General features: G+C 39.5%; 2 protein-coding genes and 1 long non-coding RNA gene across 17 annotated transcripts; 2 read left to right on the top strand and 1 right to left on the bottom strand.

The window, feature by feature from the left end:
* Positions 1–183,260: 183,260 nt before the first annotated feature.
* On the top strand, positions 183,261–408,545 carry LDB2 (LIM domain binding 2). 13 transcript variants are annotated; one of them, XM_064449192.1, is made up of 9 exons: positions 183,261–183,762; positions 260,916–261,018; positions 352,550–352,722; positions 357,871–357,993; positions 359,613–359,696; positions 396,764–396,887; positions 398,025–398,173; positions 404,389–404,531; positions 407,240–407,328. In XM_064449192.1, the coding sequence occupies exons 1-8, from the start codon at positions 183,631–183,633 to the stop codon at positions 404,491–404,493; spliced, it is 993 nt and encodes a 330-aa protein (XP_064305262.1). In that variant the 5' UTR covers positions 183,261–183,630; the 3' UTR covers positions 404,494–404,531; positions 407,240–407,328. The 13 variants fall into 13 exon arrangements, with proteins under 13 accessions (XP_064305262.1, XP_064305260.1, XP_064305263.1 ...); XM_064449190.1 differs by having other exon boundaries at positions 183,262–183,762; positions 398,022–398,173; positions 404,386–404,531; positions 407,205–407,342; XM_064449193.1 differs by having other exon boundaries at positions 183,262–183,762; positions 398,022–398,167.
* Positions 350,520–476,584, bottom strand: LOC135313041 (uncharacterized). Its single transcript, XR_010372606.1, has 3 exons — positions 476,228–476,584; positions 351,737–351,899; positions 350,520–351,593 (listed from the first exon to the last, which is right to left on the bottom strand). It is a non-coding gene; the product is annotated as an uncharacterized LOC135313041 (long non-coding RNA).
* Positions 475,409–526,849, top strand: TAPT1 (transmembrane anterior posterior transformation 1). 3 transcript variants are annotated; one of them, XM_064449179.1, is made up of 14 exons: positions 475,409–475,823; positions 480,475–480,605; positions 485,655–485,773; positions 498,327–498,489; positions 502,195–502,330; positions 503,190–503,287; positions 503,439–503,508; positions 511,859–511,939; positions 512,827–512,936; positions 514,517–514,576; positions 515,944–516,012; positions 517,698–517,774; positions 521,838–521,998; positions 524,706–526,849. In XM_064449179.1, the coding sequence occupies exons 1-14, from the start codon at positions 475,514–475,516 to the stop codon at positions 524,933–524,935; spliced, it is 1,815 nt and encodes a 604-aa protein (XP_064305249.1). In that variant the 5' UTR covers positions 475,409–475,513; the 3' UTR covers positions 524,936–526,849. The 3 variants fall into 3 exon arrangements, with proteins under 3 accessions (XP_064305249.1, XP_064305250.1, XP_064305251.1); XM_064449180.1 differs by lacking the exon at positions 475,409–475,823 and adding an exon at positions 475,915–476,008; XM_064449181.1 differs by lacking the exons at positions 475,409–475,823; positions 480,475–480,605 and adding exons at positions 489,811–489,877; positions 490,541–490,564.
* The last annotated feature ends 20,119 nt before the right edge of the window (positions 526,850–546,968 follow it).

Raw genomic sequence — 546,968 nt, 5'->3', positions numbered from 1 at the left:
GTTCTATACTGCCCACCATGGGAAACAGGATGCCAAGACAGATGGACTTTTGTTGTTGTGTAATACACTAGTTCTTACATGTTTTTGTTTTCACATCTTGCTACTGAACTGACTTAGAAATTAAAATAAGGCTCTAGTTGCTAGATCTATGAGGTTTTGGAACAGCCTTCTCACTGATATTATAGAAGGGCAAAATACTGCCCTATCTGCAAGATGGAGCTCGTTAAATTTGTAAGTATGGCATGATGTGTCCGTGTGTGACATGACAGGCAAGTCTTGCTAGTCCTAGGAGATTTCTTCATTCCAGTGTTTCTTATGCAAAAACCCACAGTGGTCTGCTCTTCAGGAGTCTCTTTTGCACCTCTGGAAACCACAAATAAGGGTGTTTAGAGGTGATGAGATGAGTGCTGGCATTGGAGATAGTGACAATCTGCCTTTCTCTTGAGTATAAAACAAGAAGATATATTCATGTGATGGCAGATGTCAAGAGTCATGGAAATTACAGCTTAAAAATCATTTATGTGGGCAACAGATTTTACATCTCTCGGCTTCTATTTTGAAAGAATGTCACATTAATGCACCATCATCTAAATGCATCATGGGAGCAAAGGATATGAGAAAGGCTGTGCACTAACAGTGACCTACATCCCGGGGCATACCAAAGCCACAGCAACGTCAGACAGAATCTTCAGATTGGCCATTTAACTGTCAGCCTCATGATTTGTAGCTGGCTAGAGTAAGGACTAAAAAGCCAGTATTTGCATTAATATATAGTACATTAGACACACATATAGAGGAGAAAAAAGCAAAATAAATTGGCAGCAATGAAGTTTTTATTCAGACTGTAACTTGAAAACGGGGAATTCCCACTCCACCACATGTTTCCCTAATTGTAAACTCTTTGTTAGGAATGGCTGTCTTTTTTTCCCCTTCTTCTGGAGGAAAAAAAGAGTGCAGATATGAAACAGGTTCAACATGCGTGCCACATTAGGGGGAGCACAATATCTCCATTGCCTGTAGACTGTTAGTTCAAACAGGCAGAGATTGACTCTGAGCCAAGGTGGGAGTTGCAGCCTGGGAACCAGCCCTGGCCCTTGCAAAACAGGAATTTTTAAAAATCAGTCTTTTCAGCCTTTAAACTATTTGAGGTGCTTCTTGCTGATGCTCCTCAAGCACATCAGCATGAACTCTATGAACAGTGGCTTTCAGGGGTGCCTCTTCGATGCCGGCCCCTTCAACTGCTTCCTTCTCGTGGTTCTGTTCTTGCGGAGCGCTGGGCAGAGCTGCGCAGGGAAATGTGTTTCTGGCTCTGTCTGCTGAGGAGAGGGAAACTGAAACACTGGTTTGGTGTAACATTACGTCTGATGTGAAATCAGTACTGTTTTTCTCTTTCCAGATAAAACCTGCTCAATGCTCAAGAATGGTGGGGGACTTATGTCATTGGTGTGTGGGCAGGCAATTAAGAGTTGGGAGCACAAACAGCTATTATATTGAAGAACTCCATGGGAGAACTTGTAGACCACTGAGGCTTGTAGACTAATCAGTCAAACTGATCAGTTTGGCTGGGTGAGACATTGCTATGTTGTATCTGTTGCTGTAGTACATTATTGCTGGTCATGCAGTATCTGATTGTAGCAGTACGTCTGCTGTGCCCATGGAGTAAACAGCTGTGTTGTATTTGGGTAGCATATCTTGTCCTCTGTATTACTGGTTAAATTGGATGCTTTTTTGAGGGCAGGGGATGGAATTCAGAAAAAAAGAAGAAAAGAAAAGCCGCAGTAGTTAGCAAATCCATTATTTAGCAGATCTTGCATTTCTCTGTGAAATGGATCTGCTGTTGCTGGTGTTACAAATCATGACTTACAGTCATGAAGAGACCCATTTCACTTCAGATGATTAGATCACAGGTGAAGTGTGTCTAAGTTGTCTGCATCTAGTCCTTAAGGCTGGGAGCTGCTCTGTTACTTTGTTAGTAATTCTTTAGCCATCACTTGTATTATCAATAGCCTGAGAGACAGGCAGCAACATTTCCTTGCCCCTGTCATACACAGCCTTGTCAGACACAGATAAATGTAAATTATAGCCTGTTCTATGAGGCTAAAATTGCCCTCTAGCACAGGCCTCTAAGCCTTTATTCCCCCTCAAACTGAGATCCCTAAAGCATATGAATGGAAATTAAATTGCTGAAGTGACAAAACCACAGTTCCAAACGGCCTTTATATGTACTTAACGATCTGAAAATCTTGCTCATCATCTCTGCAGATGAACAGAACGAGTGCTAGTGTGAAGACAGGATGAGTGAGTCTGAGGTTGCAATGAATTAGAGGAGTGCATGAGGCACCACCAATAGGTCTTCAGTTTAATGACCAACTAGCTGCAATGTCTTTTCATAGTGTACAACAGTAACTCCCTACCGTGCTCCAGACTAATCTTTTCTAAAACTGCTTGGTGGGAAAAGATGGGACTGGTGATGGGTAGATGTTATCTTGGACTTTTTCTTAGACTCCTACAGGGCTTCCCCGTTCTATCCACCACATATTTTTTCTTCTAGGTGTACTTTGCAATATTTGCATGGACACAGTTTTGATTCTAGACCTTCTTGAAATGATTCGGAGAAGTTAAATCCTCCTTGGATACTATCACTTTGTGGCAAACTCAGATTTCTCATTGCCTTGTTACTTGTTCAGTTACTGATGACTCAGATGAGTTTTCATTCTGTGTGTGTTCTCGTATGCTATCATGCAGCATAAGGAAACTAAGATCTAATCTGCTAATGATCAGATCCACTGAAACATCGCCCTGTAGGCATGTGTTTAGCAGTTAAAAAAACTCCAAGACATTAATGTATATATCACGTGGCAGTAAAAGCATGTGGGGAGGCAAACAAAGCAGGATCAGGGATCCTGATTTAAGTGTTAAGTGGGAACTTAATATATCTAACCTAGGAGGAGTATACTGTATTCCAAAGCAATAATTCATGACTGAAGGTTCACTGATTATCTGTAAGTTAGAAAGAACCAAAGCAAGAAGCTTTCTTCAAAGGTGTCTTAGAAGTCCAAGTCTGAGGCAGAATTCTTTGACAAAGACTTTACCAGATTCTTTAGGCAGGGTGGTTCTGTTATAATTACAAAAATAAAATCACAAATATTCATTTAAACAGCCATTCTCTAAATAATTCAAACGTAATGGCGGAATCCCAGGAGTACTGAAAGGTTTCAAAAGGAAGATGAATCCATGCATGCAAATGGACACACAAAGGTTCAAGTTTTATTCTGGAGATTCGATTGTTTATCTCAAATGCACGATGGAGCAGCAGTGGATGTTCTGGTTTGGACATCTCCTTTATGCAGTTATGTTCAGTAGTTAACTTGATCTACCAAAACCAGTTGTCTTTTTGGAGGAATTACAACATTGCCTATTTTAAAAAAGAGAGAAAGAAAAGCCATAAGTAGAATCAGATGTTTTTTAAAAGCTCATTAAAAAAAAAAAAGGTAATTTAATCCTTTGTAATGTCTGAAAGGCTTGACTTAAGGCAAAATTACTAGCCAGTCTATATAATTTTTGCACTAATGTAATGAAATTTCAGGTTTTTTCTTATAGCTAAGTCTGTAATGAGGAGATTCAAGCTAACTTAAAGAAGTAAATGGATTAAAAGTGCATTTGGTGAAATTAGAGCGAATAGAAATTATTTTTATATATATTACATTAAGCTGTATCAAACAGCTTTCAAAAGCTGTCCTTTCAGGTAGGCAAAAACCTGCCCCCTTCCTTTACTTCTACCTAATGTTTTTGGTGTGTAAGTGTATATAAAAACAGGAAAAAAAAGAAGAAACTCTGAGGAAAGTTGCTTCACGCCTTTTTCCTCCATTTTTTTAAAAAAGAGGAAATAGGGAAAATGCAGTGAAAACCTCAAATAGTTAATGAGGAATTTAATTGTGACTAAAGCAGGTTTTTCTTTCTATAAGAAACATAGATGGAAAAGTTCCCATCTGTTTTACCAAGAAGTGCTGAAACTTGTCTTTTGAGCTAATTACTGATTCCGAAATAGTTGAAAAAATTATAAAATGCTTTTCTTCTTTATTTCAAAAGATTAATCATTTTTAGGATGCAGTTTCCCCCCTTCATGACATAGGAGGAAGACAATGATAGTGATTAATACATTGACATAGGATCCAAATGCTTTTCCAGTCTATATTTTCTTTAAAAAACATGCTTTGTCTGAATGTTGACAATCCAAAGATTGCATGAAATATTAAGATAATGTGCATTTACAATCTGCTAAGTATAAAACACCAGAAAAGAATTCTGAATAAACACTTTTGTTTGCATAATAAAAATATTGTGCCAAATTACAGACAACTTAAGAAAGACATTTAGTCACAGTAGACAAAAGTATTCGTTTTCTCATATTCCCCCAGCAGCAGAATGCTATACAATCTCTATCTCTGTCTTGAAGATCTATCATCTTGCGTTCCAACTCTATGCATTCCTTTTTATTACTCTATACTCCTGACAGTGTTGATATGAACCTTTTCCACGATTACCAACATTACTGACGTTGTTCAAGTGGTAGCAAGATCAGTAAGGTTAGTAGCAGATTCCTTATATTCACTGAATTTACATGCTTCTCTTTGCTGTTCGGTGTTGTTAGCCACAATTCAGCGAAGATTGAAGATCGTTGCCGTCGAGCTTCCTGAGATAGGGCTTTTATTTCACTGATTCCAAAATCACTTCTCTTCTCATTGACTTGTGTTTTCTTTTTGACTATGCAAAGAGTTAGGACTAAGGAACTCTGCAGAAGGAGAATGGGGGAAAGAATGGATAAGAGTGGGTATTGGGGGGTTGCTTTTTCTAGTAAGAGGAATTAATGGAGTAAAACCTCTTGTAGAATCTTCCCAGACAAAAAGGATTTATTCACATTACGCCACAAGAATTTTTTCCCCTTAGGCTTATGAATGTTCCTTCAATTTGCTTAAGAAAGGAATGTTTTTTGCCTTTCTTGTGGTAGATACATGGAAGCTTATGTATGGGAAGCATTGTTTTATACTAAGTTTCAAAAGGCATTGGAATAGGAAGGCAGGGATTTGAGCCAGGCTTAGTAGGCACCATTTGGCCAACAATAGGAGGAAGTTGCTTAGAATCTGAACAGGGCTGTGCCTGTCTATCAGGTGGTCACAGAATAAGTGAGGGGCACCACAGAGTTCTGCTTCTTCACCTAGTCATGATTCTTTGTTACTTTTCATTTAGACATAAACAATATTTCTGTACTTAGAGAGGAAGAGGTGTAAGTTGCTAAGGACTGTGTGGAGACAGTACATTTTATAGGATTAGAAAGCAGGAGTTTTAACTGGCTTTGCCAGTAGACTAGACATACACAACCCAAAAAATCTTGTCCCCTAAAAACTTAATTTAAAAAGTCTTCTGTTTATAATAAGGAGACAATAATTTCCTGAAAATATTTAATCAGGATAAAATATTTTAATAAAACTAAAACAACGTATTTAAGATATTTTCTTATTCTTCACAACGTGCAGGCATTGTACAAGTAATACAAAACTGAGTATTTAATTGTTAACGTATTAGAAAACACTGAAACAGTAGAGCTTAACAGAGAATGCTCTATAAAAGTTAGTTTAATCGGTGCCAGAGCAAGAATTTTTTTAACTGTTTAACAGGGTAGGTTGTATTGTGACTCCCTTTTCCTTGTTATTAAATGGTGTCATCCCTTTTCCTTCCCAGTAGGTTCTTGGATCATAATTTGAGATTTACCATATCTGGATATTTAGGTATGTTGGTCATACTAGTTCCTCAGAGTATTTAAAACAAGAATAGTAAAAAATCCAGGTAGAGAGAGGAGGGAATACCAAAGCTGGTTTGCCCTACTATTTCTCAGGTTGATAATTTGTTTGTTGTCTCTTTGGTTCTTTTCCTTCCTTCCTGGAAAAAGGAAAAAAACATGTCTCTGTAGAAATATCTGTTTGTTCTGACATAATACAAACTGTAGGTATAGGGAGGAGAAAAATGAATGCAGTACTCCTGTCATGGAGCCAAAGACAGCCTTTGATGCTGAAATTCTCTTTTTCAGAGTTTTCCCTAGAAATATAAAAATGTAAGCTGTAGATATGGTATATTTCTCATGGAACTATTACACATTTCTGTAGCTAGGCTGCTGCGTGGGCAGTGCAGATGCTAATTTTAGGTAAAGACCATCCTGAATGCAAAGTTTTGCTTGCTCTTTATTTATTCAAAGTCTCAAATTCTGGCAAATTTCTTAAATCAGGGATACACAGCACTTGAAATGGGAACTTGTAAGGGACTTGATGACCATATGCCTGCTACAGGGTCTTGTATCCTGCACAAATAATCTTTTGTCCCTTTAACTGGAGTTACCCAAAGTCACCCGTAAAGGTTTGAGCAGCAGAACAATCACACCATTAATACATACAGACCAAAGCTCTTTGTGGAGGTGTAGCTATCCTGGCAAAAGAACTCTGCATATTTTATTTTGTGCTGCAGAACTTGGGCTGGCTAGGCAGGAGGTTATAAGCATTGCTTTCAAACTGCTTTCTCTCCTGCACAAGCCATTAGGACAGTGTATACGTAGCACATGCTATGCCTTCTGGCCCTCTTACCAGTGGACAGCTTGGGAGCAGGCTGCAGGAGGGGTAGGTTGACCTGGAGGTGGCATCAGCAATATCCCCCTGCATGGCTGCTGTCACCTCTGCTTCAGGACTCTAGATTTGCTGAATGAGTGTGTGATTTGTATCTGTTCTGTCCTTTAAAAAAATCAAAAATTCTGCTTTATAAGGCTGGTACATTTACCATGTATGTACTTAGGTAACTTCCCTGAAAGCAAAAGAAAGCAGTTTGTCTTCCTGAGCAGGATGAGTGGATACAGGAGGTCTGGAACCTGACGCTCAAGAACCATGGAAAATATGGATTCTAAAAGACTCTGGACACAATTCTTTTCTGTGTTTCCCAAGGCCTGATTTTTACATTCTCCATAAAAAACCTCCAGTATATGTTATCCTATGTTTCATTGTAGAAATTATGAAAATACCTGATATTAAAACTACTCTTTTTTTTTCCTCAGCTTGACAATGAGGCCAAATAACACTAAAATCCTGTGTGATGAACAATATTCAAGCCTGTTAACATCAATTCAGGAGGCTATATACCTGAAATTTATGGAAGGAAAAAATTGTTAATAGACCTTCATCTTTTCGCTCCAAAAGTGACACATTTTACTTTTTAATATATAATATCCAGTAGGTGTAGCTATGGAAGTGTTACAATCCTTAATACTCTTTCTGGCTTTGAAATGCCATTAAATGATACAGTACCATATTATTAATTAGGTTTCCAAAATAAAGTAAATCCATGCCAACAGGCACAAAAATCTGAGAAATAAAGGATCATCATAGGTAATAAGTTAATTTGATAGGACATCTTTCCAGACTTTTAATTGCATTTGTAATCTGTTTATACCAAGGTTATAATGTTTACTCAAGAGACTAAGACTGCCAGGCACCTCTATGCAATAAATGGCAGCAGAATAGCAATGCTGATTTCATCAACACAGGAAGTTTTAAACTTGTTATTTCCTTCGGCCGCTGCTTGGGCTAGCCTGCTCCTCACCTCAGTCTGGGGACCCAACTGCAATGTGCTACAATAAGTCTCTGAAGGAGCAGTAATAGTGCAAGCTGGATCTGGTACCTAAATAAAGGGAAGTTAATTTTTAAAACTGCTGGCCTTTGAGATAGTTACAGGAGCACACATGTGCCATTCTGCCAGTATTGTGCTAGCGCTTTTTCCTTAACATCACCAATCTTTATGTTTCCCTTTTAGATATACCTCTCATTCATGATTTTTCAGTGTTATGCCAAAATTAGTTCGTAAAAGATTCCTGCTGGGTCTAGATTGCTTGCTCTATGCTCTTGTGATTTGACATAAACAGACGTTCATGACTGAATAGCTGCCATCACTGCGGTCTTATGCTATACATATAACAATTTTAACAACAGCTGAATTACTCTTCCTTTAAGCACGCCTGCTTTCTCTTTCATGTATTACTGACAATCTGTTAAGGAAGAAAATTGCAGTCAGAAATTATGGCAATTCAGGTTGCCACAGGATAGAGGGAGCAACCATACAAAATTTAATTATAACAGTATGTGGAAGTGTGCTGGTTTTGGCTGGGATAGAGTTAATTTTCTTCACAATAGCTGGTATGGGACTGTGTTTTGTATTTGTGCTGGAAACAGTGTTGATTGATAGTTCAGGGACGTTTTCATTCCTGCTGAGCAGGGCTTACACAGAGCCAAGGTCTTTTCTGCTTCTCACCCCACCCCACCAGCGAGTGGGCTGGGGGGGCACAAGGAGCTGGGAGGGGGCACAGGTGGGACCCCAACTGACCCAAGGCATATCCCACACCATGTGACATCATGCTCAGCACACAGAGCTGGGGGAAGAAGGAGGAAGAGGGGGACATTCAGAGTAATGGCGTTTGTCTTCCCAAGTAACCTTTACGCGTGACGGAGCCCTGCTTTCCTGGCGCTGGCTGAGCACCTGCCTGCCCATGGGGAGCAGTGAATGAATTCCTTGTTTTGCTTTGCTCGCACACACGGCTTTTGCTTTACCTGTTTAACTGTCTTTATCTCAACCCACGAGTTTTTGCGCTTTTACCCTTCCAATTCTCTCCCCCATCCCACCGGCGCAGAGCGAGTCAGTGGCTGCGTGGGCTTGGTTGCCAGATGGGGTTAAACCACAACAGGAAGAAAAATTTACCCAAATTTTCCTTAAACTGAAGAGCACTGCCTTGCACAGTGTTACTTCTGGGCTGAAATGAGCTTTGGAAAGTAAATCAATAAATAAGGGCCTAATACAGTAGATTTATGTATGCTGTCAGTTTCTAGGCAATATAATTATTGTCAGTTTTCTGCCTCTTGCTACTTCTTTAGCTTCTGGGAATAATGAGAGAATGTGTTCAGCCACATGGTATTTTTTCCTTTGCAGAGCTAACCGCTGTTTCCCCCTTGGTGAATCTTGCATTTTAAAAACCTCTCACATGTTCTTCCATGAGAATTTTGTAAAATACCATGTGACAAAAAATCATTTTACAATATTGTAGCTGGAGTGGCTTTCCATATAACATAGGCTGTTGAGAAATGAGACTTGGATCCATGGAAGTGCACTGCCTTAACTAAACTGGAAGTCAAAAGATGCAATTCCCCAGCTTTACAGAAAGCTGCAGTGACCATATGACAGATGGGTGTGATTCATGAGACGGCAATGCACTGCATAGTCAATCCCTTCAGTAAATTATTTATTAGAGAGGTTTTTGCTTTCTCCTCTTTCTTGTTTATTGTCCTCTCTTTACACAGTTAGCCCAGAATGATCCCAGATCTTACAGTTTGAATGGCTGTCCTTACATGAGACTTACATCTGAGTCTGAGAGCTGGTGGAATTAGTGTGCTGTGAAGTCTGTAGATTAGCAGTTGTTTATGTTTAACCATTTCAGAGAAGCAAGACTGTTTTTTCTTATTTGTAGTCTTGATCTTGATCAGGAGAACAGACATTTCCTAAATGTCTTCTTCATGCTTCTTTTAAATTAAGCTATAGTGAGGATTGGTCTTGTTTTCTAATTCTGTGGTGCTGTAAGAAATGACTGGTTAAATCCATGGTACTGTAATTTGAATGTGTAAAGTCATATAGGTTAAAGTAGTACGTAGCTTTCATTACTGCTTCTATCTTCTGTCTTCTCTTCCTTATAGGGCCATGAACTTCAGATCAAAATACTCACAGAGGTGTATTTGTAAGTAATAATGCATGTTTGTATTAGGAACAGCATTCTGGCTTGACTGCTTTGTTAATTTCTAGTAAGAAAGGAAAAGCAGTAAGTCTCTTGTAGTTTGGGGATACTAAGCAGGAAGGGATGTGATCAGTAACATCTGAGGTCAGACTAACTTGTTTCAGCTGCTGACTGTTTCATGGGTGGGAGGTAGGGGAAAAATACCTTGTGAAAAATAAATAAAAATTACTTGTTGTCTATAAGGACCATAGCTGAGAGAGTTTTATTTTGATCTGGATTTTTTGTTTGTTTGCATGTGAAGGAGACCTCTCTTATTCCTGCTAAGAAGTAAGTATGTTTTAATTTCTAGGTAATTTATGTTACAAAGTAGGAATGTGATGAAAACATTTTGAGAAATAGAAACGTGATCTTAAAACCTTCTTTCAAATTTTATGAAAAAGAGACAATGTATCTTTTTAAAAAATATTTGCAAATTTAGGGGAAATGATAGTATATTTTGTAAATGATAGAATTTAATTAAAATAAGGTGCTAAAATACAGAAATTTGCCAATATTTTTTCTGTTCTTTTAATAAGACCTGCCTGAAAATTAAAAAGCGAGGTCAAAATCAGGCAAAGTATCCCAAAGATTTATTTAAACTTTAAGGTTATCATTCCATAGAATAAATATGCACAGAATTATGCAGCTGGTAGCCATAAATCTTTTATGCTTTACTGAGTAAATAACCAAAGAAATAGTTTTAGCTGCGGTATCCCTGTACTGCACGGACACTTGGGGTGCAAACATGGTATCAGTGCTCAAAAAGGCTATGATAGCTTAACATAGAAAATGTAAAACTGATGTGGGGTAACGTGTTTCACAGAAGTGCTTGGTGTGTCAGTGGATTACTGCACCAGAGATTTGCCCAGGTTCCTAATTCTGGTTTAGTTCTTAAGTGGAAAAGGAGAAGGATTTGCCTGAAGACAACACCAATTCCTGTATATCACAAAGTTATCAGAGTCATTAATAGGATTTCTTTTCCTTGGTAAAAGGGTGTGTTAAACCAGGATTAAAATGTGCTATACAGAGTTATTTTAAGATACTTGCACAGTAGCTTCTAAAGCATTATTAGAGATAATAAGATTAATAATAAAAGGATAATCTTCATTTTGTTAGCCACACAAGGTGAAGATTAGTCCTTTTCATGAGAACTAGACAAATGTTTCAAGGGACTATAAACCAATGTTTAGATGGCTACTGTAATTGGCAGTGAATATCCCGCAGCAAAGCTCAAGCGGCATCTAACCTGGGCAGAAGTTAGCTCAGGAACTGTGTGCATTTACTCATTTCTGTGGGCAGTCTGCATTGGAAGAAAGCTTTATTTTTAAAAAAAAAAACAAAAGGAAAAAATAAAGAACAACAGACTTTCAAAATACCTTTCTTATATATGTTCTATGTATTTTATATGTATATTTTTTAAGAAACATGGGAAAACCTGGAAAAGGATGGTTTTCTGAAGTGTTTTGAAGTTAACTGATTTTGTGAAACTTTTCTTACAGGCACTTTTAGATACTGTAGTTATTTACAGCTGCTTTGTCAGGCTTTCAAATAAAATACATATTCAAGCAGATGTTTAAACTACTGAATTAAGCACTACTGAATTCAAACAAGTACAAGCTTATATTTGGGCTGTGTTCTGCATAGTGATACTTTAACACTGTCTGAAATTATCTGGTTTGTACATATCACAGAGGCCAAGATTTCATGTTACATAAATTTGGCACCAGTTCCAACAGAAGATACTTCCCTTCCTTGCAACTTAATTCTATGCAATATGTACCTTTGCTATAGATACGGCAATGGCAAAAGGAGAATTTGTGGGCCTGATCTAGCTTTAACATCTCATTTGTTTCTTCCATTGCATTCGGGCTGCATAAGTTTCCTGATCTAGTTCCAAACACAGACCACAGAAGGTGGTGCTGCTCTAATCGAGACAGTCCTTATGCCAGAGCGCAGGACAAGAGTATTTAAAATCGTTGTTGCTGCTCTAGTTTGTGAATAACTCAACAGTTATAGAAACTGCTTTCTGTGGTATACTAGAGGAGGGCTACTCAGTGAATGCATACTCAGCTCCACAGAGTAATTTTATGTGCTGGCTCCAGCTCTACCTGCTTCTTTTGTAGCAATGGTGGAGGTATGATTCAGCTGCTTCTCAGGAAACAAGGAACATGATAATCAGTATGGGATCTCTCAGTGAAATTGAAAATTTCTTTGGAGTTCAGATTCAGACTGGAATGGTCTTGTGTTACATTGCTTCAAATACCTCCAATGAATACTGTTTGAAGCTGGCTGCTTGAACCAGGTGACAGAAATGTTAGTGGCAAATGCAAAGGTTGAGCAAGGCACAGAATAAACTGGGCTTTGTTTACAAACAAGCAATCACCTCTGCTCTTCTCCCACATTCCCACAGCAGCTGAGTAATCTTATTATATACCACTGACTTTGCTAATTCGTTGTTTTCTCTTTTAACATTTAAAATAGTTAGCTGCTGTAACTATGGAGGAAAAACCTCCAAACAGGAACATAAATTGAGCTGAAGTGAAATAGAGATGTCAGAAGAAAACCTGGAACAGTAGGTCTGAGAAGTGCGAATTGCCCCATGTCCTCATGGGCTCTGCCTGGAATAGCTTCACCGACCTACTGGGATTCCTTCAGATGTCCACTGGAGTAACACAGCACAGGCACCGTGGCACTGAGGAGCTGGCTTCTGCCTGCCTTGAGTGTGTTATAAGAAACAGTGGAGAATTAAGTAGCTGAAAAGGTCCTTTGTTCAGATTACGTAACCCACCACAGAAATTCATAACTGGTTGCAAAAGCCAGCCTACAGTTTGGGCTCTTGTCTGATGTCAGTGAAACCTAGGCAACTTACAGGGGAGTGGGAAATAGTGAGGTGTATATAGGATGATAATACGAGAGCAAATACTGTGGTATTAGCTGAGAAGCTGCTGCAAATTGTCGAGCTAATTAAAACTTCAAAAAGTTCTTTAGATATCTGATAAAACTAATTTAAGACAGTAAAAAATTATTTGAAAGTCATAAAATTAGTCAAAGTTTATATTTTTAGACTTAATTTTTTCAGTTCCTTAAATGTTGTTAGTATAAGACAGCAATGAATAGAAATGCAACTATTTTAGACTCCCAAATTAAATTACATCACCTGATGTAGTTTATTACAGAATATTATTCTTCCATTACTGCTTAAAAGCTTTACTGTAGTAGATTTCCAGTAGTTTTAATGGAATCTTCTGCATAAATCTCATGTGTATTAGTCCAAGGGGCTGTTATGTTTGTTTGATTAATACTGGTATGAAGGATTTGTAGATTATGATGGTTTCCTCTCTATTCATTTGTTGCCCAGACATGTGATATACTGTTTTGTATTTGAAGATCAGTTATGCAAAGTGTCAGAAGTGCACCCAGAACAATTGATTTCTCTATTAAAGTTACCCACATAGCTTTAACTATGCAAAAATGTTAGCTTTTTTCTTACATTATAGTTTTTTCTTTATATGTTCTTGGCATGATTGTAGCGGCTGCTAGCACCTACCACGTACAGCAAAATCCATCTGTAACGAACGTTATGCTCAGTGTTCTTTGTTTAGGATGTGCAAAAGGTGTTCCTTACAATGTCAAATCTGATTGTTTCACCACAATTTTATTACTAACTTGTGTTTTATAAATGGTAAATCATAACCTTTTTAATGCAGGGGTCTTAGGCTTCCTGATTGTACAGTGACATCATTTGTTTCAGATATTGGTCTGAGTTCTCCCAGAAGAATCCATGATCCCCTCAGCTCTGCCTTTGAGAAACTTGTCTTCAGCCTTATCCAAACCTGATTTTTATATAAGTGCCTCTGGAGACAGTTTCATGAAGTCAGCTCTCTTCCTGTAGGACATGTAATTTTATATAGTTACAGAAAAATATTTTTGGTAATGTTGTGGTTTAACCCCATCTGGCAACCCAGCCCCACGCAGCCACTCACTCACTCTGCCCTGGTGGGATGGGGGAGAGAATTGGAAGGGTAAAAGTGAGAAAACTCATGGGTTGAGATAAAGACAGTTAAACAGGTAAAGCAAAAGCCGTGTGTGCGAGCAAAGCAAAACAAGGAATTCATAGAATCACAGAATTGTTAAGGTTGGAAAAGACCCTCAAGATCATCGAGTTCAACCGCTAACCTGTCACTGCCAAGTCCACCACTAAACCATATCCTCAAGCACCACGTCTACCCTTCTTTTAAATACCTCCAGGGGTGGAGACTCAACCACCTCCCTCGGCACCCTGTTCCGATGCCTGACAACCCTTTTGGTGAAGAAGTTTTTACTAATATCCTACCTAAACTTCCCCTGGTGCAGCTTGAGGCCATTTCCTCTTGTCCTATCGCTTGTTACTAGGGAGAAGGACTGACCCCCCCCACCTTACTACAACCTCCTTTCAGGTAGTTGTAGAGAGCGATATGGTCTCCCCTCAGCCTCCTCCAGACTAAACAACCCCAGCTCCCTCAGCCGCTCCTCATAAGACTTGTTCTCTAGACCCTTCACCAGCTTTGTTGCCCTTCTCTGGACACACTCCAGCACCTCAATGTCCTTCTTGCCCCGAGGGGCCCAAAACTGAACACAGTACTCGAGGTGCGGCCTCACCAGTGCCGAGTACAGGGGCACGATCACCTCCCTGCTCCTGCTGGCCACACTATGCCTGATACAAGCCAGGATGCCATTGGCCTTCTTGGCCACCTGAGCACACTGCTGGCTCATGGTCAGGTGGCTGCCAACCAACACCCCCAGGTCCTTTTCTGCCAGGCAGCTCTCCAGCCACTCCTCCCCAAGCCTGTAGTGTTGCATGGTGTTGTTGTGACCCAAGGGCAGGACCCAGCCTGCTCCTGCGCCTTTGAGACTTCCTTCTTTAATAACATCCAGCCTTTCTGGATGCCTTTGCCCTTCAGGACTGCCTCCCAAGGGACTCTGTTAACCAGACTCCTTAAGAATCTAAAGTCTGCCCTTCTAAAATTCATTTGCTGCTTCCCGTGGGCAGGCAGGTGTTCAGCCAGCACCAGGAAAGCAGGGCTCTGTCACGCTTAATGGTGACTTGGGAAGACAAACGCCATCACTCTGAACGTCGCCCCCTTCCTCCTTCTTCCCCCAGCTCTGTGTGCTGAGCATGATGTCACATGGTGTGGGATATGCCTTGGGTCAGTTGGGGTCCCACCTGTGCCCCCTCCCAGCTCCTTGTGCACCCCCAGCCCACTCGCTGGTGGGGTGGGGTGAGAAGCAGAAAAGACCTTGGCTCTGTGTAAGCCCTGCTCAGCAGTGACTCAACCAACTCTGGGTTATAAAGGCTGTTCCCAGCACAAATCCAAAACACAGCCTCATCCTAGCTTCTATGAAGAAAATTAGCCCTGCCCCAGCCAAAACTAGCACAGGTAAGTAAATAGCACTGTATGTCATTTGGAAGATAGGAAATATGGAAAACTTATAAGTAAGCCACGAACAATAGCATAGAAACCCACAGCTGATGATAAAGAGGAGTCAGAGAAATCCTAGTCATGCTATAGATCCATTACTAACTGGAGATAATTAAATTGTTACTAATGATATAGATGTAGAAATACTCAGTAAGACTTTCTGTTCTGTACTTGGAAAGCCAAGTGTTTGCATTCCATGAGGATAAGGAAGTATTTTTCAGGGCATAGATAGTCACTAAAGAATAAACACTTTCTGAGTTGCAGATAATTTGTACCAAACAGTCTTTAAAGAACTAGAAAGACATCTGGCATGCTGGTAATTTTTTAATAAATCTAGAAGTACTAGATAAAATTCAGAAGAGCAGAAGGGAGAAAATGTAAGTATTAAAAAGAAAAAGGACAAATTGGATGAGGCAGCCAGTGGTAGTGTGTTTAGGTGGATGCAAAAGCATATATGGAAGTGTACAAGTCTTTAATTTTATTTTTTCTCCATTTATCAAAAGGTTCTGTTATATGGAAGTAGAAACTGGAAAATTAATATTAGAAATAACTTCTAATAGGAGAAGTGATTAAGCCATTGCAAAACAAACATGAAGGGAAGATGTGGATATTCCATGACTTGAAGTCATGATCAAAATCATGTATGATCAAAATCATACACCTTTTTGGGAGGTATGTTTGATTTAAGCACAGGTTAGGGGTTCCATGTTAAAGTTGGTAGGTAAAATGTACTATACGTTGCAGAGATCAAACCAAATGATCTAATGGCCTCTCCTGGGTTTTGAATTTAACAACACATCAAGTGCTTTCACTGTATTTCAAGCTGGGAAACAGATCTGAATGTTATGTGAACATTATGTCTCTGTTTATTCTGAGGGTAATAAAGAGGGGAAAGACAGTTTATTTTAAAGTAACTTTGCATCATGTTTTTAAATTATACTTTTTCTAATGTTTCTTGGCAGATAAGAAAGCTTATTTGCCTGAAAAATATGTAAATATATATGTGCATGTACGTGTGTGTATATATATGTATTTCTTCCCAGAAAAAATATAACATGGAAAACAATTTAAAAAAAAAGAAAAGGCTTGCAGAGAAAGTATTTCCAGCTTTCTACAGAGAGCTATAATGTGCAGCGCACTGATGCAGTGCCTGCTCACTGGAACTGTTTCAGGCAGGATGGTGGGACTTTTATGAAGTTACAGAGCATATCTGACAATCACCAAAGAAATGCTATATGATAGGGAAAAGGGATTATATTCTTTGGATACATGGGATAGGATTTATGAAGGGCTTTTGTGCCTGAAACCTTTTGTGATTTTTCCAACTGCACTGCATTTATGATATATGTATTAATATATTACCTTATGGTCATATATGCAGTAATGTATAATATATTTAAAACCTTTAATTGGTAGCAAATCTGTTGGTTCTAAAAGGTATTATCTCCCCTCACAATCCTTGTCTTACCTAACTCGTTAAAATTTCTTGGTTACAGCAACTCTATTCCTAAGCATATGTTCTGTAAGCGTTAGAGCTCAAAGAATGAGATAGGATGTATAACTTACAGTGATCACATTCTAGTGTGAGAATATTTAACTCAGTAAATTGTTTCAAATATATTCTAGCTAGATATGTCCTTGCCTGCATTTTTTTGTTTAGTTTTGGCTTTTCTTTCATAACACAACTCTTCTCCGTGGTTTATAAAATGTCAAGGTCAAAGAGAGGTGAAGCTGAATGGTGCTGGGAATCTGAGATGCAAATAAGTTTTAGATAATCCATGTGATGCTCAGAGGCCGTCTAGTTTCACAGAGCCATTAGCATTCAGGGACGCTCATTAGCACTCAGGCATCCAGTCAGTATGCATTAGCAAAATGAGATGTGTTGATTAAAGTTACAAATTATGTGTTGAATGTTTGGACTTGAAACCACGGTGGCTTCACATTTATGAGAGTATATTCCTATACTTCCACATTTTAAAATGTTGACTCTTTCTAATCTTCAGTGCTTTTGTGTGTGTGTGTGTGAATGTTTGCATATGTTTTTGTCTATGGGAGGAGAAAGAAGTTAAAGTGCAGATGGAAGAGAAGGTGAGAAGTTAATGCAGTTTAAATATTTGATGTTTTTGTTTTGAGAAGTCTTTCTTATGGTTGGGACTGCTGCTGCTCTGATAGTAAAGTAAATTTGAAATAAGATTAAAAGCACTAAATAGTCTAGGAGGATTTTAACTTTTGATATCTGTTATCCTGGGTACTGACCTAGGAGAGGGCCTTACATTGTTCAGACACAAATACCCAATTGTTTTAATGGGTCTTAGGAGCTAACACTTAAAAAAAGTCTGGCTTATAGTTCAAGGGATAATCAGCATGTATTATATGATAATATTTGAGCTTTATGTGAGATCTATCTGAAACCAGAGGATTATGTGAAAAGCAATAAAATATTAGTTTAATGTCTGTATTAATATTAAATTTTATCAATGTGTCATGCTCATTACATGGGGCTATCTTGTGTAAACATAATATACAAGGATACTGTACTTAACGTTATTCTATTGGCATTTTGGGTAGCATTAGTAAAATTTATCATCCTTATTGTGCAACGTGCATCATTGCAGATACTCTAGAATAGTTATCTTAAGCAAACATAGCATGTTACTCTAATCTCAAACAATACCAGTCTTCGATGCTGCCAAGATAAGGTATGTCAAGCTGAGAGTTTAATCAGATACATAGTTCTTACATTGAAGTATAGACATTTTTTCTGAGTATCTTCACTAAACCTTGTTTCTAATTGCTGTATAAAGAAAAGTAATGTAGAGTCTTACTAGCTAAATAACTGAAGTAACTAAGTATTTGCTGGTAGTTTTCGCACAGCCTAAGCTATGAGTGGCAAGTAAGGATGCTGCTCCAGTAGCTAACACTTGTTCTTATGTTGTGCGGTTCTGTGGTAGGGTCTGGGAAGACCAGTTATTATGCAGATGACTGTATTAGATGAAAACAAGTTATGCAAGGCTGATATTGTGAAAGTGACTTATTTGCAGGACTAGTAAGGAAGTAGTTTATTTGTCTTCTTTCTCAGGAAAGAGTGTCCAATATCTGTAGCTGAAAAGGATCATGGAGAAGGTAAGAACGATTTTGGGTGTGACTTAGCACAGAATGTCTTTTTTTCTTTTTTCTTTTTCTTTTTTTCTGGGTCTGCAACAGATATTTGAATAGATATACTAAATCTAGACTTTTTTTAGGAGGAGAAGGGTCTTGCAATGTTACTTGAAACAAAGGGCTTTGTGGGGAAAACCTTGCTGTGGGTGCAGATCAACTCTGAACGCAAGATACTCTATTGAAAAGCAGTGTAGCATAACTTCTGTTTTTCTTTTTGTGATCATGTTGCCTTAAGAACTTTCTTAGTGGGTTAAATGGAAGTGCCAGTTCAGTATCAGGTTTTGATTCCAGCTCAGTAACCTGTTTCTGATAGAGATGTCTCCACTCCTGGGCAGACCACCACTTGGCAGCATCCATCAGCTCCTTTGATGGGAGTGGTTGCTGTCAGGAGTGCTCTGTTTTACATCCCTCTCCAGTTCCCTGGCTTTTCCACTTTTGATGCTTTGATCTCTTCCTTTATTTCATTTATATTCATCTGGGATCATGTGATTTCTCCATTTTGTTTTCTGTAGCCCTCTTGCTCCCTGTAAGGAGTTTGAGAGAAATCATCATTGGCAAGAAACAGAGTGGGTAGGCTTTGAGATGTGATAGTCAGAATACAGGATGCTTAGTCCTGCAATTAACATTCATATTTTGCATCCACATGATGTTTCCTCCTTGAAGTAGACTCTTACTTTCTATTTTACAACGTTAACAGAATCTGTTTCATACTTGGTATCTTTTTCTTGGATCTTTCATTTTGAAATCACCATTCCTGGTTTGGTTTGGGTGTTGGGTTTTTTTTCTTGTTTTGGGTTGTTTTTTTTTTTGTCAGTTGCATCTGCATTATTTGAACTCCAGATTCTGTGCTTCAGAGAAAAGGCTGTTTGTTTCAAGCTAGCTAGTTCTTGGGGTAATCCAACAAAGATATCTGCCAGCATTAGATACTGAAAACAGAGAATTAAAAAGACAGAAAGAATAAGATAAGCCTGGTATTTTTCAGTCTGTCCTTCTGACCTGGAGGTTACACTTGTACAATCAGGTTTAATAGCTGTCAATAGATTTCTTCCTTATTTCATGTAATTTTATTTCACATCTATTTATATATTTGAGCTCTGTGACAACTTGTGACACTCAGTTTCATAAGTTGATTTATGTAGTTTGTACTACATAAAAAAAATCCTTCCTGATTCTTTGAATCTTTTGTTCTGATTTAGCCTTAAAGAATTGCCAGCTTTTGCTTTATAGTTGTCTCTAAACACCAGGGAGAGTTATGTGATGCTCGTGTGAATCTGTCACAAAGAAGGAAGAACTTGTCATGGATGTAAAAAGCAGTTTCAGCCTTGGCTGTTGTGACCATGGAACAGTAAATAGAGGGGTCTTACCTCCCAAGGGGAGTAAGGATGAAACATAGAAGAGTGCCAATGCCAGACCTCGGAGGACCAGACTCTGGGGCCTGTTCTGTTGACTCTAAGTGGGGTATCCCATGTGAGCTGCTCAGAAGGGGCAGCAGAGCTCCATAAAGCCAGTCTTCAGGGATGATGTATTTGAAGTACAAGTCTGTCCATACCAATAGTTCGGAAAACAAACAGAGGTGTCAGGAGTGCAGCTTGGGGAAATAAGAAACTCATGGGGAAGCAAAGAGGAAGTGGATGCAGGGACTTGAAACAATGCAAGTGATGTCCCATCACTGCAGGGGAAGGGGGAAGGGTTTGTGAGATACATGGGAGTACAAGGAGAGAGTGGAGAGTGTGTAGCTGTGAGTGTGCTAAAGGCAGGAAGATGACCTGAAATAGCAGAGGGGGAGGGGTTCTGATGTTGAAATGAAATGGGATTACTTTTTATTTTGAGGCAGCAGAGGGAGGATGTGCTGTTCAGTGTTAGGATGTGGAAATAAATAGAGGACTCTAGTAACTCTGGGGCTGGGCAACTTGGGTCATAAAAAACAATAACAGGTTTTTGGAAGAAGCTGCACAGGTTGTGGTGAGCTCACAGGCATTGGCAAGTCCTCAGAAAACCACAGCTTTGTGTCTGAAGCAACAGCCAGTGAGTACAGCTTGGGAGATCCCATGGTCAGAGTGAGTCAGGGAAAATGGGGGGGTGGTGGTTACAATCTGCAGGGAAACAGGCACAGACGTAGGACAGTGTAGGACAGCCTGTGGCGGGGATGGCCGAGGGCTTTGTTAGAGCTGGAATCTCCCCAATAGAACTGAGGTCCATGTCCTGTCAGCTATGGCTGCTGACTCTTCTACTGAGGTCCGTGAGAGGACACCAGTTCCTTAAAGACTGACTGCTCTTTTGCCTCCTCACACCCATAGAGCCTTGGATTGATCTCAAAGGTCTTTTCCAACCTGAATGACTCTGTGATTCCTTCAGAGGAAGTCATGGGTTGTTCTGCCAGACAATGGCTGTATTCAAAACCATTAGAACCAAGACCTGTTTTAAATTAAATTGTTTATAATTATGAAGAGTGGTTTCCTTACAGCAGCAGGGTCCTTCAGACATTACTCTGACTGAATTATTTTCCAGGTGGCTATTAATAGCATCGACAAATTATGTTGTTGTGAAGCAAAAACTTGTGTGTGAAATGGTATTCTTTTCTGTACTTCGAAACCTGGAAACAATCATTAAACAAAACCTGAAAATTTGATCAAACTGACACTTCAGGCTCATTTCAGATCTTTGAACATTGGTTTCTAACTTCATAGCCATTGGGATAAGCTTTGAGATTATTCCCAAGCAAACAAGAAACAAGGCTATTAGAAAGTCACACTCTGAACTCGTTAAGTGTTTTAAAAATACTTTTAAATTCTTATTTTGTGTGCTGTTTCCAGGCAGCAAAAGGCTTTATTTTCACAATAAATATATATGTGAAATTAGTATTAGACACTTTTCCACAAGATTTTCAGTAGGAATAGTAATCTGGTTTTCCCTGGTGCTGGAATGTGTGCTTTAATTGTAAGTAGTGAATTTTCAGCATATTTAAAAAGATGTTTTTCTCTACCCAGATGTGATTCAGGCATTTTCCAGGGTGTGCCAGCGAATGTGCCAGTCTCAGCGAAGACTTCTGAGATGAGGAAATAAGATGTTTGGGGTGAATTCCAGTCGTTATCCATCTTTGCAGAAGGAGATTTCTCACTGATGCAGGGGAGCACAGGTGGGCCCTGTTACGATAGCCAGGGTCCTATTGGCCAGAGCAGGATTTGTGAAATCTGAGAATAAAAAAAATTATCTAAGTTTGCATTCTGGAGCTTTCAAAAGCAGTAAGATGCGTAATGAGTTTGTTTCTCTCCTGTTTGGTCACTTTTTATCATGTTTCGAATATACAGAAACACTTCAGAGAAAAAAATTCATAAAGGTCACAAGTGCTTTCATACTTGGGAGTTCTGAGAGGTATATTTAAGCCCTGGCAGACTTTTAACCTTTTTAGACTTACAATAAGTTTGCCATCCTTTTAGAATCCTTTGATTGTATGGCTTTTGTTCCCCTGAAAGGGGGACAGGGCTGCCTGGTTACTCAAGCAGATGCCAGGCTTCTGATTTGCATTTGATGAAAGCCACTTGTGAAAGCAGAATCAATGCTCAGATTCACAAACAGTAAACGTGGGTATTGGCTTGTCATTTCTTCCTAGGTTGTTGTCCTATAAAGCTGCTCAAGTTCCTCTCTTCGCAAGAACCTCTTCCTGCAATCCCTGCTGCCCATAAACATTATGTTAGATCGAGATGAAGGGTGAGTAATTCTTTTTACCTCCATTATCTGACTTTTTTTATTTAACAGCAAAAAAAAGAAAAGAAAAAAAAAAAAAGAATGAAAATGCAGCCATTTAGAATAATGCATTATAAGCTGATGAACCATAATAACCAAACTGTGTGTCTGAAGGGGCCTAATTGCAGAACACCAGAGGCACAAGAGGGAGCTTATTGTGGACAACAAAATAGTGCTCTAATAATGCTGTCACTGTACTGAGTAGAGCATCAGCATTAATCCATGTGGTTATTTCCAGGTAGAGAATGGAACAGAATGCGTCAAGAACAACAGAAATGAGTCTGAAAAGGTTTATACATCAAATCAAAACTAGCAGGGAGAGAGACACTATTTTGAATGATGTTAACTGAAAGCAAAATGGCAGTGGCCGAACCAGTGTTTCTAAAATAACGGTGTTTTTGACTAGTCTATATATAAACTTCTGCTGATTAATGTATAAGGAGTGTATATGTATGCTAAGGTATAGATAGAGGAGTGAAAGAATCAGCAAGGATGGACATTTGAAGCACAATCTATTAGAGTTGTCTTATGCCATGAGGTCAGCTGTTATAGACTATATTAAGACCAGTGCACAGTAAAAAGAGCTGTGGATGTATCTTTTCTCCTGTTAAAGGATGTCTGTGCTTTTTACTTTGGGTATGTGGCATAGCATTATTACTTAATGCATAAGATATCAGTAGAAAAAACACGTTGCCAATAATGTGGCCTAATAAAAGGACTATAGGAGAGTTGTTGCCATTTCCCTTTAATATGAACTTGAATGAATCTAACTTGCTTTGGCTTGGATGTCCTACCTCACTAGGCATGCTCCATAAAACCCTGTTCACTGTGATAAAACATAGCCATTTTAACAGAAAGGCTGAAAGTTTCACATGTACCAGATGAAGAACATTTTTTGTAGTGCAGGAGGTCAGATAGAAAACTCACCTGCAAGCAATAGGACTGAATATAAATCTTAAAGTATTCAAGAGCTCATTCCTTTGTCCTGGCTATTTCTGTTTTTCTGTACTGCACAGTGCGGTACAGTGCAGGGACTCATGAGCTAGATCTAAAAGAGCTGTTGCAAATATAACTGTTACTGCAGTGTAGGTGGTAAAGCACCTCTTGGGCTAACAGCTTTCTTCCTGTGATACAGTTGCTGAGCTCAGTACAAGATAAATCAGCTTTAGCAGATTTATATCATAACAACGTCACTGAACTGCTTCCAGTGTCTGATCAAGTCTGGCTAGTGCCAGTTTAGATACCTCTGAACGCAGTTCAATTTTTTGTAGTTCTACACAGTTATATATGTGGGAAGTTTTAACGGATTTATAAATGATCACCTTACTTGTGTCAACGCTACCCTTATTTTCCAAACTCCTTTGTGCATCAAATATGCCAAAACATTTTTCAAATTTAATATTGAGGGGTTATTTCTGCAGGTGAACAAATACTTCATACAATGCTAGCCAAAATGTTAGTTTTACTCTTGGTTTTATAGTGCAAATATTTCATGCATTTATATTTCAGAATCATAATTTCCCATTTCAAAAAAAGATTATTGCTGTAACATCAGACATCTTCCCTTTAGAAAAAAGAAAAAAACAACCAACAAAATTTCCTGATTTAGTGGCTACTTGCCACTTAGTACATAGGGAGATCAGGTAGGCTGTTGTGAGGGGTAGATACCCATATTTGGAACCCGAAGGTAGGAATATCTCCACAGAAACTCCAGGTTTGAAGATTGTAATTTCTGGGTTTTTGGCTGGTCTTTTCTTTTTAATATGTAAACTAAGAGGCAATGTTGTGTTACTTGTTCTCTTCTAGGCCTGGCTTTTAGTCCCCAAGTATGATTCTGGTTTAAAGTCTGACTGCAGGAATCAGGACATGAATTTGATTGGCTCAATCACATGAAACTTCATACTTTGGTTGTTTCTGTTTTATACTCTCTGAAATTAAAGTTTTCATGCTGAAGTGAAGTATTATGTTATGCCTATATCTGTTGAAATGCGGGTGTATGCGATCTATTGTCATGATGGCCAAGTGAAACCTGTAGTGAGAATTGGCCTAGTGTGTGAAAATTTGACTGGTTATATGGCAATATAAATAGTTAATGTGAGTAGTTATAGTGAACCCTCTTGGATGAAGATGTTACTGTTGCCTTCTCCAATGAGATTTGAAGCTACTTAAGTTCATTTATTTAGGGATCAGATTATCCCTTGGCTAAACTATTTATACCTACTCAGTTTTTAGGTTGTAGGTATTCTAAAATGCATAGTATTCAGTACCAAAGTTTGGAACAACCTCAGATAGCTGCAGGCACTAGGAAACAAATAAAGGGACAGTTTTTCATGCAGGTATACAATCAGAAGACAGGTATGGGTAAGCACTACTTCTATGAAGACAAAATCTTTTCATACTCACAAGAATCAGTTCTCTGACAGTACTGTAGCAGCTATTATTTTCCCTTTCTCTACGGTCTCCCTGTTGCACCAAGTAGCTGGACTTTCTTTTCAGTTAACAGGTTTGACTACAAACTTTACTCTCCTACAGTTGTCTCTCTTTTCTGTCATTGACTCAAGGCTGAATACTTTTTAATGACCTTCCCTCATTAGGTTTCTTTCTTCTTTTTTTGCATACTATGTGTCTATCTCTTCCAGCCTTTATCACTCCCATTTCATGCCCTCTCTGCATGTGCCTCTTACCTGACAGCTCTTTTGTGCCTCAGTTCTTATGGGCTGACTCTTCCCTGCACTTGACTTTTATTTTGGCACTGCCCACCTCACTCCCTCTTCAAGTCTCTCGTTAAATCCATTTCTCTCTTTACCACCCTTCGCTGCATCTGCTCTGGTGCAATCCAGTTCTTAGTTGTGTGTGTCTGAAAACAAAAGAACCAAACACCTATAGCTATAAATGAAAAAAACAAAACAAAACCCACAAAAAAACCCCAAACCACCAAACCATTAAAGACTCAGAACACCATCTTGCAAATAAAAATCCTTCTACGGTGATCTGTAGGCTCCCTTAACCCATCATCAGTCATCATGTCTTCATCATTATCTTCCCAAGACTCCACACCCTCCAGACTGGGGACATGACTTTCTGAGTTTTCTGTAAAGTGCAATCTTTTTCAACGCACTGTGGAAAACAACAGGCTTGTTTTGTTGGGAACCCAGTTGTTTGTCTATGTATTCAGAAAGAGAGTTAGAGTGAGAGTTCGTTTTCTGTGATCTCCTTTGTGTTTCAGATGGAACAGATGGCTGAACAAAATAAACATCTGTATGTGAACTCTGAAGTGTTCATGTGTTAGTCTTTGCCAATGTAAAGGGGGACCTGGACATCAATACTTAACCACAAACTATTTCTGGGGGAAGATTAGGAAGATTTTGATTTAACACATAATTCATCAAGTAGATATCTGCTGGGAACTAACAAAAAGAAGAAATCACTGGCTATTTCTGTGTCATCAGTAACATGCCTGGCCCCGTACTATACAAAACAGCCATAAGCATCTCTGTTCTCACAGGGTTTCTTTGATAATCAGTTTACTGTAAGCATTCCTGTAAGCTAAGGCAAAGAGGAAGTCAAGGGCACTGTCACCTGCTGATCCTCTGTTGTCCTTGCCTCTACTTTCTTTGATGCATGAAAATTACAGTACAACTATCTGAAACATGCTAATAATTGCATTAGCTGGTATGTGTGGTCATGCCCTAGAATTTCTATTGCATTCAGTATTTGAGCTATGACTTCTTTACTGAAATTGGACTTTCCAGCTTTAAGTCTATTGCCTCCTCTCTGGTTTAGGGAACAGTTCATGTAGCATGCAGGTATTTCAGTCAGTTTTCTGTTAGCCTTCTACTGTCCCTATGTTTTAAAAAGGGCTAATTTCTGTTTGATACTGAATAACATAGGTGAGGTTTGTAAGGAAAGATAATATCTTCTATTAGTCCTGCTGATGCCATGGCAGGGGTGTGGGTGAGATATAGGCAAGTATTGGATACAGAGGCTCTACTATAATGTATTCAGAGTTATTCCCCATTCTCCTATCCATTTCTCCATGCTATGCCTGAGGTTTTTTTTATTGTGGTATCTGTTTTGTTTGTCTAACATGTAACTGTGTTGTGGAAGTTGCTACAAGTTGAGAAGAAGGATTTGACATCTGGGTGTGGAATAATTGATGCTTTTGACTCCTGGAAAATTGTTTGAGGCTATCTGCTCTTATTTGGTGATTGCTACTTGGATGATGGGAAGGAAGTAATTTCCTTGTTCTAAGCACACTGGCAGGAACAGAGGTTTGGTTTACTTCCCCTCCCCACCCCACCCCCTTCTTTTCTTTCTCTCTCTTTTTCTAGTGAGTGTAAAATGAACTCCTAGTCTCTCATACAACAAAGATGACAATCTGTAAGCCTGGAGTCTCTACATCTGTAACTGTTGTTTGATTCAACAGTTACAGATAAACACAATAATAAAAATTATTAGCAGTGAAAATAATGTGACTTTTATAACCTCAGTTTTTATATTTTCAAGATAAAACCCTGTGTCACAAATAGGGCAGGTGAAACTTCTCAGAACTTGTTTTAGACTGTAGCATCTTGGGTGAAATCCTGATTCTACAAAAGTCAACAGTAGAGTGCCAGTCAACATTGATGAAGCTAGGAATTCAATGGAGCTTCAGTTTCTAACTCCCTTAATGACAAATTTTAGGCACAGGACCTCAACAATGGAAAGCTTTATATGCTTGTTTAATGCACTTATTCTGAGCTGAACTTAAACAGAACCATAATGTGCTTATTTCTTTACAAGACTAAGTTTTTTACTGAGGTGGACTGAATTCAGAAGTTATTTTCACTGCAGACCTAGTCCTACTTTTAATAGCAGTTGAGTATGGTTGAGGAATTCTAGTTCAATGGTAAGACCAAGATCCCAAGATTTTAGAAACCAGGAGACCTCAATATAAAATCTAAAGATCTCAAGGGTTTTATCTGCACAGAGTTCTATTATTTTTTAAGCAACTTACCTTTGTTGTATTGCAATAAATTGAAATTCAAAAGTGGTGTTAACAATGTTGTAATAAATCAACCTTGCCTTCCAGTAATGAAGAATAAAGAACAAATTAAGGCATTAGAAAAGCCTTAGGTATGTTCGTAATACCAGGGCAACCAAGCTTCTGTTCTTGATATCTTTGATACTTTACTTATCTCCCATTTACTTTGGACTCACTTTCAGGTTTATCTAATTCTTTCACAACAGACAACAAACTCTGATGCTCTCTTCTAACTTAAGATTTCTGGAGAAAATTGATATGTAACTTCAGTATCTGTGTTGCGCTTATTTCTTTTTCCTCCAGGTCTTTGAGAAAGCTGTGTGCTAAACTCTCCTGTTGTAGATAACGAGAAAAAAAGGAGGAGTAAATGAATGAAAATTGATTTTGGTGCACTAGGCATACCTAATTTTCATTTTCAAAACTCCTTTTTTATATTTTTGAATAAAGCCACCCAGCCAAACCTGTTTGTTTTAGTTCTGTATTCAAAGGGGAAATTAAAAACATACAAGACATTCTAAATGGATGCTGTCCAAAATTGAAGTCAGCTTTAGAAAGAATAAGAGGCATGAAATTCAGGACTTGGAAAGCAGTACACCACGCTAAGGCAGTCATTCAGGCACATAAAGTAGTTTTCTTTAAACCTTAATGAGCAAAGCTGGAATCAGTCTCAAATTTTTCCCAAGTCAGATTTTTCCTTCTTTAGCTGTTCTCAACTAAATTGCATTAAACAATTGCATTGCTTGTCTGCCACACAGCTGCAATGTTTGGAGGCACTTACGTTCCATAGTGTATAAACAGCACAAGGAGGACTCCCTGTTTCTTATGAGTTTGTAAGAGTCTTCCCTACCCTGCTGTCAAAAACAAGAAAAGAGTAAAGAATACAAGAAGTTTTAGGAAAGCAAGAGAGATAAAATGAAATGTAATGTTCTTGTGGGTGTAGTTCTTTGAGGCAAATCAATATTCATCATATTTTTACTTGAAATGGGAAATGAAAAATAGAAAAGAACCCAAAACAATAATTTAAATGGAAAATACTGTGTTACTTTGAAAAACATTGTGTTAATTTCAGTTTTTCAGCTGGCTTTGCTTTTTAATCATAGTTTCTATTTCAATCTTCTGTATTTTTTTTTATCACATACTTTTCTCAATGTACTTGATTGCATTTAGGGTGGATATAAATTATAAAAATTACAGAAGCTAGAATTTATGTAAAATAATCTGGAAATCACCTGGAGATAAAAGAAGCATATATGCAAAAGTCTATATTTTGAAGTTCATTAGATCTTCTTCCTCTCAGAAAAGTAGAACAAAGAGTAGGATAAGGAGCCAAATTTATCCTCAGTCTAAAAGTATTTAAATCTGAGGGTTGCAAGCCAGAGGACTCCCTCTTTTCTCAGCTACTTGAATGGATCACAGTGATATAACTAGCTGTCAACCACAGGATCTGAATTTTTCTTAATCCAAACAAATCCAAGGCCATGGCAGATGTGAGAAGCACAAGTACCTTTTGTTGCATGTGAGAGTAATATGAGGAGAGCAGCTGCAGAAGCTGCAGTTTCAAGTGGACAAGAGTAGTGTGTTGTAATCTGTTTTAGGACTGAGGAAGGAATGGATTACTGCAGTCTGAACTACAGCTGAAAGGAGAGTTCTTGACCTTGCAAAGCAAGCATTGGATGAAAAAAAGTTCACTCATCTTCAGATATCTGTAGACAGCTATATGTCTGACTACACCTCAGTCATGTGAATCTAATTAAACTAAATGCCCAAGTATCTCCTAATTTGAAATTGGAGGCACTTTGTGGTTTCTTCATAATGTTTCCTGCAGGCAAAAATATTACTTACGAATTATATTAGCTGGGAAGCAGAAACTTAGCCCTCATTTAAGGTTTGATTGTGACTGTATAACTAGGCACAGGTGCTTTATTTTAAATCTGTGGAAAGCACATCTACTGGTAAATTGGTAGCAGCTCATTCTAAAACTTCTTAGTGGATTTGCAAGCATAGTTTAGTCAAAAGTGGTAGTGTCACTGCAGCTCCCAGGATCCAGCCAGGAGACCCTACGGCAGAATGTAAGGTATTCTGAAGCTCTGAAAATTTCTCTTTTCACCATACAAAATTGAAGACTCTGTCAATGCTAAGAGAAGGTGGAAAGGTCTGCGGGCAAAGCCCTAATTATCTGAGAGATCTTGGTACCCTGCTTTTCTATCAGGAAATGTTGAACATTTAGATTTTACCAGATAAAAGCCATTAAGTGTCCATCTTGAAAGTCCCTGTCTGAAGCTGTGCAGAATCAGCCCAGCAAGCCTAGGAGTCTGGTTGGAGTGGGGCTGGAAAGGGGCTGCTAAAGAAAGGCTTGGGCTACTGAAGGACTTCTCCCTTGAAGCTTTTCATGTGAATGACTGCTGATAAGTTTGAGTGAAGAACCATTCTTTGACTGTTATTAGGGCAAGTGTAGGGGTTAGGGTTGGAAGAGAAAGCGCTGATTCTTGTCGGACTGGAAATGGGCTGATGAGGATCAGGTGTAAAAAAGAGTACATGAAGAGGGTTTTAATGTCTTCATTATAATGGGAATGTACAAAGGGGCTTTTCTAATTTCGAGGTTCCTGGTTTTGCAATTGGTAAAATACTCTTGACTTGTATATAATAAATGGCAGAGCTTGGATATTTTACACTTAGACCTTAAACTAATGAATAGGTATTTATGCATTAGTTATGTCGTATTTTGTGTGCAGTATATTGCATTTAAACATTTTATTGTATTAATATTTAACTTTTTTTTTTTAATGTACAAAGTGCTTTTGAACTGTTTCTGAGAGTTGGCTTCAGCACAGACTGTGTTGGATATTACTTGATACGGCCCTGGAAACATAGACAGCATCAGGGAAGGCAAAATAATTTTCACAGTTCTGTTAGTTGTTAAATTGGTTTAAGCATTTCCTTCCCTTGATCTATTCACTCATTTTTGCCCAAATTTAATTTCCTCAGTTGTGCTTATATGACTATTTATAGGCCCATTTGTTGAAACAGATGCCCAATATCTTTTTGGATTTATGTGGTTCTTGGTCTAGTCCTATAAAATGTTGAGGTGGTCATGGGAATTAAAGTTAGGGCAGACTTGCTTAGTAGAATTTTGCTGCTTAGAAATAAGGTTTTGAAATTCTGGATTTAGGCAACATATCCTTTTTCTTGGCTTTTTGTTCACAGTTCTGCATGCCTACCCTCTGCTGCATCACTGCAGCTGCCAATGCAGCTGGTTTGGGGTCATGTTGTGATCATCTACTGGCTTATCAGCAAGAAGAATTCTGGGTGGCAATTCCTGCATTTAGCACTAGATCTAGCAATGGTTACACCACTAAAACCAAAGCATGAGTTTTTTACTGATGCCTCTGCTGCTCCTGTATCTCCAAGAAAATGTTTTTAAGAAAAACTCCCTATTATAAAAATTGTGTCTGACCTTAGCTGGCCAATAATATTCTCTAGAACTACATGAAATATTTTCATTTTTACCTTTGTGCCTAGTTACCATTAAAAAATTGGAATTTACACCAAAGAGGAAACCTGATAAAAAAGCCTGAATCATGACTAATGAAATGTATTCGTGAGCATGACCTTTCTTTTCAACCAGCAAGCAAAAAAGGCTTTATGCTTGCAAAGCCACATGTTGAACCAAAAAAGCAATAAAATAAGAGGCAACAGAGGACTTGTCAGTTTTGTCAATTTTAACAGGCCTACACTCCTCACCAACAAATTCAATTATCAGTTGAGTGTATTTTCAGTACATTACACTCAATTTTGTTGAACTTAGTGGCAAGATCATTAGGCAAGACCACCTAGGAACGAATCTAAGGGTTGATGCAAAGAAATAATAGATCTATTTACAAGGTTACATTCTTGAATCCTAACATTCCATGTCATTTTTGGAAAAAGTTGAATATTTACATGGAGGTAAGGGCTGCCTTATTAAACTATGTACATTTCATTTTATGAAACATCAAGAGAGTCTCTCTTGCTCCCCACCCAAGTGCATGTGCACCTGGTTTCTTTTGGCAATTCAGTATTTCAGACCACAACTCTGCAAAATAGCAGAGGCATTCCAGATTTTTGTATAACCTTTGGATATTTAGGGTGTTTGCACTGGTACCATAGGAGTTGTACAGCAATAAGCTAAACTTCTATTTAATACATACAATACCTATGCTCTATTATAAAGCTATGATCAATGATTTTTCTGTTGTAATTAGAGCTAACAAGTGTGTGATCACCTCACTTCAGATGTAATCTACAGTAATTAGCAAATACATAAATTATGCTGTGAATAGATATTGACCTTTCTTTCACTATTTATAAAGAAAGAGACCACATGAAGAGGGCTGCAAACCTTAACAGAAGTTAAAATTAAGTTCACTGCAATTTAAGGTATAAATAAGAGATGTTACAATATACAGCTGATTATTTTAATATCAGACATGTCCTACTGAACTTTTTGTGAGGTCACAACCAGCCCCTGTTGGGGACGGGAACAAAACAGAAGACCTGCCAATTTAAGGCAATGGTTTTCATTGGTTGGTTTTTTTTTTTTTTCTTCTTTCCCCTTTCTGTGATTCTGACTCTTAGAAATTTCACAAAGGTCAAACAATGGCTATATTTCACTTTCCATGGATCCCTTAGCAATACTACACAGACTCAGGGCCAGGGTGAAACCTGCTTATCAAAGACCACTCACACGCACAGCAGTTTTCTTGAGTTCAGGAATCTATGTTTTTTCTCCATTTAAAAGAAACCACTGCCTTGCCAGTAGATTGAACCAACAAAAACTTTTGTTCTTCTTCAAACTTATCTACATTCTGTACAAACCGGGTCAAGGTAACTGGCTAGTTTTATGAGTTATCTTGCTGGCAGTGAGGAAAAGACTTAACAGGTGAAACATGGGACCTTTTTCTTTCACTGATCTTGGTGCATTGTGGCTTGTTTTGAGTACTTTTCCAGGGTTATTTGATTGGAGTAATCAATTGATGTCTGTGGGAATTTTTCCTCTTTCTTTGAGGGGACCTCATACTAGGCTGTGGTACAAATAGGAGCACAAGTGAAGTCTAATTGGATAGTTATGGACCAAATTGCTTGTAGTAACACAGCTGGATTTATTTTTGGGTGTAACAAACCACACATTTCTGACACTGGCAGTCACTGTGCTGGATATTTTTTTTGTCAATCAAAGCTGCATCTGTCATCTTTTAGTACAACAAAATTCTTAAACCTCCTTTTTCATCGGTCACTAGTATTTCTATTCTCAGAAATTCAAAGAGCAAGAAGTTTTCTTTTGTATTTCTGAACACTTTTTCTAGTGCATGTGTCTTGAAAACTCCCAGAAATGTGTATAGCTTTTCTAGCTCTATAGTTAATGATCTCTTTGCTGCTGGTTGTGGGTGTCTCTCCTTTCACTCAAGTTCTTTCAGCTGCTTTAGCCATCTGTGATTTTAACTGTTTTGTGCAAGCATCCTTGCACAAATCAGCATGGTTTCTCTAGTTTGGACATTACAAGCCTGATTCTCTACTATGCTGAGACTTGGAGTCACTCTCTGATGAGACATGCATACAAAATGAAGATAAGGGAGACTGATGCAGACTTCACTGTCCACTTGTGCCTATGATACTAAAAAATAACTTTCTTCCACCATAATAGGAGATATATTGCAGAAGGAATTGGTGGCTCTGCTTTTGAACTGTATATTTGTCTTTTGATGTAGAGTGTACATCTTCTGCTAATCTCTTCTACTATGGAGTATGCCCAGATCTTTCTTCCTTAAACTTGTTTCTATTTTGACTAATCTCTTCTTCTGGGAACTCTCCTAACTTTATTCCTGGGCATCTTTTTCACTTTTTATATTTCAAGTGCAGCGTGGAAAATTTTGACTCTTAAAACCCAGTGAAAAGCTGGAAAGGAGAAGTGATTCTCAGGAATAAAGTGTCATCCTTTCCCCCTGAAGCAAAGACTGTTTCCATAACATTACAGATTGGAGCTAGCTGCCTATTTGGGGAACATAAGCACCTGCATAAGTCTTCCCTAGTCATATAAAATAGAATATATGACCAATACTGGACAAGGCCTAAGAGAAGACTAGTTTTTTCAGCATTCACCCACATCCATAAGTAATTGGTCCAGATAATTATCAGTAAACAAATAATTTTTATTCTAGAGTAGTATGTCCAGATAGAGAGAGAAATCTGCTGTCATGTAGGTTAAGTGGAATAACTTATTTTAATATAGCTATGTCAGTGAGTCTTATCTATATCAGCAAGAACTTGGTCCAGAATAAGCATAACACTGGAGTAGTTGCACTCTGTTTGGATAGTTATCCTCTTTGGATGAGATGGAAAACTGGGGTTCTTCCAACTAAGGAGTATTCCCTGTCCTATGAACACCGTTCATGTGCAGGAATGCTCTGCCCTGGCACCTTTGCAGGTTTCACTGGGTAATTACATTCTACTTGTCCAGGTGGTTTCCTCCCTGATTGTGAAAAGCATCCCTTCCTTTCTTTTTGAATTGCAGCATCTTGCTCTTTAAAGAGGATATAGCATTTCCATGTAAATTTAAATCACCCTGTAGTTAATGTCAGTATTTATTTGGTCCTCCGGCCACACCCTAGAGTTTTTGCGGTGGTGGTTTTGTCCACAGCCAACATGTTTTTCGTAACGTAATCCAGCAGTTTTGTGGGAATCGGTCCTCTTCAAGCGCGGTTCCTGTAGTACTTGGTCACTAGGTGTCACTACTGATCTAGGAGAAAAGCAAAGCTTTGTTTCCATTTTTGTTTTAAATTTGTACAGAGCAGAAAATCATTTGTATGTAAGAACTTTTGTATTGTCTTTAAAAACTCATACCTACGGACTTTATAGCGTGGTCAGTAAAGAGTCATTGTGTTCCCCAACTTCAGCAAAAAGTCTGCTATGCAATCCACTTTTAACTACACAAGGAAGAGTTAGTAATTTTTTTTCCCCAGTATGTTAGCTGTTTTGAACACAGAACGATTTTAGCTGCTCTTCAAATCCAGGACCATAGCTGTAAAAGGGACAATATATCACTTTTTTTGAAAGAAGTACAGAAAACTAGGCTGTAACAGATTACAAAGTCAGACTATATATGCAAAAATCAATTGTTGAAGCACACTTCCTGCTTGGAATTTCATTTGGGGCTTCTGGATTCCTGTTGGTGTGTTAGAAGGATTAATCAGCCTACACATGACGTATGGTGATCTCAAACAAGACTGCAAAAATCAGACTCAAACCCTGATTAAGTATTGAATGGTCTGGCATTTTACTATTGTATGTAGGAGAACTAAATTTGGATCTGGACATAAATCTTGTTCACTTGTTCACTGATAGCTCTTGGTAAATGTGAGGCACCATTTTGGAATGTATGCTGCTATTCTAAGAAAATGAACTTTGGCCTTTTAGTGAAGGAAAACCTGCTTCCTTTGCTGCAGTGCTGTACAAACATCTACTCATGTCTATTCTCTGCTCTTGGGATTCAACAGAGCTTAAGAAAAATATTTTAATGGAGACTGATTTCTAACCCCTGCTGAACACCTCAAGAAATAAATGTCTAATGATTACATTCATATTTCTTCTCCTCTAATCATTTAATGATAGGCAATTGACAGTAAAATGCCCCACTTGAAGGGGGTGGCAGGGAGATGTTAAGTGATCCTTTTTTTGGAAGAAACTAACTATATGTTTTGTCAGTCTCCCTTTTTTTTTTTTATTGTTGAGAAAAACTAAATTCTGTGTGCCTGAGACACCTTGTGCTGATCATAGGTGAAGGTGGCTGTGTAAGCTATCAGTGGTTTTATTTTCTGTACCTGGGAGTGACAAGTTTTTAAAGAGAGGCAAGTGGTGGCTTAGCCCTGCCTGTTGCAGGTGCTTTTGAACACAAAGATATTTTCATGGCACAGAGAAAAGAGCTCAGTTTTCAGCTCATCATGTTGTACCTGCAATGTATGGCTATAGTGTTTGGGGGGGGGGTGGGTATTTGGCTATTCAGGAAAATTATCCCCAAGCACTGCTAAAGCAGTATTCAACAGAATTTTTTGTATAAAGCTGCACCAGAAGAGGATCACTTTATTTGCCCTGCTGCTTCATCATCTATCTCAGAGCTGATGGCTGCTAACGGACTTGTGATTATACTGTTAATAGAAGAGTTTCTGGGTAAAGGTTTTCCTGGCTTGTCACTGAATAAATCTGTGGGTGTCTGATAGATACCTTTGCTTATGCAGGAGTCCTTGCTGCTTTACTTTCGAGGGCATCACCCAACTTCCATATTGTGCCATGGAAGCTGGAAAGAACAGTTTAGCGCTACACCTTTCCAAATGTTAAAATGTAGAGTTTCTTTCTAGAATCATGGGCTCGTATCCCCAGAGGCTGACTCAGCCCCTTTGCCGGCTGAGGCACATAAGCTTAGAATTGAGGAATTCTTTGTGTTAGACTTCTGAAAATAATGATAATAACAGAAGTCCTGTGTCCATACTAAGCAAGCCAATAATTCTCTGTGCTTATCTGTCAAAATATCTCCCCTTTCTTCCTTTTTGTCTTCTCCTAATAATGACGGTTACTCACAAATTGAGTTTCCTCAGTGTCCGTGTTGTTCCTACAAAAAGTCTCAGGCAATGTCATAACCTCCAAGGTAAAATCTGCCTCCATGAACTAAAACACACAGATACTGCGAAAGGGAGAAATCAGATGCCTCTGCCAGAGAGGGAAGGGAGACAGAAGTACGTAAGAACAGTCACAAAATGATTTTTGCAAACTGCAGTCTATGAAGCTTCAGTTAGATCACATGTCAATAGCTCCAGATTTATGTTCTTTTAAAGGTATTTGCTCCATTTTTTCCTCCTCTAGCTTTCATATGTCCTATGTACATAGAAAACTCTGAATTCCCTCCCTGAGGAGCCAAGAAAATGTTTCCTTTAAATCTGTGACAGCAACAGTACTGTTGTCCATGTGTTTAATAAGAGCAGAATTACAGTAATGTTCCTGTAACGTGTGAGCAAATATGGTAAGTATTTCCACAATGGCTACAGCTGGGATTTTGTAACGCTCACTGCTTTAACCAGTTTAAATAAAGCAAGGCAAGCCTGAACCTAGAAACACCAATCTGATTTGCTAAACAAGTTCTGTCCTGACTCTTTGTGTATATCCTAAATCTTCCTCCAGCTGTTAGTCAAAACAAATGCATAATTAAGGAGAACTACCCCTTACTACTGTTTAATTTCCTGATAAAGACATTAAATTAAATTAAAAGGAATTTCCCCAAAAGCCCCCGTTCCAAACCAAATCTCTGCACTGACAAGCTATTAGATTTTTTGCAAAACAGAATAGCAAACAAAAAAGAATCTACTTTCGGGCTTTTAGATTTGTGCAGTTTAATTGTTGGTCTATTTCCCTGATAAGGTGAGACTAGTCCCATGTCACTAGGGGAATGGTATCCTGCTGTGTTTTTCCATCCTCATTTACAATGATTATGTTATCAGCCTAGCCAGGCAAAAGGGTGGAGCAACTATAATTTCAAAGCAGGATTAGGTTGAAATAACGAGGTCACCAAGTTGTGGTTGTCATGGCAACGTCACATCTAAGAATATGGGATGCTTCTAGGAGATGAGGCAAGCCTGGAGTCTCTCCCTTTGCACAAGATCCCAGACTATTTCTGTAAAATTGCTTAATTGCTTTTAAACATTTTTTTTTTCAAAGTGGCTTTTGCCACAGCAATGAATCCAAATTGTACTTCTTTTTATTGACAGTGTCTTAAGGATGTGTTTATCTCTGATGTGCTATTGATCCGGTTTTCCTGTCATCTTCTGAGTATGTATTTTGGCTGTCTTTAAAAGATCTTTTGTTTTAAATATATTACAAATGCTGTAGTTAATTCAACCGCTGCTCAGATGTTTTGATTCTCCTTGAGACTTCACAATCTTTTGAAACACAGGGTTCTGTCGTTCTCTCTCAGGTAGTATACTGCCCTGGGACCTCTCCCACCCCCACAAATAAGAGGCAGTGTTTTGCTGTGAACTCTCAAATTTCTATGCTAGTGATAGTTTGTATCCATTTCTTAGTACTGTTTTATGTTTTTCAAAATACATGTTAAAATCTTTTTTGTCTGGTAGCACCTAAAAATTATTATTTTTGAACACATTATTTGTCATTGTTTCAAGTTGTAATGGATAGGACAAATTTGAGTGGCTGTAGAGCCTTCCTTCAGTGTGTCACTGCTTGTCACAGGCTTTCATGGGAACTTCATGGTACAAACTCCTGACAAGCACAGTAGGAAGCAGCTGCATTTTCTGTGTTTTTATTTTATTATGTAAAATCTCAGCTTTTACCTATGCTTTAATATTAGTGATATAATGATTTATGATATAAATCTCATAACACACATTTCTATTTAAATCAGCTTGATTTGTGTGCTCTTTCATTGCCAAGTATCTACTGCTGTCACTATAATACAGTGTTTAAGCCTGCCAGGCTAAGGGATTTGTGGAAAAAGGGAGTAAGTTACAAACAATATAAAGGAGGTGGGATAGACTCTAATGGTAGGCTATGGGTTTTAGTGCGTAGTGTCTCACAAGATCTTGTCTAAGTTTTTCTTCTGTGTCTGGGGCACTTTCACCTTTGGACATCTGAGGTCCCCACACTATGTGGTCTCTGTGCTACAGAAGTCTCCCTGGTGGTTTAAGTTCCATCCCGTTCTTTATGTATCAGCCTAGTTACATGGAACTTGCAGCAACATAATGGCTCTAGAGACCACTACCTTTCCTCAGATTTTGGATTAAAGAAGCAGGTGAACCTTCAAAGACATAAGCACAGAGAATGATCACATAAGGCACGATGCCGCAGGGCTTATATGAAGCTGTAGGATGAGGGCTCCTACCAATAGGAAATGGACTGAAAAAAGGTGGGTTTTTTATAATGCTATGAGTAAATTATCAAGCTTGCAATATATATGGTTCCTTTGATAGGGCTTTTGGTTTAAAAAAATTAAAGAAGGCAAACAGAAAATACCATATTCAACATCTTGTTTCAAAGACATGAGATGCAAGGTCTAGAGGGCAGATGGTGTTTTTAGACAACCTGATTTTTGACTGACATCAGACTGCCTTCATAGGAAGTATGGATGTTTTCTGTTTCCCTTCCTCTCCTTTTCCTCCACTATCCAGTTAGAGCTTGTGAAGAGTCTGGCATCTTGCACTTTGCTGATATGCTGGGAGTAGGGACTATGCAAAGCAGATGATTTCCATCAATAGTGAGACTAATTGCTCAGTTCTGAGAGTGAAAGAAAAAAGAGATCTCAGCTTTGGTATGGAATGCGCTGTTTAACTCTCCCGTAGCAGAGTACTATTTGCCCTCTGACTTTGGAGGAGGTGTCTGTTATTTTCCACAAAGGATGGGATATTTCCAAGGCAGCTTGGAAGAGTTGTTGATTATAGTCTAGCCAGGTGGGGCTGGACTTATTTAACAGGTCTGTCACCTATGATGGTATATGAAAATAGGAATTTCCCCCCCTCTTTTTGCAGGTTTGTATCTTGTCCCAAGGAGAACTTGTAGATTAATATTTATTTATTTGAGTGTATTTTTTCTGTGACCTTATGATCTAATATTCTTCAGTGAGCTGAAGAACTATCTGGGAAATAAAGAAAAAATTAAAACCAAATTGTCAGTGGGTGTATCCACCAGATGGTGATGTTCTACCAAATTATTTGCACATTGTTCTTGCAGTAAAAATCTTATAGTTTGAGAGAATTCTGACTACTTTTTAGATTTCAGATGAGTGAGTCTTCCTGTTGCTTCACCGATAATTAGGTTTGAAAGAGAACATGTTTCTGCCCATTCTGAAGAGTCTGCCCTGTTTTTCTCCAGTACAATGGACACAGTGAGGAACAGGAAACAAAAATCTATAGCTTCTGTCATATTGTAACTGGGCAAATACTAGCATATTAGAAGCAAGACTTACATGGCTACTTTATGGAGGACCGTGGATCTGACAGCCTTGTTTACCATTTAGGGCAGTTTATTTCTTTGAGAAAGAAAGCAGCAGAATGAGAAGGGTGAGGAGGACTTGTATGGCTATATTGTTCCGTGGCTCCTCTTTCCTTAGCCTGGAGGATCATGTGGATGAAAGCCAAAGGTTTGGTTTGCAGGGTGGGGCCTCATCTGCATCTCAAGCTAGAAAAGAAGGATCTGCTGCATTTACCCTCCCTTTTTTTTTTGGCTGCTTGTTGAGTTGAAAAGCCCTCAGGCAAACTGTGTTATGGAAAGTAACACAATTTAAAGTTTAGCTTTTCTGTCTTGATATACAATAAACATCACTGCAGCTTATGCACATACACTGCAGCCACTAAGATGGAAAGAGCTTTGCTATTAAAAATTGTTAGTTATTGATTTAGTCTGAGGAGTAACTGCCAGTAAAACTGAATACTTCAAAATTCTTCACCAATTTCATCTAACAGAATAAAAGATTCTCAGAAAACACAAGGAATGTTTTTTCTGTTTATTCCGAAACTACAATTAGGAAAATCAAAATGATAATTTGTTAGTCCATTTTATATTTGCCTTTCTTATTGCCAGTGACACTTCCTGCACACAGAACTCCAGTGAAGCTGTTATATAAGATATCAACCACCCGTAAATAGAAACTGTGCTGAATTTGATCCAACAAGGTGAAGAGGATGGTCTGCCTTTTCTGATAGTAACATCCTAGTTTGGGAGGGTTCCAGTGTAGGGCAGATCTCATAGTGGGAACACTGATACTCTTGATGCAGACATGGTTCATACATCCAGATCAAATTCTGCTCTTCGCCACAGACTTCTTGGTAGAGGTGGATCATCTGGGGCCACAGCACGTTTGAAAGGAAATGGGATGATGTTCCTTCTTCCTGCCAGGATGACATTAATTACATGCTGCGGGTGCTGGCCATCTCCCTCAATACTGTTAAGCCACTTCTCTTCATGTCCTTAGTCTCCTTGTTGTTAGCCAGGACAGCTGGGACTGATTTTTGTGTGGCTGAACCAACACCATGAGCATAAATGTGGTAGGTCTCCCCATCCTTTGCTACAGCTAACTTCCTTTGTAGAGCTCGTGTGTGTGTGCGCTGATAGTTTTGTGGATTTTGTTTTCTTTTGAAGCTAAAAAGATAAACAATTGCCCTCTCGCATGACCAGTATGCATTGGTCACTTTTTGTTGTCACTTTGTTTGGAAATTAGCCTATAGTTCCTCATTCCATTGTGCACTGCCATTTGTTGAGGCAGAAAAACAGCTCAGTTTGTTGCCCTTGTCTCAGTCAAAGATACATTGTACTCTAAAGACTATTTAATGGTGTAACTTTGTGAGTAGCCTTATGAGTGAAATGGCTTGAGGTACCTGGACTGGACTGGACTTCCCCCAGGTAGGGAAAGATGTCACATAGGCATCTTTTGTACTGTACAAGTCCATGGATGACTTGCTCATTAAATTGGTTTTCTTCTGCAGCCAAGTGTTTGATGGACAACACTGAACATTCAGGAAAAGTGTGAGACAGCTTACGTGAGTTTTCCAAGTTCTGTAACATTCATTAGGAAATTACTGAGGAACTTGCAAAATCTGAAAAACCCAACAGATACTCTGATGCACTCCTGCTATATGTAGGTGGATGGCACTGTGCTTGCCCTGTGCAAGCTGAGAATGTGCCACCAATTTATTCTGCTACACACATGGAGTGTTTGAGCTGTGGCCAGGAATGTTTGTAAACTCTTTGGGATTCTTCAGCACTTGCCTTCAGGTATTTGGTTTGGTCACATACTTTGATGAGAAGTGTGATCAAAACCAAGTTGTTCTGTGAGCAGCTGTCCTCTTTATTTGTGTCTAATGTTTGGATTCCCTTCTGTCTTGTATCAGTGAAGTTCTGACAGTAGCTTGTCCCATGAGTAAGACAGCATTCACCTGTGTAGATTTTCTGTTGTCTAGTAAGGATTTAATTCACACGGTTGAACTTCCCTCAGTAAATTCACTGATAAGGTCTCTAACCAGCCATTCATTTTAACGGAATGTATAGGAAAATAGCAACTCTGAAACCATTGCCCTTCTGTCAAATCAGGTTGAGATTTGCCAAGCTTCTGTAGGAAAGAAGAGGGCAGGCTGACAGATGAGGAGTCACACTGTGATTGCATAATCTTGTTTCCTATGAAACCAGGCTAACAAGGAAGCATTAGATGGCTAATCTTCAAACCTGTCCCAGACAAGGGAATCTTGCAAAGAAAACGGTGCTTGTAGTGTCATACAGACTATTCTGTCTTTGTGAAACGTATGCTGGTTTGGCACCTAGACTTCAGTGAAACTGCCCAACTAAATTGTTAGTGGGAGCTGTGCCATCTGAACAGATGGGCATGTGTAGGCAGTCAGTAGTCATGTTTGTTCTTCATTTATGGGAATTTAGACCGGGATTTGAAATATCATGAAGCATAAAAAGCAAAATGTTGGGGTAGGCTATCCTCAGGTTTACATCTGAACTAGGTTATCTTGAGCATTTGCCCTGTTGCAGAGAGGACATCCTCTCAGTAAGCTAGTCGAGGACAGGACATCTGACAGAAATAGATTTTGGCTTGAATATTTTGCCCATCTCAATATTCAGATTTCTCAAGTCATTCTGTCTTACCAATCCAATCCATTTTCTCCATGACTCTTTGACCATGTTATTTTTGCTTTTGAATCCTTTTAACGACTTTCCCATATCTATTGCGCTCAGTTCCAGCTTCCTTGCAGTCATAACTGTGAGTGATTCCAGCTGTGCCTGGAATTCTGCTCACTTCTTTCCACATCATCTTCCTGTCCATTTGCTGGGGTAAAGTTACTTCTCAAAGCATGTGGGTATCTACACAAATTGCCATGAGGGATGTTAGGTTGGAAACCTAAAGTGTGTCAGCTGCACCCCATAACTGTGCAACTGCATTCTCTTCCTGGCTGTAAATATAAGTAATTTTCCTCCAAATTATTACCCTTTTAAGTGTGTGCATTACTGAGTATGACCAGCCAGAGAGGTAGTTACTGAGTGGTAGATATCTAATTATATGTAACGTTACAGTAACTTCCATGTATATTCAGTCCAAGCTTTCTTCAGATCATTTAGCCACCATCTCCGGCATTGGACCTGGCATTCAGAGCAGTGTTAGGCCTTTGTACATTAGGAGCATTTTACAACGTTGCTGTGGCAGCAAAACCTTCTAATAGAGACAGGTTATACCAACAAAACTGTTCTTCGGCTACAATGGTTTATACATGTTCATGAAACAAAATAAGCTAAATTGCAAGGAGACTTTTTTGCTTGTTACTTTGTTTCATCTATGGTAAGGTTTTGGACAGAATATCGTGTCAAACAGGTCTGATTTTTATCACTTTCCATCTTGACATAGGTAATCTAAGAAAATCTTTACGTGCACACCTGGCCTTATTGAAAGCACACATGTTCTGCAATAATGTTAGATAATAAGAGAGTTGAGTGATGAAATTTTGAGCCTGGCCCTTCATCTGTTCATGCTGTGTGGTATTACTTTGAATGTCTGCACTAAGCATTCTGTCTCATTTAGATTAAGTTTCATGAGACAGGGACCACATCTTTGCCTCTGTATCACACAGCCTCAGATACCTGATGGCACTCAAGAAATAATAAGTAATTTAAGGCCAATACTGTTGAGAGATCAGCCACATATGGAGTGTTTCTGGCCCATTTGATGCAGAGGAAGTTCTGTGCAGGAAGTCAAAGAGGTGGCTAAGGTCAGAGTTGGGGTTTACAGAGTCTCTGGCAACTTTCTTAGGCACATGTTAAAACAAGTGTTCTTCAAATTCCAGGGGAAAGCAATAGGCAATATGCATTCCCTGCCACAGACCTATGTGTGCGTGGCGACCTTTTCCCAGGTGTGGCCTTTCGTGCATATTTCTGTGTCTGCTTGTTCGGAAACTTTCTAATTTATGCAAAATCATACTAGCATAGGGGATAACCATGTGTTTTGTGACTTAAAAAGAACTTATATAAACATGCTTTTCTTGATTCCTTGTCAATAAATGAATGGATGCACACTTGCACAAATTGAGTACATGCACAGAACAGCTGTTGTGCTACAAGTAAGGGGAGGGGAAAAAGCCCAGATGTCCAGAACAGGGTAGTCTGAGCAGTCAGTCAACAGCCTTAATCGTTTGCTAGGCAGGGACAACTTGAGAGCTGCCAGAATAACTGCCTGTGGATCTTGCCAAGGAGCCAAATACCCTGGCTGAGACTATAATATACAGACTGGCATCTGGGCTCTCTGATTGTCATCAGTCCCTGAGCATGAAAGAGGAGGAAGTGGATAATAGTAATTGAAATGCTCACTGCAGCATTTTAAAATTAATTATTTCAAATATTTTCCTTAAAAAATCCAACTATTGGGAAATAATTAAACATGGGTTTTGAGAGGGGAAAGGCAGTGCTATCAAAGCAATGCAAGACTCCTTTTAAAGGATTGCTCTTTAAATGGCTGTGTATTGTTTCCTTTGCTTAGATGTTTCACTCCACACTGCTCTCCTGCTCTTCAGTTAGGTACCAAGATCATTTCCATTTATTCCCGTAGGCTAAGTAGTTGCTATTTGTATGCAGAAAGGTGTAATACAGTCAAGACAAACTGTGGATGTGTGTGACCCAATGTCAGTTTCTTCTTATGTGCCCTGGGATACTCTGGTGCTGCAAAACTGATGTATCCACTAGGTCATATATTCAAGAATGTTCTCTGACAAACTTTGTTGTTTCCGTTTTGTGGGCAGTTTTGTTGTATGATGTGAAAACCAGCAGCCTTCGTGCAACGTGGGAGAAATCAACTCTAGCCTGCATCTTTACCTTCTGGTGACATAAAGTGGAACATATGTTAAACTGGGGACTAGGGACCCTAGTCCTAGATCTCCCATGAAGTTGTGTTAAAATGTCTGAACCTTACCATCCCTGTACGCTTCTAGTCTTCATACCTGGATACCTGTGGCACTGCTTAGTAGTTTCTGCTGAGAATCTGAGAAAGGTTGGCCAAGTCAAGTGTAGAACCCAGCTTTCCAAGAAGCTGATCTATGGTTGTCTGCTTTGCCATTTTATGCTCCTGTCACTCAACAGCATCTAAACCTGCACTACGTTTTCTGATTCTGCTGCTGGAAGATGGGGAGAGCTCAGCCATTCTTGGTCATTATATGTAGGGGCTTACATATCCTGCTTTAAGTAAGTGGTGAATGGTAATGCTTTTTCTATTTAGGGGCCTGGAGTTCTGTCTTCTTTTGTGACGTAAACGCAAGAATTTTTTATTTCCTTCTAACATCTGTAAACTCTATACCACAATTTATTTCTAAAACCAGGAAGAGAAATTGAGTAGCTGTAATTTTCTAGCACTGCTGCACTACTGCGTGATCCACCAGCAAATAGGACTTGTACATGTAGGGACAGATCTCCTTTATATGGGCTAGTCCGCAGAGACATAATGACTCCTTTCTCTCTATGCTACCTCTTTTTTTCTGGAATGGAAGAGGTTGTAGATGTGATTATAAAGTTTTTTAATCTCTTGATTTTGTTATGGCCACAGGGGATGAAGTATGAAAAACACCACCAACATTCTACAGAACAGTCATTGAAAAGATCACTGGAATAATTTTTGGAATGGCTTTTTGTTGTTGGATGTTGTATGCAAAAAAAAAAATTTAGCTCTTGTGGTAATATTTGTTTTGTGATGTTTTTTGAAGCTACTTGTATTGTTTTTAATGTTTATAATTTCAAAAGTACAGTCTGGGTGCTGCGGGCTTAGTAGGTTCAACAAACAGTGCAGTATAGAAGGTAAAGTTTTTCAGTGCAAGCAGAGAATGGACACTTTTGCCTCTTTGAGTTCTGTAAAGGTAAAAAACATTTAATACTTAATATTTAAATACCTTATCTTTCCAGAAAGTAAGGTCTTCTTTAGCTTAAAATTAGTGCTTATATCACAGGACACTACTAATGAGCTGTAAAGCCTTTCTCCTCTCCGTCCCCTAATTTAATAACACAGTGTAGGAATATAAGAAAAAATTTACTGAGTGAGACCACAGATACATTTGCTCATTTGACATCCCTCATAACAGACAGTAATAGATGACTAAGAAAAGAACACAAAAACAGGGCAGTATACTATAATATTTATTCTCCATACCTTCTCTATTCCTATTGTACTGCAGCTTAGGAACTTCTTGAACCTTAAGTTATATTAAGCTGTTTAAATTTAATATCCTTAAAATCTTTTTCTTTTGTTGATTTCTTTGATCGCTATTTGAATGCAACCATATTTCTGGCATCCACAGCATCATCTTGCAGTGAGTTCCTGGGCTATTTAGGCAGTAGGCAGAAATCTGTTTCTTTTCAATTCTGCCTAGTTTAGTAGGGATTAATATGTGTTCCTGTTAAATGGAAAGTTCTGGCAATGTCAATCTGATCAGCTCATCAGTCTGTCCAGCATAGTTTACTTTAGGCTTGTAAACTCTTCATGAGTGAGAGCACCTCTTGCGTCTTCAGTACTGGATTAGCTTGGGTCAATTAGTAAGAGCTTTTGTAGTAGACTACCAAATCAGTCTTGTAGTTGGGGTTAGCAAGTAATTTCCCCCCATGTCAGACTAACTTGGCCTATGCAGTGTACTTTGCCTTGCTTCTCTATGGAGGGGAGAGGATACAAGGATACTACACATTTTCACTGAGGAAATTCCCTGCTTTGTAAGGGCCTATGAGATTGAATCTCCTACTCTTTTCCTTTTTAACATTGCTGTATGTGGATTTTGTTATTTTTGTTAATCTTCAGACAGGAAGACAGCAGGGCATGCCGAGCTCAGTTAGTGTAAAAATGCATATGTTCATGGATTCTTCTGAACTAAGTATTTTGTGATTACCTGTCACTGTACTTTGCTCTTTGGACTGTTAAATGTTTCTTCAGGCCCTTAACTCTGACTGCAGCTTTGCCAGAACAGAGACTCCAGTTCATGTTGTTCTGTATTGGCTTCTTCTGCCAGACTACTCCAAAAGTTTGGCCACTATATTTCCCTAGGCAGCTGTTCATCTTTCAGCCTCTAAAAGGCTTCTTATCAAGTCTGTCTCCACAGAATAGGAAAGCAATTCATTCCATAGTAAACACCACTGCTAGGCTTCTGTCCTTTTCTACCTGAGAGGTTAGGAAGGTCTTACCCTCTGATTATGGTCTTCAGCTTGGGGAAACTCCAGATTTTTTGATTCAGGTAAAATCTGACCAAAGAAGACTTCAGCCCTAACTCCTTTTTCAACAGTGGTTCACCAAGAGATCATATTTCATGCTAAGACACATCAAAATTCTTTGTCATGTGATAAATACAGTCTAAATCTACCACATCAAAGTGGCATGGAGGTAAGGTAACTGAAGATTTCCTTATTCCTACTGGATCCTCTTTTGCTTCCTAAAGTAGGATGCAATTTCTGAAGGCAGAGCTGGATTTGCAGGAAATAAACTTTTGTATGACTACCTTCAAGCTCAGTGTTTCTGCTTGGAAAAGGAAGCCCCAGATTGTCTAGGACTCAACTGATAACAGCGATCATGTGGTGAGAAGCCTGAAGAGGCAGTATTCCTCTCTTTCCTCTCTATAAAAGTATTGGCCTTTTCCCTCCAAAACCTGTTAGATTAGATTAAGTTAACAATGGTGAGATCTTTGTAGTAGCCTTTTAGGTTTTGAGCTTGTAGAAAATACTCAGAAAATGTTTTAAATTTTTTTCTGCCAAAAATACAACCCTCTCCCTTTCTAATGAAAGTTCAAATTTTCTCAAAATAACAGCTCTTAAGGAACTGGAACAGAAAAATAAATAAGAAGATAACATCTCAGTGTCATAATTGGTACAAAATCACAAGGATTTTCAGTGTCACTTCAGCTTTGTTTTTTTCAGTCCTCAGAAGGAACAACATCTTCCAGATGCCAAATCTGTATTTCCCAGAATAGGAACAGGAGCACCCATGGAGTGAGACGAGCAGGTGTGGTGTTAGGTTTAGAAATGGTAGGCTGGGATGTATAACAAGGGCAGTAATTCAAAGAAAAGGCCAGGATGAAGGAGAGAATGGGTATATTTCAGTTTCATCATCTATGTCAATATAAGCCCTTTTCAGATGGAGAAGAACTTTGCATTATATAACTTACCTCCAAGAAGTTAACTTTTGAGCTTGGCTAGGGTTGGAAATGCTGTGCTGCCATAACAAGCAATGGCGTGTGAAAAACAAACTCCCTCAGCTGGCTTTGAGACTCCTTAAAACATTGGGTGAGGTTCTGCTTGGGGCTCTGCCAGCTTCCTTTGGCATAAATCCTGGCAGAAATGCCTGGCACTAAGAAATCTGCTGGGAGGAAAGGTTATAGAAGTACAAAACTGCCGTAACATTCCTTTTGCCAAAGGCTGTTCCAAGAGGCCACTGCAAACCAAAGGATGGACAGTTTTAAAGGTGGGTGAGCATGGCTTACAGATGTGCAGAATCAAAAAATGTTTGAGGTTGGATGGGACCTCTGGACATCATCTTGTCCAACCCCTCTACTAAAGCAGGGTCAGCTACAGCAGGCTTCCCAGGACTATGTCCAGCTGGCTTTTGAATATCTCCAAGAATGGAGACTCCACAACCTACCTGGGCAACCTGTTCTAGTGCTCAGTCACACTCACAGTAAAAAAAGTGTTTCCTGATATTCAGAGGGAACCTCCTGTGTTTCAGTTTGTGCCCAGTGCCTCTTGCCCTGTCACTGTGCACCACTGGCTCCTTCTTCTTTACACTCTCCCTTTAGATACTTGTAGACACTGATGAAATCCCACGAGCCTTCTTTTCCATAGACTAATAGTCCCAGTACTCTTAGCCTTTCCTCACATGAGAGATGCTCCAGTGCCTCCACCACCTTTGTGTTCCTTCACTTGACTCTCTCCAGTAGCTTCATGTCTGTCTTGTACTGGGGAGCCCAGAACTAGACAAAGCACTCAAGTGTGGCCTCACCAGTGCAGAATAGAGGGGAAGGATCACCTCCCTCAACCTGCTGGCAACATTCCTCCTAACGCAGCCAAGGATACCATTACAGTTCTTTGCTGCAAGGGCATATTGCTGGCTCACGTTCAACTTGGGGTCCACCAGGAACCCCAGGTCCTTTTCTGCAAAGATGCTGTCCAGCCAGTGTGCCCCCAGCATATACTGGTGTATCTCTTACTGGCACTGCTCTCCTGAAACGCCTGGGTTCTCATCAGTCTATTTATCCTGCCATATAACCTGAGAGAGATGCAGCATTGACATGACCTGCTCTTATCTTGTCGCCAAAAGGGCACTGCTGGAGGGAGTTGTAGCTCCCTCCTCAAAGAACTGCCTTTAGTAAAATGCTGTCATTCTTGGAAGGAGAGCTTTAGTAGTCTTTGTAGCCCATAAAATGATAAAAGATCAAGGTCATTTACCCTTGCTGGACAGGTTACTTGGCAGATGTTCCCATGGAATCCTGAAACTTAGGCCTAAGGATGCCATGGCTGGTTTTGCAATGCCTAGGGCAGGCAACAGAAACAAGATGAATGTGTCTCCAACTCAGTTGTGAAGTAGAGAAACTTTGCCCAGGACTGAAAGAAAACACAGTCTTTAAAAGAAGCAAGAGTAATGAGGTAGGTCATGACATACATAGAAATGTGAGTGGCCTTTTGCAACATATCACAAAATGGGGCTTTGCAAATATGATGCAATCTGAAAGAAGTGGAAGAATGGTGTTGTACAGCCTGCTTGGAGATTTTGATAGAAATCCTCGTGCTACATCAGACAGAGAGAATTTGAATCTGTGTCATCACTCAGCAGAGGCCTAGACTTGAAATTCTCAGAGGTAACAAATAGTCCAATCCAGTTTTTATATAAAATTGTTCGCAAAAGCCAAAACAACAAAAAGACACTGTGGCTATAGTTGCGTGATCATTAATACCAGATCTATGTTTTTGGAGAATCATCCAGAAAGGCAAATTAGATCCGGATCAGGCCCAAGCACACAATTGCATTTCTGTCTATTTAGTCAGAACATTGTATGAGGCTTGTGCCAGCTTTCTTACTTCCACACTGATGTTATGCTGATTGTAGAAAGACAGACGATATCTAATCCAGAATAAAACCTGGCAATACAAATGTTTTTGAACAAATACGAACTGCCAGAGTGAGTTTAAGCTCTTACGTCTTACGTAAGTTCTGTAGACACAGTGGTTTTGATCTGGTTACTTAGGAATCCTTAAGTTACATTTATTGTCTCATATAACCACAGCATGAGTTTTTTCCAAACCAAAAGTCCTACTGACAGACCTACAAGCTGTATTACATGAATTTCTGGTAAACAGAACCATGTCTTCTCTTGGTACTTCTCTGCCTGCCATGTTCTTTTGTTCACACAACTGGATGCAGGCAAGCAGATGAAAAGCTCCCTGCAACATCTCAACTAGTGCCAGGTCTAATACAGCAGCCAGACTGGACTAAGGAGGCTCAGTCATCATAGCTGCATCTTGCTATTATGAATACTTATTACTATGATACCTTACTCCAAAGAGCAGCTATCATGGTTATACAAAATGTCTTAACCAGAGGAAGGTCCTTGGCTGTGGTATTTAGTTCTCCTATTATCTCTGTCTAGTTTGATCTTTCCCTTCCACCCCCCATCCCCCACCTTCTGTCTTGACATTCATGGATAAAAAGTCCTCTTTTGTGACACTGCCATGAAGTAAAAATTTAGAAAGCAACTAAAAGCAATGTCTTAAGCAGGTTGATGTTGGTACAGGTCACTCAAGTCCCATCAAAGCGGATAAAACCTTGTGCAGTGACTGCCTTTGTCACTAGGGAGGCTGTCAAGAGAAACTGCATTTCCTGCCTCTGGTGTTTGCTGTTCATGTGCCTCACCTTGAGGTGTATGTTTGTCTTGTTTTGTTTTCAAGGAAGCAACACTGAACTTGCCAGGGACTAAGAAGTTGAAGATTAGAATCATCTTTCCTTCATGTTAGACAGTGACAAGATAGGCAGTGTCCATGCCTGTTTCTTTTGGGAAAATTAACCCAAAATAATTTGTCTAAACGCTGGACTTCAGGGCATAAGCAGGATCTTCTTACTTCCACATTCTCACCATGTGCTCAAAATGCCCCCCAAATTGTCATAGATCAAACAAGACATTCATTTCAGGTTAAATGAAATGTTTTTAGTAAAAAAATTCTATGGAGTTCTGGTTTCATGTTGGCCTTTAACTTTTTTCTTTTCCAGTTAGGTCTGTGTAGCAAACCCCCAGTTGACGCTTTCCAAAACCATAAGTGAAGATCCAACATCTTAATAGCCTTTTTCTCAGTGTTGCAGCTGACAACAAAATGTCTCTCAGGAATTGTATTTTCTCTCCGCGCAACTAGGGAAAAGCAGAGAGGAAAAATGAAAAATAAAAGTGATTAGTCTCAACATGAGTTGTGTATCTGTAACTAACTTGCTTTAGTTTATCATTATTAGCTAGCCCTGTCCTGATTCTTGTCATGTTGACATGGTAATTGGAAGACCAAATTCACCTAACTGAAACACAAAGGAAGTGGTTAATACTTATTGTTACCACTTTGCATCAGCCTAAACTTACTAGAATTGCAATGAAATAAAAGCTGCCTTGCTATGAATATTTTATTTTGTTACAAGAAAATATAAACAGAGATGAATTCTGCCTCTGTACAGCAGTCTACAGAATGAAATTACTAGGAAAACAAAGAAGGCACTAGAAAGGAGTTGATCGATTATACAGAATACCTTGTTAGTGAAAGTTGTCTGATAACTTTGTGCCAGTCTCCTCTCTTTTATGCCATTTATCTCATGATGGCATAGGTCTAGGCCTGTAAAGGAGATCCCAAAATCTCTTATGCTTTTTCTTTTTTGCTTTTTGTTTCTCTTTTCTTTCTGTTTCTTATTTCTAACTTAAAATAGGCCTTTGGCCCTACCCTTTGGTCGTTTAAGGGAGAAAAATGTCTTTTTCATGTCAGAAGTGTTTGGCCTTCCTCAGTTTTACAGAAAATATCTAAAGTAAAGCCAGATAGATAGTGAATATTGAAATACCTCGGGTGTAAATTGATCAAGTTATGTAAACTTCTGTAGCTAACAGCACATGAGAACAGACTTGTCAACATCATCAGACAGCAACTTGTAATTCCTAGTCCAAATTATGAGATATCCTTTCACAGCTGGGTAGATTGAGTCTGGGGAGAGCCTCACCTGTCTTAACTGGCTGGCCACTGTTTATCATGATGTATGTAGCCAGAATTGAAGTATTGAATATCTAACAAAGACTTCATTTATCCAAAACATTCACTTGTCATTGTAGACAAGTAGGTGCTAATAAGTACCAGAGAACCACCAATAGTTTAAATAGTATTAGCAAATAACCCTTCCTTTTTTAATTGGTGTATGCTACACAGGAACTGAATTTTGAATGTACAACCAAATGTTAAAAGTTGTTTCCAAGCCTTACTCTCTCCTCAATGAGACATCAAACTGTTGTCACCCAATCCCTTTTACTTTATTTTTTAGTTCAATACTTTGATCATTCCCCTTTGACATGGTTCCTGCTGTACCAGATTAGCTAGCAGCAAGTTGCTAAATGAAAAAAACCTTTAATGGGGTCTGTTTAGTACTTCATCTGTAAATCATTTATGTAAAGAAAGTGTAACCAAGTCACAAATTGGCAGATGATTTCTGACATTTGTGTTGCTTATGAAATAATTACCCAACTTTCCCTTATGCTAAATACTCTTTAAAATGTTGATATAAATATTTTTTTAAAAGGAGAACGCATAGAAGATTGGAGCAAGCTAACCAAATTTTCCTTTGAGAAAATAATATACCTCTTAAACAAAAGAAACTCCCTCTAAAGCAACCGATATGGTACAATAAGGAAAAGGGCTATCTGAGTTGGAAAGATGGGAGTTGGTACAAGTAGCAGTGGAACTGTTTAGCAAAGAAAAAGTAACAGAGAGAATGATAGAACAGCCCAGGTTGGAAGGGACCTCCAAAGATCTTCTGGTCTAACCTTTCATGGGTTATCTGACACCCTGTCTAGTCAGATCTTGAAAATCTCCAGTGACAGGGACTCCACCACATCCCTGGTGAGGTTGTTCCAGTGAATGATTGTTCCCACTGTAAAAATATTTCTTATATTGAGATGAAACCTCTCCCAGTGCAACTTGTTCTCATTGCCACTTGTCTTCTCCATTTGGCTCCACAGATGAAAGAAGGGGCCAGGAAAATCATTAGGGTTGTAGGAAGAGACCTTTAAAGCTAAGGGAAACCCAGAAAAGCATCTGCCAGTACACAAAGAATTTGAGGAAAGAAACCATGGCTATTGCTTCGTTGAGACTATTTCTACATTACTTTTTGTTGGTACAAGCTAGAGCCCTGGAGAAAAAAAGAATTGGGGTTATTGAAGAAACAGGAGGAAAGGTCCTTTTGGGGACTTAAATCTGATCAAAGGTTGGGAAGCAGATGGTTGGGTTTTAAGGTCACTTCAGGAAGGAAAAGAGTCAGTAGTGGAGGCTCCCAGAGATCAGTACCATTCTTATTCAACACCTTCAGTAGTCACCTGGAAAAGAGAATGTGCGGTGAAATCTCCAAGTTCATGGACGACACTATACTCTTTCAGGTTTTCACATGCCACACTGATGATGATGAACTCTGAAAGGACCTTGCAAAATTGAGTGAGGGGACAAAAATGTGTCAGATGAACTTCAGTACAGATAAATGTACAGTAATGCATCTGCAGAAAACCAAGTCAAAATATACATATTGTAGGTCTTGTAGTTGCCACTCTGAAAAGAGATCTTGAGAGTTATCATTGATTTCAGTTCTTTGAAGCAATTCACTCCATGCACAGTGCAGCCAGAAAAGCAAAAATGTCAGGGAATTTTTTACATGGTGGATAGTGAACTTGTGGAACTGTTGCCACAGGAGGTTGTGGAGAGGAGACAGATGGTATCACCAGGTGGAAAAAAGGCTTGGAGAAATTCCTGGCCAACAGGGCCAAGGCACATACTAAAGACAGAGGCAGGGATGAACCTTTGAGATCCCTAATCCAATGAGAGCAGCTGCTGGGAGAGCAGGAGAGGACTGAGCTGCAGGTAGTGGCCAGGCTGACGTGCTCTCCTGTGCTAGGAGCAGAGTCTCTGATGTGGCTGGAGGCAGAGGCTGGCTAGATAGTCTGACCCAGTAGGACATTTCCTGTGCTTTTATGTTAGACTGGGTGTAAGGGAGGTTTCCACTGACAATTCTTTGAGGTTTTGCTCTGGTTACGGTCTAAATAACACATATGAGGCTCTTGTCATGGTTGTCTAGATGAAAGCACAGGGGATGCAGTACTTTGCATGTTACAAAGTGTATGTGGGTAGACTCTGAGCAATAAGGGAAGCCTTCAGCAGCGCATGGATCAGGGTGATTTTGGTTGCAAAATGGCAGGCAAGTAGTTCCAATCAGTGCTTTAAACTTGGTATGTTTTAAAGTTCAAAGCCAAAAAGATTTCCCTTGTTATATGGATTACATACATAGTTCTGGTTCTCATGTATCTATTGACACTGTCGTGTTTCTATTCAGAAAGTATTTAGTAATTTTTGTGGGTTTGGCTGCTTAGATGTACTTGTTTCCCTGAATCTTTTCAGGTCTGGATTTTGTTGTCGTGAATATCTATTTTGTTACTGTGGCTTTCAGCAAGTAAATGCCACCACATAAAGCGGCTCAAACAGAGTGTTTTGTAAATTAAAAATATAAAATTTAATTTGGATTTTTATTTATCCCAGTCTTCAAAGTAGTCATGCCTTGCTACAGCCCTAAATGTTCCTTTCTCTTCTTGATATTTTTGCCTTTCAGATAGTTCTGCTGTCAGAAATGTTCTCTTCAGTGCTATGCTTGATGCATTACTGGTGGGGCAAAAAAAAGGTATTTTCACATCTTCCACATTGGCAGATGATGTGGTGCCAAAAGAGTTTCACTATTTTACAAATGTGCAGATCCCAATGGTTGCCACATGGTTGCATAAAACCATTTTTTTTTTTAGTTTATTAATGTTCGCGTTTGATTCAAGATGTTGATGATTTTGTTAGTAAGGAATGTCTACCTTGAAAGCTAAAGATAGACCATGTTTCAGGTTTTTTTTTTACTGTTTATGTGCAACTTGCAGCATATCAGTTCCAGTGTTAATTAAGTTGTAGCTACCTAAGAAGTGTTCTAAATTTGTTGAGTGCATGTTTATATGGTGGACTTTTGCTGGCATGGCTCTGTTAGCCAGGAAAATTGTGCTCTGCTGGCTCCTCCCACACCGACCCACATGTCTCATTTCAGAGAAATCCAGACAAGATGCCACTGGCCTTTATTTTCTACATTACCTCATTGCTACAGGTAAGCAGAGGAGCAGAAAGGAACACATATCTTTGTTATGGGTGTTCCAGTTCACATTCTGCTGTATTTACTTAAATTGCTAGTGAAGCCAGGCTTGTGCTAAACTGTGAACTGGAGTTTGCTTTGGTTGTCTTTGCTGCGGGGGCAGTTACCTCTGCCAGGTGGGTGAGGTAAAGAACAGCAGGCAATAATGTAATAAATCATTGCAGCAGTTTTCTTTGCCTGAGAGTAAGTCTGTTATATCTAAAAAATATGTTTTTATTAGTGCTACTTGTTTAACTTTTGTGAGGATGAGGCTGTGCTAGATTTTGTCTGTCAACAGAGAAACAATCGCTTTAGAAGCGTTACAGTGGTATAGAGCGTATTATGGTTTATAGTATGCAGGCATGTACAGCCTGTTTATATAACACTAATGTGGTACTAATATCAATATGGTCTAATTGATGGGTAGGGGTGCTGTGATAGAAATAGCTGCAGTGTGGCTCACCCAGGGTAGGAGAGCAGGGATTATACTTTATTGATTGGATTACTTCTCACTTTAATTATTCTTATTCTTATGAGTTGCAAGCTGCTAATTCTACCTTAAAATCTCAGGATTGTATTTCACATAATTCCCCTTCCTCCAGCAGCTAGGAAAGGTGGAACCCCCTTGAAAAGGTGTTTATAAAGTGCTCTTATACACCAAAAATGTCTTGGAGAAAATGTCAAAATATTGGGCAGAAGCTAAACCTTGCTGCATCCTTTTCTGAAACTTCTTTTGTGTCATGTAATGTGGAATAGGCTGCTATTGTGATGTTATGTCTCTTCCTTCAAAGGGTTATGTGCCTGCATTAGCTTTCTGTAGAAAGGCAGCTCATACCAAGGCTCAGCCTTGAGATGCTGACTAAATAAGTAGTCAGGTGGTGTCACCTGAACTATCTAGTTTTAATCTAGTTTATGGTTGCTTATAAGAGCTCCAGTCACTACAAGGCAGTCAGACCTTAAGTCAGATTCAGTTGTAGGTCTAAGCCTGGTGAAATGTCTGTTTCTGCAGCATTCCTTTACAAACGAAACCTGCAAGACATTTGTATAAATTTTGCCTGTGAATGTTCTTAAATTTCTAGACCTTTAGATGTTTTGGCACTCTTTCTGGATACACACCCTTCCAGCTTCAGGGTATAGTAGTGAAGGTCTGATTGTGCTGATTTGTGATGCATCAGAACAGAGAGGCTTCTTTGGTGCAGGCACCCTCTTCCCCACATTGGTATGTTTTCCGCTTTAATATGAAAGTCAGCCCCTAGCTGTTAGCCTTGAAAATGGGCACTGGATGCAGGGACCTGAAACAATAGCTCTGACAGATGTGACGGGCCCATTCATTTCAACAGTATTAATGCTGATACCTAGTTATACTGTAAATGTCAGTGCTGTTAACTATTTCACTGCTCATCAGAAGCATGTTTAGAGCAGGATTATAAACAGCTGCAAAGCCTATTAAGAGCCAGAGCTTATCCGGTACCACTAGTACCAGATAAGCCACCTCTTTACCTTAACAAAAGAGCCAGTTGTCCTGTTGAGGCAATAAGTTTTCCCACTCTTGCTTTCTTCTCTTTTCCCGTAGTTGCCATTATTTTCTTCCAGTGAATCAAGGTTAACAAACACATTGAGACATACAAAGTTTATTGAGATGTTGAAAACGAGAAGCCCATAAAGCTGATGGAAACAGTCAAATCCAAGTGACAGGAACCTGTCACCATGGAGCCCAGAACATATTGAGAACGTCTGCACTAAAAGCAGCATATGACTTCTACAATAGTAGAAGACTAGATAGATTATTCTGCAGCCAAAACCTGGAAAGGGTAATGTTTTGCTCTGATGCTTTTGAGGGGTTGTACCACAATAATATGGTCTTGTCCTTGGCGAAATGCCTAACAGCAAAGAGTAGGTGAGAACAAATGACAATGGAGCATCTGTATGAATTCTTCGTAGGAAAATGGTATAGCTGCTAAAGTAAAGCACACGTACCTAGATTTTGCTGACTTATTACAGTATACTTCACAGGGTTAAACTTTTAAACAGGACTAGACTAGGCTATCTGCTTTCCCTCTATACTTTCCATCAAGCTGTACAGTGTAATGATAAACCAGAGAAAGCTGTTGTTTCCTTTCGATCACCCTTATTTGTAATGTGAAAAGACAAGCCTTATTTCTATTCTTCATGGTGCTGTTCAGTAATGCCTGTTGTGAAAGGGCTACCAATAATGCAGCACAGAGTCACTGCAGATTCCCACCTCTGTCCGCTACCTCTGCACTATCAATTCTCCTCATACCCTTCGAAGAGAAGTTGCTGTTTGTCCTTTATTGCTGCTTTGGTACATAGGTATCAGTGGGGAGACTCATTACTAACCATGAATCAGAGTACTCGTCTTACTTCAGGTTTGTTTCTTATCTGGTTATTTATGACCAGTGTTTAATTTTCTTTCTTAATTGATGCACTTGTAATACGTGGAAAAGTCATGTGGACCCCTTCCCCTTTGATAAGCCAGGAACAAAGAAGTAAAGTTACTAAATATGTACAGTGTCACAGTTGTATGGCATGTGGTTTTAATTAAGTTTTAACTAATTCCCTTTATCTTGTCATAATAATTATGACTGTACAAGTCATGTCACATTAATATGTGAAAGCAGCACTTTGGCATGGCTGGTCAAAGAACAAAGCCTTTATGACCTGCCTGTTAAATTAAACCAGAGAGACTGATCAACTTGTATTTTGCTACCTTCTTTGATAAATTACGTTAAAGATGAAGAAAATTGCTAAAGGGCCAACACACATTGGTGCTAAATATTGCTGAACTACAGCAGCAAACAAATTGAGAGGAGAGATCTTGCAGACCTTATAATTTACACCCTGGTCTTTGATAATGAAAAATGAAATGACATGTAGCAATGAAGTAGCTTAAGTGAATTGATAACGCTTGAACAAATCTAAACTTTACCCTTGTACGATAAAGCTGGATACTCTAGAGTTCCAACTAATTTTTCCATCTTCTGTTTAAGCAGAGGATGTCTTATACAGAATATAACTCTGAAGTTAACCAGGGTGTGGATTCACAGTACATTAGCTAGTCTCTACTACCAAAGCATCCAGATACACATTGAACCGAGCAAGTGCAATGTAGTCTTCTCAACCTTTAGTAGGACATAAGGTCTGCTCTGTTTGGAGAAAGCTGCTTTTCACCATCACAGGAAAGCTGCTTGAAATGAATAACATACTATAAATTTGTGTTCTAGCTCTCTTCACAGTAAATTTCCTATATAGGCAAGCTCTATCAGCAACCCTGTAGATTAGCTAAGTCATCTTGAGTTTTGGCTTCTGTACTGACTTACGAATGTTTGAACTATATCATGATAGCAGTTCATCTATTCATTACAATATGAAGTCACGCTCATAAAAACCAGAAAAACAATGAATACGTATTCTTGTGCCAAATCCTTCATGGGAATAGTCTGCTTTGTCCCCTCACCCCCCAACTCCCATACACACTCTGAAAGAGCAAGGGAGAAATGCCATCTTTTTCATGCTATGGCGATAACTACTGGAGGGGTCCCTCACAACCCTCTGACTGCTATGTCAATCCCTATCTTTCTGAGTCATTTTTCATTATAAATAATGGTAGTGTCTGCTTCTGCTGTTTTTGCATGAAGCTGCTGTAGGGACAATTTTTGAAGACTCCTGGCTGGATTCTTAGCTGGGGTCTGTGGCCTTTTCATAGCAGAGACTTTAATCTGTTTTGAAATTCAGTCCTCTGTTCCATGAGGAATATGCTGAGTAATAGCAGCATAACATTGTCACAACAGCTTGCAGGCAGATTCAGGAAGACAGCCCTGTTTTCTTTTCACATATCTGCATACATTTCTTCCCGATATCTTGGGACCAAAAAAAATATCTTTTTTAGACAAAAACATCTAGGAGAAGGGTATGCTTTAGGTCCTCCTATCGGTATGAACAGCCACTGGTGGATGGTATTCTTCAAAAATAGGGTATAGATTTTGTAGGAAATATCAGTGTGATTCCATTGTGCTACATACAAATTTTAACATTGGGTACTTAAGTTTTACATACTTCTTACAGTAAAAGCATTGCATGCAAAGATGGGTGGTCTGGCTTTGGAAAGTAAATAACCAGGAAAATGAAAACTAAGAATAAGAAGCCTATTTATGAGTCTGGAAAAGAAGTTGGAGGTAGCCATCTGTTTGTCCATACCAACATTGGGAAGGTGCCTCTAATTGACATGCCACTAAAATGAAACAGAGCAGCAAGATGCTTTGAGGGCCCTCAGTGTTCAAGACTTGCAAGACTATTTTGTAAAAAACTTAGTGAAGACCACAGAATTCAAATGGAGGAAAACATAGTAATTTGGAGACACCTAGCTTAAGCTATTCAACGTCCCAAAACGTTCCATTTTCTGACCATTTCAGTCAGCATTTCCTAAAGCATAAGATGCCAAGTATCTTTCAGCTGAAAATAGACACCAAGATCTTATCTAGGAAATTTGTTTTACTAAATTAATTATGCAGGGAAGTAAGCATACACTTACTTTGACAAGAGACCTATTTTATAGGCATGTGTATGTCGGGCATGGACCTATTTTAAAATCTGTCTGCTCAGAAAACATTTAATCAGACTCTCATGTATTTCCTCTGTAGCTCATTTAGAAGTTAAATGGCCCAAGGCCAACTTTTGCAGTGGTCAGCAGAATGACTGAACATTTTTGGTGAATTAGCTCAGGAGAACTTAAAAAGCTCTGGGTTCTGACACTTTCTACTGAAACCAAATATAATCATAGCTCTTTACTAACTTTTCAGAACAATGTACATAAATATCATCCTGCTTCTCTCAGACCTGTTCACTACCTCTAGATTCTGAACTAGCAAGACATAGCAAACTGGAATACTTACTGATGTTGCTGTTTATTGCTCTGCAATCTGCAAACAGGAAGCACCTGGGAGATTAAATCTCAGGGTGGGTTGTTAAAAGGGCAAGAAATCTGAGAACCTGACAGCTTAGAAAGCAGAAGGTGACTGTTGATATACTGAGACCATATGAGGCATCAGAATTATGAATCAAGCTAATGATTGGCAGGTTTCTTGAATAGAGGTTTGCGACAAAAATGTGAAAGTTCTGTGTCTGCATGTGAAAGGGAAGGCCTGACTACATCCTGGATGTGTCCTAGAATGCCTCTTCTAGGCTTTCATAAACCAAACTTCTAGTGTTTTTGTACTTGCTTATTGTTAATTGGGATGAAAAAGTATGGAAGCTGCTTTCTGATCTCCGGATAATTATCTCCTGCTAATTATTGAAATCTGAAGGTTTGTGGTTAGAATATGGACACCATTTTGCTGTTGGGGGAAAAAGTACATTTTAGGAGAGGTTTCAAAATCATCATATAATTGTTAGGAATCCTTTTTCAAGATTGTAATATTTGTTTTTTCTGCTCGAGTTTTAAGTGATGAGGCTTTTTAGTTTTGTTTCAGCTTGCTTTCTATTAAAGAAAGATTTTTCACCAGCTGACCCTGCATTAATCTAAGCAATGAAAGACTTTAATCAGATGCTGCAATATGCCCATTTCCTGCAGGCTTCTAACATGAATTGGAACCTGCTGGAAACAGAAGCTGACTTTCTCGGTAAGACGTTGTTCAAAGTGAGCAGTAGATTTCAGGAGTGGCACCTTTTATTCCCCAGTGGGAGCTGAACCCCTACTTCACTAAAGCAAAAAAAAAAAAAAAGCAGAAACACTAAGAGTGAAATCAAAGGTTAAGGAAATAAAGTCTGAAAGTGAGAAGGGGGGCAGGGAAGGGTATTAATGCAGGTCTGATGGAGCTTGCTCTGCAGAATCATGCCTTTTACTTCAGACACTCCTACCTGCTTGCAGAGCTCGTCGGTGTAGAGTGTCTGCAGTGAAAGGTGCTCCAGCATTCTGCTGCTCCCACCTTGACAGCCAAAATAGGTTGTTTGCCATAATATTAATCTTGTTTCCATCACAGAGCAACTAATAGTTGCACAGCCTTACCTGCTCCCAAGTAAGTGATTCAATTCATCATCTAAGTCAACAAAAGAACCCAAGCTCATCTCTGGAAGTTAGAGAGTCTGAATCTTGAGTAATCTCCTTTCCAATCAGTATTATTTCATGACATTTAACATTCTCTGCCCACCCCCCATAAAATCAGTGGACATTTTTCTTTGTAATGTATTCAAAGGAAAAAAAAAAATATCTGTACTTTGGAGGTTTTCCTGCACTAGTGGCTTTATAAGAATTGGTTTTTTTTGGTAGAAGAAGAAAACCAGTATGCACTTTCCTAACATTAGCTCTGCCCCAGTGCTTTTCACTGGCCCTCAAAAGGGAAAAGATTTGTATTTCCTGTCCCCCACTTGAAGCAATATTTGTTCAATAACACCACCCCACCCCTCCAAAACAAAAACAAACAGAAGACAAGCCCAACAAAAAAAAAAAAATCCCCAGATTTTACAGGCTGGAAAAGAGGACACATAAAATACAGATTAACAGTCTGAGACAAAAACAGTGGAACCAAGAGTAAGAGCTGCAAAAAGAACACTTGTGTCTGTGCATTTAGTGAAAGGTAAGTAACAATAAGAATATTCTAACTGTAAGATTTTTTTTTTAAGTTGTGTTAGCACTGAAGCTGCTCAAAGGCTAGCCTAGAAAAAGCCCCTCCTTGCATGTCTTGCTTACTCAGCTCAGTGCAGCAGCTGTTCCAATAAGCAATTTGATGTTTAGCACCTGAGAATTTGTTCTCTCCTTCAGCCAGGATTGCAAGCTCATCAAAATGTATAAAAGCATGAAGTTTCATAACTCTTTCTCCCTAATGCAATAGCCATAGAAAATCTGGGTTATGGTGCATTCATTAGCTTTCTAGTAAAATTAGTTTTTATATTTTGAGGCTTTCCTTTTTTTCTCCACACAATGAAAATTTCTTGTGTTCCAAAAGGAAGCATTTAAAAGAAAAAGAAGGCATGGGGGAAGAGCATGACAGAGAGATGGTGCTGATTCTTACCTCCAAATAGTTTGCTAAAGATGAACATTCCTTGCTTGTAGCCTATAGCCAGCAAGTTACTATTATTTATGGATAAAACCGATGAAATAGAAAATTTGTCTTCATTATCTTTTTCAGGTTTATTTAAAAATCAAAAGTATTTATTTCTCATATTCTTGGAATTTTAAATTCACATAAATTATACCTACTCTTGAGTGGACCTCTCTCCAAGCTGCTGGGTTTACTCTTCCAGTATTGTCACCTCCAGTAGCTTTCACATGAATCCTACTATATTTGTCTCAAATTCCTGGAGTCATGGGATTTATCATTATTGATTTCTCATTATTGCATCAGAAAGGTTGGCTGAAACATACCCTAAGGTTTCAGGAGCAACCCCCCCCCCCCCCCCAAAAAAAAAAACAAACAACCCAAAAAAAGGAAACCTAAACCTAAACTTATTTTGGGTAAAATTGAAACCATAAAACTTTAAAGCCACTTAGGAAAATATATACTCCTGATCTAAAGAAATATTTATATATTTTGTTTATATTGTATTCATTCTCCCCAAAGAGTGGCATTGCTTCCTTAGGTCTGACACACTGTCCACCATTTCCATTTTTTCCTGGTTTTGGTTCTAGGTTAGTTCTTGGCTGTTTCTATGCAGGCTTCTCAGTGACTGTGATAGCTCAGCGTGGCTCTTGGGACCTGGGGTATACAAAGGATGTAGCCTGAGAAACAAGAAAGATTTTGTGAAAGCATGAGGTGTCAGAGCAGTTCCACCAAAGAGCCCCTGGAAGTGTGGTTACATCCTTCTTTTCAGGTGGACGTCCAAATAAGTCTGAGCACAAAAAAAGACCTCCGTGTTTGTTGCCAAGCATTACACCTCTGTGGCAGGGTCTGAGGGAAGAAAAGGAAAATGGGGAGGGGAAAGGCTGTGTTAAAGTAATCTCTCACTGGATGCAGCAGTTATTTCTCAAATGTTGCATTGCTTTTTATCTTAACTGTTTAGCAGTCACGAGAAGTACCAAGTTACACCATGAACAAATTCTGATGGGGATGAGAGCATAAAATAACAGCAGTAATGTATCATCAGTTTCTTTTATGATTTACTGCTAAAAAGGAGTATTTCAGGAGCTGTATGAGCAAGAAGACACTGCTGTCAGCTCTGTAGCTGTTGCTCTCAGAAAAATCTTATTGTGCACCAGAACAGATCAAAGCAAAACCATCTTTGTATTGGAATAAAAAGATGGGTTTGGAGCTTGCCAACCGATCTACTGGGATTACCAAGAGTTTCTGGGCCTGTCTCCTGTGAGGCTCTAAGGCACTGAGGAGAAAGAAGTTGAAAGCTGAAGACGAAGTTGTCAGTGATTGCTGGGTGGGTGCAAGTGGAGAACGGAAATCAAGGAGAAAGTGAAAAATGACATGGTGTTGCTGCCAGGGTGGGTGGAGGTAAACAGAGTTTAGGGATCTAACTATGCAGGGTCTCCTTCTCTCTGAAAAGAGATCAAGAACTCTCTATTATCCTATTCCCATCAGGCACAGCATGGTATGAAGATAATTTTACAAGATTATGGACTTTCCTGACATGTGCGGAAATTTATATGCATTTCCTCAAGACAAAGACTCTGTGGCTAGTTTTTAATCAGAAGTATATCGCAAAATACATATAAAGCTTTTTCTCCCTCATTCCTATTGGAAGATATCACAGATCTGTAATTTGCTTAAAATAATTCTGTCTTCTCTTTCTTCTGTAGACTTCAGTAAGAGTTTGGTTTTTTAATTGTTTTGGTCACAGCAGACGCTTTCTGTTATGCCTCATACAGCAAGGGAATACTGTCTGAAAGAGGGGTGATTCTGGGAGAGAATTTGGAAGCCAAGATTTTTCCTGTTTGGCATTCTTTTATAAAAAAACAGGCTGCACTTAGAGTGAAAATTGTCTTCTGCATTTGTGCACTTTTAAGTCTGATATTCCTAAATGTTTTTGCTTGACTGGGGGAAGATGATCCTTAAACAAGAATCAGCAACAATATGTGTTAGCACACTGCTTACATGTGTAGTGCAGAGCATTGATGACTGTGGTATTAGAGTAGCATTTGAGAGACCCTGTCCTGTCTAATTCTGGACATTGCACTTTTCTTTTGTGACTTGTTCTGTTCTTCCCCTTTTGTCTTGTCTATTCAGACTATAACTTTCTCAGAGTAAGGGGATTATCTTATATTATGATGATTGCACAGTGATGAAACTATCAGAAATCCATTTCTTCAGAGGGTTTTCTGGGCAGTACTGCTATATGTGAAGTCATCTAGCATTCAGGTGCAGTCTGGTTTTACTTCCTCAGCGCCTTTGGAGACAAAAGCATTTTGTATCTATATGCAGATAGTAGCCTTGAAAATTTTTTTGATCTCGTTATTAATTCTGTGGACATGTGTTATGCTACCTGTGTATTCAGTGTTTTGTGATCATGCTAAAATATTAAAAATACAGACTGTTGTAGAGGGGGCTGTCAGCTGAGGCAGGCCATACTAACAACACAAGCAGTACATTTACCAAGCTTGGTAAATTCATTATTCGGGGGGGATTTTAGTTAAATTAGTTGAAATGACATCCTGTTTGGAATGAAATGAGATTCAATGGCAATTTAAGATTAATCAAATTAATATGACACGCCCTCAACTGATAATGAGGTTTATGCAGATGTGCACTGTTTTCTTTGTTCCAGTGATCCCAAGTACACATGATCAGCTGAAATGTCTAAAATTTAGTATTACAGTTAACGCTAGCTTCAACTGTTTGTTGTAACAAGAGGTTACTTTTGTCTGAAACTCAACCACTACTCAGAATTCCAGGGAAGTGTTGCTGTTTAGCTGAGGAATCTCCTTTCATTTTCTGTCTCTTCCAATTCTAAACTTGAAGTTCTCTGTGTGTGCACATGGTGCCACCTGACACAGGTTGAATGTCAGCACTGTGGCGGCTGGCTTCCTTTGAGGGACCTCTACTAATGATAGCTATTGATCCAGTGGTCAGTGTAGCTCAAAAGCAAGATCAGCCTCAATAATTTTTCCTTCTCCTGCCCTCTCATTTATAGTAAAGTTGACCTCAGATATCACTTCCATGCTTGGGGATGAAACCTACTTATTGGTGAAGCAACCTCTGCATTCATTTATCAGATTTTACTGCTGCATTATTGTTACAGGTTTGTAGCTAGAACTTTCACAAGGTGAAGTCTTTAATATGACATGAAACTATCCACGGGCATTGTTTGTAACGCTTCACATGCGAAGGTCTCACCCACCAGTACAATCTTATACAGAGCTAAGGTGCTTACATGCTCACGTGGGGTAACTTCTATTAGCTAAAAGAAGTTTTAGGGTGTTTTGACAAAATAATGACTAACTAGTTTTGCTGTATAGCCTTTCAGTATTTCTGTTGATTACCATATTATTAGAATAGTAAAAATTTTTAAGTTTAAAAGTATTTTTCTAAAGGGAACTTACAAATAACTGAAACTGACATTTGGCTTTTAAGGAATCCTGAGTGATCCTAAGTAAACCAACAGGCTTTGCTTCTTCATTTTATGGAGCACATTAAAACTGAAGTAAAAGTGATTGAAAGTATCTGTGGAATGCCCTACCTCAAATTTTCATATCTGTATTTGGGGTGTGTATAAATATGTATATTATATATTACACATATATAAAGAAATGTGTACTTAATGGGTTTAAATAGTGACCAGACAAATTAATGACAAACAACACCCAAATCCACCATCAGTTCATGTACCCCTATCTCTCAGTAGCAAATACATGGAGGCTCGAGAGTATCTTGGGAAAGTAACACTACATGTTTTCATGCTGTTGTCTACGGTCAGAATACTGACAGGACTAGAGGGACCTCTGCTGTAAGTGCTTTTCAGCATTATTCAGGAATGCCAGATATAACCCCCTCACCCAGTGGGTGGAAATTAACTCAATATCAACGTAGTTTCAATAAACATCTATTGCTTTCTTATGGGGAAACAGAAAATTCTACAACATATTGGAGTTTCAATACATTTGCTTGTTTGGACTAGGGAGGAAAATCTGAGAAAATAGAACTCCTTTTCCTCCCCTCCCCCCACCCCCAACCAGAAAGAAAACTTAGGAATTGTGAAAATCTAAGTCTATGTTCATTTTTTTTCAATCACCAAAATAATCTTCATCATGGAGAGAAGTCTGCATGTGGTACTTTGGAGACAGAATTTGTTACTTTTATAGTTAACTTGAGTAAGTAATTCAGAAACTAGTCACTGCTGAATGATTTTAATCTTGAATGCCTATTATACAGTTTGAAATTTAAAAGACTTGAACCATATTTTTGCTGCAGAACTGCCTGGAATGTAGTGTAATGTCTGTAAATGCTTCTTATGCCTGGGACCCTGTTCTTCTTGGCACAGATGTGGACTCTGTCCCAAAAGAGCCTTTTTTTTTTATTTAAAATGTGTCACAGAGAGATAAACCAAGGGAGAGAGAAGGGAGATGACTGGTAATTTTGAACCATGGTCAAAGGCATGTCAAGATGTCCCATGGAGCCACCCACTGGCTTAACCAAGGCTTAATTTATACTGAACCATAAACTAAAGATAAAGCAAAATTGCTGTGAAATGCTAATAAAAAAAAATTTCTTACAAAACTAATCTATCAAGCAAATCTTAAAAGAAGAATATGTTCCACAGCTGAAGACTGATTAAAGGGCTAAATTGGAATGGAAGAAAGAAAATAATGAAAATTCAAAATAATGCAGAGAACAGAACTGTCAATGCTAAGGATGCTAATAACCTTACTGCTAAGTCACCGGCTTGCAGATCCCTTTTATACTTCATAAGTTTTGCCTTTCTGTGAAGATAACGCCATTGAAATAAATGGGATTGAGTCTAGGTGAGGTTGAGGTTAATAATCTGATCAAGAACAAGAAGAGATAAACCTCAGTATAACTAAGATTCAAATTAATAAATATACGGATTGACATTATGGTGGTTAACACCAGAAAAGGGACTGTCTCCTTTTGGGGCACAAGTAGCCTCTGGCTGGAAGTGATGGTCTAGCATTTAACCAGGTTGAAAAAGAATGTCCAAGTATCTGGCGGGGTAAGGCTTCATTTATTAAGGAAGCCCCAGTGTTGCCAGTAAAAAACTCTCAGGACTCAGTCCCCAACTCAGCTGTTGGCTGTAAAATGCAAGGAACAGATTCACTGAATGGTTGTTGTGATTGCCAATATGTTTACAATAGAGCAAGGAAAGGCACTGTTAAAAAAGCTGAAAGTAGCAGAGTTCATAGTTTACTTTTGTCTAAAAAAAGAAGAAAAGCTAAAGAGAAACTAAAATCAAAAGGCAGAATTAACAGTAAAGTTGGGATGGCTGCAGTATTTAGTAATGCTGGGTGTATTTGCCCTGTAAGAACAAGAGCTAAAAACTTTCAAAACAGCAAGTATGTATAAATAGTAATTCTTTAAGAAATTCCAGTACAGATATATGTCTTTAGTTTTTACCTTAAAACCAAAGCTACTGTTGCTTACCTGATGTTATGAGCTACACATTGCCAACTTTACCCTGAGCGTTCATTTACATTCACAAGGTGAATAGTGTCTCTGCAAGTTTGCCTTAGGAGACCAAAGGAGAAATGCTAATAGGTCATCTTAGCGAATGTTAATGTTACAAAATGCCTTGGCATACACAAAAATATTTTTGTACTTGACCCTATAATGTAGTCTGGATATGTATTGTACTAAAATGAAAAAAAAAAAAAAGCTACAGCTTGCTGCAGCAAAGTGAACTCTGTTTGAAAACCACTAAAACTGACCCAAGACTTGACTCAATACACTTTGGTCTCAAAGGGAGTATATGTTGCCTGGTGAGCTGAAGCCAAAGCACTCGTCCTTTAATTGTTGACCTTCTGAAACACAGTATGATTATTCTCCGAAAGGTTAATTACTTTGAAAGAATGAAGTGGGGTTTTAATTTTTTTCCTACAGTTCTAAAAATGAGAACCTTAATAAAGACTGCCATGAGACCAGTCTCTCTGAGTGGTGTGGGTGCTCTGCCCCTGAGGCACCAGAGGGCTATACCTGGGGGCTGTACGGAAGAGTTTTTTACTGCCAGAAAAGAGATTGGCAAGTTCTGAGAGGCAAATGAGGAGAAGGAAGACCACCAGCAGAGCACTCTGTGTCAGGAAATTATTCACTTCCCTGCAGTAATCTGCTTCCTTGTCTTTGTCACATGTCTTCTTACATGGAGAAGTAATGAAGCAACGCTACAGGCTTGGGGAGGAGTGGCTGGAGAGCTGCCTGGAGGAGAAGGACCTGGGGGTGTTGGTTGACAGCCACCTGAACATGAGCCAGCAGTGTGCTCAGGTGGCCAAGAAGGCCAACAGCATCCTGGCTTGTATCGGGCATAGTGTGGCCAGCAGGAGCAGGGAGGTGATCGTGCCCCTGTACTCGGCACTGGTGAGGCTGCACCTCGAGTACTGTGTTCAGTTTTGGGCCCCTCGGGGCAAGAAGGACATTGAGGTGCTGGAGTGTGTCCAGAGAAGGGCAACGAAGCTGGTGAAGGGTCTAGAGAACAAGTCTTTTGAGGAGCGGCTGAGGGAGCTGGGGTTGTTTAGTCTGGAGGAGGCTGAGGGGAGACCATATCGCTCTCTACAACTACCTGAAAGGAGGTTGTAGTAAGGTGGGGGGGTCAGTCCCTTCTCCCTAGTAACAAGCGATAGGACAAGAGGAAATGGCCTCAAGCTGCACCAGGGGAAGTTTAGGTAGGATATTAGGAAAAACTTCTTCACCAAAAGGGTTGTCAGGCATCGGAACAGGGTGCCGAGGGAGGTGGTTGAGTCTCCACCCCTGGAGGTATTTAAAAGAAGGGTAGACGTGGTGCTTGAGGATATGGTTTAGTGGTGGACTTGGCAGTGACAGGTTAGCGGTTGGACTCGATGATCTTGAGGGTCTTTTCCAACCTTAACAATTCTGTGATTCTATGATTCTATAATAGGGTACCTGATTTTTCAGGAACCTGTGTGGGACTGAAGGAATTTCTTTGTTACCTCTTTTGGAGGGATGGCTGACTTTGTTCACTCTTATTCAAGGAAACCAATAGGAAACTCTTGTTCTATTAAGTTCAGCTGCTACCTGTACTGACTTCTTAATTCACTTCATAAAAAGGAGACATTAACTGGTACCTGGTGACATCAGGAGTTGAGTGTAGATCTTTTTGTTTCCTCTGCACACTGTTAAAGAAGGAAGTATTTGGCCTAGCAGCCTCTTCAAATTTCTTTCTCCTTTCCAGTTCAAATCAGACATCAAGTGGATTTACTGACCTCCCTAAAATAGATTGAGCAGAAGAAAACAGGCTCTGCCGCAGCCAGCCTGTGGAAAACCAATGATCCTCCTTGGTGATGCAGGAAAAAAAAAAGGAAAAAACAAACAAAGAAAACCAGCCCAAAACCCACCCTGTGACTTTCAGTTTCACAGAGTTTGCCCAGCTGGGCATCCATATGGTGGAATTTATAGTACCACTTTTGGGAAAGGCCCAAACATTGAAGGAAAACCTTGTTGGGCGCATCCTCCGCAGCTGCATATTCAGGACTGCAGCAGTGATGATCTTTTCTAAACAGAAATGCAGTTCAGTTGCTTGCCATATATATTTTATACATTTCAAAAATACTTCATTGAAAAGAAGGATCTAATGTGCCTAACTATTCAGGATGCATTTATTATGAAACCTATTTAGGCCAAAACTTAGGTTATATAAAACTTGGATTATATGAAAACTTTATTTTCAAAGTCAAATGAAATAGTTCAATAAATGAAATAAATTCTCCTGGTTAGCAAAAACAATTCCCTGAACTATAAAACTTGCAATGTTTTGTTCTTAGCTAAACTATTTTTTTAACTTTATAGAGATTTATAATTATAGTGTTTCTCTTCTCTTCTTCTCTCTCTTTTTTTTTTTTTTTTAATGCATCACAAACCTCATGCAGAAGCACATGTAAAGGCTGGGGACAAAAGGTCTTGTCTGTGGAATAAACTTCCAGAGGAGATTAGGTGGATTGAAATGCTGACCATCTTTAAGAAAGGCTTTAAAACCTCTCCATCTGATAAAGTTTTTCCTTCAAAACTAGAATGTCACTCACAACACCAAGCACTCACACTTCTTAAATAATCATAATTTTCTAAAATCTCAATAAGAGCAGAGCTTTTCCATAGCCTCAACAGTCAGAAGGGCCAGAAATTACACATGGTTTACCAGAGGCTTCATTAACGCTTATCTGTTTTATGTAGAAACATTCACATTCTCCAATGGCTGGTGACAGTACAAACAGATCAGAGGAAAAGGAGTTTTAATGCATTAAGAAGTTTTACTTTCTCATTGGCTTGCCTTTCAGGATAAATTCTGTAGGCTTTCACAAGTACTGATCACTTACAGTATGAGGGAGGCTGAAGCCTTGTGCTGGACGAAATAATTTTGAAACATCTGATACACATAAAAAAGACAAGAATGTGATGACTTTTTTATAGAATTATTTTAAGCAGAATTATGTTTTCTTAAATATTTTATACCGGGAAAGTGAAACTGAATATGAAAAACACTTGGCTTAGAACCAAGTCCTTTCTCCAGGGTCATGGCTTTATAGCTAAACTTAATGTAGAATTATTTCATGGATGCTGGGAAAAAGAATCCTTCAACTTGCTGAACAGCAGCAAAATTATTCTTTACTTGTAACCTCAGGCCTCTGCTGCAGCTCTGCAGAAGGTAACATGCATTGGACCTGCTGTTACCTCCATGTTGTCCTCTCCTCCCCACTTCAGCACACGATTTGATGCAGAGAAAGTTCAAAGGAGGATAATGAGGCAATTTTGCCAATGCATTAAGGGCATTGCTCCAAGTGTGCGCACTAGCATGGAAAAAATGTGAAGGTGTTTATCTGAAAAGATATCAAATGGGTAGGTTAGGCTGATCTAAATCCAGTTGTCCTCTCAGCTGTGAACAGAAGAATTTGGAAGGGGTGATGGGTGGTACGCATCAGGTGGTGTATTAGATAAAGATAGAAAAAATATTACATAATGATCTAATACTACATTTAAAATAATATGACCAAGTTTCTAACTGAGTTGTGTTTAGGAGGAAGAGAAGGTCCTATCTAGTTCCATCGAACTCTACAGTGAGTCCCTTAGCAGGGTAACAAGTAGGACAGGCAAGGAAGGAGAGGTGGAGGGATAGCCTTGTTTGTTAGAGAGTGTTTTGACTGTCTAGAACTCAACGACAGTAATGATAAGGTTGAGTGCTTATGGGTAGTGGTCAGGGGGATGGCCAATAAGGCAGATTTCCTGGTGGGAGTCTGTTATAGACCACCCAACCAGGATGAGGAGACAGATGAAGTACTCTACAAGCGGTTGGTTAGAAGTCTCACAATCTCCAGCCCTTGTTCTTGTGGGAGACTTCAACTTACCAGATATGTGCTGGAAATACAACACAGCAGAGAGAAAGCAGTCTCGGAGGTTCCTGGAGTGTGTGGGAGAGAACTTCCTGACGCAGCTGATAAGCGAGCCAACCAGGGGAGGTGCCCCGCTGGACCTGCTGTTTATGAACAAAGAAGGCCTAGTTGGTGATGTGGTGGTCAGAGGCTGTCTTGGGCTCAGCGACCATGACATGATAGAGTTCTCGATTCTTGGAGAAATAAGGAAGAGGGTCAGCAAAACTGCTACCCTGAACTTCAGAAGGGCAGACTTTGGATTCTTAAGGAGTCTGGTTAACAGAGTCCCTTGGGAGGCAGTCCTGAAGGGCAGAGGAGTCCAGGAAGGCTGGATGTTATTAAAGAAGGAAGTCTCAAAGGTGCAGGAGCAGGCTGTCCTCATGTGCCGTAAGTTGAGCAGGTGGGGGAGAAGGCTGGCTTGGCTGAATAGGGAGCTTTGGCTGGAACTCAAGAAAAAAAGGAGAGCTTACCACCTTTGGAAGAAGGGGCAGGTGACTCAGGAGGACTACAAGGATGTTGTGAGGTTATGCAGGGAAAAGATTAGGAAGGCGAAGGCCCAGTTGGAACTTAAACTGGCCGCCGCCGTTAGAGGTAACAAAAAATGCTTTTATAAATACATCAGTGACAAAAGGAGGGCCAGGGAGAACCTCCCTCCTTTGTTGGGTGCAGAAGGTAACCTTGCCACAAAAGATGAGGAGAAGGCTTAGGTACTTAATGCTTTCTTTGCCTCAGTCTTTAATAGTCAGACTGGTCATCCTCAGGGTCGTCAGGCCCCTGGGCTGGGAAATGGAGCTAGTATGCAGAATGAAGTCCCAGCTGTTGAAGAGGTGGCAGTCCCCGACCTGCTCCTTCACCTGGATGTTCACAAGTCCATGGGGCCGGATGGGATCCACCCGAGGATATTGAGGGAGCTGGCAGAGGAGCTCGCCAAACCACTCTCCATCATTTATCAGCAGTCATGGTCAACCGGGGAGGTCCCAGACGACTGGAAACTAGCGAATGTGACACCCCTCTACAAGAAGGGTCAGAAGGAGGATCCAGAAAACTAAGGTCTGTCAGCCTGACCTTGGTGCCAGGAAAGGTCATGGAGCAGATCATCCTGAATGCCATAACGCGGCACATGCAGGACCACCAGGGGATCAGGCTCAGCCAGCATGGCTTCATGAAAGGCAGGTCCTGCCTCACTAACCTGGTCTCCTTCTATGATAAGGTGACCCACTTAGTGGATGAGGGGAAGGCTGTGTACGTTGTCTACTTGGAATTTAGCAAGGCCTTAGACATTGTCTCCCACAGCATTCTCCTGGTGAAGCTGGCTGCTCACAGCTTGGGCAAGTGCACTCTGCGCTGGGTTAAAACCTGGCTGGACAGCCGAGCCCAGAGAGTGGTGGTGAATGGAGTCAAATCCAGTTGGCGGCTGGTCATGAGTGGTGTTCCCCTGGGCTCAGTGTTGGGGCCGGTCCTGTTCAATATCTTCACTGATGATCTGGATGAGAGGACTGAGTGCCCCCTCAGTAAGTTTGCAGATGACACCAAGCTGGGTGGAAGTGTCGATCTGCTGGAGGGCAGGAAGGCCCTACAGAGGCACCTGGACAGGATGGATCATTGGGCCGGAGCCAACGGTATGAGATTCAACAAGGCTAATTGTCGGGTCCTGTACTTGGGTCACAACAACACCATGCAACGCTACAGGCTTGGGGAGGAGTGGCTGGAGAGCTGCCTGGAGGAAAAGGACCTGGGGGTGTTGGTTGACAGCCACCTGAACATGAGCCAGCAGTGTGCCCAGGTGGCCAAGAAGGCCAACAGCATCCTGGCTTGTATCGGGCATAGTGTGGCCAGCAGGAGCAGGGAGGTGATCGTGCCCCTGTACTCGGCACTGGCGAGGCCACACCTCGAGTACTGTGTTCAGTTTTGGGCCCCTCGGGGCAAGAAGGACATTGAGGTGCTGGAGTGTGTCCAGAGAAGGGCAACGAAGCTGGTGAAGGGTCTAGAGAACAAGTCTTTTGAGGAGCGGCTGAGGGAGCTGGGGTTGTTTAGTCTGGAGGAGGCTGAGGGGAGACCATATCGCTCTCTACAACTACCTGAAAGGAGGTTGTAGTAAGGTGGGGGGGTCAGTCCCTTCTCCCTAGTAACAAGCGATAGGACAAGAGGAAATGGCCTCAAGCTGCACCAGGGGAAGTTTAGGTAGGATATTAGGAAAAACTTCTTCACCAAAAGGGTTGTCAGGCATCGGAACAGGGTGCCGAGGGAGGTGGTTGAGTCTCCACCCCTGGAGGTATTTAAAAGAAGGGTAGACGTGGTGCTTGAGGATATGGTTTAGTGGTGGACTTGGCAGTGACAGGTTAGCGGTTGAACTCGATGATCTTGAGGGTCTTTTCCAACCTTAACAATTCTGTGATTCTATGATTCTAAGTACCTTCATATTCATTTAGCAAATAATCCCATTAGAAGTACAGGATAGCCAAATCCAAAAAAATGAAAATCTTGAGGCAGACCTCCAAAGAGTCTTGAGAGCAACTGGTATGTGTGTACGTAGATGAGAATATGAATTTATGTGCATGTGCTTCAAAAGTTTAGTTGCATTGGCTTATTTTGATGTGCCATTTGATTTTGAATATCCCTGTCTCAGTCCAGAGTTATCATCTGACAGGGTTATCAGCTGTTTTGGTCTGCCTGATGTTGTGAGGCTTCCAAAATTATAATTAACTCTGTGCCTCTCCCAAACTGCAGATCATTGCAACACAATTGACATCTGCGGGTCCTCAATCCTGGTGCCCATTCTGAGAGGACTGAAGCTTCTCTTGTTATGGACGAATTATGTAGTTCCCGTATCAGTTCCACCTCTAAGATCCAGAAGTTCTTACATTCCCCTCTGCACCACATTAATGTTTAAGCATTGCCACTTCTAGTTTCAGCATCACTTTTCATTTAGGCCCTGGGTTTCTCCAATTCCTCAAAAAGCCTTAAAGAAATGGTTAGGACCTCCAATTTCTCCATAAAGTCTAGTGTTAGAGAGGGCAGGAGAAAGGACTTTTTTTCTCAACAGGAACCAGATAAAGGTGGGAAGAGAACCTTAAAATGCTGAGCTGCTTCTGCTGTCCAGTATGGTCTCGCCTCTGATGAGAAACACATCAGCCTCTGGGAGCTTGGTTTGGAGAAGGGAACTACACTAACCTTTTACACCAGGCCTGCTTCTCTGCTTGACTTGTCATAAATTCCCTCCCACCCCTCCAGTCAGCATGGAAGTTTTTGCTAGGTTTGGAACTTCTCATTGCTAGATTAGCTTTTCTCTACCTGAGCTTGCACAGGAATCGTTGTGGAGTTTTGGAGCCTTTATATGGTATGAGATCTGCTTGCTCAATATGGGCTCTGTGTTAACGTACAGTAAAACTTCTCAGTTTTATGGGGAATGGTAGAACTTCCAAAAAGGAGATACAGCTCAGGAGGAGCTTAAGATCTGCCTATGAGGCATTTTGTTATCTTAACACTTTTGGGTGTACTAACTAGAGCAACTGAAACCACACATTAGAGAGGGTAGCCAAAAAATGGCAGTCAGTCTTGATCACTGCATTTGTCCTGTGTGTAGGAACAACAGAGTTACCACTGCAAGAACGGTATCACTTCCTTTTCTGATAAACAGAGTGGGCATAAGCAAAAGGAAAATCATTAGGTAGCCCAACGTGTGTCATATTAGACTTGTACACATAGTGTACTTCAGATGTACACTGCAGGGGTATAACATGGGGTATAACCAAACTGAGTGGGGAAGCAGACACTCCAGAAGGGAGAGATGCTCTGCAGGAAGATCTGGATAGTCTGGAAGAGTGGGCCAACAAGGACAAGTGTAAGGTCTTGCACCTGGGTACACATAATACAGGAGTGCAGCACAGACTGGGGTCCACCTGGCTGGAGAGCAGCTCTGTGGAAAGGGACCTGGGGGTCCTGGTGGACAGAAAGCTCAGCATGAGCGGACAGTGGCTGCTGCGGCCAAGAAGGCCAACAGGATGCTGGGTTGCATCAAAAAGGGCATCGCCAGCAGAGAGAAAGAAGTCATTATCCCACTCTACTCAGCGCTTGTCAGGCCACACCTGGAGTACTGTGTACAGTTCTGGTCCCTGCTGGACAAAAAGGATGTGGACAGGCCAGAAGGGGCCCAGAGAAGGGCCACCAAGATGATCAAAGGACTGGGAAGCTGCCACATGAGGCTAGGCTGGGAGAGCTGGGTTTGTTCAGCCTGGAGAAAAGGAGGCTCAGAGGGGATCTCATCACCACGTTCCAGTACTTAAGGGGTAGCTACAAAGGAGATGGAGACTCCCTTTTTACAGGGAGTCCCATGGAGAGGACAAGGGGGAATGGACACAAGTTGCTCTTGGGGAGATTCCAATTGGAGACGAGAGGGAAATTTTTCACAGCGAGAACAGTCAACCCTTGGAATAATCTCCTCAGGGAAGTGGTTGACTTGGCCACATTGGACACCTTCAAGAGTCGTCTGGACAGGGTGCTGGGCCATCTTGTTTAGACTCTGCTCTTCCCAGAAAGGTTGGACTAGATGATCCCTGAGGTCCCTTCCAACCTGGGATTCTGTGATTCTGTGAACATGGTGTATTTAAGCAGGAAGCATTGTCACAAGACTGCCCACAGTAAAGAGCTTCAAGGATTCAGGAGATGCAGTAATATGAAATTGGATGAATAGCTCAGTGGTTACACATATGGAATAAAAAATGATTGTAAGTGGAGCTATTTCAATTTAGGTAAAATATTAAAAAGGGTCCCCAGGGATCAATACTTGAATTTGTACTGTTTCTAATCTATAAAAATGCTGTAGGTGAAAACCCTAACTGCAAACCCATACAATTTTCTGGTGAAATAAACATGGGAGAAGGTGGAGTACAGAACAGTCAATAAGCAAATGTAACTTTGAACTAGGTCAGCATATAGCAAATAGAATCTGTTAAAGAATATATAGCCAAGCAGATGGGATCTCAGAACTGGGTAAATCTGACAGGAATAGAACTGTACTTGCTTAAGAAAAATTTAGAACGGAACACAAATGAATTGTGGTAGAAGGCAAGAAGGATCTGGTCATGTAGGTAGGCTGAAATGCTGGAGACTCTGACTCTGAAAACTATAGTGACAGAAAGTAATATTTCATCTCCAGCAAAGGAAAGCAGAAAAACTTGCAAAATCCAGCCACTTTTGGAAAAAGCAATTCTAAATTAATTTAAACATGAAACCTGATCCAGCTTACTTTGCACCCTGGAGAAAGCTAGGGAAGTTTGAGACGAGTGCTGGCAAAATCTGCTGCCGACCAATTTAGAAACCTCCAGTGATCTATCCCAAAAACCTGAGCCAGAATCGGCCGTATTCCACAATGCCTTCCAGCAAGCCCTAGCAAGGGGACTTGGAAGAAACAAAAGGAATTGTCAGAATTTTTATCCCAACATTTAAAAGCATTATATAAAACAGTTTTCCCTGTGGATTATTCACCTTACCCCAATTTGCTTATGTGCTTTGCTAAGTTAATGCTTTTCCTATTTGTTATTTTTGTTATGTGGGATTTGTATTTCTGTCATTTTGCTTTGTCTTAGTTGCAGCTCTGCCAAAAATTGCCTAGAGTTTCCAGTCATACATTTCTGTTGTTTTTTCCCAGTTTGAAAGATAATCTAAATAAACCTAAGCATCTTTTATATGATCAAACTTATGTGTTTCCAGATATAACTGAGTATTGACTGGAATTTATGTATGAATATGAAAAGATGGTTGGGTTTTTTTGTTGTTATACATGGAGATGAGCTTTTTTTCATACATTACTTATTATCACAACCTCTGACATCATACATGAAAAATATTTGAAATACATAATATTCCTTCCCTTCTACCAGTATTTCCTGTTCAGCAGGCAGTAAAAATGTTCTCTTTTGATATACCTGCTCCTTGCTGTGTAACTTAGCTGTAAATAAAGTATGATCTCAATCTCTCTCTTTTATTTCTTCTATTTTTAAAACAATGCACAGTGTGTGTACTTACTCAGTTATCTGTTTCTCTCTTGTATGCCCGGAACTATGTGTCTCATAAGCTCCTCTTTTGGCTTCTGTCATAAGGTAAGAGCAACATTTCTACAGGGGATGGAATTAGCTATGTTTTGTTTTCTGGGGTGAACTGTGTCCCGAGAAGATTGATTCAGACCCTTCTTTAATCATTTTGGCCTATCTGCTTGATGAGACTGAATGTAGGATGACTTTTCAACATGATAACAATTACTTCTTTTTCACTGTTGTTATCACAAGCTTTCTCACCCGTGTGCTTAGTTTCATCCCCAGAGGGAACGGTCATTCCTGTAAGTTGCATTTTTCACCCATTTACATTCTATTACCTGTTTCTAACTACTCCTGGTGCATGGGCTGGGCTGACGTACAAGAAAGGAATGTCCTGCTTGATCAAAATCAGGTTATAGACTATTCACCTGTATTGGAGCAGGGAGCTGGCAGAGGTGATGTTTTCTCGTCAGCAGCCCATATTGCTGTAGCATCCAAACTCCTGCAAAGTGCTAAGTCCATTTAATTTATTTCATTTCATTTCTTACCTCTTTCTGTTGTTGCAGCTTACATTAATTGCCATAATGGGTACGAACTTTGAAACTCCCCTCTAACCTTTTTCGTGACATCTCTCTTCTGTTGTGTATACTTAATCGTGACTTCAGTGTTAGAGAATTGTTCTCGTTTCATAATCCCATAATCTTAATTATGGATTGGACAGCTATGGTTGTGTTGTAAATTCTAATTGCATAGTTCAGGGTTAATTCTGCATTTTCCAGTGAATGCTCAGTTTTTCTTCCAGATCTCAATTACAGTCTTATCTCATATCTGGTCCTAGTTAGACTTGCAAAATTGGCTTAGACTGATCACAACCCCCTCTGTAATTTCACATTCATCTGTGCCCTGATTAAAAGCACATACTTCATGTGTTTCATTTTTACAAGGAATGCAGTGCTCCTCGAATTTCTGGTGCAGTTTCATAAACTTCTAGGTCTAAGATAGCTGAAAACTATTAAACATTTGTGTTCTGAATCAGCCAGTGCTATGTGAAAAATCAGACCACCTCCCGTGTATCTTCTTATTTTTTGGCTCCTATTCTTTGCAAGTACATCTGAAGAGCTGTGTGAACTTCCTTATGTTTTTCCTTTTTGTAGGTATTTCCAGTTCTCATTCTGCTTTTAGTCACTTCATTCTTCCACTGTGTGTGTAATTTAGAAAACAAAAATGTCATTATTGCATCAGTTGCTAGCCTGAAATCAGGGTCAAGTTTCTGGGAATTGTGCAGAGTATCACATCAGCTTGAGCAGATCGAACTGCAATAAGTTGCCACTTTCAGAGAATTTTTTGTCCTTACCCCTGATGCTGGGCTGTACAGTCCCTGCAGCCATCCTGCTGCAATGCCAGCACACAGCTATCCAGTCAGCCAGACCTGCTTGCCAGTCTGACTGAAAGATAGCTAAGAAGATTGCATTTTCCTGTTAGATGAGTGAGATTGCCTGTGTGAATAGGCAGAAGGAAGAGGTGGCAACATACTTCTGGGGAGGAACAAGGGGAATACAACTGCACCTTCCTGCACTGGTTTGCAGTTAGATAGTTTAGACTAACCTTGAAATCACACTTACAGACCTGCATCATCCAGTGGTTCAGTTACAGCTGCTTCTGTGTTACACAGCATGGGATTGTAGGTACAACATGCTTCCTCACCGACTGCCGTTTGTCTGCCTGTGCCTCCCATTGCAGCATCATCTCTTCATTGAATAACTGTGGACTGTTAGAAGCATAACAGCATGCCGTGGTTAACATTGGCAAATTCCTGGGAAGCTTTTAGTTTTCTTGGGGTTTTTGTTTTGTTTTGGTTTTGTTTTGTTTTTTTTAAACACCGGACAGTATTTTTGTGCATAAGGATAGTATTTTGTCCTCAACCAAGTAGAAAGATGGCCTCCAGGCTGAGAGTAGGGCAAATTATTATTACCAGTATTACCTCTTAGGTTGGAAATATTTATCTGATAGGGCAAGGCAAGGGAAAGCAAAACAAGTAACGAAAAATGGTTTTGGTTTGAACCACTTTTAAAATCTACTCTGAAATATACCCCTTTCAGGGTTCTGAATCCTTTCCTCCTTAATCTTAAATAGTAGATCTCTCAACTTAGTTGATACCCAGAGCAGAGAGGGAGGAGCTGTGATCTGCAGTCGCGGTTGCAGCTGGGAAAAGCAGCATTTCTCGTGAGACCCCTTTGAACACAGTACCCCGTCTGCTTCATAATGTTGCAGCCTATTTCTACGGCCACATGTGAGACACAGCTGGTTGGAGGCCTAAGTGGCGTAGGGGGTTCCTGGAGCTGGAGGGAGAAGCCTCTGTGATGAACTGTGAATGCAGAGGTTGCCAGCATCGCAGCAGGGGACAATGAGACTGGGCCTGGAGGGGAAATCCTCCAGCACAGAAACTTAACAGGCGACAGTCAAGGGGGCTTTCTACCAGTAAATCAGTGAGATTCTAGAAAAGCCTCCCAGTAGGACTAGTGGGACAAGAAACCTAACTGATTTCAACATCAAGTTTTATAAATTTATGAATTTGAGTATATAGTGTTATTATATAGTAGCAGGGAATAGGACTCAGTGATTGAAGATGTTCCTGCTAGATTTAAATTCTAAAGCAAATAAGACAGAGATTTTCTCAACTGAAATACATGGGTGGAATGGAGAAGGAAAGAAACTTAACCCCAGAAACCTTCAACGCATCTGAATAGGCTTCCTCATAGAAACCTTAACTGAAGTTTAACTCTGGAACATAAAAATGCTTATTCTGTATTGACAATTTCAGCACTGATGGTTACATCAATAACTGCTACAGAATGCTCATATCCTGTCATCTCGAATCTATCATGTCTGCCTAGGACCTAGAAACGTAATCTGCAAACTGCCAGATTACCAGGCCACTTCTTTTTTTACCAGCAACCTGTGCTGCTGTAATGTAAATGGTACGCCAGTCTGGCCATTGCAAGTTTGAGGGGAGCATAAAATAAACGAAACTGTATATAGAGGAAGAAACTCGATGTTGAATAGTCAGTTTTCATGTTTAATTAAAAAGCTTTAGATTTATGGGAGGCTGCTATAGAATTTTTAGTTTGCTATGCTAGAATTACATAAAAAACCAGGCAATTCAGATAGAATTGGTATTTTATTGGTGCAGGTTTTAGGCCTTGTCTATTAAATCTGGCTTCTCTCCTGTGAGCAAACAGAGAATTTCCTGTGTTGGTTTTTGCCCTCTGGTGAGAAAATCTACAAGTAAGCCTCAAGTTTTTACAAAGAGGAGTGAAAGGGAGGAAGGGAAACTCAACAGAAACTGTCTGGACCATGCTGAAGTTAGAACTTGATTAGAAACAGGCCAAATGCTCATCCAATTAAATGTATAGTAGAAATATTCTGAAATATGCTTATTAAAATTTAAACTTATTTTAAAACGACTTTAAACATTATTTCAATTTGGTCAAATATAGTTTAAGCTTTCTTTTAAAAAATACTGCTTTACCATGAGCATCCCTCAGAACAATCCTTTATATTAAATGCAGAAAGCTTCTAAAAATGCTCTGATAGCAAGACTGTGAAGTGCAAGTTTACATGCAGTGTTGAAGATATTCATTAAAATTGTAATTAGACTCACAATTAAATTCAGCCGCAGTAGAAACTTTGTGTGTAAGTGTTGCTACAGGAAGAAACCTCCAGTTTGAAAATTAGTTCAGCAGTCTGAGCTATTTTAATTATGCAGAGTTGATTATCATTGGAGAAAGAAACCTTTATTACCACACCAGAATGCTGATTCCTTCCACCCCTCAGCACACTGCCTGTTTTTCTGGGCTACAGTGTGGTGTGTTTTGATAGCCTAACGATGTTCTGTGTAAATAATAGGAAAGTTAATCTGAGAAAGTTCAGGATCCTACTATTAACAGTTTATTAAATGACCATTCATATGGTCATTTAAAGTAGCACCTATCTTGCTTATCATGTTGCAGCGGTAGTTTCTAGTTGCATACAGAAACCTGGATTTGTAGTGAGATGTTTTTTAATCTGCAGAATTTTACAAAGCTGCATTCCAAGGCAACATCTTGTTTCCATTTTTGCAAACCCAAAGCTAGTGACAGAGATGCTGATGGATGGCTCTAACTGTCTAAAATGTCACAAATATACCTAAATTTGGCAAATCTGAGTATAGCAGAAGGAAATGTCCCTCCCCCTATTCATGTCTAACTTGATTATCGACAGAGTCCCCTATCTTAGCAGCAGATTTTATACATCAGTTGAGAAGAGCCTGATTCTCCGAAATGGAACTTGACTATTTCAAGTGAAAAAGCAGAGGGTACAGCATACTCTCTCCTTGCCAGCCCCTTCGTGCACATGTCCTAGTATGGTGTGGAGGTGATGAGAGGCCGTGCAAAGATTTTTGGGCACGGTAATCTGACTGCAGCACTCTGCCTCGCTCCCTGAGAGACTTGCTTAGGCTGCAGCGGGCATAGAGGCAAGGTAGTTGTTGCTCTTGTCTGAAAGGGTTCTTCTGTCCATCCCTAATTTTCATCCATTGTCCTTGAAATTAATTTCCAAGCTTCACACACAGATTAGTAGTTGCTCTTTTATTTTCAGGTGTGTGAGTTTTAACAGTACCTTAGGGATTCATTTATTTCTGGGTTGTTTTTTTTTTTTTGCTTTGCGTCTGCTGCTTTTCAGAAGCATGTACCTTCTCCAAATGCGCCAGTTTTCTCTGAGCTGGTCCTTCTTTCTATGTGTATCTGTGATTCTGTGAGTCTCGGAGATGTCTAAATATTGAAACATAAGCCATGTAAGGTATGAACTATTTCTTTCATTTGTCATAAAGAAATGGATATGTCAAAATAAATTGACAGATTTAGCCAAATTTACAAACTTTCAGCCCAACTATCTATTTAGGTACTCTAATGTGATAAATTACACTTTCCCCCTATTCTTTATATATTAGTGTTTAGAAATATATTTTTTCATTTGAAAATAAAACCCTTAAGGTGGAATTAGGTTAATACATGCAGGTGGGCTAATTCATGTGGAAAGGCATGACCAGACAAAAGGAAGACTAGGCAATTCACAGAAAGGTGTGGCAGGCTTGTTCTGCGGCGTAATGCAAACCTGCAGTTCTTCATCCACTTGCTATTGTTACTGTTGCTAAAAATAGAGAAAATCCTCAGCTAAGACTTCAGACCAAATAGATCTCCCTCTGTTGTCACCTCTCGCCCAGCTATCATAAAACCAGAATATACTACTCTTATTTTTTTAAAGAATGAACTATTTATTGTGTCTTCCCTGAAATGTATTATTTTTTTTTGGTGCACAAATTTAAGATTAAAGTCTGATTTCTGTAGGTATTGTTATCTGACTATTTTTTGTAATTGTAATTATTTTCAATAGTGCACTGTAATAGGTGCTATCCATGTATCACTGACGGCCCTGGACTGTTGTTAATAATGTTGTACATTACCCTTTTTGGGGTGAGAGCCTATAGTTCTGTGATCTGACTGAATTCTGTGCTGCTGGCAAATGTATTTTGAAAGGGTAAGGAAGTTCCTGGTACAGAGCCAGCCTGGGTGAATATCTGGGATTTTGAGGGGTGGATAATGACATGAAGCATTTTTACTGATAGTTGAATTGTGTTTTTACTTGGTTTTTCATTGGTAATAATGTTGCTGGAGAGTACTCTGGAGCAACCCTATCTCTATGTTAAGTAAGGTTAGTTCATTTATTTGTTAGGTTTTTTAACAGTAGCAACCCTATCATAGGTATCCAAAAGTACAAGAGTAGTGTGTCCTCTCTGTCACTGGGAAATCTCTGTTTATGTCCACTTGTGCTCCACAGGTAAGCAGAGGTTGTGTGTCCTCTTGTTTGGTCAAGTGTAAGCATCCATTGTAGGCAAATGTAGTTTTTAAGCTTTGCTCACAGTTTTTTGCAGGGTGTATAGTACCTGCTAGGTAGATCCCAATTAAGTAAGACAAGCAGGGGACTGTCCAACAGGTATTCCATGAAATCCTCTGATGTCCCTTTATTGGGAGGGGATTTTAAAGGATGGGGGAAGGCTGGAGGAGAAAGACAGAAGGCAGTAGCAGTGCACATCTCATTCTGGGCCTTGAACTGTGTTCTGAAAGGTTTTCACACCTTGATCTCACTGCAAATTACTTCTACAGTCATCTTAGTAGTTCCTTTTTGTGTGTTCTACCTGAGTAAGTTTTACTTTTATACAATACAAAGTATGTGGTACTGGTGGTTTTTTAAATTGATTTATGGAATATATTTTTTCTTTCATGTTATTTTCTATCTTGCTGTCTGTATGAGAGAACTCAGGGATAATCATATATTTGTTGTGCTTCTGCTGGTTGCCAATTGTTGCTGTTACATCTTTTTATTACAATGGAGGCTCTTAGTCATATGTCATCTCCTCAATGTGTTTTTTCAAATGTGTAAGTTTTTTCCTTAATTCTGGCAAATAAACAATCCTCTGTGCTTATAATAATATATATATCTTTCTCCATTGAAATACTCAACACAGCAAAATTAGGAGTTTTAAGAAATATTAGTATAACATGACAAATATGAACCATACCAGGTTTGACAGTAACACAAGTGAAGATATTCTTTAGTCTGTCTCTGTGTCTTCTTAAATAGCTCTCTGCAGATCATGGTGGATGGATTGACATGAAAGTAATTTGAATAGCCTTTTTTTTAAAAACTGATTTAAAGCCTGAAGCAGGAAAAACTTGTTTTAACTAATAGACTTTTAAGAGGCTTTTTTCCCCACCACTTCTCTGCTGCTTTCTGAAAGAAGAGTTTGTGTCAGTTGATGCCAATGAATTTGTATTTTGAGAGCTGAAGTTGCCATTGAGTGTTGATTTGCTGCAAAATATTGCCTTTACAATAAAATAAGCACTTGCTGGTTACCCCTATATACATTATTTAAAGTATTCATGAAAAAAGAAGCATATATTCAGATTATTATCTGAAGTAGATTCAAGTACTGAATGCTGTTATTCTGTTGATTTATATTTTGAACACCTTTTGGAGGCGGATGAAATTCAGTTAATAGATATATAATGGTACTGTGAATTTAGAATTCAGTTAATTTAAACTTGTTGAATGTATAAGTAAATAAGTTTATCAAAATATATTTCACATAAAAAATGCAATTATTTAACAAAATGAATATTTTCTGCAGTGAAGGAACTGATGCAATACCTTCTGGGGACTGAGTCTGCCAGGATTTAGAAATAGTAGATCTCATTCACTAATGCCTAGATCTAGCCCTAATCTTGGAGGGGAAAAATCAGTTTATATTTCTTCAGGTTGCTCTGTTTTTCATTATCTAATCACTGAGATTACTAGTTGAATAAGTAGAAGTGAAGAGAATATCCCCTGTCCCTGGTCTTCAGAGGCTACTGCAATGAATTCTGATTGAAAACCAAACTGTAGTATTAAGGTTTTAATGAGATATTTTAACCCTGCTCTTGGGCCTTTCACAAATATTGTCATAACTTGAGATTTAATTTTAAATAAGTTTATTTTTAAATGAAAACATTATTTATTTTTGAATATGAATTTCCCATGAACTACTTAAACTTAGCTTAATTACTCCTATTAGATATTAATTCGGTTTAATTTTTTTAGCTGTCCCCATATAGACAAGGACAGTACTGGTATTTGCTGGAGTTAATGATAAATTAACACAAAGAGCTAATAGAAATATCACGTGAGAAACATTCCTACACCCGTCTTAACTCCAGCAGGAAAAAAGGAACCAAAAACAGTGCCATGGACACCTTTTGTTTTCTGACATATTACCTGGATTGTGTTTCTTTCTGTTAAGATGCTGAGGGACATGCACTTGTACTGAAAAGAGCAAGAGATTTGAACTGGGCACAAACATCCTTCGTCCTCTAAACTGTGTTCTGCAAACTGGGGACTGTTTTCTGTGCCCATCTCTGTCAGGAGGATGCGGGGCATTTAACACACTAAAAAACCGAGTCCTTGGCTTTCAGCTTGTACGTACAGTGGAATAAGTACATATAACTTTTACAAATATAAATGATGTGCTTCTTGCTCAAAGATCCTTCCAGCCTGGGCCCATGATGATTAAGTGAAAATGTGGCTTGAACCCTCTGTTGGCAACAGTTCTGAATTGGCGCATTGGGCAAAAATGCCCTGCAGTGAGGAAATGGTGGTGGGTGATAGGGTTAAGTGGTAACAGGCTGAAAGTCACTTCCTCACCAAATTTGTGAAGTATGATTTCTGGGCGCTCTTGTGAAGTCAGTAAGAGAACTTTCACTCAAATCACCGTGTTTTAAAAAAGCAGGTTGTAAAAATTCATTTTTCAGGTTGAGCATCTTTTTGTTGCTGAACAGAAAAATCTTGAGTAGGTGTTATGAAAAGAGGAAAAAAGGCATCTAGGATTAAGGCCTCACAGCTGTTTGACAGTATATATTAAAAGATCCCTTTGCCTTTTTAATTTTTGATTTTCCTTTCAAGTTTCTATTGGTATCTCAGTGGAATTGGGGGAAAAATTATTAACACAATACTACAGCTTGCAGTTGCAAGGGAACTGTATTTGCGCACTAGACAGGTAGGCTAAAAATGGCTTAAGGGAGTAGCAAATATTTTTGGTATGTGTTTTAAGTGCTTGAGAGTGAAGACGTCTGAAAAGCATCAGGGGAAATAATGAAGAAGCTGAACCTGTCTGAATATTTATTTTTCCTCAGTCATGTTTATATACTAGCTAGTCCATTTATTTATTTATTTTAAAACTACCTCATAACTGCATACCCAAAATAATCTCCTGGGTTGCTTCCATTGCAGTTTTTCCCTCGTGGGCAGAATTTTACTTCTTTTCCTCATGTTATAAAGTGTGCTGTCTGCTATGAAACCTATGTAATTTTGTTTTCCTAGACCGAGAGCTGGCTTTGAGGTGCCAGTGTAGAAATTTAACTCTCTATAGCATGATGGAAAATTGCAGTGAAAGAAATGATTCAGGAATGGGGATCTCCCTTAAGGAGAGCAGCAGAGACTGTTCCAGCGCATTGTTGCTGGCTGTGATAGCGGATCGGCTTCACAGAGGTACTGCAGGCTGGCACCAAAGGGTGCTGAGAAGGCGGCGGCTCTCTCCCACTTTCCTTGCTGAATACGTCCCTGCCAAGCTCATGGTGGGGAAGACTGGAGGGTTATATGTGCAAAAGAATAGAAATTACCTATAAAATGTATTTCTGGTGTATGTTAAGCTGCTAGTGTAAACAAGGTAGTGGTGTAGATTTTGTGTGTTAGCTGAGGAGAAGAAATACCAGAAGCAAACAATAACTTGCTATCAGAACATTAGCTCAGGCTAGGGAGTAGGATTAAAAAACCCTCCACCAACCTAGACCCTGCCCTAATGATAGCAGGCATGAACACCTGCAGATCACCAAGATTAAATTTAAGTGATGCTAGACATGGTATTGCTTGTCTGATAGTTTTCAATTTAAGAGAAGGAGAAAGAGATTCTGTAAATGATGGCAGAAAAGTCTAGTTCTCCAAACCAACGTCTCTCAATATCTCATGAGAGACTCACGTGCCAGTTCAGCTGTCTCATCTGACACTCCTTTCCTTGCTTCAATTACTTACTACTGTTATTTCATGTGCCAGCGTTACTATCTTCACTGACAACCCTGCACTTACTACCTATTTGTGTTAGACACCTGTTGTCTCTCAAGTGTCCCATAATACTTCATACTCTACCTCAGGTCCTGATGGAAACTAGTCACCTAATGAAAAAAGGCACACAAGCTGTGTGCCTTCCCAGCTAAGACTGAATTCACTGAATAAAAAAAATATTTAAAAGCAGGTGTCTTGAGCCAATACTCTCCCACTAACACTTATAGGAATGCTTAACTTGCTGCAAATCTTATTTGACATTTCTTCACCTGTGTTGAAGGGGCAGTGACAACTTGACTGACAGATGGAAGAGTCTCATGGCTCTCTGGCCATCATTGCTTATTCTCTATTTATAGCCCAAACGCTGCTTTGCTACCCTGTGAGATGAACTTTCAGAGAAATCAGATTAAAAAATTACTACAGGTCTGTAAGCATATGTACATTGTTAGCAAATATTCTTTTTGTGTGTATGTAAAAATGGAAGCATGTTCCTGTGGAAAAAAGGTGGTGCTAGAAAGGGAAATAACATTTGCTGCTCAAGAATCCTGCATTTAAGGCAAAATGTACCTTGTTCTTCTGGAGCTGTTTGCAATAAAAATTTGTCCCTTTATAATGCAGATGTAGAAAACAAAGTCATCTTGCTATCAAGAACTTCCCCTGCACTTGCTTCTTTGCCAGCTCTCCAAATATACAGGTATCTTTTCTGACTAAGAATTTAATGATTCATGTGCTTGCTGGATGAGTGACCAGAAGGATTGCTTCAGTGCTGAAACAACGATTTTGCAGTGGGCAGATTATTGTTGCAAGGTTGCCTCTGCCCACTGTAAAGCCAAATTATAGAAGCAAGTAAAACAGCACTTGTAGACAATCAGTATAATGCAATGAACCTTTTGAAATTTTACCTTCCTCTTTCCCTATAGTTCAGGCAGTTTCAGAAGACTGGAAAGAATAGACACGTTTTAGTTGGCCGCTTTTATACTCAAGGTGTCACAAAGCAGTTTTGGAAGGAGAAAAGAAAAATAAGCAAGAAAGGACTGAGTTCTAGCATTACAATAGGAGATACAGTCAAAATCCTATGTTTGTTGATTGATGTGATTGTGTTAGGCAGCTCAACTTTCCACCTTTTCAAAAAAAAACAATTTTCAGGAGAAATACATATGACAATATAAGACTTTTTAAAAGCTAGAATGTCTCTACTTCCCATTCAGATGATTGCTAAAAAAGGATTCACCAGTTTGATTAGAAGCATTGTCACCACATAGTCTATGACCTTTGTCAACTTGTGAAAAGAGGATTTAATAGAATATTGCCATTTTAACCCCTTAAATGCACTGTGTCTTTCAAAACAACCTACACTTGCACAGGTTCTCTGAATTTATGCAACTGTGGAGAAAAAGCTAAAATGGAAACATAATTATGAGCTGTTTAAGGGGAAACGGTTCACTGAACTCTGCTACCACCACTGGAGCTAATACTTGAACCTTTCTGTCACTGGCAATCTCCAAGATTTTATTAGGTCTGAAAATCTTCAGTTCCGCCTTCTCCTGCAAGCACAGAAATCAGACAGAGGAGCGAGACTGCCTCAGGAGGAGGAACTGTTTTATGTAGTCAAATTCCAAAGTAGGCTGACAGCCTCTGACATGACGGATGTCACAAGTGTCCTCAGTAAGTGGATTCACAGTGGTGTTGGGCCATTGTAAAGTGTGTATATTTGCTGCAGTCATGCTGAGGAGAAAGGTGCACTTCAAATTCCTTTTCTGTATGTTTCATTTTGGGGATGTCAGTGAAGTATAATGCCTTGTAAAGAAGGAAGGAGTGAATTACAAGATTGTATATGGCTAAAATATTTGTTTTCATTGCCTGAGCTTGTAGCCTAAGTCCTTTCCAAAGTGCTTTTGAAGATGTTTTTCAGCATGCCCAACAAAAACCATACCTCATTAGTAGTCACTAGATGAAGCTGCACTTTCTAGTAAATGGGCTAGCTGGGCAAAAGCATTTCATGCCAGAGCCCATTTCAATAAACTTCAGTAGAACAACACAGTGAAGGAGCAGGACTAGGCCAGAAAATTTCTGTAGTGCTGAAACATGAGAGAAACATTACAGACAATTGCTCTGTACTCCACTGAACAGGATACAGTTTCACTTGAGCCGAATTCCTGAGGGAATGTTCCTGGTCTTTCTATTGAATAGGGTGAAGTTGTGTTGAGCCGTTCAGGATTTACATATTTTATTAATTCTTTATGTATCAATAGGAATAGTGCTGACAGTTATGGTGAAGTCCTCAGAATTTGAGGTATGGGGGGGACAATGTAGAATTCATGTATTTTATCAGCTTTATGACACAGCTGATAAGGAGTTTGTCTTGATGATTCCTTAAAACAAGGCAAAAAATAATCATAATAAAGAATGCAAAAGCACAATGGAGGAGGACTTGGAAGATGATCTCATTATTTTTGTCAGCTATTGCAGAGAATGAGAGCTAAGGTAGCCTTCTGTTGGGATCTTTTGGGCTTTACTTCCAAATTATCCTCTAATACCCATAGACTTTGGCCAACAAGGGTAAATCAGAAGAAATTAGATATGTTCCTGGGCCTCAGCATCCTTGGGTCATCATTTCTAGCAGTGAAAAAATGCTAAAAGTAGTGCATATAGTCCTCTTCACTTTGCATATTATGAACAGTTCTCACAGAGAAAACATTAATCACATTAGGACAAACTGCTGCCAACAGAGAGTAAATTCAATACAGTTTGCCAGTAAATAGAAAATGTGATGGAATGAGAGCCAGACCTGAAACAGTTATCTCCGTATTACTACACCAGTTTTATAACTTACACTAAACGTCAAGGATTGATCATTATTAGTGAAAAAACACTGAAGAAAATCCTTCAGCAAAAGACCCTTTTTGTGCCAATGATGCCAGTATTGTCTCTACACCCATTTCTGAATAGATACGATGACCCAGGATTTGGACACATTCTTGTTTGTAGGAAATATTCAAATAGCAACAAATGAGTTAGTGATGTTTCCAGCAATATATATACTCTTGTACTTTGATTGATTCCTTGACGCCTTATTTCTGTGCTCCCACACCTTCTTTTTAGCTATTCTCCGCCCTGGATGAAATGTAAACCTCTGGCTGATGTAGGCTGGTGTTTGGCCAGCTGCATTGGGGCTGTTCTTTCCCTTAGGCTCCTCTTTACCCAGTGGTCACTCTTCTGAAGCAATCATTGCTTTTAAGCTGTGCAAAGTCCTTACCAAAAATGTGGGCTACGATTCTTTTAAGGCTGTTAGGAGTACATGGCATTATGGTATTTAATTTGCTTCCTTTTTGTCCACCTGACACTGGGCTGCTCTGCAAGTGGTTCCTGCAAAAATTAGGATCACTGTTCTTGCAGTTACACCAGCTGCCCTGCACTGCCTTGCATGTGCAGTGCTGCCTGCAATCACTGCCTGGTGCAATGCTTTTCCTGACAGATCTCTATAGCTGTCTTCACACAACTCCTTCATCACAGCTTGCAAAGGGACCCTAAGGAAGAAACTCCTTCTCTGGGGAAATCTCTTCTAGGGCTTTTATGTCACCCCATTACCCTTATGTGTAGATGGACCTCACCAGTAGAAAGAAATTTTTCCCTTGAAGATTTGTCGTTGTCCTAGATAAGATTAAAATTTCTACTATTACAATCCCAGTGGAAAATATGCAGGAACAATACTAGTTTAGGATGTTTCCAGATGTCCTGTTTTTCAGCTTCATTGCCCAAAACCAAAAATACAAGAGTAGAGTAAACTGTAGCTCTTAACTATCAACATTATGTTTAACTATTTAGGGAAGTTTCAGGGGCTGGCAGATAGGAAGTAATTTGTTATAATTTACAAACTAGCCGTGAAAAACTACATTTTAAAAATCAGTCTAGAAACCCTTTCAGAGCTGATTTTAAATTATTCTGTGAAGAACTCGCCTTCCTAGAGTTGCTTAATTCGTGACTTAAAAGATCTCCAAATACATAGAACTACCTGAGAAACAATTGAAAAGTGCTTTTAACCCCTTGCTTTAAGGGGTTTCCTTGATATAAGGAAATATTTTGACCAGCAAGAACAAATCTCATAATGCTGTTCAGATAAATGAAGGTATTTTATTGTTTAAGTTATTCCAGTTATATGAACTAAATACTCTGGGATCAGGTAACAGTGCAGAATGCTTTTGTAAGCAGCTGCCTTTGATATTGGTATGAATAATCCTGACTTGCTTTTTCAAAAATATGGAGGAATGTCACACATTGCTATCAGCATATAAGGCTTTCTGTAAAATAGCTATGTATATGTGTGTGCATATGTGTATGTTTGCACTTACGGAATTGCCAGAATAGAAACTCTACTGCTGGTCAAATGTTCAGAACATTTTTCTAATTCCATGGCACTAATATCTTGGCCCCATAATGCTTGCATTATTTCTAAAAGATTAGTAAACACACTGTAGTAGTATCTTAATTAATATTCATAGGAAATAATTGTCAAGGGAGTTTGTTGATCTTGCAGTCTGAATGAAAGAGAAAGTAGGTTTCTGATGGAATTTTTTAAACTACATGCTTCTTTTTTCTCCTCTTAAATTAAAAAAAAACCCAAATGAAACAAACAAGCTGAGAAAGATTCTCTCATACCGATAGTACTACCAGCTGTCTTGATGCATAAGTAATGTGAGGTGATGCTGTGATGGAGCACTTTCCATTCTTCTATTCCTCCTTACAGTTAGACTCTTTCTTATTAAGGAAAAAATATAATCCCTGTTAAAGAATTTGCAGCTAGAAATAAAAACCGAATACATTTCAGAGGAGGAGGGTGTTACTGTCATTATCATTGTAACTACATTTTTGCATAGTCTTTATGATAAATGAGGGTAAAGCAACAGAAGCTAAGGAAGGTTTGTGCAGCATTGTGTTCCTGTGTCTGTAAAACCATTTTCTCTCTCTTTTCTTTCTCTCTAGAATGTTAAATAGAAGCCCTAGCTTGGGAATCAATAGTTCAATTAGATTATATGGTAGGTTTTTGGATGACTGTTAGCATAGCCAGGAGATTACTTTCCTTGGATATTGGAAGGAAGCTGCTCTGGAGTGGAAGCCTGTAACTGCACCTTTAGCTAGCCTGCACTGGGACAAAACTGCAGTAAGAAACAGCCATAAGCTTGTGGTTTTATATTATGCTTGCTGGATGCCCAGGGACTAAAACATAATTAGCTATCCCGCATCCAGAAGGAAACAGAAACCATTTGCAATACATACAAATAATGAAAGGAAGTATTAGGCCCAGGTCCCAAAAAGTAGGTACTTAACTTTAAGTATGCAAATTGTTGCACTGGAGTCAAGAATACCATCTAAGTGCTTTAGAGTATTGGAACATGAGTGCCATAAAATGACACTGCACAGACGTTATGGGATAGCTGACTAGAAGACTTCATTTTGGAAGTAAAAAAAAAAAAATGTTCCATGTTGGGGTAAAATTCAAACTATAGTTTGCTTTTTAAAATCTTTAATAAGTATAGATGTATGCAAATAACCCTGCCTAATAGCACCACAAATAGCTTGGCCGAGAGAGAATGCACTATTGACCTCCTAAAATAAATGTTTATAAATTCTTTTTTCCAAAAAACCTCAAGCAGAATATCTGCTGTTCTGTAACATCAACATCCATGTGCATTGCGCAAATGCCATTTTGAATATTTGTTGGCTACCTAACACTAAAATATTTGCACATGGACTTATTTTATGGCTATGAGATCATTCATATAAATTGCAGTAGATGAAATAGGCTTTGGTTTGAAGTTTCCCCCCCGCCCCCCAACACACAGGCAAATCTATTTCATTTTGGGAAGCTTAATTTTTTTATGGACTATTCCTGTAAAAATGTTACATGGATTGGAGTAGAGATAAGTATCTATTCTCTGTGTAAAACAGTAGTGTGTCATTTCTAAAGCAAGTATTATCCTCTAGGTGGTCTTCCAGTAAATCCTTAAAATAAGAAACAAACCTGAATTGTTAATCTAGAAAGGGCTAAACATTTTCATAAGGATGCCTTTTCTGGAAGCAACCTTTTACTTTTATAAATGATCTGTCTGTTCAATAGTATAGTAATATTGCAGGCATCCTTTGTGAAGCTTAGGCATTGCTCATTATCATAATATTTCCGGATGAGAGATTTGAAAAGGTTAGTCTTTATTCTTAGAGCAACCAATTTAGAGAAGCTGTAACAAATCACAATTAGAAAAATCACAGATTTTATATTGATCAAACTCCAATTGCTCACTCAAAGAATTAGTTAGAAGGGAACAAGAGCAGCAAAATGTGCTGGGGAATTTTGAAGTTCTGAGTGCATCAGAGAGCCCTGATATCCTATGGAGTCCTGGCTGCTTATCTGCATAGAGATTTCTCTTTTTTTTGTTTGTTTCCAAATGTGTTTACAACTGTCCTAACGTTTTAAAAACACTAAGGTTTTTAAAAGGAAGAATGAACTTGGCAGTGTTTATTGGTGCCTTCTGTTGCATGAGGGAGAACAGAACTGCAACTGACCCCTGAAAACAGAGCCATCAGGGAAGCTAGGGACACCAGCAGAAGAAGCAGGAAGGTCCAAAAGGACCTCTTTACTAGGGAAAACTGAGCATGGGGACATAATAGAATGGAGTTGGAAAAGAAGAAGATGCAAGTAGAAAAAGAACAATATTAGCATTAAGTATCACAGCAAATAACACAATCCTTTTCCTGACCTCATTTAAGCTAAACATTACTGCAAAGACACACTGTTGTATTTTCCCACTGCACGCTATTTAGAGGTAATCCTCTTACTGTCTCATTCTCACCTACAAATACAGCATTATATGAGATAAAAATGCATTATCTAAAATCCAGTTGCCATCCTTAGGCACCTAGAATGGAGAGCTACACTGCATGCAATGACAATTGCGAGTGTGTCTACGAACAGCTTCTGAACTTTGTTTGATGTTACGGAGTCTCCCTAAGTATGTTTCTGTTTTGATTGCAAATCTATTTACATTCATCTTTTCACCTTTACATTGGGCCAGAAATCAAAGACTAACAGTGACAGTTTACATGGCAACAACCCTGTAAATGGAAATAGAAAAGAACTGATGAGGTCGTTACTTTAAAAAATGAGTTATCTGCTGAGGTATGCCAACTGGTTTGATCAAGTCTTGTCAAAGGAAATGGAAAGTGCCTTACCAAGCATTGGAGGGGTAGATGGGCAGAGATAAGCTTGGATGGACTGACCGGAACTGAAGCAGATTTGCATGATTTGAAAGAGGTATGCTACAGGAGAAAATCCTGGAGTTACACATTTAGATTAACACATATATATCCCTGGACACAAAAACTATAAACCAAAGGAATAAAACTTTGCTTAAACTACAAATTGTACATGCAAAATGTGCTGGAGAGCCAAAGAAAGACACTGCTGAAGCCTGGAGAGAAAGCTAAATTTCCATGAGTGCAGTGTGGTGGGATTCAAACACCATGCACGTCTGACTGTGTGAACTACAGTGGACCTGTGATACTTCACTGCCTGGGTTGACAGAAGATGAAAGGTTCTTTGGTTTTCACTAAAGTAGAGAGAAAAATAACCATAAAGTATAGGGATTCTGGTTCATCCTTTAGTCTGTTACACTGAAGATAACAGAGGAAAGGAGTCTTTGTTTATTTGGGAAGTGTTGTCATTTCACATTACTTTCACAAGAAGGTAGAGATGAGTTGAGATGAGCCCCAGCAACAGAGCTCAAGGTCTGAACCTCCCCTGAGACTGGGAGATATCTTTGTTCTGTGCCTATACACCCATGTGCTGAACCAGTAAGTGGTTAGACAACAATTGTTCCATGTCTTTATATGATAGATAAGGAAAGACAAATCTTGTTTTGCCATTCCCCTAAGCATCAAAGCTTAGCCTTGAAAAATGTTGAGGAAAATAGCATGATAAAAATCCTAAGAATTAATTGGCCGCTGCAACTTTTAAGGGTCACAGCCTTACGGGCTTTACAGGCAATTCTTCTGGTTCATCAACCATGCCTATGTAAGGGTCACAGGCTGCCACCATTTCTGCAGTGACTTGTGTTCTGTCCAGTGTCACTGGGTTATTCTCCCTCAAGAAAACACCAGGTGTAAAGCAACCTATTGTCGGTGCAGCTGCCACTGTGCGAATGAGAACCTGTCATGATGTTGAAAAATGCCATTGGTGACAATGAATGTGCGCCCCTTTCTTCTTGCCCCCTCCACTGAACACTGTTAAAAGGTGAAGGCTGATAGCTGATGCCATGTTAACAGCAGCAATGGGTATACCAAGGTGAGGAACAAGTAGATTCAGCGTGAGTTATTGTTTCACGTTTTCTCTACAAAATCAATGACTGATACAAATTGAGCATATCTCTGTAAATAAAATTGTAGCCAACTTACAACCCCGCCATGATTTGTTTGCCTGCATCGTATCTGTTTAGGAATGATTAATATTTTGTGGCATCAGTGCTGTAAGTCAAACTACAGACATTATTAAAAATCTAGGAGAAACAACGTTAAAAAATGAAGCATTTGATGAAACTTCAAATCCAAAATGATGTTAGAATGGTATAGGTTGAACATTTTCTTGCTAATCTAAAACTTTCATGTTGTAAAATAGCCTGATCCCTAGAGGTACGGACTACAGCTTTGTGGCTGTTTGTACACATGTAGTTTATTTTTTTCTGGCAAGATACAAATGAAAGTATGGTATCTGCTCCAGTGAAGTCATATGAGAGAGAGTTGGAGATAAAAAGTAGACATGAAAGATACTGAAGAGAATATTAATCACATCATGTGATTACAGCCAAACCAAACTCTGCAGCCTCACTTCTGTGATGTTCCTGTCCTCGTGTTGCTCTGGGAGAGGGGCTGTGTCTCACTCTGGCTCATGAATTGTCTTCCTTTCCTCACCTTCCTGCACATTCTTGGACATCTTGGTCATGTCATCTCTTCCAGTCTCCACAATTCAACACCAACCATGGGTCTCTGGAGACACTTCTTCCGTTCATTCTCCCCCAACAAAAGGCAATAGATCTCATGTTGGAGTGCCCCTGCCCTCCTTCCGTCCTCAAAAATTGCAGTAGCTGTGAGATCTGGTGCGGATCTTTCTCTGGATATTTTAGAGTCTGCATGCTGTGCAAAGGAACAGGGTGCTGCTTCTCTTTTTCCACCTTCTGCTTTCATAGAAATGTGCCATTTTGTTGTATTGCTGTCCAAGCAGCTGTCTTGCACTAGATATAATGCTGTGGCCTGGATGGACGTGTCTTGTGGTTTGAACTTAGCCTGAAGCCTGCCTGTTGAGTCTCATTGATCTGAAAATATTTTTGTGAAAATAAGATAAGCACCCCTCCCCCCATTTTCCAAGCTTAATTCCAAGGCTACCATAAGAAATACACAGGCAGCCCACAGACCCTATTGCTTCACTAGAGCTCTAAGCTATGAGTTTAGTGACAGGGTGTTAGGTGGTCTGCAAGAAGTGTTGAGACCACTGAAGGACCATCATTCAAAAGCTGTGGAAATCAAAGAATTTCCTCATTGATGTTTGACAAAACTGAAAATCTGACACATCTTTATAGATGTCATGATAGATGTTGGTCATTAGGCAGGGTTGAATATTTAAAGGATTTTCAAATATCACGGGTATCTTGAAAGAAAGTCTGAAATTGCCAATGGGGAAAAGGAATCCTGGATGTGAAGCTGGTATTGTAGCCATGACAACCAAAGCAGAGGATATGTGAATGAAGGCAGGCATTTGGAAGCAGAGCTGTTCAGGGCCCTGAAGAGAAGGCCTGATACTAGGAAAAAAGGTGGAGCTGCTTACTGGTAGACAGACTCAAAATATGGGGAAGGAATTTGATTAGAGAAAGCATAGATGCATTTTAGAATGTGCTGTGCTTGTGAATGGTGTATGGAGACTTTTATGATGTGAGAGGAGGGTGTTGACTCTAAAAGGAGGAAAAAAGCAACTGTAGAAATGATTTGGAGAAAGAAGTATATCAGGTGACAGGGCTTCAGTGCAGGGCAGGTATCTATGATGTCTGCAGACAACACTGTGGTATTGACTGCGACACAGTAGGAAGGGAAGCACAGAGGTGGGAATGGAAATTAGTGGTGCCTGTGTGAGAGTTATTCCAGTTGGAAATGCCAGATGTGGTTTTGGCTGGACAGAAATCAGTTGTGAGTGCAGATGCGGAACTCAGCTGTCAGCAAAATGTTGGCAGTTGGAGCATGTAAATGGTTACCACCTACCCAGGAAGGGATGCGAGCAAAGGGAACCAAAGAAGTAAATGGTTTGCTGCATGGATACATCTCTGGATTGTCTCGAAGATCTGTCCCTATCCTACTATGTGATACTGGACAAGTAATTAAAATCTGGTTCTTACCCTATTCTGTGATTTTATATAATTCACAAATACTGTGAAAAATACATTTGCTTGTTTTTTAACTCTCTGTATGTACAAAGTTTACCCCAATTGGCCTCACTTTCAGTGGAGTCTTTTAAATGCTACCTCAATAAGCTAAAAATAAGGAGATGTGAAAAAGTTTGAGGAGCACTGCAGAATATCCCAAAGTTGCAGTCAGTCACTGTCTATCACATATCTCTCACCGCTTATACTACTTTCTTTGAGAAGACTTCTCCTTCTGCCCCACTGTTGGGATTACCAGTCCCCCAACTGGCTTTTGCAGCTTTATGGGGCCCTGTCTCACCCCAAGAGTACTAATGCTGTTGAGGTTGCCTGCTTCTAAAATATTTGACTTCAAGTCTCCATTTGTTTGCTCTATGAATGTAAAAGCATTCTAGATTTATTATATTTAAGAATTAAACATTCTTGTGTGAAAAAGAAAATTCTTCTGATCTGTTTGTTCTACAATAAATGTGCATTTATTCTAGATGATCTGTTTGATTTTCCTGATTACGAAGTAGAAAGTAAAGCTACTACTAAAAAAAAAACAACAATAAATGGCAATTCTGTTGTTTACCAGTGACGTCTTCCTCTGCTTCAGCATCTTGGCTAATTTAGGGGAGGCTGACAACTCAGTCTCCTTCCTCCCAGTTCCAGCTAGTATGTCTTGGAGAATTTTTCTGAGGTTACATATACTCTGAGTTTTTTATCCAACCTTCAGGTAAGACTGTATTTAGTTCTTGGCACGTTTTAAAGCCTGTTTTGCTCTTTTTTTGGTAAATGGATGTAACCATTCTCTTTTTTTAATTGACTACCCTGAAAAGCAGTCAGCTGGAATGCTTTTCAGGAAGACATGGAACTACACAGAAATTCAGGATAAATTCAGCTGAGCAAAAGAGAGATTAAGGCTCTACAATTTATGATTTATTCTCACAACATGTGCCAGCTGTGGCCTCTTACTGTGCCCTGCTTCCTTTCTAGGAGTTCAGTGTTTCTCTGGAGAGACAGGTTGTGCAGATCTGGCCACTTCCCATCATTTGCTAGGCTACTCTATGCCCATACAGCTTTATATGCTCCTGGCACACAAGTAACTGTGGACTTATAAATCTGACCTGTAATCTTTTTTATTTTCCTGTAAAGTGGCATGTGTATTTGTTTGGTTTCCTACAAATACTGCTGTTGCTCAGAGCACTTATAGTGCATGGATACTGTGCTGGCATAGCTACCAGGCTCGATATCAGGTGACAAAAAAATCTGTGAAATAAGTTATCCTTGACCAGTAAAAAAACCCACCAGATTGAGTTACTATTTTATTACTTAATAACCTAATAAGTTTTGCTTTGATATTTCTTCTTTTAGTCACTAAGAAAGTCACAGATACTTCTTCAAGAATTAAGCAGAGTGGAGTAGGTGTTTCTTATTATTTCTTCAGACGCTTACGTTTTTAGTACTAGAGTCTCGGCTGGCCTAGGGACAGAGCAAACTTACGACTTCGGTCTTGTGGCAATTATTTTAAATACTTTTGAACTACCATTACTACGTGAACAGAACTTTATGCACCATCAATATTTCAAATGTAAATAAAACAGTTCTTTAAAAATGAAGATCACTTAAAACATAGTGCTGCTTGAATGTTGAGGAGCCATTATGTTTAATAGCATTTTTAAACTATTAAAGTTGAGTGGTTACTTTTTATTTTGCATTTAGTCACTCATGGGAAACATTTATTTTGTCTCAAACTCTGCAAATAGTGATGCTGTGAGTAGAGAAGGTTCTCATTTTGAATAATGGTCTCATTTATATAATATCCCGTAGTATAATATATTCATCTCAGAGAGGAATGAAAATTCACAAACTGTTAAGAGGTGTGCAGAAAATCAAAAGAAATGTATGTCTATAAAAAGTCTTGGGGGAAGGGAAACAAAAGGGGGAATGTCCTATTCTAGTAATTTTTTGGTTTGAAGTTAACACCCTTTTTTAGCAATGATGACATCAATAAGAAATAGCGATAATAAAAAAATAATTTGTATTTTGGGTTAGGTAAGATTTTTTTGCAAGATCCTTGGACAGTGAACTCCAGGACAATTCGGAATGGCTGACTGCATGAAAACACAGAAAGAAATTATGGAATTAGATGCAGCAGTTTTTATAGCCCTGACTTAGCTTTATGTAGGCATTTGAGAGCCATTCTTGCTATTTTTTATTCACTTTTTATGGCTATTCCAGCATGTTCCAGTGATTCTCTTTTTATGCTGTGGTAGCACCAAAAAGAAAGGCTCATTTATTTGCTACAAACCTTGCAGAAAAATGAATAAAAGACTGATTCATCGTTTGTTCCACACAACATATTTTTTTCTATTACTTTTGGGTGCCTTGCCAAATGCCTGGGTTTATATTTCCTGATCCTGAGTGCTTTGGAATTTGAACCAGAGAAATCGACAGATTGTAGGTATAGGTGTACGAGTCTTTTTGGACACTCTTGATTAAGACAGAGAAATAGAAGTGGGAACCAGAAACTGATACATGTTTAGAAGTACTTAAATCATTGGTGGCGTGATGGATGTTGGGTAGATGAATGTGCGTATGTATGTGCATATACTAGAAGATAATATATATAATGTTACCTTCTTGAATATAAAGCTGTAATTGCTATCAACAGGAATTAGACCAGAATAATATATATCTCTATTTAAGTAAATACTACTTTTAAAACAGTTGTTTATTTTATAAAATTAGCATTTAGTTTGCTAGACTTTGCAATTACCAGAGCTGCAAATGGAATGTCAGGAACAAATTTGGGATGTTTCAGTGTGGCATTGGACTCTGTTTTACTCACCTCAGATCATGTCAGAGGGGACACATAAGTGCATTGCAGCAGTGTGATAAAGATTCTTTAGAAGCAAGTGAAATATATAGCCAAAAAGTCTGCGCTACAGGACTATCTTCCAATTTGTTACACCATTGTATATTTTAAAATATACTTTAATTTTAAAGACACAAACCTTGCAAACTCCTCTTTTTCCTAAAGCAATCAAAATCTGTATGGATTCAGGCAATACCTTTTTCAGTAACCACGTATCATTTAGCTACCCATTTGTGCTTGATAAAGCTGTTTAAAAAGTTTTAAGAAATCTTTTGTATGGAGGATTGTTAATACATGGAAAAGATCCTATTACTTTATCTAAAGATTAATGCACTACAGTAGCCTTTTCAGTGAATATAAGCTCCAACATGTCTGTAATTCTGTTAAATATCTATTTAAAAGATGTCTAACAGTGTTACTAAAGTGATAGATGTTATTTTCACTTTTAAAACTAAAAAGTACAGCACCTTCTGAAATACTTTAAGATCGTTTATGTGCAAAATGAATGCATGGTATACTTTAAAGAATAGATTTTTCAACTCAGTAATTTTTGCACTCTTTGAGATTGTTTCAATTACTACAATAAGGGAATTTGAGTCCAAATAATTGGCACAGCATTGTGAGTTTTATGTGGAATCTGTGGTCTTTTCAGCATGAAACATAATTGCTTTTTGCTTTTAGAAAGGTTTTCTTTCAATAGCATGTTTCCTCATTTTCTCATTAATCATAATTAAATAATTTGGGGTTTTTTAACTTGCAAAATTTGGGCAAATTTCTGTCTCAATTTATATCTGTTATCTATTTAATTCATGTATTACAGGTATTTTTGTATTCTAATTATTAGTGTAGCATACAAGTGTAGTTAATTGATGCAATTTGTATTGTGCTGTATGGCTTGGTGTAAAATTTTAATGTAAGCAGGAATTTGTAAAGAAATTTTCAAAGGAAATGTTCTGATAGTAATACTCAAATTTTTAAAATGTACTTTCGTGGCTCATGTTATAGAGAGGTATAGATATACATGCTTGATACATATTTTTCTCTATTAAAATTAAGTTTTACAGAATTAGAGGTCTCTTGGAGTAGTTGCTAGCCAACTGTCTTATTTCCTTTGCCTTCCACTGTTAAAGAGTTTTTAGCCAGTAAATTCACGGTGAATCTCACTTTTATAATACAAATAAAACAAATGTTGTCTGTAGGATTATAGTTACTTGAGCCCCAAGGCTGTACTCTGTTACGTGCAATGTGGACTTCTCACTGCCAAGACATGGCCCCTGTCCAATATATACAATCTGAAGGAGATTTTAGGCTCTATGCTCAGGTTTACACTTTTTTTATCTACACTATATGCACAGTAACTGATGAGCAGGGTTTTTGCGTGCACACTACGGACAGTGTTTGGAAATCAGCACATCTTCTGGTGTGAGATTGCCACATATCTTCATCCATGACAATGTTTTATGAATTTGAGGCTACCGTATTCTTTGTTTTGGAACCTCTACCTAAAGCTGTCATAGGTGTGACATCTGGAGTCAGGCAATGTAACTTCTATGTTTCTTCTCCATGTGCAACCTATCTTAGCACTATAGAAAAGCCTATGGTTAGTTGCTCTTCAGAAGTTCACTGTCACATATTCTTACCCACCATTTTTTTGTTGAAAAGAGAAAATGTGGATATACAAAGTGGAATAACGATGCTGTGCTCTGGTTCCCAAGAAGATGCCGTGTATTCTCCTTCCAAATCACTATCCCTGTTCCCACTCACAGACATAATTTTACAATCTATGTTAATGCTTATTAAAAAAAAAAAGAAGGAAGGGAGGGAGGAAGGAAGAAAGGAAGGTCGGTCGGTCTAGGGCAAAAGTGGATTTATTGAAAGTGTTTTGCTGAATACGGTGCCTCAACTCCCAGGAAGTGCAAGAATTGCAACCCATGCCTTTTCCAAGTATTCCTTGCTGCTTAAGCTGTGTGTAGCTGCTCATTTAGCATGCAAGCTTTCTGGCTCACTATAAGACACCTATTTCTCCTCTGACAGAACAGGGCATCTGAGTCATCCCATTCAATCCAGACCCCTTTTATTTTAGGAGCTGCAACACTTGTGTACTTAATGCTATTGATCTGGATCTTGCCCTGTATGTGTGGCTTTTGTGCCTAGCACCAGGTTTTGACACAAAAAGGCAAGTTTCCAGTAGTGACATGAAATGTGGAAGGTTCATGGTTTCTATGTGAGATAGTCTAGAAAGGTCCATGCCACCTGAATTTTTAGAAGATATGGAATATTTTATGGAATGGCAGAACATCTATTCATAGACCTTAATAGTGGGACCATTGGTCCAGATTAACCTCTTCTTGCTATTTTAAGAAACCTTTTACTGGATGTGTGGATAAAAGAACAGAATTGTTTAAATTGATCATAAATATCTGTAGAATCTCTATGGAGTGTGCTTTTTGGAAGACTGGAAAGCAAAAAATCTTGAGACTGAGCATAAATACCAACAGGTTACATCTTCTCTATGTTCTAGTTTTGCAGTGTATTTTGCACAGCCTTTGTGATATGAAAAGGTGGCTGTTCAGATTGTTCTGAGGATCAGGAGCTGAGCGTTTTAAGTAGCCAAAGTGGAAGTTTCAAAAAAATAAGACCTCCACCCACAGGCACAGAATGTGGAAATATCGTATGTGGACATCAGGTGAAAGGACCAACTGTGAGGGACTTATGCTGTGTGCTTTAGCTTTTTTATAACTAGGAGTACAGCATGCCATCGTGAGGAATTCAAACCATGCAAAGATAGAGTGCCTCTGCATCAAAACAGTAGGAATAGTGTGAATGAGAGGACCTTCTCTTCCTGGAAACTATCCATAGTAAAAATGCCTTTTAAAAATGAATCTCTGATTATTAACCTACATCTTGTTACTGTTTTGTGGTAAATGTGGAATATACTGAGCAGAGAGAAAGAAGTGAATAGGTACTACGCTAAGCTTATGGACGTAAGAAGATACTCATAGTGTCTGTCTTTCTATGTTATCGTATGAAAGAATGGAGAGTTTACTTTTTGGTGATTAAGTGAATGCCAGCTTACATGCCTCTGAGGCAGAGAAAAATTAGACCAGCAGTTCCCAGGAATGCTTAAATTCTCCCCTATTCCTCATTAAGTTTTGTTACAATGCATCATGTAATGCTTACTGGTATTGGTCCCATCCATGGTTAAAAGACTCCACCTGTGATTCTGGCTAATCCTCCAGCTGTGATTCAATTTGGGGCGGTTCAGCATCTCAGTGATTCTGCCTGGTACTGGGTTTACTGAAAGTCTCTAGCATTCCAGGTTTGCGGAGCAGACCACCGCAAACTGGAATAGTATTTGTGCATCTCAGAATAATGACAGTGATCAAATTGTACCCAGACTATCTATAGCTCATCTGAAGTACCTTTACTTCATTATAACAGTTAGAAGTATCTTGAATGTGCTTCTTATTCATCATTTACTGTGATGGCTGTTTTTATGTTGGCATTACTATATAGCTGGACACTTGGGCAAGATAAAACACTTCCCCTGGGCTAGACGGTATCTCATTACAGACAGGGGAACAAAGTGATATGTGGCTGATGAATAGTCAGAAATGTGACATAATATGGGAAATCTTTAGGAAGTGGAATTAAATGGTAATAATGATGAGTTCAAAGAATGGGCTTTGGACTGAGGTGCCAGGTACCCTCCAGGAGCTGAAATATACATGTACCCCAAGCATTTGTTTCTGGAGAATAAAAACATTTTAACAGAAATCTAGGTTTCTTAGTACCAAAATGAATTAAAAATCCCTAGTTTTAATCCGAGCAAGTAGTTCTGATCTTTAAATTTATCAATAGTGTAGTTTGGCCTCTTATATCTAGGCCACAGAATTCACTGATTATCTCATCAATAATCCTAGTTACTTGTGTTTGGCTAGCCCTGATTTTCTAGTGGCTTTGATTCAAATTTATCAGGATGCAGGGAATCCAACACTTGTCTTGGTACTTCCAGAATCTATTCCTGTCATTGTTACAATTGTACCTTCCTCCCAGTATTTATTTTATCTGGATATAAATTCCAGTCATGGTTCCCTCTTACATCTCTTTCTGTGGAATTTAAAAAGCCATTTACAGCTTGGTGATTTCTTCTTTTTAAGGTATTTAAATGTTGCAATCACATATCAATCTTCCTTTGCTAATCTGCACACACCAAATTTGAACCCCTATTGTAAGGTCTCAGTCCCTCACATCATTTGAGTAACTCTTGGATCCACTTCTAATATAATTTAAAACCATGGTCACCAGAATCTACATAGTGTCCCAGTACTGCTGCAGAGAAGGGTAGAATAACCTCCCTACCACTGCAGGAAGGACAAAAGAAAGTTTCTGATATCATATCTTATTTAGGGGTGCTCGTTTGCTTGAGATTAAAAGGGGAGATGTGTTTCCTCTCCTAAAGATGTTGTCATATAAAAATTTAATTCTGCAAAGTCCATATTCACCTGGCTGACCTCACTGATTCATTAGGTCTGACCATGCCAGCGTTACCTGATACGCAACTGTGGGATGTGTCAACCTGCAAACTAACTGTAACAACTGAAACCTCTGAAGGAAGACACTGTACATTAGTAAGGAGTTTCTGAATAATACCTGGCACACTGGGTCCTACCTTAGTTGAACTTTTAGGTACTATGAAAATATAAAGGTAAAATTTATTATGATAATAAAAGATTGTGGGAGCTGTGCTGCTGAAATCAATCAGAGTAAGATTAAACAATAAAAAGCTGGTTAAAGGCACACTGAGGTAAGGGGGAGCATTAATTGGACTTTGGATAAGGCCCAAAATTAAAGGTTTCTTTCTTAAAAGAAATTTTAAATTCACTATCTAGATCTCCTATACAGTTTTCCACAGGTCTTTAAGAAATAAAAACTTAAAATTCATCACCTTTCTTATGTTCTGTTTTACTTTTCTTGATAAATCTGTGACACAAACTTAAGTGTAAAAATAAATGTTTTTTATTTTGCAAATACCACCTGCACGTCTTAAAGATTCTGCCTGTGTGTGGTGGGGGAGAGCTGGTGTATCGATCAGCTGAAGTGCTGCAGAGACTATAAACTGATAGTCAGAAGGAGGAAAGAAAAACAAAAAGAAATCACAGAAGACATAGCAGCAGAAAATCTGTTGAAAAATAATCCACTGCTGTCATCTTCTCAGTTTTTATCCCCAAATGAGACTATATCTCAGTCTGTTTCTGGTCAAGACCAAGCATAATAAACCTTAAACATTTGGTTTATATTTTTTTCCCCATGAAACTTTGAAGGAATTATAGAGAAAATCAAGGCATGTCTTTAAAAATTCTGATCAGGTTTCCTCTGGAGTCTTGCTGCTGGAAGAATGTCTTATGGGTAAATTTCCACTCTCTCAGCGGGGCAGTGTTTTGCATGAACCAACTCCCAGGAGAAAATGTTGTGTGCTTATTCTGTACAACAAGGCTCAGGCAGTATCTCCATATTAAACTGACCAGAGGGAGGGGAAGCAGTTGACCTAAGGGGAAAGGGGGAGGGATGAGAAGACAGTGTTTATTTCCAAAGCCAGGCAGTACTATTCATAAAACTGAAAAAAAACCCCAAACCACAAAAAACACAACCCACAAAAAAAAAGCCCTCTGAAATACGTGTACAGGTTTCCAGTGTGCTATATTACTTACAGAAGTTAAAGAGTGTGAATATCACCTTACCAGAAATACTCTTGTTAAAGATACGAGATAAAGCTCCTCAAACAAGAAATCCTTGTGTCAAGTAATTTTTATTAGTCTCTTTTAGAGGAAGTCAGAAAAATCATCCCCTTCTTTATTCTTTTACTGCTTGGACTTAAGGCTTTTTTATCATTCCGAAAAAATTTACTTCACTTTTCAGTCTTTTTTGAACCTGGCTGGCCATACATACTGTCTCACTAATGGAGCTTGTTGTTACTGGGCTATTTCTTGGTATGGTTCTGTGATTCAATACTTTTAATTATCTTTTTATTACAACATGTACCAGGTCCTAACATACAGTAGATTTACTGATAAGGCCATATACCACTTGTATTGTATCCATTTATAGTAATTTTTATAATGGTATCTCGCTAATAAAATGTTATCTTATTCATTCAATTTGTGTGTAATAAATCAACAGCCTGTTCGCTTTCTTCTCATGCAGATATCAGTATAAGTATGTACGACTGTGTGCATGTACTAAACCTCATGATGTTGCTTGCATACAAATGGAAATTAGCTTAAGAGCATTTCATTAATGAAAGTGTAGCTGTTTGCCTGTGACCTGAGTAAAATTAATACCCTAAATAAAATAAAATAACATGGGACTTTATTTTACCTCTCACAAGTCGTTTGAAAAAATGCACCCAGTCAATTTTTTCCTGCTATTATTCCCGTATTACAGATTGCAGACCTAAATAATTGTAAATAATGTACGATGCTCTCTTTCAGTGTTTTTTTCCGCTGTATTAAATAAATCAGGGATTCCTCGATTTACATTTTTTGTGTAGTACCACTAACGTGCTGCATTAGTGAGCTGTGGAATTAGCAGCAAATCTCACTCTACATGTATGCAGACAAGGGTGTATTTAGCTGCTTACACTGCATCAATATCACATTTAGAAATGTGTGAAATACATAACAGAAGATAAAGTAATGCTCTATGCTCTTGCTTTAAAGGTGGCCTGTAGCAAGCACCGCTTACATTGTACCTCCTTTCAAAGGAACGTGAATCAGACTACAAATTTCATGAGGATGTGATGACAAACACAAAAATACCTCGGATTTAGTCTGGGTCCTTTGTAAGAGTAATTACTTCCATACAGATAGAAGAATTTTGAAACAAGCTTTAAAACGTTTTCAGAAAGTGCCGATTTAGGTATTCAAATCTTCCGTAAAAACAAGCAAACAAAAAGCCCCCCATAATTCTGTTAGTTCTCTATGCAGCCATTCTTCCCTGTAGAATAATAATGCTGATAGCCATACTACTTAGACTATAGACTACTTTAGACCTGACATTAGGAAACATTTCTTTACTGAGAGGGTAGTCAAACACTGGAACAGGCTTTCCAGAGAGGTGGTGAATGCCTAATGCCTGTCACCTCCTTAATATTTCCCCCCCCCAAAAATAGTAATATTCTCCTTCCTCCCTCCCTCCCTCCCTCCCTCCCTCCCTCCCTAAAACAATTTCTGAAAACCTTTAAATTTTTCCTTGGTTACATTTATATTATTAGCCTCAGTACGTAAATCCTTAGGAGTTCAAACTGTTGAATCTCTGTGAACTGCAATTCTTAATTCAGAGTACAGTGTGAGCTAATCAATATCCCTACAGTAATCCAGTTCTCATTATAAAGGTCTGGTCCTTCCCCACAGAACTGTCCTCCACTGAGAGGAATTGGTTTCCCTCTCAGCACAGGCAGGATCAGAATTCAGCCATACCTTGGCCAATGCTATATCCTCTGATAAAGACAACAGAAAATTCTATTGATGTGTGTATACAAGTTATTTGATGGTTTAAGACATTACAGGTTTTAAATAAATTTGTCTGTTTACAAACAGACAAGTTTGAAGGAAAAACTAAGCAGTATCCTTTAAGATAGCATCCAGCATGTTAATTGTTGAAACAGGATAAATGTGCTAAATTGGTACGTTCTTTTTCTTTTTCTTAAGTGTTTCAGGGAGTGTCATAAACTCATAGCAATGGGCTTTCTTTTAAATCTCAATAATAATGATAATAACGATGATGTTCATAATAATAACGATAATAATGATGATGATGATAATTTGATATGGGGGTAAAGATCCAGATTTCCCAGACAGTGTTATCTTCTAAGTCAAAACTGAATGGTCAAATCTAAATCCAGGTAGGGGATTAATCCAAGCACGGTGGCTCAGTCAGCTTTCCCATGTGAATAGAGTGAATTCTAAAAAAATTTTCTAAAACGAAAAGTATTTTATTGTCTAAACCCCAGCTTTTCCATGTACAAGTGTTTTAGAAAAACACAAGAATGAGATAAAAGAATCCTAACCCTTTTTATCCAAAGGATTCATTGTTTTAATTAACTGTTTTTTAGTGTGAGCTCAACATTTTCTGTTTGTATACAACATTTTTGCTGGTTACCCTGAAATCTCTGAATGAGATGCCAAGCCTGGAATCCTGGGCACATGGATAGATGGTGCTACTGTATTTTATTTCCTTTCTATAACCGAGTCCTGGGTCTGCAGGCAGTATTTAACATTAGTGTGAGTAAAGTGCTTAAGGTTTAAGCATATGCTGAGGAGCTTTACTGAATCCATTTTATAGTTAACTAACTGACAGACTTTGAAATGATCAGAAAATTAACTTGTTATTCAATGACACTTTTTCGGAAAGGAAATTTCTATTACTCATATGTATTACAGGTAGAAGGAAGTGGCTGGTGATGAACATGACAGATCATTGATACAGAGTGATCTCAGATTGCTTGTTAAATGGAAGCACGTGATACATGTTGCAGCATGGTTAAATGGAGACAAATAAGGGACAAGGCCAATGCTTGGAAAATAGAGACTTTGTTGTGGGAAGCTGTGGCTTTAAAAGGCTTTTGAGTTCTGGTAAATAATCAGCTAAGGGTGAGCTGCCAGCTTAACCAGTAGGGAAACTAATGGGATGCTTGCGTATATCAAATGGGGAAATATCAAGTAAAGGATGGGAAAATTATTTTATTTTGGGTGGTCTGATGAAAATCTAATGAGACCTTGGGTTCAGTTTTGGTGCTCACTTTTCAAGAAAGATGATAAAACTTCAGAGAGTGTTGGAAGAAAAAAAGAGAAGAATGGTTAAAATATTTTTTTAAAATATGCTTTGCAATGAAAGAATCTGAGATCTCCATCTGTTTTCTTATCAGAGGAGATTACTTAGTCCTGGTATACAAGTACTAAAATAGAGAAGAAAATTCTAGAAGGTTACAGACAAAAGCAAAACAACACTTCAAAACTGGAAATTGAGGGCGCTTTCTTAAATTAACAACTGTAATACACTTTTCAAAATCAATGGAACAACTTACCTCAGATTTTTAACCCTGTGTTTCCCACGTGGTTTTGTTAAAAGTTTGTGCTCCTGTTCAAAAAAGATTAAAAAAAAAAATAATAATCCATAATCTGAGTTACACAGAGGGGTCAGTTTTGACAGCAATGCCTTTTTCAGCTTTATCTATTTCTGATAAGAATCTGTAGAAAGCAGTTCAGTCCACGCTTCTAAGAGAAAAAAAATCATACTAGTTTTCTTTTTGGAGAAATGATAAATGCTTCTATAAAAACAGTAGGTACCTTCCTCTCTCTGTCTGGTACGTTCACACTAAAGTGGCTCTTAAAACTATAATTCCCTTTATATGCATGAGGAAAAATGCTGAGAATTATGGAAGAACAGACACTTTGTCTTAAGGAGTCAAAACAGCATGGCAAAGAAATGCAGGCCTAAAATAATCTCATATTAACCAAACAGATGGCTGAACTAGCTGAAAATACTGTGACTTGAAGTACTGTCGGACATGAATGTGATCTTCGCTGATGAGGGTTGTGGCTAGAGCTGCCCCCTTCCCTGGGACAGACGCACTGGAAGGTAAGCAGTCCTGCAGATGCTGCTCTGAGCACCCAGCACAGTGCCAGTGATGCTGGAAAGGAATGGTTCAGCTCCATAAAGTAGCAATGCTCCAGCACTGCAAAGTGTAAATGTGGCTAATAAGTCCTGTTTTTCAGAAGGGATGAATATTTTAGGAACTGCATTGTGAAGGCACAGCTGTAGGAATCTTTAATCAGTGCAAATTTGGTGCTAGTGCTTAGTGAATTGTATTTTGAGGATGTGGGCCCTGTGCTCCCTTGCCTGGTGTAAACATGCCCTGAGGGCAAATGAAGTGTGCCCTGAGCTGGCTGCTCTGTGCAATGAGATCGGGAGTAACGGGGATTCTCTGATGAAAGTGTAATTGTGTGTGCAGTGTTATTTATGACTCAGTTGAGTCTACACTTGAGAGATACCTAGTGATAAGGAGTATAAGCATTTACAGGATGCTGTTTGTGATTTGCCTTGCTTTTCCAGACCCCATAAATGGCACAATCCCATGATAGTTTGCTGGGTTTGATAATAGTATTACTAAATCCACTGCATGTAATACTGCAATTACTTTCTTACAGGTTTTGCTTTTTGTATTTTTCTTTGGCAATTATTTCCTGATTCGCCTCTGTAACATTAAAATCACACTTCTCAGAGTCACCTAACATAAAAAGGATGAGAAGTGCCTACATCTTTTCCCTTGTTTTTCCCTCTGAGCATTTTATACGAAGTAAAAGGTCTGTTTAAAGCCACAAGTGGAAAACGTCTACTTGTTTTTAGAAATTCTGTTTGATATTTACATTTATTTATGTTTCTGAGTTTGTGTGAATTTCTTTTAATTACAATGGCCTGTTATGGCATTGCCTGAATTATGGGTTAAGTTGTACTGAGATCAGAGGATCAGCGTGCTTCATTGTCACATTTTGTACTCAGTGCTCCCATTTTAGGCTAAGAGGTTGCTTGCCTTTCCCCCCCTTCTAAAATTACAGCAATGTCATTGGGGTTTCATTTTCTTCTTTATGAATGGTTAATACAGATGAATCTAAGGCCAGAAGAAAATAGTCAGGTTTTAACATCATCACATTGTCATATACCTCTGTCTTAAATTGTAGAAGGAAGAAGTTTCAGAACTGAAAGTCCTTTAAAGAGATTGATGGTGTTTAGGCTTGATCCTGAATGGTACTGAGCATTCTTTCCCTGGTCCTGTAAATTCTTAACTTTTAAGTTCTCTGCAGCTGTCTTTGTGTTTTAGGTCAAGCATATGTTTAAGTGTTTTGTTGGATTTGGGCCAGAACGCTCAGAACTATAACTAAAGAGGTTTAACCTGTGGAATCTGGACCCCTTAAACATGAAACCAGACATCTAACATTTCCGAGACCAGCAATTAAAATAACTTTCAATCTGTCTTGGCTAAAGTATTGATTAAGAAACAAATTTTAATCATCATCAGTTGTGCTTAGACTCTGATCTTGCAAACAGCTGCACATACGCTTAACTATGATAACCCATAGATTCCAGTGTTAACATGTAAAGTCTTTAAGCGATTTGGAGAGAAAAATCATCTTTACTATTACCATGTCTCCTCACTGCAGTTTTTTCACAAGGAGTGCAGTACGATTGAGGTCTTCTGGTGAACTGTAAAGTATTTTGGTCCAACTTTAGAGATACGTCCTGCCTTCTCTGACAAAGTTTGACTTCAGTTATGATGAGCAAGGAGGCATTTGCTTGCTGTAGTTTATAATTTGGCAGGGGGATATTTTACCGGTTGTTAGGAGAGAAATGAGTTCTGCTTCCTAGTTAGGACTTTGTTTTCATTGGATGAGAATGAGAGCAAATATTTGGACATAAATGTTTTATGGCAGTACCATATGGTCCTTAGTATTTTATTTTTAATTTTTTGCAGTTGCATTAAAATTCCTTTAATATTACCAATATATTTCATTTAAAAGATAAATGTCACATGTAACCTGAACAGCTGTTTTTCCTAAATTTGCTATAGCATCAAGAATTTTGCTTCTTTGAAACTCAGTGGTTTATCTGAATAGACAGTTTTATCTCTGGTTTGTTCGTGGAGAAATTGATTCTCTTTTAGCTAACAAATACAGTGTAAGTTACATTGTATTGTCACGTCTTTGCTCTTAACTGTAGTTTGTGGTTAAATTCTAATAGCAATCAGTGAAAATAAATAGTTGGTTAATATACGTTGCTAGGATTTTCATCTCCTTGAAAGAAATGGCACTAAATTAAATGCAAAGAAATCAATCCACCAAAACAAAAGTCTTCCATTCTTTCTTTTTCCCTTCTTCTCCCAAAGGAAGAAAATTCCCTTAGCTGGCACTGAAGACTCAGAACTGAAGATTTACCTTTTTCTCATCTCCCAGGGCAGTATTACAGGGGAAATTAGGTTCAAAATACAAAGGCCCTTGCAGCACCTGGGGACTGGCTGGGACAAATGAAACACACAGGGGTTTAATCTTATGAGTATCTTCACAGAAGAAAAATGTTAGATTGGAGTAAAATTACTATAAAGTTGTCACTCAGTATTTTCCACTGTCCAACACTGTGCATTCTATTTAACAAAAGCAAATGGAGAGTAAAAGCTGTACCAAACCAGCTCATTTGTGCACTAAATCATACCTTAATAAATTGGGAAGGAGGGCAATAAGGGAATTTGAAAGACTCTCTACCTTTTTAACTGTATCTGGCCCACAGTCCTTTTTTTAAAAAAAATCTGCAATTTTTGGGTTTGGTTTTTTTTTTTGGGGGGGGGGGAGCAAGGAGAAGAGTAAGATTTCATATCAAAGTCTAATTTTATACTTATATTCTAAAAACTTATTTTCTGTGAGAAGTTAGTTCAGTAATAGTCACCAGATGGTGTGCAAAATACTAATGAGGGGATGTTATGACTCTTGGGTTCTTTGTGGAGGTTGTAGGAGTCGGCATCTTGCCATCAGAAAATAGATGCTGGGGGAGTAGAAGCGCTCCCTGGGGAGGATGTGACCGGACCGTCAGGGCTTCATTTTTGTTGCTGCTTTGTTGGTGGGAGTTCTACAAGTTGTAAGAAACTTTCTCTTCATTAGTTTTAATGAAAGAGAAAATGGTGGGACATGGTGCTCTGTATCACTTACTTTGAAGAGTATGATTAATCTACATTTTCACTGAACCTGAGAAAATACTTAATACAATCCTTAAAAGTGAAGTAAAGCGGTACTGTAGCCCAGGTAGATTTGGAGTTTGGGACACAGTGCGAAATGGTCATTTATGGGATAAAGAAACAGTTATTTCAAGGAAGAAGGAAAATGTTCTTATATTTTCTACTGAAATACTTAATGCTACCTCTTTAGAATGATAATGCTGTGTGTTCTCTGCCATATGATTTATTGCTAGTTAATCCATCACATCTGTTCTCTGTCCCAGTGGCAGCATATAAACATTGTAAGGCAAGCAGGATGAAACAGAGCTCTGGGATGTCTTTTATAACAGATCTATGTAAGTGTGAAAGTAGAAATGTCTGTTGATTCATAGCAGCATGCTAAGGAGCTTCTAGTCAACAATGGGCACTGACATGTCAATTCCCTTGTGTGACTTGGGCTCTTTTCCCATCCACTCACTCACTCAGTCCCAGAATTTACACTGTCAAACTGAAAACGAAATGAAAATATTGATAAATACATAACAGTGTCTCTTCCAGATACATTGCATTTACATTTGCCAGCAGGAGAGCTCCTGACTTCAACTATTGCAAAGCCTTGGGACACATGTTCAGGGCCTTAGTAATGAGATGTAGAGTATTGTGCTGCTATGGAGGAGTCTGATGCAAGATGGTGTTGTCCAGTCTGAAACAGTTCATTGGTCCTATTCTGGTTCATGAAAGGTGTACCCATATTCTATAACCTGTGATGATGTTCTTTTAAATCCTTCCTGGTGAAAATTGATAGACACAGAGACCTCATGCGTAGTCCTAATGTTTAGGATTGAGACATACTTGTGAAGCACCTTGGAGGACTGCATTTCTTCTGTTTTCAATGACAGATAGCATTAAATTTCTACTGTTGTAACATTTTTATGAATACTAATCACGCTTAGAAAAACAGTCAAATCACAGCAATTTTTTATGCAATAGCTTACTTGTGAGTGTTGAGAAGTGTACCTAAATATATTTACACCTACAGAGAACAAATTGATCCACTAGGAACTGTAGATATTTCAGCTTCATTAAGAAACAATGAAATCATTTTAAGAATAATATTGCCTGCATTGATGCCATCAGTAAAGCATGTAACATGACACATCAAACATGATGAATTCAGGGAACTCAAAAAATGGACCTCTTGACCAAAGTACAGAGAGAGAAGTGCATCTTACTACACCCCAACCTTCACTCCTCTAGTTCAAGCTTGGCTATATTTTAGTCTTAAATGCTTTGAGTGAAGCATACTGTGATGATTGCTGGTTCTAGGTTCAGAATACCAAAGAAAGATATTTTGTGAATTTAATTCACCAGCTTCTGGAATTTTACAGACATCTTTCAGAAATACAGAGAGATGTTTAAAAATCTTTTTCTAAACCCAAATTCTGCTTGGTTTCCATTTTGCTTCAGGCCTGCCTACATGAATTTAAGACCTGTTAGCATTCATAATCCATGACATTTTTTTTATGTTCACTCTATTAATCTCTGCTTGCAATTGTAAGGTATATGTCAAAAGCTAGAATGTATATTCATATCTTGGCAAATAAATTTTTTTATTCTCCATTATCCAGGTTATTTAAATGGAGACTAAGGTTCTGAACCTTAGGACTAAAAGCATTTTGCTGTCTATATACCCTGGTATATCACAGATTCTCATTGTAGCTGCCTGAACAAATCCTGCATACATAACTGGCATGTCAGGACATAGATCTGGAATCTGCTTCCATTACAATTGTGGTGGTATTTATGGGGAGAAAAAAAAAAAGTTTGACAACCTGTAATATATGGAGATAAGGACTTGATCACTTGTGTCAGCAGTTGTTGGCAAATAATTTTCCCGGTGAGGCTCCTCAGCACCCCAACAGAGTCTCTGTTTGCATCTAAATTCATATGTAAAGATGAGAGAAATAACATTCTGCTGAACTTCCACTGAAGTTTCAAATGGCTTTGGATGGGAAATTTGGTAATAACAGAATTACGGAGTGGGTGATGTTGGAAGGGACCTCTGGAGGCCATCTTGTCCAACCCTTCTGCTCAAGCAGAGCCACCTAGAGCAGGTTGCCCACGACCTTGCCCAGATGGCTTTTGGACATCTCAAAGGATGGAGGTTCCACAACCTCTCTAGGTAACTTATTCCAGTGCTCAGTCACCCTCAGGGAGAAAAAGCGTTTCCCATTGTTCAGAGGGAACCTCCTGTGTTTCAGTTTGTGTCCATTGCCTCTTGGCCTGTCACTGGGCACCAATGAAAAGAACCTGGCTCCATCCTCTGTGTACCCTTTGTTCAGGTATTGCTATGCATAGAAGATATCCCTCTGAGCCTTCTTTTCTCCAGGCTGAACCATTCCAGCTGTCTCATATGTGATGTGGCTCATCCCTTCATCATCTTTGTAGCCCTTTGTTGTTGGACTCTCTCGAGTATGTCCATGCCTCTCTTGTACTGACGAGCCCAGAACTGGACACAGTATTCCAGGTGTGGCCTCACCAGTGCAGAATAGAGGGGAAAGATCACCTCCCTCGACCTTCTGGCAACACTCAAATCAAATCAGATCAAATCAAATCAAATCAAATAGTAATCAAATAGTACCTTTCATGATTTGTACCAGCTGAGATACAGCCACATCTAACCTTCTAATACCTTCATTTTTCAAGTACTTGAAATCAGCTTCAGTCTCTGATCTCTTTTCATCTCCTGCTGAAATTGAGCTCTTTTCAGCTCCTGCTAGACTTTTCGTACAGCCATTAGAATAAGAAATTACACTCTATAAGAGTGCATTGTTTTCAGTTTGGCAATTTATATAAAACAACTGTTACCTATAGAAAAGCAGTTTCTACACAGGTGCATTTGTTATGTATTATGGAAGTACCTGGGATGTAATCAAACACCTGTACTGATTTGTGCTGGGCCCTATATGGACAACTAGAAGGAAAGAGAGTTTGCTGTGGCTGTACTTGTGAGTTAAGTAGCATCCAGTAGCATTCACAAGCACTACCATTCTGCTGGTGCTTTGGGAGAACAGTTCCTGGCGTGGCTTTCCTCTGTGCCTACTAGCACTTTCCCAAATGATTCTTACACACAGCTCAAATCAGTGCAGGTGAGGGACCACTCCCAGCTGGCTGTTTGTGTGTGTTCACCCTGTTTTGGATGTTCATGCCAGTTTATAACATGGCTGCACACCATCCTGTTCCTGCTGATCTCGGTGCCATAGTATGGTCTTGGGCACGTTTAAGTTACTAGTATAGGTATAACCTCTGCCTCTGGGTCCCATGATGCCTCCAGCACATGTGCCAGGATATAAACAGAGAAATGAGATTATGGTGGGGAAAAAACTAAATGAACACTGTGGAATAATAAAGTAGAGCTTATAATTCCTAATCAATACCAGATGGAAGAGATTTGTAAATACTATAGCAAAAGTAAAGTTAAGAAAGGGTTTAAAGGATAAAGTAATGGTGTTTTAAAAGTTTGGTGGAGCTGTTCTCTCTGCATACCAAGGCAGTCTGAGAGAAATCATCACTGCTTGCAAGGCAGCAGCACGAATGTGATATTTATGTTGTTGTCAGAATGAAACAGGGCATGGGTGCTCAGTAAGGTAGGAGATCTGTGTAACAGATTGTTGTGAAGTTCTGACAAGATGTATCATGGTAGTGATGGGTTGATGGTTGGACTTGATGATCCTAGAGGTCTTCTCCAACCTTAATGATTCTATGATTTACTGAAGTGGAAGTCATCAACCAGTGAGCCTAAGGACCCATGCAGTTTGGTACAATATATGGCAAACTGTAAGGCCTCTGAAGTTTCCAACAAAGGAGTCGTAAGTTGTATCAGTGTACTAAAAAGTGACTTAGTCTTGAAATCTGTGATTCTCTGAAGGTCAGCAAATACAACTGCAAATTATGTGTATTGTAGTTACATATATTTCTCAACACAGACTCAACACAGATATATGTTAATGAATTAGATTACATATTTAACCTACCAAAAGTTAGGTAACTTTTCTTGTTTGGTTTAGCAGTCTTCACAGCTTGTGTATTTGCAAATGCAGGAAGATGGGAGAAGTTAGTAGAAAGTTTTTTTTCTTCCAGACTATAACTCCACCTAAGGAAATATGGAAATATTATTAACAGCACATTATTGCAAGGCAGTATTTCTTGGGGGGGGGGGGGAAGCAATGAAGCAACTCACTACTTTCATCGGATTTCACATGCCTCAGGCCACCCCCACAATGGATTTTGTAGGTAATACAGAACCTACTAGTTTTGTTTGCTTCCCACCCTTTTGTTAGACCAAACTGTGGTGGTTTTGCTTAGTTTTGAAGCAGAAGATATTAATAAAAACACATTACCAAAAGCGCTGTTTGCCACGATTCAAACCAGTGTCAGACTCTACAGCAGCAGTTAATCTAGAGGCTAAACTCAGTCACATGACCATAAACTGATTTTCAATGAGCTGCCTACCGTATTTAAAGCAAGGGCAGGTCACACCACGTTCCCACTGACACACTCAAGAAGCAAAGGACAAAAACAGGACCATGAAACATGGAATCTCAAACCTACATAATAGAGGAGTTTGTTGGAGTAGTGAACACTTAAAAGTCAAAGAGAATGAAGATGGAATTGAAGTCCTAGGAATTGCCAAGAGTTTTGTTTTCAATTCTGAAATCTTTTTTACAGTGTGATGGAGCTTTACCTTTTCTTTAAGTATCATTTATTTCTTTTTGATCTTAATCTAGATTTATTATTAGGCAGAAAAAAAAACCCAAAAAATAGTTTTTCAGCTGTATTTCAGATAAGCCTTTAAACTATTTGTGGAAATGGCAGAATAACTGCACTGCATGGAGCCTGAATCTTTTTCAGGTGGTTGGATATCTAAATTATTGAAAAGCACTTCTTTTGCTTTGGAGGTGGCTTAGAGAGGTTGTAGCAAGGTCTTAAAAATACAATTCAGAAACACTTTTTAAAATATGTAAGGAACATAATATAAATAATCATTATATAACTGCAGCTCTCCAGCAACTTGCAAGTAGAAAAGACAGAGAATACGGTCCCCCATAGTCTACTCCTGGAGTCCCCCAGGGATCGATATTGGGCCCAATGTTATTCAACACCTTTATAGGTGATCTGGATACTGGCATCAAGTGCAGCCTGATGAAGTTCACTGATGACACCAAGCTGAGTGGAAAGCAGACACTCCAGAAGGGAGAGCTGCTCTGCAGGGAGATCTGGATAAGCTGGAAGAGTAGGCCAACAAGAACCTTATGAAGTTCACACAAGGAAAAGTGTAAGGTCTTGCACCTGGGAAAACATAATACGGGAATGCAGTACAGACTGGGGTCCACCTGGCTGGAGAGCAGCTCTGTGGAAAGGGACCTGGGGGTCCTGGTGGACAGAAAGCTCAGCATGAGCGAACAGTGGCTGCTGCGGCCAAGAAGGCCAACAGGATGCTGGGTTGCATCAGAAAGGGCATCGCCAGCAGACAGAAAGAAGTCATTATCCCACTCTACTCAGCGCTTGTCAGGCCACACCTGGAGTACTGTGTGCAGTTCTGGTCCCTGCTGGACAAAAAGGATGTGGACAGGCTGGAAGGGGCCCAGAGAAGGGCCACCAAGATGATCAAAGGACTGGGAAGCTGCCACATGAGGATAGGCTGGGAGAGCTGGGTTTGTTCAGCCTGGAGAAAAGGAGGCTCAGAGGGGATCTCATCACCACGTTCCAGTACTTAAGTGGTAGCTACAAAGGAGATGGAGACTCCCTTTTTACAGGGAGTCCCATGGAGAGGACAAGGGGGAATGGACACAAGTTGCTCTTGGGGAGATTCCAATTGGAGACGAGAGGGAAATTTTTCACAGTGAGGACAGTCACCCATTGGAATAATCTCCCCAGGGAAGTGGTTGACTTGGCCACATTGGACACCTTCAAGAGTCGTCTGGACAGGGTGCTGGGCCATCTTGTCTAGTCTGTGCTCCTCCTAGAAAGGTTAGATTAGATGATCCCTGAGGTCCCTTCCAACCTGGGATTCTGTGATGTCTTAAGGTTAACATTGTTATATGTGACAACAGCATTGACTTCTTATGAAGGAGGGGATAGTACTCAGGGTTGCTGTGTTGTTGCCCTTTGGCACTGAATACTTACGGTAAGTGAACTGGTAAATCTTTGGTTTCATTTTCCCAAACACCTTTATGGCACATGCCTAGGAAAACAAGCTGAGCTTGGAATGTGCTCTTAGTGTCTTTCATCTTCCTCTGGAAATCCATGTAAAATAGGATTGCCTCCCTGAATGCATAAACTACTCAATGTTGAGTGCAAACTTAGTAAGTGTTACAGTTTTTTGGCAATCCACAGTGTTTCTGATCAGGTACACATTGTTGCTTTCCATATATCTGTTGAAAATACTTTGAAATTCCATTATAATAGTTTTATACTCGTGGATCACTTACCACATGTTGAGAGAAGTTTTTTTAATCTACTTGAATTATGTAAATGGTTATATACTATGCCTACCTTAGCCTTCATCAGAGCTAACATTAGTGCTACTTCATTGCTTTATGCATTGGGCTCTTTCTTCACTGTTGAGCTGTCTTGGGGTATAGACTGGCACTTGGGTGTGAACGGCCACTCTGCGAGACAGGGCTTCAATATGTCTAGCTGCTGCTTCTGTGATGAGAGTTGCTCCTAATAAAGGCACGGGGACTTCTGTGATCATACTGCCTGATTACCAGGGCTGTGGTAAGCTGAGATGTTCAATGATGCTTTCCTGCAGACCTGTGAGAGATACAGTCTGGTTTTTTCAGCTACAAATGAAGGATTATGAGAAGGCTACAAGAGGGCTGCCGGAGCTCGGGTGGTTTAGTTTGCATCTGGGCTGCCAAGTGGATGTTTAGTCTCTCAAAGAGAGTGGTCTGCCTGACTGTAGCCTGACCTTCATGTTTATGGGAGGAGATTTATGTGTGCATGAAGGAGATGGCTGTGTATAAACTCTAACATTACTCTACCAAATTAACGTATTTAAGACTATAAAACATTTTTCACAATGAGATTTTTCAGGGGGAAGAGTGTTTATGTTTACTTACAGACCTACAGTGATTCTGAGATTAAATGTTCATTAAACCTTTGCAATTAGGGAACTTCTCTATTTGCTTGTAATGGTGACATTAAATACTGTCTGATAAGTGTCATTGTAGTGAGCGTTACACTTTTCAAATAGTGCCTTGAAATGTGATTTTTTTCCTGAATAGTTTTGAAAATCATTATTCATTTATTAAGTGCCCAAAGTGCATTACTGCAGTATGAAGAACAGAATAAGGCTCTGTTTTGCTCAAAGGATATTACAAGACAGCAGATATTTAAAGGAATAAATATACCAGGCGATTCAGATGTTCTGACTGGCAGTGGTGCCATTATTTTCTCTTCATCTGTCCTCCCTCATAGCTCACATGAAAGACAGTGAACACTTTTATCTAGGCTGGTGAGTGCTGCAAATGAAAGATCTAGCCTGGAAAACACGGGCTGTCTACATATGAGAGTAAAAGGGAGGCCTAGGTATATAGTTCTGAAAACCAAGTTTTCCTTCATTACTGTACCACCTGTACAGCAAGAGGGCTGCAGTGCTTGCATCGTTTAGTGGCTAGAGAAGCAATTTTGGTATGAGGACTATAAATTTTATTTCTGACAAGCTGTATGGCCTTAGGGAAGTTATTTTATTTATCTGGGCTTCAATTCATCCAACTATAAAAAGTGGAAAATAATGATTTTCCACCTTTCCAAAGTGCTTTGAAAGCATTATATGTACCATTTACAGAATATGCAAAATATTGGTGATATTCAAACTGACTTAGAGGGAAACTCCTTATCTGCTTACTGATCCCTTGGGATATCCAGCTGTCTTAACTACATTTTAGGTGCACCTCCAAATATTAGTATTCATAAATCAGTTTCAGAAAAGTTTTCAAAGCTGTACTTCATGATCATATTTAGTATAATTCTTAACAAAAATGAAAGCCCAAGGTATTTCTTTTTAATGTCATTACCTATTCCTCTGTAGAGTTTAGCTGATGAATTTTAAAGGCTGGTGGTCCTTCAAATGGTCATTGTTTAGTCTGAACCCCTGTTTAAAACTTACCTTGCATCCAGTGCCTCTGCTTGAATGAAAGATTATTGTTCAGGGGGAAAAAAAAACAGATAGAAAAAACAAAACCTCATTCTACTCTTGGTTTAAATATTTCTAATAATAGAAAATCCACTACAAACCTTTGTAAATTGCTCTGGGTTAATTGTGTTCACTGCAGAAATATGTACCGTTTCTCTTTCTCTGAATTTGCTTAGCTTCAGCTGAGGTTTCAGTGTTAATTCTTGTATTGATTTTAAAACATGAAAATTAATTTTTATTTTTAAGAGGAAATGGGTCTGAGTTTCAGTACACTGTGGAATAGAAACAACATTTAATTTATTTTTCTGTGAAATAATTTTCCTGTTTTTCAGTCAGCTCTACTGACTGCAATTTCGCAAAGTTTTACTCTGTCATTTCTTGGGATTAGAGGTCAAATTTATGGAAGAGTAAATTTCATAACTCTTCTTTTTTTTTTTAATGAATATTTGGTTATTTCATTTGCTTTTCTTCAATTCAATACCTCCACATTTCTATTATTTTCATTAAAGTACCATCAGTGGTATACAAGTAATTTCTTTTTAATTCCATAGGATGAATACCAAGAGGTCTTTGCAGAACTGATGGTGTTATGTGGTTAAAATTAGAGGCTGGATAAGAACAGAACTTTTTCTGGAGAAAAGCAGAGGACTTCTGCCTTTGTTCAGTTTTGCATTAAAAATACACTGGTATAAATACGCATGAACGTTTTTTAAAGAAATTTTGGCAAATCATAGCCACTAAATCATCTTATAGAGGAGAATGAAATAGTTTATAAATAGTAGATAAAACACTTGCAAAGAGCAGGTGCATAATTGCCCAGTGAAGAAATGTGTAGGGACTGAAAGGGACTGAGGTATATAGAACTGAAAGCATGGTTTGTTTGCATCTACTCACGCTCCCAGAAACAATGGATTTTTCTGAACCAAGCCTAAACTGGGTTGCAGACAGACCCTCCCGATTGTAAACTGTTTTGAAAAACTTCAGAACATGTTAACCTTTGATATTATGGTAGCAAATGTACTAACACGATATAATTCAGAATTTATAATGATAATGCAGAGATACATAAAATTAGAATGAATGATTTTCTAGGTGTTCCCCAGTAAAGCTATTTGCATATGTGCTGTTGCATATAAATTAGGGCACCGCTGTTTTGAGGGGGGGAGGTATGTGTAACTGTTGGTAAAAGAAATGTCAGCAATTCGATGAAAAGAAGGTTAAGGAGTACTGACTGAACACCAGGTGGGCTGTTCACTTGTAGAAGTGGCTTCCCATTTGTGTTGGCGAAGTGCCCCTAGACTTGATGGCTCCAGTCCCAGCAGGAATGGAATCTGCTCTCTGAGATAGCTCTGGAGAATCAGTCCTGAAAGACTAGTTTCAGACCATCTGGAGCCAGATGGCCAACTTCAGACTCCTACAATTTAAAGGGCAATTTATTGGGCTTATTGAAGTCTAAGTGAGCTTTGCCATTGATTTCAAGGAGGGACATGAATTTGCACGGGGTTTTGGGTTCAGAAGTATTACCAGGTTAGAAATCTTTTACAATAGAAGATGTACACTGTAAGAGAAAATGGGTGGGGGCTGTACTGGGAATGAGAATCTGGATTTTCCAAGAGCAGATGGTGAAAAATGTCTTTGCTGCTAGCTGGTGCCTGAGCTTGAATTGCACTACTTTGCTGTTAAAATCCAGTCTATTCAAAGTCTGTCTGCATGAATTGTACATTTCTAAATAAAAGCGTAATAGGATAATTTAGTAATTTGGTGTCTGCTGTCTACTCACTTTCTCTCCTAAAAGAAATTACCAAGATCCAAATTCACTAACCACTCAGTGTCATGACTACAGATATTGCTGAATGATTCATACTGTATTCATTGGTAAACTATTGTTTCTCTTTGGTGTTTTGACTCTCTGTTCTAAGTTTTATTCACCTCGTTTATGACAATGGGACATTCCTCAGAAACCATACCCTGTTAGGGAAGGATGAAATCCACCCATCTGGAAGGGGCAAGGGAATCTTTGGCAGCAGGCTGGCCAACTTGGTGAGGCAGGCTTTAAACTGAAGGACTTGGGGGGTGGGGGCCAAAGTGGCAATGCTAATGCCATCACATCCAAAGGGGGAATAAGCCAGGCCAACCAGAGCAGTGACAAAGGTGCCTTAGCTACCTCATGAGATGACAATCAAAAGACCAGGTACCTCAAGGGTGTGCATGGCTATAGTGGATCCTCATGCACCTCTCCAAGGAAACCTGCATGCTCAAATAACTTTCTGAAATCTCAGCCCCAGAGTAGAGAGAAAAAAATCTGGAGAAAGGAAGACTTCCCCTTGTTTGAGGAGGACTGGGTCGGAGATCATTTAGGCAAACTGGATCCTCACAAATCTGTGGGCACCAATGGGATACACCTGTGAGTGCTGAGGGAGCTGGCAGATGTTTTTGCCAAGCCACCCTCCATCTTTGAAGGGTCATGGAGGACAGGAGAGGTGCCCAAGGACTGGAGGAAAGAAAATGTCACTCCAATCTTCAAAAAGGGCAAGAAGGAGGACATGGGAAACTATAGGCCAGTCAGCCTCACCCCTGTCCCTGGAAAGGGGATGGAGCACTTCATCCTAGAGATCATCTCCAGGTATGTAGAGGACAAGAAGGTTATCAGAAATAGTCAACATGGATTCACCAAGGGAAGATCGTGCTTGAGCAACCTGACAGCCTTCTATGATGGCGTGACTGGCTGGGTCGATGAAGGGAGAGCAGTGGATGTTGTCTGTCTTGACTTCAGTAAGGCATTTGACACTGTATCCCGTAGCCTGCTCACAGGCAAGCTGAGGAAGTGTGGGTTGGATGAGAAGACAGTGACGTGGATTGAGAACTGGCTGAACAACAGAGTTCAGAGGGTTGTGATCAACAGTGCAGAGTCTGGATGGAGGTCTGCCACTAGTGGTGCTCCCCAGGGGTCTGTGATGGGTCCAGCCCTGTTCAATATATTCATCAGTGACCTGGATGATGGGACAGAGTGTACCCTCAGCAAGTTCCCTGATGATACCAAGCTGGGAGGAGTGGCTGATACACCAGAAGGCTGTGCTGCCATCCAACGAGACCTGGGCAGGCTGGAGAGCTGGGCTGAGGGGAACCTCACAACATTGAACAAGAGCAAGTGCAAGGTCCTGCACCTGGGGAGGAACAACCCCAGGCACCAGTACAGGCTGGGGGCTGAACTACTGTAAAGTGGCTCTGTTGGGACAGACCTGGGAGTGCTGGTGGACAGAAGCTGTCCATGAGCCAGCAATGTGCCCTTGTGGCCAAGGAGGCCAGTGGCATCCTGAGCTGCATGAAATGGAGTGTGGCCAACAGGTCACACAAGGGAGGTTATTCTCCCCTTCTACTCTGCCCTAGTGAGGCCACTTTTGGAGTACTGTGTCCAGTTTTGGGCCCCGCAGTTTAAGAAGGATGTGGAACTGCTTGAGCAAGTCCAGCAGAGAGCTACCAAGATGATCAGGGGACTGGATCATCTCCCTTAGGAGGAAAGGCTGAGAGATGTGGGTTTGTTCAGCCTGGAGAAGAAAAGACTAAGGGGGGGATCTCATCAATATTTATAAATATCTGAAGGGTGGGTGTCCAGAGGATGGGACTAGGCTCTTTTCAGTGGTGCCCAGTGACAGGACAAGGGGCAATGGGTGCAAGCTGGAACACAGGAAGTTCCACTTAAATATGAGAAAAAAACCTTCTTTCCTGTGAGGGTGCCAGAGCAGTGGCACAGGCTGCCCAGGGAGGCTGTGGAGTCCCTTCCCTGGAGACATTCAAAACGCGCCTGGACGCGTTCCTGTGCCCCCTGCTCTGGGTGTGCCTGCTCAAGCAGGGGGTTGGACGAGATGATCTCCAGAGGTCCCTTCCAACCCCTGTCATTCTGTGATACTGTGATGCTGTTTACTGAACTATCTATATAAGACACTTTTGCAAATTCAGTTGTCTTCTGTTCATGATTCTTCCATGTAAAAGTCTCTGCAAAAATAAACCTTAAAATATTAGAATTCCAAATATTAAGTACTTCCTTTGAAACAAGCTGAGTAACTCAATATGGGGGGACATAAGCTGAAAGAAAAATTGAGAAAGGAAGTCCATATATTGAAAAGAATGGTGAATTATGCAGCAAAAAAGGTGAGGACCTATTAACATTTACATTATTCAGTACACAAAGTAGCTTATTTTGGGCAAAAGCTACTTAATGTACAGCACCTATATAGACTTTTCAGGCAATGTTCTTATACCTTGAAATTGCACTGAGTTCTGTGGAATCACAGCCTCCTAAGAGTAGGTTTCCAGATATTTGTATGGTATTGAAAAAGATTGGGATTAGACAGTGAGAAATTTGCATGATACTGGTATAGATATGTAGACATGTATAACAGTGATAATAAAGTAGTAGTAGTTGCTACTAGATGAGTTTTTATAACTTTCATTGCAATTGTGCAAATCCTTCATCTCATTTTCTGTATATATAAATAAGGACTCTTGTTTTCATTCTGTAGTAGAAAAACTATGACACTCCATGTTTTTCAATATACAGGAGCTTGGAGTCGATCAGCTAACAGCTGCTTATGGCCCCAGGCTCTGAGATTCTGTGGGTGTGCCTCCAAGGGGAGGCATGACAGAGAATTCCCCCAACGAGTGAGATCAGTTACATTCCCTTAGTAGCATGCAGTATGGCACCATACTAGTCCAGCAGTGGCATACGTGTGTTAGTTCAGCCTTGCTTCCAGGTCATAAACTGCATCAGCTGTTCTTATCCCAGCACGCTCATTCATCTTTGACCTTCACTCCTCTGTGTGGACATGCTGTATGAATCTCTACAGCCCTGTTATACTAAAAAAGAATGGAAAAGATGATTGTACACTGGAATACATGGAACATGTCAATAGATACTGGAGTGCAGGCACTAGTTACAGGGTCCAGATGATCAGATATAAGAACTCTTCAGCAGTAGGCTGGCTAACTTGGTGAGGTGGGCTTTAAACTGAAGGACTTGGGGGGTGGGTTCCATTGCGGAAATGCTCACACCAGCACGTCCAACAGGGGAGTCAGTCAGGCCAACCAGTGCGGTGACAAATGTTCTGTAGCTGTCTCCCAAGATGTGAAAGAGAAGAGTAATCACCTCAAGTGTATGTATACAAATGCACGCAGTCTAGGTAACAAGCAGGAGGAACTGGAGCTCTGTGCCCACTCAGAAGGGTACGACATCATAGGAGTAACTGAAAAATGGTGGGACACCTCAAACGACTGGGGAATCACAATGGACGGTTACAGGCTCTTCCGTAAGGTCAGGCAGGGTAGAAGAGGCGGAGGAGTTGCGCTCTACATTAAGGAAAAACTTGAATGTACTGATGTCAACTATGGTGATTGAGACTGCTCTATTGAATGCCTCTGGGTTAAAGTCAAAGGGGTCGTCTCCAAGCAGAACCTCACAGTGGGCATCTGCTACTGACCTAACCATGATGACAATGCCGATGAAGAGATACTTGGGCCACTAAAGCAAGCTTCTGGCCAACAGAACCTGGTCCTGGTGGGTGACTTCAGGTACCCAAACATCTGCTGGAAGAACAATACGGCAGCTCACATGTCATCCACCAAGTTCCTGGAATGCATAGAGGACAAATGTCAGATGTGCCAACAAGGAAGGAGGCACTGCTGGACTTGCTATTCACAAACCGAGATAACCTGCTTTGTAAGATCTCGGTTAGTGACAGCCTTGGCTGCAGTGACCACAATATTGTGGAGTTCGGGACCCTGCTGAACATGCTGAAGGTCAGCTCTAAGACAAGGGTTCTGGATTTTAGAAGAGCAAACTTCGTTTCACTCATTTCACTGCATGGAGCCTGAATCTTTTTCAGGTGGCTGGATATCTAAATTATTGAAAAGCACTTCTTTTTACTTTGGAGGTGGCTTGGAGAGGTTGTAGCAAGGTCTTAAAAATACAATTCAGAAACACTTTTGAAAATATGTAAGGAACATAATATAAATAATCATTATATAACTGCAGCTCTCCAGCAACTTGCAAGTAGAAAAGACAGAGAATACGGTCCCCCATAGTCTACTCCTGGAGAACTTGATGTGTTATAGCCTAGACAAGTGGTCTGTGCAGTGGGTGGGGAACTGGCTGACAGGCCGCACCCAAAGGGTGGTGGTAAATAGCTCTTTCTCAAACTGGCAACCTGTCACTAGTGGAGTCCCCCAGGGATCGATATTGGGCCCAATGTTATTCAACACCTTTATAAGTGATCTGGATACCGGCATCAAGTGTAGCCTGATGAAGTTCGCTGATGACACCAAGCTGAGTGGAAAGCAGACACTCCAGAAGGGAGAGCTGCTCTGCAGGGAGATCTGGATAAGCTGGAAGAGTAGGCCAACAAGAACCTTATGAAGTTCACACAAGGAAAAGTGTAAGGTCTTGCACCTGGGAAAACATAATACGGGAATGCAGTACAGACTGGGGTCCACCTGGCTGGAGAGCAGCTCTGTGGAAAGGGACCTGGGGGTCCTGGTGGACAGAAAGCTCAGCATGAGCGAACAGTGTGCTGCTGTGGCCAAGAAGGCCAACAGGATGCTGGGTTGCATCAGAAAGGGCATCGCCAGCAGACAGAAAGAAGTCATTATCCCACTCTACTCAGCGCTTGTCAGGCCACACCTGGAGTACTGTGTACAGTTCTGGTCCCTGCTGGACAAAAAGGATGTGGACAGGCTGGAAGGGGCCCAGAGAAGGGCCACCAAGATGATCAAAGGACTGGGAAGCTGCCATAGGAGGATAGGCTGGGAGAGCTGGGTTTGTTCAGCCTGGAGAAAAGGAGGCTCAGAGGGGATCTCATCACCACGTTCCAGTACTTAAGGGGTAGCTACAATGGAGATGGAGACTCCCTTTTTACAGGGAGTCCCATGGAGAGGACAAGGGGGAATGGACACCAGTTGCTCTTGGGGAGATTCCAATTGGAGACGAGAGGGAAATTTTTCACATTGAGGACAGTCACCCATTGGAATAATCTCCCCAGGGAAGTGGTTGACTTGGCCACATTGGACACCTTCAAGAGTCGTCTGGATAGGGTGCTGGGCCATCTTGTTTAGACTCTGCTCTTCCCAGAAAGGTTGGACTAGATGATCCCTGAGGTCCCTTCCAACCTGGGATTCTATGATCCTGTGAACTCTGCTATCGAAAAGATATTAGCGCTGGCCCCATTTTATTAGAGGATGGGCGTCATTCTGCTTTCCTCTATATTTTCACTACACCTCGAGTTTAACTTTTGACTTGAAATGTGACAAGCAGTGATCTTATTACTGTTTCCAAATCATCATTAAAAGAAAAAAAAAGGTTGAGTACTTCAAAGCCAGACAGAAGTTTGTGGGACTGCCACTCTTAATATCCCCACTTGGGGGTTCCCTGCTGACACCTCGTGCTAGCAATTGATCTGTTGGTAAGGACTTCACTCATAGAGTGTTTATGTCTCAATTGTGTTGGTATGCATTACAAGTTAGTGCCTTATTAAAAGGTTAAGTATACTGTGTTCAATTCAATTATATTCATCAATTTTTTGACTTTTGCCAGACTTTTAATCTATTAAAAATAAGTCAGATTTGGTTAGATTTATTATCACTAAAACTGATTAACTGGCATTATTGGGGCTTCTTTGTGTTAATTTTTATTCAGGTTAGTACCGAATGTGATACCCCATTGGTTTAATCACTGGATTAAACATAGGCCAATAGTTAGCTGATCTGATCACTTGGTACCTTTTGAGTATTTGCACAGTAGCACTCTGCAAACCATCTAGAATTTCCTTAATACAACAAGATTTATTATAGATTAACATCAATATGATGAACACTTTCTTGGCCATTCCTTTAATATACTTGGGTGTAGACTACTGAGATCCACTGACTTCAGAATATTTATTCTAAGCAGCTATTGTTTTAATGCCCAGCTATGACACTAATGCATTAAGAGAATATCATCCCAGTGTCACTGTACATTACCTTTTGTCATAGCTAAAAATATGTCAGCTTTTTCCATACGCCTTAGCAATTTGTCACCTTGAAATAGTCAATACATTGCTAAAAATCACTTTTGTTAATAATATCCTTACCGAAAAAAAAAAATGTTTACTAGGAGCCCTGCCAGCTCTGGACTTTTCTGAATGCCTTTAACTTTCTTCCCAGTCAAATTATCCCAGTTTTTATTGCACAGTCAGAGTCATGCTTTCCACCCCCCCCTAGATAATGAGCTTTTCTCTAAAAAGATCTTATTTCTATTTATTTGTTGTCTTTATTTTTTCTTCCCAGTCAGTCTTGCTTAGAACTTTCTGCAGCTTTGGGAAATTAGCCATTCAGAAACCTTCAATGCATATGTGTTATTGGTGGTATCAAGCTCTGTCCATATTAAATGTCAACAGGTCATACTCATACATCCTATCTGTAGTTTATAGTTTGACCTTAATTATTTTTAATAAGAGTCTAAAATAGCTATCTCATGTTGGGTTTAACTTCTTTTAAGTTGTTTTAAGATTACTATCAGCTGAACTGCAAGACACAATGTTATTACTTGTTTGGTGAAAGTTTCCACATCTGACTTCCAAATGGAAGTACCCCATAATATATTTCTCCTCCACACGTTGCAAAGTTAAGGCTTACTTTATCCTGGTTTGGGTTAAATGTATTGTTTTGTATTGTATGTGTTCGTTTTTCTAAATCAGATCCTTGCTATGGGCTTTGTCACATAGCACGTCGGTCTGCTTCCATTCAAAATCCTTTGCCTCTGAGCAATAGCTCTAAAATAAGTATTGTCTTTTTAGCAGAGAGTGTCACCCTGTGGTTTTTGTTGCAGTGGAATAAGTGTCCCTCCACCGCCCCCATGCACCTGGTGTATAGTCAGATACTTCAATATTCTAATTATTCAGGCTATCACAGGTTTTAGTGACTGTCCATTTTCTCAAGATGCAAGTAGGACCAATATAATTTTGAAGCAAGTATTTGTATACAAAGAACTTAAATGCCTAAGGAAAAGCTCTTCTAAATACTTCTCTTTTTGTTTTTGACATCTATAAAGCATACTTTAAACATGCATATATTGCGCATATGTCTGAAGAAAAGGACACACAAAACATCTTTCTCCACATGTCAGGGAAAAGGTGTCCCATGAGTCCCCATTAGTCAAGAAGCAGAACCAAATCCTCTGTCTCTAGGGGTCCATGGGCTGAAGAACTAGAAGAAAATTTCATCCTAATTCTATGACACAGCAGGTCGTAAACAGCTTGAACCAACATACTAAAGAATGCATAAGTTTCAGTTCCTTATAAATCAAGAGTATCAAACAACAAACGGACACTGGAAGTCAGTTCCTAGAGTGCATTCACCCCTTCAACACTGAAATAGTTTTAGGATCTAGAGGACTCTGAAAGTCTTGGAGACCTTTGCTATGTTTTCCTATAATTTGCATAATGATTTCTACCCCCAGCTGCAATATTATTCCCCGCAGTATTCTCATTCCACACTGTTTCCTTGTTATGTGATTATTACAGTTTTCAAGACTGATTGTTTTATCAGTCAGCAGCAGTATAAGGCATCTGGCTAAAAGGACTTGAAAATATTATTTACTGAAATGCTAAAACAGTGTTTATGACTGTGGTCACATTTTCAAGTCACTAAATTCCCAAATATTTGTAAAGATGAAAATGTAAAGATTTTATATATATATATATATATATAAACCCAGTATATTACTTTTATAATAATTGACATGATTTTAAAATGCTTAGTTTATTAAACATTTTGTAAAAATATATTTCAGGTTTATTTTCAAATTGATCAATCCAACGTATATTTTGGAAACAGGCCAGTAAGTTCTTAGATATGAAGGATATAAGCCATATGTTCTTCAGATATGTACATAATTTTTCTCATATAAGTTAAGCATTTTAGCTTCTGAGGGTTGTTTTCAGAAATAAAATCTTCAGCAAGACATACCTGTTCAGCATTTCAGGATGTGATTCACAGGGCTGTAAGGCATACAAAGAACCACTGAAGTAAACTGGAACTGTGATCAGTTACCGCTTCTCAAAATCTGAAGAGCTATTTGCTTTCATCTTGTTAGTGATCATGTAATGCTTGTTCAGATCCAAGATACAGGGATAAAGTCAGCATTACATAGGCAAGAATGAAAGATCTTCATAAGATTTTCCCATGTAACTACTATGTAAAGCCATTTCAAAGAAGCATGGGGCCCTCTAGTCAGTCATTCCTGCTGGGAACAGATTTTTAGGGCCTAAGACTGGCTCTACTATTTATTATGTAGTAATGGAACATTACTTTTGTTGTGAGACTAAAGGAAAAAGTTGAAAGCTGGGTTATAAAATCTAAAGAAAGCCTCACACTTGCCAGAAGTAGCCAGTAATTACCACAATGATAAGTTTGAGGACTCAGGTCCCAAACAAAATCAGGAAATAAGAATTCAAAGAGAGGATTTTTTTCCACCCAGTTTCCTCTATTCCAGGAAATTCATGTGGTCAAAGGTTTCTTTTAACAGAAAATTATTTACAGGTGCTGTTCCTGGCTCTGTCACAAAGTTGTGTCTTACACCTCTGTCTAAATGCAGTCAGTCTTTGGATCAATGTGACTTCTTCCTGTAGGGATCTTTCTGCTAAATAACTGACTGCTACGAAGCCAGTGTCCATGGCCTTCCAGAGCTTTGGATGACTTGAAAGAGCAATTGTATTTCTAGATCAGGTTATAAATTTGTAAATAAGGTACTGTATTTCAGAAACGCTTCATAGGAGAACCTGAACGCTTATTAAAAACTTAAAACTTCAGTCCACAGCTTTTCCTCCTCAATATAGTAACCCTGGGGTGTGAGAGTTAGTGAACATGTTTGACTAATAGTGCATGACACTGCTTATAATGAGGCTTGTTATTTACTATTGTTTAATCTTTTTGCATTCCAATTAAGAATCAGAAATCACAGTTAGTTCAATTAGAAGTTCACTTAAATTAAAGCTTCTATTACCTAACACTCCAGAGGACATGTGCAATACGTTATTGAAAATCTGCCCCTTGTCAATTTTTATCCAGTTTCTGAACTAAATTCTTACTGTTCAGTTACTTTCCAACCATTTCTTTATCAGACATTTTTTACTACAATCATGAAGTGTGGAAATGCTTAAAAATGATGAAAGAGAAAAATAAAAGAAAGGTCATATTCAGTTATAATCACATGATATTTGAGGTTGGATATTAGGAAAAACTTCTTCACCGAAAGGGTTGTCAGGCATTGGAACAGGCTGCCCAGGGAGGTGGTGGAGTCTGCATCCCTGGAGGTATTTAAAAGAAAGGTAGATGTGGTGCTTGAGGATATGGTTTAGTGGTGGGCTTGGCAGTGAGAGGTTAGCGGTTGGAACCTTAACAATTCTATGATTGTATGAATCTGAAGCTGGGGCTACAAGATAGACACCTTTAAAGTCCTGTGAGTTAGCACTGCCCTGCAGATACAATGAATTGCAGCTTATTTTGGTTTTGCATTACAGTTGTCAAAAAGCCTTCCTTACAGTAGCTCTGATCACCTATGAATAAGGCCAGTGTGGCCTCGTCAGGGGTGGTTCACATTTTGAGTGAGGCTTGAGCCAGGTAAGAGACCTGCTTCCCACAACGTCACATGAACCTCGTTTTCAAATTCACTGTAACAGTGTAAAAAGGTGCAGAAGTACTACAACTTCAGTCCTTTTCCAACATTAAAGAGATGTTCTTCAATTACAAGTACATAAACCAAGTTGCTGTGAATTATATTGAGCACCATTTTGAAGTTACCACAAAAGGTTTCATCATGTAAGACACCTATTATTAAATTTATCTAATTTTAAAATTGCAAAACTGACCTAGCCTGAAAGTTCTCTAGAACAAGTATCTCAGCCTTTATGGGATTTGTTTGAAAAAATTTGAATTTAGCCTTCATTATTTGTCTTCTCTTAGTAAAAGTAATATACGTACATTTCTGTACTTACTGAATTTAAGCAGGATTTTCCTTTAGATTAAAAAAAAATGATAAATGGGCACCTGTAACCCCGAGGAACTTTTATTTGCAAACCTGCTGAGTTTAATAGAATGAATGGTGACAATTCTTGAATATTTCTGCTTTGTTTCACTAGATCCAAGAAGTTCAGGGGCTTTCCTCAGTCAAGCTAAACTCTAAATGTGAATCTTTCAGGATTCACCCAGAACTTAGTGATTTTTACTTATGTGCTATAAAATCCATATCTTCTGTGCACACACAAGTGAAGCTTGCCAACTTCAGCTCAGTGTGATTTCAAACAGCTGAGCTATTGAACACTCAAAATGAGTTTTGTAATAGAAACCTCAGTTCAGCATTAACTGGCACTTTTAAATGTATGCATACTATATTAAAAATATAAAGCAGCATTTGCAGCATTTTAATCTTGCTGACAGGTAGCTGATCTGTTAGTAGGTTTTTGTGACAAATTCAGAGAATTTACGCTTAGGGCTTGGAAGGTGAACATTGCACAAAATCAGTTCAATAGTGAAAAGAAGTATTTGTTACTAAATATTTCAAAGTCACCGAAATATTGAGATTTCTGTAGCAGCTTCAGCTGAAAGCTGTGCTTATTTTTACAACTGAGTCCTTTCCATTATCCAAAAGTGGTTTTCCGATTTCAGCTTTCTCCTCCCCTTCTTTTTTTTTCCATACACTTTTTGAGGTTTCCCTGCTTGGGCCTCTTTTCTGTCCTTCAGTAAGGTTGAATTCCCTGATGGTAATCATAATTATAAACATATGTTGTTACTGTGGGCTACCAATTTACTTGCAGTCCTTGATATTAAAAAAAAAATGTAGGTTTTGGAACATATTTTACATCATCAGGGCATGTCTCATGAATAATTAAAAGAAAGTCAAATTTGTAGTAAATAGCAGTCTCTGGAATGCCATGTCTGAAGATAATTGTACACTAAAATTGTTTTGAATCAAGTAACCACTCCAAACAAATATATCATGGCAAAAAAATAATTTTGAGTTTTACTATCACTGATATGTTTTTAAAATTTGATATTTGTATCTTTGAGACTGGGATGACTATTAGGAAAACAGAAAAATAAAGAAGTAGATATTTTGGAAATCACTAGACTTAGAATACTTAATTTATCACAGGTATTTACTGAAAAAAAAAACTTTTCAACTAAAAAAAATTAAGAAAGGCAAAGTAAAAATACTTGAAATTTTACATTTGTTTTAGTGGCTTCTTCCACAGTCTGTCTTTCATTCAGGGTTATGGCAAAGAAGTGCCTCTGTAATTAACATCTTAGAATTTTAGTGACTTATTTTAATGTGTAGCATTTTATTGCTGATGTGTCAGTCAGTGTAATGTTCACAGTGCTGCAGGGAATAATCAGAGCATGCATTAGGCAATTCATACTGTATCTGGTATCCTGGTAAGACAAGATAAATGTTTTGAAGATTAGTTTAGAATGAAAAAAAACCCCAAAACCAACAAAATGAATGCTACACACACACACGTATACTGGGAAGACATAACAATATTTAATGAATGAATTCAAAAGGAACGTAGGTCCATTTTAAATTGAGCTGGACCTGATAAAATCTGCCCCAGGGTATTTCAAGAATAGGTGTCAGCAGTGTCAGCCCTGAGCGGGGACATGGTGGCAGCAAAAAGGAAAACACAATACCTACCTGAGAAACGCAGGGACAGCAATACAGGTGAGTTACATGTCACTCAGCCTAGCACCAGTTCCTGGAAAAGCACTGGAACAAATGATGAAGGTTGGTTAACAACCATATAAAAAGGGAAAGAATAAGAGCTAGCATGGATTTACAAACTAAATGTGTCAAACTAGTCTAATTTCTTTGCTTAATAAGGTAACAAACATCATACATATGAAGGAACTAGATGTCATACATCTTGATTGTAATCAGGCTTTGGTCACTGTCTCATGGCACAGGCTGGATGAAATCACTATAAGCTGAAAAAATACTGGGTGGAAAGCAGTATTTATAGTAACTATGTGTCAAGGCAGGAGGAGATACGAAGTTGGGCTCTGCAAGAATCTCTCCTGGCTGTGGCCGAATTATGTATTTTCAGTAACAAAGTGGATGACAGAAGAAAGAACATACTAAATACACAGTGCCTAACTGGGAGAAAACAAAAGGTTTCTGTAAGGAAGAGATACAATTGAAACTGATCTTGAGAAATAACCTGAGAAAAAAACATGCAGTTCCAAGAAGAGAGGTATAGGGTTAGGCATGAACAATTGCACAAAGACAGATAAGGAACAAGGGCCTTAGATATGGTCTTGGAGGTCTAGGAAGCCCAGTACATTGCAAGTTGAGCATTTACCAGCAGGTAGCACAAATCAGCAATGGCACACTGCTGGGGAGAGGTTAGCTGTTGTACTGGGATGGAGAGGTGACTGTTGTCTGGCCCATCTTTTTGATCTAGTCAGCACAGATATTGCTTCAGCTAGAGAACTGTACCCATTTACAAGCATAACACTGAGAAAGATGTGGACCAACTGGAGGAAGTCTTCTTGCTGTGGATAGAGATGATCTTGGTCATAAACTGTAGACAGAAAGTTTCAGGTTAGATGTTAGGGATTCTTTTCTTATAGGAGTAATTTAGCTGGGGAAGAAATTGCCTAACAGTATTGTGGAATTACTGCCACTGGGAGATTTCAAGAGCAGATTGGGTAAACATCTGTCAGGAATGTGGTAGTTATATTTGACACTCTGCTGAAACAGAGAATAGACTAGATGACTTCTCACTTCCCCCACCCTTGTTTTTGATGATTTGTTGAGATGATCTCAAGCTACCAGTTTTGACTAAATGACCAACTGTTCTTATGTTGAAATCAAGCGATGTCATTTTCTGCTGATTTCACTAGGTTTGAAGCATGAAGAGGGTGAAGCAAAGGCATATAAATGTCGGTTGCATAGGAAGTATAGGAAAGGCCTGATCCTGCTCCCATTAAATTCAGAAGAGACTTGATCCCTTTCAATGGAGGTTTAGTTCAATTCTAAATGTAGGCCATGTATACATATGCATGTATAACATATAATGTTAATACAGTTCTCAGTTAAGCATCATCGCTGAAAACTTGCTGTTTGAGCAAGTGTGAGAGCACTAAAACTTTATCAACAGTGTGTCTTTTTCATAGTTTCACAGCAGAAACTCCAAAGAAAGTGATCCCCAGTGACGCACATTCCAATAAATTTTCATAGAGTTGCTGATAGCACCTGGGTGGATGAGGTAACAGAAGCATTTAAAAGGTATGGCTATCATGAGTAAACAAGATGCCAGGAAAAAAGGGATACTTGGGCTCCACTCACAGTATCCTCTTGGCCACCTGCATTTTTCTTTTTCATTTTAGGGGCTTATACTGTATTGTAGGAGTGATAAAAGTATGATTTTGTGGTCTTGCTTTCTGGGAGTGGGAGAAAACTAGGAGTAGAGATAGCCAAAGCATGCAAAAATCTCTTTTCAGCTTCTCTGGGACCTAGCCAAACTCATAGATGGCAGCACAGTAAGAAAATCCCCTTCCAGAGTATTTCATTGTTAGACTGGTCCCAGGCCAGTAACTTGTCCCTGTATTTTACACTAAGCAAAGTCCTTCCTTTGTATTTTCTGGAATTTTTGCTCATCCTCTTAGTACACAACTTTTTCATAAGCCTAGCCTTAGGAGTTTTACAGCTTCCAGAACCAGAGAGGCTTGGCCAGGTTCAAATAAACATCCGTGCTAACCATTTACCACCAAACATTATGATGTTTGCCAGCTCCATGGAATGCATGCTCTAAACATCTAGCTGATAAACTGCTGTTTTTATTGAGGTTTCAATCAGAATTCTCTACCAGAATGAAAAGAGAAAGTAAGAAACCAGCTGTGCGCTCTATATTACAGAGAGGTAGCAATATAGAATAGTATTCAAGAAAAGCAAATTCAACCCTATAGGTAGAGATCATGAACAGTGCATTCACCCTGGCATGCATGGTCAGTAATTAGTACTTCAATTCATGAAGGAAGCAACATGACCCAATGAGTAAAACAGCAGATAAGGACTTTTGCATTGCACTACTGCATGGGTCTGCAGTACATCTCTAATTTTGGAAGTCAGTTCATTTCCTTCTCTTTGCCTCATTTCCCCTATGAGAAAACAGGATGAACATTCAAGTGAGATTCATTAGGATGCAGGGACAAAAATGGTGTTAAAAAAAACTTTTGTTATATAGTTATAGTTAACTAGAAATGATTCATAAGTGTCTACATGTTATCTCTACTAGACCATTACTGAGAACGTAAAAGTGTTTGACTGCTTCAGCCTACATTTAGTTCCTATTTTGAGCCCCTAAAAAAGGGTCAGTTTTATCTGAGATAAGATGGGCATTAAAAATGCAATACTGGACTGCAGATTAGCCTTTTATTAAGGGAAGGAGACTTCCTTTTTTAGTATGGGGAATATTGGTTTATGTCTGATCTTAAAAAATTTTACTTGAGGTTATCCAATGGAGGAATGATTCACAAGAGGTGGCTCCTAACTTTGCTTCCAGATTTTACTACGTTTGTTAGCTAATGTGGCTTTTTGCACCAGAAGGGCTACAGGTTCTCCGCTTCACTCTCAGAATCTCTTGTGAAGAAATAGTAGAGTGTTCAAAGGCCTCCCAGGTCGTTGCAGTCCACACAGAGGTGGGCTTTTGCCTTGTTTGTAACATTCCTCTGAGGGATCTAACAGGCTTTTAGAGCTGACGTTCTGTATGTCCATGCTGGAAGAACAATGTCATTCAGTAGACTTGCCGTGAAATGCCTTGGAGGAATTCAAACAGCAGTGTGTGTATGTGCATGATGCATTCTGGTCTACTGTCATCCAAACGCAACAGAGGAAAGAGACTAGAAAGGTTTCAGGAGCAAAAGAAGAAAAATGCATAAAGGTTAAACTCAGTGCTAAAATCACTGACATTTGAACAACACAGATGTAAAAGAAAAGTGAAAGCATCAGACATTAACTAGGGTTATTGTACTGGAAACGTTATTGTGGTAACCATTGCAAAGCAAAAAAAATCACCAAGCTCCCAAAAACCCCAGTCAAAAAACCCCAACAATCTACTAGGAAGGCTGTGAATCCATCATAAATATATTTTTAAATGCTGTTAATTGAAAAACATGCCTTTATATATAGATATGATCAATATAAACTTTTGCCTGTCATACGTTTTTAAAACAAGAACTAATTTAGAACTTAATGCCATAAGAGCATAAATAGTGAACAAAATTATAAATGTGATGCCATAACAGTATTTTTATCTTCTGAATTATGTATTTCCTCAGCACCACTTAATATGTTTGACTCAATCTAAATATCGTGGATAGATTAATTAATTGTTAAACTACTGCCTACTTTATGTACAGGCATGAACACTTCTCTTGTTTTCTTTCTGATTGAGAGGACATGAAAGTGTTTTTTAAGAAAAACAAATCTAAGATTCTTGCTAAGCATATGATCAGGAATTTTTTGTTTGATTTTTAAAGTAATATCTGAATATGTTTATATTTAGGAATAGAATGATTTCTAAAACAGGATGGAAATCTTGGAAGAGCAAGTGAGACTGATAGTACCATGTGAGCTCTAGCTGATGTATTTTCAAATTTTTCAACAAGTGTTTGGATTCTTGTACATTAAAAAATGCTTGCGATTATCAGGAAGGATTTCTCAGTGCTAGGTAAAACATAACAAAACAAAATAAAGGTAGTGCAAAAAATGTTGAATGCCTTTATTTCAGTGAAGGACTAGTAAGATTTATACAGGTGTCTCTACTTGTTTGTTTGCCCAGTTCCTGATTAAGAAAGAACAGACATAGATTTATATGAAGTTCTTTCATTTAATCTCAACCACCAATTAATATGTTGAAGATAATAGTTGTTCTTGAGCTAGCCTGCCCTTGCCAGTGGCATTATTAGCTCTTGGGACACCAGCTAACAACACAGATTCAAATATCTTCTGAAATCTAGCTGCTTTTGAGAGACCCAAAGCAATAAACATAAATAAAAATCAATAAAAAGCCATCAGCATCCCTCTTATAAGCACATGTGCATATACCCACAAGTCTGGGTCATTCTTTTGTAGGGGCATGAGCAAGCGTGGGCTTCCTGGATTCCATTTCTTTGAGACCTTATTAACTTCAGTCCATTTGTGTCTTCTACTTAGCTGACCACATTGTCAATGCTTACCAAATAACAAATCCTAATTACACTAAAATCAAGTTTGGAGCATACAGCTGCAAGTCCTCCAAATTTGTCTTTCACTCTGCCTCTAAAAACTCATCCTTGCTGAGACTGCTGCCTTTCAACCAGCAGTGTTCTTGGCCTGAAGAGTGTCTAATATTTGAAATGAATCAGCAGTACAGTAAATTTAATTTTCAAAAACAAACGGTTGTTCATATTCAGAGCTTGGCCAGAAATGGCAAGTTGCATCCACTCTGTGTGCTTTGCTTTCCACCACACTGGACAGAGGTAAAATTGCACCAAACCAGGGAGCTCTAACTATAGTTATTGGAATGAGTGAAGTCAGGCTGAGAGGAGGCATCTTGAGGATCACAGTAAAGTCTGACATTTGAGGGTGTAGCCTGCAATCAATAGAGTCATAATCATGGGAAGCTGGGACCAGGGTGTGCAGGTTCTAACTGCGGTTGGGTCAGTTCCTTGCACCTCTGCAACATCAGCTCAGGTCTTCCAATGTGGTCCTGAGCAGAGAGGAAACAGAGATGCCAAGGGAAGGAGCTAATTGGGATAGAGATACTGAATAATAAATAGAGATAACAGCACTGCTCAAAAGGGTCTGGAACAACAATTAGAGCCATATCTTGACATTCTCTTGTACACAGAATAGTCACTTCTTTTTATTTGCCTGGGAATGTTTTTCTGTTGTTCAGCACATTCGTTTTCTATATCACTCCTGTCAGGCAGAGCTGAACCTTGGTATGTTTGAGCTATGTAGTTGCATTTTGTGTTCTCTTAGCAACTGAATAACTGACACTTGAAGAGGAAGCAATAAAAAAAAGTGTGTTTTAATTCTTTTACCGTTTGATAAAGCTTGAGAGATGGAGAAGCGTGCAGCAACTTTATCAGGAAGGAGAAAGTAAACTGCCTTTTGTTTATATCTGTTAACTGCTCTGAAAATGCCTGCACTGTTGCTTTTACTCAAAATGCACACTCTATGTAGCTAATCTGAATTGATATATTTATGTTATATGGAATCCTAGCTACAGGTTATTTGTAATACAGATTTATATGTCTAGTATAGTAGGGTGAGAGTGAAGAGAAAAGAGAGAGGAATGAAAAAGCTAAGCCACACCTTAGCCACTTCCTAAACCATTTGCCTTCAGAGACAATTCTGGTTATACACGTCGGTCAATTTTACCTTCTGTTTCGCTCAGCCTCAGAAGCTTCTTTGGTGGGAAAATTCAAGAAGGCAAAAGAATAAACTGGCACTTCGACTTTTTGAGGAGAGAGATGGGATAGTTTTGGAGGACCCAGAAGGCAGCTGGATAAAATGGACCTACCCATTCTTTCAGGAAATGGTATGCCTTTAGATATGGCACAGAAATGTATGTACAACTAGACTGTTAGTTTAAAAAACATTTCCTTAAGGGAATCCTTCCTTCTGTTAAATGAACTTTTTTGCTAGGAGTACTGTTATTTATCCCACTTGGTGCAGAGTTGTGGGGGGTGGAACGAGAGAACCAGGCTGCATAGGAGATACCCAGAACATAGTCAAAGTACTGTGGTCTAGGGACTGTTCTGAGAAGAGCAAATTTATTTGACGCTTCTCCAGAAAAGGCAGATGTACAAGGCCTAGGATAACAGTCATCAGAACAGAGTAGAAAGGTGCAGTATCCCTCTAACCATGACACATGTCCTGTAAGAAAAATGTTATGTCTCTTTATTGCCTCTTTACTTTTCCTTTTTGTCTGCTGTTTTCTGTCTCACATTTTACCTTTCTCCTTGTATTACCCCAACCATTCATTTTAATCAGCTCTTCTTCCATAACCTGCAGCTTTAGTATTCTGCATCTTTCTGCATGCTGAAATTGCTCTCCTGAGCGTTGCTCCACCCACACTTTGATGGATTGCTGTTTATATGCTACCGCTCCCTTCTCTCTGAAAAGCACTGCACGCACACAGGCACACAGTGCAGACACTACCACACGGGTACAACGCTGAACATGGATCTGACCAGTCCCACAGTGATGTGTCTGCATTTCTATGATTGTGCTTGAATACCTTTTGCTACCAAAATCAGTTTTGGGGAGATGCTCCTTCCTCATGTCCTAATTGACTGCCAATGATTTTTTTTTTTTTTTGTAATTGCATATCCCCAGTCCTTCAGAAATGCACATCTTCCTCTATTAATGATGCTTGCCTAGGGCCAATGCCTGTCAAAACAGACAGGTACTCTCAGTGTCCTATTAAATTAGGTTATTTGACTCAAATATCTGTGAGAGTGTTCGAGATTTTGGCTACTTTTAATTTGCAGAGTTTTCTGATGCTTGGCAACATCCATTTCTTCCCCACAGATAGGCATGGCAGCAAAGGCTCATTTCAAACCATCGAGTCTGTCCTAACTCTTTCACCAGGACATCTACCACAGGGGTCCCTTTCCACTAGTGGTGACTTGGTGACGTTGCAAAAGATGATTACTCTGAAGGTACTGTTCATAACCCTCCATTTCTGAATTTGTAAAATGACAAATAATTTCCACCTGAACATCTGTGACATTTGGGTTCAGAAACAGTCTCAAATACCATGCTGTTCATTAGTGGGGATTCAATTTCCTGTACCTCTCTGCTTCAGTTTTGCTTCAATGCATAGTGTGCATATTCATTAAAAACAACAATAATAAAGTTTTGCCGGAAAAGAGGGGTGTGTAAATAAAAGATGCCTGGGGCAAAGCTGTGTTTTGTGTTCTGGACATTTATATAGCTATTTACAGTGCTCTTCAGTTAAATAATAACAATAATAAAACCCCCAGAATTACCATAGCAACTGAAGCAAGTATGTGTTACATTTTTAATCTCTGAGATGCACAAACCCTTACTAAGAAAACACGAAGAAGAAAAAATGTGAACTTGTGTGCCTCCCCTATGTTTGAAGGGAGTATTTTGTTTCTTATTTCGTTGCCAGTATTTAATGCTGCCTTTGTTAGGGGAGTAGCTTTGTTCTCTTTGCATTGTTCCGCTTGCATCTCAGGCAGAGGATGAGTGCAGGAGACAGCTGGAATGCATTCTCTTCTGAGACATTTTGGAAACTGCCAGGAGTGTGCGGCAAATGGTGGCTATGAGGCCACTATGATATTTTTTTCCTGGTATAAGGAGTGAATTCCACAGGTGAACACACAGGGAACCCATCTATAAATAAAACATGCCTGTGTTTCATATCTGCACAAAACTACTTGCTATGCTTTTCTGAAGCTGATGTACAGGGAGGTACTTGTTCAAGTTTATTTCCCCTCCCTCTACACCCCAGTTCCCCGGTTCTACTTGTTTTCTTTAAATCCCTTTTGAATTAGAGTACCAAACATTTCCGCTACATAAAAGATCCATAACAGTTCTCTTTAAAAATACATAAACCCACATCAGCATGTGTTGTGTCTAAGAAGAGTGAGGAGAAAGAGGCATCAATTAATCCATCAGTAGCCTCTCCATTACTCTCTCCTGTGGTGGTAAATTGGGATTTATTTCTTTTGTTGATATTAAACATTTTTTCCTCTATTCTATCCACCCCTGTTATTGGCAGAATAATTACAAGTCCTCTTATCAAGACAATCAAGGGACTAAACTAGCTGCTTTCCCCATACTACTGCAGTATTTTGTTTTGAATCTTTTGCGAAGAATGGGGCTTTTGCAGTAACATGCCTGGTCACTTCACTGTTTCCAAGACAAACAGCTCCTGAGCCAAGATCGATTTGGACAGCATGCAATAGCTTGCATCTTTTTTCAGGAGATTCAGGGTCTTTTACAAAAGCTAAATGAGCCTTACAGCAGCTCTAGAAGGAACAGCTGTGGGTAGCTTGAGGTACAGAAAGTTTGTGCCTGCCCAAAGCCATATGAGTTGACTTAAAGGTGAAAAGGATCATGGTTCTCTGAACTATTAAATAATTTCAGGCCTGATTGTGTTGGTGCAGGCCCCTGACACACTTTTTCTTATCAAGCATGTCTTCATGATCCTTAGGGAAAAATCTGTCCTTCCCATTTCCCTGTCAAATGTCTGCAATTCACTGTATTTCAAAACCAAGTGAGGCTCCAGATTTTGGAGGAAATCCTTGAGATATTGTGTTACACTCTTCATATTCTTTACAGACATAAAATTTTAGGTAGAACCTTACTGTATTTTGTCAGCATGGGTGCATGACATCCTTTCTAGAGGTGGCCAAGAGTGTTTCTCTTGGAAATGATTGTTTTCTCAGAATGAAACTTTGCATGGGAAATCAGCTGTTTCTGATGAATTTTCATTTAAAAAGTTTTTAATGGAATCATAGCAGAATGTTTATAACTTCTTGGGCTAGAACACTTTAATTTGCTTTGATGCTATGCATCATGCACCAGTCAGACTGAATTAAATAGCTGGAGTTTATCAGTAAAGAATATTTTTTAACTCCAAGCAGATGTAAAAAATTGTTTATTGAAATTTTCTTAAAAAGTGGAAATTCTCAGTTTCATCTAGCTCTAATTTTTACCTCAAAATGGTGAAAAAAAAGTAGTACAACTCAGATTTTTTTCTGATTTGTTTCTGCTAGCTAGTCTTGAAGTAGCACTTCCAGCTTCTGTGAATGTTGAGAAAAAATCCACAAACGAAATATGAATTTTCAATAGCTTATGTTCAGCTTGAATTAAAAACAAGTAATTCTTTCCTTCCTTTCTCATCTTGGAGTTCATCATGCAGTGACAATTTGAAATTTACAACCCAGACATTTAACATCCTTCACAAGAACATATAATTTGAAAAACTTGTGAAGAGAAATGTCTCTGCTAAAAAATGGCACTATCTCTTTGTAAAAAGACCCCTGTCATTTAAATTTCTGTTCAGCTTCCCAACTTAAGCTAAATAACACTGACATTCTTTTTAGATGCATTTTTATGAAAGTTACCCAGATTAGATATTTGCTTAAAAGAGTTTTAATGTGACATTGCTGGCTTTCTTCTATATCCCCTTGCGTAAATTTGCAGCTAATGCAGAATATACATTTCCATTGCTGAAAATAGAGACAATGCCATTTAGTCGGTGTTCATAATGCCACAAACTACCAAAGCAACATTCACCCTGAATTTGGAAAATTAACCCCAAGAATTTTCTTTCAAAAAGCGTAGGGTGATGTATGTTTTGATTAAAGCTAGCAAAGGAGGGTTTAGATGAGATTTGTCTGTGGAAATAGATCTCTGTGGCACTTAATAAAACTAGGCTTGATGCCTAACTCTTTTTGACTCCACTGGATCTTGGACACAATCTCTTTTGGTAAATCCCACTAAATTAGTATCTTTCTTTTCTGTTAATTAACCATCTTTGCAAATCTGTTCTTTACAGGTACCCCAATAGGTATCTTTCAATTATGTTCAGCATACCTGATCCAAGCGAATACCTCCTTATGTTAAGACCCCAGAAAACAGGGTGTTTGCCTCCTAAATTTTATGGAAAGATTCATTTCCCCACTAAGCTCTAGAAAATATATCCTTTAGTGCATTCTCACAAGTCCTGTGAGAAATGGCTGCCTTGGAAAACTTTGAGTTTGGCATGAAAAGGTCTTTTAATTCTTCAGTATTTTTAATGTGTGTTAGATCCCCATGCTCATAGGCAGACAGTAGAAAGGAAAGGGAGGGAGAAATTTAAAGCTGAACCTCTACAAAGTTTGCTCTTTGATGTGAAAGTTTCGAATGATAGCAAAATGGACAAGGGAGAAAATGACAAGTCAAAGACACAAGAAACTATATGCCTTTTGTGAAGCAGTAGAGCAGTTTTCATATTTTGATTAGATGCCTAGCTTAAAAATTTAGCAAAGACAACCTGAAGAGTCCCCATAATGGGTTGTCTTACATGGTAAGCTACATTGCCCCACAATGTTTTCTTTTTGCATCCTCAATAGGCTCATGAATATTGTTAGAATTGCAGAACACAAAACCAGGATGATAGTGAGCCAGATCTTATGCTAGGAAATGCTCCCTTTCTTTAATGTCTTTAAAATATTTTACAGAATCTTTTTTAATTCTAATACTGGTATCAAATTGAAGGAGAAATATTTTGCAGGGTAACTTTGATGATGATCAAGAGACACAGAGCTAAACTTCCAAAGCATGCAACGTAAGTGTTTAATTCCCATTTACAAGAGTATCTTTGAAGCTGAGGAGTCCTTAATATGAAGCACGTTGCACAAGTTACTAGCAATCTTACTATGCCAAGTAGTTATTCAGGGGCGGGGGTAGCTTAACATTTCCTACAAAGAGACAATGCTAAGTACTTGCCAGGAACGAAAAACAATAACTAATACATACATAAATGTATTTTAAAAATGCATGTGGGGAGGCAGGTACATAAACCTTATGTATTTCAAGTTTATTAGTGATCTACCTTGTTTTAGCTTAATCTTTCATTCACCTAGGATTTCTGTGATGAAAGTGATTCAAGTCTACACTGTATGAGCTCAGGACTGCATGCAGTCCCAAGTTAACACATTTTTCCAATTAGTATGTGTTTCTTAAAAATATCTATGCTTGAGTTTACTTTGTGATCATATATGTCTTGTGCTACATGTTATGAGCGTACTAAGAAATAGTACATTTTCCATGTCTGACCTGCAGCTTGAGACCTATATGCATATCTGGTAGTGGTCATTGAATTGAAGAGGTAGAGGAATATTTTTTAGATTTTTTTTTAAAATGAGTGATTCAAGCTACAATTAAGGCTCAAAAATGGTTATGCTTTCAGAGTAGGTTACCCTCTTTCCATTCCAGGATTCACATTGGGAATAAAATTTTGAACAGGGACACAAAGGGGTGAAAGAAGAGATCATTCTTTCGGTAGAGGCCTGTAAGTTATGGGTTCAGAGTATGATTTTATTTCTAGAAAGGGAAGCAATCTAAAATTGCTTAGAAAGTCAGTTCTAAACTGAAAAGAAAGTCTCATAAACTTTGGTAAGTTTTGAAATTGGGCACGAACTTCTCAGTTTCCTTGGAACACCCTCGCTTTAACCCCTTGTCCCCATGCTGTGTTGCAGTTTCTTTAATCTCTGAGCCAGTTGCAGAAGTTCACAGGCCTCTCTGTTTTGTAGTCTGGTAGATTTTTGGATGCAACTAATTGATTTTGACTCCCCTGGAATCATCCATTGTGGTTTTACGGAGTTTGACATTGTAATGAGATACATTTGTTCACAATGTTAATTTTGTTAGCACTGAGATTCTTTATTTCTATTAAATATTAAGAAACACAGAATGAATTCTTGATCTTCAGACTTCTGCCATGAGCATCAACATAGATTACAGAAAAGTCACAATGTTTTAATTCACTCTGCTATGCTTTCATTCCTGGGTAGTAAGCCCAAGTACATTTGCCTTTAAATGCTTTAGAGGTAGACAGGTTGGGTTTTCATTGCTTCTAAATATGTGGCTGCCTTGGGGCTTCCAATTTATTTATTTTTTTAATGGAGTGAGAGGCTATAAAACCTATGTGCTGTAAAGCAGGCAGACTTCTAAAAGTTTCCTACCAGCTCACCAGGCTCAGCTGAAAGAGTAGGTATCTTCAAGCTTATTTAACTCTTGTTCCTAGGCTTCTAATTAAAACCACTGAAATGCTCCCCATTTTGAAAAGGTCACATCTGATTTAATCTGCGACATTCCCTTTGCCTCATTTTAGCTGTCTCTGGTTTATATACTTACGAAAAAGAAAAAAAGCAATTATAGTCAACTGTCCATTACCAGCAGGAAGATTATCTTGTTGGTGGATGAGCTTTGGCAGAGGTGTGGACACAATCTCCCTGTCTCTACACATATCTTAGCAGAATTTAACCCAGAAGTGCAGGCTAGAGACTCCTGAATGGCTCTGCACAAAACGAGGGAGTACCAGGGAATGGTGCAACTATGAATAGCTTTATATGTTCAGCCCCAATGCTTAGGAATAACAGAAATTTGATTTTTCTGATTGTTATTGCATTGATTAATTCCGTTCCAATCCAGAGCTGTCATCTCAATAACGTAAAATATCAGAATTTTTGGTGTTATCCTACAAGGTTATCTTTTTAATATATTTTTTAAAATATTGTAATAAGATAATTGTCTTTATGTTTAGGAGATTCACAGAGTGCACTTTCAAATGCGGTTATTTATCTTTGTCTATTTTCATGGTTCCATTACCATAATATATGAATTTCATACCTTTTAATGTGTGAATCTGCCCCAGGCCTCTCTGAATAAGTGAGTATTAGCTACATTTTGAAAACAGAACGTAATTCATACCGTCCAGCTTTAATTGTCCAAGTTAAGCCTCATTTTGTTGCCTTGGATCCCAGTATGGGCTATAAAAAAGGTTAGGCTGTTAACTTAGCCATGCTGGCTTGTAGTCGACAGTCTCTGAAATGGCTGTTCAAGAGTCTCAGCACCTAAACAAGGTAGTATCACTATCCCTCCAGGAGACTAAGTAACAGGTTTTCAGAGATGTCTAGACACTTGAGAAAGCAGAGGAATATCAAATGGGATTTAAAAAAAAGAAAATGCTGAAATGCTTAGGCAGGTTGAAGACTTATTGAAGACACTTATCTCCATCTGTCTGTCTTGACAGAGCAGAGCAGGGTCTTGAGTTCAAGCTTGCAAAGTCCCATACCTCTGCTTAGTCAGTGGTTCAGTCATCTTCTTCACTGAGAGAATAGACATTCTGCCCAGTGACCTTTAAGAAGTCTTTTTAATCACATTTGTGCCTAGGGAATACCTGTAAGAAATAATACTAACAAGTACTGCACAACGACAGGGCAGAAGCTGTCCCGTCGAGTGGGTAAGAGGAACTGTAAACTTTATCCTTCATAACTATTTCTTTTTAATATGTGACATAAGAAGAAAGATAAATATCACTTCCTTTATTTGTATAGTTTATGATATTATTCTTTCTGGCAATACTAGTCTATAAGACTTTTTCATCAGAAAGCATTCAAGTCCTGGCTCAATTGATGGTATTTACTTTAACTGGCTGTACCAAAAGGTCCATGCTCCTATGTATGCTGGTGTTGCTGTATAGCTTTATTGTCTCCCCTCAACTTTTCTTCCCTTAATCTGAAACCTTAAAACAAAGTACCAAAATTTGCTGTAAGGAAAGTAACGACCCTCCAAAAGAAATTCAGTGCAACTGGAAAGAACCATTTTAATTAGCTGACAGAATTGCATTGTTTAGGTTTCTTTTAAAAATCAATGAAGTGACTGCAAATGTTTCTAATGTCTTTATGTCTTCAAAACTCTCATGGGGGAGCCCTCATTCTTACCGCAAAACAAGTTTTCATCATTTTGAAAATATTATAAAAGCAACTAGTACTTGGAAGGGGCTAAAATGCATCTCTTCATGTCTACAGTTTTTTTCTTGTTTGGTTGCCTACATATTGGCAAAAAATAGGTTTAAAAATCCTTGCCCTCTTTCTGCTTTCTCCTGGGTTTGGGGCTGGATTTTTTTCCGACCTTGTGTGGGTCACATGTACATGCTATAGAATTTTATGCTATAGAATATTGTGCTATTGAAGCTTAAACCTGAAGTAAACACTTCTTCCCAAAACACCTCTATCCAGTGAGGATACCACAGCCTTCTCTTGTACCTAGGACTGTGCTCAGCTTAGACTAGCTGGAACTGTTTTCTAACACCCAGGTCTGGATACAGTTCCCTTCCATTCACATGCAGAATACACATACTAATGCATGTCACTCTAGTAACACTTGACAAATGGCTACCACTGACTGAAATCTGTATAATCTAAGTAACAAAATGGTTCTGAGAAAATAAAATATAAAGTGGGCAAGAAATAGAGCTACATCTTCATAAACTAAAGTGCACTGAACGGCCTTGCTCAATGTGCAAAGTGGACAGTCCCCTTTGAGGTCACATTGACCAGAGGCTCGCTGCTGGAGGTCTCACCACTGATACCTTTTCCTTCATTCATCTTAATGTTTGAAAGATTAGCATTTCTCTAACATGAGTCTGAGTGTAGCTTTTGAAATAATACAAACACCTGATACAGTTACTTAAAAAAAACCCCAAACCTGTATGTATGCTTTTGTGTCTTGAAGTTGTATTCTCTGAACTCTAAAAATAAAAGAGAAAATTATCAACCATTCATGGGAAAGGCCTTCGTTTAGTTTAGGGAGACAGAGAGCAGGATGTATTGCTCCAGTTAGTGGCAGAAGGAAACCGTGGTATTCTGACTATTCCACTTCTGTGAGTCCCCGCTTGCTCCTATCCAGTCCAAGCTTAAAATAACATTAGCTTTGTCTCTGATTCTGAAATAATTTATTTCATTTAAGTTGCTGTAAAACTGACAAAGAAATGTTGCAAAAGAAACGTTGCTGTTCTTTCTTCACTTTTCCGTTGTCTTCTGCTTAGAGGAGAGTTAATGATGGTATTAAGCCATGTTCTGTCGATATTTATGCATGTGCAACTCCCAAATAAGGTGTTCTCTGCTTGACGTGGTTACAGCAGATGCACAGATCACAGCTGATTAATATGAACTGCTTTTCTGTGGTAGGGTTTATTCAAACAGATAGATCATGAGTGCAGTCCTGCATTCCTTACTCCCAGGAAACCTATTTGGATTATCTTTAATGAATATCTGTACTGTTAATCTCTAGTGATTAGAATATCACAGGCAAGCATAAAACTCTGAAGTCAGTGAGAATTCTTAATATGGGAAAAATTCTTCTTGAGACATTTCCTAACTTCCTATCCAACATAAACAATACAGAAAAATGTATTCAATATTTTACTTTCCAGTTCTCTCATTCTATCAGTATGTAACAGATAGTATTGTTGGTGTTCCATTTCTATCACTTTTTTTGAACTCTATTAGATATTTATGGATTATTTCTCATGTTCACTACAACACCACCACAACAGCTAAATCATGGTTAGAAGTTATTATTATTCTTATGCAGTGTCTGTCTTTAATTTCTTTTTCTGATTCAGACACCTCAGTTACATTCCTCAGTTCATTCTGTCCAGACTTTTCCTAACCAATCACTTGTGAACATATTGATAATTGTGAAAGAGTAAATAGAATTTAACTTGGATTCTCAATTCATCCCTTGAAAAACAACATAATTGATTTGAAAATGCTTGCCTTAAAGGTTAGGAGATCCTTAATATAAACATTAGTTGGAAGAAAAAAATAAAATTGTGTTTCTAGAGTTCTACCTGTGAACTTACAAAGACAAAATGCAAACATTTCTGTTAATATAGAAAATATGTTTCACAGCCATAGAAGCAACCAATAAAAACATTCCTTTGGAGGAAAACTGAACAAACTGTTTCAGAGATCAAATGATAAAGAGTAAGAAATGTCCAATCTACTGTATCAAAAAAGGTGCTGTGAAGGCTCACTCTAGGGGATTTAGTGTGTATGTTCTCATGACAACAAAACTGAGAGCATTAACAAGGGGAGAGAAATCAAAGCACAGGAAATTCAAATGTCATTTTCTAGCTTTGAAAGATTTTATTTTAGGGAGAACTACTTCAAAAAAAAAAAAAAATCAGGCTGACAACTACATTCTACTGTCATTCCTGAGAAAAAAATAGTGACATAGCTCTGATGTCAGTCCGTACCTTAGTTTCAGGAGTAGGAAGAAAATTTTGAAATTCATTAATTCATATTTCTTTTTTCCTCCCAGTATATGAATTACAAGCAAAGCTAGAAAGAGCTTACATTTTATATGTTGTACATATACTTGTGAGGAAACACTGTCCTGATTTGAGAGAAGGCTGCTTTTGAGGCATAATTGTCCAGTGATTTACCCAAGAATTGGATAGGAACTCACTTCAGCAGAGAAGGCATTTGCCTTTATTTGAGGCCCTTTTCCCTAGCGATACCCCCACAGCTGTCAATAACATCTATGACTTAGATCAGCCCGTTCACAGATGATGATCAGTAACATAAATGTGCTCATTTGCTCATGTGGCCATATTTCAGCAATAGTTAATTTATTTTTCAATTTTAATTCTTGTGTTGTTAACCAATGAATGAAATGGGAAAAAAAGAAAGTTCAAGTGCAAAGTCAGAAGGTCCTCTATGAAGCTTTTTTTTTTCCTTATTCAATTTACATGAAAAATGCTGTTATGTGCTTGGAGCACCAGTACGATGAACAGTCACATACTGGCCTTGTTGAACTGCTGATGTTAGCTGTACCACTTGATGAACTTCTGTAATCATCAACGGAATCAAATGCTGGGTCATTTGATACAATTACTGTGATGTTCAGCAATGTTTATTCAAAAGCTCTGTGTATGCGTGTGAGAACAGGGGGCTTGCTTTGCTAGCGGCGATCCCTTGGCACACACCTTGCATGCTAGGATGTGGAGAGACATTTTCATTTCTTTAGTAGGCATGAGGGAAGTGGTCTAGGTGGTCACCGCAGGATCAACACCACAGAACGTGGAGGCTTGCAGCCTGGCCTTGCAAACAACTAGTTAGCTTGTGTCCACTGAGCATTGCTTTGCTGCACACTTTGCTTAAGTCATATGGTAGCGGTAGGAATAACTAAAAAAGGCCTCTTTTGCAGTCACACGTTATTTCCGTTTTATGCCTTCCCAATCTGTAACTCCAAGTTTTCTCAGGCTGTTAGTCATCTTCTAAAACTTTCACATCTCTGGTGTTTACGGAGTTTTAGGGCTCAGGGGGAGCTGTGAAAGTATGCAGTTAGTAACAAGGATGAGAGACAGCAGAACCTTGTCATTTCATTATATTTATATTATAGCACTCACAGAGCTTCCCAGTAGCCAGCTGCCTCTTATGAGAGCTATTGCACAGAGCTAGCAGAAGACTGTTGTTGCCCTTAACATCTTGGACTTCAATTTTTCACTATCATTTTTGTGGCCTGTCAGAGCGGAAACTGGAGTACGTATATTTCAAAAGCGGTGGCATCATTTGAATGGGGTTGACAGGAGTTTAGCCTGGAAAATCATAAGCTTAGGACACATCTACGGCAGAGTTGGCTGCAGTGTAAAGGTGCTAAATGGGTTTTAGGTGAGCTTGCTCAGACATGAGCTTGAGGACCCACAGCAGCACAGAATGCAGTGTGGGGTATCCATATGGATGAGAAGCTAAACTCATGCTGTTATAATTAAAGAGTATGTGGTACCAGAGTGAGCTGTCTTTTTTTTTTTTCTTTACAGCTGCCTAGGGTATGTCTATATTGCAGTGCCATTTGTGGTGTAGATGCAAACTTCTTCAGCAGGAACCAGATTTCAGTTTCTCAGACACTTGCTCAAGCAGAAAGGAAGCTAAAATTCTCACTATTTTTATGTCTGTGGCTTTCCAGGGTTTCTGTTTTGTTCCAGATTGCATCACCATGTCACATGTAAATTTCCACATCCAAGAAAGGGGTGGTGGGCTATGCCTCTTCTGAGTTGAAGAAAAAAGTCTGAAATCATTTGTGCAGTAAAAGAAATAGGCTCAAGCCTCCTCTATGGTATGCAACTAATTAGCTGATGTTCATTTTCAAGTGCGTTGTTCACAGTCAAGCTGAGACAATGTGTAATATGCATTATAATGTCCCAGGAATGTATCCTGATTCTCACTGCTTCCTTTTACTACCGCTGCTCCCAACCATGAACAAAGCCTGCTTGAAATCTTGAAACGTGATGGGTGTATTCTGGAGACATACATTTTCAACATTATCTGAATATGAGCTCTCTGTGATGTAAAGCCTGTGAAAGAATGACTCTGGCACTACAGCCTGGAAAATGTCTGCCATTTGGCTTTTTCTCTCTCTTTGTTTCTTCCTCTCTCTTCTTAATGATTATCAAAAATTTCAGTTCTTTTATTTCAAAAAAATTCTTGCTCAGAGACTTTTGGCTATTTGCATCCATTTAATTTTAATAATACATGTACTGGATTTTAGTGCTAGCAATGAAACATGATTTATTTTCTATTATTTATTGCTATTTATTTAGGATTTAGTTAATGGTCTCTGTAGTTGCAAGCAGCTCTAAGCCAGCCTAGTGAGTCATTTCCTTTACACTGACTCCCACTGAAATGGCTCCCTTGCTGAAAATTCACTGATGTAACCAGACAAGCAGTATCGCGAGAGGTCATAGCTCATTATTTCCTGTTTGCTGAAGTATGTGAATGTTTCCTGGGCAGAATAAAATCAAAAGAAATCTAAGCCTAAGGGGGTCAAGGACACAAGGAAGAATGAATTTTATTCACATGAATTGATGCAAAATTTATTTGTAAAAGTAGGTTTTAGTTCCCATCGCAGACAGAAATGGGGCGATGAAAATGTTCTTGTTAACAGTCGCTATCTACACAAGCCCTGGTGTCAGGCTTGTCTACATATTTGGAGATAAAGTATTAAAACCATGATAATGCACTGACACTTGTAGGGAAAGCAGGACCATAATTGACTTAATATTTAGAAGCAGTTAAACTAAATAGACATTATTAGTTCTTGGCGTTTGTCTGATAACCTGTTCATTTACTCATCGTGGTCATCTGAGGCCTCAGTATTCTCCCTCAGTGCTTGGAAGGCATATAACTGGATCAAGGAGAATTTTTTATTTCTGGAACATTCAAGTGGAGGTTGTAGCTGTATTTTGTTGGTAAGAAATCAAATGCTTACAATGTACAAAGTGTAAAGGCATGCATGTAAATGTTGGAGATCAAAGAGTTAGTCTTCTATGGGGATTATCTAATGTTACTACTTTCTTCTTCACTTATTATTATGGCATCACTCAGAATATAGTGTGTTTTCTTGTCATATTTGTTGATATACTGGAAAATACTTGAACTTCCTCCAAGTCTGCAGATCCGTCTGCCAGGATGGATTTCTGCAGAACCCGGAGGGGCAGCTTTGGGAACATCACTGTGGTTTTTCACTAGACTAAGATACATTCAATAAATAAACAAGCAAACCAAGCAAGCAAACCAAGCAAGCAAACCAAGCAAGCAACCAACCAACCTTGGGATAAATGAGGTTCCAGATACCGGCCTAAAATAAGAAAATCCTGCCCTCACACACTTCCTCTCCTACATAGCATTGTGCTGCAATGCTCTGCCTGTCCCTGCAGACCATGCCTCCTCTTTGTCACATGCGCAGCTTGGTGGCTTTCCAGGCCAACAAACAAACCAGCATAATGACAACAGAGGAAAGATTTACTTTAGATATTAAATGGTCTCTGTGGTAATTTATGACCTTTCTTAACTTTTTAAGAAACCCTGGTGGTTAAAAAAAAAACTCAGGTAAAATTACATTTTTAAAACAGATACTGCACATTCCTTACCAATAATGGGGGAAGAGGAGAGCGAGATTTGGCTGCTCGAGTGTGTTTGCTGCTCAGCACCCAGAGGGGAGGTACGTGGCCGTCTTGCTGCCTGCTGTGGCCGGGTGACCACAGGGCTGAGAGGCAGCTCCAGAATCAGCGGCAGGTAGTTTGGCATGTCTTTAGCAATCACTTTGCCTGCACAACCTCCTGTCAAATGGCTCCCACACCCACTCCCTGTCACAGCTTCACTTCTTAAATAAAAAGAAGCTGACAGCAATAAGGAATTAAAAAGGTCTCTGTCGGAAGAAATAAATGCATGCAACTGTCCTGGAAGGAAACAACTTTGGGTATAAAGAGTTTAGGAGAGAATTTAAACTTGTCTTTTAATACCTGAGTAAATGAATTTGCTTTGCTGAAGCTGATTTTATGATTAAACAGGCGTTTATCTCCCATTCACTTTCTGCAGAAAAGGCAGACAGAAAGGAAGCCTTGTGGCTTTTCAACCTGTTGAGTAGAGGCTTTTTGTGCCTTGTTACATTCTTCACATTGGGGTAAATAATCTCCAGTAATAGGTGGGGAACCCCACATGTTATTTATGAGCTGCACCTCACAAAGCTTGAATTTCTGATTCTTTTCCTGAAAATAAGGAACAGTACAGCTGCTTGGCTGAAAGTGCAGTCTTTTATTGCTAGGTACATTCACTTCTGTCACCGATGCTACAGCATTTCTCATGCAACCTTGTCTGCTGATCTACAGAACTCCTGAGCAGAGGGTCTGTTCAGTCAGCTTCTTTTCAGACATCTGTCTTCACATGGGAAGCCCAAAACTACTTGCTACCAGAGAAACCATCATGGATCACTGCCATCCTTCTTTACAGGATTCTTTCAGAAGGTAGTGATGGGCTCCCCACCTCACTGACTGTTTTAATGGAGTATATGAAATGTTCAATTTCATACCACTGTGTTTTGCAGTATTTTGTGGAAGCTTGTTTAGAAATATTCTGGTCATGATCATTTTCTAGCATCCTGCTATTTAGGGGAAGCAGAATAGACTATGCTTGACTAACTACAGTCTCATTCATTTTGGGGCAGAAGGGCAGGTTCTACATCATTGTGCAGGCTTTTTTTTTTTTTTTTACTGATCTATTAGGGGAAAAAATGAAATAATTAATACTTAATTGCATCAAATGGGCCCAAAATTTGCTCTGAATTGCATGCACGTAACTCACTGGCAATTGTACTTGCATTACCTGAAGGCATTTAGATTGCTTCATGAGATTCCCTTTCCTTTAGCCAAATACATAATACTTCTCCTCTGAGATCTGAACTGTTTTATTTAGTAATTAACGTAGTTTGTGCAACATCTTAAAGATGCAAAGGGCAGATACATCAACTCCAAATCCAACGACTAACTCAATGGCTCTTAAAGCCTTCCTGTTAGCAAATTCTCTGAAGACAGAAAATTCTCTTGAAGACATATGCCTCTACATTTGGATTTGGCCCATTTAAACCAGTATCAGAAGCTCAATGAAAATAAACACTCCTAAATCTAATGGATGTTGAATAACATCCTCTCATTATGTAGTTTTACTACTTTCTTTTTCATTTCCTTCACATATTTTAGAGCTGACTCTCTCATGTTACTCACAGACCTTTAGTCACTGCGGGTTTGATTTTGTCCTATAGAAGATCTGTGAATGTGTGTACAAATTTGAAATAAAGTTAACTTTGTGTCAATGCTTGCAAAGAGAATCCTCAAAAGATGCACAGCAAAGCTTTTGACAAATTCTAAGATTTTGGGAATCTTACAGCAATCCTGAGCTGTATGCCTTGAAAATGATAATTTAATTGAAGTTCCCTAATTACAACTGGGCAGGGAACTAAAGCAATAGAAATTCAAGTTCACACCTTTTGCATTTAATATTATTTTTGCCCTAGGTCCTACACATATCAGTGAAAGAGGCCTGATCTATCTGCACATATAGTATAAAACTTGACAGCAAATTTTTAGGAATGACATGTTGGCAAATTTCTAGTGGAGGAGTGTCACTTGTTTTACAACAGAATATATTTTGCATTTTGCCGTCTTCCTTCAAATCTCCCCATTCATATCTCTAAATGCTCAGTTTTGGCTGGTCTTGTATGCCAGAGATGAAAGGGGGGCATCTTTCCTTACCAAGGTAGTGTCATCCACGCTCCTGACTCTCTCTGCTCTTTGATTTCTTGTGTTGTGTTTGATACCTCTAGTGGCAATACGGAGCATTGGGAGAGCACATGATTATTTGTCTCCGTCCTCTTTTGGAGACTAGTTATAGATTTTCCCTGCATTCTTAGTTGGGTTGCTGGATTTCTTCTCACTGGAAATGACTGTAAGATTTTAACCAGGCTAGGGAAATAACTGATTTTTGAGGCCTGTTCCAGAATTCAAACAAAAATTTGTCTGCTATTGGGGAAACAAATAATTAAAACTGCTAGATGAACCTGAGATAAACCAATTAATTTTATTTTGAATTGCTTAACTCCTTTGAAAAGACAAATGTCAAAGTAAAAAAGCTATTTTGAAAATGAACAATCAGCAGTTTTAGACACAAAAATTCCTTTCTGATCTCTGTGAGCAAACCTATTTGTTTCCCTACTGAATTGCATTCTGCAGCAAGTTTGCTGTTTACTGAGAACATAATTTTCCACCATTTTACCCAGCTAAGAACAGTCTTAGCAAAGTTAAGAGCTAGCAAAGAGCTAGAATAAAAAACTTTGCTCTGCAATTAAATTTCTCATGAGTTATATGAAGTAAGTAAACTTTACCAGTTTAGGTACAAGAAGAAAAGTAAGCACTTTCCATCTTGTAACTGTTAGTTCCTGCTCTCTGGGCCTGACAAATGCAAACCAGGACCAACAGCTTTGCTCTTGGGCCCAAGGATAATTTGTCAATCTCTTCTGATATCCAGGCTTGTTACTCTAGGCTTTCCAAAACAATTTTCACTGGCTATGTATGCACAGAGTAGGGTTTTGGTTTTACTGTTCTCTTTAGGATATAGAACACCAAGAATGGCAAAATCCTTCTGGGAGGAGCAAAGGTTTAAACCTCTAAAAGAAGGTTCTAATTCTGGTATTAACTCTCAATTGGCGGCTTTGATCTAGTTGTGGAGCAAGAATTTGTTTAAAAAAATCTCCAATTATGGTTCAGATTAAAATGTTGGCTGCAGGTTATGGAACTTCTGTGTACCCTTACTCCGGGGACACCAAGTACTGAGAGAGGTGGGAAGCAGAGTACAGAGCAAGAATTCCTGTAACCGTTCCAGCTTAATCCACTTCCCCACATGAATTGGCACCTATCTTCTTTTCTTGTTTGTTCTGACACAGCGGGCCACTCAGTGAGGGCTTTGAGATATACTTGTGGCACTAATGGTAATATATACATTGCTCAACGGCTAGAATTTGTAATAGCGTGTTTGTGGTTTGCAGATGCGTGCACGTAAGAGGCTATTTCCTGTCTTCCAGTCTCTGTTCCATCTCCTGTAGTCCTTGTACCTATGAAAAAGTGGATGATTTGGATTGGTTTTAATTTGTCTAAACTTCCTTGCAACTTCTTCTCAAAAACGTAACCTTATTTTGGCTCTATTTTCTACAGTAGAAAAATTTTATGATTTTTTATAAGAGTGCCTCAACTGTGGGTATTTAATTGAAGCTTGCAAAATAGTCAAGTAAAAAAAGTTTGCCTCTCTCCAGCTGTCACAGTTGTTTAAGCCTGTTTGGTACCATGTCAGGAGTACTAAAATTTTAACTGTACTGAACGGTAAATGAAATGGTTTAGTAAACTGTGTCTACAAGATTGTAAGTAGATATCTCTTCCCTAATTAGCCAGTAATACATTATTTGGATCAGCTAAAATAAATAGGCAGTTGCTGCTACTGCCATAAAATGCATTTCTAAAAGTCACAGAAAAAGAGGGCAACTGCTAGGAGCTCGTTCGTCTGGGTTGTTCATGACTGTTCATGCTGTAACATTGTCAAATTGCACCACTGCGAGGTATTTGCTGTACACCAAGTAAGCATGAAGCTATGTTTAACACAAATTATATTCTTTACATCCTGAATGAAATATGACGGAGTTTATTTGCCCAAAGAAAGGTGTAAGTAATAAGTAGGCGGCGTGTAACTGTTTTGTAGCACTATTTTGGGTATTAGAGATGAGCTCTTTTCTGTGGGGTGTGGTTTCCAGCATCCTCTGTTTCACTGTCAGCTTCAACTGAAAGAAATGTTCTCTGAAAAATCTGAAAATTTAAAGGATTTTTTGATAATATGAAATTTTTACTAGGATGCAACTATAGATAATTCATAAACTGTTTATTCCCTCTGAATACTATGAAAATGAAATTTAAATAATTTATCTTTAAATTCTAAAATATATGCATATAAAGTAAAATAAACTGTTAAAATTAGATGTTTACACTTAAAACACTACAAAAAGAGGCTTACACTGTGTGGCATGAGTATGAAATAGGATGTATATTTTAAAACGGCTGAAGTTTAATATTTTAAAAGAAATAAACTTTGGTTCTTTTTCCTCAAGAAATAGCTACAGAATTTCTTTTTACAACTTTTGAACAAATAACAAGACAGCTAGAGATAATAATCTGTTAAATATAAAGTCTTTGAGTGAAAATGTACCGGGCATGGAATGTGAATTTGATGGAAAGCTGAAAATTGAAGCACGAAAAAATAAGGAAATAGTTGATTTCAGAAAATGCCATGTTCATTTTCATGGAATTTGAGTGGCCCTGCCCAGGTTTTACTTACTTGGTATGAGCTTATTTTCAGGACTAATAACATGAGGAAGAAAGACAAAAGCAGAAGGTTGAAAGTGATTCATTTGTAGGAACAGTGGGGGTCTGCTGGGTGAGTGATTATGGTAAGTTATTGGTTACTTTGGCCAAGGAATAATGGCATCCTGAAGGCATCTATTCCACACTACTAAACCTGTAATTTTGAAAGAAAATGTAATGCATGCATTTTTGAAAGAAATGTAAATGCAGGTTTGATTTTGTGATGTGTTATAGTCCCAAGGCGCTCCGCTGCATGTGCCTCCCAGAAGGGCAGAAAACAGCCCAGATCCACAGAATGGGCTAGGTAGGATGTCCAACTTTTGTAGTGCCACCTGGCCACCCATCATCTGCTGGTGTGCCTTCCCTACCTTCTTGTGTACATCAAAGTGTGCATCAAGGAACTGGTGAACTCAGTCTGCAAGTTAGCATTACTATTGAATCCCTTGCAGATGCTGAAACTCCCAGAATGCAGCTTATGCATTGAATACTCGCTGTCATCTCCCGCTGAGAATCTATACTCAGATACTTGCACATTCATTACTCTTGCACAAACTCAGAACATGTATGATACCCATTATGTTGTCTTCAGCACGTAAGAGCCTCCAAGAACAGAGATTCTTTGAAAAGTGAATTCTCAACAAGGCACTCTACTGTGAGCACAGCACATCTGTCCTCTGATGCTTTCACTGGCTTCCCTTTAGATTTTGAATCGGATTTGGGGAGATGTTGCTTATATTCAGCATACTTCATTGCCTTGTCCAGGATACATAAAAAAGATGTGGAAGGCATTTGTTGCTCACTTCTCTGAAAAATGGAGCACTCTTACGTTAAGAGGAAATCTTATCCCCATGGAGACGATAACTTTTGCCAGGGCTGATCTCAAACTGGAATGAACTCTGGAAGTTTTAAAAATCCCCACAGACTTCTCTGCCTTCTGCTCCAGTTGCAAGGCACTGTTCTTTGACCCCATCCTCTCTAATGTAAATATTTAACAATATACATATGTCAAAAGCAACAGCGACCACAACTATGAAACTCCCAAGCAAAGCAGAAAGTTTTCCCCTGGGGAGCGGGTGAAAGGACGCACAGTATTAGTGATGGCACTTCTTGTACGACTGTAGGTGTTTCTCCATACATAGCAAGGCAGTGCTGAGTGTGCCATAGGAACCTCTGTAGAATAATACAGCAGCTTTAGGTTGCCTTTGGGAGAAGGTCTACTCCTGAAGCCAGCTGCCAGCCCAGACTCCTTTGCATTTGAATGAGCACTGGAGATGGTACAGGGAGAGCCGAACCTTGTGTTTTTGTAACCAAGATTACCTTGGATTCCACAGCAGTCTAACCATGTGGATATCACATATTTACTTCAGCTTTATACTTGAGGTAGTAAGACTTGTGTTTTAGCTAGTGTGCCATGCCACTCCATGCTTGTAGCAAAATTTCAGGTATCTGAGTGCAGTACTCAAAGGGTGTGACTTTTTTTTCTGTTGCTACCTCATCAGAGGCTAGTGGTCAAGCTGATAGCCTGACCCAGGCTTTTTCAAGCTGTATTTCAAGACTGAGGGGAACAAGTTTAAGTATTTTCTCAAATAAATAAGCAAAAGTATTAAATCTTGGTAATAAGAATCTGACAACAGAAGCTTTTTATTTCTGTCTTGGAATACAACACCGTTACTTCTTTCTCTCCTTCCCACTCCTTCGATTTTTCAGGTACCACTCAAATTGCCCGTAAATCTTGGACTCTTAATTTAGAAAACAATCTCTCAATCTCTACTACCTCCTAAAAATACTCCTGAAAAATGGTAACTATTTTAAACATCTCATTATGGGTTTTGTTCAGCTTTTGGTGCTTATGCTACTGAAAGAACATTGGAAAAAAGGGAAAATGAAAGTAATAAAAATAAAAATCTTAACTGTGTTTAGATTTCTCACAACACATTAAATAGAAAACATGTATCATGTTACACCACTAGATTAGCTGCAATCTGCCAGTTCCACTGAAGTGCTACCACCTACATATGCACTTTTGTCCAGTGTTTGTGAAAGGTTATACCTGGCAATAAAACCCATGGTATTTTTGAAATAGCACATATGCACATGCAATACCTGAGATATATGCCATAACCTTGTGATCATGCGTTCAGTTGCATTTACAGGAACACAGAGGCCTCACTATGGCTTCTCATGCTCCCTGTTCTATTAAGTATATATACACATAACCAAGACAATCATAATACCTAGGGGTTTATCTAATTAATGTGTGGCCTGTGTCCCACATTTGTGACAGATATTTCAGGGGAAAGAAACCCAACAAAAACCCCGACCTGTCCTATCTCTTCTATCATCCACTTCCAAAATACCTCCCTATCATTACAGGCAATTTTTTGGAGGGAAAAAATTATATCCTTCCCTCCATGATTTGTGTCCCTATTTGAGAGGGAAAATGTACATATCTAGGTCTCAAGCAGTTTGATGAAAAGATAAATGGAGAAGCCTTTGTCCGAAGCTCGCTGTTTGAGATGCACCCTCCGCCCCAGCAACCCTGCCTACCTGGCAGAAAGCACAAGGGGGTTGTGTCAATCCTCATCTCTGCCCAAAGGATTATATGGGGTGCAGAAAAATGTAGTGCTATTACAGAAGTACAAAACTCTTTTTCTTGTGCCAGTTACGTTCTTATCATGGCGCAACTCCTGTAAGTGGCAATAGTTTATTTTAATGTTGGGGTTTGGTTTTTTTTTTTTCTTCCTTTTGCAAGTATTTGAGATAAAAATTGAGCTAAGTAGGCTATTACTGATTCAGTGGGCATATTTTTAGGAATGACCACTCTACCTCGCTCAATATGGCTGAAGAGAATAGCTGGTGCTCTGGTTACATTATCATGCTTTAAAAATTCAAAGGGAGACCCCATCAGAACACTACTCCTTATTCACTTGTGCTCCCTAATGGCAACTTTAAATTCTGTCTTCTCTGTTGTCGTTGCTAAAGACACATGACTTTGTGCCTTTGCTGTCAGAGCAGTGTGTATTGTTCCAGTGAAATGCAGTCAGTGCCTAATGTGCATTTACAGAACTTTAAAAGACTGTTATATATACATTTCTCTTCTCTTTTTTTGTGGGGGATATGTGATTTCTTCTATCAGTGCAGCAGCTTGTGATGTGATAGTACAATGAAACATGAGGCCAGTGCAGCCAGATACCTTTTTTCTTCATATTGTGTTAAGGGTATGAGCCTTCTTTGATGTCGGTAAAGTTAATAACACTTAGAGATATAAAAATCAAGTCAGTACTCACTGACTAAGAAAGTAGTACCAGACTTCCTTGCTAGCCTAGGTTTTTATCAACTTTTTTATTTCTGTAAAAGAAAAAGCTTTTAGAAAGTGAGACATATGTCCTTTGTTTGTACAAATTCTTAGACAATATGTGGAAAAGAAGACCATATGTTCACTCCAAACTTACACCATCTTTTGGTCATTTTATAGAACACAGAAAGGTGCCTTGCAGGGAAAATCGCTACAGCCGGAATCCCTCTAATCTCTCCCACAGAACTCACAGCAAATCCAAACTGAAAATGAATTGAGATTGGGGAATAAAAGCTAACGCCTTCTCCTTTTTCAGTGGGCATTATTTTTACTTTGACATATATCTGCATTTTTTTAGTCAGAAGAGCACAAGGAGAATTCTCAGGAAAAAAGGGTGCTCACTGAACATTGCCACAAAGTTCATCCTATAGGCTAGCCAAGAAATAACAGTGTAGTTATTTTGCCTTTTTTACACCTGTCCATAAATTTTTATGCTTTTAGTTTCCGAAGTATACACGTTGCTCAAAATCTGGTGACAAAATAGATCTTTGGCTGTTCAGTTTTAGCCATTACATAACAGAAATGTTGTGGTTTGTTTTGATTATAGGTAGACTACATGATTTATTTTCCTGTTCTTTTATTTTAGGACTAACTCCTAGAATAAATTGACACAAAATTTCAAAGTTGGCTTTCACTGAGTATTTGCTAGTATTTTCTTGTTATGTTCTATATCATTTTGGGTAGTGATGATGATTGCTATTATGTATCATGTAATTTATAATGTATCATACAATCTATTTGCTGCATCACTTGCAGAGATTGAAAACAGAGGGGCACAAAAAATGTTTCGCTGCTGCTGTAATACATAGTCCTGAGTATATTCCTGCTGCATTCTCTTTATCTATTTCCCAAACAGAACATGATTCTAAAGTGGCCAGATATGCAGCAAACAGTACTTAGAAAAAGATAGTCATATATTGATAGCTGTCAAAATGTGTATTGAAGAGGTTCTTAATTAATTAAAGACTCCTTACTTTCTAAGATGATCCTTGAGACCCCATTTCCCTCCTATTCATACTTCATAAATTAAGGCTTCTGCTTAGTTTCAGGTATAAGGTTTGAGCTTCAGAGTACTATCCATCCCTTAGGTCAGTCTACAGTATGCAAAGACAGCAACATGAATGCATAAAGCTGGGCAAGGGAACTTGCTGAATTAGACTGTTCTTCTGACTGGCACCCTAAGTTCAATACAGAGCTAGCCTGAGGGAGTGTCAAAAAAAGCTTGAAAAGAGACTTATGACCTTATCTTGCCTTTTGCATTCATAGTTGCTCATGATTTTCAAGGATACCTGTAGCATGTGCCTTTACAGAATCTCCTGGAGGTTTTTAAGTATAGCCCTATCCAGAACAGGACCATACCTGCTGGTATCACACCTTAATTTAAGTGTGGTGTTTAATAAGGAGATAACAAAGTCAACTGAAATACAACTGTAATAACATCTCTTAACACCCTTCAGCTGTCTGTCTCATGTTCATTTAAGGGTGAGGATTAAAATAGTAAGAGTAAGGTAAAACAGGCCTGTTCATAACATGTACCAGCACAGGTAAGTGGGGAATAACATACCATGTATTTATTATGTTGTATAATAGTTGTCCTTCAAAAGTCAGCATTGCCATGTATTTCTCCATCTTTTATCCAGAGGGCAACATAACTCTCTGTAACTGGGAAATGCTAAGATTTTAAAACACCTAAGAATGAGGAGACATATTACCATGATATCATATGATGAATGGAAGATGTGATGCATCCCTCTTACTGCTTCTTACTGGCAATATTATAGAATTACATATGCTAGCAAATTAGATGATACTCTTAAAGGACAGCATTCTGAATATTGCATTTGTATCCTGGACATTTCTATGAAGTATGTCTAGATATAAATACTAGTTTGCTCTGACAAACACAAATGTAAAATTGCTAAAGATACTGTAATCTACCTGGTTATTTTGCCTGAGTATCTGAGAAATAGGCCAATTCAGGTTAGTTTCCTTGCAACCTCTATTTTAATGTCTGTACCTCTTTTCTAAAGGCCAGCTCTACTCATGTAAATTCCCCATGATCTGAATTTCATGCAGTAATCTTGAGGGGAGAATATGTATTTGGCACCATTTTCAATGATCAAGACACTTTACATGACATTCTTGTTTAAACGGCATGAAAATCAGAGTTAAGTGCTGTGTAAATGAGGGCAGAATAGAGCCCTTTGTATCTCATTTTCCAACTGTCATGGGATCATCTGGAGGTATAACCACATAAATCCCCTGAGGATATGTCTCCAATTCTCTCCCTTAACATGCTGTTCCCTGATCACATTGGAAATCCACTCAATTTAGATTTAATCTCAGTAAAATCTACCTAGGAGTTTCTTTCTAAATTTGCAATACTATCTTTTTGGCACTTTTTCTGCTTGGGCTGTTATGTTTAGCTGCATTTTTGCTTAGATATCCTCAAACCTGCTTCTCTGTGGGGGCACCACTGTGTGTCAGGAGAGTAGGGGTCTCTAAAAATTAGAGATGAAACTGTTGGCTCAGCCCCCAGTATGGGAGCATACTGCTTCCTCTGTCACTGACTGCTGCATGGTGTTGGGATTGTACCTTCTCTCCGCCTTACTTTGCTTATCTAAAATATGGCCATAATGTTTTCCAAACGTTTTTCAACTTCTAATCTTTCCAAGTTAAGGCTCTGCATTGCATGAGGCAAAAGTACAACCATTCTCCCCACCCAAAAATGAAGTTCCGAGCTGGTAATGAATGAGTATATCAAATTTACAAGTAAAAAATAAATGGCAAGTTACATGTGGAGAAAGAGACACAGAGACAGATGGATTGATATAAATTCAGCTTTTAAAGTGTTGGTTGGTTGTTTTTTTTTTTAAATTAAATAATTGTAAGCAGTAACCAGCTGTAGTATTATTCTTCACTGTGTAATCTGCACAGTGAAATGTAAACAGGGGGTCAGGCTCTCCTGTGGCCATATGACCCTCTCAGCAGGAAAAGGGGGCACGGAGAGAGGCTGTGCACAGAGAAGCGTACAAGGATATTCATGAGCTGGGAACTTTTGCAGCAAAAAATAGCTTTCCTGCATAGTCAATGGCGCATAGCGTTCGGTTTAAAAACCCTTATTAAATTAAGAGGAGCTTTCTGCATCCACCAGCCTTTGCTGCTGCTGCTGTGTGTACTTCCATAATGTTGTTGAGAATACTGGGGCTTAATATCATCTTGAAGGTTTAGAAAAATGCAATAACATTCAGATACAACTTGATTACTGACGGAACAGAGATACAGAACATGAAAACTGATATGCCTGGGGAATCTAGCTCTTCTAAATCTCTTTGTTCCTTAAAAAAATTCTTTCTTAAAAAATAAACGTCTATCTGTATGTATATATGCATTCCTTTGTCAACACAGGAAGATGGAGGGATTGGCAGCCAGGCATTCTTCAGTATGTTAATTATCTAATGTTTTCTATTCTTTAAAATTCTCTAATTTTTCTTCCTTTTTTTATTCCAGATGAAAAATCTGAGCCCGTCTCTAGCACTCTGATCATAGTTCTCACACTGTGTATTTAATACAGCATATTTTTTAATTCACAAGCAAACTCTTTCTGTCATTGCTGTAGTCACTATAGCTCTGACTATCTTTTTGCTGTGGTTCAAGCATCTTTTCCCTGCAGTATTTTTATAACTTAACAAACCTTTATTTATTTCTTCATTTATTATTTTAAAACCCAATACAATTTTCCACCCAAAATACCCGTTTTTACATAACCTTGAGATGCCTATTCATTCCTTCTCAGGAGGAGTTCAGGGGAAAGGTGCAGCGCCCCTCTAAATCACAAATGAAATGAGTTTGTTGGCTTGAATAGTATTTCTCCTTTCAACCCTCCGCACATTTCAGTGCATTCCATTAGTCATTGTTCAAATGAGGCTGTTCTCCGACCCCAGAGGCAGGGGAGGAGGGAGTTTGGGGTTTAAATGAGTTTGCCGATCAGTACAGAGAGGCACATTGTTTCTCATCTTATATTTTGCATGTTCTGTTTACAGAAAATAACCCTGGTTCCCAGTACCAAAATGTTTCAGGTTTTGAGCATACTGTATGTTTGATGCAGCTAATTTAAATAAATGACTTTCACATTTAAGCAATTAAACCTATAATTAGCACTGTTTGAAAGAACTAATCAGCTAATACCCTATGACACACAGTTCTTTTTTTCCTCTAAATATTTTTAAAGGGAAAGGAGAGAGATTTATGAAAAATTATAGGTGATGCAGTAAAAAAATATGCTTTGATTCATGGAAATTACAAAACAACACCACAAACTATTTAGACCGATGTTCTCCTTTTGTCTTCCAGGGAATGTGGAATTATGCACACTCATTTCCTCTGAATTCAGGGGAAAAGACTGCAATAAACAAAGTAGTGAATCTTTTTTAAAATGAGGCAAACTTCTACCACTGTTGTATGCTTTTAAAAATACCCAAATGCACTTCTAGAGCTACTGTGTACTCACTGTATTTTAAAACGTGTGCATACATCTAATCCAGTGGTAGGAGAGCTGCGTAAGCCATACCCTTGAGAGATTCCCTCTGACTGGCAGAACGTTAGCCACTCTCAATAAGATGGAAATTTATTAGGAGGAAATTATCCTGGTGTCCTCTGAAAAACAGCATTTCTGATAAATATCTTGTTCTCTGACAGTAGTCTAACAAAATACATTTGTTAGCTGGTTTTGTACCTTGGACTCATCTGTTAATTTTAATTCTTCTGTTGCACTGCTGTGTATTTATGTTCTGAGGCAGACATGATCTATGTGTGCTCAGTGGAGATTGAGATGTTGGGGGTGAGAGGGCACAGAAGTTTAGGAGGGAGCTAGTCTCTTTTTTTCCTTTCCTCTGGTTAAAGTAAGGTGGAAAAAATGTCCTTAGATTTTTATTAAAGTGGGAATTCGTTAATAAATGTGCCTCTGAATCTATGTTACTATAGATTTCCATTACTACAGAAATATGTATAATTTATCATATAATTCTTTTCTTCAGCTCTGCTGTCCCTATATGTCAGAGTGCCGCACACAGGCCATACGAGTCACTCCACATACTAGCATTGTACTTTTTTTGTCCCCTAGAACACCATTAAATGTCTTCAAATGCTGAAAACAGCTTGAAAACCCTCAAGTTGTTCACCTCTGCCTATCCTCACTGCAACTCCACTAAGGATGGGATTCAGGACCCTACTCTCCAGCTTAACTTTTCCTTGAGTCTCTGCCTCATGTGGGGCTCAGGCTGAAAGTTTTTCAAAGAAGGAATGTGGATTTTTAATGAATGGAGCTGGCATTGGGAACCCTCCCCCCAGCACTATGACTTGCCAAAGTTAGTAGGTATGTAGTATTCTGCTCTTGGAGAGCAGAAAGGACAGCAGGAAGATGGCAGATGGTCTTTTGTGGTTCTATGGCTCACCAAAACTTAAGTAAGTGAACTGGTTTCTATTCCTGTGTGATAACTAGCTTCTGAAAGTGCTTTTTCATCTGCCAAGCTTAAGATATGAGCTAGTTTCTTTTTGTCAAACATTTTGAGGAGAGTAAGAAGAAAGGAAGGGGTTACAAGGCAGTGCTGCCTTATCAAAACTTTTTAAAATAGGATTGGATTCACCCTTGCTTTTTATGGAAGGTCTCTGTTCAACAGGGAATTTCTTTTTTATGTAAGAGGAAGAGATAGAACTATCCTACGCAACCAGTACTGTGGTGTATGGAACGTTCAGAGAAGGTCTGGGTTTCAACCATCAGGTTTAGAGCAGAAACTTGCACATCAGGCTTTTATACTTAGGCAAAGGATTTGTCTACCCAGTCCCTTCCCATGGTGATAGTCTTTCTACCTAATGCTTCCAAATGTTTCCTCCAACCTGGCCTGGGGAACAACATTATTTCTGTGAAGCTTTAATAGATAGGAAAATAATTTCTTGCTTGGCTCTAATTCTGAAAATCAGGGTATAGGTGTCTGAAGCACTGATAGTTCTCACAGTAGATGAAATCTGAAGGAGTAGCAGATGATCAACAGCTCAGGGAAAACAAACCCTAGGTATTTGAAGTTGGGCATCTGATCACTGAGGCACACCAAACTTGAGGAATTCACAAATTTTAGCCTTAATCTTGCTATGCTTCAGAGCCCATATGCAAAATGGCGACACTTATGCCCTGTAATCTAACAGGGCAACTCCTCAGTGATTTCTTATTTAGTGCAGCTTTTGGATAATGTGTAGTGAGTATTGTATGATGCGGCTGGCAAGCTTCATGCATGGGCTGAGAGATACCCAGTTATGAGTATGCTCTCTTGAGAACTTTCCCCTAGAGGAAGAAACTCTTGAGTACTGATATTCAGCCACAGTAAAAAGGAGGTGGACCTGCAGGCCACCCCAGGGGGACGTAGTCAGTCTTGCAGAGGTGTCCTGGAAATCTAAGCTATGATCCCCCCCATGTTTCTCTCATGAGGCAGATCAGCTGGACCTCTTCTTAGCACACATCTGCCACACCTTTCAAGGCCTGCTAGGGAAAGACTCTAGCTGTGATTTTACAGATTTAGTTTGGAACAAAGTGGTTTTGTTACAAGGAAGCTCATTATTTCTAAAGCAGAAGGAAAATGGAAAGACTTCAGAACTACTTTAATGTATTTTTTTCTATGTAATAATCTCTGTATGATATAAAATGATGGTTGTTCTTATTAAGTATCGACAGCCATTACCTCTGAATGCAATTCTTTAAATGCCAGGAAATATCCAGTTAAAGCAGCTTCTGTAACATAACTAACTCCTACACAGCACACTAACCTATCACTTTGTTAGGGTCTATGCCTCTCCAGCGCTGTTAGCACAGTTGACCTCATGCAGCAAAAATTATATCTGCAAAAAAAAAGTTTCTAATTACTATCCTGGTTGGTTTAAAGTTTAAAATCCTACTTTGAAAAGTAGAAATGCTATTTTCAAAACTATTCTGCTTGTTTTTCTATTCATTGTTTCCATGGCAGAGTTGAAAAACTATTACAGCTGTGTTTTGGGTGGTCTATTGTATACCACTGTTGGTTTTGATTATTGTGTTCAACACTCTCTTGGTATGTGTTGCACTGTCCCACTGTCTCCACACAAATAAGGAGTGGTGCTGCCTCCACCCCTTGTTTATACAATTGCTCTGTGGTTACCTAACTTCTTTGCCCTCTTTTGTTTAGGGGATTCATATGTCCATACACTGATCCCTAGGAGTGTGCCCTAAACACTAGGTTATAGCTTAGTATTCAAGAGAGCATTGCTCTGCCCTTCCTTCAGGAAGTCCTGGAACCAAATGTAAAACATAGAAGAAGGAGCATGATTCAATGTCCAAGTGATAAGGACAGCTGGCTGAGATGAGGACACCAGGTTTCTGCTGGTTTGACTCAGTGTTTTAGGTTGGACCATCATTAGATAAGAAAAAACCCAAAACCCAAGGAGTATAGAAAGATAGCTTAAGCTATTGCTGACCTGATTTTTAAACATGCTCGTATAAAGACCTTTTGCTTAGTACAACGGAGACTAACTTTCAATAACGTGTGTTTAAATATCTGCATTTGGACGTTCCGGAACACGTGATTTATTAAAGGTTCATAACTCGCAGAACAGGATTATGAGTAGTTAAAATACAGACTGCTGTCTGTTAGATGCATGCATCATTTGCTGCAGAAGACAGGAAAACAAAAGTGCTTCCTTGGACCCAGTATTGTGAAAATAACTCTTTGTGGGTGTAAAATGAGTGATTATCTGTATAAAATGGCAGTTGTAAATACAGTGTGTCTAAGCTGACCAGCAGAACACATCCTGTCCCGTACAGCAGCTAGCAAAGATCAGAGTAAACAAAAACTGCATTGTGGCCTGTCTTCTCCCACTTTGCAATTGTACAGCATTTGACCTTCTGCAGCTGAAGCAGGACCTTGTAGCCTAGCCATGAAACACATCCTTTAGAAAGCTGGACTTGAGGTGGGCTTAGGACAGCTGAGACACATGTACCTGGATTCAAAAGTAACTAACTGATGCCGTACGACAGTCAACAGAACACTTTCTTACGCGACAGATTTTTTCTTAAACTATGCGGTCCCATGTGGTTTTAATTACTTGATGTAAGTGTTCCTATTTCACTTTGGTTTTCTTTGTCCAGTTTTCACAAAGAACAGGAAATCTGTAAAGGCAGGATTTTTAACTCAAATCATTATTCAAAACTTCAGATGTTTGTCTGAAACTCATCTGAGCTTTATGCATGTGTCTCTCCAGGTTAGTTCTGGCAGTGTTGTTAAATGATTTTTTTTTGTACGTAAACTCTTCATTCCTGGATTTAAGACAGATTAATGGTAAAAGTAAAAATGAAATAAAGATCCAGGATATTGTTTGAGTGGTATTTTAGGGAACTAAAATTAAGATCAGTTCTCAAGGAGGAAAAATGTACAAGATGGGCCCTTTGATATCCTGCAAAAAAAAAAAAAAAGTCACTAATCTTTTGTATTCATGAGAAACAGAAGCCTGTAACCTACTTGCTTAACAGTAGAAGAGCAGTTGGTTGAACACCCGAATGCACATAACTCTGGGTTGAATGGGGATGACTACAAGCCTCGCAGATCATGTTGTGACCACCATTGCCTCCTCTCTTTCCTCTGACTATATTTAAGTCTTGAATACATATTTCCAGGAACTGTGACCTGGATTCAGATGATTGATCACAGTAGCAGTGGAGTAAACTTTCAGTGTATCTTCACATTGACAGTGAACCTGATGTCAACTTTAACATGCAGCACTTTGCTTTCCTATAAAATAGAAATATTCTGTCCTAAATCATTGCCTTTTCACAAACATAAAAACCAAAAAAGCCATCTCTTTTTGACTGGCTGCACTGATTTCCATATAATTCCAAGTTTCTTATCTCTCTGATTTCCCATGGACTCCCTTTTACCTTTCCTGATCTCCGACAAAACCCTGGCAGAATATCAGCAGATCTGATAGTTTCTTCTGGGCTGGCTGCCATTACCGTATTTTAGGTACTTCAGGGTTTCTGTGGGATTGATGACGCACAGTACATCATTGGACTGCTGTGACCAAACAAGGTTTGTGTGCTGCAGCTTCCCATAGCATTTTGCCAGAAGTGCTGAGCCCTATCAAGGGGCTGAAGAAAGATGAGTAAACGTTGGTGAGGGATGGAGGAACAGTGTTGAAACAGAAGAGATGTTGGGTAGGAGGAGAGGTCTAAAAACAGTGGCAGGGGAATAGTTAGTAGGTGTTTCAGAAATAGCTGAAATTGAAGGGAAGATAGAAGTATTCTGGTTAGGATAAGAAGTTAGGGACGGACTGTTAGGGGGCAATTCAAACTGGAGATTGAATTGAATGGAAGGAAAATAAAAAGGTAAGCTTGGATTAGGAGAATGACTGCAGGGTAGGAGGATGGTGAAAAGGAAGCTTCATTAGGATTTAGTAAAATATGTGTCTTTGTATCTATGCCTTTGGCTGAACTGGACTATACTTTCCAGCCTTTGTGAAATACCCTGTCCCTAACTGCAGTCCATCGCTGTACGAGGTTATTAGTGTTAACCAATGTATGATGAGGATTATGTCTGTACTGCAGGACAGGTGCATTTCAGGATCCCATCTGTGGCTCTTGCAGTGATGTCCTAACCCTGCGTTGGGAAGGCAATGGGGTGTGCTCTCTGCCCCTTTACCTTACTGCCAGCAGAAGAAGACCTGGCTGCATGAGCTGCCATGTATGACATCAGAGACATCACTTTGGAGAGCTGGGCAATCAGTGCCACAAGACACACTGGAGAGCGTATCTGCCCTGATATGCACTGCCAGATTCCACTGATCTGATGCTTTTATGATATGTGTAGGAACGGCAGAATATGATTTGAGTATAATATGCCTATGGAAATGCTATTCTAAAATTAGCAATAAAGGATGTCAAGCTGTATGCATGATATATGCTCCCAGATTCCTACAGGAAACACCATTAACTTAAATTTTAGGTTGTTAAACTTCATTTAGCACCACCATGTTCTGCAAGAATCTAAGAAATAGCTAGTACAATCACTCAGCTCACTACCCCAGTCTCCTGCCTCAGTCTCAGTGAGCCCTCTATTTGAAGAATGGTTGTGGGAGACCCATGAAGAAACCAAATATATGCAAATAAAAATTTTGGAAGAGGAGGCAGAGGGGTCTCTCATTTTGATATTATGGCCTCATCGATACACTCTGAGACAAGTGTAATCTATGTCTTCATAAAAGCTTGTATTTTCCCTAAAGTGGCGGGTGCCTGCTTTTGCTTTAGACAAGAAATGCTTTAAGATTTTCTCAGTGTGACTCAATTTTATTATTTTGAATCAAGCAAATTAATGTGAATTTTAATTTTAGAGTTTCTAAATTAGCAAAGATTTAAAGTGTGCCATAGTGACTGTATTTACAATGAAGACCTTCTGGGAAGTGTGAAACAGCAGTAAACATACAGAAATTAGTCTGGACAAGCTTTCAACAAGGGAACTTTATTTTAAAATGATTCCTCTGTACCAGTTAATGAAAATGAAGCTAAAGTATGGAATTCTTTAAAAAACTATTATTGGCTTTGACTTATCTGCAGTCAGATGTGCTCCCTGGAACTGCTTAGAAAAGCCTGACCCACAAAATGGAGGTGCGACTGCAGATCATACACAAACTACCTGCCATCTGCCTTGCAAAAGGAATGGTAGCAGCAAGGAGACAACCCATGGACATGTCTCTCCATAAACTTGACTACATAAACTGATCATATTCTTATCCTGACACCCACATCCCATTGTGCTTTTTTGTTACTCCACTAGAAAACTGTAAGTGAGCCTAGATATGGCTGGCAACATTTTGGTTTGTCCCATAATGCAAAGAAGTTCTGAAAACCTAAACTCCGCTCATCAAAATGCAAAATGATTCCATTTAAATGTTGTTTTTAATGCCAAATTTAAGTGTAGACTTAACTGAAGGCACGTGAACACCTCCTTTGTTTTGATCTCTGTGTAACACATATTAGTAACGAGGGTGCGATTATAATGTATGTATATGCATAAAATACAAGGGTTGTATGAAGACTTAAGAAAATTTTCAGTGTTCATGCTGTTAATGTAAAACAGCCCTGTAATTGTCTTTATTATGTTCACAATTCTTTAGCTGACTAAATGTCCCTTCTCATACGCTTTCATTTATCCCTCCCCCAAATCTTGGGATTTTAAGTTTAAAAACGCAAAAATCTATAATGTTGTGAGTTAGAATTCTACTGCCTGAACTCAGTCCAAATTTTCATATCATGGTAAGCGTGAGCTGGTTTTAAAATAATTGGCTTTGTTGTGTCACCCTTTCTAGCTAAGACACAGGAAAGTTCGACTGCAGGTCCTGTGGTAATTTTACTTGCTTTTTCGCTTTTGCAAATTAACACAAATGTCTTGCTGGCTAATTTAAAGCTTTTTATGTTCCCTCCAAAATTTCTATCTTTATTGGATTCACATCTGTGGTTTTACTTAATATGAACCAGATGTTGAAATCGAGGCAATATTTATTAGGACGCTTGCACTGAAGAAGGCTTGCTACAGACAATGTGTTGTGCTAGTTCTCTGGGACAGTGTCAGGCAGAAACCAAGTGTGCTGGAGGTTTTTTCTGTTTCTCTAATTAGAAACACAGCTTTCTAATGAATAACCTTCAGACTTCACAAGCAAAGAGATATGGACAAAGGTACATAAAATTCCACAAGCTGCTGTACTTCACACACAAAACACAGTTCCGTTAAAACTGCAGGTTGTTAGTTAATACACCAGGGTAAATGGGCATGCGTGGCTGCAGAACCTGTGTGATGGGTTGATGCTGGGAATACAACAGACAACAGAGAGCAAAATGGACTCTTAGAATCAAAAATCAAAGCTAGTGATGAGAGCAGAAGCTGGGAGATGCGGCTGCTGCCACTGAGCAGCTGGCTGGTGGTGTCCTGGCTCTGTGAGAGGCAGCAGCTCCTGATGTGGGCTGAGTTACAAGTCAGAGGGAGCTCAGATCTGCTGCTTCTCCAGAGGTGTCAGCATCTTTCCATGCTCTCTGCAATATGTGCATGTCAGACATGTTTAAGATGCGTCTGGTGTGTTTTAAATACTGAATTAGATACATGGTCACTTTTTTGGTCACTGTTTGGACATAGGCCACTGACTATCATGACTGGAAGCTATGAAATGTAGAAGGAACAGAATCTGTGGCATAGAAGAGGTAAAGATTTATTCAGTATGTATTTTGCTTAGACTCTATTTTTCTGTGCAAAATCATTATTCACTAAAAGGAGAGGCACAGCCAGTCTTTCACCCTCATGAGCTGGAACATTTTGCTCTTGCAGCATAATCAGATTTTCCAAGCAAAACTCCTGGTTATTTCAGTCACATTTATGCAGCCGTACAAGGCCTTGGCAAAATTCAGGCACTGCAGAGCATGGTAACATTTCAAAGTATAAAATTTAAATCAATAACGTATACTTAAATTTTAAAGGCCAAATCAAAAAAAAAAATATTGTGTCTACAAAATATGCATACAGGTAACTGATGGCATTTTTCACGTATTGAGTGTATAGTCTACAACAGTGTAGGGAGCACCTGCACCAGTGTTACCCAGAATCTCAGTGGGTCATATTCAGTATGCTTCCATTTCCTGGCAAGTGTTGGCTCGTGTTTTGCAAGTGCAAAGGTTTAAGCTTAAGATCAAATCTTTATAAAGAGTGGAGAATGAATTAAAAACATGAAATAAAAGACCCTAGAAATATCGGTGTAGGAAATAGTATTTTCCAGCACACATTTCTTTCCACTATTGGTTGGGACTTGGTGTTAAAATAATTGAATAAATAAAACAGAGCGGCACTGCATGTTGTGTAGTGAGGAATAACTGTTGGTTCAAAGCAACGAGGTGAATGCAGTATAGGCTTTGGTGGAAGCTTGGCTCAGTTATATGATAAAGGCCTAATTATAAGACCCAAACTGCCATCAAATTAATCCCACCTTGGTACCAGGCACAGAATTTCTCTGTGCATCATTCCCTTTCACACCAGATCTCCTGTCTGTCCATCACTTGTTCTGCTTAGTATGTATGTCTGTGCTGTGCAAGATCCAAATACAAACCTGTAAGTTATAATTTCCTGAGGTATAACTAGATTTCTACCACTGACTTCCTCAGTCATTCAGTCCTCCCTTACCTTCCCCACCTGTAAAATGGGGAGAGAGACCCATATGCAGGAAGTAGTTGCACAGTTTTGTTGTAGTGCTAATCACCACAGTGTCTCTATGAATGTTTATAAAATGCTTTGAAGACGAAAATTGCCAAAGAAGTGCTAGGGATGATTATTATAAGTTAATGAATAAATTTAAACATGTATTTGATTGCCAGGTAATTCAGAAGGGAATCACCAACTCTTCCCTCTCTTCGAAGAAGAAAAGTTGACAGTCAGCTAGTTGCTAATTAGCACTCAACTGAAATGCCTCCAAAGCTGAGTGCTCCCAGTTGAGTCCTTTAAAAAGTAAGCTTTCAACTAATTGAAATATGCTGAAAGTTGAGCAGTGGGTGAGGTGTGTAACAGGTAAATCGGTATGGTGGAGCTGGGTATATAGAAGGAATATTAGGCTTTTTGAGGTAGGGACTAGAACTTCTGGAGGAAACACTAGCCAAAATGAGCATCTTTTTCATATTCACACATCTGTTTCCTTTCTCAGGCCCAGTTTGTAATCTGTCACAGGCAGGCTATGCTGCCATATATTTGTGAGGGCAAGTTAGGGAGGAAGGGTTGCTTAAAGATTGTGTTGAAGTCTGGTGTTGCTTATTTCTTACTATATTGAGGGGTGGTTATAGTGATTCTTGCTTTGGGCTGAGCTAGACTTAAGAAATTTTGAATAACACATCACTTAATATATTAGAACTGAGTTACTGTGCCACCTGCATTTAATTCATATTTAGCTTGTCTGTAAGGGAAACTAGTGTATCAGAAAGGGGCTTGGACTCTTCAGGTCCTTACCTCTCTGCTGGCCTGTCTGATTTTTCACTGGAGGGTCAGTCTCCCAGACCACAGTCTGCTCCTGTAGCCTCCCCCACCACTTAGTTGGATTTTTTTTTGGCCGTCTGCCAATGCTGTAAACCGCAGTACTGTCTTCTCTGCTGCTCAAGGCTGTTTTCTTCCTCAGCTGCTGGGAGATGGCTGCAAGAGGCAAATGACAGGAATTTCATCCCTTTCTTTTCCCTGCTTGACTGCTCTGGATTCACCATCCTCAGCATCAGCTTCAAGCTTTCTTCAGGGAAAACACACTCAGCTAAACTCGTTGAGCTCTTTGGGTGAAGAATCTCAGTTGCTCCAAATAGCACTTACCAGCATCAGCCTCCAGTGGCAACCACCCCAAACATCAGCCATGTATTTGGGGACAGTGGGGGAAAGAAAGAAAAGAAGTGTACAGCGAGAAACTACCAAGGCAGATATTTAGAAATTATTCATGGAAAAAGAACCCCATGCTCCGAAAGGGGCTACAGGTAGGTAGGGATGATATGAAGGAAAATTGGAGAAATGGAGTGAACAGGGAATCAAGCTGGAGATGGAACAAAACAAGACGGAAGTGTTCTTGAAGCTGCTGGATTCTGGAAAGCAGCCTTCGTGGTGTCCTCAGAGATGCAGCAAAACCAATGTATATAAAATCTCTTTGGCGTTTTGCTCAGCTGGAAGATGATCTGGTTCTGCCAATGGGCAGGTGTTCTTTCATGTCCTGAAGTTATTGCAGCCCAGGGAAGCCCCCCTGGATGTCAAGGGCTGAATATTTCACACTCGGGACCTCACCCTCTCCTCCCAGCACCTCATGGAGCTATTTCCCTTGACAAGAATCCTCTCTGGCATGGTCACGATGTAGTCTGTAGTTACAGTGCTCAGCTGTGATGGCCTTCCAGTTATATACTGCCCACTGAGGGTGTCACACTTGACAGCACAGTGAGGGGCAAGATGAAGCCTCTAGTGCTTAAAGCATGTCTCTCATGAGCTGAAGAGCCAGACTCTGCAGTCGAGAGCTCCTACAGACCAGTATCCCCTCTGCATTAGGCACAAAGGCAGGACACTTAAAACACACTGAACACTGCCTTACTATAGCTTAACTAGAGACATGATAAGTCGGTCTGTCTGCTATATCTTGGTATGCTTAGAAGGCCCGTCACTGTATCACCAAGACATGATTTGCACCACTTTTGAGTTTGTCTCATGTTTTCTTCCCCAGCTCTGTCCTCTGCAGGTGCTGTGTGCATACTGTACGGGTAAAAGAGACAGACTGCTTGGTCAGAGGTGGGCAGGCTCCTCAAAGACTGCATTCAACTGAACAGTCATCCAGTTCCAAGACAAAATTTAATATCCATTTTGATGACGTCATGTACACTACAGAACTAAAAAATATTTAAAATCCCTTTTGTGTTATCATCTATCCAGAGGTACTTCTAGCATCACTAGTGAGTGCTGGAGCTGTAACTCTAATTTACTAGAATTAAATAGGTGAAGAGAACACTTAGAATTGTCATATGCATCACATGCAGGGTAGGTTTGAGTTTGCAAAAAGCCTGAAGCATTTAAAAGGTGTGAACCCTTCTCCCCGCACTGTAAGCTCTGAAACACAGCAGGTTTTGTGGGCCCCTCTTCCAGATTTTTTTTAAAACTTTATATGATAAAAATAATAATTCATTTATTAATGACAGAAAAGGACAATTATAATGATTAAAAAAAATAGTCTACATGGAAAAAGCCTGGAAGTATGTACAGACCCCACCAAATATTTTTAACAATGGATTAAACAGATTTATTTAGTTTCCTGTCCACAAATTGTCTGTGAAAGGACAGTGTTTTCCAGAATATGTTTTTATTTCAATGTATTAATATTTAATGCAAACAAATTACAGCTTGTAGATTTCTTATAAATTGCAAGCATCTGGTACACTCTATAGCTGTAGAAATTAATGGCAGTATTCAGTTCTGAACCTGTCAAAATCCTGTGTTTGAGCTCAGCAATTGAGCCTCTATTACAGATGATGGGGGATTGCTCGTGGTTCTTCATTGTGCAACCCAACTTTTGATACGGAAATTTCATTTAGTCGCTCATGACCATCCATAGGAAAACAGTTTTGTTCTTTTACCTAAGGTCACTCCATCAAAAGTCTTCAGTGCTATCTGGCTTTTGTATAAACAAAGGACCGTTTGAAAAGGTAGTTTTGTTTTGGTTTTTTTTTCAAGAAATTAATGTTTACTTGAGTATTCTCATTTCAAGTGCCTTTAGTTTTTCAGCTCTTCATTTGCTGTGTATCTTTAACTAAGACCAGTCTCTCCCTTCCTGTCTTTTAACAGATACAAACCACCTTAAATCTATCCTTATAAACCTGATTACTGACAGAGACTGAATAGTCAACGCATACCAGGGATAAATACAGCAATTACACCTATTTACAGCTGTATCTCTTTTCTGCATTATTATTATTACTAAGTGGTTATTAAAAATAGTGCAGCCTTCAGAGCTGCTTCGATTGTCAGCTTGGCAAAGCGAGGACCGTGCCTTGGTTGCACGTGGCACTTGCAGCAGCGCGGGGTTACGGGGCTGCCAATGCTGCTTGGTGGCATGGCGTGGCGTGAGAGTGGGCAGCGAGGGTGCCCTCGTGGTGCAGGCTGTGCAGGACCCCTGTGCCAGGGGCTCCAGCGGCAGCCACAAGCAGAAGGCAGCACCTGACCACATGTGACAGCATAAACAGCAGAGGCAGATGAACAAAGCACTCTGATTCATTCCTCCTCACTCCCTGCTTGTGTCCTGGAGGAAGTTTCTGCTGTTGGTTTTTGGTCCTTCTATCATAGTGCATCTCAGTTACTTGTAGGTACTGTGGATTTCGTGCTGGTGGGTGCAGAGGAAGAGGATCTGCACCCTTCTGCTCCACCAAATCCACGCTTCACCCTGAAATGAAGGAAAATTGTCCTCCAGAGCTGTCAGTGGAGTCCTTGACTTACGTGGGTCCTTCTGTTTCTGCCCAGGAGAGGGCAATCCAGCACCCAGACATCAGCCAGCTCAGCGCACCATGTCCTTGGCTCCTTGGGGTGTTGGGAGCCTGTGTGGTTAGCGCCTGGCCGGATAAACATGAAACATGGCTCTGTCTCCACTGGCGGGCTCTGACAGCACCCTTCTTTTACTCAGCTGCCTTTCCTTGGTGGGGATTGCAGGCCCGTGTCCTGGTCCCTCTCTGCTCTGCCGTGCCACCTCCTTTCATGCCCAGGTGCAGCACCCACGTGGGGGCCGGGTGAACCTACAAGGTGCGGAGATTTGAGGACTGGGTAATCAGGTGGTGCCACAGCCCTCCCCTTCTGGGCTCTGAGCAGTGGGGTAAGGCTCTCCACTTTGAGACGTGGCGGGATTCACACGCATATACACCCATGTAAATGTAACTCTGCACACACTGTTTTCTTATCTATTTGTAGCAGTGTATACGCAAGCACATAAGTACACCCATTTTCAGATCTGGAAAGACTAACTAGTGGCTTCTTCTTGTTTTCCTCCACCTCTTTTTTTCCTCTGCTCACATTAAAATAATTTTCCAGATTAAGAAATTTATCGGTTATCCTAAATCTTGGGCCAGTTGTTTGCCTTTGACCCCAGAGCCACTTTGGATAGCAGCTTGATGCCGGTGGTGCCAGGGTTTGGAGCAGCCCAGGAGCAGGGCTGGCTGCACGTCCCTTAACCGGCACTCCTGGTGAGCACACGAAACTTTAAAGGCGGCTGATCCAAGTGGGAATCGAGATGACACTGCCAGGATCCCTGTAACTTTATTTTCCTTTGATTCTGCCTTCTGTTTTACTGTTCTGCACATCACGCTGGTCTTGATGATAACAGGCAACTGGAAGTGCTGCCGGAGCCTGTAATTAGCAGGTTCCTACCCTGGGACTCGGTTCTTGCTGGTGGGCTGTAGGTGTGCGATAATTTACCAGTTCATCAATGGGAATTATTAAAATATCACTGCATATTTTTCTTTGCACTAGACCCGTACACAGAAGCTCTTATATGGGATGTGGGGGAGTATCTGGGGCTCCCAATCATGAAAGCAAATCCTACTGCCCCGGACTTTGAGTTTTTTATTTTAAAACTACCTCTTCCTTTGCCCCCACCCCAGCCAAAATGACAAATATTAATGTAATTGCCATGTTTAACGTCTTGAAACAGTGAATTTTAGCCCAGGCAAAAAGTCCTTGAAACAGATACAGTTTTCAAGCTATGCAAAATCCCACCATTTTAATTACAAAAAGCCGTGTGTCCCTTCTTGGGCAAATATGTTTTACTTTGGATTTGCTTTGCAAACAAAGTAAAATCCACAGTTTGGTGGGTGGATTTTTATTTTTTTGACATTTATTTAAGTTGCTGGTACTTCAGCCGTAAAAACTGCATATAGTAGTGCTGTAGCTCTGTAATTTTTCTGGTCATTTTGGTTTTAGTCTTTAAGGGAGCCTTGCTAGGATCTGTTAAGACAACAAGGCAGATGCAGGGTAGTTGTCTTCTAGGTGTGTAACGATGTTAGAGGCTGTTGTGCGGCCAGCGAACCCTGGCAGAGTACCATCGCCATTATTGCAGCACGACTGGGCCAAACGTACATGCCATTTATTAAACTCAGCACCCTCTGTGATGGTACCGAAGCGACAGTGCAGTGTTGCTACATAGCTGGGGACCATTACAAGCGAGAAGTGGAATACCCCCTGTATCATCTGTTGGCTCTGTGTTTAGTGACAAAAGCTGTTGGAAGTCTATAAAACAGCTCAATACGTCACTTCTTATGGAAACTGTTATTCCACAAGAGCGTACAGAAATAGTTTTGCTAAACAGCGACTGGTACATCAAAGTTAAATTGTGATCCAGATCAGTGGTCACTGGTATAAAATGATGAACTCTCATATTTTACCCTGAAAAGAGAGCGCAGGTTTTTGAGATTTAGCCAAACACCAATGAAAACTGAAATTTTTCAAATCCGTCTTAAAATATTCCTACATTGAGTCAGATTTGAATTAAATTTTTGGCAGTGGGTGAAGCCATATCACGCTCAAATATTTTTCAGGTTTATTACATAAACTTAGAAAATGTAATGGCATGTACCTTGATTTCCCCATCTGTGAAATGGGCGATCCTGCAGCGTTCGGGCGAAGCACCCTGGCTGAGAGCTGCTGTGATTGCATCTGATTGTTATTCTCTTAATCATATTAGTTAACTAAATCTGTTCTTAGAGTGGTTCCATTTGCTTGAATGAATTTACATGAGAGATTAATTCAGCACTGTTTATTGTTGTTTTTGCATTTATTCAGTACTGTAAATAATGCCTGATACTTTACAGCTGTGTATATAGACACACTCTGTGCTTCAAGGGCTTTTTCGTACAGGTAATTCGAAGGCTCCCCTCTCAAACCTTGCACTTCCCCATGGAGCGGATGAGCCCATTTTGTTTCCTCTGTATTTTGAGGACTTTTTGTTCACGTGGTATCCGCTCCCGGCACTTTCCTGCAAGTATGATTCAACAGATGAAGTTCATCCTTCACCTCCAAAGGGTGATTACCTCCCCTTCGCCCTCCCCTCCCTGCTCGGACCCCCCCCCCTTCAGATTTGGATGTCTTTCAGTTGCAATGTACTCTAACCGCTACTGGAGTTGTGCACAGGAGCGATCCTGAAAATAGGGGCCAGTCTCCTACCTAGCCGTCGCCACCCTTAAGCCGGACAGCTGCTTTTAAAATGATCCATGGGCTCATTTCTAACCCCCGCCGAGCGGGACTGCCAGCCGTTGGTCGGGGTCTCCTTCTCCCACCCGGCGCTTTGTGTTTTTACATTTTCCCGGGCGGTTTCTGCGATTAGGGTCTGACCGCTCTCCATTGTGTGAAGTGCGGTGTAGGGGGGTGATGCCTTTGTGCGGGCTCCCCGGCCATCCCGCCCCCGGTGCGGCACCGAGGCCGCCCCCCCCCGGCCCCCCAAACTGTTGCTGTGAGGCGCAACCCCTCTCCCGCCTTTCCCTCCCCCCCGCCCCGGGCAAGGCCGGGCCGGGGTGGCGAGGGCTGCCGAGGCCCCGGTAGCCCGGCACAGCCTCTCCGAGCGGGCTGGGCTGAGCTGGGCTGAGCTGGGCTGAGCTACGGGCGGCCGCCCGGGAGCGGCTGAATCACCAGGCGAAGGCGGCGGGGATAGTCGTGGCCTGTGTTTATGTATTTTGTAGTAATCACATTTCTGACATTACCCAAGCGTGCTCCTGGCAGAGGGTGATTGGCTCAGGCAGCTTTTAAACCACCTATATGCTAACAAGCCTTGCTGCCAGGTTCCTGAGGGGTCCTGGCTGGGAAAAATTAAACCCAAACCTTAGACCTCTGTCAGGCGGAGAGGAAAATTATATTTTTGAACTAGTCTCCAGCGCGGACAGGAAATGACCCCTCCAGAAACTGCTGCTTTAAACCGGAGCGGCGGTGCCTGAAGCTGCCCAGTGCCTCTCCCCCCGCGGAGCCGTGCGCTCCCGCTCCGCTCCCCCCGCCTCCCGCTACCGAGGGCTCCCACGGCAGCTCCCAGCCAGTGCGTGCAGCCTGGATGTGTGTGTGTGTGCGCGCTGCTACTTTGTACTGTGAAGAACACACAGCCCATGTGCTCTGTATGGATGTTGATGATACTCTGTGTAGCTTGAATCTCTGCAAGCAGGCAAGATGTCCAGCACACCACATGACCCTTTCTATTCTTCTCCTTTTGGCCCATTTTATAGGAGACACACACCGTACATGGTGCAACCAGAGTACCGAATATATGAAATGAACAAGAGGCTGCAGTCGCGGACGGAGGTAAGTCCCTCAGCCTTGTTTTCCTGTGCATGGACCGTGGTAGGTTTCAGCCCGAATTCCAGCTCAAGCGTCCCACTAGGCAGTACAGTATATGCAGGCACGAACCCTAATTAATTTAGTAGTTTAATTGGGTAATCCCTCATTATGTTTCCACGCAGAGCAACTCTTTGAGGAGATACCAGCTTAGGCTGAAATCCTGAAATTACAGTATAGCACTTCAGGATGATTATAATGCTGGTCTCAGGAAATTTCTTTGCCTCAGTGTGTTGTTTGCTCAGGATCTGTCCTGCTGGCAGTTGCGGCTATAATATCACAAGGTATCGCTTGAGCTTTTGCACAAAACTAATTCAGAAATGTTGCAGGTTAAGGGGGAGAGAAGAACCTTTCTCTGGTTTTGTTTTGTAAACTCGTTAAAATGCAACATGAAAGATAACAGGAAACAGGAGTGGAGTTTTAAAAACTTATTCCTAGGCTGCGCTTAAAGAACACATGTTCGGGACGACCGACAAGAGAAATTCATGTTTACGTTTAGAATGCAGTTGCTTTTAATGAGAGAGCCGATCGGTTCACGACTTTATCATATAGCTGTCAAAAGTACCCAATTAATGTAAACTACATTCACCGTTGGTTGTGCTTTGTATAATCTGTTAGTGGTTTGTACACCCTGCCTTCTACACCCAGATCAGCCACCACAAAGAATATGCTGAATGGCAAGGGGGAAACACTTTTGTCACTTAAAAAAAATAGTGGAGGCTGCGTCTTGTTATTTATGTGGTTAAATCAAGCACACTTTTTAGTCTGTTGAAGTAAAAACTGTGTGGACTGAATCAGGCTGCATTTCTGCCCATGTGTCTGTGTTTGTGCAGCAAACATTCTTGGTGCTGCAATTTTTCAGAGTAGTTTACTAGCGGTGCCCTGAAAACACTTTTAAAAAGTATTAATCTTTTGTGGTGGATGGCTTTACATAGAGGCAGATATCGGCCAGATTCATGCCTTGAAGCATGGTAAAGGATCTCAGATTGAGCTGTTTGTTGTGTTGTAATTCTTTAAGAGAACATGAGGATATCATACAATAAAACACACATGCCTGAATTGTCAGCTAAGCCATGGAGAATCTGTGACGTTTAATGTATATGATACAGCTAACGAGATGTGACCTGCTTTCTGATTGGGTAACCGCTACGGGGTAACTGCTTTTCTGACACTGTTATCACTGCTGGTCTTAAAACATTGCTGGGGACTAACTGGTAAATACACTTTGTGTTAGCTGAAAACTCCAAGCAGCTCACTGCTCCCAAAATCATGGCAACTGTTTGGCAGTTTTGCCCCAAGTTGGTGGTTGCAGAGGGTCGCTGCCATTGAGACAGGATGAGAGGGCTGGGGGGTTATTGGCTGCTATTTATCTGTCAGTGCCTTGCAACTCTGTTCCTTACATTCCTGTGCATAATAATGTAATAATTTCTAGACTTTTTCAAGTGAAAAGAAGAAATATGTATCATTAAGTGATTCTTTCAGGGTTTTCTATATAAGCTGTTCTGAAAAGCTGTCAGTGCTAATTTAGCCTTTTTACATATTATTTTAGTGGTACTTTTAATAATTGACCAGTTTCTGATCGCAGCTCCTTTACAAATATTGCACTAGAAAAGTTTTTGAGGGACTTGTGAAACAACTTCCCCCTCCTGCGTTGCTGAGGTGTGCTGAGTTAGACTTCAGCATGTTTAATTGCAGTTTTTGCTGTGCACATTCACATGGATTGTTGTGGGCAAAAAGTTATAACCTGCTCTGCCTTGCTAGTACTGCCATAGGTTTCAGCAGAATTTTTCTTTGACAGTGCTTAGTTAATGAAGGCCTTATGCTCCAGTATTTCTTTCATTTGCTCAGAGTAAAAATACTTTTGCCTGGTGATGGTTCAATGTTTACTTTCTGGTTCTCTGTTTTTTAATTTCTGAGCTCTGTGCTGTAAGCATTGTTGTTTGTTGAAATGTGTTTTCTGGCTAGCTTCAGCTCATCTCCTTCATCCTCCAATTAAAACACCTTCCTTAATAAAAAAAAAATTAAATCAGTTTCCCGGGACACTTACAGTGACTAGGTGTGGACAGCCTGCAAAGAATCATGCTGGCTGCTGAGGCAGGCTGGGAGTGGAAGTTTCACATTAATTTTATGCACTTCCAAGCATGTTTGGGATTGGGAGCTGAAGACTTCTGGAGCATGTATAACTAGCTCTGAATTTTTTGAATCCAGACCGATGGAGCCCTGCATGTCATGGAAGGAATGTGCTTGTGCTGTGGGTGATACAGGCTCTTGTGCATGAACGTTTCTCTCCAGGCAGTCTTTGGAATAATGTAGGCACTGGTCTCTGAAGGAGGCTGCTTGTACTCTGTGAGCCCCAGGGGGTAGGTGAGCACAAGCAAAGCAGCTTAAGGGGAAAGGAATTACAAAGAAACTCTCCAAAAGACTGGGGGTAGCAAGCTGGCAGATTCCACTTGGGCCCAACTTCTGGAGACCACCAGTGGCGAGTGAGAATGTGTTAAAAAATTGAGAACCTACAGCTCTTATCCCAAATATATCCTTGGAAAGCCTTTGGGATTTTCCTGTTTTCCTACAAAGTAAAATTGTTCTTAATAATCCTTTAGAGTTGGATTCTCTGCTGTCCTTTGCAGCGGTGGAAGTTCCACGGCAGAGCAAAGTGTACATAAGTTGGCTTAGTTGTAGAGAGGATGGGTGGAGAGCCTAATAAAGGAGTATCTGTATACCATGTCTATCTGTTTTCTCCCCTCTGTCTGTACAGCCCACCTTTGTAGTGAATTCCTGTAGCTGCTCCCCAGAACTTGCAGGTAGGTGAGAAATGATTCCAAAAAAGCAATGGGCTGGTGGAGACACTGTTAGGAAATCCACCAGTAAATGCCTTTTCTACTCCTTCTCTCCCAGCAGCGGGGTCTACAGTATGTTGGGGGAGGTAGAAGTGTCCTCAAAGTGGCTCTACACTTGGGGACCCTCGCTGAGAAATCCACTGTGTCCACTCTGGTTTGTGTCAGTGTTGGGTGGAAGGGAATAATAGTTGGTGTGAAGGATGTGCTCCGTGTATTAAGCAGACTAAGTACAGAGGGATAAATAAAGGACATTTAGATGCAGCATGTCTGTCTTTGTTTTTCTTATTTTCTTTAGGAAGAAATGGTAGTCATGAAAGTAGAGAATTAGCAACTCTAGCCTCTGCTAGATGTGCAAACTTTTGCTCTCCAAACTTCTTACAACTTTATGGCCTCCTCAGGCAAAACCTACAACTGCCTTTTTAAATTCAGGGTCAGTCTTAGGCGAAGAATTCCAATCACACCCAGGCAGGGGGTGGTTTTATGATGTAAGTACTGGCAAAAGTCCACCACCTAGCTAATTCTTATGTGATCTAAAGTAAATTAGGGAGTCTGAGTTACTGGTGTACAGGAACACCTTACCTTCCTTAAAAGTTGTTCAAAGAAATCTAATCTGGTAATACTTTTCTCTAAATGGAAATTAGTACATGGTTTCTTAATAATACTTTGGGAGTGTCTGGTGCCATTTTGTAATGCATCAACAATCCTGATTTAAAGAAGTAAAATGAATATTTAAATGTTTAATAATCTCTGGCAGATATAAAGATAAATCTTATTTACTTCTATCATAGTTGATTAACTTTCTGGTTAGCCAAAATGCAGCTGTTTCCTTGCTCAGTGTGCAGTTTTAAGGATTTCATTACCATTCATTCAAACTCAGTTTATCTTAATATTCTTAGATCTGTGTTAGTTTAACATTTCAGGAAAGCAATCCTGTTGTGGCATAATCAGCAGTTTCTAAAGTTCTAGGTAGCAATACACGACATAGGTAAATTAGCTTAAATATCTTCTCTGTTTTTCATAAAAATTGATGTTTAAAAAAAGCCTCTTTTCCCCTTTGATGTTGTAAATCCTTTTCTGTTCTAATTTTTAATCATTTGAAATTGCTCACACTTAAAAGAAAACAAAAGGTGATTATATCTTGTCTATAATTATTTTTCAGTAACATTACAATGCACTGTGGAGAGATCACTTGAAGTTGCTGGCGGCTTAAAGTTTGAGGCGTTTCTTTATTGCCAATAATCAAAGAAATGTATCAAGCCTTTCACTGGTTTATTTAGTCCCCTATACTGTTAGCACTTTTGCGTATCACGATATATTAAATTCACCTGTGTATCTCTCGCACTACAAGAGGTTATGCTTTACATCACCATTATATGCAAAACACAGCTTTCCTTCGGGCTAGGAGAGCAGTGTTTTAAGGGTGACTAGAGAACTTGATTAGTAGCATATTTGTTTTAGAGACAATTAGCTTAATCAAATCATATTAAACTGTATAGTGAATTTAACAAAAGCAGAGATTTCATGATGAAAGAAAATGTAAAGAAAATTAAAAGGAAAATAAAGGAGGATGTTATTATTTAAAAGCTACTAAATGGACTGGAAGCTTGCAGAGACATTCATATTCAACCAAATATTTAAAGGAAATCAAAGCAAAACAAAATTTCTACAGTTTAATGGAAGTCTCTTATTTTACTTCCTCACATTGCTATCTGATGAAATAATCTTTTCTTCTTCTTCCTGATACATTTTTAATAGATTAGTCATGAAAATCTATGTTGTGACATCACTTTTGTTCACATAGCAACTTAGTATCACAAACAGATATCTCATATTGTGTACATAAGTCTGAGTTTGTCCAATGAGTTTGTTTCGTTGAGGGGAAAACACATAAACTTTTGTCTCACAGTATTTTTGAGGAAATATTCTTTCACCCACAAATACACTAATACTTAGCAATTCTAGGAACATGAGCAAAGTATTTTAAAAGAGTACTTATAAACCGTGCTTTGCTGAAACTAAAAGGTCAGTTTAAAAAAAACAACCAACCCTTGAACTCCTTTAGGCAGACACTGATTTCAGAATGGATTCAAGGCTCTTACTACTGATTGTCTTTTATTTCATATATTTTTTCTTCCCTCTTAAAAATTTGAGTTGCAGCTGTTTTCAATTAAAATTGTTACAAACTAACAATTCTTATGAGGCTGGGGAAGAAAAAAAAAGACTCTACTTCCTTTCCATGCTGATCCTTAGCTTACAACCAGGGATGTCTTGCTGCTTCCCACCCCCCCACCCCCAAAGTTATAATATAGAATGTAAACTGCACGCATAAGGAAGAGGGAGCTTTTGGAGGCAGGGGCTGGTGAGGAGGGAGAGACAGTCAGTGTGAAAGTGCAAGAATGGATCTCCTCTGCAAATGATGCTTACTAGATCATTTTCTATAAAGAAACCTTTTCAACCCTTCCTTTTATCTTTTTCATTCTTTACTCTTTAAACCATAAATCCACTTAAAAAAACTTAAACTTGGTCTTTCCCTGATGTAAACAAGATTTACTATGCAGACCCAGTCTCAAAAATAGAAGCCTCTGGATGGTGAGAAGGAACAAAATCGAGATTATAACAAAGGCCCAGTCCTGTGCTTGTATTTAAGCTGGAGTTTTGCCTGCAGTAGGACTGCAAGATCACATTAAAAAAATATCATTTGTTTTTGGTATATACACTTTCTTTGTTTATAGAAAAAGGTTATGGGTAGATTGCTAAACTCATTGCAATATTTTTAGCTGGAATCCTCACTTCAGATGGTATTTTTTTTGTATCTTTTTGCCAAAAGTTGCATATCTTCTGTAAACAGGCATTCCAACCCTGCCGATACTTTGTTCGGTTGCTTCCTCCCCAAGAAGAGCTTGCTTTCCTGCACTGTACTGTGTAAACAGGCCAGCATATATCCTCAGTTTTGCTGGGTGCTCTTTTCCAAAAGTTGTTTCTGGGCTACTTGAAGCCTTGCAGGAATCATCCTGGCAGGGACAAGGTTGCCCCAAAGTGGCTGATGATCTGCCTCCACAAAAGACTGTGGTAGGGCAGGGCCTGTTGGCCAGGTCTCAGTGGTCTTATTTATTAGGCAAAATCATTAGTGAAAGAAACCTCCCTGAAGCCCTGGCTGAAATCTTCTCCCTAGGTTTGTGTCTTTCTTTTATCCAGTACATTCCTTCTGTGTTTGGTTGCTCTTATAATTTCAGAGAAAAAGTACTTCATGGTCAAAATACTGTTTCCATTTCAGTTACATTTTGGTGGACGGCCATGCCCTTCCAAACTAAAGCCAAGCTAAAGTAAGTTCCTGATCTAAGCCGAATAGTATACTTGGTACTCCTGAGGTAACTGGGATCAACTAGAGCCACCTGCAGACCATAAACCTCAGTATGGGAACAATTGATGCTTCTGGAGACAACTCTGGCACTTTTGTACCTTATGGGGCTAGTGAGAAATCACTGACCTGGAAAAATGAGACCTTTGCAGAACAGAATGTGAACTAAGGCTTGTTGGCTTTCTAAGCTTATCACCTCTTCAGAACTCGAGGGTGTTGGTAATGCAGTCTTTGCAAAGGCCATAAATTTTACAGGAGCAGGCTGTCCACTCCATGAGACTTAGGTTGCCTTGGCACCACCTTGCTGTTTATACACCATTGTCAGGATGGCATACTCATGATGAAGCTGGTGTTCCCATCTGCATCATACAGACTTGAAGCATAAGACTCGAGCGCAGCAGACTTCTTTATGAGTAACTCTGATAACTAGAGCCAAAACATAAGTATGAAACTGGAACTTCTCCCTAAGGTCTTTCTGTTGTCAATATTCACATCTAGGTGCTTGGCCAGGGCAGAGTCACAAACTCACAACTGACACAGTAAAGCCGTAACTTTACATAGGTTTTGAAATGCACTTAAAATCTACTGCCTGGTTACCTGCAAACTAAATAATTTGGTCTTTGCATCCTTCTAAGCAACTAATAAATCAGAATATTGCTGTAATATCTATCACACATGATCTGCCTTACCTGCAAATATCCACCTTTCCTGATTCTAAGCCACAGTGTCTGTTTGCCAAGGCTAGTTAGCTGAGCCAAAACACTAAAATCTGTGTGTACCATTTGTGTGTGTGTTTAAAAAGGGAAGGGGCAAATCTAATCTTTTGGTATAGTTTTGCATCAGATTACTCTTGTACAGCAGTTTCAATATCTGCCCAGATCTGGTCCATTTTACACAACTGCTAGCTGCAGACTAGAGCATCCTTCATGACCCAGAAGGATTGCACAGGCTAGTTGGATGACCTTATCTGTTGCATTGAGAGGGCAAATGAAACATTATGTGTATATAAAAGTGATCATATTTGGAACCCCTGATTAAGGCAAACCCAAGAACAGACCTAATTGTAGATCCACTGTGCTCATTCTTCAAAAACTAAATACCTGGAAAAAACCAGCTGTCCCCGTTTGAGTATTATTATGTGCAGTCTTATATCTCCTGTGCAGCAGACTATTTTTACTTTTGGACTTTCAAATGTTTGTTTTTCCTAACTACATTTTTTATTAGGTTATTTTCTAAAGTAGTAAATTGAGAAAATTATGACTTCCAGTACATTGCGTAAAGTATTTCATGTACCTTATTTTGATTCTTGTTCCTTTTGTCTCAGCCATTAGCAGAAGATTATATCAGAGAGTTGCCATCTGTCCTAGAGCAGGTTACAAAGAGATTTCTGAAATATTAATGACCACATTATACAAAAAGAAATATTCTAAATCTTTAAATACAGTAGTGACATGGAGAGAGGAAAATGCTCAGAAAACAAGGAAGTAAATAGAGTGAAACTTTTTAGTTTTATTACTGTTTAAGCTGAAGCATCCTCACCATATTCCATCCCTCAGGAAGGCAGGCAGTAGCACCAGCATTCCTAACCTTCTCCTCTTCTACAGACTGGAGATCCTCCAGGGTGCAATTGGCAAGGCAGGCATGAAACCTGCTCTGCCGCTAAGTTTGCAACCAGGGTAGTATTTTACAGGTAGAAAAACGGAATATGAAATGCCTCACACTTAGAATGCTATGTTTTCTTCATGCCGTTTACAGAAGTTGTATGCATGGGTTGTGCAGCAGTGGAAGAAGGCCTATAGCTGTCTCTTTTACTCCATCCCCCATGCTCTGATAGTAACTTGCCATTTCGGAGCAGTGTCACCATCTTTCATAATTCTTGTATCCACTCTTAAGTACCAAAAATATTTCCATGTTACTCTATTTCACATCACAATAATGTTATTGTGACGAGAAAGGAAAAGAACTGCTGTGAAATAATTCCTTCAGAACAAATGAAAATTCTTCTTGTTCAAGTTGTTCAGTGTCTTACCGGAGGGACCCTCCTTCCCTTTGGTGCTCGGCCAGCATTTCTTCACCTTTGTTCTTTGCCCTACCAGGCTGTTAAAAACATTGGCACAATATAGATTCTATATGTGCATTTGCAACCATACAACCTGCTGCAGTGGATGAAGGTGATACAATAGGTCTATCACTTCTACTTAGACTTAATCACTGGAGTATCGGTTAACCCTTAGGGTAATTAGGTAATAATGTTGTTGCTGTGATATGAAGTATCATTTTAAGCAATTAGAAGTTCAAATTTAATGTGCTGCAATTATGCATTATATAGCGCATCTATCCATTTTACAGAACAAAAATTACCATATGTTTTGTGGGAAGCTTGGCATTTTGCACTGACTGGAGTTCTGCTTATATTTACGAACAGCATGCATGTAAACTATGGTAATAACGCTTTGAAGGCCACACCTATGCACATTGCTGATTATGTTAAAAAGCATAGGCCCGTTTTAATGAATGTGTTGGCATGAATAATGGGACATGAAAAGCCAACACACTGGGTAAAGGTTCATTACCTGAGTGCAGCAAATACTACATGCAAAATTTCCATGACTATTCACTTGAGTTTAACAGTGAATTTGCTTGGCTATGCTCATGTTCTTTATGCATTTCGGTGAATGTTTGATCAATGGAGTATTATTCTTACAAATAATTGCAGAATGCAAATTTCAATTTGTTAAGCATTCTGGAAAGAAGTTGCTTACTTTATACAGGCTAAGCTGAGAGGCAGTGTTTCCTGTTTGAGTTTCCAAAACCGCCCAGATAGAACCATGATACTTAGAAATTAAATACACCAGAAAAGAATCTCTGATTGCTTTGCAGTGAGGACTGACTGGTGTACGAATGTAAAGCAAATTAATGACAATGACTAGTGGCAATGGGAAAATTACAGGTCAGTAAATACGATGTACATGCATATTTTTTTTCATGGGACAGGGCACTGCTTACCGTGCAGTTACTGTAGAAAAATGTAATAAGAATAAATTGGTGAAAAAATTCAGAGCTTCGTGGCATTTTAAGCTCTAGCTCCGTCTGTGCTCATCTGGTCAAGGATGAGAAACAGTAACACACAATATATGACCAATCGCAACATATAGTGTTAGAAGAATATTACATGCTTACAGCACACTGCTTGTTATGAAAGACAAGCAAAAATGTCTTACATTTAATAATTAATGCATTCAAATAAATTGTTATTAATTCATAGCAACTCTGCATAGAACAAAGTGGAATTCGTAAAATTTATTATTTGGTGTGAATTATTAGCTCATCTTTTTTCAGTACCTCTTAACACTCTGTCAGGGTTAATAATGCAAAGTAAAAAGATCAGTCAAGATGCCAGCGCACCAAGTACATCTCTTCTGTGACGGTGCTGTAAGATTATTTAACACCCACATCAAGAGCATCCTGAAGCAACCCAGTTACACCTTGACTGATTGTTTCATCCAAAGGGCTGCACTTCTAAATACGCAGCGTAGCACAGACTTCCTCGTACAGAGCGGTGTTAGCACTGGTATGTAACCTGAAGCCACAACCTGCGTGTCTAGACTGACAAGAATCCTACCAGTTGAGCCACTGTGACACCTTGTGGCTTATGAAGCAACACAAGCATATTTTAGAAAACTAACAGGTAAAAGCCAGAGGTTAAGGCGTGTTGATAAATGCCCTCTTTTACGGCAGTCAGCAGAAATCTCCTTGCTGAGTTACTTTATGTTTTTGAGATACAGCTAAATTAAACAGTAGTGGGCTCATTTCCGTCTGGGTCCTTATACTATGTATGTTACTGTGAAGTGTATTAAGATGGGGCATCATTTCACTAAGTCTGACCTGCTGTTATTATCTCCAGTGCTCTGGTGTTTGCTCATCATTCAGATTACATAAAGAAACACTGTTTTGGCTGCAGTACAGGGTAAATATTTTATTTGTTTGCAACCATTAATTTGGTTAACCAAAAGAACACTTGAAGAGAGTAAAGTACTTTTTGGTACTGACTATGTTAAAACAGTGTTAAAAGTAACTAAGATAGAATAAGCGTTTGGCAATGGGCAAGCAGCTCTGTAAAGCCTAGAACTTGGGTTTAAATAGCTCAGTATTTCAGTTGTGGATAAATCAGTAACTACAATGAAGCTGCTGAGAAATTCTCAATAAACTTAAAATTGGTCCAATAATGCATGGAGCTGAGAAGGAACTCTGCATCTGTAAAGCCTCGGGTCCTCACGTTACCCCGCACTAATCTCCTGATTGTCACTTTTTAGGTCTTCAAACAAGTCCATTCATGTTTTCTTCCATAAGGATCCTGAGAATTTCAGAGGAGTTTCCCATAAACTCATGTATTATGTCCCGCAGCCCTTTGCTTGGCTCTGACGCTTTCAAGAACTTGGCAACGACTGGGCTGAAATGGTTGCCTTCTCTTGCCAAATACCAACTCATTGCTGAATACACTCCCTTACAATGCAAGGGGTCTGCATCTCTCTATTGTCCCTTATCTTCAGGTACATCCACAGTGCTATCACTTAAACGTAATACGTAGACGTGCAGGCCCAGACTTGTATTTAACTTGCTGGTGTGGGAAGCAGTAGCAGCACAGAGCTGAGGACATTCAGTCTGCCTTATTTCATGCATAGGTATTTTGATCCTTTGCTGAGATTTATGCTCTTCAAGTTAGGTGGCTGCTGATGCTTACATACAACCCTGTCTTCATGATGTGTACCATTCTATTTATTATAAGGTTCTGGGGCTGGCACCACCTTCTGTGCTCTTGTTCAGTGCTAGCACCATGGAGTTTTGGTCTGTATCTGCAGCTTGTTTTTAATACTCTGCTATGTATCGTAGCTAACTAAAGGCTAAAAGTAGATAGTAGTATTTAAAATATTCAGATTTGGATTTGAAAGTATACCATGTTCATGTTGATTTCACAAATAAAAATGTTTTAATTGATATTACATATATTTATGCACAACAAAGAATTACCTGACTAGAAAATACGATAATACCGTGGTTCTTGGAAGGCAACTGTTTAATGTTATTAACACATTTCATTATTTCTCAAATAATTCAGCACATCCGTGCAAACCTACTGGCTTTACCAAGAAAGTACAAATATATTTTAGGGCAGCATTCTGCCAGTTGATTCGTACATCTGATATTGTTATTAAATCTATTACTTTTTTAGTGTGATTCTTCAGTAGTTTCATATCAATCAAAGAAGCTCATTCCAAGTCCATTTGCTCTTAACAGTGGAAAGACTATCTTATCTTAAATTCCACAGGAAAAGCATATTCTTCTTGATGGGAGATGGTGCTGTGGAATATGTATCTTATTTCACGAGGATTTGGGGAGGGAATATGGTAAAGTCTTGTAATAAGTAAGTTCTTGTAGTAAATAAGTAGAGATGAACCAGAGAGGATGTTCTAGGGAAGAAAGGCAACACTTATTTTTTCTTTTATTGTTTGCACTCTACTGATTTAATTAGCCAGTGAGAACAGACCCATTTCGAATATTAAAAAGACAAAATCAACTCCCCCCCCTCCCCCATCCCCACATCTGTTGCTTTTCGGAGATTTCTTACAGTACCAAAACTACCCAGTGTCTAATGGATTTTGCTTTTTAACAGACATTACCTGTGTTTGCTTGCAAATAAATAAGGTAGTTATAAATATTTTATTCTGTTTCTGAGGGAAAGGTGCTGTTTAAATTATCATTTTGAAAGAAACCTGGCTACCTTAAGCAAAACTAAAACATTTCTGGTGTTACACACATGAAGGTAGTCACAGTCTTGATACATTTCTGAGTGGTGATCTAGTAGTAATATCTTAATAATTACCATATTATAGAAACTTAAATCATTCCTGAGACTGCTGCAAGTTGCAAAGAATGGAGTCCTTTGTGGGGTTATGCATTGGTCAGGAGTAGGAGAGCAGAGATGGGTAAAACTACTGAAATGCTCTCTGCTCTCCTTCATTATGCTACTGCCTTCTGCAGTATCAATTAGATGGACTGAATTTCAATAAGGAAGTGAAGCAGTTCGCTGCACCTCTGCTGGGTTAGGCCCACCCCTGCACAGGAGCTAGACCCTTCTTTCTAATCACAGTCTAGAATATGAATATTAATGCCTCATCCAGATCACAGTATTGGAGGACCAAGGGTTCCTTTTCCTGCTCAGTGCACATCCTATTTTGGGACCTTTCATCATGTTTCATCATTCCCTTAGCTTTGTTTAATGCTGCACCTAAAGACAGCATCGAAAAAGGGTGGATTTTTTCAATAGTTTTTTCTCACAATTTTTATAGTCATATAGTACCTACTTTATCAAAATATTTTTCCGGTTGAGAGGAAAGAACTCTCCCAATTTTGCGGAAGGTGGCTTTTTAGAAACACAATTACCTACATAATTTTCAAGATTATTATTAGGAAGTATATGAAACTATTAGGACCATGGGAACTTGAATAAACCCACCTGGTGTGCAAATTTTGTTACAAGAATAGCTGCACTAAGCTTGAGAACACTGAGTGTGATTATAAGAGTCAACTGAGAAATATAAATTGAGAGCTCAGCCCAGCAGTCTTTCCTTAGAGACTGATGGCACACAGATGCACAATCGCAAATAACACAGTTTGTGGGCCAATGGTGCTGTTGTGATTTAAACAAACAAAAAAAAAAAACCTTGAAAAAATATTTTTTTCTCTATCACAAGCTTCCTAGATTTGTTTCAGGCTGATCTTGTAACTGCGGCTCCTCATCCCATGAAAGCTTTCCGGTGTACATCAGTGAAATAAGCATTTGGCCCTCTATATGAATGTGCTAGAAGAACATGCAGAAGCTGGTTCAGCAAAAATTTGTTTTGTGGAACCTACCTATTCTAATGGGTTTAGCAATTCTAGGTGACTTAGTTCTTAGAGATGTATTTGAGGCACCTTAAAAGGGCTAGAAGAGCATATTCAGCTTTTAAGTGTTGCCCATAGTTGGCAGTGTGATAAAACCGCTTGTTCAAGGGCTTAGATGATGTTTGCACTTATCATTTCACAAATTATAAAGGTAAATAGAAAGCACGCTTAAGAAAAAGCAGCACTTGCTATTAAGGAATATTGTGTAGCAAAACAAATAACAGAAAGGGGGTGAAGTTTTTCTCAATCAGAAATTTAACTAGACAGAAATGTATTGCCCGTAAATAGGCAGAATAGTGGGTTGATCTGGCAGGCTGTATGAAGTACATCATTTAGCTGAGTTTATTTACGCATTCCTCGAAAGTGAACTCTGAAGCTTATGTTGTTAGCTGTATTAATAAATAACAAATTTTCCAAGATTTGTTATGACGTTTATTCTTCATTTGCTTGGTTTTAATACCAATCAAAACCAAATCCTGGACATTGATAGTTAATATTTTCCAGTGTTTTTCTCCAGCAGCTGCTAGCCTCTACTGCTTTACCGGGAAGGAGAAAAGAGACGATTAAATGAAATTCATAGCCTTTTAGTGTCTGCTCAGTCTGCGACTGGCAGCATGTGGGGTTTGTGGCTGCTGACCTGGCAGACTTACAGCATTTTTATGACGTCAGGTGCACACATCATGGGTCTGTGCAAGCTAAATATGTGCTTCAAACCCCTCCTCCCTGGTTGTTTTCATTTAGGAGACTAAGGATGTCTCCCAGTAAAAATCAGAGTGAAAGAATCGAGATGCTCATTAGAATTTTGAACTTGAGTGTTGGCAGCGTGGCCTCAGTTACTGGGCCCAGCAGATTTTTTTTGTAGACGCACTTTCTGTGTAGTGCTTTATTTGTTTGGTATAGTAAACAATAACTTGCTGCTTTAATAAATACGAAATGCATGCAGCTAGCAAATATGAGTTCTGCTGAAATAAAGAGCAAATTCTTCATTAACTTCAACAGCCTAGCACCGTATGTATATCTACTTTAAAGTATGGATTCCTTCAGTTTGTTATTTGTATGAACCTTTGGAGTTCTTTGGCTAAGAAAATGAGATTGAAATAATTAGCTCTACAAGGTTTAAATATGTTGACAAAATGTTACTGTCTGTTTCATACTCCGTTGTCTTTAAAACCTGTGGGTGTGTTTCAGGCCTTAAAATAAGTTTACAAAATAACAGCCACTTGGATTCATAGTTGTCTCCCTTGCATCTACTTAATGATTTATTTATTTCTAGGAATTGCATTTGAAATTCCCAGACATCTAAACCTCTTTCAGCATCAAACTGACCAGTGATCTTAAAAAATCATCTATATCGGCACCAACTCAATCATTGAAAAGGGATGGAGGAAATGAAACATCTGGGATCTATTAAGATTTTTATTTATGCTTTTAAAGGTTGAGATGTGTATTGCTGCTTGCCTTTTATGCTTTGAGCATGAATCCATTAAAGAAAGCTTTCACAACACAAACAGTTGCAAGGTAAAGTGATTTGGGCTAGAAAGCTGGGACCCCGCTACATAGTTGTAGTGGAATCACAAGGAAGGCAACAACTGCGGTGAATGTTGGGTTTTTTATTTATTGCGGCGACAGGAAGACTTTACCAGGTTCTTCCCAAAGATAACAGACTCTTCAGTTCTTTTGTGGCTTCTCACAGAAAATGCTTCACTGTTGCATTTATCTGCTTTCTATACACCATGCCTTTGAGGTGCAACCTTGTTGGAGTCTCCAGTGAAAGTGTAATGTCCTGAAACTTTCTCACTACCACAGTTTCAAATAATCTCCTACTTGCACCTTCATCGAAGGACATTGTTTCTTGTTTGCCTTTGTAATCATCTAATAATTTTGGAGGGGGAAGGAGGCTGTTCCAGGCCTCAGCAGAAGTCAGCTGAGTTTCCACAAGCTCTGTTAATTCTCTGAAGCTCCCCGGCACTTCTCTGGAGCCTGTGGAAAGAGCAGGGCACGGGATGAGGGGCTAAAGCCTCTGAGGCGCTCTGTCACCACAGTACAAGGCAGATGGTAAATACATTGTTAAAGACAGACATTTGAGCACCAGGCAATGCTGCTGCTGGGCTTTTTCGGAGGTTGGTTAAGGAAAGGTCGGAGCTGGGGTGCTGTCAGGTTTTCTGCGAGGCAGCCCCGCACCTGGACAGCCATGTAGGAATGAGGCAACTCTTGCGTTGAGGCCTACATTTTCCAGACTACAGGCTTTTATTGTTGCTTTGTAAACACACTTCTCTGCCTTGCTCCTCTTTTAGCCAATACCTTTCATTTCTAAACTAAAGAATCAAGTGGGCCAGTCTTGTTAATCAAGTGCTTGCAGCTGGCCCTTAGGGAAGGAGAAGACCCTGGAGGGGTTCCCACTGTAGGAGCCCCCAGCGAGCGCAGGCAGTATGGTAGTGCTGCCAGCGTGCAGACACCTGGGTTGGTGCACAGCGCCTGGGATTCTCAGCATCAAAAGCAAAAGCCGAAGCAATGGCTTGTGTTAACTATCAGTAAGTAACTGTATCCTATTCTCACTGGGACCAGTCACTAGAGGGGGTGAGATCTCATATATTAACCTAGAGTATTACAGGCATTTTGGAGGAAGATTGTAAATCCTATTTATAGTGGCTGGTGGAAAGAGGAGCTCATTATCAGGTAGCAGTCCTTCAGCTGAGGCTGAGTCCCCTCCCTTCCACAGAAATGTTTTTGTAGGACGTATTTGGGATTTTGTCTATGGCTTGCTGATTTTACTGGAGACTCTGAACACAATATCCGGAAAGAATTCATTGGAAACCATGTCATTTTGGGGGAAGAGGAAGGAAAAAGGATGCACACTTGCAGATAGTTGGTGCATTCAAGGTAGGCTTCCCATAGTGTGTTTTACCAGAATTTTCCATTCTTTACTTTTGGATTCAGGGAAATAAGAGAATAATACAGTAAATGGTGAAAGTTAGTTTTAGGAAGGGAAAGGTTTTCAGAAGTGACTTGCCAGAACATATACCAGTCTGACCATAAACAGAATGAATGTTTAAATACCATCTTTATAGACAGTACTAACACCAAGAGAACAGTAAAAGCAGAAGGGTTTGCTGATGCAGCATACGGTGTCTTTAAAAGGGCATTTTGAAATTTGTTGTGACCTGATGTGAGAGTTCAGGAGTAGATAACATCCTATAGTGAAGATGATTTACTTAGTTAACTTCTAGTACCTTGATGAGCTACATTTAAAACTTGCCTAGGATGTATCTAAAAAAACTATACAGAAGTAATAACTCAGTGAAAAGCTAATATATTATTTACCAACAAATGTTCCCTATATTCCAAAGATCTTAATATCCTTCAGGATTTCCCTTTGGCTGTTGTCACAAAGTACACATGAAAATGTTAGACATGTCAGCATAAAAACTTAAAGAAAAGTGAAATTAGTTGAACTTTCACCCAGAACCTGTTACTGATATGGGGAAATGCAGTGGATACAGACTATTCCACCGCTGTTTATCATTCAAAATACCGATGCTGTGGGTTTTTCCTTTAAAGTGACATTGTTAGATTTTTTTTTTTTAACAAGTTCAAATTAGCATTTCATGTTCTTTTAGAGAGATGCAGAATGTTGTAATAGCTGACAAGCTAAACCTATGCTATGAATGAAAAAGCACATTTACAAAATCTTGGAGCTAGATTGTAGCATGGCAATTCCGTGAAAGATTCTGTGTTCGCTCAATGATTAGTTGCAGCACTCTTACTAGATGTGTTTCAATTCATTTTTTGTCACTGAGAAATCGAGAAGTAGGTAGCTTATTAAAGGCGACCACATCCTTTTATGCAAATTTAATGCACTTGACAGGTTTATCATGATAAATGGTCAGGATGAGATAGTTCACGATGTATCTCTATTCTCTTTTGTGAAGATGTTCGTGTGTTGCAGGAAGTAGCCCCTTGAGAGCTCAGATCGTTAGAAGTATGTGGCAGATGGTGATGTCTGCAGAGTCTCATAGATTGCTTTGAAGTTTCTCCAAACGATGCCTTCAGTTAGTGTGTCTGAGTTTTTCAAGTTCTCTTGCTTCATCTCTCTTTTGGTGCCCTCTTGCCTCCTCCATCGTGTTGTGTCCCCAAGTTGTTCCTCATACTGGGAACATGCACCACATCCTTACAGAGTACATCTCAACTCAGTCCCCAGTCCTGTCATATCTGCCTGTAAAGTTGTTCTTCCATTAGGCATCCTGCATATTTTAAGTGCAGTGGTTCACAACAGGAAAACAATAAAACAGAACAATTGTTTTAGAGAAGTGTATCTATCATTCATGCTTTGTGTTCAGTTTTTGAGTAAACCTTTGGAGCCAACATCAGCATCAGTGTCATGTTAACTAATTCATCAGTTTTAATCAATTACCGATGTTAATTAGTCCAACTACTCTTTAGTAATGAGAAATGGTTACATTTTAATGCTGCTGCAGGGAGTCTGAAGAAACTCACAAAATGAAAAAAGGCTGCAAAGCTTTTGAAAATCGAAACCTAATTTACTGGAGTACAGCTAATGAAATAGATACAATAGAAGAGCATAAAATAATACAGGTTACAGATCTGAACAACTGTGTATTTTCAGAGCTGAATATTTTCACCTTTTTTTCAGTTGGCCTTGGTTGATCTGAGTTTGGATGGGATTCTTTTCTGAAAGCAAGTACCAAATTTCATGTAAATTTTTATAGCTGTCATATTTCCTTTGTAAGTTCACATTTTAGAATCATTCTCCTTAGGTATTTCTGTTACCACCTCTGCTACGCATAATCTTTTGTGTAATAATTGGTAATATTTAGTTAGGTATACATACATTTTTAGTGTCTAGGTTTTATTTGACATTACCCTTCTCTCAAATGCAATTCCCACAACGTGACCCCTTTTAAATACCTGTATTTGTAATGGTTTTTCAATCATGGCCTCCTGGTTCCTACTAAAACCATTAAAAATCATGTATTAATATTTCAAGTAGTAGTTTCATAATTATTGTGCTATTCTCAGACTACTGTATGCTGTGAAACAAAGCATAGCTTCTATTGAGACTAAAACCTAAATATTTCTGTTTGCATCACACTTTTACTGTTTAAACTGTCCTTGAAGGTTTTATTCTTCTTATCCCTGTAGGGGCCCTGGCTAACTATGCTGTGATACCCAGTTGCTTTTAAAAGGGAGAGCGTCAATGAACTGTGTATCACTGAGATGTGATTCAAGCAAAATTTGGGAAGTCATTAACTTCTGTGATCAGTCCAGTTTTAAAAATAGTAATTTTGAGGTTGTACTTGCAGCCATCAATCTATGACATTAACTAACCTCTTCTTGGACTGTTGGCATTTTTAATGAGGTGTCAGTAATTAAATGTTGAAGGCACATTAGTACATCTTCACCAAAATATGTTTTAGGGCCTTGTTATTATGATTTGCAAAACATTATAGTTTCATATCACCATGTAGTTTAAAAAAACAAACAAACAAACACACAAAGCCCCAAAACCCAAAACACTAAACCAAAACAAACCTGAAAAATGGTGCCACAGGCCTGACTCAGCTGCCTGTGATCTAGAAAGGGGTACTAGAGAATTGTAAAATCTCCTTGTTAAAATTCTGCTCGTGAGTTAAGGAAAAGACTGTAGTGACTTTTCTGTCTCTGTGACAGTCCCTTTGTTTCCGGTTATTGCTATAGCATGTCATCCCAAAGTGATTTATGGAATCACTTGGAATGATTCTAGATTTATTAGAATTCATCTGCAGAGCAAAGAGGGGTTTTTGCTTCTGGAATATAAAAGGACGTCTGAAATGATAGTTACAATCTTAATTTTTAAAAAATATATTTTTAACTAATATAAAAAAATATATTTTTTTACCTAATTGGTACCTCACAGTCTAGAACTACAAGAGCTATCAAAAGACTTCTTTCCTTTCCACAAATAATTCTTGCAGTTCTAATTCAGACCTGATGAACACTTTAATCGTGATGTATCTGGTACTATATTTTAATAAATTGTGTGACTGAATGCAAAGTTAGATTAACCCTCCACTCAGAGTATCTGGCTGAAATGTCACCTTTGCATTTCTTCCCCTACGTTGAACTGGCAAACTATTTGTAAATGCAAGTGAAATAATAAATATTTACCTGCTTACTGTCCTTCCTGTGAGTGCAGATTTTTCTGCAGGAATGTGGGACAGACCTGGCAGTTGATTCAGTCCATTCTGAAATCTTTGGCCTACGCCAGGTCAGCTGAATCGGTACCTGTGACTTGCTGTGCTCTACCACAGATCGTATTAAAGTGTAATGGACGAGACCATTGGAGGCAATCTGGCCATGACCAGAGGATTCATTCATTCAAATCTCACCTGTTTTATGATTCAGGTGTTAAAAATATGTCTGGCTGCCTCTTGGTTGCTGTCCTTTTGGTATGAGGCATGCTGCTTGACCTTCATTTGTTGAGCAGCATCCTTTCTTTCTAAACCTGCTTTCAGACTCAAATGTAGACCTCCTCTGACCTAACTCTTCTTGTCCACTGGTCTTGGAAAGATTGTTAATAATATGGTGCTATGTTTTAGCTAGTGAAGTTCAGTAATGAATATTACTGAATCATTTCTTAGGCTTTCTGGAGTAAGACCCAAAATACCAATATATTCACAATTTTGAATTTTTCAACTTTTATGTTAACTTTATTGTAGGTTTTTTAAATAACAGCAAAATAAGAAGCTTCTTTCAGTACTATTCTGAAAATCATCACATTCATCATACGTCCATGTCGCAAATGAATATGCTGTCACTGGTATCAGTCAATAGTGTCCCGAATAGTACATACAGTGCACACATTGTGAATCATAACCCAAATCTTTTATCTAGGGCATCTTTTGACTGTGCTTATGAGTGGATTGCTATCTGGTGATCTAGTGATCTTCAGAGAAGAAAAGCTGCTTAACTGGAGAGAAAAAAAATAGGGAAAAGGGGGGGGGGGGGGGGGGAAGGTAACGCCACTCATACTAAATGCTTCACCAATAGCTAATATCTGTGTCCACATGACTGATGTTACTTTTTAATCAATAATATGCACTGATGAAAATGAGGTTATGTATTCCAGTGTGGAAAACCCAAAATATTTACTCAACCGTCTGTTTGCTTTTATAGTAGCAAACAATCTAGACTTTTATTTGCAAACTGTGGACAAAGATGAAACACTAAAATAGCTGTGAAGTTTCCTTTTGGTTTTTTTTTGTTTTTCCTTTTTCTTTTTTTTCTGTTTGGAAATGCTTTCCACAACTGTCAGTTTAGTAAATGAACACATTTTTAAACTTTAGGCATCATACATTATAGCTATATAAACTAACCAGAATCGTTTCACTTTCAGGAATGCCAGCAAAGCTCTGAGAACTAAAGCAGACCCTAAAGCTAGCTTTAATTGTCCTGGCTGTGTGGGCACAAACAAGGAGATATGGTGCCATCTCTTCTGCATTGCTTGGCCAGCCTGCCTGGAAAGACAGATCAGGAAAGGATAGACTGGCATAAACCCTTATGCTTGGTTCCTGGGAACACCATGAAAAAACAGATTCAAACTCAGTAATACTGTGGGCCAGCTAGCAGAGTAAGGAAAATATTGGCAAAGTAACAGCTTTGGTTTAAAACAGCCTGGAGGCTTTTATTTTTCTTAGGCAGTAAGAGTAAAGATAGTTGATAGATGCTATTTAGATTAGTCAGCTTTGATGCTCTCTTTCTAATGCTAAGGATTGCCTTAAGAAAATATTTTTATTTTTTCATAGAGGAATCTTCTTCAGGACTTAACAGATGGGTTGAGAAAGGTCACCTGGTGATGATGAATAGAGTAACTCTTGTTTTTTCAGGAACGTAATTTAGTGATGAGTGTGTACGATTGGCCTGTGTGACCATCGTGTTTATACAAAGGCCAAAACTCGTACATGGCTAGAAATATGTTACTTGACTATTTTCCATGAGAGAGGAGAAGGTGAAGGGCAGAATCTACAAATATATCGGATACCTTATAGCTGTAAAATGAGACGATATTGTAGGAACCCCACATGCCCCCCAAGGATGTAAGAAAATAATATATGTATGAAAGAAAGCAACACATTGTAAGCTTCTAGGATGGTCTGCAGCCAAAAAGTGGTGATTCTACTTACTGAAATAGAATAGGCAGTGTGTTCTCAACAGGAGTTTATTGCCAAAAGGAGCAACTGAATACATATTCTATAAAAAGTATGAGTTTAGGTCCTGTGAATTTCTTGTAGTTGAATCCAATATCACTTAGGACAGCGTAGGGCCCTTGAAAATGCACAAAACCAAAACCCTAGAAAATTCTGTTGTCACTTGTCCATCCACACTCCCCATCTGATTTTGTCTAAGTTTCATGTTTGAAATTTTAGTTAAAAATAATACTGTCGGCTACATAAAAATAAAAAAGCAAGAAACCAGAATTCCTTTCCAGTAGTGCTTTAAATAGAATAAACTTTTTTTTTAAAGAAGGTCTGATATACCTTGCACTGTTTATAATGTTGTATTCAAATTTGCATAATGTTTTCTACCTGATAGTGAAAATATATTAATTTTTTTTTCAAAATGTGTTTGTGGCGGACTTCTGGGAGGGATTTTCTGGGACTAGTTGACCTGCAGGACTACTTCTACGGGCTTCATAAAGGTAACTAAGAAGACCAAGCTCCCTGTTAGTAGCCTTTTTTTTTTTTTTCCTTATAGAGGTTGGCGTACCTTACATTTAAAATTTGTAGGTATCTGCATATTAAAAAAAAAAGAAAAAGGGTGCATTATTTGGTTTCATTGTCTTATTTTAAACACTGACTCCACTGTGCAGTGTCTGGATTACAAATAAGCTGATTCATTGTCCTCTACTTGTGTCCTAATGTGCAGGCTCAGAGACCTCAACAGACATCCATTAAAGTTCATTAGCTCTGACTGTAGCTTCCAAGACTGTTTGCTAATTGATAAAAATACTAAACAAAGCCTTAAAAAGATCATCATTACCCCACCAAGGAAGAAAAAAAAAAAAAAAAAAGAAAGAAAAGGAAAAAAGGCCTGGATGCCTGAGTAGAACTGCCAGACATTATCTGTTTAAATTCTCGGAGATAGCGAGTGAGATCTGCATAGAAACTCAGAAAGAGCAGCTATAGACTGAACACTTTCTCGCATGTCAGTGCTCTCACAGGCTGGTGTGTCAGAAGAGGCTTTGCAGTTTTGTTTTTTAGGGTGTCACAAGCTAGCACAAGTGTGCAAACCTTCTACATAGCATGAAATTTTAAGAAAAACTGATCTCAGATAAGAGTACAAAAGAAGTGGGTAAATTCTGCTCTTTTCCTTCCATCTATCCTCCATATTGCTCCCATTCAGATGGAAAATTTAGACCTCATTCTCTCCTGCATAAAAATTTTTGAAAGATCAGTTTGGGATAGGGTTTTGTGTTATGTTCTCATAGACCTTCAACTATTAAGTGATCTACCATTGAGAATCTCTGCACCCATACACAAGTCTCTTTTGGTGCCTAACTTCATTGTAAATCTGGGGCCTAAATGGGTTTTTTTTCAGCACAGATTGCTGCAGAGTAGATAACTTTTTCTGTAGTTTTTATTGTACTTGGGCTTTTAGAAGCCTTTCCCCTTTCTGTGCCTTCTGTTCACACAACAATTCATTGTTTCAGCTGGGATCAGCAAAAATAAGCATGAAGTTGGATGAAGGGATGAATGGAAGGAGTGAATCTCTCAAAGCTAGCAGTGGATCTTTAGCATACGAATTACATGCTTCTTCCTTCAGCCTGTCCAACTGTTTTGGTGCCCCTGACAAAAGCTCATTGATGGGTTGGCATATCTCTCTCTTACAATGAAACAATTTTTGGATAATGTCCTAATCTGCCCGCCTAGGGTCTTGTATTAAAACTCATTGCTATTGTATCTGAGCACTTCCCAAGTGTCAGAACAACAATGATATCTCTCTCTTCCTTCCCCACCGGGGATGGAAACAGTTAGTTTGTTCTTTCCTCATAAGGGAACTTAAATGGGGTCAGAGATCCAGGATGGTTAACAATATGGTTTTGTAACTTAGCTGGATGGGTGGATTTCATACCCATTGTTGCTTTCTTCCTGCTTTGTGGTGGTTGTACACTTGCTTGCCAGCTTCCCTTCCTGGTCATTGGCACAACTCAAAAGAGGAGAGGAAGGCTCTAAGTGCCTGGTTGCAGAAGTGAGGCTGGGAAGAGTTGAGATGCTGCATGAAGCGGACTGATAAGGAAGAGGCTTGGTGACATGGTCAGATAGAGGAGTTTTAAATGGCTGAAGTCAGATCTGCTGAGAAGGATTTATTGCAGCACCAAAAGGTCATGTATTTTTTCTCTTATGAAGCCCCATAGGAATGGGCTATAGTGCAGAGAACTATGTGAAAAGCCTAATAGCAAGGAAGGGGAGCTAGTTCTCTCTCACAAACCAGTGGAGAGAAAGTCATACACTGAACTGTATTGCCAAATGTTCATGGTGGAGCCCGTATAGCTGTGCAGCTGGGTGATGTCTAGTAACTTCTTCTCCCAAAGGCAGCAACTTTAGCAAGGTCCCTCTAGTAGGCAGGTCATGCTGCCAGAAAGTGACTCTGAAAATATTTGTGGAAAAAAATATATTTAAAAATCCACTGCTGAGAATATGCTTCTGGCCAAAGGTTTTATTTATTTATTTATTTATTTAGCACAAAAACATTTTAGCAGTGTCCATGTACCCTTTGCATGAGAGCTCTGAGGGATTTCATTCTTTACTCCGCTGAGGTGGCCTTAATGGCAGAAGGGAAGTAGCAGAGGAAAGACAGGGTGATGTTGAGAGACTCAGAGCTGAGGGCTGCAGGACGCGGAACGGATTTGCCTCATTAAGGCAGGATGCAACATTGGCTTGAACATGTCAGACATGCTGGTCGCCTGGTCAGATCAGAGGAATGCCACATCCTCAAGCATTAAGTTTTGTTAAGTCTTTCAAAATGTGTGAAATGCAGGGGTGTGTGAATGAGTGTGTGAATTGCGTTTCTTCTTTGAGAAGATAATATTTCTTTGCACCACCGTGTGTCCATCCCAACCCTCCATACGAGCAGCAAGAGTGGCACCACTAAGCATAACAACGCAGCATTAGGCATAATGTTTCCACTATGGCCAGTAATTCTGCAGGGTTCTTAATGCAGTGAGTATTTACAATATGAATTGCTGCCAGAACTACAGGCAAATTGTTGCTAGAGCAGCAAACAGTGGAGAGCTAAAAATACCAAGGGCCAAAATTTACTATTGGATTACATCTGAGAACTGTGTTAGTTTTTGAGGGACTCCCTCATGCATAACCAATTTAACAGCGTATGCTGCTTGATGTGTGACCATACAAACCCTTTGCTTTCTCAGTTTTTGTACTAAAGGATGTCTCCAGATCTACCTTACTTCTTTTTGGAAGGAAAGTGCATGGCGTTTGAGACCTTTTTCTTCCCCTCTTGTTTCTAAATTTATTTTTTAATTCTTCCTTGGTTTCTCTCACCTTTGGTTCACAAAAGCTGATGTCCTTAGTAGCTGTCAATACACAGGATGCCCCAGTGCTGGCTGGTGATTGATAGGTCCTTTACTGAACCCATGTTGTCTTTCTACATCCCCTTCCCTTTCCGTGTTTCATTTCCTTTTCCCCTTGACTACACAGTGGTTTCCAAACTGGATGTCTTTGGCACTCCTTTGGCTTTAAAAATACTTCAGATTTACATGTTTTGGGAGTTCTGGAAAGGAAAAGAGGATGGTTGATGGCTTTTGTGTTCCTTTTATTTTCTGTTGGAGTTTGAATTTCCTTGAATTCTCATGGGAAAGAGAACAACTTTCACAAGGAACCGCTTTGCCAGACAGACCGGCAGTTAGATCCTGGGAACTTGCGTAACTATTCACTTGTACTGTGAATGCAGTAGTCAGAATATCTCCTGTAATTTCCTTCATCTTGCAATTCAGAGCTTTTGTTTCAGACTGCAAAAAAAGTTTAGTTCAATATCAAGAGATAAGAAAATACAGATGTCCACCTCTCACTGAGCTTCTAAAGCTGCAGGAGAATGAAAAGCCTTCCTTCTTGCAGCTGCCCATGCAGCTGGTGCTCACCTCTCACCTTTGCTGAAATTTCTACTATTCTGGAGAGCTCTGCCCAGCATATGTTAGAGATATTTTTCTGTAGGTATCTTCTCTCTCAGTTTTGCCACCTAGACTCAACTCCATTCTCCCATTTTCCTTTTGACTTTGGATTTGGTTCATATATTTGTTCCTCTGTAAGGTGCAGCCAGAATATTGGAGGCGATTCTTTCCACATCACTCCCTGTGATAGTCTCCCTGCGATGACCGTAACAGCCTGGTTGGCTGGCAAACCCCCTCTTCTGACAGTCATTTGCAATTGTTTAATTTATGTTATTGCAACTCTCTAAACAGACCCAAACTGGTTATGTTTTCTACATTTTCTGTTGAACTCTGCACTGTTTGAACTTGAAAGTCCCTGGTGCTGATGAGACATCCCTGGGAATGTAGGCTTTTTAAACCAGCCCTTCTCCACCTCCATAAGTCTAAGTGATAGCATGAAAGAAATGGGAAGCTGATTTGTACAGCTTGAGAATGACTTATCTTTGTATAGCAACCTGTGTGTGGCTGTGAGAGCAGAGAATTCTTATGGGAGTGTGAACTAACCTGTGCAGCATTTGGCAAAACTGCTGATGGCAGAAGAAAGTAGTGTCTCCTGACCACTCTGTTTTCATGTGGTGGAAAGCAATGTTGGCCATTTCTTGTTGACTAAGGTGCCGCCTTGATCCTTTTGGCCTTGAAGACTGAGAACAGAAGTATGAAGAACTTAACAGGACTCAGTTACAGGCAGTTACCTGCTACACTGAATAACACAATCTAGACAGTTTTTTCTTCCTATCTACATATTAGGTTTGGCTTAATAGTTTAGGTGGATGAACCAGAAATTCACTCTCATGCTTTAGTAATTTCAGCAAATGTTTATTTTTGTTCACAGAACTGAGTGCAGACTGAAGCTCACTCAAATAATAAATATAACTCCCTCACACATGCATGCCTATTTTCTACAGTTTATTGTATTTATTAGCACGTGTATTTAAATAACACTACACAGAAATGCTAGTCCAGGCTTTTTTTCTTGGGTATGATCCAGCTTACCCCTTGTCCCCATGGTGGGCTGTTCCTACACACTGTTCCCACAGGACTTTCCTCTCTTGAGAGCTGTCATAATCTCCATAAATACTAGGGTAATCTAGCCCAATCACTAGTCACCACTCAGCATTTTCCAGGTGGAAAAACACCTGTTCATTTGGATGTGGAGAATACATAGCAAAACCATTCCTGCTAGCCTCTGACAATAAATAATGTTTTGTTAGTTTTAAAATTAGTGTCCTAAAACATACAAAGAACTGAGGAAAATTCTGGGTGTACGGCTATTAAACACGCTTGTCTTAGTCTGTGTCAGAAGAGTTGATAAATGCTGATGCTACGCTTGCATGATTAAATAGGGGACAAAGCTGACCGACTGAAACAAGAAAAGGACCTGCACACAGGAGCATTTTGAATACAGCTTCCTCCTTTTGGACTCAGTGGCAGTTTTAGCATACAGGGAGCTTAGACAAACTCATGACTAACCTGTCATACTCCTAACCTGCACAACATGGAATGAAATAATTCAATTTAAATGTTTTGTGTTAGCAGTTTCCCTAACATGCCTTGCCTTGAATTTGTGGTAAGCTAACAGCATGCACTCAGTCAGTTACTGCCTGACTGATGTACAGACACATGGTAGATGGTGTTGACTTGTTGTCTGGGTCTGAACCCCAGGTAATGTGGCAAGAATCGTGTATGTTTAGAGGACTGGGTTTGAAAACAGGGTTCCTTAAAGGTATTTCTTACAGGCACTTCTGCTGTAAGGACTCTCTAAGACAAAGGTTCCTTTGCACTATGATAAGCAGAGGTTAGTTGACAAAAAATAAGAAAACACCTTTATGAAGAAGCAACAATCTATTAGATAAAAAGCACTGCTTTGGAATCTGGAGAAAGAATAAATACACCTGACAACCCTTGCTGCTCTCATGGCCCAATTTTTCACTCTTAAGATTCAGTCTGAGATTTCCAGACCATAACTGATTTTTTCCAAGTCTAAATAACATCTCCCCAAATACATATTACATATGTTAATATAAATACGTATAGTAAGAGCATGTTTTATTCTAAATTTGTCTGATTTTTTTGTTACCTTCCCTTCAGATGAGAGAACACGGGGGAGATGACACAGCATTGCCCATGTAATCCCACCATGATCCTTTGTTAAGCAATCCAGAAAGAAAAAGAAATCCAAAGAAAAAGCAGGAGGAAACTGTGTTTTATAGAAATTTTATCCCAGTGGTCACTCTCAGGCATCCCTACTTAAGTCTTCAGCCTGTTGATCAGGGCTGGAGATCTGTTGCTCTGCATGCTCCTTGGCTTTTACTCTCCTCCTCTAGGCCACCTCTAGATCATGTGACTTGATTTGGTTAGTGTTCTGTTGTGGGTTTGTTGGTGTTTTTTGTTGTTTTTTTTTTAAATCAGCCTACTTTCATTTACAGTGTCTAATTTAGATCTAGTAATCAGGAGTATCAGCAGTCAGATTTAAATATCTTGGCCATAATGTTCAAACTGCACTGAAATATTGAATCTGTTCTCACTAACAAGGCAGTTTTTCACACGTTAAAGGAATATGTCGAATGTTGGATCAGTTATATTCTTGAAGTGTTGGATCTCTCCCCTACTCAGAGCAGCAGTCCTCGTCATATATTGCAATTCAACAGTAAAATATTGAGACACTATTGAATCACATGGATTCTTCCCATGCTTCAGCCCTATAAAACAAGAAGCAAAGCTCAATTGGCCCCTTGAGCCTAAGACAATAATTCATCAATGCTGTTAAAAGAGAATGTGTCTTAAAGTGCTAACATAATTTTTTTTAGCTTTATAAGTCCTCTGCAGTTAACTGGGGGGAAAAATACCCAACACCACCCAAAATCAACGTATATAACACACACTGCCTATTCCTCCCCTCTGTATTTTCAGGTTTAGTGTATGGCACTCTTTAAGTCTCTGCTCAGAGCTTGTTCAAACCTAATATGCTTATTAGGTTTACCTAAACTCTGTTTATACAGTCTCCTGGACCTCTACAGGAGGCATTTAATGCACTGATAAATACCTCAGCTCTTTTCTAGTTAAATGATAGAATTCTGTGCTTCAGTAAAACTGAGGTAACAACATACATCTTGACTAAAAAGTGGAATAGTTGGTGTTTTAAGATATTATTTAGAAAATAAAACTATATAAAATAGAATTTCTAATGAAATGATAGACAATGCTGTACCAGAAGTATCTTTAAAAGGCAACATTACTGGGTGATTAGACTTTGTTTTTTTAGAGTTAACAGTACTGAGCTGCACGTGTATATTGATGCAGTTTTCAAAGTCAATAAATAGTGCATCAGCTCCTGTATGGAAAGAGGATGTTGCAGAAATAATTATGACATGATGCGATAACCCCTTCTTAAAAAAAAAAAAAAAATTAAAAAAAGAAAGGAAAAAAGCAAAGCAGAACAATACTGCAGTGTTCTGGCCATCAGGAAACCACGACAATGCTCCCACCTTTTTCCTGTGACTTGCCCAGAGTTCCTTCCAGGCGACAGAGATAACTGATAATGCTGTGGACTGGATCCTGTGCCAAATGAAAATAATTTTTTTGTTAAATTTATATCTGATAAAAAATGGATCTTACAACACCCTTTCCAGTCAGCTTTACAGCTCTTCTAGTTAAAATACTTCTTTGTAACCTTAAACACTGCATTGTTTCCCAGCGCAAGTGTTACTTCAGCAGAGGATAAGCACAAAAAATTACTGTACTTTGTAAATTCATATCACAGAAACTAACTGTGATTGAATAACAAGGTAGTTCATCACTGTTTCTACTGAAGAAAAAAAGAATCTTTGGAGTTATGTTTTATGATTCTCTGGGATCTGAGAATTCCTGAAACAGCTAGGTTTACTAATAATGCTTTTCAAAGTGCACATGACTATGGGAAATCATCTTGCAGTATTTGAAATGCGGATGTAATCCTTTACATGTGAACGTTTGGGGTTGTATGTGTGTCTTTATGGGCACCCCGCTATTCTCTGTGCATCCACAGATGTGTGTTTTACCGTCTCCCATGTGCTCTGGGCACGGTGGAAGTGGGGCAGCTCTCCAGCCGAGGCTGCAGCAGCACATGGGTTTTAGCCGTAGAGGTCCTTGCTGTCTCACCTAAAATAGGGCCACTGTTTTATCTGCTTAGGAATGGTGTATAGGTAAAATCCCCCATCAGTGCAGGGCTCTGCAGCCATGTCTTTGGGGAGTGCAGCGTGGATTAGGAGTTGGCTGCAGTATCAGGTGCAGAGAAACTGCCTCCTGCTTTCTGGGCGAGAAGGGGCCTCTCTGGTGTGGGTGAGTGATGCTGGAGTCCATGGGGTCGCACTGTGGCTCCCATCAGCACACACCCACAATTTTTAGCTCTGCTTACTCAGTTAATTTCCTCGGGCATTTTGCAGGGTTATTTATGCTTCAGCCTGTACTTAGCAGCCAAGTTATTTTTTTCTGACTGGCTACTAATGAAGAGTAAGTCAATTTATCCTCATCAGTTAAATTATAAATACAGAGAAAACAGAGTAAAAATGTCACCACATGGAGATGGCTTTGCTTTTTTCCATTCCCTAAATCCTGGTTTATGTAAACTGAGATAAATATTTATAAAAAAATGTGGGGCACAGTAACCCTCTTTTTTAAACTATTTGGATTAGCTCGTGAGATATAACTATTGATAACACAGTTTAGAACCTTTGTAAATAGATTTAGTCTGTACAGCTATGGCTTCTACTAGGTTTTAAAACAAATGTTGTGTTTTGTTTGAGCTGTGTAAGAAAGGAATTGTGAACCACCAAAAGAAAGATGTCAGAAGAAGGTTAAGTTTTATAGTATATATTGTGATTAAAAAAAAAAGAAAATCACATACAGGCCAAAACTTGGCCCCAGAATAAATGGGATTAAAGGGGACAGACAGGAGGGACATCCATGGACTGTGTGGAGGGCTTCTGTGCATCCAAAAGATGTGGGATGCAAACGGGTGTCAACGCCGGTGTGCCAGTCTCCCCCTTCTTGGCACATGTGTCTGTGGGGCTGTGGGGAATGAGGCAGCTGATGGGCTCAGTCAAAGCCTTTCTCAGAGGGGCTGATCCCACTCCTATTGAAATCAATGCCAGGGCTTCCCTGTATTTCAAAGGCACAGGGTAAACCCTCTATTACATGCCCTGGATGTTGTCCTCTGGTGTGGCCACCTTGTGCCATCCCAACCTCACAATTACTCCTTCTGCTGTAATAAGTGTGCAAGCCAGGGGAGTTGGTATAATTTTTTTTTCTAAAAAATACAGTGAGGGATTTCAGCATTTTATGACATTTTTAATGATTAATTGTCAAAAAACCACAACAAAAATAGACGGAGCATTAAAGCAAATTTGCAAGCCATTGAAGTAAAGAGCTGCAAATAGAAGCAATGCCTGTATTCTACCTTCAGCTATCAGTATAAAACTCATCAAAGTAAACCAGTTTTATTTAGACATCTGGAAAATGTACTTTGACAAACATCCACTTGATGACTGTCAGTGTCTTATAAAGAGACTTTGATATCAAAGATCCTCAGAAACTGTCAGATTAAATCGTATTTTTTTTTATGACAGAGGATGTTTCCCAGCCATGATTTGTATTGTCTGGTTGATATGTTTTTAGTATCTTAATAAAAAGGATTATTTTTACAAATGTTTTTGTATCTACTTGTGCAAAATGATGTGATATTATGAAGATATTTTCAGAAGTTAAGCAAACTAGAAAAGCAGAATCTGTATTCTTGCTCCTTCCAGCACTATTACTTGTTCTGTCTCGAGGTTAATGGATAGCAACTTTAAGACCTGGTATTTTTCGATAGACTCACAGAGCTATCGAAATACCCTTTTCAAGCAGATGAAGAGAATACACTAATCATGTACTTTGAATTATATTGTTTCCTTGAATTTATGCTACTGAAATATATAAGAACAGGGCAAAATACAGTTGATTCTGTTCCATATTTTAGCCGTTCTACAAATGGCTTTTCACCAGCCATATCCAGCATACCTCACTTTAGATACAAAGAAGATAATTAGTCACTGAACTGTTTGAGGCTGTAGGTATGACTGCAGATGTCCAAAACTGTTTTTTCCTCTTTTATTGTTGTTGTTGTTGTTGTTGTTTTGTGGTTTTTTTTTTTGTTTTTGTTTTTGTTTTTTAATCTAGAAAGGAGGTGTTGCCTTGGAGTGTTACTGGAGATGCTGTGAATATATTAAAATAGGAAGATGAGAGGAATGCCTTGTGGGGACTTCTTGTAAACATGCAGCATGATTGCTTTTTATTGGAGAAGGCATTTCTGCGATGTTCTGTGCTGTGCTGTAGTGCCATAGATATGTTGAAAATACTATGAAAGCCTTAACTATTTAATTCTTGTAATCCATCTGTGAGCACTAAGTGATTAGTTGCAGTTTATTCCAGTGTGGAAGCTGGTCTTGGTACTTGCGTAAGCCTGCCCTGCAAGGCCCTGCCAGAGATGACAATGCTCACACTTGGTGTGGCTGGCAAAACTGCTCTAGGAGAGTAAGAGGGCTGGCAAGGTGGTCCTGGGTAAACAGAAAAGTCTGCAAGAGATGAGCAGTTTAAACTGATTGGAGGAATAGTGGTGTAGTGGCTTGATGGCTACAAGGGTGGTCACACCGCTTTATTTTAAGCATTAAATTTAGAAGCAGAGTTCCCTGTTTTGTCAATAGGGAACGGAGGCTCCTCACGTAGGTGAATCAGAGCAAGAGACAAACTATATTTTAGCTTTATGTATACATCTCTGGGCTCTCCTTTTCAGCCTCACTTGGCTAGTCTGGTATTTGCTTAAATTTAGGTTTCTGCACATGTGTTTTTCTGGTACCAAAGAGATGTTGTGGTGTGCCTCAGTGTCCCTGCCTTGGGAGAGTACATTGTTTGTAGAAAGGCATTTTATAGACAGATAAAAGAAATCCAAGAATCTTGAAACAGTTTGTTTTAGGAAAGCAGGCTGCCTTGGGGTGGATATTGTGTATGGAGTCAGGAAGGTATAGGAGGGAAGAGCAGATTCTGTGCTTGCAGTGGCTGTAGATCTAGAAATGGATAAAAAAGGGGCATGGCGGGGGGGAAGTTAGTTGCTCTTTCACTCTTTCTTTCTCACACATAGGCTATTTTTGTCTAACAAATATCCTGTTCATCAGTATTATTAAGCAGTCCTACTAAGGAAATACCCTGTTTTCAAATTTTTGTTTGCTGCAGACTTTCAGAAAGTTCGATGAACTTATCTCAAAATGAAGTGACTGAATTATTCATTGTTTACCTTCAGGATGGCTAAACAGGGATTCAGTTCACTTTTAAAACACTACACTATTTCAGAGCAGTTGCTTGTGATACAGGTAATTACATGATACGATTCCCTCATTTAAGGATGGCTGTTCAGGGAATCACAGGTATCAGCTTACTGGGGCACAACTAGCATTGGTTGCAGCCTGAACATTGGACTAAGCCAGTTAGAAGGAGGCTATTTCTACCTTTCAGAATCTGCTTTTCTTAGATAGTTTTTTGAGTATCCTTCCATGTTTTGGGTCAACCTCAGGTGGTGCTCCAGGAGAACCAATGTCAGCTCTTAGTCTGAACTGAAGGGCAGCTGGAGTCTGCTTTTTTCTGGAGGCTAAAAGATCATATACTCCATTGTCTCTGCTGTTACTTAGTGTATATGGATTTTTACAAGCGTGCACAATGCTTAGTCTAGAATTGCTTGAGGAAATGAAAAGGAATCGTTAGTAACTTAAATTGTAACTGGAATGAGGCAAAGCTCATTTAGCAAGGGGCTAGAGTATCACTGGAAATAAGCATATGCTGCTAAACTTTATCCTGCAAAGCAAGACTATGAGCTACTTTGAGTAGGTGGAAAAATTTTTAAGCTGTGGGTAAGGTTCCACAAAAACAGCTTTTATCTTTGTGGTAGCTGTGTCCTGGATTATATTCCCCAGTTTCTTTCCATGACTGTAAGTGTTTGAGCTCACCACCTTGTATTTCTAGCAAGGAGCTCCTTTTGGCTGATTTGGGTAGGTTACCTTCCTTGGCCTAGGGATGGTGTTCTTCTTCTCTACCTGCATGTCTTTCTTGAGGGAAGTGGCCTCCTCTGCTGGTCATTTTATTTTTCCTTTGAGTGTGGAGATGGAGTGCTAGTATCCTCATTTTCCTTTTTTTTTTTTTTGTTTTTCTTCCCCAGAAATGATCTTCAGTTGTTTGTTTTGGGAAATGATTTCTGAGAAAGGATCTGTGAGAGCAATTGCTACTATTATATGAGCTTCCTTTAAGTCATTTCTAGCCCCACCCCCAAGTCGCCTCCTCTCCCTGCTTTTCCTCTTCTGGACTATTCCCCCTCTAGTTTCCTTTGGGTTATTTTTTTCTGTTGCCTGTTTATATCTTTTTGTCATCCTTTCAGTTATGATTTTTCATCCATCAACTCACTCCTTTTCTAAGCCAAGCCAAGAAACTGCAATAGTTTGCACCTACACTCATTTAGCCACATAGGGATTTAAATCTTCAAACTTCCAACTGTAATCTGTCAGCCAGTTCTCACCTTTCCTTTCCCTCTGTATGAACAGCCTGTGTCTTTCCAAATTTTGATTTTGGGATATTCTTCCCCCACCCCCACCCCCCACCCCTTTAAGTTTAATTCCTACGAGGGAGACTGAATTAGGCAGCATAAAATGCTGGCTCTGCTGCATGCTCTTTGCTACAGAGCAGTGCCCACACTTTTCATCTTTGTGACTCATAATGTACAAAATTAGTGCCTGCGAAGCTCGAAGAGCAGGGAGAAGCTTCAGTTCCCAAGAAACACTGTTAGCAGGCGTAAGCCACTGCTGTCACTGAAGAAGGTGACTTTCTTCTTTGGGCTTATCCCTTTGCCCACCCTGCTTTTCTTTCCTTATGCCAGGAGAAGCATTTGTGTAACTTTCCAGATCAGGGAAAGATTTCAGGTAAAGCAACTGGGGAAAAGAGAAAGCTAATTCAACATTTTTCATGTCAAATGCAAAGAAATTTTTAGTTGATTTGTTCCTTCTTTTTAAGGAATTTCCATTACTTGCTTTTCATTTTTCTTTTCATGGATTCTGTGATGATAGATAATGCTTAAATCCTGTATTCACTGCCAGAGAAAATGTGCAAAATTTTGCATTATAAATCTGTCCAGGCTTTCCTGTGGTAGCTAGAGACCTGCCAAAACATATAGATTCCCTGGGAATTTCCCAGGCCTCCAGTGAAATCTCACATCAGCTACAAATGGGTAAAAAAACGAAAGAAAAAAAAAATTTTTTTTTTTGTTGCTTTACCACACCATTTAAGAAACAAAGGTTACTATCCCACAGAAGGATTCCCAGTTGGAAACTATTTCAATCTTAAGTGGTAGATGAGAATCTTAATGTACTCAGAGCATTATATCAGCAACTGTATCTAACAATGTAATTTTAAAACTATTTTAAAACAGATGAAAGTTCCCATGGTTGTTTACACCTACATCCGAACTAGTCTCCATGTTTGAGTAAACTTTCAAAACTTTTATGCTTTCTAATGATTGTGTATCTGATATGATTTCATGCATTAAGTGTTTAATTGTCATCCAGAAAATCGACACTTTACAGTTGGTACAACTGAAAATATTTAAGAGTCCAAAGAGTTAAATTTTCAGTTTTTGATTGAACAATATATATACATATGCATACATGTATATATGCATATCTATACACCCTTTCATAAAGATAGCTAACAATATGCTTTTCTTCTAGATAAAAAATTTAAGAGTAGAGCAAAGTGTAAGTAGTCTGTAATCCAAATAATGATCTAAAATAAATAATCCAAGAAAGCTGACATGACCATATTTCACTCAAAGCTGCAGAATTCTGCCCATTTCAGAATTATAACAGAAATTTATATTTATCAGCACAGGTTTTTTAATTCAACCATATTTTTTGACATTTGAAACACTACGTAATATTCTCCTCTGTTTAGGGGTGCTTTCCTGAAAATTTAAGTCTGCTCCTAAATGCTACTGCAAGAGCTAGTTATAGTTCAGTTGAATTTTAACATGTGTATGGATGGCACGTTTCTGTGGAATAAAATTCAGTGTAACTTTCCAGGGTTCTTGCTCTGCCAAGAAGTGTGTAACTCCCCATGCTAACTGTATGTAATCGTTGGAGAATATCTTGTGGTCTCTAGTGGTAGAGATAGAAAAATATGCCAAAATTGGTCAGGCTAGGTAACGCTATTTTGAGCTCAATCCTGCCTAGAACTGAGCATCTCCGTCACTACTTCTTCCTTGTGGGAGACAGCCAAGAGGGAGGTGCAGTGACACCCACTTTTCTTCTGTCCCACTTGGGACTGCAGCCGCAGATGGACCACCCTTCAACCCCAGCTGGAGGTTATTCCCATTTAACACTCTGTTTGATCTCTAACCCCTGTCTGTGAAACCATTGCCTTTTGTAAAAAGGATGGCATTTGCTTTTAACTGGAATCAGTCCACAAAACTGGGTTAGAAAGTGGTCAGACAAATACTTCAGCCAGCTGTAATTGTTGTGCAGTGTCTCTGCGGTGCTGAGTGGGGAGACAGGGGTCTGCTTGATGACTGAGGGAGAATGTGAAGGAATGAGGGAGGGCTGAATGATGGTGCTAACTTGAGTCTGCTGCTGGCCAGGTTGTTTGGTCAATGACCTCTTAAGCTGGTGGTTCTTGTCAAGGTGGTCTCCCTCCAGCCGTGCCCTCTCTTGTAGTTGCAATGGCACATCTTGAACCCCTCCACAAAATGATTCAGCTTGTTAAAGAAACAGAAGGCTACTCCGGACAAACCAACAGACAAATCCCACCAGTGTTTTGCCAGGTGAAAGACCTGACCTGGCCCACAGAGGATTCAAACAAGCTCGAACGTGGGAGGTGGAGGTCTGAAGAGCTGGGAGAGGACAAGGTAGGATGGGAAGGACGCTGAGAGGCTGCTCACTTTGACATGAGGAGCTGACGGTCAGGCTCAGCTGTGCTGCTTAACCACACTCTCAAAATGGGATTTGCAGCAGCCAGAACACTGCATGGGGAACCTGCCAGCCTAGCCACCAGGTAATGCTGGAGAAAAACCAGGAGCTGTAAATCCTGCCTTCACTTTGGTCTGCAGGGGAAGAATTAATTCAGTTTGGGACTGTCAGCTCAAATGCTTCCTTGGAGCAGCCACATATCCCTTTCCAGCCCCAATTTACTCAATCACCTTTGCATAAGGTGCTGGTGATGAAAAGGTTCCTGAGCTCTCTTGCTTATGGTAGACAAATGGGCCCAGAGAGCCACATCTGTGCTTACCAGCAGGATGGGGTTGGAGGAGGGACTCAAGACCACAGCTTAGGGAATAGGGCACTCACCTGGAAGCAGGGAAATCCGGGATCCAGCCCTGCTTCCAGCACACTGGCCACAGTTCTGATTACATGCAGAAGAGGAGACTTCCACAAACTTGAGGGATGGGATTCATCTGACCAAATGTGCATGGCTACCTCTGAGTCACATTTCTAGACTCCATTTATAATCACTGGAGAGAAACATGTTTGCACAGAAAATAATTTATCTCCTTCCAATGTGGACATTTAAAATAGATCAGATGAATTGTAGCCTCAGAGCATCTCTTTTTCTCCACCAGCTACAGGGAATTTAGAGAAGCAGCTCACATGTAGATGTCTTCACCAAAGGAGCCTGGTTAAGATAAATCTTGCAAAAGGTTTTTAACTGAGGAATTCATGGGTATTTTGAGAACAACACTTTACAGTTCTATTGCCTGAATTTTTCTATCAGCATCTAAGTCATCCAGTGGATCTGGATCATGTTACCTTACAGGATAGGACCTCTGTTTCCCAGAGTATAATGATTTTCATGTCCAAAAGTGCACTTCATGTTTCACATTCTGATGGAATTTATAGCAAAAAGCCTAGCACAGAGGAGACATAAAACGCTAGAGAATAATCGTCTACTGACTTAAACAGTGAGCAGAATTTGTTTTGCGCCTCTGTCAACCTGAACTTTTTTCATATAATTAAGATGCATACATTATTTAGATTGGGGGGGAAAAAAAGCATATTGAACAATAGTCTGGTAGCCACAAAGCTGAGAAGATGTTGCAATGTTTATCAAGTAATTTCCTTTGAAATATTGCAGCCTAATCCTGCCAATCACAAAACTGATTTTGTTTCCAGGCTGGGAAGATAATGGCCTTGCCACCAACAGAAAGGTGGCCATAGCACACTGGTAGCAAGTTCTTCCCCTCTGAGCTGGTGTGTTACTGCATACTGGGTTGTAGACATGCGTGCACAGAGCAAAAAGAAACCCAGGAGGAAGGAGAGGAAGACTAATTCCCAGCTATCTGAAGGACTTGGTTCTATAACTAAAAGTAAAGGGGTAGCGAAGAGAAGTTATTGTGACATTTTCTTAAATAGTATCTGAATTTACTTCTGATTTTATTTGTTCAGTGTAGACCTCTTATGGAAATTATAAGAGAATTAGAATAATGAAAAAGTGAGCTTGGGGAAAAAAAAAGTAACACTGCTGTTTGTAGCACAGCTGTTTCCCTTACCTGACTGTCCTGCTGCTCCCTCCCTGTATGGAAGCCACCAAATTTCAAACTGTAAAATAAGTGACAGGATACTTGTTTTTCTAAAATTTTTGAGGTGACATTGCTCTTGAAAGTCTGTGAAGGTTTCTTTTCACTGGAACAGATCTAATAAATGCTAATTCGCCTGCAGAAAGAAATAAACATTTCACTATTAAAAACATATCCGTATCCATGTGACAGGTGTGGACATGATCCAAAAGGGTTGGTGTCAAGGATTGTGGCATAGGAATAAGGTCTACACAGGGCCAAATAGGACTGGCAGTTAAGGTACCTCTCTCCTCCACAGATTATCCATAGGCAATGACATCTGCTGTGATATGCAGTGGTGTTGCTGTGATATATTCCCATCAATGTCATTCTCAAATTCAGAATTTAGGTCTAAAATCAACATTTTAATTTTTCATTGAAACAGTAATAGCTCAGTAAAAATGGGCTGGGAGTTTTAAGAAAGACAGATATCTGTTATTACAAGCTTCTGAATAAAATGAATTCATGAACAACTAATCAAATTTCAGTATTCTGTATTTATATATCACAGTCATGGACTGCAGTCCCCTTCAACCAAATGACAGTTGCTTTATAGTGACTACAGTACTAATCATAATGAAGCAACAGGTGGTAAACACAGTAATGTAATTAATTAAACCTCAAGCATTAATTTTCCCTGTATTTGAGTCATAGTTTTGGGAAAAAATAACAGAAAAGTTATGTTTGTTATTGAAGTTGCTTCTGCACAGCAGCTTTGCTTTATCTAGTTTTTCATTTTCAAAGCTTCACACAGTGGTTTGATTCTGATTTAGTTAATGTTCAGCCTATTCAGAAGGGTAAAATTACTGGGGTGAGCTTTATTGCTGTAATGGAGGTCTTGAGAAATTTAAATTGAGAAGTATTCTAATGCATCTCTGTAGAATATTATCTGCCTCACTTCTGAATGCTTTGCTACCGTGTGCAGAACATGGCACATAAGTGGCTTTTGGGGCTCGATGCATTTATGCAAGTGTTTTTCCTTGCTGTCTCCTAACACAACAAAAAGACACTTGAAGCCTCTTCTTGGGGCTTATTTTTATTGCTAACTTAAATGTAAAGAGACTAAAGTCCACCACAATGCGCCTGTAGGATTTTTTTTTTCAGATGTAGACATTGTGATGATTTTCAGTGAAAAATTCTGTTGCTAAGGAATTGTTGAAGCGAAGGTTTGTAAAAATGTATTGTTGAAGATGGAGCCAAGATTAAATGTAAGAAAATTATTTTTGCAACCTGTTGTAGATGGAAATTGTTTATAAGCTTATATTAGCCAGACAAGGAACTTAAACTTCATCCTGTGCTTTAGCCAGCCAGTTCTATAGTGCAAATGTTGAACTGTATCTAATGAATTATCTAAGGAATATGCTCTGTGAACAGTTGCAAACATTATATGCTGAGATGTGTTTGATACAGTGCTCACTGAGCAACTCTGAAGAGTGGTAGTAATAATAATAATAGGAGCCTATTTGCAGACAGTTGCAAGCAGCAGAAATAGCTAAATGCTTCAGTTAAATTATTCCTTATTTGCTTTGTCATACTGTGTGGTAACAGTTAATAATATAATGCATTTTAGTAATGGGTTGGGTTGGGGCTTTTTTCTGTACTACTTCCTCTGGCCAGGTTATTCTCTTCCATTAGCCCATTCTCAGTGGTTTATTTGTTTGCGAAGTCCGTCCAATGATTGTAGGCTGAATTCGAACTTGGCTTTCCTACTGCATCCAAGCGATGAAACATGTTTTTTTGTGCACGCTTTTCCAGCAGATCCACTAGTGGAGGGTTTTGTTACTATTTTATTGAAATTCTTCCTGGAGGCTTGGTAATAGTTGTGCTGAGTAGCAAAGCTGGAGATGGATATGGATCTCCTTTACACATTTTTCAGAGAATTTCTAACCCCATTTTCTGACCTTTAATACTGCAAGATACTATAACAAATATTATGATTGAGACTTTTAAACAATCAGACTTAGGATAGTATTAAGTCAGTTTAAAATTACATCAGTTTTGTAGTTCAAACATGAGACTTTACACCTCACTAAACTTTCCTATTTGTATTTAAGTAATCTATTACTTTCTGCAGAGGAAAATATTTAAGCTTGTAGAAAACAATGTCTTCTCTTAGCTGTTTATAACAAGGTGGTTAATGTAATATATTACAAATAATGTAGTATTCAGGGTTTTTTTTTAAACTAAATCAGTTCATGTCAGACTTTACAAAAATGCTAAAGACACAAAGTGTATTCAGATAAATCCATCTAAAAGCAAAGGAACATTGTGCATTAGATTGAACAAGAGGAATTTTAGTGTATGCAATGGATATTGCCACTTGCATAACAATTCACCTCCCTCCGTTGCTAGTGAATATTCATATTCCCATAGTAGGGTTCTTTGTATTTACCGTTCTGCTGGAGTGCGAGATGGCATCCAAGCCCTCTAGTGTTTCATTGGAGGAGACACGTCGTTCACTATATTATTCTAAGGCTTCTTAAATAGAACAAGCTGAGATGAATGTGCACTTGTATGCCTCTCCTAAAACTCTCTAAAATGTAAATGTAGAGGGATATTGACTCCTATATAACTTCCTCATTTTGTAAAATCACCTATACCGGCTTGATTTGGAAGAGGAAGCGAAGTGGGGAGAAGGGAGAGAGAGTGGTTCTATGGACCCTGAGCAGAGCATATTTGTAGTCCAGAAAGCAAACTCCAAGAATCACCTGTGTAAGAAGTAATACTTTCTAGTACAACAGCATGCAGGAGGGAATTATTACACAGAAAACAAATTATATAAGTTATAGGTGATTCCATTCAAGGGTTCTATTTACTATATAGCTGGAGTACAAACTTTCCAATAGCTGTCATTGCCTGCCTTTAGAAGCACAGCCTGTAACTATGAACTGTAGACTGCTGATAAAATAAGTAATCAGCATGATTCCTGGCAGTCTTCCCTGCTCTGGCTATCCTTGCCTTCATGGCCCTTCCCTTGCTCCTTCCTATCTGTGCTCCCCCTCAGGCATTTTCTTCCCACTCCTACTGCACTTTTCATGTGCTGCACTGTTCAGCGCTGGAGCTGCTCAAACCATCCACTCTGTCAGCTGCATCTTTCCCAGGAGAGTAGCCCTCACCCCCTGCTCTACCAGCCCCCTTTTCCCATGGGGTATCGGTTGTTTGCCTCACTTTCCTCCCTCTCCTCTGCTGCCTCCCCACTCCCACAGCTCATCACCTCAGCAGTAACACACAGGAGTTGCATGCAAATTCCAGCACACATTATTTACAGCAGCATTGGCTAAGTTTCACTAAGGGGTTCTCACCAGAGCGATCTGGACCCAAACCGTGATAGCACCAGGGGCCCTCCCCAGCTTTGAGAGGGCTGTTCTCTCTCTGGGTTGGAGGGGCTGCTCTCTGAGTAGTCTGGGGTGCAGGTGAGTTTCATGCAAAGCCGGAAATCTGGACTATCCAAGTTAGACCCAGACGTGAGGCAAGTACACGGTACAGCTCCAGGTGCAATGGTTCAAAACATATGTAAATAACTTCTTATGTCTTGAAAGGGATTCAAACCCACCTGCATAGCCGCCCTTATCAGCTACCTTGTTCTCATACAGTTAGCTTCTACAATGTTTGTGTGCAAACACTGCTTTAAAGTGATCAGGCAGTGTAATTAAGCAAATCTGTACTTTAGAAGCACCAAGTGAGTTTCCTCTTCAGCTTGGTGGGAAGAGAGAAAACAGCCATCAGGCCTCACACTTCAGCACACTAGAGTCATACAACTCCTGTCGCTGCTCTTCAGTGCCTCTCTAATCAAGGTGCTTCTTTCCAGATCACAGTTAATGCTTTGGCAAACTCCCATCAGCCTCCAGTGCTCTGCAAGGACTGGGGACGCAAACATGACAATAACAACCTGTTGTTCTGATGGGTTGCTGTGTGCTGTGGCGACAGGGTACCTGCAGCAGCAGGGCGGGCAAATGTATGAAATCAGAGACGGGTGCCGGAAAGTTCATTTTTAACAGTGCTGGAAAGCGCTGAACCTTTGGTGTGTTTGAGCAGGAGATGCTTGACCACTGGCAGCCAAGGGGCTGCCAGCCCAGCTTCATGGTGCAGCCCTGCAAACTGCTGAGGTCTTCTCCAGGCGCCTCGGGACAGAAGTTCAAAGCCTGCAGACAGAGCCCACTGGGGAGCATAAGGAAACTAGTTGGCTGCTTTTATCCACTGTCCTTATGTATTAATGTTCCCAAATACATGAAGGTAGAGGTTTTGTTCTGAGACTATAATGTGACTTTTGTACACCATCTGTATTCTCTAGAAATATGCTGTCAGCATGCTCTGGCTACAGTCTGCCATTACAGGTAGGCCGTATTTAGCCAGGTAGTTATCCAGTGCCAGTTCCCTAATGAAAACTTCATTGACACAGGTTCCTGTCAGGGCAGGTGACATTCAGAGCAGCAAATGGGAACCAGGTGTCTCATCCCAGTTGGATTTATTTAGCTTTTGTGTATTGCAACTGTGGTCCTGTTGGGTGTCCTTTTTGTTAGTGTAGCTGTCATATGGGGTTTAAAGGACTGATTTTATTTAGTGACTGTTGTTATCAATGAAGATCATTTTAGTCATCTGCTTTGTAGAATCTTATAGTTTTTCAGTATTACAGGGTTATATTTGATTTTTTTGCAGTCTCTGTTAATTTGAATTTGATTTTTGTTACTTTTATTACAGTATTCATCAGCCACTGTATTTTATAAATTACTTATGTCTTGAAATACTTGAGTGGGACATTATAACTTGTCATTTTGTATTTTGGAAAACATATTTTCATTAGTTTGTCAGGCAAACTTTAAGCTAAAATGCCTCTACCAGCAAATGAACAGCATGACTTACCTTGGCTGGGAGACCTGAAGGAGCCAACTGCAATGCTTGCTTTCTTCGTCTTACACAGGTGATACTTCCATCAAAACTAATGATTCTTAGAACCACCTTTTAATGGGGGTTTTTCTTTCCCCTCAACACATCAGCAGATACAAGAACTAATTTTACAGACATACAAGCGTGTAGATATGGCATAGCGATAGGGTATATTTCAGATGGCACCAGCTGCCTCTGATGCAAGAGGAGGGGAATGCAATTACTTCTGTGGAAGTCTGTACATATTTGCCAGAATTTATAAATGTTTACAAGTAACTGGTCTTCACATAAGCAGGGCCCTCAGGGAGTGCTAGGCCCCCATCTGCTGGAGAGTTTTATGTCAATTCTGGTGATTTTTAGGTTATATTCCCTGCATTTTTCTCTAAGAATTATCATCACTTGGCTTTCTTACTTAAATGTTGATAGTGCCTGGAGAGGCAAAGGCCTGATTGTTCGGAGTACTCTACGTACATATGGTGAGAGACAGTTCCTTTCCCAACAAGTTTTCTATCTAAATAAACAAGGTTAACAGGGCTGGGAAGAAGCAGTAACTCCCCATTTCACAGAGGAAGCACCAGAAAGTGAGAGGAGATGCGCACCAAGCCCCAATCCTGACAGGCACCGAAACGCTTGCTCCTGGCAAGGGCAGAGGTTTTTGGAAAATATTTTCAAGTTGAAAACAGTTGGAAATGTACTTCAAGAAAAATAAACATTGCAGTCTGCTTGGATAGCTAAGAAGGAATGGCACAGAACGTGGCATCCCAGAAGTTTTGGGGATTAATGGCTTTCAGCTACTTTTATGCCCTATTGGGGATATTCTGTGGCCCCCTGAGTAAGTTTGGTGGCTTAATTTGCAGCCCTTCTGTGCTGTAACGCTGCGTAGTGTTATGACTTTGGCTGGAGCCTCTCAACTGTACTACACAGCATAACCCTTGATGTGACTGAACTTTGACTGTGAAGTCATCCCTTCCTTGGTGGTTTCAAGGAGCCTGAGAAGGTAGCTGAGATGTCTACCTCAGTGTTTGCAGGGAAGGCTTGCTCGAGGAGCTTCTCGAGTAGCTGGCAGAGAAAAAAATGGGGACTCTTTCTAGGATGCAGCTTGTGTTCTGTGTGCTCTTTGTTGGGATGTAGGAGGATCATGTAGGAGGATGTAACCAAGACACTGAGAACAGTCAGGCTTGTACAGAAATTCCCTTCTTTGCCCCATCTTTCCCTGGGCGTGGCCACTGCAGAAAACAGCAGTGAGGGTGCTCCTGGGACCTGCCTTACAGCTCCTGACAGCCACCTCATGGCAGTGTGTTCCAATGGCTGGAGTAAGATTAACTGCACACTTGGATTTTGCACACATCTTTAAGGACACCTCTAATTATGAGTGCATTACAATTAAAAATTGTTAAAAAGATGGAAAAAATTGACGCTTGAAATTGTAACATTGGGAGTGTTTAAAAACAGACATTTGTCTTCAGCAAGAAGGTATTTAAGGAGGTGAATCTTGTATTATCATTTCCCTCTTCTCCCAGATAAGAATATGACTGGATGAAGAGGGAAGGTCTCTGGTTCTGTAGAGGAAAAGCCCCTGTGTCCAGTGGAGATGGCACTCCCAGGAGAAAGCATCCAGGGTTTGGGATACTTTGGGAGATCTGCTGTTTCTCCTCTATGAGTTCTAAGAAATCCTTCACAGACCTGCCTGAAGAAACTGGCGTGAAGCTGGGCCCAAGTTGTGCCAGTGAATAGTAGTTACACTTCATCACGCAGTGTAGTTTGAAGAGACCATCAGGGCTGTAAATACAGCTGCCTGGTTAGAACATTGAACTGATTTGCAGGGGAAATTAATCGTATTTAGGTAGAATCCCGTTTATTGCTGCAAATTAAATTTGGAAGTGACTGGATTCACCTGATTCCTCTGAAGTCCTGCTTTCATTCTGTGGCCCAATGTGGTGTAGACAGGATCAAATAATCTCTATATTAAAAAAATAAAAAAGAAAGAGATAAACTGTACTCAAGCCATAAAAAGGTTTTTGGCTTCTTCAAAAGAAGAAAGGCAGTCTTGCCATAAGTTCGGTAAACTGTGTTTATAGTGCTTATACCCACAGATTTAGCTTGTAACAGGGAGATGTGCTATGTTTAAATACCCAGAAGGAGTCTGGAAGACAGATTTGTCCTGATATCTTGTCATTTACCAAAATGGGTAGTGATAATTGGACACAGGAGACACTTGCAGATCCGCCTTTAGTGACAGTGCTGATAGTTACTGAAAACATAAAATATCTCATGGTGGAGCTTCAGTGCCTTTTCTCTGATCAGCCTGGGCAGTGTCCCCAGCAAACACCATATGCACCAGTGCCAACTGCATTTTATCATGATATTCTCAGTTTGATCCCTTTCCCATTCTTTAAAATATTGTACAACTGTGCACATTAAAATTTACAGAATATTAATGAAATTGGAGAAGTGTCAGATAAGGATGGATAAACCCATCCTTCTGAGGTTGCCTTTGGCTCTGATGGCTCAGGCCTGGAGTGCAGCAGGCATATTAACTACCTGCCAGGTTCAAACCTGTTTTCCAAACGTTGCTACCCTCCATCAGCATTATACCACCTTTTAGCCATGCCTTTGGTATTCTATGCCATAGGGCTGAACGCCACTGCAGTGGAGTGGAATAAGATGAAAGAGAAAATAACTTCTTCAAAGAGTGAAAAACCACAATTAACAGAGAATTTGGGTGTCAAAGAGAGTCCAAATTTTTCTTAATTAGAACATTTTCTTTTGCATTGCTTGTAGGTAACACTTGCTGCGACTTCCTTTTTATTTAGCTTATGCTTTTTTTAAAATATTTTTTTAAGGCACTGTACCCAACTATGACATAACGGTAGAAATCTCAGGAAAAGGTCATGTACCAGTCTGACTTCCCTGACTACACTTCTGCCCGTCAAGTAACTTCTAAGAACTGTTTTTCTTTTTCTAATGTTTTTCACATGTTTGAGTGCCACATCTTAGATGCAGGATACTTATCTCCTTGCTCTGTACTGCCTTTTATGCACTTTTAACTAGTCCCCTTCCTGCTTCTTGCTTAGGATGCACAACACACCTGCAATGGATGCCAAGATTGCTTAGTTGTAACATTTGCCTGTCTAAGGAGCTGCTGGAAATTATATTCAGATGAAGCTAAATTGCCAGCTAAATATTGAATTGAGCAGTAGATGATGAAGTCCCATGTGGTATTTTATTATTAATCTCATCAGGAGGTTGTAAAGAACAATACCAATAATTAGTCAGCCTTCTAACCCCACAGAATCTATTAGTTATATTACCCTTCATAGTGTACTTTATTAATAACTTCCTATTGTCCTCATTATATATTACAACATGAGAAGGATTGCTGGATCTTAATGAAAGTATCATATGAATTAAATAATACAATTTGATGGAACAGGTTAAAAATCTATTTATTCAAATCTAAACCAGGGCTCAGTAAGTTAGTGTGTGTGATATAAGAGCTAACTTTCTGTTTCTGAAATGAGACCTTAGATTAACGGATGCTGGAAAGACTTAAGAAGTTACTTTTCTGCCCTTCCGCTTATGTTGTTACCCTAGATATAAGATAGTCAGTCTGTATGTTATATTCATATCCACTGCTTCTAAGGCAGATGACCTGAATGTAGCAAAAAGATAATTTTGTAATATAATGGTAAGAATTTATAAGGATAAGAAATGAGGCCGGTAGCTAGCCTATAATGAAGGTTCTTTTTGAGGAAAGGATCCCTGTACAGGAGAGCTGTTAAGAGCTACTAAAGTACACAGGATTTAGGCATATACCTAAAGTTAAACACAGACCTCAGGGTTATTATTAATCAGGATCAGAAAGTGTGTTGAATTTTGTAATTGAGTCAAGAGAAAATGTTTGAATATGTTCCCCTTGATTTGTTATGGCTTCACTAAACCGTGTGCTGCAATTGCATCATTTTACCCAAAAGTTATTGGGAATAAAAAGACCCAAGGGAGTTCAGTGACACAGACTAGCTCAAGGTCTGAAGAGAGCACAAACACTAAATACATTTACAGATTTAACTTTAAAGCATTTTGCTAAAAATTACTTAATTTAAAATTTGTTGCTATGTGCTAGAAATGGTTTCTCTGGTCGTTTATTCCATGTAGGTATGAGTACCAGGTTGGCTCCATGGTTTGAACTGATAAATACTTACAAAGTTGTTGGGTTTTTTTCTCTAGTTCTTAGGCTGATGACTGGCTAGCATGGGTCTTGCATGAAGAGAAATGCCATCTCAAGCAACCTTCCTTGATGTAGGCCAGATGCCAAGACTGTTTTGCTGCTGTCCCCTCAAATGCTCACCACAAGACACAAATTGCCCTTCTAGGAAAGCATAGCAAACTGAAGGCAATGGCTATCAGCAGTGCTTAAGCAAAAGCACCTTTTACAGGGGCTTGCAAACATTGCTGTATAAACACACAAAGGCAGTTAAAGCTTCAAATGAAAAAAGGCCAAAGATGCTAATGCTGAATGTCCAGTATGATCTGCCAGTGTTTAAATTTAAGGTTGAAATCCCGTCCCTAGCTTTCCTCCTACAGATTGGTTTGGATAAATAAGTAAAAGAGAAAACCCTGCTTTTGCTCTTAGATATCTTCAGTTTTCAATTTCTTCTTCTGTCCTTGGCCCAAATTAATCCAACTTGGATAAGCTTAATCTTACCATCTTTTTTTCAGACTTTTGAGGAGAAAGGGGTGTATTGAAAAACAGTTTTCAAGCTTTAGGGCTTGCTTTCTTGTTTTGTTTTGTTTTGTGTGTTGGATTTTTTTATGAGAGTATTTTCTTTTTCATGTGTCTAAGATGCTGAAAGCCAGACTAGTGGGTCTCCGAGGGATCTGATAGACATTCAAAAACATTGTAAACTGTATTTATTACTCTGCGTAAGATGCAAGGCTAATGGAATGAATCAATAATGCTCTGCCTACACATGCTGTGTTTACCTACTTCTGCATAAGTATGAATGGAAATTCTACTTATTGTTTATCTAATAATTAATTAACCAGCTATGTTAGTTCTGGGTATTGATTTTACACTATCAGTAAATTTGATAAATCTTTTTACAACTATTTAATTGTTTATTTTTTTTATTTGTAGATAATAAAATTAAAAGTCATGGCTGAGGCATTCAGTTGCCAAGAATGAGCGCACACCTATACAAACCCAATAATAAATCTTTTCTCCCAAAATTCTTTGCAGACATCAGATTGGAGTCTGATCTCTGTACTCACATGTATCTAAATGTTGAATACTTTAAAAGTTGAAAATAATAAACCTGTAATAGTACAGGCAGGACTATTTGGACTAAGATGCCCACTTAGAGGTCATAATGAGGAATAATCCAGGTGAAAGTTGCAGCCTCAATTAACTGTCCTGTGACTATTTTAAATTGAGTTAAAGATGCTTGGAGGTGTGTGGAACCACCGCATGGTAGGGAACAGGGATCTGAAGAGCCTACACAGGCTTCCCCTGAAGTTAGTAAGTCAGAGTCCTATTATATACCTCTGTGAGTAAGCATTGTTCCTGGGGGGAGTAAATGGTGAAAAAAAATCATGTTTGGAGCAGTGCTGGTTAGGAATAATGTCCTGCTGCTCATTTAGTTCATGAACTGTTCGTCAATACTAACAATTAGTGGGCTAAAGATTCCATTGACCACATGACAAGAATCAATATACACAGTACTTGTCAGTTATTTACCACAGAGTGTATTAAAGCCTATAGATTCACCATAAATCCTTTAAAGCTATCCTGCTATGATCCTTGCCACAACATGCATTGACACATCAATAAATCCATTTGACAAGGGCGATATGTGAAAATCAATACCAGTTTATCAGCTATTTCCATGTAGTCTTTTCTACAAAGGTTTAAAGATCTTTTCCCAAAGCTATATAGCTGACACGGTGTAGGGACAGATCTTGTATCAAATAGTGACCTTGATTAATGCCATTCACTCAAAGAATTTTGTAAATCCCATACAAGGGACATAAAACCATTTCTGATTATGTTCACTGTTCAGAAAATGCCTTTCAAAGCTTTTACTGAAACTATTTTATTTTTGTGAAAGCGAATGAACTTTCTGTATGCATACAGAATGATTTAGACTTTTTTTTCCCTCAAAGAAAAAGAAGTTTCTTCTGCTGATAAAAAATTGCCAGGTGTTTCCTTTTTTACTGAGCTATTTTCTACAATGTAAGGGTCATCACCAAAGGCTGCAATGTGTGCTTATTCTGCTATGCAAACTTTACAGCATAATAAAAAAAGATTTAAAACATATATATATATATAATGCAAAAGTATACAATTTAGGCAGAGTAGACTTTTTTTTTAAAACTGGTTGTTATTAAGTGCTTGAGGAACTTTGAGCTGATCCCATCTGATTTCAAGTGTCGAGCGGTCTTTTAAAAATCTAGGCCCTTAGGCTTCCAGCGGTTGGTTATCTTTCATGTCTAACTAACAGGTTATTTAGATTTTTACAGTGATTCCTTCTATGCACACTCTCCTCCAAATGCATGCAGTAGTTTTATCCTGGAGTTGTATACATTATTTGCTTTACCAGCAAGTTCTAATTGTCCTGGAGGATGTAATAAAGCTGGGGACTAATAGACGAAAGAAATCTCCCTAAAACCAGAAACATATCTGAAGCAAAACTTAAACAGAAAATAATAGCTACATTAATAACATTAATTGTTATTCTTTTTAGATTCTTGCACAACAAATGAACAGTTTGAATTCCAAAGCAGGCAAAATATTTAATTAGTTCTGTATCTTGCATTCAGGGGCATGTAAGTCATGCAGCAGCTTAAAAACCATCTCAAAGCCCACAGAGAGGAAAGGATAAGGAAGCCTATTACATAGCTCTTTGGGAGTACCTTTGCCAAAGTCAGCTTTGATAGAAGCAAATCCAACTCCCACTTCAGTCAACGGGATCTGGAATTGCTAATGGTAGGGTTTGATTCTGCCCCTTTCGTATAATTTTTCCTGTGAAAGCTGACATATTGCACTCAGTGCAGATGTTTCCTGTAACGTTTTCTACAGATACTGACCCTAAAGGAAGGAATAAGAAAGCTTTGGCATACCTTGTGATGGTTTTAAATTAACTGATGCAAAAGATAACTCATGATGGGAGACTCTGGTCTCTCAGTGTCTCCCTGCCCCACGCTAGACAACGTTTTACTATAAAATTCTTACCTAAAACTTCCACTCTGAAATCTCAATTATTTTGCTATGTGTGTAATGAAATATTACACATTGTGTTATCTGCCCTTTATTTTCCTCACTTCTCCTTCATTTCTCCTTTTGTTGTTCCCTCTGATGAATCTCTGAGTACTGATAAATGTAATGTGTTAAATGGCAGTAAAATACAGGGAAAACTATATTGTTTAATTACCTTGTTTGTGATGATAAAGATATTTAGATGGCATCCCCTCCCCGGTTTAGGTACACAAACTATACTTAAAACTAATTAGTGAATTTTTCACTTTTCACAAAGGATTTGTTAAATACCTTCTCTCTCTCTCCCTCTCTCCCCTTTGAAGAGGAAAACTCTATTTTCACTCAGAGCTGCTTTTTCCCTTTAGAGGAGCCTGGATTTCTCAGTGTGTAACCAGGATGGGCTTCTGGTATGTGCTGTAGGGACTGCAAGCTGAAAAGGAAGCAAAGCATGGAGAAAAGAGTGGAATAAAATCCACACAAACAACTGAAGAACAATGATCCCTGAATGAAAAACAAGGTAGAGTAGCCTCAGGCAACAGATAACCCAAGCTCCAGCTGACCTTGGCAGCATGACGGGGTCTTTATATAAGGACAGAATCCTCCAGCAATTTCATCAGTTTTGCCCCAGTGTCAACCTTGCATCTGTTGTTATTTCACGTCTTCTTTTCTTTTATTTTTTTTTTCTCTGCTCAAGTGTATTTATTGCTCAAGTGTATTTATTATAGCTAATAGAAGGAAACTTTCTAAGTACCCTGAGCTCAGACTGATGAAATTCAGGACTGCTGGGTTTTTTGTTTCAAAACTCTTGAGCCAGGGAAAAGTAGACACTAGTTCTGCACCAGCAGGGCTGAATTTTGGGCATAAGAGCGGTCTTGCTTTTCATTTTGGCATAGTTGTAGACTATATCTTTTGCCCTTTCTGCTGTGAATGTGCAGTTAAACTAACAGCAGAGGATGGAAAGGCAGCCGTTTCAAGCACGTCAGTTGGCAGCAACAAGAACTTAAGCATGAACAGATTTGTTGAGGCAGCTTTCCCAGCCTATTCAGTAAAGGCAACCAATTCTGAGCCTTGTGTACTATGAGCTGATGGGGTCTATTAAATATCCTCACATAAAACATGCCAGGGGCCAGTGTAAGGGAAAGAAAGGAGTATTCATTTGGAGACCTAGGTTCAAAACTGTCAACACTTCTGTCTCACAAGGCTACTTGTTTGACTGTTCGTTTGCAAAGGTTGCATGAATGCATCTTACTTTGAAACTGTAAAGTATGCAAGAATTTTTTATCATATCATAATTTTGCCACTTCTTTGGCTATAACAAATGCTTGTGCTGCTGTACCCACAGCTGATATATACAGATGAAACTCTGGCCAGCTGAGAGAGGAAGATTGCTTGGTGGTGTTTTTGTTACAGACACCATGTACCCTGTGCACCTGTGTTGTTGCATGAGAACAACTTTAAAAAAATGACAAAATATAAACAGAAGTCAAAAGCTCATGAACTAAGCAGTACAGGATAAAGATGTGTTACCACAGGGTTTTGTTGTTCTAAAATGTTAATATCACTTAAGAAAGTGAATTGCAAGTTTTAATTGATGATTGCAAAAGGATCATTTCTACTATTTGAAGTATTTTGTGTGTATCTTCATTTAAGACTGACCAACTAATTTCCAATGTGTTTATTTTTAAAAGAATGAGTCCTATAGCTTCAAAAAGCATACTAATAAAAATACTGTTAATTTGTCATGCTGCCGAAAATAAAGGGGTCTTCTGGTCGCATAGTTAAAAAAGAGACTGTTGTCATATGACTAGACTGATAAATTATTACATGCAGTGCTGTTTTCTGTTTTCAAAAGCAGAGAGAACTTTTGTCAGTCTTCTGCTGATTGCACCCATCTTGATCCGATTTTGCCACAGAGGAGGTGCAGTGGTAGAAATCTGTGCAAAAAAAGCCCTCTAGGAAGTATTGCTGCATGTAGTTATGCAGTGAACCATGAGGTCTCTTCAGAACATGATTATCCCTATAGTTGACAATTTGGATTAGGAGCAAAGTTAGCAGTGTGGACAAACAAATGTGGCAAAGAGCAAGAGAGAGGATTTCAGAGACAGGGATTATTTTGGTAGTCAGGAAGATGGTTTTATTCTTGCCCTCCAATCCAGCCTACTTTCTTTGCTTTAGTTGTTTCACATGAACAGTGATCTAGCATGTGTGTTAAGTAAGTAGCAGTGTTTTCGCAAGAAGAGGTTATATTTCAGTAGAAAGACTGTATCGATTACTTTAAGAGAGTTTGTAAATGCACTAGGAGAGATACCTGAAGTCTGGCAGTGCTGCACAGGTATTTAACAGAAAAACATACCGAAGGCTGTTAGATGGGGAGACAACAGCACGTTTTGGTTTCACCTGCAGTTGTTGTGTGACAAAACCAAACCACCCATTTTTCAGTTTGTGCCTTGCACAGGGAGGGGTGATGGAATGTTTTTCTTCTTTTCAAGTATCCAATGGTAGTGTGCTACAATAGTCAAAGGTTTTTGCTTCTAGAAATAATATTTCCTCAGCTCCTAGGATCATAAAGAGAACAGACCTTAAAAAAAACAGCTCCAAAAATCTTGGGGAAGCCTAGGTTGTGTAGTAAGTCCAACCACTATACGTGCTTATTCTTGGGGATTTCTCAATTCCTGGGATTCAGACATCCCTTCCATACTCTGACTGAGACCAGGGCCTGTGTTGGAGACAGGTTGGAAGGGGAAGGACTTGCTTTTAAAGATGCCACAATGTGCATTTTGACTGAGGTCCCCTCAGGACTCCTAAAGGAATTTGGCAGGTGAAATGCAGCTGTCCTTTGCAAAGACGTTTCCTCATGTTTGAATGGCTCTGGTGGACGGTGCTGAGGAGGGACAGCTGCCAATCACTTCTAAACTCTTCCCAGCCCTTTTTGGGGGAAACTGATGTCATGATTCATCTTCACATGAGGCAGTGCTCGTGGTTCCCTGCTGTTTTATGCCTCAGCACAGGAGGAGGTTCTTTGTTTTCTCTCCCCTTACACTCGCTCCTTGCAGTCCCATGCAGGGCTAAATACAATCTGGCCCATGGTAGAGATTTGGAATCCGTTTGCTTGCTCTTCTACAGCTTTCAAGGCTTGCCAGCAATACTGTGGGAAGCCTGGAAAAAATTAAAGCGTTATTCTATCCTGAAACTTGTCTCTGCAAAAATGCTATTCTAGGCTCCCATGTTTATTGTTTCTCCATGATTCTCTGTATGAAATTTGATCAGTTTAAAAAAGGGGACCAAAAAAGCAAAAAAAAAAAAAAAAAAAATATCCCTGATTACCTGCCCAGCAGACTCTTCCTGTGAGCAGCCAACCTGAATTCTCTCTCAATCTGTGAAAAAAAGATTCTTCAAATGGTATTTAGCACTGATGGTATGCACCATTGGTAAAAGGAGTCAAACCCAGCTGAGAATGGCTCTGCTGTGTGTGAGCTTAAAATTCTTTTCAGCTGAAAAAACTGAAGCTACTTGACAGCAAATTCACAGTGCAAGGCTATTTTTAAAGGTTAGTGTATTGACTGGTTCATAGGGAAAACTGAGGACTCTAAACTGGGTCAGGAGTTGGGGTTTCCTCCATGATGTAGTTTCGTCATATGTATTCCAGCATCATTTATTCAGCCTGCAGAGTAACCTCTCATGTTTCAAATGCAAATCACAGACCAGTTCTCCACTGAGCCCTCTTATGGCAGCCCGTATCACCCCTGTACTTAGTTCGGCTGGAGTAAGCCCCTGGAGATTTGAGTATTTTATCTCTATAAAATTCATTCAAGTTCATTGCAAATTTTCCTTTAGAAGCTTCATGTATACTTGGAGGAAAAGCACATGGCACGTAGCTTGGCTTTACCTTTAGGCTAGTGGCAGAGAAGTTGTGCTCTACTGAAAGTGTCCCTGTGCCATAAATACAGGGAGGTACATCACAGGTCCTGATGTGAAGAAGATCTGCGGGAATTCTGGATTAAAACTAGCATATTTATTAATGGTCAGATCTTGTAAACTGGCGAGTAGGTTTTCTCCTCTCTGGAAACTATTCTCTTTCTGTTTACATACAGAAAGCAAAAAAGTGAGGTTAATCAAGTCATCTCGATCTGTGAAAAGTCAAGCTCTTCTGGTCTACAGAGCCATAAAGAAGACACTTGAACTGCTCTCCAGGGAGCTAAGAGCTTGGCCATTATTGGGAATAATATTGGGAGTGTACTTATCTCCTTAAATATAATTAATAAAGAATATCAAACCTAATGGACCACTACTTATGTAAGCATAGAAAAGCCAGGAAATTCAAAAGGCATATATGCAAATCTATCTTTTATTCTTTTGGTTATTCTCATACAGCATCTCTCAATAGTCACGTAAAACAGGCCAGAGAAACAGGGCGGACTTTGTACATGGCCTTGCAGCTGGCATCCCCTCGGACCTGGCCTCATGTCCTGGCCTTGGAGGAGCCGCTGAGTCCAAGTGCCTCGAGTGGCGTGTGTCCTGCTTCGCCTCCACAGTGCCAGCGCTGAGCGGTGCGGGCAGCCTGGCACCAAAGGCTGAAAGCTGGTGCTTGGTGCGCATTGCCAGGAAGGTGAAGCCGGGCTTCACTGCACTCAGTGGGGTAAATTACTGCCTCCAGCCTTAGCTGTGAATCCCTTCACTTATCTGCATTTAAAAGTGTCTCTTATGGTTAGCAAGGCACATTTTAAACACTGTTGTTTTCCCATTTTTGAAATTCAATCATAATATAGCCATTAAAAAAAAATATTGTGGATACTTGCAAACAAAGAGAATTGCAGGGCATTATTCGTTGCAGTTATTGCCAGGGCTGATGTTCTCATTACTTCTAGCTTTAAAAGTCCTTTTGGCCCATGACAAAAAGGATTTTTTCAATTTGATGACATCTTGCAAAATAAAATAATGCACTCTTAAAATAATGTGCGGCGAAATGATTGCCAAAATCTATCACAGAAAGCTATGCTTTCATTATATCAGAAGCATCAGTAATCACATGTTTTATACTTCATTTTGCGCTCTTCGGTGGTGTAATGGATGAGGTTGTACTAAGATTGCCTAATGTTCTCCATGATAACTCCCTGTTTGCAGTTGCTGATAACTTTGCCAGACTTTAACCATTTGGCATCTCTGTGGGGTGAAGCTTTCCATGCTGGGTTTCTTCTTAGTTGAATCTGTTTTGGAAAATTTCAGCAAAAATGATTCCAACATTTCCAAGCATTAGGCAATGGGAAAATATATTTGTTTTGACCACACTGAAAAGTCCTGGCAAACCTTGCTCTGAATAGCTGTAGCTTCCCCTCCCTCACTCTGTCCCCCATCCTTTTGTTTTAGAATAAGGATCTGAAATTTGGCAGGAAGGTGATCTTTGTCTTATAACACTTTTATGGAAGGCGTTATATTGGGTGAAGTTATAAATCTTTGGGAAACTTTAATGAAGACAGGTGGGAGAGTAGAATTAGCTGAGAAAAGAGAGAGTGCTATCTCTGGTTAGTGCCATTAGGAAGTAATGGGGGAAGGCAAGGGGGAAAGGGATATGAACAGAGAAACAGTTAATCAGGAATGAGACACTGATATGAAACTAGAAACCAAAGGAGGTTATGGGATTTAGTACTTCCTAAGAAAAGATCAGGCTTTGGAATCAGCCTTTGCAGAAGAAAAGATTTATGGGGAAGAGGAGTCATACATCCATTATCCTGCCACCAGCAGCAGATGGTTTGGGAAAGTATAAGGGGGCAAAACTGGGAAAGGACCAAACACTTTTTATTGATGTATCAGTTCATCCCAAATGGGAGGTTGTGCCTGGAGCACTGCGTTCAGGAATTGCCAATCCATTCTGCCTCCACTAATACACCTGATATGGTTTACAATTCGTTTATGCTTGTGACTTCTACAAAACCTGGCAGCAATGACTTCTGCAGCTTGTGCATTGTTTGAAAAATTACTTCCTCTTGCTGGGTTTAAAACTGCGAATTAATTTTATTAGGTGTCCCCAGATTTTTTTTTTGTCATTTATTTATTACAATGATGATTATTAGAATGAATAATCATTCCCTAATCACCAACAAGAAAGTCCAGAACTTTTATGACTTGCTGTTGTACCCATCCCCAGTTGCCTCTTTTCTAAGCTGAAAGCATGTGGTTGGCCTGTTTTATCACTACATATCATTAAACCAATATTTTCATGGAATTATCCATAATGGTTCCGAGATTTTTGTGCCGAGTGATAATAGCTAGGGTCCATTGTGGTTTAGATCTAATTAGGATTGTTTTCCCTCATATGCATTACTTTGCATTCATCAATACCCTCTGCTGTTTTATTGTTGTTGAGTATTTTAAGCCTCCCACAACTCTTTGGTTCAGATTAGCTAGCCAGAGTGACTCTCCATGCCTGGTAAACTTTTTCATGTTGTTATCCATCTTCTTTTCAAAGTCCTAAAAGACTGTACCTAATGTCTCAGGTCCCTGGGAGATGGGCTGGTAGGTTTGTTCTTTTGTGAAAGCTCGCCAGTTATTACTACCCTTTGTTTGCTCTATTATAATGATTTATTAACTAAGTCTTTGGTTTTCCTTTATTAAAGCTTAGAATAAGATAAAAACTGACTGACTTTCATAAAAAACTTCAGTGCTGCCACTTGGAGGTACAGGCATTCAATTTGCCTATGAAACTTCAACAAGCATCTTTTAGCTTGTAATAAATTCTCTAATTAACTGACCACGCAGTATCTTATCACCTGATTCCTGCATTCATCAGCGCACAGCATGGCCCTGTAATGGGAACGAATCAGTATCACATAGGGGAAGAGACTGCTGTCTGGAGATTATTTGTTCCAGAACTTGGCACCTGTACTGTGAATAAAACGGGGAAAAATGTCGCGCAGTTAAGGAGGTTAAACATTAGGCTGAATGACTGGTTGAATTTTCACATCTTACTTGAAGGTACTCAAATGTGCAAATAACACACAGGTTCTCACAGGGACCAAGGCCTTTGTCTGGCTATTTACAACAGGCTATGACAATTTTACAAGAGATTGGAGCAGTGAATGTTGTGGCATTCTCTAAGAAGGCATTCTGGATGAAAGACGGCACACAGATAGATTTATGCACGTAAGATCCTTCTTCCAAGTGTAATTCAGAATTACATTATTAGTATTATTATTATAAAATACCTTTGTCTCCAGGCAGCAGAAGAACCACTGTCCACTGTGGTACAGAACAATTGCTAGCAAATGATTAGGCTTAAATGTTGGCAAAATAATATCTAAACTCTCAAGACAACTCTGGTGTTTATAAATCAACACCAGCTGTTCCTGTTTATGCAATACTTTGTAAAAATAAAAGAATAAAATAGAATCTGATATGACAGGTCACATACTAAGATTCAGCTTTCTGCAAAAACAAACCAGGCCATTAAAAAATGTAAGGTCTATTTCAGATATTCTAACAGAGCCAACTGGTCTCATGATAATAAATGTAACCATGTTTCTGTAATGCCTTTAGGCATATGGCAGGTACTTGGCAAAAAACCTCCTAAAGCTAAGCCGTCAGAGAGGTTTTCTTGCTCTCCCCCGGAAGGAACGAAGAGGAGGACCCTCTCATAAGCAGCACCTGTCAACGTTTCTGAGCCATGTCAGGCTCAAATTTGCCCGAAGTGCCAAACACTGATTTCTGTCACAAAGATTCTGTCACAGAAAACAAAGGGATTCTCTGAAGTTGGCGGTGTTTGCTTTAGCATAATTGCCATTCGACTGTAGCCCCAGATCTCTCATATGAACTGGGTGTCTAGTGTTGGAGTATTACTCCTTGCATAATTAAAAGCTATTGGGTTGCTTATTTTGGTGATTATTTCTCATGTGCAGAGTGGCCTAGCTGAAACAGTTAGTGAATACCAGGTAAGTGGGGAAAAAAAATAAGATTTAGTCATCTCACAGCTAGGTATGTGGCCCCCAGAATGGAAAAAAAAATCACAGGCTGATTCCATGTAGAGCATAGGGTGAAAGCCAGGCACCTCAGAGCAGTTTAGAACAAGCCATTTGCTACACTTCACACTAAGCTTATGGCTGGGTTGTCTTTAGAAGCGGGGATTAGGTTTAGTTTGTTATGAAAGATCATCATCGCTCCAGAGCTGGGATTCACCCAGACACAATTGCCCACCCAAATCCCTGAGGATAGGAACCTAAAATTTTCTTCTCAAAAAATTGGGTGCAGCAATGACTGCTATTTTTCCTCTTAAATGTGTTTAGAAAATGTAATAGGAGCTGCATCTTCACCTCTGCTAGTGTTTTAGTTTGTACTTGGGTTGACCCTTTGGAACCAAATTATCTGAATGTCTCCACTTAGTGCATGTTGGGTCATGTTGCCACATCTTTGCATGTGTGAACTGGACCCAGGTCTCTGACTGCTCCTCAGCATTCAGCCCATGAGATTAGTCTCAAGCTTGAAGAAATTCAATGCTTCTTTCCTCCTCCCTCACCCCCTAAAATCCATATATTGTGGGCATTGGGTCATCAGCACCAGCTGTTGTGCTCTTATTGCAGCTTGTTAATGCAGATGTGACTGAAGACCTTCTATATGAAAACCTATTGGTTAGTCTCCAGAAATACAAGATTTGTACCTCCCAGCAGTGCTCAGTTTCCATAGCTCCAGAGCAGAGTACCTTCTTGCTTAATCCCTTCTTGGCCCTCAAAGTTTGTGTTCCCTTCTAAAAACAGTGACAAAGCCTCAAAAGAGTGGCTAAAAAGGGATAAACGGTGCCTCTTTTGGACTCTTTTGGAAATTAGACCACTGCCTGGGTGATAGAGAAGGCAGTTTTGAATCTTTGCAAGCTGCAGAGAGACTTGAATTTGGGCCTTGGTAAATACTTTACTGACGAGGTTGTTATGTAAGAATTTTCTCTTCTTTACCCATACTGACCCAGCCCTTCAGGGGCTTAGGTGCTGCCTGGCACATGCCAAACCACATTGTGGCTGTTCGGGGAGAAGAGGTCTTGGGCAGGACGGAGCTGAAATCCAGCTGACTTATGATCTCTCAGCATGGACGTGACAGCATTTCCAGAGAGGAGGAGATTGCATGATGGAGGATTTTTATTGAAAACATGGGTGGGAATGGACTTCAGTTGACTGAGCCTGTTCTAGAGATAAAGGAATTCTTTGGTTCTGGCTTCCTGTTCTTTCTAGGCAGCGTATCTGTCGGTTTTTCATTCATGAAATGTTCAAAAGCAGATGATAAATGTTTTGGCTGCTTTTGGAAATTGTTCAGGTAAGTGTTATACTTCACTGTTTATTGTTCATGCACTGTTTGTAACAAATTTCCTATCCCTATTCAGATTTGCTACTCTTGCTTTATGATTGGTCACATTTACTCATCATTTCCAAATATTTTTTTAAGCAAACAGAAATCCCACCATGTGGCAGACTAACTAGTAGCAATAGTAGGCTGTCATGCTGGTTTTCCTATTCTCTAATTCTGCAACTCATTTTTTATAAGCTACCTCTGTCTCCGCTGGAAATGAATTTAATTTAATCACAAAATGATTTTTCTTTTGATGATTGCATTCATCTTGGCAACCTGCCCCTAAATTCATTCTTTACAAACATTTGTATGAACTAAACTTTGGTTGCAAAAATCTACATAAACAAATCAAATTGAGATCAGATTTGTAATTTGAAATATTTCCTACGAAAAGATTTTTACATTATTCAGTGACTTCTATTGACTGTTACACTACAAACAACTGCCTGTAGATTATAGATTATTCAGCAGTGCAGTGGTAGGACAAGGCATTAAACTGAATACTTGAGAAGTGGGATGTACTTCCTCTGGCTGAATTTTATGGGCCTTTCCTTGATAGAATTGTTCTCAGAAAATTTACTGTTCAAAAGCCACCTTTATTTCTAAATAATATATGGCAATAACTATATACAAAAGAACATCATAATTTTTAGAGGGCGGGGTTCAGGTGATGTTTGTCGCAATGATTTAAAGCTAACCAAAAGGGCTGGGGAAAATAAAAATGCAGTCCTGTTAACAGAAGCTTTGCCCCAGAGGGGAGCAGAAATGCTCAGCTGGGAAGGGAGTTGTTATGTCTTGCTCTGCAACTGAATACTGTGATCAGTGCTTAGCAGAAGCCCACCAACTTCAGGGTTCTATCATAGAACCATGGAATGGTTTGGGTTGGAAGAGACCTTTAAAGGTCGTTTAGTCCAACCACCGGGCGGCAGGGACACCTTCAACTAGATCAGGTTGCTCAGAGCCCCGTCCAACCTGACCTTGAACATTTACTGGGATGGGGCATCTGCCAACTCTCTGGGCAGCCTGTTCCCGTGCTTCACTACCCTCATTATAAAAAACCTCTTCCTTATGTCTAGCCTGAATCTACTCTCCTTTAGTTTAAAACCATCACCCCTTGTCCTATTGCTATAGGCCCTGCTAGAAAGACTGTCACCATCTTTCTTATAAGCCTCCTTTAAGTACTGAAGGGCTGCAATAAGGTCTCTCACAGCCTTCTGTTTTCCAGGCTGAAGAACCCCAACTCTCTCAACCTTTCCTCATAGGAGAGGTGTTCCGTCCCTCTGATCGTTTTTGAGGCCACCCTCTGGACCCACTCCAACAGGTCCATGTCCTTCCTGTGCTGAGGGCTCCAGAGCTGGACGCAGCGCTGCAGGTGGGGTCTCACCAGAGCAGAGCAGAGGGGCAGAATCACCTCCCTCGACCTGCTGGCCACGCTGCTTTTGATGCAGCCCAGGATACGGTTGGCCTTCTGGGCTGTGAGCACACATTGCCAGCTCATGTCCAGCTTTTTGTTCACCAGTACCCCCAAGTTCTTCTCTGCAGGGCTGCTCCCAATCCATCCGTACCCCAGCCCATATTGATGCATGGGGCTTGCCCCTACCCAGCTGCAGGACCTTGCACTTGGCCTTCTTGAACCTCATGAGGTTCACATGGGTCCACTTCTCAAACTTGTCCAGGTCCCTCTGGGTGGCATGCTGTCCCTCAGATGTGTTAACCACACCACTCGGCTCAATGTCATCTGCAGACTTGCTGAGGGTGCACTTGATCCCACCGTCTATGTCACTGATGAAGATATTAAACAGTGCTGGTCCCAGTACGGACCCCTGAGGAACACCACTTGTCACTGAAGAGATGTATAGATGGCCTTCCTACTTACCAAGTTTTGTGCAACATCTGGAAAGTAAAGTCATGAATCTGTGAAATTTTAACTTTCCTGTTTGGAGATTTTCTGGGACATGACATTTTAGTGTCAGAATCCACTACATAGAACACATTATTTTGGAACTCTGTTTTTAGCTTATTTATTTACGACTTGGCAGACTCCTCGTCAAGAGGGGATAACCCTGGCCCTAGTGATAAGTTTTAACAACTGCATGTTTATGCACCAGTAGGTATCAGGAGGTCAGTCACAAAAACGTGTCAGTTTGTATTACTTCTCTGTTGACTTTCTATCAAAGCATGAAGGAAGGGGAGCTTCCATCTTTCTTTTCCTACCAGTGGGTAGTATGTCATAAATTAGGTAAAATAAGCTTTTATTGGTGTAAAATACTCTCCCTTTGAGAACTGGAGAAAAAAAATTTAAATTTCTATGTATTTGTTCTGTCACTGAAGCAGAGATACTGCTTTTGCAGGTGAAGGCAGTGGAAACAATGTATAAGACACGCTTCTTCTGGGCCTTCTTAAAAACTCTTTGGCAGTTCTCTCAGATGGTGGTGATATCCAGTGTTGAATTCTGATCAGGTCTCCCCAAAGCAGATCTGTTTGGATATTAATGAACCATTAATTTTTAAGTCATATGCAACAGGGAATGGTGAAACTTGTATAATCTTTAATATGTTCAGGTCACTTTCTTTTGATATGAACACTCAAATCAAAGAAGCTGAATGAGAAAAGATAATATCAAAAATGATCACAGTTTCTTCTGCTCCAAATGAGAAATTTGCATTCTGTTTAACACCCTGCCTCCAAGTGAGCTTCCAGTTATCCAATATCGATGGCCATGAGAATGAAAATACGCAATTAAAATAGGCAAGCCACTCAGTGCCTCTACACAAAGCAGATTCGGGCTCTGAAGGATCATGCAGTTGTCATCTTGTTGAAAAAGAAAAAGAGTTTGGAATTCTCTCTATTCCCTTGCTCATGTTTAAATGCATTTTGTCACAGTCAAGCTTCTCTCTGCAACCATGGCTACCATCAGGATAGGCTCCTATTCTTAAGAAAAAGAACACACTTTAATATCTATGTGGAGGACTTGAGATCTTTGATTCCAAGTTAATTTTTTGATAGGACAAGCTACAGAGTGCACAGTCTACAGCAGAAGAATAGACGACCTAGTTATTCTAAGCTTGTAGCAGGACAGTAGATACTAAAGACTGACAATTTCAAATGTTAAGCTACAAGGTCTGTTAGTTCTCAGCACTACACCAACACACTACACTACACAGAACACACACGGCTGCATCACACGTGGGGTAGGCCGTGTAGATCAGGAAGATATCCAGAATTATTTTGATCATTATCTGGGTGGGAAATATTTTTTTTCATAGTGAAACATGATGTATAGTAGTTTTCTTAGAGGTATTTATGGTAGTAGTAGTCAAAGTGAACAGATTGTATACCTGCTTCTATTTATTTCACAATGGGGTAAGATACTTCTGGGTTTTTCTCCCTCAAAGTCCAACAGATGGTCACCTTGGAAGTATAAAATTACTTGATTAAACCTAAGAAGTACACCTGGCAAGTGCACATTTTCTAGGAATGAAAAAGTATAGTCTTTCAAGTAGGAGACACCAATTCTTAGAGCTATGGTTACTCATACGGTACCACCTTTTCACCTTACATTTCTTAGGAGACATTTATGATGCCTGACTGCTGTGCTTATTATTTTAGGAACATATCTTCTTTAATGTTTGCAAGGCACTGCTGCTGATGGTTTGATAGGTTAGATATTTCCATATGACATTCTTGACTGTGGGACTCATCCTGTACAACACAGAGGACACTTCTGCTTTCATGTCCCACCCTGACCACTGGGTTCAGTTTGTATATATCAACTGACAGCCCATAGGATCGTGTGTCTGCAGCACACTGTATGATACAGTTCCAAATAATCAGTATCTAGATCAGTTTCTAGACCATTTCCCCATGGCAGCTTGGTATCATCTCCTTGGTTGCTACTACTGGAATATTGACAGGGGGATGAGGAGAATACTGGCAGCGTAATCCTGCTTGTGGTCCCTTCAGATCAAGGTGCATGACCCTTTTCAGGGAGAGAGATGAAAACTGCTTTGATTCTCTACTTGTTCTGTGAGGCAATTGAGACTTTAGGGCGCAAAGGCCTGAGATTGTCAGCTATACTGGAGAGTGTTGAATCAAGTTAGAAAGACATCAGCCCAGATCTGACCCCTGCCAGATGTTGAGCCTCACTGAACTGGAACATTCAGAGGAGTCTGAACAAGGAGGTGCTTGCTTAATACAAAGCATGTTTGATCTTCAGTACACGCCTTTATCTTTGCTGATGTGCCGCTAGATATGTGGTGGGCTCTGTGCTGACCTGGCAGTTTCTGCTGGGCCTCTTGCAGCTTTCAGACCTCACATGTTGTGGAGGTTACAAAAAGTTCATAATCATTCTAGAGTGTCTCAGACCAGGGATAACTTACTATATTGTTTTAAAAGGCAGATGACCTGGTCCAGTAGACACTACTACAGGAGCTGAGAATATCAACAAAAAGTGAGTGAATGCACATCTGTATCAATGTATCTGCCTGTAGAAAAAACTCTTCCAAATAAGAAAGTGGAACTGAGAAAGCAAGAGCGAGAGAAAAGTTGTTGTTTGTTCTAGAGCAAAGACCTGATCCTTCATATAGAAATCAGGTGTGAAAGTCAAGCTGATTGTGGAGGAACACATTTGGAGAAGGAGAATCCTAAGAAGTTTGAACAGTCAGCACCTGATATAGTCTGTATTTGAAGACCTAGAGAGATCCAGCTATGATCAATTTTGTAGGCTCTGCTTAAATATGGTGCATAGAAATACTATAACAGCTTGCGGTGGTTGTCACTGCATTGGTAGAAACGAAGCTGCTTGGTGTGGATCCATATATCCTGGGCTTGACATGAGATTTCCCTAGTCTAAGAAGACATGAGCACTGAATCTTTTCTGATTTTCTGTCTCACTCTCAGATGACAGCTCCTCTGGCAGTTACACATTCCCAGAAATGGGACTGTGTAGTTTCTTGGCTTTGTCAAGGCTACCGCTGCCTTCTCAGGCTTTTTAGTAGTCCGAACATAAATCTTCCAGAAAAGCTCTGAAACCGTAGAAGTTCTGCGTTTACAGCACCCTTGAGGAATACATAGTACTTAAAAAAATTTCTAGGGTTCTGAACATGATTATTGCTAATTTTAGTTAGAAACGCACAGCAAAACAAACAAACAAAAAAACCCCAACCCCCCACACTATATACTTCTGTTAAGATATGAGGATTCAGGTCTTTGAAAATAGGGCTGAGGTCCCTGAGAAGCGCATTCCTGTACTGTACATATCTTCTCCAAGTTATTTCGCTCTCCTCTGCAGCAATTCTGTGCATGATTCACCATGTTATGCAAAAATATTTTCTATCTTAAAATAGTTTTCTGTGTGTTTGAGCTTTCTCCCAGACTTCATATTCTTTAGGGTTTTAGAAGGCTGTATCAACACTGATATTTTTGTTTAGGCTGTAGATATGCACCGTGTCTCTAGATGTGGTTCCTTAAAGAAGTTGGGGAGGAAGGGAACTGCTTTTTCCAAGGCTTTGCTTGCTCTTTGTCAGAGGATGCTTTCACCTAGAAGGCAACAAGGGTAAAAATCTGCATCAGCTGTCTGAGGTGTCACTCACTCAGGTCTCAGACTAATGTGAGGGCTAAAAATCAGAAAGACTATCAGTCAGTTCTCATAATGGAGCCTGTCCACTGGCATGAACACACCATGAAATTCCATAGTTTCCAAGCAAATTCACAAGCTTTCCGTAAGCAACTTTTCCGAATTGTCACATCCAAATCGTCCCTTTTTATATGGCTTTTTGTCCTACAACTTTAAACAAAGAAATTTTGAAAGCATTAGAAAATAAGGAAGGCCAAATACAGTCTGCCAAAAGCTAAGAAATCTCAAGTGAATCAGTTCTGCTGCTGATCTAACAGGTCCACAGAGTCTGAAATGATAGGTTGTAGTTCATAGGAGGCTACTGCTATGATGAAATGATGTTCAAAATTTCATTAGATGTTTATGGACCCAGAGGTGAGGCCCCAGTGGTTTATCATATATAACATAAAGATTTTATTATTTTTTTTTTTTTTAGAAAAAGGGTTAAATACTGACCTGTTATGATCTTTCGACTAGATCATATCAGGTCTCAGCTACAAGTACAACCTTGATGGGTGATTTTCCTGACATATGTAGTTCACACTTGGCCTTGCTTACTTTGTTTAAATTTAGATTTATACATTTCTTATGTTTAAGCAGTAGGGTAGCTACTAACTAGACACTTTTAGTAAATAATTGCTCGTGTTGCTACTAGTTGACTGACAGCAAATGAAATCCTACACGGATTTTTATACATTTTGGTGGTAGTGATACAGCTAAGTGGCCACTTGGTAGGTGAGAGCTTTGTTTGTCTAGGGTTTTAGCATAATCATTAAATCACAGCTTTCCCTAATTGCTTCAGCCGCAGCCAAACTCAGTTGGATGGGATTCTGTAGCAAATGGAATTCTGTCACTTTCAATATCGGTGTTTGCTTTATTAAAGAGCATTTCTCTGGGGACCTGCATAGACTTTTGGAGTTTTTAATTTGTTACAGTATGTAATAGCTAGCTGCTGTGAAGGAATTGTTCATGAAACGGCATTCTTATTATTACTACTGATGCCTTTTTACTTTAAATGAGGTTGACAAGATAAGATATGCCATTTACAAGAAAGCTGTACTTACTTTGCTCAGTGCAGACAGAGTTTTGAAAGAGGGCACTCCTCGGCATGCATAAATTCTCCCATTTCTTTGAAGTGAAAATTTAAAGTTAATAATTAAAACAAACACACAAACCCACTCAGTTATCACAACCTCTGGGTTTCCCAATGTGTGCTTCTTTCTCTATATATTTTGTTTGGTGCCTTTCAGGACAGGAACTAAACATCCTTTGATTTAGCAAAATTAACACCCTTGTCAGTGATCTGTTATACAATATTATAGCAGCAATAACTGTAAAAGTTTTGGTTCTAAGTAGTTTTTTTCCTTGTAAGCAGGTTGATTCAGACATCTCAATTTGAATCAGAGTTTTAATTTGCGAATGCAAATGATAGTTTAAAAAGTTCAGTGCCCTGCTGCTTCTCACCGTCGAAACTTGTAAACCACGGTGTATGCTGAGAATCTGTGAGTGTCTTAAGCACAACCCATCCTTGCTTTTCAGAGCAACCTGGACTCCTGATTAGTCAGACTTGGCTGCCACATGCCCATTAGTGAGCGTTACATGCTTGAGAAGGATAGTGCTACATGACGGAAACAGGGAGTGACTGAGTGATCTGATGGTAGCAGAATAATACAATGAGAAATGGCAATATTTTATATCTGTTGTCTTGACTTAGGATTTCCTTATATTTCATATTTCTGAGAATGTAGGAAGATACATATGAACGATTCTGCCTCTAGTTTAATTGTATTTTGTACAGGAATTTTGCATCCAAATACAGGGTGAGATAAAATACAGGACCTGAGGGCCTTTATTGGCAACTATGGCTAGCCAGGGAGTGAAGCTAGGAAGCCAGGCAAATAATCACATCTTCTTCATTTAAAACATTTCATACTGGCAGAAATCTTTAACCAGTGCTCCAACTTCTGTCTGCCACTCGGAGCTTTTTATATGAAACAGCAGGAACCTGGCAGCCTGGCGATCTTTGAGCATTGCGAGCAAAAAACTTGAACATCATTTATAGCTTTTCCTGCCAAGACTGTAAAAATCTAGACAAAGTAGATACGGTTGTTTCACCCAGCTTTTCACTTATGTTTGTCCTTCACTACGTAAGCTCCCAAAACTTCAGCCAGTTTTCTTCCTGAATTTTAAATTCATGGTAGATAGGTAGAATAGGATTTATCTTACCTATCTTTATCCCTGTAAAAGTTACATGGCTAGACTGAACTATTCTCTAGGCTCCCTCTACAGTCAGTGAAGAGACAGATATCTCCAGGAGGCTTTTTATCTCATATGAATTTAGACAACTGTCTTGGGGTGAAATGAATCCCAGCTCTGTTGTCACCCTCCAGCTTTCATTCAGCAAATGTAACAAGTTCCATTTCCATGCTGGGATTTGGAGCCTTGCACAGAATATTCCAACATCTGTTTTCCACTGAATTTAATGGAAAATGAATGCATGAGTGTTTTAAGCCTTAATGTTTGATTAAGTTTGAACGCACATGTGTTTGTATATAAAAAATTACAAGCAATAAATGTACCTCTATTATTTTAAAAAACCTGAGCATCTGACCACTTCAGCTGATTAGTGGCCCAAATGGCTGAAAGAGATGACACTAATTATGCTGTAGTTTTGAAAGCTGGACCCAGTAAGCAGAGTCTAAAATATGGATCTAATGACTTAATACCTCAACGTTACCTTTTTCTCATCTCTCTTAAGTAGAGTTTAGACTCTGAAACACACATTTAGCAGAGAAAATATTTGTGGATAGAGTGACATTGCCAGCTGACAAAAATGGCTGTGATCACTAATCCTAATAAGTACAGAATGTGTACAGGAATTAACTTGAAATGTACTTTTGCTGTACTAAAGAAATAATCCTTTAAAAAAATCACAGGAGTGGGGCTTCTGAGATAAGTTGGATAAAAAATGTGAATGAACTTTTAAGGGACATAATTTGCAGGTGACTGTATCGCTGTTATGAAATTTTTAATTCCCACAGTGGTTTTTTGCTTGAGGAATATGCACTGTTTATGGAGCAAAGATAGAGATATATATTTTATTAATAATACATAACATAGAACTAGATTTTGTGCCCCACCATTGCTTCTTACAAGAATTTCTGTAAACTGACATAACATTTGCTTCTCTGCACTATCTGGAATTATGTAGTGCTCTTACAATTTCTTTGGGTGATACCTGAACACCCAGAACCACAGTGATATTATTAAGCACTTAAATGCAGTAAAAATACATAATTTAAAGCGTAGATATGCTTGTAAATAGTAACAAAAGGGAGTGATTTCTTAAATACTTCCCTCTTAAATATTTTCTCTTTCTGACTAGTTATTACTAAACTAAGCTTTTGTGCATGAGAATACCTGTCCTCTCCAGGAGATGGAACAGATGATACACTGGATCTTCTCCACTCCATGTACCTTCCCAAGAAGTAACAGCTCTTTTGTTAGAGCTGTCCAACATTGCGATATGCTCTTACCTGGTTTGCAAAGCTTAATAGGAAGTCATAATCTTTAATTAATTTAACTTGTAGGCTAACAAATGCATACTTGATCCAAGTCCAGCAAAGCATTTAAGCACATCCTTAGTTCTAAAAATCTTTTGCTGACCCTTAGCAAGAGTTTTCTCCAAGTTCTGTAGGGTAGAGAGTGTGTAAGTGTCATATACAGATATATCTCCTCACCTATATGTCTTTTCAACCCATATAACTTACTTTATGATAAAATCAACTCTTCATTGCTGTACTACTTAGCCCTGTCACCATTTGATGCTCCTCCAAGAAGCCAGAATGTAGGTAGAAGCGTGGTTTGTCTTATCTGAGTTTCCCTTCCCTACCTGGGCCACTGGACTTGCACAAGAGATAAAAGCAGTATGTTTTCTTAACTCATCTGAAGAGCTATTGTTTACCTTTCAAAATACAGTCTGTTAGATTACAGTTTAGATTGTAGTTTTTCAGAGGCAGGGATCTCTGAAGGTCCCGGCTTTGTACTTGTCCCTAATATGCGTGGTGCTCCCATGAGACTTCAGGGAACAAAGAGGTGGTAAGAGTCCAGTGTGAAATGGAGGTGTCAAGGACTGTCTTCATTGTGTTCCCATTTTTGTTTTTAAATGTTATCAGCAGTAATTTCACTTTCACTGTAATAACTTACAAAGGCATTTGTGTTCCCTAAATTCCAGAGCCTTGGGAGTTGGTGCAGTTGGGTAGCTAGACCCAGAGAGACTCTTTTAGTAATGTTGCTGGGAATATGACTTTTTTCCTGTGCCCTAGTGACATACAATGTTTGATGCTCTATATTCACTGATAGCAATACTAGTTATTGCCTTTTCATTGGGATAGATGGCATAGTAGCTTCCATTTACTCATACAGATGGAAGTAAACAAGGTAAAAAAGAAACCATGTCAAAATGTCAGAATAAAATAAGAACAGTCATATGGCTGACAGTAGTACAATAGATAATAGACACACTTAATATTCCATCTCTATAAACCATTCTCAAAGGCTGAGGCTGTGGGGTATTCTGTGGCAGAATAGAGAAGTGTAACCATGATTCATTTTTGATAAACACAAGACTCAAGTCTGTGATTTGCCTGAAATGATCATGGATGGAGAATACTACTAAGGAAATCCATTACTGTTCCCAGCTAGCTAGAGCCATCTACATGCCTACTGAAAAGAGGGCTCAAATTTAAAACAACTTTGAATATGGATTTAGCATGCACTGTATATATACTAAGTCCAAACGATACTATGCTGTGGGTGGAAGTGTCTACGTCTGTTAAAAACTGCTCATGATTTAGTTGTTAATGCCCAGTCTTTTTGCTCACACAGCCAGAATATAAGTCTTACCCATAGAGACCAAGTGCAGTCTTATCCCGTATATTTAAAAAGGACAAAAGAGCATCTTCTGCAGGTTATTGATAATATTGCTGTGAAATATCAAGGATGATGCTATGGCAGCTATAACGAATTGGCAGTGGCATATGTCTTAAGCCCAGCTTCTTTGCTCTTTTTACCTCTTTCTTTCTGCTATCCATTCTTGTGCACAAGTTCCAGGAGCGGAAATAATGAATTAAAATTAAACAAGCAGGTGAAAAGACACGTTTCATAAATTAACCCCTTCTGCTCTGTATACTTACAATGCAGTATTAAACTCTGCGATCTGTGTCTGTTTGCTGTAGGTGAATAGTGGAACATGCACAGAGTGAATATTTAAGGATTCATTTCTCTTTTGTCCACAAGCTGCAGTAAAATTTAAACAATGACAAATAATAGTTTTGAGGCCAGGTATTCTTCTTTCGATTCTGTTATTGGACTGAACTAGATAGCTCTCTGTCTTATCCATTCCTGACAATTTAAGTTAGAAAATCTCTGTAATTTTAAGGACTCCAATTTTAAAAGGAGGTCCAACTTGATATACATGTACACATCTATGTAGCTGGAAAAATTGGGTGGCTTACATGTAATGGAATAACAATACTTTTACAGCTGTGTGAAGACTGGTCTTGCTATTTGCCAGCCTAGCGAGCAGTTGCCACAACTACTCTAACAAAAAGTCTCTATTTAGGCATTTGTTAGTGGCCAAATAACAAGGAAGAGGTTGAACATCCTTCTAAATATATGAAAAATATTCCACTTCCTCATACCAGTGTCAGCATGTTTCAGTTTATCTGAACCCCTGGTATAACTGCCCAGTGTGGACTTGCTATTTGAGAATCTAAGTGATGCTATCTCAAAACAGTGTATCTGCAACGCTGAGATGTATGGCTAGTATCATTACAACATAATTGTTTTGCTGTAGTGATGCTGGTTCCCACATCCCTGGGTTCAGAATACAAGAAAATGGCGTGAATCAATTCACATATTTTGCAAAGCCTCTGTTTGTTTTTTTTTCTCCTCTCATTTTTATCTGAAATAAAATAATTAATGTTTGATTTTCACAGTTCCCTATTCAGAAAACGAGGTGCTACTTCTCCCTCCCCCACCCCATATTTTTTTGCCTTATATTGTAGCAGTTTATAGGCAATAAAAATAGGATCCTTGATATATTAAGAATTTCCAGTGAATCCGAAAGGGTAGCTTTCCGTTATGAGCTTTTCCCTGTAACTTCACTGGATTCTTAAAGTTACTCCAGATTTACATGAGAAGCAGAGATATTGCCCCCATTTTGCACCCAAGTCAGTCTCTCTGAGGCAGTATTGCTGTGGGGATTTCTTACATTACTATATTCTGTCTTTTCAATAAGAGAAACTTGGTGTTGTTTCTTTACTGTACGAATGAAGATAAGTTCCAAAGTGGAATATAAACAATAATTTAATTAATTATTAAGTAAGCTGAAGAAACTGATATGTTTTGGGCATTGAGCAGAGTTTTGGCAAGAAATTGCAAGTATATAATGGAACAGAAAACTACTTATGACCAAAGCCAAGTCTTAAAAATCTTTCTGCCAGTTTTACTACACATTGTTTGAGAGATGGCATCCAGCCACACTAGTAAGTGAAATAAAAGCAAGCAACACCATTAAAACTGTGAATATGTGTGAAATAACAAATGGAAGGAGTAGAATCGGGCATTCCTGGCAGGGGGAGGGGAGCTGGATATTCTGTAAGATACCACTAGCTTCAAGATTAAAGGCATGTTTAATGCTATGTAAAACACGCTTTATGTTTAAGATAAAATAAATTAGATGATAGAATAACAAATGCAAAAGCAATGGGAGTGGTCCTTACAAACCAGCCCTGGGCAACCATGTTGGTCCTCTTTTTCAGGTGCATTTAATAACCATGCAAGGTACCACATATTGCTAGAAAAGATGTTCTGAATATAAGATAGGTGTGCATCTTCTTGTACCTGTATGACAACAGACAACCATTTAACTATATGGGTTTCTCACCTACATTCTGTATATGAGTATTCCACTCTTTCACTCTGTTTGTTTTGTTTCCAAGAAAATAAATTTAAGACTCAGAATATCAGTATTCCATATAGAATACAAATAAATAGCAGAAGACCCCTATACCAGACCGTAAAAATGTTGTGCATTGCAGGGGCAGACCTATGGATCAGTATTCAAATGTCCAAATGTATAAAATTAAGAAATATGGATCCCTGTTAATTTGTTACTCCTGTGAAATTTATATTAGAACCTTAAATATGTTGGGTAGACTCAAGACGGGTCTAATTTAAAGCTAATGGGGAAAGTTATTGGTTTCTTGTGTTCAAGCATTTTATTTTTAATGGTCTGTCAGTGTGCTCTGAGTATAAACATTAGTGTCAGAATTTTTTAATGATACTTATCTTGTGAGTTTCATAATTTGTAATGGCTGTGCAGTTTTTACAGGTGTATTAATGGCAAAATCTTATCTTGAACTGCATTTTAAAAGCTCAAGTGTAGTTTGATTTTCCAGGAGCGGGAGGAGGGGAGGAATACCATTCTCTCCTTGGGGAGACAGCAGTTTCCTCACGCAGCATTAACTTGAAAGAATATGAGAAGTGCGTATGTTGCCAACAGGAGTGTGGACGTATAGAGTTCTGAAAATAGTAAGTGTCAATAGGGAAGGGTTGCAGGTGCCAGAAGAAAAATGTAAGCTCCCAAGGGGACTATCTCTTTTTATTTTTGCCTTGTCCAATGCCAAGCCACATAGGTTGATGTTTAAAATTCAGTTCTTCCCTGAAAAGTGATTATATAAAAAAAGGGTCCCATTTCAGAACAGAGGTGTTTCCTGTGCATATTCAGAATCACATTTCTTTGTTTCCATGACTCTCTTTTTTAATATACTATTTACACCTGTTATACATGTGCAGCCAAAAGCAATGTGAGGAAGAAAACAAAAATCTGCTTCTTGCCAGGTACAAGCCATGGAGCTGCCATAATGGGGCAGCTCTTCCCAAGACTCGTGGGCAGCGGGACCTCTGCATCCACTCTTCGTGGGAACACAGTAGCTGTGTGCTGAGGCTTTTTCCCCTCTGCAAAACACTAGCCTAGAAATCCGTGACAGGGGATTAAATCCCTTAACCTGCGATGGCAGCTAACTGAGCCGATTATTAATTCTTCTATCCTTGTTAGTCACTGAGGACAAGTGATCACTCTTCTTCATAGCAATCTTTTCATATGATTGAAGACTGTCATCACATTCCCTGTGAGCTGCTTCTGCCTTATACTAAACACAGCTAGAACCTTCTTCCTTACTTACTATAAGTCTTTTGGGGTTGGTTTGTTTGTTTGCTTGTGTCTTTGAACTCAATGATTACTGTTGTTCTCAGCTAAATTCTTTAAGAGTGGGTGGCCCAGACCCGGCCACAGTACTCCAGCAGTGGACAGACTATTCCAGTTGAAGTTTTTCCAGAGATGTGTTTGCTGGAGTGGAAGGGAATTACATCTAAGACATTTCCCTTATTTGCAAGAGCAACAGATTGCTGATGTATTTTCTTTATGATGTAGACCATTTTCTACAGTACTGCTTAGCCAGTTATTCCCCATTTTGTATTTGTGCTTTTGTCACCTCACTTTACTGAATTTCATCTTCATTTCAGACCATTTCTGCAATCTATCAAAATAATCTTGAATTCCAGTTCTGTCCTGCAAGGTATCTGCATCTTCTCTTGAGCGTGGTTTCATGTACTGACTTTTTACATGAACTCCCTTCTGCCTTCCAAGTCATTAAACAAGAATAAAGGAATTTGGAGAAAATTCCATAGGCTCAATTGGCCTTATATTCCAGTTGCAAGATCTATTTTGGTTCAGCAATCACCATCACAGGCAAGTAGAAAAGCCTCATTTGGCTTGCAGACTCTTAATCATGTAAGTGTGTAAGGTGTAAAGAAGAACCCAGCTTGACTCTCAGATCACACAGTGAACATGTGGGACTATTAGATGGAGGAGGAAAAAGAACATCATTGTACTTAAAATCTGATTACGTTTGCCAAAGAAATCAGAGTCAGGAAAAAATATTGAAACACTAGGATTCCATTTACTTGGAGACCCTATTCAGAGTTGAGCCATGCTTCAAATTACAAATAATACTGGGGGTGGAGGGGATCAGAGGGAACAATGACAGTTGTGGCAGAAGACATTTTGCTGCTTGGGTAGCTGGCTACAGCAGCATGCCATCTTCACTTCTGACCCAACTCACTGGCTGTCTCTGGCCTCTTCTCTCCTTTGACCTGTTCCTTAAGTTTATTTTAATACAAAATATTTTTAAAGTATTAGGGGTTTTTTTGTTATGTTTAGGCCATTATTTCAATGTTTGAGCGTGTGAGTGCACTATGTGAAAAGGAGGTTGCCATGGTAATTTCTCATTATTGTTGAATAGAAAAATAATTACTCTGGCAAAATCCCCCGTAACCTGTCAGAGCATAAGTTAAAGATGCCTGGGGGCAGCCTTGCCTTCACCATTCCCTTTTTGCAAGAAAAAGAGGGTGATTTTATTATTCTTCTTTTTTTTTTTCATAATAACCGGATCCTTTTTCAGCTTGGCTAGGGGACACCTCATTTGGTTTTGTTCACCATTTGGCTGTGAGAGTAGTTGGGCCCACCTGTGACAAGGGTGGAGCAGAGAATTAATCAACAGAGCGTATCCAAGCTTGACAGAGGATTTATATATTCTATTAAGGTTTGGGTTTTGGTTTTTTTTTGTGGGTGAGGGTGGGGTGTTGCATTTTCTGTTTTTCCTTCTTCCTGACATAAAATATGCAAAAGCATAAGATAGAGACCTTGGACACTATTCAAACTGTGACAGAGCCTGGATATTTCATCTATCCAGGGAGAGAATCCACAGTAATTCCGCCTCTGCATTTTCCTTGCCTTCAGACTTCTTGGAAGCAAGAGTGAGTGCAAGTATGTGTGGTTGTGAGGTGAGGCCCTGCACTTTCCCTTCTTTTCTCTGTCTTTCCCCTGTGCATTTGCATCCCAGCTATGTGATGCTCCCCTTTTGCCTCCCGTGTCATTGGATGCTGCATGAGTAGCTCAGTGATACTCAACTACTGAGTTAACAAGTGCTGCAAATGTGGTAGGTGACATTGCTCAAATCCTTCCGCCCCGCTCCTTCTCTATGACAAGTGTGTCTGAAAGATCCCAGTTAAACGATACTGCAGCCTCTCTTTTGGCAAATGGCAGAGGGTGGTAGCTTGTAATTACTTGTTGGACAATGCACTCTCGTATGGGCTTACAATGTCACCCACCAGGCTGTCCCGAGTGAAGGATCAGCGTGCAGAGGTATGTTGCTAGATGCTGGTTTCTGGGCCTCTGTTGAACACCTGGATATTCTGTACTTACTATTGTGGCTACTTGGCTAGTCAATGAAACCATGTTTGCATGTGGAAACACACATAAAAGTTTACAGCAGCAAAGAGGAAAGAGCAGCAGCTCTCTGCAGCAACAGATTTCTAAGACATGGGGATGAGGTTTTGATACCTCTTTGAGTGACTGAATTTTGAGCAAGTACTGCAGGGCTGTGCTGCTCATTGTCTTGCCACTGCTGGGTGGGTTGAGCCTTGGCAAGGAAGATGAATTACAGGCTCTGACCCAGCCAAGGAGTCCCTTGGGGGTCTCTGGTAGGAGCTGGAATGCTAAAACCTGTCCTTACCATTCCTCCGTTGGATGCTTGGCAAAAATCAAAGTAAAGTTGTGAGGCAGGAAGGATACCCTGCTCAGCAGTTTGGAGTGAAATCCAGCAGTGAAGTCTTCAGGAAAAACAGGAGCAGAACTAAAAAACCCCAGATAGTTATTTCTCTGCACAGGCACGTATAATGAGAATGACAGATGTGCGTTTTGTCTTAAATCAGCGTTTTATCTCAGGGTTTTTTTTTCTGTGAACATAACGAATGTTATCTGGATTAGTTACATATTGCTCAGACATTAAGAGGTGCTCAGTGCTCACTACACGGGATGAACCTGGCCCTGTACACTGGGAAGGCAGCTGCCATGACTGGGATAGAGTGGCTCTGAGGAGTGTGACTGGGGCATCTTCAGAAGTGTAGTTCCAGCTTTGTTGCTGATCCCATGTGCTGCAAGTGATTTAAATCTCAGGGCCTCAAAGAAGCAGAAGAGACTGTACCAAACATTTCAAATCCAGTTATTAAATATATCCATAGCTTTTGAATGAAACGGTGGATTCTGTTGTTGCCTGACTTCTGCAAAAACCCTTGCAAGCCGGACCATGTGCACAGGTGCTAGACATCGAGGTTTGGGTGCCTGATGCTGATCACTGAATCTGAAAATGCCTGGTTCAGTTGTCAAAGCCAACAGACCACCCGTAGTGGCGTACTGGTATATGCTTTACATTGTACACTGTATTAATAATCGCTATGTTCCAGCTATGTGTATTACTGTAAGTCTAAGTATACACAGGTCATCCTAAAATATTGTTTTCACTTCATGTATCACACTGAAAAGTAAAGATTTCTCACAACAATTGCATTTAAGTAACTAGCTGGTATTTAATTAACCTGCAGTAGCATTGTATTTATATTAAATGCATTGGAGTGGAATGGCTATTATATTTAGTTTCTAAATAACTTTCTTGTCAACTCATGCTGATAATCAGTTTATGTAGCACTATAGAATTAGAGTACTGAGGTTTTTTCATTATTAGGACCAAGCATTTGAGATACGCAGCCCAGAAAAGGGGGGGGGGGAAGTCATAATCGCTTTATTTACAACTGATTTGTAAAATCATTTTTAACACTTGAAGAGAAACATGTATTTATGAGGAGTAAAGTTTTTACATATTTTGTGTGCTCAATAATATGAAGGCCATTTATTGTATATTATATTAAAGATTTTTAGGTTTTTTTCTTAAATTAGAACTAGATCTTTATCTGGGAAAATTAGTTTGAACTATCATATGGACATCTACATCCCAAAATCATAGGTGAAGATGCACAAACTGTGTACGATCCTGTCAAATTTCTTTTACAAAGGATGAACATATTTTCATTTTACCTCCTGTTAAGTGAATGATCTGTTGCTTCCTAGGATAGTGACAACCTCTGGTGGGATGCCTTTGCAACTGAATTTTTTGAAGATGATGCAACCTTAACCCTTTCATTTTGTTTGGAAGATGGACCAAAGCGATACAGTAAGAGATTTTTTTTTTTGTTCTAATTTTAAGCCTGAGTGTCTAAATACAGTTTATCTGGAAGAGACAGATGCAACCCTGGCAATGACAAAGTCACTTGTTTGCATTCACTGACAATCAAGTTCCATTGAAGAATTGCATGGGCTGGGAATCCATTTTTTTGTGGAATTCCTCTGATTTTATTACATGAAAATAAATTATTTCCTAGTGGAGCAGGGCAAATAATGCAATATAATCTTTGGAATTTTTAAATGAATTTGCTTTGGCTGTGCTTGCACTTTTTGTTAATTTGGTTTCCACAAACATTTTAGTGTTGATTCTTGTGGGCGAAACTGTTCAGAGAAAGGGAACTTTGTGGCAAATATCAGTATTGTTGCTGGAAGGGCTTTCAGGTTTAAACAGGGATCAGAAAAAAGAATACCACAAGGTATATCCCTGCTGGTGTAGATAATCATTATTCCATCAGCTGCGTGGATCTATGCTGTTTGCACACAATAAGGACCTGCCCTGGATGTTGTCTGAACAGCAGTGGAAGTCTAGAATACTCTCAATCAAGCACTAAATGAAAGCTCAAATAAAAGTGAAGCAGTGAATAAATCTGATGGCATTGGTATCCATTGCCTGCATACACTGAGCACAAAGAAAGGAGTAAAATTCATCGAACAAATTGTTTGAAGTGAATAATTCACTCGGCTTTACCACTAAGCAGCAGAGAGATAAGTAAACATTGAAAAACTGCCTTGCCAATTGTTTCACTCCATTCAGAGTGACCCCTGCTTCACGATGACAGCTTGTGCTCTCCGCTTAATGTTCTGAATCTTGCAAGGTTCTTCTTTTTTGTGAGAGTGACTGACTGTCAGCGTATCACTCACATACTTCTAATTCCTTTTATCAATTATCTCAGGTATTTATTTGACAAGTGTTACCTTCTCCTGGAGAAAAAATAACAGCCACTTTGAACACACTTTCTGGGATTAGTGTTGACAGAATTACAGTTTCTTGCCTTTCAAAGCAAGTGATAACTCTGTAAAGGTCCTCAAATTACAGCCTATAGCAACGTTGGTAACAGCTGATCTGTCCTGATTAGGTTGAGTCAACTTGTCAGATATCAGATTTGCTAGTTGTGTTATCAGTCCAGAAGGCACAGATACATCAGCAAAAAAGCAATTAATGTCCAGTTAGATCAGAGCGAGTTGTGTTTCTGGAAAACAGTGCTGCATATGAAAGAATTTGTCAAAGAGTAAAATATTTCTGTTGTCACAAATGCTTGACAATGATTGTGCTATCTGTAGCTGGAACAGTTTGGTATGGGGCAATACTGTGATTCTTAGCATTGTTGCTGATAAGTGTGATTGAAATATCAAATTACTCTGGGCATGTTTTTAAAAGCCACTAGTACCCAGGATTTTCCCTCTGGCTTTAATTTCTGACCTGTTGGTGCTTTTGGTGTTGTTATTCTCAGCATCTGGATTTAAAACTAAGCATATAGGGTTCTTTCTGTTCGTTCACGCTTCCTTTCCTTTGTTAGTAAATATTTACGTAATTCTGAACTACAGTATTAGTGATTCTTTGTGACACGAGCAGTATTCCTGTTTAGCGATACTTAAAAGTGCATGCTTGAGCTGTTCCAGTCTGGGACTTCCACTGCCATCTGAGCAGGCTTTGAGAGCAGCCTTGGGGGTGCCAGGTTGTCCAAGTCCCTGCTCAGGGACATTTCCAGCATTGCCTGGGGAGGGCGCAGAGTGGAGGCTGTGTGTTAAGAGCAGCCCTATCTGCCTACCAGGGAAGTTTGTGTCCAAAAACATGTCCAGGACTTGAGAACAGAGCAGTCCGCTCCCCTTTTGGTGCAAACATTAGCAGAAAATCGCTTCTACTTGAAGCAGGTCCTCGCTGAGCACAGAGACCTCATCGGGGTCTCTGTTTTGTCCGCCCAAGCCACACACATGCTCTGTTATGACTATGGAGGGTTTTGGCATCTCCCAAAGACCATAATATCACCCAGTACCTTTATTCCAAGTAACCAGTGAAATCACTGGCCAGCCGGCTGGGGCTCCTGTTAGATGAGCCAGAGTATGCTGAGTGGTGACAGCAACAGGCATGGACTTTTGGAAGAGATGAAACAAAAGTGCCTGGTCTCCATCCGCGCTGTCCCTGGTGAGACACCTGCCCCCTCACCCAGCGTGCACGCTCTTTGGTGTGTATGGGCTGGCTGAGAGGGAAGAGAAAAGACAAAGTTTTTTTCTTACTCTTATAGGCACAAACAGTAGTGGAAGGAACCAAGATTAGGCCCTAGAAAAGAGAAAAAGGAATCCGTTGAGAAGTCATTTGTAGACTTGAAAGTGATGAAAGATGCCAACCTCTTGCCTTTGCTCCAGGATTCAGCTCAAAATTGCCTGCTTTTGTCTTGCTTCAGCCTGTGAGAGATTTGCTTATATCTCTGACATTGGTTGTGCCTGCCACCTTATTTTCCTTCCTTTAGGCAATGGATTTCCCCTTTTGGGAACTAAAATATTCTCTTCTAGAGCAAACAAATTTCAGAAAAATTCTTGTGGGGGGGTGTGTGTGTGTAAGGACAAATGATGTTTCCTTGTCCATGGCCATAATTTTTCTCTGGGTTATGGCAATTCCCAGTCCTTTTCCCTCCTTGTTCTCAGGGACTATTCAGATCTTGCCTTAAGGTGCTAGAGATGAGGAGGAATATGGTGTTTTGCCCCAGGTCCCTTCTTCAAAGCCCCTAAGAGTATTGTGGGAGGATGCTAGAAACTTGCATATTCTCTTCTGCTCTTCTCTAATCTTGACTGCAGTCCCCAAAACACTCTGGGGGCTTCTTTTCCCTGCTTTCTTTAAACTTTTCCTTTCCATTGGTTTCCTATTGCAGCCTCTTTCCCAGCTGTCTCTCTCTGCCCTCTGCTCTTACCTGGACAGGCCCAGTTCCACAGCCAATGTAAATGTTCAGAGCATGTGAATCAGGCCTGTAATCATTGTTTGTGTAAGTGTTATAAGATTTAAAAAAATACTACTTTTGCTTGCCTCCTGTTTCTTTTAACTTTTAATATACATTCTGTCCAAGAAACTAAGCGTTGTAAACTCACTATTTTTTTGCCTCCAAAAACTAAGCTGCTTATTTAATTTCATGGCTCCAGACTGAAGCTTTATGAAAAACACCAAGTATTTTTAGGCCTGCCTTTTATATTATATTGTTTTACAGTACACCTCTCTATATGGAGAGAAGTGTTTTTCTTCCCTTTGCTACTCACTGTTGGGCCTGCATGGCTTCTCCTTGACTATCAGCTCTGAGATTCTTCAGTTTGTAGGGAAAAACAGATATGGGCTAAAGTGGGGATTTTAAGTCACTGGGTTATGTTTACTCTGCCTGGCATAAGACAGCACTACGTACTGATGCTCGAGCTAGTTTTAAATGTGCCTGTATATCTGTATGGCACAGCATGTGAAGATACTTACTTATGCCCTGGGAAGAGTAGAGGTCTGTTAGTTCAGTGATCCACCACTGCTAATTAATTTGATTGCCAGGTTTGTTAGACCTGGAGCAGTTATCTTTGCAGAACATTATTCTGCCCTGGATAGATGCGCACTTGAAAGCCCAGCTCAACTTTTCATGCAGAGATTCTGTGTCAGACCTGAAATCTCTACTGTGCCCATCTTTGCAGCTTTTTTTGTCTTCCTTCAGTATTTTATTTCTGTAGATGCAAGAACTTTATCTTCTGCAATTCTTACCCCCATGCCCCTGCCCCGGTACAGCATTCCAGAAAGAAGATGCTATCTTCTTTCAAATACCCACTGAAAATGTATGCTTTTCTTCCGCTTGCTCAGCTATTCTTTTGGTCTGCAATTATCTATGAACCCTACTCATGCTATTAAATTCAACGTTGAAATTGAGTTTTAATGAGAAATGCTACAGAAAATAAAGATGTATTTTAATGTAACAAAGGTGTAAATTATGGGTATTTTCTCTAGTCTGTCTTTTTGGCTACTGTGAGATGGAGAGAAAGATCACATGTTCCAATGCCTAAAGACAGGGAGAGATTCCCAAGATGGGCTACCTGTTTTAAACTGCATTGAATTATATTTGACAGAAACTTAAGAAGTAAACACGAGAAATTCATTTTACAGTGAGAGCAAAAAGAAATTTGCTTTAATTTATTATGTCGTGATTTATTGGGTCAAGACGCAAATAGGATTTAAACAAAACCAAAAAAGAAAATATGCCTAATGGTTTCCTAGTTGTGGATAAAACATATTCGTTTCCTGTTAAGAGCCTTCTATCCCTGTAAAAGAGTAAATACTAGACTCTGATCCATTGTTGCCCAGGTTCTTTGTTTCTTAGAGACAAAATATTTCCCGAACAGATAAGAGAAACAAGTTTGATTGACAGCTCTTAGCAGAGTCTCATCAGCTGCTGTGCTGACAGCCTGGTGATGCGCACTGTGCTGATGTGGTAGGGACTGACAAGTGATTGACAGCCCAAGACTGTGGAGACAGGAAAGATGAAGCATGCTCAGTAAGAATAATGTGCAGTGTTTATGCAGCACTGCAGAGAATAGGAGCTAGAAAGTTAACTCTTTCAGAGCAAAGTGACACTGTAATACATAATAGATGCAGTTGCCACTGTACAGAAAATTAGAGCTTGTCTACATTTCTATTCACTAAATGTTTTCTGTTCATGGAGGAGCTGTGTACTGTGAGGAAGCAAAAGCATGAGCTATTATATTTGTAGCTGTAAAAAAAAATTCATGTGTGGTAGGTATGATGGAGTCCACAAAATGGATTTATTTAAGCCTATAGATGTAGAATGTATTGAGAATTTCAGGCACTTTTTATGGGCTTCTATCAACCAATTTTATATGGCATTGCATAATGTTACACAGCAGAAATTTTGGAAGGAACCAGTTGAGCTCTTTTGCTCTAGAAAAATATAGTGATTTCAGTTTTATTGTAGCTCTGAATCTGTAGCCGATAACTGAATATGCATTTTGTGTTATAATTGCTACTGCATTTTGTGTTTGGAATGTACAATGTAACTATACCATGCTTTGCATTTTATGCACTTATTGTTCATTTTCTCTGTTTGGTGCATGATCCTTGCTTGATTGTTCTTCATTTCTTGATTTTTTCGTAACTGGAAAGTTAGAGTTTTCTGGACAGTAGTATGAGATCAGTGAACTTTGGAGAAATGGTAAAATCATCAGCTTTAAAGTGCTTATCTAAGATTCTCTCTGTGCCTTTAGAATATATTACGTAGGTGTATCTTAGATTTTACTACAAATTATTTAGTGAATATACAGTGAGTGAGCTGCAACAGATTCCTTCAACCTTTGTCTCTGTTTCTAACCTGTGCAATACAGGTTACAGCCCTTTGTTGGATCAGTTTTGTGGGGGTAAATGGTGGAAAGCTATGTCTAGTGGGCATTTCTTACAAGCAGGGAACATAGTTTCAGAATAAACAGGGAAAGTTCGCCACACATTACCCACTTGCTTAACTATTGTCAAAAAGATGGTTCTGAGAGGCTAGCATGCTGCATTATCACCCCAGGTTTCTATAAAACTGTTGTCTGGCTTCTCTCACATAACTCTTAGAGAGAGAATTAAATTTGCCAAGAGAAACAGATTGTAGTATTTCCAGGAACATGCTCTTTCTTTTTCCTTTTATTTTTTTCCCAGAGAAATCCCAGTCATTAAACATGATTTGAGCATTCAGGTTACAACACAGTAAATTGGCCTAGTTTAGTGAGACAGATTATTCTGTGTGACTGCCTGGTCTTCATCTTCATATACCTCTCTTCTGGTTCTGTTTTTTTCAAAGTTTCTTGGCAATATTTTTGAGTTTAATTTCAGAACAGAGATGAAAATTTTGTTAAAATCAGGTCTAGCAGATCCACAAGTGCCTGTGGGTCACCACCCCCAGGTTAATGATTTCTAATTGATAATTACTTCTTAAAGTTGGTGTTTTAAGGAGTTCGCAACGCACTTTGCAGATGCTCTGTTAGAATTGTATATTAATAATTTTTAGGAAGAATATAAGCAATGCACTAGTAAGGCAAATGCATTACAGATGTCTAAGTGTATTACACCTCTGCACTTACCTTTATCACGGAAACTTCTGTAAGCTCATCAAAGAATAAAATTGAGGTTTGTTTGACAAGTCCTATTCTACATAAACCCATGTTGACTGGCATTAATTACACCCCTTTCACTTCAATCTTCATCAGTTGAACCCTGTATTTTTTTTTTCACTATTTTGTCTGGATTGATATCAAGCAAGTGTATTATGTTACACAGTTACCTGACTGTACAGTGTCCCTTCTTAAATATCGGCACAACAGTAGTGGGTTGTTTAATTCCCTCAGTAGTTCTTTTTTTTATTATTATTATTTTATAATACCAGATAGAAATGTGCAAAGAAACTCTCAGAACTGCTGATTTTAAAACATTTACTCCTAATAGCTACTGTTTAAGGTCCTTCTTAGCTGCTGACAGACTAGGAAGCACTTCTCATCTCAAGATCAAGATTCTTCCCAAAAGTAGAACAAAAAAGCTTTTTATATATTGATGTTAAAAAATTTTCTGTTTCTAAATTAAATTAAGTTTTGAATAAAATTCAAGGTCTTTCTTATTTTCTGTAGCCCATACAGTCATGGATTTTTCACTGCCACCTTCAGCATCTCATTCTCATATTTATGTTTCATAATGTGTTTTTACAGAATGCTTTTCCCTTTTTTTCTCTTTGCTTTTGCATTTGATATTCATAATAATTATCAGGGTTTTTTCCTTCTAATTTTGCCTTCATTTTTCTACTAACCTTTTTGCCAACGTTGTTTTCTTTCTCATGGTATAGTTGTGGCTTTTGGATATCTTATCAAGTCTGTTTAACAGAGTCTTAATTTTCATGCATAGTTATTATCTGTATTTTATCCCAGTCAGTTGAGCTTTGGTGAATCCAGCATTTTGAAGCAACAGCTGTATCTCTCCTACTGATTGGGGTTGCCTCTTCTTTGTCTGTACTGAATGCATGTTTTGGATGGCATTTGTACAGAAACATGTGGTCTGATTGGAGAGAGTCCAGAGGAAAGCAAAAGTCTTGAAAATAAGACTTACTAAGAAAAATGAAAGAATTTGAGTTGATCAGTCTACAGAAGACATGGGAAAAAGGAGAGGGGAAAATAGGACATAATAACAAGACCCACAAAGGAAAGGCACGTGGTCTGTTTCCATGTCCATGATGAGTGGAAGGAGAGATGCTGGTCTTAAATTGCATAGATTAAGTACATTGGTGGGTTAGTTCCTACCAATAAGAAGAATGAGGTGCTGGAACAGATTCCCTAGGGAGGCTGTGGAGCCTCCATCAGCCTAGGGGCTGTGTCTGACCTGTATCTCTGATTCCCTGGAGTCACTGGTGCCAAAGCAAGTGCCAGCTTTCAGTTCCCTGTTCAGTTCAGTCTCAGTCATCACAACACGTTCCAGAACAATTTTTTCATTTTGGGTGCTAAACTTTTTGTGATTAAAAACACCCTACTATTTCTCATTTTTAGCAATATGAATAATGTTTTTCTAATACTGCTGGCTATGCAAGACTTCCTGCACGAATCTTCCACCGATTTCCTTCACAACATGCATTTTTCTTTTTCTCCATATTACTGACAGATGCTGAAGGAATAATTCCTTCTGGTTCCTGATTTGTGATTAGCAGACCTGAATTAGACCTTCACCTCTGTCTGCTGCAGGCTCTTTAGTTAGCATAATGTTCCTGCACTTCTGAGTTATCGGTACCTTTGAAAGATGAAAGGCATTCTCTAAAGTGCCACCATGTGCAACATGTGTGTGCATGCGTGTATGTACAAACACAACCTCAGTTAAGGACTCCATGGAAAGGTTTATAATGAAAACTGTGCTATCAACCTCTTTTTCAAATATCTTACAATTAAATACAAGATTTCAGATATCTTACAAATGGGTATATCAAATCTCGTCTGCTTGTTACTTAGCATGTCACTACACAGTAAGTTACTATACAAATTCATGTTGGAGACCCTATGTCTGTAAAGTGGCACCTGGAAAAGGGCTACTAAAATCCTAATGTGAATATTACACAATTATATATAGCCTCTAATTGCAATGAAACACTGAAATCCCAGTCGATCAGATTGATTCTGCCGCTGTATAAACAGTAAGTGATAAGCCCTCTTTGGGAGAAATCATAATATAATAGGACATGATATATTATAGGAGCCTATTGTCCGTTCAGAGAATAGGAAGAATAAAGGCAAAATTAACATGAGACAATCACAGTGATTTATGGGCTTTTCCCCTGCCCAATACAAACAATCCCTTTGTTGTGGTTAGCTTTTGTTCACCTATTTGGTCCAAATTATGTAGTGTTCTGTTATTTCTCTCTGCTGGAGACAATGTTAATAAAATGGTGGAAATCCATGCAAAATAATGGAAATCAATACTTTTTACAGAAAGTATTAAACAACTTTTCACCTTTACAAAATCAGGGTAAATGATTTTTCTTTGCAGAGGGTGATGGAAGTTGTGAAAAATTGGTCAGTACTTTTTCTGTTTTGCTGAATCATAGAATCATGGAGTGGTTTGGGTTGGAAGAGACCTTTAAAGGTCATATAATTCAATCCCCCTGCCATGGGTGGCAGGGACACCTTCAACTAGATCAGGTTGCTCAGAGCCCCATCCAACCTGACCTTGAACGTTTACTAGGATGGGGCATCTGCCAACTCTCTGGGCAACCTGTTCCCATGCTTCACTACCCTCATTATAAAAAACCTCTTCCTTATGTCTAGCCTGAATCTACTCTCCTTTAGTTTAAAACCGTCACCCCTTGTCCTATTGCTATAGGCCCTGCTAGAAAGACTGTCACCATCTTTCTTATAAGCCTCCTTTAAGTACTGAAGGGCTGCAATAAGGTCTCTCACAGCCTTCTGTTTTCCAGGCTGAAGAACCCCAACTCTCTCAACCTTTCCTCATAGGAGAGGTGTTCCGTCCCTCTGATCGTTTTTGAGGCCACCCTCTGGACCCACTCCAACAGGTCCATGTCCTTCCTGTGCTGAGGGCTCCAGAGCTGGACGCAGCGCTGCAGGTGGGGTCTCACCAGAGCAGAGCAGAGGGGCAGAATCACCTCCCTCGACCTGCTGGCCATGCTGCTTTTGATGCAGCCCAGGATACGGTTGGCCTTCTGGGCTGTGAGCGCACATTGCCAGCTCATGTCCAGCTTTTTGTTCACCAGTACCCCCAAGTTCTTCTCTGCAGGGCTGCTCCCAATCCATTCGTACCCCAGCCCATATTGATGCATGGGGCTTGCCCCTACCCAGCTGCAGGACCTTGCACTTGGCCTTCTTGAACCTCATGAGGTTCACATGGGTCCACTTCTCAAACTTGTCCAGGTCCCTCTGGGTGGCATGCTGTCCCTCAGATGTGTTAACCACACCACTTGGCTCAATGTCATCTGCAGACTTGCTGAGGGTGCACTTGATCCCACCGTCTATGTCACTGATGAAGATATTAAACAGTGCTGGTCCCAGTACGGACCCCTGAGGAACACCACTTGTCACTGATCTTCATCTGGACATTGAGCCATTGATCACCACCTTCTGGATGCAACCACCCAACCACTTCCTCATCCACTGAACAGTCCACCCATCAAACCCATATCTCTCCAATTTAGAGAGAAGGATGTTGTGGGGGCCTGTGTGAAAGGTGTTACACAAATCCTAGAATATGACATCCATAGGTCTTCCCTTGTCTAGTGATGTGGTCACTTCATCATAGAAGGCCAATAACTGGCAGGCAGATCAGTGTTTGGCTTCACATATAATCAGTACATTAAATAGAGATTGTTATGTTTTATTAAAAATAAATGTTGCAATGCTAAGTTATTTTAAAATATTTTTATATTAAATTGAAATATTTAGTTGTTATTGCTACAGCCTTTAAATTATCAGATGATTTTAAGATGGTCAGTTAATATATGTTATGTTTTTGCAGAAAATGTTCTAACATACTTCCGAAGTCCCTCTAAGAAACAAGACTCAGTATGAATATTCATTCAAGCCTAGAATTATATGTGTCTTTCCCTTAGTAGTCAGGAAATATTTTTCTTCTGCATTTTTCATTTTATTTCTTTGCTTTTATTACTTCTTCAGAAGTGAAACACCCCACTTTATGAATGACCTAAGCAATACCATAAAAACCTGGAAACTGTGGCAAAGCATATTTTCATACTGTCCTCTCATTTCTAGAGCAGAGAGAGGCATTTAACTAAGTGTAGTGTTGTTACCCACAACCAGTATAAACTATAATACTTTGGAGCATACGCTTTGCCTGAAGGTATTACAAACTAATTTCTTTTTCTAGAGCACTGAATAACTAAACAGTGGACTGCCAGACTTTTCTTCCCTTTTTGAATCCTCAGGTGCAGGTGAATCAGAATATCAGTCCTATTAGGTCTGGAAGCTTTACGCATATTATGGTAACTTTATAATAATTTGAAAATTCTGTAGTGTGCATATACACATAACACTACAGGTAGTGGTGGTGCAGCACTCACGGCTCTAGGACACTAGCAGGACAAGGCTTGTAGATGCAGACAATCTTTAAGTTCAGATAATAACAAATTCACTGCAAAATATGACCTCTACCCACAAATTTAATCTCACAGACATGTTTGCACATACAACAGAACACAGATAAACATGCAAATGTGCATCCTAATATAGTGTTGGGTTTATTACACAAATGTACATGTTTGTGTTTACTGTACAAATAAAACTTCAATAAAACTTTTACATTGCATTTCAGTGATGCAGCAGTGCTGTTCCATATGATACACCTTATTTTTAGGCATTAGGTATTTGCTGTAGTGCAATATTTTTAAATGGCTTAGGAGAATACAATATGCAACATCCCCCAAAATTATGGAATCTTTATAGAAATACATTTAAACTGGGTCAGCTGCAGCACCATGATTAGTAGAAATAGAGCCAAAAGCTGACTCTGGACACTGAGATACTGTTCCCAATTCCATATTGGAAGTTTTCTTGAATTAATGTAGTCATGAATTTTTTTTTAAAGTCTGCTGTGTATGAGAAGGCTGAGATATTATACAGTGGCTATCATTCTTTATCACATTGAATGGTGCACTCCAAATTATATTACCTTTAAAATGTTGCTGACATTTTGCTGCTCCGCTATTCTGAATCATACAGGTTTTATACCATAGTATTTTAAGTTCATTCTGGTGCATATAGCAGTGTAAGCAGTACCTTGCATTTCCTGTTTCTTCTCACCTTGTTTTCTCAGAGGAGTGGATTCTGTGGAGTATTCGTTTAGGATTTTTCCAGGCAAATGCAGCCAACGTTTACATACTATTAAAAGTTTACATCAGAGAGGACAGTTTATAGGAATATGTATTGGATTTGGAACAGAATTATTGATACTTGTGATATTCCTTTGGTTTTGTGGAGTTCAAACCACTCTCCTACTGAACTATGAGTAATGTCCTGTCTCCTGAGGACATTTTTTCGGCGTTCTGCCTGCACAGGAAGAAGTGCTAATCCAGGTCCAGTATTCCAGAGCTGTTCTTTTTTGAGGGGTCTTGGCTCCAAGATGTTGAAAATGAGTGTTGGTACCTTGATTTTTATATTGTATGGGAAGGCCAAGAGAAGGAGTACAGGCTAGCTCTGATGCACTAGAAATGGCCTCTGCTGCTGTGGAGATAGTTCTGCAGCACGCGAAGTTACCTGCAACCTTGTGCTTTCATGGTGTAGGTCTGTTTCATTGCTGTCACCCTGCCAAGACATGTGGATCGTCATTCACTGGTTAAGAAAAGTTTATTGCTCAAGGGCATTATCACACGCAGCTTTGCATTGGGCAAGGGTCTAAGTGATGTCTCTTCCATTCCTCTACACCAGAATGAACTACCTGCTTGTAAGAATGTTCCTTCAGCCAAAGGGGCCTGTGCCTTGACTATAGTGTCTTGAAAGTGCTATTCCTTCATTATCAGTGTTGTCTTTTTCATACTAATCAGCTCGAAATGGATGCTTTTCTTCTATGACCTGAGCTAATCTTAGAAGTTTATAATTTTGGATACAGTGGAGGAATGTGTGCAGAGAAGCACCAGTGGACAGCTATCTGTTCAGCAGCAGCTTTTGAGTCAACATCATCTGTGCAGTTCACTGGGTGCCTGAAAGTAGATGTTGACCATTTTGTTGTATCTTTTAAAAATCCATTACTGCTCCCATCTCCATTTGGCTATGAAAAAGGCTTTTATATACAATTTTGTCTGGTCCAGAAATATTAAAATACTGTGTAATTCAATTTTATTTTTGTCTTTAATGTCTGGACCTGAATTAATAGGGCATTACTTTTCATCCTGATATCAATCTTGTTCCTTTCATTCAGATCCAAATTCCTTTGTAGTACATGATTTAATTCACTAAAATGAGGTAAAATGAAACCCTGGTCCAGGGAGCATTAAACTAACATATATTTGGTGGCACATGTGATAGGATCAGCCTTCTGTATAACTGTTTGTGTTTCCCTCTCTTCTTTTAGTTACTCAGAGACTTTAAAACTTATTTCACTCTCAAGAACCAATATTACCTATATTTATTCCTCCCTCCTCCCACCCCCACCTTTCAGCTTTAAGGAAAATCAGTCCATCCATTTCTAAATGAGATTAGAGAGATTAAAAATACACTTTTCTTTTATAAAAGCAAGTCTCTATTTTTTTAAACACCCCTGAACTCAAACTAGCTTGGTATTCCCTAACTGAGGATCAGTGCTTTCTTTTGTGGCAAATTAGCTTTGATTTGACAGCTATTTTTGTTTCAAGATTGTATGCACACCAGCTTTTCTGCTGAGGCTTGGCTCTTAGGGACAGTTGCACATGCATGGCTGGCTATGCATCAAATTCTGTAATCCAAAGGGATGCTCCAGGTCATGGTTATTTAAAAAGAGAAAAGGAAAAAAGTCCAGGCAAGGAGATGCTGAACCAGAACATGGCCTTGCACCAAGAAAATGTTTATCGAGTTGGAAAACAAAGGAGTATCTGCCCTTTCCAGGCTGCTTCTATTCAATATTCTGCTTTTCTTCGTCATGCATGCACAACTAAATTGATCGAACTGGTTAGTAGCTTTAGAATGAAAGTGAAATACGGGATACCTTATACTAAGAAAAGGGTTTAACTTGGCTTCATAAAATGTGCACAACCTGTGATGTAAACTTGCATACAACTTAACTGTACTATGGTAGGGACAAGACGCTTGAGTAAATAGAAGGGAAAAGTCTGGACAATACATTCCATCTTGGTGATCCAGCATCTCCAACCACCTCCAGAAAGGCAGAGTTTATACTGTTAGCACTCTCAGGGGCAGCTTGTTGATTTAAGGTTACAATCCATTGTGCTAGTAGCTGGAGGCTACATAGACATTAGCAAGAAGTGCAGGAGAGGATCTGAAGAACAAAAACAGCTGGTGTTGAAGATGCATGACATCCACACCAAATGTGTTGTACAGAGGTTAATTTTGGATTAGGTCCCGTTCAGTCTAGTGAATTAACTGCCTGTTAATGCCTGGAATGCATCAGGTACATTCCTGAGGTCCGTCTGATTCCTCTCTTGTGAAGGGAATCCAGTTTGTGAGCTTGGAGACCTCTCCACAGCTCAGACCAAAGCTGGATGATTTGGCTACTGTCTTCAGAAAAGCAGTCCTTAACTGAATTTAAAAGTGAGTGTGAATTTAGCTTTGGAGAAGGAACCTCTTTGTGATAATGTCTTCATTAGGCGTCCTGCCAGGTGCCATGTCTGGCGTCCTGGGTAAAAAAGTTGGTTTAAATTTACTTTCAATATAATTTATAGCATAGAGGGAATAACCCTCTGTTCTTTTCCCTTGCTTCCAAAAGAAGCATGTTAGTCCTGGAGGAGTCTGTTCTACATCTCCAGCACTGATCACACTCTTATGATAATGCTCTTCTGTGGTCTGATGGCAATTCTTCTTCCTCAAACACCTGCTTGATTTTTTTCTTATAGAGATATGGAGAAGGTAGACTATCCAGCACGCTGTCTCCCATCCTCTTCTCTTACTTTAGTCTTTGTGAGGTTTGCAGCCTTGCTCTTCAGCTATGTCTCTGCTCCTCCAGTGCTGCTGACCTCCCTTGGGGTAAGCTGGTAGCCAGGCTCAGCAGTAGCTGGGTTCTTCTGCTCCATACTCACTTCACCCATGTTGGGTCAAGCAATTAGCCCCATCTGACAGTCCTATAGTGCTGTATGAAAACCCCATCGCTCAGGGAATGGGGTCATGCCTGTTCTTGGCATACTTTGAAAGCCAGTCTTACATCCCAAAATGCCTTCTTCTGAAGCTTCTTTTCTGCCAACAATTCTCTTTAATAATAACAAAGATAAAAGATGAATTTAGAATCTGATGGTGTGATTCTACATTGTAGAACTCAGATATAATAAAAATAACTTTAGCTGCTCCTAGCAATAACTTCTTCAAAAGAACGTAACCAATATGTCACTAGAAATATTGGACTGCCATGACTTCAAATTAGTATTAATTTACCTTGATATGTCTCTTGATTGTAGGAAGGTGCACACATATATCTAGATTGCAGTAAATTTGTATACTATCAAATTCATTTGTGCAAATATATGTGACCATGTAATTACAGTCTGCATTATTGCAATACAGATGCGTAGGGAAGCAGGATTAAGATTGTGCTGTCAGCTTCAATTTGAACATTCCCTGGCATATGAGCACACTGCAATGCAACATTAGCTTTTGGTGAAGCTTTTGCTGCAACTTCTAGAATTAGGATCAATGCCTGCTTCTCTTCAGCAAGTCACTACTATCCTAAACCCAGGTACGTGGGCTTGGCCATTCTGATCAGTGCATCGGTCACCCGCAGCACACAAAAAAAAGTATTAGGAACAGAAGTAATGGCCACAGGGAATGTTAGCTAGTACCGAAAATGGCAGTGTAGCTTCTCAGCAGAAGTGGCCGGTGAGGGCTGTGACACAAGTACACAGAGCAGAGCATCTTCTGGACCTGGACAACACTAGTGAATCTTGCTACAAGAAAAAATGAAGTAAAGTGTCCTGCAAGATGGTTAGCAAGGACAGTGCTCTCCTTGCCTTCAACATTACAGAACTGCTACTTCTGGAGAAAAAGGATTGATCCAGTGTTTAGACCTCCATCTAGAAAGTAGAAGAATGTCAGTATTTGATTTTTTCTTGTTTGTGCAATGTATCATGAGGTAGTCATTCAATTCTGTTTAAGTTGAATGATTGTTTAAAGACATTTTAGTATCTACTGAAAGTGCTAGTTAGTATGCAGAGACAATAAACAAAAATATTGTTTACAGAGAGCATGTTAAAGCCATTTTTAAGCAAGACTTTAATGAGATAATATTGGCATGTGAGAATTTTCTGGCTTGTGTATCTTTCTAAGTGAGTATTCAGTATTCCACTTCTGTCACTTCTTTTCTAAAGTAAGAGTTATTGCAATTGCACAGCATTTGTAATTTGTCCTTATGAAACGGATACATCTACTCACCAGACCATGACATATTTCTGTAGACCTGTTGATAGGATCCAAACTATACTTCTTCGGAGTGCTTTGAATTTGCAAGCAAAAGTCAGCAGGATTGAAAGGGACAACCACGAGTCCTTTACGATGAAATTTTGAAACAGTTCTAATATTAGAGAAAAAGAGCTGGGAGCCTGGATCAGACAGCTGTGTTAAGAAAGCACGTACAGCTTTTCCTGTACACATTACCAAATGATTTTCATTCTCACTGAAGAACATTATAGAATTTTTTTTCTGCAAGATTTTCAAGCACTTATGTCTTTCTCTTTTCCTTCTTTATACAATCAGTTATACTCTGATTTTTGTCACTGTTTTACTTTACAAAAGATGCTATTTGACATGTCTAGATAGTTTAGTTATAAAGAAAGGAAACAATGAGAAAATAGCATCCTAATATACTCATTATATTCAAGTCAACAGTGCTTGGGCAAAACAGTGCTTTTGGTTTACACTCATATGCTTTACCTATGCAATGATGAGGCAAAGGGGGAAAGACCAAAAGTTTCAGAGGCAGAGAATGCTTGCAGTCATTTTTACGAGTGTTCATGTAAACTTATCATTAATATATCCATGACTGCCATTATATACAGCCATTTGAGGAAAACAAAAATCGCTGTTAAAAACTTCATGCTACGTCTTTAGAGTCTCACCATCATTTATGAAACTTATTAATGAAACTTAAACATTTGTTTTTTCATAAAATAATTAATAGTGTTCTCAGGTTTCTGGCACAACCGACTTGGTAAAATGTCATGCATTTATCACTTTCCTATTTGAAAAGTAGTCTAGGAAAGATAATATTTGATTGATTACATATGAGTAAACCTAGTTTTTCAGGCAGCATAACTGAATATATTTTATGCAAAAATATTAAAATACATGGTTCTTCTAAAACAAAGATCAGCCAAGACATTAATAATTATAAGAGGCTTTATGCATGTTCACAGCAGTACAGCGGTTCTCTTTCATTTGATAATTACCTTGTTAAGCTAGTGTCCAGCTAGCTCTGTATCTTTTAAAGAAAAATAATCTGCTCATTAATTCATGGCAGAGCTCCAGCACTCTTTATCAAAATATTGGTCTGGAAATTCAACTGAGTTTTAGATTTTCTGGACTGAAGTAAGCAGCTCCTTCTCATATTCTCTCTGGATCAGTTGTGACTCTCTTTTTCCATTGCTTATCTCTACTATTATACCTCAAATTGTGCTGTACTTAATTGCCTGTGTTTGGATGAGTTCTGCCCAGTGCTACATAAATGGCAAGAGCTCCCTGTCTCACTACAAACCAAAGAGTATGTGAATTTTTTTTTTTGCCTGACCATTTTCCCTCTGTTTGTTAAAGTTTAAAAAAATAACAATATATACCACATTTTTAACTCCTCACATGTTTTTCAGACTAGATGGAGATGTGGTTCATGTCACAGGGATGGCAGATAACACAAGAATCCTTTAACAAAACATGTAAAAGTTTCATTGGATGATGTGAGAATGGCTACAAATCCTCAAAGGGAAGTTCCTTCCTTTCTTTGATATTTCAAATGTAGCTCAGACTTGTTTGGTGGGATTGCTGAGAGCTGTTGACAGACTTAGATCAGTGGACACCTTTCTGAAAAATTACGTTTTCATCTTTTTCTTCCTCCAGAAGTGTTGCTGTACGCTTCTATGGGAGAACTTATCTTGGGCCGCATATCTCCGGGACACAGGGCTCTACCCACCCTGGGGACAGTGATGCACAGACACCAATATGATGGATACAAAATGTCCGTCTATTTAGCTGCATCACACGCTTATATAGCTCTTGCGCTTCCTGTTCCTGCCACTCCTATGGGGAGGAGTCTATCTTTCCGTCACAGCCCATGATCTTCCGGTCGCCGATCCCTGTCTATTCCCCTACACAGAAGAAATCTAACTTCCTGTTTCACATCTTAGATGCCTCGTGCTCACTGAGAATAGCAACAATCAGGTTTATCCTGTTGCTGAACTAGCTTAAATATAGACATCTATAAAGACAGCAATAATGAATCTCAGCTAATATCCTCTTTATTCTTACAGAGCTTTTGTATAGATTCCTTTGCTGTCACTGAAGATGCTTTTATGATTTCTGTAATGTATTTCTCTTTCAAAACAGCAGAGAAGCTTTCATCTGTCTGCCATCATTACTATTTACAATTGCAGTGGCACTAAAGATGATCTTCCTCAAGTTTCCAATCCACAGTATTTTCTCAGGCGCTTCAAAACTGCCAGAAGTTATTTCAGGGATAATACATTTAATATCGACTATTAAATCTGATGCCTTGAATTCCTCAGGACGTGTCAGGAGTGACTCAAGCTCTTATTTGTTTTCCCACGGACCACATGAGAGCATCCTTTTATTTGAAATCAACCCAATTTTATCCATTGCCAAAAGTGCAATGAAAATTAGTTCAGGATGGCTGAAAGGTCATAAGATGCTTTGCTAAAGGTATATCTCATCAGAGTCCTCCACCCAGTGCTCTAGACATGCTGCAGAGTAGGAAAGTCCAATTTTCCACTTAAAGAAACAAACAAAAAAAAGGCATGGAGGGTTGGGTAGTGGTGTTTCAAAGTCCTCCTTTGCTTTTAGTTAACATGACATGTTAAGTAGTGAGTTCTTTTTTGACTTTGTAAGGCAGTTGAGTGCCCAGTTCCCTCATACGCTTTCACATCCTGACCTTTTGCATAATCTCAGAACATGAAAGTGGGAGAAGGCAGGAAGGGGCTCTGGCCTGTTGGATCCCCCCTGTGGAGGACTCATTACCAGCTCCTAAGCTGTCAGTGTATAGTACCATGCTACGTGACATCCAGAAGGGCCTCCCTGCAGCCTCCAGGATGACCATAATTCCCATGCGAATGGGAGATGAATTGGTTCTAGCAACTGTTCCCTCCCTCTTGGTAGGAAGAACCAGCCATTTTTCCCGTTCAGGAACATTTACAGGCATGTGTTGAGCCTGCCTTCCCCTCACCACACACTTTTACGTTTACAGTTCCAAGGATCCCTGAAATGCTTTGGAAATACCACTTTACTGATTCATCCCACCCAGCTGAGCCATCTGTTAGAAGGTATCTGGATTTGTCTCGTTTTGGGTTTTGGGATGTTTTTTCTTATTTTGGTCAAAGTAAGAAATCTCCTACAAGATTCAATCTGGACTTCCTTCCCTGTTCAAATGGCAATGTACTGCTATGCAGAATTCTGAAGACCACCTGCCTTTTCGTTTGAAGTTTGGTCAGACTGTGCTATTTCTTTTAAGTTTAGTGGGGGACAGGCATTCATCAGTGCTATGTCTCTGATGAATAGGTAGAAAAGTGTCTTTTGGAATTAGAATCTCATAAAGTATCATGGTCTACAAATTCTGACACAGTTGGGAACACTTCTCCTATTCTTGTTTCTGCAGAGTTGGACATCTGAGCTCCTCCAAGCCCCCTATTACCTGCCACTTCATCCCCTCCTCTCCAGTGCATGAAAAGAGTCAGTGGGGGCCATACCACAGAGGCAAATTCTTCTTCCAGCTGGAGATAGAGGGTCACTGCTGGGGCTGGACAGGGAAATGGGACCTGAGACCCTGAGGGGCACTTAGTACGGGGGAGAATGAAGGATTGTAAGAGTTTGTAATGTCTGCCAGTGAGGTAAACACTAGAGAAGGCGGGAGGAGAACAACAGATGCCAAATATTTATTTTTGTTTACTCATTTCTAAGATATACTTGAGGCTCAGTATTCAGCTTATAACAGATGTGCAGGGAGACCTAGAACCTGAAAAATACAGTGATCCTCCCATACTGTTGTGTTTTGGTTTTTTTAAGTAAACATCAAGATGGATTTTTTTCTTGATATCATTTTGGAGTATTCTGAGGTCTTGTCTCTTGTGAAAGGCAATACAGTGAGCTGTATAAGTAATATTGTAAAAACTCTGAAAATAATGAGTCCAAGATGAATTGTCTTGCTGTAGTTATATATAGATTCTAGGAAGAAAACACAAATCCTCTGAGTTATAATTCCTGAACTTTTACTGCAAAATCAGTTTTTTTTCTTTTGACTGCTCTTCCTAAAGCTTTGGACAAGATGCTGCTCGGTTAGAAAATTATTTCTGTAGTTAACCTCTTCTTTTACTATTATTTATTCCACTTATTTTTCTACTACTGCCACCTTTGCCACATTTTGCCTCATTTTGGAGATAAGGCACTGAAATAGCATGGGAACTGCTGTTTTCTCAGGATCTGGAAAATTGCCAAATATCATGCTAAGTTACTTACCATTCTAAGAGATCCAATCTGATTTTAAGATCAGAGTCAATGAGGTCTAGCTATGTAACCAAAAGTTGGAAAGTCTGCATGATCTAAGCTGGACCTCTTGTGAGTTTTATATCACCATAAAACACAAAGCAGATACTTTCGCTCTAAGCGTTGCTTGAGGTCTGAGAAGGACTCACAGAACTTGCACAGGAAAAAAATCTCTCTTCCACATTGGCATCATTAATCCTGCATTTTCTACAGCAAAATACAAATTAATTTTATGTAGCACAGAGCTAAAAATCAAAGGTAATAAAACCTTGCAGGTTACTTCTAATCTTCTGCGGTGTGTCTGACTGCATCACATTATCAATGGAGAAAAGACAGTTTCCATTTCAGCACGCAGTCGTTTTCAGCTTTTTATCATATAACCTCTCTTGTTTTTATGAGGAAAATTACCATATTCTCATTTATTTTTGTCCCTGCCACTTCTATCATCCTGGAGGTGAAAAATTCTCTACCCAGTGATTCCCATCCAGCAGCTGTTCTTAGAATTGGTGCTTTTACATACTTTTTTAGTGAGATTTTTCGTCTTTAATTCATAGCCAAAAGCTACTGTAGAGAATACTGTGCAAATGATGTATTATATGCACTAAATAAAGCTGCTGCTTTCTGGTATGATTTGTGATTGAAGTTACACCTCAACAAGTGGAGAGGGTCTAAGGGATGCAGCTAGCAAAGAATCAAAATCTTGTCTACTCAGATTGTGACAGTTAATTCAGGTAAGATTTGTTCTGTTGGACAAGTTCAGATGCCTTCTTTGATTGCCTGTCCTAAGCACTGTCACACATGGGAGATGGGTATCTGACAGTTCAAACTGCTTTTCTACATGCACAGGTACTGGGAGCTTCCAGGCTCATGAGAGAGTTATCTTCTGCACAAATCAACTGTAAAGACTTTCTAGTTGACCATCTTGTGAATGGAAGTCCATCCACATCATAGATGGAATTAGATGGTGTGAATTTTGGTCATCACGTTTGCAATAAAGTGCTTGTCTGTCTTTACTTGCAACAACAGTCCTACTTATGTTTGTTCTGTTTCTTGTACCTGCATTCCTTATTACTGAGGCTTTAGTGTTAGACTGTGAGGGTGATGAACATGAACAACAGGTTTCAACAACAAGGTCCTAGAATATGTTCTAAAATATGCATTTAAGGCCTTAAAAATTGCCTCCAAAACACCTAATTTTCCACAAAGTCAGTGAAAGTTACTTGCATGGTTGAGGGGAGGACTGTCATAGGCACACAGAGGGGATAAATGCTGCATGCATGTGACAAGCCAGTGTAAGGTTAGGTGGCTGATACCACTAGTGCAACTGAAAATGCACGTGTGAGTATCAAAGCATATTTTAAGAGCAAATCTGTGCCACGGAAAAAGCCTGTCATGCAAATAGCCAGCATTTTCACCTATTAAGTTTTTAGATCCATAATACCTTTGGTCACTATTTCTAAGTTTCTTATAGGCGAGAAAGCCTCTTAGAGTCAGAAGACAAATACTGGTGCCTCTCTCCATTATTAAATGTCTGATAGAACAGGGCAATGCTTGTTCAGTCACATGGCAGTTGTGCATTGGATTTGTGAAGCTAAACTGTTAGTGATTCATAGCTGCTCATTTTGGATAAGAGAGGTAACCTGTTAGGTCCTTGTGAAAGACTGAGCTTCTTCCGTACCACTTCTTCATTCACATCTTGTTGGGTAGTAGTGACAGTCTGTGTAGATGGCATCATCTTGTCTATGTCTATCATTTGCCTTGTAACTTTTATGTAACCATCTAAATATATGGCTAAGGAAATATGATTGAATGAATTATACAATAATTTTATTAGCTGACAAAAAAATCAACTTCTACACTTTTTCCCTTAGAGAAATACCATGACATTTGTGTAGAGGTGAATTAAAAATGCCATATAGATAGAGCCTGGACTTCTGAACTCTATTGAAAATGGAATATATATAGCTGTCAAAAACAGTAACAAAAAACTAGGCAGTGAGAAGGCAGATCTGTCATTCAGGCTGATTGGGCTTACATACATTCACCACTTTCTGTATCTTGCACTATGCTGTATTTGATAGTCCAGACGGCATTTATCAACTGTTCAACTGACAGAAGTCCATGGAAAATTGGCCTAACGGTGTATGAATTACCTTGCTATGATTCCTCGGGCACCTGAGGGTGGCTGTTAAAGCTGAATCTGATTCACCTCTGTGCTCATGTTGGACTAAGCAGGTGTTACTTCTGTGTTTATTTGGTTTGTCTGATTATTCATTTAACCAAAATTGCCAAATAAAAAACCCTGACAACTTCTTTTAGCTAAAGAGGGGAGAATTTGCAGTGTTTATTCCTTCCCTAAAATCAGTTTTGTTTCAATTCCTTTAAAATACATATCCATGTTCAATTAAATTCAGTTTTCTCAAACAGCTAGTCGCCTGTGCTGCTTCTGAAGCAACCCAGGTTTGAGTCTTTGCCTTATGTATTTTAATGTCCAAAAAATAGACAAAAAAGGATCAGAGAAGATTGAAATGGAAGGACTCTATTTACAGGAGAAAGTTCTACAGATGTAAATGGCTTCAACTGAGTGGATTTTATTTTGATATTTCATAATTCCCAAACTTCTGTGGCTATATCTAGAGTGATGTTCCTGCTGTGTATCAGCACTTCAAAATTTACAAAAAGCAGAGACTTTTTGCATTAGTAGATTCATCTCTGTTTCTTTGTCCTTTTCTGTTTTCAAGAACAGCCACTGCCTGGTAGGGAGCGTGCTGTTATCTCACCCTGCTCCCTACTATGTAAATTGCGTACTGCCTTCATGTAAAAGGTGAGGCTCTTAATACATGGTTAAATTGATAGAAACCAAGAGGAACAGTGCATGTGGTGTGTTACACAAGTTAAAAATCACACATGACATGAAATGCACACTGTGTATGTATTGTGATGCGAGAACCACAGCTATGAATGTGAGACTCACTCTGCTCAAGCCCAAATTGAAGAAGCAACTTTTTCCATTTGGCAGCAGTCAGAAATCTGTGTATTAATTTAAGTCCTATATTTCTGTTCCTTATTCTTTGTATGTGTGTATGTTTATATTTTCAAGAGTCTAAAATCATAACCCATGTCTGCAGTTTTATTTATAAAGCAAAACCTTTGAATGGACAAATTTTTAATGTGCACAGTGTGAAGAGGAAGCCTCTCAGCACTGCTTAAGCTGTAAGTCAAACTTTCTAGTCTTTGGCTCAAGTCTGTGACAAATCAGGTTCAAATCAGGGAATGCAATGGCTGATAATTTAATCTTTTGAGAAAAATTTCATCCTGTGGGGCCCCATTTAAAAGACTGAATCCTAGGAGGTGGGACCTGAATCTGATCTCATGTTGCTGTCCCAGTGCTTTCACACAGTGGCTTGGGGCAAGTTGCAAGACTAGATTTACACCCATGTGAAATTATTATTAGTCCTTTCATGCCTGAATCAAAGCTTGATTGTCTAGAGTGGATTTAGACACATCATTTGGATATGTCTAAATTAGATAATAGAAATTGTTCTGTTTTCCTGGCACAATTGTCAAGGAACTGGAACTGGAGAGCATTTTAGTCCATACCCCGAATCCCAAACAAATCCCAGTGCCTGCTAGGAGAGCTCAGGCCTAAGTTTAGCACCTGTGACCACTTCTCTTGTTCTGGGTTACGCATGGGGATCTGGGTTACCTACAAAGAAATGGCAAAAGCTTCTACATGCTATCAATCCAGCTACTGTAGTTCATTTTCTGAGGTCTCTGAAATAGATTATGTGAGTGCAAATATTTGTCAGAACTGGTCTTGGCAATTCACTGATTTTAAACAACTGGACGACTGTCGTAGGTGCTAAAAATCAATGATAATGCCAGACTACTTCAGTCATTGTTATTTTAGAAAATCCCTAATCAAAACAAGTATAAGTGCTGATGTGTGCTCAGTGGTGGAGTTTTGTGTGTTCCTTGGAAAGATGATATTCCCTGGAGAGAGAGGAAAGGATTAGAAATGATAACCACTTTTTAAATACATCAGCTTGCTCGTGTGTGTGTGTAGTTTTTTATCAGCTTTACAGCAAAAGCTTCATTTGATTTGTGCAGGGATGTGGATAATAAGGAGAGAGGCCAGCAAGCTGATTTTTATAGTCTGTTTGTAGCTTAAACAAAGATCTGGGATTTTGCGGATAAAGACCAACTGAAATACAGCAGATTATGGAGCTTTGGGTTTTTTTCAGAGATTTGTTAATTTTTCCCCCACACAGCCTGGTTTTCCTGTGTCCACTCCATATGAAAACAGGGAGTTTTAAAACAGAATTTGTGGAAGAACTTAATCAAATCCTGCTCCTTGACCACGGCCAATTCTTTGTATTCAGGAATGTGCCATGCTTAGGCACTGTTGCATTTGTGATAAACAGGGTTTGAACTTAGACCACCAGTGCTAATATCATATTAGCTAAAATGCAGTGAGATTTTATCACTGGATAAAATCCTTGAAGTCAAACAAGAGGTGGAGCAAGCTGCCGTCTTCACTGGAGGGTGAATATAAGTCAGTGGCGTGGCTCCAGTTTTTCTGTGACACAGTTAGAAAGCTTGATGAAAAAACTGTACTGTCTCGTCGCCTGTACAGGGGTGGAGCGCACAGCCCTGCCAACAGATTTCTCATTGCAGGCAGAAGTAGTATTTTCCCTTTATTCTTTTAATTTGTTGTAAGCATTGTTTACTTTTTGCTTAAGTTAGGATCACATGAATGCAAAGTGGCTTCTGGATGCTGAGAGCTAAGTGAGAATTGCTGTTACAGTCCAGCACTGTGGCTCCTGTACAGACTCTGCAGTTCACAGCTTGCTTTCTTGTGAAGCTGAATGAGATGCCTTCACAAGTGAGCTGGGACCTCCTGTATTGGACGCTAGCTGGAGGTGCAAAGAACCAGATAAATAAAAAGCATCACAAAGATGCTCTGTGTGAAAGTATCTGCGTTATTTTTAAATCTGTAGCAGAAAGACAGGCAAATGCAAGGCAGAGCAGCAGGGCAACACATGATTTTAGCAGTACTGCTCACTTTCTTATTCTGGTGAAGTTTTTTTTTTGTCCAGTGTTGGAAGAAACGGATGTTTTTAAAATTAATTTCTGGCTTGGTCTAGAATTTAGCTTCTTCCAGAACCTGAGATAGAGATATTGGTCACATTTACTTTTAAATTCCAAAGGAAAACAAATATAGGAATAAAATCGTGTTTCCCTGCAGCAGTTGGAAAGCAACTACTATTTCGTCCACCAGGTACATGACCACCTCGAAATTTGGTTGACTAAAAATTGACTAAACAAAGCTGAATCTGCAGGGAATATTTCCATTGCAGAGAAAGCTGCAAGGAGTAACTCAGAAGCAGTCTTGCAGGCAGTGTGATATAGCGGGCAGAGCTCTGGGGGTAGCATGTGGAGACATGGGTCTCAACTCTTGTAATCAGTAAAACAAATAAAGCAATGCTTTTGACTTATATGTTTTAATTTTTCTGTTACATGATTTATATACTTTACATTTTCAATGAGCCATCCTATTTTTTTCCCCTTTTAAGCAGGAAATAGCAAATTGAAAGAGGTGGCACAGGCAAAACGAAGCATTCTTAGAAAAACTACAGCTACTTATAGGAAGATTGAACCAGCTGTCAGTGACAGAACAGCTAAGGGATGGGAGCTGATTTTGCTCTTAATAGCTAGACTGTCCCTTGTTTTAGAAGACTGCTAGATATTTTCAGCTTATGTTTGCATATTTGCCACCTTTGCTGTAGTCTTATCATATCTCATGTACAACTGACACCCTGATGAGAGATTTCTGAGGATGGCTCAGCCTGAGTGATCAATTACTGCATATTCCATCTGTAAAGCACTTTGGGTTCTTAGTGAGGTTAAGATGCTGTCTGAGTTTTCCTGTACTAAGGACAGGCTCTGACGCTAGTCCTCATACTAGCTAGTACCTAATCCTATATCAAATTCAGGGGGGATGTGTGTTGAATGCAATATTATTAAACCTGAATTAAGGTAGCTGTCGTAATCCTCAAAATAATACACATCAGTGTATAATACATATGGTTAAAAAAATAACGCCTTTTATAAAACCATTGGCTATTCATGAAGAGGAAAATCTCAGAAAAACAGCTACTAAGACCTCCACTTCCAAATCATCAATAAGCGTGTTGTATTTTGTGGTGTGCTTTTAAATGGTACCAGGCTGTGAGTTTAGATCATGTTCAGTCCTCTTGCAAGTGTCTGGCCACAAAACACAGTTCTGAGTGACCTGCTTTTTATTTTGCTGATTTTGAAAGGACTGAAGTAGTGGGGCTGCTGTTGAGGTACTGCCAGCCAACTGCCATCCTCAATTACATCTGGCCTTCTTCAGCTTCAGCAGTGTAAAGTCACAAAGTCCCTTTCAGAGCCTTTTTTACTCTACAGGAAATGTCATGTTTAAGGTACAGTAGTGTATCTGTCATGAAGTGTTCCGTTATGGGGCAAAACATTGCTAAAGGAGGTAAATTTGTCTCTGGGAAGCAGATGAAATAGAAAGCAAGCTAAGAGTGTCCAATATAAATGAAAGAATTAGTATCAAAAGGATAATTGTGATTGTGTGAGACAAACCCTGTGTTGCTCTAACTTTCATACAGCTGGTCATTGAAATTCAGGGTCAGGTTGTGCTGGATACATAAAGGCATATTTTGAGGACTTGATCCAAAGAAAAAAGCTTCCAGTGGGACCAGCTCCATCAGGACAAGCTGTAGCCCCAGAACAGACAGGGGTTTGGTTTCCCATATTCATACTGTAGGACCTGAAGCAGAGGCGTGTTGCACAGCTCAGTATCTCCTTTCCTGTTTGTGATGAGAGTTGGCCAGTTCGGGCTTTTAAACTGCCCCTGCCATGCAGGGTGAGGAACCCCCTGCTCCACACAAGGACATCCTCCCCACGACACAAAGTCTTTAGATCAGCACGAGGGGGAATTAATTACTGGAGATTTAGCCTTGCTGCTATCCAGAAGGTTCCCACATAACTATGTCCCATTTTTTAAGAAGTGGTTTATCTCAGCTTAGCTCAGCACGTCGCCTTCATTAGGGGCCTCTGAAGGTACCTGTGTGCTTGCTTCTGCCAGTGGAATAGGCACTCTGCGTCTCCAGCTCCACTTTGTCGCTGGTCAGAAGCAGAGAATGCCCCAAAGTCAGTGGCAATCCGCAATCCTCTGCATTTCCCAAGTACTTCTTCCAAGAGTACCAGTCAGCAGGAAATCATTTCTGTGTCTTACTGTCTTGTTTCATGCGTTCCGTTGATCTGCTCAGCACTTCAGAAATGGTAGAAACATGACCTTTCCCATGAATTTTTAACTTAAGGGCCCTTATCTTGCAAACTCATCTGCCTCTGCACACCCTAGAGGACTAAAGTCAGAGCAGCTTTGTAGGGTAGCAACATTTGTTAGTAGAGATCATCCTGAATCTGGCAGAACTGAAGCCTAAATATTTTCTGATTATTTTAGAAATGTCCAACAATTTTAGGATTTTTCTGTTTTAAATGTATTAAGCAGAATAAAATTTTTAACCTGTGCTTTAAATTTACCTTCTGACCATATAGAATTAATTTCAACCTGTCTTTCTTAGCATATAAAATTAATTTTTAATGCTTCAGTTTACAATTTGGAATAAGATTTTATGACGTTCTATTACTGTACATCAGTTTGACAAGATTCCACTATTAAAGTTAAATGTTTTAACATATTTATAGTTGGATACAATCTCTGTTATTATACAAGCTGAAATAAGTGAATTTTATCTGTTGTGAAAACAGTCTCTCGTTGTTAAACAAAGTTTCTATTATATACATATTATTTATTATTATTTGAATTAGAAAGAACAATTCATTTGCATTACAAACTGTAAATTTAATTTACTGTTAAACACTTAAATTACAGCATTTGTGAAGTTAAGCGGCCAGTAATTTGACCATAAATGTATGTGTTTTTTTTCCCTGAATACTTTACACAAAACATTATTAAAATGCATACATTATGAGAATCCAGAGAGGAAGTGCAATTCAAGCTCTCCTAATTTTTATCTGAAAATCTATCCATTTTCAGCATTGGAAAGTAAGATGCAATAATGTATTCAGAGTGATAGAACAAGGGATTCTGATGGCTTTCAGCATCTAACACTCTTCTTAATGCTTCTAGGTTTTGATCCTTTAAGATATCATCTTGAAAACCATTGTGAAGGAAAGCTACTATAATGCATGTGATACAGTGCATCTGGTATCTGCTTTCGTGCATTTTTTTTAAAACTGCCCTTTTTTCAAGTGCTTTAAACTCATATGTATTTTTGAACTGGTTTCCATAGTCAACAGTTACTACTGACAACAGCTGGCATCTAATTCACTGAGGTTTGAGTCCTACTAGTGTTGACTGCTCTGGTGCTGATCTCACAAGGGTCACCTCAGCTTTAACCTGAGCACGCATCTCTGCTCCCTGCTGACTTAGCGCTGTACTAGCAGAAAGGCTTACATCTGGCTGCTAGATTTGGGGAGGGAGCAGCCTAGTGTATAGCAAAATAAGAGACCTGTCTGAGACTTGGCATCAACAGTGTATGAGCCCTGAAAATGAAGAAGGTCTGAGTAGAGGCTCTAACCCTTCCTTGCTGTCCATTCTGACTTCCAAACTGGAGGCCTTCCCTTCAAATTCTTGCTGGCATATGCTTCTGGATGGCAGAAGGTGCTGTCATGTATGCCTTCTGCCACATGAATGTTAGCTCTGGTGTCATAAAGAAAGGAAACTTACATTAAGACCAGCCAGTCCACTGACAGGACTAGTCAGGTGGCAACCTCAGGTTTTGCAGGATTAGTAAGATTTTGTAAATTATTAGTGGGACGTTGCTGCTGTTGGATGTTTTCTTCATCTGTTTTCTGCTACTGCAGAATGTACAGAATAAGCACGGATCATCTGCCACTTTGACACTTAATTTAAGCAGAGACCTTTAAAGATGCCTATGGCTATTAGTTAACTTGGCAGAGACTATACAGACCTACTTTAAGTAATCATTTTGTCCCATCTCAAGACTAGGCACTTAAAATTTGCATTGTCTTGTCTGAGCTCTGCATTCTGGATCTGGCCTTTAGTTTTTCTGCTACTGGTTGGACCCTTGTGATTAATTCTGTTCCTGCCTACATAGGGACTGTGTCTCCTCTTCTCTATCTGTACTGTCATGCTCTTTCTTCATGTTCTTTGGAACAGAGATAAGAGTCACAATTTGTCTTATATAAAACTGGTCAAACAAGAAAATATTTTAAATTTGAGAACAAAGAGAATTTTAACATCATCAGTAAAAGAAAAACTGAATTGCTTGTGCAAACACAGTTGGAACGATTACAATTTCACTGTCTTTTCTCTACCAGCTACTCTACCCACACTCTTACTCCATCAAAACTCTCTGATGAAAATCTCATCCTGACTTTCCATTTCCTTTAAGGTCTGCTTCTGTACCCATCACCTCTTACATTGCTGCACACTTGACAAACCAGAACAGCATATGTCTTTACTGTGCTGTCATGTGCAAGAAGCAAATTTAAGTGTTTTGTGAATCTCACTGCTAGCTTCATTTCTACATGAAGTGGTACAGTGTGTTTGCACAAGCTGTGCTGACAGACAGGACAGAGAACGTATACCTACCCTGAACAATTGTAGACTGATCAAACATTAGTTGGCTATGGTTTTGGGTTAGATCTGTTCCTGAAGAGAGAGATATAGTCAGTGATGAACATACTACATGTGTTCTTTACATCTCTTTTGAGAAAATTTCCATTCAGAGCAGAATGGTATTAGAGAGGGTACCACTTGGCTGGATGGTCATTGGCATGGCTCTGGCTGTACGTTCCTCATGTGTACCACTGCCCCGTCTTCTGGCTGCCTCTGGTTTATTTGTAGTCTGCAGTCACAAGGAAGGCCTTTGTGGATACTGGCACGGGAAGCTGGCATGAACCATTTGTTCGGGATGAGCAAACTCCTTTTGAAGTCTGTGAAAAAACATTACTTGGAGCAGTAAGGGGTCAGGACGTATCTTTTTTAACACCTGAAGGCCTCTCATTGGAGTCATGCAAGCAAATTTGCTTGGTGCTTCTTGTTCTCTGGCTCTGTGTTACTGAGTTGCATGTGTTGAGTTCCTTGCCTCACAGTAGTGTGCCATGGGTGCGTCTGTAAAAGGTCAGTATATAATGATATAGCAGTTTGTACTTGATGACATTTTTCACACTGGATTTTTTCTCATAAACATTTCTGAAAAATATCACACGGTTTTTAAGCACTTCTGAGCTGAATTTGAACAAGCTGCCGTTAGGAATTCGCCATCGCACTGCTCACCCATCCCTAACCTTGAAATGCTTAAAAATAAATAAATAAACGGATTAGCATAAAATAATATAGTAACCCACCGAATTTATTTAGTTTAATTTATGCTAATCATGGCATATTGGTGCTCTGGCAGATAAAATAAAGCTGGTGGAGAAGATTGCGTTGAGGAAGCGATGACAATTAACCCTAGAAATTATCACTCTGAAAGTGGGTTCAGCCTTGTCATTAAAAAGAACCAGTCCAGCAAATTCTGTTAACTGCCAATAATAGGATGAATTTATCATTTTTAGGGGTGTGTCAATTTAATTTTTTATTTTTAGATATATATATACACACACACACATATGTACACAGGTATTTTCTTAGGGATGTTTATATTCCTGTTAGATATTAGAGGTTAAAATATTTTAAAAGATGAAAATGCAACTTAATCCAGGAATGAATTCACATTATTTTGTATAGGCTTTTAATTATTTCTGGCTTATAATTCCAATTATGTTTTTTCAGGTTATATAATATACCATTTTAGGAATAACTGTACATAATATGGAGTTTAATATTAGTGTAAGCTTTCGGTAACATCAGAAGTAATAAAAATGACCAAGCAGGAAAGGTTGTAATCATCTTTACTGCTGTTTGATCAGAGAAAGAGAGATGGACTGTATCAGATTGCATCTGTTATAATTGTGCTTTGGCTCTGGCTACCAGAGGAAGCATACAGCCCAAAAAAATAAATAAAATTATTATCATAAACAAACAACTATCTCAGGGCTTCTCATGTACTCTAGCTCCTGTGTGTGCTGATTTATTTTTAGATGTAAATTAAGTCCTTTGTTTTCTGACTTACAAATTTATAGAGTACTCAATGGAAAGAAAATTTTAGCTGTAACTTTTTTGCACACAAAATGAAAGATTGAAACTGAGGGGAGGGTAAAAAAACCATAATGTTCCCTTCTTCACCTTAGACCACATTGCAAAGATAAATATCAAACAGGATTTAAGTGCAAGCAGTCTTCAAAAAGGCAAGATATTTTTACTGTTTGCTAGGTTGGGGTTAGGATTTTTATTGTTTTGATTTGCTTTCTATGGAGTAGAACCACAGGCTTAAAGGTGATGGCAAGGATTTTCCAAAAAAAGACGCCTCAATTAGATTTTAATTTTATTTAGAACATAAGCAGGTAGCCTGATTTTAAATATTGCAGGGCAAGCAATGGCAATCTAAGCCCCATGTGGACTGCAGGATGTCCACCATTTTTAGAATCCATCCATTTGTTTTGCTGCTGCTTTTTGTGGCTTTAAATCATATTTTCCTGAATGTTAAAACACTTCTGTCCTCCTGATTACTGCCTGCAATGTCTGAACAAATGGTAGGAGCTAAGCAACTAGATGCCTCTGCACAGGGAGGAGTAAAACTGATGATGTGCAACTTCTGCCATGTACGCAAAACAAACATGAACACAAAGCTCATTTTCTCAAATGCATTTTGTTCACTGTTACTATTTGTAGCAAGGGTCACTAGCAAATTTTCAAGTGCAATTACAATATCTTACAGACTGCATTATGTGTTGAACTTTCATAATACTTTTCATTTGAACTTCTTGGTTTTAGTCACTTACAGGTTGCCAGAGTGTTCACTTGGGGGTTAAAAATACTCCCACTGCATACCTGCCTGGAAATCCCATTTGCTGGTCTGAACAAGGTTTGAGCCTTTTTTTAATATGGACCAGGATAAAACATACTTCTCCACTTTTACAGAGAATATTTGTGGACTCCAACAGCTTGTTCGGCTGTAGGTAGAAACTTGAAATTTGGCATGGAAATAGCTCTCATGAAGGAGAAGTGCTGTTGCTTTTTCTAGAGAAAATTGCTTTTGATTTAACTGAGCTGTAAGCCTTTGAGCAAGTGGAAAAAAAATTTCTTCTCTGAGCTTACAGGGTGTGCAGCAGAGGAAAGACTGTGCATATGGTTAATTTAGTGAAAGTGCAGAGTATAGTGCAGTATGGTTCTGAAAATGGGTGGAGGGACCTGAGGCTGGGGCTTTATAAGGTATGAGGGACACATTGAAAGAACTTTCAATTTTTAGGGACTAAGCCAAAGGCATCCTCCTCTCCTCAGGTCCTAGATACCTCCTAACGGATGCTCATAACACAAGCAAATGTGTTTTCCTACACACACATAATTATGTATCTCAGACCCAGAGAAACAAAATAAGGAAAAGACTTTGTACAAATGTTTTGAACCTCTTGTGGAGTTGAAATAACATTATGGTTGCACTACAGAAAATGCAACAGGCCTATCATGCTATATACACCGTGATCCAGGTAGTAGGGTCTGTATGCAGTCTATTGCCTGTCATATCTGCTGCCTCAGTTTCTTCATTCCTAGCCACTATCAATCCCACATTTAAATCTTTTCAAATCAGACTTCAGGTACATTGTATATTTACAGTTTCCTTCAAATTTGTTTCTTCCAGACATCTGTCCAAGGCCAAGATATTCCACCCAGTCCTTTAGCAAAGCTGCTTTTTAAAAAAAAAAAAATTTCTTTTTTGTAGACTTCCCATAGGGCCTCTACAGTCTTGTCTTCCCTAAAGCTCAGTCGGCTCCTCTGGACTCGATGGCACAGGACAGAAGCATGCTCCTTCCAGAACAGTTTTTGTTGCCCGCGCAGGCAGCAGCAGTTTTCCTGAGCTCTGGTGGCTTCTGTCCCAGCTCCAGCTCCTCTGCACCTCCCTGCCTTTCTTGCTGACTGAGCCCTGAGCTTACTTTCATGTGCAGCTGTGTCACCTAGCTGTCACTTCATGAGGAGATCTTCAATTCCATCACCCATGAAGCAAACGAAATTGTTGAACCCAATATACACTTAAAAGGCCAGCGTTGCGACAGGCCCCAGCGCTTCACACTGTGCAATTTTACTGTCTAAAGCACTACTCAATTATAACTCCTCTGACAGGTACTGTTCGGGGCCCCCCTGCAATGGGGTCAGATCCAGTCTCCCCAAAACACCCCTCCATCAGCCCTGGCTTGACTCCCTGCCCACAAACATGGGTACTGAAATTAGGCCAGAGCTCAGGGGGGCCTGAGTTTCTCACTAGTGTGCAGTGAGGTGAACAAAATCTCCTGCAGGATCTTCCTTCACCAGAGCTTCCTCGCCAAAGGCTGTGGGTGGAGATCCGAGTGCCAGACCAGGGGTAGATCCATCAGAGATCTACCTATTGTAGAGGGATATCGTTATGATTTTCATATTTCCCATTTCTTTATTACAAAGCTGTTTTCTTCAGAAAACCTGTCAAATAGACACATCATTCACGCTTGCTCAGGCCTGCCTGTTGGCCTGTCCCGCTCTGTCAGGGCCAGTAACACTCCTGACCTCACTAGCCTTGGTCCCCGTGGAGATTTCAGAGACAGGATGCTTTTCTTCCTTAGGCCTCTAGCTGCCAGGCTTCCCCAGTAGAGACCAACGCAATATCAAAGCCAACTTATTCACTGCTAAATTGATTATGTTGTTAATAGGTTAACCCAGGGCAGACTGTACGGAAAAAAATTCTTAATATGTGTTTGTTGGCAAGAGTGGATGGAGCTGGGAAATGGAGATGCAGAGGTTATGGCAGTGGGACGTTTTCATTGTAAAACATTGAAGGATGATGTACTGTTAAATGTTGTAAATTGTTGCTAATATTATTTGAAAATACAATGTCCTCTGGTATTAAATCATAGATATGTGAGAACTGAGTGTAGGTACTTTTGGTATCTCTTAACTTTTTCATGCTTAACTGGTATGATCTTATAATTCTCCTAGCTGCCTGATGTACAGATGAGAGCATGGCACAAAATGGTAACGGCATGGTGCCAGCTGAAATGGTGAGCTGCAGGTGGATCCTGGGCCTTGAATCTGGTTTTAGCAAAAAGACAGGATGCCACCTTGAGCATTAAAAAGAAAACTGGAAACATTTCCAAAGGTAAAACATCTCCAGCAATGTGCTGCAAGGAAAAAAAAAACCCTAATTAAATTGCCCAAATACTTTTACCCCAGAGCTTGAAAATGTCAGTAAATAAATAATTGGTTATGCAAAGATGACTTTTTTTCTACAAATAGAGCATAGGAGAGAAGAAGCAAAGCCACTAGGGTTCCTTCTTTGATCCATAGCAGGTAATAAAAACACAGACAATACTACCAAAATGAAAAAAAAAAAAAGACGACTTTTCCTTTCATAGCTGTCAGTCCTCTCCTTGCTTTGGAAGGAAGGCAGGTTATCACTCGTACATACATGAAATTCAGCCTTATTTGCAGTATGATTGTATAAATGGCACTTTATTAAAAGCTAACTATTACTCGCAGACCTTAAACTTAAACACAGGCAAGGTCAGGGATAGATATAAAATCAATATAACTCTTCAAGTATTGCAGACAACATTTTGAAAGGCAACTATTAAGAGTGTAGCAAGTGATTTACTGATAAGGTTGTTCTGCTGATCCATTTGCTGCTGATTTGCTATACCTTGTCCATTAACCTGACTGTAAAACGGGACTGAGAGCTCTGTTTGATCCTGCTGTAGGACTTTTATTTCATCCTCTGAAAAAATTGAGAGCAACATATCTGAAAGTTTGTACAAGGGAACTCCTAAGACCTAACATGAAGACACAATGTGTTTTTACACAAAATGTGCTGCACATTTCAGATTATTTTTTTTTAAATCATGAACTGTGCTAAAAACCCTGATTTATTTTGGAATGGTTAGGTGCATACAAAACTCCGGTAGTGTGTAAGCAGAGGTAAGGAAATGCTGGGTTAATGACTGTGCTTTTAACTACTTCTTACTGCCCTTACATGGATTCTGATGAAATTATATATGAATTCTGCAGTATTAATGTTAACTGTATTTTCCTTGTATTGCACGGACTGAAGTCAGTACAATAGCAATGAAACAGTGCCAATGTTTCCCTTGATGGCCCCACCCTACTACATTAGTTTTCATCTCATCTGGTTCTGAGTACCATCTAATAGGTGAATGTCATTCATCTCAGCGACATTAGTTTGATGTCAAATGTGACTTGGGCTCTGAGGTTGATGGGATGATAAGTAGCCCACCGTTTCCCTCTGTGGGAAATAATGTCTGCACCAACCTGCCTTTTTACATTCAAAGGTCATGTCCAGTTGAGAGAGCAACATGTACAAATGGGATTTTAGGTACAAATTACCTTTTGCCCCTGAAGGTACAGGGGGGTTGTGACACAATAAATATGCAGGCTTTCCTTCAACCTTACCTGTTCCTATGACTATTCAAGCAATTTTAAAAAAATGTACACAGCTTTAGCTTAGATATGCTTGTCTCTTTAATGAGATCCTTCCCCCAAAAAGTCAGCTTTTCAAAGCACAACTCAGTCAAACGAAAAAAAAGCCTGCAAGCATAGACTAGGCAAGTATCTTTATATATATAGTCGCTGTGACGATCATGGCAGAAGAATTCCTATATGGTTTGAGGACAACAGATGGAAGTGCTTTAGAAATTTTTTTTTCTGAAGAGCTTTTTAAGTGAACTCAATGATGATATATTTTTTACCATAATTTATATTTGGTATTTTAGGTCTCTCCTTTACTACCTACTCTAGAGATCTGAAAAAATAAACTGAAATATGAAAAGAGGACATATAAATACATACTGATATAGTGCTGGGAATGCAATGGGAAAGATTCTTATCACTTTCCAGTCTGTATTGTGAAAACATTATTTTTTGATTGTGGTATTTAATGCATAGGCACCATATTTTGGACCAACATGAGTTTTAACACGTGAGGCATCATTTTGCCCAAGAAAATACAGAGTTTATGGTGATATCACTGCCAGACCTCTAGCTGCTGTTACTGTGACACTTTATAGTGACACTAGTGACCACCACTGTTATGGGTGCAAATCCTACATGCACTGAGCTTTTATACACAAGTTGAAGAGTGAGTGAGGGAGGAAGAAGAGGAGCCAAGGCTGTACAATGCTTCATGACATGACTGGCTTAAGGGATATTAAATCGACCTTAAATCCTTGCCAACCAGTTAGATGGATAGCGCGCTGTTTCTAAAATTTGCAAGTCAAAGGGAGACAGGCCTAAATTCTTTCCGCTATGAAACCCCCACAGTCCTCTGCCTTTCAGGCAGAAGCAAAAAGGAATGGAAAATTCCAAACTAACGAGCGCTTCGGTTTTTTTTTTTTTTCTGCAGTGCTGTGCTTAGAAAAATTGCACTCTTTTTTTTTTCTAAGGCAAAGAAGTAAAATTAAAGTTGTATGACTGTTATAAATATTACATGTTCAGGGTATCAAGAGTACCTGTAGTTCTCTGATTTCTGAGGGTGTTTTTGAATTAACTCTTTTATAGATATCGGGTGTTGGGAGGAAAGGATATCATTCATGCTTAGTCAAATCTTACGCTGTCTATTAAGAAGAAAGTATCCTATCTTGAAGGTGCACTCATTGCAGTAACAATTTGTGGTATTTGTATGTACACTTGTTTATGTGTCTATTTTGTAGAAGTGGACTGTAGAGCATTGAGAGAAATAATGACTTGGCCAAGTTTGCCTGACAAGTCAGAGATGGAGCAAGAAACGGAACCCAATGTCTTCAGTCTAGATTCTGTGATGCTTTGTGGTTCCTTCAGTTTTACTGAATATTAGAAATTAGTCAGTGTAGATGCTGGTTGCATATTAAATACATATGTATTCAGCAGCAGAAGGATTCAGGAAATGGCGAATGTTTACTGAATTTCTCAAAGGCTGAGACAAATATGCTGTCCTGTTTCATTGACATGATTCAGAAGAACTTCTGACTGGTCCTTTGGGTGGAGTAACGTGGAAGTTGGAGCTGCCAAATTCCCTCGCTGAGTCGTGCTAAATCTGAAGGACCCATACAAGCAGGAATGGAGCATGCAGGAAAGCAGGCTTTCCTGCTGATCCACACAAGAAACATGCACTGGGCACTGCGCTGACATTCAGGCAGTAGATGTTGTCTGGAATTCACTTTGTCGTGAACTTCACTTTAGCTGAGCACTGCTCATGCAGGGGATGAGGTGCTCCCAGATATGCTTCCTACATGGTTAAAGCTCATGTGTAGCTTTCTGCTGAATCTTGTATAAGCAGTAGAGAGACTCTCTATGTCCTCATTTCATGTATTCACAACATCTTCCTACATAAAATCTATCTGTAATTTAACCCATACTGTCCAGATTACAATGTTTAAGAACTTCCATCCTAAGCCAAAGTCAAAAAGAATACTGTCCAATTTCTTGCATTTCTTCTCATGATACTGTGGATAATTTTTAAAGCTGCTTCACTCCTGCTTGTCCATTGACTCCAGTGAATTTACTCATTGTATCAAACTTTGCTTTTCTCTTTCAGCATAATACCCCAACCATACACCCTAGTATCCCTCTGCCTGCCTCCAGCCTTCACTCTTCAGGCTGCTCACAGCCAGTAATAATGATGTCCTTTCATTTTCTTCATAATATTTATCTGTCTTTGGGCTGGTTGATGTTCCCATAATTTAGGTAAATGCTACCCGATTTAAATAAATAAACACATTAAGTAGATTGTCAGGTATTAACATAGACAAGACATCCCTAATGTAATTATTGTTCTGTGCGTTAGTGCTTCAGGAGTGGATCTTTTCTATGTATGGCATTATAAGACTGTTTCTGGGGAAATGAATACCAACTCTTAAATTCACTGCACTCTCTGCAGAAGGAATTGGTGATCTTTGAGAAAATGGACCACTTTGGATAAACATAAATAGCTCTACTAATCATGTCACAGGCAAAAACAACGATTTGAAAAGGTGTTAAATTTTGTATTTAATTTATGCGACATTCCCCAACATGTCTGTCTCTTTAAAGCATTCACTTGCTTCAAAGCTATTTTTGCCTCTGACCACTATCTGATGAGAAATTCACATGTGCTAAATATACCCATGATAATAATCTTATTTTCAGTCCTCCACTAAAAATGCTGATGGCCTGAAAGGGATTTGAGTCCTCAGTGTAGCTTCCCTGCCATTATTTTTCCAGTGGATTTCAGGAGAAAGAAATGTTTAGAATGCTAAGCAATAAATATTGCTATAATGTTGTTTACCAATCATTTTGTCAATATAACAATAATATAGCAATAACAATATGTCAATATAACAATAACAGTATACCTAATAATAGCAATGGTGTTTGTCTCACAAAGGACTTTTAGTGAATAAGTGACCAGAGGAAGGGTTTGGGAGAAATTAATTGCTCACATATATAATACAGTGCCAGGTGTGAGTAGTATATTTCCACCTATGTGATAAATCTGGGACAGAAAGGAGTGTTGCAAAATTGTTGAGTTGTTCAGCCAAACTTCAATTTGATTTTCAGGTCTCTGGGCTATACTGCTTGAAATACAGACCATGGCAAACCTCTCTGATCAGTGTACATGCATCGCTCTTAGCTTGAAGTCAGTGAGACTACTGCAAAGTCACCTCAGAAAGAGTGTGTGTTGGTATCCAGGTTTCTTCTGGAACAGATCTAAATGGCACTTTCCACTGATTATTTTGGCATGGTTAGGGCAAATGAGGTGTGCCTGTACAATTACGTGCCATGTTTTTGTAGCTGGACCACAGCTTGATTAGAACGTGTATTCTGTTATATCTGTGTTAGTCCTTTAGCTGAAGAAGTAGAAACTTTAGTTCTTGCATCCTGCAGTTCCTGATTTAGCTCAAGTAGATGATAGGTAGGGCTTAGGTACAACTACGTGGTTAGTAAGTGCTGAGCCTCTCTGTTGTAATGCTTGCAGAAAGAAGAGGGCACCCTGGTACATGGTGCATTGTTGCCTTAGAAATATTTATGTAGCCTACAGGTAGCAATGTCTGTATTTTTATCTCTCTTTGCCTGACCTGGCGTACACAGAAGGCAGCAGCATCTTTGATGTCCACCAGACATTTCTGTGAGCTGAAACAAAAAAGCTGTAATGAGATTCTGAAGGCTATTGATGGAAACCTTTCAGATTACCAATGAAAGATTAAAACTAACTAACTAACCAACCCCCCAAACAATAACAACAAAAATTACTAAATACAACCCCCTAGGTGTAAGAATCTGGGCATTATCGTTGGAGAAAGGTGGAGGGGAATAAATGTGGGTGTTATACAACCTGGGTGTTTTATTTCTGCATTCTTTTTGTGATTAAGGAAATCTGGCAGAGTAGGATTATTTTTGAGAGTGAGAGCAATAGGGAAGAACTCGGCCAGTGTCAAAGAGAATACAAGAAGCTGTTTTTGTGAGCTCCAAAAAGAGTCAGGAATTGATTTAATGAACTTGCTTTTCCAGAAAACAGGTTCATTCTCAAATGTCTAACTAGCATGGCCAGAACTAACTGCTAATAAGCGATAGATCGCTTTCCAAAATAGCATAAGCTTTAAAGAACATAATATTTTAAAATTTTGTCACTTGATTTCAAATGGTTTGGCCGTGTGCTGGTTCGGTTTTGGTTTTATTCTGCAACCACTATGTCTATAAGGACTATATAGGGATAAGTCTAGAAGGACTATTCCTGTTCTGGGACTTGCTATTTAGAAAGTCATCAACTATCATTAGACTTTCAGTAAAACTATCAGCTAATGGTTTATAATAGACTGCATTCTTCAGGGCACTATCAACAAGCCACAGAGATGCTCTCATCCACAGGCCACCACTTCTGACTCCCATGAGACAAAGACTGATAAAGTCATGGAGAGCATGAAATTTACTTGAAATCTGAAACGGCAAAACTGTACTTGCTGCATATATATCAGAGTTAGGCGAAGAAAATTAAAAATCAAAACAATGACCAGGACCTGGACTCTAATTTAATTTCATTTAATTTTAGATTTGAGCTCAGACCTAAGCATTTGTAACTTACTAAAGATAATGCCTATAGGATCTTTTTCTACCATGATTAATTTTGAGGTTTGTGAGCAGTTCCTACACTTAATCTGTGAGGGTCTCCACTTTTGCATGCTTACTCATGGTGGTACTTCTTGAAGATTTGGATGCAGTTAGGGTGGTATTCCTGTCCATCAAAATGATTCCAAGAGTAGTAGAAGTTACATAATAACTTTATCTGAGTATTTAGCCCTGAAATTAAATAATAATTCCAACTATAAATTATAATTATTTTTCTTAATTACTTACCATGTCAGAAGACACAGATAGATAAATGAGTCTTTCTGGTAACATTCTGAATAAAAGTGTCATTTTAGTGAGCAGGTGAACATTTTCTTCCTTCTACTATCAAACTGACAGAAAACTACAATGCAAATGTATTCTCATAATTTGAAAACTCATTCCTTCAACAAATATTTGATTTGGGTTGAGAAGTGAGGAAGATTATAGCTGTCTCTTCATGTTTTATACTCAAGGAATGTTAGTTATCTAACAGGAAAAACTGGGAATGTGGCAAAGAACTGCAGGGAATTCTGCATTATAGAAATACATTTTATTTAGTAAGTCTTATTCTCTTTCGTATATGTTAGGTGAAAACAAATGACATTTATCTTTGGTTCCTTTATGATACACTCCACTACTTCACATGAAGTTTTGTCGCATTTTAACAGTACCAACAGATGTTTGAGCACATATTATTTGAAGAAGTTAATCTGTAGCCTAAACTAGTGCCAGGTTTTCTTCACCTTGAAGTTGCTTTCATGTTTAAGTAGAATTTGATTATTTATAGAAATAAATTCTAATTATTTGTCTGGTTCATGGACATATAAAAATCGTTTTGTGTCAAGTTCCAGGGGCTAGTTTAGCCTCCCAGTGTGGTGTGAATCTTCAGATATGATGGAGTTGTAATACTCGTGCCTCATTTACTAGCTCAGTTTACAGACTCTGAAGATTGTCATCCTTATGTAGGGGAAAACGGACATAGGCTTACTTCCCTTTTAAACCAAAAATTACTCAGTCAATTGAATAATAGAAATATTTAGGTTGTAGGGTTGTCTGAAGGCCGGCGGTCCGTACTTTGTCTCAATGCAGGGGTAACGTCAAAGCTAGAAGTTATTCTGAAAGATGTAAGTCTAGGACCTAGTTGGTGGCAAAATAGCCTATTTATTAGCCATTTTATTTTAAAACTTTATTGAATTTTCCTTTATAAAGGCAAATAAGTGACAGTTCTTCCAGAAATGAAATAGTGGGTCTTTAAAGCACAGGTTTCTGTATTGTGTAACAGAGTCTGGATTATCGCAATCTTAGCTCAGTGAAATCCCATCGTTTTGTATGTATAATTTGCTAGACTAGCAATATGATTCATACTGCAGCTTGCTACACATGCTAAAAGATCTAGAGGGAAAACAAATAATTCCTTTTGATTTTACAGATAGATAATCTGAAAAGCTGCAGGAGATCTCTCTAGGCAAAGACAGGAATCAAGCTGATGGGTCCAACTTTTATCCACTTGTTTGGAAAAAACATGTTCTTTCTGCTTGGCTGTCCTGCCCATACACAGTAAAATACATGCTTATCCCATAGCTAGAAATAAAACCTCAGATTTCTGTTGCCTTCACTACAGTCTAGTAACTGTAATAGCAGGTAATGGATCACTTTTCTATCTGGCTCTTAGTTCATACAGAAGCTATATAACTTGTTTGGGCATTAGAAGTCCATGGTCAGAAATTGAGAGTGCATGTAAGAAACAAGATGACCAAGGTTTTGACAGGACAAGACAGGGCTGAAAAAGAAATCAAATTGAGTTTACTGATTTGACAGCATGAGCAAATCTTCTGCAATGAACACCAATGTTTTGCAGTAAAGTTTTATCTAAATCTTTAAGTTAAAATATTACAATTGAATAAGAGTAGTTTACATTTCAACCACTTCTCAGAATTGTATTTGTGTGCATTTCTCCTCCGTGGCATTGTGGATGGGAAGCTGTGAAAGCAGTTTTTCATATCTTTTGGCCTCAGTGGTCACTTTGCATTGGTTTATGTTCACTACTTTTGCAGAGCAATCCAAAAAAAGCGAGGGGGGATGGAGAGTCCGTGGCAGTGATCTAAGAACACACAAATTACAGATCTCAGGGCCTTTGGGCCCTGGAGACCAGCTGTGTTAACTGTACACCAACTGCTTCTCCTCCTTCTCTTCTGCCTCTGATGATGCCACATGTTCATGTAGAACTGAGCTCCAGACATTGCCATCAGATCTTCTAAAACACTAGAGTGAGTCTTCACTTTCCCTGAATATTGAAGGGGAATGGGAGCATAATACGGACAATGGGCTTTGGCAGCTGAAGCCTTTCCCAAACGCATGCAAAAAGTCAAAAACACTTATATCAATCACGTGGAATGTTTTATTACTATTGATAGATACAACCCTCCTCTTTTTCCCCTCCACACGAAAGAACTTCAGGCTTCGCTGAACCCCTAGAGGATTCACCATCTGAAAAAGGAGGAAAGCACAGATAACAGAAAAGGAACTCTAACAGGACAGAGGAAAAAACAAACTGGAGATGTTCCCAAAGCAGTGCATAAGCCCTTCCAAAATGTCACAAAGTTATTCTCATAAAGCAGCTTAGCTCTAGGTTTTGGCACTCTTTATCCAATGTTTTTGTGAGAGAGAGAAAGAAAGAGACTCTGATGAGACTGGGAATTTTTGGTTCTTTAGTCATTCCCTATCTAATGTTTGGAATATTCATCTGCCTCTTTCCACACATAAGAAACTTGGTGATACTTTTCATCTACCTCACCAGAGACCTGGGATGGAGGAGTGTTTCATTCCCTCCATGAACTCAACCTCAGCTGGGAACACCTCTCCTTCTCTATTGGTGTCTCTTTATTCAACTTTGTGTCTACATATCTTCAAGCTTTTTTCTTAAGGCCAGGAGCTCAGCAAGGGGAGAATCATGTCTGCACTTGTACCCACGGCTTAAAGGAATTATAGCATAGAATGATTTACAGATATTTTCTAAAAGGCAGTATTTTAGGCATGCGCAGTCCTTGTTGTTTGTTTTTTTTTTAAAGAACAGGCAAAGAGCTGTAGTAATTACCTTCAGTCAGCATAACCCTCAGCGTTCATTGCTGTCACAGAAGAGAAAAATATTTCTTCTTTGTATTTCTGGATGCAATGTTTTCCACTTTTAACTGCAGTATAAAAGGACAATGATTTTCTTCTCCACCCCCAGAAGAGTGAGAGATGAATGTTTAATTAGAGCCAGAATTTGTAATGTTCACAGAACAAATTTTTCCCCATAAGTGTCTCCGCTGATATGGATACTGTTTGTAGCTCATCTCCATACGTCCTTACTATCTGCTAACAACAGAGCCCTGCTGCAGTTGCTGCATAAGCAGTTTCTGCTTTTCTAATAAGGAGAAGGGAAGTCTTGTGGTTCATCCCAGTGGTGCAGTTTAAGAAAGAAACAAGAAATGAGGCAAACAAGGGCAAAGACAAGATTATTTTAACCCTCTGATTGCTTTTGCCATGTTGCTTAGTTTACATTGGTGACAGATTTTTCAGCAGAGCATGCCTGGTGCACCTCATTCCCCTGTGCTGCTGAGAAATATCAACCGGATGCTGTCAAACGACTTTTACCTGGCCATTATTTCTTGTGTTATTTGTCATAGCTTGTTATCTGTTTCAACTATTGGCTCCCTCAGATTGCTGAGGCATGTCAAAAAGGAGGAGGGGAAATAGCAAACTGTCCAAATGGGGTCTGCTGAGTGGGGTCCTAGTGGGAGAAAACCTGCTGAAGCAAAAAAGAAAAGTTGTGGGGGAAGCAGGGGAGAATGAAGACCAGGACACCAAGTGCCTCCTATTTTAAACCTTGTATAGAAATTAGCAATTGTTTTCCTTAACTTTTGCCCATATGAAGTAATTATAACGGAAATAATCCCATTGTTTGTAAAGGAGCTCTTTGCTACAGTTTGTACATGAAATGCTTTCCCATAGTCTCCTGAATCTTTCAGAAATAGGTGGGACTCTCAGGTTTGTGTTTTTAAGGCAGGTTTGCCTGGCAGACAGTGCGCTGACCTGCACATTTTGCATCCTAATAGCCAATTTAATTGCTCCTCTCTGATTCCAACGAAATGAATGACAGAAAGGCAGTGCAATGTTGCCAGGCATAAAATCCAAACCCCTCAGATGGGTGGGATATAGGAAAAGGTGGGATGTTCATGTAAATCACTAATTCCAGTAAAAATGAAATACCGGGGAGGGAGGGTTGTGTGATCACAAACATATTGCGGGAGTGGAGCTGCTGTAGTATCTCTCTCATTTATGGAGCAGTGAAATGTAGGAATGATAATAGCTTGAGTTTATATAGCACCTTTCATCACAAAGGATCCAGCGGTGATTTACAAACTTAAACTGTTATATAGATGACACTTATAAAACAGAACACAATTGCTGTTTTCCGAGTAATGGTCTGAAACACTGCAGATTGCATTAGTGCTAATGAAATGATTTGGGCCATTATTGGAGAATAGGTAGGATTTTTTGTTTTTGTAGAATAAAAACTGGATCACAGTGGCCAGCTCATGAGTGAGCTGTGACAGCTGTTTAAATGTGCCCAGAAAAGCAGCACAATGCAGGAACCAGCACATCTGGGGAAAAAAGGTCTCTCTTGACACAGAAACTTTAGAAGTGGTTCAGTGAAAGCAGTAGCACCACCATCCCATGGAAAAATCCATATATAAGGGCCCTGGTCTCTACGGAGTGGCACAGGCCTTTCAAGAAGCCTTGACTTTTACATTTCCTGCAAAAGTATGTCTGGCAGCCTGATGGCCCAAAGCTTTGCAGGAGAAAAACAGGCCTGCACTCCAGGCTCCTGGGGAGGCGCAGCCTCTGCTGAATTTGCAGTCTTCCTTGTGCCACCTTTAGGTTCCCTTCCAGGTTTCCAGCTCAGATGCTGGTGCTGCCTATGATGTTTAAACATGATTTGTGGGAAAATACACTGAAGGTATGCTATATGAAAAGTTTATATAGGTGAATCTGACACCTGTAGGAGCTACCATCTTTTTTTGTCACTCATTACCCCTCAGACTGTGATTGCAGAAGTGGTCTGTGCTGGCCCAGCTGGAAGGCGGCAGGTAGGAGCAACTGCTGTACAAACTGCAGGTCTTTTGTCTGACTCCCACGATGCGCGAAGCATTATCCCGAGTGCCCATTATTGCCTGTACAGGTGAAGTTACAACACAACTCTCTCCAGCACAGTGATATGTAGTGACTCATCTGCCCATAAACTGAGCTGAAACACTCTTTAACATTTTCTGTGCAGAAACAGGTCGGTGTTGTGGGTAAGCTGAAAATCAGACATCTTCATTTGGTATAGACTGAAAGCAGATGTAGGTGAAAAGGGGTTCAAATGACTACTAATCCTTGTTTACTAATTCCATCCTAATCATGAGGAGTTAGTGCTGACCCTCACGCAAACTGTGCTTCCACACTGTGCCTGTGTTCCTGCACAATTATCACTACACAGTCTTAAATGGAGGTAGATTTCATCAGTGCTTTCAACAAGACTTGCATTTCACAGTCTGTAGGAATTGTATAAAATACGTACTGTAAACTGTTAGCGTGAAGTGTTTGGAAATATTTAAGAGATGAGCAGAGGAGCTGTGTGCTTTTTGTTTCAGCAACAGATTTAGTCCAACAAGCTGTTGGGGGGCTGTACCCATTTTTATTTTTATTTTTCTGTTATCCTGATTTGTTGCAGACCCATCTATTCTGAGCAGTTTATTTTGACCTTAAAAAAAAATTCCAAATGTAATGTGTACTAAGCACTTAGAATTGAAGGAATGTGTCTTGCTGGCTATATGGAGTACTAACAAAGCATGTATTTTAAAAAAGTGTAAAAAATGTCAGCTGAAGATGTGAGATCAGCTTGACGCTAAGCAGGGTGTTGGCAAATCTCTGCGTGGTCTTGTAGCTATGTGACTCCTGTGCAATTTAGTCTGGAAAATGCAAGCCTTAAAACTTTGTGTAGCCATCTGAAAATATTTGTGTCTGCCCTGTGCTTATTCCAGTACAATGTGAAGGGCAATTCTAAATGCAGCTACAGTAATACAAACTGATCTACATAATGGGATTTGTAGATTAAAGCCTAATTAGGGCAAGTAGCTCATGCAAGCCTCCTCCAAAGTGCAGCTGCTCTCCCCAAAAATGCACCACAGAGCAACTTGTAACAGTCTTTTACCAAACAGTTCTGTGTTTGTAGCTAAGTAGACTAAATAACAAAAAGAGCATTGGTCCTGAATTTATATCCTGGTTCTGTTAAATCTGGAGTAAAGAACCACTGAAGAGGATAAATGTTGTGGGGTTGTTTTTTGGTGGGAAATAGGGTATTTGCTTGGGAATATAAAAAGTTAAAATAATCAACTATAGGTAATCCTTCTTTACAAATGCCGGTACAAGACTCAGAGATATTTTTAAATCTTCCCCAGAAGATCAAATACTCTGCCCTGGACAAGTTGCTATATGAGCCAGCTAGAATAACAGGACACCATGCTTCAATTATATTTTACTTTAGCTTATAGTCTTATGTATTCTAATATTATTATTATTCATGTTTTAATAGATTTATTTCTTATATATAAGATATAAGTTGATGAGACAAAATAGGACAATAATATACTTCCATGTGTTCACATTTTATCAATTCTGGATCAGTACACCAGTTCAACAGAGAGATGTTTAAATTTAAGCCTGTGGATTATTACTTTGCTGAAGTGTGATCTTACTGTTCTTCAGTTTTTGTTCACTATGTCAGTAACGCTGTTGTTGATGTCAATGGACATTCTGCCTCAGAAAGAATTCACTAGAACAAAAAGGAAAGTTGAAGGTATGACCAACCTATAAAGGGGTGGATTTGCTTGCACCGGAAATACTGGCACAAGAAGCAGTTCTTACACAAAGGATGGTAATAGTGTGTACAGCTCTATCCAGCTGAAATTACAAGGAAAAGCTTCAAAGACATAATGTGACAACCCAAATTATATTTTGTCAAACTTGGCAAAACTAGCTTCTTGCCCTCAATTTTTTTACAAGATTTCCAATGTCCCCAGTGGTCAGGACCTTAGATTTATTTATTGTAAGAAGACTGGCATGTCCAGGAGCAATGCATGTGAATTAGAAGAAGAGGGTGAAAATAAGTCAAAGAGGAAAAAAACCCCACAACCCAAAATAAAAAAAAGCAACAACCTAGAAGCACTTTAATTTATATGAGGAGAAGATAAAGGCACGTGCCTGGAAAACTAAATCAAATTTTGTGTGTAGATCTGAGAAATGTTCTTCTGTTTTATGAAAATTCGGTGCTGATCAGAGAGGAAATCAAGCAGTTAGCTTCTTTGAGTGAATGCTAAAATGTGTGTTTTATTAGGGTTTCTGGTACTTTTCAGATGTATGAATGCCATCCCTCTTAGCTAATCTTGCTGGGACTCCTGGGAGGGAAGGTCCCGTGCAGGACCGTGTGCTGCTGCAGCTGAGGGGGCCCTGGTGAGCTCCCGCTGACTGCAGCTCTTCAGTGCAAATGTTTCTTTTCAGCAGATGTCTCAGCAGAGTGTGCTGATGTAGAGCAAAAAAAAATTTGTTCATGTCTATTTCGCTGATGGCCAGTTTTTGTGGGAAGGCAGGGCCCCTTGGAGACCACACGCCAGGCTGTGCTGTTACCTGCTCGTGCCTTGTTAGCAGCCGACTGAGGCAGAGCTAGGAGAAAGCTCAGCTTTTGCCAGGAGTGGTTCTGGGGCAAAAGAATCTGTTCACTGATGCAGAAAGTCTTTTCTTGTGGGAAGTCCCCCCAGCCCATTTTGTCTTGTTTCCTGAACTGACTGTAGGCTCTTCTGTGGCAGTTGAGGCACTGCCGGGGAGGGTGCTGCATGGCTCTGCACCGCCTGGCTGCAGCTCTGGGCGCAGTGTGCCCGCAGGGGGCACGGCTGGGGGACACAGCCTCCCTCCATGTGGCTTTGCTGGAGGTTATTGCCGGCCAACGGCACTGCTGGCAGCACCGCCTGCTGCGACACCCACCCCTGGCAGTGCCTCGCAGCACGATCCTGCCACTTTCCAGCCACACCGCGCTCCTGTGTCTCCACAAAAGCCGATCCGCTTATGTGGGTGCCCCCAGTCCCCTCACTTGGACGATGCAGGGATTAGAGTACAAGCGTGTTTCTTCTTCCTTTCTCTCTGCCTGGTTGTACAACCTGCTACTGGGGACAGGCTGTGGCTGCCAAATTGCATCCTACATCTGTTCATTTCCAAACGCGCCTTTGTTAGGTGCAAACGAAGGCCTCATTATTGGCTGTAAGTATGTAGTCACTTAGGAAAATAAGCCGATAAGTAAACATCTGAGTGAACAAATTGGTGATTTGCATCTACTTGTTCCCTGAATGTGTTCACAAGTGGTAAGAAAAAGAGCCAGTGTCTCCAAATACATCCACGTGGCGGTTCCCCACAATATACTTTTTCAAATGGAGTGTCTGGCGTTTGCAGTTAAGTGGTATGCAGCAAAGTCTGGAGAGGAGAGAGATAAATGTGTTCAGTTTAGTAATATGGAGGACTGTGGAAAGGTACAACAATTACTTTCCTTCTGGAATACTTCTGATTTACTCCTAAACACAAAGTTGACCATATGGAGAACTTTTTATGTGCGAAGAAAAGTAGCTCACTAATTCAGGTCTGCGATGAGAACTTCTGCTTCTTATGACAGTAAATCTCTGGGCTCTCTGTTCCTACAAATTTTCCATTTTTCTGTTCAGTAGGTTGAAGTTTAGATTCAGGAACAGTATGGAATTAGAGGCGAATAAACTGTTAGAGAAACTCTTAAGTCATATTGACTTAAGTGATGAGATCATGCCAAGAAAGTTAATACAGGCAGCTCTAGGGGAATGCTGATCAACTGATTTATTCACCTCTGTTCTAAGCAAAAACATATGTCTAAGGAGGCTTTCAAAGGAAAACAAAAAGCTAAAAAAACCAAGTTTCCTTTAAACCCTTGTTGTCTTCACTCCCTTCACTATGTATTTTTCATATAGAGATAAACCAGTATGAAGACATGATCACATAGCATAAATGCCTTTTAAAGTATCTTTTCAATTCTGCATTGACATTTATTAAAATGGATTCCAGGTTGTGTGGTCCCACATCAGTGGGGCAGCATGTGGCCATACGTTTCTGCTTGTCTTGGTCACTGCTGCTCTCCCTCTCCCACTTTGGTTATGCTAGAGGCCACTGCCTGTGGTTTTATTAGAAATTATTTTCTGCAATTTATGCTTGCCTATAAGGTTGTACAAAGATAACTTGACAGCCTAAGATCTAAAGTGAGTTTAGGCTATTTTGAACTGTAGATACACATTGCCCACACAGGCACATGATCCCATGTTAAAAGGATGAATTTTTTTGTTAGTCCTTTCCTTTATGGAATCCAGTCTTACCCTAACGCGGATTTGCTGAGAGTCTGTTAGTGTTACAAACAAATGGGATCCAATTTTCACTCTTCAAAAAAATCTCAGAAATGGAACAAAACAAAAATTCCAGACAAATGTGTATGACACACAAGCATACTAGCAACACTTAGAAATAGCTTCCACTTCTAGACTATAATCTTTCCCAAAAGTTAATACATGTACAATGTCTACAACAAGTGTGTGCTCTGCACTGATTCAGTGTGGACTTTAATATAGTTAGTCATCCACCAGTATGGACTATAAAGCATTTACATCAAGGCACTGAAGAAGCTTTAAATATTGCATTTTTAATATATTTAATAGGGAAGTATAAGTTTCGTTATGATTGCCTATCAAGCAAATAATGCACAGCTCACATGCAAACATACAGCTCTGAGGATTGGCTGTGTAAATTAAACGCATTTGTGTAACTGTGCTTTTGCATGCATCTGACTGTTTCTATGATAGATGGAGATATTACCACATCAGCAACGAAACCCCCCACCCATGGGAGAATTCACATCTCTATTCATTCAGTTGTCTATGGCCACAGTTTTGAGTCCTTTCTCGTAAGAAGCCTTTGCACGTATCTGGCTTTATTCATGCCTTTGCTTACATAAGAATTTAAAGGCTGTCTTCTCTTCTGCTTCCATATGTAAGCACAAACAAACACTTTTAGCTGGATGTACACATGCTATTCTCTCCAAGATGATATTTTCTTCTTAGTTGTTGAGATATTTTCTTCTTAGTTGTTGAGATCATTAGATGTTAGATCACCATAGTGTTGAGAGTCTTTGCCCCAAAATTCATTACCACAACTCTTTGCCACAGCAAACCCATAAAGGGATCCCTGATAAAGCAGGAACCAGCTTCTGGGGACTTTGCGAGACCCTTGTAATTGCATGGGTATGGACACACCACCCACCTTTCAGGCAAGTCCAGTTTGAAAGGGAGAAGAGCGATGAGCGTGGTCTGGATGAGAACTGCAGCCAACAGTGAAAAAGGGAAGGTTTAGACTAAATGTTATGGGAGAACTTCACAAGGGCCTTACAGTGCTCTCCACTGAGAAGTGGTTAAATAAAACAGTTGCTTTGGATTAAAAGAAAAGGTAAATAAGGGGTTGGGAAAAGTCACAGAAGTGTACCTCAGGGAATGATTTTACATGGTTTCAAGAAATGACCAAATGATATATCCATTCTTATCTTAGTGATTCATCTTAATATGAGCCAAAAGCTCTTCAAGTTTCTGAAGAGGCACATGGCTCATCATTTTTCAGTGCATATAGGTGACAGAAATGGAATCCCGTATTCTTTCTTGCTTTCTCTCCAACTAAGGTACTTACTGCTAAACCTGATACACTCTGAAGAAAAGGCTTTCCCCGCTAGGCACATAAATCCTAGTGAAATGAAGATTCTCCAGTTGCTGTATGATGGAGAATTTTGATGTAACTGGAATCAAAGATACTTTTGAATTCCTAAAGCAAAGATGCCGATTCATTAGCACAGGAAATACTTCCCAGTACATGGGGTTCTGATGAACCAAGAGTTAACTGATTATCTAAAAAGCATTTGTTTCATATTCATGAGCCTGTTATATCTATGAATAGAAATTATGGCACCAGCTAATAATGTCTGCATTTAATACTTTAAAAAACCTCAGGTTTTTACCAAAGCTGAAATGCCTTCTGGCATAAATGATGACAATAGTATATTTAAAATTGGAATTGTAAACCTTTGGTATAGTTGAAAAAGATTGTACTGGTTGATCCAAAAGCCATGACTATAAAAAAGTGAAAAAAGTTCTGAAAAGTCCCTGATAGAAGACATGTAGAATCATCTTTAAAAAGTAAATACAAGTAAATATAGAAATAATTGGAAAATGTGAAAGTAGAAGCAGTGAATTTAAATTACAGGTTAAAAATACATGCAGTGGATAAGAGAAGCTAAAGAAATCAATGAGATATAAGTAGAAATAGAATTAAAATAGTAAGAAAGATTTTAAAGGATATTAGGAATAAAAATTACCTTAATCCTAGACTAGGTCCATTGCAATATGCAGAATGTAAAATCAAATAATACAGAAAAGTTAGAAATGTTCAATTAATAATTCTGTTCCGTGTGTGAAGAGAAGTAGGAGATGATATGGTGGATGAAATGAGAAGTTTACCATCTGCAGTGAAAAAGAATGTGAAACAGTATGTGCTATAATTGAATGCTATAGAAACAAAAGGCCTGGATAACACACAATTAGAAGTCTTAAAGGAATTATCCAAGAAGCAGAAAGAGCTGAATCACTTGATGGTTCAGATATAACTTTAGGACTGGACATGGATATTACCCATGGAAGACGGGCTTGATGGAAGCTTACGTCGCAAACAAAGGCATATAAGGGTCCTGTGGGTAAAAGTTGAATTTAGGCAAATTCAGCCTTGAAGCAGACAGATTTTCCTCATATTAAGGTAATTTAGCATGGGAGCAGCTCACCAGGGAAGGTGGCAGACTCATCAGTTGGAAACTAAAATGAAATGAGATGAGTCTTAAAAGAGTTGCATCTCAGAAAAATTCTGTCCTGTGTATAGACGAGGTCAGACTAGATGATCAGAGCAGTCCCTTTTGGCCACAGAGTGTATAATTCATAAATTAAACTCAAACTAATTTAGAAATTATGTTTCAACCCAAATGAGAAACTAATTTATTGTCTCCTGCATTAGACTCTTCCTTCTTATGATGTCTCTAGCATAAATGCCATTGATTTTTATTAATTAATGGCACCTGTTTCTAATATGGTCTCTTTTGTGGCCAGTTAGTACTTAGGTTCCTTTTGTGTTGCTGCTGTATTTGCACATGTAATGAACGGTATGTAAAAGAGGACTGTGAAAGAACTTACACTTGAAAAATAACATGAGAGACAACAGGTGAGCACAACAGCCACATTGAAGGGGGCTGAGGGGTGGTACAATACCAGGTAGAACTGAAGTGTTCCTATTGAATATAATAAGCATGCCATCTGTCCAGACGTACGTGCCTGAATGTACTGCGGGGGCTTTTCATCGAGATTGGATGCTCTAGCAAGAGGCTCAGAAGTAGCATTAAAAATTACAAGGAGAAAATCTTATTTAATTGTCAAAGAATCAGACTCAACAGAGGAAGGTGCCACAACCCTGCAAATACAGAGACCTCATGCACAGAACCCAGGCCTATATAAATATAAATATTTTCAATGTCCTTATCTTAGAGGATGTTGAATGTAAGGATGTAAGCATCCTTAGAGCAGCTGAACCGAGTCACTGAAGTTACTCCTTCAAAATGCTACCTAGGCATATATACTTCTATTCTGTAACAGATACTTCCAAAAATATCTGAGCAGTAATGGATATTTTTTCACCAGCTCCAAGAAAATATGGGGTACCTCTCCTACCATTTAAAATAAGTTTAGAATGGATATGCGTTGAGAATGGTTGCGTGTTACCAAGTGAGCTTTTAGAGTGCGAAGAGTCTTATGGCTTCCTTCCCAGTCACCTTGAAGGGCAAAGTATATCTAAACCCTGTGAAAGATACCCTGCTTTCAAATTCTCAGTGCATCCTGCACTTTACTGGGTAGTTTTCACATGTTCACTGTCCTGCAAGAGTCTGGTTAATTATTTTTAAAGAATAAAGACAATGAAAGACAAAATGAGCCAGATAAGCATCCCCCAAAACAACTTGTAATACTTGGATTACAGTGGGTTTCATACATATATATATATATATATATATATAAAATTATATATGTGTCTTTTATAGTGTCTGTTTACTTCTTTGTTTATTTCTGTAGCTAGCTCAACTGGGTCTGCTAGAAAACCTACAATGATTCCAATATTTCTGGGAAAGCATCTTTGATGGACTGGAATTCAGGTGCTTTAAGAGAAATTGGTGATGCAATTCCTTGCCCGGTCAGTTACTTATCTGAAGTAATTTTATTTTTCCTAAAAATTGAACAGTTGCAATCATAGAATGGTTTAGGTTGGAAGGGATCTTTAGAGGCCATCCAGTCCAACTCCCCTGCAGTAAGCATGGGTATCTTCAACTAGATCATGTTGCTCAGAGCCCCGTCCAACCTGACCTTGAACATTTACTAGGATGGGGCCTCCACAACCTCTCTGGGCAGGCTGTTCCAGTGTTTCACCACCCTCATTGTAAAAAATTTTTTCCTTATATCTAGCCTGAATCTACCCTACTTTAGTTTAAAACCATCACCCCTTGTCCTATTGCTATAGGCCCTGCTAGAAAGACTGTCACCATCTTTCTTATAAGCCTCCTTTAAGTACTGAAGGGCTGCAATAAGGTCTCTCACAGCCTTCTGTTTTCCAGGCTGAAGAACCCCAACTCTCTCAACCTTTCCTCATAGGAGAGGTGTTCCGTCCCTCTGATCGTTTTTGAGGCCACCCTCTGGACCCACTCCAACAGGTCCATGTCCTTCCTGTGCTGAGGGCTCCAGAGCTGGACGCAGCGCTGCAGGTGGGGTCTCACCAGAGCGGAGCAGAGGGGCAGAATCACCTCCCTCAACCTGCTGGCCATGCTGCTTTTGATGCAGCCGCCAATACAAATGTTACATAGTTTTAATATATCATGATTTATGAAAGCAGAGCTATTGATTGCAAAACATAAGTGACTGAAGATAATTTCTTTTGTTCCTTACTGTGTTTGGCCTCAACATCTCAATTCTTAGATGGCAACTCTTTTTCTTCTTCTATACAAGGCATATTTCATATTGTATTACTGAAATGTACAGCTGTGTTTAGTAGCTCCATCCTCACACATTTAAGAATAGCCATGCCTGATTTTTTTGAGATTGTGCCAATATTCCAAATGGCTTCTCTTTTGTTTTTGAGAAGTTAAAGCTTAATTTTGGCATTTATCAGTTCTGAAGTTATGTTTGGTTTCAACAGCTTTTTTTCTAAGATTCATCATCTGAAATAATCCACAGTAATTACAAGAATTTGTCAGTATATTGCTGATCACCTCCTCCACATGTTTTTTGGAGAGAGGCGTGGGGCAGGGTGCACGGAGGCGTGCGCGTGTGCGCGAGCCCTGCCCAGGGAGCGCTCCCCGGCTGCTGCTGGTGCCGTGCGGTGTCAGCAGCAATCCACCTTGACGGCTTCCTGATCTTCCATCAGTCTTTATGGCCCCTAGTCGCTTGTTGTTCAAGCTGTGTGTCACAGCCAGTCACAACAGTTACTTCAAGCAAATTTTCACACTCTTTGGCTCAAACTGCTGGCAGCATTCCTAAAGACTCTGAGGAAATAATTCCACAAAGTGGCATAAATTAATGTGACTAATTAACATGATGTTAATTATTTGTAAATTGTATGTTTGGATACACATTACTTGAGAGGCATATGTTACATTCAATGTTTACTGAAACAAGTGACTGCTAATCGCATCTCCTGAGTGTTCCTTTCACAACAGTCAGCAAATAGAGGCTTCTCTAAAAATAAGAATTGTGTCCTAAGGGAATACATGAACTATAGCATGCAGTGAAATGAGGAACTGGAGCAGAGAGTTACCTTCATGTCAGCCTGACAAACCCATTGGAATGAGTTTCGTAGGTAGGAACTACTTTCACCTCGCATGTAAGTCAGGACATATGTAGTATATTAGCAGAATGTTTTTAGATGATCCCTTTACAAGTCTGTGGAAAAAATAAATGGAGCTCATGTAATTAAAAGTTGCACACAAGGACAAGACCTCAACTGAGGGTTGAAAAAGCAATAGTAACACGGTTGTTTACTAACTTTTGAGTTTCTGACATGATGCTGAAAGGGTCCTCCTGCATGATTAGTACTGAGTGCAAGGCACTGCAGCAGTAGGTGCAAGGAGGGCATAAACACGACACGCTCAGTAACCTGCGCTTTTCTCAGCCTGAGACCCTCATACGGTGGGTTACAAGCTGTCCACAGACAACTGCTCCAACTGCACCTGGTAACAGACTAAGGTACACATTATCCTGAGCCCACACAGGTTCTTGCACGCTCTGGAGGGCATCGACAGATCTCACTGGTGCCTATCGTTGCATGCTGCTTTTGCAAACAGGCAGTTTGGTTTTGAATGACAGTAGTAAAGCGGTATAAGAGAGAAATGCAGTAAGTTCAGTGGGGTGGTCCACAGGCCACCACGTCATATAATGCCTTCATTAAATTGGTCAAGCTCCATTATTTAGGACTATTTTCTCATTACTGCTGCCAGAAAGTTATTTTAGAATACAAGGCAGTAATGCTTAGAAACTCTTTTGTAATTTCTAGATTACATTTCTCCATGATTGCTTAGAGCTATTTTTTGTCACATCAACATTCTCTTTTAGATTAAATAGTTCTTTTACTTCTCCCATGTTTCCCCCAAATTTCATTTACATCGCATCTTCCAAAATGCAGGTCCAGGGAAGCATAATTACTTTAAATGCTGGGTTATTTCCCTGCCACAGGCAGCTCCCTAAACTCGCTCGCCCCCTGACTGCACATGCGCTAGTGGTGGTGCAAAGGAGAGGGAGGGACCATGTGGCTGGAATAGAAAGAGAGGGAGAGAAATATAGATATATGGAAGAAAGGACAGGCATATGGTAGCTGTGAATTACATCAGTTTAAGCTACCATAGTATGACACCTTCAGGTTTCACTTCTCTGTACTGAAAACATTAGCTCTTATTTAATCTCTTCGCTTCACCCTCCCAATCAAACTTCATCTTTTCTAGTTCATGTGTTGTGAAGTGCTGTGATGCTGTGGGTTTGCTTTCAGTTACAGAGTGAGAATGGCCAGAGCCATTCAAAGTGTTCTCGCATTGCCTGCCTTGGCCTCCTGTCTTCCAGAGGTCTGTGGCATTTGTGCCAGCCCCATGGGGATGTCTCAGATATCCTACAGCGTCTCAGATGGCACCGGACACTTAATATTGGCTGTTTCAGTCAAGTCCTGCATGACTGACAGTTTTAGATGTAAAATTTCATCTGCTACCGTGAGATTTATGTCATTCCTGAGTCAGCCAGCAACCTTGATATTATTGAAATGTTCTTGAGGTATAAAAAAAATAATCCCATTTCCTACGATTTCAAAGCAAACAAACACTGTCGTGAGAATTATTGGAATCTTTTGCTTGCCAGAATAAGTCTTCATTTCTTGAACCATTTCTTCTGTAGCAGTTGGCAGCTACAGAAAACTCCCTCTCTAAGAGATGTACTTCAGCAGCCAGATCTGAAGGGGAGAGAATGGTCAGTACAGAGAGAACATTTGGTGGCTGAGGTGACTGATCTAACGGCCTCTGATGTGTTTTATTGTGTGAAAAGTATAGATTTTTGAGAAGTGGATTTTCAATCACAGTAACAACCATACCCTGGATACTAAGGAAACCTTTGCATTTTACCCTTTCTCTTCATCCTACCATGCTTCCTATTCTTCCTTCAATGCATTGAGGCATTTGAGCTTCCCAGTAAAGAAGAAGGTTTTGACTTGTTGTTTTTGTGTTGTTTTTTTTTTTTAAACACAGGCAAATAACATGTTTCCCTAACCTCCTTTTTCTTTTGGAATGACAGAAACTGCTTTTGTTGCAAGTTAAAAAATAAAATTTCATCTGAGACAAACATCTAGCCTGGAAAATTTCAGCTAAATAATTACAGCTTGGCAAAGACATAAGCAACTGAAACCAACATATTATATTAAAAAATATTAAGCAAACTTAACCGGAGCTCTTGTCTATAATAAAAGTGTATGCAGGCATACATATGTATATACTGCGCTATTTTCTTATATATGTAATGAATAATGCAGTTCATTATTTTTGGAACTGTGTCATTTGCAGTAGTCTTTCAAGCCAGCTCCTGAATTCAATGGGGCTCATTGTATATGTAAAGTTTAATACATGCATAACTCTTTCGCAGGATCATATTCTACAATATTAATGCAGTATTCACATTATGAATTTACCTGCCTGAAAATCCAGAATATTTTAAAATACACATGCTGGCAATTAAATACAAACCCTAGCATTCTACATTTTTCGTGCTTTCTTTGTGTAAACCAGTTGTATTATATTGAAAAAGACAACATGTAACACCTTTTTTTTCAAAAAATAAGTTATTGTGGCTTTTTAGTCTCTTTTTTTCCCCTTCTCTTCGAAGAGGAAGGGAAGGGAAGACGCATTCAGACACAGATTTTACATTTTGCTTGTTTAGGGAGTATTTCGACAGCTGGGTGTGTGCATCCTGTATTGGAAAGGGTGGAGAGGAAGCCCCAGTTGCTGTTGTGCTGAGGTGCAGATGTTCATCAGGTTTGGGACCTTTGTTGACTTAGCTCTACTTGGATAAAGAGCCTTCCACAAGCAGATACTCTGAAAGTCTGTTTTGTGACCAGGGGTCTGATCTGTTTGAACTCTCTTGACTGTTAAGTTAAAAGGAAAACTCAACTCTGCATGGATGGGCAGCAGAGACTGGGATTTGGTGCTGAAGTTACACAGAATACAATAGCAAATTTATTTTCAGGAAGTTACAACTTCCAGACGCATTTCAAAAGAAACTTAGAAGAGTGTTATTATTCCACAGTTCATAGTGACTCAGAATTCTTCGTACAATGCATTTTTAGATAAATGGAAATAGGTGACTACCAGGAAAAGTTTTTGTTCTATAAAACAAAAATGCGGTTTTTGAGGTTTTGCAGTCATGGTGAAATCATATTAATGTTTTTGAAAAGAGAAACAAGATCGTGAAGAATTATGTAAAAATAATGACTGACAGCAAGTCTTAAATCTGGTTCAAGTAGAAATGTTTATATATCTCCTCCTCAACTGAAATATTTTTGTAGCATTTAGGTATTTCCTACATGTTTCTGACATTGATCAGACAACAAAAACCCTAGGATAACTCAAAATATTTTTTACAAGAAAACAAATTATCAATTTTTTGAAAATTGAAAAATAATTATGATCTCTCACCCATCTATCCCTTTCAGCCAGGCAATTGCTAGCTGACTCAGATAGCAATTGCATCAATTACACTGGCTAGGCCACCCTTAAAAAGGTGAGAAAATGTGCTGGCAGGTCCTGTCTCATGCATCTGTGCTCAGTCATGTGAAACGGAGCCACAACTTGCAATAAAACAGAACAAAACAAAGTTAGGACAGGACAGGAGGTAAATAACAGAAATTGCAGAGAAGAAATTGCAACCTGCAGGCAGAATTAATCATCAGAGCTGGTGTTGGGAGATGCCAGGGAAGTAGGTCTGGAGAAGTACGGTTCCACTGAGCATGCATGTTAAGGACTGTTGGTTTGGGGACCTGCTCTCCCCAGCTGCGTACTCCTTCAAGGCTGAAACCTTGCCCAGGCAGTAGGTCAGCTGAAAGGAAAGCTTTGGTTTGTTTGATAGCCTCTACATCTTGCAGATATTTCAGGCACAACCCGTCCGTGATTAGTCTGAGGAGAAGCGAGGCTAAGATCTTGTAGAACCGGCCAAATGCATGAATGTAGTTTTAAGGACTTGATGTAGTCCCCAAAGATTTGGCAGGGAAAACTGACTTCCATTCAACCACTTAACTATTTTTGGTTTTCCTTTGCCTGGTGACAATAGTCCCTGTGCTGAACACCCCATACGAACTGTTGTGAAGTCCCCATTGTGAAGATCTGTGATGTAAGGCTGAAGAGCCAGTACTTGCTGATCTCACAGGTTTCACTGGGAGTTCAGCCAGAGCCCAAACACCAAGACGCCACAGGAAATCCAGTTTTCTTTCTGAATTCTTCCAATCTCCAAGCGATATTTTGAAATATCCCTAAAGAAATTATTTTGAGAACTGCAAGAATCCTATGTATATCATGAAAATTGTAACCAAAGCTATTGCAATCCCAGACTGCACTGAGGAGAGCTGGTATCAAATGTCTCTGCATTATTTTGCAACATTGAAATAATTTCAGACACATAACTTCTGCAGCATTTTCTAGGGAATAATTTAAGTTTCAAAACTGTGCTTTCTGATTTTGTTTTACTTTCCTTGATATTTTGTATTATTTTAAACTTTTATATGGTTTTTAACTTATTATATTCTTTGGAACTTTTTGGGAATTTTCAGCCTCATAGCAAGGGCACCTATAAATTCATCACGTATGTATAGCTGCATTGTAGCTGTAAGGTTTATGATGATGCAAATCCCCCAAAAATTCAAGCATTGGATTTCTAGAAAAAATGGGTTACAACTATATACCAAGGAAAGTTGTCAAAACTTAACAGTAGTGGCTTTCAGTGTATATTTTAATGTGTTCCAAAAACTGATCTGCCTTCTGAAATCACTGCTGCCATCTCAAGTCCAAAAGGTGTTTTCTGAAATGAAAACTATAGTAGTAGATTTTCAAGAGCCTCCTTAGGGTGTGGGCAGAAGATTGCCTGCAGGTAAAGCCACTGGGAGTAGACCCCACCATAACAAAGAGTAATGGGGCAAGGAGAAACCTCAGGAGGGCTGGTTGATTTTTTTTTTGTTGTTGTTTAGAGGTCAATTTTGTCTGTGGTATGGGAATGGACAAATCTCCAACAGGATTTGGGGAAGCAAAGGGTCAGATTAGACCCCTAAAATTATCAGGACCTGTCTGGCTGGGCCAAGTGAACAGCTGCTGCCTTTTACCAAGTTTAAAATCCAAGTCAGCACCCTGGGCTACATATTAATTTCCTACTGTCAAGTTAAGGCGAGTTATTTTAGGATGTGTTCCACCTATTGGCAAAAATTGTGCCAATATATTAGATGGTTTTGATTTGAGCATATACGCATTCACAAAACTAACCAACTAAGGTAAAGTTAATCTGCAGGCATATTTCTTTTTTGTCTGGGTGTCACCTTTCTTTTAGGAGTGTTTCAATTGCAGGTTATATCCTTGGGAATACGCATGTCCCTTCACACAAAACTAGAAAACTTCACTTGCTGCATCCATGAAGGACATATTCTTGATCCTCACTTCTCTACCTGGTGTGTGACAGACAGGACAGGACATACCCACCAGCCTCTCTGGTTTCGTGTGACAAGTCACAAGTCCAACTGTTGTTAGGACACCTATTGGCACTGTGCATCTCGATGATGAGTTTCAAGAATGTAAACTTTCCAGAACGAAAAACCACCCAAGCAGCTCCACATTAAAATTAGACTCTGTCAAAAAAGTCACATGAACGTGAAGTTCAGATCTTAGCTGTATTATTAAAAAACTTAAACATTCAGTGACCCATTTTAAGAATTTTGTTATGATATTGTCACAATTTGCCTATCAATTACTTAGACATCTCTAATAGAGAGATGCCATTTAAAAGTGCAACAGAGATGTTGCTGCCTTGATTTGTAGTCCATTCTTCTCCCTAGCTTTCTGGCCTGCAGTGGGATTTCTATTGCTGTCTGTTGTTAAATCCCAGCATAATGGATACCACAGCTGCAGTGGACAGCTGTAATTTTTACTGGCTTCTGTCTTGGTGTGTGACTCAGCTATGCAGTTCAGTGCTCAGCCCATGTGTTTTGAAAATGGATTTAAATAATGTGAGTGTATATATTGTTTAATTAACAATAGGCAGTGTTTATTCTTTTGAACTTCACACTGTTGAAAGAGAAACAGAACATGTGTCTGTCTTGAATTTAATATTGGTATTCCCTGTGTGCTTAATGAGGAAATGTAGAGGACAGCTGTTTTAGATGTATATGGAATGCAAACCCTCGGTGGAGAGTTTAACTTTTTGAAACTACGTTTAATTTTAAAGTCTCATGAAAGGTAAAATAGTCACAAAACACTGAAGGAGTCATGTGATCTTACTACAAAGACAGCAGGAATATGGTATCTATTAGCCAGGATCCTTAGTACCTAACACCATGTTTTCATGTTTGAAGAAGAGTTTCTTGCCATCATTTACTAACTCCTTTTTTTCCTGCACAAAAGCCTTAGAAAGCACCTTCATCATCCCTTAGCTGAAATTGAATTGATATAGCAGCTTTTCCCTAGAATATCCCAACACATTCAACTTGTCATGTTGTATGTTGGATCTTGTCCATTGACTGACACCTGATACCTCATATAATTGAGCAAGAATTGTATGCTGCTATTGTTGAGGCTTTTACTTAATATCAGGTAGCACACACTTGCATGTAACATGGTTGAAAAGCTGAATATTTTCCTCCAAACAAGTTTTACTGCGAGAACATCTGTAAACACACGCTATCCCCATGTCACTTCGCTATGGAACAAAACAATAGGGAAGATGATATATTGGCACACACTGAAATGGAGCAGTGTACCCAAAAAGCGTCCCAAATTTAGCTATGTGCACAAACCTCCCTTAGAAGTACAAACCGTCCCCGAGAAGTAAGACAAGGATGTCGCCCAACTATTTGGCCTCTCTGTTTTGTACCTGATATGCCAGAGAACATCCCATAATCTCATAAAGACAATCTAGATTCCTGAATGATGCTAACTACAGTTTAAATATTTAAACAATAAGTCCTCCATTGCATTAGGTACAAATCTGTTTTCTGACAATGTTCAGGCACTCCAACCTAGGATTTTAAAAGAAATATCAGTCAATTGTGAGTCTATCTCCAGGCCATACTATCCCCTCTAATGCGTAATTTCAGGAGAATTGCAACAGAACTAATGTGTGTCCAGCATTGAAACATGTAGCACTCTCCATGAGATTCAGTGTGACAGAAAAGTGAAAATAAAACCTTCAGTCTCTCCAGGAGGAGGGACACTAGTGTGGTGATTCACCATTTTTAATATCATTTGATATCTTGTAAATGCAAAAGAGTATTGAGAATTAGCAGTCGGTTTTTCTTGTGTTGCAACAGGAGGGCAGGTGGTTTTCTAGCTCTTCTCCAGGTGAGAGCCAGTTTTGCTGGCAGCAGTGGTATTTTAGGAGAGGAAATAGCGTTGGTATTTCCACATTTTTATCTGATTACAATGACTATCTAACAAGATTCTCTACACCCGTAGTCAGGAGGGATGCTAGCTACAATCTGTTAATTAAAACTGGAAGGGTTTGGATTTCTTGGAAGAATTTTGGTCAACTGTCAAGTGAGCAGTCAGTAGGGACACTGGATGATTAAGACAATATTCAGCTTCTAACTATCAGGGTCAAATTCTGTATCAGATTGATAAAATTAAGAGGATAAGGCTGTAGAATGCAGTGTAGTAATAAAATTCATTACCTTTGATATCTGGAAAATTATGATAGCCAAGAACATTTTCAATGTATAAATTAAAACTTTTAGGCTTTGGAAAACAAGATTTGCTGCTATGGATCAGCCTATGGTTTCCTGTTGCTTTTGAAGTACTTTGACTGTTAGCTGGTTTAATTCAGAGACTATCACTGTATTAAAAAAAAGAAAAAAAAAAACAAAACAAACACCTTCTTCTAAAAACCCTTTTCACCTATCTATGATTTACATGACTAATGTAATTAACGTAATAGCACAGGTAATGTTTCTCACAAATATCCCAGGAATCTTATTGCCAATTTATTCCTTTTTTGGTATTTAGTCTTTGTATCTGTGTGCTGATGATTTTTCCTGTTAATAGTTTCTTTAATTTTGTACTCTCTTGTAAAATAACTTTCCATTATAAGAAATGCCTTGCATACAAGATCAAATGTTGTGCTATGTAGTACACTCATAAAAGAGTCAGTAAGCTGTTTTCTGTATTTTAAGTAACTTGTTCAAAGTAGGAGCTTGCAAAAGAAATAGTAAGACATCTCCAGTCTGTTTTTTCTGTTTCTCTGGACATAAAAGGAGCAGCTGGATAGAATCTGTCTGCCATATTAAATAACATCCCAGTAGGAACCGCTTCTCTCAGAGAAAAGTTGAACACTGAAAGACTGACCAAAATGTGCCGACTGTAGATTCTACTCTAGCTTTCACTTTAATTCATCCTGTACGTTATGTCCAGGTATATGTTGCTACTTTCCTACATAGGATTTTTAATGAATGTATTTTGAGTATCTAAATTAAAACCTAATAAATGCAAGGGAACATTAGATTTTTCAAAGGAACAATGTAAAACTCAAGTCCTGAATTCTGAGTTTTTAACTCCTCTGGGAGGGATGAAAACCCTATAAAAATATTTTTGTGGTGGTTGCAATGTGCATGTTCACATATTATGCATGAAGGTAAAAGCAGTGCATAAGAATTTTCCAAAGAGCTCTGTGGATGATGAATCTGCAAATTAGATACATATTATTTATTTTGTTTAAGTTGTATAGCCATTTGTCACATAGCTTGGAAAAAAGCTGTAAGTTAGAAAGGGTATACTGAATTTTACATGGCTTAAAATATCTGAAGAGCATTCTGTTTAGGTGACGTCTTCAACTATTAAGTACAAGGTACGCATCCTCTGCGTGCCAAATATAAAATGTTAAGGCAGCTCTTTGGCATGTTGACCTGTCACAGGTGCTTTTTCTAAAATTTAAGTGATAATACTTGTTAGATTTTTAAAGGTTTTCCTTTATTTTGTAGTCAAGATTTGCTAGTGATTATATTTGGAATATATTCGTGTAGGTCTACACAGACACACACCCCCCTTAGACATATGTATAAAATAATGAGGTAACAGGTTTTACAATAGTGAGCTATTTATGCTGTTGGTTACAGGTTCATTATGCTATTTGACGTCATTATATTTGTATGTTTAAACCATTAATAATTCTTCTTCCATAGCAAATTAAAACTATATTATTAAAAGAATTAAACAGTGGAAAAATAGTAGTAGTTAACCAGAAGTTCACCTTGGTGAATTAAATTCTCCTACTTAACTCACATCCATTCCACTGTAAGGGGATAAGGACAAAACTTCATGCCAACCTCTTCCTGCACTATACCTGCTGTAAAGCAATTGTTGTTAGGGGTTTCAGCTAATCTAAGGGTAGAACTTTGTCCAGTAGATTATATTGCATCTGTCCGTAACTGCCGTATCAGGGGCTGCTCCTAGAAGCTGCCCCAGGAGACCAGACACCACCAAGGGGACCCCTTGCAAACTGAGAGAGGTGCAGGGTCTGGTCTGGCAGACATGAGCCACGTACGTTGAGGCCAGCTGAGATGCAGCATCAGGAACTGGGTCAATGGTATCTTGTGCTGAGTTGCCTTGCTCTGGCGTGGAGGTATGTCCCTGCCATGAAGAGAAACCCTCCAATCACTGAGGAAAGGCCCAGGGGAAGACTCTCTCATGAGATCACAGAAATGAAGGGAATGTGTTGCAGAACTGATTCCATTTTCATTCTGAGCCTTTCTTAAGGTCATTGTACAGATTGTACTCCCCCCAATTGCTTTATTTTTCTTTTGGAAAGGAATTTTTAAAAGGAGTGAGCAAATACATACTACCTTCCATGAGGGAGATGAGTAAAATGCATGTGCCCGCAGGAAGGGTTACAAAGACAACTTTGGCATTAGAGATAATGCAGGTTCCAGTGATATTCCCTATACAGCAAATGAGGAATTATTCTGGCACCTGCAGTTCCTGTAGTAATGGGAAAAGCTCATGCAGTAATGTATTCTGTTATTTTTTATTTATTTTTTATTGTTACCATCCATGTTAAGAAATACTTGGGCCTGTCCCCATTTACTTTCCTGCTCAGAGTACTGTCGTTCAGCACAAGACTGCTGCACAAAAGCATATGGAGAAGAAGTTTAATCCCACAGGCATACACGTCTAGAAATGGCTCTAGAAAATTTAGTCTAGTTCATTGCATAGGAAAAATGTGAGTTAGTCTTATGTTCAACTGTATCTAATGAATACACAAAATACATTGCTATTGATTTATAACATTTTAACAGAAAGTAAGGGAAGTTGTTGTGGTAATCTAGGGAACGGCTAATTTTCCTCAATTTTTTTGCAGCTGGTCCTTACCAATGTAATTGGCATTGGACCTTAAAACTTTCACTTCTGATACAGAAACTGTAGGGGGAAATGGAATCTGCCTGATAGTCTGGCTTATAGCTTCATTCAGAAAACAGTAGATTTCATCTTTTAATTAATATCGTGTGTTTCATTCTCCAGACCATGTATTTTTTCATTTTGCTGCTCTTGTTGTCTGTAATCAATTCCTTGATTTTTTCTTCTTAGAAAAAATGTGTGGCTAGGTTATTTTTTCCCACCATTCCTCCTGTTAACTCTAACTTTGCCTTCATGCAGGTTACAGTGTATCCCAGAAGGTCTTGACTAATTTCAATAACTAAATAATCTCTGATGTGGCAGCATAATTTCTTAGTGTTCTGTCATGATTCTGAGAAACAGGATTAAATTCAGTGCAATGATAATGTAGGAACCCATTTACTGTCATGAACAGATCATATTTAAATTGTAGGAACATTTTACATTACAGGTTTACATTAACAAAGTCCAGGGTGAAGGAAATAAATTCAAAACGTTCTCTTCAAGCCTGGAAGTGCATGTCACAGTCTTACCTGAGGAGAGAAGGAAACTGCTGCAGAGACTAACTTTATTCTTGTGATAGAGAGTGACATTGCACCAGAGGAAAAGGGTCATCACTCCTGAGCTTTAAACAGTCTTTTAAAGATCCTACAGCCAGATCTTTAAGTGATTTGGAGCTAAGGCTGCAGAACTGACCTTAATGTAATATTCTGGAGGGAACCAGCATAGGTAGTGGTGATAGATTTGACATAATCTTGGCAATATTTCCAACCTTTTGGCTGGAGTAGCCTACAAAGGCCCTTTGGGACGTGTTTGGTGGCCCTCTGTCCTGTTGTCTGACTACAGATGTGGTTGTCCTGTGATGCAGGTAAAGCAGGAGTCGACCATACGGCAGCCACATGCCTGTCATACGTGCCTCCTGAGCCATGACAGGACACGTAAGCAGCCTCCATCATGTCATGAAGGTTATGCGCACTCCCAGCATGTGATGAACAGGAGGCTGTGGAGCTCCAGGGAGCAGGAGAAGGCAGCAAGGCAATCCCAGGAGGCACAGCTGGCCTCTGGGCAGTCTTTCGTTCAGACCATCCCTTCAAATAAGACAGCCATATTCACTACTGTGGTTTCTTTCAACATGATGTTTAAAGCTCAAGCAAACTGCAGTGTTACAGTCTGGTCAGATGTTTCTTTCAGCTGCAGATAGGCATGTTAATTTAGTTACATGGTCTCAGAAACATCCTTGTTATCAATTCATAGTGGTTGCCTCCTGGGTGAGTACAGTTCCCCAGGAAAGATCTAAAAAGCTCCGGGAAAAACTGGGTCCAGTGGCACAGAACATCTTCCAAAACTCTTTCCACAGCCATGTATTAACTACTGAATTTAGGCTAACAGCTACAGATCTTCCAGCGAGGTTGACTTACTTTCTAGCAATAGCAAGCTCAACAACCCTGCTAGAGCACAATGCTAATCAGTCTCTAATCAAGTCTCTAACCAGCCTGGAAGATGTGTTATCTGTCTGAAGAGCAGGAATTCATCTATTCGTCATTTTTTATTTTTCTGCCTGGCACTTATAAAAGCTTTTTCTTGCTATGCTCTATCTTCCATGAGAAACCTGATATATCTCATACATCTGTGCTTTTCCACTTCTTCTTCTGTATCATGAAGTTGCATGAATGCTTAGTTTGTTAATAGTTATAGAAAGATAGTTATGTTTAAAACACAAGTTCATATCAGAAAGTTTATTTCTTGCAACACATTGTATTCTAAAGCTCTATACCAAATCTACATGATAAGTTATCATTTTTCTTACAACCATTTTAGATCACTGCTGGCTAATAGCTGATCTTTTAGTGCTTCAGTTAATTTCTTGCATATAAGTTGTCTTTATTTCACGGGTTGCTCTGAAATAAAATTTCTTTAACAACTTTACTACTGTCTCATTTTGTCTGACCTTTAAATTAGTTTTAAGTAACCACAATATTAGAATATTCGAACAAATGCAACACAGATTTATCGAAGTTATTATCCCAAACTACACTGATACCTAGATACAGGAAATGTGGTAGATCTGATATTATTCGGAGTTTGGCATTTGATAGAGGATCACACATGGGAAATTACTAGTCCAGTTCAAGAGGTGGATGTTAGTGGTGGTACTGCAGAATGCAATGGAGCTGAATAAAAAAGAGATGACAACAGGTTATGTTAAATGGAGAACTGTCACACTGGAAGGAAGATATCAGCAGAATTTTTCAAGGATCAATCTAGAGGACTGGACTAACATTTTAATTAATGATGTTGGCACAAAATGTAGAAGTAGAGGAATGGAATTTGGTGGTGGCAAAATCTTGTGAGGCATCATTAATATAAAGGATGATCAGAATATTACACAGGAAAAATGTTCTGACCTTGAAGACTCAAGTAATAGAGATGAGATGAAATTTAAGAGTACGAAGGCACTTAAGGGCTGCTAAAAAGAATTTCTGCTAGAGACTTATCAGTTGAAAATGACAGAGGAGGCAAAAGACCTGTGTGTAACAATCAGTCATAGAATAACTATGAGTCACCGATGTGATACAGCTGTGAAGAAAGCGATGTGATCCTAGAAAGTATCAAATGAGATATTTCCTGCAGAGACAGGGAAATGTTAATGTTGTAGCAGCACTGGAGAGCTCCCTTTTGAAAATGTGGACACCTGTTTTTAAGAAAGATGAAATCCAAGTGGAGCAAGTGTTAGGAAGGATTATAGGGATGATTAGAATGATACAGAAGCTTATGTTCTGCAAAGTAAAAGGTTGTGGCTTGTTTAGTCCAGTAATAAAACGTTGGGAAGAGACTGGATTGCTGTCCACACACTCTTCAAGGGGGGAAACATCAGTGGGGGAGAAAAGTGGCACTTGACACTAAAACAAATGGATATGAGTGAATATAGGCTGGAAATTAGAAGAACATTTCTAGTCGTCAGATCAATGGGGTAGGATCAGTAGTAGCAGTGGACGAAGAAATGGACTGGTTTTAAGACAGAGCTCAGTAAGCTCATGGAAAAGATTATATGATGTGATTGCTGAGTCTGTGGGGGACTAGAACTGCAGATTTATTAGGACTTATGTTCTTCATTTCTTTTAACCACCTATGTGTGCACCCTATGTGGCACAGCCTGCTTAGACCATGCTAGCTTATTTATCCTCAGATTGATATTGAACAGCAAGATGCAACCTTTCCTTGAGAGATATCCTCATTCATACCTAAAATATTGCTCAAAAGTACTCAGAAGATTTATGTATTTATTAGAGGTACTTCAGATTGTACAAAAGCTGGATTGTATTCTAAAAAATCTGTGGAATTGTTCTCATTTATGTTAAGACTACATTGCATGATTTTGGCAAAGGAAACACAAAACAGGCATAAATAAAACTGCTGGGCTGTTGAGAGGACATAAAACACCTTTAATACCAGTAAAACTCAGGCCGTCTTTGCTGATACGAGTCCAAAACTTAAAAAATATGAAAAACATAGTGTCTGCTCTATCCATTGTATGGTCACTTCCACAACTAATTCACAGGAACAGTGTGGTAGTAAGTATTACTGCAGTAAAAGGTTGAATTTGGCTGAGAATATAAAAGGAAGTTCTCAGAGGTTATGATCCTTGTGATGTGGATTCCACCAGTAGAAATTAAAATGCACATCATTTATAGCAGGATAATAAATGTGAAGGTTCTGGGCAGCTAAAATGTTGATCTTTAGATGCCAGTGAGTAACAATTAACTATACAGGAATACTTTTATATTAAAAATATTCATAATAGGCTAAATTATTTTCTGACTTTAGGAAATAAAAATAATTTAAAAATATATTCAAGAAAGGGGCTCTGGCAAACAAAACAAGTCCAGGTTATCTAATTTTAACTGTCAAATGTTCTTCACATTATTGCCCTACAGTAATGGATTTGGGGTGGGGTGGGGTTATGTCATAATACAGCACTATAAATTAAAAGAGTTGTTATTAAAAGAAAGTAGAAGAAAATTCTTGGGGGGGAGCATCTTGGGTTTGCCTGGCTCACACTACTGAAGAATACTTGTCTCATTTGAAAATATTTTAGTATTACAATTACAGAACCCTCTGGGCTCTCTTCAGTGCAAAGTATCTGCTGCTTTACCATTACGGACATTGCAGAAGGTTGTGCATCAGGTTCTGCAAAACAACAGTTCTTCCAGTATAAACATCCTTTCTGCAGAAAGTTGAAACAAAAAAAAAGAATGCAGTACACTGACATGTTGCTAAGCAGCAAAAAGGACATATGTCAAGAACCATCTGTGTCTTTTGTATTGCTTCACTTCCTTTCCTCACACCTTCATCATACAAGCCCTTATAATTCTTATGTACTCCTAATATGGAGAGAAAATTACACAGAAGCTAGTTTTTCCCCCATTTCTTCTCCATTTCCTTTTTTAAAGATCTAGTGTTAAATACAGGTTCCTGTTGGGTCTAAGCTGGTTGAGACATTACTGATTTCAGGTCAGTCCAGGGCTTTAGGCATTTTTGGTGTAGCTGATTAATTCAATAGTTGGTGGGCATCATGTTGAAGTCTTTTGGGCCTGGGTTACTCTCAGATATGAAAGGAAAATCTCTCTAAACCAGGAGAAGGTCAACAGTATTCTGCCGCTTTGCTTTGGCTGGGCTAGTTAAGACCTGCAAAATGGTGACTGCCAAAAAAAACCAGAGGTAATTTGAAAACATTACCAAACAGGAGTTTTGAGATGGCTTGCACTGACCATTAATTTATATTGCTGACCGTGTCTTTTGTTCACTGAAGTAGGCGTAGTTGCTCCCTAGCAAGTTTTCACTGAAAAAGCATTTAAGGTCTCCCCCTTGCTCTCCCACAAACATTTATTTGTGTGAGTAGTTTCAGTGACATGTATTTGTAAAGTGTCTTGATTTAAAGACCTTTTGCTAATTGATTATATTTTTTTGCAAGGATGTATTTTATGGTAATCACACTCCATCGTTTTAAAAGCATTTATTTACTGTGAAACTATCACAAAGCACTTTCAGGACACACCGTCTTCCTGATAACAAATGTCTCCTGAAATGAGAAAGATCTTTTCTTAATTTAAAATTTCAGTATTGGGATTATTTTATATTGTTACAGCTATTTAATAATCTCTTCCAAGTAGTTTCTTATTTTCAAGGTCAAGATTTTTTAAAGGGACTAATGGGACCCAAATTTCTTTTCACTTCTATCAGACCAACTGTGATGAAGTAATGGTCTTCTGCAAGTTGGCATTGGAACAACAAATTATACATCAGCCAGGATTCATCAGCCAGGGCACATGCCTTTTTCTCTGTGTGCCCTATGACTATATGACTAATAAAATGCCTATTTTTATTGTGTGTGGTCCAGCTTCAGAATAATAATCATCCTTGAAGATTAAATTAATGAAAAATCAATTTAGCAATCAAATATTTCAGCCATAGTGGGTGGCTGAGTTAAGAAAGTATTATAAGCAGAATATAATTTGTTCAGCCATATAGGCAGCTGTTGAATTTCTTATTCAGCCATCAATTACTACAAAATGGTTAGCTGAAATTACAATTAAGTAATGGTTGCAAACCACACTGTTGGAGGACAGTCACATGTGGAAACGGCTGTAGTTATTTTAAAAGTGACCATACTTGCTGCTTGCTATTGCTCTTCCTCTGGAGGTGACTGACCTCAGAGGGGGGCTTTTGTCATGCACTGCCTTGCCAAGTCATCTTCAGCCACCAGCAAGCCCTTGTTTGGAGTAGGAGCCATCACAAGGGCTGTTGTGGTGTCTCCCTGTGGGCTTGTAACTCCCAGCAGGGTGACAGCAAGCAGCTAAGGCTAGTCACGCGTTGCATTGCTCCACTCTGCCTACCACGTGGGTTTGCCTGTGAGCATGGACTTTTGCTCACATGAAGAAGTCGCCCTTAGCCTCTTTCATGGCGATACATTTATAATGCTATGCTTCATCCCTGTATGCAAAGAGGGATAAGCTTTACCTGAATAATATCCGTTTACCTGCTACTACTGTGACCACTCTTGGAATGTTGCTGCTACAAGTATTTCAATAATATTTACTGTCCTACAATTATACTTCTATCAAACTGTGTAGATTAGGAACTAGGCTGCAAGAGTGGTATTTTCAGTGAAAGTATTTGCAGCAAGGTTTCTATTCCAATTTCCCATGTTTGGTGCCCATCTTTATGACATGAGTGAAAATAATTAACTGCTTTTTGATTAAATTATTTCCCCCAGTTTACTGTGTGCCATAGGACATTATAAAAGACATGGGAGAAGCTCTGAAATTTGCTCTCAAGATTTTCAAGGGAAAATGATGATAAATTAAGGAAGACTTTGGGGCTCATCATAGAATCATAGAATCATTAAGGTTGGAGAAGACATTTAGGATCATCAAGCTTGTGATTCCTCTTCAGGGCTCAACTTCTCACAGAAAAGCAGTGACATAGTAATGTGGGCCAAGTCTTTCCTTTTTATTCATGGTACAAGGGTTTTTTAGTACTTACCATCTCTCTCACAGAGCATTATATGCTCGCTTACATATTCAGGGGAAAGGTTGTTCTCTGCAAGCTTATCTGTTGCAATATTTCTACCTATCCTGTTTTAAAACATTTGCTAGCAGGCATACGTATGCAACGCACCATGAACAAATGCCAAAAAAAATCTCATAAAAACTTGTATATTGAAAGAGGATGTGGGCTCACATGTGCTCCAACACTGAACCACTACTGTGTCTTTTTAGTAGTTTTACATGTAGGCGTTTGCTATTAGGTGTTTGCTATTGTTAAAAGTGACAGCTACATCCCCCTCTTTAGGCAAGCCTTTTAAAAATAACTGTGATGTACATGTGGTTTGCATATCTTAATTCATAATTTGCATATGCTAATTGTCAGCGCAGAGCAGCGACAAATGGTATTGCATGTAGTCAGCCTAAATTGTAAGCTGTTACAGGAAAGTTTGTCTGCTCAAAGGCAGGGTCCCTTCTGTATCTCAGCAAAGACTGAACTGCTGCTGACTCTCCCCAGTGATGCTGAGGAGGGGTTCTGTATTGCACATTTCAGAAGCATAATTAAATGAACACAGTGGCCTGTTTCCTATTTTGAAAATACATCTTGCAAACCTGGAAGAGAATCATTCCTTGCTATCAATGTCTTTCATGATAGTAACTTTTTCTGGTAATGAGGATCTTAACTTTACCAGTAAAATCATATGTTAAGTAAATGTCTCTTGTCACCATGCAGAGCAGTCAGGAAGTAGAACTGTGGCATGGAGTGAACCAGATGAACACACCACTTTGTAGCATGGACTGTCATGCCATGGAAAACAGCAGTGCTGAAACCTGAGATTCGTATCTGCAGCTCGCCAGGGTGTTTTCCAAGAACAAGCAACATCAGTGGGATACTCAAAAATATATATTAGAGGAAACATCCAAGTTTTTGCTCAAAAAGGTGTTAGATACAAAAGGACACAGTAGGGAATAACTCCTTTAATAATGTTTAAGTTGCTGAATATTGCAACAGTTGACCCATACTGGAATAATCTTATAAAGGGAGTCCACTGGGATCCGTCTGCCCTGTAGCAGACACATTGGCATCAGTTTATATATTTTCCAGGCCACTATATTTCGAACAAGAGCACATTCATATTACTACTGTCAGCGATGCATTGAGAAAAAATAGTGAAAAAGACAAAAAGAGAACCTGTATAATTTTTTATTACAGTGACACCAATGTGGTATCAATAATACAGATCATCCATCTTGCAATAGTGTATTCCTGTGGTTAGCAAATATGCAGGTGGTCAATGACTTTTTCCTTCAACGTATCTAATGTTGTCAACAGACCAGTTTTTGTTCAATGTTTCAGCAACACACCTGCTTACTATCACATTTAATAAAGACAATGTAGTAATTCCTGGTAAATCTAGGAGGATTCATAGGTGGATAGATAGTTGGAGGAATCCCTCATAATTGTCATCTCACTGCGCTCATGAAGAAACGTCCATTGGCAGCCACCCTCTTGGGACTAGTCTGCAAACGTGGCAGGGAGCACTGCAACATTTGCCTAAGATATGTCATCTGAATGTACCATGGTCAGTATAGTGAGTATGACATATGGCAAGGAGTTGATTATTCCACATCAGTTGGCTAGTTATATAAAGGTTAGGTATTTCAAATAAAACACTATAGAATATACCAAAATATTCTTAATGTCTGGAATCACTGGGGAGACAAAAAGACACACAGAACATAAATATTGTCTTTCTTTTTTCACAGAATCACAGAATGGTAGGGGTTGGAAGGGACCTCTGGAGATCATCTTGTCTAACCCCCCTGCTCGAGCAGGCACACCCAGAGCAGGGGGCACAGGAATGTCTCCAGGGAAGGAGACTCCACAACCTCCCTGGGCAGCCTGTTTCACTGCTCTGGCACCCTCACAGGGAAGTTTGTTCCCATATTGAGGTGGAACTTCGTGTGTTCCAACTTGTGCCCGTTGCCCCTTGGCCTGTCACTGGGCACTATTGAAAAGAGCCTAGTCCCATCATCCTGGCACCCACCCTTTAGATATTTATAGCTATTGATGAAATTCCCCCTCAGTCTTCTCCAGGCTGAACAAACCCATGTCTCTCAGCCTTTCCTTATAAGGGAGATGCTCCAGTCCCCTGATCATCTTGGTAGGTCTCCACTGGACTTGCTCAGGGAGTTCCACATCCTTCTCAAACTGCGGGGCCGAGAAATGGACACAGTACTCCAGATGTGGCCTCACTAGGGCAGAGCAGAGGGGGAGGATAACCTCCCCTGACCTGCTGGCCACACTCCTTTTAATGCACCCCAGGATACCGTTGGCCTTCTTGGCCACAAGGGCACATTGCTGGCTCAGGGTCAGCTTGCTGCCCACCAGCACTCCCAGGTCCTTCTCAACAGAGCTGCTTTCCAGTAGTTCAGCCCCCAACCTGTACTGGTGCATGGGGTTGTTCCTCCCCAGGTGCAGGGCCTTGCACTTGCTTTTGTTGAATTTCTATAGGTTCCCCTTGGCCCATCTCTCCAGCCTGCCCAGGTCTCATTGGATGGCAGCACAGCCTTCTGGTGTATCAGCCACTCCTCCCGGCTTGCTGTCATCAGCGAACTTGCTGAGGTTACACTCTATCCCTTTGTCCAGGTCATTGACGAATATGTTGAACAGGACTGGACCCAGCACAGACCCCTGAGGAACACCACTAGTGACAGGCCTCCATCCAGACCCTTCTCCATTGATCACAATCCTCTGAGTTCTGTTGTTGAGCCAGTTCTCAATCCACCTCACTGTCCTCTCATCCAACCCACACTTCCTCAGCTTGCCTGTGAGCAGGCTACGGGAGACAGTGTTAAATGCCTTACTGATGTCAAGACAGACAACACCCACTGCTCTCCCTTCATCGACCCAGCCAGTCACGCCATCATAGAAGGCTGTCAGGTTGGTCAAGCATGATCTTCCCTTGGTGAAGCCATGTTGACTACATCTGATAACCTTCTTGTCCTCTACATGCCTGGAGGTGACCTCCAGTTTTTTGTGATACTGGAGTGTAAACATATAAGTTTCTCTGAAAAAAAGTAAGAATTTTTCTTGGTTTCTGATCATATTTGGGTTAAAATTTACTCCTTATAAAGTAAACACCACTTTATCTTGACACTGCTAAGAATGTCATTCCTCAAGTATAGCTTGTAGCTGTGATGCAGTAAACAAAAATGTTGTTTTGTTAGTACTACCATTTGCTCTTAAATATTCTCACAGTTGCATGAAAACCTGTGTTCTGAAATTCAACCATTCCTATCACCTCTCTTGAGATTCTGCAATTTTGGGTGCATTTATCACTACTCAGAACATACGGAGAACCGATAACTTAACAAACAAGTGGCAAACACAAATTTTTCAATGGAAAGGCTTTGGGTGACCTTCTTGTGAGTGACTTCCATGTGAGTACCCCTTTGAAGGACATTGAATGGAGCAGACGGCTTACGACACGGGAGAGTAAAATGTGAATGGGATGACATGTAAGTGATGAAACTTGGGGGAAAAAAGCAGGTGGAAATAACTGAGGAGGAGCAGAAGTTCAGCTCCCCTATACAGCATCCCCACGCAGAGAGAAGGCTTCCTGTGAAGTTGCCTCTTTGGGGGTGTAGCCTGCCATCTGCCTCAGAAGTGGTGGATTTTTAGGAGAAACTAAAGGTGAGAAATGTCACTCAGAGCCACTGCTTGTGACTACGCTGCACACCGCCTCATGGGAATAGCTCTGGGAAATCAAACTCATGTTGCTTTGCCGGCACAGCGTGCGTATGGTTAGAAGCTCCTGTTCCACCCCAGCAGGATATTTCGTGAGTGTGTAGGCATAGAGGATTAGCCTGAAGAAATTCAGAATCACTTTGCTAAATGTTTATTTCTCCTGGAGTGGGCACGTTATGTAGACACAAAGGACATACAGTGAGAGAGGGTGGATATTTTCTTCTTTCAGCAGTGTAGGTCCCTATATACGGGTATGAGTTTCACCTGCAGTAACAGGTGAGAGTTGGTTGCACGGTGTGGCAAAACCAAACCATCCCATTAATCTTTTCTGCAGTTATGTGGCATGTGTTGTGTTATATTTTGCAGTCATTGTGGGCACCTACTGGGTACAAAGCCCAGGGGAGAAGAGTCTTTAGTATCACATTGGTTGCTGTGACTTTTTTTCTACTCTAACTTGCATACATTCAAATATTTAATGAGTTATTTAAAAGTTCCAAGCCATAGCTCAGTCCATCAGAATACTTTCACTCTTTCCCAATGGCAAGCAAAATAACCATCTCTTTTTAAGAACCACATGCCTCTGAAGTTCTTGCAAAGGCAGGAAACAACAAGAATTTCAAGCTCAAAACCCTGCAAGGATAAACTCCCTGATATGATTTTTAGCACTCCCTAACTCTAACCAGATGTGAGGTATATGCAAGAATAACGTTTTAATTTATCTTTCTAGCTATGCTGATTCTAGGAACAGGAGGATGGGAGGGATGTTGATAAAGTACTGTATAAAATGCAAGAGTGCTGATCCAAAAAAATTTTAAATGTCATGTTCAGTCCAAGCTTTGTGCAGAGGTCTGGGAACAGCTTTTACTTGTCTAAATTGCTTTCCTTATGTCTCACTGTGGGCAGTTTTTCGTCCTTCTCTATTTTTTGCAGCAAAATGACATTTTAGTGTTGAATTAATCCACAATTTTGCTGAAAAAAATGAACAGAACTCTGTATTAGCGAGTAGTTGCAGAGCAAAGCCCATGTTTTCTGAGGTTTTCAAGTTGTGCGCAGCGTGATTTATTGACATGATCCAGACATATAGGGAGGAGAAACAGTGCAGCTACCTGTCCTGCATCAGAGTACAGCGCTCCTCCTCTGCCCTTACCCCTTAGATGACTAACTTCACAAAAATGAGGATAATTTTCTTCAATCCTTCTTATCATTATGCAAGAAAAAATTCCTGCTGTTTAAGTGGAGATCCATGAGGGACCAGGATTTGTCCTTGAATAATGTCTGAAGTAAGATCAGGATTAACAGGGGGAAAAATAACTTTAAAATATTCGTGTATGAGTGTAGTGAAGGAAGACTGACTTTAAGCAGAGATATTTTTCTATGGTTATGGTGAAAAAATGACTTTGTAGGAGTGTTACTTTATATTACTTCTGTGTAATGGATGCCCGCAACATAACAATTTTAGACTGGCATTTTCTGTATTTTATTCCAGCACCTTTTTTATTTGTCTTCTAGCAAAAGTATTAATTGATTCCTACCAAACTTGCTATTATATGGTGTTAGGCTCTGTAAACAAATAAGTCAGCTAACAATTCACTGCAGTAATCACGCAAATTTGTTTTCAGATCCTGAGTTGAGTTTGCAATGTTGTTGTTAAAAAATATATTCTTAGTTGTGAAATATGTACAAATTATTTGAAAGCCAGGGGGATATTTCAAATGGGTATGTATACTGCACCATATTTGCATATTTACATTGCAAGGTGGAGTACCTTATTTTTTTTATTCGGAGTCTTGTTTGACCGTAACGAATGTGAAAGAAACCAAATTAATTTGGTTTTCACACACTAGATGATTTCTGTATATTTTTCAAATTTTGTAGATTTTGAAAAAATACATGTAATTTGTAAAAGAAGCATTTTGAATTAGATAGTCATATTCATGTTAAGATATCAGAACACAGAGTTATCTACCTGGATCATTCTCCTTGATGTCAACAGGGATGCTTATTGACAGCATGGCACTGTAACCCTATCAACACTGCTGAAAGATAAACGTTATTCCTAAACCTTTAAAGAAGAACTTCCCACCTTGAATTTTTTCATTTTTGTAAGAAAATATGTTCCAAGAGAATTTTTTTGATATGTTTCCAGTCTGGGATCATAATGTTTGTATACATTTCCCTGTAATTAAATTAAGAGTTGTTAGGTTGATATTTGGAGCATGGGGTCCATTGTTGTCTCATTACACTTGGATGTTAACAGCTATTAGTAGCCATGACTTCCATGTGTAATTGAATGCAACCAGCACCTTGTAGCTTTCTACCTCTTCATTTTTGGAAGCAGGTATGATGGACCAGGGCAAGGATCATGTCACACTTGTCCTTTTTTTCTTCATTTTTTTTCTTAGGTTTTTAGTTTGGCAGTTGTCAGGCACGGGTGTTGGGCTGGGTGGGCATTTGGGTTGATCCTGTGTGGTGGTTTTTATGTTTTATGTTCAGGAGGTCCCTGAAGCTGTCCTGATGGTGGCAGTTCAGCATTGTCACGGGAACTGCATCTTACCTGTAGTGCAACCAGAAATCACAGTGAGTTGTTGTAGCATAAATATATCAAGAGGATGATATAATGACTCTGTGAAATGTGGAAAAACATATCATACAGCTAAAAGGACAGAAAACATAGGAAGAGGCTATTTCAACTTCAGCACAGATTTGTTACAGCACTTATTACTGATGTTACCTTTTTCAAGTTAAGAGCATTCTGCATTACTTGCTGCATAAAATTTTATTAAAAGCTACGTATAACGTGTGTTCTGACTGAAGCTTATAAACCTGTTACATTGCTTGCCCTTTTCTGAAAGTGGTTCTTTATTATTTGACATTATTTTGTCAGACATCTGATTTGTATAGCTGAACACAGGGCACTTGCCTTCATTTTAAGGGTAATAAACAAGCTGCACTTTTAAAACCAGCAAAACATTTTTAAATGGTAGAATATTTTCCTTATTATTTTGTCTAGTGTGTTGAATACCTTTTTACTTTCTCTGCAGTTAGCTTCCATGAGCTTGAAAGAGAAAGAGAGTGGGAAAGCAAGCTTTGCTGCAGAAAAAAAGAAATCAAAGCCAACCACCAATGGCTTTTTGAAAAAGAGTGTTCTGGTTGTTATAAAACATGTATATAACCGACAACTGATGTTATCCACTGGTGAGATATTGTTCATAGGTCTACAGCATAAATTGCCAGAAAAATCATGCTGGTTATCAATCCACATGTGCTCAATGCAGTTTGAGGATTTTGAGAATGCCATGTGTATCTTTTATCACATCACCATAACCCCTCACCTTCCACCAGTTCTCCAGACACACTCCCCACTACGTTATGTCCCTTCTGATGCACATATCAACACATTTCACCTCTGATATTTTTCACCTGAATGTGGACCGTGCTGTGATGCTTGACTGACCGGGCTTGAGCACGACATCCTGTGTTCTGGGAAGGAACTATCTTTCTCCTTCACTTTGCCTACCCATGGGCTTCGGTCTTGCCATGAAAAGAAGTCTTCCAGTGTTGAGGAGGTCAGCTACACCTATATGGCAAATGCCTATAAGAGCCTGTTCTGCCCACATGCTAAGCTGACCAGATGCTGTGTGGCTATTTTCATCTGGCTCAGAGCCCAAACAAATATATCCTACCTTTTCGCGGTGTTTACTTGCTCAGATGTGATGCCACGCTATGCAAACATGTAACTTTTGGGTTACTTGGAGTGTTAGCAGAGCGAGTTGGTGTCTGTCTACAATGTGTTTTATAGACACATTCATGGCTATGTTCACACTGTACTAACCACAACAAAAGAGTACCTTTAACTAACTTAAACTAGCTGCCATAAGTACTGTTAGTAGCTTTCTCTCAGCAGAAGGGAGCTTGTGGAGGGCTGCAGAAGGCATCCAAGAAAGGTAAATTCTGCCTGAGCTGAGCCTTATGAGGTCTCGGCAGCCTGTGCTTGTCCTCAGGCTTCTCATCAGGCATGGTGATAATGGTGTGAGGTGCTATTCTGGCAGACGCAAACTGGATGGAACCCAAAAATAGGATTTATCAGAGTTGCAGCTAATGGAAGGTGTATGTTGCTGCTGATTTTACCTGGGTGTAATTCAGGAGCTTTAGAAGTAAAAAAGCTGTCTGCTACACACGGTACTCTGTCTCAGTCACTCACAGCTTCTCTTTTAATGTTTCTAAGGGTGAAAGGGACCTATGCATTATTCAGATCAGTACTTTGTCAGTTGTTTATTCTCCCTTCATATAGGCTGTGAATGTTTATGGTATTTCTAGAATACATGTAAGATCTTTTTTAGATCTTTTTTTTCCCTGCCTCAGTTTCCCATCCCATGGTTCAGAGGAGAGAGTGGAGATCAGAACCTGGTAGAATTGCATTTGTAGACATTTGCCTTCAGAACAACTTTGCACCAGCAGCTACAGCACAGTAGATCTTCCTACATGCTTTTGTAGCAATAGCTTGAACCTTTACACAGTCTTGGCAGGGAGGAAGATCCCCAGCATAATGGTCAAATTCTTTGCAGGTGGTAATTAGTGTGGTTCCAGTGACTTGCCTAATTTTTGTGGAACTGTTTGGATTCAGATCAATAGGAGATTAATTGAGTCGATTGCTGTGAAACGTGTTTGTTGGTCAGTTAAGCCACCACCAGCCCGAACATGCCACAGAAAGGCAGACACCTGTTTTCTGCAGCAACTAAACTTTGGTTTTGAGCACTCTGTCTAGGTTCTGCCCCAGACCGGCTTGGGTACCTGCATAAAAGAATTGTGGCAGTACGGCCTATATGACTTTATCTTAATGCCATTTTGCTGGCACTTTTACATAATTTTTTGTTTCATGCCGTGTTTAGTATTCTACTATGTCAGATGTAGTCAGGGGTCAGGGGTGTGCTTGATTTAATACAACTAGATGTTTTGCCTGTTTTTTGTCTGTTCCTTTTGGTGTTCTGTCATTTGAATTTTATGGTTTTGCCTTTATTTCTTGAGACGACTTTTCTGGGTATCATTTTCTGTGCTGTGTTGGTCCTTTATGCTGGTACAGATTGCATTTGTTCATCTAAAATGCCTGTCCTGCACAATTTCCATCATTTTTACAGTCTTATATTTTGTCATTTTCTGCTTGAGTTTGGTTGTGGTTTGTTATGTTTTGACAGTGGTTTGTCATACAGCTGTGAATAACCTCTTTGGCTTGCCTTTAAAACTTTCTTCTCTGCAGTTGTTGTGAACAAAGTTTACTGAAATACTCTTTCTTCAAACAGAATGATTAGCACAGGCAGAAGTGTGAGTGGCTGTATACTGCAACCAGGCAAACCAATTGTTCTGGCTTTATTCACATTCAGAGTGCAGATTTTTTATGCAAATATAAATATTCTCTTTGCTAAAATATTCGTGTCTAGATCTTTGCTGGGGAGTGATGGTTTTGATTTATAGGATATAGAAGTTTTACAGTTAAAACTGGAGCTTCCTCATCTAAGGTATGTCTTTTGTCTGTGGAAAAAGAATGCAGGTAACCCCCTCAAACACTTCTCCCCTCCAGCCTAAAAAATCAGTTTAGACCACAGGCTTCCTCAGAAATGTGCCTACCATGAGAAACCCTGAATTTTTCAGTATGGGGTAAGGGTCTGGCCTGCTCTATACTACTAGAAACCCAATTCATTTGTTTAAACGGCAAACAGAATGGGCTCTGAGTTTTCATTTTACGATCGGTTAGCAGACTCCGAGTTCTTAAAGTGTTGTCACTGGATACAGAGCAAAAACTTAAAGCCCGAAGCTGGTACAGAGCTATGCGGGGCCAGTGCTCTGCTATTCTTGAATTTTAGGTGCTCGTTATGAGACCCGCAGGAAAGGAGCTGAGAGTTCAAGTTGACTGTAAGCCAGCAATGTGCCATTGCAGCAAAGAAGCCAACAGCCTACTTCGCTGCATTAGGGAGAGTTTGAGGGAGGTGATCCTTCCCTCAGTGCTGGTGAGACACATAGAATCATAGAATCATTAAAGTTGGAAAAGACCTCTAGGATCATCAAGTCCAACTGCCAACCCAACACCACCATGTCTCCTAAACTATGCCCTGAAGTGCCACATATACACATTTTTGGAACGCTTCCAGGGATGGTGACTCCACCACCTCTCTGGGCAGCTGTTCCAATGCCTGACCACTCTTTCAGTGAAGAAATTTTTCCTAACATCTACTTCTTATATTATTATATTATCTGATTTCCTAATATCTAATATCTGCACCCTAATGTCTATATCTAATAGCTGCATCTGGAGTAGGATATTCAGTTTGAGTTCACCATTTAGAAGACAAACATGGTTGTACTGGATTGACTCCAGAGGAGAGCCATGAATATGATTAAGGGCTTGGAGGATCTGCCATAAGAGGAGAGGCTGAGAGCTGAGACTGTGCATCCTGGAGAAGGGGTATCTTATCAATGTGTGTAAATATGTGATGGGGACAGAGTAAAAAAGACAAAGCCAGATTCTTCTCAGTGTTGGCCAGTGAAATACAAGAGGCACTGGGCACAAAGCAAAACACAGAAAATTCCGTTTAAACATAAGAAAAAGCATTTTCCTCGAAGTATGGTCAAATACTGGCACAGGTTACCGAGAGAGGTTGTGAAGGCTCCATCCTTGGAGATATTCAAAACCTGACTGGACACAGTCCTAGGCAACCCACTGCAGGTGACCCTGCTCTGAGTAGGGGGGTTGCACTGGACAATCCCCAGAGGTGACATCCAAGCCCAGCTGCCATCCCTGGAAAGGGATCTTGGACTCTGCTGCTTGCTCACCCCATCCCCTGGTCCACACTGTCTCAGCCTGAGGCTGAAATACTCTAGATCTGAAGACTAAATTTTCTAGTGAGCAATTCTTTAAAGACTGGTAGTGTGCTGCCAGTATAATAAGGAAAGGGATGGGAGGAAATGTTATTGTAATAGGTAGGCTGGCTGACCCTTAATGAAAAAATATGCTGATGCAGTTTAGCTTTGTACTGAGACACATATAGCTTTTTATAGTTGTTTTCTGACTATTTTTCACCAAAATCAATGATAGTAAAACGTTGTCTCTCTTCAGAGAGATGATGGATTTAAGAGTAAGTTGCACATTATGTGTCTTTGAGAATAAGGGTCATGAGGTGGAGGAGTTAAGCTGAGGTCTCATTGTCAGGAAAATTCTGTTACTTGTTCTTGACTCAAGTGTGTTTTAGAGGATTGAAGTGCTAGTTACAGATATTTGAGAAAAGGAAATACACTGTCAGCTGAACCAAAATTATACAGGCAAATCCTCACCAGGGTAAAAAGTTGTTAGAAAATAATTATTGGAGAAAACGCAGAGTCAAACCTAATGCAACGTTTGAATTACACAGCATAGAAAGAACTGGAGAGGGACACCTAGACATTTACAATTTTATAAGCTTTAGTATTATGGGTTATAGCTTTTAAGCGTAGGCAATATTACTGACATAAAATAAATAAGATATTGCATATACCATGAAAGTATCATGGATCAAACCAAAAACACCCCAAAACATTGTGTTCTGGGTGTGGGAAGGATTCAAGTCACTCAGTCACCGTGCTGAATCCATGTTGCTCATCCTACTTTGCAATTTTGTTACAAAATTAAGAACAAAGGCAAAATGGCTGGAATCCTTAGGTTTCCCCAATTTCCATGAGGTGCTAAGTCGATCATTAAAGAAGAAAACAGAATTGTAAGGACATGGCAAGATTATATATATGGCTAATTTTACTCCTCAAAAAGCTGTGCTTTATTAGTAATATGGAGGTAGTATTTCCACTGTCTTCTGAACTTTGTGCAGTTTAAGATCTGTAATGTCTGTAGATTATATAGATGTTTCCTGAATCTTTAAATACAATATACTGTGTTACTAATATATTACTATTAATAGAATACTAGTATACTGCAGTATATTATTATTAGTACAGTTGTAATAGATTTTAAATCATACATTTAATTTTCCTTAATATTTATTTTGTATAAATAAGTAGAAATTTCATGTAAGTGGAAATTAATCACACATTATAATCTTTATAAGTAGTCTAAATGATAGGAGCCCAATCTTACCCACTAGATAGGAAGAAAAAAAAGGACAGGTCTGTGTGTGCCAGATCCTGCCTTGGATACATGTGGGTGGTTTAATCAACATGGCCCACACATCTCTGAGACAGAATTTGGACTTATTAGACAGTCTTTTCACTGCCTTTTGTGCCATAACTGTCAACTCTAACAGTAGCTTTTCCCGGGAATTGACAGACTCATGCTGTTTGGGTTTGAATCAACTCATCAGATAAGGTCTTAAAAGGTGGAGGGGTGTTCCCATGAGTGAGCTGCCCTGCAGCTCCTCTGGAGAGCAGGTCACAGTACTGAAAACTGGAGCCTTACTGTTGTCCAGTTTCATGGAGGGATTCCTCCTTCCACGTCCCAGCCAGATGGACTGTGTCTGGGAGGGAACACACCTGATGTGCTGTTTCACTGGGGCAAATCTGGGCAAATAGAACTACAGACAGAATAAGAGCAATGTCATCACTATGTAATTCCATGCATTGTGTACTGATTTGTTTATTTCAGTTAAAAAACCATATGTAAGTGAACATGACAAGCTGTGGCCCACACAGATGTCAATTAGTCATGCTCACAGATGTCAATTAACAATTAACAGAAAGCTCAGGCTTTTTTCTGCAGTACTCAGGAAAGCTCGTTTACAATCAATGGGAAGTCTTCTCCTGGCTTCCCTAGCCTTTACCTCTGGCCGAGGGAGGGTTGGTTGTAGCATCTCGATTTAATTACTGAGATCCCACTGTGTTAATTTCTCAAGCAAGAGACTGTTACAGTCTGCCCAGCACTTTACCGGACAGCTCAACATTTTGTGCTGGGAGCCAAAGAAACCCACAGCCCCAACCAGTGGAGTTCGTCAAGCCTGTCTATAGCATGTTGATGAGATAATCAGCTGCAGGCTGCACCAGACCTTCTAGACAGGGCTCCTTTAAGCTATAGGCACAGGGTGTTTTTTTCATTCTATTGCTGATTCTGTGGAACTTTTAAGTGCTTTTTATATTTTATGGCTTTATATTTGTGTCTGTTTTATTACTTATTTTATATCCTAGCTCTAATTGAAGACATAGTACTTGACAGGATTCAGAGCTGCAAAAAAACAGTCTGGAAGCAATAAAACCAATATTTTTATTTCACTGATTAACACTTCCATTGTTTCACTTCTATACCAACTTGGCAGTTATCTTACATGGTATATGTATATGCTAAATCCAAGTCTCTGCCCCTGAGAGCTCCTATTGTAAAGGCTACACACGAGCAGTTCAGTGAGCAAGGAGGGGCTTGCTATCAAGCCCTGCTTCTGCAAATAGGCCATGAACCTTCATTCTGTAGAGAGGGCATTAAGATTTTGACAGCCTGTCTTTGGGACACAAAGGGAGGAAGCATTCTTCTATTCCTAGCCCACAAATAATAACAGTTTCCTGTGAACTAGAAAAACAAGTTTACATTCTATTTTATTCAAATCTTCCTTGGGACAAAAAAAAGCCAACAGTACCATCACCACCACATGGTGTGGGATGCTACCGCAATTATATTACAAAATATTTTTTAAATGGCTTTCTGCCCATAGCTAGTTTGAGGCTTGCAAAAACCCTGAACTTCACAAATTTTGGCCATTCCGAGCTATAGATCTTTGGGCTTTGATTCAGTTTGGGATGATAAAATAATTTTAGACTTAAACATACTCCTGGAACAATAAAGTATGTTACACTCAAGCAAACATATTTAAAGGGGAAATAAATGAAAGGACAGCATGAAAATAATGATTGCTAGGATCAGGAAGACAGAGGGGCACCCTAATCATTATTATTGCATGCCCAAGCCAAAAAGCAGGAGTGTGACCTAAGTGCCTCCCTCCCCAAAAGGCAGGCCTTGGGCCATTTAATGTCAGACAGTTTCATTCTTTTCTTTAGAATTCCCCAGGGATGATACTTCAGAAATTATATATCTTATAATTTTTACTGACCTATAAAACTTCTTGCTTATGTTCATAGATTGAATTAATTTATTTCTGGACCACTCATATTTGGGGGTCACAAATCCACCTGTCTTACTTCAATTCTAAAATTGTATTTAGGTCTCTGATCAGCTGGGAAGGTATACAAAATCACATGAAGCCAAGCTCTTACACCACTGAATAGGCTAAAGGTACGTCTTTCCACCAGATGACAGCATTATATTTTGTGCAAAACAGTCACTTCAGATATGTCTTTCTTATAGACATTTTCATATAAATAACTATTACCTGTTGCTAAATCCAGCTGATCTCTGTCAGTTTGCTTTACTATCTAGGGATTTGCTAGCACAAATGAAGCAAATGTTAAGGGACACTGCCTGCTTCTCATGGGAAATAGTACATCCTCAGATGCTCAGCTAGGGATGAAGGATGCTGCCCAGGACAAAATGATAATTTAATGCAGCATTCCAGTGATCTGGAATTAATGCCTGAATGCTGAGGGACAGGTGACTTTTGCTTCTACTATATCCAATATCTTACAATGCAGGGTGTCACATTTCACACTGTAAAAAGGTCTTTTCTGGGTAACGTGACTGTAAGAGCCTGTTAGTATTTGTATAGATGCAAGTATGAACCTACATTTGCTTTCCTAAGCCTGAGTTTTGGGCTCAGAGCCTCTGCATCTGCAGTTATAGCTATTCCAATGTATTCTTGCAGGCAGATGATATAGCATCTCTTGTTAATATTGTTTGAGAAGTCCCATTAAAAGGCCTTCTTTCTGCTTATTTATAATTTTGCCAAACCTGACCCAATAAAGCTGAAATTCTTTTTGCTTTTACCTAGTTCTTTTGTATTTAAGCCAAAAAGTATTTCTTCTTTCCCCCCAAACGGAAAAATATTCTTTGTCTGTGTTACAAAGGTCTTGCAACTTCATTTTTTAAATGCCCAAGAATCTGTATGCTCTAGAGTAAGGTTGCTCACCTTTGTGGCAGGGGTTTGCCTTTTGTCCTCTTTGTGGAAATCTGACTGAATTTAGCAAGTTTATAAATCTTTGGGGGGGAAAAGCTCCCATTCTCAAGTACTCAGTGCAGGCTTTACTAGAGTTCGACGGCTAAAATTTCCAAGGACTCCCTTTCCCAGGAACATAGTAAGGCTCCTTGTAGGAGCCCAGTGGGGCTATCCACATGCCTACTGCAAAGAATAACTAGACACTTTGCAGCTCAGGGCTGTGTGGACTCGTGGGCATTTCCTCTGCTGTGGGGAAGCCTCAGCCAGTGCTTCGTGGGAGAGCAGGAGACCCTCGCTTCTCCTGCACTCCCAGCAGATGTGCCTGGGATCCAGGTAGCCCTGCAAAGGAAGCAACTTGACCTGAATGTAGAGGAAAGAAGAGGGAGGAGTAGGAAAGAAAAGTGAGGGGAATAAATCAGGGCAAGATGACATTGATGCGGGAGAGGGGAGAGAAATAGTAACTGGGAGGCGAAAGGAGAATATGGAGGGTGATTAAGTAAGGCAGAGCTGGAAGTCAATGAGAAAAACACAGGGAACATGGAGATGTTTGGCTGGGTGGGGGGCACAGAGGGAAATTGAAGGAAGGAGGAGATGGGGTTCGTCTGGAGAAAGAATCTGCTGTTAGGAGGAGGCAGAGCAGGGGAAAGGGCAGAGAGAGAATCTTGGGGAAAAAAAAAAAAACACAAAATCAAGATCTGGAAGGAGGGCTTAGACTGCTGAGGCAGGGAGCCTGAGACAAGGATTTGGGACAGCCTGGCTGGGTAGGAAGGGCACTGAAAAAGTAGGTGTGAAGCTGATGTTTTGAGGAGAGTGGAGGAGACAGACTAGATAGCTGAGCCTGCTTAAGAAAGGAGAATGAGGAACTTGGGTGGGTTTGGGAAGAATTAATGAGCCTTGTGAGCACGAGAAAAAGTGGCAGCATGTGAGGAGTGGGAGAGAAGAAAAGACTCACATACTGGAAGTTGAACAGTAAACTTAGAAGATAACCAATGCAAAGCAACCAACCATAGGGTGAGAAAGTGGGGCATTAGACCATGGGGGTAGGTGAGCAAAGAGACTGGAGGAATAAAGAGCAACAGTGGGATAGGAGGCAGGACTGGAAAGAGACCTGGTTGCAGGGAGCTCCATGAGGATGTAGGCAGAAAGCCTTGCAGTAGCTCGGCAAGGAATCCCCTGTCAAGCTGGAAAGAAAATCTGCCTGGCAGCCCGACCCAGGAGCAGGGTGCTCTCAGGGTCCTGACACCAGGAAAGGAAATTACAAGAGTCTCCCCATATTCAAACTGTTACTGCAAATGCCCACTTTCAAGCGCCTGTGGCAAAGATGTGTGCGCTGGCTCTGAGAGTGTCCATATGATGCTCCGTTAGGGAAGTGTGGTGCGGGAGGGATAAAACCATGCACAGAGGTATTCTTAAAAGTTAATTCTGTGGACTAAAATCCAAGCTCTAAAACCTGAAGAAATTCCAATAGCGGTAGCATATAAGCTTTGTTCAGCCCTGTTGGTGTGACATTACACCATATGCTATTTAGACTATGCTTGCTATTATTGTCTGTGACTGCCCCTGGGGAATTGCAAACCCAAGACCAAGCTAGGATACAGCTTGGTCTGTGCTCTGCAAGGTGCAAGTTCACATTTCTGGTGCAAGGATGGCTAAACTACATCCTGAAGTGCCCTCAGCTATCAAGTTGTCCCACAATCCTGCCCTCACATTACTTGGAGTCCTCCTAGGAAGAAGCCTTCAGCTGACTCTGGCAGAAGATACATGATGTTGCTAAAATCCTGTTGAGATGTACAGTGGCAGGCGCAGCTGGAGCGTGTACATGCGCACCTGAGCATGTCCATCTACTGCAAGAAAGGAAGGAAAAGCATATTTGCCATGTCCATATTCCTATGCCCAGGAAAGGATTGTATGTATGCATGCAGCAGAGCTGAGGGTGAGCACATATAGGTGCTTGAATGCTCATACAGACAATTCTGTTTTGGAGGAGAAAAAATCAAGGAAAAGTCCTTCATGCTTAAAATGCACAAAGTTTGAGATGATCCCTAAATTTTGTAAGAGCTGTTCCACGGCCTTTTGTTGTTCTTGGAAGTACTGTCTCCTGCACAAATAAGCTTTCTTACCACTGTAGAGAGTTTCATGTTTATCATAGAAATGAAATGATATTTTTAAGCCATGGAGTGCTTCAGGAAGAGAACCAAAACCTTGAAACCACTTCAGTCTTCTGTGGCAAGGCAACGTGGTGAGCCGAGGACAGGTCTGCCTGTTAATATGGGGTTCCATGAACATATCTTCTGATGGTGAACGTTAGCTATAATCTATGCTGGGCATTTGCATTAGCTATTATCAATTTTACAGACAGACAGTGTCTGCTTGTGTGTCTGCCATTGAAAATCAGGCTCCATGGGGCATATCCTTGTGTGCACCTCTATTTCTCTGCACCCTTTTGGTCCCCCACTTTGTTGTTCACAGTAGCATATCCCTGTGGCAACCATAGATAGTGATTCCTAGGAAAAGTAGTAAGTATAAGGTATTTAATGTACTTCTAGCCTTCTTTAATGTGTTGTAGCTGTGAATACAAGGCAAAAAGCAACACCATATGACCATGCCACTTTGGGAACGGACTATAAACTGCAGTTAAAATAGTTTCAAGAAATTTATGCAGTGCATAAGTCACATGAATAGAGGTTTATCACGATCGGTAGGACTGCTGGATTTCATATCACACATTCGCTGCTTAGGATGATTAGCAGGAAATTTAATTTGCACTAATTAGCCTTAGGGGAGCAAGAAATTAACTCGATGGGTAAATTTCACGTTTTACTCTATACCATACCAACATGGAAAAATTTGAGTTAAAGCCTGAGTTGAGTTCTGTGCTGATACACTGGACTTCCATTTTTTTTTAAATTAAATTAAAAGACTGTAGAAAATTAATACATGCATGGTGAGTGGGTGGTTTTTTTTAGGAGCTAGAATCATAGAAGAGTTGTTCAACATATTCCTTAAATCATCAGCCACTCCCAGAGAGTGTGGTATATCTTTGTACATTAAATTCCATTAATATCTAATATTACAGCAAAAGCTTTAACAACTCCTAATTTTCTATATTTGTATATTTTCATTATATAATATGTGTAATGACTGCACATGCAATATTCCACATTATAATGCACAGAGCAGAAACAGTTTTCACAGAACTACTGTGAAAATGCCATACTTTTAAATTTACAACACCCACTTGCAAATACATTTTTAGGGTCAGGAGCCTTTGTTCATATGTTGGCAAAATTCTTATGAAAATAATTGTTTTAGAAATTACTCTCAAAAGTATACAGCAAATGAGGGAGGCATGAGTCACTGCATAGTCCTAATAGACAAGTGTTAGGAACCAAAAGACTCTAACCTTGCCTGTTGATGGGGACTTTTCTATCTCATTCTTCCAAAACACAGTTTAGATTGCTTGTTTTTTTCCTCTGTAAAATGGAGGCAATTTTTATGTATCCACCACTCAGAATTACTGTGGATTGATTAATGCATGCAAAGCAATGAGTCATTCAGTATGGAGGTATCGGTCTGTTATAAACTGAAGTATTCTGTCATACCAGGCTTGTGGTTGCATCCAAATTTATCTGTAAAAGAAGATGGAAAACATTGGTTGCATATGAGATATTTGCCTTTGATGTCAGTGCTTCTGCTAGTTTGTGCATCTGAAATACACCCAACAGCACACTATTACTATTAGGTGTTTGGAATTAGACATTTTAGTACTTACCTGAAACTGCTGTTGAAGTGAAAGGTGTGACTTCAGTGAGAGTTTTGGCCAAGTATTGCAGAAGTGGGTACATTGAGTCCATAGTTTGGAATTTAAGTGGTGCATATAAGCTAGTTCAGGCATCTGCTCAGACTTTCTAGGCAATGACATAAATACTTCTGGTCTACAGAGAGATCACAGGATAGACCTGTGGGTAGTCATATATTGTGTAACATATATTATATTGCATTCTCAGATCCTTTTTTAATCCCCAGGACTCTGATTTCTCAGAAGTATCCCCCTATTCAATCAAGAGTGTGTGGGTGTGTATGTGTATGTGTATGTGTGGGTGGGTATAAACATACATGTGCCCACATGCAGACAAACATATATATGTGTCACTCCCCCCATATAAATGTGCTTTGCCTTTTTGGGTGTATGAGTATATTTCTGTAAATTCTCACCACTTGTATTTATACATTTATGAGTAATATCCAACTTTCAGTCATAATTGACACCATGTGGCTTTCTGTATAATAATTACTTTGGGACAAAAAAATCTTGCAGATGGTTTCAAGACTGACTAACTCACCATCAATGTAAAAAGATTAACTAAGATGAGCCCACTCCCTCTGAATGGAGTAAGCCATTTCATTGATTTCAATGGGAGCAGGCGTAGCTTCATTTCTACATCAGACAGAGAACATCTATTATAGTCATTAAATGAAAGTTTGATTTCATTGCGCTTAAAATTAGTCATGTTCTATTAGCAAATGGTTTGAGATTTTATAACCTAGAGCATTTGCTGAATTCTCCTTTGTATTTTCCTCACAGCAATTGGAAGGACCCTCATTCCTCGTTATTTTAGCACTGTCTTTGAAGGAGGTGTAACAGACCTGTATTACATTCTCAAGCACTCAAAAGAGTCATACCACAACTCATCCATCACAGTGGACTGTGATCAATGCACCATGGTCACTCAGCATGGAAAACCCATGTTTACCAAGGTAACAGGGAAGACTCAATAAAGCATGTTGTTGGTTTGGTTGTTTTGTTTTGTTTTGTTTCTTTTTTTCTCTCTTTTTCTTTTTCAGTGTGTATAAGAGTGAAAAATATAGGCTGTTGCATTTTTCTGGTAGACTGAGATTATTTCTAATACTGAAAACCCTTGAAGCCATTTAATTACTGTTTTCTATATTCATTACGTGACTGGAAAATTCTGTGGACATCCTCTGCAATTCTCCCAGAAAGACTGCAAGAGGAGCACATAATGCGGGGTTGCCAGAACCATCAGCTGTATGTGAATTAAATTCAACCTGCCCATCTCCTCTCTAGGCTTCATTTTAAAGCAACAATGACATTTCACATTGCTGGTACCTACTATTTGGGATGGTATGTTTTACATTTGGTACTTACCCAGTCCAAGGACTATAAATCTCTGGGAAAATAGTGATTTAATACAGTAGGATGCCAGTCCAAAGGGCAGTGAAGTCAATGGAAGGAGTCAATTGATTTAAACATGCTCTGGATCAGGCAGTTAGTGAATATTCAATATTTGTAATTGATAGTGAATTATCTTCATGCATTGGCCACTTCTAGTCCTGTAATTAAGCTGAGTGCCATATATTTATATGTTATACATAATAACATATATACCTTTTTATATAAATATAAAAAGGCAGAAAATACAAATTGAAGGCAAAAATCTTACATTAAAAAATCAGTAAACCGATTTTCAAAATGTTAATGTACCCTTGGTGATTTTCCATCTTGTGCCTGTTCATCTGTGTGAATTTTAACATTTGCATGGAGAAAAGCACAAAAGGAGAAAGGGCACAGGGGGAAATAACCCATCCATGTTGCCCTTGGCCTGCAGGACTGTGGAGGTTTGAGTCAATAAGGCACCAGCTGTTGACAGCATCGTGACCAGAGCCCACACGGCTTATGCTGTTTTAGCATGTATGTGAGTCCCATCACTTTGAAGTGTCTTCCACGACATCTTCATGGCTCTAGGAGTGGGGCTCAAAGAAGGGGGAGAGGAAGCTGCTGGTGTGCAGAGCACTGGCGAGCTGGGAGGAGTGCATTTAATGGTGTCGTTGTTCCAGCTCTCCCACCCCAGCCTCCTGTGCCTTAGACACAATCAGAGACAGAGAGAGAGAGATATGCAAAGAGACCAGATATTCCTGGGTAGCACCTCTTTGCCATGAGGAGTTATGTGTGCTGGCCAGGTGCAGAGGGCGTGACGAGGGTATACAGTAGCTGCTTCCTCGCGTAGCTCCCTAGAACAATTTCTGTCACTTCCCTGTGTGTTAGCTTTAATGCAATAGCAAATAAAAGGTGGTGGGTTTTTTTTAATCAGTAAACAAACCACACTTTTCTTGATTCAATTAGTGTATTTCACTTATCATAACAGCACATTACAGTGTTGTTACGTTGGAAAGGAGACTAGTAACCAGCAAGCCAAGGATCGGCTAGCAGCAGGGGCCGGGCTGGGTGCACACCTCATGTCAGAGGGGCCACCGTCACCTCCCGCAGCACCATCCTCTTGTGTGCAGTGAGACCGTCCGTGTGCACTGCAGCCCTGCCGGCGCACGGCCTGCTTCAGCCTGACGTTTCTGTTGAGGATTCCAATATAAACCTCTGTATCCCTGTAGAAAAGTTCACGTGGGGATGCAATTTGAACTCTAGGAGAAAAATTAGGAGGGTTTAATGGCTGCATGTTTAAAAAAAGACTGTGTTAGAGCAAATTTGAAATAAAACAAAGTAGTTGACGGAATAAGGGAGAAAAGAATATATTACTCTCAGAAATAAGTTAGGGCTGAATGCTGGCTCAGCTGTGTGCGTGTAACATCTAGCAGAGACACTGAGGGCACAGACCTTGTAGCCAAAGGTAAACTAACTCTCACAGCATCGGTGGTGGAACACCGCAGACCTCCCATAATAAGCAGTACTCCAATGGCCTCCTTAGATCATGTCTGAATTTGATCCAGTGAAACCACCACGAAGGGCTGCTTTTAATGCAAAAATACAAACTAACTAAATTTGTTAATAGCTGTTTCAGTTTCACAACTTGTAAGCTACAAATTCATTAACTTCTAATACAAGGGGCTGAAACAGTTCCTATCACATATTGAATCAGGAATCCACAGCTACATTTTATTCATTTTGACATTGCCCTGGTTACAGCAACTCACTCCATACTGCAGTATTGGACAAATATATAAACTGGCATTTCCAATTTTTTTTCAAACAAATATGGCTAGAACGTGCCTAACTGACAATATGAATAGTCCAGCTTGTCTTTAGAGGGCAAGACCCCTTGTGAAGTGTCTCGCACTTTAAAATTGTTTTATCAAGGTATAAATAAATACTATAAAGAATTTAATACCGTTCAATGGCACAAATTAAATGTGGTAGAGAAGAGACTGAAGCCCTAACTACCATGGTTGTTCACCTGGCAGTTGCTTCATTTGTTTCTCCAGGTAAAGGAAAGCTTTAGGCATCCTCCTAAGTCCCTGTTTTCACCGTGTTTACCGACGCTCCAACTTTATGTGTAGGCGAACTGTTTTTCTGCAGTTAGTGATGTTTATTTATATTTCCCGATAGATTAGCAGAGGCGAGCTTTTCCTTCACCCCTAGAACAGTGAGCACCCCATGTTCAAACTGTTCTCGTCCTGCGCCCAACCGTGGGGCCATCAGCAGGATTTTATAGGTGAAGCTCTTGAAACTCAGTGATTTTAATCCTTACTAACAATCTCAGGCATTTCTCAGATTTGTATAAGCTTTAGGTTTCTTTTCAAGCACAGAGCCAGGTTTGAGAAATGGTCATTAATAAAAAGGGAAGAGTTTTAAAAGCTGCCTGGTGTTAGGAGAGTGAGGCTCTGAGCAATAATGCACAGGACCAAAGTTAGTTTTCATAGGTGTGAGCAGTTGAAATTCCTACAATTAATAAGTGCAGCGAAGGGGTTAAAAAGCTATTGGTTAGTTTGAGAAATGTTCTTTTTTAGTTTTTTCCTGGCCTAGTCTAGAGCAACCACGTGATATACTGAATGCCTGCCAGCCTCTTTCTTGTTGATCCTCCGGAGACCATCTGTGCTGGGGGCATTGATTAGAGTGTGTCTGCTGGGATTACATCTTTTCTGTTGCCATGCCAACTAATCAGCTGATTTTGGTTACCACAGAAACAAAATGTCAGAGCTCACAGTACGGTAACATGAATTCAGCACAACAGAAAATGTTTTCTTAATTGGAGACCCTTTTGATTTTTTGGATTCTATGTAAAAGGCAGCTTTAAAAAAATAAAGAAGAGGCCCATTTAAAATCAGAACTGCTCCAATTTTATTGATTAAAAGGAACATGTAAAATTCTGCTCTACATAAGGAAATTAAATTCCTTTATAAGATGTATAAATTTTTACCACTGTGACATGAGGTATGTGCTTCAGTTTTTCTATTAGAATTTGTTAATGCCAGTGCATAAAATAAATCTGTTAAGAGCTGTGGGATTTTGAGCTTAACAGAAGAAACATTTGAGAAGCCACAGGTATTCTTATTGAAAAAATATTTTAAACTTGAAATATTTACATGTTAACTGGTCAGTAATCAGGATCTTTGGCCTCAACACTGTAACATTCATATAAAATATTTTCCTCTTGTATGAATCCTTATGTGTGCACATGTGTACCCCTGTGTAATTTCTTGTCATAGTGCAACTGCTGAGAAAATCAAAATCAGGGTCAAATGACAAAATAAGTCACAAGAAAAACTTGAAGGCATTAGTAAGGTATGTTGAAAAGTGCAGGTGAGAACCTGTTGAAAGATTCTCCTTCATAGGTCTACAGTAATTTATATAGTATGCCTGTTAAAATTACCTACATGTCTTTGCAGAAACAACCAGGAGCAAAAACTAAGACGATGCTAACCAGAAAAGCCACACATTGCCCAAGTGGGAACTAGCCAAGTCTGAGCTGGGACTTGTAAAAAGGCTCAACAGACTCAACTAATCCAGGATGGCTATTCGCTCAATCAAATATTAGTTGTATTAAAATTAAAGTTGCAGGAACCTTTTCTTTTGAAAGCCGTTGCACTCTGTTTCCACAATATCCCTGTACCCTGCACTTGCAAGTTTACTTTGGAGTTGTAAGACTAAACATCCAACTTAAAGAAAAAAATCAACAACAGAGGGAGTTAATTTTCAGATCATGCATCACGTACAATACTCAAGTCAGGATCCCATGCTGAGCATGTATTTTACACCTTAGAGACCACCACTGCCACAGCATTTTTCCACATAAAGTTGTGGACAGTTGTTTCAAAGCCCCCAGTAATTTATTTTACTTTTCATTTCCAGGTAGTACCCAGTTGCTGCATTTATTCCTTCCATATTTTCTCTCCTTTCTCAGACAAGACCTCTCAAAAAGCTGCATGAAACACTTTCTGTGGAAGCAGCTCCATTGTCCACAACTGCAACCTCTTCTCTGCTCCTCTGGTTCTCAAACCTGCCGTGGCAACACAGCTCATGCAGCCCAATGGCAGACACTGCATCTGGCTTTCCTTGGAAGGGTGGGGTTAATAAAAGTAGATAAGAAATGAAAAATAAAAATGGGATAAAATACCTGGAAAAGACAAGAACTCTTGGAAAAGACACGGAAAAGAATAGGAAAAAAATCTGGTTTGGCCACAGGCATTCAGGGCTCTGTGTACTCCAACTGGACATGAAAGGAAGGTTTACATGCCATGCTATTGTAAGGAAAGGGCAATGTAAAACAGATTGGGAATGACTGGTTCAGCAACTTGACATCAAGTGGATGCAGTTGCACCACAGCCACCTCCACTGCGAGGTTCAGTCATTAATTAGCTGTAGCGAACTGCAAGGGAAAGAGAATTGATGCAATAAATAAGATTTAGCACACACAATATTCTATGTTTGTAAAATGCTATAAAATCTATAGTATTATAAGTTACTGTCTCCACAGTAAGGCCTATGAAGTCATTTTCCCACATTTGTTTTTGCTCCCCAAGAGAAAGAAAAACAGTCTAGCAGAGATGAACAATAGAATACTGCTCTGATATTTTTGAATATTGTTTAATCGATGATACAATACCATTGAAAACAAAATTCCTGGGAATTTATTTCATGCATTTTATGTATTCTAGGTATGCACAGAAGGACGTCTTATCTTGGAGTTTACTTTTGATGATCTTATGAGAATAAAAACATGGCACTTTACTATTAGACAGTACAGAGAATTAGTCCCACGCAGCATTCTAGCCATGCATGTAAGTAATCCTTTTTTCACTTGACCTAATGCAAAGAGATGAGATTAGGTTTATGAAGAACTCCAGCAAATTTCACACCCAAGGCAATTAACTATAAATATTTTGGTTTGCCTGCAACTGCATCCATTTACAAGTTCTTTCATCACTCCCTTGTTTCCCAGTGCTCTATTGTTGCCAGTGTTGCTATGTTTTCATTTTGTTTTAGCACATAGTTTTCCTCTTAATCCCGTTTGGTGGTCTGGGTGATTTGGGCCCATAATTTGTTCTTATTGATATGAACTACACTAAAATAAGTGAACTACTGATCATAGGTACGAATTATATTTAGTCTTTAAATTAAGCAAACTGTTACCCTTGTATGAGACAGAAAACAAGTAATGACTATATACCTAGAATCCTTTAGAATTTTAATCCAGATCCTCTTTTTTTCATGCTTCAATACTTTTTTTTTTTTTTGTAACTGCATGAAAACACACACAATGGAATATTAAAATATTAAATATTCCACAGGTTGAAGTCAAAACATTATAATGTAAATCACTAGGGAGAAAAAAAAGGACAGAGTCTTATGTGGACTTCCAGTTCTGCATTGTAGAATCGTTCAGCTTAGTAGTGCTCCATATACAAAATTAATTGCAGGACTGTGGTTTTATAGAGGGTGAGAACACAGGCCTACATACATGCCCATATTTTGACATCAAGTTACTTAGCTATCCATAGATAAAGATTTATTCTCAGTGAGGAATTTTAAATAACTTTAACAGCCTGAACTTTTTTGAAAATGCTATTACAGGCCTGAAGAAAATGCCTTTGAAAATCTGACCCACCATTTCTGTCTCAGAGTTATTTTAGAGGGCTGATCTTCTGAACTCTTCAACAGTACCCCATTAAGGGACGACAAGGATGGGCATGAGCAACAATATGTATTTAGAGGGCTGCAATTCAAAGAAAGTAGACCAGGTTAGGCAGCAACCAGCAGGTATTAATTTTAGTAATGAGATTGATCTCATTTTAAAGAGGAAGATGGTCTCACAGGTAAAGCTCCTGGCTAGGGTCAGAGAAGGATTGTGCTTGCATTTTTCCTATTTAATTCTGGGAAAATATCTTCAACCAGAAGGGTTCTCCAGCCTGTCCTTAATGCCACTTATGTGACCAGCCCTGCTGAAGGTGCCTTCATGAGTTCTCTGTGCTTCAGTTTCTTATCCATGAAAAGAAAGCAATACTTTCTTTATTTCTGCCTTTATCTGCTTAGTCTCCTGGGACACCGAGCCAACAAACGCAAGGCTCAAAGTGTACTGTGGTACCTCAGGAAGCTCTTTGGTGGGGCCCTGCTCGCTTGCACCTCTGTGCATGACTGGACCTCCTAGGTCTATCTCTTCAATGGATAGAGACAAAAAGAAGATATTGGAAAACAATCTTTATTCTGCTCCAGTTTCATAAGGTTTTGCATTTTCCTGTGCAAACTGAACTCTGTAGCTTATGATATCAATTTAGCATCAATGTGTATTTTTTCTATAGCATCTCTCTTCAGAGAACCCTCCCTGCACTCCACTAAGCACATTGAGAAAAACAAACAGACAAAAAGCAAAGTGAAAATTCTTTTTTCCTCTGTTGTTTAGGCACAAGACCCTCAGGTGCTGGAGCAGCTGTCCAAAAACATCACTCGAATGGGTCTGACAAACTTCACCCTCAACTACCTCAGGGTAAGCGTACTATAGCTGATGATTATTGTGAGCATTTTTTAAAAGTTACTGTTAGCTTTGAGTCAAGGTAATGAGAGGAGAGCCTGTGTTGGTCAGGTAAGAAATGGACCTTACTCTTAATGAGGATGAAGAAGAAACACAGAGACTGTAATAAAGATGTAGCTGCTAACAACGCGCCATTAGAAAGGATAAGAATTTTATCCTGGAGTCAAAGCAATGTGTGAGTAGCCAATGCTTTTAAAGGTCTTTCTCCTCAGTTTTGAATAATTACTTTGTTTTTTGTAAAGCAAGAAGTTCCCTGCCATTTTTTCTCTCTGCTTCACTGTTCCTGAGAAAATGGCAGCTTGTTCTTATTAACAAGCTCTTCCACCTGCCCACCTCTCCCAGGCAGAGGCAGGTCTGAGGGAAAGCTCAGCTCCAGCCCCGTTTGCAGCAGTCCCTCAGAGCAGTCCTCACTTCACTTGCTTCTGGGAGCCTGAGCTCTCTCCTCAGCCTTGCACTGAATTGAGTGTGGGTTTTATGATTAAATAATGCATTTGTTCTCATTGCTTTTTGACCCCTAAAGAGCATTCAAAGTTTGTAAGTTTATTTTTATTTTTGAAAGTATTCCCTGGTGTGGGCTTACAATGCATACACAGAAATATGGGTTTGTAGAGTTCATATTTCAAGGTTAAAATCCAGTTTTTTCATATTTCTAGACATGCCATTAGTAGACAAAATGAAGCAAATTACTCAATGATACGCCAAGCTCACTTGGCCAAGAATATCTGATTTTATTCCTCTGAATTGTGTGAGTAATTATTGAGGATGCTTTTTTAAAATAACAAGAACACTATAAAATGCAGCTATTTTCAGCCTAATGTAGAGCTGTACCTGATAATCTGTATTTAATTGCACTTCATTCAGGTCTATGACCTTTGTAACACCATACCTCTGGACGGAGTCCTACCCCCAGAGTGTTTTGAACTCTAAGGCAGACAGTGTGCAGACTGACATGTGTGGTGAGATCTCTCTCACTGTATCCCTACAGCTAATAGGCAGCCTGTAATTGTCCTTACTCGCCCAATATGATAAGCCATTGCTGACTGCTGCTTATGTGGTGCTAGTGTAAAAGTTACTGTTCAAATTATAGTCTGAGTTATGCAGGGCAGGTCTGTTGTAGTGTAACTGAAAGAAGCTTATGGCACAAAGCCTCAGAAGAACACTACATAGCATTAGAATTTGTCCGTGTATAAATACAAGAATAATATGTGTATATTGTGTGTATTGTATTCTCACAGTTAGTTTAGTCTCTGGTTTGGTACAGAGACCGACCGTTGCACTTTGGCAACATCCCTATAGTCAGGTTGTCGTTGTCTCGTGGTGAAGCATCCTAGAGCACGTTCTCCAGAAATCCCCACTGGGGATTCCTCCTCAGTCACGCCAAGTTTTGCGTTACACCAACTTGGCAAACTGGCAGCAAGCAGCTGGCTTAGGTAGGCTATTTCCATATTCTCTTTCCAAATTTTCCTGTGCCACAAGTCATTGACCTTCTTTTGAGGGCTTGATCCCCTTAGCATGACCAGACGCACTGGCAAGCACTTGGGCTGGCCCACACCAGCCACAGTATTCAGTACCCATCCTCCACAAGGCTTGGAGGGCCATGCTGAATTTGTGGTGCTGTCTCTATCACTGACCCCTTCCGGGTCCTTTGTGGCATATTCTATAGTAATTGCTAAATGTGACAATGCAAATGAGAAAGGCAGGGTCCCTGTTAGGACGCAGCTGGCATCAGGCACCCATGCTGCTCCCCCTGCTAGCATCAAAAAAAAAAAGGAAGAAAGGAAAGGGGGAGGGAGAAAAAAATCCTCAGAACAAGAAAACTGGGATCAACATAAGTGCTAGGGAGATGAGCAGTGAAGTGGAAGGGGATGAAAAGATGAAACCTTACTTTTTCTCTTCTTCCAGACTAGTTTTGTTAGCTTAACAGACAACATTAGGTCTCTGGGTGCAAAGCTTCCTCTGGCTCCCGCTGCGGTGATTCCAAAAGGATATCTTTTTTTCCCCCAATACAATCTTAGTGTCTCTCTTTCTTGTGGTGAGGAATGGATTGTTCTGCTCTTTTTTCAGATGTTCAGCTCATGATGGGATCTCATATTAGATGATACATTTCCATTTTGATTTACTTCTTTCCCAATTACATTTTCTATTAATTTTAACAGGAAAATCTTTTCTGAACTTTGCATTTTAAAATCATGGACTAAAAAGAAAAATGTGGTAAATGCACTTACGTTTCAGGTGTTTTGGTTTTCGGTTGTGTTGGGTTTTTTTAAGCCAGCATTTTATGATATTTCATTCCGTCCTCCCAGTGTTTAGTAATTAGTGCTGTTACATGGTTTTGAATAAGGATTTGAAACTAAGCATAAAAATAATTTTCTTTTTTTTTCTGCTGCACACAGCAAAGGCTTGTGATACTCGTAAGTGAAAACTTCACTGATGGGCAGAATTAATCATTTTTATTCTCCAACGTGCACATAGCAGCAAGCTGTGCGGCAGTCTCTTTAAAGGCAGAATTTAAACCTAGATTTCAGATGGTTGTGATATAAAGGTACAGCCTGGATTTTTTACACTCTAGACATCACAGAATGCTAAATCATTGCTAGTTGGGATAATTGCAGTTGCTGGCATGTAAACCTCCGTTCCAGAGTGCCACATGCCTGTAGAGCCACAGCTTTGGATGCGTGCCCTGGTTTGTCTTCATTTGCTCCGAGTAAAGCTGTCCAGCGTAGAAGAACATTGATTCTGTAAATCATATTTAATACAAATTTAAAATATATCTTCTTGGAACCTGGAAATGAAATGTTTTGTCCTGTATCATTTGCCAAATGGTCTGTCTCCCTGTTTCCTCTGGCTTTGTATAAAACCATAGGCTTCCTTTCTTTTTAGTTACTAGTTTGTTTTGTTCCAGCATAATTGATTACCTCATCAATGGGGTCAGCATACTTCGCTGTAGCTGCTGGCTAGGAGTTGAATAGGCTGTCTCAGAAATAATGAGCAAAACCTTGTAGGTTTTAAATTAATATCAAGCTTTTTAAAATGTAATTTCTCATCAAGTCATCAAGTAGTAGATATTACAAACTATCAGATAATAAGGCCAAGACCTATATCCTAGTCTCAGTCGGTATGAGTCCAGGAACAAACAATAATCCAGTACAGAGATAACACTTAGGAGAACAGTTTCCACCAAGCTACAATAATCTAGTCCTCACACATTACCTTCTTGGTTTTTTTTTTCTATGAAATTTTCTAGTTGCTCAGCTATTTTATTTAGGTCTTCAGTGCGTAATGGATTTGAATGTATTCTAAAAACAGTAGCTTTACACCAGCAGCACTATTCACAATTTGGAGCTTAAATGTTTCTTGCTGCCTTCTATAAAATGATTTATTCTCTCAAAATTTCTGATGTTATAAAAAAGCCAGCCCTTACTGTCAGTTAGGCAGGACTACCTGGCCTGAGCCTTGGAATATAGTTGTATCTTGGCCAGGAGGATTTCAAAATTTGCCTCTGCTTTCTTGCACTGGTTGGGTCGGAGTGATTTCTTAGTGCTGTTCCCAGGTGTAGCTATTGCATCCTCCCCATCCTGTGGGTCTGATCTGGTACCCAGCTTGTTGGTGTTAATGGAGCCAAATCTGCATCTACCTCTTGCAAAGCGAGAGTTAGCATGGCAGAACCCTCCTGCTCTGCATCATGAGAGGTACCTAGGCAGGGGAATGTACGCTCCCATTTCCCCTTACATCCTGCATGGTTATATTAACCAAGGCTTATCTGAGCTACAAATTATCCAATTTGTTTGTTTTCTGCATAAACCAAAAATGAAGTGTTACTATTGCAACACAGAAGACAATATTTGCTGAATCCCCACTTTCACTAATTTAGTTCCTCACTAGACACTTTTGGATTTGTTCTTCTAGGAGGATAACATGAATTATTTAATGGGACTCAATTTTCTAAAGGCAGTACTTACACCGCAATCAAAAGCCATTTGTGTGTATATCCACTGTGTATGCAAAATTGTCTTTTGCACATGCAAAATAGGCACACATGCAACAGCTTCCTTTAATGTGCAGAGAAATTTGCTTCTCTAAATATGTTTTCATGCATGGAAAGGATATGAACTCAAATAATTTGGGAGCTAGTTTGCTCCTAATATATAACAGTTTGTGGCAGCTATCTGGTCAACATTTTACAGCTGATTGAATATCTTCAGTGAAGAAGGAGAAAGCTTATATGCAAGCGTGTTAAGGATGCAAAGTTAGGTACTCAGGGAAAAGAAATGCTATGTTGATAGTCACCCATGCAACATGAATTCGTTTCCCTTTGTGAGTTATGTTATGTCATTGTCTTCTAACTGCATCATCATGCATTCTGTTTCCTACAGACTCCTCGATGCATGCAGTGTATAGGGTGACTAGCACTCCGTAGCAAGTGCTTCAGTCCTACTCATTTCCTTATAGGCTTTTCTGCAGTGTCATTTTAGTATCCCATGTGCAGATGTTAATGGCTGCATAGCACCTACCAGCTGAAGAGGTGTTGTCATTCCTGGTGTGCACATGTGGCATAGGGGCACATGGATGAGCGCTGGGGCGCTCAGAGGGGTCAGCTAAGGGGATGTGGCCATTCTGAGAAACCAAGGGCATGATTTTGCAGAGCACTTGAAATTTCGTCTTGTCCCATATCCTAATAACAAAACTATTGCCATTGGATGCAGCCTGTTGTCTCAGGTTAGCTATGCAGTTGAAAAAGGTGGTTCTGGGAACATGCTGGTAAAAATAATTTTTCCATGACTTAGTACTACAGTAGAGCTTGGGGGAAGGAGCAGTTTGCTAAAGCACCATTAGGTTGCTCTAAGCTTATCCTTTCTTCTTCTGCAGTTCCTTGCTTCATGCCTCTGCCACATTTCCATGTCTTCAGCAGATACGAATGAAGTCCTGCACACAGCAACTTCATTTACTTTGTGCTGTGCGCTGAATGGGGGGTGTTAGGGAAACAGAGTAAGTGATCATGTAGTGACATGCTGCATCCTAATAGATATGAATAAGAGTTGTGTATTAAGGGTTCACAAGCACTCAAAGGAGCGGGTTTGGATCTTTTAATTATTCTGGAGCTTCTCCTATGAAAGCTGTCAATTTTAAAGAATTGTCAGAACTGGAGATGCTGAAAGCAGACACAAAATTTTGTAGACTTTATTCCTATAAATGGTGGAATTTTTTAACCTAAACCAATCCTGCTCGGGGTAGCTCTCCCCAGGAAAATGTGGTCAAAATCAGAGAGTTCTCACAGAAGGATTTAGATGACTATAGCTAGCTGTCCGTTATCTATCTGTGCCAACTATAATTAGCTGATTCTGCCAAGGTTTTCTGGTAATGTAATTTCTTAGCATTTATTTTAGTAATGATCACAGTGCTTTCTGTTCCTCTCTTTTATGCATCTAATGCTTTATAGACAGTGTTATATGTTGCTTTCAGAATAGTAAATGAGAAGAAATGTATTCTTTGCAACGGCTCATACAGTCAAATGTTAGCTTTTCACTCTTTTAATAAAGACACAGCATCACAGAATAGTTATATCAAGAGCTATTTCATCATAAACAGGAAAGATCAGAGAATATCATACAGCAATATTTTTAAAAAAGAAGTGGTCAGGAGGGAGTGGGTGGAACAAGGGAGCGGGAGAGCTGCAGAAGACAGGACAGGTAGAGAATGAAGCACCAACTTAGAAATGTTCTGAAGAGAAGATGGCATCTGAAGCAATCTCTGGATGGTACATGGGTTGGAAAGATAATGTTCATATTGCTAACAGTAATAGTGGTGTGCTTTTCGTCCATTGATATCTAAGCATTTTATTAAAATGAATTAAATGTTTGATAGGTGGGAAAATTGTGGCACATGAGAAGCAAAAAAGGACAGAGCAAACCCAATAGTATTAAAAAAAACCACAAACCAAAAACAGATGGCAATTTTAAATCAGACTTGGGAGAGCACAGCGAGCCGGTAGTGAGCAGTAGTGTCCTCTTCTGCTTCTCGTGGCTCAGAAAGAGATTTTAGTATCTGTGGATAGCAGGAATTTCAGAAGTCCGTGAAAAAGGGGGAATGGGAACAGTGCAAATGATTAGAGAACAAATTGGGGTTTTAGCAGAAATGGCAAATTTTACTGGTATTCTGGAGATGGTAATGGCCAGTCTTCACACAAAGGGCACTACCAGGCTCATGAGTATCACTTAAGGAGAAAGATATATTGTGTATGAACACAAGCCAGCTACCATGCCCACTGGACATACAGACCATATGACCTTTGAAATAAAATTAAGGTCTGGACTAATGAGAATGGAAGGATGATAATCAGCGATGTGAGTCCTTGAAGCATCCATGAGTAAGAAATCAGAATGAAGTTAGGTTGGAGCAGTTTAAAAATAAAAAAAGTCAGAAGGGTGAAAGGGAGAGAAAGAGAGACAAAGACAAAGCACTAGCCATATAAAAACAAGCTACAAGATATGAACTAATAATGTTATTTCAGAAAGGAAAAAAGATGAAGAAAAAAAGTCCAAAAACACAGCCACAGGCTCTCTTTTTACAAGACCAAATTAAAGCTTGGACTAGTATGCAGTGCAGTCATAAATAATAATAACTATTAATTAAGTTTAGGAATGAGAGCTGCAGAAGTACAATTTGTATGAAGACCTGAAAACACCAAAACCAGCTTCTTGTTCAAAGCAATGAAAACAGCAAAAATTTTAATTAGTTGTTTAATATTGAATATCCATGGGTGTTTGGTGCAAATTGTTAGGCAGAGAGGGGTGGGTGCTTAGAAGAGGTCAAGAAATAGGCTTTAATGAAAAGCTGGTGGTTCAAGTCTTTGTTCTTGGAAGCAGTTATTTTAGAACCTGAAGTATTCATTGTGAAAAGCTTATGGCAGCCTTATGGTCTGCTCTTAATTTGGAAAGTGAATCCTATACACACACACCCCCCCCATGTTTTTTATCTTCAGATAGATTATTTCATTAATCTGTTTTATTGTGATATCACAAGCAACTAGGTCATAGAATCTTTTAAAATAATTTTCTATATGTAATTAACTTTACTGGTTAGCCTGCTTGTCCCTTCCCCTTCCTCTGACACTCTTTCTATAGGTAAAACAGCATTACTGTTTACCTGTCTCTGCTAGAGAGATTTTTGATGCACCTCAAGATGAAATTTGGCTTTTCCATGTCTACATATGTTGAGGGTTTGCTCTGGGCTCTTGAGTTTCATCCTATTTCTAGGATGTTCCTGAAAAGCTCTTATCTTTCTTGTGTGATGCCCTGTGTTCCGTTAATAGTAAGAGTCTGAGGAGTGGCTAGGGGGAGACCCTACCATTGAGTCATGAGGTTCAGACAGGACCCCATTGCTTTCTAAACTCCTTCTCTGAGAGGAGTCTAGGTGCGCCTAAGTCTGGTCTTAGTCTCAGACTTGGTCAACGGTTTATTTTCTAAGGATTGTAGAAGTAACCACCCTTCAGAGTATTTGTTGTTAGTAACTAATTTGGCAGATGCCCAGGCCAGTTGTGTTCAATGAGAACGATCACAGCTGGACTAATGAATAGCGCAGTTTATTAAAGCAACACATACAGAGGTTCTTTGGATTACTGGTGATAAGATTGCTGGTTACAAGACACACGCAAATACTAAGAAAATTAGTAACACTGCTAGACTACAAGTGCGTTAAGCAAATATGGAGTGACTCTAATGCATTGGAGGTTTAAAGTGAAGCTATAGAGAGGTTTCTAAGTTTTCCTGGGGAGACACTTGGTATAACCAAGTGCTCAGATCTTACCCAAAGACATCCCAACGGGGGGGAAGAAAGGCTCAGCCTGTCGACTGGTCTCAGGAGTCAGAGTGGTATCTTCCCTAACACCTTTTCTCTCTTAACCTATTTTATACTATTTTTTACCTTTCAGGTGGAGCTTGAGTAACTGTAGTCATACATACCTTTATGATGATTGGTGTAAAATTTCCTCGCTTTGCTTTTAAAGGTATAGACTAGAAAAATTCAGAGCTCATGCCCAGTGAGGGGTGGTCGCACCTTAGAGCCAGGTAGCTTTTGGGATGGAGGTGTGTTTTGGTATTATAACGATATTATAATGAGCAAAGTTCCTGAAAAGGACAGCATTTTGTCAAAAGCATGACAGACTGTTGGCTCAGCGTAGCAAATGTGCAGCGTACCAGCTTCATGGTACCCTGAGTCCCCATTTATCACAAAGCCTGGCCACAGTGTCTCTACACTGCTCCACCCTCCAGACAACTCCTCTTAGAGTCAGTACGCCAAGTTCTCCTGGCGTTGCCGACATCTAAAGTTACAAGCCTAGGGGACTTCTGTGGAATGGTTTTCTCACCTGCCAGTTACACTCTACCCTGAAAGCTTCTTCCATGCTGTACGTTTTCGAAGAACATAAGTTTAATTTCTAAGTCACCTCCAGCGATTATTCCACACCCTGATCCTTGTCTGTATGGAGGATGCCTCCCGACTTTGTCATTCAGTCTGTCCATATACTCCCACTTTTTCTGCTGTAACCTCACCATTTTATATTCACAACAGAAACCCTAAAATCCAAAACCTGACTCCAAACAGTAAAACAGAGCGAGCATTTAAAAAGTGAGTAATAGTCCTCGGCTTCTGTGGGTTTTAGAGACTGGCACACACAAAGCTAAATTTTCCTTCCAGTCACCTCCCTCGTACTGGTGCAAGCACTGTCAGAGCTGGGTCAGGAGACTGAACTGATGAAAAAACTAATCTGGTCCTTCCCACCCAAATGATGACCATCCCTAATATCTCCCCATGTGCTACTTGTGCTGGGCAGAGAAGAGAGCAGCAGTATGGATTCATATCAGCCGGCATCTGTCTTGAAGTTGGACCTCGTCTCCAAATTTGCCAGCACTGAAAGGAGGAGACAAGAAAGTGCTGGGGAATCCTACAGGTCCTAAGCTGTAAATTTCCTTTTCTTACTTCTGGATCTGAGACCATTATAGCGGTTGTGTCTGATATATTATGGCCTCACACTGGTATGAATTTATTCACTTCAGTACAGTGGCTACTGACTTTCAGCGGTACAATTTAGAGCAGACTCTTGCTCATACCAGATTACTGTAATTTACAAAACTTGAAAACAAAATAAGCAGAAAGAGAAACGGTTGATTTTTTGCACTGGTTCTGAGTGAAAACCAAAGTTCTATCTATGTACATATCTATCTATCTACATATCTACACATGGATACAAATGAAACACACATTTTTGTAGGTTCCCTCGGAACTATTTGGTAATTTACTAATTAATTGCGAATATTCTCCATTTGTACTAACCTGTTAGAAAACTTTGGTATGCTTTCTCACTGCTGTATGTACACATATATGAATATTATTTTCTATCTGATGGTCATTAATGTGCAAATCTGTGCATTGCTTTCTATTTGTAAGCATACCTTCTGTTCACGTTAAAGGAAATATCAACAGGTGTATCAAATTAATAAACAGAAGCCCATGATTTTGTGTTCGCCTTACCTAAGGTAGACCCATAGGATGTAACATGGAGAATCTACAGGCAGTGCCGATGAGCAGAGGTGCTGAACCAGGCCTCTATTGATGCATACGTGAGGCTTGTGAGCAGAGTGGAGGCAGAAGACATTATCAAAATGATAACACAGGGTTCCATCTGAATTGTGCCATTTCTGGTACTGTGTTCTACACAGCTAGAAAACTGTGCTATATTGAATATTCCTCCCTACCCCAGATTGATTCCTTAATCCTGTGCCTTGTTACCTTTTTCCAGTCAGTGTTGCTGTCTCACCATTACTTCATAATAAGGCAGTTTGTTATTCAAAGATCCAGTCCAACATCCATTTAAGTCAACGGGTATACCTCCTTTGATCCAAACATCATAGTTTTTCATTTATTCAGAGGTCTCTTATACCCATAAAATCCAATGCATTGAAATTAATTTCTCCATTCCCTTGGGCAATTCTAGCCATGAAAATGCCGTGCTTCATGAACAACAACAACAACTGGTTATTTTTATTTCTTGATTTTTTGTTGTTTTGGAGTTTTGTGACAAAAGAAAATTAACTTGATTTAGCCACAGATTATAGTTCTTAGGTGAACCCAAAGGAACAAATATCAGCTTGGGGATCTGATTTGAAGAAAGGTTTTAGGAATAGAAAAGAATGAAGCAATACGAAAGAAGAGTGCTTTCGTAGCAAGACAGAGAATTTTCTCATTTTATTAATCATTCAGGCACAACTTAGAGCTCATTTAATTAAAGGACTGTGCACCATTTCTACCCAAGATAAGATGATTTTACTAAAGTAAGTATGAAGAACATGAAAAAAAGCCCACAGCAGTATTCCCTATTTCATAGCACTTCAGTTATAAAGCAGGATTGGACCCAGCCATGCTGGATCAAAACCTCCAAGGAAAACACAAGCACTGTCTAAACAAAATGGTGTTGGTAATTAGGCAGAGATCACAATACTCTCTAGAGCAGACCTCGTCTCACTCTGGTGCTTCGCTGCACCAGCTTCATCGGGAGTATTACCGCTCTGTATACCACAATGTAATGTAGATCCCAAGTCTACAAGAAGGCAGACATTTCTTTCTAGAGGCTTTCCAATCAAAACAATGAAATATAAAATGGAATAATCTTCTGTTAGTGATATGCAAAGGAAGGAAGTAAAGTTTCAATCTTCTAAACACCATACCGGACCTTTCAACTGATTAGCTTTTGACCAGGTGTATTAGAGCTGTGGTTTTATTTGAAATATTGTAGCCTGTTTAATAGCAAGCCTCTGTCTTTTATAGCTCTCAATATCATGGTGGTATTCCAGTGTATCCTTGGATGCCTTACTGATTTTCTTTCCTAGTGTGTGAGGTGAAATGTTCAGCCATACAAAGGAGAGAATATCATATATTCTGTTGCTAAGTGCCCTTGAACAATGTAATTTTTAAAATGAATTAATTTTATGAAAATAATTGCAATAAGAAACAGAACATGAAATACAGCTTGCTCATTATGATAGCTAACAGTGTAAGGAGAATGAAAAATGATTCAGAACAAAATGTATATTCCTGGAATCTTTCAATGTTATCAACAAAATTGTATTCACGACACTTTTTTGTTTCTTTTGTGCACCTTCTTGGTGGCTAATGGTATCTTGAAGACCATCTGGTCTCTTTATTTCTCATCTTCTTCAAATTCTTTCTAGTTTAGTATAAGGACAGGTTAGTTCATATAGTCTTATTTTAATATTTAGATTCCTGCTGTGGGCCACTTTGCTACCTAAAGTAAGCTTCCTGTTGCTGTAGTAAATGGTAAGGAAAAATTCTGCTTTCAATTATACAAGTGTACAAACTGGAGTAACATCTCAGACAGCAGAGACCTTTCTCCAGAGTGATGTGAGTGGGTGCAAAGCTTCTCCTGTGGTAGTTCTATATTTCATTACCTTTAGAAATACAAGGTATGGACACTATCAAATGAATCAGTGAACTTCAGAGCAGCAAAGGAAATGTGGACAGTGTCATATTCTGACCTCCAAGGCTTGCTTCCAAGCCTCTGCCAATCAGCCCAGTTCTGCTGAGGCGACAGGGAGCAGCCATGCTCTGCTCGAGACTCTTCTGAGTACGAACCCAGTTTAGAGGCAAAAGGTTGCCTCCCTTCTAGACCAAAAAAAAAGAAAGAAAAAAAAAAAGAACCACAAAAGCTTCAAGAGATTGCTTTAGCTTTTTCACTGACTACTGCAGCAGGGATTAGAAATACATGAAGCAGGAGGAAAAGCAGCAGAAACAAAATCTACCCACGTAAGCCAAAGCACTGCAGCTCCCCAGGGGGGCTTGAGAAGGATGCTGTCTATGAAGATGCTCTCATTTCTCTGCTTACACTGTCCTCCCACGTTTCTTGCCCCAAATTCTGCTAAAGACTATTTGCTTGAAGAGGGTAGAAAACCAGAGAAATCATAGGAAGGGTTAAAATATAAAACAAAATTATTTTTTAACACTGTGTGGTTTGGAGTGATATTTTAGGCTTTTTCCTCTGCATTTCCTTTAAGTGAAATTAAAGAAGAAAACAGCCTTTTTTGACACCTGCTATGAAAGCAGTTATTGGTCCTTGATAATGCCTTTGTTTAAATGGAACTTGTGGCTGCTTTGTACTTCTCGGGATGGATGTATCATGCCAGATTTTACCCCTAATTTATATTCTCACACAAACCTAAAGGGATCTTACATTTTTAACTTCCAGTGTTTGATTTCATTGTTCAAAGTTTTGTTCTTTTATAGTTTCTTTCTGGACAAGAATTAGATTAGAAAGAACTTCAGAGGGTATAAACTGCAAGATGGTTGTTGATTTCAGTGAAATTATACTGAGTTATATAAAAATCAGGCCAAAATAAGGAAAAAAATCTTAGACGAAAAGTACTTGCATTTAATACTCTTCAAGCTTTCTTTGACAAAGCTTTTAAAAGTTGAGCTGCTTAAATTTTGCTCGCACTCGTTTCTTTTAGGCACAAAAACATATGCTTTCCCAATCAATTAATACAGTTCATCTTTGCTCAGCTTCCTACTAGTAGGCTGGAATCAAGTCCTTGAGACAGTGTCTGAAGCTAGTTATGGATACAGTCCAAAAAGCTAGTCATCTATATGTGTAATCATGGAAGGTGATGTATATAAAGGTGAAAACAACCATTTGTCATGACAATCTAGCTTAAAGATGATCTGTGCCTTGGGAATAAGGCAATATAGGCAGTTTTTCTTCTCATTAGCTACTTTATTCGTATCTGCAGGGGCTGTCAGGAACATGCATTTAATAACACTCAACTCTCTGTGTTTTAATAAATAAGGCTGTATGAATCTATGGAATATCATAGAAATTATGATTGTGCAGAAAACGCCTTTGGTGATGAACAATTCAATCTTCCTCTTGGGAGTGCTCAAAAAAATTAAACAAAACCCAGAAGGCATTAATCTGTGATGACTTTTTTGTTTGTTGCTTATCACATAGATATTTTTATATTAATATAAAATTCTGTGTTTTCTCCAGTTTTAGTTGAACACCCCCCTCCCCCATAGTAGTTGGCTGGTTTAGGCAGTGTGCTGCTGAAGCAACGCGAAAGTCCAGGGAGTGCATCTGTGGTTGGTTATCAGTATTAAACACCTTGAATGAATTGCGTAGCATCAAGAAAACCAGATGACTTCAGCCTTCCAAAAAGTACAAGAAAATGCATTGCCTGCAGGCTCTTGGAGCTGTTATAAAATAGAAATAATTATGAAGAGGGGAAAAAAGGTCATCCACGTACATTTACTAAAGTATATGTCCATGACATCATTGAAAACGTGCCTGAAAGTTCTAGCACAGTAAAGCCCTTTCCTATAATGAATTTTGTTATGCCTCCTCATATTTTCTGTAGACTCTGAAAATCTAGATCTACCTACCCTCCCATCATCATAGTATCAGATCTTTTTGCAATTTTTAATTTTTTATTCTAGCAATATAGTTATAAAAGCCATTATACCCACTGCACAGGTGAAGAGATTTAGGATGCTCAGAAGGACATAAAGTCACAGCCAAACTCAGGGACTTCACTGCAGCCTCCAGCTACAGGCTTTTCTTTGACTGGAGTTCATTGCTTGGGACACCACAGACATGTACCATGACGGTTTCAGCCGGTCGTTCTTTTGTTTATTTTTACAGCACAGCATTGGAGGTGGTAAGTGATGCCCGGCTTTTTCTGGTATTCCAGAACCCTTGCCCAGAAATCTTGACATATGGGTCAATGTCCTCCTTAACCCGAGGGAGTTCAAACCTCACGTGCTGATGCACCATGAACAAGCTGAAAAAACAGTGTGTGCTGTGAGCAACCTATTGAAGTTGGGTCACGATGCAACCAGGAGGGCCTGGATCCCTGGCTCAGAAAGGAGAGTATAAAAAGGAGCCAGATTGTCTTAGCTGATAGGAAGTGTGGCTGACTAAGAATGAGGGCTTCTATGCTCCAGTCTTTGCTCTCAGGATTCATTTCTGAATAGCAGGTTGGAGTGAAGGTGCCAGTGGTTGCTCTTCTATGTACTCAACTTGTACTTCTGTATACTGAAGCCATCCAGGTCTGTCAGACTTAGAGCTCTTTCGTCTATTCAAAACCCTCAGGTTATGTCCATCCTTGCATATTCAACAGCATTCAGCAATGTTCTTAGGTACCTGAATGCAATGGCTATACCCTTTTAGAGCTGACCCTGGCCTGCTTTGCTGACTCGCAAATAATCCCTGGGCACACTTCAGGAGTTAGCATGATATAGAGTCCATTGCTGGAAGGCAATTTGTATGTGGTCTGCTGTCCTGGTGCATGAGAAGGCTTAACATTACAAAGGTGGGACATTCCCTGCCAGTTAGCCTCACGGCCAGAGAACAGTGCTGGCACATCTATTTTGCTAGGGTTTTCCAGGGGGTATGAGAATTCGGAATTGTTTAAGTATGTGCCAGTCTCACCTCAACAAAGGTAGGTGAAACACAGGTGCCTCTGCAGGACTTTTATGGCTCACGCTCTTGTAGTTGAATGCTTAAATGTAGGCACTTTTGGATCCTTTTTTTTCTGATGTTGCATTTAGTGGTACGACCATGGTCACAAAGAAGGAACTTGAAAACCAGCTCTCCTAATTTTTTGCCCGATATCTCTACCACTGTTTCATTGCTTTTTTTCTATATTAACAGAAATGCATGCTCGTGTGTACCTATTCTTTCTGTCACAGGAAAATGCTACTGTTGTTCTCCTGCATACTGGGATTGCAGTTGGTAATAACAATTTGCTCTGTAAGCTAGCAGGAGAAATGGCAGTCTCTTTTTACTCCCCGCCCATATACACTTGAAGTAGTGACAGAAATACCTTTACTCGCCCCTCTGAAAGAGGCCAGCTGTCTAGACTAGAGGCAGGCATGTAATGGCCAAGCATCGAAGTGCCCAACTGGTACATAACACAACATGTTCAGGATGAGAGGACAGCTCCTGAATGCCGTGGAGCACCTGTAACACTTGGAAGCGTGCATCCAGGTCCACCAAATGGGACTAAAATCTGAAAAAAATTCCAACTCCTACTTGAATACCTCTGGGCCTTGTGTGCCTGTCTGAGGAAAGCAAGAATTTACTCTTTGATTTCTTTTGTTTAGTGCTGCAAAGTCATGCAGCTTGCAAAGATTAGAGAGGTTCCTCCTTTGTGAATTGCACTTTACAACAGAATTGTTAAGCACTGAGTCCAGTGTTTTATTGTGGTGATATATGAGACAGAAGGAACACAGCTTGACTTTCAAACTCCAGGCAAGAGTTTGCAGTGCTAGCAATTAGGAAAAAGATATTTGTACTTGCAAACTACGAGTCTTATCTGGAAATCACTGTGAGATAATAATCTTGGGACCTTATGACGTTATTTTACCAAGAATGAAGTATAACAGCAGTCTAAGGACCTTGTGCGAAACTTTGCACAAATCTAGTAATAGATCAGCTGGTCTGTTTTTAAAAGGAGGGAAGGAAGGCTATTTACTTCCCCCCAAAGGAACTGCTACAAAGCTATTTTCCTTATCAGAAGAACACCTTTTTCCTGAATGTTATCTCTTTGACATTTGTTCTGTATAACCTAATGAGGGCAGGTGGAACACCATGGGAATGAGTTATTGTTGATTTGATATAATTTTAACTTTTGTTTCAAGCCTGCACATTGAGTTGGTATTTTGAGCCTACATTTTTCTTATTGGTGACCTTGGGCTATTTTATGGTCAATAGAAGGAAAAAAAAACAGTGCTTCTTTTTAGTGCTAGACTGCTAAGTGGCTCAAAGTCTTATCTAGAGACCATGACAGAGTTTCTATATATTTTTTCTTCTGTGAGCAGCAGAGGGTGTTGCTTGATCTCCCCACATAAAATGGTAGGGAGCATTCATGATATAGGTTCTTCTCTGGATGTTTGATTTAGACCTCTTACACATCTCATAACAAACACACAGTGTTTGTGCTGCTGTGCTGGCAGGGTGAAGCAGCACACCATGGCCTTGCCTGCTGCCCCCATTACTCAACGGAGCTGACAGTCTGCTGGGTGCTGCCCGCCCTGGCAGCCAGACACGAGCTGACCTTTCTGCATGAGAGAAGGTTCCAGGAATCCCCCCTAAATGATCTTTTGACATGGTTGTGCTCAGAAGATAGGCTTTCCTCTGCCAGGCATAAAGGGCTATGCAAACCTGTTACTCTACTGGTGTCAGTGGTATTGGTGTAGGGGTTTGATCCTCCTCAGAGTGGATGCAGTGTTGTGTACACAGTAAAACGCAGTGATTGGGAGAGGAGTTTGTGCATCCTCAGCTATGCCCATGCTCCTCCCATCGCCAGCGAGATTTAATTTGCCTTCTTGGCACTAAACGAATAAGTATGGGGGAGACCTGAGAGTTACAAAAGATCACCATGGGAAGTAAAGCCATGGAAAGTAAAACTTTAACCTTATCTATGCCCTGGTGCAGCCTCTTCCCATCCTGGCATGAACCCAGAGGTGTGTTAAACTCTGGATCAGACAGAATATGAGGTTGTAGAGTATCAAGGCTCCAGGAATACTTTGACACAGTCTCTTGAATCTTAAATGGCTGAACATCCGTGGCCTGTTTACATGTCCTTAATACTTTACGTGGTGCTATAATACCAAACCCTGCATGCAGGTGAATTCCCAGTGCTGCTACTCTGCCAGGATCAGGGGGCAGCTTCTATCACAATAAGAAGAAAAACTGCTTTAGCTCAGCCTGCCAGATAAATGTCCATCCTTCAGAATTCCATCAGGAAAATGGTTCTTCTGAAAACCACTTTCTCATCATCATACTTGGGTACTGGGAAAACTAGAAGAGTCATACACAGATAAAAATAAATTTAAATGCAATATAGGACTAAATGTAGTTTTCTCTGTCTGTCCTGGCTTCTGGCCAAAGAGATTTGGTCCCCAGCTGTTATGTCATCTTACTTATGCAGCCCAACCATAGTGAAGTAAGGGTGATCCCCAAGAGGTCTTCTGAGTCTGGGCCTGAGAGCCACAAGCCTCCACAATATGATCAGTCTCTGCTCCAGAATGACCCTTTCTGGGGAGCTGAAATAATCAGCAGAAATTAGAGCCAAAGTAAAATAGCTTTCCTTAAAAAAGCCAGCAAGGGTCTGGCTCAGAGCAGTCCTAAAAATGCCTTTGTCTATCACCAAGCAGAAAAACTTCTCCAATTGCTTTCAGAAATCCACACATGGATCAGCTGTCTGTACCAGTTTTTTAAGCAGCACTTGTCCCATATCACCAGTTTCAGCCACACATTTCTGCCCACATACAGCCTATTCCCTTGGTTAATTTTTGGACAGGTCTGTTGCCCCAGCTGGTTTGCTGTACAGCCGCATAAATAGCTGGGCTCGTACTGCAGTGGTGCAGCATAGTGCTGCTTAAGCTGGCATTGCCACCTAAGAAACAGCAGCTTTAGTGTAGTGTCCTTTGGATCTTGTCCCTTCCTAAAGCTTCCACATGATTTCTTCTGGCCTTGCTTTCTGGGAGAGCAGGACAAGGGAGAGAAGGCAGTCAATTAGTACTAACATCTCTGAAACAAAATTTTTTCCTAAGAGGCAGCTTATTCAATATTTGATGGGTCATTCAAACACAGGTTATACAGTTGGATACAAATACTTGCAGTCTTCTTGCTTCTCAACAAGAGAAGAGTTTAACTCATTTCTCCACTTCGCCATGGATTACTGAGGGTTTGGGGAAACCGGGGCATACCTAGTGAATATAGACATGTTGCCAGCACTTCTCATGTTCTCCACACGCTAAACGTTCACTTCGTGGTGCATATACCATATTGCTTCCCAGAACACCGAGACTAGGGTTCTTTCACAGTCTGCAAAACTAGTTAAAAGCTGCAAAACAAGGGATCTGAAAGAGCATGTTCCTGCTAAACCTTTGCTGGTCAATGGTGTCTGCAGAGTAATTTATCCTCACATCTTGATCAATTGGCTCATGCCATAATGATCTCATACTTTTCCCATTCAATCTCAGAATATTTCTAATGATTGGAAATCACTGGCTCTGGCTGTGCTTTATACCTTGTGTCATCTCTTAGACTTCAGGAAATTTCTTAGCAAGGGTTTCCACCTTTCAGTGGAGCTAACTAAAGGGCTCTCCAAGCTGTATGATTCTTCATCATCAACTCCCTGAATGAACCCACTCGGGAAGAACAAGATAAATCAAACAACATAGGCGAGGACATAATGCAGACAATTCACAATAATAAAGTAGCTGCATTAGTCTCAAAACAGCAATTCAAAGGAGCATAGGATTAAGCAAATACTGTATATGCCAGTTCATTTGCACCATCTGCTGAACCAAGTATCAGAAGGGGAGAGGATAGTAGACACAGGGGACTCTGTGTTGAAATACATTTGGAAAAAGAAAATTGTTTCAGAAAGCTATGAAAACAAAAATCTGGGTGCTTACAAGTCTGCAGCCAGGAGAGGGTAGGAAGAATGATGTCATTTCACAGACCTCAGAAATCTGATTTTTTTCATTTACCATTTTTAGGAGTGGGTAAGGTTGTGGAGCTTAATATTATCTACTCTGGAGTCTAGTTCAGACTCAGACAGGAGTTGGTATTTGACTATAGGAAACACAAGTGTGGAAATTATTATGCAGAGAATAAGAAGCACAGGTTTTTCAAACATGTTCGCGTGCTCTGTGTGTGTACATGCAAAGCCTGGGCTTGGGCATAGTCACCAGGGTATGGCCACAGACTGACTGTGGTTTAGGTGGTTTAGACAATGCAGCTGTTTACTAAGAATGCACTGTGTTGGTCAGAGTGGGTGAGAGGCATTTGGATCCTTTCAGCTGATCTTTGCATCAATAGTGTTGCTGAGGATGTTTTCCTGTAAAATATGATTGAAAGCTGAGAGACTTGGTTGTTCAGATACTATTGTGAAATACGTGTTTTAGTCAAGAGATGATATTGGACTTATGTGTTGTCAAACATAGGAACAGTAATATAGGAAAAAAAGATCCCTGTATTCCTGTAGTCTGGGAAGTGCTGGTGCATCTCTGAAGTGTCATAAGGGCTATTAGCATATATCAGCTCTTTTCAGCCACTGAAAATATGTGTTTATTTCTTTTCATCAAGACTGCTTCAATATTGGAAGTTACAGTTTTTCCCTTGCTGTATAAATTGCTATAAGAAATGCAATTGAATTATTGCTTATTTAATTGGTAATAATTACACTTAACAATCTGTGCCACAAAAGATAATGGCTGTGGAAGTCAAAAGGCATTTGCACAGAAGTTTAACTTGGTGATAAATGGCTTCCTCTGTAAGATGACACACAAGTGCTGCAAACTGCAAATACTGTCCCATCTTTAAAGACTTTAAAAAATTCTGGTTTAGCTGCAGGAAAAAAAGATGGAAAGAATTTCCTATGTCCTTTCCTTTGGTCTTGAATAGGACAATATTTTGGAATGTGACTGTAAAAATTAAAAAGGTCCCTTAAACAAATACAGTAAAAAGTAGTAACTGTTTAGGTAGTTTTATTTCAGTTCTTATAGTATTGGAGCACCTTAAAATTACCAATAAACGCATCATTGATTCATAGATAAATGGTGTTAAAGGACATAAGGCATCAGCAGAGAATCTAGTCTGACTTTGTGTATATCATAGGCTGTTACATTTTACTGAATTACTGCCAAACTGAGCCCAGTGGCTCCCATTTCACTGAGACATAACTGGTGTTTGGCAAGAGCAGCAAGTATCCTCACAGTACCCATTTCGAATTATGGAATTATTAGTTTCCTTATTATATAGATGAGACATAGAGTAGTTCAGGGAACCATTGGAAGGTCTTTCTGGATGCCACATGCTCTACCAGGAGGCTATTTTCTCAGGGAAAAAAAAAAAAAAAAAAAAAAAAGAGAACATCACAGGAGTCCTAAGGTCTCAGTAACTCCTTCCCCATAAAACTGACTTCTCCTGACACTAGTGGTGATAATGAGAATTTGACGATTGTTCTGTGACTTGTGTGATATTTTCAGTCCTGGCTGGAGCACATTAAAAAGCTGTTTTGAAGACGGAGGATACATTACTGTGATCACACTAGCCGAAAAGTTCAAAATCTGTCCTTGCTCTCTAAAAGCACTGAACTGCCTGAAGAAAATTGAAGTGTTAGCATAAGCAAAATTGCACAAACCTTGTGCCAGAAGTAAAATTCACATTGCCTTGCTCACATAAGATGTAAATTGTAAATATTTTTAATAAAGAAAGTATAAAAAACCAAATAATAATTTTTGTTGTGGCCAGAGTTTCCAGAGACAGATACCATGTCTTGTGAACTTCCAGGGACATTGTGGCCACTCTGGAAATAACAACTGCTCTGTCCCCAGCAGCACCAGGACAACTGCATACTGCCTACAGGCATCAGTAATGTATGGAAGTGATATCTGCAAGCCATCACAGATTTCAGCTTCCTGATCCAGAAATGTAGGTCTGTCCAATTAGTCCAGTTCCTTTTCACCATGGAAAACAAACAGGACATCCCAGTCACCAGACGTGTAGCTGTCATTAGGTAGACAATGTCTGGCTGCATTTGTGCTAGTAAACCAAACAGAGCTATGGCACTGAGTCAAGACCTGGCATATAAATATCCACCTAGGTGAGCTGTTGGCATGTTTTCTCAGACGATTAATCCTCCGCCACCTTGTTCTCTCCCAGACTGCATCTTGCTACCATTCTCAAGAGCAGCCTAGGTGAGGGATGGTTTCCAGTAAGAAAAGCAGTTGAGGCCACCCTCCTCTGGCAGCAGGCAGAGTTTAGCTGTATGCACACAAGCACTGCCCTGAAGGCTGGAGAATGGGCCTCACCCACTTGATTTGGGAGTATAAATGTGCCCATGAGTCTGTGGATCCATACCCATCAGTACTGGATCCTTGTGCGCTGGATCACCAAGCCATATAAACTTAGCCTGCATCAGATGGGAGCAAAATTACATTTCTGTTACATTAACAGAGCATCATTGTGGAATTTAGACTGACTTTGTTCTTTGTGCTGGGCAATACCTGTCCTGATCTGATGCTGGAATGGAACTGGCATATGATTCCTGGTGTGGCATGAAGCATCTTGATACAAAAGCAATCTGACAAATATTTTTTAAAAAATTTGAACTGGTCAAATTAATTTCTATAAGCACAGCTCTCTGCATCACTGGTACCCAGGAGCTGTAATGCCAGGGCTGCTGTGCTGCTGAAGCACAACCTTAGTCGCACAGTTAACAGCACTGAGCGCAGTACTGCAGTGCAGTTAGTAGCAGCGATACACGCACAGAAGACCTTTTTCAATATTGCTATTATTGGGAACTTCAAATGAATAGATGCATTTGAAAGACTTCCCAGAAAATACATTTCCTTTTCAGCTGGCAGCTCAGTTATTCATCTAAGTAGTCTGTGGATTAAGTAATTTGACAACCATTGAAAGGTTTCTTTTTGTGAAACAATTGTGTGTTATTGCTCTCTCCTTTTTCCATCTCACCTGTACAACTAACCCAGAAATCTGACACACATATCAAGACACACACCGAGACCTGTGGTGGGTTAGCCCTGGCTGGATGCCAGGTGCCCACCAAAGCCGCTCTATCACTCCCCTCCTCAGCTGGACAGGGGAGAGAAAATGTAATGAAAGGCTCGTGGGTTGAGATAAGGACAGGGAGCGATCACTCAGCAATTACTGTCACAGGCAAAACAGACTTGACTTGGGGAAATTAGTTTAATTTATTACCAATCAAATCAGAGTAGAATAATGAGAAATAAAGCCAAATCATAAAAACACCTTCCCACCACCACTCCCTTCTTCTCGGGCTGAACTACACTCCTCAATTCTCTACCTCCTCCCCTTGAGCGGTGCAGGAGCACGGGGAATGTGGTTGTGGTGAGTTCATTACACTTTGTCTCTGCTGGTCCTTCCTCCTCAGGGGAGGACTCCTCACAATCTTCCCCTGCTCCAGTGTGGGGTCCCTCCCATGGGAGACAGTCCTCCATGAACTTCTCCGATGTGGGTCCTTCCCACAGGCTGCAGTTCTTCACAGACTGTTCCAGCGTGGGTCCCTTACACGGGGTGAAGTCCTTCAGGAACAGACTGCTCCAGCATGGGTCCCCAACAGGGTCACAAGTCCTGCCAGCAAACCTGCTCCAGCATGGGCTCCTCTTTTCATGGGTCTACAGGTCCTGCCAGGAGCCTGCTCCAGGGTGGGCTTTCCACAGGGTCTCAGCATATTTTGGGCATGCACCTGCTCTGGTGTGGGGTCCTCCACGGGCTGCAGGTGGATATCTGCTCCACCACTAACCTCCATGGGCTGCAGGGGGAGAGCCTGCCTCACCATGGTCTTCACCAGGGGCTGCAGGGGAATCTCTGCTCTGGCACCTGGAGCACCTCCTCCCTCTCCTTCTTCACCGATCCTGGTGTCTGCAGAGTTGTTCCTCTCACATAGTCTCTCTCCTCTCTTCTGGCTGATGTTGTGCAGCTTCCCCCTCCCCCCACCCTTATTAAATATGTTATCCCAGAGGCGCTACCAGCGTTGCTGATGGGCTCAGCGTTGGCCAGTGGCGGGTCCATCTTGGAGTCAGATGGCATTGGTTCTATTGGACATCAGGGAAGTTTCTAGAAGCTTCTCACAGAAGCCATCCCTGTAGCCCACCTGTTACCAAAACCTGGCCACACAAACCCAATACAAGATCAGACAGCAGCCACACCAAGAAGCATGTGATGATGCTGGTGCATCTCAAGAACTACTGCAGGATGGGCTTGTAAAAGACTAGGGAGGGAAAAGAGAAGCAGGAAAAGGGCTGAGAAGATTGGTTTTTCCTCTTTGCTTTTTAGCTCACTTCTTTACATACATGGGGAAAGAGGGAGCACGGATCTTAGTCATTTCATGTCACAGAAGATTAGTGCAGGCGAGGTCAAGTTGAGGTACAGCATCACGCGTTCTAAGGCAGTTGAATGACCCAGTGTCTAATTTATTAAGATACCAGGTGGACTGGGCAACCTGGTTTTTCTAAGTGCATAGTGACTCTCATTTTGGTTGGTACTTCTCCATCTTTCTGTCTATGCTATTGTCATGGTTCAGCCCTAGTCAGCAACTAAACACCAGGCAGCCACTCGCTCACTCCCCCCACACCTGTGGGATGGGGAAGAGAATTGGAAGAGCAAAAGCAGAAAAAAAAAACCAGCAAGTGGGTTTAGATAAGAACAGTTTAATAATAAAAATAAAATAATAATAATGAATATGATAATAATAACAATAATGATAATATAATAAAAAGGAAAAGGGAAAAAGGGAAAAAAGCAGAAACACAAACGATACAACCGCTCACCACCCACCGACTGACGCTGCCGGTCCCTGAGCCGCAATTGTTCCCTCCCTCCCCCGGCCAGCCCCTCCCAGGTAACATACTGGGCATGATGTTACATGGTATGGAATATTCCTTTGGCCAGTTTGAATCCGCTCCCTTGGCTGTGCCCCCTCCCCTCCCGGCTTCTTGTGTCCCTGGCAGAGCATGGGAGGCTGGAAAAGTCCTTGACTAGTACAAGCGCTACCCAGCAACAACTAAAACATCGGTGTGTTATCTCAACATTGTTTTCATACTAAGTCCAAAGCACAGCACTGTGCCAGCTGCAGTGAAGAAAATTAACTCTATCCCACCTAAAACCATGACAGCTATGCTGCAGTGCAGGGTCCCCATCTGGCCATGGCCACCATGTCGTGGTGCCTTCGAACTCAGCAGGGACATGAGATGTGTTTCCCTGGGGACTACCCCTGCAGCTCTGACAGACCACCAAGTGCTTGTGTGAGCAGGTAGTGTAAGGCGGTGCCATTGCCGCCCACGATGCCCCCACAGCGCTGCGAGATGCAGCCGTTCTGGGATGCGGGTGCCGCCTGTGCTGGTGTGTTATACCTCCGCCTGACCGTCAGATCCACCCACCTTAAATACCACCTCTGTTTTTTGTATAGATTTTGACAGAACAGCTCGAGTACACTGTGTACAGTCAGAGGAAGGGTATTGATTTTGCTGTACCTGAATAGAATTCTTAACAGAAAAACAAACCTAACGTTGGTGTTTTGTTTCTTTATTCTCTTTTTACTTCTGTGCATGGGTTTCTGTACTCACCACATAGTATTTGGTCCATGTGAAGCACAGAGTGACAGCTTGATTTTTAAGATGAGGACAACCCAGGGTCTGAGCTGTGCAGGCACAATTTCAGAACCAGTGAATAATTTTTCTCATGTTTTATTCCCTGTATTTAATTGAAGTGCAAAGTAATAATTTCCTTCCTACCTACAAATTAGAGAATCAGATGGGCAGTTATTACATTTTTCTGGGGTAATTATTAGGAACCATACCCTACTACATCAGCATTACTAAAAAGATTCAAAAAGTAGCTTATCTGCAGTTCACCAGGCCAAGGGACAACTAGCCTGATCTGAAGTGTATCCTTACCTTTTTTGAGGATGCTGCTGTGAATTAAGTTTATTAAAGCATTATTTTAATAATATGTATAGTATGCATTAGTTGTGTTACTAATTATATTGTTATGAAAACATTTTAAGCTTTATTAATGTACACATTATCAATACTTAAAAGCATCATTGCCTGATGGTGATAATACAGCTTCACTAGTGGATGATCTATGACTGCAAGCATTAAATACTCTGTACTTTAAAGTCATTAATCCCTACTTTCTTCCAATATGTTTAATTAAAAAGTTCCATTTTCCAGTAATTGCTGTTTTTATATAACCCTGAAATGGAATTTTATTGAGGCACAAGGTCTTTTATATAAACATCCATCTGGCCACAGCGTAACAGTGCTGGGACAAGTTTTGTGGATTGGGTGAGAAGTGGAGAGATTACAGAAGACTATGTGTCCTTGTAAGAACTGTGAACTTTTGTCCTCTGTGTAACAGCTCTGGAAGGTTTTTGATTTCATAATTTTGGTACCAAACAAGGGAATTGCAGAGTCAATAGGAGAGAAAATCATGAAACAATGGGTTTATCGTCTAGTGAAGTTGCTTTATTAGTTTATAAAGAAAAGCTCCTTCTTTATTCCTTTTTTCCTATGTCAAGCTCTGCACTGTGAGGTGTCATCTGCCTTTTACACTGTTCTTTTCTATTTGAACACAGAATTAAGGAAATCTCAATTGCATATATAAAAATGCATATACATTTATCTATGTCTATGCTTCAGGCTGAGAGATTTCACTAATAAAATAGAAAACATGTTGGTATTAATAAGGTTGGCATTCAAAAAGTATGAAATAAATGCGTGGAAGTTTGTCAGCTTATTATTCATTCCATTATAAGTGGTGTTTTTACTTTCATTGCTCTAACATCTAACCACAGTTCATTGGCTAAAGGCCAAGCTAGCTTTTGCATTGGCACATTACCATGCGGTGTAGTTCTGTACTTCTCTTCCATTTATTAATGCTGCAGACTTCCTACAATTCAGGCTAAAAATAGAACTGGTTATGTGAAAAACACTGCATTTGTGCTTGAGCTGCAGTATAGAAACAAGAGGATTTTATATGGACAGGGGAAGAGATTCATGCCACAGAAGAGCTAGCTGCTTATACTCTGGAAAAAGCTTTCTTTTTGCATGGTTGTAAATAAGATTAGAGTTGCTATGTACATGTTAGTCTGAAGGATGAATCATAGTTGTGGTATTGCCTCAGTATGTATCAACCTTCATGTGTATCTATTGTATGAAGGAAAGCTTGTACAAGGACACCAGAAAATAGTGCAATGTACAAAAGTGAATTTGTTAAATCAAAGGCAAAGGTGATGTTTTGTTTTTCAGAATAAAGAGGGCTTTCATCTGTGGCACATATTTTGAAGTATCCTCAAAAAATTATGCACTAAACTAAAATTTCAACAGCACCACTACATTTTTAGACTTGTATTTTGGCCAGTCGTAGCCTCAACTATTGTTCTGCTTTCAGTATCTTTAAGGCAGCATTTTCTGTCTCCAGACCACTTCACCATGAAAACATTCCTAAGCTTATTTCCAAGTTGTAATACAGCTGCACAGTAAAAATTGTCAGCATTCAAATGCAGTCCCTACACTCTTGATCTTTTTTATAATGCTGTGATTTGTTTTGGATCAGCAGTAGTTTGAACAAGACAAACAATATACTGGATTCCATCTGAACCTAAGGGAGCTGCCAGGGACACAGGTGAAGAGCGATAGTGGATGCATTTCATAGTCAAAATGAAAAGCAGCAAAACTGATAAGGTCTCGTTGTTGCACAAATAGAAAAAGCTAACAGTTTGCATATCAGAAATATCAGGTGTTAGGATTTGACTCAGAACTGCTGAATAGTAGCTTGTTTGCCTTTGGAGAAATAGAGAGGAAGGAAATGTCATGCAGCAACATCACACGTGATAGTGATGGGAGATGGCAAACAGGGAAATAGACCTTTCCGATGCTGTTTCCTAAAGATACTCTTTGGACTGGCTGTGAAGGTGGATTATTAAGGAATTCTGATCATTAAGTATCGGCACTTGGCAAAGAATAAGAGAGGAACAAACCTCTTTTGAAGTGCACAATGGTCGCCAAAGTCACCCTTGTTTTGTTCTTAACTCGGTACTGTGTGAAGAATAAAATTGGCGATTGCGTCAGGAGTAGAGGCAGTAAAAATGAAATGAGAATAAATTGTAAGCTGTATGATTTTTTAACTATCTAGGGAAAATGAAATTAAGAAATCTTTCAAATGTCATGTGCTTTGTACCAGGCCACTGAAACACAGTGAGGTAGAACAACAGCTATCAAGTTTCTATGTCAATTCATAATGTGTAACTGGATGTAAAAATGATTAGTTCACAGGACAAGGCTCAAGTAAAAAGTATTTGGTTCAAAGTGCTTAGTTCCTCCTTTTAATTACTACAGGCCAGCCTTAACCCCCACATAATGGTGGAACTCCATCCAAATCCAGCATAGGCTGAAATCAATGAATCTGTTCCAATTTACATTAAAATTTAATTTTGCCCTGACAAGGTCTCTGAAATTGATCCTCAGCACAATACCAAGTGCAGTATAAAATATCATATCATGCAGTCAACATGATGCACTTTGCATTATAATTTAACACTAATGTTAAAATAAATTACAAAGATAAATTTTATGGTCTCTTAAAATCATTTAAGAGCTTAATTCTGATCTGAGATGTGTAAGGCACAAATCTTGCCTATTGATCATTGAATATATGGATAGTTGTGAGAGAAGAATCACACAATATGATGGGCTGAACCAGACTTTTTGTTCTGATACAGGCTGGTGATTTGACACAATGATCCTTTTCTGCCGTTCCGATCTCTGCTTAAGGAGAAGGCTCAAGCAGGCCGACCTCATTGCAGAAAAAGATGAACAATCTATATATTTGCATGAGGCCAGATTGCACCAGGAAGTCCATAGGGAAGAGTTAGTTGGTCAATTATTCTGATTCTAGGTTTTCACAGCCTTGAGAAGTAAGTCCATCAGGAGGAAGATGAGAATTCTCCTGCCAGTCCTTTTGTTTTCATTAGTTGAAAGTACATACAGCAACTGGATGCAGTTCGCCTCTGCCATTGGGATTCCAGGAATATCTGCTGGTGGTATTGAAACCAACTGCCCTTACTTTGCCTGATTTGTCGTCAAGGGAAAAGGAAAGGAACCAGATAACCTTCACTCTTCACTTTGATGTAGGAAGTAGGAAGAGGCATGAGTCCATCTGGCGCAAACAATATTAAAAGCTCATAGACTTGTGTGATGCTGTTGAAGGAAGGGTTTTTCAAAACATCTTCCCATTGTACAGAGAGTGAATAGGAAAAAGAGCATTTACTGAAAGGACATTCTTTTAATGGCTGGATAATGAGAGGAAGAGTGAATAATTTCAAGTTGCAAAGTTCTTGCAAAGAGTCCAAAAAATATAAATCTATTAAAAAACAGTATTAAAACTTCAAAGAGAGAAACAAAAATACAAACAATAGAGGTCCTTTCTAAACCCATAAACCATAGATCTAAATAGATTAAACAAAATCACAAGGAAAGTAAAATAGCTACTTTTAAAAAAAAAAAGGTCTGAGGGGAGAAGGTTATCAAATAGTTACAGCAATGACTGCGAGGCCTAAATCATTTTTTTAATGCTTAAGAGTATTGTGAAACAGAATTCATTCCAGCACATGCTGTAATGATGAGAGGACTGCCAAAGTGATAACTAAATAAGGCAGGTGTCAAACTCGTCTGCACAAATGCAACTCCAGCATGAGTTCTTCCCCTCAGATGGGGAAAGGAGAGCACATCTGTCCAGTTCAGCCTTCATCACATGGCATCTCAAAGGTGCTTCGTACCATTCATTACATATAAACTGAAGATATTGCTAAGACTGCTCATGTCCAGTGTAAGAAATGCTTGGCTTGGTACAATATGAATGATAAGGAGGCCCTCAAACGAGGTTCTCCTCAGGGGAGAGTGTGCTCAGCTGTCTGCAAAGCATTTCAGCAGCAGTTCTGCAAGAAAAAGGACATTTACAGGAATGTTTGTCTGGTTACGGGAGGGTTGAACCTGGAACCATTTTGCTAGTACGGGCACACTGCAGGGAGTGAAGAACCTGAAGTCCTGGGTGGGATTCAGGGAAGGAGGGAGAAGCTTTATGAATTTAAAAGAGGTTGGGTTCCTTGCTGACCAGCCACATGGTTTTGATGCCGTCACTGATGCCACCACATGAAAGGGCAGAATTAATGGCCACAAGAGCTACCAAAGTTTCCATAATCACCTGCATTGCTCCAGAATGCATGGAGGAGAGGGCATTGGTGGAAGCTGTTAGCTAGCTGATATGTTAAGAAAAAACAAAAGAGGGAATGAGAGAAAGAAATTAAATTGGGGTCGAACACACTAATGAGAAGTAGCTGCAGCGCTGGTGATAGCTTTGCTGTATTCAGAACTGTTTCTGTTTCCTACTCGCTCATAGTATTTGCCTGGAAGAACACTTTTTTTTTAAGCTTTACCTGAAATGAATGCTGCTTCCTTCCATTCTCACTGTTGCTGGGAATTGAAATGGTTGCAGATACAGAGCAGTGTAAAAACATGATGAGCTACGTAGCTTGGGAGCGATTGAGCAGCTGAATACTGCATTATTGAGAAATCATTTGCTACCTCTGGGTGTTAGAGAGAAACTGGAGAGTCCTAGACTGGCATTCAGGGCAGAGCATAGGATGAACAAACATTATGAAGTGCTGAGTATTTACTAGTGAATCCAGCATGGAGCTTCAGTAGTTTCATGTCATCCTACTGCATCTTGCAGGGCTGGAAACACACAGGAAAGAAATAGTGAATTCCAGGAGCCTTGTGGCAGAACTGAGCTTATATTGTTTCCTACATAACCAAAATATCAATGAAATGAATGACATTTTGCTTAATGTGTAGCAGGCAATCTGTACAGCAAAACAGCCATATTTTCAAGTGACAACACACGAGAACCATTTAAATATATATCAGTAGTTCTCAAGGGACGTGTAGATAGCTACATGAAATTGTTGTTTTCATGTGCATACCCTACTGTTGCCAAATTACTCCTGGCTTAGTATTTTCCTTCTTATCTAGTTGAGATAGGAATCACTTCAGAATGAGGGACTCAATAGTTTGTAAAATATCCGTGTATATCTCTGGTATTGTATGAATAATAAATAATGAGCTGTAGATGCTAATGATCATTAATATTGCAGGTGTTAAGCTGGAAACCCTAATTCCTAGCTTTTAGGTGATTACAAGTATAAATATTTCTTGACTCAGAATGGTGAGTAGTCACAAAACATGGAACTTTCTCCAGTGCGGAGTGATGGCTATTAAGTATATCCCAGACCCAGTAAATGTCAGGTTGTGGAATTTGTCCCAGAATCTGCTCTTGCTATGGTATTGTGCTGCAGAACGAGTTTCTGCGTTCTTTAAAGCTAACACAAAATATCCACTCCATATGGTTTTGGAGACATACTTAAAATACGAGCCAAGTTCAAGCTGATGCAGTGCTGTCTTGCTGAGCCCTGAACTGGTCTAAAACGATTTCTTTGAGAGGTGCAATCACATTAATCTCAACGAGATTTTTAAGTCAAACTCTAAAGAAAGAAATTTCAGTGATGGTTTTTAGACCTTGTCATTACTATCTGTTTAAAGCAAATGTATTTAATTTAGGAGTAAATACAATAAATATGCCTATATCATATTTCCAAGCAGTTTCCTACCTCCTTCTGGATACCAAAAGCTCATATTGTTCCCTACCTATGTAGCAAGACCAAGAACTTCAATCTGCTTATACACTGCCAATTTAAAAATCTTTGGCACAGAAGGAATTGGAAATATGGAGAGAAGAGTAGTCACGGTAAACAAGTCAGGGATTACTTTATGGTATTGGACTACTTAAGCTATTGGGGTTAAGAGCTGCCTTTTCATTCTGTCCTGAAGATCATCTGAGGTTTCATAAAAAAAATGAGCCTGCGCAGACTGGATTTTGAATAGTCAGGTTAAAATAACTACTTTTATAATTTAAATTGAAGCGGTTACTGAATTTGATGCTTGCTACGCTAAGAACCGCAGAATTTCAAAATTGATCATTTATTTATTCCATGTATATCATTACACAGGATGTACAATGGGATGAACTTTTCTCATTAGTATCCACATCTCAGCGGGAGTGTACAGTAGCTCTTCAAAAAGTGAAAGCAGGTAGCAGACTAGTATGTTGAGTGATGGGAATCTCAAAACCACTTATTTTGGCTTAAAGTTTATTATGCAGGGAAGGAGCATGGGTATAGTTGATCCACTGAAAGGAACTGATGGAAGAGACTTATATTTGACTTGACATACTGGGCAAGAGCTTAGAACAAAGCAAAAGCAATCCCCTCCAGAAAAACAAGTATGTAAAAAAAAACCTCATTTCTTTTGGTTTGTAAAAAACCCAAAACATTTCTCATTTATATCTCCATGTTTTTAATGGAAAACAAACACGGTTTTTAAGATGAAAATGTTCTGTATTCACATGTGATTCTTAAAAAACACAAGCTATTTTCAGCAGTGAATTGCAAGCCAGTGAAAGAAGCAGCAATATGTTCCTAGGAAATTTTCATTCCTCCCTCTGTTCTGCAGAGGAATGATACTTACATTAATTTTGAAAAACAAGCATGAGCAGAGGAATTTAAACTCAGCTATAAGCCTTCCCTATTTCTAACACCAAAGAATGATCCATATTGAGGACTGCAGCAAAGCATTGCTCTTTCAGTGCCATACTGCTGGGAGTGCAGGGCACTTGTACAAGGCTTTGACACGACTCCTGGAAGTCTGACTTTCAGCTATAGCTCTTACACAGGGGCTGAAAAAAATATCCATAATGTGTCCCCTTCCTCATTACAGATGTAACAGTACCATAACATGGACCTCTGGAAATACATATCTGTGGATGTCCATCAAACAGTGTGCAAAGATGTTCGGGTTCTTTTCAGAAATCCTGCCCCACTGAAGTCAATGGGACCTTTTCCCGGGAAATGCATTGGGGCCAGAATTTCACTGGCAACGCTAACTGGAGCCATTGTCTCTAGAGCACATATAGGGCATAGAAAGAGAAGACTGCATTTCAACATAGAAATTAAATGTCATTGTGTTCCGATTTGTTAGTTAATAACTCAAACTATTTGTGGAGGTTAAAAATGAGCTCTAAAAGAAAGCACTGAACCAGTTCAAGGCTGCACAGTGTATTCCAGGTATAACTTCATTGTCAACATCCTACCTGAACATTAGACAATGACTAATACCCCCGTTCAGATGTTTTTTGTCACTTTGAGGAAGGGTTGTAAATCTCTGTGAGCCCTGACTATGCAACAGTTCCTAGAGTTTTCAAGTGATTAATACAGGCAGTCAAGCAGAAGTTTCAAGCATCAAAGAGTTAAAACTGAATTTCAGTAAAACTTCAGGGAGCACTCTCATCGCTGTCACGTTCCTTGCTGGTTTCATTCAGAAAAACTGATGTTACATTTACATTAACATTGTTAAGTGTAATCTAAATGAAAATTTTAGATAATTCAATGTTTTAAATTGTGGTTAGTGAAACTTTTGCTTATACAGACAAAACTGGTAACCATGGGAAGATGCAGTTCTCAAAACTTGCTTCTTTTGGTAGACTTTAGGACACCCTGGCTGCCCAGCACTTACTGACCATATATGTTTCCTGCTTTAAAGTAACCCGCTGTTGGTTATGTCAGACTCACCACCTGCGTATTGCAAGACTCGAGTCCTCCTCAGTTTTCTTTAAAATGCACAAGGCATTGAAAGACTGAAAGGCTGCAGTTCTTTTGTGCTCCTAGCATGTAAGCAGGGGAAGGCTGTTAGCTGGGCTAGCTCTGCCACCTGCAGCTCAGAGCCGGCAGGACCGCAGCGTCTACACGAACAGGATAACAAACCTTCGCTACTGGAACTGTAAAATTTCTCATGGAAACAAGAGGTTTCACTGAAGAGGGTAATTGCTAATTAAATTAGCAATAGAATACCTAAGCTTTTGGTATGCAAAAGTAAGGTAAAATAGCTGTCACATTGGTCTTTCTGCTAATATCCACTGCTATGAGAATCCATGTCTATTCTCAGAATAGAATAGAAACTCAGTGTTAGAACAAAAATCGTAAGGCTAAAACCATTCTTGGTGTGACTAGACTGATCTCAGAGCTGAGTCTGACCCCTTACTTACGAAGGCTGATTTTGGCTCTGCTGATAACTGTATTACAGGAAATTACGTGTGGATCCATAGTCTCAGAACCCTCTAACTCCTGTCTGCAGTGCCTCCAATATCTCCTCATATAATTCCCTTCTTAAAACACACTTTTCTGAAACTCATAAATGCTAGTCTTCTCTAAAAAAGAGTCATTAAAAATAAAAGAAATCAAATCCTTCCAGATGTGTTTTACTAACACACACAAAAAACCCCATGTGCTTGATTATGTTCCCTACTTTCACTTCCCTGATCCCCAAGGGTATAACATTACCATTTTCTCAAGCTGGATCCAAGCCCTGTAATTGATGAATTGTCCATAGGTTCCATATGGAACTCTAGCATAATCACTGACACTCTATACAGCACCAAAATGCATGCATGAGTCCCAGTGTGTGCTGGGCACCCACAAATATAAACTTTTCATGCCAATGCCTTCTCACACTGTAAAGCGCTGTGTTCGTCTCTAGCAGTGGACCCAACTCACAGCTATGACACAGTGAAACAGCAATGGTTCTGCAGTAATGGTCTGACCTCAAATAAGAAAACATGACTGGAAACTAATTCTAATAATATTGGGCTACTAATCATCATGTGGAGTTCTTTCAGTAGGTTTTAATACTGCAGAGGGAAAGTATAAATTTATTACGATACACATTCTTCCAAATATGTCTTAAAAGCTAGAAGAATCATAATTTAACTTTGGGCTTCATTCAATTGCCCGTACACTTAAGACACCTTCTAGTGCCTGAAACATCCACACGGAGCCTTGTGTCCTTCTGGGACAGCAAGAGAGATCAGATGGATCAGATCCAGGATACCCTAGGGCATTTCAGCTGGCACTAGACACCTGTGTGCTGGCAAATGAGTCCCACCTTTTGTGTTGCCTGAACATGGAGCTTGGAAATGTCTGCATCTTGTCAAGCATCGCCATTAAAGGTTCTGTGTCCCTAGAAATGTAGAAATTATTTCTGTGAACATACATCGTCACTGCACTAAAGTCTTTAAGTCTTCACGGTATTTTCCTGAGCTGTGCAGAAAATGCTTATAGAAGAGATCAGGTTTGTTGGTGTTCCAAATATTATTATTAGAGTACTACAGTAAACACTTGTACATTTTAATATTATCCAATGCTTGAAAAAATGTTAAAATAGATGTTTTGAAAAGGGATCTCACAAAGTAAGATTAGGTGATCTGTGGGGAGCAGGCAGTCTAAGCCTCAGGCTTCTTCTATATGCCAATGAATGTAGGAGTATGTAAAACATTTCGTTAGCTTTGTTTTAAGAAGTCACTTTGGAAAATGATGCAGTCAAATCAGCCTGCCAGTTACCCTGCTCACTAGCAGTTAAAGACAGCAGGTGGTTTTGGCCAACCTAGCTCTTAAATTCATCCTGTCCCCACATTTTTAATATAGCTCTTTGCAAAAAGCAAGCTAGTGTCAGTGGCAGGTTCCTCAGACTTAAGATAACTGGGCCATGATCTTTTCCTCCTTCAGGGATTTGGTTTTGAATCACTTTAGATCTCAGGTAGGTCTCAAGGGTCACTGAAAAAGACTGCAAGATTTAATATCAATCTTCGTTAATCCAGTTCATTTTACATTTGTGCCCAATTCACCTGAGCTAGATGCATTTTAAATGGACTTGTCACTACAGAGTGCACTGCTCTCCTATTACTCAGGTGTCCAAAGCTAACCTTACAATTTGCAGACTTTAGAGGGAGAAAATGGTTGAGAATTCCCCAGAACCAGAAGAAGAATTCACACAAGTTCATACAGCTCCCAAATATCCAGGAGGTGAGACGGTCCCATGTCCCAGTGTAGGGGCCCTGGCACTTACCATTTGGAGTCGACGTGTGTGAGAGCAGTCAGGTATTGCTACATTTTGGGCCCGTATCCAATTTTAATCTTGTGTGTGAAGTGAAAGAGATTATAGACAGGATTAGCAGTCAAGATATCTACAGGCAGCAGGGACTGCATAGTTCTCCTCAGTGTGTATTACAGCTAGTACACAATAGGAAACATCTTTGCCAGATGATAAAGAAGAAACATTCTCTTTGTTGCCAACAATAAATATATACAGAGGAGTAAATGTGTCATGAATAAAGTGTCCCTAAGGAAATCTTGGAAGACCCTACATGTATATTTACACAATTTTAGTCCCAGCAGCAGTAGAGCTATGTGAGCGTAGTGCTCTGCCCGGGCTAACTAGTTTGTTAAGAATTATCACAGCTATCTTTTTCATGCTAGTTACTATCTGCTCATAATAAGACAGCTTACTTAGGCAGCTCTGCCAGAAACCCAGACTTCTGAGGGCCAAAGCAATGGTGTTGATTATGATCACAAATCCCTTTCACACAAACACACACAAAACCTGAGCAAGTGCCTGCAGGTTTCAGAATAAATTGAATAAGAACTCAAAATACAACACCACTTTCACAGCATTGACTTGATCCTGCACATACTTTAGGGCCTGTTGCTTTTAATTTTTGGTAGAATATTGAACTGGAGGAAAATCTGAGCCCAAAGTGCACGATCTGATAGGAACTCTGTCTATTAGATTACCTTGCAGATATTTATCTACAAATATATGTAAAAAGTCTATGTAAGAAAAAAGTCAATGAGGCAACTGCAGATTTAATTTCTGCAGTTGGAAAAAAAAATTCCTTATACTGAAGCTCTTCATTCTCCCTGCTGCTTTATGTTATCTCCGTTTTAACTGCTGTTAATGAAAGGCTCGTCAAAAGGCAGTGCCAATACACAATAATATTTAAATGCTGAATTAATCTCTTAGTCCTCATAGCAGCTCCCTTTCAGCTATTTTGCCTGCATACTTGGCATCTCCGTTTATATGAATGAGAATGGGGTGCACATGGGGAGAATGGAGCAAACATTGATCGGCTGTGCAGCACAGAGAGAAGAATTTGCCTCATGTCTTATATATTTGTTAAAGCACGGAAGGAAAACATTGCCTGCTGAAGTAAATCCAAGCAAGAACTGCTGAAATTAAATAAATAACTCAAAACAAGACTCGGCTTAAGTTATGCCTTTCTGCAGTTCCATTCTAACTTCTAAAAATTTGACAAACTTGTTGCCTTACTTCTGTTGGTAAAAGAAGCCAAACCTTCCCCTGCTTCTAAATGCAGTTCTGCTTTGAAAAGTGACTAAAATTGGCATGCAGGCTCCATGTTTATTCTGTATCAGCTATTTCCTTATCAAATGTGGTCAGTTAGAAGTAAGGAACGTTTTCCTCCTATGTGCCAGTCCTGCAAATTTCAGGTGGAACACAGGGGTCAACCTGGATTCTTTCTTCTCATGTAGGATGACCAAAAACCAGAATCCTGCAAGCAAGAGTAAGCCCTCAGTTACACATGTGCAGTTCTGTAGTCTTCTGTGGTTTTGCGTAAGGTTTAACTGACTGGAAATGATTCTGTGGTGATAAACAGGAGGGAATAGAAACCAGCTCACTGTGTTCTTTATGCTAGATCTGCTGTGCTAACAGGAGCAAAAAGCAGCGAACAGTGATTTTAATTACTAAGTGAACAGATAGAAAATATATAAGAATCTATTTAAAGAAGAGGTTTGCTTGCAATTCTATGTTTTCAGAAATCTCCAGCTTTGACATTCTGTGATTCTGTGATTCTGTGACATAACAGAGCATTCAAGCTGATGAGGAAAATAAAATGCTTCTCTTTTTTCTTGGACATGTCATTCATGTGATGGGAAGAGAATGTATAGTCCTCATAACAAGAAAGGAACAAAATTATTTAAATTATTTTGCATGCAACATCAAGATAAAATATCATGTTTACAACCCTCATTTATGAGAAGTCTTCATTGTGGAGCGCAGCGGGTCAGATCACTATGTGTACATTTTGCTATACGGGAATGATAACCTGCTATGGCCATTTTTTTATATATTAATTCATCTTTGCAGCTTTGGTAAGCAAGCACGAAAATTTTCTACTCTTTGAAATCTCTGTACTCTGGAAGAGACTGATTTTAAAAGGTATTTTAAAAAATACTTAAGATAGCAAATAATGAGGAAAACTTCTGTCAATTCAGGGTTTTGATCCTGCAATCAGAGTGCAGATTAAACTGAGCTGTACAAGGCATACTCTGGTAGTAAGGGTAAAAAAAAATCCAAGAATATACTTTCCAGCTATGTAACTACTGATCAGCTGAGCCTTTGCTTAGGTGAAATAATTCTATTCTGACTTTTTCTTCCAGTTGTGTGTAATACTGGAGCCAATGCAGGAACTGATGTCAAGACATAAAACTTACAATCTAAGTCCTCGAGACTGCTTGAAGACTTGCTTGTTTCAAAAATGGCAGAGAATGGTGGCCCCACCAGGTATGTTTCATTTCCAGTATTTTACTTATTTGATAGTTAAATTAATATAGAAACAATGGGAAAATTTACTGCAAATTTACTTACAAAGGAAAGTAATAAGAATTAGCACTGTTCCAAAAGTAAGCCTGAAAATTATTCTGGTGTTTTATGATTTCAGTCTTACCCAACTGATTTATAGACGTGCACATTCAGATGGTTTTGCTATGACTAGGATATAATTTAGTACAAAAATATGTGTAGATGGAATGCAAAATGCCTACTGGCTCCATTAGAATTCATCGTTTGTGTAATTCAGCTTCCTGCTGTGACTCTGAAATTACAGCTACAATTCATAATTAATTGTCTTTGAGACTAATATAATGTTATTTACAGGCCTGGACCTAATCTCCTTCCTCTTACTCCTCAAAATAATTATTCTCTCTTTTTTCAGTTTATTAAAGATTTGTGTATCTAAGAGTATTCACATGCGTGCCCAGGCCAGATTTTGAAAAGTACAATTGCCCCTCTGTTCTTTTCCAATTTAAGAAAAGTTATGTAATTGTCCTAATTCGGTCTGCGCTTGGAAGACTCACAGAGCAATGGCATTCAGTACTCCCTAACGTGCTTCCTTGGGAGTGACAGTTTTAAAGATGAAGCCCACATCAGAGGCAGAAGGAACTGAAATGGTAGTTGATCATAGGGCACCAGTAGGGTAGAAAGCTACCCTTAGCCTTTGCCTCTGGCTGGGTCAGTTGAGGCTGTACCCTACCTCAGAATAAGACCTGGTTTTTTGTTTAGCACTGTTTCTTGCTTTGTGACCTTCAGCAAGTTACACAGTCAGTTTGAACATCATGATAGACATCATGATACTCCCATTGATACAATGCTTTCAAATGTCTTTATAGGTAATGCTGGGAAAATAAACTTCATTAGTCCTTTACACAAAACTGAAAGCAGATTCCATTGGTTTGGGTCCAAATATTATCCTACGGTTCATATGTTACATCTAATAATACTACTACTAGTACATATACTAGTAAACATAGGAATTGAAAACTAGATGAAAAAATATTGCAGCACTTCTGCTTATGGATCATTTTAGTACATGCTTTACAATATCTGCCATTTGCTTTCCTTCTTACCATTTTATTGCAGCAGAACCCACAAGACAACCTACAACCAAACGGAGAAAAAGGAAAAACTCTACCAGCAGCACTTCCAACAGCAGTGCTGGGAACAACGCAAATAGTACCAGCAGCAAGAAGAAGTCAGCTGCTGCAAACCTGAGTCTATCAAGTCAGGTACCTGTAAGTCTCACTTTCCTTTTAGGCCTGAATCACTTACAGTGCTTTAATTCTTTCCTTAATTGTAAAGAAGGTGCATTCTTGAGCCTAAACTATCACAAGCAAAAGGCAATCTTGCACAGTGTGCTGTGGAAGCTGGGGAACTAGTGGAGAGATGTGAAGAAGCCATTCTGCAGTGCAGCTTTAACAAATGACCCTCAAGCAGGGGTGTCCTGAGGACCAGAAGTTACTTTTTTTAAGGCCTGGGCCAACTCCCCTTCTTGTCAGTGGGTGTCCTTCCACTGGTGGTGGGACTCAGATTGGGCCTTGTGTTTTTAGATATAGCATGAGTCTTGCAGACTTCCATCTGCCAGGTGCTAAGTGAGGACGAGTCCCGGTGGAACAGGACAGCCATACCTATGCAGACTGCTGGTCCCTCTATGTTAGTACCTTGCCTCTACATGGTGCCAGGTTCAGATGCTTTAGTGGAACAGGTTACAAATTAAATTACCTGCAGAGGTTATATCTTTTTCCAACCACTCCACCTGCAGAAGGTAGATCCCCTGGAAATTGGGTCTCAGCTTATCCACCCTGCTAGCTGTTACTGTTGACATCCTTGTTGTATAGGACCAAGTAATTTCCAGAACTGTACCAGCACTTTAATAATCACATTTATTGCCTTCTTCACAGTATAGGGGCAATCAGACCCCAAATTGTGACAAAGTGTGCCTTAGTCAATAAGGAGATAGCTTATGCATTTTAAGCTAGGGAAATTAATATGATATTATAGGAACTGTAAAGTGGTATCTTGGGAATAACATGCAGGGATTTTTATTGGATTTTTGATCAGCAGATAGGAAAGGGCTAGGTCTCTTCTGAAGCCTGACAAAGAATATAGGCCTTTTGTTAGCACAAAGCAGGCACTTCCTAGGAAGCTTCAATACCCAGATAAAAAAAGAGTAGTCTAACACCAGTGAAATGAAATGAAGATTTTTTTGTTTAGCAACTGAATCAGCAATCCACTTGCTTACAGAAGCTTTGGGCTTCAGTACGTTAAACTCATATTTTCTCCTTGTCATATTAAAATTTTCACATGGCTCACATCGCTGGAGTCAGGTTCTTTCCCTAATATAGGCATCTCTGGGTTTTTCTGGCAGCACAAGCAGTCAGAAGGCCAGCTACCTGATCCCCTGGTGGCAGGGGCCACTCTGCCTCACTGACTGTGTCTGCCAGAAAACTCCTTGGATCAATAATCAACCATATTTAAGAAAAAAAACAGCAATCAGGTGTAAAACTGAGCAACCAGGCAGTGCCCTGCTCTCTCCAAGTTTAAAATATAGTGAAATCACTTTATCTCAGCTACTTCCTGCCCTGAGTTCTGTTCAGTAGGACCAGAATCTGGCCCTCTGCCTCTCTTCAGCCTGGTTCTTCCTGGAGAGATGATTTTTGTTGGCTTCAGTGGTAGCCACGTGTGCTTGTACGTTTGAGTGTAATGGAGCCCTCCGATAATTGCCTGTCACTCCCACTGATATTCAGGCTGACTTCAGGTACTGAAAGGCTGCTCCTGACAAATGAAGTAGTTAAGGTTACCCTTCCTGATGGAGATGATATTTGAGCATCTGAAACATAACGGTGAAGTTTATCATGGTATGAGGGATGGATTTTTAGTCTTCATTGTCTTTCAAGATGCTGCATAGTCAATATTTTTCAATATTGTTTTCTCTCTGTGCCAGAGTAGCAAGATGGTCCAAACTCTTTTGCATGGAGGATCAGGTTCCATTTTTAGGACCCTTCTCCTTTCCCTCTGCACAGTGGAAAATACTTAGCTGTTCAGTTTGGCATACTAACAGCTTTTCCCATCTTCCCCACAGCAAACATAGCAAACCAGATGGACTTGATGGTTGGGCCACCCTGTAGAGTAGACAGAGCTCAAAATAATTTTAGCAGTAGGATATTTTGGTGTAAAACTATTCAACACTTTTCAGTTAAATAGAGCAATGTTACCATGTTTCTTCAAAATTATGCATTCTTTGAAGTGGGCCTTATTACGGGCATGCCACTGCTTTCTGAAGTTAGCTGCAGGTAGCAGTAACTTGCTTTCTGTTTCTTTCTCTTGACTTTACCTTAAAGCAAATCATTCAGTAGTTAATATTTGATTTTCCTTATATGCAATAGAAGACAAGATATCCTCAAACATAATTTGACATTTTTCTACTAACTAAAAGTTTCATTTGGCCATAGAACTTTCTGTGAATGGGACTTCCCTGCTCAGTTAAAACACAAAAACAAACACAAACAAACAACAACAACAAAAAACCCCTACTGAAATAATTCATTTTCAGTGTTAAAAGCATTTTCCCTCTAATTATGAGAGAAGAGGAATGAAATCACTGCATCTTCTTTCCAGATGACTCACATAAGCAGAGCGAGTTTCAGTTCCACTATTCCCATCATCCTCTCTAGAAAACCCCAACAATGAGCTCATATCCATACAAAACTTCAATTATTACGACGTCATGTACTCCAGCTTTCTCTTTTTCTCCAGTGATTTCTTCCCAGTCGGCAAAGACAGTCTCACCACCATAATAGTATCTAACTCCTAATTTCCTGTCACTTTCATGCTTCTATGTTGGTTTCTCTTTGATAGTAAATTAATCCTGGTTAGACAATATTTCTTTAGCCTCTATTCTATGTAATGTTTCTTGGTTTAAGACATTAGTAATTATTCAGTTTTGCTCCCACAGTAATGCTGTGTACACTATGGCAAATGTGTTAACTTACTGTATCCCTCACCCACATTTCTCAGCCACACCAAAGAAACTTCTGTTTCTTTGATGAGGTCTTCATGTCTGGAGAGGCAAACATTCCATGTTCAGGACAGTGACCAGAAAGCAACTGGAGTACCATCAGCTACGACAAAGCTTGACAAAGCTTGAAACTTCAGAGAGATTTGTCATTTTCCCTATAGCCCCTTCCAGATTTTTTGATAAATACATGGCGCTGAACAAACCTTGATCAATGAGATGGGCCATTTTTTGTCACGTACATGTTCTTCAGTAATAGCAGGTTGTGCCATTTCCTCTACCTGGATTATTTTCTGATCAGTTCTTAGGCAGGGACAGTGCTGATAGTACAGGGCCAAGCCCAGAAAGTGAAATGACATGGTTGTATTTCCATGAGCGGGTCAGGTTGGCACTGCACCCTCAAGTTCAGTTGCTGCAGCCTAATCAGTCAGTATCATTTGTGCCCTTTGTGTTGCCTTAAATTTATGAGCACTTTGACTGTGTTGACACATTCTGATACATCTTTAATTACACAGTCTTCAAAACCATCTTAAGGGGCTCTGCCAGTGGGTGGGTATGCATCTTTCCTCTCAGTAAGCTGAAAAAAGTTAGTCACAGTCTGTCCTCATATCTCTAACTTTTTTATACTTTCTCAACCCTGCTAAGTAAAATACAAAGTTTTGCCCTTTTGACAGTCGTTTGCACTCTGTTACTTTCATTTTCCTTTATGTGGTTTCTGTGATTCTGTTAGTTCTCATGCTACCGCTTGCAGACCGTCAGCATCTCCTTGTGGCAGTTTATGACTCTTCCTGCCCAAGTCCCTTGTTTAACACCTTTCCTACATATTACGTATTTCCTACATTCTTAAAACAAATGTAGTTAGCCAGTGTGCTACATGATTGCACTGCACAATTCATGCCTAGGTTGGCATATTACTTGTCCAGTGATTCTTTTGACCTGAAGTATAGTGTGTTGGAAGTCGAACCAAGTGCCACTAAAGCCTCTCCAATAGCACAAATACAAAAGCATTTTTCTCACCAGAAGTTTTCTTCTCCCAGGCTCTCATTGGTGCAGGCTCAATACCTCCAGTGATTTCCACAGATGCATGGGCTTTTCTTAGTGCATAGAGTTTTGACAGAACAGGGACCCAGAAATTCTAGTCCACTCAGCTGTCTTAGTCTCAGCAGATGCCGCTCAGTTGAACTGTTCTCAGAGTTGTTCGTGTTCCCGATCACGTCTGATCTTTGGAAGAAACGTTAACCCATTGCGCAGAAACTGGAATTGCCAATTCCTCTTTCCTCCAAACAAAGAGCAAAGATGGGCAAGACTCCTTCTGCAAAGTCTGCCTTTCCAATGATTTTCCTATTAGCTTTCCTATGATTTTAAAGAAGTTAGTTATTTAATTTGGGTGTGTCACTGCCTTATCACTTACACAGTACTCATCTCCTCTAATACCTGAAGCTAGCTGCAGTTTCTTCCCAAGTCTTTGCTCAGTTTTGAAGCCTCTTTACTGGCTGAAGCCTTATTCCTTTGCATTTTTAATATTCTTCTGTTTCAAATAAAACTTTCTTCCAAGCCCAGGCCCTTGTACGTAGAGCAGTGACTTGTACACTGTGATCTGTGGATTAAAGGTATATGCAAGATCATCAGAAGTGGTCCATACAGCCATATCACTTAAATACCACTTTCTGTTAAGTGTAATAAAAAACATGCACATTGATCCATTTTCATCTATTTGAATTTGGAAACTTGACAACAACGCACAACTCTCACAAGCTCTAAGAACCATTACTCTCGGCTGCTCCCAACCATAACTATAGAAATTAACAGGCAGATTTTGCTTTCATTTACTAATGAAGATCCCGTTGAGTGTAATAGTGTAACTATGAACCCAGTGAAATGTTATTTGTGTTGGAAAGAATAAAGCATCACTGCATGCCACTAAGTGAATCAAATGTTCTTTCTTGCATCCAGAGTCTTAATTAGAGCCTCCTTGCACTCCATACCTCAATAATCTCTCTTTCTCTTTGTAGTTCTCTGTAAGCTCCTCAAAAGCCAGATCCATAAATAAACCTGCTAACGTGGATGGGAGCAATACAATCTCTTACATGTTTCACTGTAGGTTTGGGTGGTTTGTAATGGATGTAGTAGTACCAGAGCTACAGTTCCAGGGCCAGAAAATTAGTGTCAGAAATTATCCCATGTCTCAGAACTGTGCAATTCGGAATCTAAGATTTAGCTGTAAGGAGATGAGAGTGAACAAATTGGTTTCCAGTTGTTCTGCTCCAGGAAAAATACTCCAAACAAGACCAGAATGTCAAGTTAACAGAGAGGACTATGATGAGATGTGAAAGATAGCCATTTTCCTCTAGAAAGTGTTTACTCTGAAACCGAAGTAAAATGTCAGTTCTGTTTCTATAGATCATTTCAACACCAATGTCAGTCCGATGTTTTTGTCTTGGGGGCAGTGACCATTATGGGTGTGGGCAGCAATGGGGCTCTCAGCCATTAATAATTTTTGTGGCAAGGAGCTAAGAAATCAATTATTAAAATAATTGCCACTAACAATTCTGTAAGAAGGAAGGAAGGAAGGCAGGAGGAGGTGCCCTTCTTCTTTTGACTTAGCACATAAAGGTATGCTGGCTGCTAAAACTAGTGCAACCTTCAGTCCTTAGGGTATCAGGCTTGCTTGAACAATATACTTGATAGTTTCAGGCATTTTTAATTATCTCAGGCTTGTGAAGCACTGCTCTTCTATTTCCAGGGACTGTGACACCTGAGCTATGAATTAATCACTTTAACACACTGAGCGGGGCTACATATTAACAGCAGCAGAGATGGCAGGCATGGGGATGGGGAATTTTACATGGCCCACCACACATTTTTACCTCCAGACTCCAGTTAGAGATTGTTTAACCATTGGATAATCTTTAAAATCCCAAGTTAAAAAGTTTAGTTACGTAACTGGGCATAGCAGAGCTAAGCTTTGAGGCTAGGTATAAAAAAAGATGAAGCTTGAGAAATGACTGGTCTGTTAAATAGAAGTGCTTGCATTTGAGTTGTGTATGAAGTGATCTCTGTGTATAGTTTATATGCATCAATTTAAGTTTGGATGGCAATTAGGGTTATTTCAGGATGAAAGGTATGATTTACATGAAAGCTGCTTTTGTGGTTGTATTATTAAATAATACATTTCTATCACATAATGTAAAACATCCACTGCTTTATTTACAGTGCTTCACTGCAACCATATTTTACTATCATGAGACATTCCTTGACCAAAAATGTTGTTTCTAATCACAGAGTAAATTAATAAGATTGAGTGACTACAGTCTAAATCTTTTTTAAACTAATCTAGTCAAATATGTTCTACCATAACTAGGCCATAGCAGTGTGTGCTGCCGTGCAAGAGACTAGGGTTTAATTCTTGGATTCTGCTTCTCACTCCATGAGCAGGAGCTAGGAGCACTCCAGAGCTGCAGCCTCAACCCTGGGAGGGATGGAGCCTTGTGTCATTCAACAGCAGTGACCCCCACTGGCCAATTTAAGGAGAAGCATTGAGGGGCTCTAAAAGGAGTCACTTCCAGTCCTCCTCAGAGGTTGGTGGTCATTGCACGGGAACTAGTGAGTGGAGGTTCAATGGGGTGCACTCGGTGGGGTCTTCAGCTTTCAGTCTGAGGAGCAGAATCCTCTCTGGGGAGGAACCAGCATGTGCGCTTCCTGAGACACGATTTTTGCCTGACATAACTATAAGTGGCAGGATTGTCAAGAGTATATATTATTTTTTTAAAATGTCCTGTAACTAATGCTGTGATATCTATCTCTTAAATAGAATGAGGGAGAACTCCACTAACCTCAGTATAATTGTAGTTTAATTCCCAGAGAGGGAGAGAGAGATACTCAATAGCATGGAGAGAAATATAAGTGCAAACTGTCCTCTCAGTGGGTGTCATTATATTAAAGGAATAATATTTGCAAAGAATCTGAGAAATGAGAGATGGAAATACTTACAAGGTCATTGAGCGCCCCCCTCCCGCTGATGCATGAATGTTTCCTACCCCAGACTGAGACTTTTCCCAGCCCAGAGTTAGGTGACCTGAGCAGCAAAGCTAGCACTGTTCCACTGGGGTTATTAATCCTCAGTCTCTGGTTCTCAGTAACAGGAATATTGTCTTAGCAGTGGGAGTTACATTTTCGTTTACTTAATGTCGTCTTAGTACCCTAGTTTACATCTCATCGCATTGGCCTAAAGCAATCCTCTTCCTTTCAGCACTTGCAGCTGTTAAGCATATTTACCCCTCCCAATCATTTGGTGGATGTAATACAAACTTTATACTTTCACGTGGCCTCCCCAGACAGCCGTTCTAGCCCCATAGTTATTTTTGATGCACTTCTCTAAGTCTCATCCAAGTTGCCCACCCCTTGCTGGTATGGCAACAAGGAGAACTTGAGGTCCATACTCAAGAGCACTGAAGTAAGAGGAACCGTTGCCACCTCGGTCTGTGATTCTGTATTTCAGCCACTGTGGTCCTTTTTGCCTGCCGTATCACACTGCACGCTCAAACCCAACTTGCTGTCCTCTGCCAGGTCTCTCTTGTCATTAATGCTCTCGCAATGCAATGGGGTCAGGTCTGGTTCAGCAGTGCACACTATACATTGTCTGTTGTTTAGAGGGATGAAACAAATTAGGACAAACTTTTGGTTATAAACACCTTTGTCTCTTAAACTTCTATGTTGAAAAGCTGTGTGTGAGTTTTATTTAACCAAATATTTTGTGGATATACGGAGTAACAAAATATAGACAATGTAAAGAAGAAATAATGTAACAGTTCCCATCTACTCACAAATTTTTCACATAGCACAGGCTGCAAATGTGATATAAACATTCTTCTCTAGCATGTCAGCCTTTGCTGAGGGTTATCGAGAAACAGTGTAAATACTTACAGGCAATAATTTATATTGTTTCATGGTGAAGGCATATCAGATTAAAAAGAAACCCGACTGAATGCAAACATTTGTCTTCTGTTTGCTTTTTACAAATGCTTTTGCATTCATAAGGAGGACCAGATCCTTTAAAATATGAATCTGTTGTTTGCTAGGATTCTTGGAAGGGCTTGTTAAATCAGCAGGTACAAAGCTAGACGTCTGGAATTACTGCACTTTTACCAAACACTAGCTGATGCCCTGCCACCTGAGCTGCATGAAAAGATGCATCCCACATATTTCTTTAGTGGTTAGCACAGCAGCCTGATTCTCCTGAACAGAGAGAACAAGCGAGCTCTCTGGCTTTGCACCTTTGCTTTCCAATCTCAAGTTTGCACCTTTCTATCCCATGCTGGTTAGGTTTTTTTGCAGCAAATCTGTGATGCACTGGAGTACAGTAGGCGGTTTACTTGTTTTCGTAGAAGGACAATTTGTACTTAAAGCAGTGATTAGATGAATTCTTTCTTTCTTGCATGCTTCAGTTTTTGATGACTACTAGCTTCATCAGTGTAATTATAATTAGCACTCTTCATCTTCCTTTTACGGTACCAGCTGGACAGATTGGTCCTCTTACTGCACAGATTGGCGGCAGGGTTGCCTACATGGAGTTAGGTGACAGGCACCATGAAATAACAGATGGTAAATTCAGGGCTTGTTGGCAATCAGCAGGTTTTTGCTAATGACTTAATTAGCTATGCAAATTGTCAAATCAGTGTGAACATTGTTTTTATCGAAAACTTTACCTAAATTAATTACCATAATTAAGTAGCAGAATGTCAAGTATATTGGATGCGTAAAAGGGCTTGGCTGGCTATGGATAAGAGAGTTACCATCTTTATTAGAGTGCTGTGCTCCACATCTGAGAAGTCTGAGGATACGAAATGCTGTTTCTTTTAAACTACTCTTAAAGTGCGCGTATCGCCGAGTTGCAACTGAGACGCACCCTGGTGCCTTTCCACACAAAATGGCTCAGGAAGGAATTACTGGGTAAAGGCTGAATATTTCAAGCAGGAGCTTAAGGCAGTTTCATAGCCTGCTTATTTGCTTAAAATCATGCGCATTTTTCAGTCCACCTGCTTTTCAGTTCTGGGGTTTCTGAGATCCAGAGCCATGAGCATGCGGCTAGAGAGACATGTTACAGTTTTTCATTTAAATTAGAAATAAAGTGTAAGCCTGTCTCCTGGGTCCTACTATGCAGGAACTTTTAACTCTGTTGTTCAAATATCACAAAGTTAAGAAATGCAAATTCTCTAACATAATTTTTTTAAGTTGATTTTTTCTCTCTCAAGGTTTCCATATAACAAATATTGGGTGCTGTTCACAGGATGTGATGGTGGTAGGAGAACCAACTCTGATGGGAGGCGAATTTGGGGATGAAGATGAAAGGCTTATCACTAGATTAGAGAATACACAGTATGATGCAGCAAATGGCATGGATGATGAAGAAGATTTCAACAATTCACCTGCACTGGGAAATAACAGCCCGTGGAACAGCAAACCTCCTGCTAACCAGGAGACTAAATCTGAAAACCCCACACCACAAGCTTCCCAATAGGTTATTCTGCAGCAGTACCCACGGCAATGTGTGTCAGTGGGTTATCAATTACTGTTTCACAGCATTCTGCAAAATAAAATTGAAAAAACCCCACCTTTCAAAAGATACAGTATCTATTTCTAAACTCAAGCTATCTGATTTTTTTTTAATTATGGAAAACTCTTGTATAAGCTTCCATATACGTTTCTTGGAAGCATTCACATACAACATGATACTGGCACTGACCTCAACTGAAATAACTGAAAATTAAATAGCATCTCATGGCAAATTTCTGACAATACATTTTATTGGAAGGGGTTGTTTTTTTCCTCATCAAACAATGGCCATATTTTAACAAGTCATCAGTGCTCAGGATCTCATAAACGTAACTATGTAAAACTTTTTACAATTGTAATATATTTTCTGCTTTTCAACTTGCACCTGAAATTTCTTGTTTCAGAAAAAATCAGCTTTTAAGGAAAAGTAATTTAAAGTAACTTTTATTCTCTCTTTAACTTTCCTTTCATCAGTTAATCATTTAAAGGATCCAGCATTTTTAATTTGCATTTAGCTGACGCCAGTAGATACTTTTTCCATCATTTAATAAAAATGCTGAAACAAGAAATGTCTTTTTTTCATCAAAGACATGAGAAATATTTTTATGTGGAAAAAGACACCCAGTCCTATGAGAGTTTATGCTTTGTAAAATTGCTGTCGATCCAGATATTTTAAAGCCATGTAATCCATTAACTTTGTGGGCAGCTTAATAAATCTAAAACTTTTGTGTTTTTATTATTGTATCTGAGTTGGCTTTGTTGTTATTTCTTTTCATAGTATATTTCTTGTATAATATTTTTGTAAAGCCCTCAAACCCTTTTTTGTTTTACTTTTTTTTTTGGTTTTGTTTTTTTTATTATTATTCCGGTGTATTTATGTGAAACTTTATAAAAGAAACTAATTTTTTCATTTACATATTAATATGTTCAACTCATCATGTAAAGACACAGTGAGTCAGTGTGTTATATAATACAACTGTATTTTATGTATGCTTTGCCAATAAGTGTGCCAATAAACTGTGTTAACAAATGTGCTCTTATACAGTGCATTTACAGTTCCTTGCATGCAAAAGACACACGCCCATGTGCAGGATCATGCACCAGGAATTATTGGAATTAATGTTTCACTGAATTACAATCTTTTTGTAGCAAAAAGGAAAGCCTGTAATTTAGGTGTGAATCGCTTACAGCTCAATTTGGTTAGACACTCTTTTTTTAACATTAATGATGCGTAACAGCGGCGAGAGCCAAGCATGAGGGAGTGCAGGGCGCCCAGCAAGCGCACCTCCATCCTGAACTTTGCACCTCTCGCCTTCCAGGGCTGGGGCTTATCAGAGCAGGGATTTCCACTCTGCTGAATTCTGTCTGATAGTTTTACGATGAGTCCCTCAACTGGGGCTGAGAGGATTTAAAAAATTCTCCTTCCTTCTTCCCTTTGTTATCAAATCAATTGTTCGCGGGAGCAAGCAAAACCTCTGGACTGGTGCAGCCGCTCTGAACACAGCCCGGCGTGTAAAGCCCCTCAGCTGAGCTGGGAGGCACAGAGGAACACGCCTGCATCCCGAGGCAGCTGAGAAGCCCTGGGAGGTGCACCCTGTGGGTCACAAATACTTACGGGGAGAAATACCGACACAGAGAGACTGAATCTAGGTGAGCCTGTCTTTTGTGCAGGGGAGTGATGTTTTGCTCTTGATTGAAACTGTACTTTTAATATTACTAACATTATAAAAGCATCTGAAGAACTCTTGGTTTTTTCCTGAGTGACTGTATGTATACCCGGAAACCACGCTAGGGAAATGTGCCTCCCAAGCGTATACACATCTTTTTAAGCATGCTTTTGCTGGATGTGATTCTGCCAAATAGTTTTGAAACCACCACTGCAGAAGGAGTACAGGGCAAAGCACCCTGCGTAGCCACTTGGTTCTTCAGCGGGAGACAGCTCCCCCCCTGCCCCAAGAATGAACCTCAGCCCCCGATACGGGCCCCATTCTCCTGCAAGCAAATTCCTCGTTCAATTAATTTTGTCACCTATGGTAGGCCTTGCAGGAAGATAGCCTAAATGACACAAAAGCATATCTGCTGTAGGGTAGAATTTAAAACTAACTAAATAACAGAAGTGGACTGAGTGTATCCACATAGCTAGCAACGCTGGTCCCTCCTAACTCAGGATGTAGGAAACAGTAGGTCTATCATTCAGTGACTATATCAGCCCTGAGTTTTCCATGTAAATAATTAAATTCACAATGTATTCCATTAAGGGATCACTGGCTCCTATATAGCTGCTATAACATTACAATTATACACTGTAATTCTAATGTTCAAAAACACTAATCATTCATATTACATTTCCATGAGCACACTCTAAAAGGCGTTCCTTATTATTAATCTTTCAAGACTGGCACTACTATTTCAATTTTTAAAAGATTTATGATGTCATATTACTCCTGTTGTTTCAGTAAATAAACACAGGAACGCTTGAAAAATGGGTAACAGACTCCTTAGAGGGCTGTCCTTGAATTAATCTGGAAGGACACTTTCTCCATATCTCTCAAAAACCCCATCTACAAGCTATCAATCCACCCTATTGTGGTTAGGGTGAATAACAGAGGGAGCTAGCGGATTTTATTTATTCACTTATTTATTCATAAAAGAAAATGTCCAAATGGGTCATCTCAGTGAAGTGGCTCGCGACGTACAGCAGCTGACCACAGAGTCTTGTCATTGCTGCTTCCTTCATCCCCATGCCCTGGGCTGCTGCACGGGCTTTTCTGACCATTTTTCAAATTACATGGTAAACTCATCAAGGCAGAGCCTGTGATCTCGTGTCTTCCCATGTGCCCTGTCCTCGAGAACACGCCCTACAGGTAGAGAATGAAGGTACAGCAATCACATTAACTACTGGATTTTACGGTTGCGGGTTGCAGCTTTTGTGTGCTCTGTGACCATCTAATGCAGAGAAGTGGGAAAGGTGAATAAAGATCGCAGGTAAGTTGAAGCAACACGTTCATGAGAGCTGAGGTTGCTGCCTGAAGAATGAAAGCTTGAAACCAACAATTAATTTTACTGTAATCTAATCTCCCCACCTACAAGAACATTGTAGCTCTCCTAGAATTTGGAAGGAAATAATGTTGTTGACACTTCCCTCTGGAGACCCCTGCAATTATTAAAAGGAGGAAGGAAACTTATCTCATCTTGCTGAAATACTTTCAAAGAGAAAGCGCTTGTTTGTTTTAGTTAAATGGAGGGAAATACTGGCCCTGAGAAGCGCCATCGCAAATCAGAGGGAGGAAATTCCAGGAGTTTACTTAGAAAAGCAGAATCACATAATTAGTAAAGCGACTAAGAACACTGATAACTAAGCTGGTTGCTGTTACAAAGGAATTGGAACCTGCAAGAATCATAAGCACTGGTGGGTTTTGGTTATTCTTTGAATTGCTTTGTTTGGGGATATTTTTTTTTTTGTCTTGGGTCAGCCAAGACCACTTCTCAGGGAGCTTCCAGGTCACACGAGTCACCAGCTGATCTCACCAGTGGCCCCTCGTGAGAACATTTCAGTTCTTAAAGTTCCTTCTTTCTCCCTTTTCATAACAAGTAAAAAGAAGCAATATTTGCAGCTTTGTAGTCTTTTCAGAAACAAGGTGTCCTCAGGTCTCCATCTTTGCATCGGTATGTATGAATGTAATAATGTTGTGGGAGAATTCAATTTGGAAGGGACCTTGGGAGGTGTAGCTAGCATTTGTATGCTTGCAGCATCATAGGGCTCTGTGAAAGTCGTAAGAAACTAATATTTAACCTTGGTCCTGGAGAAGGTACTACACATTGTGTAAGTGTAACCAACTTGCGTCCTTGGGGAACAGAGCGAAAGTTCCCATTACCAGAGAGCTGCCACGGAGAATCAGTCTTGAAGTGTGCAGAAAGAGATCGGGGTAGAGGGGACGGAAACTACGGAATGGAAAGGCAAAACACTGAGCATTGCTGGGTGTTCTCTAACACCAGGGTGGGAAGAGGTTCCTTACCCAGCCTTTGCTGTGAAACACCATTAGAAGAGCCTAAATGATAGAACTAGCCATAAGAACGGACTAAATTTTGCAATTTCATGGCCTCCATGAAAATCCCATTTTAGCAAAGACAGGATGAAAGAGAAAACATGAATGATTGATATTGAAGGAAACCCAGTTTGTGCCTAATATATCCTGGAGAAACTGCTAATGGAAATTGAATAGTCCTGAAAATATTTCCTGAGACTGCAACTCTGATCAAGTAGCGCCATGGTGATATATTGCACGTCCAAATTAAAGCTGCCCTGGGGCACAAGGAACCCCAGCAGCTGGTTTTACTGTGTAGGACTGGATGATTTGTATGTTTTTTCTAGCTTTTTGACAGCATATTTTTGTACAAGGCTCAGGCCTGAACCTTCTACTATGTAAGAGGAGCAACTGAATATTTAACATCCCATAGAACTGATGTTACGCTAGCATATCATTATGTTTCTGTTAGGAAGTCTGTTGGTACCCCGGCATTGCAGAATGGCAGATGGTACCTTTAGATAAAGAGCCGCTTATGGAAGTCTCTAAATTTATGAACCATGCTGCTACGTTTCATGAGAAGATATGAATTTCCACTGAATGTTCACACTATTAAAATCTACTTTAATTTAGTGTGTTATTTTGACAGCAAGTAGTACCAGTTCTTTCAAAGGGAGAGGCTTTATTAGGATCAGTGATGGAGCAATCTAACTCTAGGAGATTTCTTCCACAACCCTCTGAGTCACTTCTGAAATACAAGAACTATATCCCTTACTTCAAGAAATAATTTTAATGAGTGTATGGGCAGTCTTAATCCATAAGCACATTTTAAAACACAATTATGCACTAAAGATGACATCACAGAATAATACACTTGTGCCTAAGAATCAAAAACTTCTTAAAAAGCATCCAGCCACAACAGAGCACAAACATTCCAGTTCCCCAAGAACCTCCTGCCTGTGCTTCCATCAACTTTACCAGGAGCAGGAGGAGAACGATAAGGTCCAGTTTGGATAAGTTACTAAATGTATCCCTGATAACTTGGGTGCTGAATGCTGTTACTGCAATTAGCAGGGGAATGTGCTTCAGCTGAACCCAGAAAAATGCCCACCCAGTGTGCCTCTGTTCCTGTTGGAGACCCAAATTTAGGAACCTGTAGGTCTGAACTCATAGCTGGTATCCAAAATTCTTCAGGTTCTTTTTCTTTTCTTTCTGTGAGTTGTTGTGAGGATTTTATGAGGGACTTTTGTTGTTTGGGTGTTCGTGTGGTGTGTTTTTTTTGTTTGTTTGTTTGTTTGTTTTTTTAATTTGTACAGTGCTCTAGGATATAAATACTTCTCGGGTGTCCAGGATCTTGCCAGTTGGAAGGTGGCATGCAGAACCGTCGTTGGAGAGGGGGGAGGAGCTGTATTTTATATAATGGTAAAAGGAATTCTGTCTGATCTCTGAAGATCCTCAAGTTGTGTATCGCCCCAGCTTAATTAATAGCTCTGTCTTGACAACTCTGAATTCATCTGAGATAGTATGTACAATTTTGTACGGAACAGCTATAATGTATAAGGTTAGCATCTCCTTTGTAAGTGCATTAGGAGTCATTTTAGCTAATGTTTGATATGAAGCAGGCATTTAACACCCCTTATCACATTCAACTGCAACTCTCATTTCATCACATAAAGTTTCATCCTCCCTGAGTGATCTCTTGTGGGGTCTGAGTACTGGAAAAGCTTTTAAGAACTGTGTTTGGTGCTTTCAGATGCTGGGTTGAGGGTTTTTTTTCCATTCAGTTTTCCTTCACTTCTCTTTGATAGCTTATGAAAATTTGTTTGCCATTTTTGCCCAAAGTTTTTAACTTTCCATCTTCTTCTGGCTCGCTTGTATTTCACACAAACAAACCCATCAAAACCAAGGTGTGTTGCTCCTGGGTTGCCAGAAGAGATCAAATTCAGCAGGCAGAAGGTATGAAATTTAGGAACTGTGATGGATACTGGGGCTTGTGTCTGACAGCAAACTATTTTGAAAGGGAATTTTCAGCTGTTATCTTTGAAATCTCCCCTCCAGGTTAAACTCATGTTCCAAAGGGCGATAACGAAAGGTCATAGAATCATAGAATTGTTAAGGTTGGAAAGGTGAGCAACTGAAACAGCTATCTTTTCATACAGGTTTTTGAGCAGTTCCATTACTTTCTCTGTGCTTAAATCACCAGCTCCCCTGATGTGAATCAGGTGTGAAGTGCTACAGAAGCTCAATTTATAGGAGCTGGGCTCATAGCTAAGGTGCCTCTGGACAGTGATCAAGAACCTTTATTGTGGTTCCTGAGCTTTGTAGGAGCAATGCAATTTCATTTTTGCATATCACAGCTATCTCCTCTGCCTGCCTTTTTGTCAACAGGGACAGGAATTTTCAAATTGGCTTTGTTTAGCAAACTTCCAAGTTTTGCTCTTATTTCAGCCTAAGGGTTCAGAAAAATATAACCTACATCAGCCTTCTTTCTCCCAGAAAATGTATTATTTTTAAATATCCCCCCTTTTTTTTTTTTTAAGTCAGAACTCCCTTGCGAAGGGCTTAACTCACAAATTTCACTCAGCAGGATTTGGCTTTATTGTAGATGCCAACTGCATTCCTGTGGGGGGGGTGGAATAATACTAATGACCAGTTTATAATGAGTGATTGAACAGTGGCACTCTGCAGGGAGGCAACATTTTTAAGCTCAAAGCCATGTAATAGTGGGATGTGGGCTTTTAAAATTGTCAAGTCCTATGATTTTATTGTAAGACCTGCGGCATAGCTGGTTCTCAGGTAGGAGGAGAACTGTTGGGGAAGGAAGGAGTGGTCTGTATAGTAATTGCCTTCCAACAGCCTGACACTTCAGAAAGTGGCAATCTACAGGATGGCAGTTTCCAAGAAAAGCCCATATACTGGGAAAGAAAATTGCAATCAGTAATGAAGGAACCCTTCCAGAGATGGGCCTCATGCAGGCACTGCCAGGTAACAGGGTGGGCATGTAGCTGCAAGGTCAAGACTCAAAAGGGAAATGGAAAAATGATTTATTGAAAAATTTCATTTATTTATTTATTTATTTTATTTTTGAATCATCTGTGATAACGCAGGTCAGTGCCAAACCACTGTTCTGGTTTCTTAACTTCAACAGTCTCCTTTAACTGATTAACAGATGGATTAATTTGAAATAACCTTTGAGGTAAAATAAAAAAAACACATGGACAGTCCTACCTTGAAACCAGTAGAGTCATTTTGTCATGTTAAAGGCCTGGCTGCAGTCACAGCTCTTCTGGGACTGTTATCACTGTCCACCTATACCTCACCCTCCATCTGAATACCTTGCAGTCTCCTCCAGGCCAGTGCCTTACGGTGGGAATCTTTGTGACCGTTTGACTTTCACTGCAAAATGCCTGCCTACGTGGCTGCAGGCTGCTGTGAGACACCTAGAGCAGATGTACAGAAACAATGATCTTCAAAATAATGATTTTTTAAATTTAATTTTATTTTTTTAAACCAGACCCTTTTCATTTGGCTTGAATGTCCTTTTTCTTCCAGGTTTTGAAACAGCCTTCGATAATTTTTTAACAGATTTCACTTTCATGCAGCTACAAGCACTACAAATGTGGTTTTGATTAAAAACAAAAAGTTAAAAAACACTGGAGCTAAAAGTCAAATATCAAATACAAGCACCTCTGATCTAGCCAGGGGTGGGCTGATGAGGTTCCCTTCTCAAGGCTCCTGACTAAGCCACGATGCTGCAGAGTGAATTACACAGATCATGTCCTGCCCAGCTCTCTACAGAAATATGCTTGTAAACATTGCAGAGAGGTAGCCTGAAGGACATACGAATGATATAGATGACCCAAAGCAACAGTTATTCCATCTTTCTCCTCTCCTCCCTTCCCCAATTCCCTTCAATGTTTGAAAATAGACTAATCCAGGAGAGTGGCAATAAAAAAAAACAACACAGAGTTGTGAACTCTGGCTTTCCAGTTACAAGCACACATCTCGGGATGCTCTTCTGGCAGCTGGTGCTTTAAATGTGACCAGAAGTGACCAACCCGGACTGTAACACAGCCGCTGTGTACCTGGGCAGCTTTATTGCATTTTCTGTGTATACAGTGCAGCAAGCAGGACCGAGTCCTCCTCCCTTTTTGTTGTTCCTAAAAATAACCCCAGTTTCCTAAAATTCCCACTAAAGGACTATGTTGAGGACCCCACTGTCTGTACAAAGGTACAAGTCTTCAGAGCTCAGCTGGCCTCGCGGCACGTCCGTGGCTCCTCGGGGGAAGAACACGGTGCCATGGTGAGGAGCACAGCACGCACAGCTCCTGCAGCATGAGGCTGCCCATCTCATTAGCTGCCCCCCGTTGGCTGGTACCACCCCTCTGCCTGAGCATCCACAGTTCTGAGCTGAAGCCACTCAGCCTTTTACATGACCCAAGACACTTGTACGTCTTAACATTAGTGAGTCTTGTGTGGAGCTGTGCCAATTTGGATCCCTTTATTAGCAGTATTAAATTCCATTGTGCAGGTATTTCCACAGCTGTGAGTTATTCAACATAAACTCCTACTGAAGTAGAGAATAGGCTGCAAATAACCCACCAGGGAACAATTTCTTAAGTGCTAGTCATCCAGCAAATTCCTTTATTCTCAGTTTTTATAGCAGGATTATTCGATGTAGAGGATATGTCCAGGTTATAATGTATTTGATTATTTATAGCAGATATCTTGTGGCATGAGCTCCATTTTAAAATGGCCAAGGATTATTGGAACCAGACAGATGTGATGTTAATTTCCAAAACTAACCTCATTTTCAGTGGAGCCTGTGCTATTGCTTGCACTCTTGAGAATATCACTTTTCTGGTAATTTTTCAAACCCCTAGTTGTTTTCCTACAAAGCCTACTTCAGCCTGTGATTTCTCTGTTTCCCATATCTTTTCTTGATGATTATTCCTATTTCCTAGTGAAACATTTCCCTCCCATACCACCAAATGGATTCCCTCTGTACAGAAGAAAAAAGGAAAAAAACCCTCTTTTTCTGTTCCACTCTTCATCATCCCTTGAGATATGTTTTCAGCTCTAGGGAAGCCCCACGAGAAGGTGCTGCCTGATTTAAACCTCATACCCCACTGAATGGAAACTCCCACTTCTGCCCTGCCACCTGCCTGAGCCACCAGCCTGCCCTTTGCGCTGAGAAATGTATTTAGAGGAAATACACCCTTTTTCTAATGCTACTGTGTTAGCCTAAGGATAGGTAGGCCCTTATACAATCCTTTTTGCTAGTGTCTCCCAATCAGGCTATTGGCACAGCATAGTTCAGTCCCTTTTTGAAGCTGTCATTACTCTCTACTTCACAGAATCACAGAATGGCAGGGGTTGGAAGGGGCCTCTGGAGATCACCTTGTCCAACCCCCCTGCTTGAGCAGGCACACCCAGAGCAGGGGGCACAGGAACGCGTCCAGGCGGGGTTTGAATGTCTCCAGGGAAGGGACTCCACAGCCTCCCTGGGCAGCCTGTGCCACTGCTCTGGCACCCGTACAGGAAAGGAGTTTCTTCTCATGTTTAAGTGGAACTTCCTGTGTTCCAGCTTGTGCCCATTGCCCCTTGTCCTGTCACTGGGCACCACTGAAAAGAGGCCAGTCCCATCCTCTTGACACCCACCCTTTAGATATTTATAAGCATTGATACAATCCCCCCTCAGTCTTCTCTTCTCCAGGCTGAACAAACCCACATCTCTCAGCCTTTCCTTATAAGGGAGATGCTCCAGTCCCCTGATCGTCTTGGTAGCTCTCCGCTGGACTTGCTCAAGCAGTTCCCTGTCCTTCTTAAACTGAGGGGCCCAGAACTGGACACAGTACTCCAAAAGTGGCCTCACTAGGGCAGAGCAGAGGGAGAGGATAACCTCCCTCGACCTGCTGGCCACACTCTTTTTTATGCACCCCAGACATAACCCTGTTTGTTATTTAAAATACTTTGAACTGATCCAGTAGCTTCACTGAGGGCCCCTAGGTCTGGTACCAAGGGGGTTGTTGAACAACAACAGCTCCACGTTCAGCTTCTCTGCCACCTTTTTGCTTCTGTAAAAGTGATCCCAGTACCCGGCCCTTCTGCCTGCAGATTTCAGAGAAGCACGTCAGTACAAGGCTGGCTTCAGTTCCACCGCGTAAGAGGCTCAGCAGGGGTGGTAGGTATGCTAGAGCAGTAGCCAGGCAGTGAAGTCTTAGCAGATGCTGTGCCTCTGTATCTCCTGCTCTGTCTGCCCCTTTCCTCCCTGTGATGGAGAGACCGTTTCTGGAATGCACATTCATGAGGTTATTCCATACAGACTGAGCCATTAAAGTGCATTGCCCACAACTAAGGTCCTTTTATTTATTTATTTAGTTAGTTAGTTAGTTAGTTGTTTATTTATTTAAAATCCCATGCATTTATGGAGGCACACTCTTGTGGTTTCAAAGTGCTGTGCATGGTTTTTATTTCTATGACTTCCATTGATTTTGTATTTAACAGAAACTTTGTAGCAAAATCTTCCAAGTGCCACTTTACAGTGCTAGGATTTCATTCCTATCATCCCTAGCCTTTTTTTGCAGACTATTCAGACAGCAATATTTAGGGCTTTTCTTAATGCCTTCCATCTCCTCTGAACTGCTGGGAAGGGGCCAGCCATCAGCCAAACAGCAAGTAAATAGGCTGCATGCATTTAGTGTAGTGACGGGCACATATGTTTTCAGTGAAGAGTTTATTTGCCAGAAGAAAAGTAGTTTCAGAATTCAGGTCAACTTTTGGTGAATCACTTTGAACTAATAAATACAAGAGGTGAGGACAGAAAGATTTCAGAAGTGCAGGAAAAGTTCATATCAATTTTTCTGAAACAAATCAGATCTTTTTAGTTGGGCTAGGCTTCTCCCGTTGCCAGCAATAAAAAAAAAAAAAAAAAAAAAAAAAAAGGAGGGAAGAGGAAAAGGGGCAGGACATTCTCTTGCCCCAAACCCATCATCTAAGTCAGAGGTGTTTAATAAATCCATTTCCTTTGGTGCCCATTGCTCTCCTGCCTCAGCCCTTGCCCCAGCTCTCCACCTCTCCTGTGCCAAAGCTCCTATTTCCAACCTCCTCCATTACAATCCTCCACACCCCTTGGTCCTTCTCACAAATGTGCCCAGGTCTCAGCTGGAGAAACCCCAGCCTCTGCCATCTCTAAGTACTTCTAAAGCTCTGCATGAAACTATCCTTGTCCAAACCCACCCAGAGTGCCTGAACTTTATTGCACCTCTCCAAAACCTTCCCAAACTCCCTTCCTGTTTCAGACATCCATGTCAGAGCAGGTACTTGGCTCTTCCCTGTTGGCTGCTGCACCCCACTGTGCCCATCCTTACCTCCTGAAAAAGCCTCTGACTGTGCTCCAGCAGCAAGAGAAAGATCCCAGAGGGACGCTGCACTCACCAGTAGTACAGAGTCCTGTCCTAACAGGTCTCCAAGAGCAGGAAAGGAGAATTACGATGGGGGAAAATCTGAGGTACAGAACCTCTTTTTCCAGGTTGCATTCACTGGATGCCAATTATATCTTGGCAAAAATGTTGCCCTTAACACTCACTTAAGATGTAAAAGAGCTGGATTCAGTCTTCAGCCTCCCATGTTACATGAGAGTTACACTGGAGGGAGGGTGATCTCATCTCCTGTTGAAGGGCAAAGATGTTCTCAGTAGTACCTGGGCCAGGGGAAAGCAAGTGGCTCCAGAGGCTGCTGATGCTCTCTGCAGAAAGTTAGCCCATGGCTTTCCTCAAAAACAGTCACATTTGAGCTTGGTTTTTGTACCACACAGAAAACACTATTCTGTTGGCTATTCAGGTGCCACTGGGATCACGCTCCCTTCCATTTACTGTCCCCTGGCAATCTCAAGTTTGGTTTTTGTTAGAGTGAATAAAGAAGCAAGTCCCAGTGAACTGAGCGTGGTTCTTTCAAGCACAGTAAGAAATTTTGGTTGAAAGCAGACTCAAAAATATGGCACTTCACTTTTTTCATTTAGTAAATTAGGAAGCACCACTACTGACAGAGCTCCAGCCATGTGTCCCTGCCATGGAAGGAGAAGGTCATTTTGGTGCCAGGGGTCTGTCCCGTCCACACAGAGAGGAGAGCCTAAGGTGCCCTGTAATGAGGTGGCAGTTTCCCACTGGGGTAGGTAATTCCACTGATTTTGGTTAAATGAAAAGCCATGAGCCTTGAAGACCCTAATGTTAACCTGCTACCACAACACTAAACCCTTGTCCTGGCTTTTCGAGTTCACTGAGTTCAGCCCATGCAGCCCCTGGTGCAGATATTTCAGCATGATAGTCCTTCTTCACAGGCATGGCAAATGGAGCTCTGAAAAGATTTATGGATTAATTTATTGAATAGCATTGCATACTTGAAGACGACAGAGACAAGTATTGGTGTAATGGACCACAGCCTGACTTTACAGCATTGGTTAGAACACTTCTTCCCACAGAGACACGGTCTATGTCTGCCCTGCCTCCCACCCAACTTCATGTTTTCCAGGCCAGGTACAAAGCTCCAGTCCTCACCCAGGGGTCCCCAACTTCAGCATACTCCATTGTTCAAATCTCATCTCCTACTCACAAAATGAACACACCTGTAGCCTAACTGCTGGTCATTTAGCAAACGACCTCATTTAGAAACTAACCCACTCACTCCAATTATCCTTTTTCTTCAGCCACATGTCCTTATGTAGCAGCATTGCTCATTTATATGCTAATTTTACTAAGTCTACTTCAAAGGGGAGAATTGTTTGTTAAAAATCTTACACTCCAGCCTCAGTTCAGACCATCTCATTATTTACCTGCAAATTTAGGGAGATATGGGTAAAAGCTCTGTTCTTTTATGATCTATTGTCTAGGTGATCAAAGGAAACCATTCAATATGAAGATCAAAAAGAGTCTGGCTCCCAGCAGCCCAGCAGCTGGCTCTGCCAACTCCCAAAGTCCACAACCTCTGTTATAAGTAAAGACTGATTTTACTATTAAATAACTTTTGATTACAAATTGGAGGGAAAAAATACCCTTTACAATCATAGTCTCTTTACTAAGGTGTTAATGAAACTAGGCTTCATATTGATATTATCTCAATTATTAGTCAATGAATAATCACTATGTATACAGTGCCTCTATTAATAATCCTCAGATAATGAAAAATATCCCACAGACATAGCTAATACTGCTTGATAAATTGCGGGTGGCCCACAGCTAACCCAGATTTTCTTTTTTACATAGATATACTGCTCAAAGGATTTTTAAAACAGGAACTCAGACACAAAAGTGTTTACTATTTAGAGAAGGCAAAAGCAGTGACTGTAGGTTGAAGTATCAAACTGGGACACCTCATGTCCCAGTCTGTTAGGGAATTATGTCAACAGAGTAACACGATGTGAATAATGAACCCGTGCTTTTCAGGGTTGACATAATTCCTCAGCCTGAGGAATTTGAAGAACCATGTTTTGTAGAAATCCTACTCTTCTAGAAAAGATAACCCACAGAATTTTTCATCTTCACCACAAATAAATGTTAAATAGTATACACTTTTCTTTAAAAAAATAATGTGAGAAATGAAAAAGTATAGACTTTCAGGCTTTAATCTTCCCTTTAAAGTCAACACACTGTTATTCACTATAGTGTGTCTCTTTTGTACGCTACAAATGGCAATAAACAAGAGGCTGAGCACTGAAGTATATTTGGGGGCTCTGCAAGGGGAACACGAGGATATTTTGACTTCCAAGATAATGAAATGTGTTGGGTTTTTTTACCAAGTCACTTGACGCATTTCTGAAAATACACCGAATTGTCCTAAAAATATTAAGCTACCTCTAGAGAAGAAAAGTCTCCGATGCTGCTAGGAAAGGCATTTTTCTTGTTGTGCTATAGCTGGATTGCGTGATTCAGTGTGTTGTACCCTTTCCTGTCAGTCAGTAGTAAAGGAATACCTCAGCAGGTCTTAGATGACTTTTAGAGCTGTTCTCCTTTGGAGCAGATCTAAAGCTGATGTTTTGACCAGTTGTTAGTATTAAAGGTCTGATGGCACTTTACAGGAGAGTTGAGGTGTAAGTTTTGGTGTCCTGGCCAAATTCCAACATGGGTAATTAAATTCTGTCCATCTAAACTTCCCCCTGGGGCTTTAGTTGGCTCAGGTATTCTTAATTTCCTGTCTTAAAATGTTCCATAGGGTTGCAGCGGTGCTGTTAAATAGTTGCCAGGTTTCACCTCGGCAATGTGCGAGATGATTCATACCTTACAGATTTGTAGATAGCGGCACGTCAGTACAGCCTATAAGAGCTGGAGGAAAGGCTGAGTAGAAATGACAAGATGTCATAATGACTGTTTCCTCCATTCATTTTCTAATTTTATGACACTTTAGAAAAAAAATTTGCATCTCTCCATTTGTTAATGAAATAAATTCCTCCCCCCCTCAACCTTTCCATTTCTTGCATGCCCAGGAGAGAAGAGAGCCCCCGAACAGATGCGTGTAGATCTAAATTAAAACCCAGATCCCTGAGTGTGCCAGGACATGAAGAAAACTGAGGTCTACATTTGAACTGCTCTCCTTCTGCACCTCCACAACAGGCAGAAGCACATTTTCTACTTCACATACTCCAAAGCTTCGTGAAATTTCACTTCCAAATCTAAGCTTAATGCCCTGAAATCATTCTTACGGTAGCTTTCTTAAAATGTAGCAACAAAGCACCAAAACAGTGCTGAAGGTGAGATGAGCCCAAGTGAATGTGTACTTTAAGTTGCTCCCTGTTTTGTCCTTTCACTGGCAGTTTAAAAGCTAAACAAAGTCTAAATTACACACGCACCACAAAAATAAAATACAGCCTCCAGAAAGTCCTTGTTCAATATGGTATGGTATATGCAAGTCTGTTATTTGACACTCCTTCATCGTTATCTGGCCTGTTTCCTCCCTTAGCTTGCTTCAGCATTGCAAAACTTCTGAACCCAGTCTAGATGTGGGGGAAGAGCTTACAGTACTCAGTCTCTCACCAAAAATAAGTTAGGAGGCAAAACTGCCTTTGTTCAGGAAGAGAGAGAGGCTTTTCTATTAGCTGATTCAGCCCACCCAAAAATCCAAGGAGCCCCCCAGAGGTGTCTACCTGAATCCATTGCTGAGGTAAGAAGAAGTGGAAAACGAGGCTGTTAACTTAAACACCTCAGCTTGTTACCTAAGTTGAGAGGAATATCCCTGCCGTTTTAACACAAACAACACGTAATGTGTCTGCCTTGATACAGCTCATGCATTTATCATGAGGTAACAAAACCAGGAGAGTAATAAATTGGTGAGATTTCATTCTTATACAAATTTCTGAAAACTCTCAATTGCTATAAAAGTCACTAGGGGCCCAGCAAACACCCACTACTGTCTTCTGCAGAGTTCAGTATAAGAACAATCTCTTTTGCAAGAGTAGGGGAAGAGGCTGAAATGTGTAACAGCTCGATACTCCTGTTTTTATGGCTTTCTTCTGCAAGCCTTGCTTCAGAAATGCGTATCAGCATAGCTCACAGTGAGAGCTTTGTCTGACTTGTCTGCTCAGGAGCTCGGTGAGTTACTGGCTGGATTACAATTGCGTGGCTGCCTGGTCTGCAGTTCTGTGTTAGTGAGGGGTAATGGGCAGACTTTTAAACTTTTTTTAAATAAGGAAAAAAGCTCTTTCAGAAAAAGAAAGCAAATATATGCCAGGTTTTTTTAATGACAAACGCAGAGCAGTAAAAAGGGGGGAAACATTAATGCTGCTTTGGGGTAAAAATGTCTTGAAGAGACACATCTTTAACTGATCAGGAAGCTCTGGAGGGTGAGCCTAATCTTTTTGGTCAAGCAACAAAATCTATGCATCTCATTTTCTGGAAGAAAGCCATTTTTTCTAGTCTCAAGATTTCCTGAAATGAGATCAGTTAGGCCCTGATCCTGGAAACGTGGAAGGGGTTGAGTTCCCAGGAGCCACTGTGTAGTATGCTGGGAAAAAAAAAAGTGTTTTTCTGGCATGCTGAATGAAAACAAAGTCAAGCATTTTCTTAATTAGGATAATCATTGGCTATATAAAGCCAAAAAGCAATGAAAAACATGGTGTAGGAAGTCCCAGTAAGTGAAGCTCTGTTTGAAAGTCAAGAGTTTTCACTTTGTCCTCTGTGAATGTAGGCAGGGATAATTTTCTTGAACTGCTCTGATCCTGCTGCCCTTAAACATATAAAACTCCCACTTCAATCAATGGGAGCTGTGCATACTTACGAGCTACTGGGTCGGGCTCATAAATGTCTGTCACTGATTGTATGATGCATCAGCACTCTTATGGCTGATTAAAGGAACAGACATGTCAACAGTAGATGAGACCTTTGCACAAATAGGATAACGACACCATGTCAATATTTTCCTAATGTGTGAATAAGTGCTGTGAGGAACAGGGCACACAGTATTCAAGAAGCTGAAGTGTTGGAGATGACTGAGAAAGCTTGCTGAATTCTTGTCTAAACACAAAAAGGAAATATTAAATATTAAATCAAATTATTGTTATTAGAATATACTATGTTAAGATGACACTTCCCCTTCTCTAAAGCAGCCTGTTACCACTTGCCCTTGATATATAATCGTGCAATAAACAAATGATTTTCTGTTATTGCTTTCCAGTATGGAATAAATGGGGTGGAAAATCTTTCTTTTTGTCAGAGAGAGTGCGACACTTCCAGACGAGATTGCATGATGTGGTTACTGGAGGTGGCAGTAGCAGGGGTAAATACGGAGGGTGTGGCCTTCGCAGCATGTGGGGATAGAGGTATGAAAAGGTGTTACACCACCCTGAAGTCCTACAGTCCTCAGACTCTCCAGCTCCAGGACAAGTTCTGTGCAAGAAGCAAAGCAGTGCTGTTTTACTTATGTCTTATGCTTTGTTAAAGGCATGGCTTGGAAAGAGCTAATTGTGTAAGCTTAATTCAGCATTTTTAAGATCACAAATTGATCTAGGTCTAATTCATTTAGTATATTTACTTACTTAAAGCTTAAACAGAAACATCATCATTTAGGTGTACGAATGCTTCTGAAAAGGCATGTCTGGTGTCTGAGACCACCTGGGGATCCTACATTTTATCCGTGTCTTTCCAGTACCAAAGTCAGTGTCAGAGTTTATACGAGCAATTCATAGGAAACAGAAGAAGGGAGATGGTGGTCAGCCATGTACACAGACAAGGGCTTCCGTTCTCAGGAAAACCTTCTGCTTGCCAGCTGTCTTGACTTAAGGCTGCTTTCTAGCACCTCACAGGGGAGGAGATCTTGCCTCCTTTCTCACAAACAAACAAAAATGTTACATGTTTATGAACTTTTTCTAGTATTGCCATTTTATTGAGGGGTAGGTTTCCATTTTAATCCAGTCCAACAGAGGGTCTCTTGCTTACCTCATTCTTCCCCTTTGCTTGAGATGGATACATGAGGTAGGAATATGAATTCATCACCAACTCAGTGTTGCCACTTGTCTTTCCTCCCCACCAGCCCTGAGTCCTCACAGTCTTTTTTCCTGACACTTCTTGATAAGCCATTCTCAGAGTATATAGGCTCACTAAAGACATAAGTGGGTAGCAGGGCCAGTTACCTGAGTTACCTGATTTCTTGGTTATGACCATGGGAGACGCTAGTCCATTTTGCCCACAAGAAGTATTTAAGAAGTCTTTTTATAAACAATGTACTAGCAACCAAAAAAAAAAAAAAAAGAAAGTAGACAAAGGTAGACAAAGTAGACAGAGCTAGTATTTAAGCCAGACTCCCAGGAGAAATAGAAGGGAAGGCTTATGGTTGGACCCACTCTGAGCAGGGCCTGGACTGGAGGACCTTCAGAGGTCCCATCTAACCTTCTGGAGCCAGAGTGTGGATGGAGGGATGGAGTGCAACTGTATCAACATGGTTTTGCAATGGACAGGCCCAGCTCAGATCTTGGCTAGTCATAAGAAAAAGGAATGAGAGGCTTCATAATTTTAGAAAAGGACCCCAGACCTCCAGAAGACCAGTTAGAGCTTGGCAGGCTTGGATAAGCTGCATTAGCATACAGAATCAATCATTAAGTGAAAATGTAGGAGGACTTTGAAGTAATTGAAGTGGGCACCTGATGTCTTAAACTCAGGGGCAAGAAGCTCTGGGGAATTTGGAAGTCCCCAGCAATCATGCAGGGGAAGCGCAGTCATTCCTGCGCCAAATTAGTGATGATTTCTGAATATTTCTGGGTCCTACAAGAAAACTGGTCATGTGTTAGCAGTGTCTATAACAACAGGACTTTCACACCTGTGTTTTTACAGTAAAATTTGTAATTCTGTAAAGCACTTCAGTGCTTGTGAAACCACTGCATGAATTAATAAATAATAATAGCTTGGAACCTGCAAGATATTCTACTTCAAATCTAAGAGGACTCTAATCCTTTCATGCTATGAGGACATCTTTTCTATATTCCCTTTCTTGGGATGTCAAAGATGTATTTTTCCAAAGCATTTGAACAATTTGACTGGGACCCAGGGGGAAATTCTGGATGCTTTGTGGTGGAGTAATGAGTCAGAAAGTTTTCTTGCCAGAGATTGAGAAATTCCTGACCTAATTTCTGAGAACACTGCATGCAAGGGAAAGATTTTGTCCTTAGTGGAATTCTAAATGTTTAGTATAGACCTCTGAGCATAAGGCAACGGCTTCCCTTTTCAAAAAAAGAAAAGAATAAAGAATTTGTGATTATGTTTGTATTTACTTCCAGGGAAATGCATGTTTTAGGTCAAATTTAAAACCTGAATAGTATAATTAAAATCTTTGTTTTGGACTAATTTTAGGTGTCAAAAGAATACAATAGTGAAGAGTTTCTGATTATTATTTATTGAATATATAGCTTTGACCAAAGCTGTAGCTTTGTATACATAGCTTTGTCTTTTAAATCATAAATCTGTGAAAGCTGGTGGGGTCCAGCCATATGCGCCAAGGCAGGACTAGCCATGTCCTTTGCATTTCTGATAAATATTTATCTAATTCCTTCTTACAGACCTCCAGCACTGAAGACACCCCAGGCAATCTACTCCCAATGTCTAACCTGAGTCGTCCTCACTCCAGATGTAAACCCAGTGTCTCTCAGCTGCTATGCTATAGTTGTAGAGAACAACAAGCACGTATTAGCCCTGTGGCTATATGGAAGAAGTTTCACTGAACTGCTGGCAATTAAAATTTAGGGCATTTTTGTTTGTTTTTATAGTCCCTGGGTCTGAAATCAAAATACGTGTTCCGTAAGAGAATTAGTACTGGACCTAAGTAAAATTATATATATAATTTCTAATTCTGTATCATTTTCTTCTGCAAAGGATGCCCAGCTCCTTAGGTGCGCAGCAAAGCCCCGGTGTCTGGCAGCTATTCTTTGTGTGGCAGGTGGGATGAAAACCCCAGTGGATGCATGTGGTCTCTGCTTTGCTGCTTTGCTTTGTTTTGCTTTGCTTTTTACAAGGTTTACCTGAGGAACTCCATAAACAATATTATTCACTGAATTCCATTTATTTGCCACAAAACTGTTTGAATTGAGTACATCAGGGTTTGACTGCCACCTTATCTTAGTATGTGATCATCAAACACACACAAGTGTGTATAAAAATCTGTGGAAAAATTACCAAAGCTGATAGCTTATAAAAGGGTTTTTTTAATGATAATTGTTCCAATTTATGATATTCTACAAAGGAAGCTCCTAAACCCACAAAACTTTTTTTTTTTTTTTTTTTTTTTTTTTTTTTTTTTTTTTAGGCAGTGGGTACCACTGTCTTTAATGAAAATCAGTCTTTTTATCCTGGAGACTAATATAACTGCTGGCCCTGGAGTTTGAACCCTATCTCCCGAGACTGCCAGAGCATTCTCATTTTTCAACCCTGCTGAGAACACAGCTACAGCATATTTCCTAATTTCTATCATATGTTAGTGTGTTTCATAAAATGCATTTCCCTTTTTTTAAAATAAAAATAATCAAATAAACCACACTGCAATGAATAGATGTTTTCTACTTTTTTACCTTACTTGATCAACTCGTTTGAAAAGCCAGTAGTTATTTTCACCAGAGCAGAATTTGTAAGACTTCAGTCAAAAATGTGACTTTTTTATATCTTATTAAATTTCATGTGGCTTATGCAGAAAATAAATTACTTGCAACTGTACTACATAAGTACCATTGCTGTATTTTTTTTCACTGAGCAATTTCTGAAAGCAGTATAAATCACAGGCTAAATTCTGCTGCCCTTCCTCCAACCTCGCTGAGCCAAAATCCCATTAAAGTTAACTTTGAGATTTGGCCCCATGACTGGATGAGTATGGGAAAGCCTGTAATTTATAAGGCCATATCCAGTCTATTATACTTCTGGAAAATGTGCAGAAATCTATTGTTAAGGGACTTTTCTGTCCAAGTTCCTAAAAAAGCCTGAGTAATTTCAGGGAGGCAATCTGATAGACAGATTTGTATGAATATTTATATAACTAATAACAGAGCCAATACTTCTAAATATTTTCTAAGAATATTCAGTCAAGTAAAACAGTGAATGTGTCTTGGCTGTTTGTCTTCTTTCTATTTACTTTCTTTGAATATTCCTGCAGATGAGTTCACAGGCAGGAGTGTTGAAGAATAATGACACTATTCACAAAGTGGATTTAAACTTGTAGCTCGGAGCAGTTTCATCGGAAGTCTCTCCTAACTTGTGAACAGAAATAATGATACATGGCAAGTGATGTTCAGAGAGATTTTATATTTTTAATTTTGAATAGTGAGTCCTTCAAACGTAAACAATCTACAGGTGCTCTTCAGAGAACCTACTGAAAGAGTAATTTCAACTAATCCAAGAAAATTATTAAGTATCTTCAGAAAATATGTAAACAGAGAAAGGTTAAATGAATTCAGTAGGTTATTTACTACAAAATACTTGTTCAGCCATGGAAACTACCCCCAAACAGATGTACACTTGTGGTCTATTTGAAAATAAATTAAAATGCTTCTCTTAATATCAGATAAATACCCTTCAAAATGCTTATTCAGATCTTCAGTCATTACCATGAACACGTGCAGTGAAGAATTAAACACTGCAAATATACGTATCTTAAAGACCTGAATAGAGAAGTCTATTTCCACCACAGGAATGAATAAATTCCCACACATCCTATATGCTTGGGCTCAAGTTCTTAATTAAATAGCTTGGATTTTGATGACTGGGATGAAAACAGTGCAATACAAATTTGAGAACTGCCCTGCAAGCTATTTTGATTGTAGCCAGGGCCCTGCTCCGAAGTCCTGCCAAGCTCTCCTCCAGAAGGACATCTTATGTCTGGTTGAGTCCCCACTGGTGGGCAGACACTAAAGAGGTGAGGGTCCCCAGTCTAACTCCACCTTACACTTTTGAATAAGTAATGATCGAAAATCCTGGAAAACGTGTCAGTTAAGTCCATTTTTCTCCCTACTTACTGCCCAGCAGTAAGGGGGAAGAGACTAAAGCTTTTCTCCCTGAACAGGCAGTGTGGACACATTTATAGGACATGCAGAAAAGCTGGCATTGATTACAAGTCTCTCTTGGATCCATTAACAATAAACCACAGTACAGATTTTAGTAATAATAAGCTGTTCAAACAATGGACATTTACAACACTAACTACTTTATTCATGGAAGTTTTACACGTGTATGTGTAAACCATATACTTAAATGTGCATGTGGTCTGTATTTATTTCAATACCCATAACTTGTCAGATGGAGCTGGTTATATTTTACAAACACTAATATGTTTGATTGATGTTGATATGTTCTGATTAAATTTACTGCTGATTAGTTGATCATCACTTTGAACAACAAGAAATTATATTTCACTCTTTCTATTACACTGATTGGCATTCAGTTTATCAACCATGGCACCAGTGGGAATTACCAGAGCTAATTGATTTCTAATGAGGATATATTAATTACATAGATGTAAGAAATTCAACCATTTTCATTCTGTTTTATTTTAAGACAAGCAAACATGAGACTATGAAAAGGAAACATCCGGATCCCACAGTAATCCTTAAATTCTACACAAGTGCATTGACCTTATACTTTAGATTGATCTGCCTGTATAATGGATCTTTGGTTCTGAGGGCTTTTCTTCTGATTCTGACTGAAGATTTGAAGGACTGTATCATTTTTCTTTTAACATACTGCTTTTTTCATAAAAAAAAAAATTCCTAATGGGAGAAATAATTGTTTTGGCTTTATGTTGTACAGCTTCATATCTTCTGGGGTAAGAAAAAATTATTTTAAATACCCCTGTTATTAGTTTTAAATACATGGGTAAAAAGGAATCAAGGACATAAGATATAAAAGTTTAAAAAAAAAATTAAAGCAATTAAAAACCTCTTTAGAGCCCTTACTTAAAACCTCATATATCTGCCTTCCCCCGCCTGTGGGTGCCAAGATGAAGCGTTCAACTAATTTTTGCAGTTTTTAATACTAGCTTACTGGGGTTTGGTTCATAAGTCTATTACACCCCTGCTATCTGGTTCTCACATACTGATATCATCAGTGCCGCTGGCCCTAATTCAACGAAGCACTTACGTATGTGTGTAAATCCCACTGACAACCATAGAGGGTTGCACTTTGTTGAATTGGGGGCTGCTGTCATCACAAAATTAAACATGGGAAAAAACCTCTAGTCAAGACTTTCATATGTAACCTGAAAACTAGCAGCCATACATGTAGACTTCTGCTTGCATTTTCCACGATACTCTCCCAGCTAGCCTGCAGGTCTCTGCTGCATGCTTAAGCTGATCTGAAGTACGGGATGCAGCATCCTCGCACCAATGAACTTTCCTGCCTTTGCTTCACATGTTCATTCTCCCTCCCTCTTTCTCTTTGTCAGATGAATTTGGTGTTTTGCAAGCCAGTCTCAATCCTGCTTTAATGCTCTCTGAAAGCTGCTTGCTGCAGGCTCAGGGTTATATCTAACTCGTGTGTCAATATTTTCTTTAACGCCCTTGCTCACGTTTAGGCCCGCTAACGAAGGATGAAGTGTTTCTACTTAATATACTCAGAAGGAGCTTTTTGAATGCACTCTAGTTTGAGAATAAGTTGAGGGTTTTTTAAGAGCACATGCTCCCAGAAGAAAGCACAAATACTCCATCTTTAGGGAGTTGCTGGCTGTCTTAACATCCCTCCAACATGATTCACGCTAAAGCACTTAGGAGTATCAGTCTGTCCATGTGTTGTTCACCAACTTCCCCAGCCTGTGCAGGAGCAGGAGGTGTGGCCTATCGGTATGAATAATTTATGGTTGGGGGTAAAGCATTTTTACATCTTCATATATTCACCCATTAAGTGCAATTCAAAACCCACAGGAATGCACAGAATGTGGGGACTTCACCCAGCTCCTAGAGCCTTAAAGGAAAAGAAACTTACTCTCATGTGCCAACACTGCAAGTAAAAATAACTTAGGAAAACTCTGTTTCTAATGCAGCGTTTCAAATGGAGGATCTTAAGACACCTAATATTTCTTAATTATTTTAGTGCCATAGTGCTGACCATAAGATAGATGCCAAACTGACAGCACGGTTATTATCTGAATGCTAAAGTTCAGCTTTACAGATGGATGTGCTTGCAGCATGCACTCATTAAAGCAGACATTTCCAAACATATTTTATTTCAGATTCTCCTCTTTATAGTATTACAAGGGTCATTATGAATAGAATTAGTTTATTATACGTCGACAAGATACTTATAAAGCACAGGGTAACGTTTATTTTTATGATTCCTTACCTCAACTCATGAAGTCTTGTTTATCTTTACAGTAAAATAGGAACCTGACTGTTCTATTTTCAAATGCATGCGGTTTATTAAAACACTCAAATTCCATATTTACACATGCTCCTGCTTTTTTATGGTTGAAATTCAAGTAATGGTATTTAGCCACCAGCAAATACTACGTAAGCGATGGGAAAAGGTAAAAATACTCTCCCAGTATGCTGACGGGGCCTGTGACACGTTTCCAGATGGACTGTGTTGTATGGGGAAGGGTAGGTACATATATGCATAGCTTGGATATTTTACAAGTGACTACCCAGAGCTTAAACAGGTAAAAAAACCCCAAACTAACCCTAAATTCAAGAGGAAGGTTCAGAGTTGACAGTCCTCATAAAACTACTGGAAGATGCACAATTGCTGTAGACCAAGATGTCTTTCAGAAGCGGCATGTTGCTGCTATCGAACGTGCCGGTACTCTCGCTGGGCATATGCTTTCAACAGAGCTGCAGTGTTGCTGGAAAGTCTGAGCAGCCCATAGCTAACATATTTTGGTTATCGTGCTGGGGGATGGCTCAAGCACAGAACACTCTAACTGGCAAACAGGAGCTGTAAGAAGATGGAGCCTGCTCAGTTTAGATGAAATCTTCTGACAATTAGCCACAAAACTCTGATGTGTCTCAAAGGGGCAAGAAGAAAACACAGATTAATTTTTCATGAGCTTGAAAAAAAGGAATGTCATTGACACCAAACCAACCACCCCCACCCCCCCCTTGGCCAGATTTAAAATCCTGCTATAAATATAAGCATGATAGAGACTTTTTAAAAAAGTAGTGTTTTAACTCCAGAAAAAATAATTTCTTTCTGAGTCTTAACTCTGGAACAGCCATCTGAAATACTGATTCCCAAGCTCTCTAAGAAGAGAGGTAGAAACGACGCACAGAGAATTTCAGCCTAGCTGCTTCATATTTGGCAAAGTCATAAGATCTCATAAAGGGAGTGGCTGAACCAATCACTAAAGACAATTGAGACAGGCCTGAAGAATTCATGGTTGCAAAGCCAAACACTGAGCAGCCAGAAAACTCTGGAATTGATGTTAGATGATGAACTTCAATTTGCCATACATGGTCTTTATACACATTATGACATGCTTCTCCTTCCTGTTGAACGACCACCTTGTCCAGTGCCCAGAATGAGCAGGGTTCAATTAATGAGCAGATCTTCTCAGGGAAAATGTGAGTCCAATATGAGAAAGAGAAGTTTCTCCCTTGCCTAGTCCTTTGAAATGGTATGCTTGTGTTCACTGACATAAAAAAAAGAAGGTTTTAAAACATTCTACTTAGCCAGACATCAATGATATCAAACTGGTAAGGTACAGAAATCTTAAAGGCATGGAGAAGCAGATATTAAATAGGAAAGTCTTGAGAAACTATAACAGCAGTGAAATTAAAATTAGAAATGAAAATGCTTTTAAAAATAATCTGAAAATCAGAAGCCTACTTCTTAATAAGTGCACATGCACTTTCTGACTTGCAGGTTTGTAGGTGGTAAAGCAAGCTTTTCTTTTTAATAGTCACATGAAATGTGTTTATAGCTAAAAACAACGTTCTGTGAACACTTTCCATTTTAAAAAGTGAATAAACCATTATTCATAAAACAAAACATATTTGACAATGTCAGTAATTTTTCAGACCATATTCTGGTTTTAAAAAGAAAGAAAATTGGTTAGGAATTTTTCAACAGCTTCTTGAAACCCATGAGCCTGAGCTGCCATTCTTAAAGGAAGCATACAATAAAATTAATGTATTTAGAGAGGTATAAATCAGTTGATAAATCTGACACTTGTGAGGTTAATGACCATACACAGTATGTCAAATAGAATGGATGCTACCATGTTACTTTCTGTCTTTATTGAAAGAAATACACTGGGGAATGCGTTTGAAGGTAGGTAGCCCTTACTACTGAAAGGGGAATGTACATGTTGGCAGATACACTTTGCATCAAAACAGCTTTATGAACAAAAAACTGTTTCTCTGCAGAGGTATTTCTGATTCTGGATTTTTTATTGTGAAGGTCTTTGTTCCTCTTTTGTGATGCTGAAATGGTTAACAGCAAACTTTTGAAATCAGATTTGAAAAGCGTGATGAAAGAGCCTGATGTTTTGCCTGATTTTTCTTTTCTTTTCCTCTGCGGACAAAGGCCTTGAATGCTGAAGGCTGAAAAGCCTATTATCACCAGAAAGAAATGTAAGTAAACAAGGCATTACAATAATGAATTCTACAGTACATGACACGAAGGCAAGAACCAGCTCTGTGCAGCAAGCAGTGAAAGATTTGGCTGTATCTTGGCAATGTTTCAAAAATGATAACAATAAGAGGTTTTGTCGCTTCAGACATGTAAATCAAAAGGATATTTCAGCACTAAAAATGATACTGAGAGTTTCTAACCATTGACCCCAAACCAGCATTCAAAAATAGACATTAAAACTAAGAAGCTATAATCCTACAAGCCATGCACAATCAAACCTAAAGAGCTAAAAAGATTGAATTTTTAAAGTCCATTTGAAATTAGGTTGGCAATAACTACCCTTACCCACAGGAGAAGGAGTTCTGATATTCAAAGTTAAGATGTGCTAAAAAGGAATAATCCAAAAAATTATACTGAGAGTGGATTTCAAAGCATTTCAAAACATTTCAAATGGTATGAAATTCCCCAATCTTGTCAGCAAATACAGAGGCCATGCACATGGGTAGTTTGGACTATAAGGACTCAGAGAATGTTATTTGTAGGAAGTGAAAGTGTACGGAAGTGAGAGCGTATAGAAGTGAAACATGAAGATGGTGAAATTTGATATTTAGACTTTTTATAGTGCATTAACAAACTCTGCAAATGTGCCTAAAAGAAAATAAAACCAACATCTTGGCCAAACTGGTGCAGTAGAGATTTGGCAGAGCAGAAGGGACACATTCACATCCTCATCTACTGATAAAATTTAAAGCTGCCTGTTAAAACTCCCAAAGCAGGAAAGAGTGCCTGTACGTATGTGAGCAATACCTTACAAACTCTAAATGAACACAGAAATTACAGAATCGTAAAGTAGCCCGTTAATTGTGAATTGTGTCTTTTGCACTGTCCCCCTCATCTGTGAGGGACGACAGGAGCCCTTGCTGCATCAGCGAGGTGTAGCTCTTAATGCCACTGACAGCAGAGTATTGCTGACTTATCTGGGGCATCCTATGGGAATGAGCAGTGTCGCTTCAAGAGACATATCCAAATAGCAGGCAGGATTGGACTGGGCACTTGTTCATTTCCTTACCTAAGTCCTAACTACACACTCATACAAAAAAAAAGCAAACAAAGGAGCAATAGAGGGCTGTAAACAAGACACATACCCAGGTGAAGTGAAATTCCACCACAGATGGGGGTACAGGTTGAATTCCCGTACTGTCACCAACCTAACCGAGTTCAGCACCGTGCCTGGCAATCCCAAGTGCTGCAACACTATGGCTGGCCCCTTTTCTTCCACATGAAACTGAACAAGTGTGACAGATTCTCAGCCACAGAATGACCTCCCCTTTGGGATTTGCCCCTTGAGAAGTTTGTCACAGCCGGGCTCGCAGAGCAGGAGCACAGGAAGTTCAGGCAGCAAAAACACCACAAATCTCAGTTCCTGACTTCGTGTTCATCTGCATCAAACCGCCCCATGAAGACAAGCCCAAAAGACTCCTCTTGAGAAGCCCAATGCCTGAAAAGGCAGTACGGAAAAGAAAGAACTGCCTCTGAGGTGGTTTAAGGGTATGACCTAGAATGGGAAGGTATCTAAGATGATTTGACTTGGGTGAAGATGCCCTTCGGGGTAGAGTGCAACACAGGGTGTGAAAGGGGTTGTTGATACTTTTCTAATGAGGAGTGGAAAGCAGTACCACTCCACATGGAGGCAAGAAAAACATCTTTCTTGTATAGACTGTCACCAAAGGGTCGGCACCCAGGATGAGATGTGAAGTAGGCAATGTTAAAGAAAGGATTTGGGCCATGGGAAAAGCTTTCTCTCTCGGCAGCATAAGATCGGGCTTTGATCCAGGCTTGGATTGATCCCAAGGCTACAAGGGTTTCTGCGCAGCTCAGCCAAGTCCAGTGCAAATAACCCCCAAAATGGTGACAGTCCAGGACCAGAAGCAATAATAACACATTACAGACACAATAATAAGTCCCACCACAAGTTCAGAAATATCTGTACGGTGTTGCATGACACAACATGGCATGCTCTTATACAGCTACAGGGAGTTTTGAATAGAGCAGAACAGTCTGAACATGTTCTGGATTAGTGTTTACTGTTATTCCCTAAGAGTCAAAACCTTTCAGTAACAGGAACACATACAGAACAAAAAAAAAAAAAATTAAATACCCAAAGCCTCCCTTGACCTCTTTAAGATCAATAGTAATCACATAAATTTATACAAACTGTTGTGTTAGCAAACTGTGAGACCTTTGTTAAGGCTTCTACAAATGGGCCAGAGTGGACCTGAAACCTGGACTCTCCAGGGAAATCTCCACTTTCTTAAAGGTCTGTCCCGGCTTCAGCGCGTGGAGCTGAACAACTGAAAAAGCAGCACTCAGTTTCAACTAGCACCAAACTTGGAATCAAGATCAAAGATTTGGTTCCTCATCTGTCTCTGCTAACCCAGCTCCACTGAAGGCAACAAAAGTTAGTTCCAGTTAAAGCTCTGGCTCAGGGTATATAAATGAACTAAATAGAGTGTCAGAAACTACAATCTTTTTCAGTGATAAACAGTCCACTTTGGGATTTTTTACTGATTCCATTTTATAAATCATTTTAATGTGCATGTGAGGTAATACTTTCATGCCAGTTTAAGTTGCTTCAGCTGACTACTCTAACATATATTTGTACAGAAATGAGGAAGATCTATGAAGCCAAATCGAATGGTATAAACATTTGCACCGGGAAACAAAACTTGATTATTTGATAAAATATGTAATTAGGTATTAATACTTCATAATATGTAAACACTTATCTGTAAATCAGCAAATTTACCTTTCCCATTGTTGTTGTTGTTATAATTATGATTGAGACCTAATTATAAAGGCCTTTCACAGCCAAAAATTACCACCACAAATGCGTACACTCTTGTTTAAATATATGTGCCAGGGATAAAAGACATAATTGTCTACAATGACTAGTTTATTCAGAAGCATTCAGTACCCAGTACACTTACTGGAAGCAGTGGGATTATGGCTGATCAGGCAACTCGCAGCAGTATAAGGTACTAAACTTTCTGCTTTATCAGCATATCTCGCACAAGCAGCAGATTTATTGCTGTTATATCATAAAAGTTGTTGCATTAGCCATGGGGCTGGTATACTTTTTCCCAACTTTAAATAGTTCCTCTAGAGTTTGGTACTTTCCACATGCATAATTAATTTCCAGTGGATTTAAGTGTTTTTAGGAACACACTGATGACATCAAAATACTTTATGCATTTAGAAGTTGAACCCAATATTTTTATTAAATTACTGCATTTGGATTTAAATATCGGTAGTGAACTACAGCTCCTGGACACATTTCACAATGTTCACGTTTGGTAGGTCATGAAACCATTGAAGTGTTATTGTAAAACTCAGGAAGGCTGGGGGCGGGGAGAGTGGCAGGGAATGGGACAAACCAGAGTGAGCACAACCAGACCAACCTAGACAAATTGCACTAATTTCCATAAGACATACAGACTTGCTGCATATTATTTATCCAGAGAAGACAATGTTACACAGGAATGCGGAATAACACAGTATGATATGAAGGGGAATTGCATGGCCAATTCATTTATTTTTTGTGAAAGGGAAGGGTGCTGTAAAAAGTTGGGATCAGACAATTTAGTCCTAACAGGAGAGTGTAGGTTTTAGGCTCAGTATTACACGTTCCAGGTTGTTTACCTATAGAAGCTATTGAGCGAGTTACAGCAAGGAAAGCATTAAATATCTGTAACTTTTGCATTTTGGTGGCTATAATTGCACCCTTTAATTTCCAGCCTGGCAACAGACACATGAAACATGGGAGCCTTGTTGAGCATTATGCCCAAATTAACAAATTATTGTTATTTCTTTTTCCACTATAAACCCGTTTTCTGTTCCTAGAAATATTTTCCCATTGTAGGAAGCCCATTTGGCTCACAGTGAACACTCCCCTTCTGACAGAAGCTTCATCTGGTGCCTGTTTAGGTAACACCCAGGGCTCTAAGCTTCCTGGCACTGTCAGGTTATGTTTCATGCTTAATATGAACATATGTGATCGGTACGCTCCCCGTTCACCGCATGGCCGGTGCCTGGTCTAAGCTAATTCTGACTACCTCAGATGGTAGCGGCATTTTTTCTGCTTTTACTCAGCTTCTCTTTTCATTTCTCATTGGCCAGGGCCTTACATTACACCTGTCTACTTTGCATACCCCACTGGGTTACAGCTCTGTGCAGCTACACCTGAGAGACCAAAACCCCATTAGACTAGGTGCTGTACAAATATCAGCTTAAAAAAAAAAAGATTGATCCTGACATAAAGAAGGTGGCAGAATCAGAGAAAGAGTATGCCTGAGGAGATGTAGTAATGCTAATAGGTGTTTTTACATTTTTTAAGACCTCTTGATAGAGTGTTTCAGCAAATAAGTCTGTTTGCCAGAGTCAGAAGAGATGACAAGAAAAGAAAAATCAAGACCAAAAAAAAGGAACGAACGGGTGCAGATGGGACTGACTGCAGAATGAGATCAGGCTGGTTTAGCTAATCCAGGAATACACACTAATGCACTTAGATCTAGTCTGCCTGGGAATACATCCACTGGTGTTATTTGTAACAATGCAGCCTGTATTAATGTTTGGATAATGAGGTATTAATGATTAGATAATAAAGAGCTACATGCCCTACAGCAGCAGTCCTCTGCAGCTGAACATCTGTAATTGTCGAGGTCCTCACCTGCAGGGCAGAATGGTCCTGACTTTCTCACACCTTAATGGCAAAAGCTTGGACAAGATTTAGCACCAAATGGCTAGCCACCTATTAATGGGTTTTATGCCCTTTAAGAAGAATTTTGGAATTAGGCTTCTTTCTGATGCATTTATAAAATTATGCTGCTCTTTTATCTCTTTTATTCAGTATTTGTGTTATGCACATTGATTTACAGCAGTCCATTATTAGTATTTTCAATTAACTTCTTCTAAAATCAGTGCTTTGCAATACTTTATTTTTTTAGGCACTGGTTCCTGGAAAGCCACCTGTGATTCCCAGCTCAGGTCTGGAAGTCTTCTGTCCCTTCTGTGAACATGTGTCTAGCGTCTGACTCTTCCAGCTCATGATCCTGTACCTCGGGTCTCTGAGTCGGCAGGGCGGCAAGGTTAGGTGCTGCAACCTTCAGCCCTACAGTACTGAAGGTGTTGCCATGCAAACACCGCCTGACCACAGCAAAGGTCATTGAACGAATTCTGCTACCCAGGCAAGCTGGGATAGCTGAGGGTCTCCCTAAAGACTGGATGCTGCCAGCTTTCTGGATGTCAGATAACATCTCAATAGTGTAACAAATTCTGCTATTCCTCAGACTTACCCAAAAATTCTCTGCAGACATTTTTCTTGTATAATCAATTTATAGGTTAAACTCATCAAGAAATAAAGAATAGGTATCGTATCAACAATTCACTATTGCAGTAAATTACATGTGTCAAAATTAGAAACTTGTTGAATAAGGCCTTGATGATAATTGCTAAAGTTGAGTATTTAGGGTAAAGTGACACAGACTTAGCCATTAGAGAGGTAAAATTCAGCGTTTTCAATGCACTGGTTTTCACTGACTACTGAAATTCAATATGCTATCACTGGAATTATTCATTGATCTATTTAGCAGTTTTACAGACCATTGCCATACACTTGTTAACATTTGAAAAGCAAAACCAGAAGAGCTATCTTTTATGTTCAGTCCATCTTGTACTATGACACATTTCCTGGATGCACTTTAAGCAATAAATTCCATGTTCACTACGTGTTTTTGCAAAACTATAAAGTCTATGGAGGCATCAAAAATAAAATTTAATAACACAGATGATGCCCAGACATTCCTTTCCCATTGAAACTCCTAAGGGCTGACTTGCAGAGGAATCTAGATGTGCATTTCCCACTGATTTCAGTAAAAGCTATGAATAAATCCTCAAAGTAACTTAGTCACTGAAATATCTTACTCATAGATGATTGCCATCTAATACCATCTCCAGTCCTGATTTAGGAGCCTGTGGGAGCAGAGAGCACTTCTGGAAGAAAAGAGAGCTGCTTTACCAGATACGCTTGTGGTTCAGAGGAGAGGACAAGCCCCAGGAGCCAAAGCAGCTGGCCTGCCTGGATTTGGGCACCTAACTCCTGCCCCCATGCTCTGCTGTCATTCACAGCAAGAACTTTAACCATAATTTTCCAACCCCTTGGTCATTTTAGAATGAAACTTTCCATCCATCCCACTGGTGCTGTTCCACTTCATGTAGTTACCACAGGAACAAAAAAAGGCAGAAGATACAGAATGTGATTAATGAAGATGGACAGAAGGAACTTTTTTATCCATGCTCCAGGGGATATCTTTTATTTATTCATAATAGAATATCTCTAAGAAGAGACATTTGGAAAGGACAGAGTAATCAAAGAACTTGGCCACTGGGGATCTGGGAGAGCTGACTTTAAGCAAATTTCCCAGATCATCCAGAAGAAGGATTTGAGCCTTGGTCCTTCATCTCCCTGACAGATGCTCTAACTACTTAACTCCTCTGGACATATGCACAGAGTCTTTCCTGCACTCACTCCTTCTCCCTCCATTTCCCAAAAGGTATCTTTTTCACGCACCCACTGGCTGTCGTCCTGTTTCTTTGCACAGACTGAGATGTTGGCTTTGGCTCTGGGCAGCAGAAGCAGCAAACCGTATGTAAGTTTCTATATGCTAAAGAATGGGAACATTTTCTTCTTAGTGTACCTGGTTCAAGAAGGAATGAAATCAGAATGCATTGAATATAGCTCTATGATACAGTTTGCACCCCAGAACTACTAATATTTGAGTCTAGTCCTAAAAACTGTAGCAATTCCATCAAATAAAATTCTGTTATTTCTAAAAGAATTGCTAGTTTCCCCAAAATATTTTCACAAATCTTCATAGAAACCAAAAAAAAAAAAAAGTTGAAAGATGTAGATGCAACTGAAAATGTTTAGTGAAGAAAAATGAAGTTTTACAGTCCGGTACGTACATTCAGCTAAGACAGACTTGGACTGGGACAATTAAATTACCACACTTTGTCTGACTTCAAAAAAGTTGTTCTTCAGTGTCATGGTTTTAGCTGGGATAGAGTCAAATTTCTTCACTGCAGCTGGCACAGTGCTGTGCTTTGGACTTAGTATGAAAACAATGTTGATAACACACTGATGTTTTGGCTGTTGCTGGGTAGCGCTTGTACTAGTCAAGGACTTTTCCAGCCTCCCGTGCTCTGCCGGGTGCACAAGAAGCCGGGAGGGGAGGGGGCACAGCCAAGGGAGCGGATTCAAACTGGCCAAAGGGGTATTCCATATCATGTAACGTCATGCCCAGTGTGTTACCTGGGAGGGGCTGGCCAGGGGAGGGGGAGCAGTTGCAGCTTGAGGACCAGCAGTGTCGGTCAGCAGGTGGTGAGCAGTTACATCACTTGTTTGGGTTTTGTTTTGGGTTTTCTGGTTTTTTTCCCCTCCTTCCGAGTGTTCACCTCTCTCTCTCTCCCCCTCTCGTTATTTTCTTGTTCATTATATTGTTATTGTTGTTGTTGTTGTTGTTATTACTGTTTTATTGTAATTATTAAACTGTTCTTATCTCAACCCGTGAGTTTTCTTACTTTGGCCCTTCTGACTCTCTCCCCCATCCCGCAGGGGTGGGGGGAGTGAGCAAGCGTCGACATGGTATTTAGTTGCTGACTGGGGCTGAACCACAACACTCAGGACAGAAGCTGGGATAAGTGGAAAAGGAAAGCTTTACATTTAGAACTATAAATTTTGGCAAAAAAAACCCCCACAGTTTCATTTGCCTAGTTTTTCATACTTACTCAACCAGATATTTTATCAAAGGTGTGATATCATGTAAAAATATCAGATCATGTACGGGATCTACACATGTATCTCCATTGTAATACTAAATGACCAAATTAGGAAAAATTAAAAGAGTTTGTGTGTAAAAATGTAAAAAATGTCTATCCAACTTGGCTAGCGATGGATTGCACACCATCAGTATTAGACTTGCTTGGAATTGAAGAACAAGATCTTTGGACATCTATAAAAGAGAGGTCAAGTATTTCACCTTTAAATCGGGTAGTAAAAGCTAAGGAGAAAATCTTGCATAAGAAAATGAGAGATGAGTCACTGTTATCCATGTGGGCAGGTTTTCACCATCATCTGCTTTTCCTTCAGTCCTGGTACTCAGCGAAGACCAGGAAAGCAAGACAAGCAGCACTCGCATTCCCTCATGAGACTTTACATTGGGACTGTGCTTATCAGCTGTGCTGGGCAAAAAAGTCAGCTAGACTATGGTCAAACTAGCTTACCCAGAAATCTGAAGGAGGAACAGCCAGATACGCGCCGGGCTGTCCTCTAAACCTGAAAACACATGACCATTTGTCACAGCTTCCAGAGAAGTATGGATATAAGCAGCTATATGATCTTATACTCGCAACACTGGACAATCTTTTGGTAACCTTATAAGTGCGCCAACTGTTTTCCTGTCAGTACGCCTAGCTACAAACTGACCAGAATTTAGTCCTCAGTATTTTAGGGCATCACAATTAACAGCAAATCTTTTCAATAACAAGAAAAAACAATTTCACCCTTTGATCAAGAAACATTTTCAAGCACTGCAAAAGCTAAACAAGAGAGCTCTAAAGGTTTGGGAATACTAAGCCCTGATTGATTAGAATTAACCATTTGTAATGAAGGAAGCAATTGCTTCGTTCATGCCTCAGAGTCTTGCAGGATTTCATGAGGTATTTGAGGGATGCAGGTTTTAAGGGAAAATATGACATTTGAAAATGTAAAATTCAACATAGTAGTTGCAACTAAGGAGTCTGAATTAGCCAAGTAGGCATTCTCACTTCCTGTCATTTTATTTGTAAAGCTATATTCCCTTTGGTGGGTTAGGTTTTGTGTTAATGCATTTGAATATTGTGGCACATCACAAATATTGTAAGACTGGGCTTAACTGCTAGAATGGAAGAGTGTTGATTTTATGCCATGCCTTGTGATAGATGTGCCTTTGTGTAAAGCAGTAAAAATTGGTAGAGATGGGATACAAGTAGCAGTAAAAAGAAAAATGTTGAGACTCTTTCTTTTAAAATACATCCTGCAGTTTAGCTATAAAGCTCCTTATTTTTAGAAAACCAGCAGAATTGTTCAGGCTCTGCCCCTGCAGTTTCAATAGCAGTCTAGTGCTTTAAAACCCTGACCTTGAAAAGAAAGCGTTTACATTGTAAATGTACTGGCAGTATGTAGACTATTCTATGACTGAGTATCCAACTGTGGCAAAAAGTTCAGAAGCAGGTTTTCTTTATTCTGAAAGGCCTAATCCATGGGGCTTTTTTAGTGGTAAAAGCACTTGGCACTAATTGTGACTTAGTTCTAGCAGTGAACCTGTATAATTCTCAAATTTCACACAGCCAATTAATTCCTATGAATACCAGGAATCACAGACTCTGATAGGCGTTGATATGCAGCATTTTTTGATGTTCAGATTTTCTGCAAACATAGGGGACCTCTCAAAGCTGGTTCTTGTGTCTAAAATGCAGTATGGCTTCATAGCTTGGGATTGTACACAGGTTTACAAGGACCAGAGCACTTAAAGGATAAGCAGAAAACAATCTGTTCAGGTAACACAGGGACAGAGGGATGAAGTGTGGCACTAGAGGAATGTGCAGCCGCTCCTGCTCTTGGGGCTGCCTGTCAGAGGAAGTATGACGGAGAAGAGGCAAAGCACAACTGCAGGGACACCCTGCATCGGGTCCAATTCACAGCAAATCTTTGGTAAAAAGTTTCAGCTTAGAGAATCTCTTTGAGAAAGTCTCACTTCCCCCACCTCACCACAAAGTTATTGGGTTCCCCATTCTGGTAAGGAGGCCCTGGTCACAGCTCTACTGCTTAGGGAGACTTCTCTCTTCTAAAGCAGAGATTCACCGTTTTTATTATGTACGAAAAATGAGCACACCTTCTCTAGACTTACAGTTCTTATCCTTTAAAAACAGGATGAGTGTTCTGAGCATTAATAAACAAATCTGTTGATTTGTGCTACAATTAAACTGGTCATTTAAAGAAATTTAGCATCTGTTCTTTGTCCTGAATAGTCCTAAAGCAACAGACTCTCAACTCTCCATGTAGTCAAAATTAATTGAAAACTTGTGCACAAGCTGTACTTCATAAAAATAGGGTTTTATAGATTTTAGGTTTCATATTTTAAAAGATAAGTTACTAATTTTTGCTTTATCTAATTGTAATTATACAGGATCCAAAGAGGTTCAAGTCAATAGTTCAGTTAACTCTGAAGTGGAGCTACATCAGAGATACAGCAGGTCACTGTCCTCCTCTACAGCTGTCTTCCCCAAATAAGTCTCCTAGGTATGACAGAGATTCAGTGGTAGGAGGTAGGCTGGGCATGTCGAGAGTGCCCAGTATTAGTATACTTTTTTGCACAAGTATCACTGGCTGAAGCTGGCATAAATGACTGAAAGGTCTCCTCATGGCATTGTTGCCTCAACTCACAGCATATTGAAAAAGCCGTATTCAGGAAACTGAGGCGCCAATACAAAAAAATCTCTTCAGTTGCAGTGGCACCATGACTGTGCTAAAGAAGTCTAATGAAGGCCATTGGTGAGCAAGATCTAGAAATTTCTTTAGGTGATAGCACCCTGCTATGCTGAATGAAGTAGCTGATGAAAATATTAAGAATAAAAAACCTGAAATTGTGGGCATGTCCCATTCATTTGGACTAAAGCTTATATAAACATGACCTTTTAGAGCAATCTTGTGAAAATCTGAGATTGGGACACCTTCAGGAAGGCTACTGAGGCAGCAGTTACTGCTATATGGGCTCTCACGTCTTTCAAACATCCTCAGCACTCTGTGTTATGCTTCTTAAGTAAATAATTGCTGCAGTCTCCACATCACAGCTGGACAGTTTAATACAGAGCTGGTTATACTCCAGTGTCAATGGCAGCTTGATAGTTATGTCCAGGGACTCCATTTGACAAGATAAATAATCAGGTCACTGTACACTGCTTGTTACACATTCGATTGAATCCTACCTGCAAGAATTCATCAAATGGAGCCAACAAGGCAATGTCTTTCTAGCATTTGATATCCTGAAGTAAAATGGTGTCAACTCAAAGGTCCTGGTTCTTCTTCAGCATATCCATCAAACAGTCAATGAAGACCTCAAACAAATGATCATAGAAGGTCACAGCCTTGCCAAATACAACCACTTTCATCAGGGAAAGCACAAAATAGCTATACATTTTCTAGGTTTTATAAATAAACCAAAGTAGTCAGTTTGGGAGTTAATTTTAATTAAAAAGGGTGTTTTGAATAAAAGTAGCACTCTGTTCCTCTGCTTATGTGATCTTAGTAAAATAGGTGATCTTTTACACTCATCAAGTAGATAAAACTATGGAAGTCTCTGTGTCCTGCACTTTAAGACACTGTTGTAGGATTAACAACCATTTTCCCACTTAATTATTGTTGTTTTAAAAAGTGCTTCTACAGAAAAATCTCACGGAGAGAGTGGGAAGCTTGTCTTTCAAAATGGTTACTTTCTCCTAAGTAGAAGTGGGGTCCCAATGCAATGCTGCATCTTTACTCTGCTTGAATAATTGGTCATACAAGCGGGATATAGCCCACCATACTCCCTGAGCTGGCTCTCTGGGGACATATTTATGGACTCAGGATGATTACAGCTGAGCTCCCAGTGTCCACAGTATACAAAACTCAGGCTGTCCATCAGTCCCAGCTACCTTTGTAGCATATGGTATCAGATATGGGATGAGTGCCCTTCTAGGAAAGATGCCAAGAAATCTGGTTTACAGGCTGTCAGCCAGACCATGGCACCAGCATGGCAAAAGCAATGCAGAATGGCAGCCTAATCCTGCAGCTCAACCTGTGGACACCACCACCGCATACCCAGCCTGTGCCAAGTGACAGAGGTACCCAGAAATCCAGTCTGACCTTGCTCTTCCCTGGCTGCTTTGAGGCTTGCAGTGCTGGTGTGAAGAGAGTTTATGATGAAAAAGCAGAGCAGAAGCCGCCTATATCCACAGGGGCATTTTGAGAAGAACAGCATGTTTCCATTGTTCTTCCTGCAGCTGAGATCACAGGCTTCTCTTAACGAAAGTAGCTGCTGGCTATATTCTTAATGGGAACACTATGATGACACAAAGAGAAAGAAAAAAAAAGATAACTTCTACAATTTCTATTTTTAGAGAAACATTTGAATCTGGACTAGAAACACAAAAATGCCGCTCACTGGAATAATTTTATTTGGTAATGGTGTTATACAGCAGAGCTGAGGTTCCTTGGATGCCATTTCTGAGCATTTCTTGTGCTACCTTCTATGTATTTTCTTAAAATTTCACCTTCCTTTGGAATTGTAGATATTATTTATGTTTGATTTTCAATAATTACATGATTCCTACAAATTTCTTGTTTGGCTTCAGGTTAGGTTGAACTTTATTTCAAAGCAGTTGGTCTTTTTGTTTATTTTGACACAGAATGTTTTCTGCATTTAAGCACCTATGTCTAGTCTCACACAAGTCCTAGAAAACAGGGTAAATAGGTCATCTTGTCTATTCCTCTGCCCCAAGGGAGAATCAACTATACCTATGTTATTCCTGACAGATATTTGTCCAACTCCTTCTAAACAGCTCTAATGATTGTACTTCCACGTTCTCCTTACCTATTCCATGCTTAAATATCTTCTCAGAATTGAAATAATTACAAGAATATTAAGAATGAAACTATTCCACTACATCTTGCAGTGGAGTCCTTTAAATTAATGTGAAATGACATCTTAATGTAAAAATGCACAACTGAGTCTAGCAGTTTGTTCAAGACGGGTGCCCTCCCACTCACACAATAAGAGATAAAGAACGATCACTAACCTTCCAGCTCTACAAGAAGCTGCAAATCCATTCTCATCATTTCAGTTTTCCTAATTCTAGGAGCAGACATTGCATATCTGAACTACCTGCATGTATTTCAAGGTACTTCAGAAGGTCTTTACTGGAGAGATGTTAGGTGTTTATGCAGGAGACAATCTGGTGCTGTGATTATAATTATACTGTAAGCATCTAGATAGTGTATCATGAACACAGCTCTTCCAATTTTATGTACTTGCTGTTTCAATCATGTTCTCTAACTAAGCTATATTTGAGATTTGAGATCTTAGCAGTAATCTTTTCTATCTGGGACTCACTCCGCTATTGCATGCAGTATATAGCTTATGAGAGGGACAGCTTTCCATAGACTAACTTCGTCTGCTTTTTGGCATCTTTCCTGTATGACCATGTTCTGGTTGTGGGCTTCTAGAGAAAAACTGTCTTCTCACCACACATTGGTATGCCTTGTTGAGGAACGGCTTGATGCTTTCACAGTGCCGGTAATAAATACTAACAAAGCATAACTAAATTCAAAATAATGACAGAGTATCATCAAAAGCTGTTTCAGTAATAATAGTAACAAACAGTGGTGGGTATTTCATGTAAATAGGCAATCTCTTAAATTAAACTGCTCTTCAGAAAACATATTGCATTTCTTTAGAGTTTCACAAAACAGTGTTTCCATTTAAGAAATTTCTGGTCCGTAATATACAGGTTTCTGAGGAAATTTCAATGTAGACATACCAAAATTTCACCATTGTTTTTTTCCACAACAGGGGCAATACCTGGCATGGTCCCTTCATCCTCCTGCCAGCTACTTTATTAGCCTTTTTAACTGTTGCGGTACAGGACAAACAAGTCACCAGAGAGACAGGTTGAAAGGTAGGTTAAGCAGCTGAATGAAAGGGGCTGGAAGAACAGAGCAGCATAAAGCAAACACCTAAAAAAATTATTATAAACCTTTTGCTCTGCATTTCTTTAAAGTGAAAAACACTGTGAGAATTACTGAAGCACTTGTTCTTTTTCCTGAAGTGCAGAACTCTGGTTTTCTGAAAGGCTGGAGACCAATGAAATCACCTGCACTTGTAGCCTGAGCAAAGACTGCCCCTGTCCTAGGAATATTTTTCTCTACAAGTTTTAACAACCAAAGCTTGTATAGGCTTGTTATTATTGTGCAGGCACAAAGTAACTGAAAAGAGAGGAAAAATAACATTACTGTTGGGTCACCTTCTCCAGGTCCCTGTAACACAGTGGCATGTTTGCAGCACCCCCCGCCCCGCTCCAGCCAACGCTGCCTGGGGTCCTGCGTTGGGTGTCCCTCGGGCACCCTGGAACCACTGCAATGCCGCACTGCTAAAATCCCCGCAGTCTTTACTTGCAGAGCACAGTGGGAAGTCCAAAGGGACTTCTGCTGCTTCAGAAAAAGGGCCCAATCCCTTACGGGTAGATCAAGCCAAGCATCCTAACTGGTAGGGAAACCCACTTTATAAAGAGAGGTTTTAGAACAGCAGAGTCAGCTCTCTGAAGGACAAGTCCTGTTAGAGTCCTCCTGAACCTCCGAGGCAGTAAGGCACCTCCTTGTCCCGGCAGAGAGCCTCAGAGGCAGATTACCCTGCTGCTGTACTCGCACAGCCGAGCACGACTCCAACATATGTTCTTTGCTTTTTTGGCTGAAGTTACAGTTGTCTTTCCTTTCCTTTCCTCTCTTTCTTCCCACCCCCCTCTCCATTCTGACTCTCACAGGAGCAATAAATGCCAGCAATAAATATTCTCAGCCTTACAAGGATTTCAGTAAATTAAGGTTCACATCCAAGCTTTGGGCAACTTCCTGTATTCTAAATGGGATCCAAATGAAGGTTTTCAAAGTCTACACAGTATAATAATAATAATAATAAAATCTAAATCATTAAAATGAGTGACAGCATTCCCTATACCAGTTCTGGGCTCCATAAATAATGTACAAAACCAATCTGCATTATATTAGCAAAAGATAACAATTAGAAAAGGGTGAGAGTAAAAACGTTTCATTTTTTGATAACAAAGAAACGCCTCCCTGCTCCTGAGCTGAGAGCTCCATCTTGTGGGTGACGGCAGATACAGAGTCATATTCTGCTTATCATAATATTATTTTTTTAAAATTGTCATTCATTTGAAAACACACTAAGAGAATATAAGCTCTTTATTGACAAATAGCAGCAAACCCAAAGAGGTAAAGCAAACCAGCTCCACCACCCTCTCTGCAGCCCCTCTGAAGCTCTGCTTGATCTTACATTTTCTCCCTGTCATTAGCAATGGGCTGGTAATTTGTTCTCATCACTTATGGCGGTTATAGCCTAAATAATTAATGCACACTGGCACCCACGATCTGCTTTGCGCCCCTGCTTGTGAGCCGAGCGCGGCCCACCGTGCATGCCAGGGTCAGCGCCTGGTGCCGCCCCTGCCCTCCCCGCCGCTGGTGTGACGCCCGTGGAAGCAGCGACAGGCTCCCACGGAGCCGGCTGGGCCTCGGGCCAAGTGCTTCATGGAGACATCTGGGCTAAACCCTGCCCCTGGTCCTACCCTAGAGTTTGGGGTTTTATTCACCAGTGTGAGGTGGAGCCTTGTAATAGCGTTTCGGTTCAGCTTAGCTTTACATGGGTCAGGGCTTCCAGCAGGTTCCTTGGGGCGTGACCCCCCCATGGCACTCAGCCTGACCCGCTGTGGGGTGGCAGAGGGGTGCGTGGCAGCCAGCGCTGTGGCAGCTGGGGTGAGGGTGCTGCTGAGCCTCTCTCCCCTCCCACCTTCCCCTCCCCTCCTAGCTAGCCCACACCTGGCAGATCTCACTGGTAGACTCCTCCCCCAAAAATGTTTGCAACCCCTGTTGCGTTTATGAACATTTGGAATGTACTTCCAGGATGAAAGACTACTTATCTGGTTAGCATTATAGCCTAATTTCATCCCATTACGCTTCATTATACACCCTTTGATGCCAGGAGGTCCTGTAGGGCAGCACTATCTCTTCAAGCGACCCTTCTGTGAATCTGTGAATACATCCCTCATTCTTTTACCAAGAGACGTGAGATAAAGCATTAAAACCCTTAGCTTTTCTAGCAGTTGGCTTTTTGATTTTGGTTTGTCCTTTTTTTTTCTTAACACACTCTTCAGAATTTGAGATGCTTTAAATTTAACCATTATTTTCTAGACGCCATTAACCAACAGAGAGTGCTTTGTTACAGGCAATGGTGAATAGTGGGGTACAGTTGACAAAGCAATATCCTCCTAAACACTACTGAATGCAGCAATCTGCTGCACTGTCATAGGTTTGTGATTAATAGAAATTTGGACGTAGCCTTGGCTTTTAAAAGTTGCAGACTGGAGCACAGAAAGGGCCTATGGAGTGAGACATCAAGAAAGGGAGGACACAGGTATTTCATCATAAATGGGCAGAATTCCCCCAGAGAGCAGACTGCAACAGAAAACCTGCACAAAGCGAGCACATTCATGAGGTGTGTGGGTTTCCATAGCCACCATGTCACCGCAGGTCATGCCAGTAGGGAGCCGCTTCCCACCACACAGTGGTGAGACTGGTGCCCCATGCTTTGGTCTCAAGATTCACCCGTTGTTTGTAAGGGAGAGGGGGGAGGAGGGGCCTCTCTTTAACCCACAGGTATTTCTAAATGGTAGCTTAAACTGAGTATCCCACCCCTTAGGCATCTGCAAAAGAACAAAATATAAATCTAGTCCCCTTCCTTTTCCTTCCAAAACAATTACGTGAAGTAGAGTTTGGCCATACTGGAGACTCATGCCCAAAAGGATTTGCATCAGATCTTGAAACTCCAAATTTCACGTGAAACTCGTGGGATGAGAAGAAAGCTGCTGACAGAAGAAGGAAAATAGGCTTGAGGACTGTGCCATTTCTTGCTCACTGGGACAGGAGCTCACCTGGATAGTGCTGGAAGGAGGAAGTGTGCTGATCCTGCTCCAGCAAAGCCCCGACTTTTAAGCAAAGTGGTGAGCTGGGGGTCTGAGATCAGTAATGCATTTTATGATGGAGGAGGAAAGAGCAAGACATGAAAACCAGACCAAAGAGAGGCGAAAATGAAGGAGCTTACAAAATTAACCTTGTATATATCAGATGGAATATAATGTCCGTGGTCTGTAACATACTCAAGGCAGAAGGAAGTACAAAATACTGTTTGTTGGATTGCTGCAGTTCAATGGCCATCAGCTGTTCATAAATCAAGTACACAGACAGACTGCAAACTGCCTTGCTGCCATGACAAAGACACAGTGAAAAATGCTTCTGTTATGGATTAGGGAGGCACTGGGGTAATATTATATTTAACTCCAAGATGCTAACTTTTTTTACTTCTCAGATGAAGGCCAAGCAAAGTTTAGTCAATATTACTCAGAATTAAACTGCTGAGTGCTGTATGTTTCATTTTATAACATACACGCATGTCCTTGCAAGTGGCTTTTTGATTTTTTTTGTAAATTCAATAATAATTATGCAATAACATTGTCAGTATTTTCTTACACTTATTTCCCTATTTTGTGATATGTAGGTTTCTGTAAAGGCTGTGTTTTAGCATATATGCATATGTAATTCTCTTTCCTTTGCTGAGGCGGTTTTTCAGTCTCTGCAGTGTGGCATCAATCCAGTATCTACAAATCATCTAGTCTCCTCAGCCTGAAGAAGAAAATAATCGCTAGAAATTCCACAAATTCCTCAGGAAGAACAAGAAGAGTCCAATGACTCTCAGCAAGAAGAATCGCGGTGCCCCTCTCTGCACAGAGCCAGATCCTCCACTGCCAGGAGGATCAGGAGGGATCTGGGACACGGTGGGTATTGCGCCCACGGCTGTCCTGCATCATCTGCCCCCTCCAGACCACAAGGCTGTCTCCTCTCATATTGCCCTCATATACAAACTCCTACCAGTAAACTCAGATTAGCTCAGCTCTTGGACAGGGAATACATGGGTGTAGCTGGACTGTTTCTCCACGATAGATATATTCTGAAAAACTTCAAGGAACTGTAAGGTCTGTAAGAACTCCTCCTCTCCAATGCCCTTCTATGCTCCCTGCTATTTTCTCTTCCTATGTGCAAAGACTCAGAGGATTCGTTAATGGGATTTCCTAATCTCATTAATTGACCAAGCATGGAAGAAAAAAAGTCACAGGCACTGATAAAGCTAATATGTTACTCTGGATTCCCACATCTGAAATCAGACCTACGTTTTTTGGTTTTCTTATACAACTGATCCGCAGCACTGGCTATTCTGTTGCTACCCACAACATCTGTCTAACACTTACGCTTGTGTGATTCCAGTGTTTTTAGCTGAATGCACTGTCTGATGGATGGCAGTATTCTAATCTAAACTGAAATATATTTGTTGGAATCACTGTTAGGGAAAACATCTAACTCTAAATTTAAAAATATACTCTATGGTTTCATTTGCTGATGAAAGAAATAAGTGAAATGAAATGAGCCAAAATGCAAAACACATCCCTACGTTAATAGAAAAAGTAATTTGTTGCTATTTTAGCAAAATGCTCACAAACAGAATTCACACAAGACATTTCCTCAGTTTCTTGTTATTATAGGTCAATTGTTCCATGTTTATCAAAAGACTTAGAGAAACAAAATGCTGTTGCTGAGAAAAGTGTAATTTTAGTGGACAAACCTTGATTATATTTGGTTTCACAAAAAAGCACTGTATTTTGATTTACTAAATATAGCCACCATGCTTCCAATATATTGCTGTATGCACATCTCACTATTTGCCTGCTTAATTCTGTCAGTAGATATTTTATGAAGGGTACAGACTGGTGCAAAGGACACATCACCAAAACTTTGAAATTTATTCACCCCTTTCTTTTCATCATTATTCATTAAGAATGCACAGATACTTGTCTTCCAAACCTTTTACCAGACTTGCATAGTTCAGATTTTATGAAGTGCACAGGTTCCATGAGAAAGGCTCATCAGTCATTCATATTCTATATTTATTTGCATTGATCAATCATCGATTAGCCTTTTAAACCTATGAAATTCTTCTTCATGTTCCTCTATTACCCATTTCTCCCTTATACAACTGACTAGTCTTTTTGTTTAACCTTCTAAGGCAAAACCAAGACTGTTCATAATCTTACAGAGGCTCAAAATTAAAAACAACATTAATGATTCTGTTTTTTCTCCTGGTAAAATATTAAAAGATATATTTTATTCACATTGATCTTCCTTTGCATACATTTTATGGTTCAGAAGGTTTCAGCTGTTTTCCTTTTGATTCTAAATAAAGCTTTTCAGTGCAAATATTTCTTTCAGACTATTCAAATCTTTCACCATGATAAACAGGCATTGCAATTTGACAATCACTATATAGGCAAACAGTTCTTTAATCCACAAAAATTACAGAAAGTGTTGTGACAAGTATTTTCATTCTTCATATACAGTTCTAGCTCTTTCAGACACTCAGAAAAAGTATTTACACTAAACGCTTGCAGTTAAGTCACAGTAAAAGCTCTTTACTAGGCATAAGTCTCATTCAGAATAACTCTCATTTGGGAAAAACTCTACCATCTTACATTAGTTAATTGGACAGGTCTGATTTTAAGTAACTTCAGAGCCTGAGAAGACATTCGGGTTTTGCACTGACTGGATGTGTGAAAATCTGTCTCAGGTTTCTCCTATGACCTTGAAGTACCTGCTCATGTCCTGCAGGGGTGCATGGAGGTGCAGGATTCGGGAGCATGCCTTAAATCCTGCTTTTCTGGATCTTAGCATTGCGCTTGGGATGCTTAAGCTTTAATTCCTAGCTTAGAAATTCTGGTAATCACTGGTTCTGCCCTGTTTTCGACACACAGGAAGTGTCAGTATACATTTGCAGAGTGTGGATACGGCTGGCTGTTACCCACCGGCTTATCACTGCAGAGCTCGGAGGTCTGGCTTTATGGCACAGCTTTACATGGACAGTCAGCTTTCCAAGGGTGTGGGCTTACACAGTAACAGTCCCTTGGTTGATCAAACCAGGCATAGCAAACACTAAATAGGGGTAGAAAGGATGTTGAGTGTATTTTTGCTCTTTTTCTCACCCATCGGTTTACTAGTGGTTTATTGCAAGGACAATAGAAGTGATTCCTAAAAAAGTGGTGGATATGAATTAGCAAGTGCAAAAAAATGAACAATAACATTTCTCATTTGGCTTTTTCCAGGGTAAAAGGACCTTCCCCTTGGAAGTTTCTTCTCCTGAATTAAATATGGTGCTCTGCTGGCTGGGGTCTCACTGGCCTTTACTTTTTAAAATTTTCCTTTGGCAAAGATGTGCCCTTGGCTCCATGGCTACTAATGTGAGGGGTGTGGACTGCAGATCCTCTTCCTTCTTCACAAGGAGGAACATCTGATGTGGTTTAAAACTGCAGTTCTGACAATCTGATGAGCAAATTTTAGCAGCTACCTGTTTTGATTATTGTGACTCAAAGCCTGGTGATATCAAAGAATAAAGACATTTACAAAGCCCCAGGTCTTTATGGTAATGATCAATGAATGATCAATAAATACTGAAAACAGTTCCCCTTCATGTAAAACAATGGCCCAGAGGAGACCAATAGTTCAGTGACATTAAACTACAGCTTTCCTCATTAGGGCTCATGGTAAGGTGTGCCCTGTGATTAATGACAGATCATTTATCCAGCATTACCAGCAGGCAAATAATTCTAATTACCAATACCATTAAATCATAATCACTATGCAAATAATTTACATAATGTAATGGAATATCTGGTAATTACAGGGCAAACAATTCACAATATTAACTGAGGTTAGTTATCGCAGAGTAAATAACATTAGAAATTAAATAAAGCCGAGCTAGTATCAGGTTTTATCCAGTTAATAACCAGTGAGCATATCCCTAGCAAAAAACATCAGACCATGTAAAGACGTTAAGTACTAACTTTGGTGTCTGGTACAATACAATAACATGTAAGAACATCCTATCAAGCAGGATGTTACTGGCTATCTGGAGCTGTGTGAATGAATGGGTGGGGACGACGATTCACGGTGATGTTTACTGATTTTTATTACTTCATGGATGATATTTTCCTGTCTTGGAAGGGTTAAGTCTTCAGAAGCTGGCCACAGGATCCTGCTTACAATGTGGAGGATGTAACACTGTGGCAGTCAAAACCAGCCCAGATGAGGCCAGTCTATGTTCACACACTTGAAAGATAGCTGTCGAAGTAGCATTATTCTAAATCTGGCATTAATCTAAATCTATTAACAGAGTGATTTACAACCACGGAATCAGATAATGTTCTTATCCAGCACATGAGGCATGCAATGTGCCAGAAATATGGTGGGAAGGAAGAGAACATAACACACAGGAAGTAATATATCTTGGAAAAAAGCAAAAGGCAGCCCGGCAAATGCTGGATTACCACAACTGTGAAAATATAGATGTGAGGACTGAGTTATATACTTAACTAAGGAGGTGAAAATATTAGATGTTGGGGAGAGATAACAGGAACAGTTGTTTTTCAGTTTTTCATTCTCCTATTGTAAGGAAAGGATAAGAGGCAGATGCTGCAAATGATGCCTGAAAGCTTACAGATGTATTTGTGAACTTTAATACAGACAATTTTTTACAGAACAGAGATCACACTTTATCTGCTTGTTCTCATTTTCTGTTGTCTTCTGAAATCATGAAGCAGAAGAGGGTACTTGGGTTACAAAGCTGAACACTCAGGCAGCTTTGGTAATTTTAGAGGCATTAAAGACTTGTAACGAGGGACTAGTTTCCTCAAGATACTGAAGGACATCTGGACATCAGCAGTGAATTCTAGCTGAAATCGCCATCCATGGTAAAAAAAATCAGAGACAAACCCTTGATTTGGACTCTGTCCTTACTCGGTGTTGCCCTTGTGACTCATTTTTGTTTTCCCAGTGTCTCAGATAACTCCATGTTAGGCCACGGACAGACGTCCTCCTCAAGATCCCAAGTGCCTATTGAACCATTCTACCCCAAGCTGTTTGCACAGCCAGCAGCTGGAAGCTGTCCCCATGGCTCTGCTCCTGGAAGGAATCTTGGGTGGATTTGCTAAAATGCTTCAGGCAAAGTTAGCCCCACTAGCGCAAATCACTTTCATCAGTTGTTTAAATTAACCCAGTTGTGGTTGTCTGCAGCAGATTAGCAAATGCTGACAAGATTCCTCCTGGGGACAGTAATCTCTAGCATAAACAAGTAGCATACAGCTGGGGGAGGGAGAGTATTTGCAATGGACGTAGCTGTGTGAGTGTCCATCCCTGATCTTGGGTGGCTGTAATGAACAGTTGTACAGTAACCGAGTGTTTTGAAAGCAGGTTAGCCAAAATCTGAGGTCAGTCAAAGGGGCGGCAAGCATGGGACACAGTCTTGGATTTTGGCATGTTCAAGGACCTACATAAAGGGCTTATTTTTCATATATGCTGCCTGGTTTCTGCTCTTATGGAAGTTAACATTAGTGGCAGATGCTCAGCACCTGTGGGACCACCAATGTATTCAGGCACCTCACTTGTTATTGAAGTGCCAACTTTAGCCTTAGCTTTGGATGTTTTTCTCCTATATATAGACCTTCCAGGGTTTTAATAAATTCTCTTTAAAGCAATCCTAATCTCAGTTCCTTTAGTTCTTCTATTACCAGGAACAATATTTAGAGCATGAAGGAGGCTGGGAGAGAGGCTGGTCAGTCCTATAGCAGGTAACCAAAGCAGTTTTGCTGTAGTTCTCTAGTAGAGCATCAAACTAACCTTATGTGTTGTGACTATGCAATACAGATGTGTGTTTGCTAATCAACTGTTCTGCCTGTGTATGCAGAAAAAGGAATTCTTTAAGTGACATGAGGAATTGTTCAAGCCTTTGTAAATCCAGACATAATAAGAAAAGTGAGTACGGTGGTACTGAATGAACTATTTTTATACTAAGACTGTAGAACATTATGGTGTAATAGGGCTTGAACTGGGAAAAGGGCAACAAATTGGTCTTATCCTATTTGGAATGTTAAAATTAGGTACAATATGAGATAATACAGAGATTTAAAATGTAGTTGTGCAGTGATGAGTTCTGCCCATGTTTAGTATTTTGGGAGTTAGATATAATGTATTGCTGAAGAGCAGGTTGTAAGAGTCACCTTCAACTTGTCAGCCCTAATCAGGAGTGCAGATGTGACCCTTCCAGCTTAGAAAGACAAGAAACAGCCTTCTGTCAAGGCAGGAGCATGAGATCCAGGCAAGCAATTGCCCCTTATATTACTCTATGAACAAGCAAAGCTCTGGATCGGGAGCGTGGCCTGTCCTTGCCTGCCAGGGGACTGCAGGTTCCTGCAGGAGGCTGCTTCCTGCTGCCGTTCTGGCGTATTCAAAGTCCTTAGCTTGAGCTTTTACACTTCTAATGCTTACTTCTGCCCTGCTCTTCACCACATGGCTCACTTTTCTAACTGTGTACCTATGTCAGTTGCTACCTCTACAGAGAGTTACTTCAGTGAAACAACTGGGGCATCGGATGTTTGTCACTGATGACCATGGTTATTAAAAGAAACTCATTTGTCATCAAGATTAATGAATCCATGTTATTCAAGGCTCACGAACTTCTCAAAATATATTTTCCTTGGTAGTGAAGTATCCCTTGATCATGCTGATTTAGCCTCTAATATGCCTAGCATCTGAGACTGCATGCACCAGTAGTGCATGCAAGCAGTTCAGACCCTGTGGCCCAGGTCAGCCTGGATGGGGCACAGCTGTGTGGCCCTGGCTCAGGCTGCTGTGAAAACAGCTATCTGTGAGAAAAAGCTGCAAAAAGCCTTGCCTGGGATAGCCTGTATGTACCTATGTACCCTGTGCCCATGGTCTGTCACCTGCATTCAAGCTCTGGGGTGGGGGGACTGAGCCCATGATGGTGAGGCCCCTACCCTGCCACCTGGCTGGTGCCTGCAGATCCAGAGATCCCTGATGCCTAATGTAGCAGAGTATCTGAGAGCAACCTACTACCTGCTCCAAGGCCAGATCAAGCAACTGGTACTGGATGTATTTTCAAAACACTTAGGTTATAACTAATTTCATTTGAAAGAATCACTTCATATTTCACTTGAAAGGAATTTTTAACCTCACATGCAGATTGATGTCCCTTCAGAGGAATAAATGGTACTTGAGAGATGAGGCCTTTGTCTCTCAACTAGATGAGAAAATGAGAGCAAATCCTCCTCCTCTACCTGAGGGGAAAAAATGAAACAGGGCTATTCAAGTTTGATACTTGTCCTTGGCCACACTGTTATATTAGAATTCTTTTTTTTTTTTTTGATCACTGGGCATAGCAAAACCCTGCTCTGAGGCTAGATGGTCCTTCCTTCATTTGAGTTTTTTATAAAGCTAGAGGCATGGTAATTCTGGATTTACTTGAATTTACTGAGTAGTCTGTGAGGTACATTTAAACTCAACATCCTACACTAGCGCAAGCTGTAACAGTGATAGGATGTAACATGCTATTGTATGCAACCAAGTATTTCTCCATATTTAGTCCATGTTCCACCATCACCTAAAATGACAAAATATGTATGGTCCTTGAAGACTTAAAGAATTTACCAAGTAGTCGACTGGTCCAAAGCCTTCCTGGTGACATTCCCTCTACTCTGAGTACAGTAGGTACTTTGTTATAGTGATGAATTAGCCTCATTGCAGCTTACTTTGACAAGAGATGTTTCCCTTTAAACTGCTTGCATAGTGCTTGATTCTTTTCCTACCTGCCTGTATCTTTGACATAGAACAGGTTCGTTCCCTTCATCCTTTTTTCTCTGACTGAAAAAATCACACAGAATCACAGAATCCCAGGTTGGAAGGGACCTCAGGGATCATCTAGTCCAACCTTTCTGGGAAGACCAGAGTCTAAACAAGATGGCCCAGCACCCTGTCCAGACGGCTCTTGAAAGTGTCCAACATGGCTGAGTCAACCACTTCCCTGGGGAGATTATTCCAATGGTTGACTGTCCTCAGTGTGAAAAATTTCCCTCTGGTGTCCAGTCAGAATCTCCCCAAGAGCAATTTGTGTCCATTCCCCCTTGTCCTCTCCATGGGACTCCCTGTAAAAAGGGAGTCTCCATCTCCTTTGTAGCTACCCCTTAAGTACTGGTACGTGGTGATGAGATCCCCTCTGAGCCTCCTTTTCTCCAGGCTGAACAAACCCAGTTCTCCCAGCCTATCCTCATATGACAGGCTTCCCAGTCCTTTGATCATCTTGGTGGCCCTTCTCTGGACCCCTTCCAGCCTGTCCACATCCTTTTTGTATAGTGGGGACCAGAACCGTACAAGGTACTCCAGGTGTGGCCTGACAAGTGCTGAGCAGAGTGGGATAATGACTCTATCTCTGCTGGCGATGCCCTTTTTGATGCAACCCAGCATCCTGTTGGCCTTCTTGGCCGCAGCAGCACACTGTTCGCTCATGCTGAGCTTTCTGTCCACCAGGACCCCCAGATCCCTTTCCACAGAGCTGCTCTCCAGCCAGATGGACCCCAGTCTGTGCTGCACTCCCGGATTGTTTTCCCAGGTGCATGAAACTAGGTTTTCTATAAATTGCATTTCAGACACTTAGTCAACAATGATGGATGGCTCACCTTTCCCACCTCCTCAGAGCAGCCATGCTCAAATTCCTTTTTTTTTTTTGCCAGCTCTGAAAACCAATCTCTTGACTGAGACTGAGTGATCACGTGCTGTTATGATTCTACAGTGAGAAGGCTCTCTTCCCCACCTGTTGCTGGAGCACTGCCACTCCAACTCGACCTTTACTTCTGTTTAGATAGACTTGCTGATAGGTTTCATGCTGGCAATCCATTGGTATTTTCCTTCATTTCTGCTTTTTTATCCTGGAAAGTTGCTCTCCTTCTGGATATCATGAGTTGAACTCAAAAGCTGCCCTTGTCTGCTCTGGTTTCTTCACGTAATTCTGACTGGCAAAAGAAAAAGTCTCTCTCACTAGTGGTCCCAAGGAAAGATTACTTACAGTGGGTGATGCAAAACTTTTTAACATGCTCGTCTTTTTTCTTACACACTTTGTAGGATAGCTAACACCTCTTGGAAATGATATATGGAAACATTGCTGCGTTATGTCTGATCTGCCTATGTTGTATTCATGCAACATAATCTAAACTGTGAAAGAACACTCTAATTCTGGGTGAATGAAAACACATTCATATCGTATTTCTGTATCAACATCCTTACTATATGAGCACACTTAGCTGGTCATTTCCTCATCAGAGAAAAGTCCTTGGACTTCATTCATATTCATGTACTCTTCTTCTTAACCCTAATGTTGAGGGCATTACCTCTTTAGTTTTAATGGAAGTTGAGCAGAAGATGGAAATCTCACGAGAAGTATTTATTTGCTGACCTCCCTGAATCTGGGCAGAGGAGATAGTGTGTGATGGATTGTACAGAGAAACAAAAAATAACATTATTTGCCTCTTGCAAACTGATACGGCAAAGAGAACGTAAATGAAGCAGCATTAAGGCAGCAAAGGAGACAGGAAAGTGATAACTGTCTTTAAAAGATTGCTTTAGAATGGCGAGGGAATATATAGACTAGCTATACTTATAAAAAGTGGGTGAAAGCTCTGAGCTATGGAGAATGGAGTTGGAGTAAGAAGTAATAGAAGACTTTAGGCAAACTTCAGGTTATGGAAGTAAGCTTTATGGAAAAGCAAACACACGCAGAAATGGAAACTCTTACCAAGTTTTTAACTTGAGAGAGGTACAAAAAGCAGAGCAGACTCCTCTGTAAAACATGCTGCTGATCAGTATTGCAAACATTGCACGCTTTCAGAAAACTTGAGAGAAAAGACAATTTTAACAAATGATACACATTTTGTGAAGTCAAGAGAATGGAAACAGTGGGACAGGAAAGACCGTATGACCTAATCCCATAATTCTGACTGAACTCTCAGGTCTTTTATCAGAATGTTGTCAGCCTTAACTATGAGTAGTTAACCAACTGTTAAGCAATACCATCAATGTCTGTAGTCTTTAAACACTGGCATAAGCTCTAAAAATAGATTGCAATACATTAGAAAACCCTCAATTTATTTGCAACCTCATGGCTAATAAAGGGTATATTACTTTGTCAAGGCTGCCCTGTTTTGGTGACTGAATTAGTCACAAAGTCCCACAGCCAAAAATCAGCCCTATTTATTTTTCTAAAGCCAGCAGTTGCACTGAGTAGTTAAAACACAGGCCAGCTTTTCTACTGCAAGTTCAAGCTCTTACAGAAGTAGCAGAGGTAGAAGCTTCCCAATTTTTCCAAGGTGTAGCACATCCGGCAAAAGTACGGCCTTGTTTTGCCAAAGATGCAGAGAACTCCAGGGGCAGATGTAGAGAAGTTGGGATTCTGGAGATGGCTGCAACTTGCATGTCACCTTTAGCACAACTGGGCTCTTGAGGTATCTATAAGGTGCAAAACGAAGGAGGCATGCAGAGCTCCCTGGAGAACAGTACAGGGTGAAGGAGAAGTTTAAGGCCATGAGGCCTTATTAAATGGCACCCAACCAAGTTTTCTTACCACATGGTTTTGCCTTCTAATCATAAAGTAGGTTCAGAAAAGGATGTAGATGATATATGGGCCATGTATTTCACCACTAGCCTGCCACTGTTCAGAGAAAGCAGGTTATGCTGGCAGCATTTCTCAAAGCAAACCTTAAGTAAGCAGGAATATCATGACATATACAGGTTCAAGAGATTAATTTCCTGTCTCTGACACCTCTCTTGAACCTCCACCCTGCTCTTTTCTTTCTGAGCAACTGTAAATGGCAGTGTACTTATTGTTACTTTGCTACATCCAGTGGAATATTCAAAAGATCTGCTAAATGCCACGCCTCTCCCTCTTCTACACTAATCGTATACATTTCTGTGCTGCAACTCAATAATTTTAAAATATCCATTACATCTGGCAACATCTGGCTCCTTTTAAGACTCTCTCCAATGTCATTCTCCAACACAGTCTCCATCTCTGCCACTCACTTAACTAGTTCCCACTGCCTTCTTCAAGCCGTCTGAAAATACCTCCTAACATAAAAAGAACTGCCACTCTGTAAATGTACACTATGAGCACAGTACGTCAGCTCTCAGATCCATCATGAAATGTATCATTGCATCCACTGAATTTTATCAAATGTATGCATCATGAAAGAGGGGTGATACATGCACCATCTGTGTACATAAATCATGCCATTTATTCTGCACACAGAGTGTAACGCATCAAACGCGCTGCATGTGCTAAACAAACAGCTCCACCTAGTTTCTAAATAATGTTATTTCTCAATTCATAGTGATCATGTACACTTCGAACAAAACCAAAGATGAGCAACAAATTAAAATAGAAAATACTTAGAGCATTTCAATAACGTGGAATAGTCTCAGCTGGACTTCTCACCCTTCCCTATGCAAACCTCCAAACGGACACTACACAACACAAATTCTTTTGACCATCAGTTCCTCCTCCTCACTGCAGGTGCCAGGCTTCATGAGTGTTAGAGATAAATTTAGGCACACTTAGGCCCAATGGTCTTGAACTAACCTTTGAATCTGCCAGTTTCAATTCAGCATGGGTAAAACTGAAGTCTCTGTTTTCTATTCAGGTCTTTCATCTCTCTTCAATTTCCTTCCCTCATAGGAAGTGGTTTCCTCTCAGTGCACGTAACCCCATGTCCTTCAAGCTCTCCCCTATTCCACACTAAAAATAAAAACAAGATTAATCCTATTACTAGCCAGGTTTCCTTTGCTCTCCTACACGGCCATTTCAGAACCTCACTGATTTAGTGGTTAGAAAATTTTCTCTAAATTCTAGGCTAAATTAATTCTTGGACAATTTATGCCCTTTACTCTATTGGATGATATTTGTGTAACAAATTAGTTTTTCTGCCCTCAGATCTTTTTGAGTTATTGTTATTCAGTATGTCCTCAAGTGTTGAAAGTTGGTTTCTACACTGTGGTGCATTAGTCATGAACATCTACTCCATCATCTACATATTACTGTAAAGCTAGTGTGCCTTCATGGGCAATGCTTCATCCTGAGTAGCACTACTTGCCTGTGCAAAACTTCATCCTGAGTTGCACCACCAAAATCTGAGGCTTTCCAAATGGGCTCTGCTTTGTGCTAGTGATACAGTGCATGGTATAGCCTATCTTACTGTGTGTTTAGCAGCTAAGAGCCACCTTCTCTACCGGCTCTCATTCACTTGTCTTCAAGAGGCTCCTCAAAGCCAAGCTGCGGAAACAGCAGGACATAATGCTTTATAACACCTACTTACTTAACCTTGACTTTCATCCAAAGCTAAATGTCTGTTCCTTTATGTTACAGAGAGGAGAGGGGACTCACAGGCTGGCTGTTATTTCATGTTGCTTTCCCATAGTGGCAGAAAAGCTAACCTGGTATTTTTCTCTAGGAAGTCTTGAAGAAGGGCTACCTGGTGGATCTGTTTACCCACAGGCAGGAATTGATTAAATGATGCTTATAGAAGCTCCTTAGAAATGTTCACGGACAATGACTTCACTTTGTAACCATCCTACCCGCAACGGCCAAGCCTGGGACTCCTCACTGATGACTGCATTAGCAGGAATATTGCCAAAATACTTTCTCTGTTCTTTGCCTGCTATTGGTTCAGTATGGAGTGACTAGGTAAGAACAGAAAGAGTATTTTAATAAAATGTCCTCACTGAGCTGTACAGGTCGTATTCAAAGGGCTTGGCATTCTAGCTGTTATATGCCAGCAGGTCACATTTACAGTCACAAGATGGCAGCATAGAATAAAAGATTACTGATATGTTATATTTGTTGCTTATGTGTATTTGTTGAACTTCAGTTTGCTTTTATAGTGTAAATGTTGAGTTTAGCAGTGCCAAAAACATTTACTTTTGGTGCTAAATTTATTAAGTATTTTCCAGAAGCATAGTCACCTTTATATTTCACATTTTCCTACAGAATTTCAGGCCTTTCTTTAAAAATCTGGTTATCTTTGGATATTCTTCATAGTGAGTCTTTCAAAGAGAAATTTTACTTACAAGCAGACAAGTGCAAACAATTTATATCCACATCAGAATTATAGCACAGAGTGTGGTAAGCCAGCTGCTGGCAAGGACTCCTCACAGGCAACTATATAGATCTGATAGAAGTCCACACTAAAAATAAAAATTACAGTGAAGTGAAAGATACATTTTCAAAAAATCAAGGATTACTCATAAATACAAGCCTGGATGCATCAGAAAGGTAGAGTAGTGAACAGGGTTCTGATCTGAAAGTCCCTGCGGTCAACAGAGAGCTAAGAAATGCCATAATTAAAAAGGATGTATCCTACCACAGGTGTGTGCAGCCCCTGGAGTACACTGGCCTAGTCTAAATGTCTCCCTTAACTTGTCTTGTCTACTCATTGTCCCCCCAGAATTGCAGGAGCCAAGCCATAGGTGAGATGATAGGCTACCCAGAGCATATTTTCCTCCTACTCCAAATATTCACCCAAGACCAGTTTGACACATCTTGCAGCAACCTCTGCAAGCGGTAGGCAGACTCAGTCTGTCAATACAACTAACTGTACCCAGGTATTTTGGGGAGCCTTTTGGTTTTGCCTTGCTGTTGTTCTTTGTTAACATAGCTGGGGCAAGGCTCTATAATAAAAAATATATGTAATTGCTGATTGTTTCCACAGTTCACAATACTTTGTATCATTAATAAAGACACTAATTGCTTAATGCCAACATAGATTGCTGGCTTATCATTATTACAGGTATGCAGACTCAATAGGCTACATCACTAATGTGTCTGAAATACCCATATAAAGAATGTATACTCAGACTTAATGGAATTTCTTCATCACAGAGGTGATCAGTCTCTGCACTTTCTTCTCCTTCAAAACAGCATAAATTCAGAATTTACAACTTAGGAAGGGGTGAGTGGCTGAGAGACCCAGAAGCAACCTTTCCTTTGTGACTTCTGATGCAAAGACAGCCACCGATACCACATGGAAGGAGAACCCCAGGTGAAGTCCGATGCCACAGTACTGCCTCCAGTTTGGTCTGGGTTATGACAGCAGCACGAGGTAAAGCCTGGTGTCCGCCGATGAGTAAGAAATAAATGATCTCTGTCAGCCTGAAATCCTTTTGTGCCAATTTTGTCAAACCTGCAAAAGGGGGTGAACATAGAGTACAGCAGAGGGCTGAGGCATGCCAGAGCTAGTCCTCTACTTGACCTAGCTCATTCACCAGAGTGCAAACATGGAAAGGCAGCACACAGCCACTCTTGGGCCCCTTTTGTGTTTAAGTGGAGCATTCTTCTCAATTACTGGTAATTACTCATTGTATGATCCTTAAAAGACCTATCATACTGGAATTCAGAAAATCTATGCATGTTTTAGATAAACAGTTAAGCATGGCCACAGCTGATGAGCCTTACTTACTCTACTTACTATGAGGCAGTATCCTGTCTCCAGCATCCTATCTTCAACCCCAATTGATTTCTTAAAAGGAAAGAAATCCTGAAGCATACCAGGCTGGAATAAAAAGTGTTCCTATAGGCAGATTCTTCTAACCCCCATCAGTTAAAATTTGGTTCATGTCCAAAAGAATGAAGATTAATCCTTACCACAGAACTGAATCTTTACCAATGCAATTATGAATATTATATCTTCATTTTTCATTTGAAGATGTTGGGTAGCATAGCTATATAATGTTAAAAGAGCTTTTCTTTATCTCTGTACTGACTGAATTTCAGTTGTGGAGTTAGTCCCTATGCTTTTCAGCAGATTTTTTACATAGTTATTTCTGGCAGGCATGATTACACAATCTCTGAAGGACAAAATGAACCCTTACCAGCTTATTTCTGAGTGTTTATCCAACACTGATATGAATGATCTTAGATATCACCATTCTCTTTAATTAGAATAGGAATTAATGGTTCTTGTCAATTTACTGTAGATATTTACATTATTTTAGGAAAAACACAAAAAAACAATTTAATGTGGGGCCTATATATTTTAAATCCAAGTTTGTGTTGGTAAAAACATTAAAAACCACTATAATTTTCAAGATTAAATGAAAATCATTGTGCTTTGGACAATTTAAATAATCCTATATTTACCTGTTACATCAGCAACCTTCACATCCATCTCGTACTGAGAAAAAAACCCCTCCTTGCTTGTAAAAAGCACCTTCTCCTTTCCCTTTGTTACTTGGATGAACTAACAAACCATGCATATAATAGGAATGGGTTTGTTACCTCTCACAGCTATGTTCTTCATTCTCTTGTAAGTCACTCATTTTTGTTGTTAACCACTTGGTTTTTTTATTACTATAATCTCCAGTTTACACAGGAAAATTCTTGGAACAAAATCTTGTTGTGCTTTATTTGTAGGGGAGATGCTATGAATTAATATGACAGTACATAAACAACTGCAACAATCAAGGATAGGAAATCCAGATGTAAACCAAAGTTATGGTATTTGCCTTCCTGTTGCATTTCCTGATTGAGGATTTCAGAGATAGTAACAGATGCTGCTGAGTCAAGCATCACAGTTCTGTGAAAAGGTGGCATATGTAATAGTATTCTTATTTTATATAAAGGAAAAAAATGCTATAGAAATGATTCTACTTCTGAAATAACAAAAGAAACATGTTGATTCCCCATGCTTTGATCATAAACTGTTCAATTCTCCTCATGTTTTAAATGGTCATTTGTAAGTCTTCTACTGCAGAGAAATCCCTTACTTAGCCCCTCTGGCTGAGAGGCAGGCATGCTTTTCATTTGTTCCAAATTGATGAGATGGCTTTTTACTAAAATAGTCTACTTCTTGTTCTGTGCATTTCATTTCTAGTTGGACTCAAATGTCAACAAATTGATCCTTGGCAAACTAAGCTTTACACTATGTAAGGTCATTTCCTCATTGAACTAATTACTTCACTGTATCAGTTGAAATATTGCCTTTAAAGTAATTGGGGACTTACATATCCATGTTCTTTATGCAAATTAAAATGAATAGCCTTACTTAGTAAATGGGAAAACTGACTAAGTGTTAAAGCTGTTCCCAACCTGGAAATCCATTTCCCACATGAGAAATTCAGTTGTTAACCCCTATCCTGAATTTGTTACCATTTTTAAGCCTGCATGTCTAAAATAACACTCCCCAACCCAGATCTAAAATTCTAAACACAAGTGGCTCCCTTAAAAAACTGCTTGTCACCTCCAACTGCCTCTACCCCAGCAAGACTTGTCAGCGCTTTCACTTTCTCAGTGCCAAATTATCTGCTCAATTACTTCCCTGAAAGCCCACAGAAATCAGGCTTTGTTGCACAAAACAGCTGGCTCAGGATCAGTCTATTCCTTAACTTCCTAAAACAGGCGGCTTCTAGCATGACAGTGTTTGAGTGATCATTGCAAACAAACAGGAGTGTGTTCCTCTCTCCCAGGCCACCAGTTATTTTCCAGACTGAAACACTCAACCCCTGGCTGTGCCTTTAGGACACTATGATACTGATTGTGAAGCTGATTCAGCCAGGCATTACACCCGCTCACTCAAATTCAGCCAGAGGTCTAAAAGGTCAACAACAATATTCAGGCAAAGTTTTAAAAATTTGGCTGCTGATGACACGAGCCAAACACGGCTAAGGAGGTGAGAACAAGATCTGCCATGGAGACACACTGTAGAAAAAAAGGGTGACCTGGCACCATGGGCAATCTTAACTCACAGCATCAGAAGACAGGAACATGCTGTTAGTAGGAAAGGGTAAATCAGAAGATACAGTAGTTCTGTGAACATGATTATCTTTTTTCTGTTAATTCTCAGGTATTGATTTACTAGTCTTGCTTGCCCGTATCACAGACTCCAATTTAAATGTATGCTTGTGCTCTGCAGACACATCAGGACACATATTTTAACCATCTTACTGGAAGTGTAAAATATTTCTGTTAAACAAGGTGTGCTTTGTATATTACCATAAGGTATGCTACTTGCAGTTAAGATGATAGTTCTGCATTCATCCAAGGGGCAACACTCAGACATTCAACTGTTCTTATTTTAATTGATAATTCTGATCTTTTTTCAAAGAATCTCACGTAAGGAAAGGGGAGTATAATTTTTATGGATTATGAAATATAGGAACACTGGGAGGGAACTGAATGTGCCAGCTGGGAATATACAAAGGAGGGAATGAGTCATGCAACTTCCAGTCATTCGGAAAGGGGTCATCCTGACTGGGCAGGACTGCAATTATTAAAATTTATGTATCAAGCATTTATTCCTGGGTTGAATGAATAAATGATCTGCTAGCAGATCATAATTATCACAAATGATCTGCTAGCAATGCTGTGATAAAGGCTCTGTCAGCAATTATATTATAGGGATTTATAATACAGAACTAAAATAGTGCATCCTGGTCACTAAAATAACTCTAGAGTCAGACTTCGGATCAAGTTATCATAACCAAGCAGCTGACTAATGCCCACAAAAATATCCGTATACATGGGAGTCATCTTTGTGCAAGCTGGTTAGGTATTTGCTTGTCTAGGGTTCTTTTTGCTTACAAACATCTCTATAGAATGTATGGGTACTTGGTTATGTGAACATGCATTCTGTGTGCAGGTGCTCTAAACAAACACATGGACATCAGTGCATACCTGTGCAAGTGTTTTAGGCCAAAACAAGCCATCAGATTGTAAAGAAGCATATATTCTTAAGGCTGAGTTAGAACTTAATCTAGTACTCCACAGTAAATCCTGGTAACAGAAATTATGACAATACTTTAAACGTAATAGTGTTAAGAGACGTCATTTATGGGACTTTGTCCCATTCAGCTGCCTGTGTTTGAAAATATGCTTTCATAAGATTTTCCAAAAAGGAATCTATTTCATATTGGTTCAATTAAATTGCTGGATTCTTTAACCAGAATCCAGCAAAACCTATGTTCTTAACCCCAAAACCTATGTTCTGATATTCCAAATGTGAACTTAGTGGCTGACAGATGGAATCTCAGCTTTTACCCTCCGTGAGTTCTGTCAACTCTTAATGTGGCTTCGGTGCATATAACTTCTTGTAAGTTACAGGATCTCACAACAAAAATAATTTGAAAATGAAAAGGAAAAACGTGTTTAGTTAATGCTCTGCTAGCTGATGCAGATGTAGGGCAGGTAGGGTTACTGTGCAGGAATATCAAGCATTTTCAGTGTAAGTGCCTTTCTTTATGATCTGCCAGGGCTGAAGGAACAATCTGAAACAGGTTCCAGTGCATCTTCTTACTCATCAAGGTAGAGCAATCCTCCAGGAGTTCCAAATGGTAATTGGATTTGTACGGAGTCTGCCAAATTAAAATTGCCTGCTTCAAAATATAAAACTTAGCAAAAAAAGATGTGAAATTTTGAGTTCCAGTTAACAATGTGTTCTTATCTCATCAGGGTCTTTCGTGTGTGACATAAGAAATCACTCCCTTGATGCTGTAACTGTGCTATCGATAGACACAATCTGATATATTGATAGATCAGTTTGTGAATACATCAAAAATCTATGACTGCACACTAACCTATAAAAGATCAGTCAGACTACATTGGTGTCACTGGAATTAAATCAGAGTTGAACTTGATCCAAATGCTACTGTCACATTTGACAACTGGATTGTAAGAGTTAATTAAAAAGAAAAAAAGCAAAAAAAAGCAAAAACCAATCTCAAGGGAAGACAATTAGTAAAAACTGGAGCACTGAACCCTTGCCTGAAAAAGACTGGCTGATTTTAGAACATTTCTAATGTTAAAACAATACTTAGCTCCTAAAGTTGATCTTGATATCAGTATTCTGTTGTCACGTATATATAAATAAACATTTGCATGTGTTTATATACATAAAAACAACATCTGTGCTCATGAAGAACAGTTCTGCATAACGTTTTTCACCTTCATTATATTGTGCAGAGTGGATTAGGTGACCTGTATCTATTATAGCATTGTTTAAATAGCAACTAACAAATTAAACAATAAAACATTTCTTCTTTTGAACTTCAAATAATTCAAAACCCATCCCAACCTCATGAAAACTGCACAAGTCTGCTGAAGGTCATGACATTATTTTGACTTACAATGACTGAAGGCTTGGTCTCCGAGCCACTGGGTATACACTTATATGCATTACATGCCCTTTCCTATGTATGCTATGCTTCATGTTTTTCATGTCCAACTATAATTACGAAATGAGCCATGATTTTCAGAAATAGGAATATAAACTAGGGGTCCCAGAACTTCTTAACTGATTCAGTTGGTCCTACAGGAGGGTCAACTTTTTTGAAGAATTTTTACTGCCTAAAATCAGAAAAACACATGCCCTATGTTTAAATCTAACACATCTGAATTTTCTCCTGAGTAGAGATGCTTTCCAAAAGTGAGAGACTTAAGATCCTATCTAGAGATCTCACAATCTAATTTTAGGCACAAAGCTTGTATGTATGTATATATCTGCATAATTTAACATAATAGAAATGCTCTTGCTGAGTTGAAGTTTTCAACTTATCAATATCAATAGGACTGTTTACGGCAACTTGGATTGCTAATGATTTTTATAACAGAGATTTCCATCTCCACTTGCGTTTGGCGCAACTGAAAACTCATCTTGTAAATTCAGGCACAAAACCCAGGCCGCACTAAATTTGGGATTTCACATGAAAAATATGAAGAAATGGTAGACTGAAACTTGTATTTTAGGAAACCAATTTTTAGAAGTAACATTTTCTGACACCTAAACAAAACCACTTTCTGTCTGTTACTGGGGATTTCATTCTTAGGTAGAGGAAACTCATGTTTAGGTGCTGAGACCCTCTTCCCCAGGTGCTCTTCTCTTCCTAGTTCATGACTTTTGGAGGTCTCATTACTGTTTTTTTCATCTGCATTTTCTCCACTGATTTCCTCCCACCTATTCCCCTCATATCTCATGTCTGGCTTAGCTCTGCTGAGGAAGCAGCTGAGGATGGAGTCAAAGGAACATGCACTCTTATCTTATAAGACTTAAAACCATCTTGTCATGTATAGAGCCATCTTTAAATGTTAGGTAGTATAGCTACAGATATGTAACAAGAAAAAAAGAAGAAAGAAGAGATTACAAAACCTTTCTTCCAGCACTTCAGGATGAAGATTGTGATAAGGTAACTTGGAATTTAAGAGATTTAGGAATCTCCCTGCTGCTTTACTTTCAAATGTGTGAACCTTATAGGGAAACGCCCCATATATCATTGAGTTCAGTTATGTTGATGTTGAAAAGATCATTTGCTGCTTTTCATACATAACAGGTGTCAGAGGCTCAGGTATCTGTGCTCCAACAGAGGCAGCAGTTTAAGTATTAGTTGTGGCATTTTGCTTAAGATACAAATCCTGAAGAAATCTTGACACTGATAAATGGAGATCAGACCATGGGCAGGAAAAAACTGTCACTGACAGTCACAGAAAAAGTATTGCCTTGATAAAAACATTCAAGTTATCTGTCAAGGAAAGAACAATAAAAACTTTACATTAGGGCACTCCTAGAAGTCCTAGCAAAAATCAAAGAAAATTACAAAATCTGTTTTCAAGATAATGTGAGCATGTTTTTAAAAACCTGTAATACTGAACTAACTTTCTGAACCTCTGCCCTTCAGTCCTCCTTGAACTATGGTCCCAAGATAAGATGCCACATAAAAGCATCTCATAATCTTCCAAAAATTTCTAAGATGGCAGGTGTGGAAAATCAGGCTGTCACTGGAAAGCACCATTGATTTTAACTGTGCAGCAGCTCCTGTGCTATGCAATACAGTATCCAAAGCAAACAAATAGTGGAAATGTACCAGTGAGAAGTCAAACCCGACTTTCAGGTACTGTAGTATTGCATAACATGATTTGTACTTGCATTATTCAAGGACATGCTGATGTTGAGTAATGCCCTTGATTTACCTAGCAGCCAACCTAATCTTTAGTGACCCTACAACTTAGGAAAAAAATATGGTAAACTCTAGCATTGTAAATTTTATATTGAGGTAAGAAAAAAAATTAGTAAGTGAAACACGTAGGGTGCTAGTGTCTATACAACAATTTCTCATACTGTTTATTTTTCATATGTGAAGATTACACCATGCAAAAATTCATGTGCTGCTTAGATGTTGAACATAAAATGGAGGAAAGAATCTTTAAATGATTTTTCTCCCGTGGGTGTAAACAGATATTTTTAACTTTAGCTACCAAACAGAACTGACTGAGACAGAATTAGATAATACTTCCAACCAATACTTTTGTACCTTGCAAATATATGACAGCTGCAATTCTGAAAGATTTAGAACTAAGTTTGTTAATATCAGTTGTTGCTAAGAGATGCATTGCCTTTAGTAGAAGAATGAATATGCACCCACATACTAAGAGGATCAATGAACGAAAAGTCACAAACCCAATACAAAATAACTTGTTTATATTACAAAATGGTCTGAAAATATTTTATTGTGGAAAAAAATCAGCATTATTGCACTTTGAATTCCTTATGAGTTTTGCTGACTTGCCCCTTCACAGGTGGTGTACTCTGTGATGACATTTTTAAAAACAAAGAACTACTGAAAATTACATGGAAGACTATAACTCAATATAATTCTTGCATGAGACTCAAGAAATTAAACCATTAAACAATACATTTTTAGTATCTAGTCCTTTTTCAATGATATTGCAAAGTCTAAAGAAGTTTGAGCCTCACTGACAAAAAGCTTACAATGGAAGACAGATACCAGATGTTTTCATGTAGTTGGGAGTATTGCAGTTACTCATAACCATTTCATACAGCTATGAAATTATCACCATTTTAACACCTGCCTCTTCTTTATTTCTAGTTAGTGTATTCTCCAGTTTCACTTATCTGTGCTTGGTACAGTACACTGACTTCCCACACTTCTCTCTAGACTTTTTTTCATATTTCCTAAGCTATGTCCACAATTTACTTCTCATATAAGATATAATTTTGTTGTCAGATTTTTTTCCATGTTTGTATTGCACTCTAAAAAGAAGATTTTACCTGACTTCTTTTTAGCACATTTCACTGACAGACCATCTATGTTGAGAGGGGATATCTGAGTTGGTGGGGGTAAATGACATAGATGGCAAGGTCTGCAAAGGCAACGATGTTCTGCCAGCAAAAAGCACTACAAAATATGATTATGCGTTTTCTGAGTCTTCTTCTTAATGACCTTTTGTTGGGTCTTGTGAGGAAAAAAAATCTATTACGGAAGAGGAGGAATTTTAGTCCATGTAAAAATATTTTTTAGAAAAAGACCATCCTCAGTAGGAGGCAGTGTAGTTGCAGCAGTGAGTACTCAGGGACTAAAGCACAACTGAGCTGGACAGAGTATAAAAATTTTAATACTTGACAGTGCCAGAATAAACTTTACTGATATCAAATCAGCAAAAATCCCTCTGTGATGATCATGTATTAGACACATCATAGGCAGATAAATATCACTCTAGTATATGTATAGAAAATATCAGGCAAAAAATGAAGTAGCCTGTGCAAAGCACCAAAGATCAGCAGTACTGACATTTCTAATAAAATTCAAGTAACTCTTAATTCAAGTCTGTATTCACTGCACAACTATCCTAACGGTTTTTGCTGTTGTATGAATGAAACTGCTTTTCCTCCTTGGAGACAGCGAATATTTTGAAACAATCCTCCCTTTCCCCCCTACCTGCTAATTAACTCTTCGGGGGAAAAAAAAAGTGAAACTCCAGCTGTGGGAACATGGACAGGGCTGTGCCTTGTTCTAAGAAAATCGCTTCAGGAAAAAGACTGGTGAATGGTTATGAAACTGCAGAGTGGATCCTGACCTGCTGCAGAGTCACTCCATAGCATGTCTCATAGCAGATAAGCTATGGAAAGCAACAAAATATAGCTTCTCATGCCCAAACAGCAGATGGTTCCAGATAACTCCCAACAGCAGCTATCATAATGAACCACTACTTCCTACATCAACACTGCTAATGTTTTTCACTAACAACTTTTCCCCTCTGACTTGCCTAGGTCAAGGACTCAGATATCTGAAGACTGGATTTTCCTGTAGTTGGGCTGACCTTCTAGAAGCGGCCACCATGCAAAAATACCACATGTAATAGTTGAAATACACACCTTTGCATGTGGAAAAGAACATATTAAAATTCTGGCCAATTATGGGTTACAAACCAGATGTAAAGTACAGAAAAATGTACAGAAAGACTTTGTGGGTAGAACCTTGAGGGTAGCTGCTCAATGCATCAGAAATATGAGGCAATTCTTAGCTGAACCATATTGCAATCATGCTATTATCATGCCTTCAGCTGAACAAGCCCAAGCGAAAAACTGGAAGATGTTGTAAACTAAGCAAGGTTATCTTGGGTCAACCCCCGAATAGAAAATGTACATGCTGACACAACCGGTGCCAGCAGTTCATTAGATAGCTTCTCAGCGGGCCTGGTTGAAGAAGAACATAGCTGGTTGTGAGATGAAACTTGATGCTGCAAATGCCTTCATTTAGGTAAGACTGATAACAAGGTTGTGACAATTTTTTGTCCCTAAATATCATGCTATGAGTCTTATGGATGGATATAGCTTTTATATACAGTTGGAAGGAGAGAAGCAGAGCATGTCTCAGGGTGTCATGTAACTTTGCATGGACTGCAACAGCACTCCTACTGAGGGAATTTTTCAGCTCTTTTTGGAGCTATTTGTTCTGCATCCTGTTTTTCCAGCTGCTTTTTACATCTGCAGAGAAAAGATGGGAGAAGAAAACCCAAACTTATAGCGTGTGCTAGCTATCACTGTTAGCTCCTGCTATGATACTCCTATTACACATGATGAGTGCCTGTAAAAAGCACTCCACTGCCTGAAGCTACCAGGATATCAAGAAATCCTACTGGATTTTAGGCATTTAGAACTACTAATGGCAATAGAAGTGGGCATCTCTAGTCTATCCAAAGCCTGAAATGCTCTTTGAGACAACTGTCCAGTTAGAGTTACAGAGGATGAGTACTATGGCCTTCTAAAGCAAGAATAAAGCACTCTGTTTTCCGAGGAAGAGTGGCTAAGTATTAAGCTGACAGAATCTGGCCTCTGAATATATAAGAACATGAGAACTGAATGTGAAGGAGATCTTGTACTTGAAATTCAGGCCAGGTATTTTGTCCTCGTGCCCATGTGAATTCCCTCTCTAAACAAGTGCTTTGCTGTACCTTGAGCTCCCTGCTTCTTATATTCATGTTTACTCTTGTATAAATTATAAGCACTTTGAGACAGGAACAATTACTTTTCATTAACATGGTCTCTGACAAGCCTTATCACCACCAGGATCATGCTGCCAGTTTCCAGCCTCATCACTTCATGAAGGACAAGTTTTCAGACCCTGGCTCTTGGACAGGCAGGGCCCGTTGACCTTTGCAGGCTCCACGCATGGTGATGCCTGCCCTCTCGTGCCCGGCGGGGTGTCGTGAGCTCCCTGCGAGCCGGGTGGCTACAGCAGCACCCATCCTTCATGCAGCTGGGCTCGGCCGCAGTGACTCCTTCCAGAAGCCTGCCGTAGGAAGAGATGCACAACCTGGGGAGGGCAGGTCTGTGACCGCAAGTGCCCAGTCGAGCCCAACACGTGTTACACAGTTCATGGAAACCGTGCTGGCTTTAGGGTTAATAATTCACCTCTCGCTTTCCATTTTCAAACAAGCTCTTTATTTGCATGGTGCGGGGTTGATTAACCACGTTACTTGCAATTGTTTTGAACTACTGTTCCGCTGCTGGTGCGGCGGGTGAAACCGTAAGCATTGCACACGATTCCTACAACAACGGCAGAGCGCCCGCTAGGTCTCTCCTCTAACAAAAACGTATCGATTTGCGCCCAGCAGCGCCTATAAAACCGGAGTGAGCTTGGAGGCTGTGCAGAGTAAGGTGTTGAGGGGGCGACGTTCGGGAGCGCTGGCACTGAGACGGTTAACGGTGGCAAGATGGCGGCACACCGCCTTCAGTCCCGCCCCCCGCGCCGGGCGGCGCCGCTGTCGCGCGGTGATGAGTCAGCGGCAGGGGCGCGGCGCGGCGCGCGGCCCGGGGGCGGCAGGCGCGGAGCTGGTGCTGCAGCTGGCGGCGGACATGGCCGGCGTTGCCGACGCCGCCGCGCCGGGCAGCGGCGGGGAGGGACGGCGCGGCGGCGCCCCGGAGCAGCAGGAGAGCGGCCGAGGGGAGCCGAAAACTCTCTGGGGGAGCAGCGAGTCGCGGCCGCCTCCCGCCGGCCCGGGGCAGCCGTCCGCGCAGCAGCGAACGGAGACGCTGGGCTTCTACGAGAGTGACCGGGGCAGGAAGAAGAAGCGGAGCCTGTCGGGTGAGGGGCGGCGGCGGCGGGGCGGGCGGCCTCCTCCCGCGGGCAGGGGCGGGCAAAGGGCAGTGAGGGCTCCCCGGCTGGGTCGCCCGGGAGAGCGGGGCGGCCGCGGCGGTGCTGCCCGGGGCAGGCGGCGGCTCCGGGGCGCGTCGCCAGCCCCGGTTCCTCCCGGCGCAGCCGGGGCCGGGGTGGGTGCCTGGGGTGAGGCTGAGGGCACCGTCGCCGCCCGTCCGGGCGAACTTGGGCGAGTGACTTCCCAAAGTGCGGCGGGACCTCTCGGGCCTGGGGAGGGAGCGCGGCCGGGCGGGGAGCGCCTTCTCCCTCCCTGCCCTCGCCTTCGCTCAGCCGGGTCGCCTGTGTCAGTGAAACAAAGCCCTTCAGCGCGACCGGACCGTGTCCCCGCTTACCTCGCGAGCGTGCTCGGGAAGGGAGGGGGCCAGCGCAGCCCCTGCGCCCTGCCGCGCTGCAGTCGGCGGGAGGTTGTTAAACACCGAGGGCGCCGTCCGTTGAAGCGCTGTTACACGCTGAAGTAGGAACGGAGGTGGTTGCGCCTGGTACCGGCGGCCCCTGACGGGAGCGGAGCGCGTCTCGAGCTGCAGCCCGGGCTTCCCGAGCCCGCGCGCTTCGCTGCCCTGCGAAGTACGAGGAGCGCTTCGTTGCCTTAACGCGTCGTGTTACGCACCCGTAGCGGTGGGTCCAGCGGCTTTGCCGCTCCTGCTGAAAGTAACGGTGCTGCTAGAGCCTCGAGGTTGTATGCAGGTTATTAGAACCCTTCTAAACTAAGCGTAGTTTACTAACTGAGGGTTTTGTAGGGAAAAATAAGGGAAAATGTCACGGTCTTTGCTGTCAATCCGCAGCTATATTTACTTGAACTGGTGGTTATTTCAGGTATCTACAGAGTAAGTTTTGAAAACAGCCCTGCCTTTTTCGCTAAAATTCTTGCTTAGTGTGGCAGGCTTGATTACGTGTTGGTAAGGTTATAAATATCTTTATTAGCACCGTATTCTTAATTGAGTGGCTTGCTGAAAATCTGGAAGGTGCTCAAAGCGATGTTCAGATTTCAAGATTTTCTGCCTCAGTGTTGGCTTGTATGGGATACCACAGGTCTTATTGAGTACAAAAAAGAAAAAATAGGAACTGGGATGTAACTTAACTAATCTGCTAACAATTCAGTGCTTTCCGTCTAAGCTTGGCAGGTCCTGTGTCCATTTCTGACACGTGTTGTTATGCCATAGGACATGCAGCATCATTGGCTGCACTTCTGTGATATTGATGAAACTAATGTAATTTCCATAGTTGTAAGGAATTGGCTTGATTGAAGTATTACAAATTGCCTTGTGGTGAAAAAAAAAAGATCGAGATGCATACTGATGTGCCTGCGAGAGAGCTGAACATATAACTTTATGAAAAGTAAAGAAAATTGTTACACGTGGGGGAGAATTTCCTATCTTGCAGTAATTGATTTTAAATTAAAAAATACTTAAAAATCATTGGTGCTTTCAGACTATTCAGGACAAGAAAACGTTAGAACAGGCTTCTTGAGCAACTAAAAAGTCTAACTGGTCTAATGGTAGCACTATGTTAAATGGTATATATAGAAGTAGGGTTTTTCAAGGTGGTAAAGCAGAGCCAGTACTGTAAAAGGAAGTTGTTTAGGGGAGAAGGAAATACTTGGTTTTTAAAAATCATATAGTGCTGTTTTAATCTTGATAGATTTAGCCGAGTGTTTATGGAAGAAGTGTGTATTTAGGATTGGTGAAGTGAGTGCCTGGAACTGTTGCATTTAGGATTAAAGTTATGATGATATAACAATAGAACATTATTGAGGTGCAGTGCATTCTGCATTTGCACAGACTTTCCTCTGCTTTTTTGGTGAATGGCTATGCATTTGGTGTAGCTATGCATTGGAATATAGGTTAGGTAAATCATTATCTTTTTACCTTGAAGGAATTAGTGGCCTTCTATGTTTTGAAAATGCTTGTGCTTTTCTGTCCTGAGGTGGGGGAGATAAAGGAGAATACTTCAAGCATTAAGAGGATGCTGTCTGGACTGTTTAAACTTAGGCCACGGTCTAAAACTTTCTGACTGGAGGGAAATTTGAAGTAGGAATTACAGGGTTTACTTAGTTTTTTTAAAAGAAAATGGTGCTTTGATAGCAGAAAAAAGCTGATTTTCAGATTTATTACTCTGTTCTGCCTTGGTGTCTCCTCCTGTTATTCTGCTTACTCTGTTTTTCCTGCAGGGTCAGCCACTGCTCTGTTTCACAGCTGGCATAGAACTAGGGCTGATGCTGGGTGGCAGTAAGTGCTCAGAAAGGAGCTGGCTGAGCGACTGTGTGCTTCAGTGCATCCCCTGGCACTGGACAGATTGTTCTGCAGTCGCAGTCTGGAGCTTGTATATTGATCAATCTCAGTTATGAGGAGTGATTATCTCTTAATATCTAGGGCATGCAAGTCTAGCCCTAGTGGAGTGGAGGAAACTTAAAATCACTTGTTTGCAACAGTAGGCCTACGAACCAGTTTGTATGAGGTAAGGAGTGGGGAACAAATAGATCATTAGTTAGAAACATAGCATATCTCAAGTTGGAGGGGAGCCATAAGGGACCCATAAGGTACTCCATGATGGTTGCCCTTCTGCGTATATTTACTTCACAGGAAACTTCAGTTGTTTGAGATGCATTATCTTTAAGTTAGAGAAAGTCAGTTATGTAAGGTGGAAGAAAATACACCTGAGCATTTAATAGAGAGTTTATTTGTGTGTTTATACCTAAGTTTATGTCTTTTTACTTTTAACTTTTTAAACAAGGAAGAATTGGACAAAACAAAAAAGTTAAAAGGGTTGGTGCTATGAAGGAAGACCCCAGAAAACAAGCTTACAAGAGATCTGAACAATGATTTAGTGGTATGAACTATTGCCTTATTTCACTGGAATGAACTTTGATTGAAACTTTACATGTCAATATTAGTTTTTTTACTACTCATTAAACTACATGTTGGTTTTGTTGTTGTTTGTTTTTAAATAAATACCTTTAGGGCTTACAGTAGCTTTGGCCTCCTTACTAGAAGTGCAGCAGTAACATATAAATCATCAAAATCGCTATCCCAACAAGCTCATACAGGGAAAAACTGTTCAGTTTACATAGTTTGAAGCAAATAATGATTTAAATGATTTATTAACAATACATAATTAACCACAGTCAGTGAATTATATAGCTGTGATCAGTATTAGCAACATGATTAATCACAATTCTAGACATACACAGGATGTTAATACACCACCACAAACTTCAAAAAGCCTGTTTGAAATCCCCACGTGTTCTAATCACACTCAATACACGTGCCCCCACCAAGGCAGTGCAGGTTATAAGCACACCTTGCCTCTTCTTTTTTACTTCTGTTTGGGCTGATTTCTTCCTTGCTTTAAAACTTTGTCATTTTCTGGCTACTCTTCCAGCTAAAAGTCATCACCACTTCAGTGTGATGAATTTTGAGGAGCCACTATCTCAGACAGTTTTGGGTGAACTCTTCACACATAGCATCAATATTTGCCTTTCACTCTTAAAAGCTGTTGTCTAGGCTATTTTAGTATGGGGGTCTTATGCAGCCTCTTCCACCCCCTAAAAATGTGGAGCACTGTACTGTGCGAGTCCACCCTCCCCTTGACTAAAATTTGTATTTACTATTTGTGAGCATGTTCTTGTGTCATGATAAATGCATTATAGCTTTTCACCTATCTGTCTAGATAATGATTTACATCTTTTGGATATTGTGTGTAAACACAGAGAGTTTCTATTTTTAAATGCCAATAAAGTTGGCAATTGGCAAAATGTGGAACTGTATAGTGTTCTGTCACTTCTGAAATGTTACCAGGATGTGGTAAAGTCAGGCCGTGTCAGTGAATGTTGAAGCTTAAGCGCAACCTCCTTGTGCTGACAGCCTGAATTTTCATAATTATAATTTCATATTTTGTTTCCTTTTGCAAGGCTACTCTGCACAAAGTCTGTTTTTTAGAAGCCATATGAGTTGACTAAACATAGGTCAGTGAGCCTTCAGCTTGTTTACCTACAGTTATTAAAATGCAGAAGACCTGTACGTGCTTGAAGGCTTTTCAGTCTTGAAAGACTTCTGTGCGATCATCCAATGATCAGTGTGCTTATACTGTTTGTGCACGGAATCACTAGGGGTCATGTATCCGTGAATGTTTTGATCTTACAGAAAGTTGTTCTTTAAAATAAAGAACAAGTTGCTAGTGTTGCTGAGAGAGAAAATAGCTTTTTAAAAGTTTAAACTAGAGCTTAGTAAATTTAGGAGGACTGTCAGTATGTTACAGATTAGATCCGCTCAGGATAGAGTGTTCAGTGTAGCTGCTTTGAGTCATGTTTTGGAGAAGTGGGATGAAGTCTGATTAAAAAAATTGTTTTAGCTTGTTTTGTTTCTTAGAAGGCGATGGGGGGATGGGAAAGCATAGGACTTTCTTCTCATACAGCTCCTTCTGTACCAAGTTATTTGATGTTCTGGTTACTGTCAACAGAAACTTTTTGGGTTAGATGTGATGTAAACGAAGCATGTAGCAAGTAACAAAAGCATAGCAGTCTTCTCATTCTTTGGAGGTCATGCCTGAAGTGTCTTCTGCTTATGTATGTTTCCAAATGTAGATCTTTCATTGCTGAGATTCATCAGTGCTGAGCTAACAAGAGGTTACTTCCTGGAACACAATGAAGCAAAATACACAGAGCGGAGAGAGAGAGTATACACATGCATGCGGATACCAAAAGAACTGGAAAAGGTGAAGTATTAATTATATTTGTGTCAATTTAGAGGTGTAATCTGTTGTATTAAATTATTTAAAACAATATTTTTTTCAAACACTTCTACTAAAGAGATTTAAACATTTATAATGGTTAATTTTCAGTGTCAGTAAAACATTTGTTTCGGATTTTCTTGCCTATGCTTGCTTGCTGCTGGCAGCTCATGGTCACTTGGATGTTATTAGCAGAGATGGACAAAACTAACTTTCAAGTCCATTGATGATGACAAATTAATTCAAATGTAAAGATGTCACTGATCCTTAAAGGAATAGTCAAGCAAAAGAAAACTTCTTACAGTAGAACGTAATTTTACATTTTAAAAAAAATTGTTTTAAAGGTGTTTTCAGTCTAAAGTGTTTTGAGGGTGGGAAGATTTCAGTCTGTTAAGAATATGGTGATGGATAAGTTTCTGTCTAAGGTTTTTGACTTAATTTTCATAGCCTTCTGTTTTGCTTCTTGCCACTGTTTTACTACATCTTCCCTCTCTATCCCAGTGCTGTGGACCTTCCTGAGGCATTTCTGTTGCCTCCTTTATGTCAGCTTAGATAGAATTCTGGCCCTGCAGTGAGCCAGTTCCAGTGCTGTAATGTAGAAGAGTTTTATTCTTGCTTATCCATTTTTAAATCCCATAGGAGAGGGTGTTAGATTTGGGAGGCAGCAGGAATATGCTCATGGATGAGGAGTAAGGCAACATTGGTAATAAGGTTTAGCTAGGCTGCAATGTAATGATAACATTAAAAGTAATATTGCTAAAATTCCCAAAACCTCTAGGGAAGAAGTTTCACGGTAGGGCTAAATCAATCTAACTTTAACTTATGTTGAAGGAAGAGTCTTGTTTCACTGTTCCTCCCACTTCAGTCTCCTGCCGTATGCATGCTGCGTGGTGCATGAGCGGTAGTACTTGTTGGACTGTTCTCAAGGGTTAAATCAGCTCATAATTTCATAGTGAATGCTTCACTTTTCTTGCTCTGTTTGTTCTTTGCTAGGATAGTGAGCTGAATTGCTCAGCTGATATTCTTGAGAATCCAGAGCCTACACAGAAGGGCAGAAGGGGAGCCGTATAGCTTGGAGTAGGGGTAGAAAGATGAAAGAACAGTGGAGAAGGGAGGGAGAGTAGTTTACACTTTGTCAGCAGCACTCTGGTTCCCCCTTTGGTATCATTAAATTCATGCTTGGACCATGATGAGGCCTGATTTTACAAAACTAAATTCCCAGCCAGTTACTGCAGAAAATCACAGCATGGATGAGATTGGGGTGGACCTCTGGAGATTATGTAGTCCAAGCCCTTGCTTAAATCTGCGTCACCTGCAACAGGTTGCTGAGGACCGGATCCAACAGGGCTTTGAATATCTCCAGGCATGGTGTCTTCACATCCTCACTGTTTACCCAATCCAGTTTACAACAGAATATTCCAGTTAGGGTAGAGTCTCAGTTGAACAATATAGCAGTTCTACATCATCTTCATTGTAATTATGTAGACTATTATGTGCCATCTCCAAGCCACAGAAATTATTCTGAAGGATCGACATAGATTCCCAATAAAACTTTGTGTGTGAGAACAAGTGAAGGCCAACAGTCTTTTATAAATAAGGTTGATGCTGTAAGTGGTGAAATCAATGGGTTTTGCATGGTAAATCGAACTTCAGTATATAATTTGAATATGAAAGAATATGAAACTGAATAATAAGCTGATAGATTTTAAGTGATAGTTATCTCTGTAAAGAGATTACGAAATAAATTTGTTACTTCTTTGCATAGGCTTAGTCCAGGTTAGTATACATACTAGCAGTATCAAATTGAGTCATACTTGTTGAAAAAATTGAAAAGGTATGATGATGAGCACCTAGAAAGCAAACTAAATAGTGTTCCGATCATCACCTATTGCAGGAATCACTTGACTGTGTGATTCAAAAATCTGCTAAATTGAAATAAAGCATCTGAGACACTAGGAAAAGAAGAGAAGAATTTCCTCAATGACCTGTATTGTTTACTACCTAATAGTATAATTACAGACTAGTAATTATAATCAGGTAGAGTGAGAATAAACTGGAATAAATTTATCAAAACCTAATCTTAGGAGATGTTCTTTAACATGCACTTACTACACATACATATTTTTAGAGTGGGGTATGATGTTAAAAGGGTAGTATTTTTTGTTGTTGTTCTGAATACTGCTTTTTTTATTTAGAGAAGCCAGATAATTTGTAATATAAATGTTACTTCCACTCCAGATTTTTGTGCAGTTTCAGTGGAAGCTCTTAATTGTAATGGATTATTTATATTAAATGAAAAGGTAGTCTCTATTCCTGCTGTCTTAAGGGAACACTTGTCATGGAATCATAGAATGGTTTGGGTTGGAAGGGACCTTAAAGATCATTTAGTTCTAACCCCCTGCCACAGGCGGGGACACCTTCCACTAGACCAGGTTGCTCAAAGCCCCATCCAGCCTGGCCTTCAGCACTTCCAGGGATGGGACATCCACAACTTCCCTGAGCAACCTGTTCCAGTGCCTCACTGCCCTCATAATGCAGAATTTCTTCCTTATAATCTAATGTAAATCTACCCTCTTTCAGTTTAAAGCCGTCACCCCTTGTCCTATCACTACATGCCCTTGTAAAAAGTCCCTCTCCAGCTTTCCTGTAGGCCCCCCTTCAGGTACTGGGAGGCTGCTGTAAGGCTTCTGCAGAACCTTCTCTTCTCCAGGCTGAACAACCCCAACTCTCTCAGCCTGTCTTCATAGGAGAGGTGCTCCAGCCCTCGCATCATCTTTGTGGCCCTCCTCTGGACTCACTCCAACAGGTCCATGTCCTTATCTTGGGCCCCCCAGAGTTGGGCACACTACTCCAGGTGGGGTCTCACCAGAGTAGAGGGAGAGACTCACCTCCCTCGACCTGCTGGCCACACTGCTTTTGATGCAGCCCAGGACAGGGTTGGTTTTCTGGGCTGCAAGAGCATATTTCTGGGTCATGTTGAACTTCTCATCAACTGGTGCCCCCTAAGTTCTGTACCTCAGGCCTGCTCTCAATTAATTTTCTATCCAGCCTGTATTTGGGATTGCCCTGTATCAGTGAAAGGTACTGGCTGGTTACAGCAGTGAGCTTCGTACAACCTCACATTCTCAAAATTAAACTTTGTGTGTTTTTGCTAAAATACCAGTATGATGATGGAAAAGCTCTCTCTATAAGCTTTTCTGTTAGCTCCTCAGTATCTGGAATGTAGCAGCAAAAATAAGGTTTACAGAAATGAGTGGAAAGTTCAGTGCCATTTATATTTCAGTGGGTGCATCCAAGTGTGCAAGTGACATGTAAAGAATTAGAAAAATGAGGACATCAAACAATTGCAAATATTAATGTAAGCTTAGAGAATGGGAAAAAATGTGTTTATGCTCAGGCAGAGAAAAAGTCTGTATGAATCAAAAAGAAAATGCAGAATTGTTTTCTAGTTATATAGATGCCCTTAAAGAATACAGGGGCAAACCGACAGGCCATCTATCTATTTAGCTTGGGTTAAAGAGTTTTTTTTTTTTTAAAAAAAAAAAAGGCGTGTTCTGCTCTAGTCATCCTCGGTGCTTGGATATTCGGCACCTGGTTTACAAGTTAGCAAAGAAATATGTAACTTTATGGCATATTAAAATGCAACGCGTAAATGTGTCTGTTATTGGTAAGCACGGCTCCTGAGTTTTGAATGATAACTCTCTGCCGAAATTTGAGAAAATGGTACAAAGATGAGAATGAGTGAATATCAGGGAAGAGAGCTTAATGTCGTGATGGTATTGAAATACAGACTGCACAATTGGTAAAAATAGTGTTATAAAGGAAAGCAAGAGCTTAGAGATGATAGCAGTGCTCTTACGGCTGCATCAGTGATCTTATGTGGCTTGCAGGTAGTTTACTATAGGCAGGAAAACAATCTGTAGGATTGCTTTCAAAGTTACAAGGATGCATGAGGAGTAAGAGTGGGAGAAATATACATATCAGTGACATTATCTCATTGGACATTGACCTGGCTGTTGCACAAGCTGACAAAGAAGCTGTTTTGATAGGCAAAGAGATTGTGGGAGGCTTTACAATGATCATTTACTTGTGCTTTGGTTTACTCCCACTCCCTAGCCAGTGTCTTCCTTTCCCATCAGCAATACATACAACTTTCGCATCTAAATGCATATGTCATGGATGTCTAGGCCTGCTTAGATGTTGCTAGTCTTAGTTGTGTAGCCAGTTAAGCTTGCCTTTTTACATGATCTTCCTTGCAGGAAAAATCACTAGTGTCTGATCTGACAGAGGCATAAAAGCATATACCTAGAGTCTCATTCTAAATCTTAGATACATTTGGAGAGCAGATAAAGGAGGAATGTCATGTGGGGAGAGTCTGGTGTATAAGAGGTTTCTAATTGTAGAGTTTAAGTCTAGTTTAATTATCATAGAGTTGCTTGGCTTGTGTCTATAATGAAATGGCTTCAACTGTTTCTGTAAATTAAGGATAAAGCATTTAAACGGCAACTGGAAGTTTACTTCTTCATATTTTATAGTCGTCTTCATATGAAAAAGGTGGGTATTCTCTGAAGAGCTACCACAGCTATAATTAGTTGTGCAATAGAAAACCAAGGTTAAAAAAAATCTGGGGAAAAAAAGCATATTAAAAAGGGTATAGGCAGAAAATGGATGGACACATGTACACACAGCTCTACATTTTTTTCTGAGGTTAGAAACGTTAACTTCTGTAACCTTAGAGGGAAGTCACTATTGGAAAATGAACTACAGTTATATCCAAGTACAATTCCTTTAGTCAATAAAGACCGAGTTTGGCGAGCCATGGAAGTCTGCAGAAGCCTTGCTGCTTGGACCTTGTGGTGCAGAATTTTTGTGTAATAGTCTTCCAAGTGCATAGCATGTTATTTTTCATAGAATTCAGCTGATTGAACAAGTGAGAGTATTGTGCTTATTTGGTTAGTCTTATGTAAATATATTTTTCATAATATAATTCATTATAAACTACTAACATACTTCTGTTTTATTTTTGTAATTTAGCTGATGTTTTTTGGAATCTTTTTGTGCCTGGATGCTTTTCTGTATGTATTCACCCTGCTTCCTTTGAGAGTTTTTCTGGCAATGTTCCGGTTCATCACTTTGCCTTGCTATGGCTTACGGTAAGTTGATTCAAGAGAAAGGTGTTGATACCCTTAAGTAATATTTCTCTATTTATGTTTGTGCTTAATTTTATGGTCTTTTCAGTGCCATTGGAACTACTAATGACTTTTCCCACTGTAAAACAGAAGTTTTGGTCTAAACTAGCCACAGGAAAAGGGGGGGGGGGAACGGGTCTTTAAGCTTTGCCACCAGTCACTAACTGTCATCATTGTTTCCTTCAGACACAACAGTTTGGTAACAGCACCACTTAGGCATATTCAGGTTAGTAAAGGACAGAGATGTAACCTTACCCTGTAGTTTTGTTCTTTTAACTAACATCTATTTGAACAGTGCTTTAAGATTCTTAGACTTGAGTTAATGACTTGGCTCATGTCTTTTGACAGACTCTTTGATCTTGAAACAAAAGTTTGGTTTTTTACAACAAAAGTTTGCCCAAATGATCCATGTATAAAATGTATTACTTTATTTCCTTCAAAAAATATTAGTACCTACACAGGACTAACTAATCGGAATAATATTAAGAAATTTTAGATCTTAACCTTTTGCTTTTTTGTTCAGAACAATACTAAGAAGAAGTTGCTAATACATAGGAATTTTGGTTTGCCTGTCTGGCATAGGCATCAAAAACTGGATAGAATTAATTCTTTGGTAAAAGTTGCTACCTCATGGTAAAGCTGATCATGTAAACCTTAAATGTGGCCTAAAAGAAAAGGAGTATTTGTATTGATGTTGTAATTTTTCCTCGAATAAATAAGGACCTCAGGGTTTTCATTCTGGATTTCCCCAAACTTTAATTTAATTTATGGTAGCTGTTTTAATTTTTTAAATTTGAGTTTCTTGCATTTGCATTATTAATAGTCTTTTATATGTAGAGTGCTTTTAGATGTACAGTTTAGAATATATGTTCTGATTAGAGCAAATGCTCGTCCAGTTGTGTTAGATTATAGCCTTAAACTGAATGTTTATACTGGAGTGATGCTTAACATAGACACTAGGTGGCAGCCTTTAATATTTTATTGTGCTGTTAATTTTAAACTGAACCGCAGACTTTAATTATGTTAAAAGATTTTCCTTGCTTTATAAAAAATATGACAGCTATTTAGTCTTAACCTGATGACAAGTCAAATTCTGTGCCTATTTGCAAATATCTGTATGGGTGCTATTGCAAAAATATTAAAATTCAGGTTAACGTAATGGATTTTAATCTATCATTTGGATCTTACTACTTTTTTCTATTTAAAAAGTGTTCTTCCTTGTTTATAAACTTGGATTTTGTTTTGACAAACAAGTTTTTTGCTCTTCTGAAATTATGATGAAAATTTGAGACCATTTGCTGGTTTTGGGTTTTTGTTCAATGTACTGAAGAAAGCAACATTGAAAATACCATACACACTCACATGTGTGTATATATGTACACACACCTGCAATGTTAAAACTTAGTCTGCTTACATGACAGTATTTTTAGTGTGTAAGGATAGAATCCAGTTTAATCTATTCAACTTGACTATGTTAACTTTACAGTGTTACCAGGTAAGATGCAGTGAAAGTGAGATCTTGAGTGAAGAGGCTTTGTTTTTGTAATAACTCCTGAAGCAGTTTCTTTTGTCACAGTTTCCTCAAATGGTTGTGGAATTAATTTCCCTAGAATCTCTTCACTTGATCACTACTCGAGGCTTTGTCTAATTCATTGATGTTTTAAAATTGGTGGCTTTTTATTGAATGGTTCACAATTCATGTTTATAGCATGTAATGGAACTCTTTCAGATATAATGATTCTTATTTCCAAACAAACAGAGCCTATGCTTTGCTTTTGGAGATTTATCTTGGTTTTCTAGTTATGCTGATTTGATTTGTTATGCCAAAAAATATTTGGGGTTTTCTTCTAGCTCAGGAAATATATTTTTATGTGATTGTGACAAAACAGAGTTCAATTGGTGAAACATCTGTAATTATAAAAGGTACAAAGCAGGTGGCTGTTTATCTTTTAGCTTGCTCCTCACAAATGTCAAGTATGTGTTGAGAGACGTGACTAGTTACTTGAACCTGCCACATCATATTCCATTCTGTGTAGTAAATAAAAGTGCTCCTCCCTTCATCTTGACTTTTTCTCAACATATCAGTGAAGTGATTGAGCAGTGAGTGTTCTGCTCTTCAGTTCATTTATTTCCTCATAACTCTCTGCTCTTTTCTGTGTAGAAAAGCTTATATTACCCTTCATTTCTTCAAAACAATAAAATCACAGCCTACGTAAAATGGGCTAATTCCTGTCAATGGTATTGTGTGCAGTGCTTAAATGTTGGGGGAGGGCTTTATAGCCTCTCCCACATGTTTTAATATTCCGTTTTTACAGAGCTCTGAAAGGGACCACAAAGTAATGTATCTTAGAAATTTGTTTCCTTTTTTCTGCCTAGACGGTGTAAGTGCTTCAGTTTGACTGCCAAGTTGTCATTCCTCATCACTTGATCCTTTCTTTTGAATAAATTTAGCTCTGGGTATTTGTCAGAGCTATATTGCTGTTAAAATAGCTATTTTAGAGAGACTCTAAAACTTCGAAAACTGCAGTCAGAAGAATACAAAATTCTGTCATTAAGTAAACTTCTGGTTAAGTTGCTTGGTCAAACTGGCTGAATCATCAGATTGTGGTGATTTTGGCAGGTGCAACTTCATTACTGCTGTACTCTGTAAATAGTAGGGTGATCTTAAAATTAACAAACACTTGAGAAAATTAAATTACATAATCTGAAATTATGGCAAAAAAAAAAATCAGCTCTGCTGTATTTTCTTCCAAATTATGGAAGGAAGTTTCCTAAATTATTCTCTTTGAATCTTATAAACTACTCTCATTTTATTAAAATACTTCTTGACAATGTAAAAGCACATACTTAGCTGGAACAACGAATCTAAGGTAGAGAGAGAAGTAGGCCTGGTGGAGTTCTCTTCAGAATTACAGTTCTTGATGATAGGTTCCTAAACTAACTCTACCTGTGGTTGAAAGGTATGGTTTCCTTTTACAATTCGGACACCTTTTTTTAATTTACAATTCGGACACCTTTTTTTAATTAACACCTCAGACCCAGAGATTCTGGGCAGATTAATATCTCTGCTGGTTTTGAAACACACTTATAGAGCTGACTTTTTGTTTTTCTTGAAAATTATTGCACACCAGTAAAAGCTTTTTTGGGAATGTGGAAATGCTTTTCTGAGCTATTACTTGAAAAACACCATGATATGAAAGCCAAGATCGTATGTTAATGAAACTCTGGGACTCCCAGTTTAATAACAATTAAAGGCATTCCACAGCTTGTCCACAAAGAAAGTAAGGACTTGTTATGGAAAGTGAGACTTTTTTCCTCCAAAATTTTAGCTTTCCTAAGAAAATACAGAAGTAGATTATGAATCTTCTTATATATGAAGATTGATTGATGAAATCTTTAAATATTTTCTGTGTGGAAACAGATACAGATTACATATGTGTTCTGTGGGTTTTTTACTCTGCTCTCTTCTCCCTGAAATAAGTTAATTTAGGTCCTGTCAGCAATAATGTAATTAACTTCAGTCATATTATATGTACCTCTTAAAATTCCCATTGCCCTCCTGTGAAATCAGATTCACACTTCTCAGTAGGAAATAAATACAACAGCATTCCTTCAAGAAAGAAACTGTAGGAAGAAAGCATCTCAGGAAAAAAGCCCATACATACATACTGGTGTTCTTATTATGGACATTATTTCTTTGTTCATATTATCAGGTTATTAAATAAATTTGAACCTCTGTTGTACACTTATTCCCAAGCTTATTTTTTTGCTAGGAGCTATAACTGTTAACCAGACAACAGGAAGTTTATGTATTTAAATTCATTGAGAAAATAGTGCACCTGTCCACCAAAACGTGTAGCTTTGTATCAACCAAAAAAAGGCAGGTGCATTCAGTATTTTCTGTAGTAAACTCTCAGATCAAGTACTCCTTTCTCCTTTCCATAACAGTGCATAGTGTAGCAACATTACAACCTTCTCTTTCTTTCTTTCTTGTAAATCAGACCGAAGGGAAGAGCACTTTCACTTCCTTTATAGGATGGAATGTGGTGTCACAGGGATTCCTCCTTGGTGAGTAAATCCTGATTTTTCTTTTTCCTTCTATGCTGTCAGCCAAATCCACATATCCACATGTAATCAGTAAAAAGACTGATTACAAATTAATAGTATAGCTAAATTAACAAACATACCTCAAAGGAGAGACCAGCACTTAGTTTTGATAACCAACACATGAAATTGATTCAGTGCTGTTTATGGTAGGTATATTTTCATATGTAACTCTACATCATTGTAGAAGTAGGTTGTGATCTTAATAGATTTAAAACATTTTTTTTTATATAGAGTACCTGTGGACTAGTTCAGCCCAATTTAAAATAGTATATCTTGGAAAAACTCTAGCCCCTGCTGTACTTAGTTTATAGTGCCTTAAGGTTTTTTTTTTGTGTGTTTATTCTAAGTAGCACTTCAGTCAGGTTCATAGCTGTTTTCTTGTGTACTTCGAGCATTTTTTTTGCAATGTTTAATGTAAATTTTGGGGAGTTCTGAAAGTTCATTGCCAGGTATCTTAGTAGTAGACTTGAAGTTGATTTTCAACTTAATAAAATACAGCATTTAGCATATGTTCATTTACTGAACTCAGTTATAGTTGTTTCTGTTATTAAAAAAGTAAAAGCTTAATGAAAGCTAATTCTAGTTGTCACTTATTTGAAACCTTTTTTATTTATTTTGAGACAGCTGTCATCGGGGCCTAACAGCAAGGTTGGTTTTGTTTCATTCTTAGCATGGTCTCGTGCTGTGTTGTGTGCATGTAGAGGCTTTTTTTTTTCTTCTGAGAAATGGAAGGCCATGTAACCTTGGCAAACTCAGCTCTCCATAGCTTAGAATTGTTCATTTGGGACATATTTTTATCAGTGCGTATTCTGTATATCTCACAGGTTTGCAACAGTAAAGTCTGCATACTGTAAACTGTATCTCTTTTTAAAGTCTCAAACTGGATGTTAGATTTGATCAGAATAGCTTTTCTTCCTGAAGCCAAACTCGATTCCAAACTTGAGCATAATTGCAGGAAAATATTTCCAATAGGTCACTTATTGCATTTTGAAAATTCTTAGCATGTAGCTATATGGGCAAGCATGCCCTTCAGACAAACTTGCTTGGGTTTTGTTTTCCCTGACATCTTTGCTTAGTATGCTAACAGGAAAACATCCCTTTCTGCGTTAATCTGATCATTGTTGTTAATGCTTTATATAAGATTAGAAACTTACTATACCACAGTTCATTAATGAAGGATGCATTGAAGGGTTAAGACTTCGATCAAGACTAAATATCTACATGTAAAACAAAATCCCACAGTTCAGTTTTCATACAAGTCTGTGATGTAAAAATGGAGAAAGAAGAGATATCTAAACAATAACTAGACCACCATTTCAATAACTGAAATACTTTTTTAATTAATATAAACCTCATTGGTGTCTAACTTTTTCAAAGCATTAATATTGAATAAATAATACAGTTAGAAAAGGTTTGCTGTACAATACTTGTTCACTTCTTAAGTGCATTATTAGCCAAACAGTAAACCTATATAAATGAAAAGGTTTAATAGTGTAAAGTACAATAACATTTATAGAAATACTACTGTTATCTTAAGAGTTTATCTATGTATATGTATGCAGATGGTTATGTTCATTATTTTATTAAAGTTAAAATATCCATCTAAGGCATTATTGCAATGATAGTGTATTCCTATCTTTAAATTACTGTACCTGTGACATCAGTATTTGAAATTCTGTCTGTGCTGACTAGGAAGGAGCAATTGTTAGAGTAATCTGAATTATTGGAATGAGACTGTACTAAAGAAATCAATTGAAAATGCAGTCATCCTGTTGGACATCTTTAAACTGTAAAATTAAACAAAGAAAATTTATTGAATTACTGCTGGTTTAAAAAACCAGACAAATCCAACAACAAAAAAAACCAAGCAACAACAAAACCCCAAACAAACCCAAACCCACAAAACCAACAGCTGAAAACTAAACAACTCTACAAGGTGAGTGGAGAACTGTATTTATTTAATCAGACCAGTGAAGATTTGAGGAACATCTGAAAGGCAAAAATAAGTTGTGTGATAGCATATGGCAGTCTGTGCAGAGTTTAGTTTAAAATAATATATGCAGAGTGCTTATGCATTGGATGCTAAAGTAATGAAGTACTCGGACAAATGTACTTGTCTACAGATTACTTTGTGTACAATATAGTGAAAACATTGTTCATTGTGCAGTGACAGTTGCTGAAAAGCATGCCATAGACAACTGTAGTGAGATTTTTAGACTTTTCTGCAGTAAGAACAAATTCCTGTTTGTCCTGGGCTGCACTTTATGTTCAAAATGGTTAACCACTTTGAATTTAATAAGTAAGACTTATTAAAACATTTAACGCCCAGTCTTCGTTTTTTTTCAGAAGTCAGTCACTTAAGCAAACTTGTGCGTTACCTACTTGTGATTTCTAACATACTAAAGCCAAATATCAGTAAACTGATTTATTTTTAATAATGTTCTACATAATGCTAAGTAACTTTAATTGTACAGCTGTTGGACCAAAAAGGCATTGGTGGGGTAGATGCCAATACGCTGAAAGCCTTGAGTGTTTTACTACTTTAATAACTTAAAGGAAAAATACTGTGAAATCCAATTTGCTGTTCAGTTGAAACAAGCATCATATATTGGTAGTATGACCATTTGTGTGGTTATGAACTATTGAACCTGATGGTTTTCAACCAGTAGATGGAGACAGAACTCTTATTACTGTATGAAATGTGGTTCATGGCCTTTGGAGTTTATAAAGGAAGTTGCTTGGTTTTAGCCTTCTAAAGCAGGAGGGCATACACAGGATCTGGTGGTTTTCTAAACAGGAAAGATTTGGATTCATAGTTTCTAAATGTGTCTCAAGGTGGACAAACCATAAACTAGAAAGTTTGAAGAATGTGTATTAAACCTTGAGCTAATGAATTGCGTTGAAAAAGTACTTTTTTTTCTGTAAGAGACCAGTTTTCTGAATTCCTAGTTCTTGGTTGATGTCAGTCAGCACACAGTATAAATTTTGCCATAGTTTCACTTTCAACTGCCCAAATACTGAGTGATAAGCATCGAGCTTGGCATGCCTCTCCTTTGTTTAAAAACAAACTAAAAAAGGCAAAAAAAACCCCAACCACAAAACAACCCAAACAAAACCCAACCATAAAGCATGCTGTCATGGAATAGGGAGGTAAGGCTTGCATGTCAGTTTTGTCACTTTCCTATATTAAAATGAATAATAAACTTGTATAGTCCCTTAAGCATGTGTTTGTATAATTACATTATTTGGAGTTATAAGAGCTTGTTTCGGTGGAGATTTTCTGTCAATTAGTAGACATAATGGTAAATGTACCCAAAGGCTGAGGAGTTTGAACATCGTGTTAAGTACGTGCTGTAGAATGTTGAGTCCCTGCATGTGTTTTTTCTGTGTTGTCTTAATTTGCTACTTAGTGTTACAGTGAGAGTTTATCTGTGCAGGAACATTTGGATTTTCGCTCTGAATTCGCGCAGACTGAAGGATCATCTCATGTTTAAAGAGCTCAGTGGATCTAGCAGTAGTAATAGTAAAGCAATACAAGATTTTACATAGTGGATAATAGAAAGAATGGATAAGCTTTACTCTTTAGTATTAAAGCACTTTGGTGTTTGAAGAAGTTTCATTTAAAAATCTGATTCCTTGGTAGCCTAGTCTGTGCAGCTAAATGTGGGAATTCAAGGCTCAGCATAATGAAACGACTTGTAAAATTCTGTAAAGAGCATCTCGGAGAGCAGGACTTCCAGAAAAAATTGTTAGAAGTAATAATGGAATAATGGTAGAAAATAGTTAAGTGAAAAGACAGAAAAGATGTATCTTAATAGGGTGCATTTGAAGGACAGTCCAAATGCCCTGAATCTGCATATTTACTGGTTTATGAGATGTGAAAGTTGTAATTGATATTATTCACCTGTATAATCAGCCAAATTGTGAAACTATTTACATAACATTATTTGTGGAATCCAGTAGGATGTTAAAGAGACTGCGGCTGGGACAAAGGCTGTCTTGTAAGAGTGGAGTTCACTAAAGCTGGGAAAGCGTTAATATTTAATTCACTTCTGCAGCATTGCTGTATGTCTGGGATAGCTTTGAAGGAAAAGACCATCTGATTTCTATAGAAAGATTCTACTGCTTGCTGTTTTGTAACCAGAATGATTAAATATAAAATAAGATTTATTGTTCTCCTTTTCTCACTCATGAGAAAAAACACCCATAACTAATTTTCATGTGAAACCTTTCCCTCTGTATTCTGTCACATTTCATGCACAACTGTAAAAACATCTAGTGTCTTTTGAAATGAGCTAAGCTGTTCCAGCTTCTTGTATCTCTGTTCAGTGATTTCTGGAGTCATACAGTAGCTCAGTATTGTCTAGTTCTTACCTCTTGGCTTCCTACTTTTGAATGAGATATTAAATCAGCACTATGCTATGTATTTCTTGTTTCTTCCTTGACCATTGCATACTTGTCATAGGTTGGCCAATACCAGCTTTTTTGTTTGGTTGTTTTTTTGAGTTTCTGCAGTACTCATGGTGCGGATGAATACAGTATTGTAAATCTGTATGTGCTATTAATGACAAGGTCTGATTGATTAATGCTCAAGATCACTCTGACAGTACTTTCCAGTTTTGGTCCCGTGTAGTTATTGGAGACAATAAGTAGAAACACATATATTGAGAAAAAATGAATGCAGGAAATGCAATGTGTGTAATGAGTGGGCTAAGACAGACTTTTTTTGACAGGCAGAAAATCACATCAGCCAGTGTGTGTTTATATATATTAAACAGTTTAATGTGAAGGATGGGAATGATTTGTGACAAATACAGATGGAACCAGTGTGAGCCTGATCATATACTACAACAGCAATGTTCAGTTCTCACTGAACAGTGACTACATCATTTTATAACTGCAGGCTTTGCAGTTAGTTCTGTGTACTTGCCAAAAGGTGACAAATCATTAGACTTAATCCATTTACTTGATTTCCTTGTCTTTGTAGGAAATAGTTATCCCTATCCCATATTATTTGCAGAGCCACACCTCAAAATCCTTTTGTAAATGCTATTAGCCAGAGCAGAAAAGGATTCTGCTGCAGTAAAAGTGCATTTGTGGATTTATGCAGTAGTCATGGTTAATCTCTCAATCAGAAACACACTAGTTGCAGACCATAGGTTACTTACCTAATCAAGATGAAGGGGTCTGTCTTAGTGTAAAATGAAAGAACACTGGAATATATTTTAATTGCCAGGATCTTCTTATTCTCTTCACTTTCTAGAAAGCAGTTTTCTGTACTCAGCCTTTGCAAGAATCCCTTGTACTGACTAGGAGTTAGAGATGCTGACAGCTCTTCTGTCATCAGACTGAGTAAATTGAAAATGTGAGGATATTTTTGTGACTTCTTTTAAAGATGTGTTTTGAAGAAGCTGTAACAGCATTACTGCTGGCTCTGCTTCTCATGTGGATGAGAAGCACAAGAATTTATTTTGCAACTTGGAATAGAACACTAATAGACTGTATTTTTAGTGTTTACCGCAGTTTTTTCTAGATAGACTACTGAGAAACTAAATCCAAGTCACTTTGAGAGGTAGAATTCTCTAAAAACATTATTTGAATGTACAATAGTCTACAGAAGCTTAATTCCTGTAAGGTACAGCAATCAAGTATAGTTGATCTGACCCTTTTGGGAAGCCTTTGAATTGGATCCTCATGATATTCAGTTTGTTCTGTACCCAGCACATTCTCAAAATATCTTCATCTTTCCAATGTGTAGGACGCTGTGTGCAAATTTGGATGAACCTTCATATGGCATTATTCTTCTGAGTTTCCAGAGTTGAGACCACCTTTAGAAGAGTAGTTGTGTTGTTGATTGTGTGTAGCCTGTTCTCAGCAATCATCACAGGGGAATACAAACTCTATCTGCTTTTACATCGGCTTCTCCTCAGTTGGTTTTACTCAAGTGTGTGCAGTCATACCGATCAAAATCAACACAAGCAGAGGAGTGATAGGGTTAACAGTACAGAATAACTGCGACTTGTGACTGTACTGGTGGTTGAGCATCTTTGATGTTGTTTGTAAGCTAGAAAACCTTTAACAGGATGATTTTCACTCCGTATTGATTTGTGAATAACAAAGCATTTTCCTGTGAGGATCTTTCTGGACTGCTTCAGAAACTTCTTAAACAGGTTCTGCTTACTAGAGCATTTCAACAAGAAACCATGCCATTGTAAAAATTGGTACCTTGCCAAACTTTTAAAATATAGGCTTTTGAAGTGGGTATTTCTTTTGCTAGTCAGGTTTTCTCTACCAGGTACTCACTGCTTCTCTAATGATGAGGTAGGTGTTGGTTGGAAGAATGAAGATGCTAATTTTCTCAGTAACAAATTTTGATTGTCATTTTAAAATGCTAAGACCTGGCATCACTGTTGTAGAGTAATAATACCTTTACAACTTTATCACAATCTGTATTGCAGAGTATGAGTGTTGGCAGGGGGACTCGTACTGTAGTGAGTCTGAGTACACTTCAAAAATTGAAGTAGGGTTGAGAAAAAGGAACCTGCTGTGTTACTCAGCGTATGAGTCGCAATCATAATCATTGGGCTTGCTTAAATCCTATAAATGTTTCAGTGTATGTTAATATCTTTAAATAAGTATAATCATTTAAGTCACATGTAGTTAAATAGGGCAATAAACTTTATAAATGTAATTTTGCGGGTTGGAGAGGGTGCATTTTTTTTGTGTGTTATGCAAGGGCATAGTCATAGGTTCCTTAAGCAGCAGGCAAATGTTGGATGTGCTGGAAAATGGATACTTTCAGTTTTCTTTGTTTTTAAAATGGTGTTTTCGGTTAAAATTCAATTGCGGGGGGATGGGGGGAGGAAGAAAATTCACTGAGGCTTTTTGTCAAGGAATTAGTCTGAATTAAAATGTGGCATGGTTACCGTTACTGGATGACTTCTGAGCAAGAAAATGTCTTAGGATGAGAAAACCACTCTAAGCAGTTCTTGTGTGCTGGACCAGGTTGAATTCTATTATTCAGAATATAATGAATTTTAATACAGATTATGCAGGAAAAAGTATATAACAAAAGGAGCATCTTTTCTTTGTTCAAAGTGTAATACTATAAATCTGAGAGTTCTGGAAACTTTCTTGCTTACGCTCCTAGAATGAGTGTGATCTATTTGTCCATTGTAGAATGACACTGTGTGGTTCCGTGGGTGTTTCAAGGCATGAATGCTGTCTTCGGGGCTTTTTTTTATTTTGAATGGAAGACAATAAAGAAACCTGAAGTATAACACTCTGGCTCATTTAAATAGAATGAATCAGGTAGCTGGGATTTTTGACTCGCCTGCAGGGTCTGTAGAATGCCTTGACTCACAGAGGTCATAAGTAGCTGTTCAGATGTTTTTTAAATACAGCATGAATTTTTAGCAACTTACTTTAATTTTTTTCTAAACATGTTATCAGTTTATGGGAGCATTGTCTAATAGATGGATAACCTAGTGATTTAAGAACACAGAAAATGAAAATTCATAACTTGCATTCTGCTGTTTGGTTCCAACTTTTGTGAAACATTAACTTCTGCAAAAGCCTTTCAGTGTATATGAAAAATAAATACATGCCATAGAAATTATTTCTTAATTTTTGACAGTTATCAGTTAACCTTTTGATTTAATTTGAAGGCTTTTAAATTACTTTGCATCGTATTAATACTAAACTAAGTAAATAGACAAGTAAATACTGCCTTGCAATTTCATGATACTTATGGCTGCTATTGTAGCATTTGAGGTAAAGCTATTTTCTTCCTGTAGATTTAGCTTATTGGATGAAATTGTAATGATTCATTTAGTGTTCTGAGTTACTTGTGGGACTATAGATAGAAAATTTCTGCATTGGTTCAAGGTGGACCTCGAGCTCTGATGTCACATTGTCTGCATTTACTTCTGGAGAGCTTAGAGCTAAAAGAAGATACAGGAACTGTGTTTAGAACCTGCTCTTCAGCAGCTGGTTCATTATACTGAAATTGAAGATGACTGCTTTATTTCTTTTGGTTATAGCAGATAAAATTTCTGTAACTGAAGAAGTCAGAATGATCAGTAAAATTGGCTGGAAGAGGGAAGGTAAATTTAAAACTGAGGACATGCATGTGGAAGGTTCTTAACAAGTGAGAGCTCTTACCCAACAAATACAGTATTTTAACTAAATGGTTGTGGCAGGTAAGAGAATGCAATATTGTTCAGGAGTGTGAACTATGAATGTGAATCACAGTCATTGTGTTCCTTATGTGTTGGAGTGAGGGGCAGTAATAAACTACATTAAAATATATCCTTGATTAACAGCTTCTGTAGATTCCTATTGACTTGGTAAGAGTTGTATTTTGTGGTTATATGACATTTAGTGGAACTCTTTGCCCTTTGTATTTCAGTGATAGACGTTTGCTACAGCCTGCTCAGGTATGTGACATTCTCAAGGGAGTTATATTGGTCCTCTGCTACTTCATGATGCACTATGTTGACTACTCTATGATGTATCATCTGATAAGAGGACAGTCTGTCATAAAGCTCTACATCATCTATAACATGCTTGAGGTAAGAATTTTGGCATCAGAATATCAAGCATGCTTTTTCAGACTATCTAAAATATTGTTCTATTACAGTATTTGTGCTTACAATATGGCATATCTTGTATTCTCACAAATGTGGACACACCTGGGATAAGAAGCCTAGATGCAGTGAAACAGACTAAGTTAAAAATAAGTTGGTAGATACTGTTTCATACTGCCTAGTTCCTGGAGCTTATTGATCAGTTTAGTTGAATGAAAATTGAGAACTGGAAATAGAAGTCTTAAACTGAAATGCAAGAAATAGAATGAATAAGGCTTTGAACTCACTGAGAAAAGTAGAAACTATTGATTTGAAGTAGTGATAAGATCCTAAGAGAGAGCAGAGTAGGAAGATGGTAGAATTTGGTTTTTAGTTCTTCATTATGGAACTAGAGCTTTCATTGTACTCAAGGACACATGTTACTGCTTAACCTGTCTCAGTCCTGGCTAGCAGACAAAAGCCTGAGTACATAAAGAATAAGTTGAATGAATGTAGTGAAACAAGAAAAGGAAATTCTGTTTTGTGAAGTAAGATGGAGAAATTCTGGGCAAAAAAATTTTCTGTTTTGTTATTAATGTAAAGCATGAGATTTTTAATTGCACTTCTATGATCAGTGATTCACAAAGTAACTAATGTTTTTATAGCTACAGTCTTACCTCTATCCTGCAGATATAGGACATGTTAGCAATACAGCATCTTAAAAGGACTCTGTCAGAGCTTTGTACTCAAGAGTTACTCTACTAGGGTTCTGGGATCTCTGAATAACATAATCCTTGTCTGAACATCTGTTGTGCCTTTGAAGACTGCTAAAATGGGGCTACACTTTGTGTAAAATCTGAATATTTTGTCTAAAGACATTTTTTCTTTCCTCATAAAATATGAAAGTATTGCATAAGGAACACACCTCATTATCCTGAGTGAAATAAGTATATGAGCCACCTCAGTTGTTTATTCATAGGGTTTTATTTCCTTTGATTTTAGATTTGCTGAAATGCATGTACAAATATTAAAATGGCACCAAGTTGTGTTGGGAAATATTCATCTGTATATAGTTCCATAATCTTTGATATTATCATTACTAAATAAATCCATGTGGTCAAAACAGTAATTTCTCTTTATTTCAAGGCTACTTTAAGTGACTTCTCTTAGAGCTGAGAAAGTACAGCACTATGCTTGCCACATAATTTGAAGAGAGACAGCAGTGTTTGCTGTGAATTGGAAGCCATATGACATTCCATTTTGAATGAAGAGTTAAGTTTCTTTGTTGCATTTGGCAGAACCAAAGTTTGTCAGCTAAGAAGTGCTGTCTGAGTTTCTTTTGGTTTTGGTTTTTTTAAGGAGAGGGGGTAGTCTCTTACCACTCATAGTTATTAGAAAAATTACATTAGACTTAAGTTGGAAGTGGTGCTTAATTTCCATGGTGTCGTGAAACCCAACATGTTTTTAAGAGACTTTTTCGCTGTGGTAGGCTGCAGCGACAGTATTGGCGGATAATGTCACGGGATCCCACTGAAAGACTTGGTTAATAGTCAGCGTTTGACAGTTTGAATATTGGCTTGTTTAGGCTACTTTGAATTTTGTTATAAGTCTTCAATAGTAATGCAAGCAAAGTTTAAGGAACTGATAAATAACTTTATTACTTTAAAAAACTTTACATTTTCACAAGTTTTCAAAATAGGAAGATCTTTTAAATTTAGTTAGATCACTGAGCAAGAGATGTTTACAATGTCCTAATGTTTTCGGCTGTTGGCAAGTCCAGGGAACATTGTCCTGGACAGATAGAAGCAATGCAAAATCTTCAAATTATGTGCTGAATGCTCCCCTTAGGCTGCCTATCTGGAACATTCAGCACATTTGGCTTAAATGACACTTTTCTTTTTTAGATTCAGACCCACCGGCTCCTGCTCCTTGTGAAGCCCCAGTGTGCCTTATGCTGGTGACAGCACTCACCATGGAATTCTGCTGGAGCCTGGAGCCGGCATGTAGGGTTTAGGTAAGTCATATTTGGAAAAGCGAGCAACAATATTGTGTGGTGGGTTTTAATATTTTCTATCCTGTCAGCTAAGAAACAAGGACTGCTTAAATGAAAAGAAAAGCCACCATTTTATCTATTAAAACCCTCACAATATTGTGAACAAAAACTTACCGAACTCTAAGCTTTCTGTAGTTGGTGTCTCTACACCAGGTGTAACTACTCAATGGGTCATCACAATGAGCAGGAACCAAATAATGCAGATCACCTTATTTGCAAAATTTAAAAGCCGAAAACAGTACCACTGTAAATATCTCTCAAACTTAAGGGTTTCTGAACTTCAGATAATTCATCAGATTGTGGTCTTGTGCATTTATTTGCATAGGTGATGCTTAGAGAGTAGCATATAGTAGGGCTTATTTGAGACATCCAATAAAATTTTAATTCAGCTTTCATATTTTAGGAAACTTCAATGTTTTCTTGAGTAAGTTAAAGCATATGACTTCTCCCTTCAGTATCTTTACGGTTAGAACTCTTAATTAACAAAGGCAGGAAATTATCCCAAATCTGGGTTTACTTAGTTGTCCCAAGGACTTATTTTCCAGTTCACAGGTATGGTTCAATATTTGCAGGTACATTGTGCATCTAGTTCTGTATTGCTACATGTTGTTTTAACAAGTCAAAAATTGTTGTCTTATAGAAAGACAGTAAGAGAAAATATCAGTTGTCTTTAAGTAGAGATGATTTTTTCATATTTAACTATTTGAGTTAGTAAGCAATGAAAGGTATCTCTCTTTGTTAGTCAGACATGTGCCTTGTGATACTGAGTTTAATTTTTGAAGTTGTATTTTTGTTGTCCTGTGCAGCTTAGTTTTAAAATTACAGAACCGCAGTGTATAGGCAGAAGTCGTCTTTCCTTGTAATGATCTTCAGTTTTACATGCTTGCTAATGAAGTGTTTAGAACTGGTGGAACTCCAGGTGACCTTTCTTGCTGTGGTATTGAATTACAAGCTCAGATTGTTGTCCGTGTTGTTTCTATCTTTAGAATTACTGCTAGTTTTTTCTCCCACTTGTAACCCAAAAAATATATGTACACTTCAGATGTTTGTAGGCTTTTCTCAAACTAACTTTCCCTTTTTGGCAGAATTTCTAGTCCCTCTTGATAACTTGCTGCTGTGTTATAGTACTTTTAGTTTTGAATTCTGCTTTATGCAGAGATTTGTATTATGTACCTTATTCCAAGATGTAAGTAAACAGTACGGCCAAATCTAATTTCAGTCCTTTTTGTAATTGTATGCTGATGTTGTTCCCTATAGCACACTTGAAATTCACTTCTCATTTTTCCCCCTATTAAACCCAGGGGGATAGGAAAAAACATTTAGGATTGTTTGGTGCATCGTACATATTGGTTTATCAAAGGCTGAAGCTTGAACTGTACTTGGATGTCTTCCAAGGAAGCATCAGCATCTAAGATAACGCTACGTGGTTATATATTGTACACACTGTTGAAAAGGGGATAGTAGATTGGAGAGGGAAAGTAAGCTGTTGAGTTTACAAAAGGAATGATATCGCTGTGAAATCCACAGTGGGAATGGAATGAACAAGAGATGGAAAGTGATAAATATGTGCAACTTTTTTCAGTTGAGCTGTACTTCCGATGGCATGTTCCAGAGAGGAAAATATTGTTTTAAGGCAGTAAAAAGTTCTTCTCGTTTAGGTGGCTGATCGTCTGTTTTCTTCATTTGGACAAGATATTTTGGATGCTCTTTATTGGACAGCTACAGAACCTAAGGAAAGAAAAAGAGCTCACATAGGTGTGATTCCTCATTTCTTCATGGCAGTGCTGTATGTCTGTATCCTTTTTCTTCAATAAATTGCAAAATTTTCTAAATTAAATAGCACAGTAATTGCTTTGCATTGTTTTATTTTAATATATTTGAAAAATTTATAGTATACCTAAATCAGGGTTCCGTTACTTTCAAAGTAAGATTGCCGGTACTATAGATTTTTTAAAATGAATGAAAACCAAAATTTAACCTGCTTTAAAAAACCTTCATAGTGGTATACCACTGCAGCAGTTGACAGCTTTTTTTAATACCTAATGTGTGGCAAAATGAATAACAGTAACTGGAAACAGTTCATGGAAACTATTTGATTTGTATTTGAGTATTTTGGATCATAGGGTCTTGAAGACAGTGGGGTTTTGTAACATTCCATTAAATAACAAACATCTAGCTTGAAAACGTTTTTTGAAATTAAGGGATAAACTCATGCATATTCAGGATGCAAATGATTTTCGTGTGAAGTAACCTTACAGTGAGCTGATGAGAGATACATAGTCCGATAGATGTGGTGATGAATTTAGAATTCTTTTTTTCCTCCATTTTCTCTGAAATCTTTAGGCTAATTCTGAATCTTTCTTAATATCAGATTTTTTTTTTCCCTTCATGTTGCATTGCTGTTTCTCCTGACTAATGTCGTTGGGGTCTTTTAAAGCAATAAAAAGTAACATAATTATTACATGCTACAAAGCACTGTAGGTACGTTACATAGGTTTAAGTACTCTCTTGCTGGAGATGTGGTTGACAGGGAGATAGAAACTCTTTTATTAAACTTTGGAAACAAAATAGAAAATTTGAGGTTTGGTGCTGTTCAGTGCTGTTGTGCAGAAAAAATTACTTCCAAATACACTTCCTTAACCCTGCTATCTAGTCCTGCATGCTATTCTCATAATGGTTCAAGCAACAACCCTCAATGTGGCCTTCAACTCCCACAATAAGTCACTGCTTACCATCATGATGTCCAATAATGTAAGTATGTAGCTTTATTATATAGCTATCCTAATTTTTTTAGCATCCTTCATCTTTATGTATCGTATGCCTATTTGCATATTATTTGACTGATTTGTTTATATCAGTTTTTAATCTATAAAAACTAACTAACTGTTTTTAAAAATTGCAGTTTGTTGAAATAAAAGGAAGTGTTTTCAAGAAGTTTGAGAAGAACAATCTGTTTCAAATGTCAAATAGTGGTATGTATAGCTGTGCTAATCAGGAGAAAATATGAAGCGAGAAGCTGATTTTAAAAAATTTTATTAATTTATTTAATATTATTGTTATTAAAACAGCTTTGCCTTGGTGAATTTGAGCGTTCTGACTTGGAGTTCCCACTGCTCTGTTACTGTTTGGTTCAGTAGGACAAAACTGGGATTCCACTTCCAGGAATACTGTTTTTTCTTAAATGCTAAAACAACCTATTGGCTGTGTGCTGAAGTTGCTATTAAATACAGATTTCAGATTTAAGTTATAGTATTCAAAATATCCATGCTTTGAAGTCTCTGACGTCTTCTGTTTTCAAAAAGTTGACTTTGTAGTGTGCTCTGTTGACGGTGGTCTCAGAACGCATGTTGTTTGTTTGGCAATTGTGAGGACGGATCTTGAAAGAATGTAATAAGTAGCTGGCTTATGAATGAAATACCAGAGATTACTGTAACTTTAGACGTGCTAGCAAGATAATAGTAGAGGGTACCTAGGAAACATGTTATGCTTCTAGCACTTCTTAACTGTGATGCTGCTTAGTATGAAATTTGCAAACACTTATTCAGTGTGTCTCATGAGGAAAAGGTGTTACAGGTATCCTTTGGAGGTTCTTTCTAATACCAATATCAGCCATCTGAAATATTTGTTGAATTCTTGGTTTCAAAACCAATAGGAGACATTACACTTCAAGGTTGTCCTAGAGCTTCTGTGCTTGTAACATTTCTGATCTTTGAATATATTTGTTATTTTGTGCCTATGACTTTTTTGGTCAAAGCTGTATAGATAAGCAAACAAAACAGAATATGTTTTTTCATTGTAACTCCTAGTTTTTTAAACCAGAGAACTCAGATGTTCAATAGGTTAAAATAATGTAGCTTGCTATTGTCTTCAATACAATAATGTGCTAATATTTTTGGTTCCAAGGATTAAATACTTTTTAAAAATTAAATGTATTTACCTTTTACAGTGAAAATATCTAAAAGTGATGCTTACTAAAATATTGACAAAAACATGGATGAGTGTTGTTAAATTTTCTCTCATTAATCACAATACTGGCAGAAAATAGTCACAAGTATGCAGCTAACTCTGCTACTGAAAGGCAAGGCCTCTTTCTGATTTAAATGTTGAAATAAATTAGGGACTGCTATTAGAAATGGCTAGTAATTTCCTCCATAAAAAGCACTTGCAATAGGATGCTAGAAGAAACATATAGATATTTTTATTGGTAGACATTATTATTGAAGACAATAGCAATATCAGGCCTCCCTTTATTACTTGGTGGAAAAAGTGATGCCACTCGCTATACCATATGGGGGTAGAAGCAGGTGAGTACATACATAGAAGAGTGCACAAAACAAGCTAATTTATTCCCTTCAGACATAACTTTCTGTGGAACCACTTGTCAGTATGTTTATAAATAGCAGTGTTTTTCTTCTCATAAATAAATAACATAGGTTTTGAGGAGAGACTTTCACCTCTTTTGAACTTGAACAGATTCACTGCATCACAGCTTTAGTAAGGATGGATCAGTATTGCTTCAGTTCATGTATTTTAATAACTTTATCCTTTAAATGTTTTATTTCCTGCAGCTGAAATGGTAGTGCATCTTGCATTGGCATGCTATGCCAATGCTATATCTGACCCCTGGAACTGTGGCTAGTCTGGTCCTGTGCACTGAGCTTCCAGTTAGCCTTTGGAGTGCTTTCTTTGTGCACCGTAGAACATGATATGCTTAAACTGCATGCCTGGACTGAACTAAACTGCTAAAATAAAGCAGTAAATATAGGTTCCCCCATATATTTCCCACCTTTCTCAATTTCTTCCAGCTATTTTCTCAGGTGTGCAGCCTCTCTGTAGGGCAACAATGGCAACAGCAGCTGATTAAACTTAAACAGGCTGAATGGATGCCCCCTTACCCCAGCTTTTCTGGGGCTTTGCTCAAAATATTACTGTTGTCTCAAACACATGGTTTAAATTCAGTGAAAAGGTACTGGTTAGTACACAGAAGCTAAATGCAGTAATTCTTGGCGGGGGAGGGGAAACAATTTTACAGATGCATCTAAGGAGCTTGTCATGAATAGGTGAAACACCCTTCTTATTTAACATGTTAAAGGAAAGATATGAACTATCAGAAAAGTAAGATATTAATGACTTCAAGAGTAGACATTGTGATCAATAGAAGTGGCTGCAAATAGAATTCAAAAATAAGTAATCTTGTGAATAGAAGCCTGGAAACAGAAATGAACTGGTTTGGTTGTACTTTCTAAGACATGTCCTGTATCATGCACTGAAAAACCTTGCAGAGTTCTGCATGGTATTGAAGGAGCTATGTAGTAAGACATCAGGATCTGAAGTGCCACTAAGCTACCTGTTTAGACCTGGACATGATGAAATTGGTTTTCACTTAGCATTGTGCTCAGCACTGGCTTGTGGATAGCAAGCTGATGTGTGACTGCACTATTTTTCCCAGTATTTCCAGTTCTGGACTTAGTGTCAGTGGAGTCAGTGATCCTTCTCACCTTAGTATGGCCATTTAAAATTCTGCTGTAGCAACTAATTCCTTAAAACTTCAGGACTAAAAGAACTGTGAATCATCTACATAAAAAATGAATGAACAGACCATGAGATGCACAGTAGTTACGCAGTTATCTAATAAAACCAAACCTGTTATCTCTTAGGTGCAGGAGGTCAACAAAGATCTTGGGGTTTGTGTAGCTGCTTGAGACTGCAGCTACAGAATCTGTGTCTTCAACCATATTGGCTGTTGCAGTGTTGATTTGTCAGCTGCAGCCAAACTACTTTTGCATTGTCAACCTGATTTCTACTAGGAAATTTACATACATCCAGGCAATCTAAACACTGTGGCTGTTGGAAAAGACTTCTATACAGAAGGCATAAAACCTTGTATTTGTTGTGGCAGGAAGAAGTATTTCCCTAAATTGAAATAGTATATTATCTTTTTCAGATAGATATCTGGAAGCTAATTTTGTAGGGTTCAGGATCAGTGAAAGAAACAAAAATTATCAAGAGAAGCTTTTCCATCATTGTTGCAAGCCTAGCATGCTGTCTTCCTTTGTGCTTTTAAATGTCTAAATTTAATTTCAAGCTGTGCTCTAAACTAAGTTTTTCACAAAACACAATTGTACCTCATATGTAGAAGTACATTAAGTGCAGTATGTCATGTTATTTGCTTCAGTTGGCTGTTTGGCCAGATTATTCCTTTTTTTAAAATCTCTCATCTCAAAATTCTTACGTATTTATTCTGAAGCTGTAGGAAGTTTTCATAATTTCTTTTTCTTAATTCTGTTCTTTCTGATTTATCAGTCTCTTTGGCTTTGATCAAAATATTGAACAAGCTTCATTTTTACCTTTGGTCTCTGGTATTTAAGCTACTTTCTCGTGTGGCTTCAGGTTTTTTTAATACTGTTATTCTAATCCAGTTGTTCATTTTAAGGATGAGGGATTTGGGAGCAGAAATCTAAAATAGATCAGCACCTCCTTGATGATTCCTTGTTCAGTCTTTACTCCTTTCTTGTGTTCTGGTCGCTTGTTAAGAGGTAGTAGTCACTAGAGTTACTTAGGATTTGCTGAGACGTAAACCAAAAGATCTTGTTTTGCTTCTTACACACTATGACTTATAACCAGCCTTTGATCGAAACAAAAACAATGGAATTGACATGACCATAATTATTCTTTCCTTCCTGATTAAGGATTACTGCATTATATGTCAGGGAATCTGGAAGAAAATAACTAGGTGTTCGAAAGACTATTTTGTACCCAGGTGAGTGGAAGTGCCACTTGTGGATCTCTGTTCCTGGGATCTCACTGGCCTTCTTGTTAGTTACCACTGCAAAGCACCTCAGTTCTTCAGAGTTCAGGTCCTTCCTGAATGAGTTCAGTAATCAATTCTTGGTCTGTTGGCTAATTAATTTTGCTAGTCGATACTAGATGCAATGCTGTCCTGAGAACATCCTTTATTTCCAATCACATCCATTTCTGTAGTCTTTGCATGTTTTTTAGAAGTGATGAAACCCTCTGACACATTGGCAATTAAACTTTGGGTCTATGTTGCTATCAGTCCTTTAAACAGAATGTCTTTATTTTCCAGAAGGATTTCACAGAATCACAGGTTGGAAGGGACCTCAGGGATCATCTAGTCCAACCTTTCTAGGAAGAGCAGAGTCTAAACAAGATGGCCCAGCACCCTGTCCAGACGGCTCTTGAAAGTGTCCAACATGGCTGAGTCAACCACTTCCCTGGGGAGATTATTCCAATGGTTGACTGTCCTCAGTGTGAAAAATTTCCCTCTGGTGTCCAGTCAGAATCTCCCCAAGAGCAATTTGTGTCCATTCCCCCTTGTCCTCTCCATGGGACTCCCTGTAAAAAGGGAGTCTCCATCTCCTTTGTAGCTACCCCTTAAGTACTGGAACGTGGTGATGAGATCCCCTCTGAGCCTCCTTTTCTCCAGGCTGAACAAACCCAGCTCTCCCAGCCTATCCACATACGGCAGGCTTCCCAGTCCTTTGATCATCTTGGTGGCCCTTCTCTGGACCCCTTCCAGCCTGTCCACATCCTTTTTGTATAGCGGGGACCAGAACTGCACACAGTACTCCAGGTGTGGCCTGACAAGCACTGAGTAGAGCGGGATAATGACTTCTTTCTGTCTGCTGGCGATGCCCTTTTTGATGCAACCCAGCATCCTGTTGGCCTTCTTGGCCGCAGCAGCACACTGTTTGCTCATGCTGAGCTTTCTGTCCACCAGGACCCCCAGGTCCCTTTCCACAGAGCTGCTTGCCAGCCAGGTGGATCCCAGTCTGTGCTGCACTCCTGTATTATGTTTTCCCAGGTGCAAGACCTTACAGTTGTCCTTGTTGAACTTCATAAGGTTCTTGCTGGCTCACTCTTCCAGCCTATCCAGATCTGTATTGTTAATGGGCATAGTATTTCATTTGAATTGGAATGGCAGGGTTGATGTAAGTGGGGTGAAAGTACTTAGAATCTGATCTGGCTATATGCTATATTCCTTTGCAATATACTGAAATGCATATTTTAAAGGAAACAAAAAAGATTTAATCATATGTAGTAATTTGCACCACTAGTGGATGTATGGAAGCACAAGCAAATTCAGTGTCATCTTTCAAAATAGTCTAAAGAGTGTGTATTCGGTGAGTATTTAGTATGATGTGTGGCCAGGCTTCAGGGCCAGCCCTGTCAAGAGCAGAGCTTAAGCACAGTGTTAGAATGCAGTCTGTGCACTGTATGTGCTGACAAAATACCTGTCGGGGGGTAAGTATATCTGAGTTAGTGGTAGATGTCAGTTCCTTGACACTTAAGAGCATAAACAGTGAGAAGGTAAACTTCTTAATCATGTGGATGTGGCTGAAGACCATTTAAAATGTCGTCAGCCTCTTGTTTTGGCTGTGATTTAACCCTGTGTTGTAATGGAAAGGGTTATTAAAGCTATACTGTGTTCTAACTGAAAGTCAGTTTGTCATATGCTTATCACCAACACTTTGTGGGATATGCTCAAAGCTGAGTTGAAATGGCTTCAATGTTATTAAGATAGATCAGTGTTATTAAGGATTGACATGATGAAGAATGAAGAACAGACATCCCTTTTTCTTCCGGCTTTACTCTTCATCATACTAAAGCAGAATAAAGATATTTCCTTTTGCCAGTATCTGCACTCTCCTTTACTGAACACCAACACTGGTGGCTTGCACTGTTTCCCCAGATTCACAAATACAGTGATTTACTTTTCTTTGTTCTTCTTTAAGAGGATGATGTCTGTAATCTGGAGATGTAGCCTCACTTGTTCTGTAGTTCACCACATCATCTAAGAACTGGCAATACATAGTACACTAAATTCCTCTCACCTGTTTAAAAAAAGTACATATACAACACCAAGTAAGATGATGATAAATGATGAGATGTTATTGGTGCATATTTTGGATTAATTATTTGAAGGATTTCCTTGTTTCTTCCTCTGTACATATGCCATTTTTTCTGTTTTGGAAACTTCTGCTGCTTCTGACCCTTCCATTGGTTGTTTTGGATATCCTGAAGCTGTTTTTTGTCCTTGCCCGTGAGGGTGAGAAATGCAACAAATTTCTGAATTGTTTGTATTTACTGTTGAAGCTGCCCTTTCTCCTTTGCTTGCATGTCTGATAATCGGTTGATGAGAGAGACAAGGATGAAGAGCAGCCGCACTCATTCTTCTCACTCTGAGCAGCCTTGAACAGCTGTGGCAGCAGAGATAACAGATTAGAAGGGAAGCCAGTGAGAACAGGAAAAATAAGCAGAGAGGGAAAAATAGGTGTCAGCCTGTCATCCAGTCTCAGAAAATAGTGTGAGGGGAAATGTGTTTTATTACAGCATAAGAGAAAATTTAAGGCCAAAAATGTCCCTTCTCAATTTAATCCTGTCGACTGGTGAGCTAACATAAACTAATCAGGTAATAAATGTCTAAAGGGATGGCTTGAGGCATGCTTTAATGTTTAGGCCTGAATTAAGGTCCTTACTTCCCACTTCAGAATTTCTACCTGTACAGGCTTCCCTGAGATTTGAAGCACTGAAGATGGCATCTCTGTGTTGTCTTATGCATTGCTGATCAGCAGTGTATCATGGCGGTGTGGAAGTATGCAGTGTAGGAGATACAAGATGAAACCTTTTCGAGAGTTTGGGTAAAAGTGTGAAAACTCAGTTATTACTTTTAGGTTGCTAATGGGTGTCATAGAGATCAAGGAATGCTAGACTACATATTAATCCGTCGGTCTCATAACTGGATTTATCAGAAAATACTGTGTTCTGGTAATTTGGGCAGTATTTGATGAATTCAGAAGCATAGAACATATTGACTTCTTGGAGCGTTGTTGGCAGGAAGCAGAAGTTAGTTTTTTTCCTGGTATTTAATTTTCTTTTACTGAAGGATTTCCTTGTTTCTTCCTCCATACATGTGCCACTTGTTCTGTTTTTGGAAACTTGTGCTTCTTCTGACCCTTCCTTGCCCATACTGAAAGATGAGTTTATGTACCCCAAAACGTACCTTTCTACATGTTTGCATGCACTCTCATTCGTCTTGAATTCTGTGTGCTTTTCATTCCCTTCTCCTGGAGGAATTGTTCTTTTCTTTTTGCTCTCTTCCTTCAGGCTTGTCAGTATTTTGAAACTTCTTTTATAAAGTGAGAGATGTTGCTATACTAGAACATAGTAACTGCAGCTGTGAACGTTGTCATTGGTCTGTAGTTGGAAGATGTAGATGGAGTTGATGGAAGCTGCTGACACAAAGTCAAATACTTTATTGGCCAGCTTGATCCTTTTGATCCTTGTGTGTTCTTCTGAATATTTCTGGTGTCCTAAAACCAGTAGGTAGAACCCCACAGAATATTCGAGATCCTTAAGGAGATGAACCCTTTGGATTTGGAGATGACTTGCTCACAAAGAAATTACTGTTGTGGTTATTAACAGGTGTAACAAGCTTCACCAATTTTCAGAATAGTTCTGTCTTCTAAAAAGACTTCTGTGGACTTGGTAATTTGTGGTGACATTAAGTTTTAGGTTTTACCCCATTTTTCAATAATACAATTTTAGGGAGGTTTTTTAATATGTTATAAAATGAGATGCTTCCTGAATCAAGCTCTGTGGGTTGTTTTTGGAGATAGGGCACTAAAGTAGAAAAAAGATCCCCTCTAGTCTGGGAGGGCGAGTCATAGGACTCTGTCTCAAGACAGACTGCTTTTGTGTTTTAGTTCTTACGGTTTGGTAACTGAGCTGATGTATCCTGCTGTTCCCTTTTAAGGTGGCAATGTGAGAGACTAGTAGGAACTTTCTAAATAAGGTGTAATAGTTGTGTTGAAACACTTCCTCACCACACCACCCCACCCCCACTGCTGCACCCAGTATATAGCAATTTAGATATCTGTGATCTGTAGAAAATGAAATTTGCCTTGCTAATAACTTGAAATGAGACAGGTGTATTTCTCCATTTTTGCACCAGGAGGTGCTGGTTCTTTTTGAATCCCACAAGAAATGCACAAACTCTATTGATAAAGGTGACTATTTTATTAATGTGTTAGAAAAGGTCACAACTTAAGTCCCTTCTGATGCTGGGAATCTTGAGTTGATGCAGCATCAGACAGATCTCCAGTCAGGTCACAGCATACTGCAGAGATCCTGTCTGTGATGAGGTTCCCAGCATCCCCTTCCCTCAAATCCAATCAAATAATTTGTGGAAAAGATAGTGTAATCCAAAACTTTACTCATTCTGAGGTTCTATAATAATATATTAGATATCTATGCATGCTAATAAATATTTGTGGAGTTGACACCTTTTTTCTTAACTAGATATAAAGGAGAGGTTCACCAATTACGTGCTGCTACTAATTGTATGTCTAAGAAATATGGAACAGTTCTCATGGAATCCAGGTGAGTAAGCTAGTAGAAAAATTAAATACAAAATTACAAATTCCTGTGCTATCAACAATTGTATCTCTTAGCAGCTTTTCTCAGTCTGAAAGATAAGGGTAACCAGGACATTTAATTGAGGAATCTTAATTTGTCAAATACAGTAGATGCTCATTTTTCTGTATCTGGCTTTCTTGTAAGAGTGACTCTATCCTTTGTGCTAGAAGTATATGCTGTTATGCTGCAAATGTGCATAGTCATGTTTCGAGTAGCATCTTGAACGATTTTTTCCCAGCCCTTCTCCTTCCTTGGAGTACATTGAGTATGAAGGATCACCTAGAGAATTCTATTTTGTGAGACTAGTGAGATTGAAGTTTGATGGAAGGTTATGCAAAAATTTGTATTCATAATTTAATATTGATTATACTTAGGATTTTAATACCATAATGAATGAATATTGAATAAAATTTGGATTTTATTTTATTAAAACTTTGTTTTAGTAATTCTGACCCCTGATGTGTGGTATATTTTGCTTGAATGTTACCAGTCTACCTAAATTTTACCTGAAGCATCTAAAACCATAGGTGCCCTGTCTATTTCTCATACATACTGAACATCTACTATCTAGTAAGGTGCAAAGGTTGTCTTCCTAGTAGAGACAAAGCTTTGCAAAGTAAAGGCTTTAGAACCTGATCCTAATTGTGGTGGGATTGTATAGTACTGATAAGTTTCTAAACCAGCAGTGGAATAAGCCAAGAACCTGCACACTGCATGCTGAGTGGTGGTGTAAAGTTACAGACTCTTCAGTTTCCTGAGGATTTTTCATTGTTGAGCAAAAGTGTTATAAATTTTGTTTTATATATTGGCATCAAATTAAATGCCCTAACTTGTTTCTTCCCTGCCTTCAGATCATCTTTGGGTGTTATTCCCGGATGTTTGCATGGTGGTTGCTTCAGAAATTGCAGTGGATATTGTGAAACATGCCTTTATAACAAAATTCAATGACATCACAGCAGATGTAGGTACCCTGTTTGGAATGCTGAGTGCTATTTTAAGTTGTAGTTTATTTTGCTAATATTTTTTAATATTAAAATTTATTCCAGTGCAGAAAATGTAAATAATTATTTTCATATATAAGATATCATTTGGGAAAACTTCATAATTTCCTGACACAATATACTTCTGAGGATCTTTATAACGTGGAACAAACACCTCTGCTTCTAAATTAGTAATTCCAGATCCATAAATTATTGAAAGTGTTGTATAACAGTTCACATAATTACAGTTCACATATCTGGCAGATCATTTTGTGAAGTGATCACTAAATTGACAGAAGGTTACTTATTCTACAGTCCATACAGAGCTTGTACCTTTTCCTAACAGAATGGATTTTAGGTTAAAATTCAGGCTTTGGGAAAAGCAGATATTGTGAGGCTGCTGAACCTCAGTTCTTGCATGTGTGTTAAAAGTTGAATCTGAAATCAGGGGGGTTTTTTCCCCCACTGTCCCTGGAGCACTGATTTGAAGTAGGTTATGTTAGTTTCCCACTCCTGAAATTTGTTGAGCCATATATATTATGCAGTCCTTTTAAAGTAGTAGACGAGGTTACTTTTTGTGTTGCGACATGATACGTTGGCCATTTGTCTTGCATGTTGTGTGAATTCAAATGCACTTGATAAATCTGTGAAGAGATGAGTGAATGTTTATTCACTATTAAAAACACTTTTGAGGAAACAAGATCAGAACTTGGAAGTGCTATCTTTTTCAGCGTCTCCAAAGTAACCGCATTGTGCGGTGTAGAAACAAGTTTAATAGATGTACTTAATAAGCTCCCTTATGCCGGAGGCATTTATGCATGCCCTACTTTTATACAGAGTATGGAGAAGAGCAATAATGAAGTCATGACAGCAAAAAAAAAAGTAGCATGCTTCAGTGTGCTGAAACAGCTGGAGGATGGGGGTAGCGAGTGACAATTCTGCAAGGTTTATGTAACAAACTTTGTACTTTTTGTATTAAGTTCTAAAGATTTATGGTTGCTAGGTCAGACTTTTTCAAAAGTTTTGGAAACCTGCAGTGAAAGTTGCCCTGCCACTTACCCTTAAAATAGGTGCTCTTCTGTCTTAATATGCAGAACTGATTTAAAGAGAAGGAAAAGCTTCATTCATCTTTTGATAGAATTTTCTTTTTTTCATGGGATCGCTTGCTTAGTATATAAGTAAGCTCTGTCATTTGATTAATTTGATCCCTGTGCTACCTTTCCTGTAGCTTAAAACAAATTATGAGCTGTATGAAAAAAGTAAACATAATTTCTCTTACTTTGTGTTTCTGATGATCCTCAAATTCAGTAAATGCTTTATAAAGTCTCATTCAATTCCTAAAACATAGCATAGTGTTGTTTAGTTGTTGTATATATACACAAGTTACTTTATTGCAGAAAGGTTGAAGGGTGCAATTAGACCTCAGAAACCGGCTTTGAATCCTTCAGCCTGTGCATAAGTGTTAATAATATTTTTACAGAAATTTTATTAATATCTCTGTTGCTTCTATAAAGTGTGATAACAGATTAGTCACACATCCAATGTGCTGGATTTTTTCCAGGTCTACAGTGAATACAGAGCCAGTCTTGCATTTGACCTCGTTAGCAGTCGACAGAAAAATGTAAGCCTGAAAATAAAGGCATTTTCTGTTAACTAACATAATTGTTATGGGGGGGATATTGGAACAAATACTTAAAGAAACACATACAGAACTGCTACACTTCTACAGCACCGAAATTTTACTTTTCTCTTTTTTTAATGAGAGATAATAGGAATATTTCCTTGTGATTTTTAGTCTTATTTTCATCCAGTTATTCAGTCAGTTGGGGCTTTATTTAATATGTTGTTGAGAAGTCTCTTCCAAAGACCCTTGTAGTGAGGGGATGGTTGTAACAACTGACATCTTTGAGATATATATGGAAAGTAAGATGTTAACAAGATGTTCTTGAGATAATTTAAGATTACTGTTCTTTTTTGCTTTATTTTAACTGTGTTGGATCAAAATACAGTGTTCACTAGGAATTTATATTATTCACAGGCAGTGTGCACGAATGCGTAGGGATGTTTTTACTGTGCATGTTACTGTTATGGCATGGGTATTTACAGAGCACACAGACCACTTGTGGTTTTCATTAGTACTGGTTTTTGGAAGACTATTTACAGCACACCTTCCCTGGATGACTCTCTTAACTATTAGTGAGTGCTCTGGATGAGTGCTCTAACTATTAAATAAACTTTATTAGCATAATTTCTGTAGTTTTCTTTGACATGTTTAATGGCTGTTACTAGGAATGCAGTAGTTACACCTAATAAAGTTAGACACCTTCAATTACAAATAATTATTAATAATTTGATAATTAAAAAAATTATTTTATTGGTTCTAAAAACTCCATTGATTTTCCTAAGGATCCTCTGTGGAAAATGAGGTAGCAACATATAGGCACTGACTTTGGCATGATGTTCAATACTGCATGAATCTGTCATGCGAAGTAGTTGTGTTTTCAGAGTTCAGATGTAAACATATTTTCAAAATGATGTTAACACAATTAACCTGAGGCTAATTATAGATGTTTGTAGAATGATTTAGCATTGCTAGTGTGAGGGATAGTTGTTATTTTATCCCTGTTTGGGGTTTTTCTGCACAGTATTTGAGGATCAAAGTCAAATTAACACAAAAAGGTCCCTAAGCTAGTAATAATGTACAGATGAAATATCATGGTATGTTTGGATTTAGTGTCCTAATTGCTCTCGATTTAGAGATTCGTATTATACTCTTGACTTAGAGCACTGAAGCTAATCTTACTGGTCATGCTGGTATTACATTTCTGTCTGAGTACAGCTATCTGCATTTGGATTTCAGAATGTGAATAGGTACCCTTTATACCAGTATATTGTTTGTTAGCAGAGATTGGTTCTTATATACAGGGCATGCCAGGCTAAAATGAGCTCATTCCTTTGCATAAATAGTTCATTCTTCTTTTTTTCTAGGCATATACAGATTATAGTGATTCCGTTTCCAGAAGAATGGGTTTCATTCCTCTTCCACTGGCTGTTTTAGTAAGTTGTATCTTTTGTATCAGTCTTCTGTCAATAAGATCTCACTTTGAGAATATATGCCTGTGGGATGGCTTGCTCATTTTTGTTTTGAGGATGAAATGATGCTGCAAGGTTGAGTTAGCATTCTGTATAACCTATATCACATAATTATTGACTTCACAAATATGTTACTGTTTATCAGCCTTTTGTAGAAAATGGAATATATATTTTTATAGAATTTATAAGCACTTTAATTGTAGCAGTGGAATTAAACTACATCTGTGCTTATTAAACATTTATTCCTTTTGGCAATTATCCTGTTCTTTCATTCAGAATAGTCAAAGCAGCTGGCTGCCAGAAGGTTAGCATACTAGGTTTTTCAGGTTTTTATAGGAGTCCTTGTGGTTGTCCCTGTAATGGTGTGCTTAATGACTAAGCTTTCTTTCATATGGGGCACTGAGGTTCTGAGTGCTTGCAGAATACAATTCTGAAATAATTGCCGGTTACATGGACATACTGCTGTAGCATGAATCACTTCATTATTTTGAACTGTGTCCACATGCTGTCTGTTCTGAATTAACTATTGCAGAATGTTTTATGTAATTTAGTGCTCTGACTTTCCCTATACACACATGTAGACAAGCAGTAGTTATCATACTGGGAATGTGTTCTTGCTTTGTCAGCAAAGATGCTGATTCATAATTCTCCTGGAGGAATATCAATATGAATTACTAGCGATAGAACAAGAGGAAATGGCTTCAAGCTGCATCAGGGGAGGTTTAGATTGGACATTCGGAAAAATTTCTTCACTGACAGAGTGGTCAGGCATTGGAACAGGCTGCCCAGGGAGGTGGTAGAGTTGCCATCCCTGGAGGTATTTAAAAGATGTGTAGACATGACACTTCTTGGGTTGACGGTTGGACTTTGATCTTAGAGGTCTTTTCCAACCTTAATGATTCTGTGATTCCATCCAGGATTGAAAAAAAAAAAAACCCACAACACACAAAAAACAACAATAAACAACAATCAACCAAACAAAACACCCCAACAAAGCCAAAAACCTCCAAAAACCACAACAACTATGATCATAATCATGATTTCTTTTAACTAAGTAAAGTACGTCCAGTGAGAATTCAGTTGAAATGCTTTTTTCAAGTTAACTGTGTTTTGATATGATGTCCAGGATACTAATAGGTTTAAAACAAACTGAAGTGCTTTGCTAACTTGGAATCCTAACTGTGAAATACTGACAGAAAACTGAAATTTCAGGATCATGTTACTGAAACTTGTGATTCATATGGCTATTCCACACAGCAATTTTGTGTTCAAAGTGTTAGTATATTGCAAAACACTGATTCTGTTTTACTGCATCATCGTCTCTCCACATTTTCCTCAAACTGTTAATTCAGCTTCCAGCCCTTGACTTTTGGGAGGGGTTTTTCGCTTGTTATTTTATTCAGAAGTCAGTGGTGAAGGGAACATTATCAGACTGTAGTTTTGGCACAGTTGCAGCTAGGTGCTAGTATAATACTTAAACTAAAGTCTTGAATAGTTAGTGCTACCAAGGGGAACGTTAGAATAAATTTCTGTTAATGTAAATATTTCTACTTTTGCCTTGAATCTAGCAAATCATAGAAATTTTTAATATATTTCTTAATAATTGTGTGCTATATGTTTTAATTGTTGAACTTTTATCCTTAAAACAGCTCATGAGAGTCGTAACAAGCTCAATAAAAGTACAAGGAATCTTAGCTTATGTCTGTGTTGTGCTGTTCTACTGTGGGTAAGTAAATGCATACAATTGAAAAGTATTTACCATTATTGAGTCAGATATGTGAAAAAATGCTTCTGTTGATACAGAAGCTAGGAATAAACTAGGTATAAGTGTGAACACAGTTTATGCTCAGTAGAACATAAATGTAAAACACTCTCGTAAACTGAAATTGAGAGTGCAGTTTGGTCCTGAAGTACTGTAACTGCACCTGGAGGATTACAGTCCTCAGTAAGTAACTTCAGTAATGAAAATAACTAATGGAAAAATGATTGAAAGATTTTGACAGGCAGCATACCTCTACATAAAAGGGGAAATTGAATTCTAAGGAATTAAGCTTTCTGTGAGAAGAATGAAAGATTCAATACGCCAACAAAAAATAAGCAGTTCAAGCGCTCAGAGCAGATCATGAATTCTTCCTTCTGGTAGTTAAATGCAAGGTTTCTTCATGTTAGGAAACTGCTATATGAAAAAGAAAAGTAAATGCAAGGCTCACCTGTCTGGGAAGGGTGGGGACAATAAGTGATCTTAGCTAAGGAATATAATGTCCTATGGTAATTTTTTTTCCAAAACCAATGATTTGCAAGTATCCCTTCACTGCCAAGTCAGTTTATATTTGTGTTATCCTTAACTTCTCACCAATTGATACATACTTCTGAGATGCATTTAGTTGTACTTTAAATACAATCTAGTTTGCCTGTCTTGAGCCACTTGCTGTAGACTATATGGGGATGACCAGTTTCTAGGAAACCCTGACTGAACCGTGCCAGGGTTTATTGTCTCCCAGTACTGATTGATATTGGAGGCATTCTAAAATTGATCATAAAGAATTAAGTGATTCAGATTGCTGCAGCACAGAGGGCCTGCCTACAGTATTGTGGGAATGGCTCTTCCAGTGCCCTACCAAGCTGTGTTTGTAACTGAAGGCAGCAAGACTTGGGAAGTAAGACTTCTAGGTTGGGACAGTGGTTCAGCAGGTACACTGGAAGAGAGGAGGCTGCTGTTTTACAATAGCTTTTGAAAAGGATGGGATTACTACACCTTTTTTTATGAATAGGTAGACTCTCATCTCTAATGTGACCTTGATCTGCAAAAAAAGTATAACTTGGTGTGTTGTGTCTAGTCCGCATCAGCATAGACACATATCTCTTGTGCCAGATAACTAGGACTTCAAGGTATTGCATATAGGCCAAATACTAAATGTTAGCCATATTCCTCTGCGCCTTACTGTGACTTCTTTCCCAGTGTACCACATGCTGTGCCCATGTTCTCCCTAAAGCCAGCTCTATATAATTGAAAGCACTAGCCCCTGATCATCATGTTCAAGCTGTGGTATACCAAGCTTAGCACCTTCATGCTGCTCAGTGGTTTTTTCTTTTTCCCAATATATGTAATATTTCCCTACATCTACCGCTCCACTGCTGCAATCCAGTCCTGGATTTTTTCCTGTCTTTGTGGCTTGGAGGATGGAGGGTAGGAAGGTGTAATGTGATTAACATGAAGGATTAAATGTTGCTCTTTGAAGGCATAGGTCACAAGTAAATACATTTTGGGGTTATTTTGTCCCTATTGGAAAGTGAGAACAGATTTTTACTTCTGCCATGATCTCAGATTTGGAGCTAATTCACCTCTTGCATCTTTCAAGTAATTTTTGTTCTGAATATAAATTTCAGCTTTTGGTCGGATTGCTACACCACAGATGCATGAGATACAATGTGATAAAATCTGAAACATTTAACTGGGCAAAGGGCTGATACTATAATGTGGAGGACATTATTTTGTATTGATGTTTAACAACTGTAATACTGTAAGTTATACTATTAAAGGGTCTTGCCTAGCATATGAAACCTGAGTTTTCTTTTTGTAGGATTTTGAACATCTGCAAACTTACATTGTTGTTAGAAATCTGAGCCTGGGGTGGACTGGCAGAAAAGAATAAAGGAGAATCGCTAGAAACTCTTACATAATTTTCCATGAGAAGCTGGAACGGATACAGTAAAGCGTTGATTTACAGCCTTTTCAACTTCTGATTTCATTAAATCAGAGTAAAATCATGCTGTAAACACTCTCTCAGAACAAAAACATGTTAAGCAAAAAGTGTAGGAAAAACACTTCTAAAACTTACTAAAAACGTAGGAGAGCTACTCAACTCTCAGAAACAAAATCTGTCCTGATAACCTAATAAAATTGTAGAGAATCACAGCTTTCAACTTGTATAAAATGATATCTTCTTTGTGGTGGTTTGGATACTAAAATGTCAATTTCTTCTGAATACTGAAAGTGGTCTGCTCTGTACATTCTTCCATTTCTCTAAATTTCTTCTAAAAGTAAATGTATTACATAAAATTCCCTTAAAAGTGCAGTGTACTTTGTTTTCCTGTTTGACAAGTTCTGATTACATTAATGCAATGAGAGAGAGCTGCTGCTGAAGTGTGCTTGGGTCACTTTATGATTACGGAGTTAGATCTGCTCTGTGGATCTGTGAATGTTCACTTCAAGTCGTCTTTTTAGTCTGTTAGTGATATAAATGATAAACAGATTTTCGGAGAGTGGAGAATTAATTTAGAGTCTGCATTTGTTTCACTTTTATCACAGAGGTTGATTTTTATAGAGAATATTTTTGTTCATCCCACAAAGAATAGATCACTATTTCCTTGTTCCATAGTGAGCCTTCACCTGCCTCACCTCTGCTTTCATGCCTGCAGTGGACATTGGTCTGCGTGTTGTGTGATACTAGTAATGGAACTTAGATTTTTACAAAGCTCATTTGAGTTGTAAATCTAAAAGCACTGGATGGTAGATGAGACCTTCCTGTTCTTCAAATAAGAAGACAGGTATAAAAGGGACTTCAGTGATTTGCTGAAGTTTGTGCTGCAAATTAGTGATAACATAAAAGGAATCTGCCATCAACTGGACACTGCTATGATGGTAATGCAGTGCTGCCTCTTTGGATTTGTTGACTTTATGGACTGTCTTTTGTGATGTGAAAAGGGACTTGTTATGATTAGCGTGTAATTTGTGAAAGCTAGATATTTTCTTTCTTGGGGTTCAAAGGCCACTAGTGATCCTTGGCTGGGCACACTTAAGGCTACAGTTTTAACAGTGGCTGTCCTGATTTTGGCTGGGATAGAGTTAATTTTCTTCCTAGTAGCTGGTATAGTGCTGTGGTTTGGATTTAGGCTCAGAATAATGTTGATAACACACTAATGTTTTAGCTGTTGCTAAGCAGTGCTTACACGAAGTCAAGGACGTTTCAGCTTCTCATGCCCTACTGACTGAGGAGGCTGGAGATGCACAAGAAGCTGGGAGGGGCCACAGCTGGGACAGCTGACCCCAACTGGCCAAAGGGGTATTCCACACCATATGACGTCATGTTCTGCTTATAAATTAGGGGAAAGCTGGCCAGGGGGCCACTGCTCAGGGACAGGCTGGGCATCCATTGGTGGGTGGTGGCCAATTTTTTTCATTCGCATCATTTGGCTTGGGTTTTATTTCTCTTCGATATTTCCTTTTCGTTACAATTTACTATTATATTATTTCATTCCATTATATTATTAATTTATTCAATTTATATTATTATTAAACTGTCTTTATCTCAACTCATGAGTTTCCTTTTAATCTTCAAGTTTTCTCCCCCATCCCACCGTGGGGAAGTGAGTGAGTGGCTGTGTGGGGCTTAGTTGCTGGCTGGGGTTAAACCACAATAGCAGTGCATTTAGTTTGGTTTTGCACTCTTGAGGACCCTTTTTAGTTCTGTGTTTAAATATTTGATGTATGAAATGGCTGCTTTGTTATTGTTGTAGTCCTTTTGTTAAAGTATGATAAAAGTCGATGTTTTTCACTGGATGCCTTCTAAAAGAAAAGAAAGATTAAGCATTGAATCTGAAACAAATTGCTAGGAAAAGGGAATTACCCTTTGATCTTGCCGTTGAAGGGATTTTAATTTGTTAGCTAATCATGCCAAGGCAGCAGTAACCATATGCAATTATTTAATGTGAATAATTGCAGTTTGAATAGTATGCAATTATTTTAATATGCTAATGTAAATATGTAACCAGATCCTTTTTTTTTCCAGCTTAATATCTCTGAAAGTCCTTAACAGTATAGTATTGCTGGGGAAATCATGTCAATATGTAAAAGAGGCAAAAATGGAGGAGAAATTATTCAATCCCATCCTGACTGCCGCACCAGGGAAGCCAGCTGGCAAACAGCAAAGCATGTTTAAATCTACCCAAGGTAATGCTAACTGCCCCGTTTTGTTTTCAACTGTAATGAAAATTGATTTCAGACTAATATTAAATCAGATGTATGACATTACTGCACAGTAACCCTGTTGCTGGACCTCAGTTGTACCATATCCCAGCTGTGAACACAAGTCTGTAAATGTAATAGAATTTATTGCTTCTAGTTCACGCATCTTCTTTTGGTTATAAATACTCATCTCTGATAAGATTCCACCCTGATATGTGGAGGTGATAGAAACATCAGAACAGTAGCACGCTTTTGTTTGAAAATCATAATCATAGAATGGTTTGGTTTGGAAAGGACCTTTTAAGATCATCTAGTCCAGCCCCCTCTGCCATGTCACTGCACTAATAAGTAAATGTTTGCACATCATCACTGGCAGCGCTGAAGTTTAAGGAAGCAATCTATGCATTTCTTATGGAAATTAATGTAGGGCATGGCACACAATAGATGTAATTACTTACAATTGTCATGAACACATGAATGAGAAGCTTTATGAAATCCAAATAGAAATTTCAGTTTGTCTCTCCAAGCTTCATTTCAAGTCTGCGCAGCGTGGTTTTCTTGTATGGGTCCTCAGCGTTAGCAGTTAATATATAATTGGAATGGGGCATTATTATATTTCTGTGACACGTTATAGAAGGAAACAGAAACCTTCATTGTTCCAGTCAACTGACTTGGATAGTATATCTTCCTCTGTGAAGAGCTCAATGAGAGCCCTAGAGAATTTAACAGTGAGGCTTTTATTGTGTTCACTCAGTTGCTTGCCAAAGACTTGGAACAGCTTGAAACATAAGGTGCTTATTAGTCGTCACAGTGTCTCGCCAGCAATAGTACGAGTTAAGAATCTGTCAGTGTTTCAGTCATAAATCTCTATATCTTACCTGTGTCAAATCACATCATGCAGAAACTTGGTACAGACGTTTATTTTTAAATAGCTTAATTTCATAGAGTTTCTTTAGTTTCATCGTGGAATAATGTTATGTGAATTGTTCTCAATGCCTTTTGCATTTCATTATACAGCTGTTGTAATGATAAGGGTTTAATAAAAGATTCTAGTACTACACTTGGATATAAGACTTAATAAGCTATACTTACTTAGACTGACCCTTAAACTTAGTCATGGTAAGTAAATCCTGAAGACTATTTTTAGCTGAAGCAGCAGCAATTTTACCAGGTCAGTCTGCTGATGATGACAGAGATGCTTCTGATGATGACAGAGATGCTTATTTCCTCAAATGAAAAGATTTTGGTTTTAAAAGTAGCAATCGAAAAGCTTTTGCTGATTTTATTTATAATGTTCTAAGCTTCAATTGGTGATGAAAAAGCTCAAATTTTAACAGTTTTTCAGGGTTTTTTTATACCTTCTAACAGCTCTCTATTTACTAGAAACCTCAACTATGTGAAAGAATGACTTTACCTTCACCAGCTCCTGCGTGTCTGCATTATTACTGCTGGGTGCTGCAATATTGATTGATCCCTGTGCCCCACTTTCCAGCTTTTTTTCAATAGTCTCTCAACCCATCTCTTACTAGGATGAGGGTGAGGGAATTAATCTGGTCTACTTTCTATCAGTTTATAATGTAAGTCAGTTGATTAAGGGTTTCCACCTCGTCCACAGAAACAGTTTAAAATTTTGAAGGATAAAATTTTATACTTGCTCTTGAAGTTCTGTTTACTGCTTATCACTTATAGGCTGACCAGCTTTCTCTGGAAGCTGCTGGGTTAGAAAATAACATTTTAACGAAGTTCTACAATTAGCATTACTTGTCTCCTTTCTTGATGCAAGTTTAGTACCTTTGACTTGCATAAGACTAGAGAGAGTAACCAGAGTAACCCAAGTACCTTTGAGTGGTAGGGGGTATACCTTGGAGAGATGGAATACAGAAAAGTTTTTGTAGGAATTGGGATAGTGCTGCCATTCTGACAAATAATGTTCCACTGGGCTGGTCTGCAGTACTGTCCACATCAGTCAGATTTTTTCAGATTCCTTTAGAAACAAAACTCAATCTTCATAAGAAGACAGTAAATAAGAAAAAAAATTATTTTCTTGTCATTTGCTTATGCATTTTAATTCTTTAACAATGTGGAAACAATACATGTATATTACTTACAGATATCTTAGGTTAATGGAGCCAGTGTTCAATTCTACTGAGTAAGAGGCAGGAATATAAATAGACATCTTTAATTGAACTGCTTTAGGAGCCAGTGCTATTAGTGTGTAGCAGTGCATGAGTCATTTATTAGCTATCCCTAGAGAAGCCAGGTTTATTGTGCCTAATCCTCTACATATGTACATATAGTTCCCTCTACAGGGGTTCCTTTTCTTCATTTCAGTAGAAAATGTTTGTGATTCATACAATGACTGTCAAAAATCTTTTTGCCAAGCCAACAAAATTGAGTATGTAAACAAGAAGAATGCAGTGTGTGTCCTAACATCTGCTTATGCTCTTGCTCCTTATCTGAACTTCTGTAGAATTCATTTTCTATCCTTTCACCAAATTAGAAAAGGAGATCATTTGTGGTAAAACTCAGAAGAGGTAGTGGCTTCCACAAAGCATTCTCCTGTTGCTTCTCCTGATTTGATGCAGCACGCTTTTTCAGGACAACTTTGTATGAATATAGATATGTTACAGATGCATTGGTATGTCTGTGTTAAATTCATTATTACGTTTGTAATGTTCTTATGTTCCAACAGGAATTTCCACAGATGAAAATGGATCTACATCAGTTACTCATCAACCTGTGCATCACAAGGACAATACACCGTCTTTACTTGTAACAAGCAATTCTGATCAATTTCTGACAACTCCTGATGGAGAAGAAAAAGATATAAGCCAAGACAGTTCAGAATTAAAACACAGGTCTTCAAAGAAGGACTTGTTGGAGATAGACAGGTTTACTATTTGTGGAAACAGAATTGACTAAGATATCTTTTTTTTTTTACATTTAAATCAATGTGCTAAGGATACTGAGCTGTTGGGACAGCAGATGCTACCAGAATGGACAGCTGCCAGAAAAGGCACATAAATATTTATTTAAAAACTTAAATTATTAATGGCAAAAAAATATTAATTTCTTTCTACAAGTAACTTGGCTTGGTATCTGGTCAGGTCAAGTAAGTGTTCTTTAACTTGCCTCTTGGAAAAAAGTGGTGGATCATGAGTCTCTAGCCTGGTGGCAGAGCTGCAGTATCACTTTTCTGGAAAATAGACTGGAAAAAAGCATAATTCTGTTCTGCATTGTGAAACCACGCTTCCAGAAGATACTACGTTTCATGAAGGTTCCTCCAGTGTAAGGCTATTCCTGGAAATGTATGACAACTTGACCGGAAGCCTGCCTTTCCAGTTGCCTGTTTTATTAAACATCTGCAAGCAGAATTCAAAACTTGTGCATATATCAACAAACACATAAAGCATTGGTACATAAAAGAGTAAGTCAAGATAGTTATTCTTGTCAACAAAAATCTTTTCAAGATGTATCTTGAAAATCTTATAATCAGAATAAAATTTTGCCTTTGAATGAATGACTTACTGCATACTATTTTATCTAAATACTAAACACCAAGGAAAGATCACAGTAATGAAGGTTCTGCTTAACTGGGCAAATACGAAGCATAGTTATTTTTTGTGTTAAGCTGTGTGTCCTGCAAGGCAAATTATTTATAAAACTAGTTTTAAAAGCTGAGGATTTTTTGTTGCTGTAGGAAAAAATAATAAGGGAGCACTTATATGTGTTGAGGAGAGGCAGTGTTAATTGCAGCAAGCAGCTGTTCTGTTGAAAGTGTATGTGTGGCATTAATGCAGCAGAAAAGAATACCACACTGCATTTTGGGTTGAACTCTGATAAGAATGACATCTGTGTGCTAACTTGCCTGAGAACATGCCTATAAAAGCTCATACTGAGAATCAAATTAGAATTATCCATTTTAGTTGATTGGTTTTAACCAAACTTAATTTAGATGGACTAGATCTATGAAAAGCATTTAAGCATTACAATCCATCTTAATTTCTAGTGTGAGATGCAGTTGTGGGAGATTGATGACAGATGGCTTGGAATCCTCAGACCAAGAACAGAATAAATTTGAGCTCAAAACTTAGGCTGGAGACTTGTATCAGAAGAGACCCTTTAGTCAATGATAAATTCTTCATACATTATTGTTCAAAGCATTAACTTCAAATGCCTTTTAGATATTTAAGTAAGCACCAGTTTCACTTTCCAAGGGGAAAGTACTTCAGTGCCGAACAAATGAAGATGAAATTTGCTCTTTGCTAATTTCATAACTTGTCAAAGTGGGAAAGCCAAAGTTTACTTGGTTTATGAACTTGTGAAAGTTTAATGTATGTGCTAATCCCTGAAACTTGCAGGACTACAGTAATATAGAAAATGGAGACAGTTGGACAGAGTCGTCATGGATCTGAGCAGACTTGGTGATGAGATAGCTTTGCCATACAGCTTAGTGTCGTCTGCTTTGGTGGGAACTTCTTGCTGCAGTCTTTCAGCCTCTCCTCTCCTATCAAGAGTAGCTGAAGTAATGGCCAAAACCTATGGTTACTGTTCAGGGATGAGAGTAAAAAGAAGAGGACTTGTGCTGGAGAAAAATCTGAAGTTCTTTCATTTTTGATGTATTTTATACTAATTGGAGATGTTCACACATTGGAATTCAGATTATCTGTCAATTTGCTGTATCTTATTTTTTAATTATTTAGCAGCTGCTAAAGGAAGCTTGGAATTGCTTTCATTTTTTTCTGTTGAATGACATTCTGTATCAATTTTATAAGTGCATCTTGTGTGAAACTCAATAAAATTAAATTTTGTAATATTTGTTTAAAAAAGGAAAAAGTACAGTGTCCACATTTCTTTCTTAGTATCCAGCGTGAGCGAACTTGCAATGTATTTATTGGATTAAATTCCAGTTTCCATGAAGTAAGGTTCCTGCAAATGTGGGACATGTATGTGTACAAGAACTGGGTTATCGATGGCTTTACTTCTGATTTATTTCTGTAGCAGTTGGATGTTGCCCCTTATAGGAAGAAGGTATTGATGCCAGCCTACTGTTGTTGGTTTTTTAAAGGCAAAACCCATGTAAATGAAAAAATACCATGTCTTAAGGGAGTGGTAATTTATGTAGTCAGTTACTACAATTGGACTAGTTACACATACACAGCAAAGCCAAAGCGGTGTAAGCCCAGGCCAATCCTTTCCTGAGCAAATGACAGCGAGAGGGTAACGGACTTAGGAGCAGTTAGCCAAGCCCTGGCCCAGATCCTCGTCTTGAGGCTGGGAGCCTTTGTTGCTTTGTTTTTCCATTTGAATTGTGATAACTAGATCTGAAGCAGTACAGCTGGGTTTTGGGGTAGGGCTGATACGTCTCTGTTGTGTAGGCGTAACTTTGTCAAGTTAACTTACAGGCCAAAGTAATTCAAAGGTAGACTTGAGGCACTGCAAACGCAACGCTTCCCACAAGACATGCTGAAAGTCTGGAAGGGGCCCAACTGAGCCTGAAATGCCATTGTTTTCTCTTGCTCCAAGCTCTCTAATTGTTCTCATGTTCTTGTGTGTGATTAATAGGGATTCCTTGAATATCTAGGGTGCATCTTTAATGAAAGGTCACAGCTTCTTCTCTGGCCCTGGGTGGGCCTCTCAGAACTCCAGAGGTGGCTGGAGTTGGGGGGGAAGAAACCACAAAACAAAACCCCAGCAAGACCAAATTTCTCATCTATCAATACAGTTCTTTAATTCTTCAGGTTTTCTTGAAAAGCTGCCCTCTTAACAGTGAAATAAAAGCATCAGTGGTTAAGCAGTAAATAGAGTTCTTCAATTAATAAATCCCTCCAAGAACAAAATCTAGAGTTCTGATGCAAGCAGTGATACTTCAACTGGAGTCACAGTTGACAAGTTAATTCCAGAAGCACACACTGAGTGCACTGTATATTCATAGTATTATTCATTGTAGGAGCATTAAAGAACAACCACATTTTCCATAGGATGATTTAATATTTCAAAGCCTTTCAGATGTTTATCTGCCAAGCAGAATTTCCCCTCAAGCGAAGTAGTTTTACAATCACAAGTACACTGTTAATTTACTTGCCTCTTAATTTAGAGTGGGTTTGAAACTTTTCAACTTTGTCTTGTTTAGGTTTCTTTTTGTAGTGCAAAATTTTCTGCATTCTAAATCCTCGTTCAGAAGTCAGTAAGTCAGCATAGTTCTTAAGGTCACTTGTGAAAGCCAGTATTTGCCCAGTTGTGGCTGCTACGCCAGCGCAGCTGTTTGCTGGGCTGCAATTCTGAATCCCTTTGGTGGTGGTAAGCAAGGATGAATGCAACTTAATTATCGCCCGAATGTAATCAAACTCTGAAACTCCTGAAGTGGTGCAACGTTTTGTCTCACAAACCGGGTTACTCCATGGTGAGTAAGCTAGGAGTTGTACCAACTGTGTCAGCCTTGGGTAATCACATCTTTAGAAATGCTCTTCACAATCGCTGAACAAAGTTTGCTCTTAAACCTTCTTCGGAGTAATTGCTCTTTCTTAGAAATTTGGGATACATTAATTTTGCTGACTCCAGGGAAGTGCATAGTTTTGTGTGAGTACTAAGCAGGTGGCGAAGGGGGCTGTAACAAGCACTGTGAAAGTGGTGCAATAAGACACTGTTTATCTCAAGGAAGTTCCTCTGTATATAGTGATATGAGATGCTTAGACTATGAAGGCTGTCAAAAACACCAAACACATCATTTCTGTACGTCTTTTTCTCTAGGAGGATAGTGTCTTTCATCGGCAGGCCCACTAAGCCAGAGCATAGCTAGACTTTAGGGACTTCAGTATCTGTTTTACTCTGATTTAGAAAAAACACTGCCAACAGAGGAGTTGTAAGTAGCATCATGAACACCAAAGAACACTAGTAAGCTCGCAGCTCTAATAACAGAAAAGTCCAAATTATAAGATTATTAGATTTTTAAAATATTTCTCAATTTTGACCAAAACATTATCATGTTTGTGATGGAATAAACTCAGTTTTTAAAACGTGTCCCTGCTGTAAGCATGCTGCCCACCGGTACATCACAGCTACTGTTTTAGGCTGTGTAGACTGTCATTTCTTCCATTTGTTATACTTTGTAGGAAAGTAATGCTGTCAAGCAGTGCCAAGGTTTCGCTTCTAATTGGAGGCAGTTCTGTCTCGCAGCCGAACTGTACAGAGAGCTGAGAATCCGGCAGAGAGCGCGTAGTTGTCTCTGAGTACACAGATGTGAGTCACAGCAGCACTACCTTGGGTTCTAATTTTTTTAGGGAGACTTTGGTGCAGTTATGTTGTAAACTTTGCTAAATAAATCCTGTGTTGAACAGGCAAACACATTGCAAGTATTATACATTACATTGCATTTACTACTTTCACATTTTTAGAAATTTTATAACATATATTACCTATTAATATTAGATTGGTGGTGTGAGAGCAACGTTGCAAGGTAAGTATATTCTTAATAGAGCAATTTTCGCTGTTCAAGGAAGTCTCACGTTTTACGTTGGTGCTGTTTCTTCCCATCCATGCTTGGTTTGTTGGACAAAAGCATTAATAAGTTTCTATGTATGTTGACTACTTTGAATATCAAGAATAGTATGTTCCTGTGATGCCCAGTCCGGACAGATGCTTATATCTGCAGTTCCTGTTGAAAATAAGTATCAAGGTATCTTAGGAATTACTTGTTTGATGCCAACAGTTTAAAGTAGATAATTCAGAGATGTGGAATTGCCGAGTCTTGGGAAGTGGTGCCTCTGATTTACTGAGAAGTGTGGCAGTGAAACTTAAAATCCAGCGTTGGACAGCACATCGTTAGGCTCGATACACTAAATGAAAACAGGAAGGTATTTGAGTTGATGCTAGCAAGTACAATCCTGGTGACAGGACTGTCAGTCCAAAATATTCCTGTTGATTTGATTTGAACTTGACATTCTTGTTGAAGGCAGCAATATAGCCATCAGCCACCTTCTTTCTATAGCCGAGGCAGCAGGAGCTGTGCTAAACTAGTCTCTTTGGGAAACAGTTCTTGAAGTATCACATGTGTATGTATCCAGCCTTGAGGCTATGGGACCTTGTTTTCAGGTCAGTTAACGCTTTGTGCCCTTTGGACTCCTGCAAAAGGTGTAGCAGCAATGAAAATGAATCTTGCATCGAGGCTTGGCACTAGCTACTGATTTGAGACAATGTCTTTCGTACAGTGGCAGAGAACCCACCTATTAGGCTGATGTAAAAATCTGAGTTGTCTTTGGTCATTTAAAATTACTTTGACATTGGAGGAGAGTGAATTCTGCTCCATCTGAGGTGTAATGTTTTATGGTGCTTGTTCTGCCATTTAGTGACCACATGCTCTTTTGCCTCCATGCAGGCAGGGGTAAATTTTCTAGGTAGTTTTTGTGCTAGACCCTCATTTCTTAAAAGCAAGGACCAAAGCCCCAGTGTATATTTAATAAGTGATTCTTTACAGTAGATGTTCTGCTAATGGCATCAGAGTCATTTTGTGGAATTAATTTACCTCCTGTGTACATCTTACATTCAAAGTGGCAAACTGTCAGCTTTTGATCTGAATACACGTCATTTTTTGCTATTTATTTAATTGATTTGAGAAGCATAGTTTCTAAAACATTAGAAATTCCAGTAGTCCCAATTTTCAGTAATGTGGATTTTTGTCCCAAGGGGCCTGAGGGCAGTAGGTGTGCTAACCAAACTGCAAACCTTAAGAAGCAAAAATACAAGCTATATTGTTTCACATAACCACAGTAAGGAGCAAGATAATCTCTGGTTTACCTCTGGTTTGAGCAGTCCGTGAGAGCAGGAAGAACACTGCAAGTAAGAGACCAAGACACAGTATACTCAGTTTGCAGGTCTTCAGAGTTTACCTGTCAATTCTCCTTACAGTTTAAACACTGAGCAAATAAGCTAGATCTTAAATCTGTTCTCCTTGCTGTCATTTTGGGTATGTCAAATTTTCATCGGTTACTCTAGTGTTCATCCAGGCCATAATCTGCAGCTTTTTTTTTTTTTTTTCTAAAACAGAAGGCCGAAAAAACCTTGTCTGTAGAGGAAAATATTCTCACTTGAATTTAACTTGGGAAGAGAAGGGCTCTTGGACTATTAAAAAATGTTGGTTGTCTTATTTTTATAGTATAATTACCTTTTTTTCCTCTAAAGGTAATTGCTGGCTTTGGGTTTGCCATAATATTATTCCAAGTAGCTGTCGGCAGCCTGTGGTGCAAAGTGAGATGGGTATCAAATTATCAGCGTTATGATTTCACTACTGGATAATACGACTGTGAAGATACCCGGTAACCTTCAAACACAATCCTGCAACAGCTATAAATCAGAGCTCCCTAATCAAAAGAAGCTGTGGCATAAAAGCCACATGAAACCTGTTAATTCTGTTTAGCATGTTATAGAGCATTTGAAAGTCTTTCCTAGTGTCTTTGAAGAGAAATTGTTCAGGATAATGTTTTCCACTGAAAAAAATAATCAGGGATTTTCTCCTTCTGCCCACTGTGAGGTAATGCTCAGCAGACTGGGTGTCTAAAGCCTGTGTCATTTATATGGTTGCTAATGATCTACAAAGAATATATATAGGATTTTATTTAAAAAAAAAAAAAAAAAAAAGGAAGAAGGGAGGGAGATGATAAACAACTGAAACCAGTGGGGGGAAAAAAAAATGTTTGAGAATAGCCTCGGCAAATGTAGAACATACACGAAGTGTAACGGTAGGAACAACATGCATTTGGGTGCATGTTTCCAGAGTTGCATTTGAGTATCTTTATGCAGTAGGGACAAAGTAGGGTAAAGTCTTTTTTCATTGTCATTCCATGCTCCTAAGCTGTGCCATCTTGTCACTTTGACTGTCAGCCTAGCACCTTCAAATCAACTGAACTGTCCCTGAATGAAATTCGGCTGTAATGCTAGTTACTGAGTGCTGGATTTCAGGTCTTCAAAGCGTGTAGTTGCCTCTGTAAAGGTACGTGCTCAGGACCTGGGGAAGGTCTTCCTTTGAGCAGCATTTTCTGAGATACCAGATGAGAAGCCCATGTAGGGCAAGATCCAAATGAGTGAGATGAAAACAAACCCCCTTGTTCATGGATGGGTGTAATCCTTGACTCACTGAGCTGAGAGGTGGGGGGCTGGCTTTGAGCACTTTATAAGAGCAGGTATTTCCTCTCCTTTGTTACACTGCTCAGGAATTTGGCCAGGTATGGTTTCCTCTGCTGATGGGTGCCAGGGTGAGTCTATGGCCTGATGCGAGCTCTGACAGGCTCTCCTGGATGTAGATTGCACATAGAGAACAGAGCAGAAAATGGAGGCCTTTGTCAAAGCCGCCTTTGTAACCATAAATAATGCACCTTTGTATCACTGTACAGAAGTTTCCTACTTGGCCTCCTGTTGTAATAAGTAGACAGTACAGTTGTATCCAGAGAGAACTGTTTAGAAAGACTTCTCTTGCATCTCAAAGCTGACAGCTGAGCACCCAGCGGAGGGGTGAGGGATGGTGCTGTGGTGGTGATGATGATGATGGTGTGATTTGGCTGGCACAGGAAGAAGGCAGGCAGGCTTTGTTCCACTTGCCCTGTGTAAAATGGGGTGGGTTTGTGTGTGGGAATGTAGCAGCCTGGCAAACACTGAGGGAGATGGGGGTAAGAACATCTGAGGTCCAGCCAGTGCCTCACGGAAGGCACAGGAAGCATTTATATGTTATCCTAAAAGTACAGGAGCTCCAGCCCTTCTATCTCCTGGGTGGGAGCCCTTCTATCACACCCAGCTGAAAGTCACTAGTCCCTGGTGCTTTTCCCTTGCAGTGGTGACTCTGAAACTTGGGTTTTAGGCAAGGCATTTGTCATTTTCTGCAACAAAGAGCAAATCCTTACTTGTGGGCAGGAAATTAAACCATCTTTAATCTGGTGGCTACCTGTTAAGAGTAGAAACAGAGGAAGCCTGCAATATGTTCATTTCCTTTTTCCTTACCCTAGCAGATAGAGCGAGCAATGAATCACATTCTTCACAACAATGTTTTTAGTGGAAGACTGTTATCAAAAGGTTGGACTAGGTGATCCCTGAGGTCCCTTCCCACCTGTGATTCTGTGATTCTGTGATCTTGATCGTCTTTTTTTCTAGACTAAAGTAGCTCAGTGTTCTTTCCTCTAGATTCTCCATAATTTGTCTGCATCTTTGAAGTGTCATCCCCAAGAGTGGAGGCAGTTTCCATGTTATGCTCCTATTAATGTACCTTATAGTTGATAAAGCAAATATTTAATTAAGTTGTCTCTGTCAGCATAAACTTGGGACATTTCCCATGTAGCAGCATGGCCAACTGCACGAAGTCTGGGCTAGACTTCAAAAGGATTTAGATGCTAATGAATTTTATTTAGATGCCTGAATACTTCTAGAAAACCAATCTCTTGCATATTCTGTTGAGATTGTTGCTTCTCTTTATTAAGGTATAATAGCCATAAATATGAATTAATGGTTTTGCTTTTGGACCCTGATGCCTTGATTACAGATAATCAAAAGTCACTTTTTTCCAAGACCTGAAGCAGGCAATTAAGATGCAATATGGGCTCCACTTACAATGTCACTATCTTGACATTAAATCCTAGATGGAGCGCTGTGAAGGAGAGATGAAAGGTGCAAGCTTTGCCTGATTTCCTTTGCATTTTAGCAATCTTTACATTTATGCTTCCAGTGAGGTGTCAAATATTTGGATGTTATATTTTTTTATGAGAGTTGAAATAAAATACTTCAGGCAAGAAGTTAAGTCTCTGTGCCTGAACTCTCAGTGGAATACCAGCAGACCACAAAGAATCAGAGAGACATACTTCACCCTGACACGTTTTCTGTGCAATGAATGTATTTTATATAGTGCTAATTTAGTGTAAAGACCCCACTCTTATCTATAGCATCTAATGAAAAAACCTAAAGTCAAATACTTGTTAAAAAAAAAAAAAAAGAAAAACAAAAAGCCCCAAACCCCACAAAATGCAACCCACGCTGTCTTTATAAGGCAAATGACAGCAATTTTCAGGGCCTTGTAATTTACATTGATCTTCAAAATTATGTGGGGCAGCTCCTGGGTTCTAGCTGACTATTCCTAATTTAAAAAAATCCTATTAGTAATTCCTAGGTTGTAAGTTGAAAACACTGATATAGCTTGCCCTTCAATGCAGTACATTTAAAGATACCTTTAATCTGAAGTAATTAATTAGGAAATATACTGTAGTTCCCCCTAGGCAACCCCGCTAGCAAACAACTGGCACTACTTAAAAGCTTATGTCTGCTTGAAAGTGATATACATATTAAAACATATACCCCAAAATTCTACAATAGCTTTCACTTAAGCCACAAGCCTTCCTGCTTTTTGAAATGTGCAATAAATCCCTGTGCAAATATAATAGCATGCTTTCACGTTTCAGCCAATAATCTCACAAACAATAAATCTCAATTAAGATGCACAGCAGCACATTCTTCCACAGTAGGACATAAAACACTATTTCTGCTTAAGAAATTCATTAAATGAAGTACAGGGAATCTAGCTCGCTGACTCAAAATCTGTCTCATAGTAAGGAATGAAGCCAGAAAGACCTATAGCACTGGTCCATCCTGAAGAACAGCACTTCCCTGAAGCGGAGGAAGTTGTTTTACTGTCATTGTGTTGGGCTTCATCACAGGAATGCACAAGGGCATTTCAAGCCTAGGCCTCAGGATTATCCATTCTCCATGGATAAATTTCGGAGCAGGTTCAGCCCTCTCTGAAGCACCATGAGATTTAAAAACAAAAAGGCTTGGATACCACTTTCTTCTCTTGGACCTACAGGGCATCTTTATTATTATTGTTACTTTTGGAGAAGCTTTTTGTCTGCAACCCTAAGAGCTGGAGGTTTTTTTCTCTAAAATAAATACATAAATTGTAAATTGTCATACGGTCAGAAGACCCCAGGAGTTCCAGCCCTAGGAAATACAGCAAGTGCAAGTATTGTGAGACTGGCAGGACTGCAGTGCAAAAACGAGCCTTGCTACCTTAACTAAATGCTTTTGCCCGGGGTGAAATGCTCCTCTATTGCAGAGAACCCACAGAAGAAGTTTCACATCATGTTACCATATAATTATACTGGCTTATTAAGAGCAATCATAGTAAGAACTGAGCAGCTCTTAATTCCTATCTCTGTCATGACCATGCTAGTGAGTTTTGCCTCAGCTGCGTGTGCAGCTTCACTTCAAGGCAGCAATTAGAACAGACTCTTATGAGCAGGGTTAGCTGACACTTGGCTTGCAGGAGAGTTTACTTTGAAAAGCTGTCACAAGCTGCTAAGTTTACAGCTTTCTATAGCTAGTTATAATCATAATCTGATAATGCAGGGAACACTTTCTCTTTCCTTCTTCAGTGTATAGCCAGGAATTCTTAACTCTAAGTCTTTTTCATTGAAGAATATGTCTTGCTCTTTTTGGAACCTCATGATTTCTACATGTTCTCAAAAGGTACAGCCTGAAGTGAGAAGGCAGGTCTGCTCCTGATCTGATGTACCATTGGACCAAACTCAGTGTGGCAGACTAAAACACATTGTACCACTTTGGTGAGGTAAAATCTACATCAATCCTATCTACCAGGTAAGTTCTGATTGTGGCAGCAATGCTCTGCTGGAGCTCCTCGGTTCATCTGGCAGAAGTGTGGTTGGCTGTAGTAGAAAGCTAACAGTAAAATTCAGGTTGGGTAAGTTCTGAAAAGCTGCTTTTCTCTATTTTCATTCCATTTGAGCAACATCCTCCCAAACACATCAATCTGTATGTCTGTTGCCCAGTCCTGACCTAGAAATTGTTCTTAAAAATGTAATGAAACTGCTCACATGCATGGAGGATGTGCCCTGAATGCACTTCCCTTGCTAGCAGGAGTATTTGTTATTTGACAACTACAACTGTGCAGAGTCAAGGCCAACCATTATGCTACATTTCAGGTCACATTGCGTTAGGGGAGCTATAAACATGTGTTGGGAATGGCCATCAATGTGTAGACAGGTAAAGACAGTACCTGATGATCTGGAAACTTGACTTAAGTGAGTACTATTTGTTTCCAGAAGTGTTCCTCTACAGAAGTTGACTGGGAGCATGAAAACAAAACAACAAAGAAATGTCTCTTGTGCAAAACTAGGCACTTTACATCTGTTCATTACTCTATGGAAAACTAAGTTGAAACTAACTCAGCTTTAGGCTGGAATTCTGATAGGCCAGTTCTCTTCAACAAAGTCTCTGAGTAAGTTTTGTTTTCAAGAAAAATATAAATCAAAGTCTTCTGTTTCAAAATCCAAACATAATACGCCTGTATAGTTCCAGCATATAGAGCTGACCAAAGGTTTAGTGACATTGCTTGAAACAAATGCTGTTTCTCAAATGTTTCTCAATGCAACCACACTAAGTGTTCCATTAATTTCAGAGGGCTCTATTAGGAGGCTTTCTTAAGACAGTCTGAAAGCACAGTAAATGCTCATCTTCACTGCCTTGTTCATGATAAAGCAATGACAAGCCCTAGAGCAGCAACAGTCATTGTGCACATTCATGTGGGAATTACTTAACATCTTCACAGGTTTCACTCTGGGTTGATGCACAACTGAACCAAGACAGTGGAAGATCAGAAGGTCTTTCAAACTGTTTTAACTGCAGGAGGAAACTGAACATGGATGCATCTTTAAGGCAACCCTGCTTGTTGACAAAGACTCTGGCAGTGTCTAGCAGAGCCTGAGAAAGATCAAACAGAACAATGTTTCCTTTCTAACATCTCATCAGCCTTGCAGCTAGCACCCTGGCCCAGAGCCCTGTCTTCACAGATTTTCTTTTAGGGTCCTACTACGTGTGCTTTTGCAGCTATACCTATGGCAGTCCCCACTGGCTTCCTCCAAGCTGTTTTTCCTTCCTTTGTGCTCATACCTACACCTACTTAAGCGACACCCAAGTGAGCTTTGTGGCCTAGCCTTGCTCTTAATAAGTTTCATAGAGGGCTCCTTCTTTAAACAGATACCACTTCTGAAAACACATCAGCTTTACTAGAGCAGTCCTTTTCCCTTGTTGGGTATGGTTTAAATGGAGTAAATCCTGGTAACTGATGGAAAGAAATGAGTTTAAATTAGACTGCTGAGGCTTGCTGCAGGGCTTCACACACACTTTCTTTCCTAAACTGTGACTGTCTGTTGTGGTTTAGCCAGCACACCATCCTTTTAACATCCAGCCCCTCAACTAGGTGTGTTTGTTTCCTGTTACAAGACCCTTCTAACGCCTGAATAATCTCATTTAACCTAGTGGTGTCTTATTTTAGCCCAGTGGTTCCCACTGTGGGTTTACATGAGAATCAGCCATGGCAGAAAGCAATGATCAGCAGAGAAAATTGTGGTGCCTGAGCATACCGACAGCAGCTGCCTTTCCAAAGAAGACCCTGTTTCACTGGCAATAGTGAAGAGGCAGAGATAATGCAACTGTGAATTAGTGCACAAACGTGGTCAAGAATTTTTCATTTCCAGTCACTTAGGACCACTTTTTCCAGAACATCTGGTGTTGATACTGATAATCTCTCCCTTTTTGATCTTCCCAATTTTTTACTGCGTATTTCTCTCTTGCACAATTCATGCAAGTTGTTTGTGCCTTTTTATGGCCACCATATGTTGGAAACCTGCAAGGAGACTCAGTTGGCACTGCACCGGCTGTTGCAGTGTTTGAGTGGAGCTGCTGGAGTTCTGCCAGGGGGGGTTGCTTTGGACCCATCCTGCTGGATTTGTCTCTGCCTGTTTCCCAGACCTTGTAGTAATATTCTTGGTAGCTCTAGTGATCAGGGAAGACACTTGTACACATGCAGGCAAGAAGCAGTTCATATAATCCCCACAGATTTTCAACAGCTGAGAGACTGAGCTGGAGTCTGATATCTGTGAAGGGCTCCACAGGTAAATCTTCCAGGTTTATGTGCTGCTCTGTCCAGTTGCTGTTTGATGTCCAACTCAGAAATACAAAACGCTAGTGTCACCAGAAATTCTTCTGATGAATATCTGAGAATTAGTTCTAGTAGGATCACTGTTTCCTCTGAGGTTTCTATTTAAAAAGAAAAAAGGCAAGTTACTCAGAAAACAAAGTAAACCTCTTGCATGTTACTTTGACGAGAAGCGCAGTCAATTCCCAGTGTTTTTGTACATATTCTGTTCTGAAAAAAAAATTGACTCTTTGCATCTGGGATGTATCATTTTCTGCCAGATAATTTGTCTGTTTTCAAGCTACAGTTGCCCTACAGGTGATTTCAGCGTAACTCTGCACAGCCATGACTGCCTGAATGAGGGTCTTGGATTCTTTCCAGTAACAGGGGCTGTAGCCCTGCACAAGTTCTGGCTGTCTCTTAGATGCTTGACAACGGTACAGATGGAGCACTGGGCTCACAATTTTTGGTTGCCAGGCTTCCCTTCATGTGGATCTTCTTTACAGTGAGTGCTGGAGAATAAGGGGCAGGCCGACATGGCAGCCCAGCAGCCATGCTGACACTGCTTCATTCAGTGATCTTGCTTAGAGGTGTCCTTACTTTTGCTTTGGCTATTAGCATCTATGGGCTTGGAGGGTCTGGTCCCATTGTATGAAAAAATGTCGTGTAGAACACAATGGTATAAAAAGAAAGGGTTCTTTTGATTTTGAGAGCATGAAGGAGGTCTTCCTGACCAATGAATGCCATAAAGAAGGCAATATTCACCCTTTATGGGTAATAGAGGGATGTTGAGTGATAAGGGCATGGTATGATATGGACTATCTGATTGAGCAGAAGTATCACACGAGTGTAAATAAGATTTCTCCAGTTAAACAAATTGCAGATAGAGAGAAAGCAAATAGCCATAGAGGATGAGATAGCAAATTTTTTTTTTCATGGCATAAATATAACTGGGTGTACCCAGAAAATACTGAGACAATGCTCCAGGCTGAACAAAAAAAAAAACCGCTCTATTTCTCTGCAAGTGGAAATTAAAAGAACTTTTTTTTTTTAACATGCCTTCAGGGTGCATGTTGCTCCAAACCACAGGAGGGAGGACATCATGTTCTTCCTTTAAGCTGGCTATGGACTGGACTGTGAACACCGCGAACGCTGAAGACAAGACTCTATTGCAATGTGATCCAGCTGCCGGCTGGAGGATGGGCATTTGCTCTTCTCATGTGCTTTCAAACAGGTAATGGCAGAAGTTCCAGCATTGTCATTTTCTTGGGGAATAAGTTCTTTCTGCTCAGGAAGAATTCTTGGGGAATTGTGTGAGTAACACTTATTCTTTTTTTTTTTCTTTTACATGTTGTTATTTCTGTGCCTTTAAGCAGCTTTGCACAGTGAATGGCATCTATTTTGAAACACAGAGATGAAGTTTTGCCTGAATACCAGTTATGGAACCTGAATCCTTATCAGCAAGACTCAAATCCCATTAGTATTGCATTTTGCATAAAATATTCAGAATGAATTCTATATATTTGTAGGGCAAAGGAGGAGCAAATTAGTAAATAGAGGGGGAAAAAAAAGGAATTTTATGTAGGAAAGCATGGCCTGAAGTGTGTATCTGTGACTTGGGAAGTAACGCATAATGAATAGATAAGTGTGCTGTTGCATTTGGATATTTTCTGTAGGTGGATGATGGAAATTGCCCAGCACTGACGTGTAAATAATGCACATACACTTAGTAACTCTGACCCATTGCTTCTGAAACAGAGCAGAATGTACCAGGAAGAGCCTGACTATAATGCTCAAAATAAGTCTCTAAGGCATGTGAACACATACAGCTCCCAGCAGCCATTACAAAGGCAGACTGACAATTTGGGAATTGTATTTTGATGATTCCCTCTCCCCTCCTGCCCTCACTCATCACAAGGATTTTTTCACAACTATATGGATGGGGGCTTCCAATGCATGACTTGTTCAAATACTGGACTTTTCAGTTGCTAGAGTAAACTCACATAAAATGTGTGTCGTCTTTGTGTGCTACTGAAAACAAGTACATACACGGTCTAATTTGTTTATAAAATCTCAGAGATGGACATGTGCTGTAGATGAATCTAAAAGAACAGCTGGCTCAAGCTAGATGCTGCGGATTGGAAATACTAATTAATGTTTTCCTAAAGGCTGTATCTCATACTGCAATTGACCCCAGGACTAGGGAAAAAAAAGATATTCACAGCAAGAGACCAAGCATTGCAAGTGATTGTATGCTACTGAAACCTTCACTCAAAAGCAGCACAAATTTACCCTGAGCTCTTCCTCAGCTTCTACATCCCTAAGTGGCTCTTTGCAATAGAACACAGTGTTTGTATTTGGGGCAAAACGATTGTAAATACAGAAGGCAGTAGACAATATTTTCTGTATCCCAATATCTTGTCTACTGCCTTTCTGCTCTGGTAATTGCAGTGGTCTTGGTGGTGGAGGAATCTCCGGGCAACTCTGCCCGTTAGGAGCATGAAGAACTGTTCCTTCTCAAAGCGGGGCCATGCAATGAGGAGTCTTTCTTCAGAGCCTCCCGTAATGTTTTGGAAAGTAAAAGTAACCAAGTGCTGTGAAATCCGGAGAAAATAACTCTGCATATTTTTCCAATTACAGAGGACAAGAAAACCCCATTTGCCTTGTCTTTGATCTCCACAGTTAACTCGGGGGACTTGGAGACTCAGGCCTTCCTCCAGTTGACAGCAGTGTTCTGGTCTTTATTTCATCCTCCAGCCTCTGAGGAACCAGGACTCCTGCCATCCTGGCAAACCTCTCCCAAATAAAATAATGCTGCAGCTTTGGTAGCCTCCCATTAGGCTTTTTATTGCCTCACTGGCAAAGCGTCCCTTCCTTGCTGTTTGCTGAGAGAGCTTTAACAGCCTTTCTCGTATTGCATGTTAGTACGACTAATGGAAGATCCTTCCACAGTACAGAACCCAGAGCTCCGTCCCTGTCTGAAATGCTGTCTAATAAAATTGATAAAGGAATTAAATCTTCCAACAAGCATCTCAAATAGATGTGATATTTGTGTTTGGAGGTGATGTATGCTCTGTTCTGCTTTGAATACAGAGAACTAGCTCCCGTCCAGCGCATTCAGGATGGATAAACAAGTTGTCACACATATTTTTAATGGAGAAAATAACTTTGTGTGGGTGACAGAATGAGGATAAATGCATTTAATATGAAATCCTGTTTTATATATGGACGCATAGGCTGTATTTCTCATACATGATAGGGTAATTTCTAAAGCTCCATTTCTGCTAAAAAGAGAATTCACCAGGCCATGTGAAAGATCTCCCCCTCCTTTAAGTGGCTCAGCACATGGGCAGAACAGGCAGTTGCTGAAGACAGAAGCCTGACAGGGACAGTAAAAACTGTACAAGGGGCAGCCGCTACTTTGCTAAGATGACTTGCACTGGCCTTGTCCCATCCTGACCCGTGTGAAGTTGAACCTCTGTGCAGGATGGGAGCCTGTGTTTCTAACATGACACTCTGATCTCAGCTGAGCTTCTCCAGTGTTGCGGGGAGAGAAAATAAAAGCATGAAATGGTGGCTAATATGTATTTGGAGTCTTCTGCCCTGATGTCAGTGGCCATGATAGCTGCGCAGTGTCATGCTGAAGGCAGGCTTTCTCTCAATCAAAATGCAACGAAATGAAAAAGCTCTCAATGATGCCAACGCTGTAATTTAATTTCTAATGGGTATTCTACTATCTGAAACAAAAGCTCAGCACTGCCAGAGGGCTCTTGCATGGTTATGACTAATATAAACAAGTATTCAAAAGTGTTTCTTCCTTTGCAAGCTGGTCCCATGGTGTATTTACCTAAGCCATTCTCTTCTGGGGGTAGCTTGGTGACACACTTCAAGCATAAGAATCACTAAACTAGATTTAGTCATGCATACTTGAGTCACAGTCTGGTGTTACTTAATTTAGCACAGGCCATTAAATATTTTTACCTCTGTATTAGGGTCAGGACAGAAGAACTAATCAAGTGAGATTCACTGAGGCTTTATATGCCATGCAAAGTACTCAAGCTAATCTCCCACACTCACACTTGCTCCCCACTACGTGTGACTGAGATGGGGATCACATGTTTCATGTATATACACATATATTTGATTGTGAGTTTAGTAAGCCTAGTGTGTGTGTGTGTACGGGCAGTATTAAACATTAAAACCACCTTCATGCAAAAGCAAAGCCTTTCAAGGTGAGAATAAAGGCATTCAAGGTGACAGCCAGAGCAGAGGCACAGAATCCCCGGCCTGGTCTGACCTGAAGATGTGTTGTTGGTACAGATACAGCATGGATGCATTGCAGTGGCACAAAATGCTGCCTACTTCAGCATGGCTACTTTGGTGCAGGATATGTTTTTTGGGGTTTCAAAGCACAAGATTTATTAATATATCAGGAGATAGTTACACTGATGGAAACACCCTTGCTACACAGAGGCCTGAAGTAAAAAGCCACATTTGGCACAATCAGTTTAGAAATCTATTTAGCCTCTTTAGTATTCATCTTGTTAAACATGTACAGCACTAAATAAATTGGTGCTACTTAAATATTTATCAGATGTCTCCCTGCATGTTTAAATAGCAAGCAGGCAGCCAGTCATAAACATCAACATTTTTTTTTACCATCCCTCCAGGATCATCTACATTTGTTCTTTTCACCTCAAAGGCTCAGCGTCATGGTCACCCCGGTGCCACCAACCAGGGAGAAGCTGGGCAGCATCTGGCAGGCTGCACGGGAATGGTCTGGGAGGCTGGATGGAGCTCAGGACCCCCCTTCAGGGCTGAAACCCAAGTCCCTGGCATAGCAGCGGGTCCCCTTTGCCCGGCGTGCAGGGCTGGGGCACAGCTGCCTCAATCGGTTACCCAGTGCTGTTCACGGCACTGAGCAGGCATTTTTGGTGCATTTTTATTTGGAACAAGTTTTGTTTACCCCCATGATTCTAAATCTTGCTGCAGCTTCAAGCTGTTGTATTATTGTAACCTTCTGCTGCAAATAAGCTTTAAAAAACTGGTTTACATTATTGCCAGGAGTGTTAAAATCAGAAAGGAAAGAAGTCAACTATTTTAATACTAATTACAAAAACATAGCAGCAACCATTAACACAGACACGTCCCACACCCCATTTCCATTGGTGACTCTGGTACATTTAAATGGTGCAAAAGTTTGTGCCAGGTGCACACAGAGAATTGTAATTAGAATTTGTTTCCAGCCATGTTTCACACAGCACTGGTGCCAACTAAGCACAAACACATGTTCTGCTGCCAAACGCTAGAAGAGGAAATTGAAGAAAAAGGTCCTGACAAGACAACAGCACACTCCAGATCTGGGTTCTGATACCAAGAGTGTACGCCCTACAGATTCACTGGCTTCAGCAACAGTAGTTTCAACTAGCATGAGTCATGACAGGGCCAGATACAAAACCATTCATATTCTGCATTTCAATAGCATCTTCCCCCTGAAGAGCCATGCACTTCACAAACATCTTCATTTCCCTTTTACAGACAAGGATATCAATGAAAAGAGAGGATATAATAACATTCTACCATACATATTAAAAGTTAGGGACAAAATGAACAACAAAAAAATCAAAACGCTGACTCCTAGTTTTGTGCTGTTACCATAAAACCATGCTTTACCCTGCTCCATGTGCAACTGAGAAACTGATGGCACTTCAATCTTTTCATAGAAGCATAGAATCATTAAGGTTGGAAAAGACCTCTAGGATCATGAAGTCCAACTGCCAACCCAACACTATCATGTCCCCTCAACCATGACCTGAAGTAGCGCATCTACATGTCTTTTAAATACCTCCAGGGATGGTGACTCCACCACCTCTCTGGGCAGCCTGTTCCGATGCCTGACCACTCTTTCAGTAAAGAAATTTTTCCTAATATCCAATCTAAACCTCCCCTGATGCAGCTTGAAGCTGTTTCCTTTTGTTCTATTGCTAGTGACCTGGGAGAAGAGACCAACCCCCACCTCGCTACAACCTCATTTCAGGTAGTTGTAGAGAGTGATAAGGTCTCCCCACAGCATCCTCTTCTCCAGGCTAAACAACCCCAGCTCCCTCAGCCCCTCCTCCTTCATTGTACGCAACAGGGCGGTTGGATATCAATAGTTCAGTGACAGCCTCTGAAGGCATTTCAAGCCGGGGTCTTTTGGGACCCAGTTCTGTGCCTTCCAATACTTTCCTCAAAGATACAGATAAGGGAGTGGAGGATGTCCTTACAGAATATGCAATTGATGCCAAATTGAGAGACACAGCAAGCATTTTGGAGATAGGATTGTTCAAAATAATCTTTATAAACTGAGAAAGACCTAAATAAAATACATGAAATTAAAGAAAACGAAGTGAAAAGGAGGGAAAAAATCAAACATACACAACCCCCCAGGAAATACTTGTCTGGGCAGTAGTACTGTGTAAGAGATTCTGGATCTTGCAAGGACTGACACACACGCTGAGTGTGCACCAAGGATGGAATGCTCTTACTGAGAAGGCAGATTCAGCAGTGCATGAAGAAAAGAATTCTAGGTATGGTATGGGACGTCATTACGTTGCTTTCCTCAGGAAAGGAACCCTCAGCTGGAGTCACATGTGTACATAAGGGAGCTACGTGTTTTAAAGGACATATACACAAATTGGAGAGAGGTCACGAGGCAGAAATTAAAACATGACTCTGAGGATAGCTTTAAAGGAACTGGGCTTTGATCCAGAAAACAGGAGACCAGGGGAAGGACATGGTAACATGTTCCAGTGCATGTTCCAGTATTTTGAACAATGTTATAAAAAACAATGACAATCAATGACTCTCTATGTCCACTGAGGGTAGGATGAACAGAAATGAACCTAATTTGCAGCAAAGAATATTTAGGTTGGATATTAGGAAAACTTTCTCATTATAAGCATAATTAAGCATTGGACAAGACTGCCTGCGGGACATAGTGAATCTGCCTTCAAGGGAGGTGCTGGAGTGCAGGTTGTGCAAGCGCCTTGGGATCCTCTGGGTAGACTTTGCAGCTGGGAGAGGGAACTGGGGACCCCTCATACTCTGTTTCTATGCCTGCGTGGTATTTCTGAACTTCTGAGATCCAGTGCCTGAATGAATGTAATATTCCTGACACTACAACTGTCTTAACATTCCTCTGGTCTTCATCATAGCAGCTTCTAGAGCAAAATACAGCAGTTAAAAGTTTGCTCTAACTGGTTAAGCAACTCAGTTGACAAGACTGAATAAAAGTGCCCAGAGATATTTTTTTGGTCACAAGTAAGTTCAAAATGACTTCATACTACGATCAAAGCACTGCTAAATCTGTGCTAAACCTCTTCCTCCCCACCCAGTAGAACTGACATTCTGCAGATTTGTAATACAGCAACTGAGGCAGCCTGGATACAAAGGTTAACCTAGACAGATTAATATGAGCTTGTATAAAGCTCTTAATGCTATTCCAAATGCTAATAGTGATTGACATTATAGGGTTTCCTGGAACTGATTTAGAAAGACGAGAACTGTTTGCAATAAAAAGCCTGTTTATCTAATAAGAGCAAAAATTCCTTAATTACCCAGCAATTTAACCAATTATGATCTCATTTAACAGACAAATCATTTCTAAACTTGGCATACATCTGCCTGATTTCCCAAGACACTGTACTGTACAGTACAGTGCTCTTCAGACAGGGCTCCAGAGGCATTTCTGAAATATATGCTGACAGAAACCTGTGAAAAGGGCAAGTTTTATTATAACAGTTTTGCCAACCAGTAACGTGAACTGCGGCAAATACAATGTTTTTCTCAAGGTGAGAGAGAGGGGGACAGGCAGATTCACAGAGTTTTTGGCTTCACAGTGTCTGTCCCCTAGTCTTCTGTTCCAAGCTTTGGGATACACAACTCCTGGTCAAATGGCAAATGATCCTCTAAACTCTTCAGCACATAGGTGCTCTATGGAGACGCTTTTGAAGCTTTTCAGCCATGCACGTGCTTTTCCGGTTTTTTTTTTTTTTCTTTTTTTGTGAAAGAACAAATGTGAGAGTATAATGAATCTGGCAAAGGCATAACGGGAATTTTGAGAACCTCAGGGAGCTAAGCCATTTCACTGAGAGTAATCTTAGCTCACAAATAGAACCACAGTCCCTGGTAGTATTGCAAGGCCTGCTTCAGCAGCAAAAACATCTTAGAAGATTTTTTTTTTCCCCATTTCTACAATTGGTGAGAAAATGTGTACTTAAAATCTTTAAGCATCCAGATAGGAAAATACTATCACCCATTCTCCATTGCAGAATTACTTCAATATTAAAAATGAAATTGGGCTTCTCAGTCCAAATCAAAAGACAAGATGTTCAATTTACTGTCTTTCAGGTGTTGCGAAATGACTGCGGAAAATATATATTGGAATGGTTATAATATATAAGAACTTAGGCTGGAAATTCAACTGGAAGGGTTTTCCAAGTGTATGTGGTATGCTGTGTCACTAAGTACAAACTAGTAACATTTGATGTATACCAGAATTCAGATTTGGCTGACAGCTACACACACATCTATCTGCTCTTGGGTTCAATGTAAACTGTATTCCCATCCCAGGGCAGAATTTGTTTCCTGGCCTTTCTGGGAATTTTCACAGATTTCACACAGGCAGGAAATATTTTTCATGTGATCTCTCTGCTCTTGCTTTGGCAACTCTTGGGCAGAATCACTATGCACAGTTTTTAATAATGTTTTGCTGGGTTTTGCTCTGTGTATTGAGATACCATGCAAGCTACTTAAATCCAATTACAAAACCACTGCAATGTGCATGCTTGGTAATATGAAACAGCTGCTAAAGAAAGCTTAAAATACATCTGATGTGCAATTTTTAATTGCATGCCTGTACTGTATCAACTCTCAGATAGCTCATATAGAATACATAAACTAATATGTTTTACTGCAGTGTATTGTGGATGACTTTTTATATGATGATTGCTT

This window comes from Phalacrocorax carbo, chromosome 4, assembly GCF_963921805.1.
Source record: "Phalacrocorax carbo chromosome 4, bPhaCar2.1, whole genome shotgun sequence".
In the NCBI taxonomy this organism is placed as follows: Eukaryota; Metazoa; Chordata; class Aves; order Suliformes; family Phalacrocoracidae; genus Phalacrocorax; species Phalacrocorax carbo.
Note: the sequence above shows the minus strand (reverse complement) of the source record. Positions and strands in the feature narration are given on the sequence as shown.

Coding starts and splice junctions, on each gene's coding strand:
- LDB2 (XM_064449183.1), top strand. CDS start 183,631: ATGTCCAGCACACCACATGACCCTTTCTATTCTTCTCCTTTTGGCCCA. Junction 261,019..352,549: donor AGATGGACCAAAGCGATACA/GTAAGAGATTTT, acceptor TTTTCCTCACAG/CAATTGGAAGGACCCTCATT. Junction 352,723..357,870: donor GAAAACCCATGTTTACCAAG/GTAACAGGGAAG, acceptor TATGTATTCTAG/GTATGCACAGAAGGACGTCT.
- TAPT1 (XM_064449179.1), top strand. CDS start 475,514: ATGAGTCAGCGGCAGGGGCGCGGCGCGGCGCGCGGCCCGGGGGCGGCA. Junction 475,824..480,474: donor GAAGAAGCGGAGCCTGTCGG/GTGAGGGGCGGC, acceptor TTCCAAATGTAG/ATCTTTCATTGCTGAGATTC. Junction 503,509..511,858: donor GTTTCAAATGTCAAATAGTG/GTATGTATAGCT, acceptor TTTCTTAACTAG/ATATAAAGGAGAGGTTCACC.